This window comes from Rhyacophila brunnea, unplaced genomic scaffold (assembly GCF_057557595.1).
Source record: "Rhyacophila brunnea isolate RB1 unplaced genomic scaffold, BYU_Rbru_1.0 scaffold_12, whole genome shotgun sequence".
NCBI lineage: Eukaryota > Metazoa > Arthropoda > Insecta > Trichoptera > Rhyacophilidae > Rhyacophila > Rhyacophila brunnea.
Genome location: NW_028232774.1, coordinates 38,116,621 through 38,654,661, shown reverse-complemented (window position 1 = coordinate 38,654,661; position 538,041 = coordinate 38,116,621). Strand labels below are relative to the sequence as shown.

At 34.8% G+C, this 538,041-nt stretch overlaps 9 protein-coding genes and 1 long non-coding RNA gene across 13 annotated transcripts; 5 read left to right on the top strand and 5 right to left on the bottom strand.

Moving 5' to 3' along the window:
* Window positions 1-12,239: 12,239 nt before the first annotated feature.
* Window positions 12,240-32,837, bottom strand: sud1 (Prolyl 3-hydroxylase sud1). Its single transcript, XM_085961264.1, has 8 exons — window positions 32,322-32,837; window positions 26,387-26,847; window positions 24,313-24,915; window positions 22,419-22,562; window positions 17,931-18,071; window positions 17,414-17,573; window positions 16,981-17,201; window positions 12,240-13,454 (listed from the first exon to the last, which is right to left on the bottom strand). Exons 1-8 carry the CDS (start codon window positions 32,671-32,673, stop codon window positions 13,185-13,187), a joined length of 2,352 nt encoding a protein of 783 aa, XP_085817390.1. The 5' UTR covers window positions 32,674-32,837; the 3' UTR covers window positions 12,240-13,184.
* Window positions 32,838-33,601: 764 nt separating this feature from the next.
* Window positions 33,602-39,605, top strand: LOC147078150 (uncharacterized). The gene is made up of 6 exons (XM_085940053.1): window positions 33,602-33,780; window positions 34,857-35,068; window positions 35,728-35,780; window positions 36,784-36,882; window positions 36,985-37,091; window positions 39,206-39,605. The coding sequence occupies exons 1-6, from the start codon at window positions 33,677-33,679 to the stop codon at window positions 39,603-39,605; spliced, it is 975 nt and encodes a 324-aa protein (XP_085796179.1). The 5' UTR covers window positions 33,602-33,676.
* A 3,878-nt stretch (window positions 39,606-43,483) lies between these two features.
* On the bottom strand, window positions 43,484-134,010 carry LOC147078149 (hemicentin-1-like). Of its 2 annotated transcripts, XM_085961258.1 has the most exons (53): window positions 132,784-134,010; window positions 131,843-132,072; window positions 129,411-129,533; window positions 128,890-128,979; window positions 127,610-127,750; window positions 124,775-124,940; window positions 123,677-123,864; window positions 122,561-122,633; window positions 122,425-122,453; window positions 119,519-119,634; window positions 117,915-118,036; window positions 116,316-116,456; window positions 114,403-114,531; window positions 113,452-113,775; window positions 112,544-112,737; window positions 111,876-112,026; window positions 109,023-109,265; window positions 107,941-108,013; window positions 105,270-105,535; window positions 103,939-104,107; window positions 102,742-102,866; window positions 98,052-98,229; window positions 97,873-97,967; window positions 96,131-96,284; window positions 94,089-94,210; window positions 93,835-93,978; window positions 91,497-91,631; window positions 90,284-90,408; window positions 86,648-86,896; window positions 85,641-85,791; window positions 84,031-84,148; window positions 81,493-81,718; window positions 80,168-80,390; window positions 79,133-79,462; window positions 77,749-77,939; window positions 76,355-76,600; window positions 74,152-74,320; window positions 72,779-72,952; window positions 70,882-71,033; window positions 67,205-67,380; window positions 63,081-63,223; window positions 61,972-62,111; window positions 60,766-60,978; window positions 59,463-59,613; window positions 56,171-56,309; window positions 54,771-54,844; window positions 52,020-52,148; window positions 50,651-50,776; window positions 48,548-49,144; window positions 47,286-47,415; window positions 47,004-47,191; window positions 46,841-46,922; window positions 43,484-45,291 (listed from the first exon to the last, which is right to left on the bottom strand). In XM_085961258.1, the coding sequence occupies exons 1-53, from the start codon at window positions 133,769-133,771 to the stop codon at window positions 45,201-45,203; spliced, it is 9,642 nt and encodes a 3,213-aa protein (XP_085817384.1). In that variant the 5' UTR covers window positions 133,772-134,010; the 3' UTR covers window positions 43,484-45,200. The 2 variants fall into 2 exon arrangements, 1 of the variants encoding a protein (XP_085817384.1); XR_015072281.1 differs by lacking the exons at window positions 43,484-45,291; window positions 46,841-46,922; window positions 47,004-47,191; ... (3 more) ...; window positions 52,020-52,148; window positions 54,771-54,844 and having other exon boundaries at window positions 60,766-60,974.
* Window positions 134,011-149,645: 15,635 nt separating this feature from the next.
* Window positions 149,646-159,378, top strand: Noa36 (zinc finger protein 330 homolog Noa36). The gene is made up of 7 exons (XM_085961250.1): window positions 149,646-149,902; window positions 151,553-151,703; window positions 152,897-153,008; window positions 153,793-153,912; window positions 154,935-155,099; window positions 156,963-157,067; window positions 158,033-159,378. Exons 1-7 carry the CDS (start codon window positions 149,763-149,765, stop codon window positions 158,179-158,181), a joined length of 942 nt encoding a protein of 313 aa, XP_085817376.1. The 5' UTR covers window positions 149,646-149,762; the 3' UTR covers window positions 158,182-159,378.
* A 2,776-nt stretch (window positions 159,379-162,154) lies between these two features.
* Window positions 162,155-406,003, top strand: Graf (GTPase regulator associated with FAK). Of its 3 annotated transcripts, XM_085961261.1 has the most exons (20): window positions 162,155-162,485; window positions 302,341-302,498; window positions 319,079-319,150; window positions 320,874-320,975; window positions 343,192-343,309; window positions 345,753-345,850; window positions 346,989-347,063; window positions 348,273-348,348; window positions 350,742-350,839; window positions 352,068-352,247; window positions 353,518-353,645; window positions 354,961-355,169; window positions 356,237-356,342; window positions 360,063-360,287; window positions 393,137-393,233; window positions 394,537-394,720; window positions 397,334-397,682; window positions 401,268-401,333; window positions 403,725-403,804; window positions 404,171-406,003. In XM_085961261.1, the coding sequence occupies exons 1-20, from the start codon at window positions 162,326-162,328 to the stop codon at window positions 404,260-404,262; spliced, it is 2,673 nt and encodes an 890-aa protein (XP_085817387.1). In that variant the 5' UTR covers window positions 162,155-162,325; the 3' UTR covers window positions 404,263-406,003. The 3 variants fall into 3 exon arrangements, with proteins under 3 accessions (XP_085817387.1, XP_085817388.1, XP_085817389.1); XM_085961262.1 differs by lacking the exon at window positions 401,268-401,333; XM_085961263.1 differs by lacking the exons at window positions 162,155-162,485; window positions 302,341-302,498; window positions 319,079-319,150; window positions 320,874-320,975 and adding an exon at window positions 325,987-326,103.
* Window positions 406,004-416,187: 10,184 nt separating this feature from the next.
* On the bottom strand, window positions 416,188-421,011 carry Tsc1 (tuberous sclerosis 1 protein hamartin). The gene has a single exon (XM_085961256.1). It carries the CDS (start codon window positions 420,714-420,716, stop codon window positions 417,234-417,236), a length of 3,483 nt encoding a protein of 1,160 aa, XP_085817382.1. The 5' UTR covers window positions 420,717-421,011; the 3' UTR covers window positions 416,188-417,233.
* Window positions 421,012-421,438: 427 nt separating this feature from the next.
* On the top strand, window positions 421,439-449,181 carry AIF (Apoptosis inducing factor). The gene is made up of 15 exons (XM_085961257.1): window positions 421,439-421,733; window positions 421,872-422,023; window positions 425,933-426,118; window positions 428,041-428,116; window positions 428,929-429,065; window positions 431,682-431,812; window positions 432,055-432,245; window positions 437,681-437,866; window positions 437,964-438,095; window positions 438,456-438,535; window positions 440,424-440,549; window positions 441,887-442,060; window positions 443,642-443,733; window positions 445,458-445,713; window positions 447,180-449,181. The coding sequence occupies exons 1-15, from the start codon at window positions 421,652-421,654 to the stop codon at window positions 447,249-447,251; spliced, it is 2,073 nt and encodes a 690-aa protein (XP_085817383.1). The 5' UTR covers window positions 421,439-421,651; the 3' UTR covers window positions 447,252-449,181.
* A 16,188-nt stretch (window positions 449,182-465,369) lies between these two features.
* Window positions 465,370-475,735, bottom strand: LOC147078144 (uncharacterized). The gene is made up of 2 exons (XR_015072279.1): window positions 472,696-475,735; window positions 465,370-465,698 (listed from the first exon to the last, which is right to left on the bottom strand). It is a non-coding gene; the product is annotated as an uncharacterized LOC147078144 (long non-coding RNA).
* Window positions 475,736-476,129: 394 nt separating this feature from the next.
* Window positions 476,130-490,914, bottom strand: LOC147078143 (E3 ubiquitin ligase Rnf121). The gene is made up of 9 exons (XM_085961249.1): window positions 490,633-490,914; window positions 486,918-486,952; window positions 484,569-484,710; window positions 483,116-483,270; window positions 481,614-481,842; window positions 480,072-480,174; window positions 478,567-478,699; window positions 476,795-478,174; window positions 476,130-476,329 (listed from the first exon to the last, which is right to left on the bottom strand). Exons 1-8 carry the CDS (start codon window positions 490,663-490,665, stop codon window positions 478,054-478,056), a joined length of 951 nt encoding a protein of 316 aa, XP_085817375.1. The 5' UTR covers window positions 490,666-490,914; the 3' UTR covers window positions 476,130-476,329; window positions 476,795-478,053.
* Window positions 490,915-506,158: 15,244 nt separating this feature from the next.
* On the top strand, window positions 506,159-537,705 carry trpl (transient receptor potential-like). Its single transcript, XM_085940180.1, has 21 exons — window positions 506,159-506,262; window positions 506,347-506,584; window positions 508,372-508,514; window positions 511,376-511,556; window positions 512,779-512,970; window positions 514,630-514,864; window positions 515,683-515,835; window positions 518,892-519,147; window positions 520,532-520,665; window positions 524,420-524,543; window positions 525,561-525,756; window positions 527,041-527,208; window positions 528,286-528,505; window positions 530,190-530,415; window positions 532,134-532,390; window positions 534,131-534,369; window positions 535,162-535,347; window positions 535,811-535,842; window positions 535,931-536,123; window positions 536,965-537,087; window positions 537,451-537,705. Exons 1-21 carry the CDS (start codon window positions 506,171-506,173, stop codon window positions 537,703-537,705), a joined length of 3,843 nt encoding a protein of 1,280 aa, XP_085796306.1. The 5' UTR covers window positions 506,159-506,170.
* Window positions 537,706-538,041: the final 336 nt, after the last annotated feature.

Genomic DNA, 538,041 nt, shown 5'->3' with positions numbered 1-538,041 from the left:
TGTTTTGAAAGAGGTTATTAGTTGAAATGGAGACTGAGTATGCAGATCTTCTGCTGCATAACAAGGTACGTTGGTTATCAAGAGGAAACGCTTTAAAATGTTTCACTTCCTTATTAACAGAAATTAAAGCATTTCTCCTTGAGAAGAGTGTTCACTATCCAGAAATAACGGACAATCAGTTGATCCAAAAAAAATATTTCATGGTAGACGTTACGTCTCATCTAAATCAGCTTAAGAGTGAGCTGAACAGAACAAGATCATTCATAGTTTACTCGGAAAGTAACCTCAGCCTGGAAAGGACGTCATTTTAATTCAGTCTAACCTCAAAAACCTCTAACCATCGGGGATTTATTTTAAGAAATGCAATAATTATTAATTACAATTCTCGGTCGAATGAATAATCATTATTATTATTATTACCTTCAAACATAACATGTACGCGACGTACGCGACGGCCGAAGGAATACAGGGCTGTCAAAATAATATCAATCTAATGGTACGTTTTAAAGAGTTACAAATTTAAAGTTGAAAATAGCTTACTGTACAGATGGAATAATTACATATTTCCAAGCATCAAACGGCATACAACATTCATCTAAAATAAGTATGAAAAGACTAGCTTAGCTGATTATGTTATGTTATTTTTGTATTGTTCTTATTTTTTTGCTTATCAAAATATTTCTGAAATTATCTGATGATGTGTATCTTGTATCATTAAAATTGCTATTAAGTTGATATAACATAGGAAAATCTGTAAATAATTAAAATGTTAATTTCGTTTTAGTTTTTAATTAAACCTGTGCAATTACATATTAGATTTAAATACTGTTGTACTGTGTGACTTTTATAATATCAGATAGCCTTACGCGGGATGGGGAAGATAAAAAATAAAACTGTAGGATGTCGGCAAAAGATTAAACAAAACCCAGCTCATTGGATAACCGGATGGTAAGCGACTGTATATGTTATATTTTTCCGCCAAATTGCACACAATTAAAAACAACTTATCATAAGAATAAGTAAGACGTCTTCGACAGCCCTGGCGTGAATACGCTTTTTATGTACCTTTTAAATACCTTTGTTATGTTCTCAGCGACCCGCTAGTTTTGAATAAAAAAATTATCTGTGGGAGCTTCCACGTTAATAATAATTTTTTATTTAAATTATTTCTTGCATTGGCTTTACTTACCAACAAAATATAATAATTATTGTACCTACCTATTGTTACACTAGGATAAAAGTTGTGTTACTTGTTTGTAAAAGTGTCAGACTAAATTTAAACCAATCGGATAAGTAATAAAAAGTCACTTTCTTTTTATAATAAACAGACATCACTATATTCCATGTTTTTTTAAATATGCATTAGAATTAAACAATATGAACCTATTTTTTTTAATAATTATGTAATAGGTCTTACACATTCAAAATAAATACTATTCATTAATAATGTTTTTTGGATAGCACATGAAATAAAAATGTAGGTAGATATGTATTTCAACATCCTTCGTATGTTTAGTTCTCGGACAATTTCAGGTTAAAACGTTATTAATATATTATTAAGTTTATATCGTGGCTATCCATCATATTGGTTGCAATACTTCCCACCAAACAGCTGATTAACAAATTGAATTTAGTAACATTTACGTATATTAGAAGACATCATTTTTTGGTCACCCCATACTTTCTTCACTTCGACAGTGTTTATGATTTAAATTTAATTAAGAGATCATTATTTACTTTAGACCAAAGTATTGTCGGCGACCTTTGAATATTACCAGTAGAGCAACAATTCCAGACCACATGTAAAAAAATCATATTTTCAATTCTCAAGGGCAATTCTGTAGAGCGTCCCCTTAATCGTAAACTGCGGGGGGAAGGAAACACATTATTTTCGATGTTAGAAGAAGTTATTTCATTCGAAAACAAATTATCCTTTTTTGCTCAAGATTTTGAAAGAGAATCTTTGCTAACTAAGCCGGCTGAAACATTGCCAAAAAAGTCATTCTGATCTCGACATTTGCTATTTCAAAACAACAATTTTAAATAAGAGGGAAACTTTTCTCAACAGGTTTCAGGAATTCAGAAACAGCAAAGCGATGCCAGTCTTGGTTAAAAAAAACCTCTTAATGCTGTCATAACAGAATTAATTTTTTCTCCCCTTAATGTTGACATCGGCAACTTTGAAATGCGATTGCTGGATTTAAAAAAAAGTATTATGGAGCTCTAAATTTGAACGTCTCTGTGCTGATATGGACATATTAGAGAAAAACAAATATGAACATGGTTCACACCACAAGTAGTCTGCTTTGAAAGACCTGGAGAAGGAAGACATGATGCTTTTTAACACCTGGAATAGTATTCCTGACTCATATCATCAGTTGAAAAAACTAGCGTTTGCTATACTTTCCCTTTCCGGTTCCACGTATTCATACGAACAATCTTTTTCAAGCATGAACCTTTCAAGAGTAAATTGAGAAGTTGTCTTATTGATGAGAACCTGGAATCGTGCCTAAAATTAAAAACAACAACATACAAACCTGACTTCCCCAAACTTTTCAAGGAGATGGATATTAAGTGTTCGTCATGATTTAATTGTATTGATACCTTATTTACAATTTAATTTTTATCAATAAATAAGATCATTAAATATGATATCAAGTTTTATTCAGTGTACTATAATTTAATTAAGATTTAAAACTTTAATTAAAGTTTATTAAGTTAATAAACAGTGTACCTACATAAATATAGTTTAAGTTTAATAAATTTGGCTCTCAAAAGAAATCTCAATCGTTGTACTGTTGATATTTGGCTCTTTTGATTAATGAGTTTGCCGACCACTGGCCTAGGTGTATGTAAATAAATTGAAATTGAAGACCGTGGTACTCTTGATTTGGTGGATCTATTTCTTATCCTCACTCACGGTGGCCGCGCGGCTTAAGCGTTGAACTATCACGCTGTGGGTCTCAGGTGCGAATCCTGGGTCTGGCAAGTACACATATTGTTTTTCAATTTGTGTGTCAGGGTATGGACCTAATAGGTTGTGCAAGTGGCTAACATCCATTTCTCGTAAAAAACAAAATCTGTTAATACAAACCTTTACTCTGTGGAAGCTCATATGATCCTATTAGGATCGGACTTGGTCGGGAAAAAAAAAAAAATTCCTTATCCTCTTGTGACCTTCGACCTGATCAAATATCATGGCGTTTTCAAAGTTGCAAATCTTCCTACAGGCAGCAATATTACCATATATTTAGATGTTCCGGCGCAGGTAATCCGAGAAGTCTGCCCTGCCCTGAATTCATTGATGATGGTCATACTCATAGGTCAGCTGAAGGTAGCATCTGTAGTTATTATGCAGGCCAGTATTTTTATTGTAAAAAGATTCTCCATTGGCCCTGCCTCCTGCACTGCCACTGGTAATATTATTAGTATTATCAATGAAAAAAGTTGGAGGTGTAGATTATTGAGGCATTATATATTATTTAAAATTGAATATTTTTAGATGTTTTTTTATCATTTTTATCCTGTATTTCTGGAATAAAACTTACGTTACAGAATTTACATTTGGTTTTGAATTGAGACATCTTTCTAATCTTTGGTCAACCAACAACCCTTAGATTCAGGATTTTCTCCCAATTATATCGATATTTCTGTTATCTTTTAGCTAGTTTTGATAAATGGCTTGACATTAACAATACCTACTAATTACTGCTACTACTATTAGTACTAAATTGCGCAGTAAGATTAGTGTAGCGACACAATTATTCAATTTCTTTATATTATAATGTAGGTATCTAGCTTAAATAATATGATCATATTCGGTATGTACGAGTTTATTGAAGAGCTAACTGCTGCATAAAAAGAATTTAAAAAAAATGTTAGGTTAATAATAATTCATATTGCTTTGATATTTTAAATTGAAAATTTGCAGTGTTATCAGTGTAAGTACTACTATAATAAAATTAATACCGTACTCTAAAATAGTGTATGTAATTAAAATAATACAGTATAACATCGTTTTTACGTGCCCGGAATTCACGTTTTCCCGGCAATTGCTTGTAATTTTTTCAGTCCCGATGTATTTCAGTACATTTACGTTTTTCTTTCCCGCGATTTACGTCGGAAATATTCAAAATATGCGAGTTACGCGCGCTTGACAATGAATCGTAACATTCGAACGGTGTAAGGTGTTTGGAGGGAAAACTCTTTAGAACGGTGCACGGTGATTGGTCGGCGAGCGACGCTGTGATTGGCCCGAGTTCGGCGCATAACAAGGTGATTGGTCCATTGGTCATAGCAAAAAAACAAAAATGCAACAAACTATATACTTACATGATTTTTTTAATAAAAAAATTTTCAATAAAAATTTTAATTGAATGTTGTTTTTTAATAAAACGATATTTTTTTAGAAACATAAAATTTAAATGTTCTTTTTTTCAACACCCCCTTTTACATTTTCCCTCCAATTAGGTTTTTTTTTCAGTCCCTTAAAAAACGTAAAATAGGGGTTATACCATATTTAATACACATCGTGTCCTGGTCGATTGGTGTGTGTTGTACTATGTGCATAGGTTGCATCATGCTTAATTTTATTATTATATCGATGGTTGGTGTACCATGGGAATTTGGCACAGGTCATGGTGCGGTTTTAATACGGAGACTGTAAAACACTGTTATAGTGGGGTGGGTATGGGTCAAAAATAGGTAAAACAACCACAATATATCAAATAGAATCTTTTAATTATTATTATTATTTATCTCAAGTACTAAATTACATCATATTTTTTAATGTCACCCTAATTCAGTTTATTTGGAGAAGGAAACCTAGTACATAGATGTCTTAATTAAAAATAAAATAAATGAAATATCAGTCATATAAGACATCATAATGCTGCAATGAAGCCAAGTCCGATAAATGAGATGTCTTTTTCAATAGCCGCTATTCCATAAATACGAACAAGCAAATTCCGAAATTTCAAAAATTGAAAAGTTATCAATTAGTTTCAAACGAAAGAAAAACACAAAACGGTCATTTGCCAAAATTGAATGCCTGTGGAGTTAGCGGATGTTGTAAATGGACAAACTCAAAAGACCTACCATTTTAATTTAAAGAAAATGTGTACGGTAGTGTTATCAACTTTGATTCAGTGGAGCGTTGTCCCAAGCTTTTATAAAACGATAAAGACCATAAATACATATTGAATGCTTTTTGTCCCTTATAATATAAAAATATATTTTCCTTAAAATGCAAATGGGCAGGACACAGCCCAGAGACAATTACTGAGAAAAACTTGTTATCCAGCGATATCCAAGAGGAGTAAAACATCTGCAAGATCGACCTGGATATTTAAATTCTACGGAAATATGCGGTAATGTAATTGAAGGGTACATGTGAAGAAGATGTTTTGTCATATTTTTGAATTTTTTAAACTGGCAATGCTATAGATGCCGTATGTAGTGTTCCTTGATGGTGGGATACCACATCTATTATTATCTTATGTAGAAGGTTGCATTGATTATATAATGCGTGACGCTATGGTCTACTTCGGGGTACAGTTAAATGATACGCACATGGCAATTTTGTGGTTTTTATATTGTCGACATAAAGTTGTGTTATACACGGCACAGATTACATAACTGTCACATTTGTTTTAGTTGATTTTTACTTGATTGAATTTTGAATTTAGGAAAGGTATTACGCGGAGCTGCGCGCATGAATTCGACTCTTTCGAAGGTAGGCCAAATTGCAACTGTCATTTCCTGTTTGCGTTATTGTCTACGCTACATAAATGGGCATAGACAATAATACGTCAGTTGTAGAGTTTATTGAAACCTATAAAGATAGTCTCCTTTCTTTAAAAAAAAAATATGTTTTTTTTTTATTAATAGCGAGTTTGTACAAGGGTTATTTTATAGGTAAGTAGGTAGGAGTTGCTTGAATTCTTGAGCGAAAGAGGTTTTAAATTAAATATTTTAAACTTTATAATAAGTTTGGTTTGACAATATCTCTGTTGACAGTTAGCGAAACAACAACTTTGTTTGTTTGTCTAAACATTTACAAATTTGATGTTAAAACAGCAAAACATTGGTTTTTTTTATACTTATCTAATCTTCTAGAATTAATAAATGCTTATTTCAGGAGTGATCTTTGTGGAAACTCCTATAAATTTGCAAATATGACAGTTTTTAAGTAAATATATAAAAAACGCCGGACGAACGGATGAGCGTTATAAGCAACGTCAGATAAAAACCGACGCCCTTTAGTCATTGACTTTAAAGTCGTTAATCGAAGATATCTCAGTTTGACATAAAATGTTCTTTTCCTGTACCCTTCAATTCAAAGGACCGAGATGAGTGGGATCAGCTTGGAAACGTCTTCATTCAGCAGTGAATCTAGACTCATGATATTATATAACAAATGAATTAAATCACCATTTCTACTTCCAAGACTTGGTATATTAACAGACATTTGTATGAAAATTGTTTGTTTACCATTCGGTTAACCTATTGGGTCCATGCACCGGTCATATCAGGGCCATTCTTATCTTTGTTTCACTGTGGGCACCAATTTAAGTACCTATAAGGGAAGATATGCATCCAATGTGAGCCATAAAAATAAGAAAGTGCTCCAATGAGAAAAATCGAAACAATACAAACAATTTTTTAAGCAATCACAAATTAAATTTTTAATATAACTTGACAAATATTTTGTACCACTTCTTTACCGTTTTATATTACTAAAGACAAGATTTTCAAACGATTTATACATACACGGACTGATTTTTATATTTAATACTAAAGCTCGTTTAAAAAGTGTATTAAAATAGATTGAACAAAAATATGTGTTAGGTAAGTAAGTGTTGAACACAGTGTATTTCAGAGATTTTATCTTTTAGGGCAGATGTAAAAATAAGTCAATATAATAACATTTTCAAGTTCAATAAGTCAAGTAATAACATTTACCTAGACTGCGGCAAGTTTAACGTGAAGCGTGGCCGTTTCGAGAACTACAATACTGACAATCCTTTCATAAGCAGTGCCACGACATGGCACAGCAAGCAGGTCATCTCTTTCCGATAAGAAAGCTCACGGCGAACTGTGCTACGGTGAAATGTATTACATTCAATATACATGTAAACATTATCACTATGTTTTGGATGTTGACAGAGTATACGTATACCGCGTTTATTTCTTATGTTGATAACCGCATTTCATTTGATAGGTGAATAGTAAAATACCATTTTCACTCCTAAGCAGAGTATATTAGGTTCCAGAGTTGAGGTTAGCATAACAAACATGTTTATGAGGTATGGTTGTTAAAAATTTACCCAACTTTGCTCTGAATCAAGCACGGATTAAAAAAAACAACGTACATTTTCCAGAACATTGCACGACTTTAGAGGTAGAGTTCTGACACTACTCCACCAGATTTCAATAGAATTTATATTCAAAGTATAGAGGTTTTTGTCGAGTTTTAGCTGTTGACACTAATATAACCAATGACATTATTAATGGACAACGCACTCAATACAGTAGCTAGCAAGTAAATTCAGCCACAGCGAAATTCGCACATGTATAGGAAGACGACACGCAATTTCCATTATGCGATATCACGCATCGGAAATTTATAGCAATATCACCTTTATTGTAATGGCGTTAGAACAGTGTTTCTAGTGTTAATATTCATTTGAGCGAACCCGTTCGAACCGAACCATTCGGCAGACCCGAAAAAAGCATCGGGAATTTATAGCAATATCACCTTTATTGTAATGGCGTTAGAACAGATTATGCCATTCGGCATACCCGACAAAAAAGTGAGTGTCATTTTTTTCCCCACTTGATTCGTCCATATTAATGTCATTGAATATAACCTAATAATATGCATTTATAAATCTTTCTAATGTAAAAAAAATTGAGGTTGTCTTAAATGATTTTGACTTAAATTTTTACATTTGCCCAGAAGATGATTTTTTATATGTAAACAAAAATAAAACAGTGATCCGGTGCCATCATGTGAAATAGAATAAAAATTAAATAATATTTAAAATCAATAAGATATCCAGAGGCGTAACTAGAGTTTGGACAAGCCGACGATTAAACTTAACGTTTAGTTTTCTTTTCCTACAGAGTTACGTAAGTATTCTAGTTTAATACACTAATTCACGAAGTTTTTAATTAGTAATTTTCGTCTAATAAAATAATAAATTTAAGTATCCTATAAATTAATCGCTTAAAGTGATTCACAACTTTCGAGAATTCACATTAAAATATTTACAAAACCGAAATCAGTCCATTACCAGACATTTCGAGAAAACAAATTATAGTTACGCCACTGAATGAACCCTATAAACTAATTTCTAACGCTCAATTTTCATAATGAATCGCAACATTAATTATATACAAGAAAAAGTCTAATAACCATTAATTTATTTCTAAATTTACATAATAAAAGAAACATTGGATATTTAGGATGTTTTTTAATCAATGCTTAAACACACATAAATTTTTCATAAAATTCAGTATGAAGTGTAGAAAAATTCATATGTATAGTCAATCAAAAGAGTATTCGTATTTAATAATCTTTTTTTTTGTGTATTCTTTGTCCGAAGGCTGAATAATAAACAAGTATTTTATGTTTACCTTAACATGTAAAACAAATTGCGAGCCTAATACGTCAAGGTTTATTTGATAGGTTGTTTATTTTTGATAGAAATAAGCACTTAGAACTTTGTAGTTCTGCTCTCGCTCACAAAATATTGTAACTTTCACTGTAAAAAGAGTAGAATTACCTATACACACATTTATGTTAATATTAGTATGTAATAAATCATTTCAACTAGCACGCCATACATTTGTCTACATACATACATACCAGGCAAAAAACATTACATATTTAAAATTTTCAATATTTCATTTAACCGTTTTCAAAACAAATGAAACAAATAAAAAAGCAAGAATAATAGGGGAGAGGGTTTATATATTACAATTTTAAAAAAAATCCTACAATAACAAAGAAATAACTGTTTCTCCGTAGGCCGATGTCTTGAGCCTTTTATTGAGAATACAAAATGATCAACAATAATTATACGATAATATGGCAATACGCCAAAAGTCCAAAGAATGAAACGAAATATTTACACATACTAAGCAACTTCATTTAGCCCTTACAAAATGAAATATAAAATACACAAGAACAAAATAAATGTAAAGGTTCAAATAGACTATATGACGAACGGGCACATATATGTTAAGAGGGATTTAGTGTCTATGATCATATCTATGCCATTCCGACATATACATACATATTGTATGTCAGCTATGACATCGTATTTACACTCTGTGACACAGTACGCGAACATAGGAAACGGGTTTTCCGGTATTTATATGACCGATCGTCATAGAGTCTATTTGAGCCATTAGACTGCAATATTAAAATTTTTAATATTCCCATAAGAGATCAAAATATAATATGAAGGAAACTAATAACCAATAATCAGTTCAACAACCAGTGCATATTTTATTTATAGGAGGGACTTAATTAACTAATCAACATGGCGAACAAAAAAAAGATATCGTATTTGGCGTGTGGCGTGTCACCGGGTGTTTGTGTCGAAAAGTGTTCAGTTTTACCGATATCAAACTTTCTTCAGAGTGAAGAGTGCAGTGCGTTGTGACCAGAGATGCTAGAACAGATATTGGATTTTATTGAAAAAGCTGGAAGCCATGACGTTTTAAAGCGTAGCCTGTCGTCCCTGTGGCTCCTGTATGTATCCATGGAGCTGCAACCTCGCGACGAGCTAGATTTGTCAAAGAAAGACGGATGAAAAACACAGTCGAAAAACCAAATAATATAACAACCAAGCGTGAGAGTCTCAAGCAATATAAAAATAAGATAAATCAGTTCAGTTTTTAATATTGTCATGACTCAAAATTTTGTTCAATTGCTAAAACAGTCTGCACACAAATATTCAAAGGTTATATTCAACTCAACTAAGTGTTCTCTAAAAATTGTCTCATCTGCCATGGTTTCAATGATGCAATTGGTAGTGTGCTCAGCTGTCAACTAAAACCGTTTGAGGTTGACAGTCGGAATTTTTTGTTTTTCCATTTTTGAACCAGCCATGACGATTTTACATTACACGGATTCACTCAACTGGCAAAATTGCTGCACTGTGCGTAAAAAGTTTCACTCCGGAAAGTATATGCATGATTTATTTCTTGGATATAACCCTAAACGTATAATTATTTTTAGTTTGATCGAACTGTGGCAAAACTTAATAACAGGAGAGTGTTTCGTTAACATTTTCAGTGCACTGAATAAGATATTTTATGGAAGGACTCATAGTGAAGCAATGCGATATAGTAAAGCGACGGGTATTCAACCAAGATAGCAATAATTGAAAACTGATCTAACCACATGATATATAATTGTCTTTGTTGCCAGAGCAATGCAAATATGTACACAAGTTATAAGTTGTGAATTCACAGTGAGATATTTTTCTCATGAGATAAAGTTCAAGAGATTGCTGAATCAGAGCAAAATGTAATAAGAAATATGTCATAATTAATTAGTTTTTTTATTCAATGAATAATTCACATGATTTAAGAATGTAATATTCTATATATTGAACATACATAATTTTGAAAACACTTCTGAGAAAATATGCATTATAACCAATAGAAAAAATCTTCTTGAAAAACCCGCAGGAATCGAACCTGCATCTCTCAGTCGCGCTCACACACATAGACCACTATGTTAACCCTTAGACTGCGTATGGCATGTAAACATGCCATAGACTTTATCTCGTATTTTTGACCAAACTAGAAGAGACACTTGTGGATAATATGCTTTAAAAATTAGTTCAAACCTTTAGGTAGACATATCAGGCAACAGATCATAAAAATGTCAAGTAAAACACAAGGAAATATATTTTTGAAAAGAACACTCGTTATTCAGTCGTTTGAATCGCGCGCCATTGCGAAGACGGGTGTACTAGTTGCGTCACCAGGGTTATCAAAACAAAACATTGGTCATGCATCGAAAAGTGTGCATCGATAATATTTTTATTTACCTTTTAATTAATTATTATGATTACGTTAGTGTTATGTATTTTTTCTTAGTGATTTGTGATCTCGATAGAAACATTTTGAAGATTTGTTTTTAGTATTTTTTGTCATTATAAATATAAGTGAAATAATTATTTCACCCACCAAAATGTCACTACCACATAATATTATCGAAGAAATAATGCTGGAAAATATTTTATCGATGCACAGCTCTCGAGTAAATTTGTTTGGATTTGTTCATTGTTCCATATTTGATATTTACATTATTATAATGGGTAATAATTTTTATTTTTATGTGCCACGAAACTGTGTTAACTCTGTTCACATGCTCATATTATGCCTGGCGATTATTCGACAGGCCCTTTGTACAATGAAAAAGCCGACGGCGCCTCATAAATTATATTATATTAATATTTTAGCAGTGCAGTAATTATTTTTAGTGTTTTATTCTCCAAAACATCATAATGAATAAGTGGATGACATCATTTTATGGCGACGAAAATAAATATAGGTCTATGTGAAGAGTGGACAACCGCCATTTTGAACGCGCGGTCAAAGCTTGGATATTTTTTAGCGTCTTCACTTTCTTTGATTTATTTTAGTGAGAATGTAACGAATATAGTTTATTTCTTGGTGCATTTGGAATAACTGATATATAGTTCATCTAGTAATCTATTTTTTAATTTTGGAATCGATCTGTTTTAGCTGTAGTGACCGTTTTAACAGATCACTTGACTGAAAATAAATTCCCGCAAAAATGGCTCGCAGCGAAAGGGTTAAAGGTACCATACTTAATTACGACAAATTTTAACTAATGGCTCTTATATGTAGTACTCTCTGAAGCGCTTTCTAAATTGAGCTGTTATTGGCTTTTGTATTTTAAATCAAAGTATTACTTTAATTACTAACCGACGTCACGGATCACTCCAAGATATTTTAGTGTTGTAGTTTCCTCGAATTTGCTAATAATTATACAAAATCCGATAGCCAATAGCAGCTCAATTTGGAAAGCGCTTCAGAGAGTACTATAAGAACCATTAGTTAAAATTTGTCATAATTAAGTATGGTACTTTTAGCATAGTGGTCTATGTGTGTGGGCGCGAAACCCGAGAGATGGATGTTCGATTCCTGCGGGGTGGAGTGTTTTACTTTTTTTTTCAAAAAGATTTTTTCTATTGGTTATAATGTATTTTCTCAGAAGTGTTTTCAAAATTAAATATGTCATAGTTTGTCTTGTGAAAGACCTTAGACGCATCATTGAGGATGGCATCTGGTGTTATCGCTATAATCATGTTCTATGAGAAGTTTTTGGTTTCGGCCATACATCAGGTCAAACCGGAAGCTATTGCGTGGATTGATGCATTGCCAATTCCCTTGTTATATGACTAGTTCTACCGTTGTATGTTTGATAATGTTTTTTTCTTTTTGAAAAAAATATTTTACTCTATATAATGCATAATGTACAAGCCCTTTGACATCATTAGAATCAAAACACAATGCCTAGCGACATGTATGGATAGACAAGCACCGTTAAATGGTACAGAATGAGAACAGAGTGCAGTGAAGACCATGTCTTTGTCGGCTCGGTGACCTTGGGAGTGCCTGGAGTGATTGACTGGAGAAGAGCAGAAGACCGGGCAGAGTGAAAGAGTATACTTGAGACAGTGATACCGGCCTTTCTCTGTCAAGGAGAATGGTGAAGGCCGTATCACTAGCAGGCCAGAAGCTGGGTGGAATTGAGAGAAACGCATGTTGTCGATGCTGGTAGGAGTTTATTATATTATATTGTCGTTTAGGCGGGGCGGGTTGTAGATGCGGTTTTTCTGACAGAAAATGCTTGCGGCTTGGCGGGCTGCCGATGCGGTTTTTCTGGCTGTTTGAAATGAAATCTCACCATGGATACATTTCAATAGATTTAGTTTATAGTTGTAATTATGGCAATCTAAGTTTTTTAGCTTTCTTTTAAAGCAGTGCTTCACTGTTTCCACACTTTTTATGGTCGGCAGGCATTTTAATACAAAAAAAAAATATAGAATACTTTGAAAACATTCAATCTATGCAAATAGAAATTGTCAATGAAGTGTTGTAGAGTCGGATGGCATCGCGAAGGCATTGGATCATTCCCGGTAAGTGCAGATGATGATGTAGAAGCACTCGTCCTTGCGCATTCCCAACTGGCTCACGTACTTGGTGAACTTTGAAGTGCCTTCGTCGGAGTATATAAGGTTGAGAGCATTGTTGGTCATCTCCACAGTGATGAGGGGGTCGCTGGCCTCCTCGGGCGCCAGGTAGATCGTGGAGCCTCCACAAAGTCTCCGCTGGGGAAGACCCAGGTAAAGAATGGTGTCCAGTTCGTTGGCCGAGTATTCTCCGCGGGGCGGTAAAACCTGAAATACAACAAAATCATTACATTAGTTTCATGATAGAGTTGACACTCGATTTACCAGGGTTATGTTAATATAGTGGCGGATTAAATAGTTTTTTGAATGATTAATTTCAGTTTATTGTCGGAAAAATACTTTTTATGCATTTAAATTTGTGTTTGTGGTAACTCTATTGAAAAATGCTCATTGCAATCTTCAAATTTGATTTGATTGATTTTCTGTGCACCACCAATTTTATTGAGACTCTCTCTGGATATCATTTCGAGTTAATAGTGTTTGAACACCACGTATCCTGATATCGTTAATAGGTAGTTTCAGTGCCATATACAGTGTCGATATTTCCTGCCCACGATGGCTGAGCAGTAACGTATATAAAGGTCGTGGGGTCTAGGATTCGAGTCCCAAGTGTTTTTTCAATGTATGTTTGAGCCCGGAGCATGGTCCTAATAGTTTGAGCAAGTGGCTAACATCCATTTCTCATAAAACAAAAATCTTCTAACCGGTTCTATTCCAAGAGGTATTAGGCATAAAACCCACTAAAGCGGACGAGCGGGGTGCTCGCGCATATTCAATGTGAATCATCGAAAATACAACGTAATCAAATATGGCAGCGCACATTGGTTTTGAGGAGCATTGTGCCCGCCCGCCCCATGAGTCACCAGTTGTTTGGCTACTCAGCGGGACGAATTAACGAAAACACAACGTAGCCCATTCATTGAACACGGCAAGCAAAAGGAGCGCGCGCTGTTTATTTTATCCGCTTCTGGACGCGTCGTCGATAGACGGGCGCCTCAGCATTATTGACATGTCAACAGTGAACTCATTCTTTAGGTGCTGGGTGTCAGATATTTTGCTGGTAGAATTACGTCATCGTGAATATAAATTACAAGCCGCCGAGAAATTAATAATATTTTTATTGCTTTGTTATGAGAGGCGCTTAAAATAATAATTATTTTGCGCTCCTCGTGCCCCTTATTACAATGGTGAAGGGTAATGCGCGGGTGGGAGGAGTGTCATTTCGGTTGTATTTACGCTTCACGGGCCTACTTCGCGGTGATTGCACCGATCCGACGCCTTTAGTGGGCTTTATGCCTTAGTATGGCCGTATACGGAGGGCCGCGATTTTCTTTGAAAAAATAAACCTTAGTAAATATATTAACCCTTAACACTCGAGTGCCGCCATATCGGCGGCATTAGAAGTTTCCCGTATTACTCGAGTGCCGCCGTAGCGACGGCACACCAATAAAGTCATTTTTTGTAATATTTTCAGCAATTTTTATAATGCGATTTCAATCAAGTTAGAATGAATAATAATAGGTTATTACATTTATCTGAGAAAGAAGTCGGCAAAAGAATACTGCGTGCGTAATTTCGACATAGTATTTTTATCGGAATCTTCTCTTTTTTTATTCGTAGGTCGCTTGCTTGCAAGCAATGTTTTTTTGTCACATAAATTTTATTTATTGAACGTTCCCAGACTAGAGTGAACTGAAGTTGTTTGTCACGCATGATTTTGAAGTGTTTATTTTTTTTATTGGTTCTCGCTTGCGCATGGGCGTCTCGTATAGTTTACAGTTTTATATTTGAATAGACTGTTTTTGATGACAATACTTACTATTATATTATGCCGATTCAGAACCTTACAAATATAATGTGAAATACTCTAATGAGTCAAATGAAAATTATTACGTATCGATTTATTATTTTTTGAGAAATCTTTTGATAATGTGTACCGCACTGGGAATGAGTTGTTATGAGCCCGAAACTAATTTAGAAAATTTACGAGACGGCTGCTTATATTACAAGTGTATTTGAAGACAAATCATTTGGATCATATTTACAGTCATAACTATATGTATGGACGATTTACACTTTATAGCCACTTCTCTAAATACCGCTATTTCATTACGATTCTGTGATAAGCCAGGATTACATATTGGAGATTGTTTTGTGAAATACCACACAATGAAGAATTATAAATAAACTAAAAATAAGTACAGTATATTCATTATAAATCTATTTTATAGAAATAAAAAAAAAAAAATTTTTTTTACATTTTTTTCACCAATTAAATGTTTTATATTGAAATTATGCTATTTACGGAAAAAAGTCTCGAGTGGGTGGTATGTACCTATAAAAAATTTTTCGAGTGGAAAAGGTTAATACTATATCATATTATAGACTCACCAAATTAATACATAATGTGTCCATTTACGCAGTCATTTATCCAAATAATTCAAACTTGATAATTCACAAAACATCAGGGTTGTCACAACACTTACACAGTAAAGTTGAGAACATGATAATGTATGAGTAATTTTACAATATGCTACTTTAATCTTAAAACCATATAAAAATATAACAAATTAAAAAAATAATAATAATCTTCTACTGCGTGGTATGTCTCAAAACAAGGTTCAACGCAGAGCGCCAATTTGCACGGTTTGCACTCATACCTTGATTCTCTTCGCAGAAGATCAAAAGGTTTAAATGTAAAAATGTTCAAATATCCCAGAAACTTGACTTATTATAGAAAGATATAATACTAAAAAAGTCAAATAAGTTAAACACTATGCGAATAAAATAATATCATGTAAAATAAACAATTACCGACACGCAACACAGATCACGAAGGTTTAAAAAATTACAAAATTTCACCCGTAAATTTCGAAAAAATTGTCAAAAGTCTAAAAGTAATTATTATAAAACTATCATAAAAGAAATGAACTATAAAGTAAAAATATTTCAGCCGCGAAACCGAATTAGATACGTCAAACACGACTACGAACATTCAACTAATATGTATTCCAAGATGTGTCACTTCTATTGAGTAGTAGTGTATATTCAGGAATCACAGTATTCCCCGTTTCTCGTATGCATAAGCGAACTATAATTTCCATTGCATCTACTATGAGTAAACGGGAATCCCGGCGTGTGATTTGATAAATATCGGATCCGTGGGACAACCCTACTAGCGACGCATTTCGGTAACCCAAGAAAGCTTTTTTTTAAATCGACGTTTCGTTGATTATAATATAGAAAATGTCAAATGTAAGTATTACACCATGATCCTAATAGATGTCGCTGTGTGGGTAATGTGTTTGAATTATTCAAAACATTGATCTTGGCCGATATATTGCGTTTTAAGTGGAGCATCTTTGCACGCGCATTTTGCCTGGCCGGCCCTCTGTTCTCGGAATAGAAAAGCGTGCTAAGACGCTAGCGGCAGTTATCCAGTTAAGAAACCTGTTTGTGAAGCGGTCTAGATACACATAGGATTGTAAATAAAGAATTTTGACTTGTATGTAGACAAATGACAAATGTATGAAATAATTTACTGTAAACTAATGTTATCGGATAATGCTCTTTTTCTGGAGAAGGGGTTAATTTATTATGGTTAATAATTATAGGTAATATTTGTTATGATGAAAACATCGTTGCCAAACCTATTGTTTATCTTCGGGTGATAACTAGATGAATCAGAATTGTATTTTGATCACTAAACTATATTATACAATGAAAATTTTACCGTGTAGCTTCCAGCGGTCCATCGTTGTATTTCGAATCGATGGAAGCCTTTTAACCGTAGCTCGGTGAATTCTCGCAGAAGTCTGAAGAAGTGTTGGGAGGTGTACAACAGCACCAAATCTTTTAACGGCTCAGCCATTTCTGAGTTGGCAGCTATTTTCTCGGTAGGCAGGTATTGGTAGTGGCGGAGATTTGCAGGTCCACAGTCTTCCCACGGTAACGCTACAACCAAAGAAACAGATCATAACATACATACATTTATGGGTTAGTGCAGTGGTTGGCAACCCATGGCAATCTGTTCCAAAAATAGTAAAAAAGTCTATGTTGTTTCACGTTGATACTGATATTGATCTATTGTAATTTTTAATTAAAAATGGAAATTTTAGGTCTCTGGAATTTCTTATATGACAAAATTAGTAACAAAGTAAACTCACATTCATTTTGAAGACAGCTTAAAAATGTTTGATACTGGTTCTTGAGAAAGAATTCTTCAAGACTGATTTCCGAAGCGCTCTCAATCTGCTGCTGAATTTTGAACTTAGTCCGCGGCGAGAGGTACGTAGGAGTTATGAACTGGTTGAACACCGACTGGAACTAAAACATACACATAATTCACAATGTATTTTTTGATTGGTTGCTTTTGTGGTTAAAATCATTATAAAAGTGAGATATAAAATCTATTCTTAATTTTACAGAGTTAGAATGAACAAAAAAGTTTTTTCAATATCACCACATAATAAATTAAGCAATTTGAGCTTCCAAGTGTTCACTGCGTCAGTTGATCACTTTGATTTTCTGTTGTACCTATTATCCGGTATCACAACTCTACCGTTAGTTTTACATAAATAACAAAAAAGTCATATTGAAACGTGACTGTAAATGTAACTGTAAACGTAATTGAAAACTAGACTGTGACTAAACTAGTTATTACAGAAGAAAGACTATATTTACCATTTCACTGTTGGGCGCTTGTCCGACGTATTCGTAGTTTGGTTCTACGGGGTTACGCGAATCATCGTCAGGTTCTGGTGGACCGTGGAACCAGCCATTTATTGTGAGTCGGGGAAAATCGTACGATTTCACCTCAGCAACCTTAAAACAAATTAAAAAAAATACTTAAAATCGTAAAACTTATCATATTTATAATTATTGTTGATTTGAGTTTCAAGTTTGCCTCACTTGTGTATACTAGGTTGATAGTCAATCCATTGTGTTATTTTTATGAAATGTTTGGTTTTTGTTATATGCCTTCATTGATATGTTTGATTTTGGTGATCGTATTAAAAATATAACGAAGTAATGTATAAGTAATAAATTTAATAGTTATAGTAAAATGTATACAGTCATGTTGAAAATGTTTACATTGTTTGTGTGTCAGCTGAGTCTAGGTTCGCTTCTTCTCTTACTTCTGTACCTAGCAGTTCAGTTTACCTTGTCAAATGTTATTTTCCTTTGTACAAAGGACACTTCATGTCAATAAAGATAAAACTCTTTCTTTAACCCGGCCGGCGCCGATGTCACACACCTTGTACAAATCGGCCAAATTCGCAATGCGCATGTGTATAAATCGATGCCACCGCGTCCATATTTATCATACGGGACTGATTTTTTCACGTAAATTTGGCCTGATTTGTCCTTCTCCTGCCACCTATGACATATTTTAAAAGCATTGGTTCTAAATATAAAATAATCACCAAAGTTTCGAACCAATTCGTACGGCCAAGTTTTGCCGGTCGACAGAAATCAGTTTGAACTGCGCGCCGCGACTGCGCAGTATACGACAGACTTTCAACCGAGCGGGCCATTGCGCGGGATTGTATTTATCGCATACAAGTAGAATATTTACCGCAATCGTTGATAAATACCTTTTTTGCTGTCTGGTGTACTTATCACATTAAAACTGGCATGATTAACTATTGAACGTATGATTTTATTTTACCGCGATTTTTAAAATACTTTTTGTACTGTCTACCGTGTCCCATTTTAGTGAATGTGAAAATTAATACTGATATCAATAACTATTGTGTGTGAGTTTAATGGTTTCTGTGATTTGGCGTTCCCTAATACTGTAGTTAAACATTTTAAAAACATTTCATAGTTTTATAGTGCGTAAATATGGAGGAAGAAAATGTGCGTACTAATGAGGAATTGGACTCAGATTATGATATGTCGGAAGAGGAATTGGAACAGCATGAGATTGATCATGACGTCGACGATACGGACTCTGACGAGCCAATTGAATTTTTGCGGTCGTGGAGAACTGGCCCGTATATTCCAATAGTTCACGAATTCAATGATTGTCGATCTGGCGTGACATCGAACGACTTGAACGAATCCTCTCCCGAATGTCTTTTCTTTGAACATTTTTTGAATAAAAATATAATGTCGGAAATAGTGAACCAAACGAATACATTTTTTAACCATTCGTACAGTGCGGGAGACCTTGGACCGAAATCGCGATCACACAATTGGACAGACACGTCAGTGCCGGAGTTGTATACATTTTTTGCCGTATCAATGCTGATGACTCGAAATAAGCACACGTCGATAGAGGAACATTGGAGTACCGATCCTTACCTGCATGCAGACATTTTTGGGAAAATAATGGCTAGAAATCGATACCAACTTATTTTACAAATGCTTCATTTTTCTGATCCTAGTGTGACCGCCTCAAATGATAGACTAGCTAAAATTAGATTACTGTTAGAACACACAAGAACAATTTTTAGGGAAACGATGATACCGTATCAGAATCTTTGCATAGATGAGAGCATAATCGTGTTTAAGGGTAGATTAATTTTTAAACAATTCATTCCTTCCAAAAGACATCGATTTGGAATAAAAATGTTTGTGATGTGTGACGTAATGACAGGATATATTATTGACTTTATAATTTATTGTGGGGAAGGGACTGACATACAAGACAATGAAAATCTCGGTATTTCCGGTGCGGTAGTGACAACGCTAATGAAAGACTACATCGGGAAAGGTCACACCTTATGGTGTGATAACTGGTATTCGAGTCCGGCGCTTTTTAAATACCTTCACTCTCACAAAACGAATGCTTGCGGTACAGTGAGAAAAAATCGTAAAGATATGCCAGAGTTCAGCAAACTGAAAAAGGGAGATACCGAGTCTAAGTACAATAGTCCACTTTTGGCTCTGAAATGGCACGATAGGAGGGATGTTCACATGCTATCCACCCTCCACGATGCATCATTTGGACCAACGGGAAAAGTGAACTATAGAACTGGCGAAAACATCGAAAAACCAAAATGTGTTATAGATTATAACAAAAATATGGGTACGGTAGATAAGTCCGACATGATGCTTAGCAACTTGTCGTGTATGAGAAAGTCGATCAAGTGGTATAAAAAGGTCGCATTCCACATGATCGACTTATATTTATTAAATGCTTTTTATTTATATAAATTTATTAAATGTGACAAAAAAACATTGGGCGATTTTCAACTCTGTGTAATAAAACAATTAGTGAACAAATATTGTGTGAGAATTTCAAATGCACCCCTGCCCAAGCCGACAGCGTCAACTAGCGATAATCCCGTACGATTATTGCCCAAAAGTGCAACGGGACATTTGCCAGAATACATTTTACCGACACAAAATACCGATAAGCCTAGAAGGAGATGTTTCGTATGCGGGAATTCTAAAAAAAATCCGAAAAAAACAAAACTCTCTCGCTATATGTGCCCAACGTGTGATGTTGCGTTATGTCTGTCACCTTGCTTTAAAATATATCACATGTCAAAAGAATTTTAAAATAGGTTTATTATTGTATTTGTTTTTTTTTTAATATGTGAGTTCGTGTTAATTTATCAATAATATTCAATAAGTTAAGTGTTTGTGTAGTTTAAATATATTAAAAGGGTCCCCTTTATATTTGTTTACGACTCAACCCGAAGACATTAATATGTGATTTATCGATATGCACTTGAAAATTAGTAACACTTCAATTCGTGGGAACGTAATGCACAAGTGTCGAAATAGTACACACCGCGCAGAGCTCTAACTATTGGCTACAAAATGGCGTCTTACGGTGAGTTCTTTCAAATTTGGATAGCATTCGTTTGTTCGAGTGTTTCTGATATTATAACTGATTTATTACGGTTTTTTAGTGTGTCGAAATTATTTTAATGGTTTTGGGTTCTCGACTGGAGCTGTGACATATTTTTTATTGCTTTTTTTAGTATAGAACAAAGACGATAATGAAATTCATGCGTAGTTATGGTGCGTCATACGATTTTTGAGGCAGGTGCCGGGTTAAGCACTAAGGTGCATGGTTGCTACATCAGTCCCGTGCAGCATCGTTTCGGGACAAGGAAGTGTGGCACTAAAATCTTTTCATTCGGACACGTTTATTGCGTCATGGAAGGTGGCTGTGCTCAAACCGCGGCTGCATATACATGGTAGGTGGATATGAGGTAACTCAAATCATATCTATCCTTAAATCCGTATATATATAATTCAATCTAAATGGTGTAAGAATGAGGAGAATAAACATTATAAAATTAAAGATGTGTTTCAATTCAATCTTATCTCAAATATCAGTCTATGTAATAGAGATGGGAAAACTGGTCGATTTTGAAGACTAAGTATACTTACTACCAGAATAAAAAAATACTTAGTATAGAAACTTGTTCCAAAATACTTACTAGTATTTGGATACTATATAGAGCATTTGGCGTGCGTATGCGAAAAAAGTTTCATACTCAACTGAAACTAAAACCAACTCCTTATTAGTATTTGAAATACATATCGGCTCAGGGAACTCAGACTGTGTATCGGCTTCAATAGAATCGCTAAAAATACGCTGAGCTTCGCTTGTCGAAAAGTCCCATTTATTATAAAATTTTAAAAACATTTTAAATTTATGAGTTGTTTTTCTGTTAGGTTACAATATTCTTGTTAACAAAAATGAATAACAGTGATTATTTTTAAATTTTAAACATGTTTTGAGTGATCATATAACAAGCCTAAGCCTGTGCGTCATCTCACCAATGTGCTGTAACACAAAATTTATGACCTATTATTCATACATTTGAACGCAATAGACTAGTAAATTAAAATATACCTATATTCAAGTGCTACCTCGTTCGCGCGCATTTAATGTCAATAGTGTTGAAAGTCTACCAACTGGTACCTACTACACAGAACAGTGACTCGCGATGATACCATCACAAGTTTTTTAGAATAAGTTTATTGGGCCACACATACTGAGTATGGGTAGTTTCATCCGAAACTTGAGTACAAAAACTGGCGACAGTATTTCCAACTCACCTCTAACTATGTATGATTATCCCCTCAACATTCTGTTCAATTTTGCTGTTATTCTTGTTCTTATTCTTGTTATTGTTGCTCCAGACCGCGAGTGCAAGAAATGGTTTAGACAAATAAACGGATAAACTTTTGAGTGCATACCTGATGAAAGGAGTCCGAACATACTTTGAAGAAAGTAAAGGTATTGTTACTCGGTAGTAACGATTTAACAATCTGATTTGGTAAACCCTTACTATCTTTGTTAAGAAATTGTAGCTCTCCGCCCATCGCCTGACTCCACCCTTTCTGTAAAAAATATAATTATGGTTTTATTTTATTTTTACATAATTACATAATTTTACATAATTATGTGTATGGAGGAAAATTAGAAAATAAAAAATTACAAGATAAAAAAACCTTTTTAAATTTCTGTTGAATCATATAAACTTGACTTGACTAGCTTAAACGATCAAAAAAACTTGTACTCGATAGAAATAATACTGAAATGTCATTTTGACATGTCATATTGATTTCCATAGTAACGCACGTATATATTAATAATTTAGTTGCTAGGACCCCAGACCCCCTAGCAACCAATAATGGTGTTGAAATAACTTTTCATACAAAACAGAATTAACTGAAAATGAATTCAATTCTACTTAAAGATGGCTAAAAGTATTAAAAGAATGCATTGGCATCGTGTTCTGATAATATATTCTAAAAATTTCAAATGTCAAGCTAGTCGGGAAGATAGTTAAAAACCGATTGCCAGATTTGTACTGGACAAACAACCACCGGACAAACAAGAATACGAGCTAATAAAAACGTTGTAAAATGAACGCATTAAATGCATATTAAAAATGCATTGGCATCGTGTTCTGATATATTCTAAAAGTTTCAAATGTCTAGCTAGTTGGGAAGTTAGTTAAAAATCGATTGCAAGATTTGTACTGGACAAAGAACCACCGGACAAATAAGAATACGAGCTAAGAAAAACGTTGTAATAAAATATGAATGAGCTATATAATTTATTTTGCGAGCATGAGATGCAGGAGATATCTTTCCAAATTGAACCATGTCCACTTCGAGTAGTTTCATAGAAACGAGGTTTAAAGTCAATCTTTCTTTCAAAGTATACTTTATAAGTACATAATAATATGTACTTCTTGTAGTTGTTCGTTATTTTAATTTAGTATTATGTCCCACTATTAAGTTTAATCTTTTATATAGATAGATAATTGATTAATAAACACAGAACTGTTTTTATGGTTGTTTAATATTACATGACAATATGGCTTAATCATTTTGGTAGTTTTATGTCTATAAATACAGTACTTATGCGAGGAACGATTATTCAATTGAGAGATAATTTTTGAACTGCTTGATTGAAAGGTTTAATATCGACTACTCATTATATCTAATGATAAGTTCAGTTGATGTCAGTTTATGTCAACTGTTTTTTTGTTACGAGTACTTCATTATCGACTGAGACCATTTTAGTTCTATTTTATGTCGATACATGTTACTATATCCTATAAATTGTGCTCGATGATTTTTTTTTTTAAATAATGCCTAGAAAAATCTTGCAAATTACATGATTAAAATTAAATTTTCTCGTATTATTTATTATGTTGAAGGAAAATCGCAATTTTTTTTTTTTTTTAAGGAATACATAATTGCCATATACATAATAATATTATTTACAAAGTGGCATTACTAACACAGAATTTAAAAAAAGAACTACATAGATAGATATGGTTCATTTTGTTTTGTAAATGACATTAGAAAATAATAATTTGAAATGAATTTAGAATTATTAAACTTTTTTAGTCAACATAATAAATTCAGGACAGGCTTTGCCTTTTGGTGTCTACAGGTATTTAGGCGTCTGGAAAGTAATGTGTTCAAATCCACATACCAATTATTGGGAATGCAGCATAGATACTAAAATGCGAAACCTACAGTCAATTGGGTAAACTATGATTATGTACTACTAAAATGCGAAACCTACAGTCGATTGGGTAAACTATGATTATGTACAAATAAAACAACTAACCTCAGTTCTGTCTCCATGTTCAATCTTCATATTAATGTCTGGAGCAGTTCCAGCATTGGTCATCATTCCACTGTCTGCATCGCCTTTTCCTAGTCTCTCATCCACGTCTCCCGTAGACGTCCTCAGGTCTACGTCCATTTTCGCCAGATCGCAATTTAAATTCTCACTTCTGTCTTTATCTAGTTCGGTTTCACCAGAAGCTTTCCCGCTATTTCCAACATATTTTATTTCACGTTCATCTACATCCGCTTTACTAACTCTATCATCTACATCTTGTTTAATTACTCTATAGTCATTATCTCCTTTACCCGATCCTGTATCATTTACCTCGGCGTGTTCTCCTAAGCTAGTTTTACCCTGATTCATTGTTGCAGTGTCTTTATTCACGCTTGTTGCTCTCTCGTCGACGTCTGTGATTCTTTCTTTAATAACGTCACTGCCTCCGGTGGGATAATCGAGGATGTTCCAAGGGGCAAGGTATAGTATGAAGGCCACTTTTCTGTCAGAGAGCAGGTCATCGTGGACGAGGAGGTGATCTCCCGGGCCGTACAGCGCACAGGATGCAGATATATGGGAGAGGTTTAGATTTGTTACTCGGGCAACCTAGAATTAAATATTTAGGAATATTAATTTTACAAATCTAGATGACAGGAGACGATAAAGATTGTTGATTAGTTGTCGGTGAAAAATAATAACTAACTAGTGAAAATTACTTTTACATGTAATCAAATTGAGAACTACAGAGATTTACAAAAAAGGAAAATTTAATAAATAAAAATAATTAATAAAATAATAATTTAATAAAAAATTAATAAGTTAATAATAATAATTCCATTGTCTAAAGGCGGGTACTCATTAGCGAGCTGTAACTGTAACTGTTCCAGACACTGTAAACAACTCTAGATGCAAAATAATTATTTATTAGGCACGCAAACTAATTATTTGGCGTCTATACTGGTTACTGTATCTGCAACAGTCACAGTTACGGCTCGCTAATGAGTACCCGGCATAATATGGCGGTTAATCTATTGAATATAGAAGGGTTGTATTATCGAGAAGGACATACATACATTTAAAATTAATGCTGATCAAAGATTTATGGTAATTAGACATTATAATAATAATGCATTTAGACACAAAATTATGAGAAATGTTTTATTTAAATATGTATTTTTTTTGACATCTGATATGTAATTGCTAATTTGATGGTTCAAAAGAATTCTAAATATGAAAAGAAAGGGTTAAATCATTGATTGATTAACAATATAGGACAGGCTTTAACCTGATTTCGAATGGGATTTGATAAACTACAATGGCCATTTACTGATATTTGGCAGTATGCAGTCAATGAGGTATCGGCTGCTTGGTAATAAATAGTTTACAACCAATGAGGCTTTATACCATTAAGCGCTGGTGAGCCAAAACTGAATGTGGACTTTATTTTACATGTAAAGGTATCTCTATGAGCACAGTGAAAAATTACAAACCTCATCGAGCATAGTTGTAAGAATTATCTTAAAAATAATGTTTCATTTAAATAAGTATAGATATATTGTAGTATGATATATGGCGAATCGCACATACAAACTCGATAAGACGCAACGTGTCAACCTTGTCAATTTGGCATTCACGAAATACTGACACACAGAGTTGATGCAACATTGTTGGTTTGAAAAAACGTCTGTTGGCGTTCGCAACACAGTTGGAAGGAGCTCAGCACGAATGTCACTATCGCGTCTGTGAGCGGGCAGACGTGAAAGTTCGTTTGTGTTTCCGTGATCGGATCATATTAATGTCAAATCGAATTCCTGAGTGCAGGATGTCTTAATAAAGTAAAATATTGTACGCAATTGCTGCATACCTTTATAATATTTAGCATAACTTCAAACTACGAAGTATTAAAACGTCATAATCGATTTCAATACGAGTTTTTGACAGACGAATATAAAGTTGTGGAAAAGTATTAAATCGATATATTGGGCTGCACTTATTTCTTTAAAGAGATGTGCATTTCTGTACAAAGGTCCCACAAAATTGAATATAATTTATTTAACGATATTGTTATTAACATTACCCATTTGAGAACGTCCCCTTTGAGCAGTTCATAAACGGCTTTGATCCCCCGCTGCCATGTTAAACTAGCCAAATCCGTTGTCCGATGGAACTCATAGAGATCCATTTTTCTCCTGGACCAATCCAACGTGTTCATATCGTCTACGATATTAAAAATGGCATCCGAGTCGCTGAGGAAATTATCTAAGATGCACAATCGAAAAGGCTTCGCGTGCAAGCTCACGTCGGGGGCCTCGAAACTCTCGTTTTTGGACCAGTGTGAGATGAATTCTTTCTCCAGGTCTTGGGAGATGAATTTAGGGTTCATCTTGATGTTGGCGACTCGCAGATCAGGTTTTTTGGACTGTACAATGTTCGTGGTCAAGTTGGAGGGGTAACTTGCGATCACCAGCGATGGGGTGTCATCTTCTGTATCGGATTCGTCCGAGCTGGAGCCATCCGAACTCTCTGAGTATGAGTAATCTAAAAAATAAATAATAAGCAATCAATCAATCGGGAAGGTGCTATTTATGGGGTTAAATTATTTAGAATGCTAACTTCAGCATCCCAAAAGTGTTATCAGCAAAAGCTATTCTATGACAAAGTTCCTGTACTAACTATTTTTGGCAGAATACGTAGTTAGTGAAAATATATGTAAGCACAAAATCAAGCTCTATAATTCGCCGGTATTCGATTGTCAAATTCAGTAGTACAAGAATACAACGCAGATGAGACGGGTTTATTTTGGAAACTTCTCCTTCTTAAAACGTGCATTCATCGCGAAGAAAGTAATGTACCAAGGACCGCATCACAATTATTATTATAGCGTGCTCCAATGCAACCGGGATACACTAAATGAAACTTTTGGTCATAGGGAAAGCCAGGAATCCTAAGCCATTCAAGTATATCTGCCTCACTGAACAACTGGTTGTGTCAAGTGATTTACTGTTATTTAGTTTATAAATACAGTATAACCTCGTTTTTACGTGCCCGGAATTCACGTTTTCCCGGTAATTGCGTGTAATTTTTTCAGTCCCAATGTATTTCAGTACATTTAATACCTGCATTTACGTTTTTCTTTCCCGCGATTTACGTCGGATATATTCAAAATATGCGAGTTACGCTTGAGAATGATTGGGTCGTGACATTCAAACGGCGTAAGGTGTTTGGAGGGAAAACTCCGTGTCTTTAGAACGGCGCACGGTGATTGGTCGGCGAGCGACGCTCTGATTGACCCGATTTTTCAATAAAAATTTTAATTGAATGTTGTTTTTTAATAAAACGTTATTTTTTTAGAAACATAAAATTTAAATGTTCCTTTTTTCAATACCCTTTTACATTTTCCCTCCAATTAGGTTTTTTTTTTTCGGTCCCTTAAAAAACGTAAAATAGGAGTTATACTGTATGTATAATTTAGTACATAAATACTGATTTTGATTATAAATAAAACTGTAATTTGCTACTACAAATTTCTCAAAAAAAAAAAACTATTTTTATGAAATAACTGTTTTAATTTTAACCATATTTTGTATGTATGCACTATAATCCGCCGCTTTCACTAATTGGACACTTGTCTGGTTTTTGGTGTGGTGGATTATTGAGAGAGTGTACATTGCATTTTATTATACAGTTTTTTGTGTTTTCTGTAAATGTTGATATATAGCCGTCTAATATAATAACATAACTAAATATTATAAGTAATAATTTAAGAATATTATTAATACGTTTAACTATGGCACTGGCTGTCCGCCAATGCTAAATACTAATTAATACTAATTACAGTTCTATGTTCACTCAGGTGTCCGGCGTGACAAGAGTCTGTACTCGAAGGTCTATTGTAACGGTCGCATAACAAAATGTAATCTATTACTCTGTATATTATTATTCATGAAGTTGATAATAATAAAGTTAATCATATATATAAAACTATGTTGATAATTTAACATCCTCTAAACGATCCATTATTCTCAACAGTAAAATTTGTGAATTGTGGGTTACAATATATTGCAGTTTGTCGAACGATATGTTTCTTTGACCCTATGGGACCGATACGTGGATATACAATATTTATCCTAACAGAATTTCAAATTGATTTTCTTCGAATTTATATCTAATCAAACTGCCCAATTGTAATGAAGTATTATTATATTCTTTAGTAAGGTAAATGTACCAATTTCCGTCACTGCTCCAATTATCGGCAATTTTAGAAGAAATTCAAAAAAATAAGAATGGCAAGACTTCTATGGTTGTAAAAATGTGTTATCCGAAATCCACATTTCGTATGCGATAGAAAGATACAAAGTTTTTGTTAAATGTTTGTAAGTACTTCGTGAAATTTGATAGTTTTCTGCCATATGTCGAGTGATTTAGACCTACTGTGATATTTGAGACAAAAGCTTGACAAGTAAGTAAACATTTCGAATATTTAGTGTTAAGCATTTTAAAACGTTTTTTAAACTGAATTATTAAATGTATGGTTATATTTTAATATTTAAATTGTTTTTTTGCCGAAATTGTAAAATATTTTATGTGTTTAGCGGTTAGTTTATCTAAAAATCAAGTAAATTTTGCTGCCGGTAATTGGCACCGATACGATTTGCATTTGTTCTTATTATCGGCACAAAGCCGATAATAGGGACATGCAAACAAACTTTTAAAAGCACATTATTGTTGGATAGAAATTAAATAATTTAATATTTTAAAATCTTTTTAAATTATTTAAATATTAATTAATCGCCTGGCTAATTTTCGGCACACCAAATTTATATCAGGAGAATCAGAAATAATCTTTTAAAATTGAATAATAACTTTAAAAATTTGGTGTGCCGTTAATTAGCACATAGTGTGCCGGTAATAAGAGATATCGATCATTTTGCAAAAATATTAAATACTTTTATTAAATTATTTTTGATTACACAAGTAGCAGATATTTTAGGAAGAAATACTGTTCCTTCTTAATTTAAAACTTTTTAAAATAAAATCTAAATTATAGTTTACTTTATAAAATACGATTACAATGTATGCCGATAATAAGCATGAATGGTGCCGATAATTGGAACATTTTTATTTTAATGATGAAGAAGGTGCGAAAATTATACAGCCGGCAGCCGCTTTAAAATAAAATTCTTTAATATTCTATAAACAATAATAAAAATGTCAAGTGAACTCATTAAGTCTATTAGTGAACTAGTCCTGTCAAACAAAGGGTCACTGTATTCATTATTGTCAGCTTAATCTAAACATTCAGTTGTTATCAACTTAAATTTGAAAAGAAAAGAAACTCATTGTTTATTTAAATACATAATATTAAAAACGTAATTCTGTCAGTGATAAAAAAATGTCACAATATAGTTAAGCGTCAATTACATTGAGCTTTTTTACGAGCTGCTTATTGGCGAATTTAAAAGCGGGCGGTTCAGCTACTGCGACTTCATGATTACACACAAAACTTTCCATTCGCTGATAAGCCACAAGCCAGCGAGCGATTTTGACGGAACGTAGTTCGTTTTTTTACCGGGAGGTCGCTACGCTCCATAAGAATGTTTCCATTAAACGTCAAAAATGTAAATTTCAAAATGAGTAGTTCGTTTTTCCACCACCATCGCTCTACTGCGCAGACGCAGTAAGCCCACACGCCGGCGTGTAGTGTGAAAAGTTGACCGGCTTTCAACTTTTCTAGGTGGAGTGTTTACAACCTGCTTATTAGCTTATTCGATGATTACACTGGGCGAATTTACAGGCAGATTATAAATTTGCCAATAATCAGCTCATAAAAAAGCTCAATGTAATTGACGCTTTAAGCACTTAATAATTACGAAATTTCGTGAATAAATATTTTTTTTCACTGAAAACCATTTAATAGCTATGTGCTAAGATTACCTTGTAAAACAACATGTTTTTCACATTAATAAAATAATGGATTCTGAATTTACATGAATGACAAGTAAATGAACCCTTGATTGACATCCACTGCAATTTGTGTCATAGTACATTTGGAGTTTTTGGGTATTTCCACAACTTAAACTTTGGGTTTTGCCTCCATCAGTAAATTTGCAGGTTTTTGCCTACTTAATTGCAGTCATTAAATTTATTACTTTCCAAGAAAATAAGTATTTTGCTATTATTTATTTCGATTTATATGGATAAAAATGGCCTTTGGGACCAAATTCCATTTCGAATTACGAAATAACGAATATTTCGATTTTTTTGTATGAAAAATGATTCTTGGGGGTTAAAATTGAATTGATTTATCGATTTTTGAATTATCGAGGTTCTACTGTATATATTATATTGTAGCAAAATATGAATGAAGAAAAATACAAATGTTACTTACAAAGTAATTGTTGTACCTACATTTTTTAAACTTATGTTTTCAGTTAAGTTTTTTTAACTTTATAGAAATGTCCTGTATAAGTTTAGTTGTGCCGATAATACGAACATAAGGTGCCGGAAATTAGTACCTAAATTTAATTCAGGTGCCGATAATAGGATCAATTGTCCTTATGTTGTTAAAACATAAAAAAAATAATAATTAACTTAAAATATTGTTGATATTGAACTTTTTTATTGTTAACAATATTTGTAAATATAAATACAAAAAAAGAAATATACAAATATATTTAAGCTGAGCCTATTATTTTGATCTCATGACCACATTTTCCTTCTAGTGCCGATAATTGGTACATTTACCTTAATTTTGTTTAAATATTTTCCTTTATTTTAAACATGTCCAATCCTAAGAAGATCGCATGGGCCCCAACAGAGTGGAGGGTGTATTAACAAATTTTTGTTCAACGTGAAATGGATGTTAGCTACTTGCTCAACTTAAAAAGTCCAAATACACATGTGATGTTATTGTTGCCAGACATGTGATTCAAACCCAGGACCCACGACATTATAGGTTGACACGTTATCCGCCCGGCTATTATAGGCATAGGTCTGGTAATTTATCGTAAGATATTTATTGTCTTGTCACTAGATGTCGCTAATACAGTCGAACTTGGTTATTACGACGAAGATGGGACCGACTGAATTTGCTCGTTATAAGCGGTACTCGTTATATCAGAGAATAGGTATTTTTAAATGAGCGGTCACATATCACAAAAAGTCGAAAATAAAAAATCTGAAAACCATAGTATAAATCCTCGAAACAAGCATGGCATTCTTAAACTACAAAAGAAGTTGTTTATTGTAATGAACGCTGGTAGATACCTACAGACTTCACAAAACTTGGATTTTTCCACCATATCCAGGGATACTTTTTCATTATTGTCGGCGAAAACACCAATTAGGTAGGTACTTACGTAATCCGTGCCCAGCGGCATCCTGTCCGATCGGATTTTATTGCTTAGGGTCGAAATGTTTTTAAACGATCGACACATTAACAGTATTATAGCTCGGTAAGTTGCTCGTTATAACAGTGAATAAATGTATGGAGAAAATCATAAACCAAATGTCAACGAATGTTTCCTCATTACATCCGAGATCTCGCTATGTCCGAGATTGTAATAACCGAGTTCGACTATATATCCCAAATACATTCCACCTTAAGTTAAAAATGAGCACATAAAACGTCAGATAGCAGCAGCTGTTGATTGGAATAGTAAATATATCATAGAGGTGGCATTAGAATATAATAGCACAATAAGGATGGGTAAGTTTAAATGTCCAATTACAGACTGGGTTCGAATTTTGATATAAAAATAACATTATTAATAACTAGATACCTACATTTGGACTCTCAAGGGTTGCTGAGATATAACTAGTATATTGGTTTAAATGGCTAACAACTAACCTTTGTGAAAATACCATTACGATACCCTCACATAACGTAATGAGTATATTTTCCACATATAACTGATATTAAAATTTAAAATATTCAGTTTGTGCAATTTTTTATCAGACATACTATTTCTTTGAATCGCTACCTAATTATTTATTCATCTCTAAATACCCACCTCCTCGTATTCTTTTCGCTTCTGAAGTGCTCGCCTGATAAGATTCAACATGACAAATAGACGAACCGTCACTTAAATCGGAATCATCGGAAATGGTAATAACCGAAGCTCTCCGTTTTGGTGCTTGTCTTGGTTTCGGGTCGGACTTTCTATCGCTGTTTTCACCATCCCGGCTGGACGCGCGCTCCATTTTTCCGCTGGAGTTTTCAGTTTTATCGTTTGTCTCTTCGTCTTTGATCTTGTTCTCCGATGGAGGCTCGTTTTTGCAGTCGTTTTCTTCGTTTACAGATTGCGCGGCGACCGTTTCCTCATTGGCATTTTCCGCCGTGCTATTTTCACTTTGTATATCCATTTTGAAAGTAGTTTTCGTCGGTTGTATTTTAAAATAATATTTCCGGCATGTGCTACACCCCACGCATCGTATTTTAATTATTAGCGGCCGCTTGTGTTATGATAAATAAATTGACATTCTACTGGATAACCTCTCACTATCTGACACTTCACCAAAGCGGTTGTGAAGTCATAGACAATAATAATAACAAACCATAACTAATAATTACAACCAACTGCTTATTTCAATTTCCAAAAGAAGTCCAAAACGTTAAAATAAATTTCCACTAGCATCTTTATAGTATTAAATATTCATTATAAAACCACGTTGTTATAATGAAGAAGAATATTTTTGAGAAAGTATAATGCTCCTTCACATTCGCCCAACCATGGTGAATGTTGACGCCCTTCTTTGATGAGTACAGAGACACCGACACTATGTCGAAGTACGCCGGTGTGGGCCGCACGACGCGTAACGATCACTACACACTGGTAAACGCATACATTCACCTTGTTTGGGCCATTGTGAAGGGAGCATTACGTATTTATTTTCCTCATTTCTACCTAGAGTAGATATTATCACAAATTTTTAAACGAAAATATTATGTAAAAATGACTGAACTTTTTATAAAACCGATACTATTATGTTGAAAAATCGTAAAAATGTTTTTATTTTTCTTCCATAAAAATTAAGAGAGATATTACAACTAATAATAATAAAAATATGTCCTATAATATAAATCTTTTGTGATACCTACTTAAGTAATAAGATTTTAAAAATGCTTGGACTAATAATATTACTAGGCATATTTATTAAAATTAAAAAACATTAAAAATTTCGTCTACCAGCTATATTTTTGTTTTAGGTAGGTATATAAAATATACTTTTAACCACTTTTAACTAATGACATAACATTGAATGCTTTATTTGCATTGTAAAAAGTTTGATCAATACCTACTACTTTTGATATAAAATCCATTTGGTGCTTTATTGTTAATTAATAAAATTTTTATCTATTACTCGAATGAGTATGTACAGGTCAGACTCATTAAAATCAAATGATAGTATAAACCATGAAAACGAAATTGATGGATTAAAAGCAGAATTTGAAAATGAAAAGAACTACAGGTAAATACTTGTAATATTACTCGAAAGAATTCATTTAGGTCAAAAATGAGTATCTCCTTATGATGTATGATTTTCATAAATTTTATCTTCATATCTACGTAAGAAGTACGTGAGAAATAAGCAATTTTTGTATATTGTCTAGTAGTTGTCAGTGACGGTGTTTATATTTCTCCAGTCGTATCGACTTATTTTGTGTGAAAAAGTATGACGTATATTCCGTAGTAATGTAATATGAGAGTGACCTCGTTATATTACTTGATTCATATTGCATCGCTCATGAACTGTCGAAGGAGTGAGAGAATGAGAAGACATATGAGTCGCTTAATCGCCATCCAATAAAATTAGTTTTGAATGTACGTATGTGCTATATCAATAGGTCTACCAGCCTATCGAGGTGCGAGTTCTAAATTCCGCCGTTTCGTCAAAAAATCAAAATGAATATTGACTTGAGTCACCAAATCCGCTCTATGATAAATAACAGGTTACTAAATCTGCTCTACATAGTCGACCAATCAGACGTTGCGATTCAAACCATGATTTTTAACCATACGTTTAAATCGTTATACAAACGTCGTCACTAGAATTAACATCATCGTAAATGCACAAATGATTCGTGATTTACTCGAAACTCAAAAAAATCTCCAGAGTAGGTTTAGAGACTAAGCTACTCATACGTCTCCCCGCTTTAAACTGAGGCGTAGTTTCTCTTACCATCGTGCAGTAGTCTCTTTGCATAGTAAGAGAATTGTTTGACAATGAGTGGAATGAGTGCCCAAAAGAAGAGCAAACCTTATCATTTTTACGACAAATGCGAAATTGAGTATTTCTTTATGATGGTGAAAGACGACTGTTGTTAAATTTGTAATGCCTCACATTAATGTCCACAGCCAAATATAATAATATTATGTTTGTTCAAGTCAAACAATCACAATGGGAGAGTGTGTGTAGATCACTTTCAGTTTTGATACTGGATAGTTAGTAGATCCCAGCCTACATAGTGTTGGACATACCTGTGGTACAACTATAAGTGATCATTTTTAGGCGAACAAATTAGTAAAAATAATATCGTGTTTTAGGGACAATGCTTTGTGGCGAAATACTGAATTGGAGAAGGCAATCGTGAAACTCCAAGAACATTTGCAGAAAGAAGATTACGATTGGGAACATGACGGTGAACTCCAAACAGAACTAAAAAAAGTTCACGAACTCACCGAGGAAACAAAAAACCTCAGAGATTTGCTGCCAGAACTTAAAGAGAAGATTAAAAATGCTAAAGTGTGCGGGAAAGGTAATATAATATTATAATCAATTAAATAAATCTATTATATTGCGAATGAAGTTGACTTGTAAGTACTTATAATGCCTATACAAATAATTGAAAACATTATTCTTTAGATAAGAGCTTTTGTAAAGAGAAACTTAGGAAATTATAATTTCGTCACTGTTCTGGCAGAAGACACTAATTCGAAAAAATGACATATTGAGTTAGTTATACCAAAATGTTCCTTATTTCAAACTTTACCGTCTGGAAACCTTCTTAATAAATAAACAGTCTTTATTTTAAAGTCATCCTTTTTACGATTACTTAATAAACTCACATGGTAGACCATTTCAAACATTTTAACAACTTCAAAGTCAAATTACTCAAAACTAGTATTCTCCAGTTAGTGTGTTCTGCCAGAACAGAGACGAATTATTTAAAATTATGAATATTATTTACCTAACCTAACCTAACCTAACCGATTGACTAAATATTACAATATGTATTCTATACAATAAAGTCGGTGCAAAAAACTGGTAATTTGTTAGCAATGAAGCACTCATTTATGATTAGCAAATTATTTATCTGGTTAGAATAATGTTTACGACAATTTCTCATTCTTGTAATTGAAAGTATTCTTGTTCAAAAAAATTAAAATGTGTTTGTCCATTCTTAATTATTTACAGATTGCAAAATGAAGCACGACAATCTAAACATAAATTTGGATGCAATGAATGAAGTGAGTTTATCGTTATCTTAAAATGTCTTTTTACATTACTAACGAGTATTAAAACAGAAATAGCAAAAGAATTATTATTGTAATGTCTATTGAATATTTATATTTATGAGTAACCTTGCCACATTTATATGACTTTTCAATATATTCAGGCTTACGATACGTTCCGGTTCGAAGGCATAATCCCGGCGTCCTGGTCAGTTTGTCATTTTGTCCCGATTATTTGGAAAAGAATTGTGAATATACACACAGTCACAAAGTGCAGCCTCGGGAAACGGCAATTAGGGGCCGCATATTCAGGTCCACATATGACGACACATGATTTTGGCTATTTTTAAGCCCTCCCCCATCGTCACTTAACCTTTTACCCCCCTGTCTATTTACAACACATTTTTGACACCGCAATTGTTTTTTGTTTCTAATATTAATAATTATCCTTAAAACCTCATCTGTGCTGGGAGATTTTGGATGGCGGCAAGTATTTTTCACATATTTTTAACATATTGAAAGTTTATCATAAACACTTACCAATCATATACTAAATGTCTCATTATTGGACCAGTAATCCTCCGAATTTTAAATTATTCAAAACAAATGCCTGAGACTGCCATTCTGTCTTCAAAGACAGGCGAATAAGTTCGCGTTTTTTGTATGGCCGGCACGGTACGCCCGGCCATATCCGCGTACATGTTCGCTTTGACACAGAACCGGTTAAATCCATGATCCCCAATTTTGTGTTTTCAGATCCTTTTATATTTTTTTTTTACTTTATGACGTCACATTTTCTTTGACACCCCCTCCCCCTTTCGTCACAAATCATCACATTATATCAGACCCTCCACCCCCCTCCTTGAGTGTGATGATGAACACGAAAACCTGATTTTAACAATGACATAATAAATTGGTTGTACTGTTATTTCTTTTAACTATCATTTCTTTTCAATAATAAAAAAACATTAAAGAAAATTAATATTATACTTTTTAATGTTACTATTTTTTTTTTCAGAACGAACTCATGAAAACTGCGAAGCGCTTAGAACGAATGCGAACCGACCTAAAGAGCGCTTTGGTTAGCAAAGAGTGGAGTCTTGATACTGAATCCAAGGTAGAAAATAATGTTAATAAAACATTACGCAATTATTTATTAACGCACATTAAATTGAGTGAGATAATATACTCAAACTACGCATTTGTTGTATGTTTATAGGGTTACCAGCGAGTTTTGGACCAAAAAACTCATTTGCAGAATGCTCTGTATCATACTAATGCAGCGCCGACTGTGCGGAAACAATCATCGGCGATAGATCGTTGGCAGTAAGTATGTAATGGTTTTGATTCTAGATTTACATAGATTATTATTTTCGTTAGCAATGGGATTTCTTCTAATACCCAGTTGTCATAATGATATTTTTATCATCATCTTTATGCTCATTTATGAAATAATATTTGAGCCCCAATTGTATTGACTTGTAACTGAGGCTATTAATTTCGAAGTTGCTTACCTCCATAATTCAACATTTTGTAATAATCGCAAAAAACAGTAATTTAAGTATATTTCGGGGCTGCAAATAAAGTAATGTTCTTTTTGCAAACATATTAGTAAGTATCTCCAAAAGTCATTAAAATTAATAACAGACCATGTTTAAAGATGGTTAAGAAATATAAAAAATGGCAAAATGTTGAACACAACTGACTTTGCCATTGACCAACGGTTTTACACTATTTTACTAAGGAGCGGAGCTAGATTTGTTAGTTTATGATTATAATATATGAGGCTTCTATTTGCAAACACGGCTCATTCCAATACTGTTGAAAAGTTAACATTGAATGACATTTTGTAAAGAAAAATACACTTAAAAATGAATTTTTAGATAGTAGCTTCAAATCTGGCTTTATAACATACAAAATGTCAAATCAAAATAATGCGAAACTTTCAAATATGGCTTATTCCACGATCATTTAGTTTAAAAGACAGCTCGTTTCCCGTTAGCCAATAGGAGTTCTGATTTTGGGTCATATGACTAACATTTTAATGGTATTTCATTGGTTGCATACTTGCATAGGCGGTTAATTCAAATTGTTAAGTTACAGAAATGGCTCAATCCAACTTTCACTTTCAAACCCGGCTTAATACAAACTATGTAAATAGATTCTTTATTACTATTGAATTGAATAAGTTTCCCTTTATTTTCTATTTTAAATGTACTACACTACAAATAGACTGAGAAATCAAATAAATTAGTCTTTTATTCGTCTGTAAAACAGTTTATTGCATTTTGCCGCAAATTATGTTTTTGGGAATGAGCCATGTTTGCAAATTGTAGCCTCATATACAAGCCCCTTGTATTACACCGCGTAAGGCACTGGCCTTTCATCCGGGGGCTCCAGGTTTGATGCTGATATGGTCACAATATATTTACATAATCCAACATGTGAATTCCTCAAGATTGTAATTGAGCTTCTTGTTCTGTTGTGGTGTTAATTAATAAATCAAAACAAATGGAGGTGATTGAATATAAAAACAATAGCCTCAATTATTATGATAAAGATGGACTACATGTTTTTTTTTTTTAATTTTTTAACAGGAATGGAGGTATAACCAAACCAAACCGTACTATTGATGTCAAAAAAGGCCCCATCAAGCAAACGGTGGCCTGTGAAAAGTTACCACTGCAGTCAAAGTCAGCAACGACCGTTAAATCCACAGATGCTAAAAAATCTAAATAACTTTTTAAAAAGAGATATTATTCACTCAAAACATTCTAGAATAAAAAAATTATATTGTAGGTATCTTGCACATTTTCACGATATATTGAAGTAATCATAAAAGTGGCAATACGAAATATCTATGAATTTAAAAATAGACAGAATAATGAAAAAATTCACACTTACAAACACTTAATATTATACACTCCCTTGTTCCGGTGGTTATTTTTCATAGATATCATATTATTAAATACCACATACATGCCTGCCTACTCATCTAGAAGTACTACACCTTATCAGAAAGTAACGCTGGCAAATACCAGGCCCAACTATAGTCAGGCTGCGGCACTCAATTAAGTTACAATAGTAGTGCTCATTATTGATTATCTTCAAATGCAATGGGGTAATAATTGAAGATTTTTTATTGCATATTTCGTTCAAATTGCGCTGTCCTTAGAATAACTTGCTTTTTTTCTTAATTGATGATATTGTCAGAGTACAAGAACACTACAAATACAACAATAAAAAACTAATTAAAATTTAAATACCAACGCTTGTAACATCATGCTGACGTCATGATGTAGATACCACGTTATCACCGGCCTTCTGCGCGCTCTGAAGCGGAGATGGCAGGCCGTGATAACGTCAAGGTCAAAGCGGGGGTGGGGGACAGAAACGCACGGGGTATTTGGTCAAGGCTGGTTTATTTCATCGTATTGCAGGGTAGTCGTTACAGATACGATACAGGTTATTGTCGTCGTTGGCGGTCGGTTGGTAATTGGCGGGCTGCAACGTGGTGTCGCGGCTGGGCTGCTGATTGATTGCTTGGCATCCGAGGCGAGTCAGTGCTTGCGGCGTGGCGATCTGCCGATGTCAGATGTGGTCTTTTTGGCGGGCTGTCCGGAATGCTGGCTTGGCTTCGCGTCCGAGGCGAGCGAAGGCGAGAAGAGATTTTGCCGATGTCAGATGCTGTTGGTTCAGCGGTTGATGTCAGAGACATGCTGGCTGGTCGACGTATCAGGCAAGAGAGAGCTTTCGCGCCCATCCAGATCCAACTGCCAGATTCGCGGCGTCCTGTTTTATCCGTCGGTCGGGAAGCTCCCTGTTTTACCGACGGATTGACTAGTGGCGGCGCGAGCGGCCGTTTTTGATAGACCGCGTCTGTTTTGGCGGGAATTTGACGAATTTGAATTTCAAGGAGACGGGTTCCGCTCGGCCGAGGGTTGCGATCACCGCGAAGAGTGGACGTAGGCTGTGGTATTTTGGGAAATATGATGGTTCGGTCCGCCCTTTGAGGTAGTCTCCTGTGGGAGATTTCCATCTGGTATCAAACGACCTCTCCGGGAAACGACCGAACCGTCGTCTTTTCCATCAGCCTACCGTCGCTTGTCCTTGAGGGCCGGTTCACCTCTGTGCAGCTTTGACGCGTCCGATGGTCTTGGCGTGCTTGAGGCTCTTTCGTGTCAAAACTGCTGAGGTTTCCACTTCCACATGGTGGTTCCCTCGAATCGACCAGCTCATCGCATCCTTGGGCCGTCGAAGAGTGAGGTGGGACCTGTTGCGCCTGCTAGTCGCCGCCATTGTGTGACTAGAGACCAGGGCACCAATCTCAGCTTCCTCGTGAGGTTTTCGCGGAGGTGTCAGACATGTCAGTCAGGGACACTCCGTGATAGCGCCGGTTCCAAGAATAGACGTCTGGTGATGGGGTCTGGTGTTGGAAGTGGGACCTTGAGTTCTTGAGCGTCGTCTTCTCGCACGTCCAAGGCGTCGAAGCGGTTTGGCCATAGGTGTCGTAGTTTTAAGGCGGGCGTGACATCCTCTCTGGCGTCGGATGTTTGTCTTGTTGGTCGATTAATGCTGGGGGTCTTGCTGCGTCCCTGGAATCTTGGCTTCCGCTTCAGTCTTCTTGGTCCCTCAGGTTGCAGATCCGATGTAGCCTTGGGCCGTCGGCGATTGAGGCGGTGTCTGATGTATCTGCTGGTCACCGCCGGTTGGGCAACCAGAGACCAGGCGACCAACCTCGGTCTGCCGTAAGGTATATCATGAAGGTGCCGGGCGTCGCGCCGGGGCACTCCGTGATAACGCCGGTGCCAAATGGTAAGCGGCTGGTTATGGGGTTTGGTACTGAAGCTTGACCTTGGGTCTTTGCGAGGAGTGTCGTCTTCCAGTGCGTTAAGACTCGCTAGGCTTGATAAGGCTAGTGGTTATGCTAGGCGAGACATCCGCGCTGGTGGCAGATGTTTCGCCTGGGTTTTGAGGTACGAGCGCCGTTGGCTGGCACCTCGCTGTGCTGGGTGACGTCGGTCACGAAGAGCGTCGGCGTCGGTAGCCGGGGCATCTCCGTGTAGCGTCGCGACGCCGTTGGCCATGACATCTTACGTATTCCTCCGTGGGCCAGGGTCGACGGATGATACCGCTGGTCGGAGGAACATAACGATGCTGCTGTCACGTCTTGCGATGGAGCCGATGTCCATGCTGATTTGCTATCCAGGCTGTTGCTTCTGTCAGGCGCCACTGGTGTGCTGAATTCCAGGTTTCGGGACCACGCGGTTTTTTGCGCGGCCCCCCAGCAGTGTCTGGCTATGCTTTCCACATCGAATGAACTTGCGGGAGTGTGTCATTTCCGCTGCGAGGAACGTATCGCCGCGTGTCTCAATGTTGCGATTGCACGCGCGAAACAAGGTCAATTTGACATTGTAAATACCGGCCGTGTGTTTCTCCCCCGGTAGAGTGAGTACTCGCAAATGTCACTGCTTGAGGAAGTTCACAGTTGTACTCACTCTGCTGGCGTATCTCAGGGTCGATGCTGGCTCCGGTGGACACAATCCTGCCCACAAGCCCCACGTTGACGGCGATCAACTTATCACCGGCCTTCTGCGCGCTCTGAAGCGGAGATGGCAGGCCGTGATAACGTCAAGGTCAAAGCGGGGGTGGGGGACAGAAACGCACGGGGTATTTGGTCAAGGCTGGTTTATTTCATCGTATTGCAGGGTAGTCGTTACAGATACGATACAGGTTATTGTCGTCGTTGGCGGTCGGTTGGTAATTGGCGGGCTGCAACGTGGTGTCGCGGCTGGGCTGCTGATTGATTGCTTGGCATCCGAGGCGAGTCAGTGCTTGCGGCGTGGCGATCTGCCGATGTCAGATGTGGTCTTTTTGGCGGGCTGTCCGGAATGCTGGCTTGGCTTCGCGTCCGAGGCGAGCGAAGGCGAGAAGAGATTTTGCCGATGTCAGATGCTGTTGGTTCAGCGGTTGATGTCAGAGACATGCTGGCTGGTCGACGTATCAGGCAAGAGAGAGCTTTCGCGCCCATCCAGATCCAACTGCCAGATTCGCGGCGTCCTGTTTTATCCGTCGGTCGGGAAGCTCCCTGTTTTACCGACGGATTGACTAGTGGCGGCGCGAGCGGCCGTTTTTGATAGACCGCGTCTGTTTTGGCGGGAATTTGACGAATTTGAATTTCAAGGAGACGGGTTCCGCTCGGCCGAGGGTTGCGATCACCGCGAAGAGTGGACGTAGGCTGTGGTATTTTGGGAAATATGATGGTTCGGTCCGCCCTTTGAGGTAGTCTCCTGTGGGAGATTTCCATCTGGTATCAACGTGTTACTGTACTAAATTCTTATTGGTCATTGTGAGAGGGAAATGTCAAAGCGGGACAGCATATCGTCACTGTTCTGGCAGAAGACACTAATTCGAAAAAATGACATATTGAGTTAGTTATACCAAAATGTTCCTTATTTCAAACTTTACCGTCTGGAAACCTTCTTAATAAATAAACAGTCTTTATTATAAGGTCATCCTTTTTATGAATACTTAATAAACTCACATGATAGACCATTTCAAACATTTTAACAACTTCAAAGTCAAATTACTCAAAACTAGTATTCTCCAGTTAGTGTGTTCTGCCGGAACAGAGACGATATTTATTCCAGTTAACTGTTGTCCTAGACTGGATCGAGTATAGTTTACATTATCAGCAGTTCTTAAGTCCTTAATAGAATTATTTCACCACTAAATGGAATGTAGGTATGTATTGTGACATAATATTTTAGTATTACAAGCTTTTATGATAATTGTGTACATCATAATATTGCCAATAATGTAGAACTAAAAATGTCTCAGCTTTCGTAGCTGTAGACAAAAATTATGCAATTTGAAAAATAACCAAATAAGCCTTAAAAATGTGTCAATAAAAAAACAGTATTAATTAAAATTATACAACACGAGTAATGTATTAACACTAAGTTATAATTTATATTAGAATAAAATAATTACAATATTAACATTTATTGTTTGTAAAATTAGTACAACCAAATAAATAAGTAGATTAAAATACATTCTTTTATTTCCGTGCTTTACAATTATATTGATAATGTTACATGGCGAAAAAAACCCAATGCTTATTGGCCTAATAAGTATTGTTGATATATATCATGAACGTGCACTAATAAAATGCCTCACTCCAGAGAGAAAAATGAATGTGGGAAGACCACAACATCGGTGGCTTGATGCTATACAATGAGATTTGCGAGCACTTGGAAGGAGAAGGAGACCAAAGGATTTGGCAGAGTGGAGGAATCTGCATAAGACGGCCGAGGCTTGATGGCCTAAGAGGTTTCTTAACAGATTTTTTTACAAACTATTTGAAATATATATTAATATGTTGAAAAAAAACAATGTGTGAATTTGCCATACGGATGATTAAACCCACAATCAATGGCTTCAGAAGATTTTCTCACTTATAAACTGTGTCCACTTCTATATGATATCATTAACAACTCAGTCCAATGCTGATTGAAGGCCTCACCGAGCTCCATTAAATTTGCTCGGTTCCTAGTTAGCCTCTACGATGTACATCCGCCAAACTTAGTGGATTCATCGATCCAGAGTTTTTTTTATGATCGTTTAGTACTCATAGCGAACCACTAAATGACTGCATTTGCTCAGTGGCTGACCTAAATATTATCCTATTGCAACTAGTCCAAAGTCAAAAGAATATAGCATTTTATTATTTACATTTATTTATTGTATTTTAGCTAATAGTAGTAGATAACTACAGTTGACTCATGATTTACCAGGGCCCTGTTGACCATGCAGTGGTTGTTAAAAAGAGACTTTTTATGTAAGCTTCGTTAACTCCAAAGATATTAAAGAGAACATATAAGGATGAAGCCTAAATATATGAAAGTTACAGCAAAAAGAACTGGGAATACTGTACTAATTTTCATACAAACTCTTATATGAACTCAAATATGAAGAGTGCATTAATATTTTTTGTATATGTTATGCCGAATGTGCGAAATTGACTATTACATGAAATGGGAAAAATTTTGGCTAATTCATGTAATAAATAGTCAAGCCTGTTGCCTTATTCATGAATTAAAAAGTAAATTTAATACGGATGGTTTTATTAGTTATAATTGGACATAATATAATATTATTATTATTAGGTTAGGTTAGGTTTTGTAATTCTGAATTAAATTATTCAACTGAATGTCCATTTTGAGGTTAGCTAACAAGTGTCAACAAACTATCACAAACATACAATCGACCATTGCACGATTGATACCCAAGCACGAATCAAATCGCGAAAATACCTTTCAATAAAATTCTTCCGTTATCATATTATAGTTCTAGATTTTTTTTGCGCATAGTAAATGGATATGAACGTCATTGTACCTAGTTATTGATTGGTATATTTTTATATTATAATCAATGACATTTGACACATTTGGTTAGTTTGATTAATTGCAAAAAACACCTTCTTTTTCGTCTTTCGACCATGTCCGATCCTAATAGGATCATATGGGCCTCCACAGAATAGAGATTTGTATTGACAGATTTTGTTTTTTACGAGAAATGGATGTCAGGCACTTGCTCAACCTATTAGGTCCATACCCTGACACACACAAATTGAAAAACAATATGTGTACTTGCCAGACCCAGGATTCGAACCTGGGACCCACAGCATTATAGTCGAACGCTTAAGCCCCGCGGAGCCATCGGAGCGCAATCATTTATTTTGACCATAGATAATATACGTACATTTTGACCAATGCATGAGCATTTGACACATTTAGTTTAGTTGCAAAAAATACCACCGTAGCGCTACTATCTAATTTGTCCAATGCATGAACTAGGCAGAAAAATTACTGCCGAATGCACGCACTCGCCAGATATTTTGCCTAAATCATGAAAAATGCAAGCCCGTTGCCTTATTTGCCCATTTCATGTAATAGTCAATTTCGCACATTCGGCGTAACATATACAGCATATAATTATACAGTATACAATTATTCACTCATCAACTGGAACTTGTTGTAGTGATTTTTTACAGGGAAACCACAGATTCACGATATATGATGGGAAAAATACATTTAAATTAATAAATATATCTTGTGTTTATTTCAGACTTACTGAGAAGTGCTAAGTGTTCCACGATTATTAATATTATAGTTTTACGGAGATTCATTTCCTATTAGCGTGATTGATGCGTGTAATAAATGTTAAAACACATGCTGTGAAATCGAACAAAAGTAATATCTCAAATATGTAGTTTCAAAGAATGGTTGTCCGGGAGATAAATTTCTCCATCTATCCCAGTATATCAAGAGTCAACTGTATTTATTATAAAATATTATCATGGAAGACATTTTTTATTTATATTACGATTTAATTTATAATTACGTACTTAAATTGATAATTCTACTTTTATGCTTATTCCAATATATAAAGATAAATTATGTATTTGTTGAAGAACAGCAACTTTCTACCAGTATCGTCAGATGTGTGGCTGTTAATAATAATTCTGAAAAAAAAACAAAAAAATTTTAATATCTCCAATTTACATTTTCCATTTATTTACGTTTCTTTTGGGTTCCATCAGGGTTTCACTGTAGTTTAATTATAGATAATTGGCTTGTGAGTCTCTGATAATTATCTTAGAAATCGAAGGCATCCGTTGTTTGTTCTCCCAAGGTGCAGAACTAACCTGCCATGGGTAATGCCAACTGGGAGGGCAATAATTATTTGGTTGAATTGATATATTCCTATTTATAGGTGGGCACTGTTTAATAAATTCTTTAAATATGGTCTGCTTAGCTCATTCGGTGTACTTCCTTGTACCTACCAATTTATATATTTTTTTATTTACACTGCTCTACTTTTAATGCTGATCTATTTCTTTTTTTATATAATACTGTTTTATTAATATTTCTTTGCTTCTAAATGTCATGTTGTAAACAACTTGAATTAATAAATTGTAATGTTCACTACAGTAAAGCGGGGTGAATAGGAATGACGTGGTGAATAGGAACAGTTCCCGGTAAAAAGATTCAGAGTGGTGCAATTGCCGAAATGCTATCGTTTGCATTTCAATATGTATGTTATTTGACAGATAATTTATTTTTCTGCCTTTTGGAAAATCTGATAGGACAGGAAACTTGACCATTTGTTATTCAACAGACGTGAAAAAGTTTGTTGCGATTCACATATCTGATAAAACTTTGTCAAACGTGTCTAAGACACTCGAGGGTATACTGACAGAAAGCATTAAGTCATTAAAACAAGTTCTGAGATAATCGCAAAAAGGACTTTAATTTTTTTTTTTCAAAGCATTCTCCCACGTAGATTTTTTTATGATTTAAAAACTTTTTTTCTACATTATAAAGACTAACCTTTATGGCAAACACAATACACGACATGTTACAAGTCCTGTATTTTGTATACGCAGAACGCATTAGGTCATTATCATGCTTTCTATCAGAATAAAAAAATAACAATATGATTTAATAATGTTTCTATTTTCTCACCATTATATCCTATGCCTTTGTGCGTTTTACCAGGACGTAGAGCGTAAAATTGTATACATTTTGGCATTTAAAACAGAAAAACAGCAAAAACTGAGTTAATGCATTCTGTCAGTATACCCTCGCTATGTCCATGAATGAACTCAATTAAATAGGTAGGTACCTAATTTTGTTCCAGCTAATCCACTCATTAAACAAATAATACAGTTTCTGTATTCTAAATAAATATTTCTTTATTTAATCATATGTTATAATAAAATTTGCGGTTTTTACCTCCCCGTTCCTATCGACCCCGTTTCGCTGGTGAATAGGAATGGACCACCATTTTGGGAAAATATCGATGGCGAGTGAATATTTAGCGTTACCATTTATCAAACCATACTGATGAATTGCTGACACAACTTTTGGCAAGCAAATTTAGCTTTTCAGTCATACAGCATAGGGTTTAAATTAAATATGAAATCTGAAAACGTTCCTATACACCCTGTTTACAGTATATGAAAAAAATAAAAATTGGATTATGTTAGGAAGATTGTGAATACCACCTACCTATTGACGTGTTTTAATGATGGTACAGTCCCAGTATGGAGTAGTCCTTTTGTGTTCTCTGTGGTCACATTAAATGATTCTCCTAAAAATATAATAAGTTAAAAAAAAATAATACCCAGAGACAATAATACAACAGAAGCTTTTCAAAAAAAAAAAAACTAACCGCGGCCTTGACTTTCCAATACATATTTTGTATGATTCAGTTTGCCGCCAAAGTATAGAGGCAAAATGGGCCCTGGCATTTTAGTGTCTCTTTCAGAAGTGGAGAAGGTGATGTATATAATTCTCTGAAACAAAGCAGCGCCTTCGCTACACATGGCGTATTCTTCATCACATCTTTGTTCACACGATCTGAAAAATATCAAGATCAATAATTATTATTATTACTAAAATCATCAAATTATAAAAAATGACAATATTTCATGTATGGATTGATAAAACTTACCCGTTCTTTAGATTTCTCTTGTATAGACTGGGGCACGGAGTAGGAATACACATGTAAGAGCCTCGGGTATTTATGCAAATATTTGTTATACCATCGCACGTGTTCTTACGTGACATACATTCATCTTCATCTGAAAACAAAATGCAATAAAGATAAATCACCATTTTTTTCCTCGAAAATCAATTATATGGACTTCTATAGACAAGAAGTATTAGGATCGAAATAAAATAGTACAGAGATGCTATCAATTTTTATATTTGAAACGGATATTTTCTGATAATTATTATAGCATTTGTATATATAACATATTATATATATGTTAGACATTTCAATATTTTCTTTTTAACATATAATATATGCTCTAAGTTAAATTTCCATAGGTTTGGCGTGTTCGTGGTTTTTCATTTTGATATTTCGCATAAGGCATCAGGGTCATTCGTCAGTCGGCCCATTCATACAAGGTGATGTGAAGCCAATGAAGAGTCCGCTTTTTGATATGATACGGATTGCATCCAACGGGGTCTTATATTGCTATTCTGGAGCTAAATTCAGAACAGTTAAAACTGAGTGTTCTTGATTTTTGGGTGTAAGAGATCTCCATTAGCGACTGTGACAAAATTTCAATGATAATTAGATATAATATATATTGTTGAACAAGAACTTCTTGTCCACGTGATAAAATTGTGAACTAAAAAGCCCCTCCTGTGCAGTTAATCGCACTTCCATTTTTAAGCGAGGAACGCTCCCAAGTTCATCATTCCATTTCACGCTTCCGTGGCGTACGGATCTATCAATTTACGTAATTTGATGCTTTTTATAGTAAAATTATGTCGAAAACGATCAAGAGTGATGTTATAATTATTATTATTAAACTTTTGGTTTATTGCGAAGAAGAAAAGGAGTCGTATCTAAAAAGAGAGCCGATACATTAATTTAAACACGCGTTGCCGCCACGACTGGTACGTCACTGAGAAGTCTTCTATATGCAACTACAGCAACTTCCTGTTATCGACGAGATCTTGTTGTCGGACAGTACCTACTGTACTTAATTATTGATAATATATTTTTGGATTATAACCAAGCGCAAAATAGGTAATCTAAATACTAAAATCTTGCGTGGCTTATTAAATAGGCTTTTCAGATGTGTAAAGAAAACATTGCATAAAATAATGATTTAAAAGGTACTTATTTGAATAGCATGAGAAGCCAATTGATCACTCTATATTGAAAAGTTTTCACACAAAGAACATTTTCTTTCTTACCAATGCACGTTCCTGATTCTAAATTAAAGCCACTCGGACAGTTATCTTCAAATGGTAAAATGGCTTCCTCAAGATTTTCATAAGAGCTACTTTGATCTTCGGTAGTAGTGTCAATATTTTCCAAATACTCTTTCCTGTAATTATGTAATTCTCTTGGTCTTTCATTGTGATCTGCATCTCTCCTCTGATCGGTTTCCGAAATGATGTTTACCGGTGAGTATTCTGGTTGTGTTTTATCATCAGGGTTACCGTCCCAATCACGAGTCTGTTTAGAGATGCGTTGCTTATTTTTGCTTTCATTATAGCCTCCGTGTTCATCATCGTCAACCGGTGAGAGAAAGTTACGGTTTCTGTCAGACACTCCATAGTCAAAATCATTTTCCACGTCATATTTATGCGGTCTCCGTATTCTTTTAATCCTTCTGGACTCTTCGTCGTTTCTTTTTGGCGATATTCTTGTGATTAACACATTTTCAGTATCTTCAACTGGAGTGACTGGTCTTCTGGAAGGAACATATTTTGTATACGGAACCGAAGCGGGCTGCGGTGAGGGCTTTAATTTCTTATAATATCTTCTAGGATCGATCATTGCTAAATCTGTGAAAATATATGAACACTTTGTCAATAAAACTATACATAGGTAATTCTCAATTTGCAATAATTCGAAATATTTCACCAATAATTATTGTCGTTATACAAAATTGATAACAACTATAATTCTAAATTTGTAATTTGAATTTTTCTAAGATCCTGTTCTCAATGGTAACCGAACAAAACAGAACATGACAAAACAGAACAGTGACAAAACAGAACAGCCAGGGGAATAATGAAACATTAATTTTTGTGGAATCTATTTAGGTTAGGTTAGGTTATGTTAGCTTAGGTTAGGTTAGATTAGGGTAGGATAGGTTAGCTTAGGTTAGGTTAGGTCATTATTTCGTTGTACCTAGTCACCCAATCAATTTGAACATATTATATTGATTAAGATGAGATATGCTAAGCTTGCCGGCAAAGTGCCGTTTATTTGAGGCTTTCTAGCGGTTAGGAATGCAGAAATTAAGGTATATAATTTGATTTATTATGGCGTATTGAAAATCTGTGCTATTAAAAATCTATCAACATAATAGAGGTGGGACAATTTCAATATAAAATTTATATTTTTCCTGAAAGGTCATAGTTATACTTATCGCTGTTGTTCTGTTTTGTCACTGTTCTCTTTTTTTATGTTCTGTTTTGTCATGGAACCGTGAAACCATAAAACAAAACATTATTGTCGAAGATTTTAAAAATATTTTTTCCCTGATTAAATTATTAGGAAAAGAGTAAATACCTAAATTATGTCTTTGTTACATTGGCAAATTGATATTTATTAATCATGGAACAGTGTTAGAAATCAAATAATAGAAAAATAAAATATTAGTAAATGATTGAATAGATCAGGGTTGGTGAACCTTTTTACGTTCGCATGCTAAAATTTCCCAAATATTATTTTCCGACTGTTTGACGTGCCGAGCAGTTTTTCATGGAGAAAAAAATAGTTTTTTAGGAATCCTATTAAAAATGATGATGTTCTAGATGTCACTAACAGAAAATGGCATACCTACATAATATAGCTTTATTACTTTTTTTAATTACGCCATATATTTCGGTCCACCAATTTTGAAGCTGTCTGCCAGAATGACTACTCTAAACTACACAAAGTTTTTGTTTCTTATTTGGTACAGCTATGTTTTTTTGTTATTGTATTACCTACGCACTGTTCTACGCACAAATTGAAACCAGAATTGCTCCGATTTGACGAGGCATTCTTTCACTATAGTAGTGTCAAGCATTGTAAATGAGGTTCGCGGCGCGGTTTCTGCCACCGCACGATAATATTATATGTGAGTCATAAAACCTAAGGACCAAACTATGCAATTACATTAAACGTAATGCTTATTCTTGAAGAGTATTTACCTGCTATTTTTCATAAAATGCGATCTGTCATTTATTATTATTATAGGTATATTTTTTCTCTTCAAAATAAAACATTTGCATGCTATAGGTTCGCCACCACTGGAATAGATTGATCTAATTTATTTTGAAATAATTTGATAATGTCACCTCTTGTGCATGTCTTCTGGTCATCTGCAAGTCGCAACGAAGCTGGGCAGGAGCATTTGTAGGTTCCGGGAATATTAACGCAGTCGTGGGAACATTCGTGGGAGTCTTGGGTGCACTCATTTATATCTGAAATCAATTTTATTAACAATGAAATTCCTACATATGTGTAGTTTTAGGGAACTCGTACAATCTATTAAAAATATATGGTTTTGTTATTCATTTGGCCACTTATGAAAATTAACGAATTACATAATTCATAATTTTATTAATTCCTCTGCAATTTATTATTCAATCAAATCTGGAACACTGTAACAGACGGAAAACTGTATCTGGCTGGTGCCGTTAAACGAACATGTAGCATGATTAATGAATCAAAATGGCCGAACATCGATTGATGTCTACAACAGGTACTCCAATCAAGTTTGTGGATATATTCACTACAATACCCACCACCCATTCATATTCAGTGACGTCTCTGGGGGTAGGCATATTGAGTGTCCCTTGGAGGCAGCAGTTACTCGAAGGGCGGCAAATCGAGGAGAATCATTTCGTAAATATAAAAATAGCTGCCTAAACTTAGTAATAATGAAAATATCTTTCCATTAAAAAATTCAGCTCACTGGTTGGAAACAAAATGTATTAAATAACAGAAAAGGTTTAAGAGGACTTGCGCAGTGCGCATGGAAGTTGAGATGGCTGTTGAAACTAAAGATGCACCCCCCTCTTACAGAGCATCCCACCTGCTGCTCCTCGTCCACGATTTTAGTCTGTATCAAAACGCTGTGCTGTCATTATATCGATTATCAATTTAATAATGCCTAAACCTTTGCGATCTCAGACAAAAAATTTCATTACAAATGTTGGCAAGTTTTCTGAAGAAGATAAGTGACACGGATCGCCCTTAATTTTTCGAGACAGAGCAAATTAATGTATTACAAAAATGACACGTAAATCCCACTTTTGGGGAAAAAATATTTTTAAATTTTGTTTTGTTTAGTGGTAAGTATATATTTTGTTAGTAATGTATCCATACAAGACATTTCTTAAATACTGGAGTCATGAAAGGATGATGAAAAATACTGTATAAAAAATGGGGCAACTTTTTGATGCTGCCTAGGTGTGGCATTTTGTCTAGGGATGGCACTGTCCCATATTGGTCACGTTTAGTTTGAATGCCATTGCTAGTTTTAGATAAGAATTATTATATTTCGCGACTCCTTGGTCAAGAAATGATATGCCACTTTGCAAGTGTGTTGATATCCATCGTGCTCTCATCATATAATTTTATAAATATTCTTGTTTTATGTTTATGTTGCGTAAGTAAAAATATGTAATTATAAAGAATGACATCATGTAAAATAATACCAACCTAAGCATCGTTGGCCCATTCCATTTGACATGTAGCCTCGTTGACAGAGGCACATGTAGCTACCAGGAATATTCTCACACATCTGCGTTGAATGACAGCTGTTGCTTGATGTTTCACATTCATTTATATCTAAAACAAAATAATGTAATATAATATCTAGTGTTTTTTTACAACTAAATACATGTTATGTCTAGCAGTGGCGAAGCGCGAAGGAAGGCTGTTAAGATCCGACATAAATAGTGCACACTAAACTTTGTTAGTTTGTACTACAATGTATAGATTGTGTTTGTTAGTTTTTAAAATTCAATTAAACCCCGTCTAATCCAAGCCATAGTAGATCATCATCATCATCAGCCTGAATCTATCCACTGCTGGATTAAGGCCTCTTCAAGCTGCTTCCACTTCTTTTGGTCCTGTGCGTTGCGTTGCCACGTACTTCTGCAGAACTTTATCATTTCATCGATCCAGCGGCCTCTAGGTCTACCTTGCGGACGTTTTGTACTTCTCGGATACCACTGGATGACTATATTTGTCGAACGATTGTCCCTTCTTCGAGCTATGTGTCTAGCCCATCTCCATTTAAGGCTTTTCATAAACTCTATTACATCGCAAACCCTTGTGTGCTTCCTTCTTGTTTAAATTATAATATGTATTTCTCCACCGTTGATCCTTTTAATAATTCACCTGTTTCATTTAAACACGCTATCTCCAAAATTTTGTATAAATAGATATATATATATTTATATTTTTTTTTATGTTACTTTTTTTCCTATATAATTTAATTATTCATTATTCTTCCTCATTTTTCTCATGTAATTTCTTTATATTTATGTTATTCTTACTCTCTATCTTGTTAGGCTTAACTATATTATAATGTAAACATGGAAACTTTGCAAGTTGCAATAATTTTTCATTATTATATTTAAAATTTTTGTAATCAATATGTCACTGTTTGTTTCCTTAATAAATAAAATAAAATAAAAAAAAATATCCACTCATTCCTCTTTTTGTCCTTTCGCGTTATGCCCAGCATGCACCTACCATAGTAGATAATAGTCAAAAAATATTCATTTATCTATAAAATACCTAAAATTATGCCATTAAACCATAAATAATTTAAGATATTTTGTAGATAGAAAAATATTTTTTATCAATTTTGGTTTGGTTAGGCAGGGCTTAATGACTTTTAAAAAACTCACCAACACCATCGTAATAATATTATGTATTCTTAATTCAACGAAAACAAATAAATATGAATGGAAAAGTGGGCACTATTTTTGTTGGATCGCCCATAAAATACCAAAAATATTATGGTTTGGTTTAGGCAGGGTTTAATTGAATTTTCCAGCACCATCTGTAAATTGTATTCTTAGTTCAATGAAAACAAATAAGACGTATGACTGACAAAGTTTATTATGCACCATTTAGGTTGAATCTAACAACCTACCTCCACCCCTGGCCACTGATGTATAAATTAAATCTTACATAGAGGGATATCTACATGTCTTACAATACGTTTTCTAATACTGAAATAAATTTATATAATATATAATAATATTTTTGTGAATATATTTTTCTTTGCTGTCACATTATTCTTCTAAAAATTGGTAACCAATTTGTTAGTAAATCTCAGTTTCCTTAGGGCCGTATTTATGAGATTCCCAAATTCTTTATAAGCTATTTAACCGATTTTCCACCATATAGCGTATAGCACTGTTTGTGACGTAAGCAATCTGACGTCACACGTCATTCAAAATGGCTGCTTCATCTGTCACTTTCAAATGTCATTTTAATAATGCATTCATTACAACAAACGTTTGCTTGAGGCCCTCGTTCATTTTGTAGACTCTGTAAAACATTTGCGAACTTTAAAAACAGTTCCTATCCCTATCACAGATTCCTATAGTGATCTAGATCAGAGGGGGGCAAACTGCGGCCCGCCGGGTGTTTTTTTGCGGCCCGCCATCATTAATTGTACTTCTGATTACAAAATTAAAAAAAAATATTGACATAGATTAAAATTTGTTTAGTAATAGTACGCGATCCATTTCCAATAGATATTGATAGTGTACCGACAGAGCTGCAACTTTAGATTATTGATCTGCAGTGTGACACTGATTTAAGAGAATTGCATCGTCGTGAAGAAATCTCCAAATTTTACAATGCCCTTAATTCAGACAAATTCGACCAACTTAAAGATTATGCAAGAAAAATGTTCGTTATTTTTGGATCAACCTATATATGTGAACAAACATTTTCGATCATGAACCTCAATAAAAATTCTTTACGATCAAATATCTCCGATGCCCATTTACAAGCAGTTTTGAGAATATCAACTACAAAATTAACACCTGAATTTAAAAAAAATGTTAAAAAAAGTACAACAGTTTCATTCTTCTCATTAATTTTTTTGTAATGTTTATTTTTCGTGATAATAAATAGTGTATATCTAAAAATGGTATTTTACTTGCGGGGCCCGCCGCTCATTTTGAATTCTTGAATTTGGCCCTCCATCCAAAAAGTTTGCCACCCCTGATCTAGATAGTAGGTAGCTGATACAATGCTCGTATTTCGCTTACATCAAAAACGCAGACGGCTATAAGTATCAGGTCACCAATATCTTGGATATTGAGTTAGATTCTTATGCAGCACTTCAGAGATGCCATATATCTATCTGTATATCTTGTGCCCCTATATCTCTCCCTATAATGAATTATAATAGATAATATTTGACTAGAACAATAAAATTACCTTCGCACTCTTTCCGAGAGTTGTTGAAAATGAACCCAAGTGGACAGCTGGACTCTGCTAACGAATCATCTTCACTGTAAGCAACACGGAACAAATATTTTTTTAATTTCATAATATTTATGTAGGTGGATGTTGGGCATGATGTGAAAAGACCATAAAAGAAATCAATCAATAAGAAGGCGGACAAGATTACATTATGTGAAGCTATGCTAATAGAATGGGAACGGGCTGGAATGTTGCTCGGCAAGTGGACAACTGCTAGACAAATGAAGTCATACAGTGGTACCCAAAGGGCACTAAACCACCACAGGGCCACCCTAAAACCCGCTGGATCGACGAACTCATGAAGTTCACATGGATATATGTGGTAGCAAAGAATTAGGAACCGAGAAGACCTTCATCCAGCATAAGAATAGTCCCTGGCTGACAATAATAATAATGGTACTTCCATGATTTAGTAGCTATAATGTTCCGATAGTACGTGTAGAATGGTGTGAAGAAACAATTTCATCACACGTGTAGGGAGTTAATGCTATACTTCAGTTAAGGCATGGTCTAAAAGATCATGGCTAGGCGATGCGCGGATTATGGAAATGACGCATGCTGAACGAAATATAATTTGTCATAAAAATCCATTATCCAATTAATATTATGTTTATTGTTATATTACTAATAATAATAGTATATTCATTGACATGTTTTCTTTTTTTCTTTTTTAAGTACATACGTAAAGTTTTTTAGTCATCTTTACACGATTTAAGAATATTTTCATCCGACGCCATCACGAAACAAATCGACGTGCGGACACCTCGACGGCCGGTCTCCGATTGGCGACTAGTGAGAAATTTCGTCGCACCTTCTGTTCAAAATTATTTGCCGTTTCACTGAAGTTCGCTCTTAAGTAAAAAAATGAAAAACATTATATCTAATTTTAAGCGGAGCATATCGTCGCTAATTTTCTATAAACACGTTTCTTAATTTTTGTCAGTTTTGAGTTGTTTGAAGTAATGAATTCAGAATTTGAATACACACATATTCCACTAACACGTATCTCAAAATGTACTTTATAACATAATAGATTTAAGCCATGACAAAAAAATCGTATCACAATAAAAGACTTTTATAAATATTATAAACTCGTATCTTGAGATACGTGTTTGTAGAAAATTACCGATGATATGAGCCTCTATAGAGAGCAGTAATTTGTTTATTGTCCATGGGTGCTATTATTGATAATGTATAATATAATATATGACTCAGGTCATATCAAATTGCCTCACTCCGCTCCTCTCCCAAACAACCAAACCTTACTTACAATATAGTGCATTTATTTTATAGTGACTTAATTCCTTTATAAATTATGATAAAATATTTGCACTAAATAAATAAATAAAACCGACCTTGATCTTGACATAGAGTCTGAGTCAGTGTTTGTGTAATGCGGATAGTCTGGGATGGATCCATCAATTATGATATCCATTAACACGTCACCAGACTTTGAAAGCCCTCGGTTTTTATGATAAAAGTGTAAGCGTTCACCTATTAAAGAAATGAAAAAAACATGTTACTGATACTTCATAATATCGTAATTATTGATTTAAAGGTTCCACTCTTCCGATCACTTTGAGTGGAAATAAACGACAGTATATAGAGAGAAGGCGTTCAAAAGTTGATCGGTCATTTGTAGGCACAGTAACACTCCCGTTACTATAATGTCACGATAGGTTATCTATAGCCAATGACATTAATATGGACGAAGCATCTGGAAAATAAAATGACACTCACTTTGTGTCGGGTCTGCCGGATGGCGAAATTCATATTTTAATATCGGTATCCTACGCTCAAATGAACATTCTGCTTGCAAGCGGTCTGGCGACACCGCTGGGTCTGTCCATACAAAATTTCTGACTGTCAGGTTTCGACTCCGCCGTTATTATTGTGTTACAAAATGCCAATGTGCCTAGTTAAAAATTGTAAAAAAAATCTACTAAACACTCCAAGAAAGATGGGATATCACTTTTCATGTTATCACCGGCCTTCCGCGTGTGAAGCGGAGATAGCAGGCCGTGATAACGTCAAGGTCAAAGCGGGGGTGGGAGACAGAAACGCACGGGGTATTTGGTCAAGGCTGGTTTATTGTAAGTCGTTACATGTTATTCTCATGGCGGTCGGTCGGTAATTGGCCGGCTGCAAGCGTGGCTTCTTTGCGTCCTAGCTGCTGATGCTTGGCATCCGAGGCGATGCTCGCTGTCCGATGGGAGATAGGATCGGGGCTTGTGGCTTGGCGTGCTGCCGATGTGGTCCTTTATTTCCTGGAGATGCTTGAGAAGTCTGCCGACGCGGTCCTTTTGGCGGGATATGTATCTTGGCTTCGCGTCCGAGGCGAGCAAAGGCGAGAAGAGATTTTGCGGTCGATGCTGCTGGTTCGGCGGTTGATGTAAGAGAGAGCTTTTTGCGCGCGTTCAACTGACAGGCGGCGTCATGTTCATCCGTCGGTCGGGAACCTCTCTGTTTTACCGACGGATTGACTAGTGGCGGCGCGAGCGGCCGTTTTTGATAGACCGCGTCTGTTTTGGCGGGAGTCTGACGAATTTGAATTTCAAGGAGACGGGTTCCGCTCGGCCGAGGGTTGCGATCACGGCGAAGAGTGGACGTAGGCTGTGGTATTTTGGGAAATATGATGGTTCGGTCCGCCCTTTGAGGTAGTCTCCTGTGGGAGACTTTCATCTGGTATCAATGTGTTAGTATTATTTATTATTGATAAAATGCCATTTTAAGATATTGATGAATGTTTATTCGATGCAATTGAATGACAGAAACCATTGGACAGACGCCTGTGATGCGCTGGGCTCACTTGCATCTAATCTCCGAGAAGTCGTAAGTAACCGATAATCTGTTTCTAACACAATGACACTAATACGCCATTACAATAAAGGTTATACTATAAATTCTCGAAGCTTGTATCGCATAATGGAAATGGATACGTCATATGGTCACGTGACGTCTACCTATACATCTGTGAATGACTTTCATGCACAATTTCTCGTGCGCGCCGATATGAAGTGAGTTGTCCATTTAATATGCCTATAGCTCATTAAACTGCAAATATTTCAGTTATACACACTTCGTCATCTTCGTATTCAAGGCTTTTCCTAGAATCATCAATATTGCAACCAATTAAAATGTTAGTATTTTCAAAATCGATAGCATTATCCAGTGAATACATATTACAATTGATAGATATTTGTCAGTTTTCATTTACCTGACATAGATTATAAATGCACATTGCAAACAGAGCGTCGCATTCCATCACGAACAGAAGAGATAAATCTAATAGTATTTGCGACAAAGAGAGACATACTCAATTGTGAGAAAGAGATATGAAAGTAAAGGGTGAGATCCAGATAGTATTATGACTTGTAGGCTATAAGAATGTATAGAAATACCGCGAGTCGAGAACTACATGGTTCTAAGTGTTTGTCCTTGGAGAAACAAAAGTAACAATGAGGCAGCTTAGAATACTACTTCATTGTTGGGTTTGCTTTTTCAAGGACAAACACTTAGAACTTTGTAGTATTAGGCTCGCGATACTTGTATGATGTAAAATAAATAGCAAATGATGATGATGAAACCTTATTATACTTATTTATGTTTTTAAGGCATTTCTCTTTTACTTAGTGTAATATTATCAATTTAGTATGGTAACCCAAAGTGACATCACCAAAACGGATGGAATTTATTATTATCGTAATGGGAAGGTTAACTTAAGTAAATAGATGTGTAAGGCCCAGTGATGCCAACCGTACTATAATTATAGTACAATACTATAATTTTAATTCCGCGAAAAATGTAAAATACTATAATTTTACGCCAAATATACCAAAATACTATAATTTTAAAGGATTCAAGACTAAAAATGTTCCTGTACTATATATTTTTCAGAAATACTATAATTTTTATGCCTTTGTCCTATAATCAGCATAGAAAAAGATGGCAACACTGGTAAGGCCTTATTTTTAATATATCTCATCAGCCAGAATTCTTGTGAGATGGTAAGCTGCATCAAAAAACTCTATCCCTGACAAAATACTGAAGTGTCAACAAAACAATCCATCCAAACTATAGTTAGAGACGTAATTGTCTTATCTATCAATACCACAAAGGGAAACCGTGTATAGCGATGTGACGATATTATAAATTAATTAAAATATCCTTAAAAATAATCAGAATTTATTCATTTTCCGTGCCCTTTAACGAACCTTGCCAAGTATAATCCTTGTAATGGACCTAAAAGAACTAGATGAACACGAACCTAAAAAAAATATGCTGAAAGAAGTGGTTACATTTTTTAGCCAAACTAATGAGGCAATCAAAAAAAATTAAATATACACACAGCCAATTATAGATTTTTGAAGGTACAGCTCAATATTCACCAATATTGACGATTATAATGATTTATATATTTTGTTAATTTCTGTATGAAAATTGACTTACATCCATTGTTATGGAACGAAACCTCGTTATATGCCGAGAAGTTACTGTATAATAACTTAAATTATATGCTATTCAGGGCTTAAAAAATGCTCCATAAAAACGCTATGGACACGGCGTCATATTGTATTTATAATTTTTGCGAGGATTTTAGGTCGGCAAAATGATTCATGACATTGCATAAAGATTATTGATGCTTACCGGTAGCGAATTGAATTTCTGAATCTTCAGCATCTGTCGGATTCTTCATTCGTAGCCTTCCCGGTGCCACGGGTTTTCTGTAGTTGTCTAGTACATTGGTTTGCATTGAAATAGGTGATACCATGAATGTCATGTATGGCAAGTAGTCTTCCTATAATAAACATAATATAGTCAAATAAAATAAAACAGCTCAAATTTCTTTATCTATTTCAATTTCTAGAGCTGTAGTGACACCATTTAACCGGTTACATGTAAATTTTACATAAAACATTTCTAATGGATTCAAGCTCTGTACTATTCCATTTAAGTCGTTTTTTGCGACCCGGGTTTCGCCTTTCGGCATCTTCAGGCGCCGTATACAATCACCAAAGGTAAACACACACTGACAACGAACTCTCTTTACTCTAGCTTATATAATAAATCAATACAATAAAGTAGGTAAAAACTCCATTAATATCCATTAATGTCCAATAAACAACTTATGAATAGTTGAAGTGTCAGTAAAAAACCTAATTAGTAAAAAACCCTATCTTATTAATAGCAATACCATTGATAGCATATTATAATAAATCGTCAAAACATAATAATAGATCATAGACCATAAATAGTGCATAATAAACTTTGTCAGTTTTTTGTATTATCAGATTTTGTTTTTACGAGAAATGGATGTTAGCCACTTGCTCAACCTATTAGGTCAAAACTATGACTGTACACAAATTGAAAAAAAAAGCAAATTACGGTTTTATTTATAATCAAAATCAAGTATTTAAGTACTAAATTATACATATTTATAAACTAAGATTTTATTCATTAATCATATTTATATCATATTTATAAACTATTTATAAACTAGATATTAACAGTAAATCACTTGATACAACCAGTTGTTCAGTGAGGCAGATATTCTTGAATGGTTTAGGATTCCTGGCTTTCCCTATGACCGAAAGCTTCATTTAGTGTGTCCCGGTTGCATTGGAGCACGGCATAATTGTGAGACGGTCCTTGGGCACTTTCCTCCCTGGTACATTAGTTTCTTCGAAGGAGAAGTTTCTAAAATAAACCCGTCTCATCTGCGTTGTATACTTGTACGCGGCGGACTACTGAATTTGACAATCGAATACCGGCGAATTATAGAGCTTGATTTTGTGCATTCAACTAGTAAAAATAACGGCGGATTATAGTAGTTGTCGGATAATCGAGCGGCGGATTACAGAGAGTGTACTGTATTGTGTTTTATTTTAATAAACACAATGTCTTTCCACTAAGAATTGAAAAAATGGTTAATTATTATTGTTTATAATACCTCTTTAGATATAACATCGTTGACAGATGCTTGCACCACCCGTTGTCCGTATCTATCCAAAATGTCCGCTTCCACATACTTGGTGTGAATCGGATGACCATTCACTTTGCCAGAAATAAAAAGCGCTGCTTTGTTCTTGTCGTTTTTTCGGTACGCATTATTCTCGATAAATGCTCTGTTGCATTGCTGGTTGGGACTCAAGCATCTTTCTATCTAAGTATAGAATTAAAAAAATATTAATACAATTTTGTTCCTTCATCTATCTAGCTTTATAATGCCTGTACACATGCATGGATTTACTGGCACCAATAGTGCGTATTATCATGACAATAACTGTTTACACATACAACTGCTGGCTGTCTCTCCAATCTCATTCTTTAAGAGTGAGCGAGTCACTGTCTTTTTATGGTACTCTTTCGTACTATTTGACAGCTAGTGAAAATCGGTCAACCTGAAAATTCGTTCGTAGTTAATTTTTTTGCCGGCAGGTTCGCCACTATTGTTCTACTGTGCAGGCGCAGATCACAAAAAATCCTACTGTCGCATGAAAATTCAGAAGCATCCAAAAATTTTTGATTCATGCATTTAATCTTGACAACTGCTGGATAATGCATGGTTACCCATACATTTCTTACTGTCAACAGTTAATCCATGCACGTGTAAACGGGGTATTATAGCGCCTGTTCACATGCATCAATTTGCTTGCACCGATAGTGTGTATTTTAAACTAATGCGATAATAACTGTTTACAGGTAAAAGTGTTGACTGTCTCGCCAGTCTCATTCTTCAAGAGTAAGCGAGATGTGATGTTGTCATTTTATGGTACTATTTGACAGTCGTGAAAATCGGTTAACCCCAAAATGAATCCTTGCACGGTGTAGTTGGTTTTTTTCCCGGCAGATTCGCCGCTATCGTTTTAGATTTCGAACAAATCCCAACTGTTACGTGAAAATTCAGAAGCTTCTAAACTTTTGTATTTCATGCATGCAATTTTGCAACTTGCAGGATAATACATGTTTACAAGTGCATTTTCTTTTTTTGCCCAAGACGTTGAGTTCTTGGATCGGACCAGTTCCAGGTACTAACCCGAGACCCATGTTTTTGTATTTATACAATAACATCTGCTCTATGAACTGGGGCAAAATGGAGAAACATACTTTTTACAAACTGTACAATACAGGTGAGAACTAAAATATAATGACCGACCAAAACATTTGGTCCGACACATGACTTCCCGCCATATTGTGGAGTAGGTGCATTACATTCTCTGGTTCGCTTCATTTGACCAACTCCACAAGACGTAGAGCACGGACTCCATGATTTCCAAGGACCCCAGCCTCCGTCTACTAAAATCAAAATAAAGTGCCATATTCTAGTAATCTGATTAAAAGATTACAATAACATTTTCATTTTAGTACCTACTTGATATATTTATATGTTTCTATGTAGATCATACATGCGTGCGAAACAAGACTTAGAGTACCCTAATGTGGTATCGTGATATGAAGAGGTGCATGATGGGCATAACAGGAACAAACGAAATAATCAGATAAGGTAGCATACTAGGGTATGTGATGTAATAGAGCCAGCTAAAGAGATAAATTTACTCATTTAATGGTACCCAAAACATCCAAAAAGTAGACCTAGCTGGATCAATGAAATAGTTGAATTCTTCGGAAATACGTGGCAATGTAACGCACAGGACTGAAAGGTATAGAATCAGCTTGGAGAGGCCTTCATCCTGCAGTCGATTGATCCAGGTTGATGATGATAATTATGCTCATGTAGCTATACCTATATTGAACAGATTGGGCCCTTGAATTAGATCAGGGCTCGAAATGGATCGGAGCGCACCAGAGCGTCGTTCCGGCTCATGAAAACCCCAAAATTATCACTCCGTCTCGTGAAAAAAATATTTTGACTGTTTGAGCTAGATAGGCCATTAAAAAAAAAATCTAACACACTTATTTTTATAAAGTATACATAAAATAATGATTACATATTATAAAACAAGATTAATATTTTTGAAAAATTATCGAGCGCTCCGATTTGCAAAATTTTCCATTTCGAGTGTGATCAAACACACGTTAACGCATTCGCTGCTGAAAAGATAATGAGATTTTAATTACCACCTTTAAAATGCACGTTAATTACATTGATCGGCCGCCTGGTCATTACGCGCCGTGTGCGTCTTCCGCGTCCAAAGTATTAATAAAGCAATGTGTGATTTGTACCAACTGAGAGATCTTAACCCAATCCCACAGTTTCAGAAATGGGCACTCTGACAATTGGAGTATATACTATCATATACTAACCTTGGCATTCTCCTTGAGTGCAAGCCACTACTTCTCTGTTGGATCCCAGGCAAGAGTCGTCGGATCCATTACAGCTCCTGACACGCATCTGAGTTCCTTTACCGCAAGTCACCGAGCATTGAGTCCATGCAGACCATGGTAACCTGGCAAATAAAATAAAATAATTTGACTTAGCGGCAGGATTCGAACCTGCAGCACACCAATCAGGAAACGAGCACGCTAGACTCTAATGCACAGTTGGTGCAAATATATGCACCAAGAATTAATTACAAAGGCTGGGGGTAATAAGAAACAATACCACAATATAACATGAGATTTATTTAACATATATAATTTGAAAACCGGTAAAAATATGACACCCTACATGCCCTACTTGCATCTGTAACCACTGGATTCGCGCCAGTGTGCTGTTGCACTTAAGGTCAAAATTAAGCTTTTATGGTATTTTCAGAGCTTAACCCTGGACATTCCTTAAACGTTGTAGATAATCTATTTATATAATTTTGAAGCCTTATTATCCTTTATATTTATTTTAAACATTTGATGACTGCATAAAGTATTTTAATTACATAAAATAGTATTATTTTAAACCTCTCGCTCTAATGTTTTAGAATATAGTCATATTTCAGTACATCCATATGCAGTGGTGTTAAGATTTTTTAGGTTCATTAATTTTCAAACGCATTAACTACTTCAATTTAAATCGATCTTTTCGCAAAAATATATTTTATGAACACCTGCGACATGAAGCCGATCAGAAAACAGGGCTGTCAAAATAATATTAAGCATTCATATTTTTTAAATGTTAATTTCATCATGGTTTTTAATCAAACCTGTGCAAGTACGTACTGATAACTTGGGTGGATTTTGTAGCAAACATACTATTGATATATATACGGGTATATTATTATTATAACCCAATTCAAATTGTACATAGGTTGATACTCAAATACTATTATAGTATGTTTATGATTTCGAGAAAATAATACGATGGTATAATTAATCCATATCAATTATTTGAAAACATTACATTCGCACTTTGCACAAAATTACAAACACATTCGAAGTTTGCCGCACACGTACAGACCACGTGATATTTGTTTACGCAAAATCGTCGCTTTTCAAAATGGCGAATTTGATTACCAGATTTTACTGCGATGAATCAGTATGTTCCTTTTTGTCTTTTTTTATTCGTAGGTTTGTTTACTATGTACACCGAGAAATTTCCATTTATAAACTCGGAAACGATTTTTACAGAAGAGTTTTGGAATATAATGCAACCAAAACTGGAAAAAATTCTATCATGGGTGTTGACTTCCTGAATTAGCTAACCCCAGGTCCATGCCACTACGTGAACCACAGTGGATATTAAGCCATTTCCACACTGGCAACAAGTTGCTGGCAACCTCATTAAATTTTACGATACTTACCATAATTGCTTAAGAAATTTTACAATAATTATCGTAAAATCTAACGAGGTTGCCAGCAAATTAACTTGTTGCCAGTGTGGACCCGGCATTAGATGCACAAAACTTAAATAATATATATTATAAATAAAAATTTAAAATTATAAATATATATTATGATTTATGTCTTCGACAGCCCTGATGAAATAAATGTGAAATATGAGTCGGATCAGTCACAGAGCAAATTTATTAACACAAACAACTTTGACAAGACCTTTTTATATTAACTAGTAGACCAGATATTATGGACCACATGTTAAAAAATCATATTTTCAATTCTCAAGGCCATTTCTGTAGAACGTCCTCTTAAGCTACAGCCATTAAGTCCCTTCGGGTATTGTATATTTTTTCTAGTGGGTATACGTATGAAATGTTTTCAAATTATGTATGTTTAATATATATAATGTTATATTCTCAAATCTTGTGAATTATTAAAAGAAATAGTTTATTATGTTATATAAAATTTATCTCTTGATACTTTCACGATTGATTGTTAATCAATTTGGTTTTTAGGCTGACATGGTGTATTCTTCCTCATTGGCGTTTTTAAAGAGTGTAGGCCTGAGGCACTGACAGGTTTGGAAGCTTTCGAACATTTTATCTGTGCGATCATGGCCCCCACATCTTGGGCTTGTGCCCCCTTCATATTGCTGTAATACCCTACAGTAGCATTTCCCATTTATACACATGAATTATCATTTAATTAAATCAATCATCATATCACATTAAATTAATTGCATCACACAACTACATATCTCTGTTCTGGCAGAACACACTAACTGGAGAATACTAGTTTTGAGTAATTTGACTTAGAAGTTGTTAAAATGTTTGAAATGGTCTATCATGTGAGTTTATTAAGTAATCGTAAAAAGGATGACTTTAAAATAAAGACTGTTTATTTATTAAGAAGGTTTCCAGACGGTAAAGTTTGAAATAAGGAACATTTTGGTATAACTAACTCAATATGTAATTTTTTCGAATTAGTGTCTTCTGCCAGAACAGTGACGATATATTAAAATGTTGATTTTTTTTTTACCGGCCATGTCCGATCCTAATAAGATATGGGCTACCACAGAGTGGAGGATTGTATTAGCAGATTTTGTTTTTACGAGAAATGGATGTCAGCCATTTGCTCAACCTATTAGGTCCATACTCAAACACAAATTGAATAAAAATACGAGTATTCACCAGACCCAGTATTTCAACCTGGGATCCACGACGCTATAGGTCAACGCTTAACCCGCGCGACCATCGCGGGTGTATTGATACTTATAGGTACCTATATTGAAATAGCACCGCAGGCATTTTTTTTAATATTATAGCAAATTTCTGATCTGCGTATATCTCACTTAGCTGGTCAACCCGCCATGAATGGCCGCCCTATGCCCGGGCCCCAGGCTAGAGCCCTGTCAGCCTCTTCCCCCCCTTGTGGGGGTCGTGTGTGCGATAGACCGTCACTGAGTGATAAAAATAGGTAGTGATATATCCTCAGGGTCTTTCGTGGTTTAGCTCAGTCGGCGACCCCAGGTGTCAAAGATTTTATTAAGTATAACTATTAAACTTTATTTCGGTAGACTCGGGACTGTAGTGTTATAAAGGGACACGGGTGAAATAATAAGTAATTCACGGGCAACACAAATTTTTGGCAGCTTCACTTTTATTATATTTTCTTTTTTACGAGCACATTAATAAACTCCCCGACAGTCAGTGTTTAGCGGTTGAACCTTAGACGCTAACTGACTTCGACAGGGTTCACAATACCCAGTCAAGAAGAAATATATATCGGAAACGCGATGCGGTTCTCTTTATTTTATAACGCGACAGCACAATAATGTTACAATGGTGTTGCCGTTTTAATATTATTGCGTACTTATTATTTAGAATTCTGATTTTACTATTATAAACGATTCTACTGAATTTAAATTACATTCACCCATCACGCTGTACAATTTACGTTTCATTAACTAAACATACATTTAATACTTAACTAGTGGCCGCGCGGCATAAGCGTTGGACTACAAAGCCGTGGGTCCCAGGTTCGAATCCTGGGTCTGGCAAGTACAAAAATTGTTTTTCAATTTGTGTGTGTCAGGGTATGGACCTAATAGGTTGAGCAAGTGGCTGACATCCATTTCTCGTAAAAAACAAAAATCTGTCAATACAAACCTCCACTCTGTGGAGGCCCATATGATCCTATCAGGATCGGACATGGTCGAAAAAAAAAAAAAAAAAAAAAAGAATATATTGACGGGTTATCAAGGAGCTTGGTTGCATGTTTTGTTAAGCCGACGATTTTTGAGATTAGGTAACATGTTTCAGCCATTTCTGAAGTTACAGTGTAGGCACTAGCAATAGGCTAATGTGAGAGTGTATCAGTAGGTACCTACATGAGTAGTTATAAGCCAAGCCAAGATTTTTTTTTGTTTAGATAGATTTTTACATTCAGATTGATAAATAATACCATTCTGATTGCAGACATCTCATCTGCTTCAAGTAAAACCGGATGTGTTCTTCCGCCTCGTTTCTTCTCAAGAGAGATATCACTCTACTGCATCGTCACTTGAGAATGGCCTTCGAAATGTAGTGGAAACATGGAAGAAGAACACACGATGACAACCAACAAACCAAATACAATAACATAAAATAACTATTTCTCACCAGCTAGAGCAATTAGTTCCATGACAAGGTTCTTGCTGCCCATCGCTTCCGGTGCAGGGAGCGCCTCCATGGAATGGAGCCGGCTTTGAGCAACTTCGGTAGCGGCGCCTGGAACCAGTTCCGCATTTCACTGAGCATGCTGTCCATTCATTCCAATCGCTCCAACCGCCATTGATCTATAAAATATATTAACCATATTATATGACTAAGAACATTGGTGGTGTCCTGTATTTGATCACCGCAGCAAGCGGTAAGCATTTTATTTCCTTAAGATTGTGAAAAATCTAATTATATTACTGAATGTCTATTCTGGATGTCCAGTTCATCCAGAATGGAAGCATCAAAGTATTCCATTATTTAATGTCTCTATACATTCATTTGTCTCTTATGTTTTTGGTCGCAGTGTTTTTACACTAGAAAAGTATGCATAATGGAAAAAACAAGAAATGAAGCCACATACAGTCGAACTTGGTTATTACGATCACGGAAATAGCAAGATCTCGGATGTAATGAGGAAACATTCGTTGACATTTTAGTTTATGATTTTCTCCGGACATTTATTCACTTTTATAACGAGCTACTTCTCGGGTATACCGAGCAAAACTGTTAATGTGTCGATCGTTTAAAAACAACATTTTCGACCCTAAAGCCTCGATGACATTGAGCTACTTTATAAGCTGCTTGTTGGCGAATTTAAAAGCGGGCCAGCGCAAGTCAGCTAGTGCGATTGTGATGATGACACACAAAACTTTCCACTCGCTCAGAAGCCACAAGCTAGTGACTATTTTGACAGGACGTAGCTTGTAAAGTAGCTCAATGTCATCGACCCATAAGCAATAAAATCCGACCGGGCAGTTAACTAGACCGATGCCGCCGCGATCGGATTACGTTTATGACACTAGTTAAGTGTCTAAGTACCTAATTGATGTTTTCGCCGACAACATTGAAAAGGTATCCACGCATATGGTTGAAATTGCATCTAAAAATCCAAGCTTTGAAGTCAGTAGGTACTTACCAGCGCCGGCGGCTCAGCACTACATTACAATAAACAACTTCTTTGGTAGTTTATGATTGCTATGCTTGTTTCGGGGATTTTTCCGATGTTTTTCAGATTTTTTATGTTCTATACTTAAATAGAACGTGGCACGAAAAATGTTATATAACGATATAACGAGTAATGCTTATAACGAGCAAATTCAGTCGGTCCCATCATCTTCGTAATAACCAAGTTCGACTGTAGTTAATTGAGTGGTTGAGGATTGAATGTATTCAAGTGCATATGTAGGTAACCAACTTGAGTAGGTAGGGATAGATAGTATGCGATCAATTCTACAAAACTGTTTCCAGCATAGTGTGAGGTCTGGTTCTTAAATGATACATATGCTATGCTTTATGTTATCACCGGCCTTCTTCGCGCTTAGGCGGAGATGGCAGACCGTGATAATATCATGGCCAAAGAAGCGGGGGTGGGAGACAGAAACGCACATTGTATGCTGTTGAGGCTGGTTTATTTTATCGTTGTTGCAGGGTATTGTCGTTAGGCGGTGGGTTGGTAATGGTGATATGGCGGGCTGCAGACGTGGTGTCGCGGGCTGCTGATGCTTGTTGCTTGAGATGCTGCTGGCTAGTCGGCGTCCGAGGCGAGAGAGATGGTGCTGGCTGTTCGGCGGCCGAGGCAAGAGCGAGCTTTTTGCGCGCGTCCAACTGTCAGATTGGCGGCGTCATGTTCGTCCGTCGGTCGGGAACCTCCCTGTTTTACCGACGGATTGACTAGTGGCGGCCGTTTTCGACAGACCGCGTCTGTTTTGGCGGTAGCGTGGACGAATTTGAATTTTGGTATTTTCAGTGGAGGTAGGCTCCGCTCGGCCGGAGGTTGCGAGAGCCGCGAAGAGTGGACGTAGGCTGTGGTGTTATGGGAAAGTTGATGGTTCGGTCCGTCCTTTGAGGTGGTCTCCTGTGGGAGACCTTCATCCGGTATCAATGTGTTATCGGTGTTTTTAGTGTTTGAATACATTGCTATGAAAATAATAACAACATTTATACACAAGACTTCATAGAAGTTACCTCAATGTATGTAATAAATGCATACAACTTTTCATACAAAGTAGTTACATGGTTGAATCCTTTTTCAGGCGTAAATAGGTGTGTGGTGAAATTATGACAACTGCTATCATCAGCCCCTCAAGTGTGATATTGTTTTCGTTCTAACTTAATGCTAAATGTAATAATAGTTTCTTCCACCACAGATGATTTGATACATGATTTGAAAACACCTCAAATATATTGACCGTAGAAAGGAAAAACGACGTAACCCTCAGTTTGATCAAAATAGGTTTAATTTATAATAATGTTGTACACAACATACATCTTATATCGAAAGCTGCAAATACCGATTTACTATTTAAATTTAGCTGGCAATCTTGAAGTAAGAAAAACGACTTAACCATCATTTTTGTTGGTTTTATTATAAATTAACTCAATAATTAATATCAGATTAGGGATATAAAAACCAAATTATTAATTATCATGCACGTCACGGTTATGTCTATTTTGTATTTTAACTTTGAACGAAAACCATAACAAAAACGTTTTTGTGTCTCCTGTAAAATTTTAATTGTGTGGATTACGTCCTTTTTCCTTTCTAGAATCGATATACATACTAAATAAAATCTTATGACACTCGACAGGACTTGTTTCCATATCCACTTGATTCTGGCCAATGTGCTTTACCAATTAGGCCACAGGTAAAATTACGACGAAATCAGCTGATAGTATTTTGCTTATCAAATCAAATTGAAAATAAATAGTTAATTAAATTATTAGCAAGTGCAACTAAGTTACAATTAAAATTTAGAGTGATCGAGGCAATAGGGCACTTAAGTGATACCCACCTTGATTTAATACACAAAAACTGATAGTTAAAAATTAACGCAATTTGATGAGCATTTCATTATTTAAGAAACTACTAGTTTATTTCGTTGTAATTGGATCGGCTCCTGTAGTTAATTAGTAAAGCACATTTGCGCGATTCAATTGTATGTTCAAGTCCCATAGGGTACCGTATTTTTTTCAAAGAATTTTTCTAGTATTTATATATATCTGTACCTTAGAGCCTAAAGTTTGGAAGTCACATATTCAAAATTTTGTAGGAGAGCAGATTTAGCATAGTTAATCTAATCTAGTTAAAATACTCACTCGCATTCTGACTAAAACTCCGTATGTTGGACTTCCGCACTTTTGCAATTAAGCTTTTTGCTATAGCTTAAAGAAAAAATGACTTAAATTGGACATCCACTCTTTCACCTATAAGTATAATAATTGGATAACCGTCGTTTTAGAAGTAAGTATTTTGAAAACCATGTGACATTGGGCTCCCAAATTTTCAGCATTAAGAGAACGTGAATACACATTTAAATCTGCATACTTGACTCAAAAATGATAAAAATATGACTTCCGCACTTTCAGCTCTAAGATATAATATATATTTGAGGTGTTTTCAAATTATGTATGTTCCACATAATAAATTATGTATAATCTGTCCAACTCACAAATAGAGTTTTATAGGTTAGAAGGTTAGATGTTTCCTGTTTAGCTTCATTCAATTTACCACTGCACAATAAGTCAGATTTTCAAAATGACAAGACATTTAACAATTTTAATTGAAACATTAAAGTTACCTTGCAAGGAGCCACGAAGCACTCTCTTGTCTCACTCTTGTTTCCTCGACACGATTTTTTATCTAAGAATTCCTCTGGTATTTTAGGATTAACTTTTGTTGCACTTCCGTTATTTTCTTCCATGCCAGCTTTAAGGTTTTCAGGATCTGTATCTATAAACAATGAATTTCAAATTTGGCGTAAATGAGGCGTCTAATTCCAAAAAGCGATAAGTCCACATTTGGTCAAAATCGAGAAAAAAATACGCATGTATTATTTGTATAATTTTACACAATATGTATTGATCTATAAATTCCAAAATGCGACATTACCCTACGAAAAAATATATTTTAAGTCTCGATTTATTACAAAAAGCGCCAAGTCCGTGTTTCATATTATTTAAAGCTTGGTTGATTTCGCGCATGTTTAAGTCAACCAATAAGGGAACTTTCAATATTGAAAAGGGCGAATCCCATGCTGTAGCATCTGGTAAACTCATGACAGTGCCATGGAAATATGTGCCTTATACGGCATAAATTAAAAAGTCAGGTACAAGTAGCCTATGTCCAAATTTATTTTGCCTATATTTATATATTTATTACATTTAAGAGTTTATCGGCTGAAACAAATTGCCATTTGGTTCTAATTTTGACATAGAATACAACGGAAAAAATAATCTCACGTTAAAATACATAATTGAAGCTTGAAACATAAAAACGTTGTTTCCCGAAAATATTGAAATGTGGACTTGTCGCTTTTTGTAATTAGACGCCTCAAATCATAATTTACATTGGATTGTTGAGCCAATTCAAGAAATAAACAAATAATTAATTATATTCAACTATTTCTTTTATTCAACGAATAATTCACAAAATTTTAAGAATGTACCATTCTAATTATTGAACATACATACAATAACACTCATGAGAAAATATAGCCAATAGAAAAGATCTTTTTTGAAAAAAGTAAAAAACCCGGCATGAATCAAGCCTGCGTCTCTTGGGTATCACACCCTGTGCATTAACACTATGCTACGACTGCCATGCTTAATTGGGACAAATTTTAACTATTGGCCTTTTTTACTCTAAGTGTTTATTACTTTAATTACTAATCGACGACACGGATTACTCCAATATTTCTTGAACTTGCTAATAATTTTAATTAACTAATTCTTTTATTCTAAATTTTTAAAAATTATGTATGTTAAATAATTAATTGTAATGTATATAAGTTTTGTACTATTCCATTTGAGCCGTTTTTTGCGACCCAGGTTTCGCCTATGCTTGTGCTTATCGAGTATTATTATTAATAAGATAGCGGGTTTTTTACTAACACTTTAACTATTCATAATTTGTTTGTTATTTTTTATTGTGACCCTTGACTTGATAGTCCCACATCCTGAAGCGGGCCCCCCTTCCTATCGCTAAGGATAAAGGTAGTGTGACGCTCTACAGTAGCGTTTTCCAAATGGTGTACGCAGTACAATTAATATATTTAGTGTTTGTATATTTTAATACATCCATTTGAAATATGGAGTTGTCAAGTATCGATAGGTACCTACACTAATTTGAAATAATGACATTATAGCAAATTTTTGATTTGTTTTTATCTCACTTATCTGGTTGATTCGCCACGCCGCGCCCTTCCTGAGCCCGGGCCCCTAGGCTGGAGCCCTGTCAGCCCCCCCTTGTGGGGTCATGGGGTAGGTAATGTAGTTTTTACCTACTTTATTGTATTGTATTAAACTATAAAAGTACTATGTATGTACTATTAACAGTCCGATACAGGATATTAAATATTTGGTTTTTTTAGTTTCCTGCACAATTTGTAAAAAGTCACTTACGGGATAATTGACATTAGGCCACGGTAGGTACTACAGATATTATAATAAAAAAATATAATGTACATATAAAATTACCATTGTTCAATTGGTTTATAGAATTATTAGCTAACAGTAGGACGGAATTATTAATTCCCGTGATAGCTTTGAGGTCTCCGAAAAAGTGACATTCCCTCGTGCGGAAGCTTTTTCCTTTTCCGCAGCTCATGCTGCACTCGCTCCACTTACTCCAAGGACTCCATTCAGCAGGAACTGTGAACAGATTAAAATAATAAAGCTTCATTTACTATATCATCCAAGGCCTGAACAAAAACGAACCGTAAGTGCAAGCAAGTAAACATTCGGCACGCTTATATCTCGGCTCAATGCGTTAGTACGGTTAGAGTAAGATATAATTTCTATGGATGAATTTTAAAAAATTTGAAAACGTCGCCGGAAAAAATTGATTTGGCTGATTATATGCATTTAAAAACTGCGAGCATGTGTTGCTGAAATTTATTGTTTTTGTGTTAAATACAAAGTTAGTGGTAATTATTTTTAGTTATTTTAATGGAACATAACGTCTCTGTTCTGGCAGAACACACTAACTGGAGAATACTAGTTTTGAGTAATTTGACTTTGAAGTTGTTAAAAAGTTTGAAATAATGGTCTATCATGTGAGTTTATTAAGTAATCGTAAAAAGGATGACATTAAAATAAAGACTGTTTATTTATTAAGAAGGTTTCCAGACGGTAAAGTTTGAAATAAGGACCATTTTGGTACTAACTCAATATGTAATTTTTTCGAATTAGTGTCTTCTGCCAGAACAGTGACGATTAATATCATGGTTAACTGTGTTGTTTAAATTTGGTGGTCGTACTGAGAAGCAACATGATGGTATAACGTTTCATAGTTAAGTTGGTAATAATAAAATCATTGCTCTACCGTGCGTTATACGCTAGAAACACGACTTCATTCTGCCGAAAAATAGGCCCTCTCTATATATCATTACACTGAGATATCATCCTTATTATAAATTATCATACTCTGAAATAATTTCAAAGATTGAAGTTAAGATAGCCGTAAAAGTGGGAAAATTTCTGTATTAAAACCATTGTTTGTCAAGGTGCATGCACCGTTTATAAATAAATAAAAAAATAGTTAACCTTTTCTATGCCTCTCGATATTACTGTGACAGTATCTGTCAGGCCGTAGATTTTTAACAATACAATAATATGTTGAATGTAGAACGAAGCTCTTACTACAATTGTTGTAATACCGATAATTTGTGGCTTCATAATTATTCAAACAGATGTCACTGTGTGTTTAATTTTTTAGATTATGAAAATCAATTGACAGTGGCTAGTAATTTGAGTTAAAATTCAGACAAGATAACTCGTGAAACCTGTCGATCACGGCCTCGTAGAGTGAAAAAACTCACTGAAGGCATAGAACCGGTTAAATGTCTTACCGAGTACTTTAACGTTGAATTCTTTCTCGACGGTTCCAGCTTTGTTTTGAGCATTGCATACATATTTTCCAGTATCATCCAAACTGGCATCCATCACACTTAAATATCTCCCGTCTAAAGATAAATGCAGGGAGCCTCTGGTCTTGATGTTTTGAATTCGATAGCCATCCTAAAAGTACGCAGAAAAAAAACATATCAGTACCCCGAGTAAATCATTATTAGACTGGATCAATCCACAATTATAGAAGTATAGTAGAACCTCCATATAACGGACTATGCGGGTGAGGGGGTGTCCGTTAAAGCCGACAGTCCGTTATACAAAAACATAAACAAAATTCTGTTTATTCGTCTTTGGATGATATGAGGCGTCTAATTACAAAAAGCGATAGGTCCACAATTCAATATTTGCGGGAAACAACTTTTTTATGTTTCAAGCTTCAATTATTTGTTTTAACGTGAGTTCATTTTTTCCGTTGTATTCTATGTCGAAATTAGAACCAAATGTCAATTTGTTTCAGCCGATTAACTCTTAAATGTAATAAATATAGGCAAAATAAAATTGGACGTAGCGCTATTCTACCTCACTTTTTAATTTATTCGTCATAAGTCACATATTTCCGTGGCACTGTCATGAGTTTACCGGGTGCTACAGCATGGGAGACGCCATTGCCAATATTGATCGTTCCCTTATTGGTTGACTTAAACACGTGCGAAATCAACCATGCTTTAAATCAGGGGGGGGCAAACTTTTTGGATGGAGGGCCAAATTCAAGAATTCAAAATGAGCGACGGGCCGCAAGTAAAGTACCATTTTTAGGTATACACTATTTATTATCACGAAAAATAAACATTACAAAAAAAAATGCGAAGAATGAAACTGTTGTACATTTTTTAATATTTTTTAAAATGCAGGTGTTATTTTCGTAGTTGATATTCTCAAAACTGTTTGTAAATGGGCATCGGTGATATTTGATCGTAAAGAATTTTTATTGAGGTTCATGATCGAAAATGTTTGTTCACATATATAGGTTGATCCAAAAATAACGAACATTTTTCTTGCATAATCTTTAAGTTGGTCGAATTTGTCTGAATTAAGGACATTGTAAAATTTGGAGATTTCTTCAAGATGATGCAATTCTCTTAAATCAGTGTCACACTGCAGATCTCAAGTTGTAGCTCTGTCGGTAGGTACACTATCAATATCTATCGCGTACTATTGCTAAAGAAATTTTAATCTATTGTCAATATTTTTTTAAAAATTATAAAAAAAGTTATTCGTAATCAGAAGTACAATTAATGATGGCGGGCCGTAAAAAATACCCGGCGGGCCACATGCAGCCCGCGGGCCGCAGTTTGCCCCCCTCTGCTTTAAATATTATGAAACACGGATTTGGCGCTTTTTGTATAAATCGAAACTTAAAATATTTTTTTTCGTAGGGTTTTGTCGCGTTTTGGAATTTTTCGATCCATACATATTGTGTTTTCTCGATTTTGACCAAATGTGGACTTATCGCTTTTTGGAATTAGACGCCTCATATATCCAGACACATCCGTTGTGGAGTGACGTTAATGTTCGATGTCGACGCGCTAGCTTTCGGTAATCCTGCTTTGAAAAAAGAATCAGGTTTTGTTTGCACTTTTGAAGTCTGCTGTTTTTTTTCTCATCAACTCTCTAAAATTACGAAAAGGCGTCTAGTACCTATAGTTGAATTTTTTTATCTGATGAATAGTCAATAAATTTAATTAGATTATCATGAGCAGAACATTGTTTACAAGAGGTGACACCTGGAATGAAATATGTATAACATATTTCATGATGATGTTTTAACATTTGAACGGATATTTTGTCTGTTAGATATATTAAGATTCTAATGTATTCAAATATTTTCAGTTCACAGCAACTATAGTGTGTAAAAATTCTTTCATGGACACATTCGATTTCACATTTTCCACAATACTATAGTAGTTTAAAATTCTAGTTAAATTTCTGTCACAATTCATAGAGTAAAATCAATGCTGCCAAATATCATTCAGAAGCGACGTGTATCCAATAACCGGAGTCCTTGTTTCAGATCAAATACAAAACTAAAAAATAAGAGGTAAATTTATCAGATGCAGAATTCAAATCAGTAACCCATAGCTTAAGAGATTAACACTCTGTCGGCACTCCAGCGAGTACAAGTATCTATGTGTAGTTAGTTACCTTAAACCAAATGATATCAGGTTCTGGATGTGCCACTGCATTGCACATAAGTTGAAATCCTCTTCTTATCTTTGCGAAAACAGTTCCGTTGGCATTGACAATACTTTGTTTATCGTCCAGTGGATCATTTACGATGGTGGGAATTTCAATCACCTCCACAGTGTACAGGACTTCTGTGCTTCCAACTAAATTGCTGGCAATACAAGAGTAGTTTCCATTATTGGCTACGGTTACATTTTTTATCACCTGAAAGATAGTAAGAAAAAAAAATTGTACCGGAAATTTTATTCTTTGTCAAATTTATCAGCTCTATTAGTGAGAAAACCCATAGGAAGCAATGTGGGAAGGTGTGGATTTCGCGAGGGGCTTACAAGGCATTATTCAAAGCACACAAAAATCAGACCCTCCTGCACTATTCATGTTTTCATACATTTTTTTAAATATTTATTGGAAGTGGAAGTGGATCCGACCTAGCATAATTGATTAGTGAAAATTTTTAATCGATATGACCAATAACAAAAAAGGTAGGCAAGTGGCTTAGGTGGTATCAACCTTTAAATAGCCTCTATCGGTGTAAACTGAAAAACCTTCGTAACTTGTCCACCTTTATACCACCTGTGGACTGTGGAGTCTTAGTGATTGGGCCAAATTGCGGTCGCAGTCATTCTTAGTCCCCACCTACTCAAATCCCCTTATTTATTATTGTCACAATACCAGACGATGAGCAATTACGGGTCATAAAACGACCGCGATGGCGAATAAGGCAGTTAGCTCAAGTGATATGCAGCAAGCGGATGTGAGCGAGTTTGTTATAACTTTACCGTCGTTACCTACAAAGTTACATCAAGAGCCGTCGTGCGTGAGTCAGCTCAAGAATACGAACGGGTGCGTGTTGCCGGGCTACGTTAACTACCGAGTGATTCAAAACATATCTGTTCGACCTTCGTTGCACTAAGTTTGTTACGGTTTGAGTGAATGTCGCGTCTATATCATATATTCTGAACGTATCATCATCATTCATCAACCTATATATATATATATACAATATCATCCATCCAAAAGTGTATGTATCGTTTACCAGTGCGTGAGTGCGTGACCCCCGAACCGGTCCAGTGCGCGCCAGCCCTCTCAACATCAAAGGTCAGTGCCTGGTATTCCTGTGTAAACTCTCTCCCCTAGATACGTAATCCACCATCCAGCATTACCTTCAAATACAGTCCACTGGTAAAAGCTGAGTTGAGCTGCTCGAAATGATTTACGCCTATAGCCGAGGTGGAAAACTCTTTCACTAATCGCGATAAATGGCAAATTGACCATAAATTATAGCTAATTTGAGTCTGCAGTTAAAGGCTGGAGTGATAAGAAGTGTCAAAAGAAACAATCAGAGTATTTACCAATGTGCTGTTATCGTCATTTATTGTGATTTCAGGATACAATCCTTCAAGTATCTCTGTGTAAGGATGTTTCAACCATCTGACTGCGGGCTTAGGGCTACCGTTCACTGGGCATTCCAGGTAGACATCTTGACCTTTCTTAGCCGACAAAAACAAGCTTTGATCTCGCTGCTGTTCAACAAATGGACTCACTGGAATGAAAAATTATTCAATATCATGGTTGCAGTGTCAAAAACAATTTCGAATTTCGAATTATGTAACACGAATTATAGGTGGAAAATTATATGACAATGAATATCTGATATCTTATTTTGAAATGTAGTGCCAAAAGTGACAAGCGCAACATATATGACGGTGCATGTCGCGGACTATCTATCACATGACGTCACAGTAAGCTACCGCTATAGGAAAAAAGTGTGCAATATCGTTTTTCTTGGTGTTATCAGACTGATAGTCCCATCCCGTAGCCCATTTTGAACTTTTAAACGAACATTATCAGTTGGCAAAATCTGCCGAAATCACCAAAACAACAATGAGGTCATCTCATGTTGAACCGCACTGCATGACGTTTTGAACATTTTTATCATAATCTATTTCTACATTTGAGTACCTTGGTATCAAAGTGGGACAAACGCCACCTCCCACTAAATTCATGTTTTAATTGATTACGGTTAGTGCAAGTGATGCTCTTTTCAAAAAATCCACCAAAAGTATCAAAAACGGTAGTTTTCATAGAGAATTTTGAGCTTAAAGTTGATATGTTATATGAAAAACGGACACTTTTCACACATGTTTGTGAGTCTCCTGTAAAATTTTGTAAATGGCTTATGTCCCACTTTGATACCAAGGTACTCATTTTTTCGAATCTTGTCAAAATCACGTTTTTTGTTTTTAGTGGTTGGCACTATTTATTTTCTATAAGAATATTGTCTATTACCTATGGTCTGCAGGTTGGGTTCTGTTCAAAATATTATCTATGGATATAATATAGCAAGTAATTTTAACGTACGCACACGTAGAAACTGTTAAAATTAATTGAAATTAGCATGAATAATTAATAATATGTAATTCAAAATACTAATACATTAGAGTTGGCACTCTCTGTAATTGAATTTAGAGAGGTGGTGATCGTTCAAAATATTCTGCAAAATGACGAAACCATATATAAAATTTGTCGCCGTGACAGCGTGACATGCATCTCAATTTGATAACAACTTTACTGAATGAATGCCGAAGCTATAAAAAGGAAAGTGATTTTATTCAGATAATATTATTTACAAACGAATTTCAGGTTTGTATGACAAATTATATTGACGTATACAAATTACACTATAATAAAATTAATGTGATATAATTTAATGGTTTCCATTAGTACTATACTCACTGTAAACATCCAGTAGGAAGTCCATTTTATCTTCACCGACACTATTCTTGGCCACGCAGGTATAGTTCCCTGCATGCCCAACGGATACTTTCTTTATATGCAGCACCTGCCCATCCTCGTGTGTCATCATATTGGTTTCATAGAATCCCATGTACTGTTTGTCTTTGAACCAGTAGATACTCGGCACTGGCTTTCCGTAAGCCCGGCAGTTAAATGTGATTGGCTGACTTGCCAACGTTTCCATTTGTTTCCTTTTCCTCTTTTTTAAATCAGGACGAAGAAGGACGTGAATGTCATTGGGAGTCTCATTGAATATTATGTCGGGCGGTACTGAAACGAAATAGCATTCTTGTGAAAGTTCTCACCTCGCGGGAGGGGGCAGGGTTGACACAATTTACCTTTTTTATCCCACATTTACTTCTAGCTTATAGCTTCTCGTCGCTTCAATTGCAGAATACCACACTTTTCCAAATTTATTCCTCATGCCCATATTTTGAATTTAGTGATATACACCCAGCAGTGGCGAACATAAAGAGTGCACATTAAACTTTGTTAGTCATGCGTGTTTAATTTGTTTTTATTGAACTAAGACTACAATTTACAGATGGTGTTGGTTAGTTTTTATAAATCAATTAAACCCAGCCTAAACCAAACCATAATAGTTTTGGTATATTTTGGGCGATACCACAAGATTGTACAAACATTTTCATTCATACTTATTTGATTTTGTTGAATTAGAAATACATAATATTATACAATGTTGTTGGTTATTTTTTTTAAATTCATTAAACCCTGCCTCACCAAACTATAATAGATAAAAAATATTATTCTATCTAGTAAATATCCAAAATTAATAATATAATAATACGATTAGCTAAAATATCATATGTTTTGAATTTCAGTTATAGTAAACTTCTCCGCAGTTAATATAAATCCAATCAAGTTATGTCCTCTCTGTTATGTGAAAATTAAGCTACTGTACAGCAAGTTGTAAATTTGTTTTTGATGGAAAATTTACTCTTATTGGTTCCTTACCTAAAACTTCAATGTTCAAGTCAAACTCTTCGGTACCAGCTTTGTTTTTAGCCAAACATGTGTATTTGCCCGAGTCTCGTATATTGATTTCAGCAAAGTTGTATTCCGTAATGTTGACAGATCCGGAATCATTGATGACCAGTCCCATCCCATTTCGGATCCATATAACTGATGGTTGGGGATTACCAAGCGAATTGCATCTTATAGTTGTGTTTGATTTCTCCTGAAACATAATAATTAAGAAAATATACAAAATAAATGTTTATTGATTTGTGATTTGAGGCGTCTAATTCCAAAAAGCAATAAGTCCACATTTGGTCAAAAAAATATGCATGTATTCTTTGTATAATTTTACACAACATGTATTGATCTATAAATTCCAAAACGCGACATAACCCTACGAAAAAAAATATTATAAGTTTCGATTTATTACAAAAAGCGCCAAGTCCGTGTTTCATAATATTTAAAGCTTGGTTGATTTGGCTCGTGTTTAAGTCAACCAATAAGGGTACGTTCAATATTAAAAAGGGCGTCTCCCATGCTGTAGCATCTGGTAAACTCATGACAGTGCCACGGAAATGTGTGCCTTATGCGGAATAAATTTAAAAGTGAGATACAAATAGCGCTACGTCCAATTTTATTTTGCATATATTTATTACATTTAAGAATTTATCGGCTGAAACAAATTGCCATTTGGTTCTAATTTCGACATAGAATACAACGGAAAAAATAATCTCATGTTAATACAAATAATTGAAGCTTGAAACATAAAAACGTTGTATCCTGAAAATATTGAATTGTGGACTTGTCGCTTTTTGTAATTAGACGCCTCATTTCAATTATTACTATTGTATTTTGGCCGTCTTCATTAGTTTTGGAGACCTGTGAAGTTTCTTTATTAATCATGTTAATCCATTTAAGACTAAAGTCTATGTATTTTATCGTTTACTAAAGCCTCACGAGTATTGTTTTTCCAGTATTCAATGCATAGCAGAGTTCTCTTGCGAATATCATCTGTAAGGGATCTTGGCATTATGTTTGACAGTAACCTGACATTTAGTGGTCATATGCATACCATTTGTAAAAGGCACTAAAAATGTTGGGCTTTGTCTTGTAATGTAAAGCCAGATGGATAAAGCCACAGATAGTATCCATACAACCTCAAGTAAAGGAGTCTCAAAAATTTCTAGTAAATATGGCTGATTTTTTTCTAGTAGTTATACTTCTGGGATGTTTTTAAATTATGTATGTCAAATATTCTCAAATCTTGTGAATTATTCGTCGAATAAAAAAAATAATTTAGCAATCATTAATTATTTGTGTACCTTAACGGAAACACTTCCTGTCGCATCAACTGTTGTTTCTGTATCGTTTGAGAATACCGTAACTGTAGGAATGGCTGGCGATTCAAGAACTGTCACATTGAATTTTTTCACAGCAAAGCCCGCTTTATTGGTTGCGTTGCAGGAGAAAAATCCTCCAGAATCATTTGTCACCTTGTAAGTCTTTAACAATCTGCCGTCTCCGATGATTGACCAGTCTGGAGCGACTCTGTGAATGATTTCATGTAAGGTTATCAAGCGAAACAAGTTTTTTTTATGAATAATATTGGTTTTGTTTGAGAAATTAAAATCATGATACTGAACACCAGCAGTTTTCGAAAGTTATCATGTTCTGATGTTCAATTTACATACTGCAAGGATATCATGACAGATGATCGTGTTATTGCACCGTGACAAGCAAGCTTGAATTTACTTAGATCTGAAGATAGCTTACGACCTATAATTTGCCTTTGCATAGGCTGAAGGAGAAATCAATCGACATAAGAAAAAGTCTTTTTTCAGATTTCCACAAATTTAAAATATTTCACAGAATCAAGACCTGAACAAAACGACTCATAAGTGCAAATGAGAAAGCATTCACGCTTATATCTCCGCAATATGCGTTAGAGTAAGATAGAATTTCTACGGCTGAATTAAATATTGATTTGAATGATTACATTCATTTAAAAACTGCGAGCACGTGTTGCTGAAATTTATTGTTTTTGTGTTAAATATAAAGTTACTGGTACCGTAAAATGGTGTGATTAGGAACGTATTCAGATTTCATATTTAATTTAAACCCTACGCTGTATGACTGAAAAGCTAAATTTGCTTGCCAAAAGTTGTGTCTGCGATTCATCAGTATGGTTTGGTGAATGGGAACACTCAATATTCACTCGTCATCGATATTTTCCCGAAATGATGGTCTGTTCCTATTGACCAGCGAAACGAGGTCAATAAGAACGGGGAGGGAAAAACCGAAAATTTTATTAAAATATGATTAAATAAAGAAATATTTATTTAGAAAACAGAAGCTGTATTATTTCTTTAATCAGTGGATTAGCTGGAACAAAATTAGGTACCTATTTAATTGGGGTGAGTTCATTTGGACAAAGCTTTTCAGACATGCAAAACATGCGAATCGCAACAAAGTTTTTCATGTCTGATGAATAACAAACGGTCAAGTTTCCTGTCCTATCGGAGTTTCCTAATGGCAGAAAAATAAATTATCTGTCAAATAACATACATATTGGAATGCATAGCATTTTGGCAATTGCACCACTCTGAATCTTTTTACCGGGAAATGTTCCTATTCACGTCATTCCTATTCACCCCGTTTTACGGTAATTATTTTTAGTTAATTTGGTAGAAAATATGTTTTACTGTATTGTGTTCAAATTTGGTAGCCGTACTAAGAAGCAACATGGTGGTATAACGTTTCATAGTTAAGTAAATAATAATAAAATTAAGGTTCTACTGTGCGTTATACGCGAGAAACACGGCTTCGTTTTGCCGAACAATAGCCATTCTCTTTATATTATTCCTCTGAGAACAGAATACAATTTTGTCAACATTAATACATATTATTATGTTTACTACATTGTCAATAGAGTCTGAAAAGTCAAATTTATTAGAATTTGATGAAATATTAGGTGGGTGATATTCGAAATAAAGAAGCATAGAGTGCTGCTAATAAAAAGAAAAAACAATAACCAACATTTTATTACAGACCTACAAAATTATCTGAAGAATGGGATGGGGGAGCCACTGTCGAAAACTACCCAATCAAGACTTGTAACTGGACAAAATCTGACAATGAAATGAATGCAATTTTCAAAATGGCGTCCTATGGTAGTTTATAGTTCCATTTTTGGCCATTTTACAGATAAGTTTGTAGGTCTGTACATCTATCATACAGGATAAATGCCGTCATATTTTTTTAGTTTTAAAATATCGTCGCCATAAATGTCAAGGGAGCCAGTCCACAAAATCATAATGCTGAGAAACAGGCGCCCAAAGATTTTGTGTGACAAAAAAAGTAACATGTTTTTATTGAACTTTTTTGTTTTTAAAGATATAACGGTGAAACTTTGAACATAGAATATACTTTGTGGTGTTACCTTTTTATTATTTTGTACAAATAACTAAAAAAATAGTATGTATCTTAGGAGTTACGTGTGTTATATCTCTTGACAACTGAATATTGAAATGTAGTCAAAAGAGTTTTGTGGCTTAAATCCATTGACCACTGCATCTTTGATGATTTTAAAATGCTTTTGTGTATTCACTCATGCCAAATTTGTGGCTACGATATACGAGTGTAAAAATGTGCTGTTGGGTAGGTTCCTTCTTTCACATTTAATATGTCATTGTTCACAGCATAATACTTTGGCGAGTTTTATCTATGTAAAAAATGGTTTTCTATTTTATTCATGATTTACTTTTCAAATAAGTTTATGATTCGCACGCACGATAGAAAAATGAAAATGAACATTTGAGAGAAAGTATTTTTAAATGTTATTAAAAATACCGATTACCCACTTTCCGGTCCAGGTAATTTCCGGCTTAGGAAATCCTTTGGCGTAGCAATCTAGTTTCATCGCTTGCCCAACTCTCACTTCCAGATTCTCCAATTCTGGCCCATCGATTTTAGGAATAGCTAGTGAAAACAAATATAATACATTCAATTATAATTGCTGTTTAATTGTCATGCTACAGTGTGACTTCTATATCAAGTTTTCTATGTCATTACGGTTGTTTCTGGAACTATAACCTTCCCCCCGCAATTAATTTCACCACATACACCACTACATTCCCTGTGCCCATCATTTGGCGTGTATACCTAAAGCTTTACGGAAACTGACGATGAACATTATTTTGAATGTACATATAAGATCGTGAGGAGGAAAAACTGAAAAAAGTTTTTAATTCCTCTCAATAGTGCCAAAGATAGAGTATCCGCTAGGTAAACACGTGTAAAGAGCATGTGACGTAACAGTATCAGAGCATGCAGCGCTGTGTTGTAGAATACTTGACATAGAAATTGGTCTATATGTGTATATTGTTTCTGACAAAAAGCTACCGTCAACTATGGCAACTTTACCATTTTTTTTGTAAAAATGTTAATATGTCAAAAACTGACTTTTTTTTTTTAGATCATATGGGATCATAGGATCATATGGGCCTCCACAGAGTGGATGTTTGTATTGACAGATTTTGTTTCTTACGAGAAATGGATGTCAGCCACTCGCTCAACCTATTAGGTCCATACCCTGACACACACAAATTGAAAAACAATATGTGTACTTGCCAAACCCAGGATTCGAACCTGGGACCCGGGGCTTTATAGTCCAACGCTTAAGCCGTGCGGCCACCGTGGGTGTCACACAACATTAGTCGAATATTTTTTATTTATGAGCATGAAAAATATATTTTAGATTCAAATAATGACTATATTATAAGGATTAATACATAATTGAGAAAAAAATATAACTGATAATAGTTGCCACTGGAAACTGGAAATAAAGTTGCCAAGGCTTTGGCAACTTTACCTATCAAAGTTGAATTGAAAGAAAATAGAGTCATATTCATAATTTAGGTAAAGTTGGCGACATGTACATTCAACATTATCACAAAATAACACTATATCACGAACACAACAAGCTAATGCGTCCTTAGGTAAAGTTGCCTAGACTATTTATTACTTTTTCATACAAACGTTTGGCAGTGGCTAGGGTTGACATGTTCTATAGATGGAAATCAAAATTCTTATTATTGTGATAGTTTTGTTTTTAGAGTTTACTATACTATGTGTGATGAATTTATTGAAATGTACAATAGAAATTAGGATGTGAAATGTAAAACCAAACAAATATAAGTACGATTATTATACACTTTTCGATAACGAAAACCAATTATTCTAGAAAACAAATTAAGTTGAAAATTTTTTTATTTTTTATTCAATCTTACAACAAATTCAAAACTCTAGAAGCTCTACACGTTATCCTATTTTACATTTGAGAAGAATAGCATAAATTTTAAAAAAGTATGAACCCAATTGAACATTTTTAAAAAAAATTTTAATGAAGGACGAAAAAGTAATGCTGATATCCTGATAAGATAATGTTAGATTTTGAGGAAAGCTGTCTCACCTGATACGTGTACCATAAACTTTTTGCTCGCTTGGCCCAGAGGATTTGTGGCAACGCACACATGTACTCCGGCATGGTGAGTTTTTACATAATTTCTTTTTAGCATAGGTGACACCTCCCCTATTGTAGTTAAGTCTTTCATCCATTGCACCTGAGAAGACAGGAAACAATTATTTTCAAATAACACAAGCCTATTAAATTATAAAGAAAAAACTGTTTACACTTAGTTACTTTTATGAATAACGCAAATAGACCCCTCCAAACCAAACCACCCCGCACCACACTCGGTCTTAATCAAGCGTATTACGAGGACGTATGTCAGGGTTGGCGAACCTTTTTACAAACACATGCCAAAATTTCCCATATATTATTTTTTGACTTTCTGACGTGCCGAGCAGTTTTTCATAGGAAAAAAATAAAAAGTTCAAAAAATATAATTGAGTTCTTGGGTATTACTTAGTTTAGTTCTTCACGCACAAATTGACGAAAGAATTACTCCGATCAGATGAGGAATTCTCTCATTACAGTGGTTTCAAATATTGTAAAATGATTGTAAATCGGTCAATATCAGAGACTCGCAGCGCGGCATCCAAAAGCAAAGAAAAACGTAAATGCGGGTATTAAATGTACTGAAATACATCGGGACCGAAAAAATTACACGCAATTGCCGGGAAAACGTGAATACCGGGCACGTAAAAACGAGGTTATACTGTAATACAAAAACCAAGTTAAATAATACTGACATACAAAAACTATGTGAAGAGATCTTCACGTCCGAAATAAGACGACACAAATTTTTTAAATGCAATATAATTGGCCTTGTACTCGGATATATTTGTTGATTATGAATAATTCAAAAACTATAAAGGATGCATTTGAGTTCACAGTCTTCTCTGTTGGGACTTCATGACTAAGTATTGTGACCCAGATGATTTAGCCGTTGTATCTTTTAACAAACTAGAAGAGAATACGACAGTTATTATGATAAAATAGTAGAATATACTCACATCTGCCTCTGGATATGCGTCGACATTGCAAACTAACTTCATCGGGTCTCCTTCCAATAGATGCAGTAGTTCCGTATCGTTAGACAATTCAATAAAAGATGGCGGCCAGTGTACGACTAATTTTATTATGGCTGATACTTTACCAATGTCGTTTGTAGCTAAACAGGAATATTCGGAAGCGTTGTGTCTAGAGACATTTGCAAATTTTAAACTCAGTTGGTTTTGGTTGTCCTCGATCAAGTCAGCTCCCTGAAATATATAAAACACGATTACCTATTTAAAAAACATAATTAAATATTGTACTGAAATATGATAATACTAAAGCCTAGTAAAATTTTAGTTCAAAAGTATATTCGTCTCTGTTCTAGCAGAACACACTAACTGGAGAATACTAGTTTTGAGTAATTTGACTTTGATAAGGAACATTTTGGTACTAACTCAATATGTCATTTTTTCGAATTAGTGTCTTCTGCCAGAACAGTGACGATATTATGGACTATCAAAACTACATTTATGTAACATGCGTTGAGTTTCAAAGAAATTATTGTACAGGTGAATTTTTTTTGTAGCAGCGAAAGTTTACAAAACATTGTATAATTTGTTTGGAGGCACATGCATATTGGTTTGAAATATGCTTAAAAGATTTTGAAAAAATGATTTAATTTTATACATAATGACAGGCTTTTATTTTACTTACACCCATGGTGCAGTAAGTGGCAGTGTCTGCATTTTAAACTATTAGCGGTTGTACACGTGCATGGATTTACAGGCAGCAATTGTGTGTATTTTAAACTAAACTAGGTATCGTGACAATAACTGTTTACATGTAAAAGTCCTGACTGTCTCTCCAATCTCATTCTTCAAGAGTGAGCGAGACTCGATGTTATCATTTTATGGTACTATTTGATAGGTACCTTGTGAAAATCGGTTAACCTCAAAATTCGTTCATGTTCGTTTTTTTGCCGGCAGGTTCGCCACTATCGTGCGCAGGCGCAGATCGAAAAATTATCAACTGTCGCATGAAAATTCAGAAGCCTCCGAAATTTTTTGATTCATGCATGCAATCTTGCAACTGCAGGATAATACATGGTTACATATACATTTTCTTGTTATTGCCGCGATAATACGTACTGTCAGCAGTAAATCCATGCATATCATTTACCTTTATTTTTATTTTACCCTAAAGCATCAATGACATGGAGCTACTTTATAAGCTACAAGCCAGCGAATTTACAATCTGCTTGTAAACTCGCCCAGTGTCATCATCGAACTAGCTAACAAGCAGATTGTAAACAATCTACCGAGAAAAGTTGAAAGCCGGGCTACTTTACTCATTATTCGCTGGCGTGTGGGCTGATCTGCGCAATACGTCCTGTCAAATAGTACCAGAAATGAGGGTTTCAACTCGCTAGCTTGTTGGCTTCTGACGAGTGGAAATTATTGTGTGTCATCATCACAATCGCACTAGCTGACTTGCCCGCTTTCTCGCTGAATACCATCTTGTAAAGTAGCTCAATGTCATCGACGCTTAAGACACAGTAAAGAAATAAACCGAAAAACATTATAAATGATATTGTTGGGTCACTACTGCTAGTGTCACCACTGTGGATTGCGATACACCACCATTGCGATACCGTATTTCATATCGCCAATCAATCTGCTGATCCAGCTAAACAGTAAACTTGTTTACCGTTATATGAGTCGCTGAGAAATTATTATTGCGGTCGAATAATTTTATACATTTAAAAATAGATATTTGATCGCTAATATACTAACAGCTACAATATTGTTCTTTCTAAAACAAAATTCGTTACCTTACTTTGAAAAGGTTCTAATTGCACTTGACCATGTTTTGAGCTATGAGCGTTTGAAATTTGGAATGGTCATATTTTCAATATAAAAAGACATGTAGATAGAACTCCGGCATACTGCTAATTTCCATATTTGACAATAGATGACTCTGAAATGAACGTATATGATAGAATATGGATAATGGAACCTTTTCCCACCAAAAAGTCATTTTAGGCCAAAATGTCAGTTAGAACCTTTTCAAAGTACGGTAAGGAAATGTCGTAAATTGAATTTTGTAACATTCAAATTGATAAATGTCAAAATAGACTACATAACATCAACAATAATTCGAGTGCTTAAAGTCAGACAACGTTATCTACAAAAAAGTGTTTTTTTTTTTTTTTTTTTGAGATAACGTTATTTTACATTTACGGCTACATGATAGTCAAACAACATTATGTCAATCTTTTCTAATTTCTTATTAAAGCGTCAGTAAAGTTTAACGCTAACTACATAAGTTACCCTTGTTTTCATATTTTTTAAAAACTATCCCTATAAATTTTAACATCATCATAAGCAAGATAAATGTACAATACACAATAAATTATAAAATATTAACATTAGGTTTTAAATAAACATTTCCCTTGTTGAGTTACAAGAATCTAAAATAACGATTTTTGGCTCTCCTGTAAAGTTGCACTTTTGTAGATAGTGTTGTTTGACACTAAGCCCTCGAATTTGTAGTGTTCTTTAGTTAATACCAAAAATCATTGATTTACTATATCCATTGTCAAAAGGAGAAGTGGTAAATGTCACAAAAGTGTTATTTTGCAGGAGAATTATTTTTAACTTAAAAGCTGAATATCTAATCTGATATTTGTAGATTTTACTAGTACTAGCTTTAAATGGTATGCAGGAATTGAGGTATCGGCTGATTATTATAGAGTGGTTTTCAGCAAATAAAATTTTACATTGCTATTATGCAAGTTTGCCTAAAATGAAGGTGGGCAATGTACGATTGTTGTTTGTAAGAGCATCTCCATGAGCGCAACAATAAATCAAACATCATTGATCAGCATAATATTGAATTACAGTACAAAGCATCGTTAAAAAGGTGTCAATAAAATAAATTAAATTAAATAGGTTGATTATATGAGTGGTATTCAGTCCATAGATGTCGGAGATGCAGAACATTCGTAGAATTAATAAATAAAGTATTGCTCTTTGTGTAAAGCATTGCTGAGCATCCTGTGGTCTGCATGAGACCGCTGGGATGATTTTATGCGGCCCAGCAAGTACTGCATACCATACTACCTCATCGACTGTCCGCGAAGATTTAATCAATTATAAAACCCCAAGTAGATTCTTTCTTTCTTCGGCCATGTCCGATCCTAATAAGATCATATGAGCCTCCGCAGAGTAGAGGTTTGTATTAAAAGATTTTGTTTTCACGAGAAATGGATGTCAGCCACTTGCTCAACCTATTAGGTCCATACTCTGACTCATACACAAATTAAAAAACAATATGCCTACTTGGCAAACCTAGGATTGGAACCTGAGACCCACAATGCTTAAGCCGCGCGACCATCGTAGATAATATGTGCCAAATAGTGGTTATGTATGATTTTTTCCAACAGATTCTTAACAAGAAAAGGTCACTGCACGCCGACGGTAAATAATATGCACATTTAAAACCAACTCACTAAGATGTCTTGATTGATATATATATATAGAAGTGGAGACATTTTCAAGAACTAAACAAAAACTGAATTAAAATACGGTTTTCAAATCAACGCATATATCTGTAGTGGGCTTAACAATAAAGCTTTAACATCCCAAAATTACCTTATACCATTGAATATTTGGCAAGACCAGTGTAGATTTGAGAGGGCATTCCAAAACGGCTTCAGTTCCTTCAGCCGCTACAACTGTCTTCAAATGTTCTTCTGTTTCAATCAACGTCGGGAGTGCTGTCGATATATAAAAATAATTGATGTTTTTAATTAATTAATGAATAATTCACAAGATTTAAGAATGTAACATTCTAATTATTGAACATACATAATTTTTGAAAACACTTCTGAGAAAATATATTCAAACCAATAGAAAAAATCTTTTTTAAAAAAGCAAGACACCCACCACGCAGAAATCGAACCTGCATCTCCCGGGTTTCGCGCCCTCACACATGGACCACTATGCTAAAGGTACTGTACTTCATATAATTGATGTTAATTATCATAGCCACTACGAAACAATACAATGTATGTGGGTTTGTTAAATTGATAATTCTTTAAACTAGAAAGAATTATGGCAAATCGTCAAGTGATATCTCAATATGTCACTATTGCATAAGAAACAATATTATTTAAATAGATTTGATAAATATAAATGTTATGCATAATTCGTCGTTGATACTAGAAAAATGTGTAACTGCGTTTTAATCGGAAATTGACTTTGATCTAGTGGCCGTTAATATCTAACCATTGTTGTTTTAATTTAATGAAACGCAATTTTTTTTGTAGTACTAATTCCACTTTTAATCAATAGATTAGGACCGGTTTCGTCCGCCTCAGAGGGACATTTTCAAATCAATTTGAAGTTTAAATCTCTCAAGTTGGAAATGTCCCTCTGAGGCGGACGAAACCGGTCCTAATCTATTGATTAAAAGTGAAATAAGTACCTACTACAAAAAAAAATGCGTTTTATTAAATTAAAACAACAATACAATGCAGTTCCACCATGAATTGACAGTTAACAAAATAAAAGAAATATCTAACCATCTTGCAAATGATATGATTCCAAAAAAATTGTAAAATTGTTAAATGGTGGATGATTTAATTCCGTAACCGTATATTTGTATACGAAACCATACTGTTTTTTGTCTCTCCTGTAAAATAGCGTTTTTGGAGTTGGAGGACAATTTTCCAGTTTCAACGACGATATGTCATACATTTCGTTCATAGCATGGAATATCAAAACAGGCCAGCAAAGATGGCTGATATTAATAATAATTAAAAACTGCGTTTTCTAGTTGTAGTGTAAACTCTTTGTTTCTTACCTATGACTTTTAGTGTGTAATCAATCTCTAGTGAGCCTTCAGTGTTGGCAGCTTGACAAGTGTATTTCCCGCTCAAAGCTTCGGTAACGTGTCGCAAAGTCAAAGTTCCATCCGCTTGGACTCTTACGTGCAGATCTGAAATAAATTATTGATCACATATAGGCATTAATTCGTAATTCTTCATAATCCTATAATTTGAAATGAACCAATATTCCCTCTATTCTCGTGTTTCATATGTATGCAAAAAATCATGGTGTGCACTGTAAAAGCTTATTAAAAACTTGTGTTTGTGTTTAGAAATGTAGGTACAGCTTAGAGCAGTGGTGGCGAGCCTATGGCAAGCGAGATGATTTTACATGGCACGCGAATGTTTTATTTTGAAGAGAAAAAATATACCTATAATAATAATAAATGACAGATTGCATTGTATAAAAAATAGCAGGCAAATACTCTTCAAGAATATGTATTACATTTAATATAAATATACAATTGCAGAGGTCGGTCCTTATACTTTATGCATCACGTATAATATTATCGCATTAACCTCATCAGGTGGAAGGGGAAGCCACGCCACGAACGTTTGATTTTGATCGATTTACAATGCTTGAGACCACTGTTGCGAGAGAATGCCTCATCTGATTGGAGCAATTCTGGTGTCAATTTATGCGTAAATAACCAAACTTATTAATACATTAACAACAAATTTCATTTATACCCACAAAAAATTACTGCACCAAATAAGAAACAAAAACTTGGTGAAATTTAGTAGTAATAATTCAGGCAGACAGTTTCAAAATTGGTGGACCGAAATGTATGATGTAATTTAAAAAAATAATAAAGCTTCTGAGTGGTATCTAAAATATCATCATTTTTTAAATAGAATTTTTAAAAACTATTTTTTCCCCATAACTTCTCGGCACGTAAGACAGTTGAAAAATATTATTTGAGAAATTTTGGCATGCATACGTAAAAAGGTTCACCATCCCTGGCTTAAAGCAATATCTGCTTTGGAACACAAAGCTTGTGTATGCTGAAAACAGTATTGGAAATTGAACATTAGTTAATTGGAACTAAAACTGTTAAGAGTGTCGTTTGGATGAGTCATGGCCCCCACAAGGCGGGGACTGACAGGGCTCTAGCCTGGGGGCCCGGGGTGATGGGTCGACCTAATAAGTGAGATAAACACACATCACAGATTTGCAATGGGAAAAAAATTCGCCTGCACCGCTATTTTACTTGGAGAATATTAATATTTTAAAATATCTAGTTGTGTAATGCGACTTCATAATTCATGTGTATTTATTCAACAATACAAAAAAATCGATAAAGATACCCGAACACCCTTGATCTTACGTGAAACAACATTTAGAAAACTATTCTGTTGAGTGTCCCAATACATTTAACCCTAGCGATGGATGGGGGGGCCCGCTAAAGATCCTGGCCTGGGGGCCCGCTTTAAGATGTGGGGGCCATCGGATGAGTATCTTGAGGAGAAGATAAGTATGTAGGTCAACAACCCAAACCTTGTCAGCAAAAGCCAGTCGAACTGCATGCATTGCTATATAGACACTAATGCACATAGAAATTACCTTATAAAGTAAGGAATAAAAGCAACAGACTGGAATGCAATGTGCAAATGCTGTGAGATTGTAACGACACAACAGTCGAATAATTTACAGTTAGCACAATATTTAATTGTTGCATACGTCAATAAATGGCTGATCGCAAGTTATTGGATATGTGAGGCGTCTAATTCCAAAAAGAGATAAGTCCAAAATACGCACTTGTATAACTCTTTGTATAATTTTACACAATATGTATTGATCTATAAATTCCAAAACGCGACATAACCCTACGAAAAAAAATATTTTAAGTCTCGATTTATTACAAAAAGCGCCAAGTCCGTGTTTCATAATATTTAAAGCTTGGTTGATTTCGCGCGTGTTTAATTCAACCAATGAGGGAACGTTCAATATTGAAAAGGGCGTCTCCCATGCTGTAGCATCTGGTAAACTCATGATAGTGCCACGGAATTATGTGCCTTATGCGGAATAAATTAAAAAGTGAGATACAAATAGAGCTACGTCCAATTTTATTTTGCCTATATTTATTGCATTTAAGAGTTTATCGGCTGAAATAAATTGCCATTTGGTTCTAATTTCGACATAGAGTACAACGGAAAAAATAACCTCACGTTAAAACAAATAATTGCAGGCAGTGCGTTGCACTTGCATGGTATTAAAGGAGCCGCCGCTGTTGGTGACCGTAATAACCGAATTCGACTGTATTCTACTATGATGTTAGCATCATCGTGGAAACTAATATTTCAATTCCTTACCATTGATAATGTATTTCCCATTATGAAGCCATGTGATGTACGGCTCAGGGTTCCCGCTGGCTTTGCAAGGAATGTTGTATTCTTCTTCACCATTCAACAGCTGAATGTTCACAGGCAGTTCACTAGGTAAAATGTCAGGAGGTTCTAAAAAGGAAACAGCATTGAAAATTTACAACGCACATCCACACTGGTTCCGGAGTGGCCGGATGAAGCTGTAACACTAATGCAGGCATGTTGTTGATTTAAGTACTCACCGTGCATTTCAACGTAGAACATTTTCTGTGTGACTCCTACATTGTTTTCCGCTTCGCAAATAAATTTACCAGAACTGTTTCTTGAAACGTTTGTGATGTTTAGACGCCCTGAATCATTCAAACTGGAATAAATTCAACCAAAGTTAATGCACTTGTAGTAAATCTAAAGTAAGAATAATATGATACAACAAAGCAAAAGGCTATGAAATTATGTTTATAGTCACCATCTTTGGCAGCTATTTTGACGTTTTGCTAATGTATATATGACCATGGCCTCCACAAGGGGAGGACTGACAGGGCTTTAGCCTAGGGGCCTGGCGTGGCGGGTCGACCAGATAAATGAGATAAACACACATCTTAAATTTGCTCTAATAGTAAAAAAGTCGCCTGCAGCGCTATTTTACTTCAGCGTTATTACCACATTTAAATATATGGTTGTGCGATGCAATTTTTGGTTATCTTATGTTGATAATCAACAACTCCATAATTCGTTGTGTTACAAAATCGCTAAAAATACAATGAATTTTAATTGACCTCGAATACCATTTAGAAAACGCCACTGTAAAGCGTCAGACCACCTTTAATCTTAGCAATAGGTAGAGGGGCCCGCCAAAGATTCTGGCTTGGGGCCCGCTTCAGGATGTGGGGGCCATGTCTATGACGCACGATTTTTTAATTATATATTCTAAATATTGATGATTTATTGTATTTAACTACCTATCTATGTACAATAATTGACATGGCCTGTTCTTTTACGAGCTATATTTAGATTATAATAGATAACATAGCTACACTTAGAATATAAAGTGAATGTTTTTCTATCCAGTACAAGTCGACAATGTTTTGTGTTAGTGCTCGGCCATAGTGGTTTGGCGGGCGTGCCGCCGCGGCGTCTTGCGAAACTCAAACGTATAACCGTGTGAATTATGCCCCAAAAAAGACACTGTCTACGAACATTTCACATACGGTTATACGTTTGAGTTTCGCAAGACGCCGCCGTGCCGCGCCCGCCAAACCACTACGGCTGAGCACTTAATGGCTTAAGAAATGGCCAATGTATGTATGTAGTATCAGTTTATTAAATTATGAATGAATCTGCAATGCGAAATGAGCTAATTTAATCATTAGTTTTAAAAATATATTGTCCGCTGTTTGAATTTGGAACTAAATTCATCACAGGATAAACATACTGAATAATATGCCAATTGTTGCCATGTAGTGTCCTCATTCATTGGCCAACTTAAACTGGTAGATATAGCTTGTTTTATTAGTTTCACTTTCTTCTAGGTAAGGTTTTTTTCAATATTTTTCAATTTTTTTTATCACTACAACAAGCCATGTATAGTAGAAGCGGTGAAGAAACCACAGAAATAGCCAGACTTTGAGAAAACCATATAATGATGGCCTAATGTCAATATCTTGACATTAGGCCATGTGACTTTTTACAAATTGTGCAGGAAGCTAAAAAAACTAAATATTTAATATCCCGTATCAGACTGTTAATATTTCAGACATGTTGTAACTACATAGCATGCCAATAAGCCGTAACGTAAAAAGTGGTAAAGCAAAGCACATAATGCCTAATATAATGATAACATGTGATATATGTTTATAAAGATAAACATCCAACTTTATTATATTACTTACTGTTTTACCTTTTAAATAATTCAAAAGTGATATTTTGAAGCTGAATTCAACACACGTCATCCAACAAGCTCAACAGCTTAGAGGCAAGATATGGGCTACTACAGGCTTATTTTTGCAGTGTTCAGATACGGGAAATTACTAAAATGGCTGTATCATTTTTGTTAAAATAACTACAGATATGGGAATTTCACAGTCGATAGGCAGTATTTTTGTTGTTTCATTATATAGGTCAGATACGGGGGAATCGAATCCAGATGCCCCCTGTAAGAAACCAGTGTCTTACCCATTGAACCATAGATCGGTTGTTATAAATTATCCTATTGTGCCCGAACACATTCGGTTATTGATAATGATAAGGTCGATATGAGCTGACAAATGTACACAAGCTAACTCACACTATGTCAGTTCCATTCTCCGTAATTCTCTGTCCGTTAACACGCCATACTATCGTTGGTTTGGGAAAGCCAATCGCGTGACAGTCCAATACTACTGCTGCGCCTTCTTTGGTTTTGAAAATTTCATTCTCTTTCGGGTAAATTGATGGTGGAACTGAAAATAGAAAATTAAGCATCATGTTAATAATTATTGTTTGCCAGCAACGAAATAAGGGGTGCTGCAAGAGGGGCAGTTACCTTCGACCCAGAAATGGAGTTATCGGTTATATGGAGACATCGTTAAATGTCCAAAAAATAAAAAGTGACAATTTAGTTATTTTGAGAACCAGTGATAGCTTAGAGTTCAGAACCACTGGTTTATATAACAGTTTTTGTAGTTTCATACATTCCAATTAATTAATGATTAATCTCAGAGAGTATTATTTGATTTTATGATTATTTTTTTTTGCTGAATTGCAAAGGAAAGATGTTTCGATATCAAATGGCAATATTAACTCAAAACCATGAAATTTTTAGTTGTTTTCCCATATAACTAGGGTATCGATATGTATAGATATTAGTGGCGAATGGTGAAGGTAGGCTGTTAAGATCTGCCGTAAATAGTGCACATTAAATTTTGTTAGTCATACGTATTCGTTTTTATTGAACTAAGACTACAATTTACAGATGGTATTGGTTAGTTTTTAAAAATCAATTAAACCCTGCCTAAACCAAACCATATTAGTTTCGGTATATTTTGGGCGATAGGACAAAATTTTGCACACTTTTTCATTCATACTTATTTGTTTTCGTTGGATTAAGAATACATATTACACATATTGTTGGCTCATTTTTTTAAATTAAGCCCTGCCTAAACAAAACTATAATGGATAAAAAATATTATTCTATCTATAAAATATTCAAAGTTACGTATGATTTAATTGCATAATTTTAGATATTTTATAGATAGATCAGTATTTTTTGACTATTATCTATTATGGCTTGGTTTCACAGGGTTTAATTGAATTTTAAAGACTAACTAACACCATCTGTGAATTATTGTAGTCTTATTTCTATGAAAACAAATACGTATGGCTGACTTTAGTTTAGGGTTTAGAAGTTTAGGGTACAGCATTTATGGCGGATCTTAACAGTCTACCTCCACCCTTCGTCAATGAAAGATATTATGTACCACACACATATGTATGTTTTCACAAAAGCAAATGAGCTAAAATAACAATAACATTGTTAACACCATGTAGTACCGATTATGAACTACATAAAGGCATATTTAATAATGGATACTTTGAATAAAAGGATGTCCCTAAGTATTGTTAACAAAATAATATGTTAAGAATTCATAGTTGAAATGACTAGTTGAAGGTAATCATTAAAAATGAATAAGTCACTCATGAAAACCATTTAATCAAGAAGCGGCCAGTGCAGAAGGAAATTCAAAAGGTGACTCATGGCCATTCCTTCTATTAGATGCCCGTGTGCGCCACACACTTGTCACAGAACGGTGCAACGCCCATGATTATTTACCTTCTCAAGAACAGTGGCGAGGGGAGGGGTTGAGGGTTTAATTAAAATTTAAAAACTAACAAACACTATCTACACGTTGTAGTCTTAGTTCAATGAAAACAAATACGTTTGATTGACAAAGTTTAGTGTGCATTATTTATGTCAGATCTTAACAGCTTACAACCTTCACCACTGCTCAAGATTAACACGTACTCGATTAATATGGGAAACATTCTCACCAAAAACTAATACAACATATTCCTGGGTTGTATTTCCTGCCTTGTTGATGGCTTCGCATTGGTAAACTCCCGAATCAGACAAGTTCGCCACGAACCTTGAAAAAACAAAATACTTCGAATCAATCATGTTTCGGAGAATGATATATAAAGAATTTAAAGATATTGAATGTGTTAGTTACCGGAGAGTGTATTCGGAGTCAATTTGCTTTCTATCAGACGTTGTTACGATTTCCTTATTAAAAATCCATGAGACCTGGGGAGCGGGAACAGCGTACACGGAACATGGTAGCACTACCAGCTGACCTTCGATGGTCTGCACCACTGCGTCCTTCACTTCATTTTCCAGCACAGGCTTTACTAAGTGGAACATGAAAAGATTAATCAATTAATTAATATCTGTATTATGAAGAATGTATAAAAAAATCTTGTTTCAGTCTAATAAGACAATACAAAACAGAACATCATTGATTAAGCTACCTTGGTAAAGTACATGCATGCAAAAGATGTGGGTGGAAAAACATCTTATATTTAGATGGAGCATGTACATGGTAGATCAGGGGTAGTCAACCTGGTCCCTACCGCACAATAGTGGGTGTTCCAGCTTTAGGGATTTTAGAAATATTTTCATTATAATCATTATAATTTTTAAAATATTGTGAAATATTGTGAGCCCATGTCTCAAAAAAATAAATACGCTCGTGGCTATTTGCCAGAGTATCTGAAGATGGGTTTCATAGAATCTGTTGTAAATAAAACATTATCCAATGAGGCAATAAAGCCAAGTCGATTGCGAGAACATCTTTCTACAAAGCATCCAAAAAATCATTGCATCATTTAAGGGGACGCTCTACAGAATCGGCCTTGAGAATTGAAAATATGATTTTTTTACATGTGGTCCATAATAACTGGTCTACTAGTTAATATAAAAAGGTTGCCGCCAATGTTTGTCTCAATAAACCCCCTCCAAGTGAAGCTTGTGAAGTGAAGCTATGGGGTGACCAAAAAATAGTACTTTCTAATAAATGTTACTAAATTCAATATGTTTATCAGTTCTTTGGTGGGAAGTATTGGAACTGATATGATGGATATAATAACTTTTTTGATTATGTGTTAGCCACGATATAAACTTAATAATATATTAGTAACTTTTTAACCTGAAATTGTCCGAGAACTAAACATACGAAGGATGTTGAAATACATATCTACCTACATTTTTATTTCATGTGCTATCCAAAAAAGATTACTAATGAATAGTGTTTATTTGTAATGTTTAGGACCTACGTATTAAAAATAATAGGTATTGTTTAATTCTAATGTATATTTTTTAAAACGTAGAATTTAGTGTCTGCCTATTATAAAAAGAAAGTGACTTTTTATTGCCTGCGCAACTTCACTTTTATACTAGTGAAACAAGTGGTAGGTAGTACCATTATTGTATGTAAATCCAATGGGCGAAATAATTTATATCATGAGTGCCTAAAAATAATTATTAACATACAGTCACTATACACATTACTTTTTTATTCACCCATCCGACTGGCGGGCAAATAAAAAATGACGCCAGGGCTGTCGACGCAATTAATTATTTTGTACTTTTTAAATTTTATTTATAATATATTTTATTTAAGTTTTGTGCATCTAATGCCGGGTTCACACTGGCAACATGTCGCGCGACAACCTCGATAAATTTTACGATAATTATCATACTTATCGTAAAACTTAACAAGGTTGCCGGCGACATGTTGCCAATGTGGACCCGGCATAATATCCACTGTGGTTCACGTAGTGGAATGGACCTGTTGTTTCTGGGGTCAACTAATTCAAGAAGTTAACACCCATGATAGAATTTTTTCAGTTTCAGTTGCATTATATTCCAAAACTCATTTCCAATTTTAAAAATGGAAATTTCTTGGTGTACATAGTAAACAAACCTACGAATAAAAAAAGACAGGAAAGAACATACTGATTCATCGCCATAAAAACTGGCAACCAAATTCACCATTTTGGAAAGCGACGACTTTGCGCAAACAAATATCGCGTGGTCTGCACGTGTGCGGTAAACTTAAATAGGTAATTTTGTGTATTTTATGTTTGTGTATCATGCATTATTGGCCATATTTTCCGGCCTTTCTTGATTGCCGTGACACAATATGTTCCTTCCAGTCTTTTTTATTCATGGAAAAAAAAAACAGTATGTTCTATTAGTTATATAATGTTTGATGAATTTGTAATAAAATAATACACAATTAAAATATTTTCAAATGGAAAAAAAAACACATTTTCCAAGCTTTGAGCCGTGCTCACTCATGAATGTCATTCTTCATTTAGGTAAGTATATACAAATTTTGATGTTATCTTGCCAATTAAACAGGTATCTGACCTTTTCACTATATTATACATGTACCTACATGCAAATGTAATGTTTTCAAATAATTGATATGGATTATATACCATCGTATTATTTTCTCAAAATCATAAACATAGGTACTATCACTGGCGGCTCCCTCTATAGGTCATTCGGTCATTGACCTGCCAAAATAAATACCTAAAAGTGCGGCCACACCGGCAACAAGTCGCGCGACAACTCGTTAAATTTTACGATAATTATCATAATTGCTTAAGAAATTTTACGATAATTATCATGCTTATCGTAAAATTTAACGAGTTGTCGCGCGACTTGTTTTTGGTGTGGACCCGGCATTACAATCGACATAATAATATTAATAATATGTGCAATGTCATATATAATAATATTAATAATAATCGGTGGATTTGAAATTATAGGGCGCGCGATATTGTGTCAACCCAGTCTATTGGGCTTTTTTTGTTTGGGCGATAATTCCCCGAACAAAAATATTGTGTTCGCCGGCAGTCTGAAAATTGACCCAAATTGAATATTTTTATAAAATTTTCTCTCTCGTTTCTCATACATAAGACAGAGATCGATATAACACAAAATACGAGATCGAAGCTTGTAACGGTGCGTGAATTACTGTAATATCGGCAATGCCCGAGTGTGAGACAAAAGATTTTTTCACCTAATTAAATGAAACAGAATGATAACACTGACTAGATAATTGGTCTCAAGACGCAACTGTGTATGCGGTTCGGATTCGTTGACAGGTTTTGACGAATGCCTTTGGTTATTTTAATAATATATAAGGAGTTTTTGGTGATTTATAACATTTTTGTGAAGCAGTTAGTACGCACGCAGTAGCAATTGAAGTCTGTGATACAATTATAATGGAAATGGAAGCACGATTTGCATCCAACGATCATCTCATTATATCCGATTTGTTCAATAAAGAAAATTACACTGATTTTAAAAATAATTTTCCCACACGTCAAGTAAATTTGGTAAAACTGTTAGAAGAAATAAACATAATCAAGTTAAAAAATGAATTATTGGTGTTTTATCAACGAGATGATTTGCATGGCGCTATTAGTGCAGTTTCTCTTCTACATTTTTTACTCAGCAATAATTTCAACGAAACATTTTCCGAGTCGATCAAAGTTCTCCAATTTATTTGCGTCATACCAATGACAACAGTTGAAAGTGAAAGATGTTTTTCCACTCTCAAAAGAATAAAAACCTTTCTACGCAATAGGGCCAGGATAGACTGACCGCTCTTGCAATGCTCAGTATTGAAAAAAAATATGTGGGAAAAATAGACAATTTTTATAATCGTGTGATTGATGATTTTTCAAAAAGCAAAGAAAGAAAAGTGGACCTGATTTACAAAAAATTATAATGCGTTGTGTGCAATTTCGGTTAACGATGGGTTGGCGTTATGAAAAACGGACATTTTTTGAAGGGTTAGTAGGTACCGACCTATAACAATTTCTAGCACTTATTCTATAATGTATAAAAAGTCAATTTGCAATACGTCTTTTCAGTATACAATCAAAAGGCAAATTAAAATAATATATTCAAAATTGACCTGCTAGGTTTTTCCGGATTAAGCCGCCAATGGGTACTATAATAGTATTTGTGTATCAACCTATGCTCAATTTGAATTAGGTAATAATAATAAAATACCCGTAGATATATCAATAGTATGTTTGCTACGATATCCACCCAAGTTATCAGTATGTACTTGCACGGTTTTGATTAAAAACTATGATGAAATTAACATATTTTTAAAAATATTAATTCAAGTATTATTTTGACAGCCCTGTTTTCTGATCGGCGGACACTTGCAGGTGTTTATCAAATAATAATTTGTAAGACGGCCGACAATACCAATAACAATAATATTTTTTTTTTTTAAATAAAATCTCCGATGATTAGTGATTTTTGCGAAAATATCGATTTAAATTAACGTCCTAACGACGCCGATGTCCTTTTTATACTAGATTATATTTCAATCTCCTTCTCTTGAGCCCCCTCTTAAGAAACAATACAAACAAACAAAACGAACTATGCAAAGTATAAATAAAAAGATAGATTTAACTAAAGTAAGTTGTTTTATAAAGATTAATTCTGCCAAACTTAGCGAAAGTCTGACATAAAGTATTTGGTAAGTAAATATTATTATATGTTTTGCTGTAACTCTGCTTTATAAATTTTATAAAGTAAAGTTACTCCCCTACTTTATACATCACCATTGCTGTGGAACCGGTGGGCGTTTAGAAAATTTTACTACCAACAGAGATACAAAAGTGGGCGGTAGGTATAAAAAAGTTGACTACTCCTGGGTAGATCAAAAGCTAAATATCTCAATAATAAAGTAATATGAGTCAGCGTCTTAGGATTACACCGTATTGTATTACGCTCTTTCTGAAAAAGAATATAATGTCCTGTATAAATGAGAATGAAAAAGTGATTTTAAAAGTCTTATATAGGTACTAGTAATAGTAGGTCAGTACCCATCACCCTGACGGTGTAGTTTTTAACAACACTTCCCATGGGATTGGTAGCGTTGCAGGAATAGAGTCCAGAATCAGTTAATTTTGCATCCATAATTTCTAAAACACTGCTTTCAATCATATGTCTGAAATCAGATTAATAACATGTTGACATCAATCATCAATTCTCTACAAAAATATTATCACACTTATCTGAACAAACAAATTCTCTATCTTCATATGCTTTGCCTCATTAATGAGATTGTTGGTGTCGCTCAATCTGGAAGGTGCACACCTTCATAACGTCCTCTGTTTGATACCACCAGTGATCATTCTTCTCTCCAGGCTGCTCGTATCTCTTCTTACCACCTCTATTAGAGAATGCATCTCTTGAAATATGGTAGAATATTCCTCCTATCCCTCAAACAACTAAATGGCGTGGTAGTTTACATTCTAGCGACAAAGAGACAACGCCAACTCACTGCAATTTATGGCTGTAATACCTGTTGATATTCTTTTGAACTTGTAACAAAAATTATCTTTTCCCTGTCTGAGCTGGGATGTTCTTCGTCCACCAGGACCACTGCATAATGTTGCCAAAGTATGCACCACACTTTCTAGTTTTTAGTTCTCTGATTAATATTTTGGCCCTTTTCATCTTTAACATCACCTCGACATTAATTTCGGTGAGTGTCCACGCCTCCACATCATATAGTAGGACCAAAAAGACCTATGTCTTCCATACCATTCTCATTCCGACGTCATGCATGCAGATAAAAATTGTTTTGGATGTAAAATCAATATTATTTTTATCGTTTTCCTCGATCTGTCGTTTGAATATTATGATCCCATCACAAATATTATCCCGATTGACCGTTTTTGTTGAATATTATTCATTTCGCTTTCGTAGAATTGTTTATGATACATACAGACCTTTCAGTCGCGTCGCTTTGTTTGCATAGGTCGGTCGACACTCAGGCTTGCCTCGCATCTCGCATCAAGAATTTTTATAAGTCGCAACTAAAATGCCCTCCATGAAAAAACTAGAACTCTAGCTAAGAAACTGAAAATAATTCAAGACGTCGAAAAAATCCAGGAGAAAAACGAGTTTTTTTCTTTTTTAATTTATATATCTTGCATTCATCATTTTTTCAGGGTCCCTTGATAACCGTAGAATCGGGGTTTCACTGTATAATAATTATATAAACTAAAACTCACACACTATCTGTGTAGACAACTGGAATGAGGTCTTTAGACCAGGTTATAAGTGGCTTTGGATTCCCTTCCACTTCGCAATTCAATGCAACGTCACCACCTTTTACGGTTTCTATGGAACCATCGTCGTTTTCTTCCTCTTCCTCGTATAGTGTGTCAAATCTTGGAGGCTCTGTAATTCATAATTTTAATAATGGTTAAGTGCATTAAAATCTAAAATTTTAGGAAATCCTGACACAGTTTATGAATCGAGGTTAGTATTTCTGTACATTGAGTTGAAAGTGTGGAAGTCACATTTTTATCATTTTTTAGTAAAGTCTGCAGATTTAAATGTGTATTCACGTTCTCTTAATGCTGAAAATTTGGGAGCCAAATGTCACATGGATTTCAAAATACTTACTTCTAAAACGACGGTAGTCCAATTTAATACTTTAGAGCAAGTGGATGTCCAATTTAAGTAATTTTTGCTTTAATCTCTATAGCAAAAAGATTAATTGCAAAAGTGCGGTAGTCCAACATACGGAGTTTTAGTCCGAAAGCGAGTGAGTATTTTAACTACATTAGATTAACTATTTTAAGACTGCTCTCCTGCAAAATATTGAATATGTATGTGACTTCCAGACTTTCAGTTCTAGGCTACAGATTTATTTATTGTTAATAACTTAAATCAACATTATAATAGACGGTTACTGATATTCATGAAATTTGATATAACATCTCAGTTCCATATTGTTGGGAAAATTCGGCTTGATTATTTGAAGAAAATAATTAATGATTATTTTTTTCTTAATGAATTTTAATAATTGTTGAAAACAAACAATTTTTCAACGGTAATACCCTGTTTACACATGCATGGATTTACTGTTGACAGTAAGTATTATCGCGGCCATAACAAGAAAATATAATATATTTTCTTATTCCCATATTATGGGTATGCAGTATGTTGGCAAGATTGCATGCATGAATCAAAAAAGTTTGGAAGATTATGAATTTTGATGCGACAGTAGGATTTTTTCGATATGTGCCTCTGCAGTAGAACGATTGTGGCAAACCTGCCGGCAAAAAAATAAACGACGAACGAATTATCAGGCTGACCGATTTTAACTACCTGACAAATACTATAAATGACAACATCGCGTTTCGCTCACTCTAAAGAATGAATTGGAGAGATAGTCAGCACTTTTACGTGTAAAGAGTTATTTCCACGATAGTTTAAAATACGCACTATTGCTGCCAGTAAATCCATCCACGTGTACAGGTGCTATTGTGTACATATTGATGAATATGTTAAGGGTATATATTTAAGAGGGTTGGTTAATCAATTTTGTACTCACGGTGTACCACCATGGTAAAATTATGTGTATCGACTCCAACGATATTCTCTGCGACACAAGTGTACACGCCCTGGTTCTCTGCAATTACTTGGTCAATTTTCAGTAGAATATTTTGCTGGACATCCGCTTTCATTTGAGCATCGTCCACTTCCGTCATCTCTTCCGAGTAATCTCCTATGACTTCGTTTTCGACTGACAAACCCAGGTCAATTTTGACTCCATCTTTCTGCCAGTATAACGTAGGGCTGGGCTTGCCGGCTACTGTCCTGTAATAATTTATTTATTTTATTTATTTTAAAAAAAGTAAATCAACTAGAAAAAAAACAAAGCAAAAAATAATTTTATAGAATAGTTAAAAAAAATACAAACTAAAGTGTCGTTGACATTGAGCTGCTTTACAAGCTGCTAGTCGGCGAGTTTAAAAGCGGGCGAGTCAGTTATGGGATTGTGATGATGACACACAAAACTTTCCACTCGCTCAGAAGCCAACAAGCTAGCAAATTGAAATCGTCATTTTTGGTACTATTTGACCGGACGTATTGAGTAGTTCAATTTTTTACCGGCAGGTTCGCCACTATCGCTCTACTCCGCAGACGCAGATCGGCCCACATGCCAGCAAGTAGCGAGTAACGTAGCCCGGCTTTCAACTTTTCTCGGTAGATTGTTTACAATTTGCCTGTTAGCTAGTTCGATGATGACAAGGACTCCAGATAATGGACCCATACTCAAGAATACTCCGTACTAACGACACATAGAGTGTACATAATACAGTTATATTCTTGAATGGCTTGGCTTGTCTCATGATGGATCCTAGAAGCTTGCTCGCACGCAATGCCGTAGAAGTAATGTGTGATTATTATAGTGAACAAATTGAAAAAGTTTTTAATGCTGATGGGTGAATGAAAAGAATCCAACAAGGAGATTTATCTAGGCCGGATCTGCTTCCTGTTGAGGACTGAACTGGAAATGGAACCACAACTGAATGCTGAAACCCTGAGAACCTGTTAATTATTTTGGGACCATTACCCTTGACTCTGAATCTTGAGAACCTTGAACCGAAACCGGAACCTATTTTTCCATTGTTCTATTATTTTTGGTTATCATTCTTTCGTTGTTTTGAGAGCGCAAAGAGTAAGATGGGTCGGTCCTGTTGTTAGAAACGATGGATGAAGAGCTGTCAATAAAATTTATGAAGCACTCGGCCCCTAGTCTGCTCCCGGAGGAGATGGGCAGATATCGTCAAGAGGGACACAAAAACGCTGAGTGTGACCGACCGGAGAGAGAGAGCTCAGGATAGAGATTCCTGGCGGACGGTTGTGCAGTTGACCACGGACCAGAATGGTCATTCCATTATTGTAACCAGTGATTCCAAAAAATAGTAATTAATATATTATTTAGTGTATATTCCAATGAAATGTTTTTCAGGTTTCTTTTACCAGTGACGTCCCGTGGGCGTAGGGAGATTGAGCATCGCTTGGGGGCGGCAGTTACTCGAAGGGCGGCAAATCAAGGAGAATCGTTTGGAATATATAGATATAAGCTACCTAAACTTAGTATGTAATAACGAAAATATCTTTACATTAAAAATTGAGCTCACTGGTTTTGTCGGGTTCGCGATATCTAGTTTACTTTTGTTGCCCTTCGACGTCCTTGGTGACCAGAAACGACACGTGCCGATTTGTGAATAATTGGTTTGATATTTTGTTAGTTATGTAACCATACAACACATTTCTTAGATATTGGATTCATGAAAGGATGATAAAAATAATGTATAGAGGCGGCATTTTGGCACTGCCTAGGGGCGGCATTTTATCAAGGGACGTGAGATGTTCGCGGTTCCAGCCGCTAGCTCAGGTGTCCATCAAACCCCGGATTCACAAAAAAAAAGGATATATTTATGTTTGTTAAATTCAATAAAACACTAAGTCTTTCTTGTGCGGGTCTTAGCGTTATATATTTTAATATTTAGTTGGATTTATTTTGTAGTCTTTCTTATATTTTTGTTTTTACAATAAGTTTCGCAGGTACGTACATAGTTTTCAAGGGACGCTTACTGACTTTTTTTATTCTTTTCAAATTCCTCGTACCCACGCCGACCAGTAAAAAGGACTCTCATGATTGGCCAAATCTGATCGCACGATCCTTTTGATTTGACGAATCACGAGGACCACCTCGGCGCAGGCGCGCGGAGATTTTACCGTTGCGCAATACGCGGCAAAATTTATTATATTTGAATACTTATATTTAGTCTTAAAATTATCTCTTTCATCCATCATCATTTATACTTTAAAATCTATCTTAATTACACCTCCGCCCAGTAAGTGATTTTCACGCACCGGACGAAGGCCTTTACTCATAAATAAATTTTAACGTAGTTGGCAGGGAACCAGATCAGGTGTTTTATTCAATTGTTTATAGAGATCAGGGTTGCGGTTCGGCCCGTCTTTTATTTAATATTTACAGAAACCAACAAAAGCCTGTTGATAACAGGTATGTATCAAACGTCACTGTCTTTTACTAACGTGGTTGAACGCCTACAAATGTGATATCAATATGTTCCTCCTGGTAAAGATATCTTGAAAAAATACCAAAGACGACTTCTTTTTGAGATTTTAAATTGCAATAAAATCGTGTAAATTGATGTATTAATGTAATATGTAATCAATCATACCTGCAATTAAGTTCCAGTTTTTGTCCTTCCTTAATGATTATAGACTTATTCAACCTTTCGATAACGGGCGGTTCTAAAAAAAAATATTTATTATAATATTACGACTTTAGTTTTTTATTTGACTAATAATTTTATGTGGAGTCACTGCCAAGTAAGTCTCAAATAATTACAAGATAAAAAGAACTTTTTATATACAACGTTTTTAAATTTTCTGTTGAATCATATAACTTACTTACTTGACTTGACTAGCTTAAACGATCAAAAAATTTTGTACTTGATAGAAATAATACTGAAATGTCATTTTATTTCATATTGATTTCCATAGTAATGCACGTATATATTAATAATTTAGTTGCTAGGACCCTAGACCCCTAGCAACCAATAATGGTGTCGAAATGGCAATACAAATACAATACTAATACAAAACAGAATTAACTGAAAATGAATGGCTAAAAGTATTAAAAAAATGCATTGGGTTCGTGTTCTGATATATTCTAAAAGTGTCAAATGTCAAGCTAGTCACATATATATTAATAATTTAGTTGCTAGGACCCCAGACCCCTAGCAACCAACAATGGTGTTGAAATAACTTTTCATACAAAACAGAATTAACTGAAAATGAATTCAATTCTACTTAAAGATGGCTAAAAGTATTAAAAGAATGCATTGGCATCGTGTTCTGATATATTCTAAAAGTTTCAAATGTCTAGCTAGTCGGGAAGTTAATTAAAAATCGATTGCAAGATTTGTACCGGACAAAGAATCACCGGACAAATAAGAATACGAGCTAAGAAAAACGTTGTAAAATATGTTATGATGCTATCTATGACCATTTTAAAGTTTTGCAGTAACAGTAAAAATTTACAATCGAATATATATTTCGTTTGTATTAAATTAATGTGTTACTGATTTTTCTCATTATGAGATAATAATTACATATTGCAAACAGTATACGACATTGCATTCGAAGTATAAGCAATAAATAATAGCACTACGATCTGAATTTGCAATTTCGTACTATGGCGTATTCTAGAGAGCCTCTTCACATCGATTAAAAATGCTCAAAAATTAAGATAACATACCCAGGCCGGTGATGTTAAAATACATGGTGTCATTAATAGCATCGTAAGCGTTCACAGCAGAGCAGGTATAATTTCCACGGTCGAGTAGATTCACATTCTTCAGTTGCAACATGGCACCGTCCTCCTTGATAAGGTCTTCATCTACAATCTGGACTGCGTTGTGGTACCAGCTGACCTTTGGCTTAGGATTCCCTTCAATGCTGCAAGGGATTGTTATGGATTCGTATATTTCAACTGTTTGATCTGAAATATTAAAGAAGTATTCAACATGATTAAACGTATTTATTATCTAATTTTTTTTCTTGGTATTCCCCAGTATCAAAAATGTATACGAGGGCTTAGTGTCAAACAACACTATCTACAAAAGTGCAACTTTACAGGAGAGCCAAAAATCATTATTTTAGATTCTTGTAACTTAACAAGGGAAATGTTAATTAAAACCTAATGTTAATATTTTAAAATTAATTGTGTATTGTACATTTATCTTGCTTATGATGATGTTAAAATTTATAGGGATAGTTTTTAAAAAATATGAAAACAAGGGTAACTTATGTAATTAGCGTTAAACTTTACTGACGATTTAATAAGAAATTAGAAAAGATTGACATAACGTTGTTTGACTATCATGTAGCCGTAAATGTAAAATAACGTTATCTCAAAAAAAAAAAAAAACTTTTTTGTAGATAACGTTGTCTGACTTTAAGCACTCGTATATACAGTACACTCTCAGTAATCTGCCGCTCGATTATCCGACAATTACTATAATCCGCCGTTATTTTTACTAGTTGAAAGCACCAAATCAAGCTCTATAATTCGCCGGTATTCGATTGTCAAATTCATTAGTATACAACGCAGATGAGACAGGTTTATGTAGGAAACTTCTCCTTCGTAAAACGTACGTTCATCGTGAAAAAAGTAATGTACCATGGAGGAAAGTGCCTAAGGACCGCATCACAATTATTATACCGTGCTCCAATGCAACCGGGGCACACAAATTGAAGCTTTTGGTCATAGGGAAAGCCAGGAATCCTAAGCCATTCCAGAATATCTGCCTCACTGAACAGCTGGTTGTGTCGAGTGATTTACTGTTTAATATTTAGTTAATAAACTTAGTTTATAAATATATTGTATAATTTAGTAAATACTTGATTTTGATTATAAATAAAACCGTAATTTGCTAGTGCAACGTTTTTCTTAGCTCGTATTCTTGTTCGTCCGGTGGTTCTTTGTCCGGTACAATTCTTGCAATCGATTTTTAACTAACTTCCCGACTAGCTAGACATTTGAAACTTTTAGAATATATCAGAACACGATGCCAATGCATTTTTTAATACTTTTAGCCATCTTTAAGTAGAATTGAATTCATTTTCAGTTAATTCTGTTTTGTATGAAAAGTTATTTCGACACCATTATTGGTTGGCAGGGGTCTGGGGTCCTAGCAACTAAATTATTAATATATACGTTCGTTACTATGGAAATCAATATTACATGTCAAAATGACATTTCAGTATTATTTCTATCAAGTACAAATTTTTTTGATCGTTTAAGCTAGTCAAGTCAAGTTTATATTATTCAACAGAAAATTTAAAAACGTTGTATATAAAAAGTTCTTTTTATCTTGTAATTATTTACGAAATATGTACCTGTTTTAATTTTTACCATATTTTGTATGTATGCACTATAATCCGCCGTTTTTCACTAATTGGACACTTGTCTGGTTTTAGGAGTGGCGGATTACTGAGACAGTACTGTCACATTTAGTATCTCGGATGACTTTGGCAACTTATACGAATTATATCTTTGGTCTACTACAGGGGTTCTTAAACTATTTCAGTTACGACAAAGATCAGTTTCGCTTTGTGACCCAATAAAATTATCTCAAAAATTATATTACTGTTGAAAATTTAAAATATTCTGCAATTCACTGAATATGCAAAGCCTTACAATTTTGGATCGTAGCCCATACCACTGGTCTACGGAGTGGAAACCTGGACTGGAGCCTTTCAGATGTGGCTATGTCGGCATACTTTCTAATTTATAATAACTAACTAATTAGTCGTCAATATTTGGACATACGCATTTGCCAAACCTACTTTATTATAATATAACAAACTTTTGGCTCTAACATACATCCACTCTGAATTAGTCCGTTACATGGAGGTTTTAATTTACTATGCCAGGGTTGGTGAACCCTTAACATACGCGTGCCAAAATTTGCCAAATACTATTTTTCAACTGTCTGACGTGCCGAGCAGTTATGGGGAAAAATAGTTTTTAAAAATCCTTTTAAAAAAATGATGATATTCTAGATACCACTCACAGAACATAGCACACATATAGCTTTATCCTTTTTTTCAATTACGCCATATATTTCGGTCCACCAATTTTGAAACTGTCTGCCAAAATTACTACTACTAGCTTCACCAAGTTTTTGTTTCTTATTTGGTGCAGTCATTTTTGTGGGTAGAAATGAAATTGTTTATTAATGTACTAATTAGATTGGTTCAATTACGCACAAAATTGATATGAGAATTGCTCCGATCAGATGAGGCATTTTCTCGCTACAGTGGTCTCAAGCATTTCAAATCGATCAAAATTAGAGGTTTGTGGTGCAGCATTCCCTGCCGCCTGATGAGGTTAGTGTGATAATATTATATGTGACCCATAAAGTCTAAGGACCGACCTATGCCATTATATTATATTTAATGCCAATATAGGTATTTTTTGTCTTCAAATGCGTGACATGCAAAATCATCTCGCGTGCCACTGGTGGCTATGCATTACATCCTTAATATCTATCTACCAATATTAAATTTGTGTAAAAAGTTTAAAAATAATATAAATTTCACTCACTCTCCAGTTTTTCAGTGAAGGATAACTTGCTCCATACCGTGATTAATGTTTTACTGATGTCCACACCAAATTGGTTTTCAGCTCGGCATTTATATGAACCGTCATCCACCGGATTCACATTATGAATTACTAGTTTGTCTTCTGAGTCCACCTGTGAATGAGAATAGGAGTATATATATATATAGAATATCTGTGTTCATCATTGGTATAGATATGTCAGAATGACCCCACGTTGAGCGCTACTTAGAATGAACTGCTAAGATAATGGATGCTGGCCATCAAATGGTTTTATGGGTATTTAAAATGATGAGAAGCACTTAGCACATTAGAAATATTTGAGTGATTCACCACAAACACATCATTATCTGCTATTCTCCTTGTCATAGAGGTGTCATAATAGCCCCACATTGGGCGCCACTTTGGATGAATTATTTATTATACGCTACTAAATGAGGAGCATAGTAAAACTTCATCTCACAATGAAATATTATCCCGCCCAAGAGTGCAGGAATATCAAATACTGAGAGTTTGAAGGCTATGTAGGATATCAGGTATGTTTTAATGCATTAGCCATTGTCAGAAATAAGGATACACAACCAATGAGATGTTCAGATTCATTAATTAATCTGTTCTTCTATTATCTTCTGTTTGTACATATGAAGTCATACCGATATTCGATTATCTTCCCCGTTTTGCTTGTCGATTGATGACCCATCTGGCATTATCCACGCGATTGTAGGTTTTGGGATGCCACTGGTGGGACATTCAACGGTTACTGTACTCTCTGCTTCCACCAGTAAGTTTTCTTTCAGAGGCTGTATAGATGGCGCCTCCATATATTTGGACTGTACCATAGATGATGCTAAAAATGATAAAACATAAACTCAAGATATAAATAAACATATACCAAAATCAAACACAAAACCAGTCTGCTTCAAAGAATTGGTTCAATAATTCATGGTAGGTTTGTTTCTGCTAAGGTTTGAGATTGACATATTTTTGGAGGGCTCACTCAAATTGAGGCGTCTTGTTCCAAAATCTGCCTTATTGCTTTTTGCTCTTTTTGAGAAAACAAAACAAAACGATTTTGACTATTTTTTATTACTCAAATAGTTATTTAAAGACTTCATGGACATTGGATAAGGAAGCAAACAAGAGTGATAGAGGTCGCTATGCAAATGAAATGGCAAGTCTGGTGAATGTAGGTGGCAGCAAAGAACTAGGGACCGAGAAGAGTGGAGAGAGCTAGGGGAGGCCTTCATCCAGCTGTGGATCGACCCCAACTGATGATGGTTAGAATAATCTTTCTAATGCTCAATGTATATAATAGGGATTGTATATAATAGGAAAAACAGTAATAATTCATTTCGTGTTCGTCGCGTTTGGTCTTGTATATATGGTTGTTGATTGTGGTTACTCTTATATTTTCCGCCTGTCGCCGGTGTTACCATCTCTGCTACCACAATTGTGATGATAATGACATGTATCTACTCCTACTATGATGTAATCTCTAAAACCTAATAATAGAACATTGATCAGGAAAAAAGATGAATATATAGTAAATAGCTTAACTTACAAATTTCGTAATCTCCTCTATATCCATTGCAAACGTATGTTCCCTCATTTTCTTGAGTTGCGTTGGAAATGTCAATCAATAATTTCAGTCCTTGGTTATTTCCCTTGACGTCTCGCTGTTCGTTTACATTTGGCCATTTGGTAATGTCAAAATTCGATATATGCAATGCATCATTTGTGAACGTCCAGTTACCGGTGGCGGTTCCGTCAATGATGCACGAAAAGCTGATGGTATCCCCGATTTCGTACTCCATTAATTCAGGAAAAGCTTCAATCTTAACCGGAAGCAGGACGTTAACAATGCTTTCGGCTTGTGAAACACCAGCTGGAAAATTATTTTATATTTATTCATACGTGGAATCCTTCACTGTCTCTCAAATAGTACTGAACAAGCTAACGAGCAGATTGTAAACAATCTACCAAGAAAAGTTGAAAGCCGGGCTACTTTACACGATACTCGCTGGTGTGTGGGCCAATCTGCGTCTGCGCAGTAGAGCGATAGTGGCGACCTCCCGGTAAACAAATTAACTACATCCTGTCAAAATAGTCACTAGTTTGTGGCTTCTGAGCGAGTGGAAAGTTTTGTGTGTCATCATCACAATCACACTAGCTGACTCGCCCGCTTTTAAATTCGCCAACAAGCAGCTTGTAAAGTAGCTCAATGTCATCGATGCCTAACTATGAATTCACGGCACTGGCTTTAACTAACTTGTTTTTTTTATTAATTAATTGATGTAATTTTCAGAACACATCTCAAGAACACTGCAAATCAAAAATACGCTTTTAAAACATTATATTGTATTCAAAAATATCGATATTAGATACTACATCGCACTGGGCTAAATTTTATTAGCCACGCGCAGGCGAAGAGCGTCCAAATGGTAGCTGTCATAAAAACAGGATGTTAGCAGGTACATAGATTTACATTTAACATGGTTGAAAATAAACCTACCCTTATTTTCAGCAACACAAATGTATGTGCCTTCATTTTGATACGACGTAACAAATTGATGTTGGTAAGATGTCGCCATTCCTCTGTTACTCGATACTAATGCTCCGACATCTTCTGATTGAATATTTCCTTCAAAATAAAATTAATAATGTGCATTAATTGAATTAGAATTTACTCATTAGAATTAGTCTATCATCAACATAATCTTCAATATTAAAATATCATTAGAAAGTTTGCCTCAAGGAAAGGCATGGTGTAGTAGGTGGTATGGACTTTGAACGAGGCATCTTCCAGAAGGATGGAGTGTATATATTCGATACCTCAGTTCAATAGGGGAACAACTCAAAATTTAAAGGTTTTGAGTTAATAATGCCATTCGATGCAGAAAGGTCTTGTCTTTATAATTCAGCAAAAAAAATAGAGTCAAAATTTTTTTTAATGTGTCATAAAATCAAATAACGCTTTCTGAGATTATCAGTAATTCCGTTTTATACTGAAATTTATTGGTTAATTCCTTATTAAACTGTATAATTTCATTGTGCATTGCTGAATTACACTAAACTAAATATAAAAAACATTCACTTTCGTCAAAATCAAGGCTTTAAAATTAAAATGAGAATTTCTGCAAAAAAATTCAAACGCCATTATCTTGGAACATGGTTTTTTGAGTTGTTCCCCTATTGAACTGAGGGGTCGAATTATATAAAGGGCCGCTCCTAGCAAATGCGAGGCCCCTACGTGTAATACCAAGAATTTGGACTCTAGATAAAAAGAGTTATGGCGATATTACATATTACAAATTGAATTAATAGGCATTTCCATAGTAGGTATCAAGTTATAGCTAACTTTGTAAATCAATGATTGCGATAATAATCTCTGTATATCTGTTCTCACTTAGTTAGTTATTAATAACCTAATTGTTACATAATTATAAGTTGATAAAATAATAATCAGTACATCATGATTGATAAAAAGAGAATTATTCAATTGTAAGTTTTCGACCGAAGCACATCGCTCTGTGCTGTGATTCACATTATTGTAACAATTGTACACATGTACTTACGCAATTTAAATAAACTCACACCCTTCATAATCACGACAACAACTTCTCATCTCTTCTCGTCACAACACCATTGGCCCTCACATCGACGACCCCTACACAGTCTTACATGTATTTCTTATTAGGAATTTTGGAGGTAGTTTGAATTTCGAATCAAACGATTATATGTGTGGTTATGTTGGTAGGTAACAACTTCATTATTTTCATCTTCTGTTGGCAGCACCAAAAACAATATGCCGGTTGTGTTCTGGTTTAAAGTCAGCTTTGGTTACATAGCATATGTACCCTTTTCTTGATGTTTTACGTGAATAATCATCTTAGAAAATAATAGTTAACATATTACTTAGTCTACATACTCTACATATTGACGAGCAAGTATTTTTCCACTAGTGTTAAAAGCTGAATTTTATATTCGAATGTCAGCTTTGATACGGTAAGATGTGAGATACATACATGTATTATCAAATTTAATTATACGTTATCCAATCCTATGAATATAACTATTTAAGGCATATTTTGGCCAGTTTCAACCAAACCATAAAAGATTACAAAACATTCTTATATATAATATCTAAAATTATGTATATATTATGATTTAATTGCATAATTTTAGATATTTTATAGAGAGAAGATTTTTTTATTTAATATCTATGGTATGCTTTAAATACCATCTGCAAATTGTATTCTTAGTTCAATGAACACAAATTAGTATGACTGACAAAGTTTAAGTTTGTTTCTTAACAGCCTACCTCCACTCTTCGCCACTAATACCTAGCATCATTTAAAATGCAATACTTGTCATTTATACAAACAATCAATATCATTTATGTACATAATATTTAATAGTTAATACCTCTTGCATTAGTTTTAGGCGTGAAGTAAATATTGACATTTGACACTTTGAGCTCACTCTCCACGAGGCAGTCCAATGTAATAGTTTCTCCCGGTGCCATGGTTATCATTTCTGGAGTTATTGTTGTTTTTGGAACGGAACCTGAAAGCGAATATAAATACACTATTCTGCAAGTATATCACTAATAAATGGTACTATTCTTCTTCTTGCTTGTTCTCTCATGGCTAATGATCGTGACCACGATGAAATGTTGTCATGTTTTGAGCGTTCAAGACTTTCCACCCCTCTAGATCCTCTGCTTTTCTCAGGACAGAGTGAAGGCTGCCCCTAGTCAGCTCCCTCACTTGGTTACGATGCTCTTCCTCTGCTTCACCTTCTTTGGAGGCCACCAAATGGAACTACAATTTATCTATTATTTATAGCTTTTCGGGCTTAAATAGAAACAGTTTACAATATGTATGGCACTTGAATCAATTAGAAAAAGGTTTTCATAATTTCAATGAAAATGCAATTTTTGTAAATTGTGTTATTTTGTATGTGTGTAAAGGCGATTTTTACTGTTTTAATTACACAAAAATGTCAAAAACGCATATTTTGCGGATATACAATTTTGCAATGGAAATGACGATATATGTACTCTTTTATTGTGTTAATATATTTCATCCCATTTTGCATCCACGGTGGCCGTGCGGCTTAAGCGTTGGACTATCACGCCGTGGGTCTCAGGTTCGAATCCTGGGTCTGGCATGTATACCAATTGTTTTTCAATTTGTGTGTGAATCAGGGTATAGACCTAATAGGTTGAGCAAGTGGATGACATCCATTTCCATAAAAAAAAACAAAATCTGTTAATACAAACCTCTACTCTGTGGAGGCCCATATAATCCTATTAGGATCGGACACGGTCGAAAAAAAAAATATTTCATCTGATCATAAAATATTGATTTCTAGAATAAGAAAAGACAGGTCATCATAATGACATACGAACTTATCATCTTTCTTACAAAGATTACACATTTCTCAGATTGATGTGACCCGATGACATCCCAAATTCTTCATTTTCGAAGGTTATATTATAATATGGCACTTGAGCCCAAGTCGATGTAGACAAAAAATAAATGATTTAAGTATTGGCTTACTTTTGTTTCTCATTTGCATTCGTAACTTTATTATATATGTGCGAGAGAGAAAGATCGTACGCATGTGACACATGACACATGACACATGTCAAAATAAATTAGGGATAATTAATAATTGATTGCGGTATAACGAATTCATGAATTAGGATGATGAAATTAAAGGTGTTTCTCGATAGATGACTGCAGTGAATCACTGGGATGAGAGAAACAACAGGAGTCAAGTACTGGAGTGCACGACAAACATACATGAGTAGTAGATGTCTGCTTCTAAATTTTGCAAGATCAAATCCCGTACTTGGACTAAATTCTTATGTTGATTTTTAAACGTGTGTTTATATCCAAAACACTACTTTACCGCTATGATATTTATAATGTGCATTGATTTATAGCTGTTAACAATTAATAGTTAAGTAACAGGTCCCTTAAGATTAATTACTATGAAACATAAATGTCAACTTACCAGTTAAAATAACGTTGACGTCAGCAATAGAATGTCCAGCTTTATTTGAAGCTTTACAAATATACTTCCCTTCAGAACTCTCGTCGACATCAGCTATGAAGTGCTCCACAATTGCACTCTGTCTATAAGATTAATAAATATTTATGTACATTAGTATTTTATTTATCTTACTTCCAATATTATTAGAATTCATTGCTGGCATGTCCTAGAACTTAGAAGATAAAGAAATACTAAGAAGCCTAGGGGTATATTCTCCAATACCAAATTTGGTTTCATGATATCATCTCGTTAAATTATCATCATTTTAATAGAAAAAAAAAGTATATTGATTACCACATACAAGTTTTTATTGTTTCAGTATCAATTGGTAAGATGGCGGTGGCAGTGGCGTGGCAGTGGCGATGGGTGGAGGTAGGCTGTTAAGATCCGACATAAATAGTGCACACTAAACTTTGTCAATCAAACGTATTTGTTTTCATTGAACTAAGATAAAGTTTGTTAGTTTTTAAATTTAAATTAAACCCTGCCTGATCCCAGCCGTAGATAATAGTCAAAAAATATTTTTTTATCCGTAAAATAAATAAAATTATGCCATTATATAATTTTAGATGTTTTATACTTTAGAAACAAGATTTTTTTTTATCTATTATGGTTTCGTTTATGCAGGGCTTAATGGATTATAAAAAACTAATCAACACCATCTGTAATATGTATCGTTAATTCAACGAAAACAAATACATGTGACTGAAAAAGTGTGCACTATTTTTATCAGATCGCCCATAGCATACCTAAACTATTATAGTTTGGTTTAGGCAGGGTTCAATTGAATTTTAAAAAACTAAACAGCACCATCTGCAAATTGAATTCTTAGTTCAATGAAAATGACTGACAAAGCTTAGTGTACACTTGTAGCGTATGATGTGTGGGTTATCACTTTGGGAATCGTCGATGTGTCGTAGGTTATGGTGTTGAGAATGATGATGAAGAAGTCGGAGATGTATGCAGGAGCGAATTTTATTAGGCGTAACGGTTGGTACAATAGTATGTTACAGCAGTTATGTTACAATACTAAACTTATGATAAGTACGGATCCGAGGTCCGCATCTCGGTACAATCAGATGTTGGGCGAAGCGATATAGAGACTGCGATGGTAACAGACTGGAAACGTATATTCGAGTGACATTTTGATAAATCATTATTCGTAATTTATACAGTCGAAAGTAATACCTAAACATTATATTCTAGTATATAATTCTACTGAACGAGTCAGCGATTTAAATACGAGTAGCTGTGAATTTCATTTATTATTACAGTCATAATATAATATGATACTATGGGAATGGATATTAGACTTATTTTCCATTGCGATAACGTATTTAATATCGCCAATCAATCTGCTGACACAGGTAAACAGTTGTTTATCGGAATATGAGTTGCTGGAAATTTATTATTGCGGTCGAATAATTTGATACATTAAAAATAGATATTTGATCAATAATATACTGACAGCTACACACTATTTATGTCGACTCTTAACAGCCTACTTCTCCACTTCGCCGCTGTATCCAGGTAAGTGTGATATTGATAAAGAAAAGCAAACTTACACATGTTCCTGCTTTGTTTCGATGGGTACACCATTTCTGAACCACCAAACATTTATCGGAACAAGGCTTTCAATTTTGCATTGCAGTGTGATGGATTCATGAATGTTTGCTGTCACCTGCAAGTTATGTTTTATATTAGTTTAAAATTTATTTTTAAAGAATGCGACAATAATAAAATCATTCGACACAACTGTCGAATATGACCAAAAGATTCATTTTAATTTTCTGTACTGTATTGCACCGATTGATTATAAGACATCCTCGATTATAAGACGCACTCTTATTTTCATATTATACTAACAGTGCCTGTACACGAGCATGGATTTACTTGCACCAATAGTGTGTATTTTAAACTATCGAGATAATAACTGTTTACATGAAAAAGTGCTGACTGTCTCGCCAATCTCATTCTTCAAGTGTAAGCAAGACGCGATGTTGTCATTTGACAGGTCATGAAAATCGTTTAACCTCAAAATGAGTGTGCGGTGTAGTTGGTTTTTTTACCGACAGGTTCGCCACCATCGCTCTACTGCGCAGGCGGCGCATTTATATTGCACAGTCCAATTGTCCAATTGAACTTTATTGGTTCATGCATGCAATCTTGAAATTTGCACGATGATACGTATTTATACCACGTTTACACGTGCATTAATTTCTGTTGACAGTAAGAAAATGTATGGATAAACATTGATACCGGATGAAGTCTTCAACAGGAGACCACCTCAAAGGATGGACCGAACCATCAACTTTCCCATAACACCACAGCCTACGTCCACTCTTCGCAGTTCTCGCAACCCTCGGCCGAGCAGAGCCCGCCTCTCCTCAAATCCGACTTCAAATTCGTCCGCGCTCCCGCCAAAACACAGAGACGCGGTCTGTCGAAAACGGCCGCTCGAGATAACGCCGCCACTAGTCAATCCATCGGTAAAACAGGGAGGTTCGCAACTGACAGAGCACCATGACGCCGCGGATCTGACACTTGGATGTGCGCGGAAAGCCCTCTTTCTCTCTTGCCTCGGACACCGAACAGCCAGCATCTCCAGCCAAAAAGACCGCGTCGGCAGTACGCCAAGACGCAAGCCCTGACTTCTCGCCTCGGACGCCAAGCCAGTAGCCACAAGATCTCCAGCCAAAAAGACCGCGTCGGCAGCACGCCAAGCCGCAAGCCCTGACTTCTCGCCTCGGACGCCAAGCCAGTAGCCACAAGATCTCCAGCCAGAAAAACCGCGTCTACAACCCGCCTTACGACGATATAATAAACTCCTGTCAGCATCCACAACGTGCGTTTCTCTCAATTCCACCCCGTTTCCGGCCTGCTAGTAATACGGCCTTCATTATTCTCCTCGACAGAGAAAGGCCGGTATCAACATGTATTATCCTGCAGTTGGCAAGATTGCACGCATGAATCAAAAAAGTTTGGAAGCTTCTAAATTTTCATGCGACAGTAGGATTTTTTTGATCTGCTCCTGCGCAGTAGAACGATAGTGGCGAATCTGCCGGCAAAAAAATGAAGTACGAATGAAATTTCAGGTTGACAGATTTTCACCACCTATCAAATAGTACGAAATAGTACCATAAAATGACAACATCGTGTCTTGCTCACTCTTAAAGAATGAATTGGAGAAACAGTGGGCAATTTTATGTGTAAACAGTTATGGTCACGATAGTTTAAAATACTCACTATTGCTGCCAGTAAATCCATGTTCGTGTACAGGCGCTATAACACATGTATTTTGCTGTTATGGCCGCGATAATACATACTATCCGCAGTAAAGCATATGTATAATACTAAATAAATAAATAAATCATCATAAAAACTTTATTACGCTGACGAAAGCTATACAATGACATTAAAAAGTAAAGTATTATTTATTCACTTGTCTGTAATATCACAATCAGAGTCTTAAACTTCTTCAGGTTTTTCTGAATCAGATTTCCACTTGGGGTCGTTGATCTCTACGTTTTCCCATATCGACTCTATTTAGGAAAATGGGCGTAACCCTCGATTTTTCGAAAAGTGCTTTTATTAGATATTAACCATGTATACAACTAAATACACGTCTGTAAAAAGGAAGTAAGTCGAAAATGCCAAATTATTATCTAAATTCAGGTTTTAATTGAGCTTTGATTAAATTAACTAAAAATAAAAACTTAAAATAACCCTTAATTTGTATGACTTTTCTATAATAATTTCTTTAATTATTATTAGATCAAAAAGATATTACACCAAATCATCAATCATTTTGCACCCAATGTCTGTGCCTATTTTTTTTTATTAATATTGAACCAAAATCATTCCAAAAACGTTTTTTGCCTCTCCTGTAAAATTTGTTCTGTGAGGGTTACACCCTTTTTCCTAAACACGGTTGATATGATATTATCATACAAGAGTACTCCCTACTATATTGATTGCAAGACGCTATCGATTATAAGACACACCTCGTATTCAAAGATTAAAAATATAGGAAAAAAACATGCATTTTATAATCAATGCAATACTAAAACGGTAATTCAAGATAGGTATCCCACTTTAAAGGATTAACTAGGGAACTCAGAAATAATGGGAACTGAAATACACAATGGGTAAGGCGATAGCAGGTAACCGACTCGAGTAAGGATGAATCCGGGTTAAACTTACACACATGTCTAGAATACGATTAACGTCGACTACTTAAAACTGCTCTCGGTTCATGCATTTACGCTACTTTAATGTTGGTGTATTACACACACTATTGCACGTGCATAATGCGTGCTTCATTTTCATAGGACACTCACACATTCAAAAGCCTGCTTCACCATGCAGCGTATTGAATATAGCCTATTGGTATTCTATTTATTATCTGTTCTGTGGGATAAACGATATTCATATTTTGTCATTTAAAAATACAATATGGACTACTCCTTACCTCTTGTTCCAAACTTATAAATGGCTTTTCTGAAAATGATAAAAAAGAAGATTTTATATTATAATATATTTTACTCAATATTAATAGATTGTGGATCTTGATTTATGAATTATGAATTAAAGACTAAATAAAATACCTGGTGGTTGGGAGTGAATCGCTGTGGAACTAATTCGCTTTACTGGATGACCATCTTTGTCAATACCATTTATCTGAAATATTAATAAACTTCTATAAATCCCTATATCCTCTAATCTTCTATACTTTAAATCGATCTATTTTATTAATTTAGTCACGAATCTTTTGTTTAAGTTGCTGAAATGTTTCTGGTTTGTTGGCATAAACCTTGTTCTTTAGATATCCCCACAAAAAGAAATACGGGGCTGTTAAATTCGGCGACCGTGGAGGCCAATCAACATCACCATTTCTTGAGACAATTTACTTTATGTGAAGTTGTACGATCTTGTTGGAACCACATGTCAACCAAGCCCAAATGATTCAATTCTGGTGTCAAAAAGTTGTCAATCATGTTACGATAACGTTGTCCATTAACAGTTACCGTAACGCCACAAAAATAAGAGCCAATGATTCCTCCAGAGTACATAGCGCACCATAGAGTCACTTTTAATGGATCCAAAGTTGACTGATGAATAATTTGGCCTCTTTCTTCAAAAACATTCACTAAACGATAAATAGTGGGTTTTGATGGCACATTATTTCTACCCAAAATTTTACATAATTTTCTAGTCGTCAACAATAATTAATGATTGACTTTGATCAAATATTTTTACGATTAAAACGCATTGGTTTATCGAATATTTTTCCATAATAAATTTGCCACATCACTTCACGATTTCCAAATATGAACTGTTAAAATTTATTTTTACCAAAATGGTGACCAAACAAAGTAGTAAAGCTTTCTGGCGAACACCCCGTACTAGTAAACAATACTAGTACGACTTACGTGAATATAATCATATGGCAGGGCTCTATGAACTATGTTTTCTATGAGCATCACATCGCCAACATTGGCATACAGCACAGTTTAATGAGTATTATTTTAATACTCTCATATGACATACATTCCGATGAGTAAGAGTGATACCTTGTGAATAACAAATATCCAAATAGAGTTATGCTTTAGAAAATGATAGGGAGTGCAGTGCACTTGCGTGATGTTAGAGCAGCCGCCACTGCATACAATACAATATCAAAAAAACCATCATTACAATATTCATTAAACTTGTATTCTTACCCCTAAGTAAAAGAACTCCGATGGTGGTAAAAATGGATCGGCCTTGAACAGGTTTGTTTCATTTTCTATTTTGTTTAAAGGAACTTCGAAGATGGATGTTCCCAATATGTTTAGTAACTCTACAGAAGTAAGTTTCTCTACTACTGTGCCATTGTCTTTCAAAGATATCAACAAACTGTTGTGCGTATCTGGAATGAATAGGATAAAATTACGTTGCATATAAAAGAGAAGACATTCTTATTGATTATGAGTTTTTTGTTGATCTATAGAGAAAATATTATATTGACTAACTATAATAGTTATGTTACTGTTATACTATATTACAGTGGCGAAGGGTGGAGGTAGGTTGTTAAGATCCGCCATAAATAGTGCACATAAAACTTTGTTAGTCATACGTATTTGTTTTTATTGAACTAAGACTACATTTTACAGATGGTGTTGGTTAGTTTTTAAAAATCAATTAAACACCGCGTAAACCAAATCGTAATAGTTTTGGTATACTTTGGCTGATACGACAAAATTGTACATACTTTTTCATTCGCACTAATTTGTTTTCGTTGGATTAAGAATACATATTACACATATTGTTGGTTCATATTTGTTTAAATTCATTAAGCCCTGCCTAAACTAAACTATAATAGATAAAAAAATATTATTCTATCTATAAAATATCCAAAGTTATGTATGACTTAATTGTATAATTTTAGATATTTTATAGATAGACGAGTATTTTTTGACTATTATTTATTATGGCTTGGCTTCGCAGGGCTTAATTGAATTTTAAAAACTAACCAACACCGTCTGTAAATTGTACACTTAATTTCAATGAAAACAAATACGTATGACTGACAAAGTTTAGTGTGCACTATTTATGCTGATCTTAACAGCCTACCTCCACCCTTCGCCACTGCTATATAACTATGCTATGGTTTGAGACTTTCTATATGGTAAGTAGTGAATCTAGTACTAAGGTGTCTGTCTGTGATTTCAAAATATTATAATATGTCTCTTGATTGGCATTTTAATTACTATTAACTAGAGTCCTGTCCTTGTGGGAGCCATGATCTAACAATTATGATAAAAATAAAATGTTAATACCTTCCAACGGTCTGTTACTTGTCTGAGACATTTTGTTGGTGTCCTGTGCTGAAAAGCCATGATCAAAATCAATTTCTGATAAACCTGTCACTTTCACTGAATGTTTTTCTGTGCTGCCAACTCTTAATGTCCAATTTCCGGGTTCTGGATCATTTATATTGAAAATCTGAAACATAATAAAGTAAGTAAAAATAAACTATGAAACCAAAAAATTTGAATAAAAGTTAATATCTTAATATAAATACATATTATCTAACAGTGATGTAGCTGTATTTAGTAGAGGTGAGTTGGAAATATTGTCACCAGTTTGTGTACTTAAGTATCGGATGAAACTACCCATACTCAGTACGTGTGGCCCAATAAACTTGTTCCAAAAAACTTGTGATGATATCATCGCGAGTCGCTGGCTAGTTGGTAGACTTTCAATACTATTAACATTAAATGCGCGCGAGCGAGATAGCACTCGAATACAATTATATTTTAATTTATTAGTCATTAATGACATCATCTTATGTATGAACAAATAGGTCATAAATTTTCTGTAGCAGCATATTATTCCCTCGGAAATGTGTTGAGTGACTGAGGTGACATAGTTACATTAAAAAAAAATCATTGTTATTCATTTTTTGTTAACAAGAATATTATAACATAAGATAAAAACAACTCATAAATTTAAAATTTGTGTAAAATTTTATAATAAATGGGGCATTTAGAAAAGACCTGCTCAATGTATTTTTAGCGATTCTATTGAAACCGATACTTCAAATACCGATTGGAGTTAAGTTTTAGTTCCAGTTTAGTATGAGACTTATGTCGCATGCGCACGCCAAATGCTCTATATAGTATTCCAAATACTAGTAAATATTTTGGAACAAGTTTTGATACTAAGTATTTTTTTATACTGGTAGTAAGTACACTTAGTCTTCAAAATCGACCAGTTTTCCCACCTCTAGTATCAAGAGATTGCAATACCGTTATTTCAAAACCGGTATTCAATTATTTATCGATACCTAAATACCGGTTTCAATAATCCAAAATACCGGTGTTTTCGGGATTAAAATAACACACACGTATATGTTTATCAAAAATTAATTTAATGATATTTTTCATTACTTACTAATATAATTGTATGTACCTATATTATATTTAGTGTACAAGTTTTATGCTGCCAAATTGCAAATATATCGACTGAAACCAAAAACGTTAAATAATAATAAAACCAAATCCCTCAAATATGCTTATATATAATTTATTGTCACGATGAATTAGAATATTTCGAAAAAGAAAACATTCGTGGCAAATATTTCCAATCATTCTATAACTCTATTGATCCAAGGTTGATAGTACATCCAACAAGCCATGAATTTGAGAGAGATTTTCCTGTACTCGGACTTATAGTATTTTTAAAAATCAGTAGTTCTACAATATTATAATATAATATACACAGGGCTTATTTAAAAAAAAAAATAGGTGCCGGAATCGACTTCTTGTCAAGCTTTTAACTAAAGAAAATTATCTTCAAGTATCATTTAAATAAAATTTAAAGCAGGTTTTCCTATGCCACGAATCGCACAAAAAGTATAATTTTTTTTAGATATTATGTCAAATCTAAAGTCAAACAAATACAAATTTAATATAAGTACAACTAAAGTTGTAATAACATAATATATTTGAATAAAAATTAATTATAGTGATTTCGAAAGTTTTATCCAATTCTCGTCTGGCATAATATCGTCTGGATTCCTTTTCTTAGTGCCGGTGTCTATGGCTGAATGTCGTCCTCTCGTAACCACCAATCAACGTATTTAGAAGAATCGAAAAGTGTCAAAGGTGGTCTAACGTGAACCTACAATATTTTCGGGTCAATAGAAGGATCATTTTTTGAACATTATTATTATTACAAAATTCTGTTTTCTCTCTTCAAAAACTTGAACTAGTTCATTTATTTTTCAATTTGCAATTTTCAAAATTCAAATTTCATTTGGCTTGGTTTTCACAGGGTTTAATTTAATTTTAAAAACTAACCAACACCATCTGTAAATTGTAGTCTTATTTCAATGAAAACAAATACGTATGACTGACAATGTTTAGTGTGCACTATTTATGACGGATCTTAACAGCCTACCTCCACCCTTCGTCACTGCTTTATAGATGCATTTCTATTATAATATGAATGCTTAAGTTTCGGTACAAGTCGACCATGTTTAATGTTCGAAATGTTCAATATATGTAGTAAATTAATAAAACAATGTAAATTATCCATTTAAGTAAATTGTGTCGTTGAGTTTCAAAACCCGCTATAACACTTTTTTGAAATAATTAAGATATATATATCGATGGATTCGTTATTAAAATCTCTACATGAAAATTTTATTGCTTCGTTCAAAATCCGCTACGATTAACTGTCATTTATGAAACAAAATCAATGCGTCTATCAAAATCCGCTATAACACTACTGAAATATTTAAAAACCTTTTTTGTTCAAAAAGTATTTATTTATTTTCTCAACATAATGAAAAAGTGTTATAGCGGGTTTTGAAACTCAGCGACGCGTATAGCAAATTTAAGTTTCGGGGTTTATCTTGGCAATATCTGCACATTTTATAAGTTATAGAATTGACCGTTGCGAATTACGAATTACGAATTGCATGAATCTGAAATTGTATTAAAATGCTTGCAATTTTTGACAGATGCAGAGAAATAATATTGTTAATTTTGATGAAATGACTTGCAGCTAATTCAAACGTTAATCCTATTTTCAGCTTCACTTTCAAATAAGTACTTAGGTTTCAAGAGAACGTTTTCTCTGACTTCATTGATTCATTTGATACCTACTTTAATTTCTGACAAGATCACAACTGGAACCACTTTTGGTGGCGTGTCAATGCTTCTCCCGCTGGGATCAACAATCGAGAGCATCAGATCTCTTCCAGACAATGACACAGTCACCTGCTTTAGAGAATCATCGACAGCAACCTACAATTTTAAATTACAACATTTATAGTAACAACAATAAATTCACAAAATATTTAATTTTAATCATTCATTCGATCTCACAGCGGAATAGTGATAGAGCACCAGGATTTCTGAAGTTGTGGATGTGGGTTTGGACCATACGTTTGGCAAAAATCACATGTTGTTCCAAGGGAATGATGCAATGGGTTTGGGAATTAATGACCATTTCCCAAGATAGTGTTAAAATTACCTGAACTCGTGGAGGACAAAGAGTCTGAATTATACCTAGAGGAATGCATATGGAGGTCATGAACGGCAGCTATCGTCATGCAATGCGTAAGGCACTAGCCTTTCATCTGAGAGCTCCGGGTTCGATCCCGGTGAAGACACAATATATTTATGTATTTTTCTCAACGACTAGGTGTTTATGATTGTTTCACTTCTATTACTAAATACACTACTGTTATTGGGCTTCTAAGCCTGTTGTAGTATTAAAAAGAATACATATATATATTTAAATTCTAAAACACTTCTTAAGAATTAACAGTAGGTACATATTAACAGTAGGTACATATTAACAGTAGAAATTACCTGTGTATTCTTGTAATTATGACATTATCAGTGTGCAAAATATAACTAGAAACGAAATGTCATCGATTAAACGTCAAATAATTAGAAAGTATGAGGTTTGATTTTAGAAAAAAATGTACATCATAGTCAGAAAGCCTAAATCTAATTTTACTAAAAAAATAGTAAGTATAAAATTATCATTTCTATCTAATATAATTAAGGGCATGAAACATCTTAAATTGCGTTTTCCCAAATTATTTTTGGAGGATAAAGTAGTGTAGCTCTCAGGTACAGAAATATTAACCTAGAACAGCGAACTTCTATATTTGTAGCAATGGGTGGTGTGTCAACCCAACACCGATTATACAATATATTTTTTATTATTATTATTGGAAATTTACAATGTTTCATCAGTGCCCCCTTCCTAGACAGTCAGAAAAATAGTTGAAAATGAAATTTAAGTAATTTAAAAAAAATGCGATAAGTACTTGATTTGGATAATGCTCTTTTTCTGCAGAAAGGCTCAATAACTATAGAGTTTCTCCAATTCATCTTCTCCATTCTTCACAATTTAAAATAAAAGTAATTACCTTATGAGTGTGGTCAAATCCTGGTGGGTTTATAAAGGATTCCAAGTTCACTCGATCTCGATCTAACGTTTCTTCAACAAATTTCAATACCTGCAATAAATAATCACCGTTGTATATGACGTACGTTAATCAAATTTCTGTATTCATACTCGTGATTTCACTCATCTAAATTATAATCTGTAAATTTATCTGTAATAATTAAATTAATATTTATTTGGAAGGAGATAATAAAACCAGGGTTCACTTCATTCACGCACCAAATTCTGAGTTATTCATTTGGGAGTCAAACCAACCTACCCTGCCTGTTCCTTATTCCATCCCACTTCTAAAGTAGTATGGACATAATAGGTTGAGCAAGTGGCTAACATCCATTTCTTGTGAACAAAAATCTGTTAATACAAACCTCCACTCTGAGAAGGCCCATACCATCTTATTAGGATCGGAAATGGTAAAAAAAAATTAAATTGAATTTAGTATAGAATTGAAAATAAATATTTATAATAATAATAGTGTTTACCAACCTTAAATATTTCTGTCTTTTTTAGGCGAAATACTTGTCCTGAACTAGCTGCCGCAATTTTTTCATATACTTCATATTGTGGTTTACCTCGCTGTTCACAATCACCAGTTAGGATGAAAACTATCTGAAAAAAAGACATTTAGTATCTCGATGTCAGTGGTTTACAAACTTAATAAACATGAGAGTTACTTTTAAAGTATTTTACATTTTTCGGCATGTTTTAGAAGTTATGGCTTTATTAAATACATAGGTACCAAAAACTCTTTGGGCTACATTCATATACATATTTTACATTTATCTAAAATAATTATTTTACGAAATAATAAAATCTTATAGCGCCTGTACACATGCATGGATTTACTGGCACCAATAGTGTGTAAATTAAACTATCGCGATAATAATGTTTACATGTAAAAGTGCTGACCGTCTCGCCAATCTCATTCTTCAAGCGTAAGCGAGACGCGAAGTCATTTTATGGTGCTATTTGGCAGTTTGTGAAAATTGGTAAACATCAAAAATGCTTTGCGTGGTGTAGTCCGTATTATTTCTGGCAGGTTCGCCACTATCGTTCTACCGCGCTTGAAAATTCAGAAGCTGCTGATTTTTTTTGATTCATGCATACATTTTTATAATTTTTACGATAATACGTGTTTACACATGTATTTTCTTGTTATGGCTACGATACGTACTGTCAGCAGTAAATCCATGCACAAGTAAACAGAGTATTATTCATTCTTCGACATATTATAAAATTTGTTGATGGGCTGCTGCTTTAGATCTTATAACTACAGTGACCAAAATTTCATGGCAGAAATAAGAGACATATTAGAATTTTTTTTACAAAAAATTTATTTAAAAATAATATTTTTAAAGAAATTTGCTTCCCTATTAATGCACGCAGTCAATTCAATAGACGGTATTGAATAAATCTGCCACAAATTTTTGGTTGTGGATCATACCCAAAATGAAGGTGATGCCATGCATGCGTTAATAGAGCGAGAGAAAAAGGGATTTATAAGAGGCGGACCCATATACATAGCTGTGCAATTAAATTGTCTTGGCTAATCGTATGATTAGCCAAGAAAACTGGCAAACTATATACAATATGTAAAGAAATGGACACTGGAATGGAATGGATGGATTTCATCGGCTGCAAGCTTTAATTGATTTTTAAAAACTTAGCAATACCATCTGTAAATTGTAGACGCTCAATGAAAACAAATACCTGTGACTGACGGAGTTTATTGTGAACTATTTATGTCCGACGTTAACAGCCTACTTCCACCCTTCGCCACTGGTGGTTACCCAATATGTGGATATACTGTTATCAGTGACTGATGTTTTGAGATGACGCCAATAAAGAACATTTTGTTAACTCAATATTGTAAAGTTGTCAGTTCCATAGAGTGATATGTCTAATTATTTTCAGTATTCATACAGAGTTGCCAGCTCCATAGAGGGTTATGTCCGATTATTGGTCAAACTATTAAAATCATTATGATAATTTGAATAAACAACTTAAACCCTAAGGCATAAAGCCCATTGACGCAGCGAGTGCGGCGCTCGCGCAAAATTTCTACAAGTGGCGCGTAAATCATCAAAAATACAACGTAATCAAATACGCCAGCGCCCACTGGACTTGACGATGCCTTGCGCCCCGCCTGCCGCATGAGTCACCGTTTTTCGCTTCTCGGCGATACGATTTAATGAAAATACAAAGAAGTCCATTCATTGAACACGGCTACCAAAATTACGCTGCTCGAGGCGTCGTCGATCGACGGGCGAAAAGCAATTATTTAATAACAGGGAACTCTTTGTTCCGTGTCCTATATTTCGCTGGTTGAATAATGTCGTCGTAAATATTAATTACAAGCCCCGAAATAATATAATATTTTTATTGCTTTGTTATGAGAGACGCTGTAAAAATAATTATTTTGTGCTGCTTGGGCCGCTTATTACATAGGTGAAGGGTAATGCGCGGGAAGAGACGTGTGATTATGGTTATGAATAAACGCTTCATACGCCGACTTCGCCCGCTCGACGCGTTCTATGAGCACTATCGCTAAAACTACATACTATTCATTACATATTTCACTAAAAAGATAATACAAATAATAAACTGTCATTTTTCTACAAGTCAGTTTAGTTGAGTCAAAACTTTGATCAGCCATTACTCAAAACTACTAATTCCTAGTTGTCCCACTGTGGAACTGAGCCATCGATATATAGAATTAAGTCAAGTGCAATTTTTTAGCTTTCTTTCTTTCTATATTTTTTTTGGTTTTCTTAATTAAATATTGAAAGTTATCGCAGGTTCAGCAAAAATAAAAAACAAAACTGTATTTTCCAGGATAAAATACATCTAAAAGATACTATGTCCAAATAAAGAACGAATGATCTCTGTACATTCTAACCTATAACCAAAGAAATTACCTGGCTATGAGTCCTCTGAACAACATCTATGACACTATTAACAATGGAGTGGTCATCTGCAGTTGCGTCGGTAAACACGTAGATGTAGGAATTGGGTCGGCTGGCGTTGAGTGCAGCCAGGATTCCCGTCAGCGATTTTTCTGGACAGTTGCCGCCGCCAAAGATCTTTATCTTGGACAATTCTTCTTTCAGTACTGTATCACTGTCTGTCACAATCACCGGTCCAACATCTATAAAAAATAATTATGCCAACGGAATTACAAATATTAATAATATACGTTTTTACTCCAGTGAGTTTTTTTTATATGATATTAGAAATGATGAAGGAAAACCTTTCTTTTGATCTGGCAAAAGAAGCTGGTCAATCAGGGATGCTATATCAATGGGTTCTTTATTTCTTGGTGGAAAGACACGGTCAGCGCTCGAAATGGAAATTTTTACGAACCGGAGCTTATGTATATTTTATAAAAATAAATGCGTTAGATTTCTTTTTATATGGCCTATCTAGTTCAGATGGTCAAATTGATTTTTCCACGAAACGGAGCGATTATTTTGGAGATTTCGTGAACCGGAACGGCGCTCCGGTGCACTCCAGTCCATTTCGAGCCCTGGACACGGTATTAAGAAATAATAAGTACTTGAAGACAAGTTATTGTATTCTATTTTTTGTAAGTACTATGTCCACGATTTCATTTACTCCAATACAGGTTTCGTTAAAACCAATTGAAAATGTTTTCAAGTCGGCCGGAAAGACAGATGCCACTCGCATTTCTGAATTTAGTCGCTAAGTATGTGACAGCGCTAGTCAATAGTTGCCTGAGTTCGTTCGTACAGGTTAAGGGACATTAGGCCACTTATAATTATGCATTTGACCCTAAGATATTATTAAGAAAATAAACATCCTTTTAATAATGTTAAAAATTGATAAAAAAAAATCATACATGGATCTCTAAACGGCACCAAGACATAATCAACTATCGGCTTGTCCTCCCTTTTCAACATGGCTTCAATGATCATGGCCGCCCCTTGCTGTAGTTGCGCCAAATCATTGGACATGGATCCGGTCCCGTCAAAAACAAATGCCAGACTTCCTTTATTAGATTTATCTTTCACTCCCGTCGCATTAGTATTCTTCTGGCTGTAAATCACTTCCTTTAACAAGTCTTCGGCTATCAACTTTGCGGCTGCTTTATAATTTGAGTGGATTAGTTTAACCGACTCTTGGGAAGTCATTGAGTACTGAGCATCATTTTGAAGATTCCTTACACCGGTAGAAATTTTACTGTCGTTATATGAAGAAACATGGTTTACAGATTGTGTATTATTATTGATAATTCCATCGAATTCTTCATTAGATAACGTAGTATTGTCCAAAGTGTTATCATTGCTCGTTAGTGTTTGCAGATGTTTGGACTCAACATCGTAATCTGGTATGTGAGAAGGAATATCACCGCTATCTGTTCTTTCATCAGTGATATTTAATGACAAATCATGAGTTATTTCAATGCTATTCAAGACATCTTTTGTTGTTGATGTGTTTAATAATTCTGGAGTATTAATGTCACGATTGATTACAAATGGACTGGCTTCAGTTTCATCATCATTGTCAGACATTTCTGATAAAAAAGGCTCTGCTTCTAACGGAACATCTAGAAATTCTTCAAAATAATCGTTTGAAACCGTAATGTCTTTATTATTTAAAACCTCTGTATCTTCTTTAACTTGAATATTTCCAGGGTCACTGATAGAAGACGGTGTAACTGTTACTTCGCAGCTTGAAGTTCCTGAACAATCTGAAGATTTGGAAGTCTCTTCGACATTTAAATCATGAGCAAGAATTTCATTATTGACAGTTAATAAAATGAACAGCACTATATTGCATATTAGTAAGATCTTTGGAGCCCCGAAGGCCCACTGTAAACGACCCATTTCTGTATATTTAAAAACTTCACATAAATTTTCAATCCATTTTTAATCACATTTCACTATATTTTGTAAATCAGAAATTGTTTGTTTCAATTTATTTATGTTACACAATGATAGTTATTGAATTGTTTTTCAGTAATCGTTTTTAAAGCTTCGCTAAATTTATTATTTAAAGTAGATTACATCAATACTTTTAGTAATAGGGAATAGTGAACTATGTCAAGTATCGTTAAATGCTGAGTAAATTAGTGTTAATCAGTGCAAACATTTGACGCTATATAAAGATATGATTCAATCGTGCTCCATATCAGCAAATGTGATGCTAATGTTTGACCCCGGGGCAAGCGATTTACCAATTAAACACATATTTTTTTATCCTTATATGAATTGTTTACAAATATTATTATTTCATAAACACAACATGAAATACTCAGTCCTTCCTTTGAAGTATTAGATACGCCAGTGGAGTGGGGTATTTTAAATGCAGGATTATTCACTTACTTGTGAGTGCTAAATTAAGTGGTGTACATGGTAATATATCGATTTTTTCATTGGCTCTACAATCCGATATGGATCTTGGTCACCTCACAAAGACGTTTCTTAACAAATTTTGGGAGAAATTGATGTAAGCTACTTGCTCAACCTATTATATTCGTCCAAGCTCTGGGTACAAACATGCATTAAAAAAACAATGACTAAAGACCGACACGTTATCACTCGTTCTTCGTTCGCAAATAAAATATATAATTGTTATTTTTATCCGCCTCAGAGGGACATTTTCAGTTATATTATTATATGTTAGTATTTTCATTAGTACTACAAAAAAAATGCGTTTTATTAAATAAAAACAACAATACAAAGCAGTTCCACCATGAATTGACAGTTAACAAACTAAAAGAAAAAAAATATATAATAATAGGTAAGTTATCCGATCACAACTTGTTAAAACACGTTGATGGGTTCTTGCACAGATGTTTTATAAAGTATTGAGAAAATCAAATCTAAAAGATTTAAATCGATAGAAAATTTAAGGCGAATTGATAATTATAAATATATAAAAGTAAAAGGGCTAATCTCTATTACATAGAGATAAATAGAGAGATAAATAGAGAGATAAATAAAGAGATTAAATAGAGAACATCAGTTGTTTATTCTCCCAAGGTGCAGAACCAACCTGCCACTGGTAATGCCAATTGGGAGGGCGATAACTATGTTCAACGAAATTGCTTCGGGTGTTGATATATTCCACCTACGTGAGGATGAGTATAGGTGGACGTTATTTTATAAATTTTTAAAATAGGGTCTGCTTAACTCATCCGGTGTATTTCCATGTACCTATATAATTAATATTTTTGTATGTACATATTTGTTTAATAACATATTATCTATCTCTTTTTTATGTCATGTTGTGAACGTCTTAAACTTATAATTTGTAATGTCCACAATATGTAAAAATAAATAAATTGAAATTGAATTGAAATTGAAATTGAAATTGAAATTGAAATTGAAATACATAACATATTGAAATATGTCAATAAACTAAATATGTAGTTTTAGGGGTTTTTAGATAAATTGGTTTGGATTGAAATTGTTTTAAATTTAAGACAGACAGTGACTGTAATGTTGTGCAATTATTCAGAAATGGACATTAGCTAATTTGTTTTTAAATTACTCAATTATTATGTATTTGAATGAAATAATAACTCCTCAAAGACCCTATCTGGACTTATAATATTTTAACATCAGAAGAGTATGATACCAACGAGCACTTTATGTAAAACAATTCAATTTCGCCATGGACTGAACATATAATATCTGTATACCCAGGGCTTTTTTTGTCATGTAACACGGTGGAACGGCGTTCTAGCACCTTTTTTCACGGTATTTTTAATGTTTCAAAAGCAATTAGACAAAATAATGTTCGCGCTTACATAGTACAAGTTAATTTTCGTGAATCATCTCATATGAAAAAACATATCCAGAAAAACAATCGCGTTTAATATATACACCCGATCCTCTTTTTGCACGGTTTCGAAATAACACGGTTTAAAAAAAGTACCTATCATTTTTTATTTACACTGATTTTTTTGCTTTAACACGGTTTAAAAAAACTAAAAAGAATAAAAATACGTATGTACTTATGTACATATTTATCAAAAAATTGCGTTGCAATGGACCGCACGCCAATGGTGCATACATACGCTGTCACCGAATGCCGCCCAGACATACATACGTACATACATGGCGCCACTAGTCAGCCTCTTCGGGTTCGATACGAGAGACGCGCCGCGTGCCTTGGCGTCAGCGTCATTAAATATTTCGAGCGATGAGTGATTTTTTACCAGCGAAAAACAGCAGTAAACGGGCACGTTTATTTTCAAGTAGTGACACTGAATAAATATATTTCTCTATGCTAAATTTAATTTAAATCGAAAATTATGTACTTTTATGTATGCAAATTTTTATGTATAAATAATAAATAAATTCGGTTTATTTTTGAGTTCAAGAGTTTCGTATTTTGAGTTGATTTTAAGTAATGGAACCTATCTACCAATTTTGTATGGGCACCTTATCTTTTTTTACACGGTTTTGTTTTGCACGGTAGTCTTTGGAACATATCCTCCGTGCAAAAAGAGGATCGGGTGTACTTACATTGAATTATATTTCCATTCCTTCATGTGAATGTGAATGCGAATTTTGGCAAATGAAGCTAATTATTACCCGAATAAGAGCTATGTTGAAATCGAAAACAGTTTCGTCATTTTTATTCATCAAACTCGTCGGACCACCTGTGACACTTGTCTTTTCAATCCTTCAAAATAGCCAAATAGGCCATAGACTAACACTAAGAAAAGGAATCGGGGCGATTTGCCAGACGAGAATTGGACTGAACTTTGGTAATCACCATGGCCCCCACATAGGGGGGCTGACAGGGCTCTAGCTTGGGGGATCGACCAGATAAGTGAGATAAACGCACATCACAAATTTGCTCTAATCGTAAAAAAAATCGCCTATGGCGCTAATTTTTTTCAGTTTTTAAAATATGTGGTTGATTAATTGCATTTTTTGGTTAATGTTTGTTGATACACTGAATACCATCAATTTTACCTCAAACACCATTTGAAGAACGATAATATAGAGCATCACACTGCCTACAACCTTAGTGATAGGTAGGGGGCCCGCTTCAGAATTTGGGGGCCATGGAAATCATTATATTACTTTTATTCAAGTGTCTGATGTTTTTACAATTTTATTTTTAACAACTTTGGTTGTTTATTTGTTTAATTTTTGTATGCGCTTCGTGGCATAGGAAAAGTTGCTTTAAATGATATTTGAATATAATTTTCTTTAGTAGGTAAGAAGTTTGGCAAGAAGTGAGTTCCGGCACCTTTGTTTTTTTTTTAAAAAAGCCCTGTGTATACCTATTGAAACCGTTGTGATTTTCCATTAAAAAGATGAGTTGGTTGCTTCGTCAGTGATCTGTGAAAGTGTAGTTTTCAAAATCTGTGAAAAATCGACCAAAGCATAAAACGATCAATCAAACTGTCGAACAATTTCAGCAACCAGTGACGACCTGTGGGGGTAGGCAGGCCATGCGTTGCTCAGGGGCGGAAAATTAAGGAATGAATGCTTACTACCTATTATTACAACTTTTTAAAGCATTGGTAACTTTTGATTAAGCGGACAATGCAAACGCTTGCTTCGTTAGAAAGTACCGACATTTTAGTTTAAAGAAATCACAAGGGAGCCTGTAAACTTGTCAGTGCCTCAGACCTTCACGTACCTAAAATCATCGTTGTTTTAGAGTAGGTTTTGTAGAAATGCTCCAATCCTCAGCAGATATAAATGTAGAATTATATCAGATTCTTCTGGCAGTATAGGCGACTCATTTAGGTGTTGGTATTGTTACTTTCAAACCGTTCCAAAGTGATCGAAAAAGAATCTATCCATAATTTCCTTCAAGATTTTTGTTGCAACTGTTGGTTCAAGATAATAAGAAAGGTAGGTATTCACCTAACGATCTTGCATACTATTTGAGAGTAAAATAAAAGGGGACGGCATTCTAAGTCTGCCTAAGAGCGGCACTTTGCTTAGGGACGTTACTGTCACCAACTGTATTTGCAACACTCAATGCCGGTTTATTGCATATCGACTGCATAATCTGCAAACCAGCTAACTCCACTTGGACAAATTTTTCATTAAGGAGACTAAATAATTTATATATCGAGCGGAATTTAACAATTCCAAAATTACACTATAATTTTTATTTTACTAATAAGACGCACTCTGAATTAATATACTATTTTAGCTTCCCTTTTATATGTAAAGAAAATTTATATAATGAGCGGAGTTGTTCCATTTACGATATTGGAAATTTGGCACCTGCAGTTGGCTGTTTTGTGTGACGAATGATTACGCATTTATTTATAGGTTTAGGAATTTGAAAGTTTGTGTGAGCATAGAAAACATGCTTTATAACAAAATACCATCAAAATCTCATTTTTGGTCAAAAGTGCAGTTAGCTGGTTTGTAAATTAAGCAGTCAAAAATTTTCCAATGGGGACCTCCAAATATCCTCATACCAAAAACCTCTGCTGCGTCGATTTTATTTCCCAATTGTTAAATGACATAGAATGTGCACCCTGACACTTTGGGGATCTAAGAAATATTGAAATAAACAAAAAAACAAAATTTACTCAAAAGTAGTGTTTCAGAAAATATTTTGCCATATTGGACACATGACGTATTTCTGTGATGATTATTTTAATTGAAATTGAATAGGATGTGGTTGGACCAATTGTGTTGGCCGTAATCCTTATTTCCCCACCTGCTCAAATCCCGTTAATTATTATTGTCACAAGATCAGACGACGAGCAATCACTGGTCATGAGTAGACTGTGACTGAAATGTACAGTTAGTTACTCCAAAATAGCCGGGCGTGTATGCTTGCTAAAGCTATCGAGCTATATCTGATACGTTACGAATGAGGCCGTGTTAACTACAGAGTGGTTCAAAACTCAGCTCAAGTGATATCCAGAAAGCGGACGTGGTCAAGTTGTTACACTTTATCGTCGCTACCTACCTACAACGTGACTCATACAAAACGTATCTATTCAACCTTCGTTGCACTAAACCTGTTACGGTTTGAGTGAACGTCGCGTCCTTCAATCATTCATCAACCTCATAATATATCATCCATCCAAAAGTGTATCGTCCGTTTACCAGTGCGTGAACACCGAACCAGTTCCAGTGCACCCCAGCCCTCTCAACAGCGAAGGCCAGTGTCTGGCATACTGTGTAAACCCCCACCCCTAGATCCCTAATCCACCATCACCTTAAAATTACAGTCCACTGCTAAAAGCGCCATCAGGAAGTATTACTTATCAGTTGCCACATACTCTGCAAGTAGTATTAAACCTGCTAATGAAAACACGACATAAATGTGTCGCTACATTTCAAAAGCAGCCAAGTCCACTTTTAGGTATTTTTGACTTTTTTGTGAATTGCTGAAGAACTAATGCTTTCTAACATTTCTGTATTATCAAAACCACCCATAGACTCACCCATATCCACTGAAGTAATTATATCACACTCAGCCATGTCCATTCAGGCCAATCACTGAAGGCGATTACAACAACATGGCCGTCAGTTGTTTACGAACCGTTGAGTGAGTGAGTGTCAATAGTGTCTGTTTCAACATTTTTTAATATAAATAATTAATAAAAATAAGGTTTCAAATATCAGAAGTGACGAGTACTCAATGTAAATTAACTTTTAACACCCAATTAAGCTTTTGTTGATAGATTGTAGTGAGATATAATAATATTATTTCCATATTACATATTATATTACTATGAAAATTAATATAGTTTACATCTTGATATAATCCATCCAGGGTTCGGGAGTTGATTTTGAAGTTACGCCACTGGATGCATCGTAAGCTAATTTCAAAACAAGATGAGGTACTTTATCTGATGCACTGAGATAATGCCCATCGATCAAGTATTACTTTAAAAAAATATAGGTAGGTATATTATACACAATTATTTTAAATATTGTGTTTTCAAAATTTCCCGCTCCACTGGCGCCTTTGTACATATAATCAATAAAGATGATAATATTGTATTCTTTATTCACGGAATAATAATCATTTTTTGATTATTATAAAGTAATGAATTAGATTATTACCTACCTATTATATTTTTTTCCTTATCAGTTATTGAATAGATGATACTTTACATTTTGGACCATAGAGGTATTAAATTAAAAGAGGGGCAATGAATCGGCTTTCTCATACAGTTGAATGAAGCAGGCCCACAATAGCCGATAACTTACGAAAAATAGCGAAGCGATAAAAAAAATTCAGGGCATCACAGAGGATTTACTTTGGTCATTATAATGTACCCATATAATATAATGTTAACATTCAAATTTTGCCACAAATTGATTACCAACCCGCCCCACCATACTTTTTCGCCATACTAGCCGGCTTCACCATACTTTTATATAACCTGCCGCCCCTAGTTTTGGACGCTCTCCGTAAATAAACCAAATATGCGGATTTAGCTGCAATATCTCTAATATTAAGTATAATCTTTATCATATGTACAAAATAACTTCAAGAATTATTGTAACAAAAATTATTTGTTTTAAGTGTTAATATCCAATTGTTCCAGAAAGGGCTCTATCCTGAGACAATGACAAAATCGTGGGACAGATTTAACTGCATGGGATATAGCGCCTTGCATTGTAAAATCAAACCAATTTGTGTTAAAGTGTCGATACCAGAGTCGGACGATTTAAACTACTACGTTTGAGCTGTCTATAGCTGCTCAGCAATAATCTTTTGACAATCATTACAATGTACATTGTAATAAACACCTTTCTTCATTAGACTTGTTGGTTCTAGGAACCCATCTCCCTTTGCCTCTTGACCCATGATGCTGAAAGGGGCTTCATTCTAAGCTTTATCAGTATTCATTAATTCCAGGTATTCTTAATTTAATTTATTAAATCACAAATTTTTATAGTACTTTTTCCACCTTTATTAATTAAATCTCGACCGGTTTCGTCCGCCTCAGGGAGACATTTTCAACTGAATTGACAGTTAACACAACAAAAGAAACCCAGGTATTCATTTCAGCTACTCTCAATCTACTGCTGGATGAGGTCACTTCTTGCCTGATTGATTCCCAACCAGGTCTTGCCGAACTGTGTCAAAGGTTCTGTGAAAATTTGTAAAAACTTGTGAAAAAAGTACAACTTGAAACCTTTTTGAATGTCACATATTTTAAAGACTGAAGCATTTTAAAATATATGATGGTGTTATAGTATTTTTGGGAGAGGTATTTGTGATGAATCATTGGCATTGGCTTCTCATCCAAGGGCTCTGGGTTCGATTCAGTGAGGTTGCAACGAACACATCCATGTGATTTTATCAAAACCTGGTTGTTCTTGCAATTGTTTCACTGCTACTACTACATAGCAGTGTTTCTTTACACTACTGTTATCGCAAATCCTGCTTTCACTGCTACTGTTATTGTCACTACTACTACACTACTGTCATGGTCTGTTGTGATGTTAAAAAGAAAGAAAGACTATAGCAACACCCACAGAACAGATTAATGAGATACAAATTTCGAAAGCCGGTCGCCATGGAACAAGGCTATGGCTACTTGACGAGTCAGGCCATACAACCATAGAAATACAAAACCCCTGAGCATCCTTAAATATTACCAATATTTAAGCACGTTTTTTATGTGACAAACATTCATGGATAACAGACTTCACTATTAAGAATAACAATATTATATTCTGTACGATTTTAGAATCAATAATGTTGTTCCAGCCTCACCCAGAAAGCTTCCCACATCCCATTATTTTTGTTTTCCCTTTCAATTTTTTCAACCCTCCAGATTCGAGAATTATTTTCCTAATCAAAAATATTTTTTTTTCTCAAGAAATTTCTTTAAAACACATCCATTCCAAATTTTTGCAAATCGAATTCTTTTTTTGCTAAATTTTTTCTCACTGTTGATTTTTCGAGATTTAACTTTTCTAATTATTCTTCGAGAATTCTCGACCACCACCTATAATCAACGCCGAGAGAAGTAATTAAGTTGGTTTTTCAGAGATTCGCCACTTAATATTTCAGTTGTATTAACAGTATTTCCGATTTGAAACTCACGCTCATTTGTATCTGAAACGCTGCTTTGTTTGTTGAAATTTGGTACATAATCCTTATCGGTGTCGCTGCCTGAGAAGTCTAAATCGAATGAACTGTCGCCTCTGTGATGGTCCATTGATTGGATTATATTTTATAAACATCCATGTACATACTTTATAAAATGTTATTATTTTTATGTTTGAAGCATATTATCTAATTTGAATGTTTTAGCATCTTGTAAACATATATGCCAATACGTATTATTTTTGGCATATGAATAATGCCATTATTTGAGAAACGGACTTCATTCGCAGAATGTTGAACAATTTTCTAAAATTTATAATCGCATGTTTAACTTTGAATTCAATTTACTCAACTTGCATTTGGATCTATTTAATTCTCAGCTCCTAGATAATTGATGGAAGCAAAATACTAAGGCATTGAATTTGTATGATGGAGAGATAGCATCCATATTTGGCCTAGGACCAAAGACAAGTAAATTTACATTCCACTGACATAACATGAAAATGTTTTCATGAGATGCGAATTGAACTATCTTTTATGTGTTGAATTTTTTGATGTTTCTTTGTCACTTAACGTAATATGCTATTTTATGTCCAGTACTACCATACGTCACATAATCATTAAAAATTGAGACAGGTTTCTTTGGTTCCGAGGGGACGTTAATTATAAGAAATTATAAATTCAAGAGGATTTAAAATGTAACATCAGTGAGAATATATGCATTCAATATTTCAGCAAGTGTTGTGGGGAGGAGTCCAATCTCTTTGGTTGTGATGGATTTTTCATGGGCAGAAAGTTGATACTATGTCCTGAAGAAACTGATATTATTGAATTATAAGTATTTGTTATTTCTTAAAGATATCCAGTATGAGGGCAAACTATTATAATATGTGTGAGAAAGCTGTTTTGCTAGGCCTAGAAGCATAGAGTGGTGTCATATGATATTTTGAAGGCCAAACTCCAGAATAGACTACGCACATGACCCCAAATTTATATTGATAGTGACTACTTGCAAATTGTAAAACTGACAAATCAGCGAAATGTCAAATTGTGAGTGAAAATCTATCTATGCATACTAACACCATGTCATTAGGACGCCGAGCTGTCTGCAAGACCTAGCGAGACAGCTGGCTCTGCTATATATATTATGTTCAATATACTGCCGTACTAAGCACAGAGGCTGTATCTGCATTTTAGGCAAGTGGGAGAAACGAGCTCACACATTATTTTACTTTTGCTGCTTCTACTGTAAAACTTTTGGTTTATTTATAAGCCTATAATGCTTTATTTTGGTGTAAGATTTGTTAACATCCCTTAAAAATCTCATATCTGTCATTTTTCATATAAATAATGCACTTACGGCCTCCTTCATACATAGCATTTCTTGGAGCGTACTGGTAATATGGCCGTATCTACATTTTTCCCCCATTAATATCAGATATCTTTTTCACACAAGAATTCTGGAGTAAATGGGATAGAATAATGCTTAGAACTTCTTTAGGATAATAAAATAACATGGTTTATGATCTTAACATTATATTGTAAGACAATTTATTAAAAATGAATATAAAAATAGCAAACAACAGAAAAGCAGTCATATAAGTTGAAAGTAGTTAATTGTAACTAATGTCTTGAAAATCACATAAATCAGTATTTTGTCTAAAAGTTGTTAAGAGTTAACTGGCAAATCTTTACTTTACTTAATACATACTATTAATTATATTGTTTCATAAGTACATATAGCAATGGGATTCCGGTTTGGTTTTTCTGAACATGTTTTCTGTTTACGGATAAATATGGTTAGCGAACAAGATTACAAGATTAACGATAAGATTACGAATTAGACTACAATTAATTTCTAAATAAAATATAATAAAGTACTCACACCATGCCAAATTCTCTCTGGGCCGAACAAAGCCAGACAAAAATTTCTGTTCGCAGCGGGTGGGGGGGGGGGGATCTTCTGCTTTTCCAGAGCATACTCAAGAGACTGACACACCTCTTAGTCGAGCCGAGTGGCCTCAGAGAGAGCTGTCAGCCCCTTGGGAGCACTTTGCGTCTGATAATTTTTCTATTATGTCCGACAAGATGCTGTCCTCACAGGTGCTATAAAGAAAAATGAACATTTCAAATAATTACTGTAACCTGCTGACAACGTATAATGACATATTATGGTAACTTAAAAAGTAAAGTGAGTCGGGGTAAGTTTGACTTTGGGGTAAGTGTAGCTACTAAGATATCTCAGTATCTACTACAAATTAGATGATGCCATCTATGGAAAGGTGATAGCAAAGTCACCGATTTATAAAAATAATCAGAAATGGTGTCGATACCATGTTTTTTGAGGTGACTACATGGATTATTCTCCAGACGACATTTTGAAGTCGTCGAGTGAGATGGTAGCTGTTAGTAAACTATTTTTTAAAACACGGAAATCAGCACATTGTGGTTGTAAAAATTGGTGAGTACATGTGTTTTGATACGCTGCTTCACGTTGTGTTATCGTTTTACTGAATTATAAGCATTTGAAACCTTTAATCAAGTAGACACACTTCCCCCACGAAAGTAAACACGTGGGGTAAGTGTGCCTTTGTATTGTGTCACACTTCCCCCATATATTTTCTATGAATTTGCAAAGTCAATATTTTAACTAGTGATGGGACATGACGCATTATTTATATCGATCGAAGTATCGAAGATCGAAAATGTTCGTAATTGAAATAGAATATTTATATGTAAGAATTTGTATACCAGTATAACCTAGATAATTCGAAAACCAAAGGACGCGAAAATCGCTATAAATCGAATTTTCTGAAGAAGAAAAAATTCGTCAATTTGTATGGGGACTGTTCGACTCAAAAATGTTCTTCTAAGCCTATAATTCTGGATTGCAAAGTTGTTCAATTACCAAATAAAGAAGTTACCGAAAGTTTAATAGAAATGCCACTGTCACAAAAGTTTCCTGCAGAAAATATAGAAAAAAACTTTGTTTGAAACACTTTTGCTGAATTCTATCAGTAGTAAGGCGCCTATAAAGAATAAGAGAAAAATGTTTGTCCCAGGAGCAGAAGTGATTACATGTTATGATGTTATAGAGCGAATGAAAAATAATGTCCCCATAGAAAAGAAAATAAAGCCATTGCAAAACAAAACTAACATGCAGAAGAAGGAATTGAAACCGATACAAGTACACCAAAACAAAAAACAAAAACACGAACCTATGTCATCGGAAGAAGATTTGTCATGGACATCAAGTGACGAAAGCGAAGATAATATGCAAGACTATATTAATGATTTGCTCGGCGATGAGGAAAACGATCCTTAAATTAATATGCTTAATATATCAATGTTTGATCAGTTTGATGATACTGCAGTTGCATCTAATTCAGAAATGTTAGAGATTGGAAAATGGATTGTATTACAATTTGCTACAAAAAAAACTGTGAAACATTTTGTCGGAGTTATAATAAAACTTGAGCAAGATGACAGAATTCTGACAAAGTTTGCTCGAAAACTTAAGACGATTAAAAAAGAAAACGAAACTATGTTTTCATTTCCAAGAGAGAAGACATTTACGAAGTGAAAGAAGAGGATGCCATCTGCATATTGCCTCAACCATCAACTGGACGAAGAGGCGAAATAATTTTCAAAACAAAAATCTCTGGTTACAATATTCAGTAGGTACCTAGTCATGCAATTTCAAATATTGCAATTCGAAATAATTAAGTTAAAATAAATAGTTTTGTAAGTAAGCACTTAACTTGAATTGTAAGTACAGTAAAAACGAAATAATGATTCGAGAATGAGACCCAAAACGTTACCAGAGATTTAATGTTTTTGTGTATTAATTATTATTTTTTCTTTTATATCTTACTCTCTATTTGTATCCACATTTTATTTTTGCTGATTGTTATTTAATTTTGTAATAATACGAAAATAATCATGTTAGGTATATTAAATTTCATCAACTCGTCGCTATAGGATTTGTTTCCCGAATATCCATTTTTGTCGAAATCGACATTTTAATGCAGTTCAATTTCTTTTATCGAACTCTACCGAAATCATTTATAAAAACAATATATTTTTATCTAGGAACAGAGACATTTTTTTAAAAAACCCGAATACGCCATGTTAAGTTACAATTACTCCGTGGTTTTCTCCCGAATGTCCAACTATTCGTACCTGAATATCCAAGTTAATTTCGGTCGAAATATATCTCTGGCTGAGTGTTTATTTCCCGAATATGACTTTAGCCAATCAAACCGCGCTCACGCCGTGCATCTCGCTCCCACATTCACGCTGTCTAGCTCTAAAACAATCACGCCCACTTTCATATTTTTCCGCCGTCTGGAGACTTCTTTCAAATTTCGTCTTATTGATATTGTTTTTAACGTTACTGTTGTTTTAATAGTGAATTCATCAAATTTGAAGAGATCATTCATAGCTGATACACCACCAGTTCGCCCTGAACTTACAATAGAGTTGTGGAAGTGAGTATTTCAACCTAAATAACTGCATTTTGTTTTGATAAATGACACAAAATCCCAACGGTTATATGAATTCTACAGTATGACCCGGCAACTACTATGACGTAAAAAATAATTATTATTTCAAATTATTATTAATCAAACATTGTTTGTCTTTATTTTACTTTTAATCAAGGTATTTCTATGAAAATAAAGGCGATGCTATTATTTATTTTTGAATGCGCTGATAATTAATATTTTAATTTAATATGTATGTTAGTAACTATTTATTTGGTGGATATTATATACTTAGGATATTGGTACCTACCTAATATTAGCAGCCAATGGTAATTAATTTATACATGCTATTATTTTGTGTTGTTGTTCCTTACAATAGTAAATATATAATATTTATTTGGTGGTTTGTAATAAGTTTAATTGTCAATTATAGAAATATTATATATTTATAATAATATACAGATATATATAAATAGATTTTTTTTTTTTGGAAAAAGTATTAATATAAAATTGTTAGCAAGTACGAGTAAGTACCATCATAAAATATTGGAGAAATGACCGTGACGTCGGTTAGTAATTGAAGTAGTAGATACCTTATAATATATTTTCTCAGAAGTGATTTAAAAAAAATATGTAAGTATGTTCAATTATTAGAATGGTACATTCTTAAATCTTGTGAAATATTCGTTCAATAAAAAAATAGTTAATTACTTAAAAAACTATTTTATTACTTAATCCGAAAAAAAACCGAAAAAAGCGATTGCCGCGTGTTATTATTACATACGAACTTGGATAATTACGATCATTAAGTATTTAAATAGTAGAGGTAATTATTAACAATTATCGTGTAAATAAATATAACATTTGAGGCGCGTACTTTTTGACCACTCAGTAATCTGTGGGCCGTGCAGCAATACGCTACGGTCTTAAATCCCGAACGTCCATGTTTTGTCCCGAATATCCATTATTCTAAGAGAGCGCTAAAAATCTCCCGAATATCCACAGTGAGTACTTGTAAATAAAACGCATTTTCTGTGCATTTAATGATTTATACCAGATTTATACCTTGGAATCTATTCTTAGATAATGTTGCAATCATACAGTATAGAAAGAATGATTGTTACATCTACTGATATTAAAATATACGACAGTGAAATTTGTTTTTCGTCTCCTGTAAAATTGACATTTGGTCTATTCGGGAAACAAATCCTATAGCGACGAACTGTTTGTTAATGCTCACTGTTTCGAGCAAAAAAAATAATGTTTACCCTGTTAATTCTTGGTGAAGCTATTATAACATTTCAAATTTAACTCATTCTTTCGTACACTTATTCTCACACCGCACACAATCAACAAACCTCTTTATCGTTTTGATTTTACTGTAAGTGCTTACGTCTTTGTCATGTAAGTACTGACTATTTTTAGGGTTACTCTGGATTCCTGTATTGTATACTTTGTATTTGTGCTCTTTCGAGACGAATAAAATTATAAGTTAATCTTCAACAACCTTTGATTGATTTACCTACCACTCCTGTTGCTGAGATAACCACATTAAATAATTAAGTACCTACCTAATAAAAAACGTCATTTTTGTTTCGGGACATCACTAGCTCTACATACATTAGTATGACACACTTACCCCCAAAAAAATGATAGAGATCATTTTTGTTGAAAATCTATACAAAAGTTTTAATTTAAGAATCAATATCCATTAAATGATATATTACCTTTCTATGCATGTAATACGTTATGGTTTTAAAGAACTTTTGGAATAATGGTAGTAATCAAAAAATATTAAAATGTCGTATTATAGTAAGATATACAGTGGGTTCCTTCTATACATATTAATTGTAATGATATTGTAGACCATATGGTAAAGTTTTCAACTGTTTAAAACATACCTATTCATCATGAACCAAGTTGAAATTCATCTCATTAAATTCTATGTCACACTTACCTCGACTCACCTTAGTTTATAACTAGCGGCCGTTTTATAAACTATGCATTTGCAAACTGAAAACCTGTGGCTACATAAATTGTGCTAAAATTTTCGCACCTCTCTTTGGAAATCGCTGGTATAAAGCATTTTTGGTCGGAAGAGGTACCTGAATAAAAAGGGGTCTCGGAGTTTCTCAAAGACCCAGGATTCGAACCTGGGACCCACGACGCTATAGGCCAACGCTTAAACCGCGCGGCCATTGTGGGTGTATTAATAAATATATAGTACAAAAAACAAAGTTAAATAATACGGACATACAAATTAAACTATGTGAAGAGATCTTCATGTTCGCAAACAAAATTCGATACCTTACTTTGAAAAGGTTCTAATTGCACTTGGCCATGTTTTGAGCTATGAGCGTTTGAAATTTGGAATGGTCATATTTTCAATATTAAAAGACATGTAGATTATAACTCCGGCATACTGGTAATTCCCATATTTGACAATAGATGACTCTGAAATGAACGTATATCATAGAATATGGTTAATGGAACCTTTTCACATCAAAAAGTCAATTTAGGCCAAAATGTCAGTTAGAACCTTTTCAAAGTAAGGTAACGAAATATAGCAAATGGTCGAACCTGGTCTTACATCGCTTCTTCACAATTCAATTCTTTTACGAAAGACTATAAGGTTCACCTACTCATCTATCCATTGGGGCTATTCTACGCGAGCAGGTGGAACGCCGTGGGTTACCGTCTATGACTGATCATGCATGACGTACCAAGTTCAGCAAGGCAAACGCTCGCCAACGCCTTCTCCAGCGACTAATAAACCGTTCGTGTAAACAAACTAATTATAAACCAATGGTTCTGTTTGATGGCAGTTGGTATCCAGTGGCCGTGGCGATTTACATGCTAGTGTAGAATGGCCCTTATTCTTAAAGTCCTAGCACCACACGTCCAGTACCACCTTATCATTGCTCCGAGCCTTGTACCTCGTTTACATGTGCATGGATTTACTGCTGACAATACGTATTATCGCGGCCATAACAATAAAAATAATGCATTTGTAAACACGTATTGTCATGCAAGTAGCAAGATTTCATGCATGAATCAAATTCTCGTTATTTTTTTCTGAGAAACAAAAAACTTTTACATTTACAACAGGCGACAACGCATACTATATTTTTTCCCCCATTACTAAAATTCCACTTTGAAAAGATGGCATTGGCAACACTGAACCAATAGACAATAATCAAATGTGACATTCCTGTTCGATTTCGAAGTTAACTAACCTATTTGAGTACATTGCGGTTTTATTAGAATTTAATTGCAGCTGACAATTTTCAGGTGATTTCAAAATTGTATTCCTTGAAACATGCCGAAAAAGAAGACTGGACAACGCAAGAAGGCGGAGAAACAGAAATTAAGACAGAAGGAGATCAGAAACGCCAAGGAAAATGTCGAGTTGGCTCAACATCCTTGCAATACGACAATGGATTGCGACAAGTGCCAAAAGTAAGGAATTGGATGGTCAGCATACAATTTAGCGGCTACGAATTCATTATTTCTACCTAATATTTACTTCAGACACACATTGACAGAGGCCATACATTATTTTTTATTGCAGCATTAAAAATATGTAGGTACTTACTACGAATAAATTATACGCCGACCATGCCGAGCAATTATGTTTTACTTACTCCCTAACCAACTATTTTTGAGACATCCGGAATAAAATGTCTCATTTAAAAATACATAATTACACAATATTCTCCAAACAAGAATAATTGACTATCACATACCTGTCTATCCGAAACAATTATGGAGAAAATTGTTGGTTTTTGAGTTATTTTTAGATGTAGAACCCTGTTTTATCGTCGCAAAACTTCAAAATGATATCTGAAAAATATTGTTTTCTCTTTGATCAAAAGTAAGCTATCAATGCGGCCAATTTACCTATGCAACCCACTCGACCACTGTTTGAAACAACATCCATCTTATTTTCACTTAACAAAATAATATGTCTTTATGCTCAATGTCGATGTCTTCACAAACTTCATGAACGAAGACTGTATATTGTTTGTAGTAATTTTTTAACATGTCAACATTCTGGATATTAATTTATATGTCTCCAGTCAACCGTTGTGATTCGGAAAATTTCACACCCTAGTGCACGCCGACCAAGATTTTGATGGGTTGCTCCTGGGACACTCTCAGTAGGTACGATTTAGAAGGACATCTAACGTTTGTTGTGCCTGCGTAACAGGTGTGGATAGATGGCGGATGGTGGAGAGGAAAGCAAGTGACTAACAATTAAACAATGATACAGACGTACAATACTCGTTTGAGACTACGGGGCTAAGGCATGGACCCTGTGCTCCGCTGATCATTAGTTTGAGTGTAGGGTATACAGAAAGTAATTTGGGTTAATCTGCGAATATTGAGTATCTCAAGCACTTGCCTAATCACAAATTGGATGGGTATTGTGAAATTTTTAAAGATCCAATTACTTTGCTGGGTGGGATACACCTTCTTCTTCCACGGCGCTACATCCCGGGGTGGGATTTGGCCTCCTCCACAACCGCTCTCCACTCACTCCGGTCTCTCGCCACACTTCTCCAGTTACCGGGTCTTCCTATATGAAGCCAGTCCACTTCTACAGCGTCAGCCCATCTCCTTGGACGGCCTCTGGGTCTCTTCCGTTGGGGTAGCCACTTCGTTGGGTGGGATACATAGATAGTATGAATAATAAATCATTGTACTGAGAGACCACGACACCGATGATTGAACGAAAAGGACCTCTAGAATCTCGGTGTGTCCAACTGGCGTTCTAGGGCAAGGGAAAGGAAATGATGGAGAGCAATGTTGGATTAACAATAATAAAATAGATATTCAACTACCTACACTAAAAATTTTGGAATTGCTATTAAAGTGTTGTAAGTAATACTGGTGGGCCATGAATGACACTTCCATTTGTAAAGATATGTTATATTTATATGGATTGTTTTTTTAATATATATCTCACAGTCAGTAGTACTCCAATAATTCCCTTATTTATTGTAATAGTAAGTTGTGTTAGGATCTAGTAAGACAAGTCTTGGATTACTGTCATGTTGTGCTGCATTCAGTCATGATACTTACATGCGTTGATTGGTTATTTTTCAGGAAACAAAAGAGCAGAGCTTTTTGTTACTTCTGCCAGTCGCTTCAGCGTCTTCCAATTTGCGCACAGTGTGGCAAGGTTAAGTGTATGCTCAAAACAGGAGACTGCATAGTCAAGCATCCGGGGATCTTTACCACTGGACTTGGGATGGTGGTAAGATATTTAATGATCATTAGCATTACCTTTGTTTTGACAGGTTCTTTACCTGATCTGTGCCGGAAGGTTTTGTGTAGCGGCAAGTGACAGGCTGCGAATTTTTTAACAAAAATAAACTTTTTTTTAAATATATTGAAAGTTTATACCAATCATATGCTAAATGTCTCATTATTGGACCAGGATTCTTCCGAATTTTACATTATTCAAAACAAACGCCTGAAACTGGCACTCTGTCTCAAAGACAGCCGAATAAGTTCGCGTTTTTTGTATGGTCGGCACTGTACGCTTGGCCATATTCTCGAACTAGTTCGCTTTGGCAGAGAACCGGTATACCATGTAGCTCTCCTGACAAAGCATATCTATGATGGAGTTGACATATCAAACTTATTTACCTGTTTCAATGATTTATGAAGAAATTGTCCGTGGCGTGATCGTGGCAAAATTACGAACAGTGTACTTCATTTTTTTTTTTTTTTTTTCAATTTCAATTTTAATTTAAATTTATTTTACATATTGTGGACATTACAAATTATAAGTTTAAGACGTTCACAACATGACATTTAGAAACAAATAAATATTATTAAAAAAGTATTATGTAATATTGTAATTATCTATGCTTGAGTAAAGGCGCCTTTTCACTCAGTTGCTACTGTCTTTACTTACACAAGGTTATGAGCTATCCCATCATGTATTGTGAAAATTCATTCTTCATTACCTAGATACCAATTTCTCATCAAGTTAACCGTAAAATTACTTGATATAATCTACAATCTATATAATCATAACACACACACACATGTGCACCAGCGTTGCCAATTTAGCGTTTTTCTTGCCAGATCTATCATTTTTTGATCTAGCCAGGCCTAGCCTAGGCATCTATAGCTTGCAATAAACGCATATTGTTTGTGGCATTTTTACTAGCATTTTTTGATGCCTCCAACAGCTTTAAATGTGCTGAAAATACGCTATGTATTTAGTTTAATAATTTTCATGCGCATCGAATTTCTGACTATCAGATACTTAATGCAGGTAGCTCGGTATCTATATTAGTGGCATGAGAAATAAAATAATATAAATATTGCACATTCTTCAATAGATAGACTTCATAGTTTTGTTGTCCACATAACTGAATAAAATGTAATCAATGGTAATAATTAATGCTCTTAAGAAAGTATTTTTTTTTCCTGTAGGGTGCCATTTGCGATTTCTGCGAAGCATGGGTGTGTCACGGTCGAAAGTGTCTCACGAGCCACGCCTGTACGTGTCCGCTGCAAGAAGCTACTTGTATAGAATGTGAAAGAGGCAAGTACAATTTTATCTTTTCAATACTCTCCATGTATACTTTGGTGGTTATTTATATTAAGGATAATTAAACTTATTTGGTGATATTACATATTGAATTAATAGGCATTTCCATGTACGTATCAAGTCATAGCTAACTTTCTAGATCAATGACCGCGACAATAATCTTTGTATATCTGTTCTCACTTAATTAGTTAATAGCGTAATTATTACATAATTATAAGTTGATAAAATAATAATCAGTAAGTCATGATTGATAAAAAGAGAATTATTCAATTTATTAAGTTTTCGACCGAAGCACATCGCTTTGTGCTGTGATTCGCATTATTGTAACAATTGTACACATGTACTGACGCAATTTAAATAAACTCACACCCTTCATAATCACGACAACGACTTCTCATCTCTCCTCGTCACAACACCATTGGCCCTCATATCGACGACCCCCTACACTTATATTAATGCTGCATTTCCCACATGGCTATGACTGGAGAATAAAGGGGACATGACAACCCTAGCTGTGCCTAATGTTACCGTGTTATTGAAAGCCTAAATTTATTATTTGTTAATTCATGGTATTCTTTGCACTGAACACGGTAGTTATCATGAAAGTGGGATATTGATTGCTTTTCGGGGGCTAGTTTGACAAGAAACTTAAGTGTGAGACAGATGACCCTTTGAACTGTATATTTAGATTCTCTTCTTAGCCCCACCCCTTTTACTTTTAAGTCTGCAATTAAATAGCAATAAAATGCAATTAAAATTAATAATTTTTCTGTTTTAGGTGTGTGGGATCATGGCGGCAGAGTTTTCCGCTGCTCCTTCTGCAACGGATTCCTCTGTGAAGATGACCAATTTGAGCACCAAGCTTCCTGTCAAATTATCGAGTCTGAAGATTTGAAATGTAAATTTAATAAACATTATTTACTGTTCATTCTTCAATACCGTATATACACAAGACTTATCAATGTAGTATTCTTTCTATTGAAAATACATAACAGAAACATATTATATTACAATAATCTTCAAAAAAGTCTAGGACCGAGTGGGTTTTAAACACACAACTTGAAAAACACAAGTGCTTTATCCATTAAATATGGCTCGGTAGCTAGATGCATAAAGCACTCGCCTCACACGTGTTCCCAAAATAGAATCCCACTCGGCTTAAAATTTTTTCTAATAGGTGTTTCATTGACTGTTGGCAAGCTATATATTATTTACTGCAATCGTGTCATTTAAATCTGTGGTATTTGGTCAATTTATGATAAATGCACACGCATATTTTTCATTGTAAAAGTTTGAGTTTTTAATTCGCCTTCAATTAGTATCATTAGCTATTTTAATAGTTTGGATTGACCAAATTTAAGTCATTGGACGCTAAAGACGCACCTAGCGCGTAACGATCAGGCGGCCATTTGACATAATTAGCATTCTATTTAAATGTGGTAATTAAAAAGTATTGTTGTTTGATTTAATAAAATGCAATTTTTTTGTAGTACTTATTCCACTTTTAATTAATAAATTAGGACCGGTTTCATCCGCCTCAGAGGGCGAAACCGGTCCTAATTTCTTGGTTCTAATTTATTGATTAAAAGTGGAATAAGTACTACAAAAAAGTTGCGTTTTATTAAATCAAACAACAATACAATGCAGTTCCACCATGAATTGACAGTTATTAAAAGAAAATTAGAACAGTTAAACAATTAAAACAGAAATTAAAAAGTAATTATCTAGTCAGCAGTCAATGTGTAAAAGAGTGCTCCCAAAACTTCGTTAAAACTATATACATATCTCGAATTACTATTTTGACACTTTTTAATATTTCTATGTAAATGTGTGTAGATTTCTTTTTTAGCATTTCTGCAAAGTGGTTGATGGTTGGCTATGAAGTGGATGATAGAATTAATGATACATTATGTTTTGTAGGTCAATCGTGCAATCGTCTGGGGCAATATTCGTGTCTCCGCTGCAAGACGTGCTACTGCGATGATCACGTCAAGAGAAAAGGTTTCAAGTACGAAAAGAACAAAGCCATCCCTTGCCCCAAGTGCAATTACGAAACGTCTCAGACCAAGGATCTCAGCATGTCGAGTGAGTATCTCAAGGATTGTAGAATTTTCATGCTTTGTCACAGCGGTGTGCATAGACAAGACAAAGTAGACAAGTTGGAGATTTTTATATGAAAGGTTCATAAAGTAACTACTCAACTATCCATGAAGCAGTGATGGGTAGCAGTGGCGAAGGGTGGAGGTGGGCTGTTAAGATTCGCCATAAATAGTGCACACTAAACTTTGTCAGTCATACGTACATATTTGTTTTCATTGAATTCAAACTACAATTTACGGACGGTGTTGGTTAGTTTATAAAATTCAATTAAACCCTGCGAAACCAAGCCATAATAAATAATAGTAAAAAAAATACTCTTCCATTTATAAAATATCTAAAATTACCTATGCAATTAAATCATACATAACTTTGGATATTTTATAGATAGAATAATATTTTTTATCTATTATATAGCGTCTTTCAATAAGGACGCTCAATTTTTAAATGTTAATAAAACAAGTTGTATGTGGGATATATGCACTCAATTATTTTTTTACTTGAAAGAATATTTTATGGCATTAAGTATGGAATATAACGTCGTTCAAATGTCCGCCGCGGCTGTGCTTGGTGGCAGGTATTCGGAAAGTTCAATTTTAGATGACTTTGTCGCATAAATCTGGCTGAATTTGCTGTATGGCGTTTGTTATGTTGACTTTGAGGGCATCAATTGTTTGCGGTTTATTCGCATATACATGCGATTTAAGATAGCCCCAAAGGAAGAAGTCTAAAGGCGTTAAGTCGCACAATCTCGATGGCCAGTTCACGTTGCCGCCGCGCGGAATAACCATGCCCTCAAATCGCTCGTGCAGAATGTCCATCCTGGCATGCGCTGCGTAACATGTAGCGCCGTCCTATTGGAACCACATGTTATTGGTATCCATATTATCCAGTTTAGGCCACAAGAAGTTGCTTATCATCGATCTGTAGCGCTCGCCGTTGACGGTTATGACAATGTCAGTTTCGTTTTGCAAGAAGTACGGACCGATGATTCCGCCAGACCAAAATCCGCACCAGACAGTTACTTTCTCGGGATGCATTTGGTGCTGGTGTATCTCGTGTGGATTGGTATCGCCCCGAATCCGACAATTTTGATTTTTGACAACGTCGAATAGTCGACTCGGCAGGACGGTTTAGCAAGGATAAAAATCACGTATTATGCGGAACGTTTCTCGAACGGAGCACTGATTTTGATAATAAAATTTGATGATTTGCACACGTTGTTCAACACTATAACCTTCCATGGTGATTTGCCATACACTACTAAACAATTCACAATAAACTTGACAGATGTCACTTTAACAACATGGCTGCTACAACCTAAAAAAAGTCGAGCGTCCTTATTGAAAGACCCTTTTGTTTGGATTAAGCAGGGCTTAATGAATTTAAAAATATGAACTAACAATATGTGTAATATGTATTCTTAATCCGATGAAAACAAGTATGAAGGAAAGAGTGAGCAAAGTTTTGTCGTATCGCCCAAAGTATACCAAAACTATTAAGGTTTGGGTTAGGCAGGGTTTAATTGATTTTTAATAATTAACCAATACCATTGTAAAATTGTAGTCTTAGTTCAATAGAAACACGTATGACTAACAAATTTTAATGTGCACTATTTATGTCAGATCTTATGCTACTATTGCTACTGATGTGTAGAGTACGGAAGTAATTTGTGATTATATCTTTTATTTTATATATCGGCAGGATCGGGTGTAGGCAATGGTTTTATGCATATAAGAAAGAATGTATGCCACGGATTCTGAAAGTTTTTGTGACTCAAATATCTGATACTCTTTAAATGTTTCTAATATTCTTTGATTCATCTAATATATGGCATTTTCGAAATTTCAGCTCGTAACCATAAGTTTGGCAGGCAAGGAAATACTGGTGAAGATGATGAGGAATATGGAGGCTACGGCTTTTACTCTGGTACATCCAATGACTATGCGGCTGGTCGTAAGTATTGCTTCTACATAATATTTCTAATAAACCCACTGTGTGATAGAGAATTTGATTGTCTTTGTTTTGTAACTGTATAATAACATAATAAATTGCAGCATTTCAAGATCACTTTTTTTGTAGCAAATGTCTAATAAATTGTATTGAACTAGATAGTAATGGAGATATGGGGCAACTTTGTTTTTTTATTCGCTTTGAAATAAAATTAGACCACTGAGACATTAATAATTACTTTCTGAAATTTGTCCTAACTATTTAACATGAAATTAGGTGGCAACATTTCTTCTCTGAATTTTCTCTATGTCTTAATTACTCGAAACAGGATACTAACTTTTTCATGCGTTTGATAAATGTAATTAGTAAAAATACAAAAATATGACCAATGGAAAAAAGATAGTATTTCAATGAATTTGCTCTAGAACAAAAATAATGATAGAAAATTGTGATTGGTTTTGATTTTGCACGTAGTATGACTTCATACATTTATGTCAACGAGGGATAATAATATGTAGATCTTAGCTGGCTCTCACATTTAAACTCGCCTCGTCTGCCGCACAGCCATAAATCAAACCTACCAAGAACGTCAATCCGGTGTTGCATATGAAGACCGCGCACATCTACCTAGTGACAGTCGCATGTAACCTTCGAAACGTATAGATATTTGGATGCGGCGAGTCGGTATAGGAATGACCAATTTGTAGATGTTCGTATGTGTTCTGGCGTCTTCGACTTGCAGCCCGATAAGCATGCAACTTGACGATTGCAACAGTAGATGTTTTTTTGAAACTAAAAAGTCGCATTCGACCAATTTGTGGTGCTCCATATGGCAGCATGTCTTTTGTGAATAACGCTGACGTCACATCGACATATTCGAAACGTTGCTGACGAGACGAGTTTTGATGTGAGAGCCGGCTTAGAAGCAATCAATGACATGTTGTGAAATTTATTTTTTTCTTTTACAGCTATTGAATGTTACGGCTACGCAGGCCACACCGGTGATACAAGTTCATCGGGCGATGATGATGGATCAGATTCAGAATATTCTGAAGAGGACGAGTCTGAAGAGGAATCCGCTGACGATGATAGCAAAAAAGATGACAAGAAGAAATAAAACAACAGTTGAATTCGTTTCATTATATTGTTTAACTTGATCAAACAACGCAATCACTGTCATTATTCTCTCTATTGTCCACTATTCTGGAGAATTCCCTATTTCATGTATACTCTCTTCGGACTTCCTTGGATGGAGCCTTTTTATTGTTTTCTGGTCTACGTTTCGCCATTTCGTCTGTAATTTTTTTGTTTTCTGATTATTATAAATATCAGTATTGTGTGTACAATATTAATTATGAATAAAAAACTTCTTGTAGTACCTATACATAATAGAAAAATTTATCTAGTCTTCTACTAAGGTATTTTTGTAACAAAATGTGATGCCCATTTTGTGTATTACTAAATAATAAATGTTATAATATCGTGTGTATTCTACGAAAAAGCACTAAGTCAAAATTTTGCTGTTTGACTTAATGATGAGGTAATCTTATTAAGAGTACGCTCTATAGTCTACAAAAACACATATCATATAGTCATATCTATAAAACTGGCGAAGATAATTTATGTTATAAGTCAAAAAGACATACATCTATTCAAAGAAAAAGCACTAAATGGGCTTAGTGCATTTGCTTCTCTCATTCTCAGGCTATATTCACAAAATTCTGCGTGCGAAACTGCACTTAGTCATACTCAAAGCAATATCGCAGAAAGGAATTTGCCTTTATATAAATAAAAAAAGTTAAGACCGTCCAAACTTTCAAACTCGATTATCTCAAAACTAGTATTTTTGACTTAATGCTTATTCGCAGAATACCCGCGATATTCTTGTTTATGATAATACACAATACTGCTATTGATGGCTATCGAGGGTGATTTATCAAATTTATGTATTGAGGTATTATAATAATTGTTAAGTTGTTTTAAAAGTTAACGCTTAGTGCTTTTTGACAGTTCGGCTAACATATTGTAACAATTAACCGCCTCAATAGCTCAATATGATAAACTACCTTTGATAGCCGTCGATAGCAGTCTTGTGTATAGAATAGATACGCTGCATAATACAGAGACTAGGATTTTGTTACTTATTATTTTTTTTTATATGCCTAATACATGCTGTTATTTTTTTTAAATCAATTTGGCTTGTAAATAATGTTAGTAATGGTTATTAAATATTTATATATTGATAAAAATTAAAGCAATCTAATTATAATGTAATACAATGTACATCCAAAATGAAAATAAATCAATAATTTAAGTTTGTATTTCTGTTTTCCGATGTTATTTCCACAAAACCTAAGTCCCATATCTCACAAAATAGAAAGCATTCAGTGTTCACACTCATTTTTAACGAATGCCCGTTAAACGGAGAAAATTATTCAACAACTTCAATACTTACACAAAATAATTGCAGATTTAAATACAAAAATTGTGCGCTGGTAGCAAAATATCAATTTTAGGACAACTTTTCAAGAATGAAAATTTCGGTTCAACAAGAGTTGTAAATTTGGTTATCCGTATTCATTGGCGATAAAGGTAATCCGGATAATCAAAAGAAATAAAAACCTTTTTCATGAAGTTGAAAAGTTTACTATTCATTCATTGTTTCTATGATAATAATATCTTCAAAAGTGACCTCCCATTGTGTCTTAGACGAGTTTAGAATAGAATGCAAATGATCATTTTTTGTTTACATGTGTCACTGAAATTGAAATTACACTGCAGGTTGGAATTCAAACAATTTGTGATTGTTATATGAATGCAGAAATTTCATCGAGCGACCTTATACCATGGGGATATGATGACAGTACTCAGGGGTGCAGTGCGCATGCGCAGGACTTTTGGAATCATCCGCAGTGAACACAAAATGATCCAAAAGTAAAACAAGTTGAACTTTATTCACATTTGATTCCGGATGATCACTTTCGATGATTCGTTGATGAATGTGCGTTTACACAGGTCACTGTGGATGATTCCTCCACGATGATCGTCAAAAGTGAATCATGTAAACGAGATTTTAAGATAAAATAAAATGTTTAACTAGTACGTGTGAAGCATGGATTCTCAATATGAGAGATGTTCGAAAATCACGAGTAGTGCAACGTGGCGTGGAAAGATACATGTTGGGAAGGATTACAAACGAAATCAATGGATAAAGAAGCAGGCTAGAGGTAAGCAATGTGATAGAGGTCGCTAAGCAGATGAAATGACAGTGGGCTGGAAGTGGCGCACCCAAGGAGGGGCCAGGGGGTCCTGGCACCCCAAACATGAAAATTATCAGAATGATTTAAACATTGAAATTGAAAGGCAATAAACTATACCTTGGGCTTAGACAAATAAAAACACGGCAAAAAAATGATTTGTTATTATTCTCCAGCACCCTTTTTAGAAAAATTTCTTAGATTTTAATTCGAAACACTAATGGCGGTTTTTTTTATAAACCCAATCCCTAATAGAACTGTCAAAAAATTCTCGGTGTCCACCCGAATTCCGGAGTGGTGAGGTCATGGCTGGGGAGGGCTGACAGGGCTGTAGCCTGGGGGCCCGGCGTATCGGGTTGACCAGATAAGTGAGACATCATAAATTAGCTTTAATAGTAAAAGAAAAAGTCGCCTACGGCGCTATTATAATCCATGGCCATGAATATTTTAAATTATATAATTGTGCAATATATTTTCTGATTATTATGTGTCGATACCACATTATCATAGATACAGCTCCATTATTAAAGTAGATGTATTAAAAATCACCAATAATTCACTGTATAAGTAGATACATACCTTTAATTTGAACTAAAATATAATTTGAAAAACGTTAATGTAGGGTTTCACACTGCCTTTAATCTTAGCGGTAGGGGGCCCGCCAAATATCCTAGCCCGAGGGCCCGTTTCAGGATGTGGGGGCCATGGTATGGGTACACCGAGTGCAATAGACAAAAGACCGATAAACGATAAATTAGGCTGTGTTGTGTTGAGTAGGTTTGTGTATAAGTTAAATGCAATAATACTTTTTTTTGTCCAATTAATTGTTAATATTTTGGAGCCTAAATAAAAAAAAAACAAAAATCGACGATAAACATTCGGCGAAAAGAACGACAACGCCCACTACAGTCGGTCGGTGGTGGTGTAAATCAAAAGAACATTTTTTTTCAGTGGAATTCGGCATAAATATTGTAGCTCTCTAGACCAAGCGGGTAGCACAGCCGATAATATTTGAGTAATGTTTTAGCAAACTAGACGCACTCCAATTTAATAAAAACTAGGTGTAAATAAATCCTGAGTGCGCCACTGGGGCTGGATATGTCGCTTGGTGAGTGGACAGCCGCAGAACACAAACTGTCATAGTGCGGTAACCAAGGGGGGGGGGGGGGTAGTTTCGGGTACGGACTTATTAGGTAAAGGGAATATTTCATATTATTCTTCGTGACTCGAATGATTTGGATGTCGAAAAGACTTCTGAACGGGTTGCATTCTAAAACACGCAAGGCCTGTGGCCACTGGAAGACCGATTGCACTCATAAATTGGAGCAACTATTTGAGCCATCCATTGTTTGCTTTAATACTCTAATGCGGCATGGCTAAAAGACAAGACAGCCCCGACAATACAAAAGGACACCGATGATACAAATAATTATGACCATTAAGCCACACGCATTCGATAAGCAGTTGTGGTCAGCAGTCATAATAATATGTACCTACTCAAAATGTCAATTTAATTTCAATTATTTCCAAAAAAAAAAATAGTTTTATAACAATCGCCCGCGGCTATTGGTGTTGAACAAGTATTAACAATTTAAATTATATTAATCCACTGAATAATACTTGTTATAAGATGTTTAATAAATCCTACTTTTAATAATATTTAATATCAAAGCTATTACATTAAGACAGGCACCGTCTAAACTCTGATAAAATATACCAATCAAAAGAATTTTGAATAAACGCGCGAAAAGTTAAGTTGGCAACAGCGCCCGTTCAGCAGGTTGTTTTATTTTTCTTATATTCGTCAACCTGTTTGTTGACTTACAAAAATTTAGTTGAAAGTTGACATTCGCGAGCGGCGGTTGTGTGCGATGTCGCGATTCAAATGTTAATTTAACAAGAGTTTAATATTTGTGTGTTTAAACGCAATACAATTACAAAAGTGCAGTGTCAGTGATGCAAACGAGTGATTAATTGTGTAAATATTACTTGTAATCAGTTAAAATGGGTGTAGGCCTAATGCCTCTGGAATTTACGGACTGTCTGACTGACAGCCCATGGTTTAGGGAAAACTTGCACAAGCACGAAAAGGAATTGGACAGAACCAGTCAGCAAATAAAGAGGCTGATCAAGGAAGTTAAGGACTTGCTACAGGCAGCAAAACGTAAGTTATAAAATATTCATAACAGTTCATAACTTTGGAGCAAAGTTTGTCGTTAATAATAATAAGTTTGTAAACTTAACTTTCGAACTACGCTCGCTGTCAAAATAATAAATTGGTAAAGGTGATTGATAGGCAATAAGCTAATTATTATCTCTTCTTGATTCGATCCGATATAAACGCTGCATTTTTTTTGTTTAGGTTCGTATGGTACAATTTTAAATCTTAAAGCAATTACCTATGTTTTATTTTCTTAATTCTCTTATAATGCCAATGAGTATTTACTTCAGCCGCATCTCAGCTCGCAAGTACAAAAATGACAGATGTCTTCGCTTCGCAGCATCCATGCATATTATGTGTTTTTTTAACGCCATATAAATATTTACAAAAAAGTAAACATTTAGATTTTTGCTTCGGTGTTAGTATACAACTCTAGAGTAAATGAAACCTTCACACTATACATACCTATTATAGAATAACCAATAACATGACATTCATTTAGGTCAGATAAATTTGTATTAAAAAATATACAAAATTATTAAAAAAGTAAGTTGGTGGTACCCTATCTACATTCAATTGAGTACTCACGTACGTCTAATTCTAATATAATAATATCAAGGTTATTTATAATATTTATGTAGGTAGGTACCATTTTTTTGTTCAATTATTATTTAGATCAGTACTTCCCAACATTGTTACACCTGTGGACCATTTAAAAATAAGAGACAGTTTTAATTATTTTGTGGACAGACCGCTAAGGTAGAAATAAAATCATTATTATTTCACAGTATTATAAAATAAAATTTTTGTGATTGTGATTATTTCCATTTAAAATAAGTGACAATCTATAAGTTAACAAAAATGCTAATATTATAACATCCTTTTGAATAATCAATATTTAATTCAAATAAGTAATGTTCATAGGAAATCTGTTAGGTATTTGCAATTTGATATCCATTCTGTTTGGTTCTTATCACTGACAGAGATGGAAAAAGTCTTCTCACAATAGGTACTTACTGCCCCCATAAGCAAAAACACAGCTAATAGGAAAAAATGAAAAATTAAAGTAAGTATGAGGTGACACACTAGATAAAATTCTGAACATAATTACATAACAAAAAAACAGGAAATCATTTATTTTAATATACAAATCATCATAAAGTGTTATTAATTTTGCAAAAATGTTAGGCTTTTCGAAACAACAAAACAGTAAATAATGATTCATAAGCAAAAACACAGCACATCTATCGATTTACTGTGTTTTTTGCTTAAAAACGCTGGCTTACTGTTTTTTTATTTATGATTCTAGAATTTTTACACAAACGTAATACAGCATGTAACTGGTAATAATGAGATAACCTCAAATTAATCATTCACTAACTTCATATTGCCCTACATTTTTAACGATATTTTAAGACTCAAAGGTGATTAAGTTCGAAATTGGATTAAGAATCGTGAAAAAAAGATTCTCAACCTTGTTTTGGAGAGTATGCAAATGGATAAAACTTCAAACTTAGTCACAAAATCTTTTATGTCCTTCACTAAATTAGGTAAGTATAATTTTTGACCTCCCTCTATTCTTTCAATAAGAAATTCGTTAAAAATAATCAATTTTTGTATTGTCCTGAAAAATATAGTTTATATCAGGGATGGCGAACCTTTTACCGTATGCGTGCCAAATTTCCCAAATAATATTTTTCAACTGTCTGACGTGTCAAGCAGTTTTTTTATGGCGAATTTTTTTTTTTAGTTTTCTTAAAATAGTTTTTAAGAGGACGTTCTACAGAAATGGCCTTGAGAATTGAAAATATGATTTTTTAACATGTGGTCCATAATATCTGGTCTACTAGTTAATATAAAAAGGTCGTGTCAAAGTTGTTTGTGTTAATAAATTTGCTCTGTGACTGATCCGACTCATATTTCACATTTATTTCATCAGGGCTGTCGAAGACATAAATCATAATATATATTTATAATTTTAAATTTTTATTTATAATATATATTATTTAAGTTTTGTGCATCTAATGCCGGGTCCACACTGGCAACAAGTTAATTTGCTGGCAACCTCGTTAGATTTTACGATAATTATTGTAAAATTTCTTAAGCAATTATGGTAAGTATCGTAAAATTTAATGAGGTTGCCAGCAACTTGTTGCCAGTGTGGAAATGGCTTAATATCCACTGTGGTTCACGTAGTGGCATGGACCTGGGGTTAGCTAATTCAGGAAGTCAACACCCATGATAGAATTTTTTCCAGTTTTGGTTGAATTATATTCCAAAACTCTTCTGTAAAAATCGTTTCCGAGTTTATAAATGGAAATTTCTCGGTGTACATAGTAAACAAACCTACGAATAAAAAAAGACAAAAAGGAACATACTGATTCATCGCAGTAAAATCTGGTAATCAAATTCGCCATTTTGAAAAGCGATGATTTTGCGTAAACAAATATCACGTGGTCTGTACGTGTGCGGCAAACTTCGAATGTGTTTGTAATTTTGTGCAAAGTGCGAATGTAATGTTTTCAAATAATTGATATGGATTAATTATACCATCGTATTATTTTCTCGAAATCATAAACATACTATAATAGTATTTGAGTATCAACCTATGTTCAATTTGAATTGGGTTATAATAATAATATACCCGTATATATATCAATAGTATGTTTGCTACAAAATCCACCCAAGTTATCAGTACGTACTTGCACAGGTTTGATTAAAAACCATGATGAAATTAACATTTAAAAAATATGAATGCTTAATATTATTTTGACAGCCCTGTTTTCTGATCGGCTTCATGTCGCAGGTGTTCATAAAATAATAATAATTCTCCGCGCGGCAGAAATTATCAGTAATAATAATAATATTTCTTGAAATAAAATCTCCGATGATTAGTGATTTTTGCGAAAAGATCGATTTAAATTGACGTAGTTACGACGCCGAGGTCCTTTTTATACTAAATTATATTTGAACGGCGGGCTCTTCAGCAGGCCCTTAAGAGTTCTATTAAAAAGGTTTGAAAATTACAATTAAGTTATTGATGTTCTAACTTTCACCGTATTTCTAGCCGAAGGCATATCTTTTATTTTTTGAATATTTTTTTCCTTTTTTTTAAATCACTCAAAGAGATCGTGTAAGCATTTAAACCACTCTTCTTTCATATTGTATTTTCCATCACTGAGCGGTTTTCCATTTTTAGAGATTATGTTTGAGGTAAAATAACGAGCAGTTATTGAGTGACTGCCGATAATTAATCTCAAAAGGTTTGTTGATTGTATATTTTTATTTTTAATTCCCCGATCCTAAGTACCGACCTATGCAATTGTATATTTACATTAAACGTACTTAATGATTATTCTTTAAAATGATTTGCCTGCAATTTTTTACACAATGCGATTTGTCATCGTTTCCGTTTCCGCATCCATTGGTACCTAAACATGCGATGAAAAACCGAAGAAAATACGCATGGCTGTCGTCATTATTTTTTAATATTGTATATAAGTAACTAACTTAAGTATATAAGTATTTATTTGTAAATTTTTTTTATAAAATAAAACAATTTTTTAATATACTTATATAAAATGGTAATATTTCTTTTCTCTTCAAAATGAAACATTCGCGTGCCATGCAACATCATCTCGCGTGCCACAGGTTCGCCATCCCTGGTTTATATTATTAGTTTTGTGACGACGCATTTTCTATATCCTCCCCCCTAAGCCTTTCGTCACAAATTATCAAATTATATTATTACATCATAGATACACACTTTGGGCGTGACGTCATGTTGGTGATCCCATAGATCAGGGGGGGGGGAAACTGTGGCCCGCCGGATATTTTTTTGCGGATATCATTAATTGTACTTTTGATTACGAATAACTTTTTTATATTTATTTAAAAAATATTGACAATAGATTAAAATTTGAAGAATTTGTTGTTTCGTAAATGTATTATCTCAGTACGCCTTCCTTGCGTCTCGTCTCACACTATGTAACCACTATTTTCTAAGTTGAATATCGTGACACATTTAAATACTTACTTTTAACTCCGCGTTGCAAGGAAAAAAAATATATGCCCATGATATGGTAAAAAAGTTTGAATGGATTTCAATTAAAACTCAAGTTATTCCTTGGACAAATATCGAATAACAACGTGGACCACCATCCAACTTTGAAGTTGCTGAATATACCAGAATATAAATTTGAAGAATATGGTAAAATTATTAAAGCTCTGAATGACGATTTTTCACAAAGATTTGGTGACTTCGGAAAAATTAAAAACTAGCAATAGTACGCGATCCATTTCAATAGATATTGATTGTGCTGACAGAGCTACAACTTGAGATCTTTGTTTTGTAGTGTGGCACTGATTTAAGAGAATTGCATCGCCGTGAAGAAATCTCCAAATTTTACAATGCCCTTAATTCAGACAAATTCGACCAACTTAAAGATTATGCAAGAAAAATTTTCGTTATTTTTGGTTCAACGTATATATGTGAACAAACATTTTCGATCATGAACCTCAATAAAAATTCTTTACGATCAAATATCTCCGATGCCCATTTACAAGCAGTTTTGAGAATATCAACAACAAAATTAACACCTGAATTTAAAAAAAAAATGTACAACAGTTTCATTCCTCTCATTAATATTTTTGTAATGTTTATTTTTCGTGATAATAAATAGTGTATATCTAAAAATGGTATTTTACTTGCGGCCCGCCGCTCATTTTGAATTCTTGAATTTGGCCCTCCATCCAAAAAGTTTGCCCCCCCTGCATAGATAGTTAGTCGAAATCACTACCTGTCGTAAATACTCCATTGTCATAGATTATGATACTGTTTATTTACATAATAACTATATTGTACCACAGTCGACCTAACATAAATAAGTTTTTATTTAATCTATGGTTGCGATATTTTTCTTGGTTTATTAATTTATCGAACAAGGTTAATAAAACAAACACTTTTATTATAATAGGACTAGGTATTATGATTGTTTTGTTATGTATACTTAATTTGTGATTTAGATATTATTTTGTGTTACTATTCTATGCGTCGTGTGAATACTATTTTCAATCCTGGCACAATCTATTATTGTGTAAAAACATTTATATTGCTTAATTGCAAATATTATATATTTAATATTATTCATTTCATTAGGCGACACCACACTAGTGGAAGTTGAAGTGTTAAATCTGATACATTGATACAATGTAATACGTAAGTAGACGGCCATGTGTTTTGTTTTTTACCTCTATCAGACTACTTTGTTATGTAAGTAATGTAATGCATTATTATAGGCCGGAAGCTGAATCGAGATGAGTGCACTGCACACTCCGGTACTTTGGTATATTATAATGCATTCACAGGGAAATTGTATTATTTCCTATTTGAATACCTACATAATTTATATCACTCACATCATTATAATTTAAAAAAAAAATGTATTGGTATGTAAGCCAGTGCTTCTCAAATTGGGCACTAAGGGCACTGATGTTTCTTCAAGTGAGCGATACGTGCAAAAACGGATAATTATTAAATAGGTAATAAATGAACCATGTGTGTTGCGTAATTGCAGTACATAAGTATATGTACATTCCTTTTTAACACTAAAACAGGCCACGAGGCCAAATGACAGTAGTGTAGTCAAACAGTAGTGTATTTTGTCACATACATATATCGTGATCTCACCGAGTCGAACTCGGGGCCCCCGAATGGAAGGCCCATTGCCTTACGCACTGGACTACTTATGAGGGCCGCCGCAGTAATTGCATTCCAGTAAGATTGCAAAGGGAAAAGGAAGAATTTTTCCAAATATATTTTTGGGAAAAAGTAACTTGTTTTGTTATTTTGATAATGAATGAAATTTCCTCACATTTTTTTTTACATGGATAGGTATTAAAAAAGTTTATTTTGTGTAAAAAAAAACATGTGCCTACTTAGTAAGTAGGTACATGCCATAAGTTTAGTATAGTTTACCGATCATTTAATATGACACAGATAGCGTAAGTAGTTATTCATAATTAGATTGGATTACCAGGTGACAGTGCCACCTGTCATTATTCTCAGTCATCGTCAAACTATTTTGATCGTATTCTATCATATTATTCGCGACCCGATAAAATAAACGATTCCTTGATTTGCGCTTGACTTGAGTGTCTTTTTATTTTTCAAATTTAGAATTTGCGTTTACATGTGTATTTTCTCTCACCTTACCTATGTCAGTACGTCTTCTCACTGTCTCGCTCTTTCATACACATTTACAATGCGTTATAGACAAATCAAGATACCTATGTATTGTAATTCTTATGCATAAGAATTATATATGGATCAGTACTTAGTAGCACATGCATGGGTTTACTACTGACTGTAAGTATTATCGTGCAAGTTGCAAGACTGCATGCATGGTTCAAAAATTTTCATCGGCTTTTGAATTTTCACGCGATAGTTGTAACTTGCATGACATAATATTATGTGCAGTAGGACTTTAGTGGCGAACCTGCCGGCAATTACAAACCACACCGCGCAGAGCATTTTGGCGTTTACCAATTTTCACAACCCGTCAAATAGCACCATACAATGACAACAACGTGTCTCGCTTACGCTTGAATAATGAGATTGGCAAGACAGTCAACACTTTTACGTGTAAACAGTGTTATTATCGCGATAGCTGTACACACTATTGATCACCCTCATTTTTTCCCAATTTCAAATTATATATTTTCCGTAAAAATAATCATATTATTATATGCCAACAGAGAACCTAGCGGAAAAATACGAAGCTTGCAATTTGAGATTTTTTTTTGATAATTTACAATTTTAAACTGTATTACTTAATTAATAAATAATATGTATCTGAAAACATTAAAAAGATTTTTTTTTAATTCAAAGATAAACGTACAATTGTTAAAAAATGCAATAACATGTGAATTCGTTGCAGGGTCACATCTTATTATTACATTATATTTTATGGTCATATTTATTATTAAAATTTAGTTAAAGTTTTAAAATTTTCGCCGATTAGAATTTTGACTAATTCATAGTTTTAATATTTTTTATATCTATTTTAAAAAAACATCTATATCTATAAAAAAAATATAAATGTGTATAACTTGAAATCCTTTTTATTCGTATTTCGAATCGTATTTTTCCGATAGGTTCTCTGTTGGCATAATATGATCAAAAAATGCCTAGAACTGTGGCTATATAACCGTATCTTATTGCACTTATCCTCATTTTAAATTCCTTGTTGCGCCGCTACTGGGGTCGGATTGGCTTTGCGTCTTGTGATGTAGTGACTTTGAATAATAAATTCGTTCGCTACCCTTTGAAGGATTAGGGGTAATTTGTTATGCCGTGCAATTCGTGTTGCTTCGGTTAACCCACGGATAATTTCAAATACGAATAAATGAATGGCTTGCCCACCCTGCATCTTTAGTTTTGTGTTGACTTTATTATTGATGTTTACTTGTGGTGTAGCTTTTTATGTGGACTGTGATTATTTTAAGGGAAGATGAGGAGGTCGGATCTAGGGGTGTGGGCGATGGAACAGAGTGCCAGACACTGACCTTTGTGATGATGTATGATGGCTCCATGGTCTGGTTTCAACTTTCACTCGAGTATCGGTATTATTGTTTTGGGTTACCCGGTTCGTACACTCACGCACTTTGTGATACAGTTTTATGGATTATATGTGAGGGTGTATGAATGATGATGATAAATTCTGAATGAGTCTGTACCTATTGAGCCAATCACTTAAGCGACGGAAAGCTATTAGAAGCCCGCACACGCCCGCTGTCGAGATGCAACTGAATGTTCTTTGTAACACCGTCTCTCATGACCCCTAATTGCTTATTGAATGTCTGGTAACAATAACACTGGGGATTAGGAGGTGGATGAGGAGATAAGGAGTGGAATGGGAACATAAATGGCCCAACCAACTTGTATAATCGTATTATTTGAAGTCACAATTTTAAGTATTGTCCAAATGACGTGTTCCTACATATTCAGGAATAAATTACATCTATTTTATTGTTGAATATTGCTGCCAAGTGGTAACACAATTTACGTATGTAAGAGGCCATTTTGAACCGTGTGCTATATCTATGTCCATGGAAATATAATTTCACTAAGTATATATGCGTCTCAGCGTACCTGTTTAACCGTATATGGAAATATATAATATACATATCGGTGGCGATCGGTGGAGGTAGGCTCTTAAGCATAGCCCCCACAAGGGGGGGGGGGGGGGCTTACAGGGCTCTAGCCTGGGGGTCCGGGTTCAGTCCGCGAGGCGAGTCGACCAGATAACTGAGATAAACACACATCACCAATTTGCTTTAATAGTAAAAAAGGCTTGTAAAGATTAGTATCTTTAGAATTATCTTTTATTTTGTTAACTGTCAATTCATGGTGGAACTGCATTGTATTGTTGTTTTTATTTAATAAAACGCAATTTTTTATAGTACTTATTCCACTTTAATTAATATATTAGGACTGTTTTCGTCCGCCTCAGTGGGACATTTTCAACTGAATACATTTTTTTAAAACAATATTTATCAAACAAAATTCAAAGCGATAGAAATAATATAACAATAGGTACATAATAATTATCCGTCCAATAATACCTTCCCAATAACAGACTAATTTAAAACTAATGAGGTTGGACATTAATATTTCATACTACGTCAGGAATTTAGTTAGAATTTAGTAGTTACGTTTAGAATTATCTTCAAATGTGTTAATCTTGCCCATTTTTTGAATAATAAAATGCCTAATTCTTGTCAAATTTGGGATCACAGAGATTTATCAATATAATATTTATCGTAAATATTTCACTATAATAATGTCGACATAATTATACTGATGGTTTTATAAATCCGTTTAAAAATCAATAAATGTAAAAAATCTTAACACCACTGCACATTTATGTACTGAAATATGACTATATTCTAAAACATTAGAGCGAGAGGTTTAAAAGAATACTATTTTATGTAATAAAAATACTTTATGCAGTCATCAAATGTTTAAAATAAATATAAATGATAATAAGGCTTCAAAATTATATAAATAGATTATCTACAACGTTTAAGGAATGCCCAGGATCATGCTTTGAAAATAGAACAAAAGCTGCATTTTGACCTACGCTGAGCATGTCCCCCCTTAAGAATACATAATATTACACATATTGTACGTACTGTTGGTACGTTTTTTAAATTCATTAAACTCTGCCTAAACAAAATCACAATAGATAAAAAAAATATTATATCTATAAAATATTCATATTTATGTATGATTTAATTGCATAATTTTAGATATTATAGATATACTAGTATTGTTTGACTATTATCTACTATGGCTTGGTTTCGCAGGGTTTAATTGAATTTTAAAAACTAACCAACACCATCTGTAAATTGTAGTCTTATGTCAATGAAAACAAATACGTATGACCAATGACATTATGACTGACAAAGTTTAGTGTGCACCATTTATGACGGATCTTAACAGCGTACCTCCGCCCTTAGCCACTAGTATATTCTATTATATTTGAGCACACAATGCTGATTTATATGCGAGTGTATGTTTCTTCTCAATAGCCATTGTTTGGTCCACTTGGATCTGGAGGATTATTTCTCTTTTATTAACCAATAAACAATAGAAAAACGCTTGTGACAAAAACAAATCGTCACTTGACACGACATTGCTGCGATTCCGCAAAACAGTGTTTTCACGACGACGACTTCTGTTGTAACGTAATGAGGTTTGCGGAGTTTTACTTGTGCCGTGTGGCCATGCGAGAGTGTTCCGTCTTTTTTGCAAGGCAAAACCGCGCAGGCAAGTCGCTGCCGTGTAGCCGGCGCATAACGGTAACCGTTTCAGATACTGTAACCAACTTCTAGATGCGAAATAATTATTTATTAGGTTCGCTAACTAATTATTTGGCGTCCCATACTGGTTTATTTATTGTATTTGCAACAGTCACAGTTACGGCTCACTAATGAGTACCCGGCATTATAATGAATGACAATTATTTATCAAGTTTAAATTTTAATGTAAATGACGTGTACATAAACTCAAAATAATTACTTACAGTACAAAAAATAATACGGAACCTTAGACTATAGATACATCTAGACGCCACCCATTGCATTGCTAAATGAAGCTGCGTGCCGTGCGTTTGGTTTGTGGGCGAGCGATCGCATTCGTACATAAATGTTCGAGACCATTGAAGTTAAATTCCCTCCACCAAACCCGCCCCGTACCACCCTCGGTCTTAATCGAGAGTATCACGGGACCCGTCAATTGATGATGTGAAGCATCTAAGAATTGGCCTGGGAGTGTCCTGGGAGAAAGTGCCCAAGACTTAGGTTGCTACGCTCAAAGTGAGCTCTGACTGAGTTTACTGAGTTTACTCTAATGCAAAGTGCCAGGGAGAGAAAAAGCACATGGAAATTACCAAAAAGAAAGTGAAGCTACTTGTTTATTAAATCAAAGAACGAAGCTAATCATACAGGCAGCTATATGTATGTGAAAAGATCTTCACGCCCGTTGTAAGACGCCGCAAATTTTTTGAAAGCAAGATAATTGGCCTTAGTAGCAACCAGGTCGGACGGGCCGATGGGTCCAACAGCTGGTTGGACCGACCTGAGCATTTCCTCCCGTTCGGAGCACATACTCGGACACTCCCATAGGATGTGGTTGGCATCCTGTATTTCCCCTCCGCATGGACATGTCGGACGGCTTGCAAGTCCAAGCTCGAAGAGCTTGCCAGCGAATCCACCATGACCAGTCACAAATTGACTGGTGTAATGGTCTGGAGTCAGATATTTGGTTATCTCCATTCCCCACTGTATGTCTGGAAAAAACGTATATGTGTGCCGGCCCTTGGTCGATTCGTCCCACTTTCGCTGCCAGGTCTTAATGGCCGCATCGAGTGACATAAGTCTAATTCTGCGCTTCAATAATGCTACACCTTCGTCAGCTAGCCGAGGAGGGGGGACGAGGTGAAAATCACCAACGTCGGCCTCCTCGCCCTTGAGGAGCAATATTGAAGCGCCGCTGGCCTGAATGTGCAGGTCAAGTGGGAGAATGCCGGCCAGGACCGGGAGCGCGTCAGTTGAGGTAGTACGGTAGGCCTTGGTAATGGACAGAAGCGCGACGCGCTGTCCTCTTAAAAGAGAGATTCTAAGTTTGACATTTTTGGGAATGCGCGGGCACCAAGCACTGGCGGCATAAGCCGCGATTCCCATAAAAATGGCGCCGTAGGCGATATTGAGCGCCCTTACTTTTAAGCCCCATCCTTCACCAGCCATGCGGCCGACCCTCTGGAAGGCCACCCCAGCCTTATGGACTTGGGTTTCGGCATGGTGTTGGAAATTTAACATTGTGTCCATTTTGACGCCTAGATAGGTGACGATCTTCGAAACTTTCACTCTCGTGTCACCGAATCGGACTGTGGGTGGTCTCGAACAGCTAAATCGTCTTGGTCCTTTGAGGACAATGGCTTCGAGACCATAGACCATTTCGCTAGTGCTGCACTAGACGCTCAGAATTAAAATATAATTTTCTATTTTTTTTACGTTATATAGTTTTTTTAAGCGGTCGAAATGCAACCATTAGGTAAAGATATCCATAATTTAAGTTATTTTAAAGAAACACGGTCACTTGATATTAAAATATATAATAATATACAAATAAATTATCACGAACATGTATCAACTTACTATGAAACGTAATGTCATCTTCTTGCTTATCAGTATGGCTACCACATTTTAATACAACGCACAGAACCATCTTTTCTACTTAATTAACTAAAAATATTTACCACTGACTTAATGTTTAACACAAAAAATATCAATTTTAGCAACACGCACTCGCAGGTTATCGACGCTTAGTTAAGCAACAATCTAAGATTTGGCGGCGACACCACAGTAAATCATCTCACACATCTGTAAACCTTTTATCTTACTATAGCGCGTGTCGCAGAGATTATAAGGGTGCCGAATACTTTCTCACTCGCACTTATGCATCGTTTTTGTTCAGGCCTTGTACAGAACAATAATAAAATATTTCAATATTAGATTAAATATAATATAATAAACTATTTTTTTATTCAACGAATAATTCACAAGATTTGAATAATAAAATAGTTTATTAAATTATTAGCAAGTGCAACTTCCTACGTTTTAACTAAAATTTGGAGAGATCCAGATGTCTGTTAGTAAGTAATTTATGTAAGTACTTAATTGATTCCTTGATGTCACAAAATTTGATTGCCAAAAATTAACGAAATTTGTTGAGCACTTTTAATGTCTAGTATGTATGAGATTACCAAATTCTTTATAAGCTATTTGACCGATGTTCCACCATTTGTAATTTATATGGTACCGTTCGCACACTTTCAGACACATTTACAATTTCAAAATTTTAAATTAATGGTCGGGGAATGAAATTTTATAAGTTTGCCATTATTTGGACGCCATGACACATTATGACGTCATATTGTGACGTCGCTAAACAACGAATTACATTTGCACTCATGCATACAAATGAGCAGTATATAGCCTATAAAATATTTGGTAATCTCATGCATACGACCCTAAATCTAAATACTACATACTAGTTAATTTCTTTGTAATTAGACAAGTCGCACCTAGCTCAATGTTAAAAAAGCATATTTGCGCGAATTCAGTGGATGTGAAAACGATTTTCTCTTGTAGATAGGCAATTAGTAGGTAGTAAAATTTAATATATGTATCTACATAATATAAATATAAACAAAATAAATATAGGCTATCATTTGAAAAAAACAGAAGTTAAATAAAATTAACATATACATAGCATTATAACAGTCTATTTGACTACAAAACAAAAAAGTTCGTTTACTGATTTGTTTGAAAGCTTGAAAGGAGGCATTGAACATGTCGATAGACAAACTATTCGAAACATAATGAATCCTTGGTATTGAAGAGTATATTAAAAAAAAATGATTTCTATAAAACGACGTGAAAAATAGGTCAAATGGGTCACAATTTTTCGTTTGTCTAGTGGGGACATAATACTGAAGTATATGTATACTAAATAGTTCGGGGCAACACAAAGATAGACCCATAGTCTAAGGATAGAACCTTCCAAACCAACCCGCCCTACACCACACTCGGTCTTAATCGAGCGTATCACGAGGTCCTACGTTTGGATGTGAAGCATCAGCAGTTTTTTTACGCCTGGGAATGTCTTAGGAGCAGATGCCCAAGACTGAGATCGCCACGCTCTCAAGTGAGCTTTGACTGAGTTTACTGAAAGACATAATTTAATAAAAAGCGCCATGGGAGAGAAAGGCACGGAGACTTTACAAAAATAAATGAATTTAATTATAATATTATGTATGATACAAAATACAAAGCTAATACAATATGGACAGACAAAACTACGAGGGTGGGTCAATAAGTCCTTAGAAAAGCCGACAGGTGGCGCGACTAGTACTGCAAGTGGTTTGTTTTCATGCAGCGGCACTACCGATTCAGTATGCTGCGAAGTTTCAATCAGATTGGTCGGGTTGTTGTGTGTTTCTCGTACATTTAAAAAAAAAATTTGCTTGTGGAAAATGGAAAAATGGAAAATGGAGAAAATTGAGTTTAGAGTTGTTATTAAACATTTTAATATAAAAGGGTTAACAGCAAAGGAAATAAAAAATGAGTTGGATTTAGTTCACGGCATATCTGCTCCTTCACTTGCAACTATTTATAACTGGTTAAATGAATTTCAACGTGGTCGTACATCAACAAAGGATGAACCACGCTCAGGACGTCCTGTAGAGGTGACTACACCAGAAATGATCAATAAAATCCACGATATGGTGTTAAGTGACCGAAGATTAAAGTTGAGTGAGATAATTGAGGTTACAGGGATCTCAAAAGGTAGCGTCATTTCTATTTTACATGACAAATTGGGCATGAAAAATATTTCTGCAAGATGGGTGCCGCGTTTGCTCACAGTCGACAATAAACGCAGTAGGGTGGTGGCCTCTAAAGCCCTGTTGTCGCTCATGCAACGCAATCCGGATGAATTTTTTCGTCGCTTTGTGACTGTAGATGAAACATGGATACACCACTATACTCCCGAGACGAAAGAACAGTCAAAGCAGTGGATTGCGAAGGCAAGCCATGTCCAAAGAAGACGATAACCGTAAAATCAGCTGGTAAGGTTATGGCTACTGTATTTTGGGATGCACGTGAAATTATTTTCGTTGACTATTTGGAAAAAGGAAAAACAATAACAGGGGATTATTATGCATCTTTATTGGACCAGCTAAAAAACAAAATTGAAGAAAAACGGCCTCATTTAAACAGGAAAAAAATCCTCTTTCATCAGGACAATGCCCGTGTTCACACATGTTTACGATCAATGGCTAAAATTGAAGAATTGAAGTTCGAATTGGTCGACCACCCACCGTATTCGCCAGATTTAGCCCCCAGTGACTTTTTCCTTTTCCCAAACTTAAAAAAATGGCTAAGTGGACAACGTTTTTTTTCAAATGAAGAAGTCATCGATCGGACAAATGCTTATTTTGAGGACCTTCCGAAAACTTATTTTTCTGACGGTTTAAAAAAAATTGAGAAACGTCTAACCAAGTGTATTGAGCTCCAAGGAAATTATGTTGAGAAATAAAAAAAAAATACAAAAATAAAACCTGTTTTAATGCTTTTTTCTAAGGAATTATTGACCCACCCTCGTATGTGAAGAGATCTTCACGTTCGCAATAAGACGCCACAATTTTTTTAAATGCAATATAATTGGCCTTTGTGGCGACCGGGTCGCACGGCCCGATGTGCTGGTTGGACCGACTTAGGCATGTCTTCCCTCTCGGAACACATTCTCGGATATTCCCAGAGGATGTGGTTTGCATCCTGTAGTTCTCCGCCACATGGACATGTTAATCGGGTAACAGGTCCAAGCTCGTGGAGATTGCCAGCGAATACAACGTGGCTTGTCGGTAGTTCGGGGCAGTTGAATATTAAATTACCTAACAGTTTAAAACACAGAACAGATTAATAAATATAATTCCGATAGGCTATATTCAATACAAAACATTCTGATGCAGGGTTTTGCATGTGTGAGTGTCCTACGAAAATGAACCACGCATAGTGGACGTGGTTAATGCACAGATTGGCGCGACACCAATGATTATACGGGTTCAAATCCTGTCGAGTTTCGTATTTTTTTTCAAACATATTTTTTTCTAGTGGGTATATATCTGAAGTGTTGCATGTTATGTATGATCAATTTATCTATAAATATAACAAATTACTGAAGTAGGTCGTTTCAAAGAATTCCCTTTTGAAATATTTCAAATGTGAGTTAGAATAGTTCTGCATTCAGCTGACGTAATATTATATGAGCGCCAATGCATAAACGGATAGCAGTTGTCAGTATTCGACGTATTCTTGGCACGTGTTTAAGTTTATCCCGTATTCTTCCGCACTCGAGAACTGTTGCCTGCTTCTCCATACCCGTAGGTATTCCAGTTTCCATTATTTCTGAATTCCCTCGTTTAAAACATGACGAAAAGGTCTGATATTATCTGATTAGCCGGCACGGCCGACACATGTAGCGTATATAGTGAATTTAGCTACAAATAATTTGAAACAAATTGCAGCTAATTAAACGTTACTTAAGTAGTTCATGAGTCATTTTTTTAAGTTTTACTTTCATACATAATTTAGGCTCGGTCTCGTAGAGAAAGTATTATTCAAAGTCTTTGATAAAACATAAAGGACAGAAACACGGAACTAAGTATTTTTATGCAAGTTTCGGGTACTTAGTCTGTTCCAGATCAGTTTTCTCCATCCATATTCAAAAGATTTGATATTATGATACCTGCGCGCAGCCTACTTGTAAATATCGTTTAAATTAAAATGTCGTTTAGTGCCATTTACCGAAGATGTTTGTTTACAACTCGCGTTCATAAGTAGGTTAGTAGAAAAACGAGACATCTGCAGATAATCCACTTACCTACTAACTCACCATAATAATATTGTATCAATTAAGTATTATTTTATTAGTCATCATCGCCATTTTTTTTATGAACAGTGAGTTTTCAATCTTTCTCGCCTTTTGGTGCCGTCTTCTTTCGAAGGTTTACGTCCAAATTGCACCAGTCATATCAGCGTGTCCGGAAATTTGTACGTATGCAGTTCGCCGTATCACACTTCAGCGTGAAATAATGTATCGGAAATATATGTTCGTTTATTAAAGACGGTCCAACCTCTTTGGATCGTATAGTACATACCTACTGAGATAAAATTTATGTCTAAATAAAACACGGTTCTTGTTGGTTTACGCGATTACAGGAAGCCAGCGGCAAACAATTTTTGAAAATAGCCGATATATTGGATTATTTGTTAGGTAAGGTTAGGTTTTCTTTCTTGAATTCATGAATTTTGCCAAAATCGGCTATGAAAATTGAATTATGTAATGTTCATATCTGTACCTCAGAGGCAGACGGATGCAACTCTATTTTTGGGGAAAATGAGTTTTTTTTAAGAATCGTCATGCTAAAGGCTTTATTTATCAGAGGCAGAGAGATGAAAGTCCTAGTTGCTATAAGGCGTAGCATAAAGATGCAAATACCATACATACCTTAGAAGCAGAAGGATGCAAATCCAATAATCCACTAAGATAAAATTCTCTCAAACCGTCTGCAATATGTACTAAACGAGAACCAGCCAGGAGAACAAGCTTTAGAGGAGGATACAGCACTATAGACCATATCCAAGTCATCAGAGAAATCAGAGCGGTAACAGGAATCCAAGCTGCGGCTATCCATGGATTTTATAGATTATGAGAAAGCGTTCGATTCCATAAAGAAATTTTCAATACTCGATGCACTCAGAAATCAAGGAATCCCCGGGAGCTATATAAATATTTTCAATAATATATACAGTAGCGCAATAACATCTCCATAAACCATCGCGCATTTCTCATCAGCAAAGGAGTCCGATAAGGTGATACAATCTCACCTAAACTATTTACAGCTACCCTTGAAGCCTTATTCAGGCAACTTGACTGGAATGACAAGGGTCCCCATAAATGGAGAATACGTGAGTCATCTGCGCTTTGCCGATGACAATACACAGTAGTTTGCAAGACTCAGAAGACCTCCAAAGCAGAATGCAGGAACTCGCTGAAGTAAGCAACAAAGTAGGCTTGAAAATAAATGTATCAAAGAAGAAAGTCATGTTCAACTGCTTTGCAGGCCAGAAAGAGATCCTCATCAATGGCATTCAGCTCGAACAGGTGAAAAACTACATCTATCTGGCACAACAAGTGTCTATAGATGGATGTATATTTGATGAAATTGTTCGCAGAGTAAAGCTAGGCTGGAGTGCTTTTGGCCGCCTGAATAATTTCTTCAAAAATGACCTCCCACTGTGCCTAAAGCGCAAAGTGATCAACCAGCGTGTGCTTCCCGTAATCACATGCGTGTGAAACATTGACCCTAAGTAAAAGAGAGATCCAGAAACTTAGAGAAGCACAACGGTGTTGGAGAGGTGCACAACGTGATATGAAAAGGTGCATGTTGGTCATAACGTAAAAGGACAAAAAGAAGAATGAGTGGATAAGAGAACAGACAAGGATTTATGATGTGATAGAGTTTGCTAAAAACCTCAAATGGAAATAGGCTGGGCACATAGTTCAAAGAAAGGACAATCGTTGGACAAATTTAGACATCCAGTGGCATGGCCCCCATATCCTGAAGCGGGCCCCCAGGCAAGGATCTTTGGAGGGCCCCCTACCTATCGCTAATGATAAAGGCAGTGTGACGCTCGACAGTAGCGTTTTCCAAATGGTGTACGCGGTAAAATTGATGTTAATATTGTACTGTTTTTTTGTATACTTTAATACATCCTTTTGAATTATGGAGTTGTCGAGTATCGATACACAATTAAAAATTGTATCGTACAACGACATTATTTTAAATAACATTATAGAAGAAAAATAGCGCAATGGGTGACTTTTTTTTACTATCAGAGAGAATTTGTGATGTATCTATATCTCACTTATCTGGTCGACTCGCCACACCGGGCCCCTCCTGACCCCGGGCCTCCAGGCTAGAGCCTTATCAGCCCCCCCTTTGTGGAGGCCATGTCCAGTGGTATCCAAGAGGTACAAAACGTCCGCAAGGTAGACCAAGAGGCCGCTGGATTGATGAAATGATAAAGTTCTGCGGAAGTACTTGGCAACGCAACGCACAGGAACGAGAGAAGTGGAATCAGCTTGGAGATTAGCGAGGCCTTCATCCAGCAGTGAATAGATTCTGGCTGATGATGATGACATAATAAAATTTTTAAAAAAATGTGTTTTGCTTTGTTACATTTATACCTGTAATTTTTTTAAAGTTATAAATTGTTTTATTTTGGCTAGGTAAATAAGATACAAATCCACATTAACAAAATATCTTTAGAGGCAGAAGGATGCAAATCCACACTACGTTTTTTATTATTTTTTTTTTAGATATAAAATTGTATTATATTTATTCCTTTCTTACATATTCTAGAAGTACTTTAATTGAATTAGAATACAAAAAATAATGATCACTCTATGTATATTTTCTTGGAAGTTATGAGTATTCGTTCAAAATAAAAATTGTTTTTGGGCTCTCCTGAACAATTGGGCATTTGGCACTTGCATCCGTCTGCCTCTGAGGTACAGATATCGAATCTAATACAATTGGAGACCGTATAGTATACGTCCATCTCTTTCCGATAGAAAGCTCACGGCGAATTGTGGTAAGGTGAAATGTTTTACGTAAAATTTACATGTAACCTCATATCAGTGGGTCTATTCTATTCACAAGGCGGCTATCGATGGCTAAAGTGATAAATATTATCTGAATCTTCTTCTGAATACGCCTCTGCTGACCTCTATCTCTCCTTGCAGTATGGGTTAGAGTAGATCATAATGTATTTCTCATTGCGGAAAGTATTTTGAACATTTATGCAGTCTTTCTGCGCTTGATTACCTACTATAGATTTTTAATTAATTTAATACAGCAATATTTTTTTATGATTTCCACCAAAATTGACAATTGTGTTCAATATTGTTTGGCAAATCATCATGGTTGTACAGTCATACACTAATTTGTTAAAATGTTTTACAACAATAATGAATCTAAATTCGAATGGATTTAAGTTTTGTACTATTCCATTTGAGTCGTTTTTTGCGACCCAGGTTTCGCCTTTCGGCATCATCAGGCACTGCGTACACTCACCACAAGGCAAATCACATTGACAACGAATACTAATAAGTAACTCGTAACTTATATAACAAATCAATACAATAAAGAAGGTAAAAAATTTATCACCTGCCTATTATAAGTCAAGTCATTTTTTTTAATTGCGCCAAACTGTTGCAAATTGGTTGGTGACACTACCGCATTCTCCCAGATGATTCCCTCATTTTTCTTCATCTCTTCGTTGAACACGAAAGCTGTTGTTTGTGGTAACGTCTGGTGGTCATCATGTTCGCGTAGTATGATGATCACTGATTTTAGTGGTGACCTTTTTGCTTTGATTCTTCCATCGGTGATTTCTGGTGTTCGTATTGTTGGGAACGGAGAAAATTATTGCTTAGTTTGAAAACCAAATCTATAGTGTCGAACATCCCATTGGATGTTATAGCGCGTGTTCACGTGCATGGATTTACTGTCGGCAATAGTGCTTATTTTAAACAATCATGACAATAACTGTTTACACGTAAAAGTGCTGACTGTCTCTCCAATCTCATTCTTCAAGAGTAAGCGAGACGCGATGTTGTCATTTTATACTACTATTTGACAGGACGATTGAAAATCGGTTAACCTCAAATGAGTAGTTCGCTTTTTTACCGACAGGTTCGCAATTGTCGTTCTACTACGCAGGCGCAGATCTTACTTGCACGTTAAAATTTAGAACCTTTCAAATTTGTTTGATTCATTCGTGATAATACACGTTTACACATACATTTTCTTACTGTGAAATACAGTGTAAGAAAATGTATGAGGAAACATGTATTATCCCGCAGTTGGCAAGATTGCGTGCACAAATCAAACAAGATTGGAAGATTCCGAATTTCCAATGCGACAGTAAGATTATTTTCGATCTGCGCCCGCGCAGTAGAGCGATCGTAGCGAACCTGCCGGCAAAAAAACGAACTACTCATTTTGAGCTCCGATTTTCAATACGACCTGACAACATCGCGCCTCACTCACTTACTCTTGAAGAATGATATTGGAGTGACAGTCAGAACTTTTACGTGTAAACAGTTAGTTATCAATTAAGTATTTTATTATTGATTATTACTTACTACTTTATTGGTGGATTAAATAAGTATGTTACCGTGTTTCTTCTCCCCACGCTAATGAATTTGTAATGTATTGACTAATTATATTCTAGAAACCAGTCTGTTTAGGACCACAAATACTTGGGTACTTAGTTATTGATAATATATTAAAAGCGGGGGTCGAAGATATTTTTTGGATGTTATTCCAAAATATAATATTATATTTGTGTACGTACATGGTTATTACTCCATCGAGTTGAAAGCGAGATTATTTTTCTTAACTCTATAGTTTTCAGAAAACTTAAAGAGCGTTTAGTACTTACTTAAATTTAAAATATTTTATTGAATCCACTTGTTGAATACAGTGGCAGGTAACTATGAAAATTATATATTTAAATCATAAATAAACTAAATTAATGAAACGAGAAATGAACTGCACGAAATAAAACAAAAACTAGTACCTAAAGCCGCGTTGACACGGTCCAAGTACGATCCAAGTACACTTGGACCGAGTCCCAGCTTCATACTAATTATTCCTATCCAACCTACTTGGACCGCGTCCTACTCATCCAAGTTAGCTTGGATAGGAATAATTAGTTTGAAGATGTCTCATACGAGTGCGCTTAGATGGCACTCGGTCAAAGTGTACTTGGATCGTGCGGCTTAAGTAAGTAAGTACCTTATGCCCCCCACATCCTCAAGTGGACTCCAAGACTAGGATCTTTATCGGGCCCCCCTACCTATCGCCAAGGTTAAATACAGTGTAACGTTATGCAGTAGCCTTTTCCAAATGGTGTGCATGGTAAAATTAAGGGTATTTAGTGTGTTTTTAATATTTAAATTCACTTGCATTATGGAGTTATCGAGTAATGACAGAGCATTGCATTGTACAACCATATATTTCAAAATATATTTTTTTTAACTATTAGGGCAAATCTGTTTTGTGTGTTTATCTCACTTATCTGGTCGACTCGCCCGGGCCCTTTTTTGGCCATGAAGTACCTACTTAGTCAAAATTATAAAAATCTGATTATGAAACCAAAAAAAATCTGTGAATGTATTTTCACTTCAGGTTTTGGAGAAGTGATATTCTTTTATTTTTGGAACAATAATTGATGTCAGAGCATTTATTTGAAAATTATTGTCTTCAGGTTTCAACCGATTTTTGTACTTAATAAATTTGTAGTTTATGGGAGTGGGAAACGCTTGATTTGTTTCAAACAGTGGTAACATTTTTATTTCATCCTCATGTGCAATTTTTAAACCATTTGCAGCTCTTGACATAAAAACTTGATAGACGCTTTGTTCTTGTTGGAGTGAACATCAAACAATTTTTGTGTTAAGGGGGGACATGCTCAGCGTAGGTCAAAATGGAGCTTTTATTGCATTTTCAAAGCATGATACTAGACATTCCTTAAACGTTGTAGATAATCTATTTATATAATTTTGAAGCCTTATTATCCTTTATATTTATCTTAAACATTCGGTGACTGCATAAAGTATTTTTATTACATAAAATAGTATTCTGTTAAACCTCTCGCTCTAATGTTTTAGAATATAGTCATATTTCAGTACATGCATGTGCAGTGGTGTTCATATTTTTTACATTTATTAATTTTTAAACGCATTTATAAAACCATTAGTATAATTTATGTCACACTATTATAGTGAAATATTTACGATAAAAAATTATATTGATAATCTCTGTTATCCCAAATTTGACAAGAATTAGGCATTTTATTATTCAAAAAATGGACAAGATTAACACATTTGAAGATAATTCTAAAGATACTAATTATACGTTATGTCTTTGACCATTCAAGTGTGATAAACGTCCTACGAATAATGATTGCTTTATAATAATTATTGACCTAAGAATAAGGTAGTGTTTTTTTGAAATACGCCATTTCTTTTGGCATTCCCCAGTGGTTAAGCTACAACATACGGCCGTAGCCATAAATAGACAAACTAAAATTGAAGTAGGGAGTAAGATCATGTTAACGCGGGTGTTTGAACATGTACCGTTAAAAAAAAATTCGGTTAGGTATGAATGAATCGATTCATTTTTATCTCATTTTGGGTAATTTACCATTATTACCTGCTAAAGTGTCTGGCATACGATTATTATTAATTGATTGAGATTTTTTTTTAAATTAAGTACGCGTGCAATGATTGGTTGGGCAGATACGATGCATCAATAGGTAAGTACGTATTACGAAGCAAAGAAACAACTCTTTTTACTATATATACCAGGGTTGACGAACCTTTTTACGTACGCGTGCCAAAATTACCCAAATATTATTTTTCAACTGTTTGACGTGCCGAGCAGTTATGGGGTATAGTTTTTAAAAATACCATTAAATAATTACAATATAAAAAGAATTTTTTTGACTTGACTTGACTAGAAATAATACTGAAATGTCATTTTCACATTCATATTGATTTTCATAATAACGCACGTATATATTCATAATTTAGTTGCTAGGACCCCAGACCCCCTAGCAACCAATAATGGTGTCGAAATAACTTTCCATACAAAACAGAATTAACTGAAAATGAATTAAATTCTACTTAAAGATGGCTAAAAGTATTAAAAAATGCATTGGCATCGTGTTATGATATATTCTAAAAGTTTCAAATGTCTAGCTAGTCGGAAAGTTAGTTAAAAATCGATTGCAAGATTTGCACCGGACAAATAAAAATACGAGCAAAGAAAAACGTTGTAAAAATGATGGAGTTCTAGACACCACTTACATAACATAGCACACATACATATAGCTTCATCACTTTTTTCAATTACGCCATACATTTCGGTTCACCAATATGTCAACTGTCTACCAGAATTACTACTACTAGCTTCACCAAGTTTTTTTTTTATTCATTGCAGCCATTTTTGTGGCTAGAAATAAAATTGTTTTTTAATGTATTAATTACTTTGGTTTTTTACACACAAATTGATACCAGAATTGTTCCGATCAGATGAGGCTACAGTGGTCTGAAGCATTGTAAATCGATCAATATTAGAGGTTCGAGACGCGGCATTCCCCGCCGCCTGATGAGGTTACTGCGATAATATTATATGTGACGCATAAAGTCCGTTGTAAAGGACCGACCTATACAATTATATCGACTGTGGAAAGGCAAAAAGAGTTAATCCACACTAATCAAATTTTACAGGAGGCACAAAAAACGTTTTGATAATGATTTTGGGCCAAAGTCTAAATATAAAATAGACACAAACTTGAAGTGCATGATGATTAATAATTTGGTGTTTTTTTTCCCCCAATCTATAATTAAATAATGAAGTTATTGAAGAAAAACTAATAAAAATGAGGGTTAAGTCATTTTACCTGACTAAAAATTAGGTAGGTATTAACATATTTGGAGTTAGACACATACATTTTACATGCGAATTATGTTATTACTATAATATATTAACATAAAACAGTGCATAATAATGATATTAGTCTATTACAATGATATTAATCGTAAATTAAAGCGAATTGAAAACAATTTCAATTGAGAAGTGTTTTTGACACATCACATAACCTATAAATCGCATGGCGGTGTTTTAAGTGAATTAGCAAATATTGTATTACTTTTCTCAGATATTATGAAATCATCAAATCAATTAATCGATAATCGACAATTAAAACACAATATAAGTTGTAACAGGCCGTTTCATACCAATATAGATAGAATTTACAATAGCTCTTCTCGTGTGTGATATAAAAACTTCAAGATGTAATTTTAAACACTATCAGTTCTTGTCGGGATTATTTGTTGCGTCCATATTAACACCACACATTTCAAGAATCATTTTGCTTCGTTCTTTTACCATTTTCACTCAATGCTTAAACTTTAAATGATTTTTTATGAAAAGACTGTCGAAATCCGTGTTAGACCGAGAAATGTATGTGGCTTAAGTCTTCCTTCTGGTTCATAATTTACCTGGTCGGCCGGCAGAGTTAAGTAAAACTACCATTTTTTTCATACATTTGTAACGTAAGATGCATAACGCCTTTTTCCTTTCCGTAAAAGATTACTTGAATGACTAATAATGTCATTGATGTGTAATAAATCCTTTTACCTGGACGCAAAATTCAAACGCCCTTTTTTAAAAATTGAAAGCTAAAATTTGATAATAATTTGGCATTTTGCAGCTTACATCCTTTAGACAGAACGTGTATTTAGTTGTGTGCATTGCTATTTTTCAATAAACCCTATTTTGCAAAAAGTGAGGGTTAAATTCTTTTGCCTTTCCAAGGTCGATATATAGACATTAAACGTAATGCTTATTCTTGAAGAGTATTTGCCTGCTATTTTTTCATAGAATGCGATCTGTCATTTATTATTATAGGTTTTTTTCTCGTCAAACGTGTGCCATGCAAAACCATCTCGCGTGCCATAGATTCACAACCACTGATATATAATATATATACTTTTTACTATCGACATATTCGACGAGGTTCATCATTACTTATTGCATCCATTGAATCAATATATACATATGTATATACCTATATGCAGTGGCAGCTCGTGGATAAGATATTTGGGGGTGCTGCGGTTGATTAAAAATAAAAATAAATGTTTATTTGGATTATATTTTAATAGATATTAGAATCAAAATTATATATAAATAATTAATTATATTATTAATTAAAATAAATAAAATAAAAAATAAAATTAAAGAAATAAATTTTAACAATGTTAATAAATCATTATAGCTATACTTTTTTCCTCCCTGTGGCGCGTGTCTCACGCGCGACGCAGAAACGGTGAAATACTGAAATCGGACTGTCTGATCCGCAGTACCGATTAGGCTTCCATTTGCGAGCACCGCTGCCCGCGCCCTCCTTCGCCCACTCGAGAATATTCTATTAAAATCGGTACTGTGCCAAATGAAGTACCTACCCCGGTGTATGCTAATATTATTGGACATAGGATGTATCGATGCGCGGGCGAGCTGATTACACGCTTAATAATATTGATGTTTTCATCTAATATACATAAATTTATGTATACCTATTAATTACAATATTACATTATTTGTCTCAATTTGCTTGGTGGTACTGCAGTACCGCAGTGCATATGGACGAGCCGCCACTGCCTATATGTATATTATATTTGTGGATAGGACCTTTCACAAGTTAAATTTAAACCTATTCGTTCCACCAAATAGCGAAATATGCCTGCACAGCGATAGTGTGACCCCAGTCGGTTGGCATTTGTATTTTGACATTTGAACAGACAAGTGGATGAAACTTTGTAATATTTTTTTGCGGAGCACATAAGAATCGCATTATGCTCGTAACTTGTAATTTCTTAGGATGATATTATTATTTGTGGTTTTCCGCAATGACGCAAGCATACTGCCACTTGATATTATTGTAATTTAATTTTATTATATTACAATTGAACGCAAGTAGACTGACACTTACTATGTATCTTTGATCATTATTTTTAAGGAACGTTTCCCAAACTTAAAACATATGCGACCCCAGTATATTTTAATATGCCTACTTTTACGTTGGCAGATATGTAGGCCTATCCCTATCAGTGATGGCGAACCTATGGCACGCGAGATGATTTTGCATGGCACGCGTTTGAAGATAAAATAATTACAAGATAAAAAGAACTTTTTATATACAACGTTTTTAAATTTTCTGTTGAATCATATAAGCTTGACTTGATTAGCTTAAACGGTCAAAAAATTTGTACTTGATAGAAATAATACTGAAATGTCATTTTGACATTTATATTGATTTCCATAGTAACGCACGTATATATTCATAATTTAGTTGCTAGGACCCCAGATCCCTAGCAATCAATAATAGTGGATTGGATTACGGATTTCTTCCGAAATAACTTTTCATACAAAACAGAATTAACTGAAAATGAATTCAATTCTACATAAAGTTGGCTAAAAGTATTAAAAAAATGCATTGGCATCGTGTTTTGATATATTTTACAAGTTTCAAATATCTAGCTAGTCGGGAAGCTAGTTAAAAATCGATTGCAAGATTTGTATCGGATAAAAAACCACCGGACAAATAAGAATACGATTTAATAAAAACGTTGTAAACGGCGAAAATTTGAAAACCTAATAAACTAAATTTTAATAATAAATATGACCATAAAATATAATGTAATAATAAGATGTGACCCTGCAACGAATTCACATTTTTTTGCAATTGTACGTTTATCTTTGAATAAAAAAAAAATACTTATATATTTTTAATGTTTTCAGATACATATTTATTAATTATTACAGTTAAAATTGTAAATTATTAAAAAAAAATTCTCAAAATTGCAAGCTTCGTATTTTTCCGCTAGGTTCTCTGTTGGCATATGCCATATATGACCCTCCTTAAGGGCCTGCTGAAGAGCCCGCCGTTCAAATATAATTTAGTATAAAAAGGACCTCGGCGTCGTAGCTACGTCAATTTAAATCGATCTTTTCGCAAAAATCACTAATCATCGGAGATTTTATTTCAAGAAATATTATTATTATTACTGATAATTTCTGCCGCGCGGAGAATTATTATTATTTTATGAACACCTGCGACATGAAGCCGATCAGAAAACAGGGCTGTCAAAATAATATTAAGCATTCATATTTTTTAAATGTTAATTTCATCATGGTTTTTAATCAAACCTGTGCAAGTACGTACTGATAACTTGGGTGGATTTAGTAGCAAACATACTATTGATATATATACGGGTATATTATTATTATAACCCAATTCAAATTGAACATAGGTTGATACTCAAATACTATTATAGTATGTTTATGATTTCGAGAAAATAATACGATGGTATAATTAATCCATATCAATTATTTGAAAACATTACATTCGCACTTTGCACAAAATTACAAACACATTCGAAGTTTGCCGCACACGTACAGACCACGTGATATTTGTTTACGCAAAATCGTCGCTTTTCAAAATGGCGAATTTGATTACCAGATTTTACTGCGATGAATCAGTATGTTCCTTTTTGTCTTTTTTTATTCGTAGGTTTGTTTACTATGTACACCGAGAAATTTCCATTTATAAACTCGGAAACGATTTTTACAGAAGAGTTTTGGAATATAATGCAACCAAAACTGGAAAAAATTCTATCATGGGTGTTGACTTCCTGAATTAGCTAACCCCAGGTCCATGCCACTACGTGAACCACAGTGGATATTAAGCCATTTCCACACTGGCAACAAGTTGCTGGCAACCTTTTTAAATTTTACGATACTTACCATAATTGCTTAAGAAATTTTACAATAATTATCGTAAAATCTAACGAGGTTGCCAGCAAATTAACTTGTTGCCAGTGTGGACCCGGCATTAGATGCACAAAACTTAAATAATATATATTATAAATAAAAATTTAAAATTAAAAATATATATTATGATTTATGTCTTCGACAGCCCTGATGAAATAAATGTGAAATATGAGTCGGATCAGTCACAGAGCAAATTTATTAACACAAACAACTTTGACACGACCTTTTTATATTAACTAGTAGACCAGATATTATGGACCACATGTTAAAAATTCATATTTTCAATTCTCAAGGCCATTTCTGTAGAACGTCCTCTTAAGATGAATGTTCTTTGCGGATATATACCAAAATATTTGATACTTATTACAATAAAACATAAGTACATACGCAATCCAACTGACGTTCATTTTACTTACATACTGTAGATTAAGTTGGGTAGGTACTTGTAAGTTAATGCAAAAACGCGCGAAAGTAAGTGCACACAATCGGCTTTTATGTAGGTTAAGCTAACAGAATATTGATAATAAAATAACTTAGCGAATCAATGTTTTTCTACCACTTATTTTTCTGTCGTGACGTTTTTATTATCGGTTGCTCTACATAAGTGTGTACAACATTTGCTTGCCGTTGGACAATGGTTAAATTAATTGATATAATATTTTTTGCCACTTGGCATACATACTTCAATAGGTAGGTATTAACAAACCGCTTGTATCCGGGTGAACTCTTGGTTTAGATTACGGGACTGCAGGGAGGAAGTGTGTTTGAGAGAGGGATGGTATCAGGATGAAACACTGATGTAGTCGAGCGTTCACGCGGAACTGTTTTATTTAGATTATTCGCAGTGAAGTACGTACATAAGTTTTTGGTAGAAAATAACCATTCAAATAAATATAGGTACACGTGAGACATAGAACAGATAATAAATAGAATTCCGATAGGCTATATCGTTAGCTGAATGCAGAACTATTCTAACTCACATTTCAAATATTTTGCAGAAGAGTTTTTTGAAACAGCCTACTTCAGTTATTTATTATTTATATGGACAAGTGTATGCACCATTTTTTTCATCAATAATCCTACTATAATATGATGCATCCATTTATCCATAAAGATAATAAATAATTTCAGTAAGTTGTTTCAAAAAACTCTCTCCTCAAAAATTTCAAATGTAAGTTAGAATAGTTCTGCATTCAGCTGACGATATACTAATAAAGTAAATTTTGACGCAGGGTTTTGAATGTGTGTGTCATATGAAAATGAAACACGCATTATAGACGTGCAATAGTGTGTGTAATAGACCAAGTTTAAACGAGTGTTAATGTATAAACCGAGAGCAGTTGTCAGTAGTCGACGTATGACGTATTCTTGACACGTGTTTATTCATCATGTATTTTACCTTACTCGAGATCGATTGCCTGCTTCTCCTTACCAGTTAGGTATTTCAGTTCCCATTATTTCTGAATTCCCTGATGTAGAGTTGAGTTTGTCGTCGAATTGTTAAGAAATGTTTCTTTTTTAATTTCTGTCCACTCAAATATATTACATCGCATAGTTTATTAAAATCCTCATTGTTTTAACGGCCCACGTGCTCCGCGTAGGTCAAAATGAAGGTTTTATGGTATTTTCAAAGCATGATCCTGGACATTCCTTAAACGTTGTAGATAATCTATTTATATAATTTTGAAGCCTTATTATCCTTTATAATTATTTTAAACATTTGATGACTGCATAAAGTATTTTTATTACATAAAATAGTATTCTTTTAAACCTCTCGATATAATGTTTTAGAATATAGTCATATTTCAGTACATCCATGTGCAGTGGTGTTAAGATTTTTTAGATTTATTAATTTTTAACCGCATTTATAAAACTATTAGTAAAGTTTATGTTGGCATCATTATAGTGAAATATTTACAAAATCTCTGTGATCCCAAATTTGATAAGAATTAGGCATTTTATTATTCAAAAAATGGGCAAGATTAACACATATGTAGATAATTCTAAAGATACTGATTATAAGCTATATCTTTGACCATTCAAGTGTGATAAGATTAACATCAGACGAATAATGATTGTTTTATAATAATTTTTAAACTAAGAATAAGGTAGAATTTTTTTGAAATACGCCATTTCTTTTGGGATTTCCCAGTGGTTAAGGTACAGCATACAGCCGTAGCCATAAATTGACAAACTTTAACTGAAGTAGGGAGTACGATCATGTTAACGCGCGTGTTTGAACATGTACCTTTAAAAAAAAGATTTTTTTTCGGTTAGATACAGAATATAGGTATAGAATGTCCAGGATCATGCTTTGAAAACACCATAAAAACTCCATTTTGACCTACGCGGCGCCCCTTAATGGTTTTGAAACATTTTTCTGAAATTGTATGATATTTAAGTTGTTTAGATAGTATGTTGAAACCTTTTCCGGTTTGTAAACAAACACTCGAAATGGTATACGTCTACGATATTTTGAATACTTACCACCAACATTTAAACACTTTTAATTAATATTTATCGAAATCTCCGATTTAACAGGTCTCATTTTAACAAGGTCGTAGTACTTACAATTTACGTAGTAATTGCTGCAGATCGACGAAGTCTATCTTTATGTTTGTGCCTGTAGAGTGTAGAGAAATTTTTGTCTCTCCTGTAAATTTTTTTTTTTAAGATTAAAGGTTTTATCAGTTCAGCGCTGATATCGTCACCGTTCAGGCAAAAGTCACCAACCCTAAAAACATAGTTTTGAGATATCGCAATTTGAAAGTTTGAAAATGCAGGAAAAATCAGATTTTAATGTTTTTAAGGTTTTATCTACATTAAATTATTTTCTCATGTCTTTTTAATAATTTCTTTAAGGTACTTTTACTTTTTGATGCTAATTAAAACATCTGGAAGGTTTTAAAGGAGGAAAGGTAGCTCAAATTATGGTTTGGTGACTTTTGCTTGTTAATAATCTGAACAATGTTAGCCAAAAGAAGCATCAGTAAAACTCACCATCCATAGTATAGTGACTTTTGCTTGTATATTTATAACGAAGGATTTTTTTTTTATAGAGTCAATAATGTCTATTCACCTACAATGACTTTTGCTTGTTAAGATTTTATCGAAAGTCATTTAGTGAAAAACAAATATTTCTGATTTAAGCAAAATTTTACTAACTAATGTACCGAGGTGAGTTTTGCATCTTAAAGAACATAATTTTACGCTTCGGGTGACATACTCAACTCAAAACTGCCATTTTCAGGGTTGGTGACTTTTGCCTGAACGGTGACGATATATTCTCTCCCCTGTGTGGGAGGTAATGAATTTTCGGTGATTTTGGATTATTCATTGTAGATAATTAGTTATGTTCCAGCTGGACAGCTTTTTGTGACATTTACACGTGTGCCAGGTTTCATGACCCGAGCCAGATTAGTCCCAATTCTTTAGACATTTATCAGGAATACAAAATTAATATCAACACTACCAAAAATGTCTTGAATCCGTGGAACTCAAAAATAATGGGAACTGAAATACATAACGGGTAAGGTAACAGGTAACCAACTCGAATAAGGAAGAATGCGGGTTAAACTTACAAACGTGTCAAGAATACGTTTTACGTCGAATACTGAAAACTGCTCTAGGTTTATGCATTTACGCTCATTTAATGTTGGTGTATTACACACACTATTGCACGTGCATAATGCGTGCTATTTTCGTAGGACACTCACACATTCAAAACCGTGCATCAACATGCGGCGTATTGAATATAGCCTATCGGTACCTACTCTATTTATTATCTGTTCTGTGCTTGAATCAATGGGAGTTTTCATTCATCCCCCAAACTACTTACTATATTACCTAACCTCTTTGATACTCATGTGGCGACTCTTTGTGACATGCATCACCGACAACTCACGTGTCATTATTATGTCTTATTTTTTAAAGTCATAGAGCGGAATGCAGAAACATTTGTCATAACTAAAATTTCCTTAGCAGAAAACACTATGCAGAAACATTGTCCTTAGTTAAGATCATTTCTATTGAAAATAATACCATATTTAAAAATTCTCTTTCCTATAGTTTAGGTAAATTATTTTATAATTGTTAAACGATGGCAAAAATATGACAACTGAATTTTATAAATGCAATAACTATAAATACATATTATTATTTAATTATAATACTCTTATGTTTCCGTTATAAGTTATTATACGTGATTCCACAGGCACCGCAAGATATTTTTTTAACATGGTAACACTAGCGTCAAGTGTCATCCTATCACCTGGCATCTTGTATTTCTGCGGGCTGGCGTATGAAATTAAAATAATATTCTGCAAGTACATGCCAAACGAATTAACACTATCAATATCCATATTGAGATACATTGTTAAATGAATTTGAGTGTATGGACTGTTTTATAGACATGCGAATTTATTTTGACAGCAGCTGTCAGTGGTAAATGGTAATACAGAAGGGGGCATGTTCATAACAAAAGTAGTATATGGTTAAGGATTCCTTAACTCTATACTCAGGATTGTCTATAGTTAAGTCATGCTTTTCGGCGACTTATCCTTAGGATCGAAATCTTAGATTGTGCATTCCGCTCATACAAACCACTGCCTCGAAAAAAAGCTGATCAATGAAAACTCCATTCGGCTTGACTGCCATCTGTGTCTCGGGTTGAAGGTTTCGGCTAATTTTCTTTCGTATAAGTGTCTTCGTACAAAATGCATATATGTGACATATAGAACTATCAATATTCATACCGAAAATATACAAATATTCATGGGAATATTGGTTATAAAGCAGTCTAATGCTACTTAAATATTAACGTTTTACTCTTATTTAATACCACTTCAGTGGTACAAATCATGGCCCCCACATCCTGAAGCGGGGCCCCAGGCTAGGATGTTTGGCGAGCCCCCTTACCCATCACTAAGGGTAAAGGCAGTTGTGACGCGCGACATAGGCGTTTTCCATGGTGTACGCGGTAAAATTAAGGTGTATTTTTAGAGATTTTTTGTATTTTTCCCATCCATTTGAATTATGGAGTTGTCGGCACACAGTTAAAAATTGCATCGTAGAAGAAATATTTTAATTATTAATAAATATTGAAGGCGAATAAATATTGAATTATTAATAAATATTGCAGGCGACTTTTTTTACTAGTAGAGCAAATTTGTGGTCTGTGTTTATCTCACTCATCTGCAGGCCTATGTTATAACTGGTGATATGAAGTCACCCGACGACATGACGTAATTATGACGCAAGCCAATACACGCTCGAGGCAAGCCGCCCAACGCACACTGCTCACCATAGATATTATTATGCCGAAACACCTATTTGTGTATGGGGACAATGGATAATGCCAGTATTTTAGTAGCGTTAATTTCTCGAATGCTATTATCACTCCGGTAGTACGTCACAATGATGTCATATGACGTCATGTCGACCGGGCGACTTCAACTCGCAAGTTCTAACATACGGCCCCTGGTCGACTCGTCACGCCGTGGAATTCCTGAGCCTGGGCCCCTAGGCTAGAGCCCTGTCAGCCCCCGCTTGTGGGGGCCATGGTACAAATAGTGAGCATAATATTATGTGGAATTTTCGTAACCATTTATGTATACACCCTTCTTTACCTCTCTTAAGTACTTAACAGGGTTTCATTAACGGAAAATTTCCGACCAACAAAAGCGCGATTTGATTACAAAAGGTGTATTGCAATCCATTATGCACGTATATTATCAGAGAAGATAAACAAACGCCTCTGCCTCTCGTCCATTATTCATAAACGAGGTAAATAATAGGTACCTATACCTAATCACCTTCTGAAATCTAGAGTATACGTTTTATAACTTTGCACTTTTTACTACTACACTGACTCGCCTCTTTGCCTGATTGCCTCGCATAAAATTAGATCAAATGATATTCACTTTGTATTAATAATATATGTAGTAATAAAAAAATAAATAAATAGATAATATGTAAAAAACTGTTTTTAGAATATATTACACCATTTTCATCGTAGAGTCGGAGTGCAAAGTTATGCAGCGTAATATACTATATTCACCGGTTTGCTTGTGCACCCATTACCTACACAATTTTAACAGTTAGTATTGTGTATATAACTGCACTGTGTTACACCTACATCCAATTTCTAAATCAAGCAATATATTTGAGAAATTTAAATATCTTTTTCGTTTTCATCTTTTGTATTTTCTTAAATGTATTAAATAAATAAATATTTAGGGACATGGGTTAAGGGTATACCTCAGTTGAGGCATGGTCTAAAGAGATCGTGGCTAGGCGATGCGCGGATTGCGGGTCGCGGGTGCAAATGACGCATGCCGACCGAAATATAATTTGTCATATAAATCCAACATGCGTCCATTTAATGTTATGTTTATAGACGCGCACTACTAAGCGGGCAGCGACTTGCGCTGATCTCGCTTACCAAAGCCTACCGCACAACTTCTACTGACGCGCTTGCCGTACTCGCGGGGGTGCTACCCCTCGATCTGCACGTCTAAGTCAGAGGATCGATCACCCTCCTCTTGAGGGGGATCAGCACAACACTTGCCGGTGTCCATCTGACACCACCGCAGAGATCCGAGGACGTTCCTTACAGGAAGACTGTAAGTGACATTGTGTACAAGACCGCATTTGCGGCATGGCAGGCGAGGTGGACCGCCTCCCCCAAGGGGCGGCACACTTACCGTTTTTTTCCAGACGTATTCTGCAGGCACCAAACTAGAAGACTCCAACCTTCACACTGGATTAGCCAGTTCCTCACCGGCCATGGCAACTTCGCCGCCAGACTCCACGAGTTTGGCTTGATAGTAGATGGGCCGGGTTGTACCTGCGGGCATGACCACCAAGATGTTGAACACATCCTCTGGGATTGCCCGCTTATGGAATTCGAACGAGCGGAGCTGTTTGCCAGGGTCCGTCCTCACACGGGCCCAATTGGTCATGGAGATCTGGTAGCAACCGAGGCCAACTTTGCGGCATTTGAGAAATTTGCAGCGTCGTATGGGGATCGGGATAGTCCCGACTCTTCTGTAGACTCATCCATTTCAATTCGTGACACTCAGTGTGCGGGTACACAAGGCGCTTAACGTCAGCGGACAGCAGAGCCAGTCCAAAAAACAAAAATTTTCTTTCTTAACTTTCTTCTTTAAGCACTACGGTGCATGGTTGCAGCATCAGTCCCGTGCGGCTCCGTCTCGGGACGGAATGAGCACTTAAAATCACTTCTTTCAGACACGTTTAAAGCGTCATAGAAAGCGGCCGTGTGCACGGTTGTGCATATATGACGGGTGGTGGTGGGCACTTTAACGTATGTTCTATTAGTAACAATAATAATATATTCATTGACATGTTTTCTTTTTAAAGTAAATGGGTAACGTTTTTAGTCATCTTTACACGATTTAAGAATTAATACCCCCGTCGCCATCACGAAACAAATTGACGTGTTCCCAGCCTCGACGATCTCTCTCCGAATGGCAGCAAGTCCAAAATTTCGTCGCGCCTAGAGTTGAAAATTATTTGCCGTTTCACTGATGTATCGCCTTAAGGCCATGCATTAGTTGAGGCACGGTCTAAAAAGATCGTTGCTAGGCGATGTGCGGATTGCGGGTCGCGGGTGAAAATGACGCCTGTCAAACGAAATATTATTTCTCATATAAATCCAACATACGTCCATTTTATGTTCTGTTTATTATTCTATTAGTATCAATAATAATATATTCATTGACATGTTTGCTTTTTAAAGTAAATGGGTAAAGTTTTTAGTCATCTTTACACAATTTTAGAATTAATTAGCCCGTCGCCATCACGCAGCAAAGTGACGTGCGTCCGACTCCACGTTCTCTCAATGAATGCTAAGCAAGTACAAATTTTCGTCGCGCGTACAGTTGAACATTATTTGGCGTTTCACTGATGCGTCACCTTAAGGGCCCGCTGAAGAGCCCGCCGTTCAAATATAATTCAGTATAAAAAGGACCTCGGCGTCGTAACTACGTCAATTTAAATCGATCTTTTCGCAAAAATCACTAATCATCGGAGATTTTATTTCAAGAAATATTATTATTATTACTGATAATTTCTGCCGCGCGGAGAATTATTATTATTTTATGAACACCTGCGAGATGAAGCCGATCAGAAAACAGGGCTGTCAAAATAATATTAAGCATTCATATTTTTTAAATGTTAATTTCATCATGGTTTTTAATCAAACCTGTGCAAGTACGTATGATAACTTGGGTGGATTTTGTAGCAAACATACTATTGATATATATACGGGTATATTATTATTATAACCCAATTCAAATTGAACATAGGTTGATACTCAAATACTATTATAGTATGTTTATGATTTCGAGAAAATAATACGATGGTATAATTAATCCATATCAATTATTTGAAAACATTACATTCGCACTTTGCACAAAATTACAAACACATTCGAAGTTTGCCGCACACGTACAGACCACGTGATATTTGTTTACGCAAAATCGTCGCTTTTCAAAATGGCGAATTTGATTACCAGATTTTACTGCGATGAATCAGTATGTTCCTTTTTGTCTTTTTTTATTCGTAGGTTTGTTTACTATGTACACCGAGAAATTTCCATTTATAAACTCGGAAACGATTTTTACAGAAGAGTTTTGGAATATAATGCAACCAAAACTGGAAAAAAATTCTATCATGGGTGTTGACTTCCTGAATTAGCTAACCCCAGGTCCATGCCACTACGTGAACCACAGTGGATATTAAGCCATTTCCACACTGGCAACAAGTTGCTGGCAACCTCATTAAATTTTACGATACTTACCATAATTGCTTAAGAAATTTTACAATAATTATCGTAAAATCTAACGAGGTTGCCAGCAAATTAACTTGTTGCCAGTGTGGACCCGGCATTAGATGCACAAAACTTAAATAATATATATTATAAATAAAAATTTAAAATTATAAATATATATTATGATTTATGTCTTCGACAGCCCTGATGAAATAAATGTGAAATATGAGTCGGATCAGTCACAGAGCAAATTTATTAACACAAACAACTTTGACACGACCTTTTTATATTAACTAGTAGGCCAGATATTATGGACCACATGTTAAAAAATCATATTTTCAATTCTCAAGGCCAATTCTGTAGAACGTCCTCTTAATGATAATGAGACTTGGGACCAGTCTCATGCAATAAAAACAGGAGTTTAAAATTAAATGACTTCTTAGAAATAGAGACCTTAACCTAGGCATGGTTTACTATTATATTCTCTCAATTTTATCCTATTACATAGCCATAGAGGTATTTATGGACGTATAATTGAGGCCTACGGCATGGGACTGTAGAGAAGAGGTTTGGAGTGTACTCTTTTTTGAGTTGCTACGTTCCGCTCCGGGACCTAATACTTGCTCCAGCTCCGCTCCAGGGTCTGCTCTGCTCCGAGTAAAAAGTTTTAATATTATGTGTATAAATAAGTAAGCAGTTTTAAAATAATCGTCATTTTCATTATTAATTCTATTAATCAAAATTACCGACAGCAAATCGTCTTTTATTATCTGCCTCTTCTGTTAAAAAGTGAGGTTATTTATCACTTAGCAGTGTTGCCGTATTTCAAATAATTCCAGTGTCAAATGTAATATTTTGATTGGATTTTAGGACGAAAATTTAATAAAAAAAAAACTCCCGGAGCAGTGGAGCACTACAAATTTTCGGTACTCCGGCTCCGCTCCTGGTCCGGGTAAAACCCCATCGCTCCACTGCTCCGTGCTCCTGCTCCGAGCTCCGCTCCAACGCTCTGCTGTAGAGTGTTAGCCCGTGGCTAGCGTGGTGGTGGGTGGCGAATCCGGTAAACAAGAACTTGGGTGGAGAACGTATTACATTTTTATATACTATATTCTAAAACATTAGATCGAGAGGTTTAAAAGAATACTATTTTATGTAATAAAAATACTTTATGCAGTAATCAAATGTTTAAAATAAAGATATAGGATAATAAGGCTTCAAAATTATTTAAATAGATTATCTACAACGTTTAAGGAATGTCCAGGAGTATACTCTGAAAATACCATAAAACCCCATTTTGACCTACGTGGAGCATGTGGGCCGTTAATTCATGGAGTATTTAAGCTGTAAAATGTATTCAAATATTATTTTAAGTGAAATAATTACAAGATAAAAAGATTTTTCATATACTCGTACTTACAACGTTTTTAAATTTCTGTTGAATTATTATGCTCAATATGCTCAAACTTGTACTTGATATGAAGTAAATAAAAAATAAAACAAACAAACACATATAGAATACTAAAATGTCATTTTGATATTTCATTTTGATTTCCATAGTAACGCACGTATATATTAATAATTTAGTTGCTAGGACCACCCCCTTAGCAACCAATAATAGTTTTTACTTTTTACGGATTTTTCTGAAATAACTTTCCATACAAAACAGAATTAACTGAAAATGAATTCAATTCTGCTTAAATATGGCTAAAAGTATTAAAAGGCATTGATTGGCATCGTGTTCTGATGTGTCTAGGACGATTTGGCACCGGACAACTGGACGCCACGGAATTCGAAAAAAGATAGACGTTAGGTACTTTAAAAAATATATTTAATATTATTATTTATATTTAAATGATTTTATTAAGAGGACGTTCTACAGAATTGGCCTTGAGAATTGAAAATATGATTTTTTAACATGTGGTCCATAATATCTGGCCTACTAGTTAATATAAAAAGGTCGTGTCAAAGTTGTTTGTGTTAATAAATTTGCTCTGTGACTGATCCGACTCATATTTCACATTTATTTCATCAGGGCTGTCGAAGACATAAATCATAATATATATTTATAATTTTAAATTTTTATTTATAATATATATTATTTAAGTTTTGTGCATCTAATGCCGGGTCCACACTGGCAACAAGTTAATTTGCTGGCAACCTCGTTAGATTTTACGATAATTATTGTAAAATTTCTTAAGCAATTATGGTAAGTATCGTAAAATTTAATGAGGTTGCCAGCAACTTGTTGCCAGTGTGGAAATGGCTTAATATCCACTGTGGTTCACGTAGTGGCATGGACCTGGGGTTAGCTAATTCAGGAAGTCAACACCCATGATAGAATTTTTTTCCAGTTTTGGTTGCATTATATTCCAAAACTCTTCTGTAAAAATCGTTTCCGAGTTTATAAATGGAAATTTCTCGGTGTACATAGTAAACAAACCTACGAATAAAAAAAGACAAAAAGGAACATACTGATTCATCGCAGTAAAATCTGGTAATCAAATTCGCCATTTTGAAAAGCGACGATTTTGCGTAAACAAATATCACGTGGTCTGTACGTGTGCGGCAAACTTCGAATGTGTTTGTAATTTTGTGCAAAGTGCGAATGTAATGTTTTCAAATAATTGATATGGATTAATTATACCATCGTATTATTTTCTCGAAATCATAAACATACTATAATAGTATTTGAGTATCAACCTATGTTCAATTTGAATTGGGTTATAATAATAATATACCCGTATATATATCAATAGTATGTTTGCTACAAAATCCACCCAAGTTATCATACGTACTTGCACAGGTTTGATTAAAAACCATGATGAAATTAACATTTAAAAAATATGAATGCTTAATATTATTTTGACAGCCCTGTTTTCTGATCGGCTTCATCTCGCAGGTGTTCATAAAATAATAATAATTCTCCGCGCGGCAGAAATTATCAGTAATAATAATAATATTTCTTGAAATAAAATCTCCGATGATTAGTGATTTTTGCGAAAAGATCGATTTAAATTGACGTAGTTACGACGCCGAGGTCCTTTTTATACTGAATTATATTTGAACGGCGGGCTCTTCAGCGGGCCCTTAAGATTTAATAGTTGGTGAGAATGTAAATATGGAGCCGTAAATAATGATTTAATCGTGCATATGTTCCGATCCAACAAAAAAAGAGTTTTTTTTATTTTATATAAAGCCTTAGTCATGGTAATTCTCAATCCGCAATAAAGAATACATTATTTTGAATTAAAACTACTAAGTAGTAGATAGAAACTGATTAAAATACCTCGTCTACGTTCTGTATACGTGTCTACGACAGTGCGGCGTCCAATTGTCCCATTCCCTGTTCTGATATATTCTAAAAGTTTCAAATGTCTAGCTAGTCGGGAAGTTAGTTGAAAATCGATTGGAAGATTTGTACTGGACATACAACCACCGGACAAACAAGAATACGAGCTAATAAAAACGTTGTAAAATACATTTTAATATAATGAGTAATAACGATAGGTATTCAACTTACTTATCTAGTTTCGTAATTAGGTCCGTTATTGACAACACTTTACCCATATTATAACAGATAAGTAATAATAGTGTATTCCGTGGCTTCACCGGACTCTTACCTAGTTTCATTCCGACGAATAAAAATAACCTCGTATAAGAAATTGGATATAGAACTCGTGGTTCAATGTTTATTTTAACTGTATCTTTCGCTTGTCTATGATGTAAACTTAAACCAGCTGTACCATTGTAATGTGGGTACATAATAGAAATGTCTAATCCAGTGTTTTTCAACCGGTGTGCCACGAGTGTCTTCCCAATGTGCCGTCAAATTTTCTGGTTACATGTAAATTGTACGTATAACATTTCACCGTGGCACAGTTCGCCGTGAGCTTTTTTAACGGAAAGAGATGACGTACACTATTATATTAGATTCAATATGAATTCATTATATATTCAATTTTTATGGCTAATTTTGGCAAAATTCATCAATTCAAGAATGAAAACCTAACCTAACCTAAAAAATATTCCAGTATTGGTTTACTGTTTGTTTACTTATTGTTTGTTTGCTAGTTGTTTACTGCTGACTTCCTGTACAGTGTAAACCGACAAGAACCGTGTTTTATTTAGACATGAATTTTATGTCAGTAGATAATATACGACCCAAAGAGCTTGGTCGGTCTTTAAGGCCATGCATTAGTTGAGATACGGTCTAAAAAGATCGTCGCTAGGCGATGCACGGATTGCGGGTCGCGGGTGCAAATGAGGCATGTCAAACCAAATATTATTTGTCTTATAAATCCAACATGTGTCCATTTAATGTTCTGTTTATTGTTTTATCAGTGACAATAATAATATATTCATTGACATGTTTTGTTTTTAAAGTAAATGGGTAATGTTTTAAGTCATCTTTACACGATTTAGGAATTATTACGGCCGTCGCCATCACGAAGCAAAATGACGTCCTTCCAGCTCTACATGCTCTCTCAGAATGGGAGCGAGTGCAAAATTTCGTCGCGCCTATGGTATAAAATTATTTGGCGTTTCACTGATGAATCACCTTAATATACGACCATATATTTCCGATACAACATTTCACGGTGAAGTGTGATACGGCGAACTGCATAAGTACGTACAAGTTTCCGGACACGGATATTGCAAAGGTTTTAGTTCTAGGAACAACCGCGGTGACGTGTATGTCTCGATATAGAAGCCGCAGTCTAGTTTAGTTGGACGTTTTATCCATCGAGGATTAACAGTGTCATACTGAATTATGTCGTACTTAATATATTATGTTTTATATCGTTGTTCCGAAGGTAAAACTCACTAAGTTACATTGTGGAAAAAAACTGATGAATTTAGACTGTTTGTATCTGTATTCTTACGTAGTCATAATTGAAATCAAACCTTCTAACAACATACACCCGTGACAGCGATCGAAAATATGTGTGCATTCTGTCAATGGTGGATATACTCGACACAGGATGTTACGTCAAGGCACACAAAATGATGCAGCATTATTATAATCTACCTGTGCAGGTAGATACTTCATTCATCCAATCGCAATACACTGGTATAATTTTATTATTGCACACTGAACGAGACCGCTATTGTGTTGGTCCATCAATGGCAAATATCAGACAATTGACACGAGAATGGCATACCAACTGACCAAACATTGAATGCTGTATATGTGTGCAATGCCAGCTGAGAATAATAAAAGCATATTATACCTGCGAATAATAATTAATTGTAACGTAAGTTTGAAATTATTTATACCTCAGATTTTACACATCGTTCATAGATTTAGAGTGTAAATACATTTTAGACTATTTTAGAGAGGGTGGGAATAAATCGCACATCGCGTTGTTCAAAATTCACACCAACAAAGAATATGTAAACATTTCGACTTCTCAATCTGCAAACTGGCTAACTCCATTTGGGAAAATTCTTCTCTAAAGAGAAAAAACATAATAATTTAAGTATCGAGCGGAATTTAACAATTCCAAAAATACACTTGGATTTTTTTTACAAATAAGCTGCACTATGAATTAATATACTATTTTAGCTTACCTTTTATATATAAAGAAAAATTATGTAATGAGCGGAGTTGTTCCATTTACGATATTGGAAATTTGGCACCTGCAGTTGGGTGTTTTGCGTGAAGAACGATAACGCATTTATTTATAGGTTTTTGGTGTTTCAAATTTTTTGTGAGCATAGAAAACATACTTTATAATAACAAAATGCCATCAAAATCTCATTTTTGGTCAAAAGTGCAGTTGGCTGGTTTGCAGTAAGCAGTCGATTTAGAAAAAAGGATTGTACATAAACTAAATAATTCCAAACAAAATTAACGTAAGTACCACATTTTTTAAATATAAAGAAACTATGTTTTGACAACTAATTACGTGGAAAAATGAGGAAATTTATGTTAAAATAATCATTTTAAAATATTTTTATTTTAATTAATTTAACTGCGAAGGACAGCAAGATGTATTTTCCGTTGATACACTAATTTATTTTTGAGTGTTACAATAATCTATTGACAAGTGAGAAATATTTTTTCCATATTGAAAATCTACCATTTGTGAAAACCATCCATTTGAACCAAGCACTTGAAAACGTCTATTTTATTGTGCGATTATATTATATTCTCCTTTTAGAAAATACAATGTTCTAGTTGTATTTTACAACGTTTTTCTTAGCTCGTATTCTTATTTGTCCAGTTCAAATCTTGCAATCGATTTTTAACTAAGTTCCCGACTAGCTAGACATTTGAAACTTTTAGAATATCTCAGAACACGATGCCAATGCATTTTTTAATACTTTTTGCCATCTTTAAGTAGAATTGATTTCATTTTCAGTTAATTCTGTTTTGTATGAAAAGTTATCTCGGAAGAAATCTGTAAAAAGTAAAACTATTATTGGTTGCTATGTGGGTCCTTGCAAGTAAATTATTAATATTAATATATACGTGCGTTACTATGGAAATCAATATGGAGTGTCAAAATGACATTTCAGTATATTTATTCAGTATTTCTATCAAGTGCAATTTTTTTTGATCGTTTAAGCTAGTCAAGTCAAGTTTATAATATGTTTCATCAGAAAATTTAAAAACGTATATAAAACGTTCTTTTTATCTTGTAATTATTTGTAACATAATATCTTACATACTATGTAATTCACTAATGCTTATACCATGGGTAGCCTCTTATTCTAACATCTTGCCACCATTGGTATGATCATTGTATTGATAAAAACTTGTAAGTGACCTCTCAACCTTGTTGTTTATCAAATATCCGGAACACCAACTAGCATGCAATAATAAAATCTAGCAACTAATGATATTCATAATGTTAGAAGAACTCGCCATAACAAGAATCAGTGTTGCCAACGATTATTGACAAATATATGCCAGACATGATACTTACGAAAATAAGCCATTTTTTGCAAATAATGTGTCTAGAAACTGAATTCTCAACAAAATGCTAAATCAAGCAAAAACGATAAATTGGCCACCGCAATAATTTTAAAAATGTTATTCAAATCAATTCTTTTTTTACATACATACGGTGAACATTACAAATTAAAAATTTAAGACGTTCACAACATGACATTTAAAAACAAAGAAAATAGTATTAAAACAGTGTAAAGAAGAAAGAAATATGAAATGCAGTATCCGGGCAGTACCAATGAAGATATATTCCATCTACGTGAGGATGAGTATTATAGGTGGACGTTATTTTATAAATTCTTAAAATAGGGTTTGCTTAACTCATCCGGTGTACTTCCTTGTACCTATATACTTAATATTTTTTGTATTTACACATTTATACTGTAGAATAACTTTTTACTGATCTACCTCTTTTGTTATGTACCTAATATTGTTTTAATAATATTTCGTTGTTTCTAAATGTCATGTTGTGAACGTCTTAAACTTATAATTTGTAATGTCCACAATATGTAAAATAAATGAATTGAATTGCGATAATTTAAACTTGTAGGTCCGACATGAAATGCTTATCAAATTGCGTTATTATTTACTATCGGTTTTTGTGTTTTAAATCACAAGAAACCAGAAATATTAGTTCATCCCGATATAACGTCTCCTTCACAAAAACTCTTTCACTCTCATGATTTCCTCCTTATTCGTTCAGAACCAGAATGTGGTTTGTTACTACATACTGATGGAAATAGATTGTCAAGATAGAACTTGGATCCATAGTGTTCGATATCACTGTATTGGGTACCCTAGTAGTCGCTAAAAATAGACTCGAAGCTGAGATGAGTCAAGGATAAAAACAATCGATGCTTGGCCTATTGTCGCTCTGTAACCGGAGTGTAGACAATCCAATTAGCGATGTTATCGATCACAATATTGTGAGCTGTGTACCTAACTACATGCCATAATCAATCACCACGGTCATTGTGACATGACGACTGCCTATGTTTATAATAATATTGTTTACCTACATGTTTGTATCATGCATATATTTACAACGATGGTGTTCAATATTGTCTTCTTAGCTAATGAAAATCTGAGTGAAGTAGGTATATTGACACGCGTCGTCTCCAAGAATCCGCAACGCAAATACACACTGTATGTATAATATACTGGTATGCCAGGTTGAGGTTCTCTTGGGGGTGTCCGTAGTACCAACGTGAGAGGTACTTGCTCCAGCTGCGCTTCAGGGTCTGCTCCGCTCCGGGTAAAACGTTGTAATAGGTATTAAGTATAATAATATATAGTAGTAGTTTTAGTAGAAGTAGTTTTGAAATAGGGTTTATTATTCCTCCTTTTCATTATTAATTCTATTAAACAAAATTCCGGCAGCAAATCGTTTTTCATTATCTGCCTCTTCTGTCAAAAAAGTGAGGTCATTTATCACTTGGAAGTGTTGCCGTATATCAAATAATTCCAGTGTTGCAAAGTGTCAAATAAGTATAATATTTTCATTGGATTTTAGGACGATAATTTAATAATAAAAAAAACATTCGGAACGATAGAGCACTACAAATTTTCGTTGCTCCGGCTCCGCTCCCGCTCTGGGTAAAGCCCCATTGCTCCACTGCTCCGTGCTCAGCGACGACTGTGCAATGTCTTACTTGTCCCAAATGCATTCCAATAGAATCTCCAATTGGACTTTTTTATCCAATCGCTTATTCTAATGAGATGCATTTGGAATCAAGTAAGACGTGTTAACTGTGTTATTCAACAACATTTGACAGCTTGTGGTCAACGCGGTAATGAGCGCCCGTGTAAAAAATATTCACCCAACAGTTCACTTCCCGCCTGAATACGACACATTATCACTTTTTTTTTATTGATTTTGGAGTTAAGTGATTTATAATATCCCTGCTGGGATCCAACGAGATTGAGGAGGTTGCTGAAACATGTCAGCGTTTAGTCTCTTCATCGAATCGAACGTATCGCATCAGATTTGCGTGAAGAATGACGCCCAGTCAACTCCCGACTTTGCAGCATTGCTTTTTCTCTCAGGTAAATATAATCGATTTGTGAATTTGCAATGTTCGATTTATTATCTGTACTCGTTTGTAACGTTTGCGAACATAATGCCAATACACTTATTAAGTTTGTGAATTGGTACCACTGCCTAATACATTTTTCGTGCGGTACCAAACTACATAATGGATGTCTGGTGGAATGATATTACTACAACCAATTATAACGGTATCAGATAGATCTTCAATGGGCCATATGGACCGTGTAAAATTGAAAGTTTATGATTCATCACTGTGTCATGTCTTCTTTGTAACGTCGCCATTTTATTACAGTGTTGCACACATAAGTAGGTAAAGCACATTAAAAAAATGTTGGCATTTAGTTGATCGTATTCCGTTTCAAAATCAAAGTGGCCTAAATTTTCAAGCATGGACGGATTTACACGTGAAGCTGCCCTGGACTGTCGGCTCTCACATCTAAACTCGCCTCGTCTGCCGCACAGCCGTAAATCAAACCTTTTATGAACGTCGCTCCGATGTTGCATATGAAAACCGCGCACATCAATCTAGCGAAGTCGCGCGTAACTTCTCAAACATATATATCCATATATATCCTGTATAGGAAAGACCGATTCGTAGGTGTGCGTATGCATTCTGGCGTCTTCAACTCGTAGTCCAAGGCTAATGCGATTTGTTGCTAGCAGCACTAGATTTTTTTTTTCAAACTAAAAAGTCGCATTCGACTAATCTGCGGTGCTCCATTTGGCAAGTGTGATTTGTGAATAACGATCACGTCACATCGACGTATTCGACACATCACATACTGGTCTAGTCATATCGCTCATGGAATTAGTTGACTTTTGTATACTTATCAGTAAATGGTGAACATCATTTTATTAAAGCTCAGCAAATGCTGTTTCCGTTTGCGACGATTTGCCTCTGAGAAGCTGTATTTTCAGAACAAGAATGGCAAGATGCTGTGTATTTTACAGTGGCGAAGGGTGGAGCTAGGCTGTTAAAATACGACATAAATAGTGCACACTAAATTTTGTCAGTCATACGTTTTTGTTTTTATTGAACCAAGACTACAACTTACAGATGTTGTTGGTTAGTTTTTTAAAATCAATTAAATCCTGCCTAAACCCAACCTTAATAGTTTTGGTATGCTATGGGCGATCCGACAAAATAGTGCACACTTTTTCATTAATTTTTATTTCTTTTCGTTGAATTAAGGCTATACCTCAGCTGAGGCATGGTTTAGAAAGATCGTGACTAGGTGATGCGCGGATTGTGCAAATGACGCGAGCCGACCGAAATATAATTTGTCATAAAAATTCAACATGCGTCCTTTTAATGTTATGTTTATTATTATATTCGTAATAATAATAGTGTATTCATTGACATGTTTTCTTTTTTAAGTACATGCGAAACGTTTTTTAGTCATCTTTACACGATTTAAGAATATATTCCTCCGACGCCATCACAAAACAAATTTACGTGCTCACAGGTCGACTATCGCTTTCCGACTGGCAACGCGGCCGAAATTACGTCCCACATACTGTTGAAAATTATTTGCCGTTTCACTTACGCTCTTAAGAATACATATTATAGATTATGTTGGTTGTTTTTTTTTTTTTTTTAATTAATTAAGCCCTGCCCAAAACCATACCCACAATAAGTAAAATATATTATTCTATCTATGAAATATCCAAAATGATGTATGATGTAAACATTACATGTAAATTGAATAATTTTAGATATTTATATATACACGAGTATTTTTTGACTATTATCTATTTTGGCTTGGTTTTCGCAGGGTTTAATTGAATTAAAAAAAACTCACCAACACCATCTGCAAATTGTAGTCTTAGTTCAATCAAAACAAATACGTATGACTGATAAAGTTTCGTGTGCAATATCTATATCGGATCTTAATAGCCTACCTTTACCCTTCGCCACTGGTATTTTAGGTTCTGTATGGATCCGTATGGAGTGGAGGCGTGGGTACTCACATAAACGACGCCCAGGAAACTTGGAGAGTGTCGGTGTTCAGATTAAGGGCTTAGACACACGACACTACAGCTTCACAACTATGACCTGCTACGATGCACTCGAATTGCAGTGTCGTGTGTTTATTCTCATAGACCCCGTGTACACATGCATGGATTTACTGCTGGCAGTACGAATTATCACGGCCATATCAAGAAAATGCGCGTGTAAACATGTATTACCAATCATGCAAGTTGCAAGATTGCATGCATGAATCAAAAAAGTTCGGAAGCTTCTGAGTTTTCACGCGATGTTTAGCATGTTCGATATCTGCGCGCCTGCGCAGTAGAACGATAGTGGCGAACCTTCCGGCAAAAACGAACTACACGCTAGAGAGACTCATTTTGAGGTTAACCGATTTTTACGACCTGTCAAATATAGTACCATAAAAATGACAACATCGCGTCTCGCTCACTCTTGAAAAATGAGAATGGAGAGACAGTCAGTACTTTTACATGTAAACAGTAATTATCACGATAGTTTAAAATACACACTATTGCTGCCAGTAAATCCATGCACGTGTACAGGCGCTATAATGCTCCGTATCAGATGAAAGGATAAAATAATGACGAACGTCGACGGTAAAAAAGGCGATAGTAATACTAGATAGTAATACAAAACTAGAAAGTTAGCATACGTTGTCCACATCATGCAGCATCTTGAACCATAAGAAGTAACTGAGGCAAAGTGTTATTGACTGGGTTGAGCTTAGCACCCCAACGGCCAAATTCATCGCTGATGTCATATAACGGGTACGACACAGATATAAGGAAAATGAGCAAATATGCCAATTTCTAAGGGTGCCGTGAAACGGAATACTTAGTTTGAAAACCTCTGCAGTATATAGATCATTTAAGTTTCAAATACTCGTATAAATCAATCTGTTTGTTGGCCACAGTAATATTTTGCGAACATTAAATGTATATTAATGTTTGTGGTGAACCATACTTAGTTGGCGCGCAGGAAACGACTCAGTCGTAACTCCGAGAGTCGAAATTCGCGCCAAAATTTCATTTCCTATCTCAAACCGCGCGTTTGATTTTTAAGTGAAAGTTCAACGCGTGTTCATGGCTTGACTTAACTATCATACACGTATACGTCATCGAACATTACATGGCACACATATTCTCAAATAAGAATACTTCTTTATATATATTCACATATTTTTTATTCGAAATAAAATATTATTTTTTATGGTTTTTTTTATTTGGGTATTCGAATCATTCAATGTATTTTATTTATTCGTGTGAGAATTATAATTACCACGAAGTGTAAAGCCACAAAATGTCGACAACATGATATGAATCATAATATAAAGAACAATTTATAATGAGAACGAAAACAATAAAATATATTTTTTTAAGTAGGTTGTGTGATAAATATTAATAATATACAATAATATGCAAGTAATATGCAAGTACAAGAAAGTACACTAACGAGGCTATCTTAACATTTCACTTAACTCTAGAAGCAATAAAAAAGTGATAAATGTTATAAACGTATCACATTTATCACTTTGTGTATGCAGGCGGTTAATTATTACGGGAAGTTAACCGTCAAACGTGCTATCTTTTAACACGGCCTCTGTTTTAGAGAGATAGAGTACTACACACACCTACAAATTGGTCGTCGCATTCAAATGTAATATAATATACGTTTCGAGAGGTTACGCGTGACTGTCGCTAGGTCGATTTGGGCGGTCTTCATATGCAACAACGGAGCGACGTTCCTAGAAAGTTTGATTTATGGCTGTGCGGCAGACGGGCGAGCTTAGATGTGAGAGCCGGCTACAACTGCACCGATATCATTGAGCCTCATGGCTTGTTATAGCAATAAAAAATACATCGCTCAAAGAACAGATTATCATGTTTCGCGGGACTTGGAGACAAGGAAAGACTTATAACTGAGAAGAGAGGAGACAGCATGATATTATTTATTTTACTGAGGTGCAGCACCACCATGCAATTGGTGATACTAATTGGGAGGATAATATTTGTGTTCTGTGTTGTCAACTTTACTGTTACTAAGAAAATATGCCGGATATGGTAATAACATAAAAAGTGAGAAGAAAAATACTAGATTTTCTTAATTTTTGATTTCTTAAGTGACAGTGACAAGGTTTGATGTGCGAGCCGGCTTAGTTAAACAATCATGTGTAGTGTAGTAGCAGTGATAATGATTGAAACACTCAGAATTTGAGAAAATCACATGATAATACATAATATTATATATTGTGACCTCACCGGGATCAAAACTAGTGTTATATTATTCTCGGATGGAAAGTCAGTGCGTTATACATTAGACTACGAGGTCCGCCTGTTTGAATTATATATTTATGCTGAGCTACCTATTTAATAAATTAATTTGTGTTGTCTTTGTTGCAGGTAAGTGACTTTTTCTATCTCAACTCAACACATCATAGGTAGAGGAAGAACAGATTCTTCTGGCATTGCTGTCACGACGAAATCACTTTGGAACGGTGTTGGTGTTATTTGAAAATAACTACACAAACACCTAAATGAGTCGCCTTCACTGCCACAAGAATCTGTCACCATTCTACTTATTTTCGGTAAGTGTGATAATAATATAATCATTACGTATATATTATATTTTAAATTCCTAGTCTTTAATTTATTCGTATGGTAGCAGGTTATCAATGACAAAATAAACTTTAAAATATCACGAAATTTTTATTCCTAAGGCAACATAAAAATATGTATCAGCTAAAACACTGTTATAAAATCTCCTGCACACTTTTTTTGGTCTGTAAATATTTCAGCTTACACAATAATTATCAAAAAATAGGTAAGTAGGTACCAGGGAACCCAGAAGTAATGGTAACTGAAATACCTAACGCGTAAGGAGCAGCAGGCAACCGATATCGAGTAAGGAAGAATCCTGGATAAACTTAAACACGTGTCGAGAATACGTCATAAGTCGAATACTGACAACTGCTCTCGGTTTATGCATTGACGCTCATTTAATATCGGTGTATTACACACACTATTGCAAGTGCATAATGCGTGTTTCATTTTCGTAGGACACTCACACATTCAAAACCCTGCATCAAAATGTATTGTATTGAATATAGCATATCGGAATTCTATTTATAAACACAATCACTGCTGACCTTTTAATTACAACATTTAAATAACACGTTAATTATATCTAATGGCCAACTGCTCCAAACGCGCCAGACGCGGTGTTAGCATTAAATGAACTAATCTGTTCTGTGGTAGGTATTTACCTAACCAAATTGTTAGTATGTAATAATAGTAGCACCGTTCGATAACAGTTTACGTAAAATACTTTGTACTTAAAAATGAATTTTTTACCTCCTAATGAATAATAATGAAAACAATAAACTTATGGAAGGTCTTCATGTATTTTTAAATAATTAAACCCTTATCTGTATGTTTATTCCATTACTCGGCCATTGACAGTTGACTGATAATCATTTGATTTTATAAATTGAGTTATAGTAGATATACCTATCAAGTTAGCAATGACACAAAATTATTTTGGAAGCTCTGATGTATAAGTAAATAACCCCTCCATTGAAATCCTTATTTAGTTTCGAAATGGTAATAATATTCATTGAACTAGTTATTTTAATCTGCTCCGCTATTCTAAAATCACGTACGCGGACATGATAGTGCTTTTGTATAAAGAGCTTATTTATTTTTAGTTGTATCTCAAATGTAATGTAGGTACATTGGTATTAAATATATGTACAGTGCAACTTTTATATCAAGTCTTCGCAGTCGTTTCTGGAACTAAAATCCGCCCCCGCATTTACTTTCCCCACCGTAGTTATATTAATACATCGTCACTGTTCTGGCCGAAGACACTAATTCGAAAAAATGACATATTGAGTTAGTTATAACAAAATGTTCCTTATTTCAAACTTTACCGTCTTGAAACCTTCTTAATAAATAAACAGTCTTTATTTTAAAGTCATCATTTTTACGATTACTTAATAAACTCACATGATGGACCATTTCAAACGTTTTAACAACTTCAAAGTCAAATTACTCAAAATTAGTATTCTCCAGTTAGTGTGTTCTGCCAGAACAGAGACGACATATTAAAATGCGCAAACCTTTACGGTAGTTGTAAAATGTATTGTGGGGAGAAGAAACAGAAAAGAAATATTGAAGTTAATGGCCCCACCAAACCGCCGCCCCCACCACACCCGGTCTTAATCGGGTGTATTACAGGACCCTACGTTTGGTGTGAAGCATAATTTTTTTAATGACTGGGAATGTCTCAGGAGCATTTACCCAAGACTAAGATCGCCATGCGCTCAAATGTGCTTTGACTGAAATTCCATGACTGTAAGGGACAGATAAGCACTTAGAGGCAATATTAAAAATTGTAGTAAATAACAAATTAAAGCTAATACAAAAGTTCCGAACATTCTAAGTGAAGAGATCTGTTGCAGTATGACGCCGCAAATTTTCTAAATGCATTAGAATTGGCCTTTGTAGCGACCAGGTCGGACGGTCCGATGGGCCCAACAGCTGGTTGAACCGACTTGAGAAGCTCTTCCCTTTCCGTACACATTTTAGGACATTCCCAGAGGACGTGGTTTGTTGCATCCTGTATTTCTCCGCCACATGGACATGTTGAACGAGTAACAAGACCAAGCTCAAAGAGAAACATTTTAATCGGTTCTATGCCTTCAGCGAGTTTTCTCGCTCTATGAGGCTGTGATTGACAGGCCGTGCATACAAAATTCGCGAGTTATCTCGTCCGATTTTAAACTCAAATTACTAGCCACTGTCGATTAATTTGCATAGTGTAAAAAATTAAACACCCAGTGACATCTGTTTGTATAATTATGAAAATATCGGCATTACAGTGATTCTAGTAAGAGCTTTGCTCTACATTCAACATGTGTCGTTAAAAATCTACGGCCTGTCAGATACTATAGGTAAATCATTCTACAGTGGCAGCATAGGCGATTCGCGCGTGTATTGAATTGCTTGCGACAATGCCTGTTTCAATGCTAGCAAACGATACCACTACGACTGCAAGCTGCATTTGCCGTACCCATGGTGCCACTGTAAAACGATTTACCTATACCATTGTAATATCGTGAGGCATAGAAAAGGTTAATTATAATACATATATTTTTAATAATATATTAATTAATAATAATAATATATTTTAATACTAATTAACAATATATTTTTAATTACTTGCTGCTTCTGGTTGATCGCAGACCGCTTGTTCTGAACCTCTGAAAATATAGGCGCGTGCGGTTGCATATCTTCCGATAAAGGAAATTAATATTTTACTCAATCATTTCTTATCTATTTTTACCAGTGGCCGTTTGCTACCTCTGTCAAATATGACTTATATTGATGTATTAAAAACTCATCGCTCCATTGCTAATTTGTTGGAAGAGACAAATGGCATTTTTAAATGTCATCAAGTAGTTACGGAATATAGATCAATTGAAAATGCTTTTTCGTACAAGGTGGACGTTATTGTCCATTATCATAAAATACAATATTATGTAGAACCATTGTGTAAACTATTTCGTAGTAGTTTAGTATAGACAGAGGTACATCTGTTTATTAAACTTAATCTGAGGTTATCAGTTATCATAAATGTGTTTTTCGTGTTAGGGGGAAAAAGTAATGGGAAGTCGGTTTGCTTCTGTATGTGGCTATTAATTCTCGAATGTGAAAAATATAAGATAAATTAAACGGAGTGTCTTATACCTACTTAGTTAAATTTATTGTATGAGGGGGTCAAATTCGAAAAATTATCCATAGTAAACTATTATTGATTTTCTAAGGCGCTGGGAGGGGGCGATGTTAACAAGCTTTACGGGTATTTTCCCTATCTCAGACACTCCGCACTTTGAAGTCAGTGTCGACACTAGGCATGCAGCTAGAGTAGGGTATATCCCGAAAAAATCCTCAATCTCGAGATTCGGGATTTCCCGAAATGATGAAATTTTGAATTCTCGAGATTCGGGATTTCCAGAAAGGAATTCTCGAGAATTCTCGAGATATAGGGAAATTAAAAAAATCTGTAAAAATCCTAAAATCAGTGTGAAAACAGAGAAATGCCAAAAAAATTTTTTTTTTTATTTATGTAAAAAGACAAATAAAATAGGAAAACAAAAATAATACTAATACTAAATAATAAAATAGAATTTCAAAAAACACAAGACTGTCAATCGCGTACGCTTTTGAGACACAAAATTCCCTGATGTTGCAAAAATTGCGCTCATTTTGAGTCGACGTTGGCTTAAATGCCCCGATCAGTCTTAGAACGTTTTGTGTTTCTAATTTCGAAATTAATTTTTAATAATAAAGAAATCCCGAATCCCGAGAAAAGATTCTCGAGATTCGGGATAGAAAATCTCGAAAAATTCTCGAGAATTCCCGTCGGGAAATTCCCGAAACTCAACTTTACCTGCAGCTATAACTATGATTGCTCACATATGTGTGTTATTGCGACCTATCGCATCCACACACTGTTATCAAATGGGCGTGACCCAACAGTAATGAAAACATTGGATGCCCCAGATGGTTGCACCCAGGGAACTCAGAAATTCTGTGGTTGCACCAATTATTGGTGAGTGCTACGGGTCTTCTACCGACACAGCCTTACGTCTCGTAGAATGCCGAGAGGAGTCAGGTTAACCCGTTGTGAAGGTTGTTCGACAGGCAAATCATCCAGATCACGATCCTCAGAAGTAATATTTCATTCAACATAAGTATTTTTTATTTTTTCGTTCCTCTGGGCGGATCTGAAAACCTACCTACCTTTGTGTGCCCACCTCGATAGTATGTCTTTTCATAATACAGTCCAGCCACTGTTCAAAATTTCGTATCCGGAAATTTGTACGTAAACAGTTCACCGCGGGACACTTATTCGTGCTTCGCAGTACGTGAAACATATATATTTGTAGTATTAGTATATTTGTACGTATGCTACAATATGTGGAGATGTCTTTACTAGGTTAGGTGGTTACTGGTTAGGTTAGGTTAGGGTTAATCTAATTGAAACAGTACTGTTATTTGCAAACTATCGCCGCATTTTGTAAGATACGTACAAATGTATTCCACGGTGAAATGCTCAACGAAGAACTTGTCATTTGATAAAATGTTATACGAACTCATGTTTCACCTACTGCGGCGCACGAATAAGTGTCTCACGATGAACTGCATACGTACAACTTACATGTAACCTCAAAATTTTGTGTGTAAATAATTGATTCTGGTGAAGAGAATTTTTGATATAAGCTCTTCTGTATCACATAAAATATATTATTTAGGCACTGCTCTTCTCTTTTTAGCCGATGGCAAATATTTGAGTAAAGCAATCGCTTGGAAAATAACGTAAGTCATTGTAGTGGGCGCAGAATCACCAGCCATTATGTAATAATTATGACAAACTTACTGTCAATGATGTTGGACTCTGGAGGAAGTATCTACAAGTGGTCGCGTAGGACGAAAAACATACACTTCATAGTATTCTTGATTTGTGTACATCGTAGAGCTTATAATCGATAGAGAGAGTTTCCACATTGACAACATCGAAATTACATCACTTATTCTACATTATTACCTATCGTTAATCTTCAACATTGTACAGAAGAGTTTTTCAATTTTTTTTCAGATTAGAGCTTATGGTAATTCGATACAAACTTACCCTAGATAGCTGCCGTAGCGGCCGAAAGCAATCTCTTGTGTATAGAATAGATGCACTCGGATGCACTCGTACAATAAGTTGTATACTGTTGGTATTAAGGCGGTTAATTGTTACAATAAGTTAACCGTCTAAACTGCCAAAAGTGCTATGTTTTAACCTTAGACCAGGGGTTCCCAACCCCGTGCCCGCGGGCCAGTGACGTCCCTAGACAAAATGCCGCCCCATTTTTTATACAGTATTTTTCATCATCCTTGCGCGTGTCGTTTCTGGTCACCAAGGACGTCGAAGGGCAACGGAAGTCAACTAAAAATCGCGAACCCGACAAAAAATTATAGTCCTGTTAAATCTTTGATGTTAATTAATACATTTTGTATCCAACCAGTCAGCTGATTTTTTTAATGGAAAGATATTTTCGTTATTATTTAGGTAGCTATTTCTCTATATACCAAATGATTATCCTCGATTTGCCGCCCTTCAAGTAACTGCCGCCCCCAAGCGACGCTCAATCTGCCTACCCCCACGGGACGTCACTGCCGCGGGCACCATGGCGCCCGCGGAACGATTCGTATGTGCCCGCCACTATTCGACAGAGACAGAATTTTCACGCAAGCACACGCAGAAAACCCGAAGTGAACGAACGCCACGAACTGAGCCGATGAACGCCGAAGCACGTGACAGTAGTCACGTGCTCGTACCGTCCCGATTGCTTCGGCGATCATCGGCTCAATTCGAGTTTTCGGCGTGTACAAGGAGTGATGTGCAAATAGCATTCCCCGCCTGGAACCGCGTTGTTGTCATTGTGATTGCGATTGCTGCTTCGTTCGGGTCGCGACAGTTAGCTAGGAGATATCTTCGTCTGACGAAACACGAATTAGGAGTTTTGATATTTCTTCTATATAGTTCTCAAATGAGTGGAACGAGTAAAAGACAACGAACCTATAATTTTAACACTGACTGGGAGGAATCATATTGTTTCTTTAATGTGAAAAATAAATGCGTCTGTTTGTTGTGTGGTAGTAGTATTGCAGTGCCGAAAAAACATAATGTTGAACGACACTTTCAGACAATTCATGCCACTTTTGATGTGAATTATTCACTTAAATCTGAAGTAAGAAATAAAAAAATATATCAACTAAAATCAAGTCTAACTGCACAACAGACTGTTTTCACTAGACATGTGGAAAATTCTAAAAAGGCCACCATTGCTTCTTTCAAAATTTCTCACATGCTCGCAAAAATGAAGAAACCTTTCATTGATGGTGAGTTGTTTAAAAAACTATTTTTGACTGGTGCCAATTGTTTGTTTGGTAGATTTTCTAACAAACGTGAGATTGTCTCAGCAATACAAGACTTATAGTTATCAAATAACACCGTCACAAGAAGAATACATGCAATTTCTAAATCCTTAATATCAGAGGACTTTTGGAATACAGTGGACAGAGAAAAGTTCCCATTTTTGAAAAAAGCGGCATATACAATTGAATCATTTTTCGGTTCGACATATTTATGCGAATCATTGTTTTCAAACATGAACTTAATAAAATCAAGATATAGATCTCGACTCACCGATGAGCATCTTTATGATTGTTTGCTAACATGATTATCGTCATACTCTCCTAATTATGAGGCACTGGCCAATGATATGCAATGCCAAAGATCACATTGACATATTGATATTCTATTTTTTTATAAAATGTTTTCTTTGTATTTGTGTTTTTTGTTTACTTTGTTTACGTTTTGTAAATACATTTCTCTGTGTGTATGCAATTTGAATAATAGTTTTATTATTTTGAAACATTTTTATTTATTATTTATTAATAAATTATGAGTATAAGAAAATAAATTATGGGAAAATGAAAAGTTATGGAAGGAGTTTGTCGGTTAAAAATAGGTGGTGCCCGCCACCCTACCGATATTTTAGAATGGGCTCTGGAGTACAAAAAGGTTGGGAACCCCTGCCTTAGACTATAGATACATCGTTTTAACAGTCCCTCTCTTGGCTGTGTTAACATTTAGAGCGAGATAGATAGTTTTGACAGTTTAGACGGCCAGCTTATTGTAACAATTATAATACCTCAATACATAAATATGATAAACTACCGTCGATGGCCCAGTTACCCGCCTTGTGTATAGAATAAATCCACTGAGGTTGTTCTAACTAAAGAGTGTGTTTAGTATGAATTAGAATACGTTTATTCAAAATATAAGTAGATAAGAATATAATGCTGGGCTTTTTCTTGCGTACTTCCCGGGTCTCCGATGTTACGGTACTAAAAATTCTCTATAAATCCTTAGTAAGAAGCAGACTTGAGAGTGGGTCTATCGTTTGGGTCCCGCATCAGTTACAGTACGGCCTTATGGTGGAGAGAGAGAGTCCAAAAGAAATTTTTGAGACTCCTTTACTTTCGGCTGTATGGATATTATCCGTGGCTCTATCCGACTGACTTTCTCTTAGGTATGCTTACATACTGTAGCTTAAAATTTAGAAGGGATCTTTATTTAGCTACATTTTTTTTCTTACTTATACTCGGCGTATATGTAAACTCTGCCATTCTTGGTGGTGTTGGCTTGTGTGTCTCTGATAATTACCTTAGGAATCGAGGGCATCCGTTGTTTGTTCTCCCAAGGTGCAGAACTAACCTGCCATTAGTGATGCCAATTGGGAGAGCGATAACCATGTTTAATGAAATCGCTTCGGATATTGATATATTCCACTTACGTGAGGGTAAATTTAGGTGGACGTTGTTTTATAAGTTTTTAAGATAGGGTCTATCGATAGTTCACCCGGTGTGCTTCCATCTACTTTTATTTTTGTTGCTTTATTTTATTTATTTTCTTATTTTATTACTTATTGTATTATTAAGTCACATCTCTCTGTATTTTTATTTTAAAAATTGTTGACACTTATTTTATATCATGTCGTGAACGCTTTGAATTTGTAATTTGTTATGTTCATTATAATTATGTAAAATAAATCTGAAATTTGAAAAAAAATGAATTTGAATTTGAAATTTAAATAAATTTGAAGAAAACTTGTGATATTGTATCAATTAATGGTCTATCATGGTTTCCCAAACTATGGGTCGCGACCCACCAGTGGGTCGCGAGCGAATATTGAGTGGGCCCTCGCCACTGTATACATGAATTAAAAAAAATAGGAAGTGATAAATTTGATATTTCATTCAGTTTTTATAATTCCTAAAAATTTAAATAAACTCAAGTTACGGAAAATATTGTGATAAAATAATAATAATTTGAATTGCCAATGCACTACAGATGTTTTGGGGAAGAGATGAAAAAGTTTGATTCGTTGCGTTGGATTTGTAACCCATTTCAAGACGACTTACCAACTAGTATGTCAACAAAAGCAAGTGAAGAACTCATTGATTTATCAGAAGAAACGTCACTGAAAAATAGTTTTAATCGTAAACAGTTAACGAAATTCTGGCTCTCAGTTGCTGATAATTATCCTTGCCTGTTCGATGAAGCATGAAAGTCCTCCTCCTCTTTACTGCCTCATATCTATGTGAGGTCGGATTTTCGGCTAGGGTTAACATTAAAACTAAATACCGAAATAAATTGGATATATCAAACTCACTGCGATTAAAAGTAACTAAAGTTGAAGTTGATGCTAAAACTGTAATGAAGAAAAATAAGAAACAAATACATCCTTCCCATTGAAATAACTTTGTAAAAAAACCTTGCAGGTGTAGGTATTTAAGTAATATTTTTTTTTATTTAAGTTGTGTTTCTTATTTCAACAGTCTTTCATTCATATTGGTAACACTTATAAAAAATATTTTTTTAATTTCAATTAGAACAAATAAGACAGTATTAAGTAGTTCCACGACTCGCCACTAGGGAATCTGAGCATTACCAATATTTATGCCCTCTTTTCTCTAAAGCGTCAATTACATTGAGCTTTTTTATGAGCTGATTATTGGCAAATTTAAAAGCGGGCGGTTCAGCTACTGCGATTTCATGATTACACACAAAATTTTCCATTCGCTGATAAGCCACAAGCCAGCGAGCGATTTTGACGGAACGTAGTTCGTTTTTTTGCCGGGAGGTCGCTACGCTCCATAATAATGTTTCCATTAAACGTCAAAAAGGTAAATTTCAAAATGAGTAGTTCGTTTTTCCACCACCACGCTCTACTGCGCAGACGCGATACGCCCACAAGCCGGCGTGTAGCTTATAAAGTTGACCGGCTTTCAACTTTTCTCGGTGAAGTGTTTACAACCTGCTTATTAGCTTGTTCGATGATTACACTGGGCGAATTTACAGGCAGATTATAAATTTGCCAATAATCAGCTCGTAAAAAAGCTCAATGTAATTGACGCTTAAGACAGCTAAGAGGTGGGTCCCAAGATTGGAAATTTTTGTTAGATGGGTCGGAGCCCAGTCAACTTTGGGAACTACTGGTCTATATAATATACCTGCTGCGTTTTGATGTCAAAATTCGATACCTATCGGAAATCGTTGACAAATATCTGACATTTATAAAAGATACGACGAGATAGTGAAATCGCAATCAACTTATTAATTCTCACAGGTGTGTCTTCGCAAAGGTTGGCCGATCATTAATGTATCTGACTTAAATATTGACACATTCAGCGTAATAATATGCAGGCGGTGCCGCGGATGCAGTGCTACCAACTGGACGAGGACGTGGGACGTTTGTTGTCCAACCATATTTTGTCCTCGCGTATATTTTAATACGCCTGCCTGTTTTGTTATTGTTATTGTATTTATTGTGTGTCGCAATTTGCGACACTATTCTCCTTTGATTAGTCGCTGAAGCGGAATACATTTTGTTTTTGCTGATATGTCCTTTTTAGATCGAACATGTAATAAAATATTTTGAATAAAACCCGCCCTGTATCACACCCGATCCTAATCGGACGTATGGTAAATCATTCTACAGTGGCACCATAGGCGATTCGCGCGTGTATTGAATTGCTTGCGACAATACCTGTTTCAATGCTAGCAAACAATACCACTACAACTGCAAGCCGCATTTGCCGTACCCATGGTGCCACTGTAAAACGATTTACCTATAACCCGATGCATAAAAGGTAACGTATTTTTCAGGGGCGAAACAAGGAAGGTTAGGCCGAGTTGGAGCATACTATACGGCCATTTATTTCCGTTATAGCCCACAGTAAACAGTGAAATGTATAATTATTGTGCCGACGCCAAAAACTAACTACAATTTAATGTTAGTAACCAAATGTGTGATGTTTTGTTATTTTTTTATCAAATATTTATGATTAACAGCAGTCTCATTGCATGCATTAGGTATATCATAAAAAGCAACACTTGATAAGTTTTTAATGTCATAGGATTTTATTTTTCTTGATGTTGATAATGTATTAATTTTTCCAAAGCAGCGCATCTATTCTACACACAAGACTGCATTCGGCCTTTACGGCAGCTAACTAGGATAAGAAAGTATCGAAATATTAACACGTATTGTAACAATTACAATAAGTTAGCCGTCTGAACTGTCAAAACTGTGTATTTTACTCTAAAATTTATCACAGATCACAGCCAAGAAAGGTGCTGTTAAAACATAGCACTTATTGTAACAATTACAACTAATTTATTCTAATTGTTACAATAAGTGCTAATACTGGATACTTTCCTACCCTAGACAGCGGCCGAAAGCAGTTTTGTGTATAGAATAGATGCGCGGGACTTATTGTCCGTACTTTTTGCTATAGATCCACTAGTATAAGTTAACCGTTGAGTGAAGGCGCCACATGCCAACATATTTAACATCGATGTAATACTTTTTATACTGTGATGAGCTTAGTTCTAAATTCGAACACCGGACAATTTATGATGGAATATTTAATAGACGAGTGCACACATTTCTGTCTAATTATTGAGAATGCGTAATAAGAACATGCCTACCTACATAACCACACAGATTTTTCTTCGATATTCCTAATTTGACGGCTGCGTCATTAAACAAATGGGGTTTCTAGTTGGCTGACAGTCACCAAGCGGAAAATCAATTTTCAACTTGCGTTGTCCAAAAAGTGTTATGAATGAGAGAATATTAATAATATACTTTTGTTGACAGTTTCGTTTCATTTGACTAGTTTTACATAACGATTAAGGTATGCCAAACCACTACTAAAAATCGAAACACAATGCAAAACGTTCAAAACAGAAAGTGTCAGTATGCCTTATGTGATAGTTCCGTTTTTGCAAGACAATATTAATAATATAATAAGATTATCACGTCCGCTTTTACGTATGGGCTTGATGTTAGACAAATCTGATGTGATGAAGTCACGTCAATTTATTGATGAGATGCCATGGATGTGGTTAGAGAGGTTACATGTAAAGTGTATGTAAAATATTTCACCGTGGCACAGTTTGCCTTGATGTTTCTTATCGGAAAGAGATGACCGTATACCAGCAATTTCCAAACTGGGGGGCGCGAAAAGTTTAACACAATAATGTAGCCACAGGTTTGCAGTTTGCAAATGCATAGTTTATAAAACGGAAGCTATCTATAAACTACATAAAAAAACAGTCCTATAAAAGTTAGATTGTTTGCAAACCTGTATGAAGATATGGAGACTAATTTTATTATACCTCATTTCTATACTATTGTGCATGGCCCCCTCAAGAGGGGGGCTGACAGGGCTCCAGTCTGGGGGCCCGGCGTTGTGGATCGACCAGTTAAGTGAGATAACACCACAAATTCGTTTTATTAGTAAAAAAAGTCGCCTGCGGCGCTATTTCGATTACATTTTATTAGTATTTTATAATATATGTGTCTGTGTGATACAATTTGATGTGATTGTATGGTGTGTGTGATTGATGATAATTCACATGTAGAATTTTATTTTATAATTATTTGTAGTGTATTTCCTGACTAATAAAAATGGCTATATGGAAACAAAAACCTTTGTTCAATTTTGGTTTAATCGAACTGGAGAATAATATAATACTTTGTCAAGAAAAGCAATGCAAAAGTAGGTACCTACTGCTACTATTCGTAACATCATATTTATGGGAAACGGAACTTTCTGCATCAGATGCAATGAAATCCATAATATATCGAGCCCGTTTAGTAGAAAAAAGCACTTTGTGTAAAAATATATTTAATGAAATAAAGGGGGGGGGGGAGGTGCCAAGATTAAATTGTTTTAAAAGGGAGGCGTAGTAAGGTAAAGTTTGGAATACTGCCGTATACTATACGGTCTCCAATTTTATTAGATTCAATATGGACATTAATTCAATTTTCATAGCTGAATTTGGCAAAATTCACGAAAAGAATGAAAACCTAACCTGACTATACAAATAATGTTTTGCAAATTTCATAACTCATTTCCCAGAGAACATTAGTGCATATTTTTTAATCTAAATATCTGGCAATAGATAAGATTAGGTAGATATATTATAATCAGAGCCGGTTGTAGGAAATGCTGAGCCTCATTGAAACTCGTAGGTGCCAGTCCCCATTTTTGCTATGTCGGTGAAAAAAATGGCGGAATATTAAAATAAATCTTAAAACAAAATGAGAAGCATATGTAACCAAGTTGAATAAATCATCAAAATTAAATATGCAAATGTAGATACATTCTATAATATATAATATAACTGTTTTAGCCATTCTATAACCGAGGGATAGTTTTCATTCAAATGACTTATTATTTCTATACCAAGGAGACTTATTGATATTTCTTTATGGTCATGAATCATGATTTTTGGGGTTTTAAATTCAACATGCGTCCTTTTAATGTTATGTTTATTATTATATTCGTAATAATAATGGTATATTCATTGACATGTTTTCTTTTTCAAGTAAATGGGTAACGATTTAAGAATATACTCCTCCGACGCCATCACAAAACAAATTGACGTTTGAACAGGTCGACTATCGGTCTCCGACTGGCGACGACTGCGAAATTTCGTTCCACATACTGTTGAAAATTATTTGCCGTTTCACTTATGTACGCTCTTAAGCGTTGTGTATTATTCATGTACTTAATTAAAACACAGTCAAAACATTTTATCCACTAGATTTCGTGGTGTGGAATTAATGTTGGTAATAAAATCCTTATAACTTATCATATAAAGACAGTTACAGTTATAATGTTGGAATCCCTATTTACTGTACGCATCTGGAAAATTTACATTTTATTTTTTGACGTTTTTTATAATTCGTTTTTTGACGTGTGATTTCATCATAATTCATTCATCATAAATGAGCTTGATAAGGTTGTCTCTACTTTGTGGAGACCCATGTGCTCCACTTAGGAAAGAAGGTGGAGTTTTTTTGACTTATTTCATAAACCGTTCAAATTCTAATCGGAAATTATTTTTTAGTATAAACATACGAATCTTTGCTATCTTTTTTGTTGTTAATCGTTCCGTTTTATACTTATCTGTGATAAGATAAGCAAGCTAGCCATCAGTTTGAAACAAATCCTGTTTAACTTGTAAAACGTGATTATCTTTATAGAAGTTAACGTGATAGTGAATGTATGAAATGTAAAATTAAAAAAAATATATTTGTAGCTACTGTACTTTCAATTTGTACCTATTGTATAATGGTTTTATAATAGGTTTGTCTCTAAAACTTTTCAAAATTTTAGTTTTTTCATTAAAAATAATCATACACCTTAAATCATTTTATCAATAAAATTATCATCGATTAAAATCGGTGACTAGGGAATCCAATCCCATGCCAAAATTTTGTTCCTGGGATTTCGGGATTACAATTTGACGATTCCGGGATCTCTGGACTGGTCCTGGGATTGACGTTTTTTTCGATAGTTAATATTTTTTTATATATACAAATAGCATTGCTAAAATCGGTCAAAAATGTATAATATAATTTATACTATTTAAGACATTTAATGTTAATATTGTGTACGTTCAATCTTGGATATACATGGGTTTAATGGAGTAAATAATATTGTAATATAGATAATAATGTGAAAGTAAAACAGTTTTTTTTATATTTATTTAAGAAAAGATAACATTCATAAAATTCGGCATAGAAACAAGTGTCTGCCTGCACGTCCATGGCACTGGTGATTAGACGCCGTTCGCGTGCCAGAACGTCAGTGGCGTGCGTCTAGCTGGTTAAATGGATTTATTATTTTTCTGATGTTCTGATTGCGTATGAGAACAAAAAAATGGTTATTTATTATCCGTGGGCATCCGGTGATTCCCCCTGTAACACGTACAGGTACATACACTCCACAAACATAATTTTGTACACATACCAATTAATTATTGATTGTGATTGATAAAAAAAAATCAACCCCGAAGGTTTCGGGATTATGTTAACAAATCCCGGTATTCATAGGTATCGAAAATTGTCCAGGATCCCGGAATTGGATTCCGTAGTGCTGACTATAATAGATACCTACAAGACAAGAAGAAATTGAAGCCAGTAAATAGGTATTTAAGTCAATTTTAGATTTTTAAACCAGGTATTTTGGTATTGATAAATACTTAAATACTGGAATACCGGTTTTGCAATGCCTAGTTGTGCATACGATTATATTAATATTTATGTCGCGGGAAAGGAAACCCGTAACACATCCTGAATAATTTAGGTAGGAAACGGAACTATTCCCGATCTACTGCCGTTCTTTATTGACCGAATGGGAAACTACAACAAATAATCATATCGTTTGTTTGCATCACAAAAGTAATATGTCCATTTGAGTTTAATCCGTTTTTATTTTATTTGAATTTAATTAAAACTTTCATCATAATTAATATAAAGAAAGTCATATGTACCTACATTGATAATATTTGATGCTGGTGGATAAAGGAGTACCTATCTATGCTGAGTTGGGACCAGTTTTCACATTACCACATACGTAGGTACCTACTAGGGATTGCAATACCGAATGAAAATCTTAATTCCGGTATTTCTGTAATTCATTATTGAAAACCGGTATCCTCAAAAATATATTTCCATTATAACTTTTCCGCCTAAAGTGAAACAAAATTCCTTCCAGAAACTGGAGTTAAGAGACCATTTTCATTCAGTTCTTGCAATTAAATAAATGTGTGGTGAATGTTTTTGTGATTATTTCACTTTTGTCATGGATGATTCAGTTATTTAAGGTAAAACTTTTTGCAATTTCTCTGTTTTTTTAATACCGAAGATACTGGTATTTTTTACAACGTTTTTCTTAGCTCGTATTCTTATTTGTCCGGTACAAATCTTGCAATCGATTTTTAACTAACATCCCGACTAGCTAGACATTTGAAACTTTTAGAATATATCAGAACACGATGCCAATGCATTTTTTAATATTGTAGGTCAAAATTGAGTTTTTATCGTATTTTCAAACCATGATCCTGGACACTCCTTAAACGTTGTAGATAATCTATTTATATAATTTTGAAGCCTTATTATCCTTTATAGTTATTTTAAACATTTGATGACTGCATAAAGTATTTTTGTTACATAAAATAGTATTCTTTTAAACCTCTCGCTCTAATGTTTTAGAATATAGTCATATTTCGGTACATAACTGTGCAGTGGTGTTAAGATTTTTTACATTTATTAATTTTTAAACGCATTTATAAAACCATTAGTATAATTTATTTCGAGATAATTTTTGTAAAATATTCACGATAAACAATTATATTGATAATCTCTGTGATCCCAAATTTGACAAGAATTAGGCATTTTATTATTCAAAAAATCGGCAAGATTAACACATTTGAAGATGATTCTAAAGATATTTATTATAAGCTATGTTTTTGTCTATTCAAGCGTAATAAACATTTTATGAACAATGATTGCTTTATAATAATTATTGATCTAAGAATAAGGTAGTGTTTTTTTGAAATACGCCATTTCTTTTGTCATTCCCCAGTGGTTAAGCTACAAATACAATAAAAACTCAATTTTGACCTTCGACGAGCATGTACCCCCTTAAGTAGAATTGAATTCATTTTCTGTTAATTCTGTTTTGTATGAAAAGTTATTTCAATACCATTATTGGTTGCTAGGGGGTCCTAACAACTAAATTATTAATATATACGTGCGTTACTTTGGAAATCAATATGAAATGACATTTCATTATTCAGTATTTCTATCTGATATACCTATATCTGATATAAAGTACAATTTTTTTTGATCCTTTAAGCTAGTCAAGTCAAGTTTATATGATTCAACAGAAAATTTAAAAACGTTGTAAGTATATAAAAAGTTCTTTTTATCTTGTAATTATTTTATTTTAAATCTGGTATACGGGTATCAAAAAATACCGGAATACCGGTATTGCAATCTTTACCACAGATTCCTTCAATCTTCCGCTTTTCAATTATTGTATTTTATTGACCGCGATCCGCTTCTCAATTCGTCAAGATTTGATTCCTGCACCGGGTAAATTCTATGTTTCATTCTATAAAATCTGTTTCTAAACCTCTTTGGACGGAGGAGGCCAAGATTCTAATCGGTTTGTGGGACATGCATTCCATTATTGACAGAATTTTAAGACATGTCTGCTCGGATAGTCGCTACGGTACTGCCTACCTGGGTCGGTAACATTACTAACATAATCGTCCGGCATGCGATAGATGTGGGTTTGAATTCCACTCTGTTCAATTTTTTTCTATTGGATGTGTGTCTGATGCTGTTCTAAGGCCCGTTTCAGACGGTACACTACCTCCACCCTTCGCCTCTGTATCTTAGTTGATGTTACATTGCCCCGGTATACGATAGACGTGGTTACGAATTCCACTCGGTCTTTAAATATGTATATATTTCTAAGACTTTTCTAAGTTATGTACCCTAATTCTGGTGTTAGTGCCTGCCGAAAAGTTTTTCGCGGTTCAACTTCCGTGTTTGGCAAATTCTAATAGCGACTATACACTCTGGCACTGAATTGCGAATTACGATGGTATTGCTAGTTATCGATTATCTTCGAATGCAAATCTCAGTTTATTGCGAGTTTCGATTGCATATTTCGTTCAAATTATTAAGATTTCAATATGTAACAATATCATTTTCTACAAATAGTTTACTTACCGTATTGCATTCAAAGTATGCGCAAAATAAGTAGCACCACCTCGGAGTTTAGTTTATGTCGGCCTAACTATAGTGCCCCCCCCATAAGCAAAAAGGCAGCTATTTGCCAAAGTCACATTTTGAGATAATAAGATATTAACGTTTTTTCAACTTTTCTTAATAAATTTTTAAATAATGTGGATGAATCATTTGATATATGGTATAAGCAAAAACCAGTATATTTTCAATCGATACTGTGTTTTTGCTTATGAAACTCGTTATAATGTCTTTTTGTTTAGAATAACTACCGTTTTTATGAAAAAAAAAAACGAAAAACAATATGTCGATTATTATACTGAAATAAATTTTATACCGTTTTTGACTTTATGTCAAATGGTTCAGAATTTCACATAGAGCATTATCTTTACACTAACTCAACTTTTCGACAAAAATCTGCCGTTTTCCTTATGAGGGCAGTAAAAAATAGTGGACCTTGGGAAAATTCATAAGTGCGTTTGGATCCAGAGCACCTATTTACTTGAACGAACGGTTTCTTGTAAAACAAACCTGTTGAGAAACTTCTCCGGGAGGCTATCGATTTATGGTGGGATGTAAGACCAGTTAAAAAAATATGTATCTGATGATGCCGTTAGCGCAAAGGCGGCGATGACTAGATAAATACCAACCTTTTCCGATCCAGCGCTGATGACTTTTGAATGGCGTGATGGTGCCGCTTTTGTGTGTTCAGCGAGCAGTCGATTTGAATTGTGAATTTGGTTTATTGTAAGCCGTCACGGGTTGCGCACGAAGTCGCTCTCCTGCGACACACTTGTGGACTGTTGCATGACATTCGGCAGCCGCCGATGAATGTGTGCGTGTGACCTGTCAACAGTGAACTTTACCGTCATCCACGATCATCATTATCATTAGCAACATCATAGCCGCGGCGTCACGAACAATCATCTGCGGCGAATCTTTCGTGGAACGCAGTAGCTTACAAAGTGTGCGTCGCGACCGATTCCCACAGGTGCATGCTTTGTTTTTGTTGAATTAAGAACACATTCGTCACTGTTCTAGCAGAAGACACTAATTCGAAAAAATGACATATTGAGTTAAGTAGTTATACCAAAATGTTCCTTATTTCAAACTTTACCGTCTGGAAACTTTCTTAATAAATAAACAGTCTTTATTTTAAAGTCATCCTTTTTACGATTACTTAATAAACTCACATGATAGACGATTAATTTCAAACATTTTAACAACTTCAAAGTCAAATTACTCAAAACTAGTATTCTCCAGTTAGTGCGTTCTGCCAGAACAGAGACGATATTGCAGATGATGTTGGTTAGTTTTTTAAATTCATGAAGCCTTGCCTAAACCAAACTATAATAGATAAAAAATATTATTCTATCTATAAAATATCCAAAGTTATGTATGATTTAATTGCATAATTTTAGATATTTTATAGATAGACGAGTATTTTTTGACTATTATTTATTATGGCTTGGTTTGCAGGGTTTAATTGAATTTTAAAAACTAACCAACACCGTCTGTAAATTATTGTAGTATATTTCAATGAAAACAAATGCGTATGACTGACAAGTATAGTATACTATTTATGGCGTAACCATGGATTAACCCAACCCTTCGCCACTGATGTACATGTGGGTACCTACTCTATGAAATGGGCGGTTTTAACACATTCACATGTTTTGGATAACAACGATTGCAGTTCCGAGTAAAAACGTGCTATTTTCATGGCCATTTATTTTCTGTGCTGTTGAACAGTAAAGCAGCAATTGCGGCACGTGACACATTGTGGTAATGGTGCACGAAATTCTTGCACCGTACGTGCAGTTCACTGGTATAAGGTCGTCGAATACACCAGTGCTTCTCAAACTTTTTCAAACCACGGCCCCCAAAATCAGAAAAAAAATCCCAAAAAGGTTAGTCTTTAGTGACCAACAGTACTTTATTTACTATTAATTATTACATTCAGTACATTTTAACAAAAAATTAAAAAGAATTTAATCAGAGGGGTGTGATTGCATATATTTAAATACCTAATACATCAATATCCATACAGAACAGATAATAAATAGAATACCGATAGGCAATATTCAATACGCCGCATGGTGAAGCAGGCTTTTGCATGTGTGAGTGTCCTACGAAAATGAAGCACGCATTATGCACGTGCAATAGTGTGTGTAATACACCAACATTGAATAAGCGTAAATGCATAAACCGAGAGCAGTTTTTAGTATTAGACGTAAAACGTATTCTTAACACGTGTGAAAGTTTAACCCGGATTCTTCCTTACTCGAGTCGGTTACCTGCTATCGCCTTACCCGTTGTGTATTTCAGTTCCCATTATTTCTGAGTTCCCTGGGTACAATGTTTGAAATGCTAATTTGCAGGTTTGCTCCAAAGTCTCCGTTGAAAAACACGACCTGTGTTTATTTTTTATTATCAGTAATGATAAAAATGCTGTTTCGCATAGGTACGTTGTCGCAAAAAAAATTATGACTATGATTAACAATGCTGCTTTTGCGATTGCCAGATATTCTTGCTGTCGCCTTATCCAAAATTCTGCAAGACTTCTTTCACTATATTTGACTTATCAGGAATTATCTGATCCAATATCAATCAATTCATCTTAAGCTGCCCACGTTACAAAATCATAATTTAAGGAAAGCAGATGGTGTTCTTATCCGATTGTACTTGGGTCTTCATTCAAGGCGATACTTCAGTGAAACGGCAAATAATTTTCAACTATAGGCGCGACGAAATTTTGGACTCGCTGGCAGTCTGAGAGCGAACGTCGAGGTGTCAATACGTCATTTTGTTTCGTGATGGCGACGGGGGTATTAATTCTTAAATCGTGTAAAGATGACTAAAAACGTTACCCATTTACTTTAAAAAGTAAACATGTCAATGACTATATTATTATTGTTACTAATATAACATTAAATGGACGCATGTTGGATTTATATGACAAATTATATTTCGGTCGGCATGCATCATTTGCACCCGCGACTCGCAATCCGTGCATCGCCTAGCCACGATCTTTTTAGACCATGCCTCAACTAAGGTATAGCCTTAAGTTTGGGAAATACTATACTCCAGAGATCGCGTTTTTATGTTTTTTTTTTTCCAAATTCTGAAATATTTCGTGGCTCCCTGGCAGGAGCTCCAGGGCCCCCTAGGGAGTCGCGCCCCCCAGTTTGAGAAGTACTGAAATACACTATGCAACTTGTTTATGTATTTTGTGCCCCATATAGAAATATATTCTTTAGACCAGGGAATTTAGATTGCTTAGTTCCGTGTCTTTCTATCCTTATGTTTTATCAAATACTGAATAATACTTTCCCTATCAGACTGAGCCGAAATATATGAAAGTACAACTTAAAAATGACGACTACACAAGCACCGTTTACTTAGCTGCAATTTGTTTCAAATTATTTGTGGCTAAATTCACTATGTACGCCACATGTGGCTACGTGCCGGCTAATCACATAATATCAGACCTTTTCGTCATGCTATAAACCAGGGAACTCAGAAATAATGGGAACTGAAATACCTAGCGGGTAAGGAGAAGCAGGCTACTGATCTCGAGTAAGAAAGAATACTGGATAAATTTAAACACGTGTCATACGTCGAATACTGACAACTGCTCTCAGTTAATGCGTTGGCGCTCATTTAATATTGGTGTATTACACACACTATTGCACGTCTATAATGCGTGGTTCATTTTCGTACGACACACATTCAAAACCCTGCGTCAAAATTTACTGTATCAGTATATAGCCCATCAGAACTCTATTTATTATATTCTGTTCTGTGCTTTAGTTAGACCAGGGGGGGCAAACTGCGGCCCGCCGGGTATTTTTTTGCGGCCCACCATCATTAATTATACTTCTGATTACGAATAACTTTTTTATATATTTTTTTAAAAATATTGACTATAGATTAAAATTTGAAGAATTTGTTGTTTCGTACATGTATTATCTCAGTACCTACGTCTTCCTCGTGTCTCGTTTCACACTATATAACCACTATTTTCTACGTTGAACATCGTGACACATTTAAATACTTTTAACTCCGCGTTGCAAGGAAAAAAAATATATGCCCATGATATGGTAAAAAGTTTGAATGGATTTCAATTAAAACGCAAGTTATTCCTTCGACAAATATCGAATTACAACGTGGACCACTTTCCAACATTAAAGTTACTGAATATAACAGAACATAAATTTGAAGAATATGGTAAAATTATTAAAGCTCTGAATGACGATACTTCACAAAGATTTGGTGACTTCCGAAAAATTGAGACAATTTTAGCAATAGTACGCAATCCATTTTAAATAGATATTGATAGTGTACCGACAGAGCTACAACTTGAGATTATTGATCTGCAGTGTGACACTGATTTAAGAGAATTACATCGTCGTGAAGAAATCTCCAAATTTTACAATGCCTTTAATTCAGACAAATTCGACCAACTTAAAGATTATGCAAGAAAAATGTTCGTTATTTTTGGATCAACCTATATAAGTGAACAAACATTTTCGATCATGAACCTCAATAAAAATTCTTTACGATCAAACATCTCCGATGCCCATTTACAAGCAGTTTTGTGAATATCAACTACAAAATTAACACCTGATTTTAAAAAAATGTTAAAAAAAGTACACTTCTCATTAATTTTTTTGTAATGTTTATTTTTCGTGATAATAAATAGTGTATATCTAAAAATTGTATTTTACTTGCGGCCCGCCGCTCATTTTGAATTCTTGAATTTGGCCCTCCATCCAAAAAGTTTGCCCCCCCCCTGAGTTAGACTATGCAATCCATAGTAATATGTGGGCATGTATCTTTCTTTGTTCTCACAATCAGGGTATGAGGCCCAATGACAGTAATGCAGTAGTTGTCAGTGGTTAGAGCGGATCTATTTTTAAGTTGCTCCGCCCCGGGACCTCATCAGCTCCGCTCCAGGGTCTGCTTCGCTCCGGGTAAAAAGTTTTAATATGTATTATATGTATACAATGTTAAAAAATATGTAGGTAGTTTTAAAATAATCGTCATTTTCATTAGGTATTTAGATTAAACAAAACCGACAGCAAATCGTCATTCATTATTTGCCTCTTCTGTCAAAAAAAACGAGCGGTTATTTATCATTCGGCAGTGTTGCAAAGTATCAAATTAATATAATATTTTCATTGGATGTTAGGACGAAAATATAATAATAAAAAAAACATCCGGAGCAGTGGAGCACTACTAATTTTCGGTGGTCTGGCTTCGCTCCTGTTCCGCGTAAAACCCTATTCCTCCACTGCTCCGTACTCCTGCTCCGAGCTCCGCTCTCGCTCTGGTAGTAGGTAGTGAAACTTCATCGGGCAATTAACCCGGAGCCCCCCCGCCTGAGAAGCCAGCGTCTTACGTATTGGTCTACGAGGCCTATGTGTTTAATATTTTTCAACCTTTCCAATGGATTTACTTCCTTATTCCGTTTATATGTGCTATTATTATAGTAACACTTTCTTCTTCTTGTGCCATCCTCTTTTGGAAATCGTCTAATATCAGGGCGATCTTTGATATTGTCTGTTACCCGGAACAGTTCGCTGGAGAGGCACTCCAGCCTCCAGTGTACCAGCTGTACCAATTACGAAGCGGCGTCTTCCACTGATACTTTAACCATTGATTTTTCTTTCAATAATGTCAGTATATTATGTAATTAGTTAATAAATATGTGCATTTAAAGATAGGCGTAATATTCATATATTAAAATTAAGTATAAGTAAAAATGCAAATAGTATTCTGCAGTAGCGAAGGGTTAGGCTGTTAAGATCCACCATAAATAGTGCAAATGAAACTTTGTTTGTCACACGTATTTGTTTTTATTGAACAAAGACTACAATAATTTACAAATAGTGTCAAAAAAACAATTAAACCCTGCCTAAACTAACACCATAATTTTTTTTTGTATACTTTGGGCCATACGACAAAATTTTGCACACTTTTTCATTCATACCTATTTGTTTTCGTTGGAATAATAATACATATTACACATATTGTTGGCTCATTTTTATTAAATTCATTATGCCCTGCTTATGCCAAACCATAATAGACATAAAATATTATTCTATCTATAAAATATCCAATGTTGTGTATGATTCAATTGCATAATTTCAGATACTTTATAGATTGATTAGGATTTTTTGAATACTATCTATTATGGCTTGGTTTCGCATGGTTTAAGGTGATTCATCAGTGAAACGGCAAATAATTTTCAACCATAGGCGCGACGAAATTTTGCACTCGCTCCCATTCGGAGAGAGAATGTAGAGCTGGAAACACGTAATTTTGCTTCGTGATGGCGACGGCCGTAATAATTCTTAAATCGTGTAAAGATGACTTAAAACGTTACCCATTTACTTTAAAAAGAAAACATGTGAATGAATATATTATTATTGTCACTGATAAAACAATAAACAGAACATTAAATGGACACATGTTGGATTTATAAGACAAATTATATTTGGTTTGACATGCCTCATTTGCACCCGCGACCCGCAATCCGCGCATCGCCTAGCGACGATCTTTTTAGACCGTGTCTCAACTGAGGTATGGCCGAATTTTAAAAACTAACCAACACCGTCTTTAAATTGTAGTCTTATTTCAATGAAAACAAATACGTCTGACTGAAAAAGTTTAGTGTATACTATTTATGGCTGATCTTAACAGCCTACCTCCACCCTTCGCCACTGGTATTCTGGGATAACCGCATAGTAAAACAGTAGTTACTAACACAATATACACGTATGCGCATACAATACGAGAATTTCGTGCGGTACCTCTATGTTGGTTCTACGCTGAAGAAACAAACGGCTTTCACGTTCCAGTGGCCTTTGTAGCATGTTGAATTCACTTCCTTCCTTCCTGGTATTTATTGATCTCTTTTCTCTCCACGTATGTGGCCCGACTCTTGGCTGAGAAGTCTGCAACTGCGTTAATCCTCTGAATAGTTTTACTAACTTCTGCCGTACAACTTCTCACGTTCTTCCTTCTACGTAAATTTACTATAGGTACTTATCCAAATTCCCTTTTCTCGTAGGTATATGTATCTCAGTGGCGAAGGGTGGAAGTAAGCTGTTAATATCCGACATAAATAGTGCACGCTAAACTTTATCAGTCATACGAATTTGTTTTTATTGAATTAAGACTACAATTTACAGATAGTGTTGGTTAGTTCTTAAAAATCAATTAAACCCTGCCTAAGTCAAACCATAATACTTTTGGTATGCTATGGATATGGATGATCCGACAAAATAGTGCACATTTTTTTTATTCACACTTATTTGTTTTCGTTGAATCGACAATACATTGATACTGATGGTTAGTTTTTTTTAAAATTCATTAAGCCCTGCCTGTACCAAACCATAATAGATAAAAAATAATATTCTATCTATAATAATTATGTATATCCATAATTATGTATGATTTAATAATTTAATGGCATAATTTAAGATATTTTATGGATAAATAAACATTTTATGACTATTATTTATTATGGCTTGGTTTTCGCAGGGTTTAGTTGAATTTTAATAACTGAACAAACACCATCTGTAAATTATTGTAGTTTTAGTTCAATGAAAACAAATACGTATGACTGACAAAGTTTACTGTGCACTAGTTATGGCGGATCTTAACAGCCTACCTCCAACCTTCGCCACTGATGTATCTACATATTGCAGTGCTGAAGACTCCTTACTAAGCGATCATTTCGCATCTTCGAAATCCAGTGGCAAAGGCTCGATAACTTTCAATTATTTAACATTTAAAGTTTGTCATGACTTGTTTAAGGCACATACCAGAATTTACCAGTGGCGAAGACTCCATACTAGGCGATTATTTAAAGCCTACCTTCTTAAGAAAAATATTTTTTAATTACATATTGACATATTTATTTACATAATCACTTCATTATTTTATGTTATATAAAAATAATTTATTTTGCCAACGAGAGATGTCGTATAATGTAGGAGTGTATTACAGTATTACACAGATTATAAAACAACTGCAAAGGTATTAAAAAATATACCACAGCGCGCCGCCGTAAATAAATAATAAACGCCGCGACGTCTCGACGTAAATAAATCTCCGATTATGTGTGAAATAATTCTGATTTTTTTTCGTATGGACTTTACGTCTCGTAACCTCAGCAAGTCTACTGATTTGTACGAAATAAGGTAAGCTCCTATCGCAGAGCCTAAAACATTCGCGTATAATAATAATGTTGTCACGACTGCGCACTTTGTCCAAAATCACAAAATCATTAATAATTAGCTAATTAAAAAAATAATTTCAACGGGGTTTAATCGAATATTAATAAATCAGTATAGATTGTTTTTATAAATAAAAATAAATTTTATCTAATGATTTTTGATGGGTATACATGTTTTGAAAAATACGTAATTTAAACACATCGCTCATTTTTATGTCGTCAATGAGTTTTTGAAGTTTCATTGAATTAGTGTGTCGTTGTCATTTACTAGTGTGTACCTACCTATTCATTAGTAGTAAATGTCGTACTATTCTCGTAAGTATACCTGACAAGTGTGCTCTTTTTATCAGATCTTCACAGCCTACCTCTTTCCAAAAGTCACCCTTCGCCACTGGAATTTACTAACCACTAATAGTGCTAGAATCAATATTCACATGTGTAATTATTTAATTTAGAAAGTGATAGGTATATAACTAACTGTAATGAAATATTTCGATCATTCAAGCTTACTTGACGCTTTTACAATGTAAACAAACACTGTTATGATACCATAAATAAAATTGTGCTTTATATCAGTTATGAAACCAGTCGGTTACGTAGCAACTTAGCGCATACCTACCAGAAAAAACAAACTGTATTGTTTGTAAAATAAGAATTATTGTATTAGTGCACCTAATTGAAGTTTCTTAAATGCGGTCTTATCAGGTTCAAGAGAAATTCATGTCACGGTCAAACATGAAAAGGTTCCTCACCCATGGTTTAATAAAAAAAGTTGATATTATAAACATTTCTAGGCATAGTTCAAACTCTTTGCTATAGTCAACTTTCTACGTAGGTACGATTTCAAATAGGCAAAGCGGTTTAAAGAAACATGTGCTATGTTTTTTTTTTTTATATCATGGCGTGCAGTCTGAAATAATGCAGTCGGCTCCTGATTCTGTGATAGGAGTTCAAAAGGTCACGATGTCTGCCGAATCAGCAGGCTATCCTTTTCAATCCTGCAGGACCTGCTGCATCGTCCGCACCACTCGCACTCACTCAGCCGTAGACCAGTAGACGTCGGAATTTCTTTTCAAAGCTGAGCGCATGAATTTATTTTTATTTATTTCTCTGTAAGTAAGAAATTCGCTCTGATAAACGCCATTACAGTGCACCGGATTTGTCAACCGTGACACCATCTTGAATTCGTCTGATATATACGTCCTTTGAAAAGGTCGAAATAGCTCTAAATGATTTTTGTACTGAACTTAGGTAGGTATTATCATACTTATATTAATATCGAAAGTAAAAAGGGCGTAATCCACATACATCAAATTTACGGGAGGCACAGAAACGTTTTTATTATGGTTTTCGGTCAAAGTTAAAATACAAAATAGAAAATTGCATGATTCTGAACACTGCCAGAGCAGAGTTAACTCGTCAAAGCATTTATGTCGGATCAGGCCATGGACGAGTTAACTCGTGCGTTCTTGTAAACGTCATAACTTCTGAATAAACTCTATCTGTACATTTTATAAACAATATTTATCATTTTAGTTCGAGACACAATATGCTGATTTAGTAAGTTTTCACAAATATTTATCATTTTGTTCCTATTTCATATTTTTTAAGGGATTTATTTTATTCCAAAAAATAGCTGGCCTACAAGTATCGACTAAGTACAAATTGGCTGGCAGTGATAAGGTATTAATTATTGAGTTAATTAAACAAAAAACCAACTGAATTGAGTCGTTTTTCCCACGTCACTCCCTCTTTTTTCTTAAATGCTAGCTAAATTTAGATAATAAATCACCACTTCCAGATTACATCCTTTGGACACAAAGTGTATTATTTAGTCGTGCAAAAAATCCTATTTGAAAAAAAACTGAGGCCCTTTTTTCTTTCTATAGTCGATAATTATGTTGTGGGGGTTCTGTTTTTATTTTTTAATCAAAATTGAATCGTGATCCCAAATTTAATATCATACAATCTGACAGTATCACAAAGCATTAGCAGTGAAGACTTAAATTATGTTATGGCATGTCATTGGCTGGCGTGAAAAATTTTCGGGGCTGGTCGGTCCATTCGTTGCGCATGACCAACCCATTTTAGTTGAGAAATTGTGATATTTGGTTGTGATATTTGGATTATGTTTGGTTAATCAAATACCCGCGGCATGCGCCACACTCAGTCTTCATTCCTGACGCCAAATAGCGATATTTGGACTATTTGACAATCGTTTTCAGACTTGTAACCATAGATGTTCTTGTAACCTAGGGGCGCAGGTTATATGAAAGTATGGTGAAGCAGGCAAGTATGGTGAAAAAGTATGGCGAGGCAGGCTAGTAATCAATTTGCGGCAAAATTTCCACGTTAACATTATATTAAATGGGTGCGTTATAATGACCAAAGTAGATTCTCCGTCATGCCCTGCATTTTTTTTATCGCATCGCTATTCCTCGTAGGTTGTCGGTTATTGCTGGCGTGCTTCATTCAGTTGTATGAGAAACTCGATTACTTACCCCTCTTTTTATTTAATACCTCTATGCTTGTAACTAATGATCCAACATTCTGTTTCGTCAAAACTTACTTCAGTAGTGTTCTGTCTATATGAATTTTAGCATTCCGATGATCGCACTTTGGATTTCAGATGGTTTTCAGATGGTTACAGATTCCAAAGTAAGAGTTTGTTGGCTTCTGACTATATTATGGCAGAAATTGGAGTGGAAAGAATATTTTCTTCTTCTTTCACCCTGTCACGACCCAGCATTGAGGCATAGGGCAAGCACAAGTTCGCACCACTTCCCTCGGTCCATCGCTAACTCTCGCACCTCCCGCCATGCCAGACCTGCAGCGCGTAAATCACTTTTGTAGCATCGCTGCAGGGAGAGGGCCACGAGGGCCTTGAGGCTGTGCCACAATGGTACGAAGTGTCGCACTCTCTGGCGGCATCCGGAACACATGTCCCAGCCACGTAAAGCGTCTCTTCGTGATTACCTCAATCACCTGCTCTCGAACTCGAGTGTTTGTAACGCTGTCGTACCGATGTACCCCTAAGATTCGACGGAGACATTGATTCTCAAAGCTCAAAAGCCGAAACCTTTGAATCTTAGTATGATGCCGCTGATAAAAGGAGCACATGTAGCACGCACACGTTGAACAAACGACATTTGGTCCTCATAGAATATAGCCTTGACCTCCATACGACTCCAAGTTGGCTGAATGCAGCCCGCCATACCCATGCGGATTCCAAGCTCACTGGAAATACCACCATCATCGGCAACCGTGGCACCTAAGTATTTGAACCCGGTCACCAGCTCGACGGGCAGACCGGAAACCAGGAGTGTCGGCATCAGTGCATGCAGCACTGCAAAACATGCATTGGAAAAAAATATATATGAAGAGTAATATAATATTGAAAGTAATGAATATCCTGCTAACTAACAACATTCACTACATACGTGATAATCGGTATATTTCACTTAAACGTGATTTGATTAGATTATAATTATCTTGGTTTTCAACGTAGATAATATTGCTTTATTATACTTGGAAATCTTTGAAATGAATCATTGGTACCCATTTACTAAGGTTTTATAAATAAATTATAAATATTATGTACTTATGTGGCTTATTTAATTAATATGTGCTAAATATAACTGACTATGCAATTTAAACGTATAATATTTACGCCACGGATGTGAAACCTCCCTGCTTATTCTTTGGATTATTACTCTGGATGGCGATCACTATAATTACAACATATGCCGACAATTTCCATCTATCTCTTTTATTCAACTATTGTTAGTCAAGTTGCTTTCTTAATGATGTCGTTCCATATTCCATTATTCCTTTGAAGCCATCAATGAGCATTCTTGTCTCTAGACTAGACTGTTGGGATATTTTAGTATTGTGGTTGTATAATTGAAGGACTCGTGTATAAATGGGAGCCGTTGTTTGACGCCAAAGCTCCTCTAATATGGAGACATGTTACGTGCATGGCCGTCCATGTAACATGGAGCGTCTTCCGCCCACACCGCATCTGGAGCCTGTCAATTCACTTCCTGTCGGAGTGTCGGACCATCTCGGTGAGTATAGACTTCGACAACAAAGTTTTGTTTGTGAATGCACTTAGAATAAAATGTTCCAATCTTTGATTATAAGGCAATGAGAATGGTGTCATTGTACACCAGTGGCGAAGCATGGAGATAGGCTGTTAAGATCCGCTATAAATAGTGCACAAGTCAGTCGTAGTATGTATTTGTTTTCATTGAAATACGACCACAATTATTTACAGATGGTGTTGGTTAGATTTTAAAATTCAATTAAACCTTGCTCAAACCAAGCCATAATAGAAAATAGTCAAAAATACTCGTATATCTATAAAATATTTAAAATTATGCAATTAAATCATACGGGTATTTTATAGATAGAAAAATAATTTTTATCGATTACGGTTTTGTATAGACAGTAATATGTATGTATTTTTAATCCAACGAAATCAAATAAGTATGAATGAAAAGTGTGCACAATTTTATCGTATCGCCCAAAATATACCAAAATTAGTATGGTTTGGTTTAGGCAGGAGTTTAATTGAATTTTAAAAACTAACCAACACCATTTGTAAATTGTAGTATTATTTCAATGAAAAGAAATACGTATGACTGATAAAAATTAGTGTGCACTAGTTATGGGAAATCTTAACAGCCTACTTCCACCCTTCGCCACCGGTGTACACAGTAATCATAAAATATTAATTGAATTAGATAAAATAGAAATCACAGTTAAATAAATAAAATACAAGTTATCTGCCATAAAAGAAAATGAGCAATTAGCTACCTACGTAGGTACATATAAAATTATATCAAATAATAAAGTTCTTTTACTGTAATAATATTTAAATAATGGATTCAGAAATTTTGAAAACTAAATCGATTTGTCTTATTTTTGTGGTAGGTATTTGGTATGTTTTGATTTTTCCATATTCTGGAATTTTTCTTCCCCACCTGCATATTAACGCAAAGCAAATAGCACTTGTGCAATTATTTATTACACCTGATATATTCTCACCACTACACTTGTGGCCCGAACACATTACCATTACGGCACGTGCTGTCACGCATAGATACCTACAGATAGTGATTCACAGCACGTGACGTGATGTTAATGTATTCGGGCCTGGCGGCTCTCGTGATGCAGTATGTAAGGCGCTTGCCTTCCACCCAAGAGTTCTTGGGTTCGATTCCCGGTCAGGACACACAGTATTTATGTGTTTTTCTCAAAGCCTGGGTGTTTGTGATTGTTCAAAATTACCAACAACCACCTTGTACGAAAAAGCAAGGATATGGTTATTAATAATTCTAAAAAAAATAAAATGCATTCGGGCCATTAGGAACACATTTCGTTGTGACGCTGTGAAATACACGTGTTGTGAAACTGTATTGATCAGTGACGAAGGCTGCCTGTTGGACGAAGGCAAACAATTATTACAAACCGATGTTATATTGGTAGATATAATCACACGATTAGTAGGGTATTAGTGTTAAAGCCGGTGGTCGTGGATCTATAGCAGGCAGTAAATCTACGGAAAAAGGCATTGGCCCAGAATGAACCCATTTAAAATACGGCCGAGATGGGCTTAACAAGTCGAGCTAAATTTGCAACTCTGGTTGGTGTCTATTAATTGCTAAGTCCAGATGGCTCTGCATGGCTTCTTTTTAAAGAGTATCTTATTTACTTTTTTAGAATGAAGGTGAACGTTAAATAATCGAGTTAAGAACCGATATAAAACGTTGTAGGCACCTACACTAAACCTTGTCATTCATACGTAGGTACCTATATTTTCATTGAACTCTAAGACTACAAATTTCAGATAGTGTTACTTAGTTTTTTTTTTTTAATTTAATAAAAAACCCTGCGTAAACCAAACCAAATACGTATTCTTAATTCGGCGAAAATAAATAAACATGACTAAAAAGTGTGCACTCTTTTTGTCAGATCGCCCATAGCATACCTATTATGGTTTTGTTTAATTGATTTTTAAAAACTAACCAGCACCATCATAACAAATAAGTATGACTGAAAAGTATAGTGTGCACCATTTATGTTGGTTCCAGCCTACATCCACCCCTCGCCATTGCCGATAATAATATGTTGGGATTCTAAAAAAAACCTAAGCCCCTTCAAGTATGACCCTTTTAATCTATGGTTGTTTTTAAATTACATGCAATAAAGAAAAATAAAATAATTATATTGGTATCTTGCTATCGCTTTCGTCTATCGCCATAAAATTAAAGCAAAAAAACGAATTAAAATTAGAGGCATACATAATAGGCTCAGTAAAGGAATTGATTTTTCTATTTCGCACCGCGTCACGCAACCGACTGCCAACTTAACTAGACTAGGTACTGACCGGTTAATTCGAGTTTAACCGTTCGGTTAAGTTATAAAACTAAGAAAAACAAACCATTTTTATGTCTAATGGAATATGAATTTATAATTAATAGTTTGGTAGATATATCATAGATGGAATGTGGTAAATAAATAGGATGAGAAGTGTCTACATTTATTTATATATGCTTAAGTACTAGACAATTATTTAGCATAATGGCAAAGACATTTTTGACACAGGCTAAATGCTCTTTAATTCGAATATTAAAAGATCGTCCTGTTTGTCCAACATATTTGGCATCACAAGAGTCACAATTTAATAGATAAATACCACTTTGGCTAAGTCTATCTAATTTATCATTTACCAATTATCAATTTACCATTATTGAATTCAAATTTTGTGTCATAGAAAGTTACATTAAAAAGATTTTTATCCAATTTATTGAAATGTTATCCGATACTCTTCGTAGGTTGTTAGTAGGTAGTAAGTAGTGTTAGGAGTTGGTTAGGTACGAGGGTGGGTCAATAAGTCCTTAGAAAAGCCGACAGGTGGCGCGACTAGTACTGCAAGCGGTTTGTTTTCATGCAGCGGCACTACCGATTCAGTATGCTGCGAAGTTTCAATCAGATTGGTCGGGTTGTTGTGTGTTTCTCGTACATTTAAAAAAAAAATTTGCTTGTGGAAAATGGAAAAATGGAAAATGGAGAAAATTGAGTTTAGAAATGTTATTAAACATTTTAATATAAAAGGGTTAACAGCAAAGGAAATAAAAAATGAGTTGGATTTAGTTCACGGCATATCTGCTCCTTCACTTGCAACTATTTATAACTGGTTAAATGAATTTAAACGTGGTCGTACATCAACAAAGGATGAACCACGCTCAGGACGTCCTGTAGAGGTGACTACACCAGAAATGATCAATAAAATCCACGATATGGTGTTAAGTGACCGAAGATTAAAGTTGAGTGAGATAATTGAGGTTACAGGGATCTCAAAAGGTAGCGTCATTTCTATTTTACATGACAAATTGGACATGAAAAAAGTTTCTGCAAGATGGGTGCCGCGTTTGCTCACAGTCGACAAAAAACGCAATAGGGTGGTGGCCTCTAAAGCCCTGTTGTCGCTCATGCAACGCAATCCGTATGAATTTTTTCGTCGCTTTGTGACTGTAGATGAAACATGGATACACCACTATACTCCCGAGACGAAAGAACAGTCAAAGCAGTGGATTGCGAAGGCAAACCATGTCCAAAGAAGGCGAAATCCGTAAAATCAGCTGGTAAGGTTATGGCTACTGTATTTTGGGATGCACGTGAAATTATTTTCGTTGACTATTTGGAAAAAGGAAAAACAATAACAGGGGATTATTATGCATATTTATTGGACCAGCTAAAAAACAAAATTGAAGAAAAACGGCCTCATTTAAACAGGAAAAAAATCCTCTTTCATCAGGACAATGCCCGTGTTCACACATGTTTACGATCAATGGCTAAAATTGAAGAATTGAAGTTCGAATTGGTCGACCACCCACCGTATTCGCCAGATTTAGCCCCCAGTGACTTAAAAAAATGGCTAAGTGGACAACGTTTTTTTTCAAATGAAGAAGTCATCGATCGGACAAATGCTTATTTTGAGGACCTTCCGAAAACTTATTTTTCTGACGGTTTAAAAAAAATTGAGAAACGTCTAACCAAGTGTATTGAGCTCCAAGGAAATTATGTTGAGAAATAAAAAAAAAATACAAAAATAAAACCTGTTTTAATGCTTTTTTCTAAGGAATTATTGACCCACCCTCGTACCTAACAATTTAACCCAATGTCTTTTTTAACACGGAGTTTATCCATTACCAGGGTAGAGCCCACATTTAATATCGCTATTTATTTTCATTTATTTAGTTTTAGCCCTTACGTACCGTATCAATGCTTGGCAATTATGGCAACCCTAGGTATATTGCTTTGCCAACCACAAACCACACCTAATATTTGTCATTATTTTAGGCATGCATAATATCCGTTTGTTATTGGCTTGAACGAAAAATGTAGCGCAAAGTTCGCACATTCGCAACCTTGTTCTGGCGCGTAAATAAATAAACAAAACATTAATGTCGCCTTTTTATTATTGGCGATGGCAGACTTCGAAGTGGTGTGCTCCAAAAACCGGCCGCGTAACGGTGAAGTCGTCACCGCGTGCACGAAGCGCAGCATAACCGCATCGAGGTCGACTTGTTCGCGCGCCTATATTATTATACATTGTTTATATTGCACGTACTTGTTATAAATTGCATTGTAGTAAGTAGACACTCGGTTGCTTGCACCTTCTTTAGGTCAACATGCGTGTATTATGTTGTACAATTATTTACATAGTAGGCATCTACTTAGGGCTTTAGAAGCCATACGATTTGTTTGCTGCGTTTAATTTCATGTTCGTCATTATTCACTGGGTCAAACGTTAGACAGGTAAGGTCGGGGACATTGTTTTGAAGGTTTCGAAAGTCTACCTGTTGTTGGTTTAATAATAAATTGTTTTATTAGAATTATTATCAATATATAATCTGGGATAATATAGTTCGGACCAGTGGCTAAGACTCCATTCTAAGCGATTATTTAAAGCCTACCGGCCTAAGAAAAATAAATTTTCATTGCATATTGACGTGTATTTAAATAATCACTTATATTCTATAAAAATAATTTAATTTTCCAACGCATCGGTGACAGATTCTGTCGGATATGTAAGAATGTATTATAAATATATACAGATTACGTGTGTCCGGGGACTATTGCAAACGAGGCCGGAAGAGATGTGCTTTTTAATTTCTGTATTGATCCAAGAAACAGAATCAAAATAGTAAACGGTGACATGTAAAGATGATTCATGCATTTCAGATCCAGTGATTGCAGTCATATAGGTATATGATCAGAATATCAGTCCTATGCGACATCTCTTTTACCACGAGAAAAACTCGGCTATAAATCGCAATTCTCAGTTCCCAATGAATACGACGATATATTCATCAGAATCACCATAGTCTTGCGATACAAAGAATTTTCCAGGGTTTTTGCAAGGTGGTTTCATAGGCCCTGACCGAATTCAAATCAGCAATGCCCGATGCGGGTAGACGAATGGTTTTCAATAAGGCATCTTTCTCAGCCGGCACAATTTTCATTTGAGTAGCATCAAGTAGAGTAGTTTGCGTGAAAACATCCTTACAGAAATCTTGATAGTAAAAGCGAGGTATCCATAAACTAAAAGCGTAAAAAAGCACAATCTGTCAAAGGTTTTAAAAAATATGCCACAGCAATTGGATAAAACAAATCCAAATGGCGTTTCTAATCGGATGCAATTATTGGAATCAAATTAGACCTGCGTCGACGCACATCGACTGCCATGCCGTGTGTCTGCGTCCTCCTTACTGGGCTGTGCAGCACTGTTACCATATTTTCAAAGTGGAATTATAGTACAGTCTCCAAAATTATAGTATTTGGGAAAAAATATAGTACGCGTTGTCATCTCGTCGCTATAGGATTTGTTTCCCGAATATCCATTTTTGTCGAAATCGACATTTTAATGCAGTTCAATTTCTTTTATCGAACTCTACCGAAATCGTTTATAAAAACAATATATTTTTATCTAGGAACAGAGATATTTTTTTGAAAAACCCGAATACGCCATGTTAAGTTACAATTACTCCGTGTTGTTCTCCCGAATGTCCAACTATTCGTACCTGAATATCCAAGTTAATTTCGGTCGAAATAAATCTCTGGCTGAGTCTTTATTTCCCGAATATGACTTTTAGCCAATCAAACCGCGCTGACGCCGTGCATCTCGCTCCCACATTCACGCTGTCCAGCTCTAAAACAATCACGCCCACTTTCATATTTTTCGGCCGTCCGGAATGCTCTTTCAAATTTCGTCTTATTGATATTGTTTTTAAAGTTACTATTGTTTTAATAGTGAATTCATCAAATTTGAAGAGATCATTTATAGCTGATACATCACCAGTTCGCCCTGAACTTATAGTAAAGTTATGGAAGTGAGTATTTTAACCTAAATAACTGCATTTTGTTTTGATAAATGACACAAAATCCCAACGGTTATATGAATTCTACAGTGTGACCCGGCAACTACTATGACGTAAAAAATAATTATTATTTCAAATTATTATTAATTAAACATTGTTTGTCTTTATTTTACTTTTAATCTAGGTATTTCTATGAAAATAAAGGCGATGCTATTATTTATTTTTGAATGCGCTGATAGTTAATTTAATTTAATATGTATGTTAGTAACTATTTATTTGGTAAATATTATATACTTAGGATATTGGTACCTACCTAATATTAGCAGCCAATGGTAATTAATTTATAGATGCTAATATTTTGTATTGTCATTCCAATAGTTAATATATAATATTTATTTGGTGGTTTGTAATAAGTTTAATTGTTAATTATAGAAATATATAGATATAATAATATACAGATATATATACATAGATTATTTTTTTTTGGAAAAAGTATTAATATAAAATTGTTAGCAAGTACGAGTAAGTACCATCATAAAATATTGGAGAAATCCGTGACGTCGGTTAGTAATTGAAGTAGTAGATATCTACTTTTATTTAATAAACAAAAACCGATCGCCGATAGTCGCTTGATTTTGAAGAATACTGATAAGCAGGTATTAAAAGGCCAATAGTTAAAGTTTGTCGTCATAAGTATGTCACCTCGTAGCATAGTGGATAATTCGTAGACTGGGTCGTAAACCCGGGAGATGCAGGACGATTCCTGCCGGGTGTCTTACTTTTTTCAAAAAGATTTTTTCTATTGGCTATAATATATTTTCTCAGAAGTGATTTTCAAAATTATGTATGTTCAATAATTAGAGTGGTACATTCTTAAATCTTGTGAATTATTCGTTGAATAAAAAAAAAGATTATTAAAAACTATTTTATTACTTATTACGAAAAAAACCGAAAAAAGCGAATGCCGCATGTTATTATTACCTACGAACTTGGGTTATTACGATCATTAGGTATTTAAATAGTAAAAGTAATCATTAACAATTATCGTGTAAATAAATATAACATTTGAGGTGCGAACTTTTTGACCACTCAGTAATCCGTGGGCCGTGCAGCAATACGCTACGGTCTTAAGTCCCGAACGTCCTTGCTTTGTCCCGAATATCCATTATTCTGAGAGAGCGCTAAAAATTTCCCGAATATCCACAACGAGTACTTGTAAATAAAACGCATTTTCTGTGCATTTACTGATTTATACTAGTATATTATTCTTGGAATTTATTCTTAGATAATGTTGCAATCATACAGTGTAGAAAAAATGATTGATACATCTACTGATATTTCATAATACGACAATGAAATTTGTTTTTCGTCTCCTGAAAAATTGACATTTGGTCTATTCGGGAAACAAATCCTATAGCGACGATCTGTTGAAAATGTATGTATAGGTTTTTTGTTTCTCGGAAAAAAATAACGGAGAATTTGAGAAACTCAGAGACCCCTTTTTATTTAGGTACCTCTTCCGACCAAAAGTGCTTACGGGAGAATTCAAGAATTTTTTTATTTTAAACCAAAGTCAAGGGATTTTCTTACGTTTTTCGAGCAAGTTTTTTCCAAGTTCTCCAAATCTTTTTATATTTCGAAATTATAGTACTTTGCACCAATTTATCGAACGGAAATCTCGAAATTTTAGTGCTTTTTACATATTTTTTCCGATATTCAAAATTATAGTATTTTTGGCGTACTATAACTTTTTTATATCGTACATAGTACGCGGACCAAAATTATAGTACAGATACTATATTTATAGTACGGTTGGCAACACTGCTGTGCAGTAACAATATAGGTGTCACATTGTATTTTGGGTGAGTAGTCATGCCGTACCGCTCGGAAAACTGGCGCCTTCTGTGGGCTTTGTGAACTGAGGTCGAGACTCTACCGGTCTTTATTTTTAGTGTAATCGTTTGTAAATGTTTTGACAATTAATGTCATGTTGTGTTTCCATTTTTCTTCCTGATTCTGTCGTTAAATTTACACCCTGCTGTTTTCAATACGACCAAGTAAAGTGGCAATCGAAAATATTTACTTATATCGAGAGAGCTGGGAAACTATTAAAACGCCTATAATAGTTATTTTATGACATGCCTTATTATTATCGAGTCGTCACGTGATAGTGGCAAGGTTGAATGTTGTATGACGTGTTTGTTTTTAAAATGTTTTCTCTGAGAAAACCTGTACCTACCGCACGACCAGTCACAAATACAGTTTTTTTATTATTTGTTTATATAATTCTCAGACATACTGACACATTTTTGTAAAAATATGTATGCGTTTTGTATTAAGATTAAAGACACCTCTATGTCTATTGAACCAACTAAAATCAGCGAAAATTATTGCAGAATTCTGGGGTCATTATCCGTAAAACAAGTGTGTACTTACTGAGTAATAAGTATTTTAAAATTATTTTTTATTACGGAAAACAAATTACATTCATTCAGGAGCGCACAAAGAAAAATAGTATACTATACCTACGGTCTCCAATTTAATTAGATTCAATATGAACATTAATTCAATTTTCATAGCTGATTTTGGTAAAATTCATAATTCATGAATTCAAGAATGAAAACCTAACCTAACAAATAATCCAGTATATTATATCGGCTATTTTCAAAATTTGTTTGATTCTGGCTTCCTATAAGGCAGGGGGGGGGGGGCAAACTGCGGCCCGCCGGGTATTTTTTTGCGGCCCGCCATCATTAATTGTACTTCTGATTACGAATAACTTTTTTATAATTTTTTAAAAAATATTGACAATAGATTACAATTTGAAGAATTTGTTGTTTCGTAAAAATGTATTATCTCAGTACGTCTTTCTTGCGTCTCGTCTCACACTATGTAACCACTATTTTCTACGTTGAACATTGTGACACATTAAAATACTGTTAACTCTGCGTTGCAAGGAAAAAAAATATAATGCCTAAGATAAGGTAAAAAGTTTGAATGGATTTCAATTAAAACTCAAGTTATTCCTTCGACAAATATCAAATAACAACGTGGACCACTTTCCAACGTTGAAGTTGCTGAATATACCAGAATATTAATTTGAAGAATATGGTAAAATTATTAAAGCCCTGAATGACGATTTTTCACAAAGATTTGGTGACTTCCGAAAAATTGAGACAAGTTTATCAATGTACGCGAACCATTTTCAATAAATATTGATAGTGTACCGGCAGAGCTACAACTTGAGATTATTGATCTGCAGTATGACACTGATTTAAGAGAATTGCATTGTCGTGAAGAAATCTCCAAATTTTACAATGCCCTTAATTCAGACAAATTCGACCAACTTAAAGATTATGCAAGAAAAATGTTCGTTATTTTTGGATCAATCTATATATGTGAACAAATATTTTCGATCATGAACCTCAATAAAAAAATTTTACGGTGAAATATCCCCGATGCCCATTTACAAGCAGTTTTGAGAATATCAACTACAAAATTAACACCTGAATTAAAAAAATGTACACCACTTTCATTCTTCTCAATAATTTTTTTGTAATGTTTATTTTTCGTGATAATAAATAGTGTAAGTGATATCTAAAAATGGTATTTTGCTTGCGGCCCGCCGCTCATTTCGAATTCTTGAATTTGGCCCTCCATCCAAAAAGTTTGCCCCCCCCTGCTATAAGGTGTACACCGACTAGAACCGTGCTTTATTTAGACATGAATTTTATATCAGTTCTATACGACCCAAAGAGATTGGGCGGTCTTTATTTTTTTTCGAGTACATTCCCCATACCCAGACACTCCGATTTTTTGGTGTCGCTAGACCAACGTTTTTCTTACTTTTGTTGCGATCTGTCGCATCCACAAGTGATTATCGAATGCGAACCGAAAGGTCACTACTAGGATCATTAGCTTCCGCTTGTATTGTATTTTAGACATGCCACGTCAGAATATTAAAGCCAACATTGAATGCCTGAGATGGTTCATCCAATTCTTGAGTACCAACGGTCTTCCACGGATACAAACCTCGCGTATCGTAGAATGTCAAGAGGAGAGGGGTCAACATGTTGAGAAGGCCGTTTCGCAGTCAGATCATTTAAGTATGATCCTCATTGATGACATTTTGGCGCAACAAATGCTGTGAAATTTCGATTTTTTTTCATAATTTGGATGTCTATATACGTTGGCTCGGACTTGATGATAGAATGCAGGGCGTTGGAGCAGACCCTTTTTTGAGTTGCTCCGCTCCTGCTCTGCTCCGGGACCTAATACTTGCTACGGCTCCGCTCCGGGTAAAAAGTTTTAATAAGTATTATAATATGTATAGAAATGTTAAAAAAATAAGTAGTTTTAAAATAATCGTCATTTTCATTATTAATTATTCTATTAATGAAAATTACTGACAGCAAAACGTCTCTCATTATTTACCTCTTCTATAAAAAAGTGAGGTTATTTATCACTCGGCAGTGTTGCCATATAGGTATATCAAGTAATTCCAGTGTTGCAAAGTGTCAACATATACTATTTTCATTGGATTTTAGCACGAAAATTTAATAATAAAAAAAACATCCGGAGCAGTGGAGCACTACAAATTTTCGATGCTCCGGGTAAAATCCCATTTCTCCAGTGCTCCGTGCTCCTGCTCTGTACTCCTGCTCCGTGCTCCTGCTCCGTGCTCCTGCTCCGAGCTCCGCTTCAACGCTCTGATATAATGTGAATTTGCGAGGTGTCAGTGATACTTAGTGCTCGGCCGTAGTGATTTGGCAGGCGCGGCGCGGCGGCGTCTTGCGAAACTCAAACGTATAACCGTGTGTATTATGCCCCAAAAAAGACACTGTCTACGAATATTTTACACACGGTTATACGTTTGAGTTTCGCAAGACGCTGCTGCGCCGCCCCCGCGCGACCACTACGTTCTTGCACTTAGAATTTGTAGGAATTTATTGGCGGGTGGAGACATCTATTGTTGTAATTGGCCACCACTGTTTGAATGTATAATTATTGATTATTTTTTGTTTTCTCTTTGTTACAGGTAAGAATCATTTTTTCCCAATACTTCGTTATATGATAATATGTCGTCGGTAAGTGTTTTATTTAATCATTGATTTATATTCGATTTGACTACATACTACGGATTTATGTTATAGTAAAGGTGAATGTTCCTTTGGAGGGTTATGGTCGTGATCTTCCTAGGTGACCAGCCGTATTGGAAGATGGTTTTTGTTTCTTGTTATAATTATGTTCATGTATGAGATCTTCGATCCTCCAAAGGAAAATAATCCCAGAGTCCAGTGGGATTTCTTTCTTTGGAGGAGGTCTTCACCCGAAGAGGGGTTCTTACAAACCAAACAAACCAAAATATCATTTAAGTTACAAATACAAAAATATATACTATATAAATGTTACATAACACTTACAACTAACTAACTAACATTAAAACATTATTTATCAGTATTATATACAAAATAAAAATCTTAATATATATATTATGTATTACTTATACAAAAATATATAAAAATATACTTAGATAAAATATAAAAAATCATTCATAGATAGATAGAGATATATATATATATACATAACAGATATAATTATAGGTTATATATACATTAGATATGAGGCGTCTCATTCCAAAAAGCGATAAGTCCACATTTGGTCAAAATCGAGAAAAAAATACGCACGTATTCTTTGTATAATTTTACACAATATGTATTGATCTATAAATTCCAAAACGCGACATAACCCTACGAAAAAAAATATTTCAAGTCTCGATTTATTAGAAAAAGCGCCAAGTCCGTGTTTCATATTATTTAAAGCATGGTTGATTTCGCGCGTGTTTAAGTCAACTAATAAGGGAACGTTCAATATTGAAAAGGGCGTCTCCCATACTGTGGCATCTGGTAAACTCATGACAGTGCCACGGAAATATGTGCCTTGTGCGGTGTAAATTATAAAGTGAGATACAAATAGCGCTACGTCCATTTTTATTTTGCCTATATTTATTACATTTAAGAGTTTATCGACTGAAACAAATTGCCATTTGGTTCTAATTTCGACATAGAATAGAACGGAAAAAATAATCATACGTTAAAACAAATAATTGAAGCTTGAAACATAAAAACGTAGTTTCCCGAAAATATTGAATTGTGGACTTTCGCTTTTTGTAATTAGATGCCTCATATAGTCAATTCACTGTCATTTACTTTTCATCTGTAAGAAATAAAAAGGCTTTTTTATTTTTATTATTTTAAGGGTGAATGTTGTTATGGGTGACATTGACTGGTGGCACACATTGATAAAACACTTTATACTTTAGATAAAATGGGAGTTCACTTTTGAAGACTATTCAGAGGGGTATTGTAACATATCACTTAACTCTTAACCTATCTTCGGTCTTCAAGACAAACTTCTCTACCATTAGCTAACTTGCCCAGTCGATTGATATCGATACCTGAGGATAAGATAAGTGATTGCGTTTGCTATCAACTACATTTTATTTCTCCATCAGCGCACTCAAAACCAGTTTGCGGTGAAAAACAAATGGAAAATACTATACGGTTTATATTAAATAACGTGAAGTAGGTACCTGCTGGCAACAGTGTCAATCCATGTACTATATTACAGTGATAAAGGATGACTTTTGGAAAGAAGTAGGCTGTGTATATCAGTTAAAAAGAACACACTTGTCAGGTAAACTTACGGGAAATAAGTAGATAATACGATGACTAGGTAGGTACACACTAATTCTATGAAATTTAAATAGCACACTGACGACATAAAATTGAACGATGAGTTTAAATTATATATTTCCTAAACATTTATATATTACCTCAAAAATCATCAAAATTATTTTTTATTTAAACTATCTATATTTATTTATAAATAAGTAAGTACTTAATATATATTTTTTTTAAATTATCTAATAATTATTTTGGACAAAGCTGCAGTCATAGACAATACTATTATACGCAAAGGTTTTAGGCTTAGACATCGGAGCCTATCGTATTTCATACATCGCGATAGACATGCTGAGGTCACGTGACATAAATAATCCATACAAAAATCGGCATTCCTCGGAAAATAATCCGATAAATACGTTAAGGCAGATGGCGCGCTGTACCGTATTTTTTTTTCTAATATTTGAAAGATTGTTCTTGAATCTGTATATATTTATAATACATTCCTATATAATATATTATAACCTATGTCGTTGGTAAATTAAACTATTTTTATAGAATATAAAATAATCAAGTGATTATATAAATACAATATGCAAGTTAAAAGTATTTTTATTAGGAAGGTGTGCCTGAAATAATCGCCTAGTTATGGAGGAGGAACAGATTTTTGTTTTTTACAATAAATATATGTTAGACACTTGCTCAACCTATTATGTCCATAGTCATCATCATTTAAGCCATCGTCAGTCCACTACCAGATGAAGGCTTTACTTGCTGTCTACACTCTTCTCAGTCATTAGTCTTTTGTTATCACGTAGGGCAGAGCGGGGTCACTTGATCATGATTTTGCTGAAAGCAGTATAGCTTCTAATTAATGAAGAAATAAGAAATGATATCTTTTAAACCAGTTAAGTTGTTTATTTGGTCATGTAACTTCATCAAAAAACTGTAACAAAGGCGATGTTTACAAGACTAAATTTGCATTAATGTCACAAATGCCAGATGGCTCAGTTGACCCCACCTAGTGGGGTCAACTGAGCCACCCAATGGGGTCAGTTGAGCCAGTAGGCGTAGAAAGGTTTTTTTCATCAGAGCAATATAAAATACAAACAAAATCTTTCTTAAATCTTTAATCCAAGTTATTAGAAAACAATATGAACATATAGTTATACTTGTCTGTACTTTTTTCTTCTTTTGGAGATTTTTAGTTTTCTTAACAGGTCGTGTCTCTTCATCAGATTCAGAGGAACTCTTCAAAATAGCTTTCTTCACTGTCAGTTTCTTCGATTTTACTATCTTCTTGCTACCCTCACTTTTCCGTTTACTTTGTTCTGCAGCAACCTGGTCCTTCTCAGGTGTATCTGTTACTTTCAGGTGTACCTTTGTTATGGCTCAAATGACCCCTTCCCCAAATTATTACTAATTGGATTGAGCCACCCAAAGACTATTAAAAATAGATTATTTTTGATACTGTCATCGCATAAACACACTATTTTTAAATCAAAATACATTTACTTGATTGCCGTAACACCACAGACATGCGCTTGAGAGTCTTGAGACCAAAAAGTATGAGGAACTGCTTTCTTTACTTTTGGCGTGAAAATAGTAACATCGCACGTTCACAGTCACATCGAACACCGGACGGTGACTGATGCAATTGCGGATTGGCTGCCTACCCCTCCTGCTTTGTTCGGAATCCACCGCTTGTATCTATAATGCACCGTAAGAGTGATACTACGGGTGGCTCAGGTGACCCCGTGGCTCAAATGACCCCGCTCTGCCCTACTTCATGGAATTGCTCCGAGTGATATTCGTGTTATAGAGGAGCAATAAAAATAACGGAATTGTGTTGCCGCGTTAACTATTTAGAATAGCCCTGCAGGGACAGTGGGATGTCACTCTCAAATATTTCATTCAGATGTCTAAATGCAAAATATAATAATATAGTGATGTGATGTAAATGTCAAAACGTTTGTATGTATATAACTGGACGCTCTGAACTATTACAATAGGGATGGCCTAAATAAAAATAATTACAAGATAAAAAGAAATTTTTATATACCTACAACGTTTTTAAATTTTCTGTTGAATCATATAAACTTTACTTGACTAGCTTAAACGATCAAAAAAAAATTGTACTTGATAGAAATAATACTGAAATGTCATTTTGACATGTCATATTGATTTCCATAGTAACGCACGTATATAAAAATAATTTAGTTGCTAGGACCCCAGACCCCTAGCAACCAATAATGGTGTCGAAATAACTTTTCATACAAAACAGAATTAACTGAAAATGAATTCAATTCTACTTAAAGATAGCTAAAAGTATTAAAAAAATCATTGGAATCGTGTTCTGATGTATTCTAAAAGTTTCAAATGTCTAGCTAGTCGGGAAGTTAGTTAAAAATCGATTGCAAGATTTGTACCGGACAAAGAACCACCGGACAAATAAGAATACGAGCTAAGAAAAACGTTGTAATAATATTAGCTGTTTGTAAAAAAATATTTCTCCGGAATACGCCCTATTTTCTAAACGCATTCTATTTAATAAAATGCCTAAACTTTTCCAATTTTCATATTATCATCCCTATCGGTTCGTAATCCATGTAAAACACCACGATTTTTTCGTCGTCGCAAAAATACAAACAGCCCCTTGAAAAAAGAAATTCTCCATTCATGTTTAAAATTCCGACAATTTCAAACCGTCAAACGATGGGGTGCTTTAAAGCTATACATACAAAGTGAGTACAGCAATGTTGTTGCGAAGATTCTTATGAGATGGAAGTGGGCAGTTTTGTGCACGTGTCGCGGATTCGAAGAAAAACGAGCACCCATTATGCATTTTGGCACGGCAGCAACTGGGAGATGGCATCAGTTCTAGTCGCTAGCATCACTAACTTCTATTCTCTGGCATTATCTGGCTTTTTTTCCGTTTACCCTTCCACAACTTTTACATTTTCCAATTAATATAAATATTTTATTATATGGAAGTATGGACGCTAAACCAATATATGTCACGGATACTTGAAGCTTTCGAGATGTGGCTGTATAGACGCATCCTCAAAATTCCTTGGACTGACCGGGTGACAAATGTTGAAGTTCTCAATCGAATGGGGAAGGACCGAGAAGTTCTACGTAGTATCAAAATCAGGAAACTACAATACCTCGGCCACATTATGAGAGGACAAAAATACAGCATTCCCCAACTTGTCATTCAAGGAAAGATCAATGGGAAGCGTAGCAGAGGACGGCGCCGCATTTCGTGGCTTAAGAACCTCCGTGATTGGTACGAGTGCAGCTCCACCGAACTGTTCCGGGTTGCAGACGACAACGATAAGATCGCCTTGATGGTGGCCGACCTCCGCTAGGGGATGGGACAATAAGAAGAGAAGATAAATATTTTAATTGATTAAATAACTAAGTCCGGTCGCACATAGAAACTGGTCTCGACTGCAGCACGTCGAATTTGTCGATATGATTTTGTTGTTAATCTTAATACACATGACGTGTAGAGATACAGAATTACAAATTAAATCTTATCTATTTTTCGTAGTGTCAAATTATAGCAAACTCGGTAAGAAGCTGACCTCAATAATAAATTCTGCATATCCGATTTTCACTTAGTCAGTTATCCATTGACGCAACTACCAGATAATAGCTGACTCGATTATTTCAATAAAAAGAATAATATTTTGATTGTATAAATTGCGAATAATAATTCATCGGAGATGTCACTCGAATATAAGTTCCCTGCCTGTTCGAATCTCACTATCTATATTGCTTCGCACAATATCTCATTGTACCGACATTAGGACCTCGGAACATTATCATAAGTATTGTAATATTGGGGCAACCACCAAATCACGACTCTCCATCTACACCTCCTGGTCATCCTCAATCACAGCGGTCTCGTCTCCCAACAATGTGACCTCCACATTGGTGACACTCGACTTAAGAAAACTACGCAACCTTCTGAGCAGCAACTTAAATACTAGCAAAATATTTCAACGGCGCATGTGCAAAACCTGCTTTTCATTGTCTATGTCGGTTAGTCACGTGACATTACTGTCTGTTTTGATTTCTGACCATATCCTAGTCGAGACGATTATTGTGTGCAACCTGGCTAAGGGATATAGAGGGTAGCCCACGGCGATGGTATCCTTAGGGTACGGAATGTCGCACTCTTGCTGGCGGCCGTGTATCAGTGTTACGCGCTGAATGTGTCGGCAGTTTTGTATTAACTTTTCTTACTTATTATATTTTTTTAAATTTTGCCTTTGCGTACCTCCTTTGCGTGTCCTCTCTCCCATGGGCACTCATAACTTAAAGTCATGTACATTCTGCTCCTGAATGCTTCACACTAAACGTAGGCTCCCTTGAATCGCCCGATTAAGCCCGGGTGTAGTGTGGGGCGGATGAGATTTGGTGGGGACATTAACTTCAAAATAATATATCACTAATTGTGTTAGCATTATTAATTAGTCGACAAATATTTTGGTTGTCATACCATTATTAAGACAACAAAGATAAACGATCTGTCTCTGCTTAAGTATTCCGTATCCCGCAAAAATAGTTGGGATACTTCCTTTCTGTCAAGTTAAAAACTAAAGCATAGTATTCCAATCTCTGTCGGACTACCACTCCTTTTTAGACACTTAATTAATTTTAACTTCCCATAATGTAGGTATAGAATATGTATAGAAAAAATATTGAAATGCGATGTTTATATTTATACGAGAATAGTGTATCTCCATTTAAAATACAGAACATGACACATTAGTGTTGAATAACCATTTATCTCTCCGATCATGTCCGATCCTAATAAAATCATATATGGACCTCCACAGAGTGGAGGTTTGTATTAACAGATTTTGTTTTTACGAGAAATGGATGTCAGCCACTTCCTCAACCTATTAGGTCCATACTCTGACTCATATACAAATTGCAAAACAATATGTGTACTTGCCAGACCCAGGATTTGAACCTGGGACCCATGACGCTATAGGCCGACGCTTAAGCCGCGCGGCCACCGGCCATTATACTATCCGATTTTCTTTTATATACGAGCATTAAGTTTGACCACTTGAAAATAATATATAAAATCATATATGAGTATAACTGCCTCCAGAATGAGTGAATAATCACAAAAAAATAAGAAACAATCTGCAATCCTGTCATTTTGGTTAAGATATATTATAGTGCGGGTAGCTGAGACAAATTGATTCGACTCATCTCATAGAATCTCGGAAAATGTCAAACACTCACCGATTGATGCAAATTCTTGGATTCAGGAACTAAAATGTAGTTACCATGGAGACGGATGACAAACAACCATAATCAATATATCTACTGTTTTTCTTTTATGTATATAGGTATACAAAGTCCATACCGCTTTGATCCGTTCTAAATATATTTTTAATGCTAATCAAAGCAGTGGCGTATCAGTGTGGGGAGATGACGTGTTAAGGGGTTCAGTTGAGCGAACACCCCCACCCACCTCCCAAACGACACCCTAGCATCCTCACAATGGCCCGAATGCACAAGTGTAAACTTAGCTAAGAGTTCCAAACTTTTCGTTGATAATTTTGTTAAGTCATTTTCATCTATGTGCATATATTATTCGGAACTGATATAGGTAGAGTATATGCTTCATAACTTTATAGAATAAAAATATATTTTTTACATATATTATCTATTCATTTATTTATTACTACATATATTAATACACATAAATATTATTTGGTCCAATTTTATGCGAGGTAATCAATGATGTTAAATAACATAACATCATTGGAGGTCATCAGGCAAATAGGCGTATCACTTAGCAAAAGGTGCAAAGTTATAAAATGTGTACATACTCTACATATTATATTCCTTACACGTGTATAGTTTTTACGACGATGTACCAAAAGTTTATACTTTATTGTTTATTAAGTAAATCAATACGGAATGTATGAAAGACGTAATTTACAGTGGCGAAAGGTGGAGGTAGGTTGTTAAGATCCGACATAGATGGTCCACAATACACTTATACTTATTTGTTTTGATTGAACCAAGTCTACAATTTACAGACGGTGTTGTTAGTTTTTTTTAAATTCAACGAAACACTGAGAAACCAGGCCATAATAGATAATACGCGAGTGGAGAACTACAAGGTTCTAAGAGCTTGTCCTTTGCCAAAGTAACTATGAGACAGCTTAGAATACTACTTCATTGTTGGTTTTTTCCCCCCATGGATGAACACTTAGAACCTTGTAGTACCTATTAGGCTCGCGAATAGTCAAAAAAATATTCGTCTATCTATAAAAATTTCTAAAATTATGCCATTGGTTAACATAAAATTATGGTTATACATGATTTGGGATAATTTACAGATACATGATAATATATAATAATATTTTTATCTACTACGGTTTGGTTTAGGCAGGGTTTAAAGAATTTAAAAAGAATAACTAATGACACGTGTAATATTATGTATTCTTAATTCAACGAAAACAAACAAGTATGCTTGGATTATAGAAAAATATAGATGGAGCTATTGCATGTGTTTGTCCTTCAAAACATGACGAACTTTTTCATGCACTTGCCTCGCCCCCTTCACGCTTCCTCCGCGACCCTTTCCTGGGTTATTCGAAAATATGTGTGACAGTGTGCGTGTCGTTGTGTTGCCAGATATCGAATATTTATTCCAATGTTATAATTTTACAAGCGATGTTTTTATAAATTATATTATTGCAACACTGGCGTGTTGGCTATGCACTTGGCTATGCACTCACTAAAATCGACTCATGCGGAGGGCTTGCAAGTATGATTGAAAACGTGTGCAATATTATGTCGAATTGCACATAACATACCATAACTATTATGCTTTGGTTAGGCAAGGTTTAGGCTTGCAAGTATGATTGAAAACGTGTGCAATATTATGTCGAATTGCACATAACATACCATAACTATTATGCTTTGGTTAGGCAAGGTTTAATTGATTTTTAAAAACTAACCAACACCATCTGTAATTTGTACTCTTAGTTCAATAAAAACAAATACTAATGACTGACAAAGTTTAATTTGCACTATTTATGTCACATTTAAAAATCCTACCTCCACCCTTCACCACTACGTCAAAGACAATCATCTATATCTAATAATAAAGGTTGAGTGTGACGGTGCGTATTATCGCGGCGACGGTGATACGGTGTAAACACGTATTATCGTGAAAATTGCTAGATTGCACGCATGAATCAAAAAAGTTTTTTTTTCACGCGACAATATGTCTGCAATATAGCGTTTGCGCAGTAGAACGATGGTAGCGATCCTGCCGGTAAAAAACGAACTACATCGCATTGACACTCATTGTCAAATAGTGCCATAAAATGACAACATCGCATCTCGCTTACTCTTGAAGAATGAGATTGCCGAGACAATAGTTATTATCGCTATAGTGATTAGAAATATGAAAAACTACCCTCGATAGCCGCCGATAGCAGCCTTGCGGATAGAATAAATGTGCTTGTGGTCATTTAAATCGTTTATCGTTTTATTTACATTCTCTGAATTTCTTGAATCTTCAAACAACTTACTATCGTAACATTTATGAAGGAACTACATTGAATGCAAAAAAGGGTCCACATGCGGTGTTTTTCCGCACCGATACAGTCCACTGTTCACGTTATATTAAAATATTAATTTACATATATAATTTTGAACCAACCAACAGCAAAAAATCTTATTTGAAAAAAGTCGAAAAATTCGAACCTGCATCTCTTGGGTATCGCGCCCACGCACATAGTCCACTATGCTAAAGGAGTCATACTAAATTACGACAAATTTTAACTATTGCCCTTTGTAATACTCACTTAGATACCCCAGAGATGTAGGGTCGATTCCTTCTCAGAAATGTTTTCAAAATTAAGTATGTTCAATAATTAGAATGTTACATTCTTAAATCTTGTGAATTAATCTTTGAATAAAAAAAAATAGTTAATTAATTTACATATCAATTCCCAATCCTCGAACAACTTGCAATTATTGCATTTGGTTAAACACAGTTTCCGGCGTGGCTGAAACTCTGAAAACCCCATAATCCGTTATGCATTTCGCAGCCACCGCGAACTGTGCTTATTTATCTCCGCGCGGAACTTTTAAGCCATACAGTTTGAATATCATCCCCTGGCTCTGCGTTGGGGGTGGGGGGTTGCAATACTACGGGGTATGTGCATGATACTACACGTCGCGAGTTCATCGAACCCGCCCTCCCTCCCTCGTCAGCCACGTGGCCGGGAGGAGAGCCGGGGATACGCCCCCTGGATGCTGCGATTGCGCTCGGGCGGGATTCACCAGGATTCCTCCAGAAATCGTTACAATTTCGTGAGTCACTTTTTGGGAATCGACACCGGTCACTGTTCTATTGAGAGCAGCGTAGCCGACTAAACATATGCGGCCTTGCCCTTATACTGTGAATTCTGTTTTTAATATTGTTATTTATTGATGTACATACATACTAGGATACTCAATATAAATTAATAATAAATTTAAGTGGGCACGTTAGCAGAATTGGTCAAAAACATTAAAAGAAATGCAATAATAGCCCTCATTGCAATGTAGGTAAAGTTAATTTAACTAGATATGTGTCGTATTATTATTATCATTATCACCTTAGATCAGTGTTTTTCAACATTTTAACATCCGCGGCCCGGTGAACATAGGTGAAATATCTCGCGGGCCCGTATTAGCCAAAAGTAATAACCATTAGTATGTCACGCCGTAGCATATTGATTAAATGCGACGGATGGGGCGTATACCCGGGAGATACGGGGTTCGATTCCCCGTCGAGGTGACTTACTTTTTTCAAAAAAAAAGATTTTTTCTATTGGTTATAATATACTCTCTCAGAAAGTGTTTTTCAAAATTATACATGTTCAATAATCAGAATGATATATTCTTAAATCTTGTGAATTATTCTTTGAATAAAAGAAATAGTTAATTATAAATAACCATTAGGTATAGATAGAATTTTATTCATTAAATCTTATGTTTTAAAATTACAACTATTGGTTAGTCTGCTACATCTACATCTACATAATAGATTGCTGCTTTTTTGTAAGCAAATTTTATATAACGTGGTTGCAGCATTGTTTCTGAGAGACGAAGCGCTGCATTAACATCTATTCGATTTCCCTGTTTGGTTTTTATTACTGACATAGATGAAAAATTCTTTTCACATAAATATGAAGTCGAAAAAATTACCAATAATCTGATCTTTATAATCCAGAGATGGATATTGTTCATCAAGGGATATCCAAAATTGAGATAATGATTGCATTTTATGTCTGGACACCAGAGTGACATCAGAAGATAGCTCGATCAGCTTTTCTTTCTCAAGTGCGCATGATTTAATATCTACCTACCAAAAAGGGATTATTAATCCAGAGGGTCCGCCTTTACGCAGATCTTAATATTCAGAGAAATATTTATTAAAGTTTTCAGTTAACACTTTTCAATGTTGGCTTATGATGTTGAATATGACTTTCTGGTTAATATCAGCAGCATTCAAATACTCTCCCAGCATGATGAAAGCTTTCGCGGACCGGTAATTAATTCTTGCGGACCGGCGCCGGTCCGCAGACCACCGGTTGAAGAACACTGCCTTAGATTATAAACCATTGCTGCATGAAAGGCTTTCCATGCTGGTTCCATTACTCTGTGTGCTTTTATTGTGTTGTCACATATTCATACGTATTACTTAAAGCATTCTGCAACCAAAACGAATTGCAGCTATAGTGGTATTGTTTGCTAGCAATGGATAAGACATTTTAGCAAACAAAGCCACATTTTCGAATCGCCTATGTTGCCACTCTAGAATGATTTACGTATACATCTGTAGAACTTCACTATTTCGTCGTAATCTCGTACCTATGTACCATGCTTCCTTATCATAGTAATTGTTGGACAGCCATACGAAAACAATATTGTAAACGAGTAGATTTGCATTTGCAATGATGACTCTTAGTGCAATGTAGGCAGAGCTAATTTTTTTTACGACATTTATATAATTACATAAATTATCTATTTACGAATTGTGGAGCAGCAGGTATGGGAAGAGGTTCAGAGCTTCACGTACCTGGGCTCTAACCTAAACACACTCAATAAAACAACAGAAGAGGTGAACATACGACTCATAGCTGCTAATAAGTGCTTCTACGCCTGTAAGGGTCTACTGAGTTCGAAAATCCTAAGCAAGAATAGCAAACTGCTTATCTACAAAACAGTTATTCGACCAGTAGCTACCTATGGCTGTGAGACATGGTGCCTCATTCAAAGGGAAGAACATAAACTGGCCATATTCGAAAGAAAGATCCTCTTTGGAGAATTTTCGGGCCCACATTGGAAAATGGAAGTTACAGGATAAAAAATTAACCATGAGTTAGAAGAGTTAATAAAACATGAAACGGTGGTGAAATTCTGTCGATCCCAAAGACTAAGGTGGGCTGGACACGTTGAGAGAATGCCTGAGCACAGGACGCCAAAAATCATGACCAAGTGGATCCCACAGTGGAAACGGTCTAGGGGCAGACCAAAGAAGAGGTGGGCTGACTGTATCGAAGAGGACTGGAGAAAGATGGGGAGGGCTGGAGACTGGAGAGGAGCAGCCAGGTGGAGTGTGGAGGACAATTGTAGAGGAGGCCAAATCCCGCCCCGGGATGTAGTGCCGAGAAAGAAGGAGAAGAAGATCTATTTACGAAAGAATGAAATTTGTTTGAGCACATCTCTGATCAGGTTGTTGATGAAGGCCTTTTTATTTTTCTCGTCATGCTATGTTCATTAGTAAGTCAACGTTGTTATTATATTGTTTTTTTTTTAATTACCGTAAAAGAGTGGCAAAGACTGTTTACAAACGATGAGTAGATTAAAAGAATAGTAATAGTGCACTTAAACATGCACAGTAACGCGCGACAATTCGTTCAGGAATATTGGGTTTAACATTTTTTTGTATAGATATTTCTGTATTTTTCTTATTTATCGCAGTCACACTTATATTATTTTATACTACGTTTTATAAAATTGTTACATTTTATTCTTACTACATGTTTTAAAACGTTCAAAAGCTTTCCGAAATATTTTTTTATTGGGTGTTTTACATACCTACAATCAATCTGGCTGTGAGCTACATTTTACTTGGTTTCCTTAAAATACATTTTGAGCACCCATTATCGTTACTTAGTTAATTATTTATACGATAATCTCAATTTGTCATTTACCAACAATCTTATTGAATTATTGAAGTAGTCGAAAATTTAAAGTACATTTTGATATTGACAACAACGAAATAGGATCACCAAGTTTGGCACCAAAATTTGTGCCTGGTGTGTTTATTTAAAGATTGGGCATATGCGATATGGCACTAGCGAAGGGTGGAGAAAGGCTGTTAAGATCCGCCATTAATAGTGCACATTAATCTTTGTTAGTCATACGTATTTGTTTTTATTGAACTAAGACTTTACAGATGGCGTTGATTAGTTTTTAAAAATCAATTAAACCCTACATAAACCGATTCATAATAGTTTTAGTATATTTTACGACAGAATTGTGAACACTTTTTCATTCCTATTTATTTGTTTTCGTTGGATTAAGAATACATATTACACATATTATTATTGTTGGTACATTTTTTTTAAATTCATTAAGCCCTGCCTAACCTAACTATAATAGATAAAAAAATATTATTCTGAATAGATTTCAGGAATAATACTGAAAATCTGGTCGAAATTAAGTTTATTTTGATATTGACAACCACGAAATAGGACCACAGAGTTCGAGCGCACAAACTGTGCACCTGGCTTGTATACTAATGATTGGTTATGGTCGATATGGTGAGCAAATATATTTCATATTAATTTTTAATATCCTTAAAAGGGTCTTGCATCTGACTTCGCTTGTATTTTGTAAATGTCATTCTTATAGTAATTTTTTACATTGTCCCCTTGGGACAGGCCGTCTTGCGAAATAATAAGTAACGTTACGTAACTTGCATTTTGATAGATGGCTCGGCATGATTCACCGGAACAAAACAGATTACTCTGAATTTAGTGGTACCTTTTTGTATTAGGGAAATTCGAAATTGAAATTTATTGTATCTTGATAAAACTATCCAGTAAGTAGTGAATCCAGGGAACTCAGAAATAATGGGAACTGAAATATATAACGGGTAAGGCGATAGCAGGTAACCGACTCGAGTAAGGAAGAATCCGGGTTAAACTTACACACGTGTCAATAATACGTTTTACGTCGAATACTGAAAACTGCCCTCGGTTTATGCATTTAAGCTCATTTAATGTTGGTGTATTATACACACCATTGCACTGCATAATGCGTGCTTCATTTTCGTAGGACACTCACACATTCAAAATCCTGCTTCACCATGCGGCGTATTGAATATGGCCTATCGGTATTATATTTATTATCTGTTCTGTGAGTGAATCATTTTATTAGGTGAGTGATAAATACAAGGGAGATTCTCTTGGCTATGCAGCTTCCGTAAGTGGCTCAATGTCCAAGAATGGACATTTCAGAGCTGTGTTTGATCATGCCAACTTAAATATTAACATATTATAGTCCAAACAGAACAGGCTGCTAGTTATTTATTTATTTAAAAAATATATACATTGAGCACATAGCAAATTATTAATTGAAGACGTTCACAACATGACATTTAGAATAAAAAGTACAGGTAAATAAACTAAGCAAAAAATAATTTTCTAGCAAAAGAAATAAAAAAACAAATTGAACAATAAAATAGAATTTTAAAAACAATGCATCGCTAAAAATGTCTACATCTCTGGGGAGTGCATTGACCAGCCGCACAGCCCTCGATATTGGTGCCCGGTGAGCCTGCGGAAACAGTGATGTTACCCAAAATACGTCATGGGTGCGCGACCACGCATGTAATTAACGGGTGCATAAAAATTAAAATTTTCCAGAATATCAGGGTTGGAAACTACACCACGCAGGGAAAAATGATTAAAGAGCGGAAGTGACCTACGAGCTTCGAGAGAATGAAAGGCGAGCATGCCTCGAACATGTCGCGAACATAAAGCATGTCGGAAAATACTCTTTAAATATTATTTAAAATTTGAAGAAAATTTAAATGAATGGGCATTATTTAAAATCTTAAATAAAACAGTTTTGAGGCTTCTTCCTTCGCGGCACACAGTTTGGCAGACGCTGCCGTAGTTAGTAGTTATATTTTATTTGCACAATACACATCGTCGCTGTACATTTTTCATTGATACTAATTATAAATTAAAATTGGATAATCATATTTAAAAAAAAATATTCCGTTTATTTTCCCATGTTTTTCCTCATATATGATTCTATATGCACTCTAGTATTGATCACGTTGAATAACATTATGTGAACATGCCGCGTTCACATATGATTATTTTAATACTGACCTATCATTGGGATGATAAACTATCACATTCAATTCATCAGGGAACACAGAATTTCTGTTCTGTGCTTTCAACCAACAAACTACATGATTTGTAATCAATAAGCATTAAGGGGGGACATGCTCAGCGTAGGTAAAAATGGAGCTTTTGTTCTATTTTCAAAGCATGATTCTGGACATACCTTAAACGTTGTAGATAATATATTTATATAATTTTGAAGGCTTATTATCATACCTAACCTAACCGAAAAAAAAATCTTTTTTTTTTAAATGGTACATGTTCAAACACGCGCGTTAACATCATTGTACTCCCTACTTCAATTATAGTTTGTCAATTTATGGCTACGGCCGTATGTTGTAGCTTAACCACTGGGGGATGACAAAAGAAATGGCGTATTTAAAAAAAACACTACCTTATTCTTAGGTCAATATTTATTATAAAGCAATCATTATCCGTAGGATGTTTATCACACTTGAATGGTCAAAGACATAGCTTATAATTAGTATCTTTAGAATTATCTTCAAATGTGTTAATCTTGCCAATTTTTTGAATAATAAAATGCCTAATTCTTGTCAAATTTGGGATCACAGAGATTATCAATATATTAGGATATGTTATGTCATAGGATAATAAGGCTTCAAAATTATATAAATAGATTATCTACAACGTTTAAGGTATGTCCAGGATCATGCTTTGAAAATACAATAAAAACTCAATTTTGACCTACGACGAGCACGTGGGCCGTTAATGCTGGTTTAATTTTCATCGGGTATTGGAAGGAATTTTCGGTTATCTCACATAAAACTTCTACTTATATTGCGACGGACACTCACATAGGATTAATTATTACGGTGTATGCTTTTGGATGCACTCACACAGTATTAATTTAATATCGATTTTATTTGGTGAAAGTGAAGTCTTTCCGCAAGTGATAATAATGCAGGACGTCAGCTGAATGCAGGACTATTCTAATTCACATTCGAAATAATTTGCAGAAGTGTTCTTTGAAACAGCGTATTTAAGTTATTTCTTATTTATATATAAACATATTAATGCACCAATAATCGTACTAAAATATTATTTGTACATTTAATAATAAACACAAATAATAAATACTTTAAGTAGGTAGGTTGTTTCAAAAAATTCCCTTCTAAAATACTTGAAAATGCTGACCTGATATTAGAGGAAATGGATATCAGATGGTATCAACTATTTTTCGTAAAAATCACCATAAATATAAGAAGCATGGCCCCCACAAGGGGGGGCTGACAGGGCTCTAGCCTGGGGGCCCGGACTCAGGAGGGGCCCGGAGTGGCGACTCGACCAGATAAGTGAGATAAACACACATCACAAATTTGCTCTCATACTAAAAAAAAGTGGCCTGCGGCGCTATTTTCTTTTTATTTTATTTATTAAGGAAACAAACAGTTACATATTGATTACAAAATTTCTAAATATAATAATGAAAATTTATTGCAACCAGCAAAGTTATTAATGTTATTATTTAAAATTATGTGCTTGTACGATAAAATCTTTAATTGTGTATCGATACTCGACAACTCCACAATTCAAATAGATGTATTAAAAGATACAAAAAAACACTAAATATACACATTAATTCTATCGCGTACACCATTTGTAAAACGCTACTGTATAGCATCACAGTGCCTTTATCCTTAGCGATAGGTAGGGGGGCCTGCCTAAGATCCTAGCCTGGGGGCCCGCTTCAGGATGTGGGGCCATGATAGGAGGTTTTCATTATACATGGACGACGTATATTTTCCCTTTGTTTTTTCTATTAGAATTATTGTATTTGTTGGTATCCCGAATTGTTTAATATTCATTGAATAATACTAGCAATTAGCAAAAATGAGATGTCTATGACGGTTTTTGCTTTGTGGTGTAATAAGCATGACTTTACGAAAATGTATTTGATTTCGGTGTTTGGTCATTCAATACTATCCATATCGCATTGTCGCTGCCTCAGAGTAATAATATAAAGATTGTGCGAATTGTTCAGCTATATGAAGCCGTGTTTCTTGCGTATAACCTCAATTTTATTATTCTTAACGTAACTACAAAACGTTATACCATCATGTTGCTTTTCAGTACGGCTACCAAATTTAAACACAACATAGTTAACCAAATTTCCTACAAAATTAATTAAAAATAATTACCACATTAATAAATTCTATACGTGCTCGCAGTTTTTGAATGAATGGAATCATTCAAACAAATATTTACCGGCGACGTGTACGAAAAATATTTAATTCAGCCGTAGAAATTCTATCCTACTCTAACGCATATTGCGGAGAATATAAGCGTGCCGTATGCTTTCTCACTCGCATTTATGGTTCGTTTTGGTTATTGTCGCTGCTTTTTTCGTTCACTGCGTTTTCAATATTGGGCGTGACATATTATACGTGTTTAATATTAGACTTGTATTTTTAATCTATGCATTAGTCATAGAATACATATAAATATACGGACTTTAAATACAACATAATATAAGATAAGTCGTACTGTTGCGAAGCATCTGATAAGATAACACTTATTGAATTAATTACACGTATAAATATTCATAATTATGCAGATTAGATTACGAATCCAAATAAATAATACATTTTATACTAACTGTGTGCGGAGAAATGAGTAATTGGTTAGCCATATATTATTTTCTAACCCAGTGCTACTCAAACTTTCGTGGGTGACGGCGTGGTATTTGTTTTTAATTTAACATCGTGTCTGGCGGTTTCTATTCCATCCATTTCGTAATTTAGCTCGATCGGGGCTACAATTATTGGGAGGCTCAGAATACTATAGACATTACAGTTCTTTAAATTTATACACGTTTTTAGTGTTTGAAGGAGGACAAGTTAGAGCAAAATGTTAAAATTAAAGTAGTGTGTTACTATGAACATAATAACTACATTTTATACGCTGTGTCCATGGGGACTTCATGTAAATTGTACGTATTTTATTAAATTCAAGGAGAATATTAATTTGATAGATTGAAGTTGATACTTACGAGCACCTACTTGCTAACCTAAGTTTGAATTATTAAAAAGAAAAAATACATATTTTCGGTTCTGTACATGTTCAAACACGCGCGTTAACATGATCTTACTCCCTACTTCAGTTATCGTTTGTCAAGTTATAGCTACGGCTGTATGTTGTAGCTTAACCACTGGGAAATGCCAAAAGAAATGTATTAAAAAAAATACTACCTTATTCTTGGGTCAATAATTTATTATTATAAAACTATTATTCCTAGGATGTTTTATTACATTTGAATGGTCAAAGACATAGCTTATAATCAGTTTCTTCAGAATTATCTTCAAGTGTGGTAATCTTGCCCATTTTTTGAATAATAAAATCCCTAATTATTGTCAAATTTTGGGTCACAGAGATTATAAATATATTTTTTATCGTAAATATTTCACCATAATAATGTCAACATAAATTTTACTAATGCTTTTATAAATGCGTTTAAAATGTAATAAATCTAAAAAATCTTAACACCATTGCACATGGATGTACTGCAATATGACTATTTTATAAAACATTAGATCGAGAGGTTTAAAAGAATACTATTTTATTAATAAAACTACTTTATGCAGTCATCATATTTAAAATTAAAATAAAGGACAAGAAGGCTTCAAAATTATATAAATAGATTATCTACAACGTTTAAGGAATGTTCAGGCTAATGCTTTGAAAATATCATAAAAGCTCCATTTTGACCCACGTTCGGCATGTGGGCCGTTAATGCTACTCGCATACTATCTTATATTATTGTATCTTAAATATTTTTTGGGCGTCGCCTGCATTGCATCGATGACTGATGTAGATAGCTATAGATTACCTTATCTTAATGAATGATAAAATTGATAATAATACTGATAATAAATAATAAGTTCTATGCTGTACGACAATGGCGCACCCAGGGGGGGGGAGGGCAAGGGCCCAGGCACCTCCCAAACATAAAAATTATCAGAATGATTTTAAACATTGAAATCGAAAGCCAATAAACTCTATACCTAAAACACGGCAGAAAAATGATTTGTAATTCTCCAGCACCCTTTTAGAAAAAATTCTTAGATTTTAATTTCTAACACAAAAATTTCTAAACACTAATGTCGGATTTTTTAGAAACCGAATCCCTAATGCAGTGGTTCTTAACCTTGGAGGTACTGACCCCCACCAGTTTCATATGCGCATTCACCGAACCTTTCTTAATTGGAAAAATAAAATGATTTTTTTCAAATTCAAAACATAGGTAGGTATATATTTTACTGGTGCACAAAATGAACCGTGCATCAACATCACTGTGTTCAAAGAACAAAACCATTCAAACATGATTTTCACACAAAAACAAAAACATAATTATGAATATTTACTGCAGATCAGTGTGACTTCTACTGTTGCCTTTCAGAGGCCAGTTCAAAAATGCGCGGCTTCACCTTGGCAAGTGCCACTCTCATGTCATTTTCGCAACAAAGTCTGTTCCTTTTCTTCGTTTTTATGTCCAGCATCCTCGAAAAGGATTGCTCGCAAAGATATGTTGTAACAAACGGTATGAAAATCTCCGCCGAACCCCTGAGACTGACTCACCGAACCAGGTTAAGAACCACTGCCCTAATGGAACTGTCAAAAAATTCTTGGTATCCATTATGGAGTGGTGTAGGTCATGGTTGGGGAGGGCTGACAGGGCTCCAGCCTGGGGGCTCGGGCTGTGGGGACCCGGCGTGTCGGGTTGACCAGATAAGTGAGATAAACAAACATCATACATTAGCTTTAATATGGCTTTAGCATGGCCATGAACATTTAAAATTATATATGTAATTGAAAAACTTTAATGTAGTGTTTCACTACGCCTTTAATCTTAGCGGTAGGTGGGGGGCCCGCCAAATATCCTACCCTGAGGGCCCGTTTCAGGATGCGGGGGCCATGGTGTAGGTACACCGAGTGCAATAGACAAAAGACCGATAAACGAGAAATTAGGCTGTGTTATGTTGAGTATGTTTGTATATAAGTTAAATGTAATAATACTTTTTTTTGTCCATTTTTTCAATTAATATTTTGGAACCTCAATATTAAAAAACCAAAAATCGACGATAAACATTCGGCGAGAAGAATGACTACACCCACTACAGTCGGTGGTGGTGTAAAACAAAAGAACATTTTTCTTCAGTGGAATTCGGCATACATATTGTAGCTCTCTAGACCAAGCGGGTAGCACAGCCGATATTATTTGAGTAATGTTTTAGCATACTAGGCGCACTTCTAATCCGCCAGTCGCTGATGATGCGCTCAACGGTTACGGCCACTATGCCTCCAATTTAATAAAAACTAGGAGAAACTGTACAAATATGCCGCCGTGTATTGTGAAAATATGTACAAATAATTATATGAAGAAGAAAAAGATGGGACTAATTTACATTCTCTTCCTTGGGCTCCCCCCAACATTAAATCCTGAGTGCGCCACTGCTGTACGATGGCCGAGTGGCCGATGGTCATGGGTACCAGTTTTGAATCCCGGATCTGGCAAATACACACATTGTTTTTCAATTTGTGTTCGGAGTCAGAGTATGGATCTAATATCTTGAGCAAGAGGGTGACATCCATTTCTCGTAAAAATAAAACTCTGTTAGTACAAAACCTCCACTTTGCGGACCCTCTATAGAGGTACATTTATGATCTTATTAGGATAGGAATGTGGGGGTAGTTTCGTTGTGTGAATATTGCCAGAGTATTGTTGTCAGCAACAGCGTTTTTTTTTTTGCCTGATTTGGCATTTTTGAATAAGCATCTGGCTTCTGGCATATGGCGGTATCTATCGGTTTTGACAATGCAACGGCTTAAAAAAAATCATAAAAAGTTAGAATAGTATACAAATTTGCTTGAAAATTAACTGTTTTATCATCGTAGTAGATTTTTGGGCTCCACCGTGTGTCCTTATTCCTTCTTTCCTCGACGTTTCGGGCTCGTTGCAGACGCCATTATAAACCCAAATATTATACTACGATGAAAAACAACCGTGAAAGCCTCAAACATTATATAACATGTTTTATCTTAATAATAAATTCTGTGTATTGGGGTAAAAGTGCTTAAGTCAGTTTGGTTGAAGTTGAAATAAAACACAGTTTCAAAATACTCTTGCTTAGAAGTTAATTATTGGTGTTTTTTTTTAATTTCTTTTACATTATTTATATAAATTATGTTTTTGATATTGTGTTATATTCAATGATTTGAATAAGCAATTTTATTTAGAATTAAAAATGATTTTCTTAATTTAAGCTATTTCTACAAATTAAAATATCGATTTATTTTGCTTACATTTGAAAAAATCTATGATACACAAAAAGAGCACAATAATTCTTTACACACGTTGTCATTCACATTTTAATTTCGTAAAAAATGTCACTTAAGAACTTTTACCCTGAAACCACTTATTATTGATGTAACCGAAGACCAAATTCCATAGGCATTTATTAGTTGCAGGACAATTATTCATCATTAAATATATTTTGTGCTCACTTAAACTATGTTCAAAATTATGATTTTATTTCATTTAAATACTTACTAATTTCTATACATTTTTGTTAATTATATCATCAAAATCTAGCATTCTTTCCTGCCAATTAGCTTATTTTTTACCCTATATTTTTGTTAAGAGCATACATAAGTGAAACGGCAAAAAAATTTCAACAATAGGTAGGACGAAATTTCCCATTAGTCCCCAATAGCCGAGCGGCATTTTAGGTGGGGAGCACGTCGATTTTTTTTTGTGATGGCGTCGCAAGAATATATTCTTCTATCGTGTAAAGATGACTAAAAAGTACTCGAAAATGAAAACATCTCAATGAATATATTATTATATTAATATAACACTAAATGGACGCATGTTGAATTTTTATGACTAATTATGTTCCGTTCGGCACGCGACATTAGCACAATCCGCGCGTCGCATAGTTACGATCTTTTTAGACCATGCCTCAGCTGAGGTATAGCCATGCGTCAATGACATTGAGCTACTTTACAAGCTGTTTGTTGGCGAATTTAAAAGCGGGCGATTCAGCTACTGCGATTGTGAAGATGACACACAAAACTTTCCATTCGCTGAGAAGCCAACAAGCTAGAGACTATTTTGACAGAACGTAGTTCGTTTTTTTACCGGGAGGTCGCTACTACGCTCCACTGTGCAGACGCAGTAGGCCCACACACCCACACGCAAAGTTGACTGGGCTTTCAACTTTTATCGGTAGATTGTTTACAATCTGCTTGTTAGCTTGTTCGATGATGACACTGGGCGACTTTACAGGCAGATTGTAAATTCGCCAACAAGCGGCTCGTAAAGTAGCTGAATGTCATTGACGCTTTAATGGCAGTAAAGTTGTCAACACTGATAGCGAGCATTTTAGTTCTCCAAACCGCCGCACTCCTTAAACTAATCTACACGGCATCGGTATGGTTATCTTGTATTATACTGCTAATTCGTGTATCGTATCACTTACATGTTTGTAAATAAAGGCGTGATTTTTAATCAATTAGGTGCTCAAAACTCTTCGATAGTAAAAAAATAATACCTAATATATTCTCAAGCCCAATCCAGACCAACATTCATATGTCCGTAAACAAATCAACATAGATAATTTGAGACCACTTTCCGAAACATAGGTGCCTAGAGTTGTCGCATCATAACTTTGCACTCCTGCTCTAGGATGAAAACGATTCAATACATACTCTACTAGATATTAAAATGAAAAAAATACAACGCAGGGCAGGGCACGAACCCACATCTATTGGATTTCGGCCATAGTGGTTCAAGAATGCGCAACATGTGTCCTACCGAAGAAATTAACTAGTTGTAGGTACCTACAAACGAAGCTATTATAAAATTAGGTTAATATTGTCAATCGGCTTTTGTGGTTTGAAACTGTATTTTTTTCAAAGATTTTTTCGAGTAGATATGTTTCTGAGGTATTTTAAAATCATGTGTGTTCAATAAAGAATGTAACATTTTCAAATCTCGTGAATTATTCGTTGAATAAAAAAATAATCTATTAAATAAACATAATTTAAACACTACAAACGTGTCGTCGTGCCGGCGCTCCCTTACCCTGCAGCGGTGCTACAAAAGCGATCTACGCGCTGCAGATCTGGGATGGCGGAAGGTGCAAGAGTTTGCGATGGATCGAAGGAAGTGGCGCGAACTCGTGCCTGGCCTATACCCTAATGCTGGGTCATGACAGGGTGAACAAAGAAGAAGAAACACTACAGAAAAATACATTTTTTTTCTATTCCGCCGCGAATAGTTTCATCAGAAACGAGTCTCGTGTGACGTTGTTTTGATTAAAGCGCGTATATTTGATCGATGCGGACTATATTTACAGATTAAAACTTGTGTTGAGTTTCAAACAAATATGATTGTGCCGATTGTGCGCCTGCAATTGCGCAGTGGTAATATTTCATATACCATTCATTGTATTACGTCCTCTGGGACTGCCCGTTGATGGGATCCGACCGAGCGGAGCTGTTTGCCAGGGTCCGTCCACACACGGGTCCGATTGGCCACGCCAACTTGATAACCAAGGCCAACTTTGAGGCATTTGAAAAATTTTCTGCGTCATACGAATGACGGAATAATTCCGATCCCTCCTTAAATTCATCACGTTCAACTCCTGACTATCTCCTAACTCCTTCTATGTTTAGGCAGAGTTTCAGTACACGGGTACAGAGGACACTTCATGTCATTAAAGATAAATGACGGCAGAACAAGTCAAGATTATTTTTATTTTCTAAAACTCTTTTAAGCACTAAGGTACATGGTTGCTTCATCAGATCAGTTACTACAAGGAAGTGTGGCACTAAAATCTTTTTATTCTGACACATTTATAGCGTCATGGAAGGCGGCCGTGTACAAACCGCGGCTGCATATGCATGGCGGGTAGAGATGTGGGAACTCAAAACATACCATTGTATAATATGTTCGCGGGCAAATGCATATTGGGCTAGACAGGCTTCAATATTTCTGAACTGACTGTTCCTAAATTTTCATGTATGTACGTATTTTAAATTTGGAATAGATGTCAAAAAATGTGGGTATATTATGTATAAGTATTACCATTATCTATTGCAGAATCGATAGTAGGTACATACGGAAAAGTGGGCGTCAGAGAGGCGTCGACTTGAATTGCGGACGTTTTAATAATGTACGCGAATTATGGCAAAATAGTAATCGACACATGACATGAGCTATTACGCATGTCATCATTATGAAGTGTATGATGTGACATATTTTAAATGTTTTTTTTATAAAATTTTATAAAAATTCATTTATTCACATAAAGATAGACGTATCTTTGTCTAAATTAGAGAGATTCAATTCAATTTCAATTTTTTTTTAAACATCAATATGTATGGACATTACAAATTATAAGTTTAAGACGTTCATAACATGACATTTAGAAACAAAGATATATAAATATAACAGTATTTACATAAAAAAAGAGATAGATCAGTGGATAAATTAGATAGGTACAAGGAAGTACACGGGATGAGTTAAGCAGACCCTATTTTAAGAATTTATAAAACAGCGTCCACCTAAACTCATTCTCACGTAGGTGGAATATATCAACACCCGAAGCAATTTCGTTGAACATAGTTATCGCCCTCCCAATTGGCATTACCAGTGGCAGGTTGGTTCTGCACATTGGGAGAATAAACAACTGATGGTCTCTATTTCTCTATTAGGCGTTCCTAAGCATGTCTCCCACATCCTAAAGCTGGCCCCCAGGCCAGGCTACTTCAGGCCTCAACCACACCAGTGTCCGATCATCAAATTCACCTTTTCTGAGAAACTTATTTATTTATAAAAAGAGAATGCGAATAGTATAAATTGTGTGGTCCACCGTGGTTCCGGTTTCGATTCCCGATTAGGTGACAAAATATTATTTCTGTGGTTCTCTCAAAGCCTGGGTGTTTATATCGTTCTTATTATATCTTCTTCCACTGCACTACTGTTTCACCACATTACTGTAATTGGGCCTCATGACTGTTAAAAAAATATAATTCATTTGTATTTTACACAAGACAGATTAATAAATAGAATTCTGATAGGATATACCCCATCCCCATCCAATGGGCAGGACACAGCTCGAAAAAGGAACAATCATTGGACAAATTTAGTCATCTAGCTAGTGGCATCCAAGAGGTACAAAACGTCCGCAAGGTAGACCTAGAGATCGATGGAATGATAAAGTTCTGCGGAAGGACGTGGCAACGCAATGCACAGGACCGAGAGAAGTGGAATCAGCTTGGAGAGGCCTTCATCTAGCAGTGGATAGATTCAGGCCGATGGTGATGATACCCCATACACTACATTTTGACGCACGGTTTTGAATGTCCTTAGAAAATAAACCACATATTATAGATGTTGCAATAGTGTGTGTGTGTGTGTTGCAACCTTCAAATACCCCAATATTGAATGAGTGTCAGTGCATAAACCGAGAGCAGTTGCAACGAAGGAAAGGCGTATTTCTGACACGTGTCTAAGTTTATCCCATATTCCACACTCGAGATCGGTTACCTGTTACTCCACACCTGTTAGGTATTTCAGTTCCCATTATTTCTGAGTTCCCTGGTATATTAGTTACACATTTTTTATAGAGTTTAATAGTTGTAATACAATTTTATTCTACATGATTTGGACTCTCCAAGAAATAAAATGTTTGTCTCACACTTCGTGACCGAGGCTATTTTCGAAACCAATATAGACAGATGTGAGATGACAAAGTGTTATTATGTGAATGACGTGAATGTCTCATTGACATCGTTTGGAATAGCCCATCCACTTTATAAATTTTGATGGTAAATGAAAATGATAATAAATATTGTTTGGTATTATTACCGTTTCGCCAGTTGCACAAAGCAACGGCATTTTCCTAATTTCCTGTTTTTTTTGTTAGTAAAGCTAGCATGACTAATCTATGTTTATACATCGGTGACAATGAACATTTTTTATATACTTACGTAGGTATTTGCAATGCAATAGGTATCTACAATCGTATAGATATCTATCCCACGATGGTCGAGTGGCTTACCCGTCCGCTTATAATGTCGTGAGTTCCAGGTTTGACACATGTGTCTCACAAATACACATATTTATTTTCAATTTGTGGTTAGAGTATGGACCAACCGTGGGTCTGTTGAATTTCTCGTAAAAAAAATCAATCTGTTATTACAAACCTCCACTCTGTGAAGGCCCATATTACGATCTCATTAGGATCGGAGATGGTAAAAAAAACCTAGCTCTTGATAAGTATTGATATTTTAGGACAAGGTCACTCTCGAACGGACGTCTCTGTGTCTACGGCAGGGTGTCACAAACTTTTTCGTCAAAAGGACAATTTTGAAATCAAAATATATTTTCTGTTTTTTAAAAACTAAAATATTTAAATTTTTTCACCATATCATTTATGCAATTGTTTGAAACTAAATCCTGTAATCTAGGCTCAATTTTTGTGGTGTGAATACGTAACCTCAAGTGAAAGTCCTTTGTAGAATTCAATTAAATTCTTATCACGATAAGATGTTTTGCTTCCACGTATCGTGAAAATCTATTAATTATTCAAACTTCATAATATATACGGGAATAGCGTCCGGGTTACATGAAAAGGGATCTTGACTAATGGTAAAATTCATTTTATGTTTCTTAAAATGCATGATGCGCTTAGAAAATTCATCTAACACACATTGAATGATCCTGGCGTATTATATATTTATGTCTGACATGCTCCAAATGACAAAAATTGCCAACATCGAATTTTTGTTGAATAAGTCGAATATTTCGCTCTGAAGCCTTCACATAATTAAAGTTATGGGAAATAAACCCATTATTTCCTTACAGTTTTATATTCAACTCATTGACAATTCCAGTGAGAATGTCATGTGACCAAGAATGACAGGTCACATAACCAATTAATATCACGTAACTCATTCTGCTTTTGATATAGAAATTCTGCTACTTCTTTCCTCATATCGAAAAAACGTTTTAATGTGACACCTCTACTCTGCCACCGAACAGCTGAATAATAAACATACATCAAAAAGTCACGCGGGACACACTTTGCGAATCCCTGGTCTAGGGGTTGCAAATTCATTACAAGGAACGAGTGGCAATTGATAACGCGTTGTTTATTTGTATTTTTTTTTTAAATATTCAGATTATGATTATATTACACAAAGCAAAAATACACAATATTATATTACAATATAATATACAATTAGGGCTTTAGACTTGGTTACATTTTTTAAATAAAAATGTTCTGATGTACACAAGTTAAACGGGATAGCAATCGGACGAGGAAGGTTTGCGTGTCATTTTGCTTGGCCGCCTTTCAGTGTCCGTCTGCATTTTTCAGTCGGGCTGTGAGAATGGCGTGAAATTCAAATTTATAAAATTAACCGGCCATGTTTAGATATTGAATCTAAATCACTTAATATAATCCACCTGTTTACGGTTTTCCCAATGATTGTGTTACTATACAAAAAACCTTGTTTTATTATATTATTTTACTGCCTCATTATTTAAATTTTATTAATTAAAAGTTTATTGTACTTATTAGGGTATTTTTTCCCCGCAACAATGACAACACTGACAATATTTTTTTCCCGAATGTAGTTACATCCGGTTTGAGCCATGATATATAAAAGTCGGTCAGTAAAAAATAGTGATTAGAACTAATTCGTATTAATTATATCTACTATTGATGGTTGAAGCAAAGAATATTGATTTTTATTTGTCTGTTTCGATTAATGTAAATCCTATATTTGATTAATCGACGTTGTAAGGTGTAAAGACTAGACGTAAAGGCTAAAAGTAAAGCTTTATTGAAACCTTGGTTGCCTTTTTGATTATTCGTGGAGTGCAAAAGGCAATTAATTTCACTTCTGTCACATTTCAAAACGGTGCAAGCCTACGAGCGACACGGCACGATCCGGCGCCATTTGATGTGCCTCGATCCGACTGCAATAAAATGGAAACAGCTGCAAATAATTTTCTAATTAGGAAAGTAATCGTCGGTGTTGGTTCTTGCCTTTCTCGGATATATTTATTGTAGGATATGCCAGTGCAGTAGTAAATAGAATTTTTAATTTATTTTATTCTTTTATCTTGTTATTTTTGATAATTGAAGCCTTCGATAAAATTGCGATTATATCTTCAAAAGTGACATTACCTTATATGTAATTATATTACTAACATAGTATTTAAAGTTATAATAAATGAAAAGTAATATTCCCAGTTCGTTCCTGATTATTTTCGAATGCCATAAACAGTGTTTTTCAGACACCCAGAGCGGAATCCAGAAACATTTATCATAACTAAAATTTCTTTAGCAGAAAACACTATGCAGAAACATATCCTTAGTTAAGATCATGTTGTCTATGGTTCACCTTGTCTTAAAAGCTTCGTTCGTTTTTTCTATTGAAAATAATACCATATTTCAAAATTCTCTTTACTATAGTTTAGGTAAATTATTTTGTAATTGTTAAATGATGACAAAACTATGACAACTGCACTTTATAAATGCAATAACTATAAATACATAATTAATATTTAATTATAATACTCTTGTGTTTCCGTTATCAGACATTATAAGTGATTTCACAGGTACCGCAAGATACTTTTTTTAACATGGTAACAGTAGCGTCAGTGGCATCTTGTATTTATGCGGACTGGCGTACAAAAAGTAAAATAATATTCTGCATGCACATGCTAAATGCTTGTTCATAACAAAAGTAGTCTATGGTTAAGGATTCATTAACTCTATATATAGTCAGTATAGTCTATAGTTAAGTCATGCTTTTCGGCAACTTATCCTTAAGATCGAAATATTGGATTCTGCATAGTACTCCAGTCACTATTCCGTACATATAAATTAAGTTTTACAGCCCTTGCAATACGGGTGATATTAGTGAATTCATGATAACGATCTTAACGCATTATACCCACAAGGAAATATAAGATGATATTCGTAATATCTTCTGTTGTGGTACAGTTTTAAATTGACACTTGTATGGTAACTACTCATCCATTGTACTCTGGACGTCATTGGTAAAACTGTATGTACTGTTTGCGGTGCATCATCATTGTATGCAGACACGTTTGATTAATACATCAAGTATGTGGGTGAGACACAAAATGCATCCTTCAAGGATGTAAGTAATGTTATGTGAAATTTCAATAATATAATATGTGATGTAGTGGGTTGCCATTAATTATGGGTTCAATGATTGCACAGTAATATGACTCAATTCAATATCCGAACAAATGGAGAAAACTGACGATATCCTTGTAAAATACTAATGATTACGTGATATTAATTGTCTACCTATATAAGGCCAAAACCAATGCATCGGTCAAGGTCCGATCTGCATGAGAAAAATATACCTAGTACCAGTGTAAATTATACTAGGTATTACGGTAAAAATTACAGTACACGTTGTCTTAGGTAGAAAATGTACCTACAGGTTTTTAGTTTCTCACAAAATATATAACGAGGAATTTGAGAAATTCCAAAGACTTCTTTTTATTCTAATGGATTTAAGTTTTGTACTATTCCATTTGAGTTTTTGGCGACCCGGGTTTCTCTTTTCGGAATCTTCAGGCACTGTGTACACTCACCAAAAGGCAAATAAACACTGAATTTATTTGCCTTTTAATGAGTCTAGATCAGGGGGGGGCAAACTTTTTGGATGGAGGGCCAAATTCAAGAATTCAAAATAAGCGGCGGGCCGCAAGTAAAATACCATTTTTAGATAGGTATACACTATTTATTATCACGAAAAATGAACATTTCAAAAAAATTAATGAGAAGAATGAAACTGTTTTACATTTTTTAAAATTCAATTGTTAATTTTGTAGTTGATATTCTCAAAACTGCTTGTAAATGGGCATCGGAGATATTTGATCGTAAAGAATTTTTATTGAGGTTCATGACCGATAATGGTTGTTCACATATATAAATTGATCCAAAAATAACGAACATTTTTATTGTATAATCTTTAAGTTGGTCGAAGTTGTCTGAACTAAGGGCATTGTAAAATTTGGAGATTTCTTCGCGACGATGCAATTCTCTTAAATCAGTGTCACACTGCAGATCAATAATCTCAAGTTGTAGCTCTGTCGGTACACTATCAATATCTATTGGAGTCGATGTTCAACGTAGAAAATAGTGGTTACTTAGTGTGAGACGAGATGCAAGGAAGACGTACTGAGATAATACATTTACGAAACAACAAATTCTTCAAATTTTAATTTATTGTCAATATTTTTTAAAAAATTATAAAAAAAGTTATTCGTAATCAGAAGTACAATTAATGATGGCGGGCCGCAAAAAAATACCCGGCGGGCCACATGCGGCCCGCGGGCCGCAGTTTGCCCTCCCCTGGTCTAGATACTAATGTAAATGTCTATTCCATTAGAATTTAAATTCAAATTCCATCAAGTACCTTCGGTCGGTAGTGTTAATATGTAATACTGTTTTATATGTATTTGTTTATAGATGTCATGTTGTGAACGTCTTAAACTTATAATTTGTAATGTCCACAATATGTTAAAAAATAAATAAATTGAATTGAATTGAAAATGACTTCTTTATATTTAACTCTTCCGGCGAATATGAAAAATTATGTTTTAAATCAAAGCCGAGCACTTTTTTTTTATCTCTTTCGAACAATCTCTTTTTCTCGACTTGTCAAATTTTCCACTATTACAAAATTAAAGTAGGTACATACGTCGCACAATATTACAGCAGGGAAATACTGAAATTATAGCAATTTAAGCGTAATTTTTAATGTAGAACTTAAATCTTTAAGAAAAGGCAACTTTTTCCGATATTCAAAATAATAGTATTTAGCAGTGGCGAAGGGTGACTTTTGGAAAGTGGTAGGTTGTGGAGTTACCACGCTTGTCAGATATATTTACGGGAAATAAGAAGATAACCCAATATTACTACTGATGAATAGGTACACTAAATCGATGAAATTTCAAAAGCTAAATTTGTTTGATATACTTAGTTTATGAATAAGCAATTAGTTTTAATTGTGTATTTTCATAAACATTTATAAACGTAACATACCTTCGCTCAAAATATATTACCTATCATCTTTGAAAATATCCGTTGTTGTGTATAATATGTTCCATAACAATTTATAATTTAACCCGTAAAACTAGACATTTTAAAATACTTATATATTTAAAACACAGACTTTGGTATAAATAACTGATAAATAAAAATCGTGAGATACATTATTTTATATTTTTAACAATCAATATTTATATGTGATTGAATCCGATAGAAATTATTTCTTAAATTATCTTATTAATAATTATTTTGAATAAATGTTCCCTAGAGATCTAAGCGCATACTAAACAGCTTATGATTTCGGAATAAAAAGCCAGACAGTGGTTGGCGCCATGAGACTGAAGTCATACAAAACAGATCTGGAAAAGGGGTCACATTAATTCATAATATAGTTGGAATCCAGGCGGCGCTAGTATGGGTATATGGTTATAAACCTTATTAAATAAAATAAAACTTTTGACGATAGATGACTCTGAATTGGATTGATTTTTCTGTGTGTTTATTTATTTTTTAAATTAAATTAGTTATTTGAAGATCTATTTTTCTTAGAAGGTAGGCTTTAAATAAACGCCTACTATGGAGCCTTCGCCACTGGTATTTAGGGCGTATACCTTTTTAATATCGTACATAGTGAGCGGACCAAAATTATCATACGTACGGTCGGCAACTGTATTGTATCTAGGTGTAATGCGAAACCGCACCCTGACGTACCAGCAAATCTCAGATGCTTAGTTAATATTATTTAGAAATTAGCAGAAACAAGCTGGGGATGCGACGTAATACTCTTTGCACTGCCTTGCTTGCCCTAGTTTACTTGGTAGTCAAAAGGATCAACAAGCTATGCAGCATGCTGTAGCAGACAAAGAAGGGTGCACGGTGAGCACCCAATGCCTAATAACTTGTACGCTCTGAGGATAGGAAGCACTGTTAGAAAACTAAGGAATGTTTCCAAGGTATCAGCCCCACCGGTGATAATAATATGTCAAACACCTGTACAACCCGAAACACCACATTGATCACAACACTCGGATCCCCACGTAAATGTATAACTGTTAAAGTTAAATGATTGACACACAATAGATACCTACCTACATTTTGCACATCATCTCACCTTGACTTTCGATTCAACCGATTTGGCGCGTTTGATTGCACACACCACCTTGTCATGTCATGATTCTAGTTGCACAACGGTGTTGCCATATAAAATTATTTATTGTTGTTCTTTGTAATAATTGCAGTGTCTCTAATGTTTTACCTTATTTTGGAAACCAAATAACTACCTACCTATTGCGAATGCGTCACTTTTTAAACGAGGCCATTTTTTGCAACAGCTGATTGCACTAAAAACTGTTGAAAATTCACACATAATATTTATCATTATTTCAGAACTCACAAAATATTGTAATTATCCACAAATTATATTACATTTCGTAAATATCTTCTTTGATTATAGTTATTACTATTTTAATAGTGAATAGTAATTATAATCAGGGTCCTTCTCCAAAGGGGTCTGACCTCAAAAGACTACTAAACTCTACTGAGATCAACTACATTGCAATATGAGAAATTGAGAACATACGCCATGAACATGGTTTTGTGATTCTTATTCCTCTAAGAAGCAATCTATCAAATTTAAGTACACACAGCATACTGCATCAGGGTTGGATCACCCTCGAGTTTATATTATGTATTCATATAAGCAATTCTTAATTAGTAGATACACATCGCAAAAGCGAATTTTATCATTACCTATCTATATGAAGTGTTTTAGTATTTTTACTATTAAGTATAATATACATTTATAAAAAAACGCTTTAGTTTAGAAAATTCGACTCGGATTGGCTGAGATCTGGCGTCTTTGCTTCACCAAGCGCCACTCACGCGCCACTGACGACAATTGAAAGAGTCTTGCGAATTGTTCCGCAAGAGTATGTAGTCCCAGAATATTGCAATAATACGATATAGTTTCGAAGTGAACAAAAATAACTAAATATATCAAAGTTAAATATTATTACGATAGTATGATAGGTATACAAAAACACACAATTCTAGCATTTATTTCATTGATATTGATATTCGCTGATGACTTGAAACTCTTTTTGGAAGTTGTCACCTTGGACGATTGTCGTCAGCTCCAACTTGATATAGATAATATATTAGATTGGGGCAGGCGTAACAAACTAGAATTCAATATTGATAAATGCAATCTTTTGTCGTTTACCAGAGCCTCAAAAGTGTTGTTTTTCCAATACTCGATGCATGGCAGAGTTCTGTCACGAATATCATCTGTAAGGGATCTTGGCATTACGTTTGAGAGTAAACTGACATTTATTAGCCATATAGTTACCATTTGTAACAAGGCGCTTAAAATGTTGGGCTTCGTCATGCGTACTTCCCGGGTCTTTTCGGATGTTACGGTATTAAAACTTTTATTTAATTCTTTAGTTCGAAGCAGACTTGAGAGTGGGTCTATTGTTTGGGCACCGCATCAGTTGAAGTATGGCCTTATGGTGGAGAGGGTTCAGAAGAAATTCTTGAGACTCCTTTATTTGAGGTTGTACGGATACTATCCGTGGCTTTATCCAACTGACTTTCTCTTAGGCATGCTTACATACTGCAGTTTGCAATTTAGAAGAAATCTTTATTTAGCTATGTATTTTTTTCGACTTATACGAAGTATAAATGAGAACTCTGCCATTCTGGGCAGTGTTGACCTGTGTGTCCCTGATAACTATCTTAGAAATAGAGAACATCAGTTGTTTATTCTCCCAAGGTGCAGAACCAACCTGCCACTGGTAATGCCAATTGGGAGGGCGATAACTATGTTCAATGAAATTGCTTCGGGTGTTGATATATTCCACCTACGTGAGGATGAGTATAGGTGGACGTTATTTTATAAATTTTTAAAATAGGGTCTGCTTAACTCATCCGGTGTATTTCCATGTACCTATATAATTAATATTTTTGTATGTACATATTTGTTTAATAACATATTATCTGTTTCTTCTTGTCTCTGTCATGTTGTGAACGTCTTAAACTTATAATTTGTAATGTCCACAATATGTAAAAATAAATAAATTGAAATTGAAATTGATATTGAAATACTGTTTGCCACAGCTTTATTCACATAAATATGTATATTTTTGGAAGAATTGTGTTGTTTTATTCATAAGATGTTTGTTATGAAAAGTAATGATTCCATTCTCTACGATTTTTTGTGTTTAATTCAAGTTTCCTTCGAAAATCAAAATATTCTTCCGATTTTAGGTATATTCGGATATAACGGACCTCGATATAACGGACAAAATATCTGTTTAAATGTGAAAACTGTTAAAAACATCCTGTTAATGTTATACATAATATGTACCTACATTTTTAAATCCAAGGGTCACCGCTTGTAAACAATGTTCTGCGCATGATAATCTAATTCAATTTATTGACTATTCGTCATAAATAAATTAAAATATATAATATAATAAAGAAATTCAACTATATTACATGCATTGTCGTAATTTTAGAGAGTTGATGAGAGAAAAAAGACAGACTTCAAAAGTGCAAACAAAACTTGATTCTTTTTTCAAAGCAGGATTACCGAAAGCAACAACGAGTGTGTCTGAATATGTCATCCGAAGGCAAATAGACAGAATTTTGTTTGTATTTTTATATAACGGACTTTCGGCTTTAACAGACACAACCTCGCCCGCATTAGTCCGTTATATCGAGATTCTACTGTACTCATATTCTCTAATGAAACATCTGTTGATTTATTTGTCACGACTTAATAAATTGATTTAATACTTGTCTTAATTGATACTTATTGTTGTGATTGGTAGCACAACATTGATTGGCAATTTGACAGTCAGCTGGTTTTATCATTCGTGCACCTTTTCTTTGTTTAATTATATATTTTTTTGCAACTGTGATATTGTACAATCCGATTTCTTAAGCTGCAATTTCCAAACGTATTATTTGTGCATCCTTTCAAGATTTTTTATATGAATAATAATACTGTATGTCGTCATTGTAAAATATAGTAGATAACCGTTTTGTGACATTTAAAATGTTGTTTTGCAATCGTTGCAAACCATTTTGGAATATTATGAAATTGTGTCGTACACTGATTTACTACTTCCTACATGATTATTAGTTATGAGTTGGCGATCTCTTTTTTTTCTTTCTGTTGCAATCTAATAATGTATGTTAATCAAATAGCCATAAGATGATCTATCGGCATCTACTGGGATGGCAAATGGTTCTATTTGATTGGAATTCTATTTTACATGAGAGCAAAAACACAGTTACGAAATCGGTTAGGTTTATTGTAGTCATATCAAAATTTGTATTACTTTATATCAAAATAAAAAATATTTGGCTTTTTAGTCTCTTTACTATTTTTTTAATTAGAGAATTATTGACGTATCATTTCACATCAAACATTTAAAAATATAGCATTCTTTCGTATCCGGAAATTTGTACGTAAACAGTTCAACGTAGAACACTTATTCGTGTGCCGCAGTACGTGAAACATGAGTTCGTGCAACATTTAATCAAATGACGAGTTCTTCGTTGAACATTTCACCGTGGAATACATTTCACCGTAGAATACGTATTCTACAACATGTGGCGCTGGTTTGCTGTTCCAATTAGATTCAATACGAATTTTATGAGATGTGTTTATTGGTTTTAAATAATTTAATGTTGAAACTACATAAATATAATTACAATATGAAAGTATTTCTAATTTAGTTACCTACTTATTTTCTTCCGTCTTTCCCATATACTCCGATGATTTAAGTGTTATAATTTTACATGAATATTATATGTTACCGAAATAGCATTATTTACTTCAAAATTTTAAATAAAAAATATTATATTTCTTTACATTCGTAAAAGAAGTGGTTATGTCGATATGTCATTTTTTCCAGTACAAACGATTTTCTTTAATGCCTTTCAAAGTCATTAGTTGATAATTTAAATAATAATATGCACTAAAGTTTTTTATGTTGTTTTTAATACAAGTAAAGTAGTAGTAGTATAGTCAATAACCACGTGATAAAGAATATGTTATTTACATTATGTAAGTATCATGATGTGTTTTATTTTGTTAACTTTACTGTCAATTCATGGTGGAACTGCATTGTTGTTGTTATATTATTTCTGTCGCTTTGAAATTTGTTTGATAAATATTGTTTTAAAAAAATGTATTCAGTTGAAAATGTCCCTCTGAGGCGGACGAAACCGGTCCTAATTAAAAGTGGAATAAGTACTGCAAAAAATGCGTTTTATTAAATTAAAACAACAATACCATAATATGCATTAAAGTTTTTAACATAAACGAAACGCGCATTCAATATTGGCAATATTTGAAGACACTAAACGAGCTTAGTATTTTTTGCGATGCTGGCTTCAAATTCTTGATCGATGGTGACTGGCTTTCGCATTTCTATCTTATTAATCAGTTCTGTGGTTTGACCTATAGATATTTAAAATGGGTACTGTTCGGTTATACGGAATACAGAGGAAAACACATTTTGAAAATAGCCGATAAACTGGATTATTTATTAGGTTAACCTAATCTAACCTAACCTGACCAAACCTAACCGAACCTAACCTAAACTAACCCAAATTAAGAAATAATCCAGTATATCGGGTATTTTCAAAATCTGTTTTCCGCTGTATTTCGTATAACCGAACAGTACCAAAAAATATATTAAGTAAGTATATGAAAAAAAAATCAAATGTTTCTCCTACACATAATTTTGCGTGCGGACAGTGGACTAATTGAATTAAAACTTATTGTAAGTAGGTATTATTGAAAATACAATACCTACTTTAATTTTAAAAAGTTAATGTTTTTACCTAGGTATATAGATAAATGCTGTTATTTAATTCATTTAGGATAATATCGATCTTTATTTTTATGTAAAGTATGCAGTGCCTACCAACATGTCCTAAATATAATGCATGTAGTGTTTTGAAATACTTAAATCAATTACAAATCCGTTGTATTTTGGTGGAATCTTCTGAGACTGCATTTCATAAAAATGACAAAAGACGTATCCAGATGGTAATGATTTTGTATAGAAATTAGGGTCAGTTTATTGTGTAGGTATGTCCTTTAACTTTCACGTGCTTCTATTATTGTGTGCACAAAAAATATTTGGCCACTGTAACATACCTAATATCCGGAGTTAGGGTTTATAAATATATGTACCTACAGATATTTGACGGGCCCCCTACCTATCGCTAAAGGTAAAGACAGTGTGATGCTCTTTTTCAAATGGTGTACGCGGTAAAATTAATGTGTATATTTAGTGTTTTTGTATATTTGAATTCATCTATTTGTCTTTTTTTACTATTCGAGAGAATTTGTGATGTGTTTAAATCACTTATCTGGTCGATTCGCCACGCCGGGCCCTTCCTGAGCTCGGGCCCCCAGGCTAGAGCCCTATCAGCCCTCCCTTTGAGGGAGCCATGTCCAGTGGTATCCAAGAAGTACAAAACGTCCGCCAGGTAGACCTAGAGGCCGCTGGATCGATGAAATGATCAAGTTATGCGGAAGTACGTGGCAAAGCAACGCACAGGACCGAGAGAAGTGGAAGTAGCTTAAAGAGGCTTTCATCCAGAATTGGATAGATTCAGGCTGATGATTATCAAACTTAGGGTAGGTTTGTATGCTATATTTTAACAGCACCTATCTTGCTGCTGTTAAAATATAGCATTTATTGCAACAATTACAAACATCTTATTGTAATAATTGTTACAATAAGTGTTGGTCTCACGTTGGATTAACACATATTAAAAAAACAACATGTATTTTTTATCCAGTCACGGGATTGAACCCACTTTTTATATGGAACCGCTCTGCCAAGTCGGATACCATACCTGTATTATCAGGATATGCTAAAGTTAAATTACCTATGTAGTAGTGCCTATCTATAAAGTTGCAAAGATCAATCATATCCAAAATGAATTCAATAAATGCAGTCATCTATATAAGTAGGTATATTTATTTTTAAGTTTCTATTTTCAATAATATCCATTTACAAACAGTTTCAAACCAACATTGTCCATAATATTATTTTAAATAATAATCAAGAAAAATAATAAAAACACACATTTTTTATAATACTATAATAAAATTTCAACATATTTGGTAGTTAATTAAAATAAAACGCAATAAGCCACATTAGACTCATTTTAAAAAACAACGTGTATTTTGGTACATCCAAGGGATCGAATCCACTCTTCATAAACGACCGCTCCCCCAACTCGGGCACAAATATTTAAAATTAAAGTAGGTACGTACTTATCTATAAAAATCAATAATATCCTAAATGAATCAAACAACAGCATTTATCTACATACCTAATGTACCTATACACATTTAAAAAAAAAAATTAAAGTAGGTAGGTATTGCCATCTTTGTATTTTCAATAATGCCTACTTAAAAAAGGTTTCAAATCGACATTGTGCACACGCAAAATTTATGCGTATAAGAAACATTTGATCTGTTTTTATATACAAATATAAAAAATATACATATTAATACAATAAGAGAACATTTTTTACGTAATTTTTTTATTCAAATGTTTTGGTAAGATTATAGAATTCTGAATAAAACATTTGAAACCATAATATTCTAATAATAAAGATAATCTCCTAATATAATATTTTACCAATTACCACCAATAAATAGCTGTTGATAATTTATACCATTAAAGTGCAATATTACTTACTAATATACTAATACTAGATAATACTAATATATTACACAGGGAATTATAAATATAATAATATTTATTAATCATATTTAAAAAATATATCTATTTCGGTAACTGACAATACTAATGTCTAAATAAAACACTTAAAACAAAACCATCGTAATACAAGGAACACACATTAGAAAATAGGTAGTTAAGTAGATTATGAATACAATCACATCGTATAGGTATATTATTTATGTAGTTTCAACATTAAATTATTTAAAACCAATAAAGACATCTCATGAAATTCGTATTGAATCTAATTGGAACAGCAAACTAGCGCCACATGTTGTAGAATACGTATTCTACGGTGAAATGTATTCCACGGTGTAATGTTCAACGAAGAACTAGTCATTTGATAAAATGTTATACGAACTCATGTTTCACGTACTGCGGCGCACGAATAAGTGTCCCACGAAGAACTGCATACGTACAACTTACACGTAACCGCATTCTTTACGGATTTTAGCGCGAAGTCTTTTATAGTCAGGCGGCGGCATTATATGGCAAATTCCGATTGTAGTGCTAGTTTTTGCGGAACTTCGTATGCAGTGTGGTAACCTGTTCGTAGTAAATGAATATTTTAGACTCCATAATTCGTTCTTATTAATTAACGTACCTATTACCTTACCAGTTGTTTCAATATTAGGCAATTAACATTTTCTACACAGTTTGTCATATTTGTATTCTTGTCATATTTGTATTCTATACTTGAACAATAACTAGCACTACGATTGAAATACACAGTTTCGTGCCGTGGCCTTAATATAATGGGCCTTGGGACTGAGGTTGTATATTTTTTCGTAAGACACCAGGAATATACATATTAGAAAAAGACCTGACACCTAGCAGTGGCAAGGGGTGAAGATGGGCTCTTAAGATTCGACATTTACTTATATATTGCACACTTAACGTTGTTTTCTTATATGTTTTATATATTTTTTCATTATTATTATTTATATGTTTTCATTGAACCAACAATACAAGCTGCAGATGGCAGTGATCGTTTTTAAAATTCAATTAAACCCTGCCTAAAGCAAACCATAATAGTTTAGGTATGCTATGGGCGATTCATCAAAAATAGTGCACACTTATTTACTTTCGTTGAATTAAGAACGTACGTATTGCAGATGGTGTTAGAAAGTTTTTTTTTAATTCATTAAGCCATGCCTACACGAAAATACAATCAGTAAAAACTATTCTTCTATCAATAAAATATATAAATGATGTATGGTTTAATAGCATAATTTTAGATATTTTATAGATAAACAAATATTTTTTGACTATTATCTACTATGATTAGGCAAGGCTTAATTGAATTTTAAAAACTAACAAATACGTATGAATGACAAAGTTTAGTGTGTACTATTTCTTATACTTATATTACCTCCACCCTTCGCCACTGCCATATAGCTTAATTACAAAGCAACTTGCTATTTGCATAATAAAATTGTTAAGTTTGCATATTGTTAAGGTTTTATCTATGTGTGTATACCGTATAGTGTGTAAGTGTCACCCCGAACGTGACGGTTGTGGGCCCAATGTGGTGCAAATATTTTTCCATTTAAAAAATATACTTAATTATGTTTCTTATGTGTTATGAATGTGTGCATTTTATAGGGATATTAGACGCTGTTATATAGCAACCAGGATTGCCTGATTTCCAAAATCAGTGATCGGGACATTCATTATTTTGAACGATCAAAAAAAAATAAAATAAGAAAAACACATAATTTTAATCAAATTATAATATATGTAAACAAGTACATTATGTACCTATACAGAAGAGTATATATAAAAATAGCTACATAATAATTCGCAGGAATCACAGTTGTTAAAATATATTGATTAGTTACAATTACAGGAATTACATTTTGATTTAAGTGCAAAAATTTATACAAGCATAGCTGTTTTATTAAAAGTATTTTTCCGAACTTTTTTGGCTTGTTTCAAAATATATTTGCCATCTTTGCTCGATAAAATTTTTCTAAAGTGATTACAACTGTAATCTCGCTGACAGTTTCAAATTTTATTCATAAAAGGAAGTACGCCTGGCTGTCAATTAAGCGAGCCTCTTTAACTATATACCTACATTTTTATACATATTATACAACATTTAAGTCGGGATTTTCAGAGGCAACTCGGGACTCGCGATTTGTCTGTTGAACTCAGGATAATCCTGCTCAAATAGGGACGTCTGGCAACACTAGTAGCAACTAACCCTCGAATTAAAACCTATTGACATATTGATTTTTGATTCCATTTAAATAATCTAGTTCAGTCAGTGTTTATAAGTACAAGCCGTCGTTGTTTGTTGATAATATTTGAATGTTCTGAAACCATTGCGTCGTCGACGGTTTCGGCTTAAACGGCGGATGCAGCGCGTTACGGTGTCGCGTCAAACATTGTGTAGGATCGCATAACAAAACGCAACGCAACCATAGGTAATGCGGAGATAACAGCCGTATTACAACGTCACACTCAACATGCTAACCGAGCAGTCTAATTTAAACTGGATCATCGTCCACCGTAGCCGCAACACGCCGTCAGCGCAACTCGCTTTCTCACTGACGGTCCGGCAAATTGACGGCAATTAAATTATTGATATCTATCTCTGTGCGCTGCGCTGCGATGCTGCTTTATGAAATTATTCATCCCACTGTCAGTTCGCAGGACGTCGTTTCATGGAGTCAGTGGCGATTTTCTTTGACGCAATCGATTCGTTATTATATTTAAAAGGGGGCCTCGAAACAGATCAAATTAGTCATACAAGTGAATACACGAAATAAAATGTGCGAAAAATTAAAAAAAAATAATATGTATCTCTTAACCTAAGTTTTGAACCGGAACTGAACCGAAAACCGGAAAACCGTTATTTTTGTCTGAACAAAAACCGGAACCGTACCGAAAAAAATCGCTTTTTGTACAAACACGCTCGTTAACATGATCTCACCCCCACTTCAGTTATCGTTCAGTGGCCATTTACTCCAGGATCCCATAGACTTTTCGTATAAGTACATAATATGCGGAACGCATTCTGACAATTAGAATAGGTTCTAGATGCTACTAAATAAAATAATTTAAGCCAAGGAGGATCCTAAGAATCGATAATTTTAAACACATTGCACTACTCGCTATTTTTATTTTTTCAAATGGGACGAACCGTTCTACGACCATGCCGATGGCATGGTACAATTATTGCATTCTCAATCAATCTTGTCATTCGGTCTTGGTTTTATTGAAGAACTCAGAACAATTTTTGGTGGGTTATAAGAAAAAAAATTAAAACCTCAATAAAAAAAAATTACCACTAATATCGCCTGGCAACATCGACATTATATATCTTTGTGACCCCTAGAACCTATTCCAATTGTCAGAATGCGTTCCGCATATTATGAATACGAAAAGTCTATGGGATCCTGCACTAATTGGACTCTCTGACTCTTAGCGATAGTGCCCATAGAACGCGTCGAGCGGGCGAAGTCGGCGAATGAAGCGTTTATTCATAACCATAATCACACGTCTCTTGCCTCGCATTACCCTTCACCTATGTAATAAGCGGCCCAAGCAGCACAAAATAATTATTATTACAGCGTCTCTCATAACAAAGCAATAAAAATATTATATTATTTCGGGGCTTGTAATTAATATTTACGACGACATTATTCAACCAGCGAAATATAGGACATGCAATAAAATTAAACAATGATATCTCTGTTATTAAATAATGACTTCTCGCCCGTCGATCGACGACGCCGTCCAGAGCGTGATTTTGCTCGCTGTGTTCAATGAATGGACTCCATTGTATTTTCTTTCATTCGTATCGCCGAGAAGCGGTGATTCGCGAAAAAACGATGATTCATGCGGCGGGCGCGTATAATGCGTCGTCAAATCCAGTGGGCGCTGGCGTATTTGATTACGTTGTATTTTCGTTGATTTACGCGCCACTTGTGAAATTTTGCGCGAGAGCCACACTTGCTGCGTTAAGTGGGTTTTACGCCTAAGGTCACTCACTGCCGAAACGAAAACCGGAACATAACCGATAAAAGATATATATTTGTACTTGAACCGGAACGAAAACCGAAACGAAAAAAATAGCGGTTTGAAGCCCTGGTCTTAACGTACTTACCTACCTACCGATTTGGATAAATTGACATTTTTGTCTATTCGAACGGGGAGTTTTAATATATGTACACATCTGTGTAAAATATCAAAAAGTTTTGATGGATAGTTTTCTTTTAAATAAAAAAATAATAATTGCAATCACGTGTTATACCTAATGCTTTCCAAGCGAGATAGAATGTATATGTAATTATAACATTTTCCATGTTAGATTTTTATTTGGTCTGTTTCGTATGCTACAAAAATGTACAGAATAAACTATTTACAGCTCGTTATACATTGTATTATATCCAGGTTTTTGTGCCTCCTGTAAAATTTGTGACTTATGAGTTTCGAATTATTGCAGTTTGCCGAACAATATGTAGAAATTTTCTATGTATAATCGGTAATACATTAAAAATTGAATTAACTCACAAAACAAAATATGTCAAGCACAAAAATGGCGTTAGAAACAAAACGTGCCACGCGTTTTGTTAAAATGAGCAAGTGCCGAATGTCAGTTATGTGGAAATTGTTGAAATTAGTGTTTAATTAAAAGAACCGTCTCATATTAATTATATTATGATCCTTCAACAGAGTAATTTGGGTGGCATATTTTTGTCAATGTTTTAGTTAAAAGTCCAAATGACACAATGCTTGCCTCAAATCGCCATGACTACTTTAAGTTATTTGCTATAATTGAACAATAATCATTATTTTTTTAAATTTTAATTATATTCACGTTAAGGGTATTTGAATTCGCTAAAAAAAGATTTTTTTGAATTTTACAGGTTACAATAAAGCAAGTGGATATAGAAATAAAAAAAACGCCGAAAATACACGGAATAGGCCTAATTTTCCCTCGCAGAACATTCCTCGCATTTGGGAACACTACTTTAAAACATTATATTGCCCTTAACCTTAGCGATAAGTAGAGTTGGGTATTTCCCGAGAAAACCTCAATCTCGAGATTCGGGATTTCTAGAAAAGGATTCTCGAGAATTCTCGAAATATCGGGAAATTTAAAAAAAACCTGTAAAAATCAGTGTAAAAACAGACAAATTCCAAAAAAATATTTTTTTTATTAATGTGAGAAGACAAACAAAATAGAAGTACGAAACAAAAATAATTCAAAGCATTACTTATATAAATAGAATTTCACAAAACACAGACAGTCAATCGCTGCGTCTGATAATTGCGTACGTTTTTGAGACACAAAATTCCCTGATGTGGCAAAAATTGCGCTCATTTTGAGTCGACGTTGGCTTAATTGTGCTAAATGCCCCGATCAGTCTTTGGACGTTTTGTGTTTTCTGTCCTCTTTTTTCATATAGAAAATCTTTTTTTTTTTTTAATATTTGATAATAAAGAAATCCCGAATCCCGAGTAAAGATTCTCGAGATCTAGGATTTCCCGAAATGTTAAAAATTGTAATTCTCGAGATTTGGGATGGAAAATCTCGAAAATTTCTCGATAATTCCCGTCGGGAAATTCCCGAAACCCAACTCTAGCGATAAGTTAGAGGGTTTGAGGGAGTTGAGGGTGTGGGTGTTCCATGGTCTGGTATTACAATTACATCTACAAAATTCGCGTTAGATATGTAATTCAGCAATCATTGAATTCGCACCCAAAAATCAAATCGCAATTATCATTTTGTCACACGCGATGAAAGTGAAATCCGTGAGCATTTCTTATCGTTTCGTTGATTAGTTTCGCTGTCGGCTACCTGCTGCTTCTATTAGAATTTTCAACTCTTGTCAGCAGAACTGCTGTCTGTTTGTTTGTTTTTTTTGAGACAATGAAAACGAGAGTAACATTGTTAGAAGGTGGAAGCGGCGATCTTTGTTGCATCGCGGGCCGTTTCCGGGTTAACGGCCTCGGTCAATTAAATGAATTAACAGACACCGGACAGATGGATGGATGCGTACGAATTGTCGCTTATTTTAATGGACGAGTTTTTGAAATTCGTGATAATTAATTGAATTCCTCGTCACATCATCAGCGATAGAATTCTCACATTTTAAAAACAATATATATATAATATACTGAGCAAATAGCTAACCTGACAATTATTTCTAGGGATTGCAATACCGGTACAGTCCTACAAACTAATCTAAAGGAAACGGTTCAGTACATGTTCAAACACGCGCGTTAACATGATCTCATTCCCTAATTCAGTTATAGTTCGTCAATTTATGGCTACGGCCGTATGTTGTAGCCAATAACCACTGACAGAAATGTCAATAAAAATGGCGTTATTCAAAAAAATACTACCTTATTCTTACGTCAATAATTATTATAAAACAATCATTATTCGTAGAATGTTTATTACATTTGAATGGGCAAAGATATAGCTTATAATCAGTATCTTTAGAATTATCTTTAAATGTGGTAATCTTGCCCATTTTTTGAATAATAAAATGCCTAATTCTTGTCAAATTTGTGATCACAGAGATTATATTTTTTATCGTAAATATTTCACTATAATAATGTCAACACAAATTTTAGTAATGGTTTTATAAATGCGTTTAAAAGTTAATAAACCTAAAAAATATTAACACCACTGCACATGGATGTACCGAAATATGACTATATTCTAAAACATTAGAGCGAGAGGTTTAAAAGAATACTATTTTATGTAATAAAAATACTTTATGCAGTCATCAAATTTTTAAAATAAATATATAGGATAATAAGGCTTCAAATTTATATAAATAGATTATCTACAACGTTTAAGGAATGTCCATTTTGACCTATGCGGCGCACGTCCCTCTTTTAGTGTGCGCAAGTTATAAAGGTTTAGCAGACACCAGTGGCGAAGACTCTATACTAGGCGTTTATTTAAAACCTACCTTCTTGAGAATAATATTTTCTAATTGCATATTGACATATTTATATAATCACTTGGTTATTTTATATTCTATAAAAATAATTTTATTTGCCATCGACATATTATGTCGTATATGTAGAAATGTATTATACAGATTACAAAACTACCCGTGAAAGTTTAAAAAAATATATATACCACAGCGCGCCATCTGTCTTGACGAAAATAAATGTCGGATTATTTGTCAAGGAATTGTGATATTTTTTCGAATGGAGTTTACGTCACGTAGCCTCAGTCAGTCTATCGAATTGCATGAAATATGATGGGCTCCTATCGTAGAGCCTAAAACCTTCGCGCATAATATTGTTGTGATGACCTGCACCTTGTCCAAAATAATTAATAATTAAAAAAAATCTATAACATTTAATCGCATAAGTGAGTATTAATAAATATAGATTGTTTTTAAAAATAAGAATAAAATTTATCAGATGATTTTTGGTGTAGGTACCTATATAAATGTTTTAAAAATACGTAATTTAAACTCATCGCTCAATTTTATGTCGTCAGTGAGTTTTTGAAATTTCATCGAATAAGTGTGTCGTTGTCTTTTTAGTGTGTACCTTCATTAGTAGTAATTTCGTATTATCTTCTTATTTCTCGTAAGTATACATGACAAGTGTGTTCTTTTTCTCAGATCTCCACAGCCTACCTCTTTCCAAAAGTTACTCTTCACCACTGGCAGACACCGCTATGTCTGATAGATGAAAGTTTTTCTAAAATTTTTTGATTAGCTCTAAGTACCTATATCTAAACCGTAAAGAAGAAAAGCTACCTACTTAACCATTCATTAACATCATTAACCTGGATCGATTTGGTGGATAAACGGTTTTCCAAGCTGATTTAATATCTGGATCTACGTTTTCAATTGGAGAATCATAAGTCTACCTGATCCACAAGGGTCTGGATAAGAAGACTGTCTCTTCTTCGAGTTAATTTTACTTGATAAAATATCAAAGTAACTACTCAAAATTGAACAACGGGTTTACCTATCTAAATCAGTGACCCTCAATTTAATTAAATTAATTTTATTTCAAAGTCAAAGAAGTCGTGACTAATTCATGAATTAATTCATTAGTTTGTTGGTTAGATGAGTGCACGAATAAATATTGTAATGGTTCACGCATGCATTCATTAGAACACTTGTCGATAGACAATATTTATTACTATTTGCTAAACAAATTCAACAAACATTGTAAATACAAATCGATTGGTGTCATTTTTAACCTGAATATTTTACACTATATTTATTCAAAGAAAATATTATTTTTAATCGCATCGTTTCTCTTCATATTTTCTGTCGATAAATCTTTAACTTAAACTAAATACCTATTGAACTATTTCTTTTATTCACGAATAAGATCTGAGAATGTAACATTGTATAATATATTGAACATTCATAATTTGAAAACATCTCATACGTTCAACCACTACAAAAAAACACCTTTTTTTTTAGAAAAAAATATGACACCCGATGGGACTTGGATTCGCGCCAGTGTGCTTTTCCAATTAAGCTACGGGCATCCTACTTAATTACGACGATTTAACTGGTAGTTGTAACATGAACTGCTTATCAAATTGCGTTATAATGTTGACTGTTGTTTTTTTGTATATTAAATTAGGGCAGGTATTAATTCATTCCCTAATTAGGTAATAGCCGATGTCACGGATCACTCCGTTATTTAGTTTTTATAACGTACTTTTTCTAGTAGGTATATACATTATACATGAAATATTTTCGAATTAGTATGTATGTTCATATGTTCAACATAATAATATAGAATGTTACATTCTCAAATCTTGTGTCTTATTCCTTGAATAAAAGAAATAGTTTATGAAATTATTAGCAAGTTGGCTGGCGCGAATCCAGCGGTTACAAGTTTCAGTCCCGTCTGGTGTCGTATTTTTAATTTTTTTTTGTGGTTGTATGCATGCGATGTTTTCAATTGAGGTAGGTACCTATTGTTAATTCAATAAATAAGTCACATAATACATTAATTTTGCATTCGATTTGATCATACATAACATACCAAATATTAAATTGATTAATTGGTGGATGGGACTCGAACCCGCACGTATCGTGACTTAAGGGTTCCATTTAACGGGTGGAAAAATTACCCGGTTAGCTGTTTTTTTGCGAATGACTAACCGGGTAACCGGTTTAAATCGTCGTATCAAGTATTTTCGATATTATTTTTTGCACATTTTTTGTCTTTGACTCTACAATTAGAGTAGATTTTAGCCACCTCCCGATTAATGAGATATAACATAATAAGTTACCCACTTGGCGAACCTTCAACGTCTATGTCCATGCTCTGGATCCAAACACATATCATTGAAAAAGATCATGTGGCACGTCATCACTCGCCCATGCCGTTATATAATATAAATAATTTTATTAATATTAATTGTTTTAGATATATCTACATATTGTTATCATAAGACATAATATGTAATACAATTTTGAATGATTTAAAGTGAGTATTATTTTTGACATTTTTTTTGATAGCATTTTGTTAGGCAGGTACATTGTGTTTTGTGTATGGAAATAATATCCCTATGCCAATGATATTGACGGTTTTAAAAACAAGTTGTTCATTAATTCTACGATACAATTGAGTTGTTTTTGTTGACAGCAGTTTATAATGATGGGTTTAAAGCCATCTCTAGAAACTATTTCATGAAACTATGCTGTGGGAATTGAAGGAGATATATTAACACAATACACTTCCTTATTCTGTCACAACTTGAGTTTATATTGATTAATTTTTGTCAGCATTTCCTCAATCATAACTAGATCAGTAGGATCTATTTTGATTTGTTAATTGCGACAATATCTCTTGTAATATATGTACTTCATTTGTATAAATTGGAAGAATAATGCATGAATCCTCACTCAATTCATCGAGTCTGTCACGAGATGCACTACTATTGTTACGAGTTCTTCACTCGACATCATTATCTTATTATCATTCTAACGATGAGTATAGAAAGAAACAGCTGTCAATTAATCCAAATTATTTATATCAACTAATATTATGTTCTTTTTTTCATTCTCAGGGTTAGGAGTGGCACAGCGGACTCTGTCAGAATCCTTGGAGCAGTTTGATTTCGAGTGCATCGGTCAGTCGCTCACAGAAGACGAGCTCGTTATATCCAAGTCGCTCAAGCAGTTCGCCCAGCTCATCAGAACAGTCGAGGATGAGAGGGATAGAATGGTAGGCGAATTTTTTTTCAGTCTAGTATTTTTTAGGTTGTTTCTCATTGCTTATACATCTGTCATCCACTGACTAGTGTACATAACTGATCATCCGTTTCCAAGCCTTTCCATCTTGCTACAATCCTATTATTGGCATATGGCACCTCTTTCATGGTTGGCCTCTAGGCCGTTTAATAAGTACGACCATAATAATACTTTGTAGAAAAAGTATATGATTTCGGTGTTTGGTAGTTCAACACTGTCCATTACGCGATTAAATGTGGACGGCTTAATGAGGTCACATGTAGGTACCTAGAATGCGCGCGAGTTTTTATTTCGCGCCATCCTGACAAGGCTATAGGTACATTTATTATTTATTAATATATTATAACAAGACGCATTATTATAATATAGGTTTAATGAACATTTATGTATGAATTAATAAAATTTATATGAACAGATATAGGTATAAGTCCATAAGTAAGGCCGTTTACAAAGCGCAGTTTATTTTTCAGACGATGTGTCCAATGTCGTGTCCACACTAGCAACAAGTTGCTGGTAACCTCATTAAATTTTACGATAATTATCATTTATTATTGTAAAATCTAACGAGGTTGCCATCAACTTGTTGCCAGCGTGGACCCGGCATTAGTAAATCGATGGTTTCAGGGCGCTTTACAATTTTGGCGGGTAATACTGTATATTTCTTTTATTTTGTTAACTGTCAATAAATTCATGGTGGAACTGCATTGTATTGTTGTTTTTATTTAATAAAACGCATTTTTTTTAGTACTTATTACACTTTTAAAAGTGGAATAAGTACTACAAAAAAAAATTGCGTTTTATTAAATAAAAACAACAATATAATACTGTATACATAACTTACATAATATAATATTGTTCGTATATTCTATATCAAGTCGTCTACGTCACAGCGCTGCATGCACGGGTACCATGGCCCCCACATCCTGAAGTGTGCCCCCAGGCTAGGATATTTGGCGGACCCTCTACATACCGCTAAGCTTAAGGCATAAAGTCCACTAAAGCAGGCTTACGGGGCGCTCGCGCATTTTCTATGTGAATCATCGAAAATACAACGTAATCAAATACGCCAGCGCTTACTGGATTTGACGACGCTTTGTGCCCTCCTGCCCCAGAGTCACCGTTTTTGGCTTCTCAGCGATACGAATAAACGAAAATACAACGTAGTCCATTCATTGAACACGGCAAGCAAAATCACGCTCCTCGAAGCGTCGTCGATAGAAGCCGTCGTCGTCGGCGAGAAGCCAGTATTTAATAACAGAGAACTCATTGTTTAGTATAGATAGCATAGATACCCATGGACTTCTCCAGGATAGACCCTGATCAACACGACGAAATTTATACCGAAGTCTCAACCTGTCTAAACGAGATTATATCGGCCTTCCGCGGCAAACAGGCCGGCGCCAAAGAGCGAATATCCAATGCTCTGCTGAACCTATCTGAAGCCCACAGCCGGCAGAATCTCGCCATGGCCAAACTCGAGCGAAAATCCATTGTCCAAGAAGCCAGAATACTACACCTGGAACAACTGCTCAAAGATAGGACCTCTGGCCTCAAAATTCAAAAGAAGGCCATTAAGGACTTGCACGCTCAAACCAAGATACTTAAGACCATCCAGCCTCAAGCGCCCGCAAATGCCCAACCCGCCGCCACGACACCTGCCCCTATGTCATGGGCCACGGCATTGGGCAGGAAAAGCCGCCTTCCCATGGCCACGACGTCAACACATGCAGCACCCTCTACCTCCTCCGCCTCCACCAACCAACAGTTTCCATCCTTGCTTCCCCTCGCCCCCAGACCGGGAGTTCTCTTCTTCCCGACCGGATCTGGGGAGAAGAAATCGGATACCACGAAGGAGATCCTTAAGAAGGCCTTCGACCCCAGGTCTCTTGGGGTTCAAATTACGGGTATCCGTAATATAAGGAACGGAGGTGTAATTGTTCATCCCCGTTCTGAAGTCGAGGCCAAGGCCCTTATTAAAGCCCTGGAGACCTCGGAGGCTGCCCTACGAGCCGAGCTCGCCGGGAAAAAGCAGCCTCGTGTAATCATTTTCAACCTTCCCTCTACACTCACAGAACTACAACTCCGGGAAGCCATCTTCACCTCCACCCGTGAACAGACCGGCCTGCCAGAAAAGGCATACGCGGACATAAGACTGAGCCACAAAGCCGGGCCAAGAACCGGCAGATGCCACTTTGTGGTCTTCGCCCCGGCGGCCATCTGGACTGCCCTTATTGCAGAGGACAGACTCTACATGGGGTGGGAATCCTTCCCTCTTAGGGACTACGTTGGGGTAGTGAAGTGCAATATATGCCACCTCTTTGGTCACATGGCCAAAGGATGCACCAGCAAAACGCCGACGTGCAGCCACTGCGCCATCTCCGGCCACGACCGCGAGGACTGCCCCAGCAAAGGAAACCCACCCAAATGCGTGGCCTGCTACAAGCACAAGCAGCCGTCTGATCACTCCACCGGCAGTCTCGATTGCCCAGCAAGGCTCCACGCCGAGCTGCGTGAAAGGGCTATGGTGGACTACACTGCCACGCGATGATTACCTTCGCTCAGTTGAACGTCAACCTGAGCGACGCCGGCTCGGCGGAGTTAATTGAGACTATGCGGGCCACAGGCCTGTCTCTGGCGCTGGTACAGGAACCGTACCACTGGGCCTCTAAAAGGGGCCCCAAGGTCACTGAAAAGGGACTCGGGTGCGCGGGTCTTGTCGTCAATGCCAGGGGTGTGGAGCCGAAGGCTTGCGTTTTCGCTCTTGACCCTCGCCTTGGCGTGCTGTCGCTCTCGCACCTGTCAACTGAGTTAGTCGCGTGTGCAGACATAAGCTTTCCCGGAGGAGGCAGCGTGGTGGTTATCTCCGCCTACTTCAGCTTTAAGAGTACAAAGGAACACGTGGCATCAGTGCTTGACGGCATCCTTCGCGCAGTTAGTGGCAGGGATGTCATCATCTGTGCGGATGCAAATTCGCAATCCCCCCTCTGGGCGCCCGTGGATATCCCCCTGTGCGACGCGGACGCCATCGAGGAGTTAGTTCACCAGCACAACCTGGTCGTCCTCAACGACCCCACCAGCATGCCGACTTTCGTGTCGCACGCAAACTCCGGAAGCACCCACATCGACATCACCCTGGCCACTGAATCCGTTGCGAGACGAATCAGCGGCTGGAGAGTCCATGAGAGCGCTTCCATGAGTGATCACCGGTTGATCACTTTTGAGCTGGCCTCTGTCTCCTCGCACGATGGCGGCTCTGACGTTTCCCCAACTCCGCCCGCGCGGTTTAGAACCCGCGACGGGAATTGGGAAAAGTTTGAAGAGGCGCTTTCCAAAAAGCTTGACAGGACATCCAGAATCCGATTTCCAGACGTACACTCGGCCGCCTCACGACTGACTGCAGACATCACCGGATCAGCCGAAGCTTCACTCGGACGCTGCAAGCCCAAGCCACCAAGCCAGTCGCCGTGGTGGACGCAGCATGTTTCGCGCCTGCGTGATCTTTTCAGAAAAGCGCGCAAGGTCCATCAACGTGCACGCCTGCGCAAGCAACCACCTGCCTCCATCGATCCCCTTGCAACCATGGCCAAATTCACCCGAACGGAATACAAGAAAGCAATCACTCAAGCCAAGAAAGACTACTGGCGTAATTTCGTTACCATTGAGGGAGGTTCGGACCCCTGGGGTCCTCCATGCCGTGCATTGAGGCTGGGACTCAGACCGACGAGCCTCCTGTGCGGCATCGAGAAACCGGGTGGCGGATTCACCAGTACCGAGTCTGAAACGGCTGCGGTCCTACTCGAGGCTCTCATCCCTCTGGATGATGAGTCCAGGGATGATGACGCCATGAGGACGACCCGCTTTGAGGCTTCTCTTCCAATCGACACGGATCATTCATCGTTGCCTTCCGAACAGGAGATCAACCAAATCATGCGCACGTTGACTGCTGGCAAGGCCCCGGGCCCGGACTGCATTGACAACTTACTTGTCAAACGCACATGGGCCATCGCCGCGCCAGAGATTACAGCCCTCTTCAGTGACTGCATCAGAAGCGGCACGTTCCCCGACTGCTGGAAGAGGGGCTTACTTAAGGTAATCCCCAAAGCTGGCAGCCGAGAACCGTCAAGCCCCAAAGCCTACCGCCCTCTAACACTCCTGCCCGCCCTGGGCAAAGTGCTGGAGAAGCTACTGTGCCACAGGATTGAAGCCCACCTGGAGACACACTCGCCGCTTTCCGATAAGCAATTTGGATTCAGAAGAGGCAAATCAACAGTCGACGCCATTAGGAACGTGATTGCCATCTCTGAAAATTCTCGCCGTAAATACGTCCTAGGAGTTTTCCTGGACATTGCAGGTGCGTTTGATAGTGCGTCCTGGCCTCTTATACTTCGAAAGCTTCGGCTGAAGAGACTACCAGGAAATTTGTTCGCGTCGATTCAAAGTTACTTCACGAATAGATCGATCGAGTTTCGAGTTGGATCAACAACAATAGAGAGAAACACCAGCATGGGATGTCCCCAGGGCTCAGTCCTCGGGCCCCTTCTCTGGAACGTACTCTTCGACGATCTCCTTAGAATTCCGCTTCCAACCGACTGTACTGTCATTGCCTACGCAGACGATGCGCTGCTGTTGGTCGAGGCCGACAGCAGGGCGAAGATTGAGAGCACTGTTGGCGAAGCCTTAGCATCAATTGAGGCTTGGGGTAAACTAAATAGACTATCATTCGCACCTTCCAAGACAGAAGCCATTGTCCTCAAAGGACCGAGACGACTGAACTGCTCGAGACCACCCACAGTCCGATTCAGTGACACGAGAGTGAAAGTGTCGAAGATCGTCACCTATCTAGGCGTCAAGATGGACACCATGCTAAATTTCCAACACCATGCCGAAACCCAAGTCCACAAGGCTGGGGTGGCCTTCCAGAGGGTCGGCCGCATGGCTGGTGAAGGATGGGGCTTAAGAGTAAGGGCGCTCAAGATCGCCTACGGCGCCATTTTTATGGGAATCGCGGCTTACGGCGCCAGCGCTTGGTGCCCGCGCATTCCCAAGAGTGTCAAACTTAGAGCCTCTCTTTTAAGAGGACAGCGCAGCGTGCTCCTGTCCATTACCAAGGCCTACCGTACAACCTCAACTGACGCGCTCCCGGTCCTGGCCGGTATTCTCCCACTTGACCTGCACATTCAGGTCAGCGGCGCTTCAATGCTGCTCCTCAAAGGTGAGGAGGCTGACGTTGGTGATTTTCATCTCGTCCCCCCCCCTCGACAAGCCGGCGAGGGATTAGCACTATTGAAGCGCAAAATTAGACTCATGTCGCTTGACGCGGCCATTAAGACCTGGCAGCGAAAGTGGGACGAATCTACTAAGGGCCGGCTCACATACGCGTTTTTTCCAGACATACAGTGGCGAATGGAGATAACCAAGTATTTGACTCCAGACCATTACACCAGTCAATTTGTGACTGGCCATGGTGGTTTCGCTGGCAGGCTCTTTGAGCTTGGACTTGCAAGCCGTCCGACATGTCCATGCGGAGGGGAAATACAGGATGCCAATCACATCCTGTGGGAGTGTCTGAGTATGTGCTCCGAACGGGAGGAGATGCTCAGGTCGGTCCAACCAGTTGTTGGACCCATCGGCCCGTCCGACCTGGTTGCTACTAAGGCCAACTATCTTGCATTCAAAAAATTTGCGGCGTCTTACTACGGGCGTGAAGATCTCTTCACATAAATTTTGCTGCCTGTATGATTAGCTTCGTTCTTTGATATAATAAATAAGTAGCTTCATTTTCTTTTAAGTAATTTCTATGTGCTTTTTCTCTCCCTGGCACTTTGAATTAGAGTAAACTCAGTAAACTCAGTCAGAGCTCACTCTGAGCGTAGCAACCTAAGTCTTGGGCACCTTCTCCCAGGACACTCCCAGGCCAATTTTTAGATGCTTCACATCACCAATTGACGGGTCCCGTGATACTCTCGATTAAGACCGAGTGTGGTGCGGGGCGGGTTTGGTGGAGGGAATTTAACTTCAATGTTTAGTTATTGCGTAATTACAAGCCCCGAGAAATAATATAATATTTTTATTGCTTTGTTATGAGAGACGCTGATAATAATAATTATTTTGTGCTCCTTGAGCCCCTTATTACATAGGGGGGCCTACTCGGTAGTGAGCGCACCGAACGCTTTTTTGGTGGGCTTTATGCCTAACGGCAATGTGATGTTCTACGGTAGCGTTACCAAAATGGTATTCCGCGGTAAAATTAAGGACATTCCGTGTCTAAATAAATTCATTTGAATTATTGAGTTATCGGTACAAAGCATAATTTATTATAGATCACTGATAGCGTAATTTTGTGGTAACCAAGTAACATATGACCCTACCATGTTCGATAAATAGTCACTTTTATTAGACAGGAAACAACACACTAAAAATAATTAAGTGTAAAATATAATGCTACATGTGAATTATCATTTAATTATACGAGGGTGGGTCAATAAGTCCTTAGAAAAGCCGACAGGTGGCGCGACTAGTACTGTAAGCGGTTTGTTTTCATGCAGCGGCACTACCGATTCAGTATGCTGCGAAGTTTCAATCAGATCGGTCGGGTTGTTGTGTGTTTCTCGTACATTTAAAAAAAAAATTTGCTTGTGGAAAATGGAAAAATGGAAAATGGAGAAAATTGAGTTTAGAGCTGTTATTAAACATTTTAATATAAAAGGGTTAACAGCAAAGGAAATAAAAAATGAGTTGGATTTAGTTCACGGCATATCTGCTCCTTCACTTGCAACTATTTATAACTGGTTAAATGAATTTAAACGTGGTCGTACATCAATAAAGGATGAACCACGCTCAGGACGTCCTGCAGAGGTGACTACACCAGAAATGATCAATAAAATCCACGATATGGTGTTAAGTGACCGAAGATTAAAGTTGAATGAGATAATTGAGGTTACAGGGATCTCAAAAGGTAGCGTCATTTCTATTTTACATGACAAATTGGGCATGAAAAATATTTCTGCAAGATGGGTGCCGCGTTTGCTCACAGTCGACAATAAACGCAATAGGGTGGTGGCCTCTAAAGCCCTGTTGTCGCTCATGCATCGCAATCCGGATGATTTTTTTCGTCGCTTTGTGACTGTAGATGAAACATGGATACACCACTATACTCCCGAGACGAAAGAACAGTCAAAGCAGTGGATTGCGAAGGCAAACCATGTTCAAAGAAGGCGAAAACCGTAAAATCAGCTGGTAAGGTTATGGCTACTGTATTTTGGGATGCACGTGAAATTATTTTCGTTGACTATTTGGAAAAAGGAAAAACAATAACAGGGGATTATTATGCATCTTTATTGGACCAGCTAAAAAACAAAATTGAAGAAAAACGGCCTCATTTAAACAAGAAAAAAATCCTCTTTCATCAGGACAATGCCCGTGTTCACACATGTTTACGATCAATGGCTAAAATTGAAGAATTGAAGTTCGAATTGGTCGACCACCCATCGTATTCGCCAGATTTAGCCCCCAGTTACTTTTTCCTTTTCCCAAACTTAAAAAAATGGCTAAGTGGACAACGTTTTTTTTCAAATGAAGAAGTCATCGATCGGACAAATGCTTATTTTGAGGACCTTCCGAAAACTTATTTTTCTGACGGTTTAAAAAAAAATTGAGAAACGTCTAACCAAGTGTATTGAGCTCCAAGGAGATTATGTTGAGAAATAAAAAAAAAATACAAAAATAAAAAGTGTTTTAATGCTTTTTTCTAAGGAATTATTGACCCACCCTCGTATCAATCATCATAATATCACATCAAACATCTACAAACATATTTTTATATCAGTTACGCCGAATGTGCGAAATTGACTTTTACATTAAATGGGCAAAATTTTGGCTAATTCATCTAATAGTCAAGCCCGTTGCCTTATTCATGAATTAGGCAAATTATCTGCCGAGTGTGTGAATTCGGCAGGGTATGGAATTCTTAAACTGTTAACATGACAGTAGAAAAAGTAAATTTAATACGGATGGTTTTATTAGTTATAATTGGACATAATATTATATTATTATTATTAGGTTAGGTTTTGTAATTCTGAATTCAACTGCATGTCCATTTTGAGGTTAGCTAACAAGTGTCAACAAACTATCACAAACATACAATCGACAATTGCACGATTGATACCCAAGCACGAATCAAATCGCGAAAATACCTTTTAAAAAAATTCTTTCGTTATCATAATCTAATTTTTTTTGCGCATAGTAAATGGATATAAACGTCATTGTAGTTATTGATTGGTATATTTTTATATTATAATCAATGACATTTGACACATTTGGTTAGTTTGATTAGTTGCAAAAAACACCACCGGAGCGCGACCATCTATTTTGACCATAGATAATATACGTAAATTTTGACCAATGCATGAGCATTTGACACATTTAGTTTAGCTGCAAAAAACACCACCGTAGCGCTACTATCTCATTATTCTTATTTGTCAATAGGCAGAAAAATTACTGCCGAATTCACGCACTCGGCAGATATTTTGTCTAATTCATGAATAAGGCTTGCATTTTTCATGATTTAGGCAAAATTTTGCCCATTTCATGTAATAGTCAATTTCGCACATTTGGCGTAACATATCAATAGGTATTCATTAAGTGAAATGGCGCCGCAGGTGACTTTTTTACTATTAGAGTCAATTTGAGAAATGTGTTTATCTCACTCAACTGATTGATCCACCACGCCGGGCCCTTCCTAAGCCCGGGTCCTCAGGCTAGAGCTCTGCCATCCTCCCCTTGTGGGGGCCATGAGTCGGGTACTGTTACGTCACTTGGGTTTTGCGCGCTAATACTTTTCATAGCATATTCTCTTATATGTCTCTGGCACTATTGAGACGAATTAAAAGTTTTCTTTCCTGTTTCTCCTCCTCACAGTACTTGAAATAATGCCATTCGTCTGCTTCCGCAAAAGTTTAGATGTTTTAATATATAAATAAAACTCCACGCGACATCGAACACACATTGAATAATTGTAATTGAATGTAGTAGCAGTAAAAGTAAACGCAGGAGGAGGGTTTTAGTTCCAGAAACGACCGTGGTGACGTAGAAGACTCAATATAAATATCGCACTATACATAAATTATTTATAATTCTCGGTTTTTTTTAATTGGCACAATGCAAATGCCGTAACGCAAATAATGTGCTGTATGATACCTACATACATTTTGTCAAATTGTTTTAATTATTCAAATGAAATCGGCCTTGAATTATATATTTTATTCACTGCATCATTCTGCTCTCTCGCTCCCGACATTCGGCTCCTCAATTAGCATCATCACCATTCGCTCGATTTAAAAATATATATTGTTAAGTGACAGATCATGAGACGGGTATCATTTGTCTGCAATGTTACTGCCATTGTACCTATACAAGGAGAGTAGCGACGTTACTTTGATTGCGATCTCATTTTGTTTCATCTGCTAAAACGATTCTAAGAAAGACAATTTTTATAGCACCGATATTTATTATTTCTTTAATGACATTGTGAATGTCATAAATGGAATCCAGTTTTTACTCTTTGCAGACGATTTAAAATTATATGCGACAATTCGCTGCGAGCTGGATTGTCACATATTACAAAATAATCTCTTTTCAATTGAAATTTTATTTATTAATATTAATTAAACGAAAAATTTGTATGTACTTATTCCATTTCAACTGAAAATGTTTTTTTGAGGTAGATAAAACCGCTCCAAATTAATTATTAAATAAAAAAGGGGAATAAGTACAAAAAAAAAATCGTTTTATTAATATTAATCAATAATACAATACAGTTTCACCATGAATTGACAGTTAACACAATACAAAAAATCAATTGAAATTTCTTTGAAAAAAAACTTTAATTTAATCTTTTTCTTTCACCCTGTCACGAGTCAGCATTGGGGCAAAGGGCAAGCACACGTTCGCGCCATTTCCCTCGTTCGATCGCCAACTTTTACGCCTTCCGTCATTATAGACCTGCAGCGCGTAGATCGCTTTTATAGCACCGCTGCAAGATGAGGGAGGGCCGGCCGCGACGACGGTACCCTTGAGGCTGTGGTACAAGGGTACGAAGTTTCGCACTCTTTGGAACACATAGCCCAGCCACGTGAAGCGTCTCTTCGTGATTACCTAAATTACCGAGGGCTGCTGTGTCCACTCACGAACTCGGGTGTTCGTAACACGCGGCATCCGGAACACATGGCCCAGCCACGTGCAGCGTCTCTGCGTGATTACCTAAATTACCGAGGGCTGCTGTGTCCACTCACGAACTCGGGTGTTTGTAATACGGTCGTACTAATGTTCCCCTAAGATTCGGCGAAGACATCGATTCTCAAAGCTCAAAACCTGAGACCTTTGTAGCTTAGTAAGATGCTATGTCTCACAGACATACAGAAGCACAGGTAGCACGCACGCAAATTCAATTTAATACTGCCAATTAATGTGTATTAGAATCAGTCAAATCAAGATTTCCAAGTATCTCTATACAACTATAATATTATGTTAAACAGCTTACTGAAGCATTAATCTGAGATCAAAGATCTTGGCATATTGTTTGACTCACGATTATCTTTCTACTTACACATCACTTCCACAAGTTAAACTTGCAAGCAAGCTTCTAGTATGCATCATGTCATGAGACAAGTTAAGCCATTCAAGAATCTAAATATTTTACGTATACTCTACATGTCGTTAGTACTTGGGTCCATTATCTGGAGTCCTTGTGTGGTTTCGTATAAGCTTGTTTTCGAGCGTGTCTAGAAGAAAATTCTTCGATATAACTATTTTCCTTTTGATTATTTCTTAAACGACTATTTTCCAGCATGCTTCCTTCCTTCAAGGCATGCTCTCACGTGGTGTAGTTTCCAATCCTGATATTCTGGTAAATTTGAATATATATATGCATCAACGTATCGACATCTTTGTTTTAAAAATAATTTAAAGCCTAAAAAATCCTGACAACATAATTATTTTAAAACACATTGTTATGACAGTTAATCGCACAAGAAAGTAGGTAATTAAGTAGGTACCTAACGAATTTGCAGACAATATGAAATTTAAAATAAAAGAGGACAACATTTCAAATCTGTTTTGAGGGTGGCACTTTGCCTAGGGAAGTCAAACAGAACAGTGACAAAACAGAACAACGATAAATATAACTATGACCTTTCAGGAAAAAATTAAATTTAATATTTAAATTGTCTTATCTCTATTATGTTGATAGATTTTTAATAGCACAGATTTTCAATACGCCATAATAAATCAAATTATATACTTAATTTCTGCATTCCTAATCGCTAGAAAACCTCAAATAAACAAGACTTTGCCGGAAAGCTTAGGATATCTCATCTTAATCAATATAATATGTTCAAAATGATTGGGTGACTAGTTACAACGAAATAATGACTTAACCTAACCTAACCTAAATAGATTCAACAAAAATTAATGTTTCATTTTTCCCCTGGCTGTTCTGTTTTGTCACTGTTCTGTTTTGTCATGTTCTGTTTTGTCCGGTCACCGCCATGCCATACATCTGGTGTGTATAATACAATTAGGCCATTCCGTATCAACCGGGAAGGTCGTCTGATGTCCTATGGACTACATAGGTCCAGTTTACTAAAGTAAACATTGATAATATTATCGAATGAGCATTCCGGAAGCGTTCGTCCTTGACCGCCACCAGCGAATATAGCGCCGTTAACACGAATGGTAACGCAACTCTTAATGCGTTTCGTTTACTATATCCGGCCATGACCATAAAGCAACATTGCCCGGCAACGTGTCCGCCCTGTCTTAAATTTGAATTCGTATTGGATTCACCCACGCCACACGTTCAATAATGATAATATTGTGTGTCAACGGTTTGGCACTTGGTAACAGCGTATTAAATGTTTTTGTTATTCCAAGAGATAGACTGTAAATGCCACATGTTTCGATGTTCAAGATCGCAGACGCTTGTCAAATTGCCTGGTCTCAATATCGGCATCCATTAGCTTCCTCCGTATTGCCGTCTAAGATAGTTATCAGGGTCACAGGTCAATACTACCAAGAATGAAAGAAAATAAGAAACTGGTAAAATGCGAACACCTAACAATCATTCATACACTAACGCCAGAGTAAAATGTGTTAGCCATCGAGATTTCAATCGAATTAAACGGCAATAACTTGTTAATTACTAGAATAATGGCATGAACATTTTATTATTGTAATTAACATGTTCTTCCCGTTAGTAACTGATTTGATTTTTATAAAAAAGTGTAGTTAACATATTCATCCCAATGATTTGAACATGTTATACCCATTTTCAAGTTTTGAATTTGTTTTCCTTGGAAAGAGCATACAATAATTAGTTAAGTCAGCATATTAACTCATTTTTGACAAAAAAATTAGTTATCAACTTATTACCATGGGGTCTTCAATTCTGATGCGGTCCTTGGGCACTTTCCTCCCTGGTACATTACTTTCTCCGCGATTAATATACGTTTTACGAAGGAGAAGTTTCCAAAATAAACCTGTCTCATCTGTCTCGGACGGTGGGATGAATCAACCAAGGGCCGGCACACATATATGTTTTTTCCAAATATTAAATGGCGATTGGAGATAACCAAATATCTGACTCCTGACCATCACACCAGTCAATTTGTGACTGTACACGGTGGGTTCGCTGGCAAGCTCTTTGAGCTTGGACTTGTAAGCCGTCCGACATGTCCATGCGGAGGGGAGATTCAGGATGCCAACCACATCCTCTGGGAATGTCTTAGAATGTGCTCGAACGGGAGGAGATGCTCAGGTCGATCCAACCAGCTGTTGGGCCCATCGGGCCGTCCGACTTGGTTGCTACTAAGGCCAATTATCTTGCATTTAAAAAATTTGCGGCGTCTTAATGCGGGCGTGAAGATCTCTTCACATAATTTTTGCTGTCCGTATGATTAGCTTCATTATTTTGTTTTATATACACTAGAATCATTTTTATTTTCATAATTCCCTTGTGCTCTTCTCTCCCGGCACTTTACATTAGAAAGTAACTTTAAACTCAGTCAGACCTCACTTTGAGCGTAGCAACCTTAGTCCTGGGTATCTCCTCCTAGGGCATTCCCGGCCTAAAACTAACTAGATGCTTCACATCGCCAATGTAGGGCCACGTGATACGCTCGATTAAGACCGGGTGGTGCGTGGCGGGTTTTGGTTTGGAGGGATTAACTTCAATGTCTCATCTGCGTTGTGTACTTACTTGTACGCGGCGAACTACTGAGTTTGACAATCGGATATCGACGAATTATAGAACTTGATTTTATTCTTTCAACTAGTAAATTTGACGGCGGATATAGTAGTTGTCGGATAATCGTGCGGCGGATTACTTCGAGTGTACTGCTATGTACATAGTTTAAAATGTTAATATTTATTAAGCGACAAAGCGCCGGAGACGACTTTTTTACTAATAGAACAAAATTGTGGTAAGTATGTGTTTCTCACAACTTGTCGAACCGCCACGCTGGGCCCCCAGGCTGGAGCCCTGTCAGCCCCTTCCTCCCTTTGTTGGAGCCATGCACACATATGTACCTCAAGCGGGTCTAGGACGTTTTGGCGCCGGGACAACTGGACGCCACGGAATTCAAAAATAAATAGACGTTAGGTACTTATACGTACTTTAAAAAGAATATCCCATTCCCACCTCAGGCAGTATGGGGATCATAAGATTATTTAAAAAGAGATTTATTGTCGTATTATTTGAGAGATAATTCACTAATGCAAATCAATGGTTCAGCGTCAGTTACATATTATAATATTGATTTCGCACACAATTGTATGCCATTTTTATAACTTAGAACGTAAAGTAAACTATTTTGACAAAATTTACAGATAAGCAAGTAGGCTACTTCGATAACTTTATTGTGCTGCTAACCACAATATACTTACTTATATGCGATAACAATTTGCTTATCGTTGGACGAAACAGTACTGGGTTCCGTTATTGTTGTAAATTTTTATTTTCAGTAACCTTTTTCCAATGACATTAATATGGACGAAGCATCTGGGAAAAAAATGATACTCACTTTTTTGTCGGATCTGCCGAATGGCATAATCTGTTCTAACGCCATTACAATAAAGGTGATATTGCTATAAATTCTCGATGCTTCTTGTCGGGTCTGCCGAATGGTTCGGTTCGAACGGGTTCGCTCAAACGAACATCTATACTAGAAACACTGTTTTAACGCCATTACAATAAAGGTGATATTGCTATAAATTCCCGATGCGTGATATCGCATAATAGATATTGCGTGACGCCTACCTATGCACGTGCGAATGTTACGTTTGAATTTACTTGCTAGCTACTGTACTGAGTGCGTTGTCCATTACTTATAACAAACAGTAGTTTATTCATAATGGGTAGTTTTCGAGGAGGGTTAACCTGCCGATATCACCTAGGATTTAATCGTTAGTTTCAGTTCAAACACATCTTTGAACCTCTGTCGACTTCCGGACTAAAGGCCTAGTTTGTATACGGCGGTTGTGCACAGTCGATAAACGCGACCGATATTTGTTATTCCTTCTTCTCACTACTGTTGTAGATCGTTAAGTCTGTGTTAGTCAGATGTTTGTCAAATGGCTCTTAATACTCAAGCGCTTTACAAATTGAGTTACTATTCACTCAACTAGAGAGTTAGTTAAAATTTTTCGCAATTAAGTATTAGGTACGCCTATAGCATAGTAAGTCTCACAAGACCCGAAAGACCTCCAAGGTAGAATGCAAGAACTCGCGGATGTCAGTCAAACGGTCGGTCTAAAGATAAATGTCTCAAAGACAAAAGTGATGAGGAACTGTTTTTCGGACCCTGCGATTATCTGTATTTCTGGCACCCAACTCGAGCAAGTCAGCAGCTACGTCTATCTCGGACAGCAGGTGTCCATAGACGGAAGCATGCACGATGAAATTGCTCGAAGAACAAAGCTGGGATGGAGTGCTTTCGGACGTCTGAATAGTATCTTCAAGAGTGACCTACCATTATGTCTTAAGCGTATGGTGTTCAACCAATGTGTGCTACCCGTGCTCACGTATGGCTGCGAGACGTGGACCCTCAACACGAGAGATGTCCAAAGGCTAAGAGTCATACAGCGAGGCATGGAGAGGTGCATGTTGGGCATCACGCGAAAGGACCCTAAGAGAAACGAATGGGTTAGGAAGCAGACAAGAGTACGCGATGTAATAGACGTTGCCAAACAGCTGAAATGGAGATGGGTGGGGCACATTGCTCGCCGGAAGGACGGCCGCTGGACAAATGCCGTCATCCAATGGTAAGGGGTACGAAACGGCCACAGGGTTGCCCTAAAAGCCGCTGGATTGACGAACTGGTAAAGTTCGGCGGAAATACGTGGCAGCGAACGACACAGGACCGAGAGAGTTGGAGAAAGCTTGGGGAGGCCTTCATCCAGCAGTGGATTGACCCCGGATGATGATGATACCATAGTGGTCTATGTGTATGGGGGCAAAACCCGAGAGATGCAGTTTCGATTCCTGCTGGGTGTCTTACTTTTATCAAAAAAGATTTTTTCTACTGGTTATAATGTTTTTTGTCAGAAGTGTTTTCAAAATTATGTATGTTCAATAATTAGAATGTTACATTCTTATATTTTGTGAATTATTATAAATATATGATTTCGTTTTTTCGAACAATATATTGTAGACATCCTGAGATGACTAGGTAGGTACAGTTGTATTTACTTGTGTAGCAGCGTGACTTCGAAAAGAGACCCATAGATGGCGCTGCCAATTGACTAGACGCCGCAGGCGCTATGTAGATGGATGAGGATGTTAACTCTGTAATTTTTATCTCACAGTCTTACAGCCAGTCAGCTTAGTCTGATTAGCTCTGACCCTTTTGATCATACGTATGATACAGGTCCTCTATTTTTGAATCTAAGCACCTTACACCATCGATATTCGTTTCTAGTGATAAGTGTGGTTTCTAGTTATCAAATGTGATACCTACCTGATCTACACTAATTATTTGGAAAGTTTATCTTGTTATTTGGTTGAGCGATTTATCTTATCTTGTTAATTTATTTTCGTGTACCGTTTGAAGTTTGAAGTATTCTCTGTTATTTATTTATTTATTTATTTATTTGAAAAAGACACGTTGAGTACATAACAAATTATCAATTCAGGACGTTCACAACATGACATTTAGAATAAAAATTACAAGTAATCAGTTAGGAAAATCAGAAAAAACAAAGTGGAGGAAAAAAAGAAAGCAAAAATAGTTTTATACAAAAGAAATAAAATTTAAGAAAACAACAATGATTACATCTCTGTGAACTATGAATAAATACTAAACCGGAAGTGTTTCTATTTTAAATATAAAACATACCTGCTATACTTGCCATTTAATATCATACTTTTAAAAATTGAGATCTCGGTAGTTTAAACCGAAACCTTTATTTTTGATACTGAGGCTATACGTTAATAAATATAATAATGTACTAATTATCAAAATAATAATCAGATTATAATATACATAATATTCTTTTTTGCAGCTCGGCAGGGCATATGACCAAATAATTCAACCCTTGGAGAAATTTCGGAAGGACCACATTGGAGCCGTCAAGGTGAGAAATTTTATGAATAGCTTATTACATACAATACATTACAAATATAATTATTAGATCTTTAGATTAGACATAATATTGTAAGTGAACTCAATTTCAATGATTGAATAAGAAACTTCGACTAAGTCATATTTTAAAAAGTCTTCTTTTAAATTATTATTTTTTATTCTATACCGAATATGCACCAGCGGCGAGGGGTGGAGATAGGCTGTTAAGATTTGACATAAATAGTGCATACTAAACGTGGTCAGTCATATTTATTTGTTTTCATCGAACTAAGAATACAATTTGCAGATGGTGCTGGTTAGTTTTTAAAATTAAATTCAACCCTATCCCACCAAACCGTAATAGTGTAGTTATGCTATGGGCAATCCGACAAAAATAGTGCACACTTTTTTAGTCATTTATTTGTTTTCGTTGAATTAAGAATACATATTATTACAGATAGTATGTATAAGTTAGTTTTTTAAAAGTTCTGCCTAAACCAAACCATAATCGATATAAAATTATCTTCTATCAATAGAATATCTAAAATTATGTATAGTTCAATGGCATAATTTTAGATATTTTATAGATCAACAAATATTTTTGACTATTATCTATTATGGCTTGGATTAGGAAGGCAGGCTTTAATTGATTTTTATAAACTAACAAACACTTTACACACATTGTAGTATTGGTACAATGCCAACAAATATGTTTGACTGACAAAGTTTAGCGTGTACTGTTTATATCGTATCTTCATAACAGCCTACCTCCAACCTTCGCCACTGATATGCACATTTATGTACCTAGTTAAGAATTTTTGATACGTACTTATTATTGAAAATAGGCACATCATTTTTGTAAAACCTCAGAAAACACACACGGAATAAGTACTAGGAAAAAATGCTGACTTATTGGAACTCTAAATCTCCATCCTTTCACTGTCAGGATGACCGCTCTCGCATTTGAGCTATCGGCTCACTTATGACTAATGTGAATTAAATATAATATCCCAGTCATTTGGAATATGTGTATTCTCATTTTTTTTAAATTATGTATTTCAATGATAAGTCTCTATCTAATATTCATTTGAATGTTTTTAGATATTGTACGACAACATCTTTTTGGCTACGTGTTAAAACTGTGAACTAACGTGCTCCACCCATTTTTACCCGGAATTCCATTATAAACTAACAAGCTCCTCCCATTTAGTAGACAGCAGCGCTTAGAAGCGTAGCCAAGAAGATGTTGTCGTACAATACGTACTTACTGATCAATATTATAACATGTAAATTATTATAAGTGTTATATTTGATGCATAGTATTATATTACGAGATGCGCCTTATGAAATTGCCATAGCAATGTACAGTAAAAACAAAACAATGATTCGGTTGGTTGATGGTGTGCGTGCGGATGGGGAGCCGTACTAAATACCTGGCAGCCGATGAGCGCGTATTCGTTGGTATTCGTACGTATTAGTACGCATACAATCCACGAACTGAAACATTGTTAGGTATGTTTTTACTAAAGCTTCCTTTTTAACCCCAGTTCGGTTATGTGAAGTTGAAAGTTTCTGAGACTAGTGGGGGTGCAATACATATAGGTATATGCCTTACTACGTTAGATTAGGATCACACTTTTAAGTTACTATTTTTTATAAAAATTAAATATACGTACGTCAACATATTTTATTTGAATGTAAATATTAAATAATAATGTCTATATGTTATTTTTCAGGAAGGAAAGAAGAAGTTCGATAAGAAAACAGCTAAATTCTGCCAAAGTCAAGAAAGATATCTCAACCTATCTACCAAAAAGCAAGACATCGTTCTACAAGAGGTAAGAATTATTATTCTTTCTGTTTATAATTAGTCACGTTTCTTTTTGTTTCGCCACCCCAAGGGTGTCTGCCACCCGGGTGCCAACCCAAAATTTCCGCCTTCGTCCGGAAGTAGTGACACGTGGTTTCATGGATTATTGCGTTGATTAAAGCGCGCAAATTTTACGATGTTAATAGCAATGTGTACGGTTGTTGAGATTCTTTGACTTTCAAGTAAGTGTTTGTCTACCATTGATTTAACATAATAATGCTTTTAGCTAATTTCACATTGATTTGATGCGTACACAATTTCTGACGGTTTCTAAAGCGTTCGTGGTCGTTCATTGGTCGGCGTGTTGGTATTAAACAGTATGCACCCAATGAGGCGTCGAGTGATTAGTATGGAACGATTTTCAGTCAATGGGATTTTGATATTGCTATGATGCAAGTGAGCCAAAACTGACGTAGATAGGTACCTACATATAATTGACACCAAATCTCTTTGCTGTGTACGCGTGTAACGGAAAAAGTTTACAAACAATTTATGAAATTGTTTGCGGTGTTTGTCGGTCTGTATTAGCCCAAAAGATGTCACAAGAAAAATGAATTATTCCTTAAAATATTGTATCTTAAAAACATAACATAATTGATAGGTATTATGTACCTGTGATATGTTAGGCAAGCACCGCTCTAATGAGACGTTATCTTTATCAAGCAAGATAAAAATTTCCCGCCAACACCGAGGGTAGTTTTTCCGGTTTTAACGAATGCACTCTGTATTGATATAGCTGACTCTGTCAGCGTTCACGAAAATGTATAGCGGTGTCGCCCTCGCACGTGCCTTATTTCCCCTCTGCTCACGCACAGCCGGAAATGGTTTTGCTGTCTCCCTTTCACCTCCATTCAATCGAATGTAGGTCGGTTGTAATGAAAAGTGTCACTAATAATTGGCATAGTTGCTTTATAATATAATTATATTATTTTTATATTTTTTATATTAATTATTATGTTCGCCTAACTCCTTAACTCAACTTGACCATCACATTATTTTAATTTCAATATAATATCTTGAAATACTTTCGTATACAAACCATGTATTGATGTGAAAGAAGTCATTGAAGTATAAGTGTGTACTAGGGAATCCAATCCCGAGCCAAAATTGTGATCGCGGGATTTCGGGATTACAATTTGACAATCCCGGGATCCGAGGACTGGTACCGGGATTTGCATTTTTTCCATTGTTAATATTCAATTTTTATATTTACACATAACATTGATAAAATCGGTCAAAAATAAATCTAGTATAATTTATAATATTTAAGACATTTATTGTTAAAACCTTTTCCACTCGAAATTTTTTTTATAGGTACATACCACCCACTCGAGACTTTTTCCCGCACAAAGCATAATTTCAATATAAAACATTTAATTGGTGAAAAAAATGTAAAAAAAATATTTTTTTTTTTATTCTGTAAAATAAATTTATAATGAATATACTGTACTTATTTTTAGTTTATTTATAATTCTTCATTGTGTGGTATTTCACAAAGCAATCTCCAATATGTAATCCTGGCTTATCACAGAATCGTAATGAAATAGCGGTATGTAGAGAACTGGCTATAAAGTGTAAATCGTCCATTATGACTGTAAATATGATACAAATGAATTGCCTTCAAATACACTTGTAATATAAGCGGCTGTCTCGTAAATTTCCTAAATTAGTTTCGGGCTCATAACAACTCATTCCCAGTGCGGTACACATTATCAAAAGATTTCTCAAAAAATAATAAATCGATACGTAATAATTTTCATTTGACTCATTAGAGTATTTCACATTATATAGGTTCCGAATCGGCATAATATACTAGTAAGTATTGTCATTAAAAACAGTATTCAAATATAAAACTGTAAACTATACGAGACGCCCCTGCGCAAGCGAGAACCAATAAAAAATATAAACACACTTCAAAATCATGCGTGACAAACACTTCACTCTAGTCTGGGAACGTTCAATAAATAAAATTTATGTGACAAAAAAACATTGCTTGCAAGCGACGACCTACGAATAAAAAAAGAGAAGATTCCGATAAAAATACTATGTTGAAATTAGGCACGCAGTATTCTTTTGCCGACTTCTTTCTCAGATAAATGTAATAACCTATTATTATTCATTCTAACTTGATTGAAATCGCATTATAAAAATTTCTGAAAATATTACAAAAAATGACTTTAGAGGCGGTGCCGCCGCTACGGCGGCACTCGAGTAATACGGGAAACTTCTAATGCCGCCGATATGGCGGCACTCGAGTGTTAAGGGTTAATATTGTATATCTACGTACAATCTTGGAAATACATAAGTTTAATGGAGTGAATAATATTAAATAATAAATATGTGAATTAATGCGAGATTGCTGTTTCTGATAGTAAAGACTTAATGAATGGATTAGCGAGATTTAAAATAGTAAAGCAAATAATCATGGCGTACTTATGGCCTTTCCGCTTCATAAATCTAATTAGTCAGCCAAATATGAAACTGCCGTAAAACGTATGAGATCATGGTGGAATTACTTTGTTAAAAGTGCGAAGCATTGTTTTTTTCCAATCTTTCTCATTTTTAATAATTTATGTGAAAAAAATAAAATGAATCGGCAACTTACACATGGGTACAAATAATATAAATGAAACTCAGTTTATTTCTAATGTAGTTATTTTTTATTAAAAATATTTTTTCTGTTATATTTTCGCTTTTATTTTATGTTCCATGAAAATTGATAAAAAAAATCAATCCCGAAATCCCGGGATTATATTTATCAATCCCGGGATTCATAGGTATCGAAAATAGCTCGGGATCCCTGGATTGGAATCCCTAGTGTGTACCTACGTTCGCGATAACATTAACATACACACATGAACTAACCAGCACGATTGTTTATTCCGCAATGTGTGCCAAATATCTGTAGCCACATATATTTTTTAAGAAGATTTAGTAGATACATGTTCGTATGTACTACAATTATTACAATAATATAAGTAATTATTAGCGATTGCTCAAGACTTCATCTGTGTGAAATACGGAAAGAAAAATAAGACAGGTGTACACAACGAAGAGAAAGACTAATTCGTGTTATTAATTTATATATATTATGAGAGAGAGACACAACAACTGTTATTATTATTATTATAGAATTTGATAAAACATTAATAATGCATTGGTTACCATTGTTTGTTCTGTTATTTAATCGCACATAAATATAAATAAATATGATTTAAGTTATGCTCATATTTTCTAAAAATATAGATATTTTTAATTTAAAGAAAAATAAATTAAATCTATGAGTTATTACAAAAAAATATTCTTTTAGAATTCAAGAGAACTTTTAAGCGACGTTAAAATGATAAAAATATCCATAAAACAATAAGATAACGTTATATTGACGAATGCATATTTTATAACAGATAAAAAAATGAAGTTTATTGTTGAATTAAAAATAGATGTTACCATGTTCCATCATAAGCTGAGCATATGGACGTAGTGGAGGTTGTATTAACAGATTTTTTTTTGCAAATAATAGTTGTTAGCCATTCTCCCAACCCAGTCGGTCTTTGGGCTGGATAAAATACAACATTGTATCCACGACGTATTTATCTAAATTTATATTGTAAATTTTCAGTGAAATGTTGTATTAAATTGCAGTTTTCGTACGGAAGTGTGCCAATTAATTTGACACGTTTTCATCGCCATGGAAAATGTATGTCGCGGTGTTCGGAGTTGCCAACAGAACAGGCGGATAAAATGGCGCGCACCGAAATGTCACCCTGCTGAAGCCCATATTTCATCCCAAACCATCAGTCAAAGTTTTTAGATACAGTGTTTCGCTTTTAGGGACATTATTCTACATCTTTGTATAATAAAACATTGAAACGTTCAACCACAATGGATTCTTTTATAGCGCTATTTTGATTATAATATTCGTACGTTGGCATGCCTTACTTTCGGGATGCCATATTCTGACAATTATTCCCTCAATTTTGGCGATTATGTGTCCAAATAAACAACACAATATATTAGTACCTACCTACATCATCTTCATATAACTATTTAAAGATGTTCTGATCTGTAATTCTTACTATTGTGATTAATTTGAATAAAAAATCTGCCATGTATTTAGTATAAATCTTTCTATATTCATTAAAACAGTCAACATACAATTATTATTATTATTTATGTTAATTAATTTTGCTATTATTAGGCAAGCTATGTTTCAAGTATTGAATACGTCCAACCATCTAACTAAATGGCTCCTCTTTAATGGGCACGGTCTTAAACCCGTGAAGAACACATTTGGATATGTGCTTATGATGAATGAATAGTTTTAGATTCGAATAGAACAATTTGTTGATGAACATCCATGTAATTTAAATTTAATATGTTTTTTTTTTACACCGATGACTTTCGGGGAATTTTATTCGATATTATGGAAATTTAAATTGTCGTATTGCCACACCGAATCCGTGTGTCCCACACACATAGACGTTCTATTTTTGACATTGACGCCAATTTCGTATTTCGCTGCACGGAACCTTACAAAGCGCGTATATATTATTTTGTGTGAATCTGATAAAATTTCCTCCAATTTTCTTATCGCGATTGGCGCGCATATTTTAATTAATCCGTGATTAATAATAATTCAACTGACATCCAGCCTACTTTATTTCCCTTTAATTCGAGACGTATGACAGCTATTTAATACATTTATTCAAGGAATATGCTTCAAATGTGATTGAATTGAACAAACATGATTAAAAATTGGCTGTATTTTAGAGACTCCCAAAACTTGACAGTTTAAACATATCAATACGTATTTTTGGTGATTTTACAAATATAACAATGACATTTTTTTAATAATAAAATATAATCTTATTTCTTAAACAAACTATTTTTCGAAACACATTTGTATTTCTGTGACATGGAAATTATATTTACTATTTTGGAAAGTATTTTATAATATATGAATAAATTCTATTTTGCGTGATTACCTATAAAATGCAGAAGGTGGTGTAAATTTGATCGAGTTTTTAAGTGTTTTGTGTGTAATCTGTTTGAAGTTTCCGCAATCGATTTGTTTGGTGACCTTTGTATTATGGAGGGTAAGTCACCATCTATCTACCTATAGTAAAAACTTCTCTACCTACCTAACCATAAATATTTTTTTTCGTTCCATTTTTAAATATTTGAATAAACGATCGAAGCAGTATAATATGCAGTATTCGATTCCATTTTTTTAAATTTTAGAATGAACTAACATTTAATAAAAAGCATAGTAAGGAAATTCCTTGGGGAAACGTTTAAAAAATAAATTTGGTACAATTTAAAGTTGTCACAAATATATTTTTTTTACATTTATTTTTCCTGTTTTTATAGGTAACAAATTTTATTCGTAGAACCCTTAAAATATTGTTGGCATTATACCTAATAATTATTTATGAACTGCATATTTTTACTTTTAAAGTTAAATTTAAAAAAAAAAATGTCCGTGTAGTTTCCGCTATAATTTCTCCTCCTGACTATTGTGCAGGGGAAACATCTACACGCTAGCTAAATTAAATTGAAAATAAATCAACAGGTAAGTAGATATTATACAATAATAACTGATCAATTTCATTAAGTAGGTACTGTTATTTCTTGATTGAAACAAATGCATTCGTAGTCCATTGCGTGGGCACTGACTTCTCATGCGGGGGTTTTTGTCTCGATCCCGGTGAGATCACGATAAATAAATCTTTGAAGCCTGGGTGTTTCTGTGATTATTATACACTACTGTCATTGGGTGTCATGGTCTGCTATACTTGTTTAACACTATAGCTGCTATAGTGTTAAACAAATAATACTAACAACCCAACTATTGCTATTATATTTGTTTTACTTATAGATAGGAAGTTGCTTACCGCGTTTATAAAAAAATTCAAGGCCACTTCATCCTATATTCGTGATAATGCCGAATTAGACGAAACCGGTATCTATAACATTACTAATTACATATTGAAATTTTCGTAAAGAACTTCATTTCCAATATTCAACGAATGCCGGTTTATGACTTTCATCTATCTATGCTTTCACCTTTTTCAAATTTACAAAATTTTAAAATGGATAGGTAAGTAACTATTTTTTTATTCAACGAATAATTCACAAGATTTAAGAATGTTTATTCTCATTGAATAAAAAAATAGTTAATTATATTATTACAACAAATTACAACAAAAAAACCTTAGAGTGATCCGTGACGTCGGTTAGTAATTAAGGTAATTAATAGGTACCTACTTCAATTTAAAATACATTACCCATTAGCCGATTGCCAATAGTAACTCAATTTAGAAGGCGCTTCAGAGAGTATTGTAAGTCATTAGTTAAAATTCGTCGCAATTAGATATAGTGCCTGTATCATTGTGGTCGATGCGTTTGGGCGCGAATCCCGAGAGACGCAGGTTCGATTCCTGCTGGGTGTCGCATTAAAAAAAGATTTTTTCTATTGGTTTTAATATATTTCTCAAAAGTGTTTTCAAAATAGATGGTAAATTTCGTTAAAAAAATTCATTGTGATAAGTTTAATAAGTATAATAATTTTTGACCTAGCTGTACTAATAATAAAATTGAAATTGGTATGGAAGTGGAATTAAATAACGAATTGAAGTGATTGTCTGTGGTTCAGAAATATTTGCATTTTTATCAGCTTTTTCACTAATTTCATCTTATCTTCACGATACTGACACATTTGAAAAGGAAAACACTATGTGTCTAATAATAAACGTTGAGTGCCTGTCTTTCGGTTTGCATTTCGTTCCATCTTTCACAGGTTTCATTTACCATGTCCGATCCTAATATGGGCATATGGGCCTCCACAGAGTGGAGGTTTGTATTAACATATATTTTTTTACGAGAAATGCATGTTAGCCACTTGCTCAAACACAAATTGAAAACAGACAATTTAAAAGTTAGAGAATATGCTTCATAACTTTACACTCCGGCTTTAGGATGAAAATGATGTAATTCATTCTATATATTTTTTTAAATTTATTATCTATTTAAGTATTTTCTTATTTACACATATACTTATACAAGTGAATTTAATTTTATCTATAATTTGAAACGCGCTTTCAATATTGGTAATATGTGAGTACATTCAGGGGCATATTGTATTTCTCACGTTTTACTGTCATTAAGTCATAAAAAAACTGCCTTAACATTTTATTCTATGGCTACTGGCTCTTGCATTTCTATCTTATCAAGTCGAGTGCGATACTGACGTAGGTTTGTCTAAAGCAGGGGGGGGGGGCAAACTTTTTGGATGGAGGGCCAAATTCAAGAATTAAAAATGAGCGGCGGGCTGCAAGTAAAATACCATTTTTAGATATACACTATTTATTATCACGAAAAATAAACATTACAAAAAAATAATGAGAAGAATGAAACTGATGTACATTTTTTAACATTTCTTTAAATTCAGGTGTTAATTTTGTAGTTGATATTCTCAAAGCTGCTTCTAAATGGGCATCGGAGATATTTGATCGAAAAGAATTTTTATTGAGGTTCATGTGGGTTCATGATCGAAAATGTTTGTTCACATATATAGGTTGATCCAAAAATAACGAACATTTTTCTTTCATAATCTTTAAGTTGGTCGAAATTGTCTGAATTAAGGGCATTGTAAAATTTGGAGATTTCTTCACGACGATGCAATTCTCTTAAATCAGTGTCACACTGCAGATCAATAATCTCAAGTTGTAGCTCTGTCGGCACACTATCAATATCTATTGAAATCGATGTTCAACGTAGAAAATAGTGTGAGACGAGACGCAAGGAAGACGTACTGAGATAATACATTTACGAAACAAGAAATTCTTGAAATTTTAATCTATTGTCAATATTTTTAAAAAAATATATAAAAAAAAGTTATTCGTAATCAGAAGTACAATTAATGATGGCGGGCCGCAAAAAAATACCCGGCGGGCCGCAGTTTGCCCCCCCCTGGTCTAAAGGCACTGGCTGCATATTTACGGCTTGGTAGATAGTGAGCTACATAATATTATAATATGTAGATCACAGTGGCGAAAGGTGAGGGTAGGAGTAAATAAATAGTGCACACTTTGTCAGTAATACTAATTATTTGTTTTCATTAAACTAAAAATACAATGGTGGTGGTTGAATTAAAAAAATATAATAAACCATGCTAAAACCAAACATTCATCGTTTAGGTACTATGCTCTGGACGATCGGACAAAAATAACGCATAATTTTTTTGTCATAGTTATTTGTTTTCGTTGAATTAAGAATACACAATAGGTATGTATTATAGATTGGTACGGTTAGTTTTTTAAATCCATTATGCCCTGCCTAAACCAAACCACAATCTATTTTATGGATCGACAAATTAATATGTTTTGCCTATTATGTCTCTATTATGACTTGGCTTACGCAGGGTGTAATTAAATTTTAAAAACTAACCAAAACTATCTACAATTAAATTTGTAGTCTTAGTTCGGTGGAAACAAATTCGTATGACTGACTAAGTTTAGTGTGCACTTATTATTATATTATGCCGGATCTTAACAGCCTACTTCCACCCTTTGCCACTGGTATTCAACAGTTTCGTCGCGAAAGGGCTTTTTACAGTAATCAAAATCGAAGCCCCTTGTCACCAGAGTCTCACCCCGGGGGACTACACGCCGGGAGACGGGGGGATTTCCCCCAATTATTTTGTACACCGCTGCGTGGCAATTCTAGTTTCATACAAGATAATAATGTCGTGAGTACTTCTCACGACCCTTTTTTCTAAGCTTTCCAAGTCCGAAATACCTGTTGATTTAAATAACTAACCTTATACTGTTTGACGGTATTGGTTTAACTTAGGTACCATTTGAAAATTGTGAAGTACATTGCAGTGGCGAAGACTCCATACTAGGCGAATATTTAAAGCCTACCTTGAGAAAAATGTTTTTTAATTGCATATTGATATAATATGTATATACCTAATCACTTCATTATTTTATATTCTATAAAAATAATTTATTTTGCCAACGAGAGATGTCGTACATGTAGGGATGTATTCAGGGCTCGAAATGTACTGGAGCGCCGTTCCGGTTCGTGGAATCTGTAAAGTTATCGCTCCGTCTCGTGGTTAAAATAATTTGACCGTCTGAGCTAGATATGCCATAATATAACAAAAAATCTAGCACACTTATGTTTGTAAAATACCCATAAAATTTGATAACCATGTTAACATCCTCAGAAAATTTTCGAGCGCTCCGGTTCGTAAACTTTACCATTTCTAGCGCTGGATGTATTATTACAAAATAATCTGCAAAGGTTTTAAAAAAATATAACACAGCGCGCCATCTTCAGTAACGTAAATAAAGGTCGGATTATTAGTGAAATAATTCTGAATTTTTTTCATATGGACTTAACGCCACGCAACCTTCGCCAGTCTGTCGAATTGTATGAAATAAGGTAAGCTCCTATCGCAGAGCCTAAAAAATTCGCCCATACTATTGTTGTCATGACTGCACTTTGTTCTAAATAATTAATAATTAGATTAGAATTAATAATTAAAAAAAAAAAAATTCTATGGCTTTTAATCGAATATTAATAAATATACATAGGTAGATTGTTTTTAAAAATAAAAAGAGATTTTATGTAATGATTTTTGCTAATACGTAATTTAAACACATCGCTCAATTTTATGTCGTCACTGAGTTTTTGAATTTCATTGAATTAGTGTGTCGTTGTCATTTTAGTGTGTACGTAATATCTTACTATCTTCTTATTTCTCGTAAGTAAACCTGACACGAGTGCTCTTTTTATCAGATCTCCACAGCCTATCTCTTTCCAAAAGTCACCCTTCGCCACGGGTACATTGACATATTATAGTCAGTATTACATCTATATTATTAATTAGAGAAGATGTTAAAAGAATCAAGCAGTTCACGGTAGGTATATGTAATTGTCAGATTAAGTTAAACAAACAGATGTAGTGCTTCTATACAAAAATGCTACGAAATATTTTGCCATAAAACTATTATACATTAGCCAGTAATTTCGAGAATTGTTAAAGTCATGGTAGGTATAACACATCATCGTCCTATATTTTACTGACGCATAATTACTTGTATGACTCTGCTAGTCGATGTACATAGTCATACTAAAAGTAACATAGTTTTAAATCGAATTATAATTTGTCTATTTAATATTATTATGTGAATCTAGGTACCTACATAAGAGGTTGTATTGCTATACTTACAGGAGGAATTTTTTTTTCACTGGATGGGGGTTCAAGTTTATGCAACGTAACAATACTATTATATGTGATGGCCTTTGTAATTAAACGAAAATGTAACCTGCTTGGCGTTTACTGGCAGCAATAGTGCGTATTTTAAACTATCGTGATAATAACTGTTAAAGCCGCGTTGACACGGTCCAAGTACGACCCAAGTAGACTTGGATAGGAATAATTAGTATGAAGATGTCTCATCCAAGTCACACCTTCATACTATTTATTCCTATCCAAGTGCACTCGTATGTGACATCTTCATACTAATTATTCCTATCCAAGCTACTTGAACCGCGTCCTACTCATCCAAGTTAACTTGGATAGGAATAAATAGTATGGAGCTGTCACTTGGATGAGACATCTTCATACTAATTATTCCTATCCAAGTAGACTTGGATCGTACTTAGACCGTGTCAACGCGGCTTAAAAGTGCTAACTGTCTCTCCAATCTCATTCTTCAAGAGTACGCGAGACGCGATGTTGTCATTTTATGTTATTTTGACAGGTAGTGATAATCGGTTAACCTCAAAGTGAGTATTAGTTCATTAAGCGTTTTTTTAGGTGTAGGTATATCTAATACTGACTTGTGGGTCTATTCTATACTTATCGACCGCTAAAGTGATAACGTGATAGATATTATCAAATTTAGGGTAGGTTTGTATCAATTACAATACGTTGGTTAGTATTGTTGCAAGAGGCGCTGTTAAAATGTAACGCTTATTGCAACAAGTACAACCAACGTATTGTAATTGTTACAATAAGTGCTAATACTTTGATACAAACCTACCCTAAGTTTGATAATATCTATCACTTTAGCGGTCGATATGTACAGAATAGACCCACTGATATGTTGAGCGACTGGCTAATAACCATTTCTTGTAAAACAGTATGCAAGATCCACATCTGAATCACAGAAAAACAGTACTTTTTAATTCCGAAAGGTAGACAGTGTCACGAATATCATTAGTGTTGGGGTCCACGACCCCCTATGTAGGCTTTGAATTGATTTCTGTCTGCGAAATTGTCACCCCCCGTGAAGCCTTCACCCCTCATTCAAAATTTAATAAAGACCCATTAAATACCTATATCAAAAATGTACGATTCTCTAATACGGTCTGGCTTTCTGCAATAATTTACAATAATATATAATACGACATTTTTGTTTATATTACTGATGTTTTTTATTTATTATTATGTGCCTATTTTTCGTTAGCATCGACGTTGACATATCGCATATGGCTGTTGACGTTAAATATAGCGCTTTTTTCATATTTTGACTAGTTAAAAAAAACATTAGTTTTTTATAAATAAAGTTACCGGCCTTGCTTTTTGATACCAATCTAGTAGAGTAAGCATGGCTCCCACAAATTGGGGGCTGACAAGGCTCTAGCCTGGGGACCCGGGCTCAGGAAGGGCCCGGCGTGGCGAATCGACCAGATAAGTGATTTAAACACACATCACAAATTTTCTCGTCTAGTTTCTCGTCTAGCGCAATTTATCTTCAATATTATTATTGTTTAAAATTATGTGGTTGTACGATACAATTTTTAATTGTGTATTTAGATGAATTCAAATATACAAAAAAACTCTAAATATAGTTACACATTAATTTTACCGCGTACACCATTTGAAAAAACGCTACTGTAGAGCGTCACACTGCCTTTATCGTTAGCGATAGGTAGGGGGCCCGTCAAGGATCCTAGCCTGGGGGCCCGCTTCAGGGTGTGGGGGGCATGAGAGTAAGTATACCTATACTTTATGACTTTGCAATTTTTGTGCACTTTTTACCACACTGATACGCCCCTTTGCCTGATCGCAATAAGTCAAAATCTAGGTATTCACATTTTTTCATTTTTGATTTATTTCTTCGACAAAAATCGAATTATGTAGTTCTGCGGTTTTTTTTTAATTTAGAGAAAAACTTTTTTTTTTTTTTTATTAATTATAAGTTTTACCTGGGATATTTTTATCAATGAAAGTTGACAATTCTACAAGTTAAATGCATAATAGTGACTCTGAGGCCTTGTCCACATGGCGCGCTTTGACTCGCGCGGATTCCAGGTACATGTGACCTCATTAAGCCGTCCACACGCACTCGCGCCGTGAAGACTGTCGCGCGCGGTCGAAGTACATGTGACCTCATTGAGCCGTCCACACGCACTCGCGCCCTGAAGACTGTCGCGCGCGATCGAAGTACATGTGACCTCATTGAGGCGTCCACATGCACTCGCGGCAAGACACGCGCCATGTGGACAAAGCCTAAAATTACTACTACCTTACCTACTCCTTTCTTTTGAGACATGTTTTAACGTTTAACCCAATATTTTCTTTACCATAATGATCTCATATTGATTGCGTTGATCTTTGCATCGCTTAGTGAGACATTTATGTACAACTAAATTTACAATCACAATGCACGTCTGTGAAGTATTATGAAATTGAATTATTAGCGGAGATATTCTATATATCGAAACTTAGCTATGCATTTCTAAGTACATTCAAGACCTGTGGGGTAGATTTTATTTGAAATAATACAATGGGACACCGTGAATTATTATTGAAGGGGATGCTAGATCATTGTTATTTTTTCTTTTATGTTCACACTATCAAACATGCAATGCACTGAAAGACCAAGAGAATTTTATGGGTCATTATGCTATTATTATAATGGATACTTGGATAGTTTTACGTTTATTTTCCCCCAAAGCGACTATCTAAAACTTTTTCCTAATATATACCACAATGGAAAAATTACACGAAGTGTCTACGAGTCGTATATTCACGTCGATATTCGTGAGCAATCGTTAATCGCAAATAATAATTAGGTACAGTTCAGTAGCGAAGGGTGGAGGGAGGCTGTTAAGATTCCACATACATATCGCACACTAAACTTTGTCAGTAAATCGTATTTGTTTTTATTTAACTAAGCTACAATGGGGTGTGTATATAGTGTTTGCCAGTTTGCCTAATCCGATCCATAGTAGATAAATAAATATATAAGATAAATATCTAAAATTATGCCATTAACCCATGCATAATTTTAAATATTTAATAGATGGAAGAATATTTTTTATCGAATACGGTTTGGTTTAGTCAGAGCTTAATTAAATTTAAAAAAAACTAACCTCACCATTTGTAATACGTATTCTTAATTCAACAAAAACAAATAAGTATGTTCTGAAAAAGTGTGCACTGTTTTTGTCGGATCGCCCATAGCATACCTAAACTATTATGGCTTGGTAGAGGCAGGGCTTAATTGAATTTTAAAAACTAACCAGCACCATCTGTAATTTGTGTTCTTAGTTCAATGAAAACAAATAAATATTACTGACAAAGTTAGGTGTGAACTATTTATGTCGAATCTTAACAGCTTATCCTGGACGTTTCAACCCTTTTGAAAAACCTCAGAAACTAATCTATTATAATATAAATCGATGATGATGATATACTGAGTGGCATTCGAACCGGGTGAATGTTCTTATATTCTGTTAGATACGACGAAATAGTGAAAAATAGTTCTAATACCACTCAGTCAATTTTTTTTTTGTGATTTTACCGAGGCTTTGACTGCGACTCGCTGTCATATCGCCTCTTCTCTTCTAGAAGGAGATCCGTCGATCAGGTCTCCTATTCTGTTAAATAACTTTACAATTTTGCCTAGCTCTTCCGTCTTACCCACCGCCAGGACACCCTTCAATTCGTCGACATTCTCATAGATATCCGCAATTCGCAACTGTACTCTGTGAATTTCATATTTGGGGCATTGCAATGCTATATGTACAATGTCCTCTAAAACATGACATTCATCGCAGAGCTGCGATTCGCTTCTTCCCATGAGGACATCAAATATGTTGCCAATGGTGTGCCCTGTTGTTAGCCTCAGTATTAACTGAAACACATTCCTCGTCAAAGAAGACTCTGCAAACCAGGGCACCTCTCGTGGTGATGGTAGAATAGACTTACTCCATTTCCCCTTGTCTAATGATGCCCTATGGTGAAAATCTATCCACATACTATGGCACATTTTCTTTATAGCCTCATTCCAGCCCAGGAAATTTATTTTCTTATAGGTATGTTTCTAATATATTTTTTTTAAATTGGGTAGGTATTTTTAATGATATAGAATCTAGCATTCTTAAAATCTTGTATATATTCAGTATTGAAGAAAGAATTTAGAATAAAGAAGAAGAAGAAGGTGAAATAATATATCACCACTGTATAGACCGATAATTGCCGTAACCCTCCCTTTTCACTAAAGTCACATTTTAATGGTAATGGACTCAGTGCATACTTACACGAACTGGCCAAGTATCATAAATCCCAAAAAAATATTTCATATCAAAATAATTCAAAACAATTTTTTAAGCCATTTGTAATGTAACTTGACAAAAAATATTCCTGCCAAATGCTGTGACCCCCTCTAAACTAGGGAATCCAATCCCGAGCCAAAATTCTGATCCCGGGATTTCGGGATTACAATTTGACAATCCCGGGATCCCGGGATTGGCACTTTTTCCATTGTTAGTATAAAAATTTTATATTTACAAATAACATTGAAATCCAGTATAAATTATACTATTTAACACATTTATTGTTAATTTTATATATGTTCAATCTTGGAAATACATAAGTTTAATGGAGTAAATAATATTGTAATATAAATAATAATGTGAATTAAATATGAGATTGCTGTTTCTGATAGTAAAGACTTGATGAATAGGTTAGCGAGATTTAAAATAATAAAGCAAATCATGGTGTACTTATGGCCTTTCCACTTCATAAATCTAATTATTCAGCCAAACGTATGAGATAATGGTGGAATTACTTCGTTAATAGTGCGAAGCATTGTTTTTTCTAATCTTTCTCATTTTTATTAATTTATGTGAAAACATAAAATGAATCGGCAACTTACACATGGGTATAAATCAAACTTCATTCAAACTCAGTTTATTTCTAATGTAGTTATTTGTTATTCAAAGTATTTTATCTGTTATATTTTCGTTTTTATTTTATTTTCCATGAAAATTGATAAAAAAATCAATCCCGGGATTCATAGGTATCGAAAACAGCTCGGGATCCCGGGATTGGAATCCCTACTCTAAACGTAAGCCATAGGGTACGTACAGAGTCATCATTATCAGGGGCGCGACAACCCGGTGTGGGCCTTGGCCTCCTCCAACAGCTCCCTCCACCTGTCCCTATCCAGTGTGGCCGCTTTCCAATTCGGTACCCCCAGAATACGGCAGTCACTGGCAGCTCCATCCAACCAGCGAATCTTTGGCCTGTCTCTTCTTCTACGCCCTATTGCATTGCTGGACATCACTCTCTTTGCCGGTTCATTGTCATTCATACGGTGCACATGACCTAGTCATCGCAGTCTCCCAATCTTAATTGATTGAACTGCGCTGCAATCTTCGTACTGCCCACAGAGCTCAGCATTATAATATCTTCTCTTCCAGTTGGTGCCGTCCCTGATCGGTCCATATATACGGCAGAGAATTTTTCTTTCAAAAATGTTCAGGGCTCGTTCATTTCGCAGGGTTAATGTCCAGGTTTCCTATGCGTAGTTGAGCACTGGCTTTACAAGTGTCTTGTAAAGAGTGCTGTTAGTTCGGCGAGATAGTATGTGGGACTTAAAATGTCTTAACAGGCCAAAGTAGCATTTATTCGCAGACATGATTCTCTTGTACGTACAGAGTAATCCACTCAATTTGTAATAAAATAATATACTTACATATATAAAATAATAAATAAATATAATAATAATAAGTAAATCCAATGCCCACAGTTTTTATCACTTCCTGAACAATTTTATATTTGTGGGTTACGCTACTTTGCCTGTACAGTGAAGATATGTCATAAATGATGCTATCTAACTATTGTATTGTGGTATTTAGGGTGACTATAATTGTTATTATAGTATCCTGTCGCGATCTTAAATCAATGAGAATTCAGATACAGCATGACAGGTGATATTTGAAATAAGAACAACAAAAATACGCTCTGCTTTTGACATGTTTTGTTGCGGGTTTTTGGTCATGTCTACAAATACGAGTTCGGAAAGAAATTTTCTAGGCAAAATGTGCTAGAAAAAAAAACCAACCGATCGAAACACGAATCCGCCTTGAATCTCGATATGGAGGTGCAACGCGGTGCGGTGATGTTTTGCTACATATTTTCATTGTCGGATCGATTTATCGATAGGCTGACTGACCCATATTTCTTATTCGTTTGCGAAGATAATTGGTAGCATTGAAAAATGTTATAAATGAGAAAATAGAAAGCGACCTATGTCTATGTAATGTTTGTGACTCACGGGTCTTTGTTATCGTAGTAGATTTTTGGGTTATCACTTTCAACAGTGGACAACACCTGAATGGCAATCTATGATATCAGAATGGCGACAGGAAAATATTGATTGAATTTCAATTTATTTTTGAAGTTATACTTCTTTTGGGGCGTTTGGCAGAGAGTGAAATTGCGTTACGAAACTGCGCGACATGTTTTGGAAAAAGGTCCCCGCCTCCGCAACCGTTATGTATAATATATGCAGTCACGTCGATGCGCGACCGTGTGCCAGTTCAAAGAGTTTAAGCCCTCATTTTTGTCCCGAGCGGAGCCGCATGGGGCTGGTGATGCAACCTTGCACCGAAGTGCAAAAGTAAATGGATTTTATTTATTTATCGGCAACTATCAAAGTGTCTTTAGTTTGACGAGTCGCAAGGGGAGTCGGTATGAAGTTAGCTGCGAATCAGTCAGCTGTATACAATCGCAAGTTTGATAGTAGAAGTATTCCGTTACGAATTTATTATTGTCGGCCATTTGCAATTCCTTACAAAAACAAACTATTAAACGTCAGAGTGACAGTCGTTACCCTAAAAATAAAAACAATGAGAAATAATTATATAATTTAGTAATATAAGTGAAAGTAAATAAACCAACGGCGCTCCAATAAGCGGTCCCTTTTCTTGAGTGCGTAATTTAACAAGATAATTAAGAGTTAGTCGACGAATCTAGGTTATCACAAGTTTTGTTTTTGTTTTGTTACGCTAAAGAAGTATAACTTCTAATTTTTTTGATTTTGATAGATGAGTTTAATGATAAATACTACACTTATATTAACACATCTTTTACAAACGTAATCTGCTCAATGCTGCATAAGACATTTTTTTATATCGATATTACGACCGGTTTTTGTGTAAAGGAATAGTTTGACTTTAAAAGTTGACGAATAACAGGAATATATATTTATAAATAATTACAAGATAAAAAGAACATTTTATATACAACGTTGTTAAATTTTCTGTTCAATTATTATGCTCAATATGCTCAAACTTGTACCTACTTGATATGAAGTAAATAAAAAACAAACAAACAAACATACAAATATATAATACTGAAATGTCATTTTGATTTCCATAGTACGCCGACTTTCCACCCACTTAGCAACCAATAGTAGTGGATTGGATTACGGATTTCTTCCGAAATAACTTTTCATACAAAACAGAATTAACTGAAAATGAATTCAATATTTCTTAAAGATGGCTAAAAGTATTAAAAGAATGTGTTCATCGTGTTCTGATATATTCTAAAAGTTTCAAATGTCTAGCTAGTCGGGAAGTTGGTTAAAAATCGATTGCAAGATTTGTACTGGATAAACAACCACCGGACAAATAAGAATACGAGCTAATAAAAACGTTGTAATAATACTGATAATAAATTAGGTTATTTGATTTGTGGATTTTTTTATAATTCGAAACGAGAAAGGGCTTATAATTAAGTGGTTTTATAAATCCATATGTCAAGCGATCTGGGATCTGATTTTGACAGCTGAATAGTGGTACCACTCCTTTGAGAAATAATCATGTGCAAAAAGAAAGGTTCAGGCTTTGTATCAAGAAGGCTGCTGAAGGCAGTGATAGTATCCATGATATTGTAAATCTGAGTGCGACATGATTTAGTTAGATTTGAATTTGCCTCGCTTCCTCATGCACGCTATACTATTTTTGGATGTATTTGCGATATATCCCTCTTTAAAGTTTTTTTTTGTTTTGTCTGCGAATCATTTTTAATGGGTTGCTGAAAAAAGCAACAAAGACTCGCACGAAATGCTTTCCGTTTGCTCATCACAGAAAGTGAAGCCTTTTGTTTGTTTGTCGTCGAACAAAAAAAGAAAACTGCCAAACAATCATCCGTCGAGCAATTTATTTTTCCTATTTTCCACCCCTTTTACTTTCGCTTTACCATTTTTTGTGATTTTCGCCAAGCCTGTATGACCCCTTTTTATGTAAGGGCTGAAAATAGAAAATCTACCAATCATCTGGTACGTACATATTTATACCTACCTACTAAAATCTACGCAAAGTTTTGCACTTTGCACATGATCGTTGTGGAAAAATAAGTAATAATATTTTGCGAAAAATATATTAGCAACATTGGAAATTGTCCTAAAAGGCATTTATCGCTCTAAAGAGACCTGTGATGGAAATGAGACTCCAGATCAATCAAGCCAAGATTATGTACATCCATGCGAGTGAGTCTCCTTCAAGTCCATCGCTCACGATACAAGGTTACCCATTAGAGAAAGTTGACGTATTTATATTATATGGCAGTGGTGGCCAAACCGTGGCACATTGGATGATTGATTACAAGTGGCGCATTGCATCTTTGCGCCTAATTATTCTTCATTCATTGGATCGACATACAGCCTAACAGATGTAAACAAGCATTTTCATCCATGAAATTGATTAAAAGCAAAACAAGGTCGCGAATAACTGATTCAAATTTGAAGAATTCTCTGCGATGCTCTCAGTAACAAATTTAACACTACACATTGAAAAACTAGCAAAATCCAAACGCTCAAAAGCTCTCCTCTATCTCTCTTATCACATCACATTCAACAACTGTGGTCCAGAGTTATCTTCACACAATGATACTCTGCGGCAGCTGTAGCACCATCAGCGGGGTCCACGATAGCGATCACCCTCTAGTCAGTCTAGTCCAAGAGATCATTTCTGACTTGTGGATTGGTGCTCCAATAAACGTGTGTTTTTTGAACTGGCATAAATTAATTAATTTAATTGCGTCATTGAGTTATCTCTTTTCCTCCCCTAAGCGAAGCAGATCCTACACCAATCGCTATTTTCCAACCCCAACCGTGAACGTAAGAAGGTAGAAAAGATGCTTGAGTTGTATGGCGCATCTGAACTTGTCTGTGAAAAAAAATGGCGCATGGTATGCAAAAGGTTGGCCACCCCTGAATTATATACTATATGGGATCACGCGTTACTCCTCAAAACGACACCGGGTAAGAAGTTCAGGTGCTTTTAATCGATCAGTCTCCGTTTCAGTCAGTTAAACTGACGTAAATGCAAAACAGAAGTGGCCGACTGAAACTGAAACGGAGACGAGACAGGATGGGTTTTCTATCGGTTGTCGTGTAAATTACTATGTTACCGTATTTTTCATACTACTTTTCTAATTTCGATTTAAATATTATTATATCTTCAAATATAGGTACTGCATTATACTAATCAATGTGTTTAGAACATTATTATAAGTACTATTTATTTTTAGTTAATAAAAAATACGCATAGTAAAGTAGTACAAAAATATACATAGTCGTTTCCCATCTGAATTGTCAACTGAGACTGAACGGACAACTAAACTGATCATCTAAATATACCGCCGTTTCAAAACTACACGGACCAAAACGGAAACCTCTTAAGAAAGAAGACGTCTTAAAGGACCTTTAAAATAATAATTGGGAACAGTGGCGGCCGGTGATAATAAAATTAGGGAGTGCAAATAAAGAGTTGGCCTTTTCCGTATCGTGGATTCGAAAAAAAAGCAATAGTATTCGTCGCGGAGGCAGGCTTTTGCTTAAATGTAGAATGCGTCTTGCAGTTAGGGGCTGAGAAACTAAACGCTTACATTCACTGACTGCATTTATTTGTTGCCAAAGATACAAAGTCCGAATCTTTGGTATGATAAGTATGATACAAAGGGAATACGAATGCCGACACCGGACATAGTTGCTGCGTTTGACACTCACAACGGCTATAACTTCCATAAAACATAAACGGTGCAAGTATTTTAGACAATATGTCATTGTCTCGAATCGATGTACCTACTTTGGTATGAATCAGACATAAGCGAATCAAAAAACGAAGTAGTTTTTAAGATTGTCCAGTAGCATTTATTACGCTATCATCTAGTCACACAATCATCGTTTTTATTTCTACGATATTTACTTTAGAGTGTTTAGACCCAAGATTTTCATATTTTGTTTTGTTTGACATGGCTTTCAATTGATCAAGAAAATATTGTCCGTTTAAATTAAATCTTTGAACGTCTTTTAGGCCATCCATGGACTGAAACCGTATGCGGTTTCGAACCGTGTGCCTGCCATACGAAGCTTATCTTTTCTGTTCACGGAAATATATTTTCACAAAGTATTTATTGTAAGCATCTGATCGTATCCGTTTATTCTCTTTTATTTTGTTAACTGTCAATTCATGGTGAAACTGAATTGTATTGTTGTTTTTATTTAATAAAACGCAATTTTTTTATAGTACTTATTCCACTTTAATACTTTAATTAATTAAAGTGGAATAAGTACTATAAAAAAATTTCGTTTTATTAAATAAAAACAACAAGTATCCGTTTATACCATACACTTACAAATTTAGTGAAAATATATTTTCATGAACAAAAATCATAAGTTTAGTATGGCACACGGATCTAATAGGCCATCCATGGACTGAAACCATGCGGTTTCGAGCCGTGTGCCATACTTAGCTTATATTTTCGGTTTATGGAAATATATTTTCACAACGTACCTACCTATATTATAAGCATCTGATCGTATCCGTTTATACCATACACTTCCACTTACAAATTTAATGAAAATATATTATTTTAGTTTAGTTGCTACACAGAGAGTGCTCTTCAAATGATGTGTTTTTTGCGTTTTGGTGTATTTTAATGTTAGGGGGAAGTCTTTACCTACCAGAGGCACCTAGCGGAAAAATACGAAGCTTGCAATTTGAGATATTTTATTGATAATTATTTACAATTTAAACTGTCTTAATTAATAAATATGTATCTGAAAGTCAAAGTCAAAGATAAACTTACAATTACAAAAAAAATGTTATAAAATGTGAATTTGTTACAGAATCCCATCTTTCTATTAAATATTATTTTATGATCATATTTGTTCTTAAAATTTAGTTTATTCAGTCTTGTATAATGTTATTAAGAGAATTTTTGACTAATACATAGTTTTAATATTTATTTTAAAAAACATCGATTTTTTATAAAAATATAAATGTGTGTAATATAAATATTTGACGTTTTATTATACTACGCTATCGAGTGTATTGTTATTAATAAGATAGGGTTTTTACTAATTAGGTTTTTTACTGACACTTCAACTATTCATAATTTGTTTGTTGTATTTTTTGTGACCTTTGACTTGATACGTAGGTAATGGAGTTTTTACCTACTTTATTGTATTGATTTATTATATAAGCTAGATTTAAGAGTGTTCGTTGTTAGCGTGTGTTTGCCTTTGGTGAATGTACACGGCGCCTGAAGATGCCGAAAGGCGAAACCCGTGTCGCAAAAAACGACTTAAATGGAATAGTACAAAACTTAAATCCATTAGAATTTAAATGTGTATAACTTGAAATCCTTTTTATTTATCAAATCGAGCTTCAGTATTGGGACTATACCAAAATAAGCTTTGATATAAATAAAAAAGGATCTCAAGTTATGCACATTTATATTTTTTTTTTAAAATCGATTTTTTAAATAAATATAAGTAATAAATATTAAAACTATGAATTAGCCAAAAATATCTTCATGCTACTCAAGGATAATTATGTGAATGGCTCTGTGTTCATTGTTCCAGGCGGACGCGTCGCTAGACATGGCGGAGAGGGACTTCTGCCAGGCCTCCCTGGAATATGTCTTCCTGCTGCAGGAAGTTCAGGAGAGGAAGAAGTTCGAATTTGTGGAGACATTACTAGGCAAGTATCTTACATTCTCTATTAGGGTACTGCCGTTCACCCTTTTAATTAAACTAATTTATAATAATATTCAATGTTGCCTGAAATACAGGTACCGACTTTTAAATTGAAAAATATCATTTACGCTTACGACATAATATTATGAAACTATTTTTAATTTTTACAAACACGTCATGTTTCGTCTAAATTGCTTACATTATCAACATCACATACAGCATTAGCCGGGGTTAATTCACTGCCGAATAAAGCCCTTTCTTAGCTCCTTACACATTTTTCGGTTCTTCCCTTCTTGGTACCACCTTTTTATGTCGAGTGCCGCATGATGTCGTAGTTGATGGATGCAGATTAATTGATCATGCATTTGACAAAAATTAGGTACATACATGTCTTTTGTGCAACGTGTGTTCGACTAGTGACTAAAAAACATTTCCTTTAATCAAACTCTGCCAATTTAACCACTACTATTTTAATTTAATAATACTTTATATTTATTTTAACCGAATGTAATCAGTTACGTCAATCCTGCTGATTTTAAAAACGCCCTTTGGTCATTCAGCCCTCACTTAGCAATTTTTTTAGATCTGTTTATTTCTTGTAGGTATCTCTGATGTTTTGGTTGTACTGCATATAGGTGTACCTATTCGTTTGTTGGCTTCACAATTATACATGCTTAGTTTTGACTGGTCACATGTAAATTGTACGTAATGCCGGGTCCACACTTGCAACATGTTGCGCGACAACCTCGTTAAATTTTACGATAAGTATGATAATTATCGTAAAATTTCTTAAGCAATTATCATAAGTATCGTAAAATTTAACGAGGTTGCCGCGTGACATGTTGCCAGTGTGGACCCGGCATAAAGCATTTCACCGTGACACAGTTCGCCGTGAGCTTTCTTACCGGAAAAAGATGGCCGTATATTATACGGTCTCCAATTTTATTAGATTCAACATGGATATTAATTCAATTTTCATAGCTGATTTTGGCAAAATTCATGAATTCAAGATTGAAAACCTAACCTAACAGATAATCCAGTATCTCGGCTATTTTCAAAAATTGTTTGCTTCTGCCTGCCCGTAAATAGTGTAAACCGTGTTTTATCTAGACATCAATTTTATGTCAGTACCGTACGACCCGTAGAGGTTGGACGGTCTTTAATATCATCATCATCAGCCGGGGTCAATCCACTGCTGGATGAAGGCCTCCCCAAGCTTTCTCCAACTCTCTCGGTCCTGTGTCGTTCGCTGCCACGTATTTCCGCCGAACTTTACCAGTTCGTCAATCCAGCGGCGTTTAGGGCGACCCTGTGGCCGTTTCGTACCCCTTGGGTACCATTGGATGACGGCATTTGTCCAGCGGCCGTCCTTTCGGCGAGCAATGTGCCCCGCCCGTCTCCATTTCAGCTGTTTGGCAACGTCTATTACATCGCGTCTGCTTCCTAACCCATTCGTTTTCGTTTTTTTCTTCTTTTAATATACGGACATATATTTCTGATACCACATTTCACGGTGAAGTGTGATACGGCGAACTGCATATGTACAAGTTGCCGGACACGGTTTTGACTACTTATGTCTGTCTACTCAAATGTCAGAATTTTTTAAATTCATCTTGTCGTAATTCATAAACATGTTTTTTTTGTTTTTCCGAACAATGTTATGGAGACATCCTGAGATAGCAGTGGCGAAGGGTGGAGGTAGGCTGTTAAGATCCGCCATAAATATTGCACACTAAACTTTGTCAGTCATACATACTTGTTTTCATTGAAATAAGACTACATTTTACAGATGGTGTTTGTAAGTTTTTAAAATTCAATTAAACCCTGCTAAAACTAAGCCATAATATATAATAGTCAAAAAATACTCGTATATCTATAAAATATCTAAAATTATGCAATTAAATCATACATTAATTTTGATATTTTATAGATAGAATAATATTTTTTATCTACGTATTATAGTTTGGTTTAGGCATACCTTGATGAATTAAAAAAATGAACCAACTATGTGTGTAATACGTATTCTTAATTTAACGAAAACAAATAAGTAAGAATGAAAAAATGGGCACAATTTTGTCATATTGTCTAAAATATACCAATACTATTATGGTTTGGATGAGACAGGGTTTAATTGATTTTTAAAACCCAACTAATACTATCTGTAAATTGTAGTCTTATTTCAATAAAAACATATACATTTGACTGAAAAAGGTTAATGTGCACTATTTATGGCGGATCTTAACAGCCTACCTCCACCCTTCGCCACTGTGAGATAGCAGTAGCTTTATTGACTTGCCATTTAATTTCACCATCGAGATTTTGACAGATTAGGTACTATATCCGCCCCAGAAATCTGTACTGCATATGGATAATCATATCCTGTTCTACTGGTGTGTTTTGATTCACTCGTTGATACACGAGTTGATATTTTTGAATTCCTATTCCAGGATTTATGTTTGGCTGGCTGACTTTCTACCATCAAGGACACGAGGTGCACAAAGACTTTAAGCCCTACATGTCTGATCTTCAGCTCAGGATACAGAAGGTAAACGATTTATTAACAACATTAAAATGATAACTGAAAATAATATGTTTTTACTGAAGTGTGACTTTTTGTTTGTGAGATTTATTCGTTTTCATAAAACTAATGTTAGCTTGTGATTATTTCTCGCATTTTTAATTCTGGAGAATTTATAAATATTTAATTCTTGAGAATACGAGAAATTAAAATCTCTAAATTTCATAAAAATAATCTCGAGAAATGAGAATTAAGTTTTCTCACAATTTCTTGAGAATTTTTCACAACCTCTACCTACCTACACCTGCAGAGAAGCTGAAAATTAAAAGGATTCAAGTGTACCACTGACCAAGTTGAGTAAATCGACTTTGTATGCGATTTTTAATTCTATTTAATATTTTGAACATTAGAAAATAAATGATGTCTTATTTTCAAATATTTTTAACTATAATTTTAAGAAAATATAATTATTTTATTAGGTTATTAGGTTATTAATGTTTGGAGAGCGACAAGTCAAGGGAAAACATTCAAATTAGATACATTGCTATCGAAATAATATCATTATTTTATACACAAGAGTCGATGTAGTGTAATCCAATGTTACAAATACAATGGTTTTGAAAGTTTGATTTTTTGTTAATTCGACGTTATCTGAGGTGTTTACGTTGACAGCTAATTTCAGCGAGTTCTGAGTTGTAGTTGACCGTTCCGAAGATCGGTTAATAGCCTGAAATAGCTGTCTACAAAAATAACTCAGTTAAAATAGAATTAACAAAAAAAAACATTTTTTTTAAAACCTTTATAATGAATTTCTACCACGTAAACGACATTTAAATTCAAGTTTCAATCCTGTTTCATCCATAATGATAGATATCAGTTGCGAAGGGTGGAGGTAGGCTGTACATGTATCTATAAACACATAATCGCAGATTTAACTTTGAAGTTCACTTGTATTCATTTAATCCTCAGCACCTCATATATGGCTTTTGACATTCATTAATAATAATATTACATACCGTGTTCCGATGCTGTGAATGATTTTGACGCTTAATGAGATATCCGATTCAGTTCCGAACAGTAACAATATAATATTATGTAATGAGATTTCGTGTTGTGTTTGAAATTAACATTGTTTGTGCTAATTTATTAACCGATTCATTTCCAGACCCGGGGGAATTTCGAAGAGACCAGTAAAAAGACAGAGTCGCTTATGAAAAAAATGATGGAGATGAGACAAATGGTTGGTTTTACATAATTTCATTGTTTAGCTTGTTTTTTTTTGTATTGAAACCTATAACATCCCATAGTAGAGTCGTTGGTAGGGGCTATCTCTAAAAGTGTGGATGTATTTCGTATACCGTGTTTGACAAATATTAGACATTTTTTCAATGTGTGATGATCCAGAGTGATGTCCTAATTAGTTGGTCAAAGCTAATAGCCATTCTTTGTAAGAAGTCTATTCTGTGTAGGAGGGTGAATGACTATTTACTTAGGTATTTTTTGAAATCAGTGACATCTGGAACCCCACAAGTATAATCTTCCAAAAGTTCCATGCAGTCTAAGACCCGTTAAACACGGGACACCTGTGTGGCGAGATTCCGCATTTACACGTAACTGAATGGGCGCGTTAAGACGAGAACACACGAGTGTCGCGTTCATTTACCTATATGTAAATCCGGAATCTCGCCACACCGGTGGCTTGCCACTGGTGTCCCGTGTGAAACGTGTCTAATTCTTGGCAAAGTATAGTTGTAAAGAATTTTAAGTGACCATAACGGGAAATAATTACAAAATTTAAATTGTGCTATAGCTGTATCAATATATCATGGCTGCAGACTCTTAGCGACGATTTATAAAACTACAAATCCTCCTGCTCATGTACATATACCATATCCGATCCTAAGATGATCAAATTGGCCTCCGCTTAGTGGATGTTGTATTTACAGGTTTATTTGTCTTTTATATGAGAAACGGATGTCAGCCACTAGCTCAACCTATTAGGTTCATATATTCTCACTCCAAACACACATTGAAAAATATTATATTGTGTTTTCGCCAGACGCAGGATTCGAACGTGGGACCCACGACATTATAAGCCGACGGATTAGCCGCTCGGCCATCATGAGCGTCATTTTGAATCATGGGTAATTGTTAAAAAAATATATGAAATGTCGGAATGATTGCTGATTTTCGTTTACTTTATTGAGATTGTAGCTGTTCACTTGGTCAGAAACAATTTCAAATCGTAGATAAAATTTTGTGCGGTAAGAAATGGCGAAAATTTGGATTAGAACAAATTACGAATTATTATTAAATTAATAGTATTCTACGAATTATTCAAGAAAATGAAGGAAACATTTCACTACCTATTACTAACTTTAATTTTTAATTTGTACATAATTAATTTGAATCCACATTTTAATTGAAAGTGATTTACTTATTGTTGCAGAAGCAAGACGATCCTAGTCGGCCACCAATCGGGGTCGGCTACACCAGAGCTGGTTATTTATTTCTAATGGAAAAGAGTAAGTTTCCAAATTCAGTTTAATTCCTTATTTGATATAATACAAGGTTTCACACGGTTTGGACATCACAACATCAGACTGAGTTACATTTTGTAAATTCAGGTTTATTCAGTTTTCTCTACACAGTATATTGAAAATTGGTTTTGAAAATTATTTTGTCTCCTAGATGATATCACAATTTTTTCTTGTGCGAGCAAGATAAACGCTCTAAAAGTTAACACAGCCAAGAGATGTACTGTTAAAACATAGCACTTTTTAACAGTTTAGACGGTTAACTTATTGTGACAATTAACCGCCTCAATATATCATCATCATCATCAGCCGGGGTCAATCCACCGCTGGATGAAGGCCTCCCCAAGCTTCTTCCAACTCTCTTGATCCTGTGTCATTCGCTGCCACGTATTTCCGCCGAACTTTACCAGTTCGTCAATCCACCGGCTTTTAGGGCGACCCGGTGGCCTTTTCGTGCCCCTTGGGTACCATTGGATGACGGCATTTGTCCAGCGGCCGTCCTTTCGGCGAGCAATGTGCCCCGCCCATTTCCATTTCAGGTTAACGGTTAACTTATTGTAACAATGACCCGCCTCAATACACACATAAATATGATAAACTACCCTCGATACCCGCCGATAGCAGCCTTGTGTATAGAATAGATGCGCTGTAGTCAATAAGCATACACAGATGATTAGGTACACCTACCAGCTATACAGTGGGAACTGTATTGACAATAATAATTATTATTTTTATCTCTTCATTCTTATCACCATCTAATAACTGAGGAATGGAAAGCAAATAAAAATTTCCAGTTGAACGTAAACCTATGTAGATACATATTTCGCAGAAAGTGTACAAATACTGAGAATAACTATGTTAATTAATTCACCTCCTCATTCTTATGAATGCCCAATAACTTTCCCCAAATCCAATATTTACAATTTACATTCTTATGCCGTGTCCACATTGGCAACAAGTTGCTGGCAACCTCATAACAATAATATTTGCATAGTTGTAGATTATTGTCTCATTAATGTAATTACAGTAATACCCTGAAGTTATGCGATAGGTGGGTCCGATGAAAATTGCTCAAAAGATGAAGTCGAATTCGCGTAAGTCGGGGCACAACTTTGCATATAAATACATATAGGTAAATTTTGTTTAATTGGGACAAAGGGCTAAGTGCTAGACCGTAGTGGTTGGCGGGCGGTGGCGCTGCAGCGTCGTGCGCAACTCAAACGTATAACCGTGTGTGAAATTTTCGTAGACAGTGTCTTTTTTTTGGGCATATCACACATGGTTATACGTTTGAGTTATACACGCCGCTGCCGTCCCGCTGCTCGCCCGTCCACTGTGGCCAAGCGCTAACAAAAACACTAGTTTAGAAGAAAAATATTTAAATAAATTGCAGTTCCTTGTACATTATTATTAATATGTACAATATATTAAAAAATAAATTAGTTACGTAAAACAGTTATTTCGATGTCGATGGGTTCATAATATAATCTAACCAAATTCATCTAACGACACAATGCCTTCTTTTTTTCACTCAGAATTTTTATGTAGCAAGCAAATAATTTTTTTATTCCTTGCTTTGTGGCTGTAATGCGTTCTTCGTTGGAGTCGTATGTTTTCTAAAATTTTTAAGCCCTTTTCAATTGAGTCTTTTGTCAAGCTTGCAATTGTCATGTGATTTTCTGGTGGGCTGGGTCTGAAGTGGCGGATAAAGAACCGCGTAAGTCGGGGTATTACTGTTCTGATGCAGGGCTCAAAATGTGCCGGAGCGCACCGGAGCGCCGTTCCTGTTCGTGAAATCGGTAAAATTATCGCTCGTCTCGTGGAAAAAATAATTTAAAACCGTACTTCACTGAAACGGCAAATAATTTTCAACTATAGGTGCGATGAAATTTTGGACTTGCTGGCAATCGGAGAGCGAACGTCGAGCTGTGAACACGTCAATATGTTTCGTGATGGCGACGGGGGTATTAATTCTTAATTCGTGTAAAGATGACTAAAAAACGTTACCCATTTACTTGGAAAAAAAAAACATGTCAATGAATATGTTATTATTGTTACTAATAGAACAATAAACAGAACATTAAATGGACGCATGTTGGATTTATATGACAAATTATATTTCATTCGGCACACGTCATTTGTACAATCCGCGCATTGCCTAGCCACGATCTTTTTAGACCATGCCTCAACTGAGGTATTGCCCTAACCGACTGAGCTAGATAAATCAATAAGAGAAAATCTAACACACTTATTTTTATGAATTGCACATAAAATCTGATAACTGTGTAAAAATATCCTCAGAAAACTGTTGAGCGCTCCGGTTCGTAAACTTTTCCATTTTGAGCGCTGTACTGATGTATGTTTATTATTTGTCATTTCAGAGGCATTCGGAACGACATGGACCAAACAGTATTGTACATATGAAAAAAGCACCAAAGAGTTTAAAATGATACCATTCAACCAAATAACTAGTAAATTGGTAAGTTGAACGACAGTATTTAATTTTTTCTCTATGATTCCTGTCTTTCTTGCTCTACACTGGTAGTGAGGGGCGGGGCAGAGGTACGTTGTTAAGATCTGACATAAATAGTGCACACTAAACATTGTCAGTCATACTTATTTGTTTTCATTGAACTAAGAATACAAATTGCAAATGGTGGTTTTTAAAAATCAATTAAACTCTGCCTTGACCAAACCATAAATATTTATGTATGCTATGAGCGATCCCATATAAATAGTTGACACTTTATCATTCATACACTGTTGTTTTCTTTGAATTAAGAAAACATATTGCGAATTGTGTTAGTTAGTTTTTTAAAATCAAACCATAATGGATAAAAAATATTTTTCTATTTATAAAATATCTAGGTACTGTTCGGTTATCAGGAATACAGCGGAAAAGACATTTTGAAAATAGCCGATAAACTGGATTATTTGTTAGGTTAACCTAACCAAACCTAACCTAACCTAACCCAACCCAACCTAACCTAACCTAAACTAACCCAAACTAACAAATAATCCAGTATATCGGGTATTTTCAAAATGTGTTTTCTGCTGTATTCCTGATAACCGAACAGTACCAATAACTAAAATTATGTATGGTTCAATGGCATAATTTTAGATATTTTATAGATAAACAAATATTATTTGACAATTATCTACTATGGCTTGTATTAGGCAGAGTTTAAAAACTAACTTAATAGTTATCTACACCCTGTAGTCTTAGTTCAATGAAAAAATACGTATGACTGAAAAAGTTTAGTGTGCACTATTTATGTAGGCTCTTAACAGCCTATCTCCACCCATCGCCACTGCTTTACACGCAAGATCATGGTTTAATTTTGAGAATTGAAATTATTGAAACTATCATAAGGATTGCAATATAAATTACAGCAAATATTTTATATTAATATACAATATAGATTTTTGTTAAACACTATTGTTTACCCATACACCTAAGTGCCGATTTCATGTAAGAGTCAAATAAATCTAAGTGTACGTCCTGAGTGGCAGCGTTTGGCGCAGCGTTGAGCGTTTTCCGCAACTCAAACGTATAACCGTGTGTGAAAATGTTCGTAGACAATGTCTTTTTTTGTTATACATTTATACGGTTTTACGTTTGAGTTGCGCAGAACGCTCAACGCTGCGCCGAACACTGGCACTGAGGCCTCACACTAAGTGTAACTTTGTCACATTTCTTGTTGCAGACGACGCCAGCAGACACGATGACCCTGTCGAGCTGCATCCGGCGCATGTCTGAGACCATCGAGAAGCGGTTCTGCTTTGACGTGACAGCAGAGGGCCGCCCCGGCATCTCCTTCACCCTGCAGGCGCTCAGTGAGGATGACCGAAAGGCTTGGATGGACGCCATGGATGGGAAGGAACCGGTGAGCATTTTAACACATTAAATCTGTTGAAAATATCACGGTTCAAATGCATAATAACTGGTGTTAACCTTTTTACTGCATGTAGGTGTATGTATGCGGTACCTTGCACGCCGCGAATTTTATGGCATAAATAAAAAAATAAAATCAATTTACGTTTCAAGTGGTAGTAAAAATGAATTCTGTTACAATTTTGAGTATGTGACGACATTCCCAATATATGTCGTTGTGTTTTCAACATATTTGTTTAAAATAATTGATTTACCCCCCTCGATTTAGCCCCGTTCGGTTAAGCATTTATGAGTATCTTTCATGTGTCAACAAAATTTTCTTGCATGCCGAATATAGGTTCACCACCGCTGCACTAAGCTGTACTAACTGTGGTGTACACATAAACGTTTAAGTAAGCGCGATAAATTGATTGCCTCAAATTGATTAAATATAACATAAAACTTAAATAAATTGATGGTAGATTTTTTTAAACTGGTCATAACGGTATAGTTATTAAATCAATGAATATTCTGTATTTTAAATCAAACTATTTTTTTATTCGACAAATAATTATTCACAAGACTGTAACATTCTTAATTGAACACACATAATTCTCTAACACCTCAAAAACACACCCATTAGAAAAAAGAAAACAATATGGGTGCCTGGCATGATTCAAACCATTCATTGGATTCTGGCCAATGTGCTTAATGTGTTTCCGAATCATAGGTATGTGTTGAATAAAGAATGTTGCATTCTTAAATCTTGTGAATTATTCGTTGATCAAAAAAATAGTTTAATTTAAATTATCAGCTAGTAGGTTTACTAAAATTTGGAGAGATCCTGACGTTGGGTATCAATAATTATTAGTGATTATTGCTAACTTGAATAATCAAAATCAAATATTTAAATCCATAAATGCCGGTTGACAATATTATAAACATACCACATAAGCATGTCAACATAAGCTCGATAGTTTTGACAGAAGACATAGTTAAAGCGATGTCGAGCGAGAGAAAACGATGCAATAGGCAACAATAATTAAATTTACCCTATGTAATTCGTGCGCTGTAAAAGAAATTGCAATACGAGCAATTTCAATCTGAAGTTGTTCAAGTATTATTATTGGTGTAGGGGGCTAATTTGGCTAAAAGTACATTGGCCGTAATTTGATGGATGTCGGTTCCAGTATTCGAGTGTTTTTCAAACATGTGTGTTCTGTGTTTTGTTTTCCATTTGATAAGATGTTCCAATATTTAAAATTGTATTTTGTCTCCAACAGACGTACGCCCAACAATGTGTGATAGCGAAAGCGGAGGAGAGGCCACTTGACGAGGTGGGATTCTATTTTGTGAATAAATGCATCGATGCCATAGAGAGTAGAGGACTGGAAGAACAAGGCTTGTACAGGTTAGTACCTACTGTTTGTTCATTTAATTGTTTATACACCGTATGTACATCAATTGGAAATGAAGAGTGTACAGGCACTATAATACTGTGAAGAGTATTATTGTAATCATCGTTGTTTTAAAATTGAGAACAATGCTTTAATTTGATTCATGGTCCATGGTTATACAACTTTTTCAAGTTTTGAATAACAATTGAATAATTCACAAGATTTATGAATGTAAAATTCTTTATTGAACGTACATAAATGGAGAGATCGTGGTTACCGGTTAGTAATTAAGAATCTAAAGTTATGTTCTTTTTCCTCCACGGCGCTACATCCCGGGGTGGGATTTGGCCTCCTCCACAACCGCTCTCCACTCACTCCGGTCTCTCGCCACACTTCTCCAGTTACCGGGTCTTCCTATATAAAGCCAGTCCACTTCTACGGCGTCAGCCCATATCCTTCTTGGACGGCCTCTGGGTCTCTTCTGTTGGGGTGGCCACTTCGTCATGATCCTTGGCGCTCTAACTTCAGGCATTCTCTCCACATGTCCCGCCCATCGTAGTCTTTGGGACTTACAGTATCTTATGATTGTTTGCTGTTCAATCAGCTCTTCCAACTCGTGGTTCATTTTTATTCTGTAGTTTCCATTTTCCAACGTGGGTCCAAAGATTTTGCGGAGTATTTTGCGCTCGAAGACAGCTAATTTGTTTTCCTCGTTTTGAGTTAAGCACCAAGTCTCACGGCCATAAGTGACCACTGGCCTTATAATTGTTTTATAAATTAGAAGTTAACTTCTTCGGCCTAGAATTTTTGACCCCACCAGTCGCTTGCAGGCATGCCAACATTTATTCCCGGAGATAAGGCGGATTTTTATCTCCTCTGCTGTCTTATTTTGGGTATTTAGGCTGGATCCGAGATACATGAACTTGTCCACCCCTTCATATGCATGCTGTCCTATGTCTATATTCTGCAGCGGTACCTGATCGCGTGTGCTGACCATATACTTAGTTTTTGACTGGTTTATTTGCAGCCCAGTGTTTTCTGCTTTTATTTTATTTTATCTAAAGTTATGTATTAATTTTAAATATTTTATCGATAGAAGAATATTTTTTACTCATTATGGTTTGGTTAGGCAGGGTTTAATTAAGTTTTAAAAACAAACCAACCCTGCAGCCACTGCTGTACGCATACAGTACGATGTTATGTCTTTTCAAAGTGTATTTTGTATGTAGCGTCTTTAAAGTACTGTATTTCGTCAAACATAATAATATTGTATTGCTGACATTCTTTGTCATAGCAAATGTTTCTACAATTACTTTTCTTTTGCTACAGGGTGACAGGAGTAGCTTCAAAAGTAACGAAACTCCTTACAATGGGACTGGACCGCAGGAAACCCTCTCAGGAGCGGCTCGGCTCTGCGTTGGATGACCAAATCGAATGGGAGAGCAAAACCCTTACCAGCGCCCTCAAGACCTACCTCAGAAACCTGCCCGAGCCTTTGATGACACACCGCTTTCATAATGGATTTATTATTGCAGCGAGTAAGTATACTTAGTCATCTGTAAACTATATTTGTATGCGCTGAACAAAAACAGTTTTATGCAATGCTCTTCAGTTGATAGCAGTGGCGAAGACTCCATACTAGGCGATTATTTAAAGCCTACCTTCTTAAGAAAAAATAATTTTTATTGTCATTTTGAAGTATTTATATAATCACAAATAATAATATATTCAATATGCCCAAAGACATCTATCGTATAATTGTCATAATTTTACGATCTTTTCCCATATTTCAATAAACACCATCTATGGCAACTCTCGAAAGTTTAAAAAAATAGAACACACCGCGTTTCGCTTCACATATTGTAAAGGATTATTTTCGCGTGAATCGGCGGGTTTTTCAATATGAAGTTTTTTCTCATTATTTCAAAATGTCTGGTGTCCCGCATACAAATGTACAAGCTGTTTCGTTAGCGCTTACGTCGCGAGAGCACATTTATTCAAAATAATTAATAAGAAGATAATTTAAAAAATAATTTCCATGGGATTCAATCACATAAATATGTATTGATTGTTGTTCAAAATATAAAATAATTTATCTCGTGATTTTTATTTATTTATTAGTTCACTCATTAGACAATTTAGATATCTTATATTGTACCTACCTAAGTCTATGTTTTAAATATAGAAGTATTTTAAAATGTCTAGTTTTACGGGTTAAATTATAAATTGTTATGGAACATAATAATATATATACAACAACGGATATTTTCATAGATGATAGGTAATATATTTTGAGCGTATGTTACGTTTATAAATGTTTAGGAAAATACATAAGTAATTCAAACTAATTGCTTATTTTTATGAACTAATTATAACAAACCAATTAAGCTTTTGAAATTTCTTCGTTTTAGCGTACCTATTCATCAGTAGTAATATTGGGTTATCTTCTTATTTCCCGCAAATATATCTGACAAGCATGGTTACTCCCACAGCCTACCTCTTTCAAAAAGTCACCCTTCGCCACTGGTTGATAGTATTTATGATCTTCTGTTTTATGACTTGTTTTAATCATTTTATGTAAGCTTCGTATATCTCTTTTTTACAGAGCAAGACGTTCGGCAGGTGAGAGTGAATGACGTCCACACCTTAATCCATAACCTGCCCAAGACAAACTTTGAAATGCTGGACATTGTTATAAGCCATCTTAAAAAGTAAGTAAAATCTATACACAATTACACTTTCGGATCAGGTATTATAATTATGTCTTATCTCAGGTTCGAATCCTGGGTCTGGAAAGTACACATATTGTTTTTCAATTTGTGTGTGAGTCAGGGTATGGACCTAATAGGTTGAGCAAGTGGCTGACATCCATTTCTCGTAATAAACAAAATCTGTTAATATAACCCTATACTTTGTGGATGCACATATGATCCTATTAGAATCGGACATGGTCGAAAGAAAAGAAAAAAAAATTATAAAAAAAATAATAATTGAAGTGCTGAAGATTAAATGTGTACAAGTGATAACAACAAATAATTAAAAAATGACTTAGACGTTGTCCAGATGGCGCGTGTCTCACCGCGCTTCACGCGCAAGTAACAGATGTGTGTTGCGCCCATATAAAACGATTCATTTGGCAACGTAATACATTCTTTTAATGACCATAAAAAACAAGCACAACTCAGTCGTGACACATGGCGTCTGAGATTTAATATCTCGCGATATACTTGCAAGATATATTCTTGGTATTGCACAAACCTAGGTGATATAATTTATTTTGAAATGGACATATAACTGTTGTTTCGTGCTTGAAGCGGTCGTAATTCATTTTTGAATCGCCATAAAAATATCGCGTTAGTGAGTGCTTGCGCTTGTCGCGCGATAGATGACTCGCCGCGAGTACATATGGATGGCTCAATGAGATCACATGTACCTGGAATACGTGCAAGTCAAATCGCACCATTTGGAGAAAGCCATAGGGTTTGTTTTCACATTACGACGTCATTATTTTCACTGCAACTGTATATTCATACTTTGAATGTTTTGGCTTGATTCGTCCTCTTAAAAACATTTAAATTAAAAAAAAACATTAAGGGGGATATGCTCAGCGTAGGTAAAAATGGAGCTTTTATTCTATTTTGAATAATAAAATGCCTAATTCTTGTCAAATTTGGGATCACAGAGATTATCAATATAACTTTTTATCGTAAATATTTCACTATAATAATGTCGACATAAATTATACTGATGGTTTTATAAATGTGTTTAAAAATTAATAAATGTAAAAAATCTTAACACCACTGCACATCTATGTACTGAAATATGACTATATTCTAAAACATTAGAGCGAGAGGTTTAAAAGAATACTATTTTATGTAATAAAAATACTTTATGCAGTCATCAAATGTTTAAAATAAATATAAAGGATAATAAGGCTTCAAAATTATATAAATAGATTATCTACAACGTTTAAGGAATGTCCAGGATCATGCTTTGAAAATAGAATAAAAGCTCCATTTTGACCCACGCTGAGCACATCCGCCCTTAATAAATGTGAAGAATATTAATATTTTCCATGTAATAGCATCATTTGAGAATGAGACTCATTTACAGAATGTTGAAAAAAATCGCAAATTTAACTTTGACCTTCTCAACTTGGTCGCCGGTCCACTTGTATTGCTTCAATCTTCAGCAACTCAGTTATGGAAGATGAACTATTAATATATATTTTTGAATACGTCATAATGAGAGTCATACTCTAATTACGTTGAAAATTGAGGATATGGTTTTGTTTTATGGAACTAGCATGATTTTACATATCCAGATTGAAATTATTAGTGTTTCCAATTTCCGATGATTTTTAGGCAATAATTTAGTGGTCCCCAACCAAATTCGGTTAGCTGTGCCAGGAGTTGCGCAAGAAATTTTTTTTAGAATGTATAAATATGTTGACTAAAGTCTAGGAAGTAATTTATTATTATATTCATATTTTTTTCATAAGTATTCATCAATCATTATCTGCTAGTGTTTCCCATGGTCCCCTAGTGCAGGTAGGCAGAGCGTACATTACATTACGGGTGGTACATTATATGGGGGCGGCAAACTATATCATTTAATGCAAATAATGCAACTTTTGAAAGTAGATTCCGTTGACATACCAAAAAGTTCACCTGCAGCACAACATATTCATACTATGAATGTTTGTCTATGTGTATATCAGAATTTTTAGATTTTTTTCCATGTATATATCCAGTTAAGATAGCCAAGCAAAAATGAGTACAGTAGAACCTCGATCTAATAGACTAATGCAGGTAAGGGGGTGTCCATTATATAAAAACACAAACAAAATCCTCCTCTTTATTCGTCTTCGGATGATATATCCAGATACACCCATTGTGAAGTGATGTAAATGTTCGATGTCGTCGCGCTTGCTTTCGGTAATCCTGCTTTTTTATAAGAGAATCAAGTTTTGTTTGCACTTTTGAAGTCTGCTGTTTTTTTTATAATCAACTCTAAAATTATGAAAATGCGTTGAATTTCATTATCTGACGAATAGTCAATAAATATTATTAGATCGTCGAGATGCGATCTTATCACTGATCACCTTGTTTTTGGGCGTGTTGTTTCTTCTTCCTCGCTATCTTCACTTCCAACATCATAACTTCATCTGCTATTTCATTTTCAGCCATGATGTGATATCCAGGGTCACCTTCACCTACTTCTAACCTTTATAAACCTATTGAATGGAGTAGTAAATGCATCCATCCACTTCGAGTAAACAAATTAAATTACCGTGCAGCTGTGTGAATTAGCGACCAGCATTGCAAGCGTCAGTGCTACTTTCAGTCTACGAGCAAGACAGTGTATGACTCGAATTCGAGTGTGAGAGGTATGACATGATTATCATGTGAAGAACATTGTTTACAAGCGGTGGCTCTTGTATTAAACATTTTCACATTTGACCGGATATTTTGTCCGTTATATCCGAACTCCGTTATATCGAGGTTCTACTGTATAATCTATTTGCTGCTGCTTTAAGCTCAAATTACATTGGCAGATTGCGTCTGGCCCGATCGTCTGCCACGACTGTTAAACTCTATTCTCTATGGTTTTCAAAGATCGTGAACGATCAAGACAAAAGTGGAAAATTTTCTATTATCCGTCATGCGATACATTCATTAGCAAGCGAAGATTGCCGAAAGCGTACGAAAATAGCCGAATACGCGCCCGCTCGTGAGCCACGCAAACTGCCGTTCATTCTACTGCTCGATTTCAACAACTACAAGATGGCGAAATCCCAAAAAAATGTATGGACTAGCGCTGAGGACACGGTCCTCGTCGAATTAATATACGCCAGTTGAAATATAGCCAATCTCACTACAATTAGTCTTAATCGATTGGCTTGGAGATTCAAGCTCGCGCAGTTATTCATGATGTAAATTAACAATAAGTATACAAAACTTTCTATAAATGTCAAACGGCCGCGCAAATTTCAACAGATGCTCGCTAGGTTTGACAGCTCAGTTTTTTTGATGTAAAATTGCGCGGGAATACGTTCAGTGTAGCCACCAATCTAAGAAATATCTAGTTTTCGGTCAACCTATATTTTTAATAATAGCAACACTATGTTTTTTTTAAACCAATCAAAAGCAAGGACCAACGCGATTGAATCGTTGCGTGCAATTGCAAATAGTGTTTAAACGTTGGCCACAACGGTTGTTGGATCGGGTTGGGTCTGCGCGTCTGCCAATGTAATTAAGCCTTTACACACATTTTTGTCACTTACCCCTTTGAACCTTAAATACTGCAATATAGGTGGAAATCTTTGCTAGAATGATGCTTAAAATGTATTATGCAAAGTTTCCACAGATGTCAGTATGAAAATTCCAATTAATATTTTGTTTAATTCGTTTTTTTTTTTTTTTATATAGTGTTGCTGCAAAATCTGATAAAAACCTGATGACAGTCTCCAACATCTCTGTGTGCTTTGGGCCGACACTCCTTCGGCCGGAAGAAGAGACAGTAGCTTCCATAATGGACCTCAAGTTCTACAACGTGGTGGTGGAGATCCTTATAGACAACTACGAGAGGATATTCCACAATCAGCCTGAACCCCAGATGGAGAGGACGAATGGTGGATCCCACATCGACATGAGGTTTGTCTTATTATCATTCGCACCCCCAGTAAAATACTGTCGTAAGTCTGAAATGGGCGTTTTCGAGTTATGGATGTGGTTGGATTCGTATTTTTTTTTGCTATTTTAATAAAATACTATCGTATCTCAAACTCAAATAGTGTCGGAGAGAAAGCACTTAATACAGTACATTACTTTCCGAAAACTGTTGAATAGATAATAAAATAGTGTTGTAACTAAGTTACGACAGTATTTTACAAGAAGCTTTCTAAAAAACTAAAACAATACTTTTCAAAAAAATACTGTTGTAACTCTGTTACTACAGGAAAATCTTGAGATACAGCGTAATTTTCTCACTAATTGCATGGATATTATTGTTCCAAAGTATTCAAACAAAAAAAACTGGAAGCAGCAGAGGCAACAATTTTTGTTATCAACAATTAAATGGAAGTAAAATACAAGAAGTATGCAAAAAATACTTTATCAACACATTTGGGGTGAGTAAAAGGTACTGCTCCACTGCATGGAAAACAAGAGATCTTCTTTCCGGAACGCCAATTCCAGAACAAAGAGATCACAAAAATCACAAAAAAATTAGTGATGTTTAAAAAATGATATAAAAGCTCACATTAAGTCTTTCCCAGTGATCGAGTAACATTATTTGCGTGCACAGACGTCCAAATTGTATTTAGATGGTAAATTAACAATTGCTGAAATGTATCGGTTATACAAAAAACAACAAGCTGACAGCAATATGCCATTTGGAAAAGAACACTATTATACGCATCTATATTTAATGACGAATTTAATATTGGCTTCTTTAAGCCTAAAAAAAGATTTGTGCGTTGAATGCGACCTATACAATAATTCTTCACCACCAGATGAAAAAAAACAACTTCAAGAAAAATATGAGACACATCAACCTGGAAAAAAGAGGCAAGGGATGAAAAGATCAAAGACGTAGCAGAGTCCCGAACTAATGGCCAAAATAGCGTCATTAATGTAGCTGTATATGATTTGCAGGCTGTTTTACCGCTTCCTTGCGGAAATGTGTCAACTTTCTATTATAAACGAAAGTTTGGCAATGTACAATCGTACAGTCTATAATATCACTGAAAATATTGCAAACTGATACATGTGGGACGAGAGTCAAGCTGCATGAGGATCCAATAAAATTGGTAGCTGTGTACTCGATTACAATGCATGTAAAAAATATCACCACAATGAGCATTTTATTTTTTACAGTGACAATTGTGCCGGGCAGAATAAAAATAAATACATTGCTGCAATGTATTTATATGCCACCGGGAATTCACAAAAAAATACAACGATCTCTCATAAGTTTTTGGTCACCGGGCATAAACAAAATGAAGGCGATATCGTCCATTCTACAATTGAGCAGCAGAAAACCAGGGCTCTAAAAAGTGGACCAATGTTTGTGCCCAGCCAAATGATTACCATTGTACAAACAAGTAAGAAAACAGGACAACCATACATAGTTAAACCCATGACGATAAATAATTTTCTCAACATGAAAAAACTAGCAGATGAAATCGGTAAAAATTACAACACGGATGAAAATGGAGAAAAAGTTTTGTGGCAGAAGATTAAAGTTATAAAAGTAGACAGAGACTATCCATACATTATTCTTTTTAAAGCCAGTTATCATGAAGAAGGTAGGAAATTGAATGTTCGACAACAGCAAATAGGCAAACCGTTACCAATGGATGGTCTCAATATATCCAAAGCATATCAAGAGTGGCCAAAAATAACGACAATTAAAAAGAAGGATTTGCTTTCCTCTGCACCGCTAAACATCGTGAATTTTATTATGATTTTTTGCTTCTCTTCCAAGTGATGTTTAAAAATTAAAAATCGTATGTAAAAAAATTATTTTCCCATTAAATTAAATAATTAAGTATTTTTTTGTTGTTTTGAACTAATAATTGTATTTTTCTTTTTTTTCAATAAATCTTTAAAGATTGTACCATAACTTAATATTTTGAAAACCTTCCTTTACAGTGCCCAACAAATTAGTTGAAATTATTAGAGTGATGGTAGGGAAATTTACATAGAAAGTATTGAGTTGATTCAAATTTTACCATGAAATTGTCAAATATCCTAATAAAATACAGTCGTAACTCAGAAATATTCAAATATCTCCGTTTGTATATGTTTTAGAGAAAAATGATGAATACAGTTGAAAATAGATCATGTTTTTCCATAAAAATGAGTAATAATTTTTACATTCAGACTTTTCCTGTATTTACAAAGAATATTTGAAACTTCAAATGGCTCTCCTGCAAAATGCCAATTTTTGACTTACTACAGTATTTTACTGGGGGTGCGATATTATTTCCTGCAGCCAGTGTTATTTAACAGCGATTCCTTAGACAGTTTTGTTGATATAATATTGAATGATATATGCTTTACCGAACTTCTCTTAAAATTATTCTATGTGATTTATTCCTATTCTGCGTGGTGTCCAAAGCTATCCGACTTTTCAATTTGTTTTCTGTTTCGGGTCTAATAAAAAAAAACGGTAGTGGTTTGGTTTTGTTTAATTAAAATTTGAAACCCTGTTCTGATGTTTGGTTCAGGTTCTTCGAAAAAAACTCATAATTCTTCTCCGACACAGCCTCTTTTGAATGCCTTTTCAACAATAGAGTTATTTTGAATTTCAATCAATTGAATTGATTATATAACTCATAACTGTCTGTCTAGAGCAGAAATGATGATGAAGATGACAAAAAAAGAGAGGACTGTTCAAGTATCCGTGCCTTGGATCAATATCATATTGCAACCTATGATCAGTGGGGGAACTAGGTGTTTAAGCGCCCTGAACAGTAAATAGAGCTAACCTTACCAACTCGTTTCATTAATAGTGTTTTTTTTGGTACAATTAATATACTTATAATATACTCTGTTTAACAATGCGTGGTTACTATAGATCTAGATAATGCAAATGGATTTTTATAAATGTACCAATACATCATCTCAAACTATTATAGTAAAGCTTTATTGAATTACCTACCTATGTACAGGTAACCCGTTCATCGCGGGATACATTCTGGACATGGTCGCGATAAGCGAAATTTCTCGATCACTGGGGATACCCATGTTTGGTTTATTACGTTTACACATTGTACAAAATTTGCGATTACTGTCAAGTAATGCATTACAGCCACATTTTGCAGCACTCACTCTCTCGTAATCTTTGTTGTTCTCTTCTAACTTCTTAAGAGAAATGGTCTCAATGGTTTTAACACTTTCACGCGGGATCAGGTTCGGAGATGTCATTTTCTAGGGACGTATGGCAGTCCATTTCCTGCAGCTCTTCAGGTTAATGGTTCGATTTTAACAAAGTCTGAATATCATCTACATCAACACTACATATTTTTTCAGACTTATACGCGGCGTAAATGTGAACTCTGCCATTCTTGGTGGTGTTGGCTTGTGTGTCTCTGATAATTACCTTAGGAATCGAGGGCATCCGTTGTTTGTTCTCCCACGGTGCAAAACTAACCTGCCATTAGTAATGCAAAATTGGGAGGGCAATAACCATGTTTAATGAAATCGCTTCGGATATTGATATATTCCACTTACGTGAGGGTGAATTTTGGTGGACGTTGTTTTATAAGTTTTTAAGATAGGGTCTATCAAAGTTCACTCTGTGTGCTTCCATCTACTTTTATTTTATTATTTTGTTAGTTTTGTTATTTTATTTCTTATTGTTTTATTAACTCACACTTCTCTGTATTTTTATTTTTAAAAATTATTAACACTTATTTTATGTCATGTCGTGAACGCTTTGAATTTATAATTGTTATGTTCATTATATGTAAAATAAATAAATTTGATTTGATTTGATTTGAACTCCTTTGATGCCTCCGGATATGGCTGTAAGACTAATCTCGTCAATGATATTTTGAATATCATTTTCATAATTGCAGTGAACTTTTCAACAATTTTAGTAAATAAACTTTTCCAAACACCCTTCATACACGACTGGGTGACTTCATTCCACATTTCTGATTCTGATGTTTCTGATAGCTTTCATAATATTAAATTGTTTCCACCAAACCAGCATGGCATCTCTATTACCTCCATCAGTTTCTTATATTAGTTGAGAGAAGAAGAGTTAGACGATCCTTGGATGCTTTAAATCCAGAAGCAGTCTTCTCCTCTATGAAAATAAACGTACGTGTTGGCATTTGTTTCCAATAGAGTCCCGTCTCATACACATTAAAAATTTCCCCTTTCCACAATTTCCAGTTTAAAAAAAAGATTGGATATAACGAATCCGCACTCGCCGGGGTCACGATGAACCTACATGTATGTACCTACACCAGCGGTGAAGGATGAAGGTAGGCTGCGGAGATCCGACATAAATAGTGCACACTAAACTTTGTCAGACATACTTATTTGTTTTCATTGAACTAAGAATACAAATTGCATGTTGTGTCGGTTAGTTTTTAAAATTCAATTAAACCCTGCCTAACATAATAGATAAAAAACGTTTCAGCATTTATTTAACGTTGCTGTGCACTCTTCGTGGTTTTTTGTATTATGGATTTTGGTCTTCACTGTGACAACTTGATGGTTTCGATACCCATTAACCCATGACTCAGCACTGTTGATTTATTAGTGTTCAAGATGTCAGGATCACCATTTGCGTAGTCCAGCATGTCCCGCGAGACCTGCTGATTGACTGTTCACCCCGCAAGTTTGAAACCTCCCTCAAAATGCTTAGTAGAATGGTGTCAGATTCTTCGAACAGTGCAGGCAACTCATCAACATTTAGGTGTTCTTTAGGTTACTTTCAAATGACACTAACAGCATTCCAAAGTGATTTCGTCGTGGATGCAATACCAGAGGCATTTATGCTTCACCAAACTATTGCTTATCTCCACCTCGTCTGCAAGTTCTCAGACCGTGACATGATGGTCCTGCATGACCAAAGTCTGCATTTCATTACATATTGTTGAAGGCCTACCGGCACGTGAGTCACTCCACCGACATGGGGACATCTTTAAACCTTTCCTACCAATCCATAATTTGTGTGATTCCCATGGCATCGTCGACAAAAACCTACTCTGAATCTTCCGAATAGTTTCCGCTTGAGTCTCGCCAGCTTGAAATTTTATGTAATACTGCTGCTCAAGTCGTTCGTCATTTTGCTTGAAATGAAAGTCCGATGGGTACTGAGTACACTCCCTCACTCACAGGTTGACCGCAGACTGACATTTTTTGTAAACAGAAAAAAATAAATGTACCCTCCACCACCTGAATGAAGGAGATCTCTCGTGTTTCATTTGTATCCGCCAAAAAAATAAAGGTCTTTGAACAACTTTTATACTCAAACCCTATGGTTATTATAAAGGCTATACCTCAGTTGAGGCACGGTCTAAAAAGATCGTGGCTAGGCGATTTGCGGATTGCGGGTCGCGGGTGCAAATGACGCATGTCAAACGAAATATAATTTGTCATATAAATCCATCATGTGTCCATTTAATGTTCTGTTTATTGTTCTATCAGTAATAATAATAATATATTCATTGGCATGTTTTCTTTTTAAAGTAAATGGGTAACGTGTTTAGTCATCTTTACACGATTTAAGAATTAATACGCCTGTCGCCATCACGAAACAAATTGACGTGTTTCCAGCTCGACATTCTCTCTCCGAATGGCAGCGAGTCCGAAATTTCGTCGCGCCTATAGTTGAAAATTATTTGCTGTTTCACTGATGTATCACCGTAACACTAATCATACACTTAAATCTAAATAGACCTTATACATAGGCAGGGACGCGTCAAGTGGGAGTGAGTGTTGGGGGTGTGAAACACCGGGGGCATTTATTGCCTGGTTCCCGGGCAGCAGCTATCCTTGTGGCGCTGTACATAGATACCTAATACATTAAAAGTAAATAACCATTTTTATATGGAAATTAGGCTTCACAGAATTTGGTGTGATTAACAATTTTTTTTTTATAAAGAATGGTTACTACCTAGCCAATTGCCCAATCCATAGGAACCTTATGGATACGTCACATATTGAAAAAATAATGTCATTTTTGCCTGAGGGATTTGAACCAACATCTGTAGCTTCAGAGACTACTATATCAACTACTCCACCGTGGGTGGGTACCAGCCTCAAAGATGAGATCTATTTAACATTTCAAATAGACCTTTCTCCAATGTTGGTATCAGTGGTGCCTACATTTTTGGTCATGACATGGCTTTTAAAAACCACTTAAATTTCAATTATCTCAAAATGACCTGGCTTGACAATACCCAGAGGTGCTGAACCTTTTATTGCAATAATTTTTCTGATTGTTGGAAATAAACTTTTTTCTTTTTGTATATGTGTTTAAGAGTTGTCGATTATTTTTCGACTGTGAACCCATTGGGTTTCACTGTGTATGCAACGTTTTGTTATTTCAAAACTGTTACAGGACTACTTCTCAAGGAATAATTAGAATATAGGCAGTGCTTGAAATAGGAAAGCTTACGAACAAGAGTACTCTATAATTTTTCGAATATATTGTGTATGATTTTTTGTTATGTACCATATATATCTACATATCGACTGTAGAAAGGAAAAAGGACGTAACCTTCAGTTTTTAAAAATAGGTAGTTTTCATTGGATAATAACGTTGTAAATGACTAAATACACAAATACAGGATGTAAGCTGCAAATTCCGATTTGTTATCTAAATTTAGCTGGAAAATTTAAGTGAAGTGAAGTGGGAAGAATGACTTAACCATCATTTTTGTTGGTTTTTCTGAAAAATGGTACTTTTCCTTAATTTATCTATCGTATATAAGCAGTGCATGGTTTGTCAACCCCCGTAGATCGTCACTGTTGTGTACTTTTCAATAATGTATTATAAGTTCAATCAGTAATATAAAATATCCACCGAAATTGAAGCTGTCGTAAGACAAATCCTGGAATAAATACTAAACCCAAATCCTATGAAATGGTACAAAACTCTCATCAATCAGATTATATATTATGTTATATTAACATTGTAACAAAATAACACAAAATGTTTCCATGAAACTGAGATGTGCTCCATTGCTGTCCATTTCTAGCGCCGAAAGTAAATTAGAGAAAGAAACATGCATATAAATGAAAGTCAAGTCCGAAACATTGATAGCAGCGGCAAGTTTTACCATGCCATTGGAATGGTTGTAGGATGGTTCATTCCTGTTGAAAAAATATATTCAGCATTGTCAGTTCTTATAATTGTCTTAAATTCTTTGGAAAACTATTTAGCAGTATTTTTATATAGAAAGACTTATTTTTGATTAATAGGTAATGGATTTGTATTGAGTTATATTCCCCCACAGTATTAAAGAAGCTAAAATCTAATAAATCGTTAATTTTTTATTAGCTTTTTAAAACCAACCTTTATTTGTTGTATGTAAAATATTTCGATAAAATCCTAAATTTTATTTATGAGACAAACATAAAATGTCAAAAGTATTATGAAAGTATTATTAAAAGTAAAATTATATCCTATTAATTTTATCCTATTTATTAATTACTGTTTTCGAATGTGGCTTTGAAGGGAAAAGTTTCCAATTTGCACCTCAGAATATTCATTAGTCGCAGAGAAAAAAACTCAATTTGTCCATTATATTTTCCATGAGAATAATATGGTCACCAACAAGTTGTTTAGATCGATATAAATCACGGTAACTTTTACCATGCCATTGGTACGGTCATAGAATGGTTGTTCCCTTTCAAAAAAAATGAAATGACATTATGTTCAGCTTTGTCGATTCATTGAATTGCCTTAAATTCTCAGGAAATCAATTTAAAAGTACATAGTATTACTGTGTAGAAACACTTTATCTGTTTGTTTATAAGAGGTCAACATACTCATTGCAACTTAGATTATAGCATTGCAAGCAATAATTAAAAAAAAAAAAGATTAATGGATTGCTGGATTCCAGTGTAACCAATGTCAATATTTAAATCTTTTATATAAGTACACAATTCCGGCTAACCTTACAAACCTTTGCAAAAAACATCCTATGTGGTAATTGAGCATTAAAAATACACAAATTTAATGTTACTGGGTATGTCTATGTGACTGACTGACTTGATGTGTTTGATTGCTTTTGGTACTTATTGACGAAGTGACACCTCATATTATGCTTTATGGAAAACTGCCTGAAAGTCATTGATTCTAACAGAACGTGAACACGATGTGCTGCTTTTTTGCATTTTTTATCGATTTATTAAACAGCATGATGACCATGACGACTCCGTCAGAATATAATTGGTTTAATAAACAAAAACTTAAAGAATGTAACATTTTATGGTAGGTACAAGTCTGTTATGGGGAAGCCAGCGGCAAACACATTTTGAAAATAGCCGATATACTGGATTTGTTAGGTTGGGTTAGTTTAGGTTAGGTTTTCATTCATGAAATTCACTAATTTCGCCAAAATCGGCCATGACAATTAAAGCGGTTCCCGCCTGGAATCCCCATAACCGACTTGTACCCATTTTATATATTGAACATAGGTACACGGTACACGGTACACGTCATTATTATCGCAATTTGATATGTCATCATCATCAGCCGGGGTCAATCCACTGCTGGATGAAGGCCTCCTCAAGCTTCTTCCAATTCTCTCGGTCCTGTGTCATTCGCTGCCACGTATTTCCGCCGAACTTTACCAGTTCGTCAATCCAGCGGCTTCTAGGGTGACCCTGTGGTCGTTTCGTGCCCCTTGGGTACTACTGGATGACGGTGTTTCTCCAGCGGCCGTCCTTTCGGCGAGCAATGTACCTCGCCCATCTCCATTTCAGCTGTTTGGCAACGTCTATTACATCGCGTATTCCTGTCTGCTTCCTAACCCTTATTTAATATGTATTTCATGTAAAAACTACTAGTTAAAATCGTTGTAATTAAGTAGGACGCCCGTAGCTTAATTTGAAAAGCACTCTGGCGCGAAAATCCCGTCGGGTGTCGTATTTATTTTTAGTGGGTATATGCATGGGATGTTTTCAAATACGTATGTTAAATATTGGTTTAATCTAGAATTCTATAATCAATTTCATTAGTTAGATACCAACAGTTTTCAACCCCTTCTCAGACTAGACTAATTACCCTCACATTGGTTAAAAAAACTTGTACGATCAAACACAATATATTATGGAACGTCCAGTTTTGGTTCCATTCGTTCAGTAATAAAAAAATGCTATACCATAAATTATGTTTAGAATTTGTAAAACAATAGACTTGGGTCGTTTCGTAAATTTGACCGCTCGAACTAAGGGCATCTTTTACCGCTTGGGTGGTCCCTTAATTTCCCTTTCATTTTATTTCACTACCTGATGAGTAGGGATTAAGTATACCCGAAGTATTAGGTATATACATACATACATACATAATGCATATTATAATATTATTAGACAGTCTGAATGTCAGTGACGTCCCGTGGGGGTAGGCAGATTGAGAACAAATAATCCAGTTTATCGGCTATTTTCAAAATGCGTTTCTTTATGCATTATTGCATATCTTTCCATTAAAAAAATTAAATCACTGGTTTTGTCGGGTTCGCGATATCTAGTTTACTTCCTTTGCCATTCGACGTCCTTGGTGACCAGAAACAACGCGTGCAAATTTGCGAATATATTTTATTAGTACCCAATGATCCATCCTTCTTAGATATTGGACTCATGACAGGATGATAAAAATAATGTATAAAAAAATGAGGCGGCATTTTTTCACTGCTGTTCGTCACTGCTGAATGGCAATCGATTACCTCTCATGATAGTTGAATGATACCATACTTTTTCTCAGCTTGGCAAGCTTGGTTGATTACAATAATTATTGCAATGGCGAATTATTTGGATGAATTTAAAAAATTAAAAAAAAATGTTTAAAAGTGTTGAGAAAGTTACACAGGTTTAACACATCTTTGGCGAAATAAATAGCCGAAACTGAATTTGGCGGAATTATAACATGGACATAACAATGGAATTTGGCAACAAGCCTGTCATCATCATCATCATCATCAGGGGCGCGACAACCCAGTGTGGGTCCTGGCCTCCAACAGCTCCCTCCACCTGTCCCTATCCAGTGTGGCCGCTTTCCAATTTGGTACCCCCAGAATACGGCAATCACTGGCAGCTCCATCCAACCAGCGAATCTTTGGCCTCCCTCTTCTTCTACGTCCTATTGGATTGCTGGACATCACTCTCTTTGCCGGTTCATTGTCATTCATATGGTGCACATGACCTAGCCATCGCAGTCTCCCAATCTTAATTGATTCAACTGCGCTGCAATCTTCGTACAGACCGTAGAGCTCAGCATTAGATCTTCTCCTCCAATTGGTGCCATCCCTGATCGGTCCATATATACGGCGGAGAATTTTTCTTTCAAAGATGTTCAGGGCTCGTTCATTTCGCAGAGTTAATGTCCAGGTTTCCGATGCGTAGGTGAGCACTGGCTTTACAAGTGTCTTGTAAAGAGTGCTTTTAGTTCGGCGAGATAGTATGCGGGACTTAAAATGTCTTAACAGGCCAAAGTAGCTGCTGCTGGATTATTTGTTAGTTTGGGTTTGTTTTGGTTAGGTTGGGTTAGGTTAGGTTAGGTTTGGTTAGGTTAACCCCACAAATAATCCAGTATATCGGGTATTTTCAAAATGTGTTTTCCGCTGTATTCCTCATAACCGAACTGTACCAAACATTTTCTATTATAAAATTTCACCTGGTATTGATCTCCTCTCATTTATCAATAGTCAATAAGTATTCTTCTGCATCGCAAAATCTTTTCAGAGATCTTTCGATTGGCTTTGATAGAATTCAATGGAGACACATTTTGTTCATTGTGTATTTTTTTCAAAACATTCCTTGACTGGATTTATATCATTGAAAAACATTTATGTCGCAACTGAGGGGAGGGTCCTTGGAAGGTCACTATAATATTAAATTACATTTCGGGAATGCATTACGACTGGTGTGGTTGAATTGGTAGGTAGCTATAGAAAAATTATTTGAATTGATATAACAATCTTTGATACCAACCATAATGCATACTAAATGATTGGTTATGTCTGTTATTTACGATTTTTGTGAGTGTTCATCTAAATCAGGGGTCTAGATATGTGGGTAAATTCGTGTCCGGAAACTTGTACGTATGCAGTTCGCCATATCACAGTTCACCGTGAAATGTTGTATCGGAAATATATGGCCGTATATCAAAGATCGTCCAACCTCTTTGGGAGGTATAATACTGACATAAAATTCATGTCTAAATAAAACACGATTCTTGTCGGTTTACACTTTAGACTTTAGAGGAAGCCAGCAGCAAACAAATTTTGAAAATAGCCGATATACTTGATTATTTATTAGGTTAGGTTTTCATTCTGGAATTCATGAATTTTGCCAAAATCAGCTATGAAAATTGAATTAATATTCATATTGAATCTAATAAAATTGGAGACCGTATAGTATACATACGGTCATCTCTTTCCGATAGAAAGCTCACGGCGAACTGTGCCACGGTGAAATGTTTTACGTTCAATTTACATGTAAGTGAGTAGAGTAAATTACCTCATATGGGGTAAAGTAACAGGATAGAGGTATTTATGGTAAAAGTGAATGTTTGGTTTGGTAATGACGGCTTAATAGTACACATAAGAACATAATATACACATATTATATCAAAACTATAAAATAGTATTTAAAATTTGCGCAGGCGTAGGTACATAAGCTTTAATTAATAATATTATAATTATTGTCCATTTTGCAATAAGCTGCCTTTGTAATCGAGGGTTTTAGAAATCGATTGGACCTTGAAGTTAGCGTCCAAATTGATCTGTCATTTTAAAAACCTCGATAATTATTATCTTGTGTTATCGAAAATGAAACAACACCATTTATTTATACAAAACCTGAAGTGGAGATGTATATACTTAATACAATGTAAAATCTTCAATCCTTTTCATTGGGTTTCATGACAGCATGTGTGGCTTTTTAAGTATTCTTTATTTTAATGACCTTTTTGCCAGTTTAAAGACTGAGACGGGGGGGGGGGATACATATTTTTTTAATTAAATGATACCTACAAAAATTCCCTGACCTCTGATCTAAATGTTCGAATTAGGTAATCTAATTGATGTTTACATTATACAGTATTTTATGACAGTTGACTTTACCACTAATAAAAATCAGCACAAACTTGTAAAACTTGCTACAAATCAATCCGACATTTGAAACAACTTGTGGATAATTTAATCATTATCCTTAATATTGCAATAGTATTTTTAGTTTAATTTTAATAAAACGTCTATTATTGCTGCCTATCTGGTATTTTTTAAAACCATGTCCGACCCTCAGATCATGAGGGAAAATTGGATGTTAGCCACTTGTTCAAACTAATAGGTCCATACTCTGGGTGTAAACACACATTGAACAACATGTCAATTTTCACAACACCCGGGATTCGAACCCGGGACCCACGACATTATAGGCGCATATCAGTGGCGAAGGGTGGAGGTAGGCCGTTAAGATCTGCGATAAATGGTGCACACTAAATTTTGTCAGTAATTCGTATTTGTTTTAATTGAAATAAGACTACAATTTACAGAATTTGGTATTAGTTAGTTTTTAAAATTCAATTAAACCCTGCGAATTGCTAAAATTATGCAATTAAATCATACATAACTTTGAATATTTTATGAATAGAATAATATTTTTTTATCTATTATAGTTTGGCTTAAGCAGGGCGTAATGAAATTAAAAAAATGAACCAATGTGTAATTATTTGTATTCTTAATCTACGAAAACAAATAAATATCAATGAAAATATGTGCATAATTTTGTCGTATCGCTCAAAATATATCAAAACTATTATGGTTTGGTTTTGGCAGGGTTTAATTGGTTTTCAAAAACTAACTGATACCATATTATATAAATAATTGTAGTCTTAGTTCAATAAAAACAAATACTTATGACTAACAAACAGTGACGTCCCTAGATAAAATGCCGCCCCTTAGCAACGCCAAAATGCCGCCACATTTTTTTATACATTATTTTTATCATCCTTTCACGAGTCCAATATCTAATAAATGTGTTGTATGGATATATTACTAACAAAATATCAGACAAATAAAGACGTCGAAGGGCAACGGAAGTAAACTAGGTATCGCGAACCCGACAAAACCATTGAGCTGAATTCTTTAATGGAAAGATATTTTCGTTATTACGAAGTTTAGGTAGCTATTTCTATATATTCCAAATGATTTTCCTCGATTTGCCGCCCTTCGAGTAACTGCCGCCCCCAAGTGACGCTCAATCTGCCTACCCCCACGGGACGTCATTGCTAACAAAGTATAACGTGCACTTTTTATGGCGGATCTTAACAGCCTATCTCTACCCTTCGCTACTGGCGGATATTTTACCCGTAAATTTCTGGTATAGAAGTCTGTTTGATTCAAGGTACCTAGATATAATTAATGTAAATCGCATAATATTGGGTTAAGTCAGTGGTTTCCAAACTTTACGTTACTACGCCTCCCTTTTAAAACAATTTAATCTTGGCGCCTCCCCCACCTTTATTTGATTAAATACATTTTTACACAAGTGCTTTTTTCTACTAAACGGGCTCGATATATGGATTTTATTGCATATGCACAAAATCCCGTTTCACATAAATATGATGTTACGAATGGTAGCAGTACCTACTTGCATTGCTTTTCTTGACAAAGTATTATATTATTCTTCAGTTCGATTCAACCAAAATTGAACAAAGGTTTTTGTTTCCGTATAGCCATTTTTATTAGTCAGGAAATACACTACAAATAATTATAAAATAAAATTCTACATGTGAATTATCATCTGTCACACATACCACACAATTAAATCAAATTGTATCACACAGACACATATTATATTATAAAATGTTAATATCGTGTAACCGAAACAGCGCAAAACTACAAACAAAGCTACAAATAGAACGAATTTGTGGTGTGTGTTTATCTCACTTAACTGGTCGTACCCCGATGCCGGGCTAGGCCCTAGGCTGGAGCCCTGTCAGCCCCCCTCTTGTGCACAATAGTATAGAAATGCGGTATAATAAAATTAGTCTCCATATCTTCATACAGGTTTGCAAACAACCTAACTTTTATAGGATTGTTTTTTACTAGCTGTCTAATAGTTTTATAGTTTTATAAACTATGCACTTGCAAACTGCAAACTTGTGGCTACATTATTGTGTTAAACTTTTCGCGCCTCCCTTCGCAACAGTCGGCGCCTCCCCAGGGAGGCGCGCCCCCCAGTTTGGAAATCACTGGGTTAAGTAGAAGTTATCTACGAGAATGGTTTTTTATGTGTACAATAGAAACGTATGTCGGGTTGGTTACCTTGGTATAATAATGCCGCCGATTATAGGTATATTATACGAAAGCACCTGGTACTATCTGTAGTCAGTCAGTCACGCTGTATTCGAAAATAAAGGGCGGAGATTTTAACGACATTGTACTATGTCTCAAACTTCTTTTATTATGAAGCATGTGCCAGCATTTCTCAACTGTTAACAGGTACAAAAGCGATTTAATTATCAAATATTATTCTTGATGGCAATACATTATATTAATTTAAAATCATCATTATCAGGGGCGCGACAACCCGGTGTGGGTTTTGGCCTCCTCCAACAGCTCCCTCCACCTGTCCCTATACAGTGTGGCCGCTTTCCAATTTGGTACCCCTAAAACCTAAGGGCGGCAGGTTATATTAAAGTATGGTGAAGCAGGCTAGTATGGCGAAAAAGTATGGTGGGGCAGGCTGGTAATCAATTTGTGGCAAAAAATATTATATGGGTACGTTATAATGACCAAAGTAAATCCTCTGTGATGCCCTGATTTTTTTTTATCGCGTCGCTATTTCTCGTAAGTTATCGGCTATTGTTGGCCTGCTTCATTCAGTTGTATGAGAAAGCCGATTCCTTGCCCCTCTTTTAATTTAATACCTCTATGCCTAAAACACTGCAGTCATTGGCAGCTCCATCCAACCAGCGAATCTTTGGCCTGCCTCTTCTTCTACGCCCGGTTGGATTGCCGGACATCACTCACTTTGCCGGTTCATTGCCATTCATACGGTGCACATGACCTAGTAGCCATCGCAGTCTCCCAATCTTAATTGATTGAACTGCGTTGCAATCTTCGTATAGCCCGTAGAGCTCAGCATTAGATCTTCTGCTCCAATTGGTGCCATCCCTGATCGGTCCATATATACGGCGGAGAATTTTTCTTTCAAAAATGTTCAGGGCTCGTTCATTTCGCAGAGTTAATGTCCAGGTTTCCGATGCGTAGTTGAGCACTGGCTTTACAAGTGTCATATAAAGAGTGATTTTAAATACCTATTACTAATATCTTGCTAAATTGAACCTTATACACCCACCACTATGGTTCATATTATTTTTTCTTATATATTTTTGGATACGACGTTCATAGTCGTATATATTTGTATTAATAAAAACATAATTACAAATTTATAATTATCTGTTTCATTATATTTAACAATGTTTGAGCCAGGCGGGAGCAGCGCCAATTTTTATGGCCGATTTCGGCAACATTTATGAATTCAAGGATGATAACCTAACCTAACCTAACAAATAATCTAGTATATCGGCTATTTTCAAAATTTGTTTGCCGCTGGCTACCACTAAACAGACAAGAATCATTTATTTCTCAAATATGTATATACCTATTTTTAAACTAAAATATTTTCTAATGAAGCGACCGCATCGTCTACGTCATGGAAAATCGCCATTGCTCTCAACATTTGTTATATTTGTATTCGTCCCTTGCCGTCCTTTGTAATTTTCCGCCCCTATGCAACGCATGTCCTGCCTATCCCCACTGTACGTCACCGAGTCTACACAATGTTGACAGTGTACATTCACATTGCTTGGCCTAATCTAATGTGAAGAGAGCATTAGTCATAATAACTCTTGCATGAAACTAAAATTACTTGACTGAAGCTACGAGTAGTGAAGTATATGCTTCATAACTTTGCACTCCGGCTCTAAGATGAAATTGATGTAATATATTATATTCTAAAAATATATTTTTTACATATTATGTCTATTTATATATTACTGCATATTATAGTAATACAAGTAAATATCATTTGATCTAATTTTATGCGAGGTAATCAGACAAAGAGGCGTATCAGTATAGTAAAGAGTGCAAAAAAGTGCAAAAAAGTTGTAAAACGTATAGGTACCTACTCTGGTTATGACTAGGGATTCCAATCCCGGGATCTTGAGCTATTTTCGATACCTATGAATCCCGGGATTGATAAACATAATCCCGAAACTTTCGGGATTGATTTTTTTATGAATTTTTATGGAAAATTAAATAAAGACGAAAATATAACAGAAAAAATACTTTTAATAACAAATAACTACATTGGAAATAAACTGAGTTTGAATGAAGTTTGATTTATACCCATGTGTAAGTTGCCGATTCATTTTATTTTTTTCGCATAAATTAATAAAAATGAGAAAGATTGGAAAAAAACAATGCTTCGCACTTTTAACAAAGTAATTCCACCATGATCTCATACGTTTTACGGCAGTTTCATATTTGGCTGACTAATTAGATTTATGAATCGGAAAGGCCATAAGTACACCATGATTAGCTTTACTATTTTAATTGTTGTTTAATTTAATAAAACGCAATTTTTTTTTGTAGTACCTTATTCCACTTTTAATCAATAAATTAGGACCGGTTTCGTCCGCCTCAGAGAGGGACATTTTCAACTGAATACATTTTTTTTAAAACAATATTTATCAAACGAAATCCAAAGCGACAGAAATAATATAACAATAGGTACTTACATAAATTATCCGTCCAGGGACCAGTTCCGGGATTGTCGAATTGTAATCCCGAGATCAGAATTTTGGCTCGGGATTGGATTCCCTAGTTATGACTGCCTGGCAAAAGGGCTCGCGCCACTCTAATAATTATTGATAGGGACATTTTTGGTGAATTTCAGCTACCTATCTCGTTATGCATAGCAAGTAGATTTTATATTAACACAGAATCACCCCGTGTAACGTTGCGGTAGTTTGCAGTATGCTATTATTATTTATTACACAGTTGGAGAATCTTTAAATTAATGCTTCTATCGACAACAGCAGCTGTTACGGCTACCTTCAATTTTAAAATATAAAATTCGTATCAAACTAGAGATCACAATTTTATCTTCAATAATGATATTGTACATACATTCCTTGATTCGATACGTGGTATGTGAAGGTGAAGGGTTTGCAATTTTATTGAAGGGTGGCGATATTCGTGTTTGTATGATTTTTGAAAATTTGAAGTGGGCGATAATATTATGATATTTTTTTACTAGTAGAGCAAATGTGTGTGTTTATCTCACTTAACTGGTCGACCCGTCACGCCGGGTCCCCGGCTAGGGTCCTGCCAGCCACCCCTTGTCATGGTCTATAAATTTATAGTAATATCTCGTCTCTTCGATTTTTTTTATCTATCGATAATAATTGTAATTTTTGAATCTGTCGAAATATTAAAACAAGTATTTTAGACTTGGTTGGGGTTGGAATGGGAGGAATTATAGGATGTTTAAAAACTGCGACCGGCACTATTTTGTTAGCTCAACACCACTGCATAATACGATGCCATTCAAATCAAAACTTCACGGATTAGCAAATTTCATGAATAATAACGACAATATTAACGGCCCACGTGCTCGTCGTAGGTCAAAATTGAGTTTTTATTGTATTTTCAAACCATGATCCTGGACACTCCTTAAACGTTGTAGATAATCTATTTATATAATTTTGAAGCCTTATTATCCTTTATAGTTATTTTAAACATTTGATGACTGCATAAAGTATTTTTGTTACATAACATAGTATTCTTTTAAACCCCTCGCTGTAATGTTTTAGAATATAGTCATATTTCGGTACATAACTGTGCAGTGGTGTTAAGATTTTTTACATTCATTAATTTTTAAACGCATTTATAAAACCATTAGTATAATTTATTACGAGATAATTTTTGTAAAATATTCACGATAAAAAATTATATTGATAATCTCTGTGATCCCAAATTTTACAAGAATTAGGCATTTTATTATTCAAAAAATCGGCAAGATTAACATATTTGAAAATGATTCTAAAGATACTTATTATAAGCTATGTCTTTGACGATTCAAGTGTGATAAACATCTTATGAATAATGATTGCTTTATAATAATTATTGACCTAAGAATAAGGTAGTGTTTTTTTGAAATACGCCATTTCTTTTGTCATTACCCAGTGGTTAAGCTACAACATACGGCCGTAGCCATATATTGACAAACTATAATTGAAGTAGGGAGTAAAATGACATTGACGCGCGTGTTTGAACATGTACCGTTTAAAAAAAAATAAAAAAAAATTCGGTTAGGTGCATGTTCAAACACGCCCGTTAACATAATTTTACTCCCTACTTTAATTATAGTTTGTAAATTTATGGCTACGGCCGTATGTTGTAGCTTAACCACTAGGGAATGACAAAAGAAATGGCGTATTTCAAAAAAACACTACCTTATTCTTAGGTCAATAATTATTATAAAGCATTCATTATTCATAAGATGTTTATCACACTTGAATGGTCAAAGACATAGCTTATAATAAGTATCTTTAGAATCATCTTCAAATGTGTTAATCTTGCCGATTTTTTGAATAATAAAATGCCTAATTCTTGTCAAATTTGGGATCACAGAGATTATCAATATAATTTTTTATCGTGAATATTTTACTAATATGTAATTATCGTAAATATTATACTATATGTAATAAATTATACTAATGGTTTCATAAATGCGTTTAAAAATTAATAAATGTAAAAAATCTTAACACCACTGCACAGTTATGTACCGAAATATGACTATATTCTAAAACGTTAGAGCGAGAGGTTTAAAAGAATACAATTTTATGTAACAAAAATACTTTATGCAGTCATCAAATGTTTAAAATAACTATAAAGGATAATAAGGCTTCAAAATTATATAAATAGATTATCTACAACGTTTAAGGAGTGTCCAGGATCATGGTTCGAAAATACATTAAAAACTCAATTTTGACCTTCGACGAGCATGTCCCCCCTTAAATTGATGGAATTTACTGTTTCATTAAATCGTGCTCGCGGTTTTTACGGATGCTGGCAAAAATGGCGAAGTTTGTTACAAATAATGTATTCGTAATGCGAAGTGAATTGCAGCTAATTTAAACAGTAGTCCAAGAGTCCTTTATTCAGTTAGACCAGGCGGGGGCAAACTGCGGCCCGCCGGGTATTTTTTTGCGGCCCGCCATCATTAATAATTGTACTTCTGATTACGAATAACTTTTTTATATATTTTTTTAAAAAATATTGATAATAGATTAAAATTTGAAGAATTTGTTGTTTCGTAAATGTATTATCTCAGTAGGTACGTCTTCCTTGCGTCTCGTCTCACACTATGTAACCTCTATTTTCTACGTTGAACATCGTGATACATTTAAATACTTTTAACTCCGCGTTGCAAGGAAAAAAAATATATGCCCATGGTATGGTAAAAAGTTTGAATGGATTACAATTAAAACTCAAGTTATTCCTTCGACAAATATCAAATAACAACGTGGACCACTTTCCAACGTTGAAATTGCTGAATATACCAGAATATAAATTTGAAGAATACGGTAAATTTATTAAAGCTCTGAATGACGATTTTTCACAAAGATTTGGTGACTTCCGAAAAATTGAGACAAGTTTAGCAATAGTACGCGATCCATTTTCAATAGATATTGATAGTGTACCGACAGAGCTACAACTTGAGATTATTGATCTGCAGTGTGACACTGATTTAAGAGAATTGCATCGTCGTGAAGAAATCTCCAAATTTTACAATGCCCTTAATTCAGACAAATTCGACCAACTTAAAGATTATGAAAGAAAAATCTTCATTATTTTTGGATCAATCTATATATGTGAACAAACATTTTCGATCATGAACCTCAATAAAAATTCTTTACGATCAAATATCTCCGATGCCCATTTAGAAGTAGTTTTGAGAATATCAACTACAAAATTAACACCTGGATTAAAAAAAATGTACAACAGTTTCATTCTTCTCATTAATTTTTTTGTAATGTTTAGTTTTTTGTGATAATAAATAGTGTATATCTAAAAATGGTATTTGACTTGCGGCCCGCCGCTCATTTTGAATTTTTGAATTTGGCCCTCCATCCAAAAAGTTTGCCCCCCTCTGAGTTAGACTTTTATATAATATATTGTAATAGGCTTTGTATAAGTAATAGTTCTAGTGGGTAACTAAGTGTTTCTTCGCATTTTGAGTACACACACTAAATATAATATATTTTTCGACAAATTTTAATTTGTTTTTGTCCAACTTTACTAATCCCGTGATTGAAAGTTTTGTCCGGGACTGCAGCCCCTAATTTAATAGAAGTTTCATAACGATAAAATGCGATGTGGTGATATAAATTCCAATGTCAGCCAGCAAGATATAACTAATGTAATATACCTACATACAATAAAGTTTTTGATAGACATTAACCCCTCTACATAATTCGATTCTTTTTGTGATTTTATATGATAACAATGTAACATAAAACGGTTGATGATTTTAATAGACAAATAGACAGTGTCATCAATATAGAGTGATTTTATATCACAAAATGACCATATTTTTGACTCTGGCAACGATCAAGATGACATAAACAAGTAATTAGTAGCAACAGGCGCGCACACAGAAAAATGGTTTGAGTGAGTTCCATTTAAAAAAAAATCCATAATATTTTTTATTGATTTTTAAGGCTGCGGGACGGGGCAACAAAATCTAGTATGTGTCACTGACTTCCATATTTACCCTTAGATTCTAGTCGCTTCAGTCGCGAAATATCCCACTTTTCCAGGTCCATCCCCATAACCAGACACTCCGCATTCAAGCCATTAACACTTGACCTGCAGGTATAATTGTTATTGCGAACTGTCGCATCTAGAAGTGGCTATCGAATGCGCATATCGTAATTATTAGAATCGTTAGTGGCCATTTGTGTCATCCGCACTGTCTTGTCTTTTATAGTTTGTCCAGATGGCGCATGTCTCACCGCGATTCGTCGCGAGTGCATGTGGACGGCTCAATGAAGTCACCTGTACCTCGACCGCGCGCAAGAGATGACTCGTCGCGAGTGCGTGTGGACGGCTCAATGAGGTCACCTGTACCTGGAATGCGCGCGAGTCAAATCGCGCCATCTGAACTAGGCATTAGAGCTCGCATCGGACTATCAAAGCAAACATTGGATGCCCCAGATGGTTGCACCAATTTATGAGTGCCACGGGTTTTCAAGTGGCCCCATCATTACCTTACGTGTAATTATGCCGAGAGAAGTGCGGCCAACTCGTTGAAAAGGCTGTTTGACAGTCAAATTATCCGGGTCACGATCCACAGTCATGAGGTCCTGATGAAGAAGAAGAACTAATATTATGACATTTACCTAAATAATTTATATTTTTCTCTTTCTGGGCGCCTGAGTAGCAATGTCAACAATAAACTTGTTCCAGATAGACGTATAGTTTAGGAGTAGAAATTGTGAAACTCACCCTTGTTGTCATTACCTGTGTGGCCTTTTTAATTGTCACGGTATTCACCCAAGCGCACTGCGCAGTGTGCACGACACGCCTGACGCGTGACGCGACAGACAGACGTGGACAATCAATTAGGTGCCTTACCTTTATGTCGTGACAAATAAAAAACATAAAAACAAAAGGAGAATAATAATATATATAGGTATGTCAAAACAGACATAACGATTGTTAAATACTAGATACCGTTAAAGCCATTACCTATTCACCGGCTGAGGCAGGACCAACTCTTTTATAATCAGCTCGAGGGCTGGTCAGGGTAATTGGACAGGGTAAACCTAACCTAACCGATTTTTTTAACGGTACATGTTCAAACACGCGCGTTAACATCATGTTACTCCGTTCTTCAATTATAGTTTGTCAATTTATGGCTACGGCCGTATGTTGTAGCTTAACCACTGGAGAATGCCAAAAGAAATGGCGTAAGTTTTTTTAAAAAAACACTACCTTATTCTTAGGTCAATAATTAATATAAAGCAATCATTATTCGTAGTTTATTTAATCTTGCCCATTTTTTGAATAATAAAATGCCTAATTCTTGTCAAATTTGGGATCACAGAGATTATCAATATAATTTTTTATCGTAAATATTTCACTATAATAATGTCGATATAAATTATACTGATGGTTTTATTAATGCGTTTCAAAATTTAATAAATGTAAAAAATCTTAACACCACTGCACATTTATGTACTGAAATATGACTATATTCTAAAACATTAGAGCGAGAGGTTTAAAAGAATACTATTTTATGTAATAAAAATACTTTATGCAGTCATCAAATGTTTAAAATAAATATAAAGGATAATATATATAAATAGATTATCTACAACGTTTAAGGTATGTCCAGGATCATGCTTTGAAAATAGAACAAAAGCTCCATTTTGACCTACGCTGAGCATGTTCCCCCTTAAAAATCGTTGTCTGTAATAGCTGCGCTGCGTACGACATATTATTTGTTAAATCCAAGACTGTCACGATAACGTCTCTTTTCCTGGAGTTTTGTAAGTAAGTATGTCGTTATTTCAATTTGATATTTATTTTCCAACACGGATCAAGTCAGTTTCCAAAAATACTATGTTGACTTTTGAGACTCGAACTCAGGTCCGAAGATTCACCAACCAACAGATTTCGTTTAAATGTAGGTGGGCTGGTCTGTAGGTAGTTATGAAGAAGTACAAGGACACCTGCTCTTATTGGCACCGGATTTTTAGGGTTTCCTCGCATCCAAAAGTGCAGCTGTCGTGTGCCGAAGAGGAGCAGTGCCTAAAATGCTACCCATCTCAAACAAATTCACAATTTTTAATCCGTGAACACTAATTATTGTATGATAATATTATTTCAAATTTTATTTATTTTTAAATATAGTGAACATTAACATTATGGTACAAGTCGGTTATGGGGAAGCCAGGCAGAAACCGCGCTAATTGTCACAGCCAATTTTGGGCAAAATTCATGAATTCTAGAATGAAAAGCTAACCTAACCTAACCGAACTTAACCTAACCTAAACTAACCCAACCTCACACATAATCCAGTATATCGGCTATTTTCAAAATGTTTTTGCCGCTGGCTTCCCCATAACCGACTTGTACCCAAATTATTATTCAAGACGTTATAATTATCAACAATACTTTATTGTGAGTGACGTGCACACAGAAAGATGGTATTGGGGAGGGGGCATTTCGAAAAATTATCCATAATTATTGATTTTTGAAAGAGGCGGGGTTTACAAGATACTATAGCAGGTGTCACTGACCTTCGAAATTTTACATGTACATACCCCATACACAGACACTTCGTACATAGTCTAGCAATGAACACCTATAGCTATAACTACGGCTACTCACCTACTAGTTATTCCGACCTGTAGTTTTTTTTTCTAGATGCCTTTATGAATACCTCGCATTTACTATCGAGGTTTCTTTAAGGACTTTGGCACGCAAACTACTCTACTTGATGCTAGTCAAATGAAATTTATTAATGGTCATAGTTATTAGGTTCATTGGTTCAAATCTGTTTACTGGAAGCGAGGCGGGAACAGCGGCAATTTTCATGGCCGACTTCGGCAAAATTAATGACTTCAAGAATGATAACTTAACCTAACAATTAATAATCCAGTATATCGGCTATTTTCAAAATTTGTTTGCCGCTGGCTTCCACTAAATCTAAATAGATACGAACCGGATCATTAGTGTCCGTTTGTGTCATCCGTTTAGTCTTTACCCCAGGTCGAACGATTTGACTCTAATCGTTTAATTATTTTGAAACATAACTTGTAAGCCAATATGTTAAAACCGAAGGGTACTGTCCGGTTATCAAGAATACAGCGGTAAACACATTTTGAAAATAGCCGATAAACTGGATTATTTGTTAGGTTAACCTAACCAAACCTAACCCAACCTAACCTAACCTAAACTAACAAATAATCCAGTATATCGGATATTTTCAAAATGTGTTTTCCGCTGTATTCCTGATAACCGAACAGTACCAACCAAAGTTTATAGAAACAATGTTACTTAGTTACTTGCTATAGATGTCGTAAATAATTTATTTGCTTAAAATAAATGACATCAGCGTTGCTGTCTCATATATGAGTGCCTACCGGTCTCCCCTTTTAGAAGTTCTTATTTGTATGAACAGCTTCCAATTGAGTATAGTGGGTACCTGTCATTTTACACCACATATGGGAGTAGATTTTGTAGGAGGTACGTTTAACTTTGTATCCATGTACCTTGCTGCGGGGTATCTACGTTACGGATTGTTTCCTTGTTGTCAACTTTATACGTGCGTCAATATGAATTATTCTTAAAGTAGTTTACATATTAAAATATGTGGTAGGCCCGCTCGTTTTTAACTCGAAATCTAAAATTTTTTGAATACTATATCGTCACCACGATATTACAACTAGATAACTCTGCTTTGGTCATTGTTGGGAAAATTAAATTTAAACTTTACTAACACTCTTCAATATTGGGACCATACATAAATAAAATTTGATGTACTTACTTAAATAAAAAGTATTTCAAGTTATACACATTTATATTTTTTTATAAAAATCGATGTTTTTTAAAATAGATATAAAAAATATTAAAACATGAATTAGTCAAAAATCTCTTAGGCGATGCTTATAAACTAAATTTGAATAATAAATATGACCATAAAATATAATATATTTTATGGTCATATTTATTATGTAATTTAAGATGCGGTCCGATTCAACAAATTCACATTTTATTACATTTTTTACAATTGTAAGTTTATCTTTGACTTAAAATAAAAAATATTTTTCTTTTTAATGTTTTCAAATACAAATTTATTAATTAATACAGCTGAAATTGTAAATTATCAAAAAAAAATCTCAAATTGCAAGCTTCGTATTTTTCCGCTAGGTGCCTCTTTACAAAAGGCTCAGTAAAGGCCTCACCTTAAGACTTGTTTAGATTTATATAAGTATACCGTCCGCACCACGCCCGGTCTTTATCGGACGTATCACGGGACCGTACGTTTGATGTGAAGCATCGTGCCAACCGCTAATAACAAAAAAACGTAATTTTGACATGACAGTCGAAAAGTGTAGGCATGAAGAAGATGATAAAAACGTTCATTGAGTCATGTAGGTGTCGATGCAGTGCAGTTCAATGTGAGGTGACCTCATTATTATTCTGGTGATTTCAGCAGATTTTGCCAACTAATAATGTTAATTTAAACGTTTAAAGGTTCAAAATGTGCTACGGGATAGGAGCATCAGTCTGATAACATTTTAAACACCAATAACAACGACATTACACATCCTTTCCCGTAGCGGCAGCTTACTGTGATATCACGTAATAGTCAGCGACACGCACCATAATATAATTCGCGCTTTAGTTACATATTTTTTGAAAGTTTTAATCCACATGTGTGAACGTCGGTGTAATGTTGTGCGTGATGCGCTTACGAGAATTTGCACCTGGCGCGCGCCGATTTTACATTCCCTTTACGAGAAAAAAAAAACATATCGGCTTTCGAAGAAATAAGCCGACACGTGGTTCCAAATAAATTATCATCATTATTCATTCAAACATCTGCCGTTTTCCACTGCTGACTATAATCGGTGATGGCCAACCATTTTTGTTATGGCCGCCAAATCTCGCTCTTTCGGCAGACCAACGCAATGTTACAAATAAGCAGCAATAGGTCGAAAACAGACCGAGACTTTTAGATCCACCACTCACCAGTATAAGTAGTTGTCTGCTGAGTGAGGGCGTCACATGCTAACATTTGACGTATACAAATACCACCACAGAACAGTTTAATAAGATATAAATGTTAAAGTTAGCCCACATAGACCAACACTTAGCCTTTAGCCTTTATCAGTCACAGACGTTTTACACATTTTCTGGTATCCCTCAGGGCTCAAACTTAGGGCCGTTGCTGTTCACGATTTTTATAAATGACATAGCATTGGTAATGAAAAATTCTATGTTTTTGTTGTTCACGGATGACTTCAAACTCTTTTTGGAAGTTGTCACCTTGGACGATTGTCGTCAGCTCCAACTTGATATAGATAATATATTAGATTGGCGCAGGCGTAACAAACCAGAATTCAATATTGATAAATGCAATCTTTTGTCGTTTAACAGAGCCTCAAAAGTGTTGTTATTCCAATACTCGATGCATGGCAGAGTTCTGCCACGAAGATCATCTGTAAGGGATCTTGGCATTATGTTTGAGAGTAAACTGACATTTATTAGCCATATAGTTACTATTTGTAACAAGGCGCTTAAAATGTTGGGCTTCGTCGTGCGTACTTTCCGGGTCTTTTCGGCTGTTACGGTATTAAAACTTTTATTTAATTCTTTAGTTCGAAACAGACTTGAGAGTGGGTCTATTGTTTGGGCACCGCATCAGTCATCAAAATTTAAAAAAAAAAACGATACCCAGCGGGATTCAAATCTACACCCTCTGTTATTCGCGCCTGTATGCCATAGCCACTAAGTTGTGTGTGTCCTATCTAATTGCGACGAAGTTAACTAGTGACTTTTACAATTCTAACTAAGGCGCTTTCTCAATTTTGTTATTGTTTGGCCTTTGCATTAAAGTATAAATTTAATTACTAACCAGTGTCCAAATTTTAGATATAACGTACTTGCGCTTACTAAAAAATTAATAAAAAAATGACTTATTAATTTATGAATCCTTTTATGGTCCACATATATATATACCAATTTTTTTATATCAAAATGCGCAGAAATTACCTATTGAAATTATAAACAATCTTGATAGTGGATATAAATTATAATTTAGTCTTAGACTATAGATACATCTAGACGCCGCCCGTTGCATTGCTAAATGAAGCCGCGTGCCTTGCGTTTGGTTTGTGAGCGAGCGAACGCATTCGTCTGAAAATGTTCGAGACCATAGACCATTTCGCTAGTGCTCGCCCAAAGTGCTCGCAGTAGACGCTCAGAATTAAAATATAATTTTCTATTTTTTTACGTTATATAGTATTTTTAAGCGGTCAAAATGCAACCATTACATAAAGATATCTATAATTTAAGTTATTTTAAAGAAACAATAGGTCACTGATATTAAAATATATAATAAAATACAAATAAATTATCACGAACATGTATCAACTTACTTATGAAACGTAATACCATCTTCTTGCTTATCAGTACGGCTACCACATTTTAAGACAACACACAGAACCATCTTTTCTACTTAATTAACCAAAAATATTTACCACTGACTTTATGTTTAACACAAAAAATATCAATTTTAGCAACACGAGCTCGCAAGTTGTCGACGCTATGTGAAGCGTTTCGCCCTGATTTGATGACGATACTTTTGGAAACTGGCTTGTAGCTAGTAGACCTTTTATCTTACTCTAGCACGTGTCGCAGAGATTGTAAGGGTGCCGAATACTTTCTCACTCGCACTCATGCATCGTTTTTGTTCAGGCCTTGAATTTAGTACTGTATAATCGCGTGTCCTGTATCCTGGCGCTCACAAGCTGCCGATTTGGCATCACTGGACCGCATAATGAACTGTGTAGGTATAGTATTTTTATCGCAAGATCTCTGCAGTAATAAAATAACACACTCAATTGAGACAATCTTGTTTTATGTAAGAAGGTCAAAAACTCATTACACTGTATTTTAATACTCAGGATTTCACTTACCTGTAAATGTAATACATTATCACCTGCCTTTTGCAGTACGTATTCAAAATCTCTGAAAGGATGCCCCACATTCTACTTTATCTTCTTAACAGTTCTTTCGCCCAAGACCCGTGTCCGGAAATATGTACGTATGCAGTTCGCCGTATCACACTTCACCGTGAAATGTTGTATCGGAAATATATCATATATTAAAGACCGTCCAATCTCTTTGGGTCGTATAGTACTGAGATAAAATTCATGTCTAAATAAAACACGGTTATTGTCGGTTTACTTACAGGAAGCCAGCGGCAAACAAATCTTGAAAATAGCCGATATGCTGGATTATTTGTTAGGTTAGGTTTGGTTAGGTTTTCATTTTGCCAAAATCGGCTATGAAAATGCACGGATAACGCGTAATTTTTTCATCTTGGTGCAATATGATATTATACTATACGGTTATCTCTTTCCGATAAGAAAGCTCACGGCGAAGTGTGCTACGGCGAAATATAATACGTATAATTTACATGTACCCACAAGACCCGTTTTACGAATGTCGGTTGTTGGCCATTTTGTCAAATCATACGTGTCCGGAAAATCGTGTTGTATGGAGCTTGGTCTTGTTATCCGTGCAACATGTCCATGTGGCGGAGAAATACAGGATGCACACCACATCCTCTGGGAATGTCCTAAATGCTGTACGGAAAGGGAAGAGCTGTTAAAGTCGGTTCAATCAGCTATTGGGCCCATCAACCTGGTCGCCACAATGGCCAGTTTTGTTGCATTTAGAAAATTTGAGGCGCCATATTGCCAACGAGAAGATCTTTTCACTAAAACAAACCATACCTAATCGATAAAAAATATTCTTCTATCATTCTATTAAAAATCTAAAATTATGTATCATAATGATGGCATAATTTTACATATTTTATGGATAGACGAGTATTTTTTTTACTATTATCTACTATGGCTTGGATTAGACAGGGTTTAATTGCATTTTATAAACTGACACACTATCTATACGTCATTGTAGTCTTAGTTCAATGAAAACAAATACGTTTGACAGACAAAGTTTAGTATGCACTATATATGTCGGATGTTAACAGCCTACCTCCACTCTTTGCCAATGGTACCTACATTGTATAATATCCTACAAATAAATGGATATATAATCAAATAATATATAAAAATAAAATGTTCAATTGTGTGACATAAAAATCCTACCTGTGTTTCGTACATACACCTCGATTGTTAGCTGATATACCTACATACAAACTTTACTTTTTTAATTGCATCGAATCCCCTACCTACGCTATTACAATAATGCATCAATTTGGTTGCTTTTTTTAGTACCCGTAACTCGACAGCTGTTATATCATATTGAGCTTTTTCATTGGTCAATGACATACGTATAAAACCGCTTTATACACTGAAACGATCGACCGATCGCTTCACCGTGGAGCTTTGCCTCTGGGACATACGGTTGTGCACTTTCGAATGCAGGAAGCTTTGATGCATTTTGATATTTACGTTTTTCGTATGTCAGATTTTCAGTCGAAGTTTCACACTGCGCAAAGGTGGTTGTCGATCTGTCTTTTATAATACAAACCGTATAAATTAGGACGTAGTTTTAATTTTCTTCATTGCTTCGTTAAAAAATTTTGATATCATTATTTAAATTTCTGTGAAGTGTTTTTTACATTTATTTTTGTCTTAATTTTAAATCAGTGATTTATTATGATTATCTGTCTGTCTGGATTTGTGATCGGAGGGTATGTTTAAATTATTTTTTTCTTTGATTAAAACAGTTATTATTAAATATATTGTTTAATTATAATAATTACATTATGAATATAATCGGACAACGTTAGTGCATTAAATTGATAGACCAAACTCCGAATCCCTATTAGATATAAATAAAAATAATAATTTAATATTATACTTACACAATTTTGTTTTCAATGAAAAATCTTGTTTTTAAATAAATTATTTATAAAAGAAATCTTGCAATATTTTTGAGATAATTTTACTACTTACATAATACCTATGTAATTATGGAAGAAATAAATTATATTTAAATGATAAAACTATGTAATATTCATAAGATGAAAGCTTTCGACAAACGGTCATTTATTTTTAGTTTTAATGTTTTTAGATAGATAGAGTATTTTATAACTTTGTACTTTTTTGCACCTTTTATTATACTGGTACGCCTCTTTCCCTGATTACATCGCATAAAATTAGATCAAATAATATTCACTTGTATTAATATAATGTTGCAATAAAAAAATAAATGGATAATAAATGTAAAAAAAATATTTTTAGAATATATTAATATATCATTTTCATCTTAGAGCCGGAGTGCAAGGTTATGAAGCATATACTCTACCTTCTTCCGGCGAGTGCATAAGAGGGGGGGGGGGGGCTTCGGGTCTGGTGATGTGATTCTTTTGCCCATCTGGCAGGTCGCGACCCATTACCTATTCTAAAGTTTCCGATAATTGATACCGAGATATTTCCACCAGTACCTAACGGGTTGTCCATAAATGACGTCATACATTTTTTGAGTATATTAAGCCCCCTTTCCGTTATTTGAATATTTATTCTCAAAATATTTTACCCCCTGTCAACAATTTTTAATTCCTTTCGTTAAAATATGATTTGTTTGACATGCATCCATTTTTACAACGTTTTTCTTAGGTCGTATTCTTATTTGTCCGGTGGTTGTTTGTCCGGTACAAATCTTGCAATCGATTTTTAACTAACTTCCCGACTAGCTAGACATTTGAAACTTAATAATATATCGGAACACCATGCCTATGCATTTTTTTAATACTTTTAGCCATGTTTAAACAGAATTGAATTCATTTTTAGTTAATTTTGTTTTGTATGAAAAGTTATTTCGATACCGTTATTGGTTGCTAGGGGGTCCTAGCAACTAAATTATTAAATAATATATACGTGCGTTACTATGGAAATCGATATGAAATGACATTTCATTATTCAGTATTTCTATCAAGTATGTACATTTTTTTTTGATCGTTTAAGCTAGTCAAGTCAAGTTTATAATTATGATTCAACAGAAAATTTAAAAACGTTGTTTTTAAAAAGTTCTTTTTATCTTGTAATTATGTATTGTTCTATGACTTCACATTTTCTACATGTCCCATTATATCAGATCCGTCCCATTACAGAGTGACGTCATACTATATGGACGATCCCTAACATATTGAACAATGCCGTTGTTACGTTGTGGGACACGACCCTTGGGAAGGATGTGACTTGTGATTGACTACATTGAGATCTGAAAAAAGTTCTATGACTGTTTTTTTAAATCTCGCTTGATTGCTCCAATTATTGACATATGAGTTGCCTAGAGTTATAACTCACATATTCCGAAAATCGACTTTTGAGATAACCCCAAAAAACCACCAGGGGCCCGATTTCGGGCGGCATGTATTGGCTGACGTCACAATTACGTCATGTCGTCTGGTGCCACACGAGACGATAGTTAGGAAATCGGGCTGCAGAGCACTGTTTTTTGTAATTAGAAGAAAAGTATTCTCCCTAAACTCCTTTGAATATTAATGAGTGAGTGAGTCGATTGACAGTGTTTTTAAAATTATACAGTATACACACAGCACACTATGAGAAATAGAGCTACATGATTGTTTAGAAAGGCCTTGATGACAGAACTCACATTATTCATTGAAAAATGTGAGTTATGACACCGACATTCAATTTTGTCAACGATTTTCACATGGCTTAAAATAACTTTTGACAGCCGACTATTTTTTTATATGGATTAATGCCTTTAGAATCACTTGGTATATTTAACTCAAAAATGATAAAATTGCAAAAGGTGAGTTATGTATGATTAGGCAACTCATATGTCTTCTTACCAGGTGTTACAAGGTTAGAGCATCTGCCCTCTTACTTCGCAAGACTCACTGCCGAAAATATCCTCGAGTTTTTTTTAATAATACCTATAATGGGCCCCCTTTTGGCAGGATATCAACTAGACTATACTAGGCCATATAAATTAGGGGAGCCTCGCATCCCTCGAGACACTATTAGTATTTCACAAAATTTGTTCTTAATCTCATGCGAAACAAATTTATTACAACAGTGTGCACAGACGTGCTGTTTTCGGTACGTGGCGAATTTGTGACGAATTTACTGCAAACATGCGTGACTAATGTGGCTGCATCTTAAGTTTTGTCGAGCAGCTTATTTGTAACAATAACATTGAACTATTGTCGGAACCAATGTTTTTGTCCTGTCAAAACTACAGAACAATGAAGTCACTTGAATTTGATAAATTGCTTATGTTGTTTACTTATTAAAGTCATATAATGTAATGTCAAATGTATTTGTTTACAAACCCTAGTTGGTAGGTAGGAGTATAATCCTAACGTGTCCGGAAACTTGAACGTATGCAGTTCGCCGTATCACACTTCACCGTGAAATGTTGTAGGTAGATATCTATCGGAAATATCATCATCATTTCAATTTCAATTTTTTTAAAACATATTGTGGACATAACAAATTATAAGTTTAAGACGTTCACAAAGAAAAAAGTAATAAAAACGATAAAAATTACAATATATAAAGAGAACATAACATAAACATACAAAAGCAGTGAAAATACAATTAATTATACATCTATATAATTTCAAAGAAGTACACCGAGTTTGCAGCATCATCATCATCAGCCTGTATCTATCCACTGCTGGATAAAGGCCTCTCCAAGCTGATTCCACTTTTGTAGGTCATGTGCGTTGCAGATTTGTCTGGGGTAGGCAGATCATATGTTGCATAGGGACGGCACATTATAAAGGTCGGCGAGTGATCACAACTTTTGCAAGCAGTGGCGTTTTTCCATTAAGCAGACGATAAGGCCGAACGAGGATGAATTTTTCAGATGTATATTTCAATAAATATTAATTTCAGCCAATTTTATTTTCAAGACAAAATTAATTGTCCATTCAGGTAGGTGTCAATACACATTAATCTAAAAAATGTTTTTTCTATTTATTTTCAGATTGCCCCCCGGAGGCTTACCGATGGGTCCCCACTCTCCGCCCGCACCCCACTTGAGGAACCCGCACAGATATTCTGGGCCCCAGCCCGTGACTCACGTAAGTTATTCTTATCACGGCTTATTCTCAATAATGGGGAGGGGGGTTGTAGAAAATGTGACGGCACAAAACCAACATAATTAATATAAACTATTTTTTTTTTTTACTAATAATATAATATTCCGTGAGCATGAGAACATTATACTAAAAATTATCACTTTCAACGACGTTTGTTTGTTGACGAATGAGAGGGGGGGGGGGGTAAAAATTACCAGGGAGGTGAAAAATTTTGTGATTTAGTGTGACAATGGGGGAGGAAGGGTCAATGATATCGAAAATCGTGTCATGTCATTTATGGACGACCCCTAATGCATGTCTGAATTGCGGTTGTAGACCCCATAACTTGTCTCCGACTCTTTAGAATTTTTTGCACGGTAAAGGATTAATGAATGAAATCAAAATTCATTCATTTAAATTTAAAACATGCCTTCTTTGTAGTACATAATATCTACGCTAATAGGTATATAAAATTATAATACCTGTAAGCCAGGCTTTATTGTTTGTTATAAGAATACCTCAATTCACTTGACAGGATATCCTTTTCGAAAAAAAAATATTGGACTTGAATTGCAAATATTTTTCATTCATCATGTCCTGTAAAAAAAAATGATTGTTGGGTTTCGTATTTCAATTTCAAAGGGGTCTGTATTTTCTTTGTGTGTTTTTGTATGTATGCTTACCAAAAATATAGCATACAATATGATAATAATGAAGATAGAAGTCTAATTATTGAAAGCCTTGGCTTTTGTGAGAAATTTTAGTTTTAGTGACTGACCCGCTTCATACTACGTTAAATTGTATTGAGGATGCTAAGGTCAATGGGCATAAGGGAAATTTGAGCACATTAGTTTCAAAACCGATCTAACTGCATTTTTAAACACTAAATTACCTGTTAAAGGTTGATTCCATATTAAAAACCTGGTAGGAATGGTGTTATGTATTTCTTCATTCATTCATTTTAACTTGTCTTATTTAATTTAGTCCTCAGTCGTTTTTTCCTATTTGTCAAAAATTTGGTTTGTGGAGTTAGGCAGTTTTGATAATAAGGTGCTTATTGTTGTGAACCCGTGGTTTAGAATGTCATCTTTATTGTTCTGTGATGGTTAGAACTATTTTGTGATAGTGTATTTAGTGAAACATATATTATAACGAAACCAATACAATTTATTCTTCTTGCAAATTTCTCTCCTGTGTCATTGCAAATTGTCATATTAGAGCTAATTATTAGTGCTCGATAAGTCAATTCCAATAACTTATACCATATTATGACGTTTGTTAATATTAAATATTTCTGTTACCATAGGCTGTGATCAAGACATACTACGATGGCCCCCTAGCGATAACCGGCGGCGGTGGTGGATCCCCATCGAGAGCGCATCCCCCTGCGTACCAGCCGCCCCCATCTGCCTCTGCCAGGCCCGGAGACGGGGTACAGAGACCCCCGCATCAAATGCTCTCGCACCAGTTACCACCATTGCAGATCAACAGTCAGTATAATGCTCTATTTTTCTTCTTCCTGGTTAGATGCTTCACGTACTTTGTCTTTCCAGATCATGCTAGTATCTTCTATCAGTACTAAAGAGTTCTTGTAAAATGTGAATGTTATTCGGTAGCTTACAGTGTTGAAGCCGTTGAAGAACAAATCAAAATCAAATTACTCCAATGAATTTTTGGTTTTGGGAAGCTACAAAAACTGTCAAGGAAAATTGTTGAGTGTTTTTTGGTACAATATATTCACAGTAATGTCGCAAGTCTAATTCTACATGGTTGCAAGTGTTTATTTTTGACAAAACAAACCTAACAAGGAAATAGTTAGTATTCTAAGCTGCCTCATTGTTACTTTTGTTTCGCCAAAAAAAAACACTTGGAACCTTGTAGTTCTGCACTCGTGATGCATCTAATGATATTTTATATGGAGTAAGCTAACTTTGCAACATGACTCATGGAGTAAGCTTATTTTGAATATATTTCTGTAGAATGTTAACAAAACCACAAACGAGTCACTCAATTAACGGACACTTATTATCGTCAGAAATACTGTATATCGTCTTCGAAGCCCCCGACATGTTTTTCTGCTATGTCCTATGTACTGCGAACTTTCTCTGCTTCTCAATGATGCTGTCTCTCTTTAATCACCACAACAATCTCAACTTACGTCTCGTAACTCTCCTCCATCATTTATTTTGATAATTTAATATAAACTAACTGATTAAAATATTAATTACATTATATTCTAAATTTAATGTTGGAATTAGCTGATTTTGCAAAATTACACATGGCGTTAGCATAGTTTGAAATTATTTCAGTAATTTTTTCGGATTTCACACCTTTTCGAATTTTTTTGCAGACGCGTCTTCAGAATGCCTTACTGTTGCAGATCATGTAACAAAGTCCATATATTTAAGCAGAGTCTCCATGAGAAGCCGACGGTCTCGGACTGATTTCGTTGAACAGATCACCGAACCAGTATTTCGGGGTAGCTTGGAAACCATTTCAAAAGACGAAGTGATCCCTTTGTTCGATATCGTAGGCAAGTCTTTCTGTCACACGGGGCTGTATCTGTGAAATGCAATGCAGTTGTCTTGAGAAATATATTTGTCCGTCGTTTGAGGCTTCGCTTTGGTATATGACTGTTTTATATGGTTTCTGTTTTCGCCTCTTTGCGCGGCGGATATCATTATTATTGATGTCAGTAGTAAATTGCTCAATTATGTAGCTCTTAGGATTTTAGGTTATTATTTATTATATTATGGTTATTGTACTATGTATTTGATTCCAAAATGATATATTTTCTGTCAAAACTATAGAACTTAAGGGGGGACATGCTCGTCGAAGGTCAAAATTGAGTTTTTATTGTATTTTCAAACCATGATCCTGGACACTCCTTAAACGTTGTAGATAATCTATTTATATAATTTTGAAGCCTTATTATCCTTTATAGTTATTTTAAACATTTGATGACTGCATGAAGTATTTTTGTTACATAAAATAGTATTCTTTTAAACCTCTCGCTCTAATGTTTTAGAATATAGTCATATTTCGGTACAGAACTGTGCATATCTAAAAATTCTAAAGATATCTATTATAAGCTATGTCTTTGACCATTCAAGTGTGATAAACATCTTATGAATAATGATTGTTTTATAATAATTATTGACCTAAGAATAAGGTAGTGTTTTTTTGAAATACGCCATTTCTTTTGTCATTCCCTAGTGGTTAAGCTACAACATACGGCCGTAGCCATAAAATGACAAACTATAATTAAAGTAGGGAGTAAAATTATGTTAACGCGCGTGTTTGAACATGTACCTAACCGAATTTTTTTTAATTTTTTTTTAAACGGTACATGTTCAAACACGCGCGTCAATATCATTTTACTTCCTACTTCAATTATAGTTTGTCAATTTATGGCTACGGCCGTATGTTGTAGCTTAACCACTGGGGAATGACAAAAGAAATGGCGTATTTCAAAAAAACACTACCTTATTCTTAGGTCAATAATTATTATAAAGCAATCATTATTCATAAGATGTTTATCACACTTGAATGGTCAAAGACATAGCTTATAATAAATATCTTTAGAATTATCTTGAAATGTGTTAATCTTGCCGATTTTTTGAATAATAAAATGCCTAATTCTTGTCAAATTCGGGATCACAGAGATTATCAATATAATTTTTTATCGTGAATATTTTACAAAAATTATCTCGTAATAAATTATGCTAATGGTTTTATAAATGCGTTTAAAAATTAATAAATGTAAAAAATCTTAACACCACTGCACAGTTATGTACCGAAATATGACTATATTCTAAAACATTAGAGCGAGAGGTTTAAAAGAATACTATTTTATGTAACAAAAATACTTTATGCAGTCATCAAATGTTTAAAATAACTATAAAGGATAATAAGGCTTCAAATATATATAAATAGATTATATACAACGTTTAAGGAGTGTCCAGGATCATGGTTTGAAAATACAATAAAAACTCAATTTTGACCTTCGACGAGCATGTCCCCCCTTAATGCTAATGTGGTATTTTTATAGAATATTGTGGAAATATGAAGATATTTTACTTATTTCCTTTGTTTCCTTGCAGGTATGGATCACCACCGAGACGGTCCTCTAAACTCCACCAGCAGTTCGAACGAATCCGTATCTTCAATATCCTCCCGAGACATGCTCCCCAACTCTTCGACCGGCCACGCCAATAGCCATCCTCAGCTGGGCCACGGTCACTATAATCTTGCCTCTAGCCAGGGTCAGTTGAGTATGGTGTCAGGGTCCGGAGGGCAGCCACAGATGATGCACGGAAGCCAAGGGACACTGAACAGCCACGGCTCACCCGTTAATCATCACAGTTCACCGGTCAAGACCAGGAGAATTGTTAACCACGCCATGGGAGTACATTATGCCACCAGTTACAGACCGCAGCCTCATCACAATGTGTAAGTCTTTGACTTAATAATTGTAGTGGTTGATTGAAGACCAAGCCTTAGTACTACAGTGGAACCCCGATTTACCGTTCTCGCATAAATTGTTTTCCCACACGGATCGTTCATTTTTGAAAGTCCCGCCAAACACCCATAAGAACAATGTTAAATAATCCCGCATTAACCGTTCCCCGATTCATTGTTTTCCTCGATCTATCATCTAAATATTATGGTCCCGTCACAAATATTATCCCGATTGACCGTTTTTGTTGAATATTTTTCATTTCGCATTCGTAGAATTGTTTAGGATACATACAGACCTTTCAGTCGCGTCGCTTTGTTTGCACAGTTCGGTCGGCGCTCAGGCTCGCCTTGCATCTTGTATCACGAATTTTTATAAGTCGCAACTAAAATGCCTCCCATGAAAAAAACTAGAACCCTAGCTGAGAAACTGAAAATAATTCAAGACGTCGAAAAAAATCCAGGAGAAAAACGAGTTTTTTTTTTAAATTTGTATATCCTGCGTTTATCGTTTTTGTTTGGGTCCCTTGAAAACCGTAGAATTGGGGTTTCACTGTATTTATAACTGAGATGTTTGCTTAGGGTCTGACAGGGTCACTGAGTAAAATTGCGAAAAGTAAAAAGTGTCGTGTTCCCTGTTTCTTGCAGCACTAGTCTTGATATGAATGAGCATATAAATAAATAACAATATTATAGAATTTTATTATTGTAATCTATTTTTAATCAAAATTAAAATAAATTATTAGTAACTGTTTGATTAATGATTTTAATAACTAATGGCATGAAAATTTAACAGGTCTAATTTATTTAACGTGATAATAATATTATTATTACATTATTAACTTATGATTGATTAGAAATTCAAAATATATGTCAATGTATGAAATGAATTGCATGACGGATTATAATAAATTAGTTGTGTTTAATTATCGTTTGCAATTGGAAACATTTTGTCAGTCTTAAGTTTTCTATTATTATATTTATTATAGGACTCAGGTACCGTATCATGGTTGATAATGAAGAATTTGGGGTATTTTATAGTGCTAAGCATAAACAAACTGTAAACTTTGTAGGAAAGATAGTTATCTCATTATGATGCCCTCTCTTTTCTAATCATAAAATATAATTATATATCATAAAAGAGTTTAAAATGTCTTCATTTCCTTAGCAGTTTAGATTCATAGCATAACCCAAATTCTCATTTTTTGGCCTATTTAGGGCACCTGAGACCTTAATAATTCACAGTTCAGATGACAGCTGTCCACTCACTTGAAGATCACTCCGTATTATCTTATGTTTTATTTACTTACATATTATTATTTAGCAGTGGCGAAGGGTGGAGGTAGGCTGTTAAGATCCGCCATAAATAGTGCACATTAAACTTTTTCAGACATACATATTTGTTTTCATTGAAATAAGACTACAATTTACAGATAATGTTGGTTAGATTTAAAAAAATCAATTAAACCCTGAAAAACCAAGCCATAATAGATAATAGTCAAAAAATACACGTCTATCTATAAAATATCTAAAATTATGCAATTAAATCATACATAACTTTGAGCATTTTATAGATAGAATAATATTTTTTATTTATTATAGTTTGATTTACGCAGGACTTAATGAATTAAAAAAATGAACCAACAATATGTGTAATATGTAGTTTTAATCCAACGAAAACAAATAACTATGAGTGAAAAATTGTGCACAATTTTGTCGTATTGCCCAAATTAGACCAAATCTATTATGGTTTCGTTTAGGCAGAGTTTAATTGATTTTTAAAAACTAACTAACACCATCTGTAAATTGTAGTCTTAATTCAATAAAAACAAATACATATGACTAACATAGCTTAGTGTGCACTATTTATAGCGAATCTTAACAGCCTACCTCCACCCTTCGCCACTGTTATTTAGGTGATTGGGTTAATATGAAACGATATCTTTTTGCCCAGATTGGTAATTATTGATCTCTGTATGAATCAGTGGCGAAGGGTGGAGGTAGGCTGTTAAGATCTGCCATAAATAGTGCACACTACACTTTGTCAGTCGTACATATTTGTTTTCATTGAAATAAGACTACACTTTATGGTGTTGGTAAATTTTTTAAATTCAATTAAACCCTGCGAAAACCAAGCCATAATAGATAATAGTAAAAAAATACTCGTCTATCTATAAAATATCAAAAATTATTCAATTAAATCGTACATAACTTTCGATATTTTATGAATAGAATAATATTTTTTTTTCTATTATAGTTTGGTTAGGCAGGGCTTAATGAATCTAAAAAAAAATGAACCAACAATATATTGTGTAATATGTATTCTTAATCCAACGAAAACAAATAAGTATGAATGAAAAGGTGTGAACAATTTTGCCGTATCACCCAAAAATTGTAGTAAATTGTAGTTCAATAAAAACAATTACGTATGACTAACAAAGTTTAATGTGCTCTATTTATGAACAGCCTACCTCCACTCTTCGCTACTGGTATGAATCACTTAATCACAGACACAATGATTGTGTTGTAGTGACAATGCAATAGTCTTACTTTCCGTTGAATTTTTCATCATTTGGTAAAGTTACCATTCTGGGCAAAAATAATTTTTTTACCATACCCGACAATTGAGTATTTTTACATAGTAGGCAGAACTGAAAAGAAGGTTTCTAGTATGTCATGGTAATTATTGTTTTCAATGTAATAATTTGGAGCCGTTGGAAATTCCATTATCAGGGATTGATGATAATTATTGGCATATTTGCTAATAGAATTGGTACATATCGACATTGAAACCAATGTTGCCATATTTTCAAAGTGGAATTATAGTACAGAGCCTCCAAAATTATAGTATTTCGGCAAAAAATGTTTTTAAATTTTAGTCTGTTGAGAATTTACAAACATTTTACTGAAATTTAAAAACATCCAAAAACACATAAACTAATTTACCACAGAAAGCCAAGCGTACAAATAGCTGCCGTGAGAATTTATGTTTTTAGACTTATCAACATATTCACGCCATACATAGATATATGCATTATGGATAATATCGTCACTGTTCTGGCATAAGACACTAATTCGAAAAAATGACATATTGAGTTAGTTATACCAAAATGTTCCTTATTTCAAACTTTACCGTCTGGAAACCTTTTTAATAAATAAACAGTCCTTATTTTAAAGTCATCCTTTTTACGATTACTTAATAAACTCACATCATAGACCATTTCAAACATTTTAACAACTTCAAAGTGAAATTACTCAAAACTAGTATTCTCCAGTTAGTGTGTTCTGCCAGAACAGAGACGATATGACATATCAACTGCTTAATCTGCAAACCAGTTAACTGCATTTTTGACCTTTTGCCTCTTTCGAAAAATTTCCTTACACTCACAGATGTCAGTGGTGACACAAACTTAAACTATAGGTGATTTTGAAAAAATCATAGAAAATGCTACAAGCGTAAAAATACTCAATTGAGGTTGTGCATTAATTTCTTGCGTAATGTTTTAACCCTCACGCTGCTATGCGCGCCGCACTCTGGGACTAACTTAATTGATTGGGGGCACTGCGTTGCTATCGTAGGGCGATTGGGCCGGCGGCTGCCATCGGCCAACCGGGCAGGGCCACGAGTCCTGGCCCCGGCCTCAGGTGAGTGCCATAACCGCATGCTAGCACCCGAGCACACTCCCTGGCGACCCTTCTTCTATGAAAGACAACTGTTGAATCTACGAAATCTGATTAATGTAAATTTAATAATGTCGGTATCATACTGCTTCCAAGCGCATCTATTCTATACACAAGGCTGCTATCGGCGGCTATCGAGCGTAGTTTATCATATTTATGTATTGAAGAGTTATAATTGTTACAATAGGTTAGCCGTCTAAACTGTCTATGTCACCCTAAAGGTTAACACAGCCAACAGAGGTGGTGTTAAAACATAGCACTTTTTGACAGTTCAGACGGTTAACTTATGGTAATAATTAACAGCCTCAATACATAAATATGATAAACTACCCTCGATAGCCGCCAATAGCAGCCTTGTGTATAGGAAAGATGCGTAGATATCTTTGTTTAGGAGCTGTTTCACAGTAGGAATATGAAATTTTCAATTGACATTGAATCAGTTTGTAACAGTGTTATATTAGACAAGAGTTTCCCAACATTTTTTGATTAGAATAACCCTTAAAATATTTTCTAAAATCTCAAGCAACATCTGGTTTATTAGAAATGTAAAAATAATTTGTATATATTTTAATTATACTTAAAATGTGACAAGTCGTACGATTATTGTAAACTTTTGCATAGTGTGGTTGTCATTCACTAAATTCTTAGACATGATGTCGTCATATCGTCGCTGTAGGATTGGTTTGTCGAAAAGACCAAATGTTCAGGAGACGAAAAACAAATTTCATAATCTTATATTTAAATACATGGAGATATTTAAATTGTTATTTTTACAGCATATGAATGATGTATTCATTACCATTATAAAGTAATTTAAAGAAAAGGATGGTTCTGGTCCATTTAGATACAAAAAAACATTCTACATTGAAAGGTCGATTTCGACAAAAACGGATATTCGACAAACCAATCCTATAGCTGACTATTGGACTGAGGACGGGTGACTGTATGAATTTTCGTACAAAAATCAGGGAAACTAATTTTATAATTTCTACAATATTATAGTGTGGTGATGGATAATTTACTGTTTTCTTTGAAGAAGGGTTGCCAGTATGTTTAATTTAGAATGTAATTATATCTTAACCACTAACACTTGCAACACGTCATTATCATGACCGAGATGCTAAAGAATACTTAAATGCGTAATAAACTTAATAATCATATTTTACATATTTCATAAATTCTAAAATAAAAAACTAAAATGTTGCCAAAACAGAAAACTGCTGAAAGTTTCAGCATAATTTTTATGAAATTCTATAACTAGTGATTTATATATCCTTTGATTTGCAATAAGATACTTTAGTGCTTGTGAAAAAATAGCCTTGTGCAATGTGAAGTAACTTGAAGCGAACCACAATCATATATAATATATAAATCGTTATTGCGTGCTTGCGCTGTAATGTATAGTTTTTGTGCTATTACCCTAACCTAGGAATAAGCACCTACCTTAGTCTCCGTTAGTTTGGTTTTTTTTTAGGTTTCAAAAAAAGGCTTTATATCTCTAAAATTTGAAAATGATAGATCGTTTTGACGCATATTACGACGTAAACTATCCACTTCAGTGCGCGTGCCCCAGATCGAATGAATCATGTGAAATTTTAAAGCAAATGCATCGGGCTATTTAACTAGTACCATTTCTTTAGAAATTGACACTACATAATTAAATTGATTTTAAAATATATAGATGGCATTCAAGTGTACTTGAAAATGTCAAAAATAGTTCAATAGTTTCTTTTTTGATATTGGAGTATGTATTTATTAATTATGTAATCGGTAGTCTATGGTCAAATATTTAATTTCGTAATTAATCCGTACACTAATGGGCAATTATAAACTTGCCCCAAATTAACTAAAATAAAATTTTGCTGTGGTTTTAAATTAATTGGCGTGAGTCGGAAAGATTAGTGCATCGAATTGATATTATAAAATGGCAGTGTAATATATTTTATATATATTTATAATTATTATAAATCATTTATATAGTCAATTTCAATTTTTAAGTAACCTTTTCCTTGGTTTATTTTATCTAGGTTCTAATAAAAATATTATATTTGATACCAGGCGATTCATACATATTAAAGTTTTTGTTAGAAAGACACATTTATTGTTAAATATTACGTTATTGATATATTTACGCATTGGCTTATAATGTAATTGGTCGGGTTCGAATCCCGGATCCAGTTAATTCATATGTTAATTTTCAACGTGTATTTGTACCCAATACGTGGAGTAAGTGGCACAACACCCATTTTTCCTAAAACCAAATATCTCATGATCTTCTTAGGATCGAACATGGTGATGTAATATAATAAAGTTAATGAGTTTTTAGTAATATATTTGTTTTATTTTTATTTTTAGAAGAGTGCGAACACTGTACGCGTGTGTAGGAGAAAACGACGGAGAATTATCGTTTGAACCCAATCAAATTATAACAAATGGTGAGTAGAAATGAAAATAAGCAATTATTTTTTTCCACAATTTCTCCATTTAAAATGTACACACATATCATCATCATCAAGAGTTATTGCTATTGCTAGCTATTGTTATAATCTTACAAATATATTAAAAATCACATTTGTGTGACCTGTATAATACTTGCCATACAGATTACAAAAATACAAATAAAAGATTGTAAACATAAACGTATAAGCCGATATTTGTTGTCCGTATCTTTCACCAAATATTTTATGCAGTGTAATATGGTATAAAAGAGTTATAAAACATTTGATAAAATATCTTTGGTGGTCTAATACCGGCCTTAGATCTCAAAGTAAGTGTATTTAACAACATGTTTGTGTTCACAGTGAAATCATCAGCAGAACCAGGCTGGCTGGAGGGAACCCTGAACGGCAAGACGGGTCTGGTCCCCGAGAACTACGTGGCGGCGCTCCCTTGATGCCCCCTCGCCCAGGAAGAGGCCCTAGCACGTAGCCCCGCCTCCACGCTTCGAGCCCTGCTCAGCCCCAGAAGGAAGAAACCCATCCGACATCTCAACATGCCGCACTAAACTTCTTCATTGATTCTCCCGATCGTCAAGTCCGATTTAGACAACACGGTAATCGTCTTGAAAACTATATAGGAAAATACTCGTATTATTTTGTGAAGAGTGTTACATACTATTGAAATATTCGAAAGTCTTGCTTTTTGGAAGATTTAAAAGCATACTTTAAATAATATTTTAATGCCGCAAAAACACCGCAGTAGCCTGGATATCAACACTGAAAAATGAATGTATCTTTAAAAACAACTGAAGGAAAATATTAAATGCTGAGTTCTACCGTCTGTATGAAGATGTCGGCGTAATTCAATCAACTAAGATTTAAGAGACTTCTGGTTAAGTCGTGTGTACTGCAGCAACAATCAGAGAGTTGTGTCTACCGAGGGTAGTCACCAAGTAGGCTATTCTAGAAACTATGACAAGCTAAAATACATTACAGAAAACTACCAAGAATATTCTATACGTAATTTTTTCAATAATAGAAAAGATGTTTGCATGCGAGTCCATGACAGGACATAAATGACATAATATGAAGGTATTTTCGAAGCCATATTTTTTGTACAATTTGATTTATGAATATGACAGTGGTTGTAATAATGTGACTTCTTATTTACTTATTTGCATATTTATTTTAATTGAATTACCTATATAATAAACAAGAGTAAATATTATAGTAAACACATAGTAACATATGATTGTTTTATTACTTTGAGAAAGCTATGTATCTAAATGTTAATGCCATGATTTTTTTTTGTATTTATCTTATGGAGCTAAGAAGAGTTATGGAGAAAAGATATCCTTAATATGACAATGGGTGATAGGACACCTCACCATGTTTTTTTTTTTTGTTTTTTTTTTGCCTAGATGAGGAATAACATGCCATTTTTTGATATAGTTGTAATTTATTATTATTGTAACAAATATAGCAATAAAAATCACTAACAAATATTATAAAACAGAATTGGACTTTGTTATGCGTTTACAGATCAAGAAGCAAAATTGTTATCAAAGCGAGATACTTTGGTTTGAGTCTTTTTCGAAATATGTACCTCATCATTGCAATGTTTCGGACTGTTAACATAATATTATGTATTTGTTATTTTAAAAGGTCTTGACATTTCATGCCATTTGTTATATGTAAATTGTATGTAAAACATTTCACCGTGGCACAGTTCGCCGTGAGCTTTTTTATCGGAAAGAGATGACGGTCTCCTATTTTATTAGATTCAATATGAACATTAATTCAATTTGGCTGATTTTGGCAAAATTCATGAATTCAAGAATGAAAACCTAACATAACCTAACAAATAATCCAGTATATCGGCTATTTTCAAAATTTGGTTGCTGCTGGCTGGCTTCCTGTAAAGTGTAAAACCGACAAGAACCGTGTTTTATTTAGACATGAATTTTATGTCAGTACTATACGACCCAAAGAGGTTAGACGGCTTTAATATACGGCCATATATTTCCCATACAACATTTCACGGTGAAGTGTGATACGGCGAACTGCATACGTACAAGTTTCCGGACACGAATGCCATTTGTTGTGTAATAACATGTGTTCATTAAGATATAGTTTTTTTGGCGACCATATCTCTGAAATTTACAAATGTGTAAGCGGTTATTTGCCGGTCCAGTGAAGAAAAAGAATATAATAACAATGAATTTTTAAAAAAAATTGTAAATCAGTTTTTGCATAAGTTAGTCCAATTTTGCTCCTGAAAATTATTGAAACACAAACACCAAATATTCCACTATTTGTACTATTCCAATGTAAGTATAAGAACAATACATCTTTATAGTGTATAATTAATTTATAAAAATAGATTAAAAGTTTTTTTTTAAATATCTATTCATAGACAAATACTAAATGACTAAAGACTATTTTACGAATGAGCTAGGCCTAAAAATGCACTTATGATAACACTATATCCTAATTTTAATTTGATGTAAATATATTTATGTAATATAATATATGTATCTAAATAATTCTATTTTCTAGCACTTTTTGAATAGCACTCCGTCTTGTAAAATAATATATAATATTTATATTGTACACAGCAGTGACGGAGGGTGGAGGTAGACTATTAAGATCAGCCATAAATAGTGCAAACTAAACTTTGCCAGTCATACGTATATGTTTTCATTGAAATAAGACTACAATTTACAGACGGTGTTGGATTGTTTTTTAAAATTCAATTAAACCCTGCGAAACCAAGCCATAATAAATAATAGTAAAATAAATATTCATTTATCTATAAAATATCTGAAATTATGTAATTAAATCATACATAACTTTGGATATTTTCTAGATAGAATAATATTTCTTATCTATTATAGTTTGGTTTAGGCAGGGTTTAATGAATTAAAAAAAAATGAACCAACAATGTGTATAATAATTAATCCAATGAAAACAAATAAGTATGAATGAAAAAGTGTGCACAATTTTGTCGTATCGGACAAAATATATCAAAACTATTATAGTTTGGGTCAGGCAGGGCTTAATTGATTTTTAAAAACTTACCAATACCATCTGTAAATTGTTGCCTGCAATAAAAATAAATATGTATGACTAACAAAGTTTAATGTGCACATTTTATGGCGGATCTTAACAGCCTACCTCCACCCTTCGCCACCGGTACACAGTTAGTTTACTATAATTACAATGACTAAAAGCATATCAGTTGAGGAATTTGTAAATAATTATTCTGACGTTTTTACGAATCAAGAGAAAAGAATGTAATGTACGAAAATTATATAAATCAACCGACTTGTCAGTATTACGAATATTTTATTTAAAATGTGTAAGATTTGAATTTGGAATAAGTAGTAGTATAAAATTGCCATAAAATAAAAATATATTTATATCTTTTCTTTTTTTTTTTTTAATGAGCACAGTATTCAACTGAATATCTAAATTGGACATCGTTATGCAGAAAGTAGCCAGTCCACAAAAAATAAAAAAAGAGATTTGATATAGATCAGATGCGAGAAGGTTTTCTCTACATTCTGCTGAAAATATCCAAGCCGCAAAAAAATTATTCTTGAAATAAAATACTATTTACAATTTGACATTTTACATTTTTACATACATTTTTAATAATCATGTTGTTACTAAAGTGCCATTATCTCAGCTCGACATTATTGTGGACTGGCTACATTCTGCATAACTACGTTCAATTGTTTTGTCTTTTGACTGATTGACTCAGACTGCCTGTCCATTCAGTCTCTCATAAAAATAAACACATGTCGTACACCAATCTTACAAAATAAAATAAACGACCAAAAGTGCTACCTTAACTCATATCAAGCGAAACATATTTGATAATATCCTACGTTGTATTTATAATATATGTCGTGTAATGTGAATGTTTCTGTCCATTGACTATCTAAATGTTAGGCTCTATGGAATATTTTACAATTTATTGTATAATCTCTATGTATAAATTGCTGTAACAGTAGTGGATACGCTACAACTTTATAACTACATATTAATATTAAATTGTCAGAATGCTTTTCTATCCATAGGTTTTGGTGTGGCTAATAATATTTTTCTATGTGGTTTAAATACAAGATTTTGTGGGTATGTCCTGTCACACAAATTAGATATATAAATTATTACTCGGCCTTTATGGATGCGTCCATATGGAGCAGTATCGTGAAATCGCATGTAATTTTTGTGGCATGGCGTGATTCATCCGATGTCCAACTGATATCATTCCAAAATCGTATCTTGCAAGTTAAAATGAATAATAGGTTGTATTTATATAAAATTTAAACAATTAATTTTTGTTTGTCCCATATGGACACGGTTTTTATTAACCACATTCATATTGTGCAACATTAATTATTATTGGCTCTCATGCAAGTTAAAATGAATAATGTGTTGTATTTATATAAAATTTAAACAATTAATTTTGTTTGTCCATATGGACGCGGTCTGTATTAACCACATTCATATGGACGCAACTTTAATTATTATTGGCTCTAAAATCTGATGGCTCCCTTAAAAAAAAAATTAACGAGAGACCACATTCATATGGACGCAACCCCGCTTTAGTTTAAATGATTTATAGCCGCTTGACGTTAGGTTTATTACCAAATTTAATGTTAAGGCAAGGAGAGACATGAATATATGAACATAGTTTGGATACCATGGTTAGTGGTTGTTGCGTTAGTAACATCTGATTAATTTGTTAATTATCAAATTTTTTAACCACATCTACCTGCTTCTTTATAATGAATTAACTTATATGGAAACAAAACCCATGTTAATAATTTATTCCGATATGCATTCCTACAAAATGTTTAAGTAAGCATATTATTGCATCAATTCAATTCCACATTCCAGCATAGAATAAAAATATTTTTAGAGAATTTTTTCCTACACTTTTCTCTAGTATTATTAATAATTGTTTCATTCTACCGATTACTAAGCAAAATTATAATAATATTGACATATTATTAAATGTCTGTGAAAATAAATTCATAAGCTACCGTGCTCATACAAACTTAGTCTGCCTGAGTCCGTAAACAGTGACAGCGGTTAAAAATGAACTGTACCTATATTGTAACAAGGGTCTATTTGCAAATCTGCATTTTGTCACCTTACTATTAAAGCCTCGTAAGTCTGTTTGAGAAGAATGTTGAGGGGAATGAAAAAACGTAATAAAAACAATATTTTAAACACCCCTCTAATCGAGGAATCTGCCAACACTGGTTGTGATATACAAGGTTTTAATTCCATGTTTGAAATCACGAGACTTAAGAGTTTTTAAAATTTGTTGATAGATGGACAGTGTACTAGTCTGGAGAACCAAGGTTTTGATATGATTTTAAATGTTTAAATTTTGTTGAACAAACTTAATTTTTCCATAATATCAGACTTACAAGGTCTTAATAGTAAGGTGACGATTTGTTTCTATACATCATTATTGTCCTATTCTGCTAACACGTCTACAGCTGTATTGCCAGTTGTTTATTGTAAAAATACACATCGTCTGTCTATCTTGTAAAATTTGTTAATCCTATTTTAATCAAAAAATTGATTTTTATTGAAATCGCTAGTATTATCGAATATCTACTTTTGTATAAGATTCTTGCATCCATTATTTCAATCATTCCATAAAATCTTGTAAATGTAATGGAAAAATTTGTATACCTCGTGAATACCAGAAATCGTCATTTTGTAGTTTTTTGTTCTTTATCATTTTTATAAATTATTAATTGGTTTTTACTGTTCCTGAAAAAAAGTTGTTTTTGAATAATTTACGTGGTTTACAAGATAGAACTACGGTATTTGAATATATAATCATTTTTCATGCACTTAAAATATGCACTAGTTTTCTGACTTCTATTAACCTTTTCTATGCCTCACGATATTGCTATTTCACTATCTGACAGGCCGCAAATTTTTAACGACACATGTTGAATTTAGAGCGGAGCTTTACTAAAATTGCTGTAGTACCGATCATTTGTGGCTTAGTATTTCATAATTATTCAGAAAAGATATCACTGTGGAATTTTTTAAATTATGCAAATCAATCAACAGTGGCTAGTAATTTCAGTTTAAAATCGGACGAGATAACTCACGAAATTTGTATGTGCGGTCTCTCGATCATAGCTTCATAGAGTGAGAAAACTTACTGAAAGCATAGAACCAGTTAAAATCTACACCACTTTTCTGATTTTATTATAGTGGTTTAATGCTGGATGTAATGTGCAATTTTGTATTGGACCATGTGTAATAATATGTATGAGTTACGATTTATAACAAATATAAATAACTAAATTTGACCAACTGATTTTATCTAAAAAAATGACATTTAATTATCCATTCCAGTAATGCTTTTAACAGATAATTTATGTAGACATGCCGCGAGTGGAGAACTACAAGGTTCTAAGTGTTTGTCCTTGGCGAAACAAAAGTAACAATGAGGCAGCTTAGAATAGTTCTTCATTGTTGGGTTTGTTTTCTCAAGGACGAACACTTAGAACCTTGTAGTATTAGCCTCGCGATGCATTAAAATTATTATGATTGTAATAAAATTATGCATAATTTATTGTACTTTTCTAGACTAACTAAAGGATATTGTATAAAACCCAATCATATTATTTAAAATATTTAATTATTGTAAATAGGAAATTATGTATGTATTATGTACATAGTCAATTATTAATAACTATTAAAAAAAATAATGATTTTAATGTGACTATTTTATTTCCACAATGTCCTCACCATTAAAGTTATCCTGTAAAGAAGACGGTAGATTACCATTTCCAGGGAATTCAGAAATAATGGGAACTGAAATACATAACGGGTAAGGTGATGGCAGGTAACTGACTCGAGTAAGGAAGAATCCGGGTTAAACCTACACACGTGTCAAAAATACGTTTTACGTCGAATACTGAAAACTGCTACTTATATTTAATGTTGGTGTATTACACACACTATTGCACGTGCATAATGCGTGCTTCATTTTCGTAGGACACTCACACATTCAAAACTCTGCATCAAGATGCGGCGTATTGAATATAGCCTATCGGTATTCTATTTATTATCTGTTCTGTGACCATTTCCATTCAAGCTCCACAGTGATGGTTGCATCAGAGCTGTGGGAAACCTCATTTTCTTTCAAAGTTCGGTTCCACCATAATCAAAAGTGTATAAATCAGGTTCTTTAAAAAATTAATTTGGTACTTACTTACTTCCTAGTTAGTATTGATATTATTTTACTTTAATTTTAAAACTCAAAAAGTAGATATCTATACCATTTCTCTGAGGCATGGTTGGCAAATCTTTTTATGTACGCGTGCCAAAATTTCCCAAATATTATTTTTCAACTCTGATGTGCCGAGCATTTTTTCATGAGGACAAAATAGTTTTTGAAAATCCTATTAAAAAAATGATGTTCACTAACCACTCACAGAACATAGCAGACATATAGCTTTTTTTAGTTACGTCATACATGACATTGTCTACCAGAATTACTACTACTAGCTTCACTAAGTTTGTTTCTTATTTGGTGCAGTTATTTTTTGTGGGTAGAAATGAAATGTTTGTTCATGTATTAATTAGTATGGTTCTTATCGCACAAATTGACACGAGCATTCTGTTGCCACAGTGGTCTCAAGCATTGTAAATCGATCAAATTTGAGGTTCGCAGTGCGGCACCCCCCACCGCCTGATGAGGTTTAGTGTGATAATATCTGTACACTAGAGGATAAACCACGGAAGTCCAGTTTTTACCGTTTCTGAGTTAAATATGTAGAAAATTTTCTTTTATTTCATTACACAAATGAATGAAACACTGAAGTCCATAAGTAGTAAATTAACCGATATAGCTAATTAAAAAATCACTGAAGTCCAATTCACTTTAGTGCATAAACAACGGGTGTCCTTTTTACGATGTTTATGCTCTAAGAAAAATTTTAATAAACCATTATAATTCCATAAACACGGAAGTCCAACAAACGTTATGTAGGTATGTATTATCTATACTATAATTTTCGTTTTTCTTTGTAAAAATCCACACGCGTAGTCGGATTTCGACAAAATTTGGACAGTAGACGGGGGCTGACGAGCCGGAGTGCGTGGTCGGGGTCTCAAATTTCAGATTTAACCCGTTGCAACCCGGGGACAGTTTTACGGTTTTTGCGGAAAAAAGTCGCCGCGTACAAGGTCTTGAAACGCCGAAGTTAATGCTACAACCCCCATTTTCTATTGAAAATGTCGCTAGAATGTGCACATTTAAAAAATATTGGCGTTTATTTCAGCTTGATCGGAGGTCAAATGGCAAAGTTAGAAAAACTAATAACAGCCAGGTTGGCGCGGGCGACGTGTTACGCGTAGATCGGAATGCTTCACTCACGGACAATAATTGTATGTAGTGGCATCAGGGGCCCTATGTTAGAACTTGCGAGTGCAAGCCGCCCGGTCGACATGACGTCATATGACATCATTGTGACGTACTACCGGAGTGATAATAGCATTCGAGAAAATAACGCTGGTCAGACAGTGGCGTTATTCATTGTCACCATACACATATAGGTGTTTCATCATAATAATATCTATGGTGAGCACTGTGTGCTGAGCGGCATGCCTCGAGCATGTATTGGCTGACGTCACAATTACGTCATGTCGTCGGCTGACACACGAGTCGATAGTTAGGAAATCGCGGTGCAGAGCCGGAGTCCCGAATTTCAGTTTTAACCCGTTGCACCCCGGGGACGCATCAGAGCCGGAGTGCGTGGTCGGGGTCTCGAATTTCAGTTTTAACCCGTTGCACCTCGGGGACAGTTTTATAATAATAAATAGAATTTGTACTACTTTTTTAGATATTTAAATGCAAGAAATGTACAAAAAAATAAAAATCTAAAATATTATATTTTTTTACTTTTTTAAATTCAATTCCTTGCACTCTATGTAACTCCCGGGCAGCGCCGGGTGATGCAGCTAGTTATACATAAACAAGTATTACAAAAATGTTTAATTTATTCTCCAAAGAATATAACCACATGAATGAACCCAAAATTGTGGCTCTATCACCATATACCTATTCAAAATGGATTTTCAATTAAATAAAATAAAAATTTAATTCGGGTTTGATTTGCCAAGCTTAAAGATGTCAATATTTCTTTTGAAGAAAAAGAAATTCCAAGACATCTTTTGGAAGACCACATACAGGAAGCAGCTGCAATTAAATAAGATTGATAAAACTCTTGCAAGAAAAAAAATTACCAGTATGAAAGTAATAATGGTTGACTTTGAGAAGTGTTTACCTACTCCATATAGTTTCCATCTGAGAAAATTGTGGACTCTGAATTTTACAATTTACGATGATGCAAGTGGTGAGTGAGACACAACACTGATGTGGATGAAATAAAAAGTGGAAGGGGTGGCAATAAGATCGGCTGCTGCTTGATGAAATGGGCATCTAGCAATGTTTTAGCAAATATTGAAGAGCTGACGATTTTGTATGATAATTAATTGCCCTGGCCAAAATAGGAATATCATGATTGTTTTTTCATATACCTGGTTTCTGAAAACCATTCCTACGCTGAAAATCATAAATCACAAATTCCTATTACGAGGCCATACACACATGGAGATAGACACTGATCACTCTATAACAGAACGTCAAAAAAGATGCTGAACGGTATGCAGATTGTACTCCATGGGATTGGGTTCAGTTTGTAGGGACATGTAAAAAAAACAAGCCTTTTAAAGTTATTAACATGGAGTTAAATGATATAAACAATTATTGCTCTTTGTATGCATCATCTTCAGCTCCTTTTGTGGCTCGAAAAAAGAATATTGATGGCACACCTTTTTTTCTTTTTTATTTATATCTTAAGATGGCGCTGGTTATCTACATTATAAGGCGAAGTTCTCCGATGAAGATTTCCAAACTGTGGACCTCCGACCTTCTCGCTCGCCGTAAAACGCCGCAAACTTTTTAAAAGCTGACAAATTTTCCCCCGTAGATACCAAGTCGCAATGGCCGACCGGTCCAACTGAGGGTCAAACCGACTTGAGAAGCTCTTCCCTTTCAACCGACATAATATGGGGACACTCCCAGAGGATGTGATCGGCATCCTGCAATTCGGCACATAAGCAAGTCGGAGATTCTATTAGGCCAAGAGCTTCGAGGCAAAACCACCGTGTCCGGTTAAGATCTGCAAACTATGAAACAATGGATATCTCCAGAATTTCAAGAATTTTATGATAGAATTCCACATAATTCCTCATCAGCTGATGTCCCGGAGAATGACCAGGAATAATTCTCATTGCGTTGATATTTTTCTAGAGCAATAATAAATTTAAAATAATCTTGTACTTATATAAATTAAAAAATATATAATTCCTTTTCATATTTAGACTTAAGCCGCGTTGACACGGTCCAAGTACGATCCAAGTAGACTTGGATAGGAATAATTAGTATGAAGATGTCTCATCCAAGTGACAGCTTCATACTATTTATTCATATCCAAGTGCACTCGTATGTGACATCTTCATACTAATTATTCCTATCCAAGCTACTTGGACCGCGTCCTACTCATCCAAGTTAACTTGGATAGGAATAAATAGTATGGAGCTGTCACTTGGATAGGAATAAATAGTATGAAGCTGTCACTTGGATGAGACATCTTCATACTAATTATTCCTATCCAAGTCTACTTGGATCGTACTTGGACCGTGTTAACGCGGCTTTACTGATATAGTTTGTGTATTTATAATAAAATAATTATTAATAATATTATGATGCACAGGAAATAAAAATAATTTATTCCTACCTATATGGACTTCCATGTATTATCTATAGGTGAAGTATTGCTTAGTGGTACTTCTACATTATATTATGTTAGAACATAAAACACATTAAAATTAATAAATTAAAAACCATTAATTTATTAATTCTAAATAATTTGGTATTTCTATAAGTTATAGAGTTTCAAACATTTAACCTACACTAAAATCACTCTCCTGAACAAAAGTTCAAACGTGACTTCCGTGGTTCATCCTCTAACGTATTGATATTATATGTGACGCATAGAGTCTAAGGACCGACCTGTCCAATTATATATTTAAATTAAACGTAATGCTTATTCTTGAAGAGTATTTGCCTGCATTTTTTATACAATTATTATTCTCTTCAAACGCGTGCCATAGGTTCACCACCCCTGCTCTAAGGCATTCTTAAAAGGCATATGGATGCCACAATTTTTAAGTATTTAACCATATTAGTAAAAAGAATATAAACCATTAAGGGCTCACGTGGGTCAAAATAGAGGTTTTATGGTATTTTCAGAGATCGATTTATATTAATTTCAAGCCCTGCTATTTCTTTATATTTATGTTGAACATTCAATGATTACATAAGGTATTTTTATTATATAAAATAGTATTCTTTTAAACTTCTTAATCTAATGATTTAGAATATATTCATATTTCAGTACATCTATGTGCACATTGCTCTTCTGTTTAGATTTTATTTCCTCTCTGGTTTTACTAATGTCTGTTTACTGATACCTGGCCATCCATAAAAGTATAGTAAATAATGGCAAGACATGTGTACTGTATACCAGTGGCGAGGTGTGAAGGTAGGCCGATAGGATTCGACATAAATGGTGTTCACTAAACTTTGTCAGTCATTGTATGTATGTCTTATTTGTTTTCATTGAATCAAGAATACAATTTGCGGATTGCGCTGGTTAGTTTTTAAAATTTAATTTAAACCCTGCCTAAACCAAACCATAATAGTTTTGGTATAATAAAATTGTGCACACTTTTTCATTCATACATATGTGTTTTCGTTAGATTAAGAATACATATTATTATAACACATACTTATTGTCGATTCATTTTTTTAAATTCATGAAGCTCTGCCTAACCAAACTACAATAGATAAAAAATGTTATTCTATCTATAAAATATCCAAAGTTATCTATGATTTAATTGCATAATCTTAGATATTTTATATATAGACGAGTATTTTTGATTATTATCTATTACAGCCAGGTTCTCGCAGGGTTTAATTGAATTTAAAAAAACTAACTAACACCATCTGTATAATATTGTAGTTTTATTTCAATGAAACACAAAAACGTATGACTGACAAAGTTTAATGTGCACTATTTATGGCGGATCTTAACAGCCTACCTCCACCCTTTGCCACTAATACGATGGTAAAATATTTTAGTACAGTCAGAAGCAAAAGACAAATAAAAATGGAGGTTATCTACTTTGTAATTAATAGGTTCGGACTTATCGGTTTCTGAAAATAAACGCTTGAGGTTTCATATGAAATAAAAGTGCAGACATAAAAGATTTCAAGCATAATATATTTAATTTTTATATAATAATTATAAGTCTTCCACAATAAATTTTAACACAATGCATCTTATATAGGTTCATACTCGATTACAGTAACAGATAAGCGATTTACAGCCTCAGCCGACAACGACGCAGAGCGATGGATGTGTGGCAGCAGGCGGATGAGGTTATTTGCAGAGAAAAACATCAAATCAGAAACAACACAGCGAATAACAGTAAAAATTGATTAGTTAAAAATATATCAACGACACGGTTGACCGGAGGCCCGCCATCACGCGTACGACGGATCCTCTCTACGTCTCACCAATGACAAGAAAGAGGGATAGATGTGAGGTATAAAAATAAATATGATCGAACGCATGACCCTTCCGTCTGAGCATGGCACTCCGGAGATTATGATACATCTGACGAACTCTCCATTCTTAATAATAGTTCTCAAAGGGGTGAAAATAAAAGATAGTGGACACCGTTCGCCGCCTATGAACAAAATCACGGGCGACTATGATTTAAAAATCTACACGCAATAACACTGTCAGCAAAATGCTACATCTTCTCTATGGCGCAGTAAATTGAACGATCCCTCAAGCGATGAGTAATAAATAAAGGCTTTCGAGATGCAGGTTTAGTGGGGAAGTCTTACCACAATGGAAATAAGGATTTCGTAATGATGCAGATGAAAAGTTCAGGAATCTTATTCATTGTGAGGAAACAAAAAATCGAATTTTTTGGCCACATCATGCAAAGTTACAAATATGGAACGTTTCCATTGATTGTACAGGGGAAGATGGACATTTTTTAGAGTCGCAATGAATGAGACTGATGCGGAAAACGACATCTGGGGATTTTTTTAATAACATTTTAACACGGTTCACTCAAGAGGAACGTAGAAAATGTCAATTTGGGATTTTATTTTCTCGGCGGGAGAACCGAACGACTTGATTGGAGCAATTCGATTAGCTGCATGACATTATTACAAAACTTATTCTCACTCCTCTGTGGCCGGTCTCCCGCAATACTGTGATGCTACAATTCCTCACCCTCCGTCCTCGAGGGGAGGTGCGGAGCCCTCGGCAGCATCGTGCGCATCCACGATCACCTGTAGGTTGCGGATCTCATCTAGACGGGAGCCTAGTGGCGGGCCGTGGCCCTCAGAAGAGGCCAGCGAGGCGGACAGCGGTGAGCTCTGTGGGCTGAAGCCAGAGGCAGTGTGTGGGGAGCGGGGGGCGCGCTGTAGCAGCTCCAGGCAGTGAGCCTCGAGCCTCTGGTTTACACGCTTCACACTTTGGTACTTGTCTTCCGCCGCCCGCAACCGCTCCCCATATTCCTCCTTTGCTAGGCGCAGCTGGCGCTTGAGATCCTGCGCTGCTGCTTCACTTTCCGCCGCCGCTGCCTCCAGTTCGCTCTCGCGCGCCTGCAGGTAGTCTACTTTGCAGGCCTGTGCCTGCAACGACGTCTGTGCAGCAACTAGTTGTTCTCGACACTGTCGGGCCATTCGCCCTGCCATGGCGTCCGCTCCTGCTGGTGCCGCTGCCAGTGCCTCCCGCAGCCTCATCTCTCGCTCACCACAAAGCACTAGCTCCCGTCGCATCCGCTTCACGCAGTCTGCTAGACGGTCACCTGTCTCTGATTTGCGTGTGGCACGGTGCAGCCTCTGCGTCATATCAAACAAAGCTGCGTGCAAGCGCTGTGTCTCGGGGGAGGAGTCCCCGCCGGCACCCTCACGCTCCAGCAGCAGCGCGGCCAGTCTATCTTTCTCCTCGCGCTCAGCTGCCGTGTCTAAATCACGTGATGCTAGTCGCCGCCGCCAGTACTTTACGTTCTCCTGGTGTTTGGCCTCGGCGCCCAGCGAGTTTTGTCTTTGGCGGCCGATCTGTCGGCGGAGATCCTCCGCCTCTGCTCTTAGCAGGGCTGTCTGTCGTTTGAGGGCTGCATTTTCCTCAGCGGTGGCTCGATTGCTTCTGGCTCTGCCGAGAAGCCTACGGTTGCGGTATGCATGCACCTCCCGCCGGTGCCGCTCGTACAACAATTCCAGCTGTAAAAGCCGCAGCTGCTGCCTTAGTCGGTCAACATCCTCTCCCGCTCGGCCACTATCACCGCCTGCTCCACTGCCGCTACCGGCAAGGATCTCCACATAGCGGTCAACCTGCTCGTAGGGGGAGTAGGCCGGTGTCCCCTCGTCACCGTCCCCTACAAGGCTCCTCTCGCCAAAGTTCCGGAGGGCGTCTGCGAACAGCAGTCCGTAAGATGGGGGCCACGCATCGATGGTCTGAGTACCTTCAGTCCTACCAGCAGCAGGGGAGGACGCCGCGGCAACTCGGGGGCCTTCTGTGGCGGTCGGTCGTGCTCTTGTGGGTCTCTCCCGCCGTCGAGATGGCTCAGTCTCTGGGCATGAGCGGGACCTACGGCGCACCGGGCGCCCTGCGTCGTCAGATGTGCGTCCGTCAGCGGTCAAGGCGCTTGCGTCTGCGCCGCCGCGCCCACGACCAGGAAAGCCAAATCCGGCAATCTGACGGGCAAACTCGAGCATGGAGGCTGACTGTGGCATGTGAAGGCCGTGCCTTCTCTCAGAGCAATCGGCACCGTCGCCCTCACAGACGACTTCATCATCGGCCCAGCGTTCGTCGCCCTCTACGCCTTCCGTCTCAGCCTGCTGGCGCGCGGCACCACGTGACCTGCCGTCGGCATCGCTATCCCTCCCGGCAGATGCGCTCCGCATGACTTCCCCGCGCTTGCTGATCTCGGTGACCTCCCTGTCCTCCCTGTTTCCCACCTCAGAGGACGGGAGGGCTGCGTCAAAGGCGACTCCATCCTTTCGCGGTTTTGGCTTTGCCAGTGGCCAGTCGGTGGATCCTGAGACAGGAGCAGCGGTGCCGAGAGGGACGGGAGAGTCGGGAACACATGGAGCGGAGCTGGCATCCTTTGGAGATATCTTTTTCTGCGGGCTTCCAGTTCCCCTCTTCCGTGGCGAGAGCGCAGTCGATGAGAAATTTTCGGCAGTCTGCTGCGAGCGATCGCTCAGAAATCTGTTGATTCTGTTCTGTGTGTGATATGCATCCTGGGGTTCCGCAGCGGGACCACTATCGCCGAGGCCACCCCGGCCGAAAGGAGATGACTCTTTCTTCAGAGGTGAAGGTGGTTGTGAGAGTGGAGCAGCCGATGGTTGCTGAGCCTGTGGGTGCGCTTGCGACAGCCTCGAGCCGAGGGCCCGAACGGCTGGAGAGTTGTTGGGGAACACAAAACGCTGCCTGACGTCCTTGATGGGGGTGTTTTCGGGGGTCGCTTCTATAGCCGCCTCAGGGGGTGAGCCGCCATCTTGCTGCTTCGGAACAAGTGGAATCTGGGAGACGGGCGTGTGAGACAGCGGAGCATCCAGGGAAGAGTTTGCAGCGAGAGGTAGTGGGGTCTGGGGGGCGGAGAGGGCAGTGGAGGCGTCGCATGCTTCCGAGAGGGAGAACCACCCACCGTCGCCCGGTGGAAACCTCTCGCAGTTTCTGGAGATCGAAATTACAGCATCGGGATCGGGAGGCGCATCGGATGCCGAGGCAGGAGGCACTCGAGTATCTGTCAGGTTGGGTGTGGAATTAGAGGATTTCGAGGTCTGAAAGGGCGACGCTGAAGGCTCGAGCAGACTGGCGACGTCGGTACCACAGCGTGACCGGAAACGGCCGTCGTCGGGCGCATCGCCTCGCTGCCGCCGGGCTCCCTCAGACGAAAATCGCCGGCACTCCACCAAGACGTCGTGATGTTCCATCTTTTTCCAGCGGGCGATCTCGGTCTCCGAGTTCTTCGAAGCAGTTATCAGAAGTGGGTGAACCCTAACTGCTTCCAGCATTGGCTTGACAGTATGCGTGAATATCTCGACATTCTCCCGTTTGCTGTATTCTCTTTTTAGAAAGTCGAAGAAGTTGCAGGGATACATTGCGTAGAGGTTATGAAAGAGACAGTAGAGGCCGAGGCGGAGATGCTCTCTGTGGCCGTCGGCCGCTTCGCCACCGCGGTGGCTCTCCCAAGCCGCCACGCGCGCAAACACTTCGAATATCTCCTGGAAGAAGGGGCTGATCAGAGTCGGAATCATTGGCAGGAGAGTGATCAACACTAGCAGACCACTCATTAAGGGTACTACTTCTCTTTCGTTTTTGAGTAAATTCAGCAGGTCCTTAAAAAGCGGGTGTTTTGTGATCTTGTGAAGCCAGAGGGGCTGCTTCCTCACGACGTGGCCGAGCAGTCCGAGAGCGCCCGATCGCCAGTTGCCTTTCAGTCCCTCTCCGAGTTTGTCAAAGAGATATTTGTCGTGCGGGACGGGCACCTTGGTCAGTATGTCCACCGACCGCATGGATTCCGTAGACTGGTAGTAATCTATCAGTCCGTTGACCAGCCACGCGTCTTTGGTGTTGGCAAACATATCCGAAAATTTACTCTTGATATTGGCGACGTCCTGCGGCCTGTTCGATTCCAGCATGTTGAACAGCTCCAAGATCTCGGGGTTCGACGGAGACATTGCGACGGCCTTATTCATTGTGTCGCCGTGCGTTTATTTCCGCTACTTCGGCGTCGAAGACTCGGTTAGGTATCGGGAGAGTGAATGTCGTCCCCCGACGTCGATTGACAGTCAAAAACGCGAAAAGGACTCATCAATGATGTTATGACGCCTCTTTCTTTATTGGTCGTCAAATCAATATAGAAAATAACAATGTGACTACATCTTCCAACCCATTGATGAGTGGAAAATACACTCGCAATCGCTACAAAAGAAACTAAAAACTCTTTCTCGGCACTTCACCAAGTTATAGCAAATACGCGAAATACGTCAAATGAAATGTCACGTACCGACAGTGTTGCTATCTTATTTGTTAAAAAACTAAAAATTCTCGTAGGACAATAATTTAGATTTTTATAAAACAATAATTTATCAAATTATTTCACAAAAATGCTCTTGCACCACCCCAACAAGTACCTAGTGGTTTGGAAATTGTATACAAATATTTCGGAAAACAAAATGCGTTTCGGTCAAACATGTCCATTATTATTCTATTGTTCAAAATCAAATTTGTTGAAAATACAATATGATTTTATAAAACTATGTTACCGGTACACATGTATATTTTATGTTATTTAGAATGCTGTAAAAATGTAAAGTTACAGGTTTAAAATTAATTATTATTCGTAGCAAAAGTTGTGGTAGAAATCGTGGAACGATCGATAATAATACCATAATGAGCGCAGACAAATTTGACGTTTGTCTATGGAAAACTTAACCTAAAATACCTTAAAATTATCAATTTTTCAAATTATAAACGAAACAGTGGACACACTGATAGCCACTATTATCGAATAAATTCTAGATAATACCATATTGTATTGTTCAAGTTCTTCGTTATGTCACCCACGTAAACCTGTGAAACATTCCATATTAATTAAAACCGATAATCGAATAATATACAACTATCAAAAATGTTCAAATACTCGAATATCGCTAGAAACTATTTAAAGGCTATAAAAAAGTCAAATTTGCTATTTCCACAGGCTCAAAGCGGTAAGACAGATTGTTTTTTTTTTATTTATACATAAAAATATCTTAAAATATAGACGTCATCTTTTAAAAGATTCATCAGTATGTATTATTTTTATGGTTAGATATCTATCTCCTTCAGTCTTGACATTATGTTCACAGGTTGGATCGATTCGTCTCGTTTTTACGCATCGGATTTCAAGAAAAGGGGTGGGCCTGTTGACGGTATCGCCCAAAGAAAAACCACAAACAGTTTAAATACAATAAAATCCACGAATGCCCCTTTATCGGTACCCAACTCCTGTCCACCAAAGGTAAGACGAATTGAATACCTATTTGTTATAAATGTAATAATATATTGTGACAAATATTCTGTCGAGGGAAATAAACATCCCCTCTGGTCATTTATTTTCAGCAATTGTATATATAATACGCCGGCACAAACATACCCGAATTTGACCGAATAGAGACGTATTTCATACACATGTCTACCAACTTAAATTTTCACTATATTACGAATTTACCAATTATTGTAGGTAACCGCCTTGTGTAAGGAATGGCTTTTGTGTTAATTTGGACCAGTGAACTTCCTAAAGTGTTGATTGTTAGGAATAGCTCCGCTGGAGCGCTTCAAAAATTGCATTAATATTGGCAATTGGCTTTTGTGGTTTGAATCAAGGTACAAATAATAGGAACCTGCTTAGGCAATGTCAGAATCAAATTGTCTTAATGTACTTGCACTTACTAATTTATATAATATGTTTAATATTTTAGACGTTGCCGCATTGAAAGATGGCAAAATAAATGATATGGTTGCATATTTTGATGTTCGGTTATAATGTATGCATATCATACTGTTGTTTGCGATCTATTTTATTTTTCATCTAAACGTTCTAAATAATGACCGTTCTTTTTTTTACGCTTGTAACAATAATGCAAAGCATTTTGATCTCGGTGCAGTCCTGGCACTACGCATAAAAACATTATGTTTGGTATGGATGAATTCGTAATGTGAAATGACTTCTAATTTAATCATAAGGCTTAATAACCTGCCTTCAGTTTCACTCATATATTAAATTTCGGCTCCGTTTCTATAGAACAACATTTTCTTCAATAACCGTAATTACCTATAATAAAGCTCTACCATGTAAATACCAATCAATTATATAATTAATATATAAATACTGACTTATTGTTTATTTACAAGCGGCCAAGGAAAACTATACCCAACAATTTTAAAACGGTAAACTATTTATATTCCACTAATACCCATTAGTAGTTATTGTGTATTTTCTACATAGTAATTATTATAAATAAGTCATTTATTTCCAAAAACTGATAAGTCCATTATATTGTGAAAATCAAAAAATATTCATACATAGGTATTATGCAATAATATTATGTTATTTCATAATCTATAACTTCCAAAACTTAATGACTTTCAGAAACCAATGAATTAAAAATATATAAACAAATGCTTATGTAGTAGAACTTTTATATAATGGACTAATGCGTGTGAGTGTGAGTGTCAGTTAAAGCCGCAAGACCGTTATATAAAAACAAACAAAATCCTGTTTATTCGTCTTCGGGTGATATATCCAGACACATCCGTTGTGGAGTGACATTAATACTCGATGCGGATGCGCTTGCTTTCGGTAATCCTGCTTAAAAAAAATTATCAAGTTTTGTTTGCACTTTTGAAGTCTGCTATTTTTTTTATAAAAACACGAAATACGTGTAATATAGTTGAATTTCGTTATCTATTCTGACGAGTAGTCAATAAATGTTATTAGACACATGGATTTAAACATTGTACAGGTGGCCCTGGACTTTCGAACGTTCTACTTTTACACAATTCGCTGATTTGTACAGTTCTTAAAATTTAGATTTTTGTTGATAATGCAAAAACTGTGCGCTTCCATGCAGTCGCTTCGGTCTCCTCCTCTCCCCATCACCTTATTAAATGCGTAAAGGGGTGGTATTCAACTATCTCTTGACAAGTTTATAAAGAAAACACCTAAATGCTATTACGCTTCGTTTACTTTATAATACACATTCATAAATAAATATTTTAAAGTACACTTTTTGGTGCTTTTTTTTACATCCCTCTACTTTCGAACATTCAACATTCAAACACATTTTCAGAAACCAATTATTACATGCGAAAGTCGAGGGCCGCCTGTATAACATTAACAGGATTTTGTCCCTTATATTCGGAGTCAGTTATATCGAGGTTCTACTGTCTAGTTAATTTTATTTTGGTTATATTTATTGCGATAAATTATGGGTTGATCATATGGGCATATTGTTTCCAATTAGAAAATGCATTATAATCGAAAAAAGATAATATTGAATGCCGTCATTTAACTTTGATACATAAAAACGTTGTCTACTATAAGTATTGAACTGTGAACAGTTTTTGGAAATATATATATTACAAAATATCTGCATGTCTATTTTTATTATCGTTAAGTGTGAAAAAAACTGATGAGTGTTGTTTGGGTGAGTATCTAATAAATGAATAAAAGAGGTAAGGCAGCCACTGCACTAGATGCCGCAAGGGTGTTGGTTGAGGTGTTCTACCTGTTAGGGAATTCGTATTGTATTAACCTTATCACTGCCAGCTAATTTTTACTAGGTATTTTCACACTAAAATGATAAATAATATTGTTTAGAAAATACACAAAGAATGTTTGTTCAGAAGTTATGACTTTACAAGAACCCGTGAGTTAACTCGTCAGTGGCCTGCCGCGACATACTGCTTTGGCAACAGTTAACTCTATCAAAAAAAAATATTTTCTACGGTTTATAAAAACATTTATTTTGTTTATCACGTTATGCCCAACATGCACCATTCCATACCACGCTATGTTTCGGATTGAAGGGTCCATGTTTCATATTATGCATAGTGTGAGCGCTGGTAGCACACATTAGTTGAACGGTTTATACTTTTTTTTGAGTCAGACGTGAGTATGCGATGTGACAGAGGTCACCAGGCAGATGAAATAGCAATGGTCTGGATATGTCACTTGGGGATTGGACAACCCCTGAACAAATACAGTCATACAGTGGTACCAAAGGGCCACTACACGGCCATAGGGACGCCCTAAAACTATATTTTTATGTTGTATTATAAGTTTTGTATGTTGTATTATAATTTTTAACAATTACTTATATTTTGTAAATACCTACAGTAGATAATCTACCTATGATTTGTTAATATTCTTTGCCTACCAGTGTTGCCATCTTTTTCCATGTTGATTATAGTACAAAAGGGTAAAAATTTAGTATATCTGAAAAAAACTATAGTACAGGAAAATTATTCATCTCGAATTCTTCAAAATTATTGTATTTTTGGCATATTTGCGTAAAATTGTGGTATTTTACGTATTGTAATATAATTATAGTACGGTTAGCAACACTGTTGCCTACTGTTATTTTCGAATTGAGGCGTCTAATTTCAAAAAGCGATAAGTCCACATTTGGTCGAGAAAATCGAGAAAAAAATACGCACGTATTCTTTGTATAATTTTACACAATATGTATTGATCTACAAATTCCAAAACGCGACAAAACCCTACGAAAAAAATTATCTTAAGTTTCGATTTATTACAAAAAGCGCCAAGTCCGTGTTTCATGTTATTTAAAGTATGGTTGATTTCGCGTGTGTTTAAGTCAACCAATAAGGGAACGTTCAATATTGGAAATGGCGTCTCCCATGCTGTAGCATCTGGTAAACTCATGACAGTGCCACGGAAATATGTGCCTTATGCGGAATAAATTTAAAAGTGAGGTACAAGTAGCGCTACGTCCAATTTTATTTTGCCTATATTTATTACATTTTAAGAGTTTATCGGCTGAAACAAATTGCCATTTGGTTCTAATTTCGACATAGAATACAACGGAAAAAATAATCTCGCGTTAAAACAAAAAATTGAAGCTTGAAACCTAAAAATGTTGTTTCCCGCAAATATCGAATTGTGGACCTATCGCTTTTTGTAATTAGATGCCTCAATTATTTACTTGTCATTTACTGCCATACAAAAGGCAGTCTTCATCTGTGATTTAATACAAACTAGATAGCTGTTATTAAGTTTCGTTAAATGCTACTTCACCTCTATATTATGTAACTCCATCTATAATAAGTACCTACCAATAGGAATGAATTTGCTGTCACTGTGTATTACTTCAATATAAAATTTTGCAATTTTGGTGTAATGCAGATTGTCCAAGTGCGAGCGAAAGGAACAAGCAATGAGGAGACGCCCCCTCCAAGTAGTCACACCGTGACAGAGCCTCCTGGACACTCCCGACAGAAGCCTCCCATCACGCCTCCACCTCAAAACAACTCAAACACCCTCAGGAATACACTTATTGGACTTATCATTGCCGCAGCTTCCCTTGGCGGGGTGAGTATTTTTATGAAACGTTTACCCATTGAACAATAAATAAATTAGACTCGTAAAGGTGTGTAATATTGTACGTATTTTGAGCTTCGTTTTCTTTGCTGTATACACGTTAGTTCATTTTCTTTTCGTAATTTCCATGTGCTTTTCTCTTTCTAGCACTTTGCATTTAAAATCAACTCATTAAACTCAGTCAGAGCTCACTTTGAGCGTTGCAACCTAAGTCTTGGGTATCTTCTCCCAGTCCAATTGTTTCAGATGCTTCACATCACCAATTGTAGGGTCCCGCGATATGCTCGATTAAGACCAAGTGCGGTGCGGGGCGGTTTTCGTTGGAGAGCGCTTAACTTCAGTGTACGTATTTTGGGTCTGCAAATATTTAAATTATGTATAGTCAACTAATCGTAATTTAACGATAGGTCACAAGAGTTGTTCATGTATTTCTTTTCTTTTTTTCCTCTTTCTCAATCGTCAACAGACTCTGGTTAGTCCTACAAACAACTCCAATGTGTTCTCCTTCACTTCATCAATACATCGGAGTGGATTCATGGTGGAACTATGTGTATACAGCAGTGGCGAAGGGTAGAGGTAGCCTGTTAAGATCCGACATATATAGTGCGCATTAAACTTTGTCAGTCATATGTATTTATTTTCATTCAACTAAGACTACAAATTGTAGATAGTGTTGGTTTTTTTTAAATTAAACCCTGCGTAAACTAAAGTCGATAATAATCAAAAAATATTCGTCTATCTATAAAATATCTAAAATTATGCCATTCATTAAACCATACAAAATTTTAGATATTTTATAGATAAAAGATTATTTTTTATCGATTATGGTTTGGTTAGGCTGGGCTTCATGAATTCAAAAAAAAACAAACACCATCGCTAATTCTATTCTGTATTCTTAATTTAACGAAAACAAATAATTGTTATTGAAAAAATGTGAACAATTTTTGTCGGATCGCCCCTAGCATACCTAATCTATTATAGTTCGGTTTAGGCAGGGTTTAATTGAATTTTAAAAACTAACCAGCACCATTACAAATTGTATTTTTAGTTCAATGAAAACAAATAAGTATGACCGACAAAGTTTAGTGTGCACTATTTTTGTCGAATCTTAATAGCCTACCTCCACCCCTCGCCACTGGTATACATTAGACATATCCTGCCCACCCGAGCCAAAACGGTTTGCGATGTATGGAAATTTTGAATGCAATACTTTTTGCTGTCATAACTTTTGTTTATTTTCATATTATACAAAATTAATTTAGTATTTCTGTGCACATTCTTGGGCTAGGGGCCTGATGCATAGAGTGTGGACGTTATGTAAAAAAAAATTACGATCCTTCTGCATAGATGACATTTTAACAAAACAATCCTTTACATGGCGACACCTTGCTTTCCACGATCGAACACACAAATATCCCTATAATATTTTCTTTATTGCAACACTAATCGACAGATGCGTACAATAGATGTCATTGTAGTTTCCATAGTTTTGAAATTATGTTATAAAACATTTTTAGTACTGCTAATCTTTCGTGTTTGCATAATCAGTACTCATAAAAAATTGTTTTGTTGGAAAGAAGTTCTTAATTAACATTCTAAACTGTGTATACAGACCTACAAACTTATCTGAAGAATGGGATGGGGAAGCTACTGTCGAAAACTACCCAATCAAGACTCGTAACTGGACAAAATCTGACATTAAAATGAAATTTTCAAAATGGCTTCATAAGGTAGTTCGTAGTTCCATTTTTGGCCATTCTACAGATAAGTTTGTAGGTCTGTACTTGATTTTTGTTTGTTTACAATAAAATTTGAATTTTGCCGCCATCGTTGCCACCTGTTTATCGTTCTGAACTACTTTTTATTTGAAAACGGCTGTATAGTGCCCTACAGTATTTCATTATTTTTTCCAGGTTTACTATTCTGGTATTTTGGACAGTGGAAGTCAGAGGATCGATTATTTGGAAGAAGACAAGAAGAATAAAAAAGGTTTTTTGGGAACATTTTTAATTTAGAGTTTTTCTTTACGTGCAAACCGCAATGCGAGAACCCTAAGTGTTGACCGATAGTTTGAAAAATACTAGCTGGAACATTTAAAAAGATTTGATGTTACGTCAAACCAGTAATGCTTCACCATTAAAAGAATTGCTTTCCGCATTTCATCTGTCACTTTACTGACATTTCATCTGTCTGTTGGTAATATCCAGTCATTCGAAAGGAGTTCAAGACTTAAGAGGCCATCCATACACTGAAACCGCATGCGGTTTAGAAGCGTGTGCCATACTATACTTATGATATCTGTTCATGAATATATATTTTCACTAAGTTTGTAAGTGTATGATATAAACAGATACGATCAGATGCTTATAATATACTTTGTGAAAATATATTTCCATGAACAGAAATCATAAGTTTAGTATGGCACACGGTTCTAAACCGCATACGGTTTCAATCTATGGATGGCCTCTTAGAGACTCGTTTTTAACCATTTCGGTCTATTTTGATCGGCGATCAGCGCGTGCTGGAACAAACCTCGCAAGCTAGCCTTTGTTAGCAGAGACCGCTTTTGAATCATTTTGCAATAGACAACCATATCTCATATATTATTGTCTCTTGCCAATTTATCTTTATAAGATTCTAACATATAGTCAAAAATGTGTTGTTTTTGAGTAAGTAACTCAATTTAAAATACCTACATTTATTGAGTCAGTAGAGTTAGACTAATATCAGTAAAATGCAATAGTCGTTGAAAAATAATCATAGAACCAATGTTAACATCTGGTTTTCTTTATGGTTTTCAGGCAAGTCAAGACCTATTGTACGAAATCCCAAACTGAAGGACGATTTTCCCTCCAAAGTTCCCTATCTACTGATTGGCGGAGGCACAGCATCTTTTGCTGCATTCAGAGCAATCAAATCTAAAGACCCAAAAGCCAAGGTATGAAATGATTATCGGAGTTTTTTTTAATATTTAAAAGTATATAACAGTGGTGCTCAAAGTGTGCGCAGTAGTGTCAGTGACAAGTAAAAAGCTCTTGTTATCACGGAATGAAAACAGTCATAAGCCTTTTAGTGTATTGGTGGATCATTGAATTTAATTAAGATTGTTTGGAATTGTTATTTATTTCGCACAGTCAATCAGCACCTTTGGGATTTGCTTGTGGCACTACAGTGCATACTTTAAATAACACTGAACTAACTAAATATAATTCTAGAAGGTGGTTAATTTATACATCAAAATGTGTTTGGGATTAACAACAATATGCATTATTGCAAAAGAAAAAGGTAAAATAAGTTACCATGTGGGCTCCTAAGCGGAGGATGTGGATATCCACGAAGTTATTAATATTTTATGAGGAATGCTTGTTAGCCGTTCACCCAACCGATTGGGTCCTTGCACTGGATCAAACACACATTGAAAAATAACAATATGCATCTTTTTGTCCAGCCACGGCATCGAAAGTGCCACAACTGAGTCGCTGTAAACCTGCTTACATATTAAATTATTATAAAAAAGTATTACAAAATCTGAAGTTTTTAGAGGTGAGTTTGATGTACCACCCCTACTCAGTACGTGTGGCCCAATAAACTTGTTCCAAGAAACTTGTTCGAAGTTCGAACGCATGCGATGACATCATCGCTACGGCTCGCTAGTTGGTACTGTTGGTAGGCTTTCAATACTATTGACATTAAATGCGCGCGAGTGAGATAGCATAATACACGTATGTCTAGCCTCGATATACTCAACTGTCATTGCTCTTCCTTTCTCCCCAATTGTAAAGTTGGTATAGTGAAGGACAGTAATGGTGACATGTTCGTTTTATAGTAATAATATGGAGTTGGTTTTAGTTCCAATTGAGTATGAGACTTATATCGAGTTGACGTCAGTCTCAAGTCCCGGAATAGGTACTATTTATGCGTGATTGTGTAAATGGATAATTATATAAACAATAATTTGTATAAAGATGGCTTCTAAAAAGTCAAGTACGCCAAACGCTCTATATTATAATATCCCAAATACTAGTAAGTATTTTGGAACAAGTTTCGATACTAAGTATTTTTTTATACTGATAGTAAGTATACTTAGTCTTAAAAATCGACCAGTTTTCCCACCTCTAGAAGTTTTGTATGGGTTTTTTGTAGTATTGTTCATATTAGACTATGAAAAAGAAATTCATCTGTTTTTGTCTAATCTCTACTTCACACTCTTTTTTATATAAAAATAAGGTATATGTAGATGGTACGAGGGTGGGTCAATAAGTCCTTAGAAAAGCCGACAGGTGGCGCGACTAGTACTGTAAGCGGTTTGTTTTCATGCAACGGCACTACCGATTCAGTATGCTGCGAAGTTTCAATCAGATTGGTCGGGTTGTTGTGTGTTTCTCGTACATTTAAAAAAAAAAAAATTGCTTGTTTACAAAAATGGAGAAAATTGAGTTTAGAGCTGTTATTAAACATTTTAATATAAAAGGGTTAACAGCAAAGGAAATAAAAAATGAGTTGGATTTAGTTCACGGCATATCTGCTCCTTCACTTGCAACTATTTATAACTGGTTAAATGAATTTAAACGTGGTCGTACATCAACAAAGGATGAACCACGCTCAGGACGTCCTGTAGAGGTGACTACACCAGAAATGATCAATAAAATCCACGATATGGTGTTAAGTGACCGAAGATTAAAGTTGAGTGAGATAATTGAGGTTACAGGGATCTCAAAAGGTAGCGTCATTTCTATTTTACATGACAAATTGGGCATGAAAAAAATTTCTGCAAGATGGGTGCCGCGTTTGCTCACAGTCGACAATAAACGCAATAGGGTGGTGGCCTCTAAAGCCCTGTTGTCGCTCATGCAACGCAATCCGGATGAATTTTTTCGTCGCTTTGTGACTGTAGATGAAACATGGATACACCACTATACTCCCGAGACGAAAGAACAGTCAAAGCAGTGGATTGCGAAAGGCGAACCATGTCCAAAGAAGGCGAAAACCGTAAAATCAGCTGGTAAGGTTATGGCTACTGTATTTTGGGATGCACGTGGAATTATTTTCGTTGACTATTTGGAAAAAGGAAAAACAATAACAGGGGATTATTATGCATCTTTATTGGACCAGCTAAAAAACAAAATTGAAGAAAAACGGCCTCATTTAAACAGGAAAAAAATCCTCTTTCATCAGGACAATGCCCGTGTTCACACATGTTTACGATCAATGGCTAAAATTGAAGAATTGAAGTTCGAATTGGTCGACCACCCACCGTATTCGCCAGATTTAGCCCCCAGTGACTTTTTCCTTTTCCCAAACTTAAAAAAATGGCTAAGTGGACAACGTTTTTTTTCAAATGAAGAAGTCATCGATCGGACAAATGCTTATTTTGAGGACCTTCCGAAAACTTATTTTTCTGACGGTTTAAAAAAAATTGAGAAACGTCTAACCAAGTGTATTGAGCTCCAAGGAGATTATGTTGAGAAATAAAAAAAAAATACAAAAATAAAAACTGTTTTAATGCTTTTTTCTAAGGAATTATTGACCCACCCTCGTACATATATTATTACAGGTGTTGGTGATATCTGCGGAAGATTCGCTGCCGTATATGCGGCCGCCACTCTCAAAAGAAATATGGCAGCAGAAAGAAATCCCGCAGCCTGATAAACTTTCCTTCAAACAGTGGAATGGACAAGAAAGAAGGTAAAATGATTGGCTCTTATTTTGATGAGTTGTATAAAATGCATTATCGATTTGTGGCAATGATTGGCAATATTAGGTTCGTAATTGCTCGTAATTAAATTATTAGGTTCGTAATTGCTCGTAATTAAATTATTTCAAGTGCAGGTAATCTTTGTATTGTCGTTTACTATCAAAAGTCTTTGCTGTCGGTTGCTCTACGAGTCGATAATTTAAATATAATAATTATGTAATATAATTGGCAGTTTATTCTACGAGCCTTCCGATTTCTACATGGATATCCACGAGTTGGAGGAGGCTCCTAACGGCGGGGTGACAGTGGCCACGGGATGGGTGGCGTCCCGCATAGACGCCAACGCCAACACCGTCGAAATTGAGGACCCGCACACCAATTCTACATTCACCATACAATACGATAAATGCCTCATCGCAACAGGTAAGACTATCGACATTTCAATACATCAACATCTTTGTCTGAGCTACACATTAGTCCTGGCACTCAGTTTTGGTAGGTAAGTGGGATGTATTCTCCTTTCATATTCCGACTGCAATAGACTATTGATATTCTTTTTTTTTGAGTATGTTGGGCCCGTTCTATACGAGCTGGTCACATGCTGCGGTTCACCCGCTACTGAACGTCCGCCCCTAAATTTTGTAAAATACACTTAATATGTATGTCTAATTTAATTTTGCTTATACAGTGGAAACTCTCATAACGAGCATAATTCGTTCCAGAATCTTACGTCCGTTTCAGACGGAATACCGGTGTCGCACTCGTATATAATACGGAGGCCATTGTATTCGAATAAAGGGGCCTTTGTATTATGTTTACGAACTCCCCAGAGCTAATGAGTCAACGTGTGTCCGGTACACTTTTCCGTCGGCCGCTACATTCTCAAGCCGCCGATACACTTGTTTTTATTACCGCAGCCTGTTTTATGTTCTTATTTATAACACGAGATTGTGCGTTTATTCATTAGCTCTGGGGCGTTCATAAACATATTACAAAGACACCTTTATTTGAATACAAAGGTCTCCTATATTATATCGAGCGCGACACCGGTGTCCCGTCTGAAACGGGCCTTACTCGTAATGTGAAACACTCCTTAAGCGAAACAATTTTTCCCATATAAATTAATGTAAAATACTAAGACAATAACCAATTTCTTTTTTATTGGAAACTGTCTAGAGATATTTGTTTTTGCCGACGCTTCAAAATTACATTATCATCATTGAATAAATTTGTAGCGCGCATAGCCACCGCCTATTAGGCTGATGCTTCTCAATATACGACGCAATAGTTTCCCATGCTTTCAGCATTTCTATTATTGCGCCGGAAGATTGATGCTTTGCTACCTCTTCCACCTCCACTGACAAACTCTTCTCCACAAATTCTTGCTGTGAAACACAATTCAACCCTTAAGCTCTTCCGCGTCTAACTGTTTTTTTTTTTTTTTTTTCAAACGGTACATGTTCAAACACGCGCGTTACCATAATCTTACTCCCTACATCATTTATCGTTTGTCAATTTATGGCTATGTTGTAGCTTAACTACTGGAAAATGCCAATAGAAATGGCGTATTTCAAAAAAATACTACCTTATTCTTAGGTCAATGATTATTATAAAGCAAACATTATTCGTAGAATGTTTATCACATTTGAATGGTCAAAGACATAGCTTATAATCAGTATCCTTAGAATTATCTTAAAATGTGTAAAATGTTGCCCATTTTTTGAATAATAAAATGCCTAATTCTTGTCAAATTTGGGATCACAAAGATTATAAAATATAATTTTTTATCGTAAATATGTCACTATATAATGTTAACATTAATTTTACTAATGGTTTTGTAAATGCGTTTAAAAATTAATAAAACTAAAAAATATTAACACCACTGCACATGGATGTACCGAAATATGACTATATTCTAAAACATTAGAGCGAGAGGTTGAAAAGAATACTATTTTATGTAATAAAAATACTTTATGCAGTCATCAAATGTTTAAAATAAATATAAAGGATAATAAGGCTTCAAAATTACATAAATAGATTATCTACAATGTTTAAGGAATGTCCAGGATCGTGTTTTGAAAATAGCATAGAATCTCCATTTTGACCTACGCTGAGCATGTGGGCCGTTAAGGGAGCCATTTTTTTACAATTTGTTTTGCTCGTTATGTGAATTGCTCATTATGATAGGTTCCACTGTATATATAAGGTTTGTTCAGCTAATGATGTTTATATCGTTAAGGGGACGCTCTACAGAATTGCCCTTGAGAATTGAAAATATGGTTTTTTTACATGTGGTCCGGAATTGTTGCTCTACTGGTAATATTCAAAGGTCGCCGACAATGCTTTGGTCTAAAGTAAATAATGATCTCTCATAACATAACACTGTCAACGTGAATAAAATATGGGGTGACCAAAAAATGATATCTTCTAATATACGTAAATGTTACTAAATTCAATTTGTTAATCATCTGTTTGGTGGGAAATATTGTAACCAATATGATGGATAGCCACGATATAAACTTAATAATATATTAATAACGTTTTAACCAGAAATTGTCCGAGAGCTAAACATACGAAGGATGTTGAAATACATATCTACCTACATTTTTATTTCATGTGCTATCCAAAAAACATTATTATTGAATAGTATTTATTTTGAATGTGTAAGACCTATTACATAATTATTAAAAAAATAGGTACACATTGTTTAATTCTAATGCATATTTAAAAAAAAAGTGTAATATAGTGATGTCTGTTTATTATAAAAAGAAAGTGACTTTTTATTAACCTTTCTAACGCGGCAACTGACTTTAGTCAGCCTATACGCGCGAGTCATCCGCGCGTCAGCTGACTAAAGTCATTTCGATTTTCGTTTGCCTAGTACTGCTTTCCGCCAGGCGCGAATAATTCGAATATTGATTTAATTTATTCAAAAATCATCCTTCTCTTGACATCTGTCAATGGATAGCCTAAACTTTTGTTCTATCTAATTTAAATAAATATTTTTCGGGAGCGTGTCTTGAATAAAAATATATCAGTCATCGGGCCAATTCAAATTTGCCGCGTATATAGTGTCTTATCGCTTCTTAGTGCATGTGCGCCGAAGACATTTGACTGACGTGTTTGTAACGATACGAGTTTGCGATATAATAAGTTATATTGTTTTTTAGTGATTTAAAAACTATTTGGTGCGTAAACTGTTAAATAGAATATTCGAAAGTTACATTGATCAAAGTGAATTTACAAAATATTTTTACAAAAGGAATGCTTTTGGAGATTGCATTCATTCGCCTATCTGCCAGTATATTATCCGCGAGTTTATAGTTTCGGAAAATAATTTGAACCAGGTGTCATTTAAATATACCTAGAAGTCCGCGATTTAATATGTCTCTTTGTTTATCATTGATTAACATTTTTAAATACTATTTTCTGGTTATAGTATTAGGTGAAACAGACAAAAATTATTTATTTACCCTAGTTATCAGCCATTTATAAAGAAAAGACACGAACACTCAGACGCCCGTTCCCGCATAAATGCGGAAATTGTCGTATTACGCAAACACCAGGTCCCGCGCTACTGAATTTTTATACACTGCGCGGCAAATCATCGTCTGCTGGTGTGAGACAGACACTTGAGAATTATTTTTTTCGTAATACTATTCAAAAGGGTTTGATTCATGACTACTATTTTTTTTATGTAGAATTCTTCTTATATTTATAGTCGAAAATAACTCGAGTTACTTACTATCACGTCATTATAATAAAATAAGAGATTACCTATTCTAGTACCAGGTTATTGAAGTAATATAATAAAAAAAAAACAAATGAACTTGAAAATAAAATTGTGGTGACTATAAAGCATTTAGAAGTGCAAAAAGTGTTTGAAATTTAATATTTTACGAATTGTAATAGGTATTCGAAAAATAAACCATTTTGTTATATAAACTATGTGTCATTCGATTCCATTCAGTTCGGGGTCAATGGTAGGTACAAACCAGGCACTGGTGGTAAGTACATCACTCTCAAATAGCCAGTAGTTCTCAAGGATGATTTATTTATATTCGGCCTGCAGTGCTGCAATGTGTATGCGAGTTCAAACAAAAGTTACACAGTTTGAGATGTCCTGGATGCTATAAAAATGAGTTATTTATGACTGATATTTTTTCAACACACTGAACAAAAATGCTCATAAAAGTCATAAACCATATTATTATTCATTATGTGTATGACATATTTGTCGAAATGGTAGCCGGTAGACTATAAGAATACTGAACTGTTCACACTTGTTAATCTGTCATCGACGCATTAGTCCAGCACCATTTCGTAAGTGTCATGGCGCCGCTCGAGTAAGCTGGCATTTTTTCAATGAAGAAGTCTTGTTCGTGATTTCTTATCAGATTTAGGCGACGAATGTTTATTTTTAGAGTCACATAAAATATTAGGTTCTGTCATAATCATTTTTGAACTTGACTCCGATTTTTTACTACTCTATTTGTGTATGTTTGACTGACATTTATTACGATTTATTGATGCTTGAAATCACAACGCGCACTGTTGTACTAAGTCGGGATTCGTAACGCTTAGAAAGGGTTAAAAGAAATTCTACCATTTACTTGGTTACTACTGCTAACTCAATTAATGACTTTTTATTACTTACCCGATTAGTTTAATTAATTTAGTCTGACACTTTTACAAACAAGTAACGCAATTTTACTTTTATAAAAATAGGTAGGTACAATAATTATTGTTGGTAAGTAAAGCCACTGCAAGAAATAATTTATATAAAAAATATTATTAACGTAGACACACCCACACATTTTTTTATTCAAAGCTAGCGTCGCTGAGAAGATAGCAAAGTTACCGACCAGGGCTGTCGAAGACTAATTACTTATTTTTATGATGTGTTTTTAATTGTGTGCAATTTGGCGGAAAAATTTAATATATAGATACAGTTGCTTACCATTCGGGTATCCAATGAGATGGGTTTTGTTTAATCTTTTGCAGACATCCTACAGTTTTATTTTTTATCTTGCCCATCTCACGTAAGGATATCTGATATTATAAAAGTTACATAGTACAACAGTGTTTAAATCTAATATGTAATTGTACAGGTTTAATTAAAAACTATAACAAAATTAACATTTTAATGATTTACAGATTTTCCTATGCTATATCAACTTAATATCAATTTTAATGAGACAAGATACATATTACGATATATCCAAAATATTATTTTGATAAGCAAAAAAATAAGAACAATACAAAAATAACATAACATAATCAGCCAGTCTTTTCATAATTATTTTAGATAAATGTTGTATGCCGTTTGACGCTTGGAATTATGTAATTATTCCATCTGTTCAGTAAGCTATTTTTAACTTTAAATTTGTAACTTTTTAAAACGTTAAATTAGATTGATATTATTTTGACAGCCCTGTATTCGTTCGGCTGGCTTCAGGTTACGTCGCATACATGTTATGTTTGAAGGGAATAATAATAATAATATTCATTCGCCCGAGAATTGTAATTAATAATTATTGCGTTTCTTAAAATAAATCCCCGATGGTTAGAGGTTTTTGAGGTTAGACTGAATTAAAATGACGTCCTTTCAACTCTGAGATCATTCTCTGAATGAACTATGAATGACCTTATTCCTGTTCATCGGGCTCTTAATAGATACATAATACATATATGACTTTAGTTTGAAAATGCAATAGATGGAAAAACAAATTTTAAAACCATCAATTTAAGTTTGAAACACAAAACTTTGTTTGATGTGAAGATATTAATCTTTGGAATTACATAGATACCTCATATTAGGTTTCTGTTTAATGTTTTTATGATTTAATTTTATGCAGGTTCGCGACCAAAGAACCTGCCGGTATTCGAGCAGGCATCCGCAGCCGTGTCCTCGAAGACAGTGTTGTACCGCAACGTGCGCGATTTGGAGAATTTGTGGCACCGTATTCAGGGCGCCACTTCTGTCGCCATCATCGGGGGAGGATTTCTGGGATCGGAACTGGCTTGTTCCTTGGCCAGGAGAAGTAAATTTAGTTTAATATTTTACAATTATTTATTGTTCTATCAAAGATAATTAATTTTGTGAAAGATCATTATGGAAAAAAATTATTTCATTTTCAGATAACGGGTCAGCTGTAAAAGTGTATCAGATGTTCAAAGAATCAGGAAATATGGGCCGAGTTCTTCCCGAATACTTGGCGCAATGGACCACTGATCGGGTGATAGAAGAAGGAGTCGATGTTATTCCTAGTGGTGAGTAATTCTTGATACATGTTAAATATACGTAAGTGTATAAATTAATTGTAATTTGTTTATATTTCAATTTGATTGATGTCAGTTTAATCTCCAGTAAAAATTGCTAAATCGCAATTCAAGGGACCAATGTTTAAAGAAATTTAAATAGGTATGTACTTATTTTGAAAAATCTGATACAATAATGATTGATTTTATTTTTTAATGTATCAAAAACAAATTTCGAATTACGAATTTCAAATGAAGTAGAATTTTATTTTTGAGTATCGTAGGTAAATTGCCGAAAAAAATTCATTTACAACAAATTTTGAGTTATTTTTTGAATTGTAAGTGTTATAATGTAATTGAATATTTTTCCAGTGGAGGTCCTGGAAGCGAATTCCATCGGAAACCAAGTTCTCCTCACCCTTTCGAATGGAACTTCGGTGAAAGCTGATGTTGTATGTATATTTACAATCATATCATGTTATATTATTAATGCTTTTCGCTATAAACATATCGCATAAGTGTGAAGTTTGATAGTTTTAACAGAAAATATGACGTAGTTAAAGCGATTTCTAGCAAGAGAAAACAATGCAATGGGCTTCATGTAAGAGCATTCGGAAATAATAACGGTTACATTAATTAAATTTACCCTATGTAATTCATGCGCAGTAGGTGAAATCGCAATCAGTGCAATTTCAATGTTACTTTGTTCTACTATAATTCTTCCTTGCTAGGCTTATGCATAGATGGAACTGGAATGATAGATAATATTAACCAACATGGTAATATTGCTTCCCGCTTTTAAAACGTTGTTTTTTTAAATACAACTATCTGTGAAGTATTAAAAAAAAGAATAATTGACCTAAACTTGCCGGCTCTTGTGGTGCAGTGTGTAAGGCGCTGGCCATTCATCCGGGAGCTTCGTGATCGATCCCGGTGAGGACACAATACATGTACAGTAAAACCTCATTAATACGAATTCCATAGGACTGAAAATCGAAAGGAATTCGAATTACGAAATATGGGGGAATATGGGGGAAAAATATAAAAATTTGATTTTCATTAATTTCGTTTCCGATCATAGACGTGCCTACCGAATTGGGTCATAAAATGTCAGGATTATTTTTATTACCTTCATAAAATAAGTAATTTTTGATGTTTTAAGGAAAGTCTGTCACAATTTTCAATGACTGGCTCATGAAATAGTGTATTCTATTACGATTTATTGAATATTTTTGTATGCCAGGACTCTGAAATCATTTCGAATTACGAAATTCGAAGTAAAGGTATGGTTTTATATGAAAATAATGTTCGAGGGACATTTTTTCGGGAAAATTTCGAATTATCAGTGTTCTTACTAACGAGGTTTTACTCTATGTGATTTTCTCAAAGCCTGGGTGTTTGTGATTGTTTCACTTCTATTACTAAATACACTACTGTCCTTGGATGTCTAGGCCTGTTGAAATAATTGGCAACAATATTAAATAATTAATTAATATAAACTAGAAATAATATTACTTTTAGTTTATTAGTTTTAATTATAAATATGTACACACCCACGGATAAATCAGATCATCAATACTCAATACAATTCTTTTCGTCCAAAACTGTACAAAACGTAATTGTTTAACAGTGGCTAATCAGTTTTGTTTAATTGTATTATAAATCGTTACCTGCTAGACTGCGGCAAGATAACATGAAGCGTGGCCGTTTCGAGAACTACAATCCTCCCTAGCCCTTTCCATTTCGTTACCCTCGCCTTGCAATCATTTGACGTTCGTTATTTGTGCGTGCTGCAAGTTCGTATAAAGTGTTTAAACCTCTTAATAATGCAAAAGGTGTTGAAAAGTGGGAGCAAAAGGATTATAACAAAATTAACTCACCGGGACTATAAATAAGGTCGATAATAGAGTCACTGTAATGACAGGTAGATATTCTTTGACATTTCAGTGTTACCATATAACTAAAAATATTCCGACAGATTGGAAAAATATTGTCGTCTGTTATTGTATTCAATATTTACATTCTGAACCAAAGTAGTTAAGAAATTTCTCATAATACTGGCAATCCTTTCATAACATATCGCAACTCCATAACGGTGGACATGACACTTCAAGTTATAATTTTCGCAGTCTAATTCTTATTTATTATTTATCCAAAAATCAGCTAACCAGTAAGTACATAGCCCACTTATTTAAATAAACACTACTAAGTATATTGTATAATGTCCTTAGGCCATACCAAAAACATTTGCACCCTGTATTGGTCGTGGTCGAGAAATGGTCGCAGATGTTTTTTTAATTGTTTCAACAATGTTTTTGACATAATGTGTTTTATGTGCAGGTTGTAGTGGCAGTGGGGTCAGAGCCGTGCACCCAGCTAGCAGAGACATCTTCTCTGGAGGTGGATCCTGTCGTGGGTGGATTCCTTGTCAACGCAGAGCTTGAAGCCAGGTCCAATCTATATGCGGTAAGTAAACCCTCTTTCATTTTAATGCTATGAAAATATTTTTAAGAATATTTCCCACTGTATTTCGAGGGTATACTGACAGAAAGCATTAACTCATTAAAACAAGTTCTGAGATAATCGCAAAAAGGACTTTAATTTTTTTTTCAAAGTGTTCTCCTATGTAGATTTTTTTGTGATTTAAAAACATTTTTTCTACATTATAAAGACTAACTAACCTTTATGGCAAACACAATATACGACATGTTACAAGTCCTGTATTTTGTATACGCAGAACGCATTAGATCATTATCATGCTTTCTATCAGAATAAAAAAATAACAATATGATTTAATAATGTTTCTATTTTCTCACCATTATATCCTATGCCTTTGTGCGTTTTACCAGGACGCAGAGTGTAAAATTGTATACATTTTGGCATTTAAAACAGAAAAACAGCAAAAACTGAGTTAATGCGTTCTGTCAGTATACCCTCGATTTATTCTTATAACATAAAACTTTTTAAATCATACCAAATTGTTATTGAAATATTGATGTTACAATTTCTTTCTTTGTTAAATAAAACTTTTAAAATAATGCTTTAAAATAAATAGTTTAAGGCCTTGTCCAGATGGTGCGATTTGACTCGCGCATAGCAAATCGCGCATTCTCCAGGTACAAGTGACCTAATTGAGCTTTCCTAATACAACAGGATGTTATCTCTCGCGCAACAAGCATAAGCGTTCGCAAGACTTTCGACAATACGACGTTTATAACCATTCCAAAATGAATTACGAGACCGCCTTGAGGCGAGAGCTTTTATGGCAATTCCAAAATAAACTACGTCACCTAGCTTGTATATTGCCAAGAAGACATCTTGCCAGTTATCACGAAATATAAAATCTCAAAGGAAGCGTGTGTCACAACTGAGTTGTCGGTCTTTCTTCTCGCACTTGCGCTTGTTTTTTATGCCCATTCAAAAATGAATTACGTCACCTAGCTTGTTCACTGCCAAGTTAAACACGTTATATGGGCGCAGCACATTTTTGGTTTCCGCGCGTAAAGCGTGGTGAAACAAGCGCATCTGGACAAGGTCTAACATTCCTAGAAATGAATACATAATTATATCTACAGTAATAGTATAATGTGTATATTATTAAAATTTTAAATTCTAATTGATACTGTTCACTATTTTCCTATGAAAAACAAAATAATAATATGCTAGATTAAAAAGCATGTTTGCACCTGCCGTGACTCCTGACTTGACTATATATAGTCTTACTTATTTATTTTATATAATCTGTTACACCTATGACATTAGTTTCATTTGGGCTTGATTATAATGTTACGATGGGAATTTAGGCGGGTGATGCAGCGTGCTTCTATGATCCAGCGTTGGGGAGACGGCGTGTAGAGCATCATGACCATGCTGTGGTTTCTGGTCGATTGGCCGGAGAAAACATGGCTGGTTCTGCCAAGCCTTACAAGCATCAGAGCATGTTCTGGAGTGACCTCGGTCGAGATGTCGGCTACGAGGTAACTTCTTATACTCAAAATAAATCTTGATTTTGAATTAGCTTGAGTGAGGTTGGGACATTTCATGCATATGGCTCTATATGTATAACATAATACAGTCGAACTTGGTTATTACGAGGAAGATGGGACCGACTGAATTTGCTCATTATAAGCGTTACTAGTTATATCAGACAATAGGTATTTTTAAATGAGCGGTCACATAATACAAAAAGTCGAAAATAAAAAATCTGAAAACCATCGTAAAAATCCCCGAAACAAGCATGGCTTTCATAAACTACAAAAGAAGTTGTTTATTGTAATGAACGCTGGTAGGTATTTACGGACTTTACAAACCTTGGATTTTTCAACCATATGCGTGGATACTTTTCATTATTGTTGGCGAAAACACCAATTGGGTAGGTACTTAGACACTTGACTAGTGTCGTAAACGTAATCCGTCCCGGGCGGCATCCTGTCCAATCGGATTTTATTGATTAGGGTCGAAATGTTTTTTAAACGATCAACACATTAACAGTATTTTAGCTCGGTATATCCGATAAGTTGCTCGTTATAACAGTGAATAAATGTATGGAGAAAATCATAAACCAAAATGTTAACGAATGTTTCCTCATTACATCCGAGATCTCGCTATGTCCGAGATCGTAATAACTGAGTTCGACTGTATGTACGTATTATTGTGATCTTAAATTTAGTGTCTCAATTAAGCGATGTATCTGTTAGTTCCTCAGTTTGGTTTCAATTCCTTGAGATATGGCCCAAATAAGCGACTGTCTAAATTAACCGGTGGCCCAATTGAGCCTAATAATTTTTTAACCATGTTCGTTCCTAAGAAGATCGTATTGGCTTCCACAGGGTAAATAGTTTTTTTTTTTTTTTTTTTACGAAAAATGGATGCTAGCCACTTGTTCAACCTATTAGATCCATACTCAGGGTCTAAGTACACATTGGAAAATAGCTTGTGAATTTTCCAGACCCGGGATTCGTACCCGGGACTCACGACTTTATAAACCGACGCAGCAGCCGCTCAGCCATCATGAGCGATATATTAATAATTTATAATAAATATGAACTTTAAATACTTAATTGAATGCCTGCTTTATTAGTAATTTATTTGAATCCATGCACAGAACGTGGATACAGTATAACTTGCATTTGGACCATACTATTTGAATTGCAAGTATCTATTAAATTCCGCCACTATTTTTAGGGGAGCCATTTGGTATGCAACTAAAAATCGGCGACATATTGCATAATACCAATTATCTGCATATATAACTATGACGAAGCATTTGACCCTTTTTATTTTGTGACACACCCCGAGTAGACTACTCCATTCTGTTTGGCCTTCCGCTCTTTTTCAGTTGATAACTCCCAGCGCTTGAAAGTATTTCTAGATACTATCGAGCCACTAATGTTGTAGTCTTTCTTTAGATACACTGAATGTGAGATGCTTTGTCAATGCTTGCTCATCTGTATGTGTCATGTGACAGGCCCATCATCGACGTTGAGGTTCATCATTGTTACTATTTTCAATATTTTACCTTTTATATTATAAGATGCATCGTTGTATTTAATTTTCAGGCAATTGGCGTTATTGATTCGTGTCTACCAACTGTTGCTGTGTTTTCAAAAAATGCTGCTGAAAAATCTGATAAAACCAGTGATGCAAGCAGGTTGGTAACTTAAAAATATTAAATACAGTTGTTAAAGATACGTAATTTACGTACGTAGTTTACCATGAGATCAAGATCAGGATTGAGATGGCATGAATCACTTTTGAAAAGATTAAATATCTCTTCTGCAATTCACTCAATGGGCGGCGATCAGATGCTACATCATACCCATACTGGTCTACGGAGTCGTAGCTAGGAAAAGGAACGTGAAAGGAACGGACCATAAGAAGACTGGAGGTTTTCGAGATGTGGTTGTATTGGCATACTATGAGGATATCCTGAGCTGATCACATTATAGAGTATTGGAGCAGCATTCGCAGAATGGTATACTGAAATTGCATCACTCGCACCAGAGTGTGGTGATGCATAGCTTGCGAGACACAATCAACTGATTTGTACTGCAATTGCCTCCTGTGAATGAATTTAACAACACAATCTTCTTCTTGTTGTTTCAAATGTGTGTAAAAATTTTAAATGAAAATCAGATACATCTAACATTTTAATCCCGAATAGTTAACCCATGCCATGTCTTAAATAAGCATAGCATATGACCCTACCTTGGTCCCAAATCAACAATCCTGCTTCCAACTCCACTCACTTGTAATATGATTTATTATTTTTGATTGATGCCTGGCTATGGAAGACTGGTAAGCTTGGAATCTGCTATTTAAAGAAACCAGAACCTGCCCTCGGTTATGGCAGTGGCGAAGGGTGGAGCTAGGCTGTACTAGATACTAAACTTTATCATTAAAACGTATTTGTTTTCATTGAACTAAGACCACGATGTGTAGATTGTGTTTGTTAATTTTTAAAATTTAAAACCAGCCTAATTCAAGCCATACATAGTCAAAAAATATTCGTTTATCTATAAAATATCTAAAATTATGCCATTACACCATATATCATTTTAGATATTTTATAGATAGAAGAATATTTATGATTATGGTTTGATATAGGCAGCGCTTAACAGCCCACGTGCGCCACGTAGGTCAAAATGGAGATTTTATAGTATTTTCCGAGCATACGCCTGGACATACCTTAAACATTGTAGATAATCTATTTATATAATTTTGAAGCCTCATTATCCTTAATATTTATTTTAAACATATTTAATGACGGCATCAATTATTTTTATTTCATAAAATAGTATTCTTTTAAACCTCTCGATCTAATGTTTTAGAATATAGTCATATTTCAGTACATCCATGTGCAGTGGTGCTAAGATTTTTTAGATTCATTAAACGCATTTATAAAACCATTAGTAAAATTGTTGTTAACATTATATAGTGAAATATTTACGATAAAAAATTATGATCCCAAATTTGACAAGAATTAGGCATTTTATTATTCATAAAATGGGCACGATTAACACATTTGAAGATATTGATTGTAAGCTATGTCTTCGACAATTCAAATGTGATAAAACATCTTACGAATAATGATTGTTTTATAATAATTATTGACCTAAGAATAAGGTAGTATTTTTTTGAAATACGCCATTTCTATTGGCATTCCCCAGTGGTTAAGCTACAATATACGGCCGTAGCCATAAATTAACAAACGATAACTGAAGTAGGGAGTAAAATCATGTTAACGCGCGTGTTTGAATAGGCAGGGGTTAATTGAATTTTACCTACCTCTACCCTCGCCACTGTGTTTTGCAGCCAAATACGATGATGATAAATTAATATGTCACTAGTTAAATGATCCTTTATTCATTCCAGTTTGGCTGAGAGTGTGGAAGGTGAATCCGCCAATCATTCGGCAGTGAAAAACCATGACTTAGAAAAACCAAACGATCAGCAAGAAGCGAAACCCGTCAAAGTGGAGTTCGAAGGAAAGCAGGCTGTCGTTAAAAAGGACATTGACTCCGATCCAAATCAAAATTACAACAAGGGAATTATTTTTTACCTCAAGAAAGACATGGTGGTTGGGATTGTACTGTGGAATGTTTTCAACAGGATGCACATAGCCAGACAGGTAACATTACATCAGTCATATTTTATGATTCAAAATACATAGAACCTCGATTATCCTGACTAAAATTAAAATGTAATTAATTTTAGAAACCTTTCGTGTAACATGTCTCATTTTTTTTTTTACCATGTCCGATCCTAATAAGACTATATGGGCCTCGAGATTTACGAGAAATGGATGTTAGCCACTTGCTCAACCTATATTAGGTCCATACTCTGACTCAAACACAAATTAAAAACAATATGTGTATTTGCCAGACCCAGGATTCAAACCTGGGACCCACGACGTTATAGGCCGACGCTTAACTGCTCTCGACTCTACTGCTCGACCATCGTGGGCGTTTTAATAAGACTGTAATTATCTTCATTGTATGTAGTCATCGAGTCCCTCACTATTTATCTGTTGGATAAATCAAATTATTCACTCATTCACATAGTCATTCATTCTGATGAAGAAAAATGAAAGTCTTCATTTCGGCGCTTACATAGCAGTTTTTCGTTTCCTCTATTTTAATTTTGTTACATCACAGGTTTTACGGATAATGTATGGATGCGTAGATGATATGAGGGTGCAATTTATCGTGTCCGGAAACTTGTACGTATGCAGTTCGCCGTATCACACATCACTGTGAAATGTTGTGTCGGAAATATATGACCCTATATTAAAGACCGTCCATCTTTTTTGGGTCGTATAGTACTACTGACATAAAATTTGTGTCTAAATAAAACATGGTTTTTGTCGGTTTACAGGGAGCCAACGGCAAACAAATTTTGAAAATAGCAGATATACTGGATTATTTGTTAGGTTAGGTTTTCATTCTTGAATTCATGAATTTTGCCAACATCAGCTATGGAAATTGAATTAATGTTCATAAATTGAATCTAATAAAATTGGAGACCGTATACCATGCGGTCATCTCTTTCCGATAAGAAAGCTCACGGCGAAATGTTTTACGTACATTTTACATGTAACCGCAACTTATGTACAATGAATGAATTGAAGACAAGTGGATGAAGGTGTTATGTACCCATCTTTCATATGGATGTATCAAACATCTTAAAATAATCATTGGTCTGGCATTACGGCAAGGGATGAAGGGACTGTGTTACTTTTTTTTTTTTTTAGTTTATTTTGTGATTTTCTCTAGTGGATGTAGGTGTCATGTACACATTTTTATAAATAAATTACACATTGAAGATTTTAACAAACTATTTCTGACGTTAGTAAAATTGTGTGATCCTTTGTTACCACTTGAATACATCACTAGTTAAATTATCCTCAACTGAAAAAAATACATCAAAAAAACTTTGACCTCAATTTACTCAAAACTTTGATTTTGTAACATAACTCCTTCATCCACTTGTGTCTTCAATTATACTATGGTAAAGCAAGCAGTTTATTTATATCTCATATTGTGATTGTCAATTAAGTCTTACAGTGATTTACACTTGACTCATTTTGTGTTCCAGGTACTGGCCGAAAGACGGAAGTATGACGATTTGAATGAGGTGGCTAAACTATTCAATCTACATGACGATTAATAAACGGCGCAACACATTTAAATTAAACCAGTTCAATATCCTATTATTATTATCTAATTCTAACTAGTATTGTTTAACTTACAATAGTATATCCGCAACCGCTAAAATTTAATAAACCACGACATACTTTTATCTTCTGTCATCCTCTTCCTTATTCATTATGTATTATAACGAAGAAGACAAACGATGCCAGTATGTTTTTTTATTACATTTTAGTAGTGTTGCATTTATATAACTATACAGCTGTGCCAAGTAAAAACACTATATGCCAATCAGTAAAATGATTGCTAAATATGCCATCTATCTACGCAATATGTACAGTGTTTCACTAATTGATTTACCATATAGAATAAGGTCTTAAGTAAATTCACATTTACATAGTTTTTGACATTTTATAAGACACTCGGAGTCATTTATTGGTCTTTCTGTTGGTAATGTGCCGCAAATGAGGTTTGATAATACTAAAATAAAACTAAATGTGGGTTTGTACGATTTTTGCGTGGAAATAATTTCGGAACCTCATTGGTTTCGCCACATATTGAACTGGTGAAGGTCAAATTCCATTTAAAATGAAAATGCAATAAAGTCGTATAGTTTGAGGAACCATTACCAAATGGCCTTTTATTCTCGCCATCTGTAGAATTTGCGGTTGTATACCGACTGACAAAGCGCTTGTAGCTCTTTGTCGTGGTTCTGAAGGGAAAAATGGTTTATGGTAATATTGTAAGTGTATAATAATGGTTAGAGTTTATATTTGGGACAGCTGTATTGTTGGTATATGAATATTGTAATTCATTTTGTTATTTTTTTTTTTGTTATTATAATTAGCGGCGGATCGCTATCTCGTAGAGGTGCTCAAATTATTTCATACGTGTTCGGTTCGGTCTTATTTGCCAATGTTATTATTTATAATTTTAAGTAGGTACTTACTATAAAAATTATCGTATTCCCTTGCACAAGACATACCTAGTATAATAAGAGGGAAATTTTTTAATATTTCCTGAATTGAATTGGAGTCCATTGTTGGACTATCACGAAGAGTAACTATGCATTTAAAGAAGAACTTGGACACAATCTGCTTTCTTAGTGAGTTGTATGTAAAAATGTACGACAATGTCAAACAAATTTTTCGGTTAATATAATACGCAACACTTTAATGTATTTATCGGTTTTTAGACTTAAATTTTAATCCAATTTGTTTTATACGTATTTTTGATATCGACAACTGAAATGAAATGATGTTATCGTCGGTGTTTTGTAAAAAGGGCGAATTAATTACAAAAGGATTTTTAACTTTTGACATTTCGTTACCTTACTTTGAAAAGGTTCTAATTGCACTTGACCATGTTTTGAGTTATGAGCGTTTAAAATTTGAAATGGTCATATTTTGAATATTAAAAGACATGTAGATAGAACTCAGCATACTGCTAATTCCCATATTTGACAATAGATGACTCTGAAATGAACGTATATGATAGAATATGGCTTATGGAACTTTTTCACACCAAAAAGTAATTTTAGGCCAAAATGTCAGCTAGAACCTTTTCAAAGTAAGGTAACGATTTATTTATTAATGACCTGTGGATGATTATAAATGTAATAAAGCTTAGAAAGAATACTGTCTTTATAGTAGGCATACTATAATATTTTAAAAGGTCTAATATGTCACATTCGCTTTTTATTCGTGTACTAAGTAGATATTTTTTTTTTTAGAATTATTAATAACCATGTCCTTGCTTTTTCGTACAAGGTGGTTGTTAGTAATTTTGAACAATCACAATCACCCAGGTTTTGAGAAAAACACATAAATGTTTTTGTCATGACTGGGAATCGAACCCAGAACTCTCGGGTGGAAGGCCGGCGCCTTACCCACTGTACCACGAGAGCCGCCACTAAGTGGATATTTGCCCTTAAGTACTTTACTGTGGAGATACAAATTCACCGTTTTTACACAACAAAGCTAGTGAGGTACATATTGTTTTTCATTAAAATCTTGATTTCGCCAAAATGGTTGATTCACCCTTTTTACAAAACAACGACATTATATTCAACACAATTTGATTTAAACAAGTTAAAATTTTTTCAATATTATATTGTAACAGATATTTCTAGTTTTGCATATTATTAGTAATTTTCTAAGTTAAATTATAGTATTAAAACTGTATGACAAACAGTAAACACAAATACATATTATGTAGTCCTCTACTGGGTGTGTATGTAGTTAGATTATGCAAAATGCATTTAATTCCAATACAAACTGTAATTTATTTTTATAACTTTGTGCCATTTTCATTTGGTTCTTTTTTGAATTGGAAAAAGTAACTGATTATTAAACAATGGAAAGCAAAAAAGGCAGCCTGATGGGAATATATATCGTATTTTTGGATTGTAAATTATTCAATTGATAATTATGAATTAAAATTTTATTTTAAGGCGATTGAAAATAACAAAACAAAAAATATAGAAGATAGGTATAGAAAAATCACCGATAGCTGTGGGTGTGTGTCACCTGTAAAATGTAATATATATATCGTGTTATTCTATTTTTTTGATATTCACGTATATAGGTACATAATATATGGTTTTACAGAACTTTATTTAACATTTACCAATCACATTGATGTGAAAGCAGTTAAGTCAGGGAAGCGCCAAGGGTGCCCGAATGTCCAGTGTGTTTCGCACCCCCTAACCTTGATTGACTCGCCTGTGAGTTAAACCACTTAAGTTGTGGTCTTCCTGACTCCCATTTTCTTTCAGGACTATGATTATAACATTATCAAGTCTCATTAATTCGAAATTTTCTGTAATTCGAATTTTAATGTCAAAAATCTCCCTGTAATTTGAAACCAAATTTTTGTTTTCTACCAGTCAAAGCTATTTTTTCAATACTAGGTGTGTATAGGTAAATCGTTTTACAGTGGCACCATGGGATGGGTATGGCAAATGCCGCTTGCAGTTGTAGTGGTATTGTTTGCTAGCATTGAAACAGGCATTGTCGCAAGCAATTCAATACACCCGCGAATCGCCTATGGTGCCACTGTAGAATGATTTACCTTTACACATAAATGGGTGGTTCGCAATAATTATGGATCAAGTCCAATTTTCATAAAATACAATTTTTTTTATTTCAATGGCTAGGTAAAATAGATTTCTGTATAGTGTGTTAATATCACAATCGTAACTCTACAATTTTCCGCATAAATGGCAATACTAGTATTGATAAAACATAACATTGAAAATGAATCATGTCCTTTTTGACAGTTCCCTCAGCAGTATAAAGAGGTATTTGCTAACATTAATTTGTTAATATTAATAAAGCCTGAATATACTTTATGTTTTGACTATTTATTTAAATTGATCCATGTTCTATCAAAATATGGTAAGTATTTACAGTAAAAACATTCCTGAATTTTACAAAAGGAGTTTTAACTTTAGATCCAAATATCTCAGGTTCCATTTTGATGGACTTGATCCATAATTATTGTGAACCACCCAAATTTTGATGAAATCATCCGTTATTTGGTGTTTATTTTTCATTATTTCAAGTGACACATCATCACAAATTGAACACTTTGATGCAATAAAATTAATGTAATTCGATTTTTTTTTAGAAAATTCAGTATCTTGAATTTTGTATTCACAAGGTTATATTGTATTAATTATATTTAGTGCTGACTCACGCTTATGTTATCGGAGATCTTGTTATAAAAAAAAAATGATAGGCATTTAACATTACCCATCGATGTGATTATTTGGACGGAAGAAATATTGTAAATAGAGATTGTTACTTTTGCCAAGTGATATGTGATTATAGATTGTTTGATTGAAAACGTGTCAAATGGGTGATTTTTTTCTTTTTGCATGTTATTACCATATTGTTCACATTTACTTTACCCTAGGAGCGGAAAACTCTGCATAGTATATCCACCACATACAAGCATTTTTTAATATGGGGTTGTCCATAGATGATGTCACACGATTATCGGATTCTTTTGACCAGACGTCAGTAGCGAAGGGTGGAGGTAGGCTGTTAAGATCCGCCGTAAATAGTGCACATTAAACTTTGTTAGTCACACGTATTTGTTTTTATTGAACTAATACTACAATAATTTACAGGTGGTGTTGGTTAGTTTTAAAAAATCAATTAAACCCTGCCTAAACCAAATCATAATAGTTTTGGTATATTTTGGGTGATATGACAAAATTGTGCACACTTTTTTATTAATACTTCGTTGGATTAAGAAATCATATTACACATATTGTTGGCTCATTTTTATAAATTCATTAAGCCCTGCCTAACCAAACTATAATAGATAAAAAATATTTTTATAAAATCTCAATGAAAACAAATACATATGACTGACAAAGTTTAATGTGCACTATTTATGGCGGATCTTAACAGCCTACCTTCACCCTTCGCCACTGCCAGACGTAGACTCCTGTCTAAACTATGTCATATTTTTAAACTACCACCCCATTTCTTAAAAAACTAATTTGTTGAAAATTATCTATTCAAGGAATATAAACAAATGAATCCGTATTTTGTTGGTTTTGTGACGTCATATTTTCATATCATCAGATTCCCTCATCGCATGGACCCCTATATACTTCAATATCAAAATGTATATAAATTCCAATGCTCTTCCATGTAAATGGAAATTAAGGTCTTGGCAGTTTTTACCTGTTGTCTAAAATTTTAATGTTTTAGTATTATGTATATATCTTTTGATAATGAAGCTCTAATTTGTCACTATAGACTTATATTAGTAAAACAAGTTAAGCAACATAATATAACATTAGATAATGATTATCTGGCAATTAATTGTGCATAGTAATAATTAAACCACAAAATGACCCATACCTATAGTTAAAAGGTTTGAGCATTTCAGAATACGTCATAATATGACCATACCTTTAGTAGGTTTGAGCATTTCAGAATACGTTAAAATATGACTTGAAACATACGTAAAGTGATCTTTACCGAGTCGTCTAAAGCTCCTAAGGAGCGGTACACAGTGCCCACTTTGGGATTCACTTATCTAAACTCTAAAGTTATGTTAATTAACATAATTGTTTCAAAATCAAAATATTTCACAACTAAATACCATATTGGAATATAATGCATATTATATTGGTTTACATGTAAATTGTACGTATTACATTTCACCGTAGCACAGTTCGCCGTGAGCTTACTTATCTGAAAGAGATGACTGTATGATGAAAAAATTACGCATTGTTGGTGGAGCATTGCAGACAATAATGTTCCAATCTTATTAGATTCAATATGAACATTAAATTGATATTGATTGGTTTCAAATATCTGATAATAACGATCATTATTTAAATTCAAGAATTGAAACCTAACCTAAACTAACAAATAATCTGGTATATTGGCTATTTTAAAAATTTGTTTACCGCTGGCTTATGTAAACTGACAAGAGCCGTCTTTTATTTAGACATGAATTTTATCTCAGTACTATACGACCCAAAGAGGTTGGAGGGTCTATAGACGTCGTATTTTGTGAGATGTGATATGACAGGACGTTCATAGACGTCCTGTACTGTGAAACAGAATATGACACGACGTTTATAGAAGTCGTATTTTGGATTAAAATAATATGTTCCCTGCTACTTGTGTCACGGTGCGAACATATTTCGATTAGATAGTGTCGATCTTAAGACTTAACTCATTTCTATATATTATCTAAATCGAAAATTTTAATATGTGTCATATCACCAACATGTATTAGCTAACATGTGTCTGCGAATGTGTTAATATACGACTATATATTTCCGATACAACATTTCATGGAGAAGTCTGATACGGCGAACTGCATACATACAGATTTCCGGACACGATTATGATGTCAAGAAAATTGCTGTCTGGTAAATACATGAGTGATTTGGGTGTTCAACTTCTTGCTTTCATATTTGAAATTAACCAATGGGATTAGAAATTTGATTTAAAATTGAAATCGATTACCAATTATATGGTCAAGTCTGATTAATTACTCAATTGAAACTAATTGTCTAGAGCCTGGACTTTATACTAGAGAAAAGTGTAATGTGTTTGTTAACAAAGGAAAACCTAATGCTGCAGTGTGTAAGAAATCGTGCTGAAACTGTTATACCTATGTACCATATTTTCCTGTAATTGTTTAACCATCGTACTCAAATATTGTTGATGCTTTTGTAGATAGAAACGCACTGGGGACATGAATGTTTTACAAGAAAATAAATAATCTTTGGAAAACTATTGCTCTTTTATTATTACCGCATTTTCTACATTATATATCCGAGTATGGCGTGAATATATTGGTAAGTCGAAAAACACCAATTCTCGGAACAGCTTTCTGTAAGGTTGGTTTTCTGTGGTAAATCAGGAATGTTTATAAATTTTAGTTTGTTGAAAATATACCAACATTATTACACTAAAATTTAAAAACATATTGTCACATCAATATTATAACTAGATAACTCTGATTTGGTCATTGACGGGAAAATGAAATTTAAACTTTTCTTGATTAACATAAATCTAGGCTATTATTATTAAAAATAAAAATGGAAAGTTGTGCTTGTCTAATTGGGAACAATTAAATAATGTTCAATTGTATGAAAAAATATTGTAGATATATGTATTATTTTATTTAATGCATTTATAGTTATCTAATATTTTCAAACACAAAATTAATACAGTTCCCACCTGACTTACCTAGTTTTTTCATTTTGTAGAGACGGAAATGTAGAATCATATTCAATAGCTTCTCAAAAACAGTGAAAATCAAGTTATCTAGTTGTAGTATTGAGGTATTGATTGAAACATAGAAACGGCTGTCCTGAGAATTGATGTTTTTCAATTTATGATATTCACGCCATACATGGATATATCCCTTTCCTTACCTATTATCTACATTTATCTACATCTGTTCTTTCGACCATGTCCGATCCTAATAGGATCATTTGGGCCTCCACAGAGTAGAAGTTTGTATTAACGGATTTTGTTTTTTACGAGAAATGGATGTCAGCCACTTGCTCAACCTATTAGGTCCATACCCTGACAGACATAAATTGAAAAACAATATGTGTACTTGCCAGACCCAGGATTCGAACCTAGGACCCACCAGCGTTATAGTCCAACGCTTTAGCCGCGCAGCCACCGTGGGTGGTCTACATTTATATAATTAACCAAGAGCTCTTTCCGTTTTGGCGAGTGATTGTGTGCCTTATTTATCATGTCCGGTAGGTCCAAAAAAATTCGATCCAGAACCGTTCTTTATTTAAGAACGAAAGTATGAATTTGAGAAATCTCAACCCTGATATTGTTCTATGGGATGTATTTGATTAATCCATAATTTTTCACACCTTTTTTTGCTAGCATTTTATGAGAAAATATTTTTTTGATGTGTGCATACACTACATAAAAAGTTTTGGAAAATGGCGGTTGGACCCTATACCTACTAGAGATTGCAATATCGAATGAAAATACCGGTATACCAAAATAATAAATACCTAATTATATATATGAAAATCTCTTGAAAATATAAAAATTAATAGCAATTATATCTAAATAGGTATATACCCAGGGCTTTTTTTTCCATTTAACGCGGTGGAACGGCGTTCCGGCACCTTTTTTCACGGTTTTATTTCAAAATCAATTAAACGAAAAAATATTTGCGCTTAAGTAATTACAATAATAATTCGTTAAAATGATAAAATAAGGTACAGGTGGAAGCCATTTTGAATGTTGGCGTGTTAGTGTTAGTGAAGTAACCGTATAGTTTAAATAGCAAACATGCGTATGTAACTAGCTTCATACGTATGCTGCGTATTATGATTTTGACAGTTTGACGTTTATCGCATGGCAGCATCTGCGTATATTGTTATTTACGTTTGTTTAGTCAGTTTGTGTTACGATTACGTGTTGTGCAACTATTTTATATATTATTTAGTGCAACCCCAAGTTTAAATATGAAAAAAATTTCCTGTTACTTCTCAACCACCGGCAGCGGCGCCGATTCCGCAAATAAAAAGCTCAAAACAGAAACGATGACAGAAGATATGGAAATATCGGTACATGTAGATGTTCCTGAATCATCTCTAGCTGATCTCGGGGATCAAGGTCGAACTCAAAACGATTGGCCAGACTGCTGGTCATTAGATCAAAAAAACGATTTTTGCTCAAAAAACGAATGGTTGAACGTACACAAAATGAAACTTGGCTGCACAATTTGCAGAAACGTTGGAACTCTTGGAACTGAAACGACAATGGGAATGAAAATATCCAAAGAATGGGCCAATAATGAAATCACGTATTCTGGGAAAGAGAGGAAGCTACAATTGGGGTCACTTCGAAAAAAAAATTTCGATCACAGAGGATCTATTGCACACAAAGCAGCGTTAAAAATCATTTCTGAAGCCAAAAAAAAGCAGATTGAAAATACTTTTTTAAAATCGTTATCTCGCGAAAAACTAATAACAGCAAACATTTTTCGAACTGCATATAAAGTAGCTAAGGAAAATCAATCATTCAATATGTTTGAAAGTGAAATTAATCTCCAAGAACTAAATGGGATCGAAATGGGTCATATTCTCCATTCCACTAACGCATGTGTTAACATTGTAAATCATATATGTGATGAAATGAGAAAAAATGTTTTCAAAGAAATTGTTCAATCGAAAAATATAATTTCTTTGATAATTGATGAGTCTACCACCATAAGCCAAAAAACCACCCTCATTGTGTATGTTCGATGCTGTGTCGAAAGTGTTGGAATGAATTCACCAATTAATTTGTTTTTGGATTTGATTGAACTTAAAGACGTAACGGCAAAAGGAATATTTGAATCATTACTCCAATCTCTTGATTTATATGGGATGACAGAAGAATATTTAAAAAAATATTTAGTTTCGGTTGCATGCGACGGCGCTGCTGTGATGTTAGGTTCTAAAAATGGAGTGAAAAAATTGCTGACAGAAAAATTTCCTTCAATTATAGTTTGGCATTGTACTAATCACAGATTAGAATTATCAGTAAGTGATGTTGTAAAAAAAATTTCAGGGATCAATAGATTCAAATCATTTATTGATAAACTTTATGTTTTATACCACGCGTCGCCGAAAAATAATAGAGAGTTGCATTTATGTGCAGAATCACTAGGCGTTGAGGTACTGAAAATCGGAAGAGTTTTAAGTACCCGATGGGTGGCATCTAGTTTTCGTTCAGTTTCGGCTGTGTGGAATAATTATGAATCCCTTGTGCATCATTTTGAAGAAGCGATGAATGACCCTACAAGAGATAAAAATGACAAGTGTACTTACAGTGGCTTAAAGAACAAAATAACATCAACAGCATTTTTATTGGATCTAGCATTGATGTGCGACGCTCTCCAAGAATTGTCGGAACTTAGTTTGGACCTACAAAATCGCAATGTGAACCTTTACATTGCAAATCGAAAAATAAATGAACTCGTTCAAGTTTTTGAAGAAAGAAAACAGAATTTTGGACCCTATTATAAATGTGCTGCAGCTGCTATAAGCAATCTGCATTTTCGTGGAGTTTTACTTCACGAAAAAGTTTCTAAAAATGATCCTCCTATTGATCCGAAAATATTTTATTCCACGTTGAAAACGTCAATTGAAAAAAGGCTGCTAGATAATAAAGATGTTGAGTTTGCACTTTGGGCTCGCGTACTTGACCAAAAATATTGGCCTGAAGACATTGATAATCGGTTGACATTTGGAGAGATGGAAATTAGAAACATTTCGATCAGGCTACAACTAGATGAACGAGAAATGATTCGTGGATTTCGCGAATACATTCTCGAAAAGACATATTCTGAAAAACTCTTGCGTTTGGTATATGCTCTGAATTCTATTCCCATTTCTTCAAGTGAATGTGAACGGGGGTTTTCGCAAATGAATCTTATTATTACCCCAACAAGAGCTTCGTTAAACACTAAAACAGTTTCGGCACTCTTGTTCATCAAACTCGTGGGACCACCCTTGACACTTTTCGATCCTTCAAAATATGTTGATAGGTGGTTACTTAAAGGAAGACATTCGGCCTTAGACTCTAACACTAAGAAAAGGAATCGAGATGATGTATCAGACGAGAATTGGAAAAAACTTTGGAAATCACTCTAAAGTTTTATTCAAGTTCATAAATAAATACATTACATATGTATTTACAATTATATTTTAAAGTTAGTCTTATTTAGTCTTATTTGTACAATATATTTCAAATATAATGTATGTATTTTATTGTTTCTGTAGCTTTGTTTTGACTAAAATAAAAAATTATCGTAAAAATCAACCTTTTTTTGTTCGCTTCGTGGCATAGCTCCTTTAAATTTCATTTAAGTGACATTTGAATATAATTTTATTTAGTAAAAAGCTTGACATGAAGTGAGTTCCGGCACCTTTTTTTTTTAAAAAAAAGCCCTGTATATACCTATATGCAAACCTTTAAAAATAGGTAAAGGAAAGATATGGTAAAAATGCTGATGTTTACATATCTAGTAGTTGAACTACAGTAGAACCTCGATTATATGGATTGCTCAAAATAAAACAAAAAAATTATGGTGCTGCATAACATTTTTTTTGTTTGGCGCATTTGTTCCAATAACATCTGGTGTAAAATATGAGTCATGCATCCTGTGTGAAAAAATTTAGCTCAGTAGTCTTCCGAATTCAATACGCATTAGACGTTTGTTTCTTGAAAATTATCAGTCTATTATCATTAAAAGACAAATTGGATATAATCGATGCTCTGAAACACGGTGACTCGGGACGTTATCTATCTAATAAATATGGTGTCTGAACGTCAACTATCTCGGATATAAAAAAACAAAGTGAAACTATTATGAAGTTTACTAATTGTTTAATGTCAGAAGATGGGATGGAAGCTCAGAGCGGAAGGTTATGAAAAAATCAGGAAATGAAATGGCTTGAGAACCAAGAAGATTGTAATCCAGGACAACTTATATATCTTAAGAGTATTCGCAATTCGGCAGCTTCTAAAAGAAGAGCCTTTAAGCAAAAATCGATAATTGATTTTTTAATAAAAAATAATTTATCATACATATGTATATCTATACAAATAAAATTGGTACTGTTCGGTTATCAGGAATACAGCAGAAAACACATTTTGAAAATACCCGATATACTGGATTATTTGTTAGTTTAGGTTAGGTTAGGTTTGGTTAGGTTAACCTAACAAATAATCCAGTTTATAAAATTTATTTATACTGAATATACTTGTCTTTCCCTGTCAATTATGATTTTTTTTCGATTATCCGGATTTTTCCTTATCCGGACTATCTTCATCCCCAATTAGTCCGGATAATCGAGGTACTATTAATTGTATTAAGACTTTCTTCTTCGAATGATCTTTCAATAAATTTATATAATGAAGTGTTCACCTAATGTTTTATTAGTTTATTTCACTTTCTACACTCAGCAATTTCTTTACTTTTATCCCCTAAGAAGTAAAACAAAAACTCTTCTTATATTTCTTCATTATTTCATAAGCTACTCTTTAGTAGATAAACAAAAAATTAGCACAGGCAAGTCCATTATAGCGTATAATTGTTATTTAATCATGAAATATTCACCACTGAGGCTGAGATTACAAATGATTGCACAAACGAATAGTATTTAAGTGCGATTTCAGATACAACTAAAAATACACCCGAAAATTTCTAAAACCTGCGAGCGACTAGCGGCAACACTGGGATAAATTTAAAATAAGAGAAGTACTTACCTATAATGCAATTGTTTTTCGCAAGCCTACATGTGTCATCGCTGGTCATCTAGGACGTACATCGCGTAACACGACAAAAATGTACAGCCATGTCAAACTTTTTATGTTAATTATTAATACATTTTGTTTCTACTTTCAATACCGAATATGTCGGGGTAATATTGTGCCGCAAATGTCGTCATGAGCTTTTATGCTATTGTTCGGTTATGAGGAATACAGCGGAAAACACATTTTGAAAATACCCGATATACTGGATTTATTAGTTTAGGCTAGGTTGGGTTAGGTTTGGTTAGGTTAACCATTCAAAATGTGTTTTCCGCTGTATTCCTCATAACCGAACAGTACCGTTTTTATCATTTGTTTTTTACGAAAACAGTTTATTCCATGTAGACAATAAATTATAATAAATACCCTTTTCTGTCGGCGCATAGGCTTTTCGATCCAATAATTGTTGGTTTGATCATTATCACAAACTAAGATTGTATTAGGTATAAGGTTAGGGTAGGTTAGATTAGGTTAGGTTTGGTTTGGTTTAAAAAGAAAGTTATAAAATCTCATGACATCATCTGCGGCACATTTACCTATAGCGGTATTGTCTGAATTTTAAAACCAGTATTTCGATATCGTCAAATACTGGGATACCGGTTTTAAAATAACGGTATTGTATTCCCAACCTTACATCCTCTATATTCAAATTTCAAAACACATTTTTACCAATATAAAAATACTTGTGATAAACTATTCTTAAGGCGAAGTCTTCACTGAGCCTTTTTTAAAGAGGCACCTAGCGGAAAAATACGAAGCTTGCAATTTGAGACATTTTTTTGATAATTTACAATTTCAACTATATTAATGAATACATATGTATCTGAAAACATTAAAAAGAAAAATATTTTTTATTTTAAGTCAAAGACAAACTTACAATTGTAAAAAATGTAATAAAATGTGAATTTGTTGTATCGGACCGCACCCTATTATTACATATATTTTATGGTCATATTTATTATTAAAATTTAGTTTATTAAGTTTTCTAAGCATCACCAATCACAAGAGATAGTTGACTAATTCATAGTTTTAAATAAAATATTTATATAAATATAAATAAAAAGGATTTCAAGTTTTACACATTTATATTTTTTATAAAAATCGATGTTTTTTAGAATAGATATAAAAAATATTAAAACTATGAATTAGTCAAAAATCGCTTAGGTGATGGTTAGAAAACTTAATAAACTAATTTTTAATAATAAATATGACCATAAAATATATGTAACAATAGGGTGCGGTCTGATTTAACAAATTCACATTTTATTACATTTTTTACAATAATTGTAAGTTTATCTTTGACTTAAAATAAAAAATATTTTTCTTTTTAATGTTTTAAGATACATATTTATTCATTAATAATACAGTTGAAATTGTAAATTATCAAAAAAATTGTCTCAAATTGCAAGCTTTGTATTTTTCCGCTAGATGCCTCTTTAAAAAAGGCTCAGTGAAGACTTCGCCTTAAGGGGGAGGCTTCTACCTATCAGAGGCACCTAGCGGAAAAATACGAAACTTGCAACTTGAGACATTTTTTTGATAATTTACAATTTCAACTGTATTAATTAATAAAAATGTATCTGAAAACACGGCCCACGTGCGCGAAGCAGGTCAAAATGGAAATTTTATGGTATTTTCAGAGCATAGCCCTGGACATTCCTTAAACGTTGTAGATAAATCTATTTATATAATTTTGAAGCCTTATTATCCTTTATATTTATTTTAAACATTTGATGTCTGCATAAGGTATTTTTATTACATAAAATAATATTCTTTTAAACCTCTCGATCTAATGTTTTAGAATATAGTCATATTTCAGTACATCCATGTGCAGTGGTGTTAAGATTTTCTAATGGTTTTATAAATGCGTTTAAAAATTAATAAAACTAAAAAATCTTAACACCACTGCACATGGATGTACTGAAATATGACTATATTCTAAAACATTAGATCGAGAGGTTTAAAAGAATATTATTTTATGTAATAAAAATACTTTATGCAGACATCAAATGTTTAAAATAAATATAAAGGATAATAAGGCTTCAAAATTATATAAATAGATTATCTACAACGTTTACGGTGACGCATCAGTGAAACGGAAAATAATTTTCAACTGTAGGCGCGATGAAATTTTGGACTCGCTCGCATTCAGTGAGAGAACATCGAGCTAGAAACACGTCACTTTGCTTCGTGATGGCGACGGGCCAATTAATTCTTAAATCGTGTAAAGATGACTAAAAACGTTACCCATTTACTTTAAAAAGAAAACATGTCAATGAATATATTATTATTGTTACTAATAGAACAATAAACAGAACATAAAATGGACGCATGTTGGATTTATATGACAAATAATATTTCGTTTGACAGGCATCACTTGCACTCGCGACCCGCAATCCGCGCATCGCCTAGCAAGGATCTTTTTAGACCGTGCCTCAACTGATGTACGGCCTTAAGGAATGTCCAGGGTTATGCTCTGAAAATACCATAAAATCTCCATTTTGACATACGTGCGACGCTTCTCTTGAATTCTTCTCGGACGTAGCGCCATCTGTCATTTAACAACATAAATAATTTCGTTCTGTTTGAAATACGAACGACGGTTAAATTTGTTCATACAAAAATAATATAATCGCGATTAAAAAATGGGAGGGTGGGGGTAGGAGGGTGAAAATTTGGAGTTATAGGTATTTTTTATGCCAAATAATAAAAAAAATACAAAAAAAAAATTGTCAAAAAAATAAAAGAAAAATTTTCTGGATAGAAATACCCTAATCACCAAGCGGTATGAAATATACTTGTTGACCTATTCTAATGCCTAAAAAATATACATAAAAAAATTCATAAAAATCAGTCGAGCCATTTCGACCACAAACATCGTGACACGAGATTTTTATATATATAGAGATGAATGTGTATGACGTATAACTCGAAATCCTTTTTATTTATTTCCTCATATCGGGACCATACCTTAATAAGATTTCATATAAATAAAAAGGATTTCAAGTTATACACATTTATATTTTTATAAAAATCGATGTTTTGTAAAATAAATATAAAAAATATTAAAACTATGAATTAGTCAAAAATCTGTACGTGGAAAAATAAAAGGGGTCGGCTTGGCCACCACAAAGGGAGACGCGATTAGTGCTTCATAATGATATGATGCTGAGTGTCGACAACTCAATAAACCAACTGTACTTATTTAAAAATACACGAAACACTCATAATTTGACCATTTGGGGAAAACTAATGTAAAAAAATCACACTGGCCTTCATATTAACAATAGGTAGGGGGGCCCACCAAACATCCTGGTCTGGGGGCTCGCTTCCGGATGTGGGGACCATGAGTATCACTGTTTAACCAAACCTATAGTGGCGTAAACGTGGCCCACATGCTCCGTAACACAAATGGGCTCTACGGCATTGTATCACAATGTATATTGGTTTAATGGTAACTAGAACCAAAAACAATATGAAGAAGCGGGGAGGGGATATTCTGGTGATCCTTCAAACTGTGAATGTGGCGCCGAGGAAACTGCAGGACAAGTGATGGTCTAACCCAGTGGTGGCCAAACCGTGGCGCATTGGATGATTACAAGTGGCGCATTGCATCTTTGCCTACTTATTCTTTTGAATCCATCCATCTTCATATTTTCAACACCTGAGTCCTCTCAGTTCAAGTCATACAGCCTTCTTACTCATCAGTTCGTCCCGTTTTTTTGACAGTTTACAATTGTTGAAATAAAATCAAATTGAAACTGTTCATCTCTCAGTTAGAAAATGAGGATTTGAGTCAATTTCCACACTTGAAAGAGCAGAATGAATGTGCTGTGGATAATAGCAATTTGATCAAATATATTGAAAAAATCAAGATATTGCAAGGGTCATTTGAAAGTGGTTTTCATGATTTTGTTAAAGAAGAAAACTGCATGCTCGCATTTATAAACCCATTTTCACTTAGTGAACAAAATGTAATGCAGATGCCTAGTAACATATAAATGGAACTGATTGATTTAAAAACAAATTCATTATTGAAAATGAAATTTGATGAGCTTTTTCCAGATCAAAATGCTTCTGACATAATTAATTTCTGGCGTTCATTAACCTATGAACATTTTCCAGAGCTAAGAAAGTTTGCAAAAAGTTATATATGTCGCTTTGGATCGACATACAGATGTGAACAAGCATTTTCATCTGTGAAATTGATTAAAAGTAAAACAAGGTTGCGAATAACTGATTCAAATTTGAAGACTTCTCTGCCTCTCTCAGTGACAAATTTAACACCAAACATTGAAAGACTAACAAAATCCAAACGCTCGGAGCTCTCTCTCTCATCACATCCAACAACTGTGGTCCAGAGTTATAAAGATAAGTTTGGTAAAGACCAAACGTGACTCTCCGGCATCTGTAGCACCATCAGCGGGGTCCACGACAGCGATCACCCTCTCGTTCAAGAGATCATTTCTGACTATTGTAGATTGGTGCTCCAAACAAACGTGTGTTTTTTGAACTGGCATAAATTAATTAATTTAATTGCATGATGGAGTTATTCCTTTTCCTCCCCTATGCAAAGCAGATCCCCTACCCCTATTTTCCAATGCCAACCGTGAATGTAAGAAGGCAGAAAAGGTGCTTGAGCGCATCTGAACTCATCTGTGAAAAAAATTGGTGCATGGTATGCACAAGGTTGGCCACCCCTGGTCTAACCGCTTATTTTATCAAGCTGAACCATCGATGATATGTTTTATATAGGATGGGAATAGTGTAGCCGTCTGTCGCAGGGATACGACGGAAGAAGAAGAACAATCTGTATAATATCAATGGGCATACATAGTTAGAGCAGCGGTTCTCAAACTGGGTCGAAACGAACGCAGATTATTTATAATATTTATAATTATAGCATGTAACACTTCTAGGGTTTTGGATTGCACAGTCCTATCCTGATGTCACAAAGATGGCTCTAAGAGTGCTGATTCCATTCGCAACCAGCTATGAGTGTGAGACGGCTTTTTCTACACTACTTACTATCAAGACCTCAAAATAGATTATACACGACAAATGACATGAGAGTTGCACCGGCCAAAACAAAGCCAAACATAGAAGAACTGGTTCAGGCAAAGTAGATGCATCTATCCCATTAAAATTGTTATTTAAATTTAATGACTACATAACATGTAATATTTTCTGAATACATAATTGAGGAGTGTAATTTCAAAAAACGATAAGTCCACATTTGGTCAAAATCGAGAAAAAAATACGCACGTATTTTTTGTATAATTTTACACAATATGTATTGATCTATAAATTCCAAAACGCGACACAACCGTACGAAAAAAAATATTTTAAGTCTCGATTTATTACAGAAAGCGCCAAGTCCGTGTTTCATGTTATTTAAAGCACGGTTGATTTCGCGCGTGCTTAAGTCAATCAATAAGGGAACGTTCAATATTGGAAATGGCGTCTCCCATGCTGTAGCATCTGGTAAACTGATGACAGTGCCACGGAAATATGTGCCTTATGCGGAGCAAATTAAAAAAATGAGGCACAAATAGCGCTACGTCCAATTTTATTTTGCCTATATTTATTACATTTAAGAGTTTATCGGTTGAAACAAATTGCCATTTGGTTTTAATTGCGACATAGAATACAACGGAAAACATAATCTCACGTTAAAACAAATAATTGAAACATAAAAACGTTTCCCGAAAATATTGAATTGTCTACTTGTCGCTTTTTGTAATTATACACCTCAATTATTGTTTGTAAAAAAATGTTTTATTCGCAACAGCCTATAAGCAGTGCTGCGCCGTAGGTATGTGGCACCCTTCTGCAAAGTATTTGGCACACCCAATTTCTTTAAAATAATATAGATTTTCTTTTTTCATTAAAGGGGTCTGCGAGTCATCGAACAATTTTTAAAGGGACCGCCATGCATGAAATTTTAAAAAGTTTGAGAACCGCTGAGTTAGAGGCAAGGCCCCGATGCTAGGATCTTTGGCGGCCCCCCTACATATCTCTAAGGATAAAGGCAGTGTGATGCTCTACAGTAGCGCTTTCCAAATGGTGTACGCGGTAAAATTATTGTGTATATTTAGTTATTACATTATTGAAGGAAAATAGCCGCGGGCGACTTTTTTTTACTATTAAAGCAAATTTGTTCTGTGTGATTATCTCACTTATCTGCTTGACTGGCCTTGCCGGGCCCCTCCTGAGCCCGGACCCCCAGGCTAGAGTCCTGTCAGCCCCCCTCTTGTGGGGGCCATGGTCATAAGATTTCATGAGTGGGTGGAAAGAAATGAAACAATGACAAAATAAAAACACGTTTATTAAAAAGGAAAAATATTTACACAATTCGTACACGAAATTCATAAAACAATAATAAATCCCTCCTAAAAAATATGCCAATAAACCTTATTCATATTATGATTTATTGATACAATTACGAGTAAATTGGAATTTTTCGAAAAAATATAATATCGCTGGCCTATAAATAATATGACCCTGTGTCAGTGACGAAGGGTGGAGGTCGGCTGTGGAGATCCGACAAAAATAGTACATCGTTCGACAAACTGCAAATGTCATAAACCGCAATTCACAAATTTTACACGAGGCACAAAAAACTTTATATCGTCTCTGTTCTGGCAGAACACACTAACTGGAGAATACTAGTTTTGAGTAATTTGACTTTGAAGTTGTTAAAATGTTTCAAATGGTCTATCATGTGAGTTTATTAAGTAATCGTAAAAAGGATGACTTTAAAATAAAGACTGTTTATTTATTAAGAAGGTTTTCAGACGGTAAAGTTTGAAATAAGGAACATTTTGGTATAACTAACTCAATATGTAATTTTTTCGAATTAGTGTCTTCTGCCAGAACAGTGACGATATTATGCAATAGTATATTCTATACATTTTTGTAGCATACGACGCAGACCAAGTAAAAATATAACATGCAAAATGTTCTATATCTCGCTTCGAAGGTATACGACATATTGCAAATATTTGCAAATACTTAATTTCATCAAAACTTTCTGATATTTTACACAGATGTGTAATAAAATTTCTCAATCGTATCAACAAAAATGCCAATTTATCAAAATTGGTGGGTTAAGACATATTGCTATTTGTTGAACGACAAAGATTAGTTTGTCAGTCATACTTATTTGTTTTCATTGAACTAAAAATACAAATTGCAGATGATGTTGGGTTAGTTCTAATGTAAAAAAACAAATCAACACCATCTGCAAAATTTGTATTTTCAGTTAAATTAAAACAAATAAGTATGATTGACAAATTTTAGTGTACACCATTCATGTCGGATCTCCACAGTATCACTCAACCCTTTGTCACTGCCCTGTGTATTAAATACACAACAATTCAAAGAATAAAACTAGGTATCCAAAAAACTAATTTTTATTTATATACAATGATTAAAATTTAAAATACTTTTCAATAATAAATTAATTTGTCGATGATAAAAAACATTCTTTTTTTAAATACAATTTATCTTTTGGTAGATGGAAAACATTATGGGTCTGATAGACAATTGAGAAAGTACATGTGATGATGAGCTTACTTCGTATGCCATCTTGCGCTGATCAGTTAAGCAGCAGACAACTCAGGAACTCCACTGTGTCGATAAGAGCTGTATAGCGTGACAGTTATGGACTAAAACGGCAAATTTACAAAGATGAACATCAAACAAGCTTGCATTTGAGCAAGATACATCAAATTCAAAATTCTGACATTTATTTATTTTTATTTTTCATTCATAGTATATGTCTTTTAGTGCATTCAACTCTCGAGATGAGACAAAAATATCTCACGCCCTGTTCGCGAGTTACATGAGACGTGTCATATAATTAAAGGTGGCCAGATTTTGTGAATACAGAACAATTTCAGTGGAAATTATTTATCCAAAAGTATGATTAATGATATATTGTGGTAGGAAACTGAAAAAAATTCTAGACAGCCATATTTACACGATATCTTTTAGAATTTTGTTTCATCTTCATTATATTGGATCAGTATTTTACTGACACAATTTACTGAACATGAAATATTATATTTTACCCTTTTATAAAAGATATTTTTGCGCTAAAAAAATTTACTTCGTTAATTGGACTTCTTGTACTGTCAAAGACATAAGTCATTGTGAAAGCATTGCCCATTTCATATTATAATGAAGTAGACAGTACTCAGATTTCAAGGACAAACACCATCAAAGTTCATACAAAAAAACTTTGGATTATATCAAGCCTATGTTTGAATGTATTGTATACCTATGTGTATGTGAATCTTAAATCCAATACTTAGAGACGGATGGTTAAGCAAAATATATCTCTGTAGGTATTTTTTCCCTTTGAAATATTTTCAGGTTATTTAAATTTATATTTTTTAAGAAGGTAAGCTTTTAATAATCGTCTAGTGTGGAGTCTTCGACACTGATGGTCACTGTGTTAATAACCAAAACAATGCGTATTATTTCAATTAATTCAATATTTAATTTTACACATTGGAGCAGTGATATTTATATTACAACCGACGTATACGTCTTACTACAGGATTGTCATTTTTTGTTGCAATCTACAGACTGAAATAATTTGTGATTTTAAAATATCGAGTGCTTAGTGTCAAACACCACTATCTACAAAAGTTCAACTTTACAGGAGAGCCAAAAATCGTTGTTTTAGATTCTTGTAACTCAACAAGGGACATGTTTATTTAAAACCTAATGTTAATATTATATAATTTATTGTGTATTGTACATTTATCTTGCTGATGTTATGTTAAAATTTATAGGGATAGTTTTAAAAAAATATGAAAACAAGGGTAACTTATGTAGTTAGCGTTAAACTTTACTGACGATTTAATAAGAAATTAGAAAAGATTGACATAACGTTGTTTGACTATCATGTAGCCGTAAATGTAAAATAACGTTATCTCAAAAAAAAAAACACACACTTTTTTGTAGATAATGTTGTCTGACTTTAAGCACGCGATATGAAACTATGTATTCATAAGTTAATATGATGTGTTATTTGGTAGAACTCGTTTTATGAAAAAATTATCAATAAAGTTAAGTTCCCGCAACAGTTGAAGCTGACGATTATATGGTTAGAAAAATATCCTTTATAAATGGATAGCTTGCACACATACACATAAATACACATTTTGAAACAACATTCTCATTCGTGGGGTGTTACTACCAAAAGTTGGTAAGTCACAAAACCATGTTATGGAGTAATTGCAATTTGACAAGCCGTATAAAACAGGCATAATGCTGATTTCTTTGTGCTTTATGTGCATGTATTGGATGACCTTGAATTTTTTTCTAGCATACATATTTATATATAGACACATACTCCGTTATTAACTCTAAATACCTAAATTATTGACTTACCAACTTTTGGCAGCCACCTCATGTTATAAATATTGATGGTTACCAATAATTACATAAATACAGGATGTCTGGCCACCCTACATATAACCGATAGATTCATTTGATTTGAAATACTTCTGTAGACAGAGACAACTTGAAATAGAAGGTCGGTAGTTTGGAGAACTATTGCTCGGAATATTTAAATCGCTATCAGAGCAAATGGTGCCTTTCTTGTTCAAGTTATCCAATACTTTTTTTTTAGATTCATTTCATAATTTGAGCAAACAATAATCTCACAATATTTATAAAAAAAATTATTTATAAACTAGATAACAAAGAATAATTTAAAAAAATTTATAATGGATATTTTACAATAACTGTAAAAGTGCTTTTAAACGATCAGTTTTGCTATCCAATCAGTCTCCGTTTCCGTCAAGCTAAACGTTAAGGTGATTCATCAGTGAAACGGCAAATAATTTTCAACCATAGGCGTGACGAAATTTTGCACTCGCTCCCATTCGGAGAGAGAATGTAGAGCTGGAAACACGTCATTTTGCTTCGTGATGGCGATGGCCGTAATAATTCTTAAATCGTGTAAAGATGACTTAAAACGTTACCCATTTACTTTAAAAAGAAAACATGTCAATGAATATATTATTATTGGTACTGATAAAACAATAAACAGAGCATTAAATGGACACATGTTGGATTTATAAGACAAATTATATTTGGTTTGACATGCCTCATTTGCACCCGCGACCCGCAATCCGCGCATCGCCTAGTGACGATCTTTTTAGACCGTGTCTCAACTAAGGTATGGCCTTAAACCGTTAAACTGACGTGTAAATGCAAAGCTGAAGCGGCCAACTGAAACCAAAACGGAGACGAGACAGGATGGATTTTCTATCAGTTATCGTATCCGTTTTTAGAGTTTCCAGTTAAATTAACGTGTAAATTAGTATGATGCCATATTTTTAATACTACTTTTCTAATTTGGATTGAAATATTATAATTTCTTTAAATATAGGTACAGTAACGTAAGTAAAGTAATTATAAAAATAATATTCATTTTTAGTGGATAAAAAATACGTAAATATACAATGCCGATTTCGAAATGACGTGGCAACTGAAACATAGACGACTGATCGTCTAAATACACTGCTGTTTCAAAACCGAACGGACCAAAACGTCAACCTCGACTGAACGGACGACAGAACTGACGTTTAAAAAGACCTTTACATACATACCACAAAAAAGGTGCGCCAAAGTTTTACTAAAATTTTCCAAGTTTGACAATATTCTTCAGTCTTAGTTAAAACTATCTATGATGTAGGTACAATAATTAGTATTAAATATTGACTGTTTTAAGCCTAAGGTGGGTTACACGACTTCAACAATTGAACATTGTCGATGTGATTTTGTTGGTATTTACAGAATAGATGTAATTTAAGCCAGCTCGCACATCTAAACTCGTTTCGTCTGCAACATATTGAATACGTCCATGTGACATCATCGTTATTCACAAAACACACACAGCCAAATGGAGATGCGCACATTGGTGGAATGCGACATTTTAGTTTAAAAAAAACATCTAGCGTTGCAAGCAACAAGTTGCGGTCACACATGACCATGTGATACTCGGCAGACAAAGCGTATACATACTTTTCGTATTGCAATACTTAGCTCGTTTATCAAATTAAATTTTTTATTGTCATCCAAAACACTCGCAGACTAAGTTACTCGCAATCCGAGGTTTTACTGTATCGGTATACACTATCGAAGGGTGGGGGTAGGCTGTTAAGATCTGACATAAATAGTGGACATTACACTTTGTTAGTAATACGTATTTGTTTTCTTTGAACTAAAACTACAATTTACAGATGGTATTGGTTAGTTTTTAAAAATCATTTAAAAATTGCCTAAACCAAACCATAATAGTATTGGTACACTTTTGACTATCCGACAAAATTGTGCACAATTTTTCATTCATACTTACTTATTTGTTTTCGTTGATTCAGAAATACATAGTTGTTAGTTAATTCGTTTAAATTCATTAAGCCCTGTCTAAACCAAACTATAATAATTAATATTATTATATCTATAAAATATCCAAAGTTTTAAATGATTTAATTGCAAAATTTCAGACATTTTATAGATAGATTTTGACCATTATCTGTTATGGCTTGGTATTCGCAGGGTTTAATTGAATTTAAAAAACTAGATAACACAATCTATAAATTGTAGTCTTAGTTCAATGAAAACAAATACGTATGACTGACCAAGCTTAGTGTGCACTATTTATGGCGGATCTTAATAGCCTACCTCCAGCCTTCGCCACTGATGCGCACAGGTTACGAGTCAGTCATTTCTATACAGTTGTCAAGCTCGCCGGTCACTAGTCAGAGTGTATTCTGACGTTTCGAGAGATTACATGCGACTGTCGCTAGGCGCATATGTACGCGGTTCAATATGAATCATCGGTATGACATTTCTAGAAGGTTTGATTTATGGCCGTGCCGCAGACGATGCCGAGTTTAGATGAGCGAGTTGGCTAATGTACCGATGCACAACATAAATGCAACATTGTTAGATGGAAAAAAATATCAATCGGCGCATGCTACATAGTTAGAAGCTTGCTTCTTGACATGAAACAGATGGCATTTTAAATAATTTAACTTTGGCTTAGCACCCTCCATATAATCATACAATATTATACTATTTTAAATGTAAGCAGTGTCTGATTTGTTTAAAAAAATATATACAGGTAATCCTCTAATTGATTTTCAATTACGTTTTCCATAACTTTTTGTTGTTTCAGATTTCAAACACGTAATATCGAGATTTCAGTGTATTTTGTATGAAACTCAACTTACTACCAAAGTGTTGGAACGTATCTCAGTTGGTAGATAAAGAATACCTTGTACATTCAAATCATGAAAATTTTCTTTATATTAAATAGAATAACTTTTACAATCTAAAATAATAAAGTCGTTCTCCTTGAAAAAATACCATCAACACACTAAAATATATGCCAAAGACAAGAAGTATTGTTTCACAGATTGTGCCATTCACAAATTGTATGCATCATTTTTACTGCCTACAAAACTTAAAGACTTTTGTATATCATGCTCATTTTTAAGTACAATAACAATTTTTTACTTTACAATAGATAAACCTTTCATTGCGTTATACAATACAACATTCTGCTCATGTATTTTTGACAAAACTACTTCTATCGCATTTTGAGATAATATAATATGTACAGTAAAGTACAGTAACTTAAATTGGAATTTCACACTCTATGTTGATTATAAACTAGTTGAGTATGTGGTGAAACATTGTATGCCACATAGATGGATACAAATTTAACTGGTGCTTGTCCACATGGCGCGAGTAGCAATAAAAACTGTCGCATTCGAGCGCCAGATAATCGTAATTCATTTTGGAATGGCTGTAAACACTGCGATCCTACAGAGTCTAACGACTATGGGCGAATGTCGTCACAGCAAGAGTGCTTGTGAACGGCTCAATGAGGTGACATGTAACTGGAGAACACGCAACTTATTACGCGCAAGTCAAAATGCGCCATGTGGACAGGCTTTAAGCATCAAATTTTATTTTGATGAGAATCTACATTATACAGTGCAATACTGCGCTATGTATTTCGGTATAGAATAAATAATATTGTAAATGATTATATTATGAAAGCGACGATAAATATATAGAGGATTCACTTACATGAAGGTATAATATACAGGATTATTATCAACTGAAGGAAAACTTTGTTTATCAGTGTGGACGCTCGGTATCGTATACTTACGTCAGTCAGTTTAAATTTAAATTACTAATAAATTATTATTATTTGACTTGCCAAGGATTTTTTAGCAATATAACAACAATATGTTAATATTCCTCAGCCGGCTTGAAAAATTAGTTTCATTTTTTTATTATGAAGATGCTATATACCCACTTTATATCGTCACTGTTCTGGCAGAAGACACTAATTCGAAAAAATTACATATTGAGTTAGTTATACCAAAATGTTTCTTATTTCAAACTTTACCGCCTGGAAAACTTCTTAATCAATAAACAGTCTTTATTTTAAAGTCATCCTTTTTACGATTACTTAATAAACTCACATGATAGATCATTTCAAACATTTAAACAACTTCAAAGTCAAATTACTCAAAACTAGTATTCTCCAGTTAGTGTGTTCTGCCAGAACAGAGACGATATTATTATCTTCTCTTGCACCGAGGCAGTGCACGGAACTGAAATGATTGCCGTTTATATCAACCACTTTCAGATACGTATGTAATAATCTATAGAAAAACATTTTGTAATACGGATTGGACATAATTGAGGTGCTGAGGATTAAAGCAGCACAAGTTGAATATAAGTAAAAACAATGAGTTAGGAGCAGTCTTTATATCGCCACATATTTATTTATAAGTGAAAGGGGATTCAAACATGTACATAGGTTGTGATCGAGATTTTTCAAGAAATAATGAGAAACGATGATTCACGAATCTCAAGAAATAAATTATCAGAAATTTTAAGATTCTCAATTCGAGAAATTGTTACTGATAAAAAATTAACAAAGGTAATTTGAAATAGAAAAAAAAGCAGTCAACTTTGATCTGAAATGGAATATCTTAGCTGGCAAAAATTTTGGTGGCAAGAAAAGCTAAAAAAAAAGCTCCCCATTTTTGAATTCGGAATTTATTAAATGCGTCAGTCAAAATTTTGGTTAACAGAAGCTAATTCGGTGGTAAAAATGTTGTTATTATTTTCATAGCAACGTATCTAATTTGAATGTTTTAAACACTAAAAAATATCAATATTTTTCCATTGAATAATAAATCATTGAAAACATTGAAATACAGCATACACCATTCCATAAAATATTCAAAATATGTCAAAATCATCTGAATTAAAATAACATGCGGCGACAATTGCAGGAAGAGTTTATTTTTCAATTATTTTCTTCTTTATTTATGTGGACGAAAGAATAAAATTTGCATGAGAGGACTTGGACAGACCCATATGAATATGGTATGGAATAATGTTATTATTCATACATTTAATTTTTTTAATATCCCAATATTTGAAAACAACAGACGCCTCATTTACAGAATGTTGAAAACATATGTTATGTAAAATTCGCAATAGCATATTTCTTTAACTTTGTAAACGATTTATTGAACTATGTCATATATACACTTGAATCATTTTAATCCTTAGCTCTTCCATTAATAATTAATTATAGAAACCTTATTATAGTAGTACCACATTGCGAGTTAAACAAACACGTTTCTTCCAGTGTGTACTTACTACTTAGCGGAGCTAATTTGTAAATTGCTTAATTTGGCTCAGTTATTATTCCGCTCTTTCTTCTTATCCGTCTGAACTATCGAACCTCACTTACAATGTGGTACATTTTTATAAATCTCGACGTCTCACAATCAAATCTACACACAGGTAGTGAGCTTCTCGCCTCTGAAATAAGAATCAATGGCCGGTGCATCAGTGCGAATAATATCCACAAGCATGCCTTCACAATATGACTAGCTTCTTTCGCTTTTTTTTGGTTCAGACTGTGTAAATGTGTAATAAATAATGATTGCACATAAGATAGAATAAATTTCAATATAAAACTTATATAAAAGATAAGCAGACCTAAATTTAGGGTAGATGTATCAGTAGAAAACATGTGGCTATGATCAATCATGATTTAAGTTCTACGCATGATTGGCTAGGTACGAACCCACGTCATAACTGATCGATAAAATCACATCGTAATTAGCATTTATATCGAAAAAATCATATTTCAATTTTCAAGGTTTAAAATCAGAAAAAGAGTTTACCCAAATATTTAAAATCTTAGAGAAAGATTTTCTTTTTAATTGTTTCCTTATTCAACAAGGGCAGAGGCGCACTCAGGATTTAATATTGGGGGGAGTCCAAGGAGAGCCCAATTGAAAATGGACAAAAAAAGTATTATTGCAGTTAATTTATAAACAAATCTACTCACAGCCCAATTTCTCGTTTATCGGTCTTTTGTCTATTGCACTCGGTGAACCTACACCATGGCCCCCACATCCTGAAACGGGCCCTCGGGCTAGGATATTTGGCGGGCCCCCTACCTACCGCTAAGATTAAAGGCAGTGTGAAACACTAAATTAACGTTTTTCAAATTGTGTGTTTACTTCAAATTAAGGGTACTTATACAGTGAATTATTGGCAATTTTTAATACATCTACTTTAATAATGAGTATTGACACATAATAATCAAAAAATATATTGCACAATTATATAATTTAAAATGTTCATGACCATGAAGTATAATAGCGCCCGCAGGCGACTTTTTTCCTATCAAAGCTAATTTATGATGTGTGTTTATCTCACTTATCTGGTCAACCTGACACGCCGGGAACCCAGGCCAGAGTTCTGTCAGCCCTCCCCAGCCATGATCTACACCACTCCGGAATTCGGATGGACACCAAGAATTTTTTGACAGTTCCATTAGATTCCATTAGAGATTGGGTTTCTAAAAAATCCCGACATTAGTGTTTCGAAATTTTTGTGTTAGAAATTAAAATCTAAGAAATTTTTCTAAAAAGGGTGCTGGACAAATCATTTTTTTGCCGTGTTTTTATTTATCTAAGCCCAAAGTATAGTTTATTGCCTTTCAATTTCAATGTTTAAAATCATTCTGATAATTTCCATGTTTGGGAGGTGCCAGGGCCCCTTGCCCCCCCCTGTGTGCGCCACTGAACAAGGGTATCGATATAATATGGAAGCATTATTCACAGAGGTTCAGGTATATCATTTGATACACTATTTCATTACAAAGAGGACAACTTGCAATGTTGAAACAATGAAATTTATTATGAGGTAAAATCTGCTTAGAATTGATTGATTAAAGTTATCATATTGTTATTTGATGTTTCAGTAGTTTGGTTTTTAAATCATTGTGGCATAAAAAAATGTCTAGCATTACCTAATGATCACTCGGCAGTTTACTACAGATTGTGTTGCAGTTCAAAGGTAAAACTCACAAAATACAACTGAAGACTTCTAAAGAAATTTTATTTCAAAAATTGATTTCTATCTCAACATATTATGTACCTAGTGAGTTTACAATAGATATAAGATGCCCTAGCACACAGACATTTGGCGCAATATCAACATAATCTAAACTCAGGAAATGTCAACAAAATATCATTTGTGCCCAGTTTGTACACAGGCGCAATTTAATCCAGCAAGCCAAAACGAAAAAATATTCAAACCCATTATACAAAAATGTATTATTAGATTAGGAAACAATGATTTTGTATCAGAAATTAGATACACTCATCAATTATTACAAATATACCGATTCAGTAAAACCTGAGTGTTTTGGAAGATGAGCAATATACGCTTTGTCCGCCGACTGTCACATGGTCACAACTGAGTTGATGGTTCTTCTCTCTCTCTTTCTCTTGCTTAGGAATCCTCGAAAAGAGGCAAAAGCAATCGTCATTGAATAGGTTCCTTGTTAAAGTCGCACAAATAGAAAAAGATTCCTGTAAGCCAACAGATAGAAGTCATTCTGTTAGTGACAGTGGACGTTGTCCCACGTAATAATTAATAAATTCGATTAATTCATATTTAATTTAAATAATAGGAATATAAAAAGGTATTTTGTGTTATTCATTTATAGGTTTTGGAACGGTTCATCTGAGTTTCAGTTGTTTCTTATGGGGAAATTCACTTTGGATTACAAACACGTATCCGGAACGAATTATGCTCGCGATCCAATGTCTGATTGTACATAGTTTATCAAATGTTGGAAGGATATTAATTTAACCTCTCGTACAAAAAAGGTGTTATTACAATTGAGTCGCTTAGAATCATAACTCACATATTGCAATTTTGTCGTTTTTTAGTTAAATATGCCAAGTGATTCTAAATGAATTAATCTATATACCGAAAAATAGTTGAGTATTAAAAGTCAATTTAAACCATGTGAAAATCGTTGACAAAGTTCATTGTTGGTGTAATATGTCGTATATTTCAAAGAATAGAGTTTTGTCACCAACGCCTTTCTAACCAATCGGGGAGCTCTATTTCTCATAGTATGCTGTATGTCTGCAACGTTAGGAGTATTAGGTATATATATTTTTTAAAAAAAAAGTTATTCGACTCTCTCACTCATTAATATTCTAGGGAGTTCAATACTGTTCTTCTAATTACAAAAAATAGTGCTCTGTTGGTTTTTAGCGATTATCTCAAAACTTGATTTTTGGAAAATGTGAGTTATGATTCTAAGCGACTCAATTGTTGTTCATTGTCATTTTTGACAGGCTGCCGCGGTGGCTTCTTTAACAATGACCAAAAGTGACACATGTCTGAAGTGATGACAGTATGAATTTTATCTGATTGACAAAATGGCGGTGCCAACTATATCAACTACATTAGTAGTATTCATGCTCCTTTAGCGCCTTCCAACTTTGTGCAGGTGCGAATTGTTGTTTTTCAAAAAAACATTGTCGTGTTGACGTTGTATGTGGCAGGCAGTACATTAAGTTACTTATGTGTTCTCATCTCAATTTATCATACACAAAGTCGACGAGTTGTGACTGAACCGAGTTTGCGTGTATGAGTTCACTATCACTAACATTTTATCAAAAAATACTAATCATAAACTGATAGAAACAGTCTAAATTTATCAGTTTTTTCCACAATGTACCTTAGCGAGTTTTACCTTCGGAACAACGATATAAACATATATTAAGTACGACATAATTCAGTATGACACTGTTAATCCTCGATGGATAAAATAATACGTCCAATTGAACTAGACTGCGGCTTCTATATCGAGACATACACGTCGTTAAAAAAACAATTGCAATATGCATGTCCGGAAACTTGTACGTATGCAGTTCGCCATATCACACTTCACCGTGAAATTTTGTATCGGAAATATATGGTTGTATATTAAAGACCGTCCAACCTCTTTGGGTCGTATAGTACTGACATAAAATTCATGTCTAAATAAAACAAGGTTCTTGTCCGTTTACAGGAAGCCAGCGGCAAACAAATTTTATTTGGATTATTTGTTAGGTTAGGTTAGGTTTTCATTCTTGAATTCATGAATTTTGCCAAAATCGGCTATGAAAATTGAATTAATGTTCATATTGAATCTAATAAAATTGGAGACCATATAGTATACGGTCATCTCTTTCCAATAAGTAAGCTCATGGCGAACTGTGGCACGGTGAAATGTTTTACGTACAATACACATGTAACCTGCAATATCGCCAGCTTGCAAAAAGCACATGACGTAATAAATCGCATTCAGCACCATGACGTAGATGTCAATATATAGAAGGCGCACAGTAGAATCTTTTACACTACTTCCATAAAACAATGTTACATTCTATCATTTAAGTTGGCGGCTTTGAATTGAATTCAGGATGGAGTGTCAGGCGATAGATTCTGTGCTTCGCGACGTTACCGTGCTTTGAAAATTTGGCACGCCGCCCGATACGCTGTCGGCGTAACAAAGTATATACAAGGTGACGTATTTAATACTATGGTAATAATAATTTAGTGTTGGGGCGGATGCTATTCGAGTCCGAGTGCCCAGTTGATGCCTTGCACCAGGCACAGGATGAGCGGCTGCCACGCCACCAGAAGTCGAATCCAGTCCAGCAGCTGGCCATAAAGAACGTGCGGTCTTTCCCATCTGATAACCAATAGTCAAGGAACAACATCTTTCATACTAATAATATACAAAGTGATGACGGAAAGCTGTAAAGTGGTATATTCCATATCCGAGTAACTTACTCGCTAAACCCACTCAGCACATCTATTCTATACACAAGGCTGCTATCGGCGGCTATCGAAAGTAGTTTATCATATTTATATATTGAGGTATTATAATTGTTACAATAAGTTAGCCGTCTAAACTATCTATCTCGCTCTAAAAGTTAGCACAGCCAAGGGTGGTGCTGTTAAAACATAGCACTTATTGTAACAATAACAATAATTAACTACTTATAATTCCAAGGTGATACAAATCACGGTTTTTATGCATTGCACTATTTTCTAGTGCTAATCTACGGCATAAAAGGATACGGATTGCTGAACATTCTTTTGAGGTCCACCTTCTCTTTGCAGTAAGGGCAGGTTTGTTTCTTTCCAACAATGCACCATCCCCTGATGCAGAACTCATGGAAAACGTGGCCGCAAGACAGCTTGTAGGTATTCTCTGCAAAATATAATAAAGAATAATTTAGGATAAGCGTAAATTTTAAAAGTTCATTTATTTGATCAGTTCAATGTAAAACTGTGACTAAGTTTGAAGAGACAATTGAAATCTTTGTGCAGTCGCGTATCATAAGCTATAGCCGGACTTAAAAACTAAGATAAAAAGGTGTTCAGAACTTCTTCAGTTTCGACACACAACAATTCGCCGGCTTAAAACAAATTACCAATCAGTGATGTGGACGATTCTGATTGAGTGTCATTGTTTTTCAAATATTGTAATTTATTTTTAACACTACAACAGGACACGAGGTCTAATGACAACAGTGTATTTAGTAATGGAAGTGAAACAATCGCAAGCACCCAGGCTTTGAGAAAATCATATAAGTATATTGTGACCTCACCAAAAATCGAACCCGGAGCCCGTGGCTGAAAGGTCTGCGCCTTACGCACTGAACCACGGGGGTCATCACAAGTAATCAAACTAGATACAGCTACACCTTACTAGTAAGACTCAAAGCCCGCAGGAGACGGTGACATGCGCGTTAATTTTGTGGTACGACCACTCAACCAAATATAATGTGATCAAACATACCACATAAGTTCGATAGTTTTGACAGAAAATATCGTCACTGTTCTGGGAGAAGACACTAATTCGAAAAAATGACATATTGAGTTAGTTATACCAAAATGTTCCTTATTTCAAACTTTACCGTCTGGAAACCTTCATAATAAATAAACAGTCTTTATTTTAAAGTCATCCTTTTTACGATTACTTAATAAACTCATGTGATAGACCATTTCGAACATTTCAACAACTTCAAAGTCAAATTACTCAAAACTAGTATTCTCCAGTTAGTGTTTTCTGCCAGAACAGAGACGATATGATGTAGTTAAAGCGACGCCGAGCGGGAGAAAACTAGGCAATAGGCTTCATATAAAAGCAGTTGGAAATAATAAACATTACAAAAGATGCCAACCAGCTGCTAAAAATCAGGAACTGGAAAAACGTGCGGAGGACCGTACCGGCTGGAGGACAGCGGACAGGGCTCGACTTGAGCCGTAGCGCCATCGAAGAAGAAGAATAATGGTAAGAATAATTAAATTTACTCTATGTAATTCGTGCAGTTGTGAAATTTTAAGGTTAGGTAGTTCCACTATAATACTGCAGGCTGACTAAGTGTGATGTTGCATGGATTGCTCAGTTTACATCGCTGGATACTTGATTAAGTGGTGATGACGCCAATTGACTGTCTTTTTTATTATTACATGGAAATGTAAAAATAAATATATTATGTTTCTCAGGGTGTCGAGGTGCACACTTTGAAAATTTCAGAGTCAAAAATATAACACCGAGTATGATATCTTTTAGTTACCTATAATTCCTTCCTCTCCGGTCGGGACTAGAAGGGGATTCCCACATACTGCGCACACATTCTGGTCCAATTGCCGCGTCGGCATCCCTTGCGGTCGATAATACTGAAAATAATAAGCCAATTGTGATCATGGAACAGTATCGTTACAATGTTGATATCATTGCCCGGTCCTCAGAAGCCCTCAAACGGGCATTTATTTCTGTAAAGTCAGCTGCTGCAAACACGGGACTCCGAATAAACGAAAGTAAAACAAAATACATGCCAGTTCTCCACAGTGCAACAGACGATAATAATAGCATTATCATTGGCGGCGTTGCTTTTGAAACTGTTGATTCATTTGTTTCTCTAGGATCCCTTGTCACAAACACTAATAACACAAGTGACAAAATGAATCGCCCTCACGAACACATGCTATTTTGGATTCCGAAGGCTTCTAAAGAACAAGGCTCTCTCAAGGAAAACCAAAACAATCTCATATAAAACTCTCTTACGCTCAGTATTAATCTATTGATCACAATGCTGGGCACTCAGCATAAAGTATGAGAGAAGAGAGTAAGAAATATTTTTGAAAGGAGAGTTTTGAGAAGAATCTTTGGCGCTGTTCAAGAAAGTGGCATTTGGAGGTCAAGGTATAATGAGGGGCTGTACACACGGCATAAAAGGTATAAATGAGAACTCTGCCATTCTGGGCAGTGTTGACCTGTGTCCCCCTGATAAATATCTTAGAAATAGAGAGCATCAGTTGTTTATTCAACCAGAATCAACCTGCCACTGGTAATGCCAATTGGGAGGGCAATAACTATGTTCAACCAAATTGCTTCGGGTGTCGATATATTCCACTTGCGTGAGAGTGAGTTTAGGGGGATACTGTTTTATAAATTCTTAAAATAGGGTCTTCTTAGCAAACTCGGTGTACTTCTTTGAACTTTTATAGATGTATAATTGTATTTTCACTGCTTTTGTACGTTTATATTATGTTCTCTTTTTATACTTTTATTTTTATCGCTTTTATTACTTTTTCTTCTTCTTTATAATGTTTTATGTCATGTTGTGAACGTCTTAAACTTATAATTTGTAATGTCCACAGTATGTTAAAAAAAAAGTTGAATTGAATTGAAAAGATCACGTGGCATATGAAAATGCAGACTGCGCTGGATCAGCCACGTCAACGTGCATAGAATGCCGGAGGATATACCGGCAAGGCGAGCATTGTACGCAACCCCCGAGAGCAAGAGAAGATCTGGATGGCCGAAATTGAGATGGCAGGACTGAACCACAGGAGATTTAAGAATGCTCTGTCAAAGCAACTGGAGAGTGTCGGCGCTGAATCGACCAGAATGGAGGAAGTTTTTGAAGGAAGCCAAAACCAGTCAAGGGTTGTAGTGCCATAAATGATGATAATCGTTACAATGACATTACCATGTAGTTAATACCTATTAAATAACAATTGAATTAAATATACATATTTGACGAAGAAATAACATATGTAAATGTAATTGTCACTGTCGATGAAATAACATGACGTAATTAAGACCAACTCACCCCGACGTGCGCTGCCATTTTATCTGCGCATATTTCCGAGATGTCTCTTCCGAGAACTCCATAGTACAGTCCGTAGAAGAGAAACAGGAGTCCCACGTCCATCCACACATGCGGTTTCTTGTCAAACACAACATTCAGCCCAAAAAGTGTCGCCATCATTATAATGTAGCCGATCACGCCCAGGAAACAACTCAGTTTGTACAGGAAATAGAACCATTTATAAACTAGCCTACGGAAATAAAAGTGTTCAAGAATTAATACATAATTTTTCGTAAAATAAATTAATGTTTTTTTAATATTTATATGCAATATCTATTTTTACTGTTGTCATTGTATTACTTAATTGTCTTTACATTATATTTCGTGGTCGTACAGGCAGGAGTCACTAACTCCAAATACACAGTTTTGAGATAATCGATGTTTTAAGTTTTTGTTTTTCTTAAAATGGTTGTAAAATCTTTATTTTTTGAGTTCTTCGTTACTTTTATTTTTTTATATGTTCAATAATTTTAAATCGTGACTTATGTTAGTCAAGCAGCATGACTTTTTCTATATAATGACATTAAAATCTCAATTTTGTCAAAACTGGAGTTAGTGACTTCTGCCTGTACGCCCACGATTTCATCTCATGTTGTGAATGTCTTGAACATGTACTTTGTAATGGTTACATGTAAATTGCCCATCAAATTTTTTATGAAGTTTAAGTTGCTCTGGCCAGAGATACGACACGTTATTAAAATATATCTAAATCTTAAATTTTATTATGTGATCAGTCAGTGCGTCGGGTCTCTATCTAACTAAACGCGACACTGCAAGGAGTCATCGAGTACCGCCGTGAACGAGGTAGAATGGTGTCCAATTCTGCTGGCAGTGCAGGCGACTGGTATCGTTACTTTCAAATGACACCAACACCGTTTCAAAGTGATCCAGTCATGTCCGCATTATCTTTTATTTATCTCAATATGCGGTGTCCATCAGTAACTTAATAATTTTAAACTGCATTATTAAAAGTAGGGAATCGACTGAACGAGCAAAAAATTTCGATTGTTGAAGACTGTTTATAAAGTCTACTTATAATATACTTTTTAAAACATGTTTGTTTCCAATTAAAATTTACATGTAAATTGTATGTGAAACATTTCACAGTGAGCTTTCTTATCGGAAAGAGATGACTGTATACTATACGGTCTCCGATTTTAATAGATTCAATATGAACATTTATTCAATTGTCATAGCTGATTTTGACAAAATTCATCAATTCAAAAATGAAAACCTAACCTAACCTAACTAATAATCCAGTATATCGTCTATTTTCAATATTTGTTTGCTGCTGGCTTCCCGTAAAGTGTACCGTGTTTTATTTAAGAAATGAATTTTATGTCAGAACTACGAAAGAGGTTGGACGGTCTTTAATATACGGCCATATATTTCCGATACAACATTTCACAGTGAAGTAAGTTTCCGGACAAGTTTTGTAATATTGACTCGAATTGTATTACTACCTAGGTGTGGTTCCTTCCAGTGGCTTTTGTACTGCTTTTCTGCCGATTAGCGTCGTTATGCAAGTGAAGACGAGCCAAATAAAGATGAATCGCCACCATTGGTTTTTTAAACATAAGCCGGCTGGAATTATCCACATGGCTATCATTGTGACTAGCTATAACATAAAAAAAAATTCATTCAACAAAAGTAATTTAAATATCTTTAGTCTACGGCATGGGCCCAAGCCTAAGATTTATGCATATGAATGACATGACACAATAGAAAATAAATTAAGCCACATATCGTTGGTCTACTTTGTAAAACATGTAAATTTCATAATGGCCAAAAATTGGGCTTTTATTCAATACGCTGCACGTATTATTGAATATCTACCTCAGTGTAAGATTCTTGAAACCTCTACGCACCTTTCACATTATACGGTTTTGACCGATTTTTTTAGTGGCGTAAAGAAGAGCATGGCCCTTTTCTCATTTCACATTACATTATTCATTGAACTTTAAACCTCCCTATCTCGCTTTAAATATATTTTTTTTCTTTTCTGTCTTTGAAATCATATTAAAGCATCCTTTTTACATTTTTATTAGGTCGTGTTCTTGTTTGTCCGGTGGTTATTTGTCGAGTACAAATCTTGCAATCGATTTTTAACTAACTTCCCGGCCAGCTAGACATTTGAAACTTGTAGAATATATCAGAACACGATGCCAATGCATTCTTTTAATACTTTTAGCCAGAAAGTCATCTTTAGGCAGAATTGAATTAATTTTCAGTTAATTCTGTTTTGTATGGAAAGTTATTTCAGAAAAATCCGTAAAAAGTAAAAGAATATTATTGGTTGCTAAGGGTGTGGTCCTAGCAACTAAATTATTAATATATACATGCGTTACTATGGAAATCAAAATTAAATGTCAAAATTACATTTCAGTATTCTATATTTGTTTGTTTTTTATTTACTTCATATCAAGTACAAGTTTGAGCATATTGAGCATAATAATTCAACAGAAAATTTAAAAACGTCGTAAATAAAAAGTTCTTTTTATCTTGTAATTATTTTATTTATGTTCAAAAAATCAAATGATTTAAAACAACCTTTTGAGTTATTAATATTTGATTGATAGAAGTCAATTTTGTATTCAATATACAAAAATAAATTCGGTCACCAATGGGTTAACAAGTAGTATGACGTATAATATGGTATATAACACGATGCCCAATCGACTAATGCATTGGCCTATAATGTCCGGGGTCCTGGGTTCGAATCCAGGGTTTGGCAAATACACATATTATTTTTCATCGCGTGTTTGGAGTCAGAATATAGACCTATAGGTTGAGCAAGTGACTAACATCCATTTTCGTAAAAACAAAAATCTCTTGACGTAAAGCCTCGACCCTGTGGAGGCCCATATGATCTTCTTAGGATCGGACATGGTCAATAAAAATGTATAATATATTTACCGAGTAAGATCTGTAGTGTCTTCTCTTCCACTCGACAAGGAATATTTGAGCAACAAACATGGTGGCAATCAGAATGAGTACCATCTCCATATGCATGGCATCGTGGCCTTTGTGCAGCTCGTGTAGCTTCTGATGCTCTAACCTGAAAAAACATTCATTCTGTGGTGAGCAATTATCGCCAACAAATAATAATTATTACACCTAACGATTCAAAAACAAATCAGATTGTCTCTACGCTTGTTGTGACTGGCTTATTCTATACGTTTGAGATGCCAATTTTTTTTTCAATTGGCTCCGCAATCCATCGAGGATCTTGACCCACTCATGAGAGTATTTTTTAACAGATTATATTTTTTATAAAAAATATGATGTGGCAGCCATTTCTAACGTAAAGAATAGTAGCAGAAGCTGAGAGTGAGATATGTTCACGAAAAAGAAGGGGAAATTTTAGTTCCACAGATCCTTTCAAAGACATCCACATCTAGAGTTGGGTTTCGGGAATTTCCTGATGGGAATTCTCGAGAAATTTTCGAGATTTTCCATCCCGAATCTCGAGAATTGAAATTTTTAACATTTCAGGAAATCCCAGATCTCGAGAATCTTTTCTCGGGATTTCTTTATTATCAAATAATAATTGAAAAAACCATTTTCTATATGAAAAAAGTGGACAGGAAACACAATTTTTGCAACATCAGGGAATTTTGTATCGGATGGATTTTTTTTTTTTGACATTTGTATGGATTGACAGTCTGTATTTTTTCAAATCCTATTTTAATAAGTAATGTTTTGAATTATTTTTGTTTTCCTACTTCTATTTTGTTTGTTTTCTTACATAGATAAAAAAAAAAAACATATTTTTTTGGAATTTGTCTGTTCTTACACTGATTTGAGGATTTTTACAGTTTTTTTTAAATTTCCCCAATATCTCGAGAAATCTCAAGAATTCTTTTCTGGAAATCCTGAATCTCGAGAATTGAAAATTTCATCATTTCGAGAAATACCCAACTCTATCCGCATTCATTATGTAATAATAAGTCTACGCAGGCACGGGCGTGTTGACACATGTCATAGACCCAGAATATAGAAGAGCGATTTTCAAAGCATAACAATAACAAAAAAAAAAAATTATAAATAGTTATGTATGCGAGGAATGTTAATTCAATTGAGAGATTATAATATGTGAATCGCTTGATCGAAAGGTTTGATATCGACTATACATTATAATCTAATAATATTAACTGATAAGTTTAGTTAATGTCAGTTTATGCCAACTGTTATTGTGATGAGTATTTCATTATCTAGATATTATGATTGATGTTACTATAGATAGTGAATTTTTTCATTCATAAGATTCATGCAAAGGACACATACTTATTGACATCACGGTCTTACTATTTAACTTTTTTACACATGTGTACCGGTAAAAACAAGAGAAATATTTCAGGGACCACTAACGCAGAAAAACTATTATTTCTATAAATAGTATTTTATTAAATTAGTTTTTTAATTTTATATTACAACAGACACACATTGAACAGTTTGAATGCGAATACAAAAAATACATCATGAAAATTCTATTGTTACTATACATCAGTGAAACGGCAAATAATTTTCAACTATAGGCGCGACGAAATTTTGGACTCGCTGGCATTCGGAGAGCGAACGTCGAGCCGGGAACAAATCAATTTGTTTCATGATGGCGACGGGGGTATTAATTCTTAAATCGTGTAAAGATGACTAAAAACGTTACCGATTTACTTGAAGAAAAAAACATGTCAATGAATATATTATTATTGTTACTAATAGAACAATAAACAGAACATTAAATGGACGCATGTTGGATTTATATGACAAATTGTACTTCGTTCGACATGCGTCATTTGCACCCGCGACCAGCAATCCGCGCATCGCCCAGCCAGGATCTTTTTAGATCATGCCTCAACTGAGGTATAGCCATAAGTGAATAATCAGACATCGATCAGCAAAATTTTTTTTAATAATAAATCTTGGAAAGTAACAAAGTTTAATGTGCACTATTTACGGCAGATCTTAACAGCCTGTTTCCACTCTTCGCTACTGATGTACATTATTTGAAAACCCTCATAATCTTGGAACACGACCCTAGTTTAACATTTTTTTTAAAATATGTAGGTATTTTTTTGAGTGTATCTTCTTTGTTAAAATAATGTTCTGGCAACACTTATTTTAGTCAAACATTAGATGGCGTTGAAATGGCATGCGGTAGTAATGCCATTTAAGTCAGTCACTGACCATAGTTCTTATAATGTAGACAATCAAGCCAGATTAGAGATAGAGAAAAGCACAAATACAGACAAATGTAATATTCACCTCATTTTTTCTTCCGACGTTAGCTCGTCCAACGTCTGAAAATTAAAATAAGACACAACATCACTTAACAGTAATTACAAATCAGAGAGAAGTAAGAGAAGCGTAAGGCATTGATATAAGAAAGAGCAGGATGAAAACATTGACTGTGTTTTATTCTTTCCATTATGATTGGGGTACCTGCACACACTATGGGATTCTGTGACATAAGAACACTAAAGCTGCGATTACATTATGATCACGTCACATGCTGTCACTGCGACAAATTTAGTCTATGGTTTCATCATTCCGCAGAATATTTTGAATGATCACTAAGTATCTCTATAAATTCAATGATGGAATGTGCCAACACTAATTTATTAGTGTTTTGAATTATTATTCATTATTTTTGGTAATTTCAATTAATTTTAACAGTTTCTACGTGTGCGTATGTTAAAATTACTTGCGATATTACATCCATACATAATATTTTGAACAGAACCCAACCAGCAGATCATAGATAATAATTTAATAGAAAATACATAGAGAGAAAAATAAAAATAAAGAGAACGCGTTTTGACGTGAGTCGAAAATGTATAGACATAATAAAAAACGTTCATTGAGTAGTGCGGTTGGCGATGTAGCGCGATACGCGTGAGGTGACTTTATTGTTGTTCTGGACATTTCGGCAGATTTTGCAAACTGACAATGTTCGTTTAAAGATTCAAAATGTACCACTGGATGGGAGCATCAGTCTGATATCATTTTAAATACGTACCAAGAGAAACGATATTAAACATAGTTTCTCCGTAGCAGCAACTTACTGTGACAGCACGTAACGTGATGATAATGTATTCAAAGCATAAGTGTCAATAACGTATATACAATATTCGTATTGATATATTCCACTTGCCTGAGTTGAGTTTAGGTGGACGTTGTTTTATAAATTCCTAAGTAAGGGGCTACTCGGAGTGCTATCTGGTATTTCATTATATTTTTTCAATTCTGTTTTATTTACCTAGGTATAATGTTATTTAAACAATGTTGTTTTATTATTTTTTCGTGTCATATCGTGTGCATCTAAACTTACAATTTGTAATGTATGTGTTCATGTAAATAAAATTAGAATCATTTCGATACAATCATTTTCACGTAGGGAGTAGAGTAATTGGCCAGCAGTTATCGTTTCACAGCACCCTATAGTGTGTGGCAATTGAATTTTTGGTACTGTTCGGTTATCAGGAATTCAGCGGAAAACACATTTTGAAAATAGCTGATAAACTGGATTATTTGTTAGGTAAACCTAACCTAACCCAACCTAAACTAACCCAAACTAACAAATAATCCAGTATATCGGGTATTTTCAAAATGTGTTTTCCGCTGTATTCCTGATAACCGAACAGTACCGAATTTTTTTTCTTCAGAATCACAATAATATATAGTTTTTTTGGCCGTTTGCAAGTGAAGACACATCCAACTTCACCTCTGTGCATTATATCTGTGGTAAGGGAAAAGCAGTTAATTTTTTAGTTCATACGAATCTATCAGTGTTTTGAATCAGGATCATCTATATTTTTATTGAGGATTATCGTGGCGAGCACACTTTGAATACTGTTGCAATAAACATATTTTAACGTAGACAAAATAAAAATATATACATTCCGTATTAAGTAAAATACACTGTACCAAAAACAACTGAATGTATTTTTGCTATTGAGTCCACTTGTAACATATTATATTTCATCGTAATATAGGGTACACTTCTAACTAAGATTTTATTTTTAAGCAATATTTTTTGGAAGCCAACTGTATAGAGGAGGGATATCGAACCTTTTTCTATAAGTGTGTTAGATTTTACGGAAAAATCTTGAAAAAAATAGTCACATGTCAGATAATCAAAATATTTTTTTTTTTTTTTTTTTAAATATAATGGTTAATTGAAAATTTACCAAAGATTAAGTATTATATTATTTAAAGAGATATTTCTTGTTTTTCTGGAGTTAATTTTCCCACTCACCAAAGATAATTGAAAAATAAATACATGGTTAACTCATTTAGTGCTAAAAACGCGACTGGCGCGTTTGAATTACCTGGCCATTAGATATAATTAACATGATATTTAAATATGGTAATTAAATATTAATTAACAAGTCAGCAGTGATTTCGTTAAGGGAACCCTACACGTTAGTTCAATCAAACCGTTACGGTTTTACTTTTTGTTTGAAACAAATTATTGATATCAAAATAGTTGTTCGCAGTCATATTATGTTTATCCAAAGATGGTCCAAAATATCAGTTTCCATTGAATCAAACGTTTTGGGCAATGAGTTCAATTCACATTCTGCAACATTACTATTTTTTTTTCACAGACATAATATTGCTAAAAAGGTGTGTCGATTTAAAAATATTATTTGTCATGCAATCTGTTTGAATGCTGATAAAATAAGCCAGCGTTGCCAGATCAAGTAAATTTTAAAAACATCAGTATATAAATTAAGTATAGAAATCTACTAAAATTTGAACTTTGTCAACAAAAATGGTGTGCGTGTTAAATGTTCGCCATCCCTGGTATAGACTTAAATAGAATATGTGATGAAATACATTGAATAATAAACAGTAAGTCCATAATGACATATCCAAGCGCTATTTTAAACCTGATAAAACAGGACATGGCCATGAAAAAACAGATGTATTTTGCTACGTACATACTATTAGAGTAAACAAAAATAGTATTTTTTTTTATTATAAATATCCTACGGAAAAAAAATAATTTCAACTTTTTATTACCCAAATTATTTTACCCATATTGTAATAATAGGCTATCGTAAACTGCTGTAAATGTCAATAGTCTATTAACTCATTTAGTGCTAACAACGCGACCGGTGCGTTTGCATTACCTGGCCATTAGATATAATGAACATGATATTTAAATGTGGTAATTTAATAATTTATGGAATTTTAAACATTGTTTCACAACATCTTTGGTACTTAATTAATTATATTAAAAGATATGGTTGTCAACTTTCCCTACAAGTCGGTAAATCAAGAGTATCCATACTCTTTGCCTTGTTGGTATTTTTAAATGCCGATTCTATTGACAGAATCAAATAAAACAATGGTGGCCGCTGGAATTTTTACGTTGACATGTTTTAATTGAGATCTAAAACCCAACACAACCCACTGAAACACAGAAACAAATGAAAACCTGCAGTGCAAAGCCCGCTGCTTGTAGTGGTCCTTCGCCACAGATTGTCATTTGTTTCTGGCTTCCAGTAGGTTGTGTTAAGACACTGGAGCTATATTGTTTATGGAAAAACCACCTACTTCCACCGGACATTGTTGCATAATATGCTTCTGTCATTGTGTTTAATCATCATGAAATACAATTTATTGTATAGGTACTTAATAATATTTTTAAAGTTTCAAAAATATTTAAAAGGTACTGATGTTTCTCTTATTCGATATGACAAGCCTTCTGACAAGGCACCCGAAAAAGAAGAAGAGTAAATACTGGCATTCACAATGTACTTGTGTTTTCAGTAACAAAAGAATCATGAAAAACGTAATAATATGAACGAATTGATTAGCTAGTCAATAATTACAAATAAAAATATTGTAAATAATGAAAGAAATTGTAATATAAGTTTTATCAAAATAACCTCTACATTGACAGAGACATTGGATAAAAAATAATGAATGTATGACAGTATTTAATGTTAAATTTCCTACGTGTTCTCACCTTGTTGGGATCTACTGGTTTGTGGAGATCCATCGTCAATTAATTTTAAAATACAATAAGGAATGCTTTATATTGGGTTGTTTTCAATAAACGTCAAATCAAACTGGTTTTGTTGAGTGCGGTGACTTTTTATTTGGAGGTTGGGTCTTATCATTGGCAGTGTCAAAGACCTGCCAAATCGACAAACCGGACTATATTTTAATTACTATTGAAAAATTTGCCTCCGCGGCACTGCGGCTGCAATCAGTTATCAGGGATAAATTGGGCCATAGAGCAGAGATTAGTAGAAAATTTTGACAGATGAGTTGGCAATGTAGCCATATTTAAAATTTAACCAAAGACAATAATTTTATAAAGCGAAAAAAATATTCAATCATTTTTTTTACAAATAATAATTATCCCGATCACGACCTTCTTGCCCTAATCCATTGTCAAGAAATATTGTGTTTTTGGGTATGTCAATATATTTTCCTAGTGAAACACTTTCAAACGATGAAAATAACGACGAGCCAAAAAATACATTACACAATATCTCGTCAATGGATCGGGGGCATTCTATAATATCAAAAATATAAAAACTTATTAATTGCCGATGTACAATAATAATTGAGTAAATAGGTACGTTCTGTAAAAACAATAAGTAATTATTTATGAAATAAAATTAATCTGATATTTCTTTATATTACTATAATAATCAACATCGATTTGTTATAAGTACTTAATATAATAAGTAAGTCATTAAAATGAGACAAAAATGTATAAATATCGAAAAAATAGCATTAGTTATTATAATATGACTTCTTGTAAAAATATTAGTTGAAATCTACACATTGGCGAATTTACATTTTGAAGAGCACCTGGGCTAATTAATACTTTTCGCGGCCCCAAAAATCCTACTAATTGAAATATTAGAAAAATCATAATATTTATAATCGGTAGGTAATTTTTATTATGCATGCTCAAGTTGTAAAAAGAACAACCGAGATGTAACCCCCCAGTTTGAGAAGTATTGTACTAGAGGTTGTGCTCGAATATTTCAAGAAATATTTTTTCTCAAATTTCGAGAATTATTTTCGTTTATCAAGAAATCATCAATATGAATCTCGAGAATTCGAATGATTGTGACTGGAAAAAAAGTAAATATTATTTTTTACTTACCTGCAATGAAACTCTTAAATTCCTTTGGAGGAAAAAACACAGGAGAGAGGAGGAGAGAAACAATTGTACCTACCTATTTAAAAAGGTCTCGGATTTGATCTTAATCTGAAAATTTTCGCCGGATTAGTTAAAAAATGAAAATAAAGATATTTTTCAAAAGCAAATAATAATTTTACCCATTTTAAAAAATTACTAATATTTATGAAAACACGGTCTGTGACCTTCACTTTATTATATTATATTGAATTCACTAGGGTAGTTTTGATAAAAACAAACTAAAAGAAGTGATTATTTTTAAGGAAATACTCGTAGCAGTAGAAGAATATTTATTCAGTATTTATTTAGTGTTAATATTCTTACTTAATTATTTCTCTATTCGCCTTAGCTTTTGCACCTCATGGAATGATTATGGTCGCGCTCTATTTTGAAAAAAAATGCCGGAGCGCCGAGCTCACGTGCTTCGTCTCCACTACACCACTGGTAGGGGTGGTCAAAACCGATAGTTACCTATTGACAATTTTGTGTGCAAGTTGTATCAGGAAACACAAACAACACAATATATATGATATGCATCATGGCATCTTACGAAGGCTCAGAGCAACAGTATACTGAGCTTTTATAACAGATGTTTGAGACGGATACTGGGTGTGCGAATGACTTTAGGAGTAACGAGGAGATTAAAAAATGCACCAAGCAACCTCAACATCATGCTGAGAGTGAAGAAGCGACGTTGGACCTGAGAACTTCAACCTGGCTTGCTTGTTCTTCAAGCCAACCGGATTCCGACGTCCTGGAACGCCGCTAAACACTATGTATAGAGTGTATACGGCGGACCCGTTTCACACGGGACACCTGTGTGACGCCACCGGCGTGGCGAGGTTCCGCATTTACACATAACTGGATGGGCGCGTTCAAACGTGGACATACGAGTGTTGCGTTCATTTATATGTAAATGCGGTTTCTCGCCACGCCAGTGGTTTGACCCAGCGCTCGAAATGGAAAATTTTATGAATCGGAGCGCTCGATAATTATTACACAGTTATCTAAATATTATATAATATGGCCTATTTAGCTAGTCAACTTTTTTTTCCACGACACGAAGCGATAATTGTGATTTCATGAACAGGAACGGCGCTCCGGTCATTTCGAGCCATGGTTGACCTGGAACGATGCAAGAAGACTGGCGAGCTTCAGGGATTCTTGGAGGCGCGTCGTGGTGTCCATATGCTACAACTGAGGGGCGGATATGGCCGAAGAAGAAGAAGAATATGCATTACAGTTTGTCATGTAAATGAAAACACAATGGTTTGAAGAAATTGTGCAAGTATTGTTTGCCTTTTTGTGGCCCGACCGATAAACAAAATCTGGTTTCAAAGAGTCTAATGGCGATTGGGTTTCGCATTTGAATACATTTTATGTAAGTGGAATCAGTGACGTCCCTAGACAAAAAGCCGCCCCTAAGCAGCGGGAAGATGCATCCTCATTTGTTTAAATAGTATTTTTTATCATCCTTTCACGATTCCTGTATCTAAGAAATGTGTTGTATGGATATATTACTAAAAAAATATATACTTACGACTAAAACATACAAAATTTAATTTAAACTTAAAAAAAATTTCCCCAAATGTAGGGATATTTTGGCGTTGGTTATACAGTGGATTTCTTCTTCACAACATTGCAACTTACACAACTTTACTTACACAACTTACGCAACTTCACAACTTAGCAACATTGGTAATGATATTTTTAGCTTAAGATCGCAAAGGTTTAGGAATTATTAAATCGATAGGTAATCGATATAATGACGGCACGACCTTCGATACAGACTAACATCGTGGACTAGGAGCGGTAGGTGGGACGCTCTGCACTCTGCCAACGCAACTTCCGTGCGCACTGGTTAATAAGTCAGATTGTAACTATTTGCTAAATCTGCACGTGTCATTATCAAGGACGTCGAAAGGAAACGGAAGTAAACTAGATATCGCGAACCCGACAAAAATTACAGTCCTGTTAAATCTTCTATGTTAGTTAATTAATACATTTTGTTTCCAACCAGTGAGCTGAATTTTTCAATGGAAAGATATTTTCGTTATTATTAAGTTTATGTACTCACTTAGATATTTCTATATATTAAGCCAAATGAATTCATCGATTTGCCGCCCTTCGAGTAATTGCCGCCCCCAAGCGATGCTCAATCTGCCTACCCCCACGGGACGTCACTGACTGGAATAGCTAGCTTAGATGGAGTAAAAAATATATTATTTGGATTAAGACATACCTACAGGTGATATAATATATATTTTATCGATAACAAAATAATTATAATTCGTCTCGTAGGTATGCGTAGGTAAATAGTGTCAGACGGCTTACAGACTTTTCCATTGCACGTTTTCAATTTTGTTGAATCATGTAGGTATTAGGTGTACCTAGACGAATTCTGACTGTACAATAGAGAGAATGGGTAGTGAATAGTATTTTAAATTGAATTAAAAAAAAAAACTATCTAACTATGTAAGTATATAAATATTATCATTAGGTACAGCTATTTTCACATAAATCTCCCTTTGAGACATCTATTGTATATTTTGATTACATGTAAAACATTTCACCGTGGCACAGTTCACCGTGAGCTTTCTTATCGGAAAGAGATAACCGTATACGGTTTCCATTTTTATTAGATTCAATATGAACATTCAGAGACGTCCCTAGATAAAATGCCGCCCCTAGGCAGCACCAAAAAGCCACCTTATTTTTTATAGAGTATTTTTATCATCCTTCATGAGTCCAATATCTAAGAAATGTGTTGTATGGATACATTACTAATAAAATATCAGACTAATTATTCGAAAATCTGCACGTGCCGTTTCTGGTCACCTAGTAGGTGCGTCGAAGGGCAACGGAAGTAAACTAGATATCGCTAACCCGATAAAACCAGTGAGCTGATTTTTTAAATGGAAATATATTATTATAAATACGTTATTACTAAGCTTCGGTAGCTATTTCTATATATTCCAAATAATTATCCTCGATTTGCCGCTCTTCAAGTCACTGCCGCACCCAAGCGACGCTCAATCTGCCTACCTACCCCCACGGGATGTCATTGTGAACATTAATTCAATTTGCATAGCTGATTTTGGCAAAATTCATGAATTCAAGAATGAAAACCTAACCTAGCGTAACCTCATATAACCGAACAAATATCCGGTATATCGGCTATTTTTATTGATGTACCTACTAGTACAAGCTTCCAAAATTTGTTTGCTGCTGGCTTCCTGTAATGTGTAAACCGACAAGAACCATGTTTTATTTAGAAATGAAATTTATGTCAGTACTATATGACCCAAAGAGCTTGGACGGTCTTTAGAACACGGCCATATATTTCCGATACCTACAACACTTCACGTTGAAGTGTGATACGGCGAACTGCATACGTACAAGTTTCCGGACACGATATTTTATACCCACTCAACTTCTGAGAAACATGCATTTTTTTAAGATCTTGGTATAACTTATTAATTGCATGACCGATTCGAACTGTTTCAAGGTCCCTTTGTATATATAATGACGAATCGTTTACGTCATATGCGTCAAAGAAAACCACCGGTGGTAATTACGCATGTTTTGGTGATGTAAAGTAAAAATATACATTACTTGAAAACACCTCAGATATATACCTACCAACTAGAAAAAAATATATTTGAAAAAAATACGAAAATCGACGGGATTTGAACCCGTATAACCATTGGTGTCGCGCCAATCCGTGCATTAACCAATTATGCTACGAGCCTCCTATCTGATGATGACAATTTAAACTAGTAGGTCATACATGACATGACATCAAATTGCGTTATTATCACAGAACAGATAATAAATAGAATACGGATAGGCTATATTCAATACGCCGCATGTTGAAGCAGGCTTTTGAATGTGTGAGTGTCCTACGAAAATGAAGCACGCATTATGCACCAACATTAAATGAGCGTAAATGCATAAACCGAGAGCAGCTTTCAGTATTCGACGTAAAACGTATTCTTGACACGTGTGTAAGTTTAACACGGATTCTTCCTTACTCGAGTCGGTTACCTGCTTCGCCTTACCCGTAATGTATTTCAGTTCCCATTATTTCTGATTTCCCTGGTTATTATGTTTTCAAGTTATGTATGTTCAATATAATATGGAAAGTTACATTCTCAAAATCTAGTGAATTATTCATTCGAATGAAAGAAATGGTAAATGAAAAAAGTAAAAATAGTTTCCATCCCTTATGCTTGTACAATAGATGACGCTTTCACTTGAACTGATTGTTGTTAGGGGTTGCTAATTAGATAAAGCACACTGAATAAAAAGCGACTGATAACTGAAAAACAGTGTATTGTTTGCTGTTCTGCCGGATATCGGTATGTTTACTTATTGATATTACTAATTGTGTGTTTTAGATGCCTGTTTAGTTTACCATTTTCACATTATATAATTTTACAAAAATATTTGTCAGGATCCCAAGCCTCAGTGTCAAAGGAGATTCCACTGTGTAAACACCATAAATAATAAGTATTGCTAGATATATAATATATAATGTGACATGGTTTTTATTATATCCACTTCAAGAGGAACGTATGAACCCCTGTAACAAATCATCCGACCCTTTAGTAGGCTATGGTACAGAGGTAGCCCGTTGCACTCATTGACTAATACAACAAGGGTACAAGGTTTGAATACTACTAGGTGAGACAAACACGTTAATTATTTTCAATCAATAATTAGTATATTATTAGTTTGTTTGTTTGTAATGTTTACCGCATCCCAGTGGCAGGTTTAACGACGTATATGCCCGAGGCACTCTTTGATTTTGAGGCCCCTCATGATACACGTAAAATAAAAGCTATGAAAGTAACGATTTCCTAGAATTATATCATGTAACTAAAAATAATTAGGTATTATTAAAGATGGCAGTAATAACACACAATAACACTAGTGATATATTTTGTTGTGTAAAACTACGTATTTATTAATCTATTTCTTTAATTAATTGAATAATTTATAAGATTTGAGAATGTAACATTCTATTTCTATATTATATTGAACATACATAGATAATTTGAAAACATCTCATGCATATCATCACTAGAAAAAATCTTTTTTTTTAGAAAAAGTCCAGTCGGGTGTTTTTTTTTCTAAAAAAAGATTTTTTCTAGTGATGATATGAACAGATAATTCGAATTCGATCGAGAAATCAAAAAACCAATATCAAATTTCGAATCTCGTCAAAAGAATAAATTCGGGTCTGCTGGTACCCACTTTCTCGAAACAGTGAAGGAATTTTTATCCGATCATATTCTACTGCTGGAATGGCTGCATTGCAACATAGGATATTTGAGACAAAATTGGAAATCGACGGGGTTGGATTTCCCTCTGGGTGGAGGTAGTTTCTAAAGGAGGTGGCCAAAGTGCCAAAGGCTATGGGAGCAGATAAAATTCCTTTCTTAACTTCCTTCTTTAAGCCCTACGGTGCATGGTTGTAGCGTCAGTCCTGTGAAGCGCCGTTTCGGGACGTAAAATCACTTCTTTTAGACACGTTTATAGCGTCATGGAAGGCGGCCGTGCATATCCACGGCTTTACATACATGCCAGGTGGTGGTGGGAACCTAGTTTCCACCTTAGAGTGGTTTAATCTGCCATTGCCTCTAGAACTCCCATTCAAAAAGTGGGAAATAGCACAAAAGAAAAACTTTTATAAACCTCAAACGAAAGCGAAGTGCAATGCTAAGGTATCTAGCAAGAAAATACGTAGCATTTAATTAAAAACAATTTTCCGATAATTTCCTTTAATTATTAAGTGTTTGAATTGATCAATACCTGTCTATAAATATATAAAACGTTTTTTTTAAATTCTCGGACCAAAACCCCCCATTGTGTGTCAATAAATAATGATTGTTAAATAAGTATATTATTATATTTATTTAACCTGGTACAATGTATGTAGTCATACTGTTCTCAGTCAGTAAGCGTTATTATGTCGTTGGCTCGATAGGATTTGTTCACAGCACCTCTTGTTTACTAGTTCTATATTATTATCATACCCATCGTCACACCGGCTGTTTACCAATATTATAGTTTCGGCGACAACTAGAACTGACACGACATTCAAATTACACGATTGTTCAACATTATTATGATTCATTCTTATACCATAAACCCTTAAAACGTCTTAATTTATATTTAATTTCAGCTCATTATTTGAGGTTATACTTCAGCTGAGGAACGGTCTAAAACGATCGTGACTATGCAACGCACAGATTGTGCAAACGACGCGTGACGAACAAACATAATTTGTCATAAAAATTCAACATGCGTCCATTTAATGTTATGTTTATTGTTATTTAAGTAATAATAATAATAATATATTCATTGACATGTTTTGTTTTTCGAGTAAAAACGTATCATTTTTTAGTCATCTTTACACGATTTAAGAATTAATTCCGCTGACGCCATCACAAACAAATTGACGTGTGAACAGGTCGACTATCGCTCTCCGACTGGTAACGCATGCAAAATTACGTTCCACCTATTATAGCTGAAAATTATTTGCCGTTTCACTGAAGTATGCTCTTAACGAACCGTGTAGAATGTGTAGAAGTTTGAATTCACATAATTAATAAATTGTTAGTTGAAGATTCTTACCTATTTTAAAGATAAGGACGCTACACACTTATACATTACCTTCAGCTATATCAGCGGTAGCGAACCTATGGCACGCGAAAGAATCATAGATGAAATCAATTTGCATTTAAAAAAAAAGAATGTTGGCTATTCTTCATCATACTTGTAATATTGCGCTGCAGTCGGTCGGACGGCCGTCATTGTAATAATATGAACAAGCATTTGGTTTAACATGATCCGTTCCACGGACGAATTAACTCGCCAAAGCATGTATGTCGCGTCAGGCCACGGACGAATATATTCGCGGGTTCTTGTAAACGTGATAACTTCTGAATAAACAGTCTGTGTATATTTTCTAAACAATATTTATCATTTTAGTGTGAAAATATTCACGATAAACTTGATAAACATGTTGTGTTGCTAAGTTTTCACAAATATTTATCATTCCGTTCCTATTTCATATTTTTAAAGCATTTATTTTATTCCGAAAATAGCTGGCCTACAATAGTGTCCACCTTGTAAACATTGGCTGGCAGTGATAAGGTTAAATAGTTTGTCACCAGAACATGTTTTTTGGGTGGTCATAGGTTCTAATTGTATATGTAGGTATAATAAGTCTCATTTAAATAGATTTCCAGTGGAGCGTTTTTAAGTTGTTAAATTTCTCATAAAATAAGTATGCAAATCTAAAGATATTTATATATATAAAGATATATAAAAGTATCTGATGTAAATCGCTTGTTATCAGTTTTCTCACTAGTCTCATATTTTTGTGTGGCTGTATTCGTATTCGAAATATCGTACCTATTTGTTGAGGTTTTTTCTCAGTTTTTATAATGAATATGTGTGTTTAACTAGTAAAATTTTCCACTAGTATAACAATAAACATCGCATTTAATCGAGATTTCACTAATATGTGTCATATTATTGCATAATAACAAATACCTCATTTAAAGTTGTTTTTTTTTAAATTTAATTTGTACTTTTATCACTTTATGGAGACGGCAGGGTGTAAATAAAAATATATAATAACCAATTAATACTACTAATAGGCACATCATGGTGTTCCTAATTTATAATTTACGCACCAATTTTAGCCATTGGCACGCCACTCATTTTTGCGAATATTTTGGCACGTACGCATAAAAAGGTTCGCCATCGCTGAGCTATATGGAGGGGATCACTGGAAATATTATAAAATAATAATATAAAAATAACTTTTCAAATGAGTTATGCTCTCAACAACGAGAGATTCGAAAACAGTGTGTTGAAACATTTTTTTTTGATACTTTGGGCGCTGAAGACGCACCTGGCGCATAATGACCAGGCGGCTGATCGATGTAATTAACGTGCATTTGGTGGTAATTAAAAAAATCATTATCTAGTCAGCAGCGAATCGCATCAGCGTCAGTGCTCGATGAAATTCACTTATGTTAATTGGTGATTCCTTATTAAGCAGACAAGGCGGCAACTCCGTCAGAAAGTTAGTTGTCACAATCTAACGGTAAACAATCAATCGAGTCATACAACGTGTAGGAAAATCGTCAAAAATCACTGTATTTTTGTAACACTCAATGGTCGATTATCGCACGAATATTTTTTTTTTTTGAAAGGGAGCCTCCAAACCTGTCAGTAAATTTAAAACCGCCACAAATGTGATTTGTAGATCTAGTCATGTTTGTGATGTTCTTTCTTTATATCTCGATACCTACTTCGTATTTACTCTTTTAATAAGAGCGGTTGAGTGAATAGTTGATACTCCATTCTGGTAAAAAAAAACTGTTGGGATTGCTGTAAGAGTTCATGTCGTCCATTGTGCACAGAGTAATGACTGTATGTTTTATTTTCTAATAGGTATAACCTTGTGAGACTAAATAGTGAATAAACGGCTGCAATTATAGATTATAGTGGAAACTTATTGGGATATTTCGAGATTCTGTATTCTCGAGAAATTATTAATGACAGAATATCGGAATTTTAAAACAAAACATTTGAATGTGCAGCAGTAACCGTTATTTATGTTAATATTACTTAAACTGTAATTATTTTGGTCTGCAAATTAATCACGAAATTTAAAAGGCAAATTACCTACTATAATGTCATTGACAAAAAATCCCTGAATAAAAGCTCTCGAAAGGAAATTATTCACAGAAATTGAAAATCGAATTCTCGAATATTATATAAAAGTCGACCAATCACAAACTACAACACTCGCAGTCATAATTATGATATTTAAAAACAGTAATGCGAATGTATTTTATACTCTGAACGAATGATTAACAAAATAATAAACAATCCTCAAAGAAAGTCTGTTAAGATATCTGCCACTTCGTGTCCGGAAACTTGTACGTATGCAGTTTTCCATATCACACTTTACCGTGAAATGTTGTATCGGGAATATATGGCCGTATATTAAAGACCGTCCAACCTCTTTGGGTCGTATAGTACTGACATAAAATTCATGTCTAAATAAAAAACGGTTCTTGTCGGTTTACACTTTACAGGAAGCCAGTAGCAAACACATTTTGAAAATAGCCGATATACTGGATTATTTGTTATGTTAGGTTAGGTTAGGTTTTCATTATCGAATTCATGAATTTTGCCAAAATCAGCTATGAAAATTGAATTAATGTTCATATTGAATCTAATACAATTGGAGACCGTGTATTATACACACATGTCCCAGGTTCGAATCCTGGGTCTGACAAGTACACATATTGTTTTTCAATTTGTGTAAAACCACAGCTCAAATACTAAGACCTGTTTACTATACTGTTTTAATTCTTTCATCCCCTGACCCCATTATCATTTTTCGAATCTCGTATTTTTATTCATTCGTTCATTATTATTAAATTTAGTCCCATTATCACAATTTATTAAATATTACTATAAATGGTCCAATTTGATAGTATACTTATACCTGCGTTTTATTTATTTTATTTTATTTTAATTCATATGAATCAATTTTAGTACATTTAAAAATGTCAAATATAAATTTAAACAATTAAGTTTCTCTAATTCTAGAAAATTTAAATATCCATTTTTTTCGACCATGTCCGATTCTAATAGGATCATATGGGCCTCCACAGAGTAGAGTAATGGACCTAATAGGTTGAGCAAGTGGCTGACATCCATTTCTCGTAAAAAAAATCTGTCAATACAAACCTCCACTCTGTGGAGGTCCATATGATCCTATTAGGATCGGACATGGTCAGAAAAATAAATATTATACGGTCATCTCTTTCCGATAGAAAGCTCACGGCAAACTGTGCAACGGTGAAATGTTTTACGCACAATTTACGTGTAACCCTGTTACTTTTGGATGTCAATATGACAGTCTTCGAGAAGGAATGGTGATTTACTACCTACCCAATGATAGATCGCGTAGTTTATAAATCTACTTAAATAAACTTACTAAATGCTCCAAGTATTAATATTATTCCAGTAAATGTGTAGACATATTACATTATGCTAAGTTCACCTTAATCCCAGCGGTCTACGGGGTAGGGCTTCCGTACACACAGCACTTATATGTACGTATCTAATAATGTTATCTCACTTTTCAATGCCGCTACTGCATAAATGTTCACGTTATTAGCATATTTTCCACCAAGTTGTCTACACACTTTGGATTAAGGACAGGTTAATGGGACAGCGAATGGCTTCGTGGCCTAGTGGTCAGAGCTCAATATTATGCTCTCTAACAGAAAGTCAATATAGATCACAGCGAGCTAGAACAATGTGCTCATTCCTTCTTCGCAAACATTAATTTAACCTACCTGCATATTATGCTGTGAATCAAACGGGTTTATGTAATTTGAGCGAAGGGATTTATACGAATGTAAATTGGTCAAGACCATTACACTGATTAACAAATGGCAGAAAAGGATTCAAGCATAAGATTAATAATATAAAGAGAGTGGGTATTATTCGGCAAAATGAAGCGGCGTTTCTTGCATATAACGCACAGTATAACCTCAATTTTATTATTATTAACTTAACTATGAAACGTTATACCATCATGTTGCTTCTCAGTACGACTACCAAATTTAAACACAATATAGTTAACCTTATCTTCTACTAAATTATCTTAAAAATAATTACCACTAACTTTATATTTAACACAAAAACAATAAATTTCAGCAATACGTGCTCGCATTTTTTTAATGCCTAGTCATCCAGATCAATATTTACCGGCGACGTGTATAAAAAATAATTACAAGATAAAAATAACTTTTTATTTACCACGTTTTTAAACTTTCTGTTGAATCATAATATAAACTTGACAATTCTATGTATTAATAATTATTTTTTATTGTACTTGATTGAAATACTGAATAAATATAGAATACTAAAATGTCATTTTGGCATTTCATATTGATTTCCATAGTAACGCACGTATATATTAATAATTTAGTTGCTAGGACCCCCTTAGCAACCAACAATAATAACTTTCCATACAAAACAGAATTAACTGAAAATGAATTCAATTCTGCTTAAAAATGGCTAAAAGTATTAAAAGAATGCATTGTCGTCGTGTTATAATATATTTTAAAAGTTTCAAACGTCTAGCTAGTCGAGGAGTTAGTTAAAAATCTTCAATCGTCCAATACAAATCTTGGACAAACAAGAAAAAAAATGTACTGGACACACAAGAAAAAATTAGTACTGCACAGATAAGAATACGAGCTAATAAAAACGTGGTAATAAATGTAATTTAGTCTTAGCAATTCTATCTTACTCTAACCTAACGCATATTGCGAAGATATAAGCGTGTCGAATGCTTTCTCAATTGCATTTATAGTTAGCTTATATTCTGGCTGTGTGGAAAATTCATCGATTAGCACTTTAACAAATGTGGGGGGGATGGGGGAGGATTTTTTAAATGTGATTTGGATAGGGTGTTAAATATATTTTGATGAAGTTCGATATAGGTGGTAGGGTCAAAATATTAATAATACTATAACTATATAAGTCGTGTGACTTCATTTATGGATGAACCCTTATTAGAATTAGACATTATAACAGTGACATAAATAAAATAGAGAAGTAGTTTCCAACCAGATTCCCCGAGAATTTTCCGCGAGTTTTAAATGTTAAATATATCGTCTCTGTTCTGGCAGAACACACTAACTGGAGATTACTAGTTTTTTTAATTTAGTAATTTGACTTTGAAGTTGTTAAAATGTTTGAAATGGTCTATCACGTGAGTTTATTAAGTAATCGTAAAAAGTATGATTTTAAAATAAAGACTATTTATTTATTAATAAGGTTTCCAAACGGTAAAGTTTGAAATAAGGAAAATTTTGGTATAATTAACTAATTATGTCATTTTTTTGAATTAGTGTCTTCTGCCAGAACATAACCGATATAACTGATACATCAAAAAAATCAAACACTTACCTGGGTACCTATTTAAAAAATATATCTTAATTAAATATTGTGTTATACTAAAATTATTAATGCAGTCGCTGTAAGGCAGTGGCTTTACATCCGGGGGCTCCAGGTTCGATTCCCAGCGAGGTCACTAGATATATGTGTGGGAGCCATGACCAGGCAACTGTGGGTTACATTGTACGGCCCGACGTATTCCCTCGATATTATCTTGAATAGTTTGAATTTGTTGATCAGAAAGTTGCGTTGTTTTCAAAGTCGGGTGTCACCAATGTGGGGTTCGATTTGGGTTACCAATGTGGGAGTCGTCGAGGTGTCGTAGGTCATGGTGTTGAGGATGATGATGAAGAAGTCGAAGATGGATGCAGGAGCGAGTTTTATTTGCTGCGTAAACAGTCGGTATAATAGTATATTACAGTAGTTATATTACAATACTTATGATAATGTTCCGAGGTCCGAATCTCGGTACAATGAGATATTGTGCGAAGCGATATAGAGACTGAGATTCTAACAGAAAGAGTGACATTTCCGATGAATTATTATTCGCAATTTATACAGTCAAAATAATATTCTTTTTATTGAAATAATCGAGACTAGCTATTATCTGGCGTTTTCGTCAATGGATGACTGACTAAGTGAAAAATGGATATGCATAATTTATTATTGAGATCAGCTCCTTACCGACTTTGCTATAATTTGACACTACGAAAAATAGATATTTAATTTGTAATTATATATCTCTACATATGTATGTGATTTTCTTAATGTAATGGACATATTAGTATTTTTGTGGTTGCAGGGTCAGTTTTAGTCGCATTAGATAAACGTTTTCTAGGAATGTTCAGTTCAATGCCAATAATATATATAATATATCTACTGTGAAGAAATTGTGATCCAATTTCCCCCTTTGATAATTGACAATCTGCTCGATTATATATATATATATATATGTTTTATTACAGGTAGGAATGCAAATCCGTCAGCCCATGGTGCCTTATTCAACATAGGCATTTGGAGACCATGGCAGACGCAAAGAAAGACGTGGAGACCGTAAGTCGTATTAAAAAAGCTCTTTTAAACTTTGGACAGTGTAAATTTCTTACAAAATTCCACTAAGTTATATTAGAATTTTTCGCGCCAAACCGAGCCTTCAGAATGTGAATACTCCACCTACTAGAGTCGCCCAGTGGAAAAATTTAATATGAAACTTGCAATTTTAGACATTTTTTGAGAATGTACGAGTAAATTTTAAAGTGTTTTAATTAATAAATAAGTAACATTTTTTATTTAAAGTCAAAGATAAATTTACAATTAGAAAATACGTTACAGACTGCGTATTCGTTAAAGGACCCCATCTTATTATTACATATTATTTTGTGGTCATGTTTATTATTAAAATTTAGTTTAAAGTTTTCTCTAACTCTACTCTAACATTCCATGTATTGAACACACATAACTTGAAAACACCTCACCCTCTACAAAAAATCACATTTGAAAAAAATAGGATGCTGGGATTTGAACCAGTATATCCACTGGTATCGCGCCAATATGCTTTAACCATATTTTTTTCAAATGTTTTTTCAAGTTATGTGTGCGAAACCGATAGTCAATAAAAACGTATTATACTGGTTCAAATCCCGTCGAGCATCGTGATGTTTTCTAGTGGGGTATATATCTGAGGTGTTTTTAATTAAGAACCAACTTTTTTGTGGTACCTACTATATTAGAAAAACTTCAGTTATGTAATATTATAATTATAAAAATAAAAAAGTAACAGTATAACTTTACTAGTTGATATAAAAACCTTTTATTATTAGGTAATAGCAATAGGGTCATAATATTTTAGTTAGATCTTCTTCCTGTTGTGCCATCCCCTAGCGGAGGTCGGCCACCATCAAGGCGATCTTAGCTTTGTCATCTGCGACCCGGAACAGTTCAGTGAAGCTGCGCTCATACCAATCACGGAGGTTCTTAAGCCACGAAATGCGGCGCCGTTCTCTGCTACGCTTACCATTGATCTTTCCTTGGATGACAAGTTGGAGAACACTGTACTTTTGTCCTCTCATAATGTGGCCGAGGGTAATATCCTGGTTTTGATACTACGTAGAACTTCTCGGTCCTTCCCCATTCGATTGAGAACTTCAACATTTGTCACCCGGTCAGTCCAAGGAATTATGAGGATGCGACTATACAGCCACATCTCGAAAGCTTCAAATCTCCGTGACATCTAGTTAGATAAGTGACAAATTTTGACGTATTGTAAGTAACAACCGCCTACCTGATTTTCATACGAATATTTTTTCAGGGCACCAATGGGTGTCGGAAGCCTATGGAACTACCTTGCCTACCCAAGCCCCTCACACTTGAGGAGAAGAAGTATCTCCTTGCAGTCGAGAGGGGAGATATGGCAAATGTGAGGCGGTGAGTAATATAATATGATGACTGGGGCATACACAGTATTTTATGACAATTACTTCAATCTTACAGTGTTCGTTATATCTTCAGTATGCTCCAAAAAGCACATAGAAAACACCACATAGACGTGAACTGCCTTGACTCACTGGGTCGAGGTGCCCTTACACTCGCGATAGACGGTGAAAACTTGGAAATGGTGGAGCTGCTGGTCATCATGGAGGTGCAGACTCGAGACGCCTTACTCCAAGCTATTAACGTGGAATTTGTTGAAGCTGTGGAACTTCTTTTGGAGCACGAAGAGATTATACACAAGGAAGGAGAACTTTACGTGAGTTTGGACCTATTCTATAATTAGTTCTGAGATTTAAATTAATTGTTTTTAGTAATGGAAATACCAATAAAAGATTAGAGGAACTTTGCAATAATGATTCAATAAATAAGATACATTTCGCAAGTATAAGTAATAAACAGCAATTCGCGAGTGGAGAACTACAAGGTTCTAAGTGTTTGTCCTTGACGAAACAAAAGTAACAATGTGGCAGCTTAGAATACTACTTCATTGTTGAGTTTGTTTTTTCAAGGACGAACACTTCGCTTCAACAAAGCAACAAAGCTTCGGTATAACAATGTTTTCTTTATTACAGAGAACAGTCCTTTATTATTTTATTTTAACAATGTCATCTTCATTTCTTTTTTCTTAAACAAAAAAAATAAGAGCACTATGCAGAACCATACTTAGGTGCAGTGGCGGCTGGACGACTTTCTAGGTGGTAGGGTTTAGCCATTAATAATTGAATATACATACCATCCTACTTTTTCATATTATACATTGTTTACCAAGCTAATTACTTATAATGATATGATTATCATTACTTAATCACATCTAAAGAGCGTGTTTAAAAATATTAGGTTAATTAATAGATACCTAATAACAATTAATATACACTTACCATTATCAATTTTGAACAACGACATACAGCGAGCGTTTTTACTCACCTAGGGGTCATTTGATTCGCTCACCAGTTTGCGTATACTAACGCTACTGCATTCACATTCTTTCTAGAACTAGATTATTTGTACCGCGGCGACGGGATGGGACTGAGCGACCCCGTCACCGAAAAATAGACGCCATTATGACAATGATAAAAATATCAGACTTGTATTTTTGACATGATAACGATGTGGGGCTGGTCCCTATGAACCCTTAAGGTAGAGCCGCCCATGCTTAGGCGCGTAAGTCCGTAAGATACGCGCCTAACTTTACGAAGCCAATTTCGGCGGCTTAAGTTCAATGAGAAAATGATAAAATATTATTCTTGTTAGAACGCTGGAAGAGAGAAAGAACATAATATGTTTTTTATTATTATTCTTGTTAGAACGGCTACTTAACGTCGACAACTTTGCATTATGCTCTAGGCACATTCGCACATTGAAAATCGTCTCGACTGGGATGATAGTCATTAATCAAAACTGAGCGCAACATGCAACTTTATTATGTGCGCATAGACAACGTCGTGCGAGGACACTGACGTCACGCGGCAAGCCAAAATGAATGACAAAGTGCGACATTTCGAGATTAGTTGCATGTACATTAGTTGAAAATAGTTGCATGTGAATCAGCTGTTTTTTTTTCAAACTAAAAGGTTGCAATGTATGCGGTAGTAGATTTAGCTACATGTGTTTTGTGAATGCCAACAAAATCACATAGACATATTCGACGTGTTGCAGTCGAGAAGAGTTTAGAGAAGAGCTGCTCGAGTCAGTTCACTTAAAGTCACATAAAATCAGTCAAAGCACATTTGAGTGCATGGCGACCTTAGTCTTGGGTAAATGCTCCTGAGACATTCTCAGTTATAAAAAAGTGATGCTTCACATCCAAACGTAGGGTCCTGTGATACGCCCGATTAAGACCAGATGTGATGCGGGGCGGGTGTGGTTTGGTGGGGCCATTAACTTCAATGTGCATTCATAAAAGCTTAAAAAAGCTTCAGATTATGGTTCCGGGTGAAAATTTTTTAATAATTATGCTCCAGCATTTTTTAAGACGAACATTAAACGAGAAATTTTTAAAACCACTGGTTTTACCACATATTTTTTTAATTACTTTATTTTCAGAGTTGGCAAAAGATAGACTGCAATATTGGGATGTTTACTCCGGATATTACACCACTTATATTAGCCGCCCATAGAAATAATTATGAGATCATCAAGATACTGCTTGACAGAGGTGCTACGCTGCCGATGCCTCATGATATCAAGTGAGTGTAAAAAAGCTTTTAAAAAGAAGAATAATATTATTGCTATTAAACATACATAATTTTGAAATCACTTTTATAACTAATAGAAAAAATCTTTTTTGAAAAAAGTAAAACACCCCGCAGGAATCGAACCTGCATCTCTCTGGCATGGCCCCCACAAGGGGGGGGCTGACAGGGCTTTAGCATGGGGGCCCGGCGTGGCGGACCGACCACACATCACAAAATTGCACTAATAGTAAAAAATGTCGCCTGCGGCGCTATTTCACGAGTATACTACCTTTGATTATTGTTTGTCGATATTCGATAACTCCACAATTCAAATGGGTGTATTAAAATACAAAAAAACGCTATAAAATACCCTAAATTATACTATTTGTATTACACAACTGTAGATCGTCACACTGATTTTAACCTTAGCGATAGGTAGGGGGGCCCGCCAAAGATTCTAGCCTGGGGGCCCGCTTCAAGATGTGGGGGCCATGCTCTCGGGTATCGCGCCCCGCTGCGCATAGACCACTATGCACTACACTATGTACACATACTAATTACGACAAATTTTAACTGTATAACAAAAAATGGTTATTTATTATCCGTGAGCTGGGATCGCTGGATCCCCCTGTGACATGTGCAGGTACATTCACTTCACTAACATGATTTTGTACACGGTCTCCGTTTCGGGATTATGTTTACTAATCCCGTGATCCATAGGCGTCGAAAATTGTCCGGGATCCCAGGATTGGATTCCCTAGTCTTGTTATTGTTGTATAGTATTGATTTTTTACCACGTTATTCTTAGCTCGTATTCTTGTTTGTCCGGTGGTTGTTTATCCTGTACAAATCTCGCAATCGATTTTTAACTAACTTCCCGACTAGCTAGAAATTTGAAACTTTTAGAATATATCAGAACACGATGCCAATGCATTCTTTTAATACTTTTAGCCATCTTTAAGTAGAATTGAATTCATTTTCAGTTAATTATGTTTTGCTTGAAAAGTTATTTCGGAAGAAATCCGTAATCCAATCCACTATTATTGGTTGCTAAGGGGGTGGTCCTAGCAACTAAATTATTAATATTTACGTGCGTATATGGAAATCAAAATGACATTTCAGTATTCTATATCTGTTTGTTGCACAATAGCAAAAAAATGATTCGTTGATTGATTTGTCCTAAATTATACATAGAATTCTCAAGTTTATATGATTCAACAGAAAATTTAAAAACGTGGTATATAAAATGTTCTTTTTATCTTGTAATTATGTAATATTTTTTAATGTCACGAGAATATCATGTGGACACCCAGAATCTAATCAGCTTATTTTCGCCCGGAAGTTATTTGGTCAAGAGTAATCCAATTATACAATAAATGAAATATAGGAGAATCGTAGGAATATTCCAAATAATGGCTGAAACCGAAAGAAATATTACCGATAATAAATTAGCTCAGCACATCATTACATCATAATGTTATGAAGAAATATCATTTCGAATCATTTATTTCTACAATCTTATGGTAAGCATTTCTACCTGACCTACTATATATAGGCCGTGGCACTGAATTAAGAGTCACGATGGTAGTCCTCAGTGGCGACAGATTGAATGTAGGCTGTTAAGATCCGCCATACATATCGCACATTAAAAACGTATTTGTTTTTCTTTAACTAAGACTACAATTTACTTGGTTAGTTTTTAAAACTAATCAAACCCTGCCTAAACCAAATCATAATAGTTTTGGTATACTTTGGGTGATACGACCAATTTGTACACACTTTTTCATTCATACTTATTTGTTTTTGTTGGATTAAGAATACGTATTATATGTTGGTTCATTTTTTTAAATTCATTAAACCTTGCTTAAACCAAACTATAATAGATACAAAATATTATTCCATCTGTAAAATATCCAAAGGTATTATGATTTAATTGGCTAATCTGAAATAGTTTAGAGATATATGAGTATTTTTCGACTATTATCTATTACGGCTTGGTTTTCGCAGGGTTTAATTGAATTATAAAAACTAGGGTGGAGGTAGGATGTTAAGATTTGCCTTAAATAGTGAACACTAAACTTTGTCAGTCACTGAGAATAAAAATTGTAGATAGGTAGTATTGTTTAGTTTTTAAAATTGAATTAAACCCAGCGTGAACCATATCATAACAGATATTAGTCAATAAGTATTTGTCTATCTATAAATATCTAAAATTATGCCATTAAGTGATAGTCGAAGATAATCAATAACTAGTACTACTAGGCTACTTCAACAGCAATGCCGCAATAAATAAAGATTTCCGATTGAATACTTCGTTTAAATTATTACAATTAATTTCAATATGCAACAATCATCATTTTCTACAAACAATTTACCAAATTGCATTTGACGTTGATAAATAACTAGCATTACGATCGAAGTTTACAGTATCGTGCCACAGCCTTACTATATAGTGGGCCTTGGTATTTATAAATATCTGAGTTTTAGGTACAGCGAAATGTAAACTCTTTTTCAATCGGTATGAATAATTAGAGCTCGACTTTTGATTCTTGAGATTCTATAATACTCGAATTCAAGAATATTTGATTTTCGAGAATTAGATATTAGTTTATTGAATTTATTTCATTCAACAACAGCAATGAAACATATAATGTGACAGAAGAGGAACAAAACATTGTATTTTCACATTTTCTATGGTATCGAGGTACCCTCACCCTTACACCCTACGTTTAAAATCATCATATTACCTACACTAGACGTCCTCCACCACGATACCTAAACTCATTTTATAAATGTGAAGACCACATCTGTATTTTAAATGGAGTAATCATTTATTTAAACTGGTTGTCTTGATTTTAATTTTAATATTTCAGGTGCGGCTGCGAGGAATGCATCAAACAATCGAGCGACGATTCACTGCGTCATTCACTGTCCCGTGTGAACGAGTATCGAGCCCTCGCGAGTCCTTCTCTGATAGCCCTATCTTCGCCTGACCCTCTGCTCACCGCTTTTCAACTCTCTTGGGAGCTCAGGACCTTGGCGTTTGCTGAACAAGTAATCAATAGTTGAATCAATTGTAGTAAACACATGTCAGCGAAGACATTGAATTTAAGCTCGGCATCCACAATTCTCTATGGATGGCGTTAGGTTTTCATATAACGCCATATTAAAATGTCCATAATATAACGTCACGTACTAATAGGGTGAAGAAGTCGGATATTGGGGGTTGTAGAAAAAGTGATGTCAAAAAAACAACATATTCCGTGAGAACATTATACTGACATCGATAATTTTCATCAAATGTGAAGTAATTTAAAGGGGGGGTAAAATATTTTGTGATGAAATATGATGACGGAGGGAGGAGGGGGATAATTTGACGTCATTTGTAACCCCCCATTAGTAATGTAATGAAAATGAATGATTGATATCAAGGTGATACAGTCAGAAGTCCATAATGATTTATTGGATTACATCAGGGGTAGTCAACCTTTTTATACCTACCGCCCACTTTTGTATCTCTGTTAGTAGTAAAATTTTCTAACCGCCCACCGGTTCCACAGTAATGTAAGTAAATTTATAAAGTAGGGAAGTAACTTTACTTTATAAAATTTATAAATCAGAGTTACATCAAGTTGAAGCATATAATAATAATTACTTACCAAATATTTCATGTCAGACTTTCGCTATGTTTGGCAGAATAAATCTTTATAAAACAACTTACTGTAGTTAAATTTATCTTTTTATTTATACTTTGCAGAAGCATGAAGTCTGATGAAATTACATTTAATTAATTAAATTATTAATGCATTAAAACATAATGAAAATGTTTTTAAACCCCTACCGCCCACCATGAAAGCTGGAAAGCATGAAACAGGTTGACTACCCCTGGATTACATGATTGTAATTACCATTACCTATTACTATTATGTATAATTAGGTCAAGGATTGCACTCGTGATGGCAGAGTGTTAACGTGTCAGCTTACAGTATTGTGGGTCTCAGGGTCATACGCGTTTCAAAAAATAGGCCCTAATATCTTAAAACTTAGCACTATTGTTTTACGGTAGTAAATACTTGAGTGATGTTGTTCTATAAAGGCGGAGTTCTGCAACTGGTGTATCTACTTGACAAATATTTCCCCCCTGGTTATCGTTACATATCAATGGACGGCGAAAAATTTCATGACTAGAGCATGGATATTTTACAAATTTAATAGAAATATATCAGTTGTGGAATCCCGCCTTTATAGATTTTATTGTGAACATAATGGTTTATAGGAATCCAAGAGTGAGTATCTTGAACTCCGGAAACAGTGCCAGCAGTTCGCCGTAGACCTTCTGCATCAGTCGAGGAGTTCTCAAGAGTTAGCCATAATTCTCAACCATGACCCCGAAGATCCACCCTATGAAGATGGAGAGCACATGAAACTGGCTCGCCTCGAATTGGCTATTAACTACAAACAAAAAAAGGTTAATTTATTTTACAAATCTATTTATAACCCAAAGAAAAAAGTTGTCTAAAAGTCTACGTTTTTTAAATTATTATGCACATAGATAGATTTTATGAAATATATTTATGAAATGGAATATTTTACGAACTGAAGCGCTCGATAATTTTCAGAAAATATTAACATATTTTTCTAATTTTATGAATATTTTATAAAGATAAGAGTGTTAGATTTTTATTTATATGGCCTACCTGGCTCAGGCGGTGAACTTATTTTTTCACAAGGTGGGGCGATAGTCTTCGGGATTTCATGTACCGGAACTGCGCTCCGGTGAGCTCCTGTTCATTTCGAGGCCTGATTTTATAGCGATTAATACTTTGGACGCTGAAGACGCACTAGGCGCGTAATGACCAGGCGGTCGATCGACGTAATTAACGTGGATTTTAAAGGTGGTAATTAAAAAATCATTATCTAGTCAGCAGCGAATGACTGTGTCATATTATGATAGTACAAATTCCGGAGATTCTTAAGCCGTGAAATGTGATATCTTCCTCTGTCACCTTTTACCATACCGTTGATCTATCATCCTTGAGCGGGATTTGAAAGTTTTAAACTCCTTTTGATAAATTGCAATCAAACACTTTTTTATGTCATAAATCTCGTTTAGCATATTACTAATATCTATTTTTATTAATAATGTCAATACATTACATCTATAGGGAAACAACCCAAAAAACCTTATTCTAAGATGGCGTTTGAAAATTTTGCCATGATTTTTTAAGAAAATATGTTTTTCGTGTTTTTCGGTTAGGTACATGTTCCTAGACGCGCGTTAACATGGTATTACTCCCTACTTCATTTATCGTTTGTCAATTTAAGGCTACGGCCGTATCTTGTAGCTTAACCACTGAGAAATGCCAATAGAAATAGCGTATTTCAAAAAAATACTACCTTATTCTTAGGTCAATAATTATTATAAAACAATCATTATTCGTAGGATGTTTTATCACATTTGAATGGTCAAAAATATAGCTTATAATCAGTATTTTTAGAATTATATTCAAATGTGGTAATCTTGGCTATTTTTTGAATAATAAAATGCCTAAATCATGTCAAATTTGGGATCACAGAGATTATAAATATATTATTTTATCATAAAAGTAAACATTAATTTTACTAATGGTTTTATAAATGCGATTAAGAATTAATACATCTAAACATCTTAACACTACTGCACATGGATGTACTGAAATATGACTATATCGAGAGGTTTAAAAGAATACTATTTTATGTAATAAAAATACTTTATGCAGTCATCAAATTTAATGTTTAAAATTAATATAAAGGATAATAAGACTTCAAAATTATATAAATAGATTATCTATAACGTTTAGGGTATGTCCAGACCTGTGCTCTGAAAATACCATAAAATTTCAATTTTGACCTATGTGGGGCATGTGGGCCGGGCCCTTAAGACATTAACAATATTATTATGAAATGCGAGTTATCATATTGTGTTTCACCAATTTTAGGTAATTACCTTGTGTATATTATATTCTATATGGGGCTCCCAAACAGTACCTACTGCCCGTGCTCAAGATGAAGTGGGTGCTGAAATAGATCTTACACATAAAACAACAATTTTATCGTATTGTAGAGCTAATGTTTTGTCAATTTCCAGTTTGTGGCTCATCCAAACATCCAGCAACTATTGGCATCGATTTGGTACGAGGGCGTTCCGGGATTCCGGAGAAAAAAAGCCACCGAGAAGATCTTAATCATCGTGCGAGTTGCTCTCCTGTTCCCCTTCTACTGCTCTCTCTACATGGTGGCTCCCAATTGCTCAACTGGAAAGCTTATGAGGAAACCGTTCATGAAATTCTTGATCCATGCTTCTTCTTATCTGTTCTTTTTGTGTTAGTAAATTATCAATATTAATATGTCATTAATGCATTGAAAACTACTAACGGAGACAGCAGCTGGCAACGGCCAGCCATCTTCGCTAGATATTAGATTCAGATTGGCGTCCTAACCATATAGTGGTGGATTTTAATATCGTTTCACTTGGGGTGCTTACTTTATTACTCATTTTATATACTATCTATTATACACACTATAATAGATAGTTAAGATGGCAGTAACATTTATTTTATGATAGGTATATATATATCATAACATAAAACAGTGGTTTTCAATTTTTTCGTTTCACGGCGTTCTTACTAAAAATGTAAATTTTGAGCAACCATTTGAAAATTTTCCCTTCAGAATTACATTTGAAACATTTTTTGAAGGTATTCTGGTCTGTTATTTTTTTTTTACGATCGCAGTTTTTTTAGCCTTTCTTTTCTGAAAGATGTCCATCGGTGGTTGGGTTACTTAATTAATGCCTGTAATAAGGGAAGAGCAGTTTAAATTTTGTTATCGCCCAAATCAAACTGCCGTCACACAATAAACAAATATTCGAATCTGTCATTATGATCGCACATCAGCGTATTGAATTAAAATTATCCGGGATTAATATTTGCTCGCCCCTAAAATTTGTTCTCGGCCGTTGTAACCCACACGTTGAATACCACTGAAACAGCAGTAAAGATAGGATAGCACAATGACACAGATATCTTTCCTAGAAACCCAAACTATTTGGTAAAAATATGTATATTTTGTAAAATATTTTTATTTCCTAAGGAATTTGTATAATAATATGTACGTGAATGATTTTTTTTTCTTATTCTAGTAATCTTAATGCTGGTATCACTTAGAGCGGACGTTCAGGTGATTCATTTCTTCGGCACTGAATCTATGAAGAAAGCACTTGAAGAAGAACTTCTAAGGCAACGAGGGAATGGACCGACGTATTTAGAAATAGTTGTCTCTATTTATGTCATGGGTATGATCTTTAAAATTCAATCGATTCTTTAGTATTCATGTATGTATATACTTTGGTTTAGGGTTGCAATACCGAATGAAAACATCAATATCGGTACTTCGGTATTTATTATTGAATACCGGTAAGTATTCTGTAAAACAAATAGAAAAAAATGGAAGTATCTATCAATAAATACAACAATACAATAAAACATTGATATAATATATCGAGGGTATACTGACAGAACGCATTAACTCAGTTTTTGCTGTTTTTCTGTTTTAAATGCCAAAATGTATACAATTTTACGCTCTACGTCCTGGTAAAACCCACAAAGGCATTGGATATAATGGTGAGAGAATAGAAATATTATTAAATCATATTGTTATTTTTTTTATTCTGATAGAAAGCATGATAATGACCTAATGCGTTCTGCGTATACAAAATACAGGACTTGTAACATGTCGTATATTGTGTTTGCCATAAAGGTTAGTCTTTATAATGTAGAAAAAATGTTTTTAAATCATAAAAAAATCTACGTGGGAGAACGCTTGGAAAAAAAAATTAAAGTCCTTTGTGGGATTATCTCAGAACTTGTTTTAATGAGTTAATGCTTTCTGTCAGTATAACCTCGATATATAGCAGTGGCGAAGGGTGAGGTAGGCTGTTAAGATTCGACATAAACAGTGCACACGAATACAATCTGCGGATAGTGCTGGTTAGTTTTTGAAATTCAATTATACTCTGCCTAAACCAAATCATAATAGTTTAGGTATGCTATGAGCGATCCGACAAAATAATGCATACTTTTTCAGTGATATATTTACTTATTTGTTTTTGTTGAATTAAGAATACACATTACAGGTGGTGTTGGTTAGTTTTTTTTTCTAAACCTTGCCTATACCAAACCATTGGGTCTATTCTATGCTTATCGACCGCTAAAGTGATAAATATTATCAAACTTAGGGTAGGTTTGTATTAAAATATTAGCACTTATTGTAACAATTACACGAAGCTGGTTTTTATTGTTGCAATAAGTGCGATATTTTAACAGCAGCAAGATAGGTGCTGTTAAAATATCGCACTTATTGCAACAATAAAAACCAGCTTCGTGTAATTGTTACAATAAGTGCTAATATTTTGATACAAACCTACCCTAAGTTTGATACTATTTATCAATTTAGTGTTCGATAAGTATAGAATAGACCCACATAATTGATAAAAAATATCAATAAAAATATAATATAATCTTCTATCTATAAAATATCTAAAATAATGTATGGTTTTTAATGGCATAATTTTAAATATTTCTCATAGATAAATATTTTTTGATTATTATCTACTCGTACTATGGCTTGAAAAATTAACAAACACTATCTACACATTGTAGTCATAGTTTAATGAAAACAAATACGTTTGACTGACAAAGTTTAGTATGAACTATTTACGTCGGATCTTACCAGCCTACCTCCACCCTTCACCACTGATATATAGAAAATGTATCTTAAGTACCTTCATAATATTCTGTTGATATTTAAAAATATATACAGGTGATAAATTATAGAACTGATGATCAAATAAATTGCAAACATTCAATTCATTTTCCAAAAATAAATGTGTCTGCATTCTTAACAATGAATATACCGGTATTTTGGATATGTATTAAAAACCGGTATTTCGGTATCAATAAATCCTGGAATACCGGTATTACAATCTCTACTTTAGCTATACGCTATAGATATTGAATCGAAACACAAGCTTCGGTGTCAGAACGTTTATACACATTTAGATTTACATAATGTATTCAATACGTTGTAGGTAATTTAATGCTTTGGTATTGATACTTTCCTTTCAATACGATAACGGGATGTATCGATATCGATAGAAGCGTTTTAGTGGGTCTTTTATATACACAAGGCGGCTATCGACGGTAGTTTATCATATTTATATATTGAGGTACTTAGTTATTACAATAAGTTAATCGTCCAATTGTGTTCATAATTGTTTACCACGTGATATCTAATGCCATCATTTGTCAATACGATGTAATATTTAAAAAGTGTATGCGGTATTTTAATTTCAACGATTTTTATTATTTATTTCTTGTGTTATTGAGTTGTGTTCTAATAATGACATTGATTAATATAAAAAAAAGTTATTATGGGAAAGTATAGTGAATTATTCATAGTTGAACAATCTTAGATACGTCAAAGATACGTAGATCCAATATTACATACATACGTAAAAAAACAGGCACGACATGTCAGATTTAGTTAACTGACTTATGTAGGTACTAGCCGTATCACCCGGCGCTGCCCGGGGTGGAATGGTTTAATATTTGATAATTAAAAATTCTAAATGTAATACGTAGAGTGCAAAGGATTGAATTTGAAGAAGTAAAAAATATAATATTTGAGAAATGTGGCAGCACTGCGTCGCCCGCGTCGCGCCGGCTCGGTTGGCTCCCTGCCGATTAGCGATTCTAATAACATAATTATTTGAATCTAGCTTTGCCATTTGACCTCCGTTTGAGCTGAAATAAACGCAAATATTTTTAAATGTACACATTCTAGCGACATTTTCAGAAATAAATTGAGGTCGCAGCATTAACATCCGCGTTACAAGGCCTTGTACGCGGCGGCCCTTTTCCGCAAAAACCGTAAACGGTCCAACGGGGTGCAACGGGTTAAATCTGAGATTCAAGATCCAACCACGTACTCCGGCTCGTCGGTCTCCGTCTACCCTCCAAATTTTGTCGAAACCGACTGCGCGTGTGGATTTGTATAAAGAAAAACCGAAGGACGGTACAAACATACAAACATCCAAATATATTCTTCAAATCATAGTAAAGACTAGGCATCCTTGATTGCGATTCAGAGCAGACTGATAGATTTTGATTTTCAACATTCACTATCCACTCTCCGCGATCAAGATTGAACGTGTACCTAACTACCTAATGCCTGGTTTAGATACGGCGTATCGTCTATAACACCATAGTTAATTGAACCACAGTCACATGATATCATAATATATCCATGCGAGAAGTTATTAACTAACATGTAAACTTAATTGTTGTTCAGGTTTCATCTGGGAAGAAACTCACGAGATATACCTTGAAGGAATGCAGTCGTATCTGAGAAATATGTGGAATTTCATCGATTTCACTCGGAACTTTCTGTACTTTGCTGTGGCAGTTCTCCGATTAGCTGCCTACTTTCAGCAGGCCAGTGAAATAGCTTTGGATCCGGCGACAGCCTATATACCACGAGAAAATTGGGATGCCTTCGATCCTCAGTTGATAGCTGAGGGATTGTTTGCGGCTGCTAACATATTCAGGTGATGGTTTATCTACAATTCAACACAATCAAAAGCATCAACATTTTCGACTAAGTTATGTCCTACAAATGAACTTGAACTGACCAGCCCGGTAGGCTTATGATAGCTCGGATGAGTGTTCAGTCTCAAGTTCCGATGGTATGGCCAAGGATACGTGAGCAGCTTTGTTTGTATTTTTTTTTTATTTATTCCGAGATTCAATGGGCGAGTCGAGCCTAGTTAGAGTTATATTATGTTATCAACTTGTATGTGTGTCTAGCAGTGGCGAAGGGTGTAGGTAGGCTGTTAATATCTGCCATAAATAGTGCACATTAAACTTTGTCAGTCATACGTATTAATTTGTTTTCATTGAAATATGACTACAATTATTGTGTTGTTATGTTGGTTGGTTTTTAAAATTCAATTAAACCCTGCGAAAACCAAGCGATAATAGATAATAGCCAAAAAATACCCGTCTCTCTAAAAAATATCTAAAATTATGCAATATAATCATACATATATTTTTTTATCTATTATGGTTTGGCAGAACACGAAGTGATATATTATATGACGTATTCTAAGGTATAAATGAAAAAGTATGCTCAATTTTGTCGTATCGTCCAAAATACACCAAACCTATTATGGTTTGGTTGGCAGGGTTTAATCGATTTTTTATACTAACTAACATAATATTATATGACTAAAAAAGTTTAATGTGTACTATTTATGGCGGATCTTAACAGCCTACGTCCACCCTTCGCTACTGGACTTTCTAGTGTTGCATAGTTTTGATTACAGGGTAAAATTTTAAATAGCTAGTGACACAAAATACAAATTAGTAGAAAACTATATTTTTTATTCAACGAATATTCACAAGATTTAAGAATGAAGAAAAATTTCATTCAAATGGTTACCTTCTTTCGCTGTATTCGTTATACGTAATAATCGCTGTGATTTATTTGAAGTTTTTGTTAATTCTACAGTCTTTTAATGTCAGGGAACTCAGAAATAATAGAGACTGAAATACCTAACGGGTAAGGAGAAGCAGGCAACCGATCTCGAGTAAGGAAGAATACGGGATAAATTTAAACACGTGTCAAGAATACGTCATACGTCGAATACTGACAACTGCTCTCGGTTTATGCATTGACGCTCATTTAATATTGGTGTATTTCACACACTATTGCACGTCTATAATGCGTGCTTCATTTTCGCAGGACACTTATACATTCAAAACCTTGCATCAAAATTTACTGTATTGGTATATAGTAGATAGCTTATCGAAATTCTATTTATTAATCTGTTCTGTGCTTAATGTATATAATCCTAAATTTGTATAGGTAATTATAATGGAGTTCTACTATGTTAAAATGTTAATTTTGTTTAATTTTATTTTTCCTTACAGTGCTTTGAAACTGGTACATTTGTTTTCAATCAATCCTCACCTTGGACCCCTTCAGATCTCTCTCGGAAGGATGGTCATCGACATTGTTAAGTTCTTCTTCATCTACACTTTGGTTCTGTTCGCATTTGCTTGTGGTAAGTACTGTCTCGTCAGTAAAATTCTTGATTTACACTGATGGATTAAAAGATCATATATGTGACGTCATAGATATTGGTGGAAAATGGTAGAAGTGTCTTTGCTGTATAAAAAAGTTTAATAGACAGTATCGGGGGTCGGGAACATAGATTAAGTGAAAGAACATGAGGATTTATCATTCTGTACATGACTGTTATGATTTCACAGCCATGATCTTGACTGTACCTAATATATAATATATTTTTAAATATTATTAGATCCCAATTAAACAGAGTAGTAGAGTATATGCTTCATAACTTTGCACTTCGGCTCTAGGATGAAAATGATGTAATACATTCTAAAAATATGTTTTTTACATTAATTCAGTGGTTATTTTTCAAAACTGGACATGTCCACTATTCACTCCTCAGAGATAAATGAACTTTTCAAATAAAAACACAGAGCGAAAACACGCACGTGACAAAAACCAAACTGTCAGATTGTATGACAACTTACTTGGTCACGTGACTCAATACAGTCCCGCTATTAGCTGGAAGTGACATTTCTCATTTCGAATGTCAACAACGTTGAACGGGTCCCTATTTGAATGTCAACCTACTTTTTGAAACCTCTGTTCAATATGAAATTGGTATTTTGTGGCTATTTTTGAAAGTCAACAAAGTGTGTATGAGGTTATAGAATGATATTTCGATAATAACTCATTTTCGGCATATACCTATGGGACATGTCCAGTTTTGAAAGTTAACCACTGAATTATCTATTTTTGTATTTATTACTACATTTATATTTATACAAGTGAATATCATTTGATCTAATTTTATGCGAGGTAATCAGGCAAAGAGCCGTATCAGTGCAGTAAAGAGTACAAACTTATAAAACGCATTTATACTCTTCTATCGTATTGGAATTCCGGAAGGAATTTTAAATCCTTGGAAGACGGAAGAAATTATTATTTCGTCAATATAATATAGATACCAGCGGGGAGGAGTGGAAGGTAAGCTATTAAGATTCGACATAAATTGTGCACACTAAATTTTGTCAGTCATACTTACTTGTTTTCATCGGTCTAAGAATACAATTTGCAGATGATGCTGGTTAGTTTTTAAAATTAAATTAAACCCTGCCTAAACCAAACCATAATGGTTTATATTGTTGAATTAAGACTGCATATTATTACAGATGGTGTTGGTTTGTTTTAAAAAATCAATTAAACCCTGCCTAAACCAAACCGTAATAGTTTTGGTACACTTTGGTCGATACAACGAAATTGTGCACACTTTTTGACTCATACTTATTCGTTTTCGTTGGATTAAGAATACATATATCTTAAGTTCATTTTTTTAAATTCATTAAGCCCTGCCTAAACCAAGCCGTAATCGATCAAAAATATTCTTCTATCTATAAAATATCTAAAATGATGAATGTCTTATTAGCATAATTTTAGATTTTTTATAGATAGACGAGTATTTTTGACTAATTATCTACTATGGCTTGGGTTATGCAAGGGTTAATTGAACCAACAAACACTATCTACACATTGTAAATAGTTCAATGGGGAAAAATACGTTTGACTGACAAAGTTTAGTGTGCACTATTTATGTCGGATCTTAACAGCCTACATCCGCCCTTCGCCACTGATAGATACTGCAACCCTATATTCTAACTAGTGATATAAAGTCACCCGATGACATGACGTAATTGTGACGTCAGCCAATACACGCTCGAGGCAAGCCGTCCAACGCACACGGCTCACCATAGATAATATTATGCTGAAACACCAATTTGTGTATGGGGACAATGGATAACGCCACTATTTTAGTAGCGTTATATTCTCGAATGCTATTATCACTCCGGTAGTACGTCACAATGATGTCATATGACGTCATGTCGACCGGGCGACTACAACTCGCAAGTTCTAACATAAGGCCCCTGGGATCTAAAAAATAGACAAAAACGATTGAATATTTTTTGATGCCTATGTTGACCTACTATGAATGTAGGTAGAGATCCAACAACAGCCCTATACATATTTTTTGTAGCATATTATGATTACATATTACGTCATAGTATTTATGTCAGATTTTATGGGGAAACATATTTTAGCCAATACGGTAATCCCAATAAAATAATGAGCAAAAAGGTCATATTTTTCATAGATTTGACTATTTTACAACGTATTTATTAGGTCGTATTATTATTTGTCCGGTAGAAATCTTGCAATCGATTTTTAATTAACTTTCTGACTAGCTAGACATTTACAACTCTTATAATATATCAGAACACGATGCCAATGCATTTTTAAAATACTTTTAGCCATCTTTAAGTAGAATTAAATTCATTTTCAGTTAATTCTGTTTTGTATGAAAAGTTATTTCGGAAGAAATCCGTAATCCAATCCACTATTATTGGTTGCTAGGAAATTATAAATATATAAGTGCGTTACTATGGAAATCAATATGAGTGTCAAAATGACATTTCAGTATTATTTCTATCAAATACATTTTTTTTGATCGTTTAAGCTAGCCAAGTCAAGTTTATATGATTCAACAGAAAATTTAAAAACGTTGTATATAAAAAGTTCTTTTTATCTTGTAATTATTTAAATGTAAATTAACTCCCCTACTACTTTCTTCAAATAACACTTCTGTGGTGGACAAAATTATAATATTTTTTAAAAATTAATTTCAAAATTTTGGGGGATTTAGAGATCAGAAAATCGAGTCTCAGGATTAGAAACCATAGTACCTAAATAATTAAATTTGGAACACTAAAGAAATATAGATAATCACCGATTAGAAAAAAATGTGAAACATATTTGTAGGGAGCGGTAGTTACTTGAACCAACATACATCGGATTCCGGCCAATGTGCTTTAGTATATTAAAAACATGTCATTAACTAATCGCGCCGAAATTTACAAATATATAGACGTATTTATCGTGGGTATTATCTCAAATTAATTCTGTAAATTTTGGCGACCATATTTTTTACCAAGGTTTTTAGTATTGTACCTACAGTAGAAAAATTATAATCGGTGTAATATTTCTGAGGTCTTGTAGAAGTATGTCCGTCCAATACTGTCAATTACCTGCGTGGTCGCAGCCATGATTAATTCTGGATTGGAACCGTTTCCACGTGTCAAGCCTACCAAGCACCATTAGCGAGGGGTGCAAGGCTAGTCAATGCGTTCCCCAAATACGTGGAAATTTTCGGTGACATACCATATATTTTGTATTCGAAATTTTATTTTTCTGGATACAATTGTAGGTACTTGTATGGTATGTTTTTTTATTATTATTATTATATATTATATTCTCTTTGTTCTAATGTAAATCTCATGTTATGAACTCCTTGAATTTAGATTTGTTATATCCACAATGTTTTGTTTTCTTAAATAAATAAATTAAATACCGAATGCTACATTATTACATAAAACCGTTGTCATACAGGCAGAAGTCACTAACTCCAGTTTTGACGAAATTGACATTTTAATGTCATTATATAGAAAAAGTAATGCTGCTTAACTGGCATAAGTCACGATTTAAGATTATTGAACATATAAAAAATAAAAATAATGAAGAACTCAAAAAATAAAGATTTAACAACCATTTTAAGAACACCAAAAACACATAACATTGATTATCTCAGAACTGTGTATTTGGAGTTAGTGACTTTTGCCTGTACGCCCACGAAATTGTGTATTATTCATTGAATAAAACACAGTTTAATTCAACACCGTGTTTTAAAATTGAAGGTCTAAACCAATTGCTGTGGTATTTTGCTGAATTGGAAAAACGCAAGTGTTACGTCTTACCTGGAGGTTTGCCTGACTGGGAGAATGCTTCGGACTCTTGCATGAAATGGAGAAGTTTCGGAAAGTAAGAAAAGCTCCTTCCTTTGTCGCTCTTTAAAATGTGCCGCTCCCAAGCAACGTATGACATACCTAACCCCACATTACTCTTCACGTTGCTTACTTTAAAAATCAATGCAGTACTTTTGGACGCTAAAAACTATAATATACATAATAATGTGGTGAAGTTTATGGGTAGGTACATGCTAATAATACAATATGTGAATGTACATACAGCTATAGAGATCATGGCCCCCACATCCTGTAGCGGGTCCCCAGGCTAGATATTTGGCGGCCCCTTTACCTATCGCTAAGGATAAAGGCTGTGTGACGCTCTACAGTAGCGTTTTCCAAATGATGTACGTAGTAAAATTAATGTGTATATTTAGCCTTTTTCTGTATAGTTTAATACATCCATTTGAATTATGGAGTTGTCGAGTATCGATACACAATCAAAAATTGTTTCGTACAACCACATAATTTAAAATAATAAATTATTGAAGGTAAATAGCGACCTTTTTTACTAGTGAAACAAATTTCTGATGTGGGTTTATCTCACTTATCTGGTCGACTCGCCCGCCGCCCCCCCTTATGGGGGCCATGATAGAGATAGTTACTGGTGTTAATGACTAATTCAAGGGCTTAGTGTCAAACAACACTATCTACAAAAGTGCAACTTTACAGGAGGGCCAAAAAACGTTATTTTAGATTCTTGTAACTTAACAAGGGAAATGTTTATTTAAAACCTAATGTTAATATTTTATAATTTATTGTGTATTGTACATTTATCTTGCTTATGATGATGTTAAAATTTATGGGGATAGTTTTTAAAAAATATGAAAACAAGGGTAACTTATGTAGTTAGCGTTAAACTTTACTGACGATTTAATAAGAAATTAGAAAAGATTGACATAACGTTGTTTGACTATCATGTAGCCGTAAATGTAAAATAACGTTATCTCAAAAAAAAAAAAAAAAAAAACACTTTTTTGTAGATAACGTTGTCTGACTTTAAGTACTTAAATTGTTCAATGATATTTTTCAGTGTATTTGAAGCATCTCAGTCTCTCTTCTGGGCCAGTTTTGGTATGGTGGGCCTAGAGAACTTCGAGTTGGCCGGCATAAAGTCCTACACTAGATTCTGGGGTCTTCTCATGTTCGGATCGTACAGTGTAATCAACGTTATTGTGCTGCTCAACCTGCTCATCGCCATGATGTCAAATTCCTACGCCATGATTACTGTAAGTTATGAGTATCAATATCTGGCTACAAGGTGTAGACTACATCCAAATTGTCCCTTTTTTGATGATGTGAAAAAACATAACGTCTCAAGTAACATGCAACCGCATACAAGACTATAACTTGAAAACATCTTGTATCACAATATACATAAAAACATCTAATTAGATCTCTTCTAGTCTATTGAAGAAAAGTTTCTATATAGATGGAGCCTTTGTGTATTAAAATGAATCATAAAAAAATACCTCTAGTATACTGATTAAGTTAGCTACAAGTCAATCTCGCATTTTATTCGAAACATAAAATCCCATGGCTTTCTAACGTTTTGAAAAATCGATTGATAGCTTTCTTAGCTCATTGAACTATTTTACAACGTTTTTCTTAGCTCGTATTCTTATTTGTCCGGTATAAATCTTGCAATCGATTTTTAACTAAATTCCCGACTAGCTAAACATTTGAAACTTTTAAAATATATCAGAACATGATGCCAATGCATTTTTTAATACTTTTAGCCATCCTTAAGTACAATTGAATTAATTTTCAGTTAATTCTGTTTTGTATGAAAAGTTATTTTGACACCTTTATTGGTTGTTAGGGGTCTGGGGTCCTAGCAACTAAATTATTAATATATGTGCGTTACTATGGAAATCAATATGACATGTCAAGTACAATTTTTTTTGATCGTTTAGGCTAGTCAAGTCAAGTTTATATGGTTCAGCCAATGACATTATTAATGGACGACGCACTCAATACAGTAGCTAGCAAGTAAATTCGCGCATTCGCATGTATAGGTAGACGTCACGCAATTTCCATTATGCGATATCACGCATAGGGAATTTAAAGCAATATGACCTTTATTGTAATGGCGTTAGAGCAGTGTTTCTAATATCAATGTTCATTTGAGCGAACCCGTTCGAACCGAACCATTCGGCAGACCCAACAAAAAGCATCAGGAATTTATAGCAATATCACCTTTATTGTAATGGCGTTAGAACAGATTATGCCATTCGGCAGACCTAACAATAAAGTGAGTGTCATTTTGTTTTCCAGATGATTCGTCCATATTAATGTCATTGGGTTCAGCAGAATTTAAAAACGCTGTATATAAAAAGTTCTTTACATCTTGTAATTATTTTTTAAATATTTTAATGCTTTATTCTCTCTGGCAAAACCAAGATTGGAAATAAATACACCTTTTTAAAAAAATATTTCTACAGCAAGGAATTAGACTCGGAGTTTTATATACCCAAAACCACCACTGATCATGATGTGGACTTATCTTGCAGGAACACTCTGACACTGAATGGAAGTTTGCCAGAACCAGGTTGTGGATGTCGTATTTTGAAGAAAGCGCAACGCTTCCACCACCATTCAACATCTTCCCCACTCCAAAACTGGTTTTCAAGATGCTTGGACTGCGGAAGAAGGATAGTCTCAACAGGCTGAATTCCAAGGTATAAAAAGCCATGAAAAGATGGCGATTGTATTTGAATCCCATTAAGTCTTAGATTTTATCTAGCATTTTTATAATATGTGTGTTTCTGAAACATTTCCAAGATAATATAATATATTATATTCTCAATATATAATGGTATAGATAGAACCAACAAAATAAGCGACAGCACATTGAATACCAAAAACATTAAAAAAAAACTGACATTCTTCACATAAGAGTGACGTATAAGCTTATAAAATCGAGTGTTTGTAACGCGGTCGTATCAGTGTATACCAAGCTCGATCGCGCATACAAACTCGTCTTGACTGTAACACGTCGAATTTGCATCATTCACAAAACACTTGTAACTTAATGTGCTGTCGAACAAGATCTTCTTGGCTACGTGTTAAAATTGTGAACTAACAAGCTCCTCCCATTTTTAACCGCACTTCGATTATAGCGCCTTCCGGTTATCGACAAGTTGTCCACGTGTTAAAAATGTGAACTAAACAAGCTCCTCCTATTTTTTAGTCAACGACAGCGACTTCCAGCTTGTGCCTAAATCTTCTTGTTGGTCAGTACTGCTACATATAGCGTCGGTGCAACATTTTCGGCCGAAAAAAATATGCTCTCTCATATAACACATTTTACTCGATACGGGTCTTATGTAAAATAGCAAAATGTTGCAGCGATCCATGCGTAGATGATGCTCGATATTATCCCGCCTGTGCGCGCGGAAGAGAGTTGCAAGATTGCTGGCAGTTGTGATTTATAGCCACGTTGCAGTCAAAATGATTTTGAATATGCGACCGGGTAAGAATCGGTGGAAATATCTATTTAAAAAGCTCAAAAATTAAAACCTTTGGACCTTGGTAAGATGCCATGTCTTAAAGATAGTACGCAAACATTGAAAAATAAGCATTTGATCCTTACAGAATTGAGCGCATAAACATCGCTTTCGTATTTGCAACAATACTCTCGCAAAGTTAACAATTCTGTTATACATGCCATGCCCGTGGTAATCGGTGGTGAGTTGAAAAAGTTGGCAATGTATGGCTTGTCATGTTCTCATAAAGTTAAAAAATAATACTTTCAGAGTAAAGAGGAACGAGATCTTGACTTCCGTTACACGGCGGTAATACGCGCGCTGGTGTGGCGATACGTATCCGCCATGCACCGGAAGTGTGACGAGGAACCAGTCAATGAAGACGACATCAACGAGGTGAAGGGAGATATCTCGGCAATGCGCTACGAGATGCTCGAGGTCTTCGAGAAGAACGGAATGGACGTTTCGTGTGCTGACAGAAAAGAGAAAGGTCAGTCTGAACGGCTTCATCTAATCTAGATTCTAGACTCTAGAGAAACGTTTTTCAAACAATCCTTTTACATTTTATACAACATAACGGAACCCCCTTTATTGTAGCACATACAATGTGATTTTGATTCTTCTTGCGTTTTTCTTCTTAAAATTCAAGTTTGGATTAAGACCTTTGCGGGTCTCGTTGTTGAGGGACGAGACCGCTGTGATTGGGGATGAAGAGGTCGTGTAGATGGAGAGTCGTCAGGAGTAGAGATGAGAAGTCGAGATTTGGTGGTTGCTCCGATGGATTGAGGAGCGAGTTTTATTTGCAGCGTAAAAACAGTCAGTACAAGAGTATGTTACAATAGCGCTATGTTACAATACTTATGATACTGTTCCGAGGAAGAATGTCACGCGTGTAGAATATGCTGACTGTAGATGCGACGATTGTGCGATAGTTTAAATGACATGCTAATTTTTACACTGTTGAAATAATGCTGACAAGGCCCGAAGTCATTGACCGCTACAAGACAATACTTAAGTGTTGGAAAATATCTTACAACCGTTACAACCGAAATAGCTATCGATTATCGAAGAACATTCTGTAGAATTCTATTTTCTATATTCATTCTATTTTTAGTGAAAGTTCTTTAAATTCAGGTATAATAATTACAAGATAAAAAGAATTTTTTATATACAACGTTTTTAAATGTTCTGTAGAATCATATTAACTTGACTTGACTAGCTTAAACGATCAAAAAAAATTGTATTTGATAGAAATAATACTGAAATGTCATTTTGACATTCATATTGATTTCCATAGTAACGCACGTGTATATTAATAATTTAATTGCTAGGACCCCAGATCCCTAGCAACCAATACTAGTGGATTGGATTACGGATTTCTTCCGAAATAACTTTTCATACAAAACAGAATTAGCTGAAAATGAATTCAATTCCACTCAAAGATGGCTTAAAGTATTAAAAAAATGTAATAAATAAGAAAATCAGTTTTTTTCTTCTCCTGAAAAGTTGTGTTTTATTACATAGCGGATTTTGCAAGCGCGACGACGATATTAATGATTTAGTTGCTAGGACCAATAACCAATAATGGTGTCGAAATAACTTTTCATACAAAACAGAATTAACTGAAAATGAGCTATAAGTATTTAAAAAATGCATTGGCATCGTGTTCTGATATATTCTAAAAGTTTCAAATGTCTAGCTAGTCGGGAAGTTAGTTAAAAATCGATTGCAAGATTTGTACCGGAGAAAGAACCACCGGACAAATAAGAATACGAGCTAAGAAAAACGTTGTAAAATAGTTCAATGGGCTAAGAAAGGTATCAATCGATTTTTCAAAACGTTAGCAAGCCATGGGATTTTATGTTTCGAATAAAATGCGAGATTGACGTATAGTTAACTTCAAATGTCTAGCTAGTCGGGAAGTTAAATCGTAAAAAAAGTAAAAATCGAATGCAAGATTTGTACCGGACAAAAAACCACCGGACAAAGAACTACCGGACAAATAAGAATACGAGCTAAGAAAAACGTTGTAATACTATAAAGTAAAAATGGCCAATATGAATACTAAAGTTTTAAAGATACTATTTATATCAGAGTATACTGATTTATCAAAAAACGGGGTACCTACTTATTTTTGAATGCGTTATACTGATTTTAACTGTTTCCGTATTCAGCCGTGCTTGGCAAGCGCATGAAAGTGTGGGAACGCCGCCTGATGAAGGACTTCCAAGTGGCTCCTGTAGCATTGGATGAGGAAGGTGCCCCCATCATTCCCGAGCCGCTGGAACCTCCGCCCAAGGGCGAAACCTCCCTTGCCAGGTTCCGAAGAATCGCCAAACTGGCCGCGGCTAATACAATGAGTCACAAGTGGGGTCAGGTGGTGCAAGGAGTTTGTATCTCGTAAGTTTTTTTTAACTATTTTTAAAACTTTAAATTTAACAAAAGGTTACGAGGCCCAATTACAGCAGTCTAGTAGCATCAGTGAAAGAATCACAGAAACAATTAGAATTTAAGAAAAGTACTTAAGGGGACGCTCTACAGAATTGCCCTTGAGAATTGAAAATATGATTTTTTTATATGTGGTCCGGAATTATTGGTCTACTAATAATATACAAAGGTTACCGACAATGCTTGCGTCAAAAGTAAATGGTCTGTAAATTAAATTTAAATCATAACCACGGTCGAAGTGAAGAGAGATGGGGTGACCAAAAAATAATATCTTCTAATAATACGTAAATGTTACTAAATTCAATTTGTTAATTAGCTGTTTGGTGTGAAATATTGCAACCAATATAATGGATGGTAACGTTTTCAATTATGTGGTAGCCATGATATAAACTTAATAATATATTAATAACTTTTTAACCTGAAATTGTCCGAGAACTAAACATACGAAGGATGTTGAAATACATATCTACCTACATTTTTATTTCATGTGCTATCCAAAAAACAATATTAATGAATAGTATTTATTTTTAACGTGTAGGACCTATTACATATTAAAAAATAGATACATATTATTGTTTAATTCTAATACATATTTAAAAAAACGTAGAATATAGTGATGTCTGTTTACTTTAAAAAGAAAGTGACTTTTTATTACTTATCCGATTGGTTTAAATTTAGTCTGACACTTTTACAAATAAGTAACGCAACTTTTCTTTTACCTAGTGAAACAATAGGTAGGTACCATAATTATTGATTTTTTTGAGGTTTGATTGAAGTTTTTGAGGTTAGACTGAATTAAAATAACGTCCTTTCAACGCTGAGTTCAGTTTCCGACTGAAGTATGAATGACTTTGTTCCTGTTCAGCCCACTCTTAAATGTATTGTGCATTGTGTAATCGAACCCGTATCTCACGGATAAAAATCTAGCACGTTACTCATTTGAGTGCGAGGTTCGAAAAGATGGTGATTATGACAAGATGCATGTTTTTGACATGATTTCCGTACTCAGATTTCATCATCATCATAAGCCGGTGTCGATCCACTACTGGATACAAAGCCTTTCTGAGCTTCCCTCCACTGTTTATGGTTCTCAGTTCTTCGCTTCCACGTACATTCACCAAACTTTATGAGTTCGTCTATCCAGCGGGTTTTAGGCGTCCATGTGCTTGTTTGATGCCCCTTGGGTACCACTGTATGATAGCATTTGTCCAGCGGATGTCCAGTGCAGATATGTTAAAATATTAAATTAGTATTGTCATAAAAATGAATTATTTAGGGTTTTTTCATATTCGATAAGTTCATTCGGTCATGGCAACCTGGTAACTTTTAGCGCCAAATTGTATTTTTTTTAAATTAGATTTTTTATAATAAAAACAGTTTGTGTTTATAATAATTTGATATCTTGGATATCGAAAGATGCATACTATTTTCGAAGTTTTAAAGGTTTTATGCGAATAGCTTCTCTAGTTTAAATGTCTAAAATGTTTAAAAGTATTAAAAAACACTGAATACAAAGTTACTAGGTACTTAAATTTAATAAATCTTCATTTAGTATCTAGTCATGTAAATATTAAACCCTCAGGAAAAACATGCGGTTACGATAAGAAACAACTATGATAGTCTCAAACATTGTGTTAATAAAATATATAAATTTTATTTCTTTTCTACAGATCTCAAATTGGCCGCTGCCGTAGCCGAGAATCGTTCAAGAACCAGCAGAATCTCCAGCGCGCGATGGACGAGGCTCGCAAGTTGGTGTTGAGGTCACCTCTCCCGGGCGGGTCCCGCTGCACTAGTCCCATCGAGCTACCCGAGTCTACTGGATCTTGCCTCATGGAACTTCTGCAGGACATCAAAGACGAGATCGAAGAAGAAAGCGGACCCTCAGCTCCTTCTGCGCAGCAGCCGTGGAAGCCGCCAGGAACCGGTTTGTTCTCCAACATTTATATAATATATTATTCATCCCAGTAGCGAAGGGTGGAGGTAGACTGTTAAGATCCGCGATATATAGTGCACATTAAACTTTGTTAGTCATACGTATTTGTTTTTATTGAACTAATACCACAATTTACAGATGGTGTTGGTTAGTTTTAAAAAATCAATTAAAGCCTATTTAAACCAAACAATAATAGTTTTGGTATATTTTGGGTGATAAGAAAAAATTGTGCACACTTTTTAATTCATACATTTGTTGTCGTTGGATTAAGAATACATATTACACATATTGTTGATTGACTAAACCAAGCTATAATAGACAACAAAATATTATTCCATCTATAAAATATCCAAAGTTATATATGATTTAATTGCATACTTTTAGATATTTTATAGATAAACGAGGACAATTATCTATCATGGCTTGGTTTTTCAGGAGTTTAATAGAATTTTGAAAACTTACCAACACCATCTGTAAATTGTAGTCTTATTTCAATAAAAAAAGTACGTATGACTGACCAAGTTTGTTGTTCACTATTTATGGCGGATCTAAACAGCCTACCTCCACCCTTCGCCACTGATTCATCCTCGTACCACGACAAGTAAAGTTATTAAGTTCATATTTAACAAAATTGAGATTCGTATTTCAGTATGTCCTTGAGAACCATAATCTCTATGTTGGGCACAGTTTCGTTTTAGTATCTAAGTTAAAGCTTATCACCAAGCTGGGTTTCCACTTTTACTGAAACGCTTATGCCATATACCTACTTGAAACCTTCAACATTGAAGTTAATGACCACACTAAAGGACACCAGCGCATCTATTCTATACACAAGACTGTTATAGGCCGCTATAGGCAGCTATCGAGGGTAGTTTTTCATTTTTTGTATTGAAGTATTAGCACTTATTGTTTTACGTTGGATTAAGAATACATATTACACATATTGTTGATTGCCTAAACTCAAACTTTAACAGATAACAAATATTATTATATATATAAAATAATTACAAGATAAAAAGAACTTTTTACATACAACGTTTTTAAATTTTCTGTTGAATTATTATGCCCAATAATAATATGCTCAAAATTGTACTTGATATGAAGTAAATAAAAAACAAACAAACAAATAATATAGAATACTGAAATGTCATTTTGACATTTCCTTTTGATTTCCATAGTAACGCACGTATATATTAATAATTTAGTTGCTAGGACCACCCCCTAGCAACCAATAATAGTGGATGGGATTACGGATTTCTTCCGAAATAACTTTTCATATAAAACAGAATTAACTGAAAATGAATTCAATTCTGCTTAAAGATGGCTAAAAGTATTAAAAGAATGTATTGGCATCGTGTTCTGATATATTCTAAAAGTTTCAAATGTCTAGCTAGTCGGGAAGTAGGGCAAATTAGAATACGAGCTAGTAAAAACGTTGTAATATCCAAAGTTATGTATGAATTAGTTGCATAATTTTAGATATTTATAGATAAATGAGTATTTTTTACTATTATTATGGCTTGGTTTCACAGGAAGTAATTGGATTTTAAAAACTAACCAACACTATCTGTGAATTGTAGTCTTATTTCAATGAAAACAAATACATTTGTATGATTGATAAAGTTTAGTTTATTTATGGCGGATCTTAACAGCCTATCTCCACCCTTCGCCACTGTTGTATACCTATCTACTAAATTAACAAAACCAATTTTATTTTTGTTAATATTCAAGGTCTATCATTAACAATTGGGCAATTACATGCTAAACCAACATCGCCAGCGTTGTCGTTGGCACCACGTCAGTCCATCGCTCCCAAAGCAGTTGTCCCAGTCGTAACTCCAAAGACAATACTGTCTCCAATAACAAGTCCTAAGAGTATCACACCTGTAACCAGCCCCAAGAAGCCAACGCCGAAGCCGAGCCCAAAGACGAGCCCTAAGAAGAAAGTTTCTCCAGTAACCAGTCCGAAGGTATAATCTTTCTTTTATACTACGCAAAGTAGAATTTAAATGTACGTACTGGCCTGACGCATATCATATCTGATATTCCTGTTAAAACTTATATCTTGCATAGATGGTAGCCAATCAATATCACGACTATCAAACTTGTAAAAAGGGTGGTATTGACTTGTGTGTCCCCGATAACTATGTTAGAAATCGGGAGCATCAGTTAATTGTTCTCCCAAGGTGCTGAACTAACCTGCCTTTGGTGTTGCCAATTGGGAAGGCAATAACTCTGTTCAACCAAATCGCTTCGGATGTTGATATATTCCACTTACGTGAGGAAGAACTTATGCGGGCGCAGTTTTATAAATTCTTAAAATAGGATCCACTTAGTTCACTCGGTGAGCTTCCATACTATATTTTTTATAATTTTTGCACCTTTTACTTTACTTTTCATACTGTTTTTTGTGATACTGCATATTATATTTATTTCTTCTTTACACTGTTTAATACTATTTATTTATTTTTAAATGTCATGTTGTGAACGTCTTTATTTTATAGTTTAATTTAATAATTAAATTTATAATTTGTAATATTTACTGCACCTGTAAATAAATGAATTTGAATTTGAATTAAAAAAATTTGATTTATAAAGCTTGGTATTATTTATTATATAATTATTATGAATGAATTTAATTCACGCTAGACTCTAGAGTATGACTGCCATTTTTGTATCAACTTGATTTCTTCAAAGAGCATGATTTCTTTCAGTTTTTGTAAAAAATGTAATATGGTGCTTGTTATTTTCTGATGTTTTAGTCAAAGCAATCAAGTCTCAAGGGTGTGACTTCTCCGGTGACCAGTCCAAAGAGCAGTGCCCCGTCATCAAACGGCGATTTCGCAGACGAGAAAAAATCCCTAAGCTCTCTTGGTTCCATGGGGTCACCGAATGCTTTGGTTGGATTCGTCGATGAAACTAAACAAGGAGCTGCAGTATTGGGTACAGTATTAATTTATTCATGTATGTACATATTCATGATTTACTGACTGTTTATCAAGATAATTTTGATCCACTCAAAACTATTTGATTTATACTTAATATATTTTTATTAAATATATTAAATATCTCTGAAACAAAATATGCAAGAAATAAGTAGAAGCTAGACGCATTTTAAATGTGGTACTGAAGGCAGATAATATAGTCTTTTAACAATGACTCTATAATCAGCGAACATCAAAATTCAAAAACAGACTCTCTCAGTTTGTCTTCGCATATTGTCTCTTTAACGTTTTGTTCATTTAGCCCACAATGAAGATGAAAATCTAAAAAAAACTAGTGATATTTAGTCAGGTGGAGGGTCGCAGAGGACAAAGAAGAGCTCTCTCCAGTTGGATGGTCGAAATTAAGAATGCAACAGGTTTTCGATTGGTGCAGGCCCAGTGTGCCGCTGAATATCGGGAGGGATAGAACCAAGCCACGGAGAAGACTGTCAGACAGCCAAATTATCTGAATCATGATCCTCACTCGATGAAGAAGAAGATTTGATTAAAAAGTGAATGCTGTGATGGGATATTTGCTGATTTCAGATGACCCCAGTCCCTTAGGGGCCGTCCGGAGACAAACAGGAGAGTCTCCACCTCGGGTAGTGAAGAGGAAAGCCCCTCCTCCCTGTCTAGCTGGAGAGGAGCCCATCGCTATTGGCAGACCGATAGCGGGAGACGTCAAGCCAAAAGAAGGGGCTCTTCCTCCACCTCCGTCATCAGTCGCAAAGAAAGCTGAGGTCCCTACCATTGTAATCTTAATTCTTTCTATTCTTGTCTTATTCAGATTTTTGCGTAGTTGAGTCAGCTATTTTTCCGTGTTTTTTTAAGTTTTATTAGGAAGGCGATGGCCTGTGGGCATGGCGCCGACAATGGGGGCTCACAGGGCTTTTCCTGGGGGCCCGATGTGGTGGGTCGACCTGATAAGTGAGATAAACTCTCATCACAAATTTGCTCTAATGGGAAAAATTGAAATGCCATATCTATTGGCATTTCATTCCAGCAAAAGAAATGGCGTATTTCAAAAAAATACTACCTTATTCTTAGGTCAATAATTATTATAAAACAATCATTATTTGTAGAATGTATTATCACATAGCTTATAATCAGTCTCTTTAGAATTATCTTTAAATGTGTTAATCGTGCCCATTTTTTTTATAATAAAATGCCTAATTCTTTTCAAATTTGGGATCACAGAGATTATAAATATATTTTTTTATCGTAAATATTTCACTATAATATAATCTTAACAACAATTTTACTAATGATTTTATAAATGCATTTAAAAATTAATAAATCTAAAAAATCTTAACACCACTGCATATGGATGTAATGAAATATGACTATATTCTAAAAAATTAGATCGAAAGGTTTAAAAGAATACTATTTTATGTAATAAAAATACTTTATGCTGTCATAAAATGTTTACCATAAATATAAAGGATAATAAGGCTTCAAAATTACATAAATAGATTATATACAACGCTTAAGGAATGTCCAGGCTTACGCTCTGAAAATAAGTACCATAAAATCTCCATTTTTCATGTGGGCCCTTAATGATTTTAAATCATTCCCTTTAAGGCTCCACTCGTCCAGGTGCCAACGTTTGAAGTGACACCAGCCCAGACGACTCCGAAAATGAAGGAACGAGTTGCTTCTCCTCCGCCACCTCCTGTTTCTTCAAGGCCAACGTCTCCGCCAAAGGTAAAATAATTCAGACTATTTCTGATAACACTAGACAGGTGCGCACACAATGGGGAAGTTTTGGGTCCACCATCCATTTGTGACAAAATCAATGATAGACAAAAAAAAGAGCACAACTCTTTACACACATTGGCATTTAATTCCTAATTTCGTAAAAACGAGACTTAAAAACTTTTACTCTTTCAAACTTTAAGATGATAAATACAATAAAAAATTGCGACACCAGCAATTTTTTGTATAATAAACATTACTTTTAATCATGGTCAGAAGAAGGTTAATTTCCAAATAATTTGGCAATTTTCGAATGAAATTCACTTCATTTCTACGAGCTTTCATTTAATTGTCTTTGTATTTATTTTTCAGAGCGATTCTCCACCAGAAGTGACTTCTCCTAAGACCAAATCAAGACCTACTTCTCCCACACCACGCCCCGTAGCTGCTTCCGCTCCGTCTTCCCCTCCCGACGATAGAATCGGCGCCACCTCACCGGCACCCAGACTGGAGTCCACCTCCAGCACAGAGAACCTCATTCCCGCTTCCCCGGGATGCCTGAGACCACTCAACAAGATCGATGATGTCAAGACTATTAAGAGACAACCTAAAACTGGATGGCTTTAAATGTTGTCACTAGTAATGATTGATTTAAAAGCAGTTTTGTATTGATATTCCAAAGCAAATCCCACATTCATGTGATCTGCTGTGTCACTACTATTATTGCATCATCGATCAATCAATAATGGGTCAGAATAGGATCACTTTATCATTGTTGAACTATTAAATCCTCTTCTTATTATTGTGCCATCCTCTGGCGGAGGTCGGCCACCATCAAGGATATCTTAGATTTGTCGTATGGTACTCTAGGTACTATAGTTGCACTTGTACCAATAAAGGAGGTTCTTAAGCCACGAAGTGCGGCGCAGTCCTCTGCTATGCTTACCATTGATATTTCCTTGA

Coding starts and splice junctions, on each gene's coding strand:
- sud1 (XM_085961264.1), bottom strand. CDS start 32,673: ATGGATATACAAAGTGAAAATAGCACGGCGGAAAATGCCAATGAGGAA. Junction 18,072..22,418: donor GTTCGGACTCCTTTCATCAG/GTATGCACTCAA, acceptor ATTTGTTTTAAG/GTTGCTGAGGTGAAATCGTA. Junction 17,202..17,413: donor AAGCTGTCTTCAAAATGAAT/GTGAGTTTACTT, acceptor CTTTGGTTGTAG/CGTTACCGTGGGAAGACTGT.
- LOC147078150 (XM_085940053.1), top strand. CDS start 33,677: ATGAGTATGTACAGGTCAGACTCATTAAAATCAAATGATAGTATAAAC. Junction 33,781..34,856: donor GAAAATGAAAAGAACTACAG/GTAAATACTTGT, acceptor ATCGTGTTTTAG/GGACAATGCTTTGTGGCGAA. Junction 36,883..36,984: donor GTCTTGATACTGAATCCAAG/GTAGAAAATAAT, acceptor GTATGTTTATAG/GGTTACCAGCGAGTTTTGGA.
- LOC147078149 (XM_085961258.1), bottom strand. CDS start 133,771: ATGGGTCGTTTACAGTGGGCCTTCGGGGCTCCAAAGATCTTACTAATA. Junction 124,941..127,609: donor TGATCTTGTCAGAAATTAAA/GTAGGTATCAAA, acceptor ATTATGTTTCAG/ATTTTCAATATAAATGATCC. Junction 109,266..111,875: donor CTTCACTGAAAAACTGGAGA/GTGAGTGAAATT, acceptor TTAATATTTCAG/ATCAAACAGTTGAAATATAC.
- Noa36 (XM_085961250.1), top strand. CDS start 149,763: ATGCCGAAAAAGAAGACTGGACAACGCAAGAAGGCGGAGAAACAGAAA. Junction 151,704..152,896: donor CCACTGGACTTGGGATGGTG/GTAAGATATTTA, acceptor TTTTTCCTGTAG/GGTGCCATTTGCGATTTCTG. Junction 153,913..154,934: donor CGAGTCTGAAGATTTGAAAT/GTAAATTTAATA, acceptor TATGTTTTGTAG/GTCAATCGTGCAATCGTCTG.
- Graf (XM_085961261.1), top strand. CDS start 162,326: ATGGGTGTAGGCCTAATGCCTCTGGAATTTACGGACTGTCTGACTGAC. Junction 352,248..353,517: donor CCATGGATGGGAAGGAACCG/GTGAGCATTTTA, acceptor TGTCTCCAACAG/ACGTACGCCCAACAATGTGT. Junction 353,646..354,960: donor GAAGAACAAGGCTTGTACAG/GTTAGTACCTAC, acceptor CTTTTGCTACAG/GGTGACAGGAGTAGCTTCAA.
- Tsc1 (XM_085961256.1), bottom strand. CDS start 420,716: ATGAATAAGGCCGTCGCAATGTCTCCGTCGAACCCCGAGATCTTGGAG.
- AIF (XM_085961257.1), top strand. CDS start 421,652: ATGTTCAAATACTCGAATATCGCTAGAAACTATTTAAAGGCTATAAAA. Junction 440,550..441,886: donor CCAGGTCCAATCTATATGCG/GTAAGTAAACCC, acceptor ATGGGAATTTAG/GCGGGTGATGCAGCGTGCTT. Junction 442,061..443,641: donor GTCGAGATGTCGGCTACGAG/GTAACTTCTTAT, acceptor TTTAATTTTCAG/GCAATTGGCGTTATTGATTC.
- LOC147078143 (XM_085961249.1), bottom strand. CDS start 490,665: ATGGATCTCCACAAACCAGTAGATCCCAACAAG. Junction 486,953..490,632: donor AACCAGTAGATCCCAACAAG/GTGAGAACACGT, acceptor TTTAATTTTCAG/ACGTTGGACGAGCTAACGTC. Junction 484,711..486,917: donor ACGTCGGAAGAAAAAATGAG/GTGAATATTACA, acceptor ATGTTTTTTCAG/GTTAGAGCATCAGAAGCTAC.
- trpl (XM_085940180.1), top strand. CDS start 506,171: ATGGAACTACCTTGCCTACCCAAGCCCCTCACACTTGAGGAGAAGAAG. Junction 506,585..508,371: donor ACAAGGAAGGAGAACTTTAC/GTGAGTTTGGAC, acceptor CTTTATTTTCAG/AGTTGGCAAAAGATAGACTG. Junction 524,544..525,560: donor AAATGGAGAAGTTTCGGAAA/GTAAGAAAAGCT, acceptor GATATTTTTCAG/TGTATTTGAAGCATCTCAGT.